We start from the raw sequence: 514,868 nt of genomic DNA, 5'->3' as shown, positions 1-514,868 counted from the left end.
AAAAATCACCAGGACTAAATAGCTGGTAAGATGAAGCTTTGGCTGTCCAAATGAGACTCATTCCAAACTATTGCCTTAAACTTTGGTACTGCTGAAAAGACTTTTGGTAGATTTGATGTGTTTGCAGAGGCATCTCCCTTGGTGCCATCCCTGCTACTTCTGAGGAGCCCCTACACTTGGTGAGAAAAACCTGTTGAAATTTTCTGTTGATTCCTGCCACTAGGAAAATTTTCTTAGACAGCCAAAGGGCTTTCCCTCATGTGCTGCAGAGACCTTCACGCCTCTTCTGCCTTTCCTTCTGCCCTCCCTTTTAACCACGGTTTATTGGTGGCCTGGATTAGATTGTACCACTGAGACTACATGCTTTCAATTAAAAAATATTTAATCATTGCAGTAATTCATTTTGCTCTATAACAAATTACCCCAAACTCAGTGGCTTAACAAAACCCAATGATCTATCTCAGAGTTGTTGTAGGTCAGGAATTTGGGAGTGGCTCAGCTGAGTGGTACTAGTGCAGGGTCTTTCAGCACATTGCATTCAAGATGTTGACTGGGGCTGCATTCATCTGAAAGCTTGACTGTGGCTGGAGAGTCCACACCTAAGATGGCTCACTCACATGGCTCCTCATCATGTGGGCCTCTCTACAGGGCTTCTTGAGTATCCTCATGAGCAATCCTGGGGAGAGTAAGGCAGAAGCCATAATGTCTTTTAGGATCTAGCCTCAGAAGTCACACAGTTTTCATAACATCTTTGTGGTTATACAGGCCAGCCCTTGTTAATGTAGAAGGAGACTACCAAGGGCATTTAGAATTATGGGGATAATCTTGGAGACTAGCTACCATACCAGTGAAGGGTATGTACTCAGCCTCTGATTTGAAGATATGGAAGCATATAGAAATCAAACTGAACTGACCTGCTTAAAAAGGTAGTCAGCTAGCACACTCTTTTCTATATGGTGATATAATTAATTCACTCATATTTATTTGGGGATAAATTATCTATTTTGAAGATTGTCAAAGTCATTATCAAGAGGATTATGCTTAATCTTATTTTTATTTATAATCCCACTTATTGCATTCTACTAGGTGTCAATTATAGGGCTAGGCACTTTACCCACATTTAATCTTCACAATAATCCTATGAGGTTGGTATTACCAGTTCCTCTTTACAGATAAGGAAATAGACGAAGAGTCTCCAGTTTACAAATAATCTAAAAGACCATTGAGTGTAAACGCCTCACAGAAGGGAACCTGTAGGTTGGAGAGTTTAAGAGACTCTTCTGTAGTCCATAGTGAAAAAACAACTGAGTTGGCACCAAAGTCCTGGCCTTCTAAGTCTGGGAAAAGTTCTTTCAATTACGTGAAGCAGCTGTCTTGCGATATTTTTTCCTAACCAAAAAGCTAGAACTCTGTTAAGACATCTAATCTCTGTGAATCTGTTAAAATGGGTATAACAATAGAACTTATATAGTGCTGTGAAGATTACATGAGCAAATGAATGTAAAGTGCCAAGTGCAGTACCTACCACACATCAAACACTCATCATATGATAGCTCTTATTCCTGTCATTGTCGGTATCATTATTGATTTATGAACAAGAAAACTAACCTAAGCCATCATTCAGCACCTTGATGGTGGGGATCATGCATTAAAGTCAGCACTGTGCTGGACTCCACATCACCCTTCCTAATCAAATCAATCTGCTGAGTTGGCATAACATATTATGAACTAGCCAGTCTCTTCTTTACTCTACTACCAGGGGCACACAACTTAAATCCAGCCAGGGGCACGTGACACTCACTTTGGCTAAAAGCTGGATTTAAGATGGTTCCAGTGGGCACACATTTTTATATTTTAATAGTTATGTATTTATTTTAATAAGTATTAGAAAAATATAACTAGCAGATAAACCACTGACTTAACTGATAATCTTCCCTTGGGGGAGGCTGAAATGGATGGATTTATAGAAGAATATTAAGTGAATAAATAACAGAAATGGTGGCATGCAATTACAATAAGAATTGTAAAGATGAAATGTAAATTAAGTTTTGGAAGCACTGATTTAACATATGTTGAAAATGATGACAGAGATTTGACAGTTCATAATAGCTTTGTTTATTGTTATTATTCTTGTTATTTTGCCAGTGTACTCTCTTCTGAGGTAGCTCAGCCTGTGTTCTTTTTTACACATGCCACTCCATGCCTCTCTTCTTGTCCTAACCTTGCCTTAGAAATTATTTTCCCCTCTCTTTACTTGGATAATTCCTCTGATCCTTTAAGCTTTGGATTAGGCATGCTCTCATTTGAGAAGAAGGAATCTCCATTACCCTTTAAATCCAACTTCCCAATGCATCATCTTTATACCTCTATCCTTGCATTTAGCACTTTGTACAGAAATTAAATAATTTTATGCCTCTCTCCCCTACTTTTCTGGAGCACTATTTGTCTTCACGTACCCAGCACCAAACACCGTGCTGGCATAGGGAAGACCTTCAGTTAATGGTTACCTGAAATGAGCTAGTACCACAGACTGAAAAAGAAATACAGGCAATGTTCCTTCTTGCTGGTCCCTTAAAATTCACTGCTTGTCCAATGCACAGGGGCAATCATGAAAGAGTTTTGTAACTATTCTGTTTTATTCATGAACCTAGTGGCTATTAAATATTTCTCAGCTTGTCAAGTGTGGGAAAGGCAAGAGATGAATATGTTGAAGAAACGGTAGCATTGTTCAGGCTCTAGAATACACAAACTTCTATTTGCTGTAACTGGTAACCTGGTTTGAACTGATAACTTTTAATTAGAACAAAACCTTGGGGAAAAAAAAAAAATCCCTCCCGCATGCAAATGCTTCCATCTGTGATCCTATTAAACATTTGCTAGTTCAGCGAAGACTTGCCAAACTGCCACATTATCTCTTCTTCTTGATAATTAACATTTGATCCAGCAATGAAGAATGGTGGAACAAACATAGACTATGGGACTCATTTTAAACCGAGTATTAAATAAAACAAGCCTGCAACTTCATTAAAGTCTTGAATAACTTGCCAGAAATTGCTTTCTCCTCTAGTGTGATGAATCACTAGACTAGGCGGTTTCCATCAGGACAGGAAAGAAAAGTGTACTGCAAGAGTGAAGAGATTTAGATTCTATCTCTAATTTTGCTTTTGGGTAGGGCTTTGGGCAAGGCAGTGAACCTACTTAGACATGAGTTTATCCTATAAATTAGGAGATTGAACTAGGTTATCCTACGCTTTTTCTAGGTTTAAAAGCTATCTTTAATTCATTTATACATATAATAAATATTTATTGAGCATCCACTCTGTGCTGGGCATGGTTCTAGGTCTTTGTGGGTAATCAGTAGCAAGATAGATGAGGTCTCTGTTCTACTGAGAGTGGGTGATGGAGATAAGCCTGAAGCAAGTGACTATGCATGATTGGACAAATAACTATTTAAGCGTGTTTGCACTAAGCACGTTGAAAAGGGCAGGGTAGCATGACCATACATGGTGAGGAGACCTAGAGTAGCCCCAGAGGTCAGAGAACGCTTCCCTGAGGAAGTGAGATTTGACAGCTACTATCTGACAGATGGGTAGGGGTGGCCCAGGGCAGGAACAGGGAGAAGACTGATTCAAGTAGAGGAAAGAAGCTGGGTGTTTGAGGAACTAAGAGTAACCAGTGAGGGGCTGGGAAGTCACATGAGCTGAAGCTGGAGAGGCCAGCTGCAGCCAGTCCATGCAGGACTTTATACGTCATGGAAAATTTAATCTCCTTCAGTGGTAAAAGGAAGCTGTCATTAAAGGTGATATAATTAGAAGTGAAAAGATTCACAGTAACTCTGACTAAGGAAACTTACTTCTCTCTGTCCTTATCCCCAAACTGTAATAGGCTCTGATTGGTAAGATCTTGAATTGGATTCTTCTGGATTCACTATTGCAAAAGAAATATTGTAATCTGAGGCTTCTTTAGGGTTCTTGAGTAATTCTACATGGCTTCCGGACCTCCAACCCTTGCAAATAAGCATGTGCTTAGTTTGCACATTATTGCAACATTCCAGGAAAGAATATACTGCTAGAATCTTAAGCAAACCTTCACTGATGGGTTCCCACACAAATGCTCTAGGCAGGAAATAGCACCTTTGTAAGAACCATCATGGACAATGTTTTGAAGGAAGTCAGCATCTTTTTTGCCTTTTGAACTCTATAAAGCTCACTTTCCCCTTTTCTCTTCTTCTCTTTGTAAAAGATCTAATAGCTTCCATTTAGAAGTTGAGGTGAATGAGAATCATGTGCTCTCTTTTTTCAAGGACACTAACATTCTAGATTTAACTCCTATTGCAGATGGAAAGGCTTTGTACTCTATTTTAAGACTCTTAGAAATCAGCCAGCTGGTGGGAAAGAAATTGTGGAAGTTTGGGCAGTGAAAGGGTTGAGTTGAGGATCTTCACAAGTGTGCCTGTGTATATTTTGACCACATGTATCACACTGACCAAGAACTATGTAGGAGCCACTTGGAAATTGGTTATAGCAAAAATTCCCTAATAAATATCCTGGGAGGTTTATCTATTTTTTATTCTACCTAAACAAAAGTATTGTTTTTCTCCCCCTGCTTTTAAAACTACAACCCTTTCAGTGATATGCATTGTTGCTATTCTTGATGCCTAACCATATACAAGTCAATCCAATTATTGGACAAGAACCTTTCTCTAGGACCGATTTGGAGTTCACAATCAATATGGTAATGCACCATATTTGCCACTTATACTTTGCCTATCTGATTTATAGACAATCAAGCAGCCAACAAAAAAGAAAGAAGGAGAAAAATAGGTCATATAAACTCCAGGCCCTTTATTTCATGGAAGAGCTTTGGAGTAATGGAACTCGTTTACTAACTGAAACTCCAGCAAAAATCCCATGTGTCTAATGACCTGCTTTACCATGAAGGTTAGTCAGTTAGCAATGAGTCAGGAAGGTCTGTTGGAGGTTGTGGTAGTGAGAAGCTGCGTATTCAGATAATGAAGTGACAGCAGAGGTACCCAAGTAACCACATTCTGCTATCTATGGCCAAACTGCAATAGTCTTTAAAAGTTATCAGTATTTTTAAAAAATGGTATAGTATCATGTTTAAGAACATAGATTTTGGATTCCAGCTTGACCACTTCATAGCTATGTGACCTTGGAAAATACTATTTACCTGTCTATGCTTGAGTTTCCTTAGTTATAAAATAGGCATAATAACACCTAAGGCTGTGGTAAGTAGGGTAAGTCTTCAGTGAGTCAAATTTTAAGTGGATGCCACAAAATAGTATTTTAATGTAATTAAACAACAATGTCAAATTGAATGCAAAAAAAAAAAAAAACCCAAAAAACCATGATGAACAAAATATCAAAGAGGCTTTGTGTGTGAATGACTGAAAATACTGACCTTTAAATCTTTTGGAATTTTAACAAAAGTTGTGCAGTCACACACACAGCCTTTTCTCTCTGCTACTGTTGGGTAGCCATTTTGAACTTTCGGTATCTTTTGATTTAAAGAGTCTGAGAATATTCAAAATTATCCAGTCTTGCTTATGCCATATTATTGACTCATTTTATTTTGTTTGTTTTACTTCTTCTACTAGAATTTAATCTCTGTGAAGGCATGGATTTTCTAAAACATGTTTAAGCTGAAATAGTTTTAGATTTACTGAAAAGCTGCAAAGGTAATAGAGATAATTCCCATATATTCTTCATCCAGCCTCCCTAATGTTAACATCTTATAAAACCATGGTACGTTGATCAAAACCAAGAAATTAATATTCATAGTATTGGCACAATAGTATCAAATGAACTATATACTTCATTTAGATTTCTCTAGTTTTTCTATTAACTTAATTTTTCTGTTTCAGGACACAATTCAGGATATCACATTGCATTTAGTCATTATGTTTCTTTAATCTCCCCCAATTTGTGACAGTTTCCTCTGTCTCTTTCTGCTTTTCATGGACTTGACACTTTTGAAGAATACTAGTCAGATATTTAATCAAATGACCTTCAGTTTTGGTTTGTCTGATATTTTCTCATGATTAGACTGAGGTTATGAATTTTGGGGAAGAATATCAGAAGTGATGAAAGCACATTAAAAAAATCTCATTCAGTGATATTTCCTCAGCATCTAGAATTGTGCTTGGCATATAGGAACATTAAAATATTTGTCAGTTATTTGAGACAGAGCTTATATGCATCTACCTGACGATGTGGCTGAATGATGTGTATATACAGATTTATAGCTATAAAAAGTTTTTCTAAAAAGAACCCCTTGTAAAAGGTTTCTAAAGAAAATTGACTTCACTGAGACATGTACTTATATCCTAAGTCAAGGCGAAAATCCTATTTTTAATTAAGTTATTGACTGTCAGAAAACAAACAAAAGACACAAAAATATAACAAAGCTAGATTTAAGTACAGTGTATGAGATGCAAAAAATACTCACTAGTTTTGCTGCCAAATCATACAATGTTTTACACTTAAATAAGAGTTGGAATTTGTAGAAGGGAAGCAGGTGGGTCCTGCTATGCTCTGTATTGCCAGCATCCAGCATCTTATGTGCCCCTCATGGGTGCTTTACATGAGCATTTGCTTACCCCAATCTATGCTACTGAACGTACTGCACAAGGAGGTGCATACTGGTCCCTAGGCAGCTGCTCCTCCAACTGGTTTGGCAGAAATGTCACAGGCTAATGTTGAGTCAAACAAATATGCATTCAAATCCTAGCTCTACTAGGGCAAGTTTCTTGAGCTTTCTGAATTCCATTTTCTTCATGTATAAAAATGGAAAGCCTTTTTACCTTTGTTGTCAGAGATGAAACAAAGTGTTTTTTTTTTTTATTTTTTTATTTTTTCAAAGTGTTCAGCAGGAATCCTAGCACATAGAGGATGGTCAATAAAGAATCTTTCTTATCTTTCCTTCTGTTTCTTTTCAGCTTCTCATCCTCTCTCCTGGTGAAGACAGGAGGATTCCATTATAATAGACCACTGCCCCCAAGGAGGCAAGCGCTACTGACGGACAGAACCGGGAAAATATGTTTGTGGATTTGCCACTCAGAAGTGGCATGACCTTGGATAGGTTATTAACTAACCTATTTTTTTAGTATAATGGAGATAACAGTAATTACCTCAAAGAGATGCTGTGAGGATGCATAAAATGCTTAGGACTCTGCCTGAAACAAGTAACTCCTAATACATACTGCTTGTTGTTATAATGGATAGTTATATTTTATACACATGGCTGGTGACGGTAAGACAGCTATGTGAGGGAGAAGTGGAAAATAAAACCAGATTTATTATGAAGAAAATAAAAAACAGTGAATGATGTATTATAATAAGACGATAATTTTGTCTGACTCAATAGCTACTTTAGAGCTGACTCTAAACCTTTCATGATTTAAACTTAACCGGAAGGGATGGGGGGAGGGGAAGGGGACATTGCTCTTCATTATTGTAGCATTTCCAAAGGTTTGAAACATGGGTCAGCAAATCTTTTCTAGGAGAGGTCAGATAGTAGATATTTTAGGCTTCAGTGACCACATACAGTCTCTATGTCCTATTTTGTTGTTTTCTCAAAATATTTTTAAAGCGTAAATACCGTTCTTTGGTCCACTGACCAAGGTCTGCTGATCCCTGCTAAAGTCAATTACTATATTTTAGAGAAATTTGAAGAAAGATGTAATGAGGAGGTGAGCTTAAAGGTTAGAGCATTACATATTTGCTGATAAGGGAGAGGAAGAGAGTTGCAGAATGGACAATTAAACCCCTTGTCAAAACCACAGAGTGGAAGCAAGAAAAACCCAGAGTTGAAATCCAAGGCTTGGAAAAACATTCCTTTCATATATAGATAGTTCGTGATTTATTTGTGACACAACCAGCAGGAAATTCATTTGGCCAAAGCTGTTCATAACTATTAGAAGACAATTCTCCATGGGCCGCTTAGGTTTCTGCACATCACGTGAGCAAGGCACTCACTGCTCCTTTGTTCCAGACTGTCTTTTGACGAACATCTGTGTAGTGAATAGCTTTGTAAGATAGAGATAGTGTCTCCCTCTGGAGCACAGACCAGGCATGCTTACTGACTATCCTAGAAGATCTGGGTTCTCTAAAATAAGGCTCTTTTTCTGTAACACACCCACTGCATGTGGTCATCTGGCCTTCTTAACTGTGGAAAAGAATGCTAGGGTAGCTGTCCTTTATCTCTTACCCAAGAGCCTCATGTCATCTGTCAACATCCATGAAACTCTGGCAGATTTACTTAGCTTGTAAGTAGGAAAAAATCTCAACCCTTTCACACGGTTTGATAGTGATAGAAATAACAATGAGGGACTAGTTAAAGCCAGACAGCTAGAACGCTATTTAAAAATTTACCTTTAAAAACACATTTAGGAACATCTTTAAATGGTATGATACACTGAAACAGGAAAGGAAGTGGAACAACACGGTAAACAGTGACCTATTTAGCCTGCGTGGGTGATTTGGGTGAAAGTATCACATCGCCAAAGTGCCCCCCACATCTAATTTGGCCGTTTGTCTACTAAAATTGTCCACATTGTTCAAAGGGCTTCTCAAATACCACTTTGCCTGGAAGGGACCTTTTCGTCAAAGCTCAACAATTTATACCGCTTCCATTATTATATCATTTCAATAGTAGTGATCTCATGGACATGTTGGCTTATCCTAAATGATAAATCTAAAAGATTCTAGAATGTGTATGTTGTTAATAAATGTGTATGTTTTCATTTCTTTAGTTATGTATTACGGTTATTATGCCAGTCTTATGTAAATTGTAAGCTTGTTGAGATTAACAATCCATTTTTATTTATCTTTGTACCCAAATTAGGTATTTGTTATAGGCTGAATTGTCCTACCTCCCCCCAGATTCATTTGTTGCAGTCCTAATCCCCAGGACCTCAGAATATACTGTGTTTGGGAGATAAAGTCAACATACAGGGAATTCAGTTAAAATAAGGTCATTAGGATGGGCTCTAATCCAATGTAACTGGTATCCTTACAAGAACAAGGAATGTGGACCCAGGTAGAGAGGGGAGATCATGTGAAGACACAGGGAGAAGATGGCCACCCAAAAGCCAAGCAGAGAGGCCTCAAAAGAAATCAACCCCGTCGGGGCAGTGGTGCATGCCTGTAGTCCCAAGCACTAGGGAGGCTGAGGCAGGAGGATTGCCTGAGTCCAGGAGTTCTGGGCTGTAGTGCGCTATGTCGACTGGGTGTTCGCACTAAGTTCGGCATCAATATGGTGACCTCCCAGGACTGGGGGGGACCATCAGTTTGCCTAAGGAGGGGTGAACTGGCCTGGGTCAGAAGGGGAGCAGGTCAAAACTCCCGTGCTGATCAGAAGAAATCAACTCTATTGACACCTGAGCTCAGACTTTGAGCTTCCAGAACTATGAGAAAATAAACAACAAGAAATGAATTTCCATTGTTTAAATCAAAGTCTGTAGGACATTGTTATTGTGATCCACATAAACTAATACACTGTTCAATATTTAGCTCTTAAATAAATGAACTTTCTGTGGAAGCTATGCTTCCTTGTGGGTTAGATATTTCTCCTACTTATTGCGGTAACAGCTGGCACTCACTTCTATCTTATCACCCACCTATCACATTGCATTGTAATAATCTCTGTATTTATTATTAGTATATATTATATATTTATATGTGGTATTATATATTATATATATTATTATACACAATAATAACATTATATCTGGTGAAAGTGACAGAAAATCTGGTTCAAATAAGATCAAGCAAAATGGAAATTTACTGACAGTTCAGAAGGAGATCTAGCTTTAGGCATGTTTTGCTTTAAAGACTCAGATTGCATCACTAAGGCCAGTCTCTTTTCATCTCTTAACTGCCTTTCTTCACACTAGTGTCATTCTTAGGCTTCATGTCATGACAAGGCAGCTGCCAACAGATTCAAGCCTACATACTCCCAGGTTACTTGATATTCAAGTTTCAGCAAAATTCCCCAGGTCGCATTTCACTAGGTCAGGCCACATGCTTATCCCTGAAGCAATTAGTGGAAGCAAAGGATGCAACGCTCAGGCCTAGGTGGAATCCACGCCTTGCCAGGAAGTCAGAGGCAGAGTCAGACACCTGAAACCCAAGGACTGAGGGAGGGAGAGAGGGATAGGAGATGCTTTCCAGAGGAAAGTTGAGATCCAAGAGAAGGGAAATGGATGTTGGGTGGAAAATATCAAGTGTTCTTGATGCTTGTTTGTTGCTCTCATATGACTGTTAAGCTTCCAAAGACTAAACAATCCACTCTCTTTATCTTCTGGACCCAGAAAGTTCACTAAATATAAAATAATAGGCACCAATAAGTGTGTATTGAATGAATACATGCAGTAGATGCAGCACCATCAATGAAGCATGAGAAAGAGATTTCTGTTCCTGTTGCGACCAGGACAGAGTGGATGAGTTTCACTTGTCTCCAGAGTTAGAACAAGTCTGCAGCCTCACAGCCTGAGCCTGGCCTATGGAGGAAAACGGCCCTCTTCTCTTCCTCAGCAAGTAACACACAGGCAGTTTTGGTGAGATAGTGCATATCAACTTTGTGATCAAATTCTATCTGGACATGGAAGAGTAGGTGAAAATGAAGATATAAACAAATGAGGAAGGTGTGACAACAGGAACCCTGTCCTAAAATTTTCAGTTCCTTACTTCAGTCGGCAAGTGGGAATGACATCAGATAGGTTACAGAACCACCTAGTGGTCGAAGAGCATCTGTGCTGGTATTATAGTATAGACTTGTGAGGTCTGTGTGTATAATGAGCTTAATCTGTCATCCTGGGTGTGGGGGAGTGTTGTGTCTCAGTCACTGAAGGGTCTAGGTGCCCTCCTTGGCTTCTGCCTCTTCTCCTACTTCTGGGAATGCTACTGAGAGCAGGGATTTGGGATAAAATGTGTCACATATTGGCTTTTCATTTCTACTTTGTTACAGGAGGTGTTGGGGAAAGGAGATGTTGACATGACAAAGGAGGCTGAAAATGTTCGTGAAAATCTCCGTCCAACATGTTCTTCTCACATCTGTTAACTCCTACTGTCCTTAGTATCTGTGGGTGGGGAGCACATGAGGGACTTCCAATTTCTACTTTATATACTTTTGTACTTCTGGAATCCATTTACAATATGCATGCATTTCTTCTGTAATAACAAAAAAGAGGAACCATTTGAAACATAAAGAAATGGATGCCACTTCCTCAGGAGCTTTCCCTGATATTTGATGAGCAGAGTGCAGTCAACCTGCATTGATCTATCTACAAATCTCCCACTTGCACTTTTGAGGTATACAGCTGGCATTACAAGCATAGACAGTGACTTTAGCACTAAATGGTGCTAACTTATTCAGATGGGAAGTTGATCCATGGACCTTGTTAGCCTGGGAACTCTGATCTTCCTCCAGAGAGTCTTGCTTTTGGTAGTACAATACTACAGGCCCTTGCCCCTCATCCTCAAGGGAGGTGGCTTGCAGCAGTATTTGAAGGAAATGAGGCTGGCAGATGAAGATGAGATGGTACTTCATTCATAAGATGCTAGTCATAATTCAAAATGCAGTTCGGTGGCCTAGAAGTGCAGCTCTTTATGATGTTCTACATAAAGAGCGCTAAAGGCTTTAGATCATAATACATATAGCAGGAGTACTGATAATCAAGTACACGGTATTTAGAAATGTATCATCCCCCAAAACTGCATTTTGGGGAGGGTGATTTGTGGCCTGATGGTTTGGAGAGGGAGAGACACCAGCTTCCAAAATACTAATTAGGAGAGTGTTGTAATAATTCAGGGGCAATAATGATGACAATTGCCATGGCAGGGAAAAGAGTGTTTCTTTGCCAGCATTGAATCCTCATTGTGCCCATTACGGTGCCCAGCATAGCGTAGACCACTGATAAGCATTGGTTGAATAAACATTTACATAACCTGGATAATTAACCATAGTACTGTAGAGGATGAAGGCACGGGTGAGACTTGAAAGAATTACAGAAGACTTGCTTAGTTTGTAGATGTAAGAAGGTATGGGAGAGAAAATCAAATGATGACTCTGCAGTCTTGTTGGTTAGTGGAATGGATGTGAGAAAGTTTGGAGAGAGAGGGAAAGGGAGAAGAAGAGAGAAGTCAAGAGGGCAAGAGGAGGTAGGAAGGAGAGAGAGACAGAGAGACGGAGAGAGAGAGAGAGAAACCGGGCGGGGGGATGGAGAGAGAGAGAGCACGCATTGTGGAGGGGCAGACTGCCAGAGTAGAAGACGGAGGAAGACAGGAGTTCCATTGTGCATAACTTGACTTTGAGTTGACAGTGGGGTATCTTAAAGGAATGTCTAGCAGGCATTTGATAATAGGGATTTGAGTATGAGTGAAGTGTTGGCATTTGGGATATAAACTAGATACATCTAGCATAGAGGCAAAAGTTGAATCTGTAAGAGCAAATGAACTGTCTTGGAGGGCAAGATGTAAAGAGAAAAAACAGGACTCAGAATTGAGTTCTTAGAAACACTGACTATTTCAAAACGTGTTAGGAACACTGGATAAACTTGAAGGTGACAAATTTCTACAATTGCCAGTTGGACTCTTCTTTACTAAAGGCTAGGTAAAATTACTTGATATTTTGAATGTAGACTATATAGAGAGTTATTCAAAGCCAGATATAAAATGGAAAATCCTGAGGTACACAGAAGAAATAAAATATTCCCATCTTATTTGTGCTCTGTTTTAAAATTTGCAAAAGCAACTCCAGCTTCTTCAATTAAAAAGTTTACATCTAAAGTTTGCTCTCATTTTAGTCCATTGGAGTATCCTTTTTCCCTTCTGTTTTTGCTTTTGTCCCCACTTTGTAAAGAGGTTGCTGAAACCTGTGCATCGAATTCTTTACAAAGCAACCCAGCCACTAAGGGACAATCAAAAAGGAAGCACAGTGCATTTATAACAACTTTGCTGGGAATCAGTGGGAGGGGAAACCAAAAGGAGTGCTGTCTAGATCAATGACCCCAGAGCACTGGGAAAAGTTAATTGGCAGACCATGAAGGAACATAATGGGAGAACCAAGAGGAGCTTAAGCAACCTTTTTAGGATGAAAGGATGATACCTTTGGCAGTAACCATTTTTCACTTCCTTTCTTCCCAGTGGCCCTCTTCTGGTACGTTAACAAAAACAGTACTTTCCCAGATGTAGTCAGATATCTAGAAATAAGAAACTGCCTGGATGAGGGAGCCGCTGAGCACAATTACTGTCTTGAGTAGTGTTGAGGCACCAAAAGGTTGCTGGAGGTCATGTTGAAATAAACTTACATCACTTTAACTGATGCAAGGGGAAACAATTTCTCTACCAGGGATGTGTATATGTGTGTGTGTATGTGAGAATGTGCATTACCAGCATCAATCTGGATAGGTAAATGGAAACACGTGATTATTCCACAATGCTGCAAGTATGATGGAAACAATACACTTTTCACTAAGTAGATATCACATGGAAGCAGGACCCAGGTGTTTCCTTTCTGAAGGAAACTCCCCACAACACTGAACAACACTAAATCCAATGTCAACAATGAAAAGCATTGACAGAAAATCCAGTGATTCTTAAATCAGATTCTTAAAGGCTTAAAACACTGTAAATTCAGCTCATTAAACTGAAAAGGGGAGAAATTAAAAAGTAATCATTTTAATTATCATGTTTGTGTTACGTTTAGCCAACCGCTACAATAATATCATTTGGCTTGTTCTACTGTAATTAATCTAGTAAGTGTACAAAGTAAACAGATTAGAACTATTTATAGCTCTAAGGCTCAAGTGGAAATGAGATATTGCCCAAGTACAATTACAATAAATATAGGGCTTGTTGATACTCCTTCAAATTACGCTGTTAGGACTTTTAACCCCCATGTTATTGTTCAACTGTACCAGCCTTCAGAAAACAAAGAAAATTTCAACAGTGGCTCTTGTCAAACTTATTCTCAGATGTACACGTTAAATTGAGTAACCAGGTCCTTGTTTTATGTGAGCCAAATTAGGTAAATCTCATTAAAGATATGCTAACTAACATACAAACACCAAGTGCAGTTTTAAAAGAAATCTCTGCAATGAGGTGCAAAGAGTACATGATTTTATGAGTCAGTCTCACAGAATAAAAGTTATGGTCAAGATTCATATCATTTTACTGCCATAGATGCCTTTAGACCCAGATAATAATGAATTATATATAAATGAAAGGAAATATATATCTGACACAAAAGAGAAAAAAATCTGTATTGAGAGGACCATTTTTTAAATGGTAATATCCCTCACTTAGTAAAAACAAATGAAAATTGCTCACAAGACCGCTGGTCAACTATTTAGGTATAATACTTGCATATTAGGTCCAAAGTAATTATATTCACAATTGTAAGGAAAAAAAAGATCTCTCAAGATACTGCTGCTACAACTGTTGCTGAGACCACTACTGTCCATAATAATAAATAGCATCTACTATCTGTTGCAATGTTTTTAGTTCACAAGGCACCATATTAAGTACTTGGCATTCTTTCCCTCAGTTAATGCCATAAAGGCTCATAAAGGAGGTGTGGTAGTTATCCCTGTCCTGAGATGAGAAAACTGAGACTAAGTGAGGACAACTCCTTTATGATTCTAGTAGAGAAGCTGGCTTTTGAGCTCTGATTGATCAGATTACAAAGCCTGGGCTCTTAAACACTATATTGTCTCCTGGCAAATAGCAATTTCAAATGAAGAGTTTGAGTGGGACTTTCAAAAGTAGATGAAATAGTCTGCTCTTTTTAATTTTTTTTTTTTTTTTTGTAGAGACAGGGTCACACTATGTTGCCAGGGCTGGTCTTGAACTCTGAGCTCAAGCAATTCTCCCACCTCAGCCTACAGAAGTGCTGGGATTACAGCTGTGACCCACTGTGCCCAGCTGGAAATAGCCTGCTCTTTGTCTGGTTTGAATGAAGCCAAGAAAATCCACCTTCTGTTGCTTACAGAAGAGCCCACAGTTTTGCCTCAGCATATCGGGCTTAGGCTCTGGTTTTACCCCAACCACAGGTTAATGTAAACAGCTCATGAGTATATATCTGTGTTTACTCTCTACAAAAGAATGCCCAAATGTGTGTAGTCATTTTACATAAATGGTCTCTTTTGATCCTCTACTTGGTGAAGTGGGCAGAGGAAGCATTTTTCTCCCCATTTTACAGGAAGTGTAAAACTTACTTTATTCAAGGCTGTATGACGGGTTGAGGGCAGAGCTAGAAGTAGAATCTATTTCTCCCTCCTCTCCCAACTACTTTGCACACCAGCTTAGCTCTTCTATGTGAGGGAAAGCAAAACAACTACAGTAGCCCAAAAGATTTTCCAGGCACCCTCTAAACGAAGTGAATAACACCTGGCTTCATGTTCTCATGTTATCTATAACTTAGAACTAGAGGCAGATATCTCCAGTTAATTTCAAAACTGAACCCAAGTTCACTAATCCAACCCTGAGAGACAGCCTTACTTCTCATTTGTTGTCCCAAAAGCCCTTTGGGGAAAAATCAAAAATGTAATTCATCGGTTCAGTGCTGGATATGTAATTTATTTATTTTTTTCTAGTTTGTCCTTAGGAAGAAAAATAAATTATAAGGCAACATGAATTCCATTCAAATGCCACCATGTTTTCAGGTTTTCATAACTACTCTTTGTTAGCTATGTAATCATAGGGCAAACACTTTGCATCTTTAAAATAATCTAGAACTATAATAATAACATCTATTTCACTGACTTGTTGTAATAAAGGATATATGCATGTGACACACCTGGCAGGGTGCCTGGCACGTGGCATATGACAAGTACGTTACAGTTGTTGCTGCTGATGTCAATCTTCAATGCATTTTTAAATGTATATTTGAAGCTATGTACCCAGATAATGATTATGCTTTTGTCAATTTATCTTAATGTTGAAGTTAATCAGATTTGTCAACTAATCCAATATACCATTCAATTGGGAATTAATATTGATTAATTTGCATCTCCCTTAATAAGGGGTGTAAGGTGCCAGAGCTGTGAAGACAGTCCCTGCACTGGATGAATTCACTTAGGCTTTCTCTTTACTTTCTCAAGTAATTATTAGTATTTCATTAAGTTGTGAACTCCTTGAGGGCAGAGCTGGTTGTTTTTATCTGTATTCTTCCATAGAATCTATCATATAGTAGTCACTCAGTAAACATTTGTTGAACATTAATTTGAAGCCAGAAAACTAAAAGCTATTCATCCATTAAAATAATTTATATAAGCTTTGAGATTTCCAGTGTATCTGGTCAATGAGAGCACCTCTAATTCTCTGGGATCTGAATTCTATTCTCAGGCATGGAATCCTTTATTTTTTTCTGAGTAGAGCTTATAACACAAAAGAAAGAGGGAGAGAGGAGAAAAAATAAGCACAGAAAGAAAAGAGAGAAATAAGGAGTGAGCACGTTGAAGAGAGAACAAAGAATTAATAATTTTCACTTTTGTCTTTCACCAAATATCCTTCAGTAGGTTTTTTTTTTTTTTTTTTTTTTAAGTATGACTATTTATAACTTTTACAGCTAAAAGTAAAAAAGCTGCTGGTTGTTGTATTAAAATACTTCAATTAAAATGGCAGTGCAACTTGGACCTGATTTGTCATTGCAGCTATTATCCATGGTTTGGAGATTCCTGGAAGTCTTACAGTAGCAGAGTAGAAGGGAAAGAGCATGAGGCTTTGAAATCAGACAGACGTGGTCCTACAGCAATCTGTATTACCTTGTCCAATTGAATTAACCTCTTAGAGTTTCAACTTATTCATTATTAAAATAAGACAATATTAATTCTCATCTGAAAACTGTATCAAGATCCAGAGCACCAGCTCTGGAGTGAGGCTCAAATGATGGCTCCAACATTTACCCGCAGGGTAACTTTGTGTGAACTTCATTTTCCTTACGAATGAAAATAAGTATTAATGATGTTAACTCATCAGGTAGGGAGGAGACAAATTAGAGAACCAGAAATAACTCCATTCTACACATTAGTAGACCTGCATTATCAAAAATTATACTCAGTTACTATATTTTCAATTTTCTCAATAAAAATTTTGTGGAAATTTGTTCTCTTTCATATATATAATATACATTTTACATCTATAACACCTATTTTACATGTACAGATATTATACATAATGTCCTTGATTTTGTCTCTTGGCCAGCAAAGCTAAAATATTTATTATCTGGCCTGACAGAGAAAAAGTTTTTGGACCCCTGGTTTCAGCTATAGGGAGTCACACTGTCCTGAGATACTACTTCTTCTAAGTCATGTATCTTTTCCATTAATAAAGCAGATTCCATTAAGGTAAAAGTAGAGAGATTGAGGCTAGAGGAGAAAGAAAAATATAGACAATTTTTTAAAGAGATAATTCTTTCCTTAAAGGAGAGAAAAGGTTCCATTTTTTTCAGGACTAATCTAGAAAAATGCTTTATGGTTAGCTTAAAAGTACCTATCCTGGAGAGACTATAAAATACATGGTGTTGGAACAATTGGTTATGCATTATGGGTGAAAACACCAGAAATTGATTTCTTCTCCATATAACAAGAGGCTAACAAATTTTAAATGTGAAAAGCAAAACTTTAAAATCTTTAGAACTATTGAGACTGTTTTTATGACTATGGGATAAGGCAAAAAGACACAAACCTATACAAATGTAACACTTCAACCCTATGTAGATACCCAAGGCAACCCTTGCACACACGGTAGATACACTGCTTACAGACCATTGTTTGTAAAAGCAAGACTGGAGACAAACATAACGTCTATTAGCAGAAAAACAGATCAATGCATGATGATATGCTCATGGTGTAATACAGACCAGTAAACAGAGCCTCACCAAGTACTCACATAACTGAACTGCACGAACTTAGGAGGAAAAAAGTAAGTTACAGAAGAACAGCACAGCATTGTATCATTTATATAAAAGTCAAAAACATGCTAAGTAATACAATTTTTAAGAATAGATACATATGCGGTAAAAACATAAAGAAAGGCTCAAAATGATAAACTAGTAACCTCTGAGGGGAAGATACGGGATGTAATTACATAATATGCAGGGTGTTTTAGATAGATTTGATATTTTTTCACATTTCACTCTAGATACAAGGTACATGGTATTACATTTTTTATCTTATTGCATATATTACATTTTATGATAAATATAAAAATCAAATCCATTAACAAACAACACAAAAGACTCCCTCTCCTTTATAAGCATTGCCTTTGGAGAATCATACTGATTTTTCCTGGACTTTCCATGTTGCTGAAATGAACACAATTGCTTTCTTCAGCGCAGCTTTCAATTTCTCAAAAATATATTAGTTATTGAACTAAGGAATGGTTACCAGACTTTTTGTGAAGAGTCTTGTTACACCCCAGGAAGCTAGTGTTAATGAGAGATGAATGTCCTTGGTACTTCACAGTGAATCAAGTAACTACAAGATTGAGAGAGGCACTGATGAACCGAAAAGAAAAAAAAAATTAATCTAATGGTAGAATATCAAACTCTGAACTATGGGTGATATGCCTGTCTAATAGTTATATTTTTCAATGCAATTAGACTGGAAGGATAACATTTTATTTGTTTATTGATTGAGCCAGGGTCTCCCTCTGTCACCCAGGCTGGAGTGCAGTGTGATTATGGCTCATTGCAGTCTCAACCTCTTAGGCTTAAGTGATCCTCCCACCTCAGCTTCCCAAGTAGCTAGGTTTATAGGTATACACCACCATGCCTGACTATTTTTTTTATTTTTATTTTTGTAGAGACAAGGTCTTACTATGTTACAGGCTGGTCTCGAACTCCTAGGCTGAAGCACATGACCTCTCAAAGTGCTGGGATAACAGGTGTGAATCATTACACCCAGCCAAGGACAAAATATTTAAAAGTCAAAATTACATTAAGCGTTATTGTAGCAAAATTACATTTTCCTTCTAAGGTATAGTTGAAACTTCTTCCAATCAACTCAAGAAGCTTGAAAACAGCATCTATAAATTAATTCTCTCATTTAGTAAAATATTTGTGTACACACACGCACACACACAAAAATGTGTAAAGTTTTTTTTTTTACAAAGATGATATCCTACATATATTTCATGATAAAATTAAAATATATTCAGGGAAAACTTTACCATGTCAGCATTTATTCTTTTTTTAATATAGCTAAAATCTTATTACCATCTCAGAATTTATAGAATTTCAGAATTGAAATGCTTTAAGGAATCTAATTTCTTCATTTTATATAGAGAAAATTAAGGCCCAAAAATTACTTATTGAAAAATCTTACCACATTTTTTACCCATAACAGGGTTAGCACTAAGATATGTATTTACCACTCCTGGTTCAAAAGTATGCACGAAATGTGTCACTTAGTTACATGAAAGGAAATAGATGGTTGGGCACAGTGGCTCATGCTTGTAATTCCAGCATATTGGGAGGCTAAGGTGGGAGAATTGCTTGAGCCCAGGAATTCAAGACTAGCCTCAGCAACATAGTGATACTCTGTCTTTACAAAAGTATGTAAAAAAAATTTCCAGCTGTGGTGGTGACGTGAGCCTGTGGTCCTAGCTACTCAGCAGACTGAGGAGGGAGGACTTCTAGCTACTCAGCAGACTGAGGAGGGAGGACTTCAGCCCGAGAGGTTAAGGTTGCAGTAAGCCACGATTGCACCACTGCACTCCAGCTGAGGCAACAGAGCAAGACCCTGTCAAAAAAAAAAAAAAAAAAAAAAAAAAAAAAAAAAGATGTGAGGTCACCTTTACACACTTATCATTAGATACATGGAACATGCATGTCCTGATTTGGACTATACAATTAAAGAAAGACATGAATAATTTGGAAGGAATTTAGAGATTAATCCAAAGGCAATCAGAAAAAGAAAACAAGTTGTGGGGGGGAAAAAAACAAAAACCAAAACATTGAAGTAGAGAATATTAAGCTTGCTGAGGAGGAAGCCAAAAGCATGACTTTGTTCATGGTGGGCACTTAATGGCTTGGAACTGCATTGGCAAAACTCATAAAGCAAGAGTGGAAAACATTTTTCAAGTTCCTAAACCAGGAAAATCTCAAGCAGGGGCCTTATTTCTCCCCTTATACTTGCAAATGTATATTTGATATTATTTTTCCCCTCACTTGAAGATGAAATATTCATTTACTTTTTTGACAAAAAACTGAGAATAGACAACTTAAAACTTTGAGATGCACAACAAATGCTACAAATACATCTGATTTCTAGATTAGAGTCAACTAAAGATCAAAGGGAAGGAAGAGATTATGAACAGAACGGTGAGACATCACAAGGATAGAGACAGAGGTAGGGATAGAAGCCATACCCTAGGCATTAGCTATAGTGTTCTTCTTTAAAATCCTGATAAACTGCCTGCTTTTTATAGCTCTCAAACTGTTCAAACTCGCAGGCTCTATTCTGATCAGAATAGCGTGATTGTCAATGTGTATAAAATGATTTTTGGAGCAGTGTCAGCAACTAGAGCACTATCAGCCTGGGAACGGGCCTGGGGAAATCGGGGAGTGTGCATGGGAGGGGAGGCAGATGAAATGAAGACTGTTAGGATGGTAGTGAATGAATACTCTCTTCCAGATCTTGACTAGGGACCACAGGTTCCCTGCTTTAGTCTCAGAGGATGGTGACGTGATCGCATCTCCAATAAAGAGAAAAGAACCAAGCTCCAATTGCAACATGAGAAATTTAAATTTGTGATTAAGAAAAATTTATCAACACTAGGACTATAATGGATTTTTGAGAGGTTTTCCAGACATGTTAAATTAATATCAGCAAGAATTGGCTTATGTTATGTGAATATTTTAAAACTGCTTTAGAATTGAGTTTGAGAATTGATTTAAAGCATTCACATATCTTTCTGCTGCTTATTTGTAGTAGTTACTGCTTTTATGCCACGTACATAGGCTTTATTTTGATACACTAAACTTTGAAAATCAATGTTTACATAATATAGTATAAATATTAAAACAAATTCTCCAGCACATCTTAGCACAATCTCTCCCAACCTTTCTTCTGCTGGTTTTTGTAAGGTCCCAGATTCCTCTCTAGCACCTTCAATCCAGTCTTGACTTTCACACAGTCACCTTAGCTTCCATTCTTCCTGTAGCTGACTCCTGATTAAGACAGAGCCTCCACGGTTTGCTCATAAATGATTCTCTCTTATTTTACATGAATAAAAACAGAAAGTCAGTGTGACTCATGTCAAATATTAAATTCTAACTTTGGTTCAAAGTAGATGGTCAATGTAACCATGTCTAAACACCCTTCACCTCATTGGAGATGCAGTTTAATCTTTTATTCAAAGCACAGAAATGATTGGCTCTATTACAGAAAATATCAAAACCAAGTTATCTCATCAGAAGACTGTGATCTAAACCAGGGTCAGAACAGAACATGATCTAAAGAGAAGATACAAATTGAGCCTGGGTTAAGTACGACTTTGTGACAGACCCAGACATGTGAGGAGTACCTAAATAAGCATTTTGGCCAAGGGATGTTGTTCAATACAACTGCTCATGTAGTGAGTAAAATGTACCACATTTAAAATATACAAAAATAGTTTTAAAAAATGTATTAGAAAGCAAGCCTATCTGTAGGCTACAGAACATTATGAATAGAATACCCAAATGCCCTCAAAACAACCACGTCCAAACAAAAAACAACAAAAATGCAGCATTTTAAATCATTTGACTAAGAAATTCAACTCTTAAAGCTCAATACAAATTTATATAACAAACTGATTTATGCAGATGTCTGGATTTGAGGTGTTGCTTTTAGTTTTCTTACTGTGGTAAAACTTAATGCTTAGGAATTTAAATAGGAACAAATTGGGCAATAAGGCCTAACTTGAGCAAAGCCGCTGTCAGATCATGCTATACATTTGACTTTATCGTTAGCACTGAGTATTGATACAATTTAAGCACAATTAGTCAAATATTAGGGGCAGCATGAAATGACTAAATTCGGTGGGCATACAGACCCAATCAGGAAGTTTAAAATGAGATTACTTCAGAATTTCTTAGAAAGCTATGTAAAGACAGTGACCTAAAAATTACACTGTCAGAATGACTCTTCTAAATAGGAAGAAAAAAAAAAAAAAGGCAGCTCCCTTTGAATAAAGTCTTCTCTTCCAATGTGGGAATAATTTGAGGTAGGGGGTGCTTATCATCTGTTTGACAATATTCATATTCCACTGTTACAGAGTAGTAGAAAAACATTGAGATAGTTGAAAACCAAAGAGCAATGCCTTGTACAAACATGGATGTGATTTTCATGCTTCAACAACTAACAGAAAACTATACTCACACTAAAAAAAACTTAGGAAATAAAAATATTGAGATTTTAAGAATTTAAATTGGCCAGGCATGGTGACTCATGCCTGTAATCCCAGCACTTTGGGAGGCCTAAGCCGGTGAATCACAAGGTCAGAAGTTTGAGACCAGCCTGACCAACGTGGTGAAACCCTGTCTCTAGTAAAAATAGAAAAATTAGCTGGGCGTGGTGGCAGGAGCCTGTTATGCCAGCTACTTGGGAGGCTGAGGCAGGAGAATCACCTGAACTTGGGAGGCAGAAGTTGCAGTGAGCTGAGATGGCGCCACTGCACTCCAGCCTGGGTGACAGAGTGAGACTCTGTCTCAAAAAAAAAAAAAAAAGAAAAGAATTTAAATTGAGTTTACAATAATGACCAACCTGAGCACAATGAACAGCAAATGTGATACTCTAGTTATAAAAATGCCAACAGCGAAGCTGCACAACTTACAGTTTTTTAAAAAAGTACAAAAACATCAACTGTCCAACAATAGGGGCTAAGTAAATTAAACTCCACTCACTTAATTAAATGATATCCAGCCATTAAAGAGAATGAAGTAAATCTCAATGTTCAGCATATATAATAATGCCCACAACAGACTGTTAAGTTTAAAAACAAGTGACTTTGAAAACATTATGTAAACTCAAAGATGCCAGAAACAAAAGGCCACATAGTACATGCTTCTATGTCTATGAGATGTCCAGAATAAGCAGATCCAGAGACAGAAAAAAAGATTAGTAGTCGTCAGGATATGGAGGGAGGGGCAAATTGAGATATAGAGGATTTTTGTGGGGTGGGGGTAGGGGGGGTGATAGAAATATTCTGAAAATAGTGGTGGGTGATGACTGTACAACATTGTGAATATACTAAAAAACATTGAATTGTACACTTTAAAATGGTTAAAATGGTAAATTTTGTTATATGATTTTAATTCAATAAAAACAAGTTTAAAAGCTATGTGCATGTATGTATTCATGTGTACACAAGTCACTAAGAACTGGATTCTCGTGTGTATAGTCGATAAAATGTATGCTAATCTATTTAAAGGCAGTTATGGGGGGAACGAAATTTAGGGATAGGGGGGCAATTTCACTTGTTTAGTATTAATATTCTTCTGGGAAAAGGTACTGTATATATTTTAGTCTCTATTAAAATCTATCCTAAAACCCTTCTCTTGAACTTTAGAAACATAGATGTTCTGGTGGTTGCTCTGCCTCCCATTCCCCTTTCCATGTTTTTTAAAAAGTTTATTAACATAATTTACATACTGCAAAATCCACCTATTTTAGTATACATTTAGTAAACATACAGTTGTGCAGCCATCACCACTCAAAAAGTTCCCTCCTGCCTCATTTGCCGTCAATCCCCACTACCACCTTCTGGCAACTCCTTATCTGCTTTGTCTTTATGGATTGCCTTTTCTAGATATTCATATAAATGGAATCATATGACATGTGGCCTTTTGTATTTGTTTTTTTTTTTTAACTTGGCATAATATTTTTGAGGGTCATCCATTTTGAAACAGCTTATCAATAATCTGCTTTTTATTGTTGTATGGAGGTATTATCATGATGACGGTGTACCTAGAAAAGGAAAAAGATTTTACATTCCAAAAATTAAAAATTAAAACACAGAAAACAAAAGGGCTTTTAGTGCCATTCATTGCCTAAAGACTCTACCAAGTTCTCCAATATTATCAGACCATGAAACTGATAACTGAAAGCAAATGTGTCATTAAATTTTACAAAGACACTCCTTTGCATTATATTCTAACTAGGAAAATACAAAATAACTATATTTTTTCCATTTGTGAGAAAATAAAAGAGTCATCCAACTAGATTAAAAGTATAATTTACAAGCATGTTAATGTTTCTGCTGAGTACTTCGTTTTCTCATTTTTTTCTTTATTCATTTGTGTGTGCCACAAGTGCTGATAAGCTATTGAAAACACCTTAATGCATAATTAATCACTCTGCAAGCAATCAGCAGATTTAGTGCTAGTTGCAGAAATAAACCAAATTCATATATGCAAGGTAAGCCTAATTAGTTAAGCTCACAAAAAATGTAATATCCGATTTTTAGAACCTAATGTGCTCAACAAAGTATTTGTGCTTTTAAATTAGAACAGCTCTCTATTTAATTAGTCCTCATTTGAGTATGTAATCATTTTAATTTATTTACACAAACACAGGACATTGTGCTCCATCAGCAGATAATGTTCTTCATTAACCAGAGTAGGAACTTTGTGCTCAAGGGCAGCAGAAATATTTCCACCTGTGATGCAAAATCAGAACTGCATACTATCAAATTGCATTCTCTGGTTTTGATAGTCACCATCCTAAGATACATATTTGTTAATAATAACACAAGTTTGACTAAGTACTCTACCAATCCATAGAAATTAACAATTTAAATATTTAATGTTTCATTTTACCTATTGCCCAGTTACAAAGTGGATATTTAATTATTAATGAACAAATTAACTTACCGAAATTCAAGTAATAGTAATGTACTACAATTCAAACTTCAATAATTTGGATGGTGGAGAAGCAGAGTTAATTTTTTAAAAAGTTAATTCTTTCTTTGTTAGGGGTGCAAAGTAATAATAGCCTAGATTGTAGACAGTGGTGAGGCTATGTTTTATTTACACTGTATAAAAACAAACACTGTATGCTTGGCAGGCTAATGACAGATCATTCTTATGTATTTGTTAAAGCACATGAACCAATTCTTCCTTTAGGCGTTTCCAATAAACCTGGATACCTTGTTACTGGCACACTGCTTCCGCTAAATCCTAAATACACTCTAAGAAGAAAATAAAAGAGGCTCTCTTTAACTCATCTGCTGTATGTTTTTGCTAGTAAATAACAGTTGAAATTTGACATGTCACAAAATGAGTCAGCGGATAGCATGTGATGGCAACTTTAACATGAGGAACTGTTTGGGTAGGAGGTTTGCTCTATATAGTATTTTGAAGGAAGGCCCAGTGCTACTTTTTGGTAAGTATGCCTCATTGTACAATCTGTATAATAAGAGCCGCTATATTGTTTTGAAAACTTTCCATACTACTTTATGAAAGGCTAAATACTTGCTATATACATACATTTTTTTCTTTTTTCTTTCCACAAACGAAGGGAAACAACTTGTGTGAGTAACTACATCAGATCTGCTTTATATAACAGCATGGCAAATGTGGCCTTGATTTCCCATAACTCTTCACGATATACAGCATCTCTATAGAGTAATATTTTAACTTGTACAATTTCCCTTTAACCAAAGTTTAAAATTCTTCCATTTATGTGAAAGAAATCTAGTGTATACTTTACATCAGAAAGTCTCCCTTTTTCTGTAGGTAGTAAGTACTGCAAGCATAATTGCATGATTTTAACTTTAGAGACAACTGACAACTTTGGAGCATATCTGAGTTTAGCAATGCCTATTAAGGTTAAAAATATAAATGTGCAAAATACCAAATGTACAATGCTAAATTCTATCCCAAATCACATCATTAGATACATTTTAAAAAAACTCTCTTTGATTAGGTGGCCACTATCCAAGGATAGTATCTTAAGATTTCTAGAACTTTACATTATCTGCATAACTACATCTGGAAAAAGAATGTCTATTTCCATAAGCCTAGTTACACAGCTCTTGAAAATACCCATTGATAAGCAAAGTATTATAGCAATGCCATAAAATTTATGTTTACTCCATATGTAAAGTCAGCTACATGATCTTGGCATGTATACATGCATGAGTAACACACTAGTATAAGCCAACTTGCCACTCCACTGACAAGTACAGTATTTGGAGACAAGGCATGTGTCAGTCTGTCACTCCCACAGTGAGTTTCAGTTACTCGGTGACAATCACTGGATGTGTTTTTAGTTATGGTGAGTGTCTCTAGTGTTTAAAGATACCCATATGCTTTTAGCATAAAATGGGCCTAAAGCAAAGCAGGTAATCTACCTGGTACTTAACTGAAGAAACAAATCTATTCCAATGATAGACAAAAAAAAAAAAAAAAGCCACATAGTACTTTTCGACACACAGTACAGCAGTCTTTAATGTATATAGAAATATGCCTACATAACAGAGTTTGATAAGAGAAGTTTTGGCTATATATGACTCTGCATGTAATCCAACTCTGGAACAAAATTTGCATTAATTCCAACTCCAATGCATAGCTGTTTTGACAAAGCAAGTTAAGCATAAAATAGCTTTGCACCTTATTATTTTGGAGCAAAATAAAAAATTACCACCAACAAAAAAAATCTCTACAATAACTTAAACTAAAAATGTTGTTGAGGATAGAGTAAACAACAAAAAATAAAATAATTTGATCCATATGTGGGTATTTGGCTGAAGATTAACAGTCTTAAGTCTAACCAACAGCGAGATAATTTTAATTTCCAAAGCACTTCTACCGTTTATTAGCAATATTTGGATATTAACGGAAGACATTTGCCTTAACAAAAACTATATTGAAAAAGACAAATGAATTGAAAAAGACAAAAGTACTATCCAAGAATTACAATAAAAAATTTAGTTAAGTTGGAAAGCCTATCAAATTGCTTTTCTAAAGCAATTTGGTAAGTTTGAAAATCTAGCCCAAAACAAATTAATGACAAGTGAGTTTCTCCAGATGATTAAGAATGAAGAAAAACATACTTATGTGAATCAATAAATATGTTATTTCTCTCACCCTCTTTTTATGCTTTGAAAACTTGTTCTAAACAAGAACCACTGATACATCAGTTTGGCATTTCTTTTTATTTAGTCTGCAAATCTCTTAAAAAAAAAAAAGCAGTATTTTCCTCCTTGTACCCTATCTTTCTCATAACTACAACTGAGCTTTGTCCAGAATCAGAGGCAGTTTTTCTAGAAAAAGCCAATGATCAATATGCAAGATACAGTATTTTCCTATAGACTCACTCTGGCAAGAGAACATGACAATATAAATCAAATACATTTAATACAATAAAATAATATAACTCAAACTGCTTCTCATTTAATACCCTTTTTGTCTGATTCTATATTAGCTGATTTCTATCCTTAAAGCTTAAATTAGGGGTCAAAACCAGAGACTAGTTAAAAAAGAGAACAGTAGTTTAGTAAAAGTAAACTCAGTAACACAGTTAAAATTAATTGGGAAAGTTTTAATTAATAAGCATTCAAATGTACTTTACATTGATAACTGCAATACTGAATTTTGTAAAACTTTAAATATTTCCCTTAAAAAAGATTAGTGATTTTTTTTCTTTTCGGGAAATGTGGAGATCCAACGATTATAGCATTAATGCAACCATTCCAGGTCCCTCAGGTTGAGTTAACATTAATATCTAAGTAAGTGTTCCCATTTCATGTCTACAATAAGGTAGATTGTGAACTTCCTGTATCTCTGAATTCTGGCAAAAATTCCACAAGATAATTTACAGTAATGTCAAATTTTTGGAGTGCAAACTCATACTCTACATTTGGATCACTTTCCTCCTTTGAGTGTACCTGACTTGAGAATACAAGGCAATTTTTCTTTCCTAAATCCTTGGAAAAATATTTTTGCAGTAAGTCTTGTGTCTTTTTTTTTTTTTTTTTGAGATGGAGTCTCGCTCTGTCGCCCAGGCTGGACGGAGTGCAGTGGTGCGATCTCGGCTCACTGCAAGCTCTGCCTCCCAAGTTCACAATATTCTCCTGCCTCAGCCTCCCGAGTAGCTGGGACTACAGGCGCCTGCCACCATACCCGGCTAATTTTTTGTATTTTTAGTAGAGACGGGTTTTCACCGTGTTAACCAGAATGGTCTCAATCTCCTGATCTCGCAATCCGCCCACCTTGGCCTCCCAAAGTGCTGGGATTACAGGCATGAGCCACCGCGACTGGCCGTCTTGTGTCTTCTTTACTGTGACTGGGTTGTTTTTAAGAAAGGTTATCAGCTTTGTGTTTGGTTTCCCACAGTTGATAAAAATCTATCAAAAACATTATAATTTGCAAGGAAAAAGGTTTTTCAAAGGCTGCAGGAACCAGAAAGAATTAGCATTTCTTATTTGTATAAACACAAACATTTAAAGCTAGTCACACTGCAGGTAAATCCAATACAGTATTCAAAAGTTCTATAAAAATGAACAAGAGATACACATTTACTTTCATTGCTCCAACAGTCAAATGTAAATCTGCATGAGAGTTGCGCTGCAGCAGTTCACCGGTCCAATTTAAGAGTTCAAGGTCCTTTTTGTACATTTGGCCCACTGATGTTCACATCCCAAATAAATTTTCAAAAGACAGAAATCAGGGCAAAGACTCCATATAACAAAGCGCAAGGATATGCTACTAAAAGTTGCTGTCCTTCCATGGCTAATGCAGAAATAAATATTTTGGAAGCAGAAAAACTACACCATCCAATAATCCCAGCAGTGAGAATGATTCCTACCATTCCTCTGTAATCAACAAGGAAAAAGGGGGGAGGAGAAAAAAAAGCAGATGACATTAGTTATGTAAGAATACTACAATAACCTATTCTAAAGCATTTTAAATTTACATTTTAAAACTGCAAGTAGACGTATGCAGAAATAATCAGGATTTGTTTTTTCAAATGCTAAAATGTACCTCACAGTAAATTCAATGATGGCAAATCATTTCATGTGATAAACAGCTTTTGTTAAACTGTTTTACTTTTTAAAAATATAAGGTCTCTCACTCTTGGCACTACTAACATTTGGGCTGGATGTATCTTTGTTGCGGGGGCTGTCCTGTGCACTGTCAGAATGTTCAGCAGCATCTCTGGCCTCTACACCTAAGATACAAGCAGCACCCTTGACCCCCATCAGACATTGTCAAATGTCCCCTTGGAGGCAAAATTGTTCCTAGTTGAAAAAAGGGTTTTAGCAGAAAATAACTTCTGTAAAATTCAAATATGAATACACAAATTCTTAATGAATAAGAGTGATTTCTACACTGAAAATACGAAATATTTCTATTGAAAGCAGAAATAGTATAAAGCATCACTTTGCCAAATTTCTTGTATCAGACAAATAATTGACATATTTGTCTCTTCTCCCAAATCTCCACTTTAGCTTTCAAAGTGTAACAAAGCCTGACCACTGGTAATGTCTAACACTAGTCACAAGGAGGATTTTATATTGAGACCATCTGTACACTGGCCACAAGGAGGAACCTTATTGGCAGTAATGTATACCTTTCCTTTTTTTTTTTTTTTTTGAGACAGAGTTTCGCTCTTGTTGCCCAGGCTGAAGTATGCAACGGGGCAATCTCGGCTCACTGCAATCTCCACTTCCCGGGTTCAAGTGATTCTCCTGCCTCAGCCTCCAGAGTAGCTGGGATTGCAGGCATGCGCTACCATGCCCAGCTAATTTTGTATTTTTAGTAGAGACGGGGTTTCTCCACGTTGGTCAGGCTGGTCTCAAACTCCTGACCTCAGGTGATTTGCCTGCCTCGGCCTCCCAAAGTGCTGGGATTATAGGTGTAAGCAACCATGCCCAGCCATACCTTTTCTTTTAACCTAACATAAAATATCATTTAAAAATTACACATACTTAAAGCTGCTTACAAGTACATCTATCTGAGAAACACAGTAGGCTGGTAAGTCTCTTGTCATAAAAAGATTACGTTTCATTTCCAGTTAAAAAGCTGCCCAATAGAGTATGTATTTATTACTCATACATTTGGCATATGTCCAATGGTTTCAATAAATTAGGTGGATCTAGAAAACACCAAAGAGGGTAAGCATAATTTGAACAATAATGACTTGACCTTTCTCATGTAATATTTAACAATCACCCTGTTCAATTTGTTACCACTATGACAATGGTAAGTAAACACAAAACTAGTGAAATTCTTGATCATGGGTAAAACAGAGATGGTATAAAGGTTTTAAAATTTATTCTCATTACCATTGTTCTTCATCCAAAACCATTTGGCACCATCTCTACTACAAGAGGCACTATCTGATATGTTTGCTGAATCAGTGATTTATCTCAAACTGAAGATGAGGTGAATCCTACTACATAGAATTGGTCAATCAACCCCCAAAATAAAGAACAGTACTTACTGCAAAGAAAATATCACCGCAAAGCTGGAAAGCAGGATCATAGGCAGAAGACAATATCCAAGGACACTTGCCACACAACCAAATGAAACACCTGTCATACTCATTAAGTTTAATAAACAAAACATTCCTAGACATCCGATTGCACTGATCCCGTATACATAGCCAAACTGGATTTTGCCAGCCTACGGGTAAAGAAGAAGATTACAGGTTAAAGGGCAAAAAATAAGTTATTTCTGGCCTTATTTCACCTGAATCAGTATAGGTAGGAAATATTTCATGAACATCAAAATCTACTAATCTATTCTTTATGTAGAGAAGTAAAAGATTGAGCAGACTGGCTTGCTACATTCTTTGTAACTTTAAAGTACACAGATATTTGGTTCTCCATTTTCCAGTTAGCGTGCAGGCTTGGCACAGAAGTGAACAAATAAAGAGACAAAAGCATAGCAGAATCACTCAAAATAGTAAGGTTTCTAAAAAGAACTCTGAATGATTTTAGGCAAATAAACTATAGAGACAAGAGGGAAGCCATTCAGAATATTTAAATAACAGTTATATCAGTTGAAAGTACCTAATTCCACCAAAAATGCCCCCAAGCAATTAAATCTCATTGGTGGAGTTGTCATAAACTTTCTAAGAAGAAATCTTATGATTCATTTTATATGGGTGTTAGAGGAGCAAGGGGAAAGGAAGCCAGGATAAACAGGAAGCCAGGGTTCTGTGAGGAGGAGAGAAGAAATGGCAAGAAGAATATAATGGAAGATATATATTTTTTAATTTTTCCAAATTATTGGCTGATTTACACAGTCCTTTGATTAAGAAAAGACAACAATAAGCAGTTTAAGCACTGCAAAGATTAGCTAAATTGGAATTATCCTACTGTTAGCCGAGTTTGTGAACAACAAACTTTGTATTCAGGTCACACTATCACTAAAACCAGTTTACAAAAAAGCCTTCAAAAAGCTATTGATTTATCCAACTTTTGTCATATAAAACTAAATTAGGAGAATGCCTCTACAGTTTATGTTAAGTAAACAAATTGTTGGGACATTTATTAGATTATTTGTAAATACTTGACTAAAAGTGCAGAAGTTTGAAAAAGCTGAGTTCATTGATGAATTCATTCATGTAGTAACAAAAAAACTCACATTTGTACAGTGTTTTTCACTTTTCAATGTGTTCTCACATAACCTGTCTTGTTTCATCTTCAAAATAATCTTGCTAGGTAAGCAGGACAGGATTATTTTCTATGAGAGGAAACTGAAGGATTAAATGATGTGGCCAAGGGCAGATCAGGAGCACTCTGTTCAAGCCCAGCTCTTATGACTAAAAATCCCATCTTCTATACATTACAGTAGTTATCTCTTATTAATTCAGAGACATAAGATAAAATAAATATTAACAATTATCTTTACAACTTTTCTGTTTTCAATATGCCTTAACATTCTTGGGAAGGTGATAAATTGGGAAAATAATATATGGAAAAGTAATCATCAGTATGACTATAACAAAACATTAACCAAGGTTTAGTGATTTTTAAAAAAATATTTAAAAAAAAAAGCAATAGCGTAAAAACTGTAAGTAACCTCTGAAAAGGCAGAATTCTAATGAGGGACTGAAGCTATACCTGTTGTTTACTATTTTATTTTCCCCTAATAATTGAATCATTTCTTAGAACAAGAAATGATTTTTAAAACATGCTACACTTACTATAGATGGAGAACTAACGAATAGGTATAAATACAAGCAACTCAGTACTATTCCAAACACATCAAAGACTTGAGGTGTAAAGCAGAGTTTCAAAATGGCTTTTGGTAGAACATTCAAAATTTAAAGGTTGTTCTTTAATTGCACCCTGAAGGTTGAAATGAAAATCTTACCAGTAGCAATGTGGCTCCAAAAGCAAGGCAAAAAACCATTGGTCCTGCCAAATCAGTTTCATTCATGATGCTGCCATCTGCTACTTTTAATGGATGTAATACTGTTAGTGTTTTTTGCCAGATGTGGTCAAAATTGATACCTAACTCTAAGGAGAAAGAAAATTTAAAAGTTAATTAGGATTTGTGATGTATTTTTAACTAACTGATCAAAATCTATGTTGAAATGGGAGACAAAATGACATAGATAGCATCAAAAAAGGATCTAGCAATATTGGATGACATTATTATTATTATCATTATTGTGGTAGGTTCTCTCTCTGTCACCCAGGCTGGAGTGCAGTGGCATGATTATAGCTCACTATAGCCTCAAACTCCTGAACTCAAGTGATGTTCCTGCCTAGCCTCTTGAGTAGCTGGGACCACAGGTGTGTGCCACAACATAGAGCTATTTCTTTTCTTTCCTTTTTTTTTCTTTTTTTTTTTTTTGGAGAGATGGGATCTTGCTGTGTTGCTCAGCCTGGTCTGCTGGTCTCAAGAGATCCTCCCAGCCTCGGCCTCACAAAGCACTGGGATTACAGGTGTTGAGCCACTGTGCCTGGCCTGAATGATATTATTTTAGTGAGTTCTCTATGCCAGTCTTCAATGTGGTGCTCATCCCACAAATATGTCATTTCTGGATTGGTGTTGGAAAAGGGTACGGATCTGATGAAAAAGACAGTTATTACATCCCTTAGGCATGACTGCATAGCAAAGAATATACAAAAACGGTTAACAGTAAGAGGTTCTTTATCTGGGGCTTCAGGAATACCTGGGGGCCCATTTAACTGTATACAAAACGACGTCTCTATGCATATGTGTGCATTTTTTCTGAGGAGAGTGTTCATACTTTTCATTAGATTTTCAAAGAATATCTAGTTCAAAAAAAATGTTCGGAACTACCTCTTCCTAGGTTTTGGAATACAGTTTGAAAATCACCATTTTTTTAGTGATGTCACTAGTTCTGCCAGTTTATTTCCACATAGAATAATGGATACCATGCTTTTTCTTCTCACTTTTTCCACTAGTAGAATTTGGCCAATAACCTGAAGTAAAAGTCGATGCTGACAGAGTAATATACTTTATTATCACTATTAAAAGATCTATTAAAAATCTGGTCTCTTCTGGCCCAATGTGGTTTCACATATACTCTGTTTAAAATGAGTTGTTTAGCAGAAGACTTTTTTCTACAAGATTTTTTTTTAAAGGAAAATACAATTTCTCCAAATTAAGATTAATTCTCACTAACCAGCTGAATACTATTGAGTACTATCAAGTGTTGCAACCAATCTTACCTTCTAATAAAGGTGGCTCATCCTCAAAGCTGTTTCCATAGAAGGGCTGAGGTGAAGCTGGAGTATATGCCTGAGTTGGCTGGTAAATCTGCCCAGTGTATGGCTGTTGTGGCTGCATCATGTCTGGAGGGACAAATCGGCCTTGCTGCGAATAGTCATAGCCAGCATACTGTCTATAAATGAAAGAAAGTCAAATTTTTCAGAAGTATTTCAACTCTGTACAGTTAATATCCCTTAAATTCCTAAATTTTCATTTGACAGCTAAAGAACCTTAGTTGTGCAATTACTAAGATACAAACTTTGCCAATTTTTATAAATCATGGTTGAAATGATTACTAATATCAAGCTGATTATCTACAATAAAAACTCATAATTTTTATAAAAAATCTTCTTAATGAAACCAATATTCACTTACGTAGCACTAAGCATTTTACCAACTGTTAAAAGTTAGGAGGTCAACAAATGAAAATGTAAAAATTGTGTCTATTTTTCTCCCTTAGTGGATATATACAATATGAAGATACACTATGAAATAAAATCTATGGCTAAGACTGAATGAAACCTTAGGATATCAAACTTTGTAATACATGTTATATAATTTTTCACTGTAATTTGGATAGCCATTGAATCATCGTTCTTCTTTCCTCTTCATAGTATGTTACCTTTGGCAAGTGGACAAATCTCTTTAAGAAAACCATCAATTTAAAAACAGAGTGGACAAATCAAGTTTTGCTTTGTGAGCACTTGTTGAATATAACAAAACATTTTTAGTACACTTTGCATTTGAACAATATTTTTTCAAAGTACTATTTCTCAAAGTAGTTATACACTTATTGTCTCATTTGATATGTGCTATGGCAAACCCTGTATCTAGAGGGAAAGCTTTATCACAGCTATTTTAGTGACAATGGCAAGAGGGAAGAGAAGGATACTGAAGCCACATCTTTAAACATCTGTTCCATCATGTTTTGAAAAAAATCCAGCTTACTGATGGGACTAATCTAATGATACACCAAGAAACACAGATGTAAAATAATTATTTTAAAAGATATTCTTAAAAATGAGAGCTGAGAAGCCTTAGAAAACCTTTAGTCTAATTCCCATTTAAATTCTTATAGCCATAATGTCAGTTGTTTTCCTTGGGGTGAGGCTCTCTTTACTTGTTTTTGGGAAAATATCTGCCGAATGCTCAAGTCTGAATAACCATAGTTTGTCTGTAGTTCTTTCAAATAAAAATGGTCTTCATGAAATAACAGCCAGTTCAGCTTGCACAGGTGCTTTTCGTAGAGATAGTAATTGTACTTGAGTATGTAGTAAATACTAAATTTTGTCACAAAGAATATTAAAGAAATAGGCTGGGTGTGGCGGCTCAAGCCTGTAATCCCAGCACTTTGGGAGGCCGAGACGGGTGGATCACGAGGTCAGGAGATCGAGACCATCCTGGCTAACATGGTGAAACCCCGTCTCTACTTAAAAAAATACAAAAAAGGCCGGGCGCGGTGGCTCAAGCCTGTAATCCCAGCACTTTGGGAGGCCGAGACGGGCGGATCACGAGGTCAGGAGATCGAGACCATCCTGGCTAACCCGGTGAAACCCCCTCTCTACTAAAAAAATACAAAAAACTAGCCGGGCGAGGTGGTGGGCGCCTGTAGTCCCAGCTACTCCGGAGGCTGAGGCAGGAGAATGGCGTGAACCCGGGAGGCGGAGCTTGCAGTGAGCTGAGATCTGGCCATTGCACTCCAGCCTGGGCAACAGAGCGAGACTCCGTCTCAAAAAAAAAAAAAAAATACAAAAAAAAAAAAAAAACACACACACACACAAAAAAAAACTAGCCAGGAGAGGTGGCGGGTGCCTGTAGTCCCAGCTACTTGGGAGGCTGAGGCAGGAGAATGGCGTAAACCCGGGAGGTGGAGATTGCAGTGAGCTGAGATCCCACCACTGCACTCCAGTGTGGGCGACAGAGCAAGACTCCATCTCAAAAAAAAAAAAAAAAAAAAAAAAAAAAAAAAAGAAATATGTGTACTAAAGGGTCAGGATTTAATAAAACGATAATTCTTACTGCTTCCTCAACAGAATCCTTAAATGAAATTGACTACCTGCCAACTCTCTAACAAGTCTATAGAGTGATGAAGAATACGATGACTACTAGAACAACTTGATGCCACTATCTTGATTCATATTTGGGTACCAGCAGTTTTACCAATCAATACTTTTGCAACAGCACTGCAAATGTTAACATACCTAAAAAGGTATATGATATCTTAGTATTGTTATGAAAATAACTTTGACCTTAAAGAATCTCAGAAGAGTCTCAAGGACCCTCTGTAGTCTACAGCCTAAATTTTGAGAGCTACTGATACAGACCCATAAATTTCATGCAAGGAAGAAAAATGCTGCAAGCAATTGTTTCAAAGGTGGCACCATCATTCCATCTTCAAGAGGAAAGGTGAGAATGACAACATCATAGAATTTTACTATTTTCCTTTTCTGGCAGGACCTATTCAGGAAAATTTCTGACTTGCTCCTGCTGGTTTTAAACTAAAACATGGTATGTGAGACATGATCTTTATAGGCTAAAACGACATACTTTCATGGCAGGAGAAGCAGCAGATACTAAATCAATGCTCTCATAAGTACTCTGAATCAATAACAAAGACAAACCCTCTTAACATATTGGGTTGGTTACCTAAGTTCATGGAAATCCTCAGATATTCCATAAAGATACTATCAGGCAAGTCAAAGAAGAAAAAAAATAACCTTTCATACTTTAAAAAATGTGACTTGGTATTATGATATATTTCATAAGCATATCTGGAATACAGTGTGGAATCTATCCAATTTTCCATTCATATAACTCAACAGATTATGATCAAAGGGCCTTTTACACTTTTTTTTATTGTTTTTTTTTTTTTGGTGAATGGATATATGAATGATACTTGTGAAACACCTATAGAAGAAACCATAAAATGTTAAAGCTGACTTCATTATGGCAAATGCAGAACTGTGTACTAATAACAAGTCAAGTTAAAAATGTAAAGGCAATGCAAGTAATATGCTATTTGCACCTAGATTTTCACCAATGGCGAGCGTAAAGTTATTAGCGATCTCTGTTACCAAATTAGCAAATCCAACAAAACATTATTTGGTTAACTGAGATGGACGTTTAAAATGTCATTAGATTGCAGATCTACTTGAAGGTACACAGAGAAGAGTCCAGCTTTTAAAAAATAAATCTCAGAAACTCAAATTTATTACTGTTAATACATTAGGGTTCTTGTTTTCCCAGGCATCATCTATAAACCCAAGTTTACAGCAATAATGGTTATATAATCACCCGGAATAAAACCTCTTCACTAGTACTGAAGCAATGCTTACTGGTACATTATTTGGTTGGAATGAAACTGTGAGAACAGTTAGCAACAAGTTGTTTAGAATATCTAAATTGCTGTGTAGAGATCTGAAATGACTGTTAAATGCAATGAGACTATAAGTCACACCTCTTAAGTGATGCAAATGTGGACAGGACAAAAAAGCAGAGATAGATAAATCTCGTAGGCTGCAATCTAAATGGAATAGTTCTGTTGAGTTCTAATCATAAAAATCATTCGGTTAAAAACAGGCCTGCATACAGAGACAGGTTCTCCAAAGCCCTGTTGCTGCTTTAGGCAAGGGTTTATTAGATGGACTCTGTCTCCCATACACAAAGCAATCACCATAAATACATATTTAGGTAAATAAATGAATGGAAATATCTCAATACAAATTTTCCAATTCTGCCCATTAATTTATCAAAAGAGATAAATCTTCATTGGTATGTAATTAAGTAACAGAAAAGGGAAATGAATCACAGAGGGTATTCTGACATGCTCACTCCCATTGTTCATATGTGTTAAGTTTTAGAGGAGAAAATAAAGCCTTAGAATATACCAAATTAAGCAGACTCGAAGAGACTATAGGTTTCATAAAGGATAGCTTAACCAAGACAGACTGTATTATAGAGCCACACCGAATTTGAATTTTGTTTTGTTTCTTAAATTCTTGAGCACTCTAATCCAAACACATTCTTGTATTGCATGTTTCTCACAAACTGACAGATACATAACCTTTCCCTGCCCTCAACGTGGAACAGTCTTTATGAGGTTTTAAATTCGGGATCCATGGATGATCATCATATAACACATGAATTGTCTGAAGTTATATATGCACATTTATTTGGGTATTTGAGTGAATGCATGTATTTATGGGAAAGAGGCCCAGTTGTAATAAGATTCTCAAAGTGATCTAGAATCATCTTAAGTTTAAACAATCCTAGTATAGGAAGCTCCTTTATTTGACAGGAAGTTGATAAGATTATCTCTAGGGTCCCGAGAAACTAAGGAGATGATATCCTAGGTGAGATTGCTAGAAAGCCTTCAGTTCATGTATTTTTGTCACAAACACCAGGTACTATAAAAAGATCACTTTTTTTTTTTTTAATGTTCAGAGGCTAATGGCTTTGAGTCAACCTCCTCAGTATGCAACTTATAACATGTGTGGTACTGACCATAAGGGTTTCAGAAAGAGGAGTAACGAGGAGTAATAAAAATGATTATCAACTGCTGTATGAAAATCACCTGATGATTCATAATAGGGAGCTTACATCATTAAATAATGTCACTAAGTACTTTCAATTAGCACTGATAAAAGTCTCAAGTTGGACTGATTTAACTACTACCAAAATATTTTAATTTTTCACTGTCCCATGAACAGCCTGTCTCCTAGGTACCTGAAGCTCCCATCATCATCTAACTACAGAAATACTGTTACTAGAAAACAGTTCTTCCAACAAGTTACTTTTCCCTTCATGGTACACCTGAAGATTTTGCAGAAGATACTCAACTGTAAATAGAGCAAGCAACTGGCTTCAAACCCAAGCCAGTGTCACATATCTCTCTAGAGGAAGAAGATTATGCATGAAAGATCATACTCCTGATAAAGAACATGTTCACACATTGTTTTAGGCAGAACCAAGTATTCTAAATATGTGTTTTCACTGCAATGTAGACTAAATTAATTGCCAAAGATGAAAAGTTACTTGCTATAGGGTCCTCCACTTCCTCCATAATCATAGGACTGCTGTGACTGATCATCGATGCTATAACTTGTCTGGTAGAAATCCGTGTTTAAGTTTTCAAAGCCTGACATTGCAAATAATCTGTAATAAAAGAGAAACGGCAAATACTGCTTATGCCCAAGGTTCTACTGAATTCGCTCCTGGCAGTCTGCTTAAGCAAATACAGAACACAACAAATATTTTTTCAGTAATTCGGGGCGGGGGCGGGGGAGGAACGCAGCATTTGAAGGGCGGTGGCGGAGAGAGAGTAAGAAAATGCCTATTCTTTAAGTTGCGGCCCAGTAAGACAACTCCACCTTAAGGAGCTGATAATGCCTTCCATCAGGGGCGAGGTCGTGGGAGCTGTGGTTCCATAAGGGGTCTAAAATATCAATAACAACAAAGATGATTTTTCACCTTAGGACAGGGCTTTACAGCTGACAACGCGACTGCTTCCTTGCAAAATAAGGCCCGCAGCCTGCCAGGAAAGTGCAGAATCTTGGAAGGTCGCGCCTGAGGTGCAGGGGCCCGCGTCAGGGCAAGGACTTGAACGGGAGCGAGGGTCTGAGCGAAAAGGACCAGGGCGCGGCGCCGAAAGACCGCAACAAGCCCATTTGCACAGGTGTGGAGAGAAGCTGAATAGTGTGCCACGGGCCTGGGTCACTCACCAAACTCTCAGGCTGCGCTGGCGGCGAAGGCAGTAGCTTCAGTAGTCCCAAACAACCCCCAAACTCTGTTTCAGACCCTGAAACAGCCCCGTTGCTACGTGTCACAGGGCCATAAAACTGCTTCCGGAGCATGTCCGCTTGCGCAGGCGTGTTAGCAAGTTTTGCGCTCTCCTCTTTGGTTGGGCACCGGTGGGCGGGAGGAGGAGACACGAATATAGAGCATGCGTACTATCTACCCCACCTGCGGCGGGCCAATGCGAAAGAGGAAAGTGCTTCCGGCAGCCTGGTTAGCGTGAAACCAGGAAAGCGCAGGCGCAGCAATTGCTGCTTACTTGTGGGGAGGAGGAGGAGTTTCTCAGACCGAGGTGATGAAAGGCTGGGAGGCGCTAAAATGAGACAGCCGGAGCCCCCCTTTCCTGTCCACAAACTACAATGCCTCGGTATCTGCATTTATTGTGATTCAAGCACTGTGCTAAAGAGTTTGTATGTATTATTTAATCTTTACAACCTAATGAGATGGTTACCCTATTTCCCTGTTTTAAGTGAAGCTATTAAGTGTGCATTCTGTGCTAGCTGCTGGGGATACTGTAGTAAATATAAGCTAGATGACATCTACCCACCTGGCGTTGGTGGTGGAGAGGGGTAATCGAACACATACAAATGCGAGTGAAATTGCTGCTAATATTCTTTAGCGCTCCATAAGAGTAACATTCATCTGGGAGGAAGAGTCTGTAAAGCCACTATAAGAGAGTTAACGAAGGGTGAGTGGGAGTTAGAGAAGACAAAAAAAAAAAAAGAGGAAAGGACAAGGGTAAAGAAGGATAATAGGTAAAAAGGTAAAGGGAAATAAAAAGGTAAAGGGAAAATAGCCTGAATATTTTAGGCAAAGAGAACAATGTGTGCAAGATCTGGGAAACATGGTCTGAGGAAAGATGAAAATCGAGCTCTGAACTTAAGCATTATTAACATTTTGGGTCAGAATGATTCTTTGGGTCATGCCCTGTGCGTGATGCTTAGCATAGCGTCCCTAACCTCTAGCCATTAGATGCCAGTACTCCTCATAACCAACCACCACCACCACCACCAAGTTGGGACAGCTAAAAATCTCTCCAGACATTGCCAAATCCAAATGTCCCTGGCGCGGGGGTGGGGGCAACATCACCTGAATTTGTGAACCACTCTTCTAAGTGGAACCTGAGTGACTGGAACGGCAAGTGAGGGGAGCCACATAGGAGTTGAGGCTGGAATAACAGGAAGGGGCCAGGAAATATCCTGTGGGATTTGTGTGTTGGTTCTAAAAGAAATGAAGATTGTGAACTGATGAGTGATGTTTAGATTGTTTCCTTTTGAAAAAGATTGCTTTGGCTGCTGTGTTAAATCACTTTCCCAAGATGGTGGAATCCAAATACTGTGACTCCAAATAACATGCTATTAACTAATGAGCAGAACTTTCTTCAGGGTTTATAGTAATAACATTTATCATGAGCCATTGCATTATATTCCGGTATCAAAATCCTGAGGCCCTCACAAAAGAAGCCAGACCATTGTTGAGGACTAGTTTCCAAAGGAACAATAAAATTTCACTTAAAATTTTTCTCTCAACACCCCCACCGCAATAAAACAAACAAGTAAAACTAAAACAAACAAAAAACGCACTCCCCTCCAAACAAAAATAGCAAGAACAAAAGGCTATAACAACCATATCAAAAAACCTAGGATTGTACCTTAGAAACCAACAGGCAGCTGCCCTTTGAGGTTTTTACTCCATTGGTGAATTTAATTTTTTTTATTTTTACGGATACATCATAGTTGTACATATTTATGAGATAAATGTGATATTTTGATACAGGAATACAATGTGTAATAATGAAATCGGGGTAATTGAGATGTATCTGTCGCCTCAAACATTTGTCATTGCTTTGTGTAGAGAAAATTCTAAATCTACTCCTAGTTATTTTGAACTATACAATAAATTATTGTTAATTATGGCTACCCTACTTTGCCACTGAACACTCGATTTTTGTGCTTTCTGCCTATATTTTTGAATTTCTGAAATTGCTCATTCAAGTGTTCACCACCTTTCATCAATAATTTTAGCATTTATTGGTTTAGGTATCATTGGCACAACTTTAGGTAGAATGACCACATATTATGATTTGCTGGAGACAATTCCATTGTCCCATTTTCTGCCTATTTTTCCTTACCCCCAGCATAATTATTAATATTGTTCCCTTTTACTCTCAAAAATATCCAAGTTCAGTTGATAAACTTTGTGATTGTACTTTCTTTAAGCTACATTATCCATGAAGCTGTGTTTCGAATCATCAACAAGATGCAGTAATCCATCATTATCTACTTAATCTTATGGTTAAAAAAAAATCTGGTCTGTCTTGTTTTTTTCTGATGTTTCTGTTTCTTCTGAATCAAAAAAGATATCCCTTTCAAATTTGAGTGAGCTACAAGAATATGAGCATTAAAAATTGTCCATTTAGATGCTGGTAAGGTTGTAGAGAAAAAGGAATGCTTATACACTGTTGGTGGGAGGGTAAATTAGTTCAGCCATTATGGAGCACAGTGTGGCGATTCTTCAAAGACCTAAAGACAGAAATACCATTCTACCCAGTAATCCCGTTACTGGGCATACACCCAAAAGGTTATAAATCAATCTACCATAAAGACACATGCATGTGTATGTTCATTGCAGCACTATTCACACTAGCAAAGACATGGAAGCAACTTAAATGCCCATCCATCATAGACTGGATAAAGAAAATGTGGCACATACACACCATGAAATATTATGCAGCCATAGAAAAGCAATGAGATAATGTCCTTTGCAGGGACATAGACAGAGCTGCAGGAAATTATCCTTAGCAAACTAATGCAGGAACAGAAAACCAGATACCACATGTTCTCCTTATAAGTAGGAGCTAAATAATGAGAACACATGGACACCTAGAGGGGAACAACACACAGTAGGGCATGTTGGAGGGAGGAGGGAGAGAATCAGGAAAAATAACTAATAGGTACTAGGCTTAATACCTGGGTGATGAAATAATCTGTACAACAAACCCCTATGATACAAGTTTATCTATGTAACAAACCTGCACCTGTACCCCGAAGTTAAAAGGTAAAAAATTTGCCTGTTTTAGGAATGAATTATTAGATATAGATGTTCTTCAAATTCTACTTCTGTCTCTGAAAGCAATTAACATATTTAAATTTTCCCCCTTGAATTTCTGCTCCAATTGAGAAGCCAAGCAAGAAAATTGAGTTACCTGATTGAGTTTTGCATATTGTTTATTTGACTTTGAGACATAAGCCAAAGTATCCTGCAGATGCCCATTAGGGATTTTGAGAACATCCACTAATTTCATGGCTAATCATGTAGGAATTTCATTTTGGATTTTTTCCTTTTTTTCTTTTGCATTGCTCCCTCACTCTGGGATAGGCTTCAGAAAGTTATATTAAAGGAAACTGGAGTCCTTGGTAGATGTGCCGTCCTCTGTTAAAGTCACCCACTTGGCTTTATCAGGAGTAGAAAGCCTCACCTAGGTCAAGAGATGAGGCAACATGAGCTAGAGCTATAATAGCTGCACAGTCCTTCCCTGGGACCTAATGTATCCATCACCAAAACAAAAATGGAAAGGACATCCTAATAATGAGTAATATTATTTAGTTAAGACAGTCATGCTAGTATACACACTAACACTTTTACATATTTCACAAACACACACAAAACAACTTCATTTTCTTAGTATGGCTCTGAAACTAAGGTACAGGCCCTGGAGCCAGACTGCATGGATTTACATTCTGTACTACTTACTTGCCATGGAGCTTCAGTAATTTATTTAAAGATATTTTAGAGTTGCCTTCTTTCCCTTCTGTTTTTTAGTTAATATGCCGTGGAAAATTGTGCCAGAAAATTATGGTTTGAACATGGGCAGTTTTCTCCTACCTTCAGCTATATCCACAAGCACCACATGAAATGGAGATCTGGCAGCTCTGTGTATTTCAGTCAAGTTCCACAATGAAACCTGACAACTACGGTAAAAACCAAATAAGTGCCAGTGTTTGTTTTCACTGTCCCTGCATATTAACTATGTAACCTCTTTTCTCAAATATGACAATTATATTTCCTCTAAATTATCTTTTTTCCTTTACCAAAGAGTTTCCTCATCAAGTCTTCTGTACTAGGTTATTCAAATTCTGCTTCTGTTATTTCAGTTATTTTACTTTGAACAATGAATAGTTTTGAGAAGATAGATTTGTCTGTAATGGCGTTGGATGCCTTTGTATAGAACTGGTTTTTAAAAGGCAAAGAAATTTAACCCTAATTTTATAACTATTCCTGGAAACTTTACATCGGTATTGCAAGTGCTGCATGTTGTTAAAAAAAAAAAAAAGTCTTTTAAAGATAACATATAAGCAATATTGTAAATACTGTAAATATTTTCATTGCAGAGATAAAAAATACCCTCTTAAGTAACAAATAAACCTTTCTAATATCAGGTGAATGGCTAATGTGGCTTGGAATATCAGTTTCAGTGAAGGCACTGAAGCACTGGAAGTCTATATTTCAAATAACTTGGGTAGTAAGGGAGATAATATGAAAAACAGCATGGGAGAACTCACAGTGGGCTCTAATGATGGCAAAGCCACTCATGCCAAAGGTAAAAATGAAGGATTTGAAAAATATGACAGTTAGCACCTATATATACTTCAAGCATTTGTGTGCCAAGCATTTCTTTAAGCACTTTGTACTTTTTAACTCAATTACTCCTCCTCTTAACAACCCAGTGAGGTGGGTGCCCTATAACTCCCATTTGACACATGAGGAAATTGAGAACAGAGTAAGTAATTTGTTAAACATTATTATGCTAGAAAATAGTAGACTAGACATTTTGAACTCATTCCTGAGTCCTTATGCTAAACCACTAGGCTGTATTGTTATTATGTTATGAAATGTGAATGTAGAAAAGTCAATAATTCTGATTAATATCCTAATTTATCTAAAATGTGATTACTGAAATCCATATAAATTAAAATTGCAACTAGACATTTGATAATTGCATCTGCGTCTCCACATGTATATATATTCAAATTGATAAAAAATATTTTCTGTAATGTTCTCATTGGGCAAATAGTATTTAAACCTTATGTTTAAGTTTATGTTACATTAGTCATGTATGTTAATTGATATTGCATAGTGGTTAAGGGTATAGGCCCTGGAGCCAGACTGCATGGATTTACATTCTGTACTACTTACTTGCCATGGAGCTTCAGTAATTTATTTAAACTCTTTGTACCTCACTTTTCTCATCTGTAAAAGCAAGATAAGAGTGTTCATTGCTAGAAGGGTTATATGACATAATGTATTCAAGTATAAGTGTCTAAGTACTAAGTATTCAATAAATATTTGCAATAATTATTGTTGAATCTATGTAGCTACAGAAGCAATACTATTTCTTCAGGAAAAATCGACTTTTTAAAAGCTATAAGGATTGGGTTTGAACAAGCTAACTACGTCTAAGATCAATTATAAATGTTCACTCTGTTGTTTGCCCTGCAGATTCTGTATTATAATTTGCTTTTTGATAAGGTGGAGTGTATTAAAATATGCTTTTTTATCTCTTTCCAAGATTTTTCAAATTTGGCTTGTCTGCATTGTAAATTTTACTCTCATAAGTACTGTTTTAAGAACCGCCTATATTTAGGGCAATTATCCTTGAAAATTGTGAACAGTGCTTCTCATATTTTATTTTCTTGATATGTTTCATCTTATTTCAAATACTATAAAAAGTGTCCATCTTTCTGCCTTCCCTTTCTCTCCTCTCTTCCCCTAAAACACAGAATTTATCAGGAGACAGAGCATAAGATGATTTATATTGTGGAAAACATATTTATTTGCAAAGAAAGAAAAAGGCAGTATCTCAGGCAAGTGAAATAATAGCCATAACAATTTTTAAAGATACAGTGTTTCTTAAAATCATATATGTGTCAGGTTTTATTACATTCAGTGGGAGAGCAGCTTGAAAATTACTGCAAGCATGATATATATTGTGGTTTAGGTTCCTCTAGGCAGTATACTTTTTCTATTTTTTGTTAGAATTCTTCATGACCATATCTGTTGCCCATTTTTAATGTGGTTATTTGTTTTTCTTGTCGATTTAAGTTCCTTATAGATTCTGGTTACTAAATCTTTGTTGGATGCATACTTTGCAAATGTTTTCTCTTATTTTGTAGGTTGTTTACTTTTTACTGTGCAGAAGCTCTTTAGTTTAATTAGGTCCCACTTGTTAACTTTAGTTTTTGTTGCAATTGCTTTTGGGGACTTAACTCAAACACTCTTTGCCAGGGCCAGTGTTGAGAAGGGTATTTTCTGGGTTTTCTTCCAGGATTAAAAAAAGAAGAAGAAGAATTCCTCACGACTCTCAATTAGAGTTATTTTGAAGAAGGTTAATGCCTGAACCGCAGTAACTGTCATGCTATCGTATCTATATAAGTATTTCATTGTAATTTGTGCAGAAATGATTGGTAAGAAGGAACATTTTACTGCTGTTGAGGAATGGAAGGGATGAGACTAAAGTGATGGTTTGAAAAAAAATAGTATTCAGACTGGATTAGTTTCCTGGGGCTGCTGTAACAAAGTACCACAAACTAGGTGGTCTACATAAACGAAATGTATTGTCTTAGAGTTCTGGAGGTTAGAAATCTGAAATCAAGGTTTCGACAAGGTTTTTTCCTTCTGAGGACTGTAAGGGTGAATCTGCTGCGTGCCTCTTTTGTAGCTTCTGGTGGTTTGAAAGCAATCTTTGATGTTCCTTAGCTTGTAGATGCATCACTCCCATCTCTGCCTTCACCTTGACATGGTCTTCACATAGTCTCTCTGTGTATGCCTGTCTCTGTGTCCAAGCTTCCCTTTTTTAGGAGCACCAGTCATGTTGGTTTAGCACCTACCCAAATTACCTCATTTTAACTTGATTATCTCTGTAAAGATCTTATTTTCAAATAAGGTCACATTCTGATGTCCTGGGAGTAAGGACTTCAATATATCTTTTGGGGGATGTACAGTTGAATTCATATCAGCCGTATGATGTTACTGCATTCTTTTGCCCAAATATAGACTGAGTTTTTTGCTACACACATGCTCAAAAGAACAATAATCTGATTTTTTTTCACTTTGATCAGCTATTCATGTCAATGTCAATTGGTTGTCACCGTTGCAGAATGGCAAATCTTTTGAATCAAATCTGTAGCAATGGAGTCTTCAACTGCATCATTTTGGGTGTCTAGTTTAACACTTGGCCCAAAGTAAACTTTTTACATTGGGTTTAAAGTCAGTCCCATGCTTGTAGAAAGACACATGCTGGAATATTTTTCATCAGACTTTCTGAAACAAAGTAAGAGGTCATTATGTTTATAAATAAGTAAAAGCCTGCTAAAGGAAAATCTTAATGTCTATAGTGCCAATTCTTAAACAATGTTATTTTATTGAGTTTGTTCACTTGTGATGATTTTTAAAAATATAAAGTAGAACTATAAAAGTAGGCATTTTGATTTTTCAGTTTTCTTCCATAGAAGAAAAAGTTATTTAGTCATAATGCTTTTAATGTACTTAGATATTATTTTTTGTTATTAAGACTAATTATAATGCTTGACACTTTTCCTTAAATGAGAATTATTTTATTTTAAAACAGTGACATGTGAAATCAAATGTCTGATTTTAATTAAATTCTGCACATTTAGATCTAGAAGTCAAAGACAAACACATTTTTTTCCTTTTGATTTTAGGTTAAGCAGTCAAGATCTTTTTTATTCTTCTTCTACAGTCCTAATTTTTTTTTTTTTTTTTTTGAGACAGAGTCTTGCTCTGTCGCCAGGCTGGAGTGCAGTGGCACAATCTTGGCTCACTGCAAGCTCTGCCTCCCAGGTTCACGCCATTCTCCTGCCTCAACCACCCGAGTAGCTGGGACTACAGGTACCTGCCACCACGCCTGGCTAATTTTTTTTTTTTTTGTATTTTTAGTAGAGATGGGGTTTCACCATGTTAGCCAGGATGGTCTCGATCTCCTGACCTTGTGATCCACCCACCTCAGCCTCCCAAAGTGCTGGGATTACAGGCATGAGCCACCACGCCCAGCCCTGCAGTCCTAATTTTTTACAATTTAATGAAAATCATAAATCCCCTACTGTCTGTGATAATGAATTTTCCTCTCTGGAAGAGAATATAAACATTTCTTAACTCTTGCTAAAATGTTATTTTGGAAAGATTAACATCATTTAAAATATTATTTGATTCTAGATTTATAAATATCCTTTCTTTTCTGGACTCTAATTAAAAGTTATTCATTTTAATTTAAAAATTGACTTCTGTACTAATATTATAACACACTACACTCCCCTTCCCACTCCCTGGAAGTGAAATGTCTCAACTTCATATTAAAATTTTGAGAGGCCCCTAGGAAATTGGCCTGAATTCACTGAGATAGCTCTAAAGTTAACAAGAATAGACTAATCTTCATAGAACAATCAGGACAGCAAGTGCATCAGAAAATGACCAAAACACCCCTCGTTTAACTGGCTACACATATTGAGAATTAAAGAGAATTAAAACTCCAAGGAACCTTGAGAGAATTCATTCCCCACTCTTTGACTTTACAAATGAAGATCTGAGGCCAGGAGAAGTGAAGGGATGTGTTGTAAGACCTACAATTCCATGTGATACCTTGACATTTCTGACCCTCACAGGGTCCTAAAAGTTTAACCATGAGTTCCCTTGCTCTTGCCAGATATGTCCCCTACCCAGCAGAAAAGGCTCCCCACCAGGCAGGTTCCTCTATCGGCCACCCTACTCAGGCCTCAGCCCAAGTCATTTTGCCTTCTTATGAGCTGGTAAAATTATTCAAAGAAACATATTATATCCCCCTCCCCCCATGGGAACCAGGAGGCAACTCATCCTCTAGATACTATACACCACAGGCCCAGCTCATTCGCTCTACTCCTGAGTGTAACCACTACATATCCCTGCCTGGTGTGCAGGCTCTTCTCTCCCAGGCTGTGAGTGTATGTGATTAATGAACTGCTGCCAGTCTCATCTGTCCAGTGTTGAGTATATCAGGAGCTCATCCATCTTGTACTATTTGGGAACAGGGATCCTTCCTTCGCCAACATGGTAGGTAGAGACTATCAGAACAAGGGATTTGGTTGATTTTACTAATATGGCTAGTATCAGATTTACCATTGTGTCTTGTCTTTGCTTTTCAGCTAGTACATGACAAAGATTAGATGATAAATAAGTGATTGTAACCATCTAATTATGTCAGAAACTCTATTAGAAGAGAGGTTATATTATATTTACTTTTGTATCCCAACTATAGGACATAAAATAATGTTGTTTGTGGTATTTATTCATTCATTTGTTACAAAGATTTATTGAGAACCTACCATGTGCCAGTCACAATATACAACAAACAGATTCTGTGCCTGTCTATGGTATTTTTTAAATTTATTTTTTATTATACTTTAAGTTCTAGGGTACTTGTGCACAATGTGCAGGTTTGTTACATATGTATACATGTGCCATGTTGGTGTGCTGCACCCATTAACTCATCATTTACATTAGTATATTACATTAGGTATATCTCCTAATGCTATCCCTCCCCCTCCCCCTACCCCACGACAGGCCCCAGTGTGTCATGTTCTCCTTCCTGTGTCCAAGTGTTCTCATTGTTCAATTCCCACCTATGAGTGAGAACATGCAGTGTGTGGTTTTCTGTTCTTGTGATAGTTTGCTGAGAATGATGGTTTATAGCTGCATCCATGTCCCTACAAAGGACATGAACTCATCCTTATTTATGGCTGCATAGTATTCCATGGTGTATATGTGCCACGTTTTGTTAATCCAGTCTATCATTGATGGACATTTGGGTTGGTTCCAAGTCTTTGCTATTGTGAATACTGCTGCAATAAACATATGTGTGCATATGTCTTTATAGCATCATGATTTATAATCTTTTGGGTATATACCCAGTAAAAATGGGATGGCTGGGTCAAATGGTATTTCTAGTTCTAGATCCTTGAGGAATTGCCACACTGTCTTCCACAATGGTTGAACTAGTTTACAGTCCCACCAACAATGTAAAAGTGTTCCTGTTTCTCCACGTCCTCTTCAGCACCTGTTGTTTCCTGACTTTTTCATGATCGCCATTCTAACTGGTGTCTCATTGTGGATTTGATTTGCATTTCTCTGGTGGCCAGTGATGATGAGCATTTTTTCGTGTGTCTGTTGGCTGCATAAATGTCTTCTTTTGAGAAGTGTCTGTTCATATCCTTTGCCCACTTTTTGATGGGGTTGTTTGTTTTTTTCTTGTAAATTTGTTTGAGTTCTTTGTAAGTTCTGGATATTAGCCCTTTGTCAGATGAGTAGCTTGCAAAAATTTTCTCCCATTCTGTAGGTTGCCTGTTCACTCTGATGGTAGTTTCTTTTGCTGTGCAGAAGCTCTTTAGTTTGATTAGATCCCATTTATCAATTTTGGCTTTTGTTGCCATTGCTTTTGGTGTTTTAGACATGAAGTCCTTGCCCATGCCTGTGTCCTGAATGGTATTGCCTAGGTTTTCTTCTAGGGTTTTTATGGTTTTAGGTCTAACATTTAAGTGCCTAATCCATCTTGAATTAATTTTTGTATAAGGTGTAAGGAAGGGATTTCAGTTTCAGCTTTCTATGTATGGCTAGCCAGTTTTCCCAGCATCATTTATTAAATAGGGAATCCTTTTCTCATTTCCTGTTTTTGTCAGATATGTCAAAGATCAGATGGTTGTAGATGTGTGGTATTGTTTCTGAGGGCTCTGTTCTGTTCCATTGGTCTATATCTCTGTTTTGGTACCAGTACCATGCTGTTTTGGGTACTGTAGCCTCGTAGTATAGTTTGAAGTCAGGTAGCATGATGCCTCCAGCTTTGTTCTTTTGACTTAGGATTGTCTTGGCAATGCGAACTCTTTTTTGTTTCCATATGAACTTTAAAGTAGTTTTTTCCAATTCTGTGAAGAAAGTCATTGGTAGCTTGATGGGGATGGCATTGAATCTATAAATTACCTTGGGTAGTGTGGCCATTTTCACGATATTGATTCTTCCTATCCATGAGCATGGAATGTTCTTCCATTTGTTTGTGTCCTCTTTTATTTCATTGAGCAGTGGTTTGTAGTTCTCCTTGAAGAGGTCCTTCACATCCCTTGTAAGTTGGATTCCTAGGTATTTTATTCTCTTTGAAGCAATTGTGAAAGGGAGTTCACTCATGATTTGGCTCTCTGTTTGTCTGTTATTGGTGTATAAGAATGCTTGTGATTTTTGCACATTGATTTTGTATCCTGAGACTTTGCTGAAGTTGCTTATCAGCTTAAGTAGATTTTGGGCTGAGATGATGAGGTTTTCTAAATATACAATCACATCATCTGCAAACAGGGACAATTTGACTTCCTCTTTTCCTAATTGAATATGCTTTATTTCTTTCTCATGCCTGATTGCCCTGGCCAGAAGTTCCAACACTATGTTGAATAGGAGTGATGAGAGAGGGCATCCCTGTCTTGTGCCAGTTTTCAAAGGGAATGCTTCCAGGATTTGCCCATTCAGTATGCTATTGGCTGTGGGTTTGTCATAAATAGCTCTTATTATTTTGAGATACATTCCATCAATACCAAATTTATTGAGCGTTTTTAGCATGAAGGGCTGTTGAATTTTGTCAAAGGCCTTTTCTGCATCTATTGAGATGATCATGTGGTTTTTGTCTTTGGTTCTGTTTATATGCTGGATTATGTTTATTGATTTGCATATGTTGAACCAGCCTTGCATCCCAGGGATGAAGCCCACTTGATCATGGTGGATAAGCTTTTTGATGTACTGCTGAATTCGGTTTGCCATTATCTTATTGCCATTATCTTATTGAGGACTTTTGCATTGATATTCATCAGGGATATTGGTCTAAAATTCTCTTTTTTGGTTGTGTCTCTGCCAGGCTTTGGTATCAGGATGATGTTGGCCTCATAAAGTGAGTTAGGGATGATTCCCTCTTTTTCTATTGATTGAAGTAGTTTCAGAAGGAATGGTACTAGCTCCTCCTTGTACCTCTGGTAGAATTCGGCTGTGAATCCGTCTGATCCTGGACTTTTTTTGGTTGGTAGGCTATTAATTGTTGCCTCAATTTCAGAGCCTGTTATTGGTCTATTCAGGAATTCAACTTCTTCCTGTTTTAGTCTTGGGAGGGTGTATGTGTCCAGGAATTTATCCATTTCTTCTAGGTTTTCTAGTTTATTTGCGTAGAGGTGTTTATAGTATTCTCTGATGGTAGTTTGTGTTTCTGTGGGATCGGTGGTGATATCCCCTTTGTCATTTTTTATTGCATCTATTTGATTCCTCTCTCTTTTCTTCTTTATTAGTCTTGTTAGCGGTCTATCAATTTTGTCGATCTTTTCAAAAAACCAGCTCTTGGATTCATTGATGTTTTGAAGGGTTTTTTGTGTCTCTATCTCCTTCAGTTCTGCTCTGATCTTAGTTATTTCTTGCCTTCTGCTAGCTTTTGAATGTGTTTGCTCTTGCTTCTCTAGTTCTTTTAATTGTGATGTTAGGGTGTCAATGTTAGATCTTTTCTGCTTTCTCTTGTGGGCATTTAGTGCTATAAATTTCCCTCTACACACTGCTTTAAATGTGTCCCAGAGATTCTGGTATGTTGTATCTTTGTTCTCATTGGTTTCAAAGAACATCTTTATTTCTGCCTCCATTCCGTTATGTACCCAGTAGTCATTCAGGAGCAGGTTGTTCAGTTTCCATGTAGTTGAGAGATTTTGAGTGAGTTTCTTAGTCCTGAGTTCTAGTTTGATTGCACTGTGGTCTGAGAGACAGTTTGTTATAATTTCTGTTCTTTTACATTTGCTGAGGAGTGCTTTACTTCCAATTATGTGGTCAATTTTGGAATAAGTGTGATGTGGTGCTGAGAAGAATGTATATTCTGTTGATTTGTGGTGGAGAATTCTGTAGATATCTATTAGGTCCACTTGGTGCAGAACTGAGTTCAATTCCTGGATATCCTTGTTAACTTTCTGTCTCATTGATCTGTCTAATGTTGGCAGTGGAGTGTTAAATTCTCCTGTTATTATTGTGTGGGAGTCTAAGTCTCTTTGTAAGTCTCTACAGACTTGCTTTATGAATCTGGGTGCTCCTGTATTGGGTGCATATATATTTAGGATAGTTAGCTCTTCTTGTTGAATCGATCCCTTTACCATTATGTAATGGTCTTCTTTGTCTCTTTTGATCTTGTTGGCTTAAAGTCTTTTTTATCAGAGACTAGGATTACAACCCCTGCCTTTTTTTGTTTTCCATTTGCTTGGTAGATCTTCCTCCATCCCTTTATTTTGAGCCTGTGTGTGTCTCTGCACGTGAAATAGGTCTCCTGAATACACCACACTGATGGGTCTTGACTCTTTATCCAATTTGCCAGTCTGTGTCTTTTAATTGGAGCATTTAGCCAATTTCCATTTAAGGTTAATATTGTTATGTGTGAATTTGATCATGTCATTATGATGTTAGCTGGTTATTTTGCTCATTAGTTGATGCAATTTCTTCCTAGCATCGATTGTCTTTACATTTAGGCATGTTTTTGCAGAGGCTGGTACCAGTTGTTCCTTTCCATGTTTAGTGCTTCCTTCAGGGTCTCTTGTAGGGCAGGCCTGGTGGTGACAATATCTCTCAGCATTTGCTTGTCTGTAAAGGATTTTATTTCTCCTTCACTTATGAAACAGTTTGGCTGGATATGAAATTCTGGGTTGAAAATTCTTTTCTTTAAGAATGTTGAATATTGGCCCCCACTCTCTTCTGGCTTGTAGAGTTTCTGCCGAGAGATCCGCTGTTAGTCTGATAGGCTTCCCTTTGTGGGTAACCCGACCTTTCTCTCTGGCTGCCCTTAACATTTTTTCCTTCATTTCAACTTTCGTGAATCTGACAATTATGTGTCTTGGAGTTGCTCTTCTCGAGGAGTATCTTTGTGGCGTTCTCTGTATTTCCTGAATTTGAATGTTGGCCTGACTTGTTAGGTTGGGGAAGTTCTCCTAGATGATATCCTGCAGAGTGTTTTCCAACTTGGTTCCATTCTCCCCCTCACTTTCAGGTACACCAATCAGACGTAGATTTGGTCTTTTCACATAGTCCTATATTTCTTGGAGGCTTTGTGCATTTCCTTTTACTCTTTTTTCTCCAAACTTCTCTTCTCGCTTCAGTTCATTTATCTGATCTTCAATCACTGATACCCTTTCTTCCAGTTGATTGAATCTGTTACTCAAGCTTGTGCATTCATCACGTAGTTCTTGTGCCATGGTTTTCAGCTCCATCAGGTCATTTAAGGACTTTTCTACATTGGTTATTCTAGTTAGCCGTTTGTTTAATCTTTTTTCAAGGTTTTTAGCTTCTTTGAGATGGGTTTGAACTTCCTCCGTTAGCTCAGAGAAGTTTGATAGTCTGAAGCCTTCTTCTCTCAACTTGTCAAAGTCATTCTCCGTCCAGCTTTGTTCTGTTCCTGGCAAGGAGCTGCGTTCCTTTGGAGGGGGAGAGGCACTCCGATTTTTAGAATTTTCAGCTTTTCTGCTCTGTTTTTTTCCCCATCTTTGTGGTTTTATCTACCTTTGGTCTTTGATGATGGTGACGTACAGATAGGGTTTTGGTGTGGATGTCCTTTCTGTTTGTTAGTTTTCCTTGTAACAGTAAGGACCCTCAGCTGCAGGTCTTTTGGAGTTTGCTGGAGGTCCACTCCAGACCCTGTTTGCCTGGGTATCTGCAGCGGAGGCTGCAGAAGAGTGAATATTGCTGAACAGCAAATGTTGCTGCCTGATAGTTCCTCTGGAAGTTTCGTCTCAGAGGGGTACCCAGCCATGTGAGGTGTCAGTCTGCTCCTACTGGGGGGTGCCTCCCAGTTAGGCTACTCAGGGGTCAGGGACCCACTTGAGGAGGCAGTCTGTCCTGTCCGTTCTCAGATCTCAAACTCTGTGCAGGGAGAACTACTCCTCTCTTCAAAGCTGTCAGACAGGGACATTTAAATCTGCAGAGGTTTCTGCTGCCTTTTGTTTAGCTATGCCCTGCCCCCAGAGGTGGAGTCTATGGAGGCAGGCAGGACTCCTTGAACTGCAGTGAGCTCCACCCAGTTCGAGCTTTCCAGCTGCTTTGTTTACCTACTCAAGCCTCAGCAATGGCGGGCACCCCTCCCCCAGCCTCGCTGCTGCCTTGCAGTTAGATCTCAGACTGCTGTGCTAGCAATGAGGGAGACCCCGTGCGCGTGGGACCCTCCGAGCCAGGTGTGGAATATAATCTCCTGGTGTAACATTTGCTGTGACCCTTGGAAAAGCACAGTATTAGGATGGGAGTGACCCATTTTCCAGGTGCTGTGTGTCACAGTTTTCCTTGGCTCGTAAAGGGAATTCGCTTCTCCCTTGCGCTTCCCAGGTGAGGCGCTGCCTCGCCCTGCTTCAGCTCTCACTCGGTGGGCTGCACCCACTGTCCTGCACCCACTGTCTGAAATGCCCCAGTGAGATGAACCTGGTACCTCAGTTGGAAATGCAGAAATCACCCGTCTTTTGTGTCGCTCACACTGGGAGCTGTAGCCTGGAGCTGTTCCTATTCAGTCATCTTGGAACCCTCTCTGTCTATGGTTTTTTAAGCTTAACATAGTTCTACTCGCCCATCTTCCCTGCAGGTGCTTGCAAGTTCACAGCCATCAGTCCTCTGCCTGGAGAATGCTCCTGTTCCTCAATGCTTCTAGCTTGATAAGGTCATTACTACACTTCCATATAAGCCAGGATCACCACTCTTTGTGAACTGGAAGGTCTGAACCAAGAAAAGATTCTAATTTGGAGATCTGCTGCTTGGGAAATGTATATAGTGATCTGCCAATGACTATCCTTGCTGTCAGTGATAATGATGCTCCTACATGAGAAGCATTCATCTGTTTGTAAGACCACAGTCCTGAGCATTAGTGCACCTGGGATTAGACAGTGAGGGATAGCATACTTTGAGAACTTTTTATTTTGTTCAGGGCAAGGGGAAGTATATCCATGCCAACAGGACACCACAGAAGCATTCATTTAATCCCCTTGTAGTTCATTTCCTTAAATTCTTCTGCCATATTTCTCAATATAACTATCCCTCATTCCAATTATCTGTTGCCTTGTAAAGAAAAACAGACAAAACACTCCAAAAAGCCAAAAAAAAAAAAAAATTAAAAAAATCTCAAAACTTGGTGGATTAAAACCATGACAATAACATTTTATTTCCTGAAAATCTAAAATTTGGACAGGCTTGTTGGGTGTAGCTCATCTCTGTTCCACACAACTTCAGCTGGGGAGCTCAAAAGCTGGATGTTGAATTCATCTGAAGGCTCATTCACGTATGTGACTGTTGATGCTGGCTGCATGTTGGGATCTCAGCCAGAGCTCTCAAACAGAACATATACATGTGGTTTCTTCATGTGGTATGGGCTTCCTCCAAATATGGTGGCTATAGTCTGGGGAAGAGAATCCTGAAAGAGAGAAAACAAAAAAGGCTGTATTACCATTTCTACATCATCCTCCGAAGTCATATGATATTCTGATGCATTGTATTGGCTAGAAACATCTCTCTAAAGCTGGCCCATATTCAAGGAAAAGAGAATTATACTGCAACTTTTTATGCAAAGATTTTTTAAACATGTTTTAAAACCACCACTTCTCAATGGGATGTAAGTGAAAAAAAAAAAAAAAAAAAAAAAAGAATAGTGAACATTCTTGTGTAATCTGAGAGACCTAGATTGGTTAGTAGCTGTATCTACACAGCAATTCCCTTTTGGGTGTATATAGCCAAAGGATATCATATCAGCATCTTATAGAGATACCTGCACTCCCATGTTCATTGCAGCATTATTCAAAATAGCTAAGATATGGAAATAACCTAAATGTCCATCAGTGGGTGACTGAATAAAAAATTTGTTGTTGTTGGTGGTGTTTGTGTGTATAATTGAATATTATTTGGCTTTTAAAAAGAAGGAGATTCTGCCATTTGTGCAACATGGATGAAACTGGAGGACACTGTGTTAAGTGACATAAACTAGACATAGAAAGGAAAATACTGCATGATTCTCTTTATATGTTGCTATGGTTTGCATATGTCCATCAAAAAGTTGATGTGTTGGAAACTGAATGGTCATTGTAACAGTATTAAGAGATGAGGCCTTTAAGAGGTGATCACGGCCGGGCACAGTGGCTCATGCCTGTAATTCCAGGACTTTGGGAGGCCGAGGCAGGTGGATCACCTGAGGTCAGGAGTTTGAGACCAGGCTGGACAAGATGACAAAATCCCATCTCTACTAAAAATACAAAAATTAGCCAGGTGTGGTGGCGTGTGCCTGTAATTCCAGCTACTTGCAGGCTGAGGCAGGAGAATAGCTTGAACCTGGGAGGTGGAGGTTGCAGTAAGCTGATATCGCACCACTGCATTCCAGCCTGGGCAACAAAAGTGAAACTCCATCTCAAAAAAAAAAAAAAAAAAAAAAAAAAAAAAAAAAAAAGGGTGATCAGGCCACTAGGGTTAAGCTCCCATTCTGAAGGGATTGATGCTGTTATTGCAGGAGTATGTTAGTTGTGGCAGTAGTGGGTTCCTAATAAGGTTATCCCCATTCATTTCTGTCTGTGTGGTAGCTTCCACCCTTCACCTTCCGCCATGGATGACTCTTGCCAGGTGCCAGCACCATGCTCTTGGACTTCACAACCTCCAGAATGATAAGCCAAATAAACTTCTATTGTATATAAATTACCCAGTCTGTGATATTCTGTTATAGCCGTAGAAAACAGACTAAAACACATGTGAAATCTAAAAGCAAACAGAGAAAGAAAGCCCTTTAAATATACAAAAGCAGAATAGAATGATGGTTACCATAGGCCAGGGGGAGAGGGGATTCAGATATGCAGGCCAAAGGATACAAAGTAGCAGTAATGAGGATGAGCACATCTTGAAATCCCAAGTACAGCAGGGGGGCTATGAAGGTGATAGTTAATAATATGCTATTGCATAGTGGACATTTTCAAAGAGTAGATTTTAGGTGCCCTACTTCAAAGAGTAGATTTTAGGTGTGTGGTAAGAGCTTAAGCACACCGGGGATTGCTTGAGCCTGGGAAGTTGAGGCTGCAGTGAGCCATAATGGTGCCATTACCCTCCAGCCTAGGCTGACACAGGGAGATCCTGTCGGGGGGGGGGGGGGAGAGAGAGAGAGAGAGAGAGAGAGAGAGAGAGAGAGAGAGAGAGAGAGAGAAAGAGCAGACAGAGACAGGTTAAAGAAAAACTTTCTTAAAATTAAGTACAATTGTAGTCTTAATTACCTTTTACCTTTCTTCACTCCCAGTTATCTGTTTGTTATTATTATGTCTTTGTTATTATCGTTTGTTGTTATTTAACACATACACATACACAGAGTATCTGTGAGATGATGGATATGGTAAGTTGTCACTTTCAATCATTTCTCTATGTACATGTATATCAAAAATCATGTTGTATGCCTTAACTTTATGTAATAAAACATAAAAAAAATAAAAAAATAAAAGAGTGGGTATAAGACCAAAGCAAAATAAACGTGAAAGAGATAATTCTAAATATGTATTAGATCCTAACATGTGAGTAAAGGGCTACTTCAGCATTGAATCGACTTATTGGTGTTTTGTGTTTCTGTAGATATAGTCTTACTGTTATTACCTACATTTAGAAATGTTATTTAATTACTAGTGAAGTATTCTGCTTCTTGCACACTGTTCTTCCCTATGAAAACGTGGTCCCAAAATAAAATAATTTACTCATAGACTAAAACACGGTTGGATAACTATTCCATAGTGGTCTTTCTCTACCTATAAAGATGCACAACATTTGCTGTTTGCTTATTTTTTTAATGATGCATAAAGGATGACTCTCCTTTTCGTCTCTACAATTTCACATAAGTAAAATGTTTATTCCATACTCATTTTGCCCCCTAGTGGCTTTCTATGGTCTTGTCCCATATTTAAAAATAATTTTCAAATCTTGTGGAATATAGGAAAAGTACAATTTTGTTCCTCTGCCACATGCACATCGCTTTATAGATGAGGAAACTAAACCCCAGAAAACTCGCGGAACTTGTCTGGTGTCACACATCCAGTTAGAACTAGAAATTGTATATTGCTACCTTCTCCTACCCTACTGCTAGAAATAAGCCTCAGGAAGGCAGGGCAGTTTTGTTCATTGATGAACAAGAACAGTGCCTAGCAAATGGTAGGTGCTTATCAAATATTTGCTATATGTTATAAATAAAAGTATAAATGAATCAAGACTAGAACCTGTATTTATAGGTTACATGCTTTACATAATACTATGACTATGTAGTCTGTTTAATCTTTACCATAAATCTTGTACATAGTGCTTGATACTTGATTCTACTTTACTCCATGACAGTTTCAACTGCTTGAACTACCTCACCCTTTACTTGTTTTGTCATTAGGTTTGTAACATTTTCATTCATTTAATATTAGTAACAGCTTAATCAGGCACTGTGCTGCCTACAGAACTATGAAGAGGTACTTTTTAAAATTCAATTTTTATTTATTATTAACTGTGGTAACTATTTTTAAGTATACAGTTCAGTGTTGGTAAGTGTATTCACGTTGTTGTGAAACCAATCTCTAGAACTTTTTAAACTTGCAAAGTGAAATTCTGTATCCATCAATCTTCCCACCCCAGCTCCGGCAACCAACATTCTACTTCTATTTCTATGCATTTGACTACTCTATATAGTATCATTATTTTTATAACTGGCTTATTTCATTTAGCATAATGTCCTCAAGTTTCATCCATGTTAAAGTATATGGCACATTTTGTTTGTCTGTTTATCATTGATGGACACTGTGGTTGCTTCCAATTTTTAGCCCTTAGGAATAACGCTCCTATGAACGTGGGTGTACAAATACCTATTCAAGACCCCGATTTCAATTCTTTTGATATATACTCAGAAGTAGAAGTGCCTGATTATATGGTAATTCTATTTCTAATTTTTGAGAAACTGTTTTCCATAGTGGCAACACCATTTTACATTCCCACCAACAGTGCACTAAGGTTCTAATTGCTCTATACGATAGCCAACACTTGCTATTTTCTTTCTTTCTTTTTGCAGTGCCATGCTGGTGAGTATGAGGCAATATCTTATGGTTTTTATTTGCATTTCCCTAATGACTAGTGATTTTAAGCATCTTTTCATATGCTTGTTGGACATTTGTATATCTTCTTTGGAGCAATGTCTATTCAAGCCCTTTGCTACAAAGAGGCTCATTTAATTAATCAGTTATTTCCTCTGTACACAGAAAAATCTTAGCAACATAAGAGCCATTTCCTTTGTTCTTTTTGTCACACTATATCACCATTATTTCAGATCTCAATAATATAAAATAATAACTAAAACTTTTATTATGTGTCAGGCACTGTTCTAAGTATCTTACATATGTTAACTTATTCAATTCTCAAAACTTCCCTATAGATGGGTACTGTTAACTATCTTCATTTTACAGAAGAAGACAGAGGCAGAGAGGTAAGTTACTTGTCCAAAGTCAAATGGCTGCTGAGCAGTAGAGTCAGGATGGGTACCTAGGAAGTTGATTTAGAGTCTATGCACTCAACCACTACTCAAAGACTGAGTAGGTGCCTCTCTGACACCTACTCAATCTTTTAAAATATCACCTACATCTTTTTTATTGGACACCTCTTCTGTATAAGTTTGTATTTCAGACAACAGAAAATTAAATGCCAATTGATATCGTTGTAGGAAGATATTCATTGTTCAGTGGATGCCAAGTCTAGGGTACAGCTAGCTTCGGATGTGTTTGAATCCAGTGGCTCAAACCATATCATATGTATTAATGGTCCCAGAAAACATTCCCAACTCACATCTTTTTGGCTCTGATTGAGCTCCATGTCCATTGCTATGATTAACATGGTGGCAGGGAGTATAAAGTGCTGTGACCAGTCTACCCAAGTAAATCATGCACCTGTACCTGGAGCAAGGGTGACAACATTACCTGAAGCACAGAAACCTGGAGCAGGGGAGGGATGATTCTCATACGGTTTTACTAGACACCCATTCACATTGTATTGTTTCTTTGGGAGATAGGGAGCTTTTTTTTTTGCATTAGGAATAAATACATGAGTGAAATTATTAAGATTAAAAAAAACCTTTCTTATGAATGATTTGATTAATAAAAAGGTAATAACAATAGCTAACATCAATTTAGTACTTACTATATATTAAATGCTGTCCTACGTATTCTACATGTATTGGCTCAATTAATCCTCGTAAGAACTCTCTAAGTCAAGTGCTATTATCATCCTATTTTACTGGTAAGATACCTGAGGTGCAAAAGGGTCTGGGTGTACCTGGAAGGGAATATGATAACTTGCCCTGGGTGACCCACCCAGTTGATGAAGTCAAGATTTGAACTCCAGATGAGCTTCAGAACCTCTTCTGTATTCTTATCATTTGAACACCAGACTATCTTCAGAGTCTATTCTATAATCTATCATTCATATCATAAGGTAGCTTACTTGTCACATATAGAAACTGTAGCCCACAAAAGAAACAGAATAATTCATCAGTTATGCCTGATGTTTACAATCAGGAAAGACAGCAGAGACTCTCATATGGCCAACCCAGAAAACAATTAGAACTTACACTATCATGTAAAGTCTATAGTTATGTAAGAAAGAAATATGTAAATATGAAGTCTACTCTGCCAAATTTGTGCTAGATCCCATTAAAAAAAAAAAAAAGAAAAGAAAAAACTAATAGTTTATGGTCCCTGTTCAGAGCCTAAGGGAATTGGTTTAAAGTTTAAATAAAAAATTGTACATGCTGCCAGTCAGAACTATTCATCATCATGAGCATTGCATTTATTTTATTTATATGTACTTTAACAATTTTCTAGTTTTGTAGTTTAAAAAAAAATAGCTGAAAAGTCTGTCTCAAAGCTCTCTCACCTCTTAAAAGAAAGCAGGACGACTTTAAAAAACCAGTTTGTTTAAACATGGCCAGACTGTTTTCCAGGTATCCACATTTTCTTCTCAACACATGCCCAATCCAAAGACAGAGCATCAAAGGCGTTATACTATATGTATGTTAAAGTTTTAATATTTACAAAACTGATTAAGGTAAAGGATTATTAACTTTTTTAACCACTAGAAGTGTAAAAGCTGTGTAGCTTTTCTTGGCCTCAATTTTCTCAACTGAATAATGAAGACAAAAAGAAACTGGAATAGGGATGTATTGATCCATTTATTCATTCAGTAACTATTGAACACCTGTTACGTGTCAGGCTCTGTGCCAGGTGCTAGGGATGGGATATATTAATGAGCAAAAATAATAATGATCCCTTCCCTCTCAGCATTTACAGTGTCACTGGGGGAGAGAAACATGATTTAAATAATCACTCCCCAAATAGTCAAAGGACTCCTTAGGGCTTTTCAGTTCCTAAATTCCATATACACGCAAACATAAAAAATAGTTCATAGAACACAAAACTTCTTACATGTTTATTTGAAAGATCTGACAAATCTCATTTATTTCTTAGACTCATTTTTTTTCCAGATTATTAGCCACAGATATTGCAAACCACTTATAACAATTTTCTGCCTGCCAATGACATAATGCATTGTCCTGGCTCATTATTGTAATAGTTGTTACTATGCATATTGAATGCAAATTTCAGGTAATATTTTAGTCTTCATTTTCTATTCATTCCTAGGACTGCATTTCTATTTGTAACAGGGAGGGATTAAAAAATAACAGGGCCAATAAAATTTAGAGTTTCAAAGGTAAGAGCTGATTACACACACACACACACACACACACACACACACACACACGGGGGTGAGAGAAAAATGTTGTTTATTTTTCTAGCTATAACAAAATATCACTTGGGTTCCCCTTTTCCTCAGATTTTAATTCTATTGATGAAGCATATACAGAGGAAAATAGGAAAATGAGTTGTTTTCACTGAATCATTAATGACTTGAGGTTGGCAGGAGGTAGACTTTTTAATTGCTTACTTGTTTATTAGATTTATTCTATGGCAGTTGATCTCTAGATTTCTTTGGGTACCCCAGAGTCTTGTTGTTAATCAAATATTCTGTAAAATTTTTGGTTTTATCTGTAAAAGTGATTCTACAAGTTCCAGATGTCTTAGGTTGTGTCAAATGTTTGACGAAAGAAGGCTATTTATTGGAAACCAGCCAGGATCTTTGTTTAGATTATTTTTGCCAGCAGCTCTTCTACTTCAGGCTGTGATTTCATCAAAAAATATTTGCACAAGCCATTGCTTCAGTAACCACGTCTCCAGCCCCACCGGAAGTGGATGTGGTTAATCTAGTAGACAGTACTCTTCCGTCTGAGCCTAGCTTAGACATAGTAGACTGAAAAATTACGTATCTGGAGTTGTTTTTCACCAGGGTTAGCAAAAGGCTCTGATAATCTGCCATCATTACAGGTTTCTTGCTTCTTATCACAACAGCAAGTCTTCTTTGATGGGGAAGAGTCTAGGCAAATGTTCTGGTTGATAATGAATTGTCCAAATCTTAGATTTCATCTGGATTTTTCTGTTAATGTAATCCTTCGCTGCATATTGTCCTTTGGTACTTACAAAAAGCTAATAGATACTAGCTTTTTTATCTCTTCCAGATTTACTGTTATTTAGCAATAGGGAATCATTAAGTTCGCATTCTCATCCTAGATCTGTTTTCTTATGCCTATCAATAGAAAATACATGAGAAAATAGTCAAAGTTAGTTTTAAGAATGCATTTCCTGTTGGAGATTAGAATGATACATCTGGTGGTAAGCTTTCTCATCCTAACTCTTCTTCAACCCACAAAGGGTGCTTAACCAAAAGTGGCTAGGCTGATGATTAGTAGGTAGGACATTTCAACCTCTGGCAAATTTGTCATTGAGCAGCATCAGTAAAAAGGTGGAAGATTCTCCACTATCCTCAAAACTTTTTCAATGACTGTAAATCAAATGTAATAAAGAGGCATCTAACCAAAATTAAATTTAAGCTGTTGTGCCTAAAGTGATCCAAATATACATGAAGAGAATGTATCAACAGATAAATAACTTGAGTTATGAATAGTAAGGACTGAAATAGTGGTTTGGAGTGGAAAAGAGTCAGGTGAGAGGTCGGTTTGAAAACACCAAATGGGCATTGTAATATTCCTAATCAAATACTCATCTCCCCTCCCCCGCCACAAAAGGTTGCGAATCAATACTGAGTGAACAGCTTCTTTGAAAAGTGAATCTACAAAGAAGTTCCAAAAGAAAGATAAAAGATCAGCTATACACAACATAATCAAAAGCAAGCCCTGTTGTCATGGTAAGGCCTTATATTCATATGTAGGGTGTCTAAGTAGCACTAGTAATTTGCAAACATTGATAAAGGCAATAAAAATGATATCTAATGATGCACTTAGACATTTTGGACCCTCTAAATTATGCCAGGCTCTTTAAAATACTTAAATCTACTGGAGTAGCAGTTCTGAAAGTATTTAACACATAGCTCTTAACCTATTTGGAGAACATGTACTGTTTTGAAATTTGGGTGAACTCTTGGGATCTCTAGAAAATGCAGAGCAAGTCGCGCCTGTAATCCCAGCTCTTTGGGAGGCCAAGGCGGGAGGATCGGGAGGTCAGGAGATTGAGACCATCTAGCTAACACGGTGAAACCCCGTCTGTACTGAAAATGCAGAAACAAATGGTGTGGTGGTGGGCACCTGTAGTGCCAGCTACTCGAGAGGCTGAGGCAGAAGAATGGCGTGAACCCGGGAGGCGGAGCTTTCAGTGAGCCGAGATTGCGCCAACCTGGGCGACAGAGAGAGACTCTGTCTCAAGAAAAAAAAAAAAAAAAAAAAAAAAGAAAAGGCAGAGCAGGTGCATAGAGTTTTGCATACAATTTCAGGGAATTCATGAATTTTGTGAATCCCATTTGCAGACCTAGGTTAAGAATGGAGGCTTAATGCAAATCGCGCTAGGTAATAAGGACCTTCACGGCATGTAGTTTTCCTTTCTAAGTAATTGTTGTCAGCCACCTTGTATCACAATACACATGCCCTTGAGTTTTTTCAAGTGGTTTGCCAGCATTTTTTCCTCTTTTCCCGTCTATTAGTCATCTCATTTTAATTCATATGGTTGCCATATTCCTTAGCCTTTTATGAAGGTAGTTAAGGTAGACTGCTCTCTTGTTATTTCCCTTCCTTCTCCACAGTGGCTTTAAAGAGTTTATGTGGGCTCTGTGTCAGAACTACTTATTGCATTCAGGATGAGGCTGACAAACCACAACCTGTGAAGGCAGACTGGGGAAATCCACCGGAAAAGCTTTTAGACGGAACTGCAGATTCGTTGTGAGTAACCAGGCCCAGCGAGAGCAATGAATTGCATAAGCACAAATGAATATGTCTGCATTTTGATGACCCTTCACCCTACCCGCAGCCAGGCACTTAGTCACTCTTTCCTCTGTGTCTCCTTAACGCTATTATACCTCTATTATAGCTCCTATCACTGCACTGGATTTATTTGTTTACGAGTCTGTCTCTCTTACTAGACTATGAGCAATTCCAAGGCAGAGTGCATGACTTATTTATCTCTGTACCTCAACCCAGTGTCTGGGTTAAGAGTGCAGGCTTTGGAGTCAGAGTGTCTGCACTCAAATCCACGTTCTGTACATTTGCGTAAGATCGCTTGGGCTAGCTACTTGACTTATCTGAACCTTGGCTTCTCTCTCCTTCCTTTCTCTCTCTTACGATGCCTCACCTTCCTTTGCACCTGTAAGTGTCACACTAACAAGGTTATTGTGAAGAATAAATGAAATAATGCTCAGCATAGCGACAGTCACTTAGTAGTGATTCAGTAATTGGTATCTAGTATTATATCTATTAATATTACAATTGATTGCTGAATGAAAATTCCTTTCCTTATTATAGTTCACCTGACTGGAAAAAGCTTTTTTTAGCTTAAACTACTAAAGAACTTTCTCCCTACCTCTTTCCTTGTCCTCTCTGTCCCTTTGCTATTAATACCCCTCCCCAGTAACGTAGTAATTAATATTCTATTTTATTTTTCTCCACTATATTTATTATCATCTGACATTCGATATGCTCATTCATTTATTGTCTAGAATGTGAGCTCAGTGAAGGCAGGGGCTTCAGCTCTTTTGTGTTCATTGTGGAATCCCCATTGCCTATAGCAATGCCCAGCATGTGGAACATACTAAACAAACATTTACTGAATGAATGAGTGAATTGGCACTCACAGACACACACACACCACAACACACATAAAACATCCTCATTCTCTGCTGAAGGTGAGCCTCACTGATTGTCATTAACGTGTGACATTCAATGTATACCATTCTTCACTTTGCCAAATGGGTAATAGAGCAGCTTTTCTCCTTATTTCCCTTTCTTTCATGGCTGGGGGATGGAGGGAAAATATTTTTTAGTACTGTCGTAAAAACTGAAATTCTTAGAACTTTAATGTCAAAGCCACACCTGTCAGTGGGACACTGAATGGGAATCATTGGTGGAAGTCCTCCCTGAGAAGTGAGCAGAGGGATGCTAGGGAGAGGGTAGATGAGTTCTGGATTACTCCTTAGAAGTGGTAGTTGTTGAGAAACTTGTTTCTGTCATTTCTCCTCAAAAACTCACAATTACTACTTAGTGTTTACAGAATTAGGTTCAAACTCCTCTATTGTTCTTTCACTGGTGCTTTTTGCTCCAGCCAACCTGGATAATTCACTGTTCTTTTCCCAACTGCTGCTCCCCTCTATATACCCCTGACACACACTTACGCACACATTTTTTTCACCCACTTTTCCCTTCTACATAGAACCTTTAGCTTCTGTTTTCTAGGTTCCACCTGTCCTTCAAGGTGCAATTGCAACCTTGTCTAGTCATGATATTTCCTCTCATTCCTCTCATCCTCCCTCCCTAAGCCCTGAAGACAGCTGACTGAGTTCTCCTTCCTCAGATTTCTTTAAGAAATTTCACCACCTCTTTGGGGGTGTTTCCAGCTTTTGCCTCCACATATCTGTCTCTAGACTTGTCTGCTAAATTATCTCAAGGACCGAGACGGTTCCCTGTTTTGCTATGCATCTCAGACTATCAGTGAGTGTTTGTGGCAGTGCTTGTGTACGGAGCTGCTCCTATTTCCATTTTTTTTTCCCCAGCAATACAAAGAAACTTTAGGCCTTTTCTGATGAGAACATGTTAAATAGAAAGTATTTTTCTTATATGGTCAATACAAGTGAATTTCTTTCATCATTCATTCTGTAAAAGGCAGAATAATTAATAATGAAGGTAAATGTAGAGACAGGCTTGCATTTCTTGAGGCTACAGTGAGAAGGGATCAGTTTCTCATAGGGCTTGGCAGGGTATGTCAAGTTGGTAGACCAAAGGGGGCATCTCATGCTGACTTTGGGAGTTTAAGACTTTACAAGTGGAAAGAAATGAGTAATTGAAATTGGGACTCAGTTCAGGATGCTAGATAAGTGAACAGTGTTACTCAGGGTAACTTTCAGTTTCTCTTCTTCAAGGTTTCAGGTGGATGCAAGAGACTGTGATAACACTGCCCCCTTCTGTTACTCTAGGTTGTTAATCCTGATGATGTCTCAAGTCTGGTTTGATGATCTTGACATGAATTTTTGATTTCCAAGAAATGCTTACTTAAGACAGAAGAGAAAGGAAATCATATGGTCCATGTGATATACAATTTCATTCTATTAAGTTCCGCCTTTTTATAGTTCGCTTGATCATTACATTTTGTTGTGAGGTTTCACTTCAATTGCATTATAATGAGAGATTGATTTTAGACCAGGGAACGAATGAAGCCAAGGATCATAACAAAATCAATTAATTCATCTATTTATTTGTGTTCTAAGGGGCTACATGGTTTCTTCTGGTTCCTAGAGCTTTCCTATTTCTTCCCTTGGAAGTTAAAGCAAGCCACTGGTTGAGGCACTGTGGCTCTTTCATTTATGACAGAACCTTTCAGATTTTAAGAGCAGTTGAAGAGCTGTGAATACTGGTCCTTCACATATCCAAAACCAGCACCACTTTCTGTGAATATCACTATTTGTGAAATGATTTATCTCAGAACTTTGGAGTATCTCTGTAACCATTTTTTCCCTTTCCCTATAAGCCCATTTGTATGGAACTCTAAAGAAGGTGAGGCCAGATAGCAGAGAGCTTTGAATATACACCAAGGACTTTGGAGTTTATTCTGTGAGCAGTTGGGAGCCAATTAAGATATCTGGGCAAATAATGGCATCTTTAGAAAGAGGACACTGTTAGCTTTATGTCAAATGAACTGAGATGAAAAAACTTGAAAGGAGGGAGAACATTAACAGGTCCCTATAGAAATACCAACACCTGTATCCCCAAAATCCTCACCAGCTTTTCCTCATTTATTCTACTTCACTCTAGTCTGAGATATCATCATATATCACTAAATTCCTGCGAATTCTCTCCACTGATCTCCCTACAACTAATTTTGTTTCCCTGACAATCTATTATCCCCATATCAGCCAAAGTCACCTTTTAAAAAGTAAGCAAACCAGAATATGTCACATCTAACTTTAAATTCCCAATGACTTCCCATAACACATAGAATGAAATCTATGGTTTGGTCCCTGCCTGCTTCTCAGACCTGCACTCTCACCCTTGCTCACTGGGATCCAACTTGCTGGCTTTCTTGGATCCTTGAACAAGCCAAGCTTAGTTTCACCTCAGACAGCTGAGCCTTTGCTCTTGCCATTCCACCTGACTAGAGCACACTGTTCCCAGCATTTCACATAGCTGGCTCCCCTCCCCAGTCTCAGCCTGCAGTACCAATCCTCTTCTTCTTGCCCCCAAACAAGGTATTTTTAAAAGTATTACCTATTCTATTTTATTCATAGCTAATTTCACTATTTGAAATTATCTTGCTCATTTATTTATTTATTTGTTTATTATCTGTGTTTCTCGCCTATAATGGAAGTTCCATGATGGCAAAGAGCTGGTCTACTTTGTTTCTGGATCCCCAACACATAGAGCTTATAGCTTAGTGTTGTGCCTGGCTCATGGTAAGTGTTCCGTAATTATTTCCTAGTCAAATTTGAGTAAAAGGCAAAGCACAAAGGTATGACAAATGGAAGTGAAGAGAAGAGATATCTGAAAGAAGTATAGTAGAGAAAGTGGGTAGATTTAATTATTGAGTGTTGGGTGCCAATGGAAAGGGAGGGGTCAGATGATGGATTTTCACTTGGACTGAGAAACCTGTCATGCTCTTAACACAGAAGGAGAACTTGGAAATGAAAAAGATGAGAGTGGAAAACAGATATTTAGCTTTGGACTCCAGTGTAAGGTGCTGGTAGATCCCTGTAAAAATGCCCAGCAGGTGTATGGAAGTTGGGAAGAAAGCAAGGCCAAGCATTTAGATGTTGCAGTCATTTGCACACAGTGATGATGGTTCACTGAGACTGAATTAGGTCAACAAGGGGAATATTTGCAAAGAAAGAAGAGAACATTAAAAATGTGCAGACTTTTGCTCAGATATCCTTGTATATAAAGCACCATGCTGGGACAAGTGACATCTAACAAATGAGGAGCAAGCTCTGGAGCTTATGGGGCCAGAGATGGTAACACTGATAACTTGTCAAGTAGAAAATGTGTTATCCATACAAGAAACATTACAACACTGCTGTATAATGCTCTTTGACTTATCCAAACCACCTCTCAGTAGGAGGCACTGCATCCACAAGGGAGATTTATGTGACTGCTCTGTTTCCTTCCCTTCACATCTGTAAGGGGTCCAGAGTAAGAATTGGCCAATGTTAGTGATGTGACTCTACCCTGAGCTCTTGTGGAGCTAATAATCTAGAACAGTCTGGGGAAGGGGAGAATTCATTTTTAAAAAGACACGAAGCAATGTGTTTGTAATAGCAAACGCTACATTTGTTGAGCATTTACTATGGGCCAGTTAGTGAACTAAGCACTCAACATGCATTGTTTATTTAGTTCTCACAAAACTCTGTATAGGAAGTACAATTATTACTCCTGCTGTGCAGATGAGAAAACTGAGGCTCAGATGTATGTAACTTTCCAAGCTGGTAAATAATGGAGGTGGGATTTGACCCCAGGACTCTCTGATCCCAAAGCCCACCCTTTTAGCCGTGATGCTTCATTGCTTCTCCGTGTGAGAAATAATCATTTTTAGTACTTAAATTGTGTTTTGATATTTTTTGTGAATGCTATGAATTTGTGACTATTAGATTAACTTAAGGAAAATTTTATTTGCAGTAATTAAAGGTGACCACAGATCCTTCAAAGTTGTCATTTTGTGCTGATCAAAAGTAACTTGTTATTTTTTCAAGATTTTATTAGATCTCCTTTGTGTCACAAATTGCCTAAAAGAATTGTTGCTTACACCGTCAGCTTCCCCAGACCCTTAGGATATCCTTAATTACAGGACTCCCTGTGTATCTGAAATAGAAACAGTGCTTGGAATCCTCCTTTACCACCATCCCCCAATGTTAAACTATAGTCATACCCTGTTAGCATGAGGGAACCTCTTCCTGGAAATTATCACATTAACTAAATTGATGCTATATGTGCCTTTGGCTAAAGATTTCTTCTATTTACCTTTCATATCTTTCTGGGTTGCTGCAAGGCTTATGTTGCCCTTCAAAATCTCAAAGGATTTCTACCAGGCAACAAATGTCTGCTGATCTGGGTTTCTTAGACCACCTCCTTAGGGACATCTGAGGCTGTTGCAGTGCAACCTGCTTGCTACCTTCCAGCACCTTTCATGATTTTTGCAGAATCTCCAGCACTGTTGCTTGGTCACCTTTTGTCAGCCATCTTGAGCTTCTGCGTTCACTGGCACACTAGGAACCAGAGAAAGAGGGAGCTGGTGGAGTCAACAAATGGAGAGGGAGGGGCCACTCAAATGGCTCTTAAGTCTCCACTGGCTGAGAACCAAATACGAATTAGCTGTACAGTAGAGTGCTGCAACGGACTTACATTTATATACACATATAAAATATTTCTGAGATCATCAGCACTCTAATGAATCAGCCCTGTCTGGAACAGCTCTAAATGAATTCTAAATGAGTGCCTCTCTGACTTCATACCAGTAAATGTATAGTAATGCAAAGTGGCACTTTCTTTAGTTCATCAATAATTTATTAATGGGCACTTTGTTCTAGGCATGATGTTTCTTAGAGTTTCAAAAAATGACTTTGTCTTTGGTTGCTCTGTTTCTCTCACAGAACTTTTTCTAGTTCTCTTAGCAGCAGTCATCACTTTCTCCTGTGTGCGAGTTGTCTCCAAGTCAGACACAGAGTGTTTTCCCTATTATAAACTTAGTGAAAGTAACACTCATGTTTGATTCACTATTACATCCTTTATAAAGCTTAACATAGTTCCTTGTACAAATAGATACATACATATTTGAGTAAATGAATAGTAATAAGAGACATGGACAAAACATTTTAAAGGAGCTCAAAATGTATTTTGTTGGACTTCAGCAATCTTAGCTGTCATTACTATGTGGGGCTCTAGGGAAGGACTCTATGTTGACTCTGATTGGCCAGTGGCTCTGCAGGTGATCTTGTTTTTTCTTGAAGGGAAGTGACTTTTTACTGTTGTGAAGCCCTTTTATTATTGTCAGTGCCTCACAATAATAAAACTCCATCTGTCACTTCCATTGGGCAGTTACTTTTTCTTTCTTTAGCCTTATAGGTATAAATGACCTTGGACCAAATGGCAATAAAAGGAAGGGATTTTATTACTGTCTTTGGTGCAAATAAAGCATTTATTATTTCTCCATCCCTAGCCCTTTCATCTAATTTTTAATCTGAATTTATAATTGTTTTATATGTCCTCTCCAGGAGTAATTGTAGCTTCTATGTCCTGCACATCAACAACACGAATGTGTGTAACTACTCTCAAGACCCCATTTAAAGATATGAAAAATTCAAGAGATTGTTCAAGGGACACCAGGTTGAATCCAGTTTCTATCTGATACATAAATCATTTTTTGTGTCACTCCGTTTGTTCATAGGCATTCTTTTTCCTGATGAATGTCAACCAGATTTATCAGGAAGATATACAACACTGGCTCCATTTCAAACAATTGTCCGATGTCCTCTGGCAGCCATTGGAACTGCACATTGCAATGGTACCAGCCTGTCATTTTGAGAGACCCCTAGGGTAATTGTGACATGTGCTTGAGGCTCAGATCATTGTCTGTAAAGGTAACATGCAATTTCCTTGGCAGAAGCTGTGCAAATCTGCATTGTACAGCAAAAAAGGTGATGTTTCCTACCTTGTATTTGAATTATGTGCTTTGGCCCCTTAAATCTTGTGCCCAGTATGTGTGTCTATGTAGGTCAATCATTATCAGGCATTCTAACTCCATAACCCACCCTACACACATGTTTGGGAAGAATGCAGAGTAACTGATGCATAAAATAGTTGGATTAGAATTGTCTGGTACCTTGCCAAAATACTTTTTCAGTAAATCATATTTTTCAAGCATATAAGCACTTAAAAAAATAAAAACTAGAATTTTATTGATCTGATGTAAATTCTTATCCTAAAAGCAATGTCTTATTTCTATAAGCTTTTAAATTCTGGAACATAAACATATGTATTACTTATCCTTTTGGATTCATGAAGAGTCAGTTCTCTGATGCTCTATTCATAAACATTTCGTTTTTCACATTTGGAACCAACATTTCAGTAAAGAAAATTAGATATGCTACAGTCTTAGATCACATGCTTGTTGTATCCAGCTGAAACTTCTGGATACCACTGCCCTAATTGGTGGTCTATTCTGTCATTTATTCCTTTGGTTGTTCATTCTCACAACCCCTTAACAAATATGTACAGAGTGCTTACTCCGAGCCTGGCACTGAACTGCGATTGGGGATATAGTGGTGATCTATGCTGGATTGTGTTGTTGTTCTGTGTGATGCCAAACCAAAATATATTGGATACACAGTGAGGATATTTAATAAAATAAACTATATGCCCAAATAAGTTGGGTGTAGTTAAAAAGGACCTCGGAATCAGACAAGTTTGGTGTGATCCGCTGCTGGTTACTCAACCTCTTGGAGGCTCTTTTATTTTCCCCACAATGCTAGCATTTCAGAATTGTTTTAGGAATTAACCTAAAAAATGCATGTGGAATTGCCTGGCAATTGGGTCAGTTAATTTTATTAATTTGTTTGGCAACAGGCGTAGACATGAATCTTTTAAGAAACTGGTGTCAGTGAAATTTTGAAACCGAAAATTCTGATCTCTTACTCTTTCAGTAGTGTTTCTTTTAATGGTTTTTCTTTTTTCCATTCCAATTTGACCCCACATCGAAGACATGAATGACCTCTTTGTAGTAGTGGGTTAAGAGATGGTGGTTTTTGCAGTCAGCTTATTTCTCTGAGACCCGACCAAATGGAAAGATCCCTGCTAGCATGTAGAACTCCATGTTTGAGAAATAAACTGGAATCAACTACCTTATATTCCTAACCAACAACTCCACCTGATGTGACCTGATCAGCTTTTTAATTGTTTCACTGGGCCATTCTGAGGATATCGCCCTTGGTTCCGCAATTAAACAAACGTTAACTGAGCATCTCTCAGATGCCAGACCTTGTGCTTGAGGGTACCAAGAATGAAAAATGACCCCTGCCCCATGGATTTCTTGCAAATAATTCAAAAGGGAAGGGAAGAAAGTGGTATTCAGAGCATATCTTCAATTCTCAGCTTTGAGTCCTCAAGTCCTCTAATAAAACAATTCAATTTTGCTCCTTGAGCTAAATCTTTCCATTTGTTATTTAGTGTTTGCCCTTCTTTCTTCCTGCTGTTCCCCATCTGCAGATGCCACTGGTAAGATTCATTTCAGCCTAAGAGTATGACATGTTTGGATTTATTTGTGAAAAACGCCTTCTACAAACAATCGCTATACCAAAGTGACTGTGCTGAATCACTGTAAGATGATGTGATCTCTTTTGAATGAGCCAGCCTGTTCATTCACTTTCTTCTGTTCATCATCCTTTGAAAGGTGTAGATTCTTTCCAAGTCAGAAGTCCTGTTTTTAAATGAACTAATTATCAGTCTCCAAGGGCAAATATGCTTAAAGTTCCTAGTATCACTTTCCTTTCTCCTATTCCTCTCCTACAAGGGAGAGCCAGGCTTTCAGAAAAGGGATCGGTCACATCAACAGCATAAGAGAGTAAAGTGTTTGCTCATGTTTATATAGCTGGTAGGTACCTCTTTCAAACTCTGTTCTGCCTGATTCTAAAACCTGTTCCTTTTCTTTACAACCAGGATTTTAAAACTCTTATTTCCTTAAGTTGCTTCAGGGGATTCCACAAATTCCATTTATACATATATAAAACTATTTAGAAAAAATTAAAATGCACTCTAAAGACAATTGATATATTTATTATTGCAAATTCTGGAAGATTTTTTAAAAAATAAATATTTTTGAACCTAATACCTAAGTGGATTCTGATTTCATTCCATTTGTATCGTTGCATATTATGGAAAGACAACAAAGATGCCTTTGGAAAGATGGAGATAAAAGGTTGATAATTATTGGCTTGCAACTTACACTACTTGTTTACCGAGAGATATATTACATAGCAAATAGAGCAGACATAATGAGGACTCCACCAACATGTGTAATACAATGTAGCTAACACACATCATACAGATAGTAACAGGACATGGATCAACACGCTGTAGGGGAAGGATTTCAGGGGAGGCAAGCAAGGTAGGCCTCTTGTTTTTAGGGCTATTCGTAAAATAGTGCATGTGTATTTAGTAAAACCAATTGTTTGAGAATTGTGCAGCTAATTGTGTAGCTATGTTTTTCATTTGCCAACTCATTTTCAGAAATAAGTATATTTCTGTTGGTTAGGCTTCATGCTGATGAGATTACAGTTTTAAAACACGTATGTGGGAGTTGGCTTTACTTGACTTCATGGCCAAATTGTACACTCCTGACTTTGACCATTTTTTCCAGAATAGCTTCCTGGTTTTTTTTTTTTTTTTTTTTTTTTTTTTTTTTTTTTTTTTTGTGATGGAGTCTTGCTTTGTCACCAGGCTGGAGTGCAGTGGCATGATCTCCGCTCATTGCAATCTCTGCCTCCCGGGTTCAAGTGATTCCCCTGCCTTAGCCTCCTGTAGCTGGGACTACAAGTGCGTACCATGACACCTGACTAATTTTTTGTATTTAAGTAGAAACAGGGTTTCACCATGTTGGCCAGAATGGTCTGGATCTCCTGACCTCATGATCCCCCCACTTCTGCCTCCCAAAGTGCTTCCTCGTTTCAAAGACAAATTTAAAATGTGACTTCACATCTGTACCTACTACAGAAATGTATACTTCCATACACACTCACATACATGCACACTGCAAAAACTTTAGACCCTGTGAATCTAGTCAATAATGTTGCCTTTATGCCTGAAGAGCAGTACTTTTGTTTTCAGGTAGCATAAATTTTTTTAAAGATCAAATCTCAAAATTATAGTTCACTTAGAAGAACTTTGTCCTGTAGACTCCTGTTCAGAGGCACGATGGTGATAAAGACAGCTTTTGCTTTCATTTGTATTTTATGACAGTGGAAATCAGGAGTATTTTCAGGGAGAAACTGTGAGAGAAATGACTTGGCTGAACATCTGCTATGAAGCTTTTATCTGAATCTGAGGCTGCAGTGGATGACCTCGAAGGATCTCCACTCCCAACTTTTAGATTATACAAGTCTAATCCAAATTCTTTCTTGTAAGGCTTTATGTTAACAAGAAAGATGGCTGCTTGCTGCCTTCTTCATCTGTTTTTTACATAGCAAATTACTTCCTAGAATGTCTGAAGTTTTGATAGCTGCATTTTATCTTTATTTTATCGTTGGTCATGATATCTCTTTAAGGGGAAACAGTTCCATTTTATAGATATGGAAGCAGAGGCCATCTGAGGTTAAATGGTTTGTCAAAATCATATGTGAACTATGTAACACCAAAGGCCAAATATAGCACTAGGGATATTTCTGAAAATAAAAGGCAGTGCCCAAGAATCTATAACTTTGTTTTCTTTTTGAGGTAGAGTCTCACTCTGTTGCCCAGGCTGGTGTGCAGAGGCACCATCATAGCTCATTGCACCCTTGAACTTGAGACTCAAGCTATCCTCCCACCTCAGCCTCCCAAGTAGCTGGGACTACAGGAATGCACCACCACACCAGGCTAATTTTTCTATTTATTTATTTTTGTAGAGACAGGGATTTGCTGTTGCCCAGCCTGGTCTCAAACTCTTGGCCTTAAACAGTCTTCCCACATCATCCTCCCAAAGCGCTGGAATTACAGGTGCGAGCTACCATACCCAGGCAATGTAACTTTAATTTTTTTCCCCCATTGGTAGGATTTTGAGTTTGTGTGTGCAGTTGCATGTGAGTGTTTGAGTGAGATATTATATCAAATTTGGCTTTGCATCTCAACTACCTAGCACTGTGCTGGACACAACATAGGCACTTAATAAATCCATGTAGTATAAATGAAAGGGTACCAGGGAAATAATCTTGTCTGGCAAAAGATAGTGGCATTTTCATTTTTAATCACTGGGATCCCGATTATTTTCAGTTCCCCACTCTGCCACCCCATCTCCCCAACCAAATCCTGAAATTCCCCCATGAATAATAAATACATTTATAACAAGCAATGGTCTTAACCTGAATTTTCATACTGGAAACAGTAACGATTTTGGATGTAGAACTCAATTTCTATGTTTGGGCATCTTTTGTAATTTCTTTATGCCTCAATTGGAGTTTAACAACAATGAATACAGATATTTTAAACCACTAGCATGAACGCTAACGACATTTATTAAGCACTTGCTGAAAGCCATGGAATGTGCCAGAGAGCTTACGTGCATCTTCATATTTAGTCCATGCAACACACCTGGGAGGCAGGTCTTCTTATTGCCACCATACCCTGGCTCAGAGACGTGAGTCTCCTGTTCAAAGTCACAAGGCCAGCCAGGCAGAGCTGGAAGAGGAGTAACGACTGACTGTGGTGAGGACTTGATGGTCAGCCCTCCATAAACAGCAGCTATTAAGATAATGGTGATAATGCAGGAGTCCTTGGGAGCACATAACACCATGAGTGTGCAGCATCTTAGCATAAGTAAGTGTACGAGATCTGTTTCCTCCCTAATAGTGAAGGCTGTCAGCATGAAAGCTATCTGCTTGAGGGCAGGGAAAACTTAAGGATGTGTTAGGGGTGAGAATGTAGAGAGTGATCACATTATTTCAAAATTAAAATAGTCCTTTTGAGAATATACCCTTCAATATTTAGCTGTGTATGTGAAAGTAGGAACAGAGGCGAAAACATATTTTATCAATTTCACAATTTACCTAACATACGTCTTGATTTGCTATATGCTTGAATATTACAAAGAATAGGATGGAACATTCTTCCTTGCTCTTCCTCTGAGAGAAATCTGTTGCCGTATGCTGTTCAGCCTTCAGTCCGGGAGTGCCATCCCACAGTGTTTCAGTGGAGAGCTGCCAGGAGAGAATAATAACACTAGCGGTGTTATTTGCTGACACGAAGGCTAGGAATACACTCACAGCCTAGACTTGGCTTCTTGCCTCTTGTTAAGGCACCGAACAGCCGGGCTTACCGACAACTTCCCTGAGACACACTCGCTTACTCTAGCACTATTTAAATCTCTTTGTGTGGTGTATTGCTTTATTTCCTTCAAATCTTTTATCTTTTTAATCTCACCTCTCATTTGTTTTCATCCCTGAGACTAAAGAAGGAAGAAGGAGTACAGATCTGGGGATGTTAACCTGAGGTCTATGAACCCCAACATGAATGGGCTTCAGGTCAGTCTTGAACCAAACCCCTGATCTCTCAGAAGGTAAGGGAGGCCTAGACCATCTTGCTTTTCTGAGGTTCCATTTAGATTAAAGAGTAGATATGCCCAAATAGAGTTAGCAAAGCTAGTGTTTATTTTTAACTGCTTACTATAATAAACTCTTTTAGCACATAACAGTATAAAAATATGTGCAATGTAATTGTGCAAAACAAGATATTTACAGTGTTTATGAAAAATACCAATTTAAAATGTTTCAGGTGGTATGATCAAATCATGGGTTGCAAGATTAAAGTGGTCTGGTGAATGTTTTCCATTTTTCAATTCTCAGCATGTGTCTCTGTGAATGTATGTGTAATCTAACTTCAAAAAGAAGTTTCATAGTCAAAATTTGAGGAATTCTGCTTATGTGAATCATCAACTACATGCCCCCCCCACCCCCGCCCCTCACTGGTTCCTCTTTTTACTCAGCCTTTCCTGAGAGGGTCTGCCTTGACAGTGAATGCAATCTTTTATGCTCATAGGTTCACTTCCTAGGTTTTATTAGATGCTCTAGGCAGTCCATTTTCCAAAAAAGGGTACGAACCTACTTGTCTCAAAAGTAATCTAACCTATTAAACCCAGACCAATGAACAGAACTCCTCATTTTAAAAATTCAGAATATTCTTCTTTTATATTATAAAATCTTTTAACCTTGCAATTTAAATTAATATTAATTATTGGCATGCTTTAAAAAAGCATGTTTAGTAATCTTGAAATTTGTTGTTTCAAATTTCAAGAAAGTGTCTTGAAATTTGTTGTTTCCAAAAAAATCTTGTTTCTTAAATTTGCCGCCTCTCTATTCCTGTTCAGGAACATGTAAGGTTAAAACGAGGACACGGGTTATCCTAAAGAGTCAGTGGTCTAAAGCCCATCCTGCTACTCTGGCGCTGTGTGACCCTGAGGCAGTGCTCACCCTCTCTGTTCCTCAGTTCTGCATCTCTAAGATGAGATAGTTAATTTTTCATTCCTCACGTCCTTTTTAGCTCTAAAAGATTATGAATTTTCTTACTCTGTTTCTCCACCTACTTCCATACTGCCCCTGCAATGTTTTAATACCTGAGCTCCAAGGCTATTGTCATGACGTTCTGGCCTACTGTCTTAGAAATAAAAGAAAACAAAACATTTGCTTACTTTAACTACAACCAAAACCAGTACTTAATAGGTCTGAATTCAGATATATTTTGTCTTTGACCTGATGTCAATGAAATATTTATTTTCTTGTCATGGTGAGCAGTGCATGCCAAGGAAACTTAGATCACTATAAAAACTTAAAAATAAAAGAAAATCTAAATGTTTTGGCCCTGTTGCCAGATACAGAGCTGCACTGATAGCTTAGGGCACTAGATGGCGATATAAGTGCATCACATAACAAACATCTTCTTGATTGGTCCAGCATTAAAATCCTAATGATTGAGGCCAGAACAGGTTAATGCATTAGTTAAAGAAATGAAGTCAAATATAATCAGATGTAGGAATGTTGGCTAATGCTCTGAATATGTTCAGTAACCCAATGCTTATTGACAGAAAAGATTGTTAAAGTAGAAACTAATTTATCCTACTGTTGGGTGTATCTTCAAGCTAATTTTTTGGGCAAGAGTAGCCAATAAGCACGTTTCTCATAAAATGTGTATAATTCCTAAGTTCAGCTCCATTTTTGGTTTTCACTTTTTAAAAATAGCAATTATTTGGGATGGCGTGTGCCTCACATATATTATTCATTACCAAGCACTATATTCTTATGAGGGATGTGAGCCCTAAGACACTGGTGTTTTAAAGGGGAAATGGCAGACTTACTGTAAGCTGTTGGCTGGGCCATTATTGACTGGCAGGCTCAACTGGAAGCACTTTGTTAGTGGATTAGGTTGCCCTGGAAATGCCTTCCTGAAACTCTAATGATGCACTTAAGGGAGCCCTCTGGAACAGGAGTAAAATGTCTTTTAGCAGGAGTGCCTTCCACCAGAGTCCTCTTGGGATGACTTGGGAGGGGGCTGGGGGCGCATCCAAAGAGATGCTCAGTAAGGAAACAACCCCAGAAAAAGGTTGCAGGTATCAATTTCTTACAGGTAAGCTAAGATAATGACTTATGGATGGATGCAAACTGTGGGCTTTCTGTGGGTGCCAGTGTTTCATGTCTTCATTTCGAAAGAGCATCATTAATTTCAGAGAGTGTTTATTTATCTACCCATCTACGTATATATTAATAGTTATTTATTTATTTGCTAGGGGTTGTGGTGGCAGGCAGACGAAACAGAAAAGAAAAAAGAGAGAATTTGAGTGTATATGGTTTAAATCAAAGGATTAAATAAAACCCACTTTGTAGTTTGAACATTGGGGTCATTTGGTGTGCGTGTCTGTGTTTTAAAGCAAGCTTTAGAGAGAAATTTGCCCTTCAGCAGGAATTCCGTGAGCGGGAAGGGGATAAGGGGGAGGGGGGAAGATTTGTAGATTTTTCAAATAAAAAGTCACTTGTGTTTATCTCACAACTTACCTCTTGGGTGGGGGGCGGGGATTTGCTGTGGGATGGTGATGGTGGTGGAGGTGAAAACAAGAAAGAATGAAAAGGCCCTTGGAAACTCCAGACTCCCAGGACAGGACAGGGAGGGAAGTGGCTGCGCAGCACTGCGTCTCCGCCCCAAGCCCCGCGCGCCCGGCAATCGCGTGCCCACCGCTGGAGCGCGGCGTCCCCATGCAGTCCTGGCAACCTGTCACGGAGGAGGACGTGACTCGGAGCTGCCGCCGCTTCCTCTAAGCCATATTCCTTTAAGATGATGTAATAGTCATTTCCCTGGATGGTTTCTTGCCTGCACTGCTGAAACAACAGCATCCGAACTGCACTGGGAACTGTGGAACCACCCAGCTCCGCCACCAGAGAAGCCGGAGACCCGGGCCCCCCGCCGGCATCTCTGCGCTGCGTTGGCCTCTGGCTCCCACCGGCTCCCACCTGGCTGGGAACATGGGAGTCCGTTTGCCCTTGCCGGCAGGTGGGGTGGCTACCTGGGACCCCAGCAGGGCACGTCTCTCCATCTTTCTGCTTCTGGGCTTTCTGAAAAGCTTCTAAGTCCTGGTACCTCTTGCAACTCTCTTCTAAGGATCCTTTCCAAAGATTTCTTTTTCCATTTTCCCCCCCACGGGGAAGCTTTGGTTGAATATTTTCTCTGCTTTACTTCTTCAACCCAACCTCCTCTCATCACGGTTTAACTTTTTAGTGACTTGTTTTAACTTAAGATACGGAGTGAATACATATGTACCTACATACTTACATAAACACAAATAGGCATTTATATAAATACATACATATAATAGTTATTTTCCAAGAGCACACCTCTCTGGCACTTTTCATTGATACCTGGGTCGTTTACCTGTTTGGGATTTGACAAGATCCAGACTCAGTTTGGCTGTGGATTCTGATTGCTTTACAAATGGTTATTATTATTTTTTTTTCACAAGAACTGGGTCTCCAGCACTCACTAAGGTAAGCTCTAAGACTTATTGCTTTTCCTGTCCAGCTGAAAGAAAACCCCATTTAGAAGTTGAAAATTGCATGTTTCTTTTTAAGGTAGACTTACAAGTAAAATTGTTTTTCATACTAATTGCTGGAGACAGAGGCTTATAGATAAACATGTAGACACAAAATCGCATGAGAGAAGCATGATTTAATTGAAGAATGACTGAGATCAGTAGTTCCAGAGCTGCTTATGTAAAATAATCTCTCTCTCCCTCCCTCTGTTTTTCCCTCCCTCCCTCTCTCTCTCTCCAGAGGACTCTCTTTTTCTGACTCATTCCGGGTTTGAGGAAATAATTTTTCTCTTTTCCTTCAGACGGACATCTGAGTAACTGGGGAATTGGCCTGCCTTGCCTGTGAGCTTGACGGAAGATTGGATATAGATGAGTTGATTATATTCTATGAAGTAACAGCTCACTACCATCTACCATCCAGGGTTTAAACTACTTTTTCAGCATCACTTCACCTGTGGACTCTTATACATTTTGCTTTCTTGGGGGAAAAAACCTGGGATAAGAGGAGGTCATTTTTTAATAAGTTAGCATCCTTTTCCCTTTCTTACAAGTTGATCCGAAGGATAAGGCTGTGACTCCATTGGATTGCACCTTCAAATCAAAATAGCAGCAGCAGAAGAAAGGGACAATGGCTCTGAGTGGAAACTGTAGTCGTTATTATCCTCGAGAGCAAGGGGCCGCAGTTCCAAACTCCTTCCCTGAGGTAGTAGAGCTGAATGTTGGGGGTCAAGTTTATTTTACTCGCCATTCCACATTGATAAGCATCCCTCATTCCTTCCTGTGGAAAATGTTTTCCCCAAAGAGAGACATGGCTAATGATCTAGCCAAGGACTCTAAGGGAAGGTTTTTCATTGACAGAGATGGATTCTTGTTCCGTTATATTCTGGACTATCTCAGGGACAGGCAGGTGGTCCTGCCTGATCACTTTCCAGAAAAAGGAAGACTGAAAAGGGAAGCTGAATACTTCCAGCTCCCGGACTTGGTCAAACTCCTGACCCCTGATGAAATCAAGCAAAGCCCAGATGAATTCTGCCACAGTGACTTTGAAGATGCCTCCCAAGGAAGCGACACAAGAATCTGTCCCCCTTCCTCCCTGCTCCCCACCGACCGCAAGTGGGGTTTCATTACTGTGGGTTACAGAGGATCCTGCACCTTGGGCAGAGAGGGACAGGCAGATGCCAAGTTTCGGAGAGTTCCCCGGATTTTGGTTTGTGGAAGGATTTCCTTGGCAAAAGAAGTCTTTGGAGAAACTTTGAATGAAAGCAGAGACCCTGATCGAGCCCCAGAAAGATACACCTCCAGATTTTATCTCAAATTCAAGCACCTGGAAAGGGCTTTTGATATGTTGTCAGAGTGTGGATTCCACATGGTGGCCTGTAACTCATCGGTGACAGCATCTTTCATCAACCAATATACAGATGACAAGATCTGGTCAAGCTACACTGAATATGTCTTCTACCGTAAGTACAAAGGGTTCTTTTAATTTTTTATGTGTGTCAATTCTCTTCGCAAATGTATATGGTCTGCGTGTTCTGTCCATACCTAAGGAACATGGTTTGGAATTCTTTTAACTCTTGAGTTATAGTTAGAGAATTAGAGGTTATAATTCAGCTCTCATGATTAACCTAAGGCAACTTTTATCCAATGAGGTCACAGAATATTCAAAGGCCTCCAAAATCACAAGATGCAAATGATGTTGGTATATGCAATATGTAAAATGGAAACAAGCATGTATATCTTTTTTTTTTTTTTTTTTCTTTTTGCCAAATATTGAATTGTGAAAATAAGGTTGATGATTGCATCTTGGCTGTTTGTCCATAGGAGCTTGGTATACTCAGTGGAAAAATTACTGCTGTCTATTCATTTAGCTGGACTTTGAGGTCTATTAAGCTGGTTGCTGAAGACTTGCTTTCATCAGGGGCTTTGAAAACACAAATGGATGTTGCCATGAATAATGTGGTCTTGGCTAGATGGCAGTACAGACTGCTGAAAGGCCCCCTGCTCCCCCCAAGTCTAAAATTTGCTTTTAAGGGTTTTACAAATCTGCTGTTTGATTCTGAAGCCTTTTGTACTGAGACCTGAGTTGCACTGCAGACTTAATTAAGCTGAACTTCATTTAAGATCTATCTAAAAGGAACTAGATCCTTGAGAATTGTCAATCACATGCAAACACCTTCAGACAGCTGAGGTGATAGAATTACTGACATAAAAGGAAACCAGAGAGGGAGGAAATGAAACAATGATACTGAAGCCTTTTAAGTAAGGGGTTCTTAGAGGTAAGTTCATTTGCTTAAATGAAGATACCCTGCAGATTCCTCATTTTATGATATGGCATTATTCTAAACTATAAACTATGAGCCATTGATCTCTGAAAGGAAGAGTAAATCAGCCTGCACTCTTTGGTACTCGATTTTAACTGCCAGTTTTCAACAGGCCCAGGAGTTGGGTGAAGTAAATTCCACAAGAAATGTGTTTCCAGTGTTAACATTTGATTTCCTGTATTCTTATTCTAAAACAAATCCAGAATTCAGAATTAAAATATCTAAATTTCTTTAAACATAAAAGTAGGACTGACTTTCTTGGACTGGTTTTCTTCCTTAGTTATGTTTATTCATTTGGCAATGGTGCTGGAAACCTTGGTGAAGAGGCTAGTGGGAAGCCAAGTTGTTCTCTACTAAGCTGTCACACATTTGGTTTTGAGAAGTGAAGGCACACGTATTGCATAGCCAGAACAACCTGTGGAAAAAAATGAAATCAGTAATCAGTTCAGGAGTATACTGATGTGCAATAACAAACATCATTTGGTTCATTAATCCTATCTGTGGCCTTTATCTACAGTCTATATCTTCCTTTATGCTAGAGCCTAGTGGACAGGTATTGTTTTCTTCCTTTTGGTAAATTTCCCACTAGTGTAGAGATAAGATTCTGCCTTTTTAGCTTTGTATAAAGGAATATGACATTATCTATCGTTCTAAAGAAGAAATATCTTCTCCAAACTTTTTGGAGAAGTACATCTTAGAGATGGTTCCCATGCAGCTTTGTAATATTTACCATGTTCTCCAATTTTGAATATTTGAAAACATAGCATCATAAGAAGCTTCAACCACATAAATGAAAACATACCAGTTATACCCCCCAGAAAGACCACATTGGATTTATAGTCACTTGCTTACAGAAATGAGACCCACACACTGAAATTTATTTGTCTACCAGTGGCATTTCTGTGTTCATCAAAGGCTCATCTGTCCAACACAATTTCCCTTTAGATTGCTCTGGACAGGCTCCATTCTCCTGACTATGTCATTTCTTCTTTCTTTGTTGAATTGCTGAGAGATTGCTGAGGAATAGTTTGTTCTCCATCTCTCCATGGACAGGCTAGCACAAATGCGCAGGAACTTCATACCAGCAGCATATATCTTGCAAATGATATGCTTCCCCTTTGTACCCAACATCCAGAGCTAAGTGTTAACTCTTCCTCTGTCTTAGGACCAATAAAACTGACAGCTGGCTTTCTAGGGTGCATAACAGCTTCCGTGCAGCTGCTTAGCCATAATTATTTAATTAGAAGCTGCCAACTGTGCCTATATAAGCATTAATTCATCAAGCTGTTGTGCTCGGGTTAATGGGCCGAAACCATGGGAGATGCTCTAAAGCAGGGAGTTGGCTGCATGCAAAGATGCTTTTCACAAAGGAACTCAACTTCCTCCTGGGCTTAGGGGGAAATACATACATATACATACATACATACATATATATATACACACACACACACCCACACATACACACACACACACACACACACACACACAAGCTCCTTACATCTAAGGAATTAACAGTTTAGGCAATCAGTCTTTTTTGATAACACAGGAATAATGCAGAGTCACTTTGCATGGATCAATATCTCAGTAAAAAATAAACAGCAAGAAATTAGTGCATTGCATGATGGTTCATAATCATGGGGAGAGACTTCTTGTTTCCTTGTTTGCCTATTTTTTCTTCTGAGTCTTCCAAGAAAAATTTGGTAGACCGAAATCTACCTATCAACCATGAATAAGTTAGATTCTTACCTCATTTACATTTTCATGTGGACCTAGAGTTGATGGTCACTATCAGGTGGTTTTGAGTGTGTGTTTTGTTAGCGTAGAACTATGAACAATGAAAAAGTCAACAGGTGTTTGTATGTGCTTAAGAGGAAGGTAAGAAATGTGTTTGTCTACATCACTTACACACCAAAATACAGGTGAAATGCTATGGATTATGATTCACTTATCCACAACTAAAAGAGTTAATATGAGTGATACAGGAACATAGAAAAGAAACGTCTACCCTAGGGATTGTCTTACAAAGTATTTTAGACATGTCCTTTGCTTTAATTTAAAACAATAAGAAGGCTTCTTTACTCCTTTCCCATCCAACTGACTGAATAATTACTTTTCAAGCATTATGTGGAAGGTGAGGTCATAAATATCATAAAATGCCTTCTTGATTCACCTCTAAATAAAATGAGATCTATGTAATTTGGAAAAGACAAGTCCTGATTTTGAACTAGATACTCAATGACAATTCACATCACTTAGGAACCAAATGACAGGTGCATGGAAATAAATGAACCTTTATTTCCAGAGCCATCTTCTGATGCCTGAGAGAGTGGGAAGATTGTTCTTGGTTGGAGAGAATTATGCACATTTCCAAAAGCCTACTCATGAGTGAGTTACTTCAGCCAAATGCCTGAAAGCACTAAGATTTAAAGGCATTTGCCTCTAATAAAGCTGTGATAACATCACCACACATAGGGAGGTTAATTCATAGGACACTTGTTCTGAAAACATACACTCTGAATTCTGTGAATTATAGAAGCAGACACATTGATTCATCATCTTTTCAACAAATTGCAGCTTGTAAGTGCATTTTAACCTTTCTTCTCTTTACTTATTTTCCTAAAATTTACAGTTGCTTCCACAGAAGTCTCTAAATTGCCTTTTAGATGCAGTATGTATCTTCAGGATTATTGATTAAGATAGGCTGTCGGAAAAAAGTAGATCAAGAAATTATCTTCCACTTATAATTCAGCTGTGTGACCTTGTATTGGGGAGAAATATAAGCTTTGGCCACTGTGAATAATTTAGGTAAGATTGACTTTAACAAGCTTCAATAAGAGCATGTGCTTTCATAAGAAAAACAGGTGGAAGTGCATTTACCCTAAAATGATTCTAGCTTTTTTTTTCTCCTGGCTATTTGAAAGATCCCAGTACAGGTTGAGCATCCCTAATTCAAAAATACCATATCCAAAAGGATTCAAAATCCAAAACCTCTTGAGAGCCAGCATGGTGCCACAAGTGGAAAATTCCACACATAAGTACTCAACACAAACTTTGTTTCATGTCCCAATTATTAAAACTATTGTATACGATTACATTCAGGCTATGTGTATAATGTGCATATAAAACATAAATGAATTGCATGTTCAGACTTGAGTCTTAGCCCCAAGATATGCCATTACGTATGTGCAAATATCATAAAATCTGAAAAAATCCAAAATCTGAAACGTGTCCGGTTCAGGCATTTTGAGTAAGGGATACTCAACCTGTAAGAATTTCAATTTTTATTACTTCTAGAGATATGGTATTGGCACATTCAAAGTGAAACATCACGGATAGCAGAGTGGCCAAAATCATAAGGTATGTGAGGTTTGGTCCCTACACCACCAGCATCTCTCTCTGTGACTTCCTTCTGTTGTCTCACCTTAGCTGTTCCTCTTTCCTTCTGTTTGAGTCACTCCTGCTCTCCAGTTCCTTCTCCCATGCCATAATCAAAGCTCATCTGGAAAATTTCTGCTCTGTCATTATACTTAGAATGCTTTCAAGGCATGATGTTACCTTCCCCAGGGGTATTTGTACATAAGAGCACTTTTAATAGTTGTGGATCAGGCATCCTTTTACCCTGAAGAAAGTAGTTCTTAAGATTTGAAACTTCTTAATTTCTGATGAAAAACAAACCACAGCTTAAGTATAAGACTTCATTGTGAAGTCAGTTTAGACCCATGCTCAGGCAGATATTGGATAATAAAGGGCAGAAGCAGCAGGCATAATTTTTCTTATTTCTTTAAGATGCTGTGCATTGAGAATTGGGCTTAATAGAACAGTGATATAAGCATGTTAATGAAGTATTTTATTATACTGTTTTCACTTCTATGCCAAGCAAGAGCTGTTACCTGAGTCCAGTCCCTTGTAGGAGAAGATTAAAATAGTTTCTTTCTGGGTCTGTGGCATCGGGGAAGGTATTTGGCAGCAAGAATTGTGTCAATGTATGGGTGAAAAGGGGAGGTCTCTGAGGTTGCCCCCAAGTGTTCTGATTCATTAAAGTATATATGATTGGAAAGAGAAGACCAAATGTTTCTAACAGCCTAATGAGGTTGTATCTAATCAAAGAAATTAGAAATGGAAGTAGCTGAGAATGTGCCACAAAGCTCCATCTGGAACACCTCCAAACACAAAACACGGAAAGGAATAACTACGCATAGGATGAGTGCCAGTCCCATGCATAGAAAGAAGTCTTCCAGAAATGGATAGACAAATGCTCAGTTTCTGCATCATAACGCACTGTTGCTCTTTTTCTTTTGTCTCTGTGATGGCTTTTCTCAAGTATTGTATTTCTTGGCAAATCAGTTAATTTTTTTTATTACAGAAATTTTCAAACATATCCAAATGTAGAGATAATGGCATAATGAACTTTCATGTAACCATCACCCATCTCTAATAATTACACTTAGCACTGCAAGACCAATCTTGTTTCATCCATATTCCTACTTAATTTCCCTTCTGTTGACACTGGATTATTTTGAAGCAAATCCCAGACATCAATTAATTTCTTCATCCACAAATGCTATGGTATATATTTCTAAAATATAAATTATTTTAAAAGCAATGTAACATCATTATATGGTATTATACCATATACCATTATAACATACAAAATTAATAATTCTTTAATATTATCAAATATCTAGTCAGTGTTTAAAGTTTCCTGATTTCTTCACAATGTTCTTAAAAGTTGGTTTTAATCAAGATGCAAATGAAATCTACATATTACATTATATTTGTCTGCTAATTTTCTCTCATGATTTAAAAAATATTGCATATAACTTATATGCAACAAAGTGGTAAAATGTCCATCTTATGTCTCTTTTAATTCCTCCCTTTCTTTCTCTTCTTCTGTTTCAGTTTTCCCTTCCCTTTCCTTCTCTCTCTCTTTCTTTTCTTTTCTTTCTCTCTCTCTCTCTTTCTTTCTTTCTTTCTTTCTTTCTTTCTTTCTTTCTTTCTTTCTTTCTTTCTTTCTTTCTTTCTTTCTTTCTTTCTTTCTTTCTTTCTTTCTCCTCTTTTTTACAACTGATTTGTTTCATGAAATCAAGTTGTCATGTTGAATATCCTGCATTCTGGGTTTTGCTCATCCATCTCTATGATCTCCGTGATATTATTAACATATCCTCCTCAATCCTTATGTTTTCAGTAAGCTCATTAGATCTAGACTCCAGATTTTAGAGGCTTAATCAGATTCACTCAGTATCTCTGACAAGTTTTCACAGGTGATAGCAAGTCCATTTTACAATTTGCATTGGAGGACTGAAATGCTGTATGTTATGGAGGCAAGATAAGGGCATGTTTTTATTGTTAGCTTTTACATATTTATCATCTGAATCAATAGCAATTGGGTGTATTCTCTCCATTGTTCAAGTTGATTCTGATGTTAAAGCAAGCATTTAAAGAGGTCCCTCATTTTCTCTCCAGTCATTCAAAGTCTAGTATTGCCCTTCCATTGTCATTAGATTAGGCTACCATTCAGGTGCTGCAGTGAGCTTACCAAGATGTGCAGTGGGCCCTACTGACTATGAGAATCATTTTGGGTAGAAAAGTTTGCCTTCTGGCTCTTCTGATTTTACATTTGAGTATCTTTGTATTCTTTCAATTGTGCTGAAACTCCACTGAACTTACCATTTGTGTTTCCCAAGCCTCTTCTCTAAATGGCATTGTTAGTCACTCAGTTGCCCAAGGAGGAATAAAATATAGGTGACATTCCTGATTCTTTCTTCTCCCCACTGTCTCCAATCTCCAACAAGTCCTGTTGGTTCTTCTCCTTCATCTCCCTCAGGTCCATCCTCTTCTTTCCATCTCCGCTGATGGAAAGGCCATGAGCATTGCTTTATTGCTTTTCTATACTATTACAAATGAACTTAAATTGTTCTCCCCCTCCTGCATCCTGTATTTTCCCCTTTGGATCTATCCTCCTTGCTCCAAATATGATGAGATTTTTAAGGAGTGACTGACCATATCACTCCTTTGCTTAAAGTTGATGACTGTCTTACAACTGCTCTTGTATTCAAACACAAACTCTTTAACGTGAACCACGTCCTTTTGTGAAATCATTTCTGCTTCCCTCCCCAGCCTCTACTGTTGCCATTTGGCCCTGTATGCATTTATAACCTTAGCCATAACAGATCTTTTTTAGTTCCTGAATGCTGCTGTATACTTTCATGTTCATTTTTTGTGCGTGATGTTCCTTCTGCCTGGAACTCTGCCTCCATCTGCTTTGATTAGCTAAATGTTCAGTTTCCCAATCCAGAAGTTACTTCTTCTGGGAAGCCTTTCCTAGTCCACCATACCTGGATTAGGTACCCCTTATCTTTGCCTCTTTAGATCCTATTTTTCTATATCACAGCACATATAATAATGTATTCTACTTGTTTATTTACCTGTCTTTCCAACTGTAAGCTTTGTGAAGACAGAAACTGTATCTGTCATGTTCATTATTATGCCTGATTCAGTGCCTGGAACAAATGTAGGTATAGTACTTTATAAATATTTCTTTAGAATGCATTTTTAAAAGTTCCTACTGCAATATTATATTTTGGTCATAGATGCTACTGTCTTGAATATACTATTGTATTATCTCTTAATAGAAGAACTGGAGGGCAGTGATGGTGTGATTGATGCCTTAAATAATAATAATGTTATTTTCTAACTTTCACTGAGTGCTAAGCATTTTACAGACTAGTTGGAATTCTCATTGAAAGGTGCTCTACTCTCGGCACCTGCGCAAAGATTCTAGCTCCAGGGAACTGAGAAAAACACTTACCAGCAGCAAAGTCTCCTGTGGTCTCCTTTCAGTTGGTTCATCCAAGCAGGAGTAAATTGAAGCTGGATGTGACCAGGGTTTAGGGAGAAATCCAGGAGGGAACCAGGATTCAGAAAAGTGCTGCAAAATTGATAAATATCCCCAATAAAAAAAGAGGTCTACTAGAAGGCAAACTGTACTGTGAGACCGACAAGTTTGCCTTCTTAATTTTCTTACTGCCAAAGTATTCCATTTCCTCATCTCTTCCCATAAATGTTAATTTTCATTTCTTAATGCCAGAGGCAGCATAACATAGTGGTTAAGAGCCTGGATTTTGGTGCCCAGGCAGCTTGAGGTTGAATCCCAGCTTTGCTACCTACCAGATACATGATCATTAGCAAATTGCTTCCATGTCTCAGTTTCCTCAACTGTAAAATGGAGAGGATAACAATAGTACTTGCCACATAGAGTTGATATGATAATTAAATGGGTTGATATATAGAAAGTGCTTAGGACAGTGCCAGACACCCAGTCAGTGCAATAGAAGCCTTAATAAATATGAGGCCGCTGGGAATACTGCATGGATGAGACATAAGCGCTTCCTTTAAATAACATATGCGATTCTTTCTAATAGTCCTTTTGAAAACTTTGCCCAGTTTATTGATGTTAAAACAGGTTAAAACAAACAAAAAATATACAGAAGTCACTTTATAAGAAGAAGTTTTAGCTATTTGTTATAACTGAATCTGAGGTAAACCCCTTAAAAAGCTTTGAATTCTATGAACTCTTTGCTTCATTCTGGTTATTCCACAATGGAAGTGATTAATAGAGGGTTTCCTCCCCCCATCCCTGACCTTGATTTCAACCTATGGCTTTTCGGAACCTAGAGTAATGTACGATGGAATTAAAAATTAAGAATACAGCTTAAATTATATATCTGATCACTGCAGAATTAGAATAACCTTGTGTGAATATCAGCCTAGAGAGTATTCCCTCTCATGGTGACAGAAAATGGTTATTGAGTATGCCACTGACAATAGGATCATTGAAATTGCTCCAGAAATGAAAACAAGACATTTTGCTTCACACTGTGAGTAGCTGTGTTATGTGGCATTCAAAGGAAATAAGATTGCTAATGGGATGGGAGGCTGTTACTGTGTGACCCATTCAAAAACTGCCCCATGTGAAGAAATTCTTACTTCTCTCCTTTTACGCATCAGTTCCACTCCAAAGAAGAAAGTTAGAATAATTTCCTCAGTCAAATTCACAGCAACTTTTTATTCTGAGTAAATCGGATGCAATCTGATTAGGAGTTAGTTGTACCGATGAAAATAGAAAGTAACTAGTTGAACATAATTTGGTGGCAAAGTTAAGAGACTCTCAGCTGCCTGTGGTGGCTCACGCCTGTAATCCCAGCAGTTTGGGGGCGCTGAGATGGGAGGATCACCTGAGGTCAGGAGTTTGAGACCAGCCTGGCCAACATGGGGAAATTCCATCTCTACTAAAATTACAAAAATTAGCCGGGTATGGTGGTGGGTGCCTGTAGTCCCAGCTACTTGGGAGGCTGATGCAGGAGAATTGTTTGAACCTGGGTGGTGGAGGTTGCAGTGAGCCGTCATCATGCTACTGCACCCAGCCTGGCCCACAGAGTGAGACTCTGTCTAAAAAAAAAAAAACAAAAAACAAAAAAACAAAAAACAGAGAGAGAGAGAGAGAGAAAGAGAGACTCTCAGGCTGTTTTAGACAACATTGTGGACTGTCCAGGTCAACAATGAGAAAATAGAGAAAAGGACAACTAAGCTCTGGTAGTGGTAACATTTTTGTACAGGGGACTCTGGAGCAGCAGAAAAATTTTAGTAATTAGACTAAAGAAAATTAGGCATATGGATATTAGAGTGTGGCAGAGGCATAGAATTAAAACCAAGGGACTTATCTTGACTTGGAGAAGAGTTTCAGAGTTCTGAAGATACCCCAAACAGAGAATGAGCTGGATCACGTTGAAAAGCACATCAAGCCCTGGTCAGGCATCACTGCTAATTTTCATACAGCTTAAGCACTCATTTACATCAGTTAAAGACATTTTCCTATGGGCATATGCCTGCAAAATTACACTGTAATTCAAATGGAAAATAGAATCCAGTTTTCACTAATTTTCTTTCTAGTCAACTAGGTGAGATTTTTTTTTCTTTTTTCCTTAAACAGAGGGATATCTGTGTGGAGTTGTCCAATTTTGTCAAGCTGCAACAAAATAAAATTTGTTAATTCCTATTTGCCCAATAAAAGCATAACTTAGAAAATGAGCAGTTTCACTTGGCTTTTCTGAATAGATATTCCTTTGGGACAGAGAGGTAATAACTGATAATATAATGTGTGATATTTTCAACAATTTTAGGTCAACTTTGGATGCTCTAAAATATAAAATATTTATTTGGAAAGGTGTTATTACTTCACACTTATTGAGGACCTGTCTTATGTGAAGTACTTTTCTGCAGGTCTGTTCAGTTAAAATGGGTAGAAAATGTCATATCTGTATGCAAAGAATCAGCATTCTGATTCACCAGCTCTTCATGTTAATGATTTTCTAGTACTTCTCCACAATCTGCCAGGGAAGTGATTAACAATCTGCATATACTTCATTGATTGGAAACTGCAGGCACTTCAAACCTTCCTTCATCTTCCTTCATATGCATCCTTACGTACAGACCAAAAAAAAAAAAAAGGTAATGAAGTGTAATTTTGTTTTCTTACACACCTTGACATCCTTTCAACAGAATGACCTTCTTTAACAGGCGGATTTAGGTCTAGCCTCAGTTACTCGCTGAGAGTTCTGTTTACTACTTTCTGGGCACGTGAGTAAATGACAGGCACCGTGACCTTGCTGTGCCCTTTGCTCTTGTGTGTGTTAGGTTCCTCAACATCATCCACCACATGCAGTGGTGGGCTCTTATACATCTTCTAGAAATACCTATTGAACACCTACAGTGTGCCCACGATTACACGAAGCTCCAATAATTCACCTGTGAGCAGAAGCATATGGTCAATGTTGTCATGGAGCATATGGTGTAGAAAGAGATTATAATAGTAAATGGGAAATTTCAATCTAGTGTGATGAGGAAGTGTAAACTGATATGAAGATAGAGAGTTAGCTCCTAGTCTGAACTTGGGGTATCAGGTAATGAAAACTGATTTAATGTTAATACTTAGAGAGGAGAAAATACTTAAATCTGTTTTGCATTTTTTGACTTTCAGACACTAGCTAGTGGATGGGGTCATAAAAGTTACATCCTAGGAGGCTTAGGAAAACTTTAAGATTATTAACAATCTTTTTATTTCTGATTTAGAATTTTTCCAGTGGTGGCTGTGCAAATGATATTATTAATAGTTATGCCAAGAACCAACATCATATTTTTTTTAACTCTTGAGGTTTCTCTTCCATTCAAACCCTTGTCTTTTAAAAGTGCTTATGCCAAATCAGAGTCCAAATGATAACCAAGATAAGCAGTAATTGATTTTAAGAGTACTTTATATTTGTAGTCTCCTTTTATAATGATTATCAAAATGATATATATCATTATTATTAACTTTAACTAAACATGACTGATTTACCTTGCTAATCTCATGCACAAATCATCTGCAGCAACTACTACAGTGCTGAACACTCAGGAGGTGCTCAGTAAAAGTTTGTGGAATGTATGAATAAATTAATAATACCACATTTTAAAGCAAGGAAACGTGAAATGTAAAATAAATGAGATTTGCCTTCATTTTACTTGCTACTTACTTTTAATCATGAATATACCCCATGAGTGACAGTAAAATATGGTTGAATACCCTAACAGCATCAAACCCATCTGAATAAAAGCCTTAGTTCAGTTACTTCCTATCAGAGCATACTTGGGCAAGTGTCTTTTCTTCCTAACACATTGGATCACCTCCCTCCACATAAAAGGGGGATGAGGAAGCTTCTTTCATGGCAGTGTTGTGAGAACTAAACCAACGTCAAGCATCTTGTTAGCTTTGTTCTCATCAGTAGCCAGGCATTTTATCTCCCAGCTCTTTTTTTTTTTTTTTAATTTTATTTTTAAAATTTTTGAGTCTAGCTCTGTTGCCCAGGCTGGAGTACAGTGGCATGACCTCGGCTCATAGCAACTTCCGTCTCTGGGTTTGAGTGATTCTCCTGTCTCAGCCTCCCTAGTAGCTGGGATTACAGGCCCCCACCATCACATCCAGCTAATTTTTGTATTTTTAGTAGAGACAGGATTTCGCCATGTTGGCCAGGCTGTTCTCAAACTCCTGACCTCAGGTGATCCACCCGCCTCAGCCTCCCAAAGTGCTAGGATGAAAGGCATGAGACACTGTGCAGGGCCTTTTTTTTTTTTCCGAGATGGAGTCTCGCTCTGTCTCCCAGGCTGGAGTGCAATGGTGCGATCTTGGCACACTGCAACCTCCGCCTCTCAGGATCAAGCGATTCTTCTGCCTCAGCCTCCTGAGTAGCTGGGATTCCAGGCACCTGCCACCACGCCTGGCTAATTTTGTAGTTTTAGTAGAGATGGGGGTTTCACCATGTTGCTCAAGCTGGTCTTGAACTCCTGACCTCAGATGATCCACCCGCCTCGGCCTACCAAAGTGTTGGGATTACAGGCGTGAACCACCATGCCCAGCCTGTCCCAGCTCTTTTAATTCATCTTACAAATGTTTGGACCCAGCAGGAGAAACTGAGAGCAGATGGACCTGTTAGAGTGATGCTGCCTGCTGCCGAAACAGAAGTGCCACAGCTACCCACTGGTCTAACTCTGCACTGTTACTACACATACTTCATGGCCCTGGAGACAGAAAAAACATATCACAACTCACATTCCTTTAGTTCCTCTGATCTGCTCACCTCTCCTGCCCCTTCTTTAGGCACTCATTCATTACACTGGCCTTTTGATGGTTCTTACAACAGGCCAGCCTCTTTCCCACCTCGAGGGATTTGTCTCAACTCTCCGCCAAACACTCATCCTTCCACTTCTCATTTTTCTGAGACCTACTCATTCTTCAGGGTCAGGCTTCAATGGATTTTCCTTGAAAAGGCCTTCTGCTGCCGTCCCAGCTGAAGTAGCCAGTGTTTTCCTAGTGATGTCTATTCAGTACCTTGTTTGTTTCCATCCTAGTACTGTTCACATGTGTAATCATTTGCTTGATTTACTTGTTTATTCTCTCTATATATAAACTGTAAGCTTCCTGGGGACAGGAGCTATATTTGTCCTACTCTTTTGTATCCTCAGCACCTAATATAGTGTCTTATACATAGTAGGAACTCAATAACTTATTTTTCTCCATTCTCCCCACCTCATGATGATAAATTATAACAATAGAATTTCCTGTCATCATGAAGGCAGCAAGTTATATGTATATTTATGTTTATACATACACATGTACTATATATATGTATGTAGGTGTATATAATAGCTGGCTTATTATAGAAATGAATAAGAGATAAAAAAGAAAAGGGCAAGTTAAACCTTGAGAGAGAGGATAAGAGATGTGGACAGGAGTGGGGAAAGCCACTTTGCTAAGTCAGGTGCCTTAGGTACCTCTGTTGTATGACAGGAATGGTAGATCTATGTAACTTCATCGTAAGACACTGAGTAGCAAATAATACCATATATGTAAAGTGACCATGTTGCTTATTAGATGTCTGCTATTAAGGCAGATTTTATGTTAGCATGAGTGAACATCTACAGAATGTCTTTTTTTTTTTTTTTTTTTTATTGAGACGGAGTCTCGCTCTGTCACCCAGGCTGGAGTGCAGTGGCGCAATCTCGGCTGACTGCAAGCTCCGCCTCCTGGGTTTACGCCATTCTCCTGCCTCAGCCTCCCGAGTAGCTGGGACTACAGGCGCTCGCCACCTCGCCCGGCTAGTTTTTTGTATTTTTTTTAGTAGAGACGGGGTTTCACCGTGTTAGCCAGGATGGTCTCGATCTCCTGACCTCGTGATCCGCCCGTCTCGGCCTCCCAAAGTGCTGGGATTACAGGCTTGAGCCACCGCGCCCGGCCCAGAATGTCTTAAGGATGGGTAATGAAGAAGAGAGACATTAAATCTGCTTTCTTCTTATTATTATTATACTTTAAGTTCTGGGATACATGTGCAGAATGTGCAGGTTTGTTACATAGGTATACATGTGCCATGGTGGTTTGCTGCACCCATCAATCCATCATCTACATTAGGTATTTCTCCTAATGCTTTCCCTCCCCTTGCCCTCCACCTCCTGACAGGCCCCAGTATGTGATGATCCTTTCGCTGTGTCCGTGTGTTCTCATTGTTCAATTCCCACTTATGAGAGAGAACATGCAGTGTTTGGTTTTCTGTTTTTGGATTAGTTTGTTGAGAATGATGGTTTCCAGCTTCATCCATGTCCCTGCAAAGGACATGAACTCATCCCTTTTTATGGCTGCATATTATTCCATGGTGTATATGTGCCACATTTCTTTATCCAGTCCATTATTGATGGGCATTTGGGTTGGTTCCAAGTCTTAGCTATTGTGAACGGTGCTGCATTATATAAACATACATGTGCATGTGTCTTTAGAGCAGGATGATTTATAATCCTTGGGGTGTATACCCAGTAATGGGATTGCTGGGTCACATGATATTTCTGGTTCTTGATCCTTGAGGTATCACCACACTATCTTCCACAATGGTTGAACTAATTTACACTCCCATCAACAGTGTAAAAGCCTTCCTATTTCTCCACATCCTCTCCAGCACCTGTTGTTTCCTGACTTTTTAATGATCGCCATTCTAACTGGCATGAGATGGTATCTCATTGTGGTTTTGATTTGCATTTCTGTAATGACCAGTGATGATTAACTTTTTTCATGTGTTTGTTGACCGCATAAATGTCTTCTTTTGAAAAGTGTCTGTTCATAACCTTTGCCCACTTTTTGATGGGGTTGTTTGTTTTTTCTTGTGAATTTTTTTAAGTTCTTTTTAGATTCTGGATATTAGCCTTTTGTCAGATGGATAGACTGCAAAAATTTTCTCCCATTCTGTAGGTTGCCAGTTCTAACTGCATTTTTTAGAGAGTTGCAAAAACATTTATATATCAATGGTCAAAATAAAAAATAAGTATTTTTAATGGGCAAGTACATTTCTATTATTTAAATTATTATAAGATTATCAATTAAAGAAAAAGTAATAATGTGATGTGGGATATTAAACATTAAAGTAAGATGCATAACAACTATAATCCAAGGGCCTGGAGGGGAACAATGAGGATATGCCATTTTAAGATTCTTATGTGTGCAAAGCAGCATAATATCACTTGGAATTAGATAGTAGAAAGTTAAAAATATATACTATGAATTCTAAAGAAATCACTAGTGTAACAAAACACAGATGTGTAGCTAATAAGCTAATAAAGAAATAAAGAAGATAAAATGAAAAATAGGGTTTAATAGAATGGTAACACCAGCCCTATATTTTTATGAAGTTGAGTACCATACATCCAAGATATGGGTACATTTGGATCTCCTCGACTTGTGTAATAATTGTACCCTTATGGTGTGTAGGTCCTAGGTCCTAGCCAAACAGATGAAAACAAATCCCTTATCCAAGTCCTGTAAACTGCAATGCTGGATGAAAGTGTGAAGTATTTTTTTTTTTTTAATCTTAGGCTGCGTACTTTATAAATTCAACATACTTTATAAAATTAGAGCATCCCGAGGTGGAGAGGGGAGGAAGTCCGTGATTTCATGATTCAGTTTCTTGACTTTGAGTTGCTAGGCTGTAAATAAAGTCCTAGGTAGAAGACAACATATAGAAGCTTTTAAAGTGGTGCTGTTTCGATTGAAGTGAGCATTAGGTAAGGTGTTTTTCCCTGTTCCCCATTTCTTCCTTTTATCTTGGTGGTCCTTGGGACAATTCCAGGAAACCTAGGGCTCAGCGTAGGTGTTTTAAAAAAAAGCCCGACCCAGATATTCTATATAAAAGGTGAATTTCCCTCTCTTGAAAACTTGGCTTTTTGCATTTTTGTTCAGGTTCGTAGTAGTGTGTTCATTTTTATTTGTTTTATTTTCCCTTGGCTTATACTGAGTACTCAGAACAAGTCTACATGAAGGCAATTATTAGAAAAATTAAATGGCAAAAGCAAATTAATTTTGATTCTATCTTTTGGATCTTTCTGAGAACGTCATCTTAATTATCCAGTTTACATTTTTTTTTTTTATAACAACACAAACAATAGGAGTTATTTCTATTGAAAACAGGGTGTGGAAAATGGTTTCTACAACAGATTTTAAATGCTTTCTACCTAGTAGTTTGGAATTATTTCTATATTGTAAATAAAACCCAAGGTTGGTATATTATTTTATTGGATCAATATAATGTGTTTTTTCCCCCTCCAAAAGGCTTAGGAAACTGGTAAAATCTCTGGTTAAAATGATGCTTTCTATTCTGACATGAAGAATTAATGGTAAACAAAAAAACTATTTTGGGTGTGTTCGCAAATAATTCCTCATACCAGCCCTATTCTTCTGTATGAACACAGCAAGAACACTTTCTTTTTATCATAGCTATATTTTTATATTTTTTATTGTCTGTAATTTGCCTTGGTAATTCGCTTCTTTTTATGAGAAAACAAGTTTTCTTCCAAACAACCAGATACAATGTAGTCAAATAATTGCTGTCTTAACTTGCTACTGAAGTCCTCCTGACTCTAGAGAGAAATAAAGTATAGGTATGCTATGGTATATATTTACATTCTGTGATGTTAGCAATAAACGTGGCTATCCTTACTGAATGCTATGTCCTGTATCAAGTGTTCCTCATTTAATTTCCACAAAACCCCACAATGATAAACTGGAGCTCAGAGAAGTTTAACTTAACCAAGATCACACTCTTAGGGGCTGCTTCAGAATTTCTGCATAGTAGAACCCAGCAGTATCCATCTGGCTTTAAGTTTAAAAAAAGTTCATAGGTTCATATTAAGAATGGGGGTAAGGGTAGACTGATGAAGATCAGGGGTTGGAGATGGGTCTGAACTTTAAAGTAATTATCTCTACCCCATGGACTCACATCAATGCCATGTAATGTAATAATTGGTACAAGCAGAATTCAAACCCCAATTGCCCTGACCCCGAATTCTGGCATTCTTTACCGTCATGCCATACCACAGAAATACCAGATGGCAATGCTATCTTTTTCGAACTGCCAAAGCAGAGCTATTCAAGGGAACCACCTCACAAGATAAAATGAGAAGCCCACATAAAGCCTCTAGTAGGGTGTGTGGATGGGAGAAGGTGCTTAACATGGCTGATTTTTTTTCTTCTTTTCCTCTTCAAATTTCAAGTTTTATGAACACAATTTTCTCATGATACAGCTTTAAAAAAATTGAACCAGATTGGGCCGAAATCTGACAATCTGTCCTCAGTTACCCACACAGAACTTCTGGGATACAATCTCTTCTCTCAGTGACTCCTACACAGCATTATTTTTAAGAATTTGATTTCCTAGGTACCACAGATATGAAAAGGCACAGAATTTCATAGTACAAAAAAGACGTCAAAAAAATTCGAAACAGAATAGGGAGAATTTATCATTTTCTTCCTGTACTCCACCAAATACCTAAGCAAAAATAAATAAGAGTGTGTGTGTGTGTGTGTGTGTGTGTGTGTGTGTCTTTAAAACTAAGAAGTCGTATTAGTGGTTTCTGGCTCTAGAATCAGTAGCAAGACTAATAGGAGTGAAGTAGCCTTAAACAAGATTAATCTTGGTGCCCTAGCAGGCATTGTTGGTCCCTAGAGAAAGGGTACATTTAAGCATGAAACCTATGACTAACCTGAAACTCTATTTAAACCATAAACTATTCAGACAATGAGCTTCTTTTTTAGTAGCTTGCCTAGTTTTGCATTTGGGGAGAGTTATTTGGGCACATAATTTTGTTGTAAGTATTTCACGTTAATAACAGCTTTCCATTACTTTAGAAGCCTAGTATTATAACAGCAAACTTGCAACCGAAAAACTAGAAAGAAAAACTTATTCTTTATTTAAAAACCAATTGCCTCTCTGAACTCCTTTTTCTTCTGAATCTTGATGAGAATCCTAAAGCCCTAGAGACAGGGAAGTATACACTTTTGCTTTTCCTCATCTCTTATGGTTTTTGTTTTTCTCCACTTAAATTTTTACCTTTCTCTAAAATGAATTATAGATGCCACTGATTGAGTGCAAGTCACCCAGCAGATACTGTGATAAGTGCTTTGTAGATGTTGTGATGTTTTCTCTTTAGAGCACTAAGATTTCTCATTAGAATGATTAGGAGGTGGGGATTATTTCCCCTATTTTACAGATAAGAAGACTGAGACCTAGGAAGATTCTTACTGAAGATCATAGCTAGTAAACAATAAAATCAGGATTCAGACTCTGGTCAAGTCTGTCTGATATCAAAGACTATACATGCTTTTTAATTGCTAAGTTATATTGGGTTATCCATAGAGTACAGAGTTTTCCTATCCATGAGATAATATTTTTAAAAGATTTAGAACAATCTGTGGAATATAATAAGTATGAGTTCGTTAAATAAAATTGATTATTGCCTCTTCAGTTGTTCACATAAAATTGAACCTGAAGTGATTCTATGTTTGACTTTGAGAAAAAAAAATGTATGTCTTCTTTTTTTTTTTTTTTTTTTGAGACAGGGTCTCAGTTTATTACCCAGGCTGAAGTGCAGTGGCATGATCTTGGCTCACTGTGACCTCTGCCTCCCAGCTTCAAGCAATCCTCCCACCTCAGCCACCCGAGTAGCTGGGATTACAGGCATGTGTCACCACACCAAGCTAATTTTTGTATTTTTAGTTGAGGTGGGATTTCGCCATGTTGGTCAGGCTGCTCTCAAACTCCTGACTTCAGGTGATCTGCCGGCCTTGGCCTCCCAAAGTGCTGGGATTACAGGTGTGAGACATTGCGCCTGGCCAAATCTACATCTTTATGAATACATAATAGCCGACATTTGAGGGTGGTTTATCTTTGCCAGGCTTTATGCTAAGGGTTTTATGCATTATTAATTTATTTAACTATTTTTATTGAATAGCTAATATATGCGAAGCAGTGTTCTAGGCACTGAGGAGTCAGCATTGAATAAAACACACATAGTTGTCTGCCTTCAAGGAGCTTATATCCTAGGATGTATGTGTATACGTGTGTCTGGAGAGATGGATAATGAACAGCATAAATAAGCAAAATATAAATTATGTCGCAAGGATACATTGATAGACACTATGGAGAATGAAGCAGGCTGGGTTTAGGGATGTGTGTTGGAATTTTAGGTAGAAGGTAGGGATGCCTTCACTGAGGTAGTGATATTTAAATAAAGGCTTGTAGAAGATGAACTTTCAAACGATGGGGAATCTGAGAGGCAGAGGGAAAAGCACATATCAAGGTCCTGAGGTTGGAGAGTGCTGGGTCTATTGGAGAAGAAGCTTAGAGGGGCAGTGTAGCTGGAACTGGTAAGGGAGGAAGAGGCTGGGAGAAAATGAGATTAGAGAGATAAAAGAAAGCCAGATTCTGTAGGGATTTATAGGCCTTTGTAAGGACTTTGACTTTGACTCTGCTGACATGGACAGCCATTGTTGGGTTTTCAGCAGGTAAGTGACAAGATTTGGCCTATTTTTAAAAGCTGCCTGCCAAATGATGTCAGAAATTTGACATATATTTTAACAAGGTAGCTGTTGTATTCAACCCTGGCTGCTATTTTGAGAACAGACTGATGAAACCAAGGGAAGAAGTGTGGCAATCAATTAGACAGCTATTGGAATAATCCAATTGTGAGGAGTGGATGGCTCAGAGAAGGTCAATAGGAGTGGAAATGGTGAGAATGATCAGATTCTGAATATATTTGGAAGGTAGAGGCATCAGAATATGCTGATGTCATGGGTGTGTTGTATGGGCAAAAGGACAGTGTTGAGGATGACTTCAAGAATTTTAACTTAAGCAATTTGGAAGAATGGAGTTACTACTAACCAAGATAAAGAAACCTGAGGAAAGATTGCCTTTTTTAGAGGTAATATTGAAACTCAAATTCAGGACATGTTAGTTTGGAGATGCTTGTTAGACATTCATGTGAATAATCAGAGTTAGATATATGGATCTGTGATTGTAGGGCAGAGTTCAGGCTTAAGATATAAAGCTGGTAGTCATCACCATGTAGAATGTATTTAAATCTGAGACTGAATGACAATACTAAGGAAGTAATGCAGTAAGAAAAGACAGTAGGTCCAAGAATGGAGGCCTAAGCACCTAAGTGTTAAGACCTGGGAGTTGAAGAGGAACCTACAAAGGAGATTCAGAAGGCGTGGCCAATGAGGTAGGAAGAGAACCAGGAAAGTGCAGTGTCCTGAAAGCCAAGTGAAAATAAAAATGCTTCAAGTGGGAGAGAATAATTAGAGTCACATACTGCTGAAAGAGTAAATTTTTTGCAAATTGAGAGTAATGTCTATTAGATATACCAGTGTGGAGGTCATTGGTAACTTTGACAGCAGCAGTTTCGATGGACTGCTTAGGGCAAAAGCCTCACTGGCATGTATTTAAGGGGAATCGTAGCAGAGGAACTAGGAAAAGTGAGTACAGACAGAACTTTCAAGAAGTTTTGCTAAAAAGTGAAATATAGAAATTAGGTGGTAGAACAGAAAGTGAGAGAAAAAGAGATTTTTTTAGACATTAGAAAAAAACAGCATGCTTGTATTTTTATAAGAAGAATTCAGTGGTTAGAAAAAAAAATCAACAATTCAGGAGATAAGTGGGAGGCAGCTGAAGTGATATCCTCGGATAAGTGAGAAGGAATGGGATAGAGTGCATAAAGAATTTGTTGTAAGACTTGTCAGTTCATCTATCTTGATGGGATCTATGAATATTGAATAGATATGTAGCAAATACAGTACATATAGTAATATGTACATATAGTACCTACATATAGTAATATAGTACATGTAGTAATATGTATACATGCATACCTACATATATGAGGAAGGAAGTAGTTGAAGTTTGAAGAGAGAAGATCACATAAAATAGTAGTCCAGGACTGTGGGAGAGTGAATAAACTAGGGAAATGTGTTATTGACCAGTGGCATTGAGGACTCACTTGAAGCAAATGGCCATGAATGTAAAGTGAGCTCATTCTGCATGGTTGTTTATTTTTCTCCAGCTATGTCCAGTTGCATGGGGGCAGGTGGGAGTAAGCCCAGATTTTAGCCTCACCAGCAGGCATGAGGTTTTGTAAAGTCAAGGCAGAAGAGCTCAAGGTGTATGCAAAAGAATTATTTAAATGATTGGCCATTGCATTTAAGTGGGTTAAGAAATTCAGTGAAGACATGAAGGAGAGGGGTGACAATGAAAAGATATAAGACTAATGGATTGAAGATCTCTCTGGGGTTAAAGGGTTTTTGGAATCTAGTGCTGGAAGAAATGAGATGGAAACCTAGGAGAAGATAGTGTTGTTTGAAGTTGAGCTTATGGAGGGTCAATGAATGAATAATGACACACTTCAGGGAATGGCCATAAAGGGGATGACTAAAGGAGGATGAAATTTTTGGACATTAGGAGTTAGGAGTACTCAAAGATCACCTGTGTACGTATTGAAAGCGCCAGAAATTATATTATTTCATCTTAATAATGAATCTTTTGTCCACATTTTAGAGAGAAAAGCTGAGGCTAAGAGTTGGGAAATAAGTCCAAGGTCCCCGAACTAGGAGAGGGTAGACTAGGATTTGAATCTGGTTGGTAAGATTCATCTCTCTTACCCACTGTGCATAATGGCTCATATATGGTATGTTCTGCTGCCTCTGTGCCATGGCCAATTAAAAGGAGTTGGGAGATTTTCAAATGTTTTGTGTCATTTGCTAACCAAATCTGTCATTCATCAACAAAGATTTATTAAGCACCTACTAAACAGCAGTGCAAGGCTGGGTGCAGTGACTCACATCTGTAAGCATAGCACTTTGGGAGACTGAGGCGGGCTAATGACTTGAGGCCAGGAGTTTGAAACCAGTGTGGCCAACAAGGCGAAACCACATCTCTACTAAAAATACAAAAATCAGCTGGGCATGGTAGCATGTGCCTGTGGTCTCAGCTACATGGGATGCTGAGGGACAAGAATCACTTGAACCCTGGAGGCGGAGATTGCTGTGAGCCAAGATCGCGCCACTGTACTTCAGCCTGGGTGACAGAGCAAGACTGTGCTTCAAAAAACAAAACTAAACTAAACTAAATCAGCAGTGCATTGCACTGTTTCATGTTCCAGGGCTACAAGGATGAAATGTATTGTATGGAATTGCTATTGAGAATTCAATCTCAGCTGCATTTTCATCTTTGCCAGTATAAAAGTGTTTGAGTAATTATTTGAATGTTTTATTGTATCTTGCCCTTATTATCTTATAAAAATGGGTAGAGAATGGAAAATGAAAGTGGTGATATTGGTAATAAGAGCCATATATCTCATAAACTTAATGTAATTCAGACAAAGATGGAAATCTTTAGGCATGCTGAAAGGTGTGAATCCTCAGCCTTAAGTGGTTATCATTGGATTTATGCCAGTTGAGTGAGTTTTCAATTAGGAAAGAACAAATGCATGGTTAAAAATGTATAAAATGTGGGAACTATATTTCAAAGATACTGTCTAAAAAGGCAGGTGTAATTAGGCATAGTTTTTTTTTTTCTTTTCTTAATTGGGAATGCCAATTATATAAGGTGTAAATCTATGGTTTGCCTTATGCAGTGAGACCATATTTATACATGACTTCAGGGATGTATAATGTATGAATATATGGAACTCTTTTATAATATAAAAGTGATACCAGTATTAGGAAAAAGTAGAAGAGAAAGTACTTAATTCTGAATGGAATGATCAGGGATATTCTCCCAGCGATGGCAATTCTTAATCAATGTCATATAGAATAAGAAGTTTGTCAGGCAGACAACACAAGGAACAACATTCTAGGCAGCAGAATGAGCAGATGCTGAGGTCTGGAAGTCAGGCAGAGCATGGCCTGTTCTCTGAGCCTCATAGTGAGAGCACAAGGGCAGAGAGCAGACAATGACTTGGCATGGAGAGCCAAGCAGAGAGCAGATGGTGAAGGGCCTTAAGTGACACACTGAACTACTGGACTTTATCCTGGATGGTGGAGAGACTTGTAGACACCTAGTAACCACAGAACATTCTCCTCAGTGTCTTCCTTCTATTTTCATTGCTAATTCGATGTTAGTTAAATTCATGTCACTGTTGTTTGATGCTTGAATAAAATTTTGTGATATCTAATTGTAAGATTTGGGGTATTCTTTTCTGGGCCCATTTTCATCCATTTCTTCCTTTCAGCTAATGCCTTATGGAGTCTTTCTCTTCATCCATGCATTTGATTGAAAATGTAGTGAGCACATACTCTCTATTAAGTATGCTCTAAGCACTAGGGATTGAGGGTGAAAAAAATTTATCTTCTCATGAAGCTCACCTTCTAGTGGAGCATATAGATTGATAGGCACATTAATAGAAAAATATTATGTTAAATAGCTATTTTACAGTAATATTGTTATTCCCTGTCTATGTCTCAACTTTCCAACTAAGCTTTAATCTAGTGATAGTCCATGATACTCCATACTGTATGTAGAATGTAACTGATATGGTTTGGCTGTGTGCTCACTCAAATCTCACCTTGAATTGTAATAATCCCCATGTATCAAGGGTGGGACCGGGTGGAGATAATTGAATTATGGGGGTGTTTTCCCCCATACTGTTCTCGTGATAGTGAGTTTTCACGAGATCTGATGGTTTTATAAGGGGCTTTTCCCCCTTTTGCTCGGCACTGCTCCTTGCTGCCACCACGTGAAGAAGGACGTGTTTGGTTTCACCTTCCGCCATGATTGTAAGTTTTCTGAAGCCCCCAGCCATGCTGAACTGTGAGCCAGTTAAACCTATTTCCTTTATAAATTACCCAGTCTCAGACATGTCTTTATTAGCAGCGTGAGAACAGACTAATACAGTATCATATTTCATATATCTATACTATGTCACTGGAAGAGCCAAAACAGTATTCATTTAAAGTACTGTCCATGAATACTGCCTATAGGACTTGCCTTAGGCAGAACTGTGAATTGATAAGGCCCCTTCCCATTCTATAATATACCTTTGCTCCCTTTTGACATTAAGAGTGTTCCAGAAAGGGAAGCACCACACAATGAAAGGACAAGACTTTCCAATCATACTATTAACCTTTCATTAAGAACAAAGAACTATTCTCAAGTCATTAGTGTTCCTGCTACTTGATGGTTTGCCAAAGGGTAGACTATTTTTCCCTTGTAAATCATAAATATGGTTCATAAGATCACAATATTTTAAAAATTTGATTTTGAAATTCCAGATATTCTCCTAATGATGCTCAAATAACAAAGCTGCTAATTATGACAACAGCAATAGTATTTTTTGAGCACTTACTTGCTAAGTATATTAGACACATTATTTGAACGTGTGAAGAAGTGGACTCAGAGTGGCTAAGCAACTTGCTCAAGGTCACACAGCTGGTGAAAAGCAGATCTGGGAATTTAAACCTGAGCTATGTGTTTCCAGAGCCTCGGCTCTTAGCCTCTAGTGATACGTGACCATGCTGCCAGAAGGCCAAGCTATCAAATCATCTTTCTCTTTCTGGAAAATACACATCTTTTAATGAACTGTGAAGTTGATTCCTTTCTAAGGTAGATTCTTTCCCTAAGGTAGATTGTGCAGTTTTTAGAACAGTACTGTTCAATAGAAACATAAAATGAACCATGTATTTAATTTTGTTTTATAATAATCACATGAAAAAAGTAAAAGGAAACTAAAATTAATTTGAATAAAATATTTTAACCCACTGTATCAAAAATATTCAACATTTTTCCAAATATTTTCATTGCTTCAATTTTTAAATTAAAGTCATTAAAACTAAATAAAACTGAAAAAATGGAGTTCTTGAGTCACACCTACCATATTTCAAGCGCTCAATAGCACATGTGGCTAATGGCTATTACCCTGAAAACTGTGGTTTCCTAGGGTTGCATTTTAAGGAGTCTCATGTTGCTCATGGACATCCTTTATTGATTCATCGGTAGACCTGGGAATTGAGGTTATTCCTTAATGCAATATTGGAAAACATGGAATTTTTTTTCAGGCAGATCAATTGTCCCTCAATCATGGTAGAACTGTGTCTTTTAGATTTTGATAATTGCTTTACAGGTACCTGACATATTTTCAGCTTGAGTGGGCCTGCAAGCTCATAAAGAAAGCCATATCAACTGTTAAATAAAAAAAGGGTCTTCCATCATAAGTTAACTTTTTCTGGTTGTTGTTATGGTAGGCACCAGCTGAGTTGAAGGCTATGATCCTTGTCATTTCCTTTAACACCAGGAAAAATTCTGATTCTACCATTTTTAATTCATTGGCTTATCATTCTGAAATCTATATCGTGAGGGCTTGATACCATCAAGGTCGACTCTGTTTCCATCTGAGTTTTGTAACCAGTAAGGAATCTTAACTGCCAGCGCTTTCTTCCTATGCCTGGAAAAAAAAAGAGGAAAGAAATGTCTGAGAGTTGCATGACAGCCCTTCTTACTGTTCTTTTATTCCCCCCACATCCCAACCCTTTTTGCTAGTATTTTCTCATAAAAGGCAAAGAGTTTAGTGATAATGACTTTAAGTTCTGTCCGTCATAGCCCTGTCCCCAGAAGACTGTGCTATTACATTATTTGCACTTTAAATGGAATCCATTGTTAGAGTTTGGTTTTTCTTGTTTTACACCCTTTAGATCTTCCATAAACAGGACAGATATTGAATATAAAAGAATACAGCTTACCTAGCAAGATAAGGCAGAATTGCCCAGGTGTTTGAATTGTGCCAACTGGTTTTATCTGGTTGCAATAAATCCGCTTCTGCCCTGGCAGTCAATCCTAAGGCAGGAGAGGGAGAAGAGGGAGGGATCAAAAAGCACTAATTAGTACTGGGCTATTTAATTTCTGCAGTATCTGCTTTGCACCTAGGAAACCATACTATTTACTAGACAAAAGTCTCCCAGGATTAACACACAATTGTAATATTTTCTGCTTAGAAAAAAGAATGAACAGCAGGAGGAGATGATCCATTGTGAAGAATATAATCTTCAATTATTTTACTTTGGTTTTGTACTGAAGCGTTTGCATTCCTAATCATCTGATGCCAAACAGGTGCTGTATTAACAGCCAAGTTTTAGTAATGGGGAGGAAACGAGTTATTTTTGTTTTCGATGTTGCCTTTGGATGTTCCAAATTCAAAAGTCAAGACAAATTGTTCAAACCTCCCTATTTGGAAGAGACACAGGCCATCTCTCTCTAAACATGGTGCTCCCCAGCCTCACTTCATAAGAGAAAGTTCAGATTTTAATGTTCTTGTAAGAATTGAAATATGTAATAGTTTCACACATTTTAAAAAATTCGTTTTGACTTGGTCAAATCACATCATGTCTATCACCTATACCCTTCCTATTCCAGGGATTACAAGTTATTTAGGTGATATCAGAGGCGTTGAATCAGTAAAGTAATTTGTAAGCAAGTTCACTCAAATCCTGAACAAATGAACACAGTGGCTGTTTGGTGAAAAGCCCTGGACCTGAAATTAGAAGGCTTGAGTTTCATACCCCAGTTTTGCTACTTGTCAGCTTTATGAGGCCGGATAAATCACTGGGCAAACTGAGTGTCAGATTTTCTTGCAAAAAATGGGAATAAATCTTCCCATCCCGTCTGGTGGTTGTATGCCTTAAATAAAATGATGTCTATGGGAAAACACTTGGTAAACTGTAAAGCATTGTGTGAAAGAGTTGTATATATTATGTGTGCATGTATTATGTTATAGGTTATACATATATATGTATATATGTATATATGTGTGTGTGTATCACAGTCCTGTCCCTTTCCACAGAAAAAAGTTACTGTGATCAAAAATGAGTTGCTGAGATGAGCCAAAAACCAATCTCTCCCTAAAGAGATCTAAGCCTTTTCCACAATCTCTTGATGAAACAGAAATGCATCATTAACTCTGTCTCTTCTAGATGAAAGCTAAAAGTCATCCAATAAGCAATAAATAAATAATTTCCTAAGAAATACACACACTAGCTTCACTAAGCTGAGCTCAATTTCTACCCAATGAAAATACACAAGCACACGCAGTTGATGGAATAAAATGTTCTCAGCTTATGCTTTTAGGGAGAATCATTTTGCATGGGTGATAATCTTGTTTTTATGCACAAAGTGTGGTGTACTGATTCAGTGATTTCAGCCTTTAACAATCTATTTCTTTAGATTGATACACATTAAAATCTAATGCCTTTCCTTTTCTTGGAGGTTCTGTGCCTCTCCCAAGGGTGTGGCTTCCTTATTCATAGCTAAGAGAGGCGAAAGCACTCTATCTCCTGCTTAACCAGGGAGTTTGAATGAATTTGCTGAGCTCTTTTCTCCATGGTTTGCATTTACTCAGGTCAGGGGCTGGAGTCAGTTTGACTGAGTTCAAATCCTTATTCTACCATGCATTTCTTGCTCGACCTTGTGCACACAAGTTACTTAAACTCTTGGTGCCTCGGTTTCCTCATCTACAAAATGAGGATTTGACAGTAGCTACCTTATGGAGTTGCTGAGAAGGTTAAATGAAATAATGAATGTAAAGTGCTCAGCAAAGTTCCTAGCTCATGGTAAGCCCTCAGTAAATATTACCTTTTATTATTATTACTAGTATAGAAATGAGAGATGAGAGATTTGAAAAAGCTTTTTAGATAGAAAATTATATTATAATGTTCTCCATATCTTATCAAACTTCAGACACTAGTGAAAATTCTTGCCCATGGGAATAAGGCTTATGCCCTTTGAAAACATTTTAATAACTGATTCTTACTTTAAAGGGCACAAAACCCACCAAAATAATTTACATAACTTGAGAATATGAATGTTCTATTTTTTTCTCTGTTCTCTCAAATCTTATCACAATGCCTGCTTTAGGGGTATTGGTCCAATACTTACTGACTACAAGAATGTTTATATGTAAGGGTCATTGTCAGTGTATGAAGTCTAGAACTAGAGAAATGACGTAGATCTTGGCAATGATTCTGTTATGGCATTGACGTCATTAGACAACAAAGCATTTCCCAAGGTTTTCCTGCATGCGAGGAACTGTTAGATGCTGAAGATAGACAAAAGTTGTCTCTGTTCATGAGGTGGTGATAGTCTAGTGGAGACATAACCATATACAGGTAGTTATCAGATAGTAAGTGCTATATCTGCAAAATTAAAATGCAGAGGGAGAGATAAATTCTTACTATTGGATGAAGTTAAGAAAAGCTCTGAAGAAGAAGCAACATTCAAGCTGGGCTTTTAAGGATGAGCAGCAGTTGGCCTGATGAATTGGAGTCTGTAACAAAGGGAGGGTTTCCCAGTCAGAAGGAACAGCATGCGCAGGGGCATGGAACATTGAAGGGATGATTCCACAGAAATTCATGGAACTGGTGGGTAATCTGTTATGTCTAGAACAAAGTTTGGTAGGGACTCTGTTATTAATTACACCTACGAAAATTTATGGTTATAGCTCTCTTATAGTGATATTGAGATAATATAAAATATACACAACTCATATTTTGTGACACAGACTAAAGATTATGAAAGGTGCCATCTTAGATAACTTGCTATTAGGATAGTAAGGTAGGCAGGGTAATTTAGGAAAGGCATCAGAATGAGTGGCTTGAACAGCACATGACCTTAATTGGCAAGGAAAGGAAGATCTATGCAAATGCATTTAGCCCTGGGACTCTGAGGAGGCATCTTGGGATAAACATTGGTCTGAGAGAAAGGAGATTTTTCTGTTACTCACTGGATGGTGATTTGGGAAACTTAACCTTGTGGGCCTTAATTTTGTTATTTGTAAAGTGAGGGCTTTGGGCTGGGTGGTCTTGAGTCTCAGAATTTAAGGATTCATCATATTGGCAATGGCTAACTTATCACTGGACTATATTTGAATGGCCTGCCTGCCTCCCAATTGAAAAATGCCCCATGACTAGGGTACACTGGTAGGTCAAGTGGTTGGACAGGTACCAGTGATTAGTTCTAGATGATTGGAAATATAAAATCTCTGCTTTGATTCTCTACCTCCATTGTTACCATAGATTCTTACCTCTTGTAAGTTCTAGGTTCTTGGGCATTCCGGGTCCCCACCCAGAATGTTTCTCCTACTCTGAAAGTCTGGTTGCTTGTGGCTTTGCCAATTACATGCCTCTATTTGCTCTTAACCTATGGTGAATATGAAATACTAAAACAATTTCCAGCTAAGTTGGTTTGGCTCTAGTTTCTTATCCCATTAAAGAACAGTCACTATTTAGATTATGAGCCATGAGGCTGCTGTCCTTGCTATCATAATTATAATTTGGCATATTGGTATTATTAAAGTTGAGCAGATGGTGCCAGGATTTAAACCTATGTTTATCAGATGCAGATGGCCCAAAACAGTGGCTTATCTATTGATAATTTTTATTTAGATCAGGTTAAACATAAATGACTTTGCATTGCTTTTTGGTCACTTTTTTCCTAGTCATTTCAAATGGTCTATCTTATTTCTCATCGTTTTTTGGACAAAATTTTGTATTTTAATTAGTATACCATTTCCTTCTATATTGACACAGATTATTTTCCCTAGACCTATTACATTTGCTGTCCAGTTTTTCTGGAACAGGGGAAAAAAACAAACAAACAAAAAGCACTAACCACCAACAACAGTCCACATCGTTGATTAGTCTTGAAGAAAATGGCTTATGCTTGGCCAGAGTTCCTAATCATGTTCTCCTCCTACCCTCCACCTCCATGTAAGTTGTCAGTCCCACAGCAGAACTTAGCACAAGGGATCTGGAAGACCCACACTTAGTTCAGAGATGAGAAAACAAAACAGAGTACCAGAGAAGCTGAGTGATTTATCTGAGGTCATATTGAAGTGTGTGGAAGAGTCAAAGCTAGAACTGCACCTTCGAATTGCAGTTTGGTCCTCTTCTCAGACACTGCACAGCCTCCTGGAACCACTCTGGTTGCTTAGCATCAGACACTGTTACTAGTGACTGGCATTTTTCCCACATGGGGAAGTTGATGCCATCACCGTGGAGAACAAACCCTCTGCCAACTTTATGAGAAACCACAAGTTCTGCAAGTGTTTCTAGTTCTGATTCTGAAGGTGGGGCTTGTGCAGCCAGATGGTATGGCTCGAGAGAAGGAGATATTGTTGCAGTGAAGGAGGTAAGAGCAAATATCAAAATGTTGACTTTGGATGTAGGAGAACAGGAGAAGTAGGCCATAGAAGCTTACAGCTAACAAAGATTCAGGAAAGAAAATATTTTAGATAGGTTTCTGTTGTCCTCTTGAAGATTTCAGGGACTTCTTTCTCAATGTCCCTTAAAATTCTAGTCCTATAAAACTGGAGAATCAATGAGCTCCTTTTCCTTTCATTTAGGAATGTTAGATTCCTTTAGTTTGGTAACTTTAAGTCAAAGTCTGTCACTTCTATAGTTTTCCTTGGTGGAAGTGAGAGCTGCCTAGGAAGTGCAGCAGAGTCAGGACTGAAACTTCTGCAGATAAACTGCCTTCTCTGGAGATTGTGATGGTTACCAGGCTTTATCTTATCACACGCCTCCATGATCACCTGGTCTTGACTCATTTCAGTGTAGGCTTTGCTCCTTAAGAATGCAGTGTATTAATCTCTTTCACAGCTGTGTTCTCTATTGGGATCTGGGTTATAAAATGCTAAGATATGGAAAAAGGATGCTGTAATTTGCATTTATCCAAAACAACTCATTTGAGCTTTTTTGGCACATCCTTCAGCATCATTTTTTGAGCTATACCCATTCGTCTATTCACAAATGATTATTGAGTGCATCCTTAGCACTAGGGATACAACTAGGAAAAGACAGATGCATGCCTGCAAGGAGCTTAAAGTCCACGGGAGAAGACAAACAAGTTGGTGGATGATTATAATCCTTTGTGATAAGCACAGTGCTCTGACAGGAGCCAGCATGTGGGCTTGAGAGCGCATAGGGGAAGCCCACGAGAAAACTCAATAAATGGTTGTTGAATGAGAGAAGAGTCCTCAATTGCCACTTACTAGTTGTGTGATTTTTAGCAAGCCTGGACCTCAGTTGTCTTATCTGCAAACTAGGGATAATAATACTTTCCAGATAGCATCTCAGAGATTCTACAAGAATCAATTGAAGCAATACATTTAAAAGCCCTTAGGAAGCCATAATGCTATGTAGGGGAATTGTGAAGAAATAAAGTGCTCTTCCTGGTGCTGTGTAGCCATGATATCTTTGTTAGAATTTGAACGTTATTAGGAAATTTGGGTAAGTTTCTGAGAGAACAGATTTCAGCTAAAGAAATGTGTCTATTGAAATCCCTGAAAGGCTTTATTTTAAATTGTCTTCCTTACAAGACAAAAACCACATGACATAGGCTCCAGAGACAGTTGCAAAGAATCTAATTTAGTTTGCATTTGGAGTGAAGAAGATTCTGAAAGACTTTTATTTCTTCTTCAGAGGGCTTTTAATTATGTTTACCTCTTTAAAACCTGTTTTGACAGGCCTCTAAATTCCTTATGACTACATCCACGGTGTCACCAGATTATCCTAGAAACACATAAAATATCATAGTTATAAACTATCATGACTTTTCAAATGCCTACTTTGTGCTCAGCATTAAGGAAAATATAAAAAGAAACAAGGTTATCCCTATCATCAAGGATCTTATAGTCTGATGAAAAAACAATTACTACACGTAAAATAATAGTGAATGATAACTATACACACGTAAACTATATGCAGAATTTAAGGCTGGAGAACCTATTTGGGTTTATGGAGGCAGTGAGATTCCATTGGTATCCATTGAAGGATGAATAAGATTTGGATACGGCTGAGTGCAGTGGAAAATTATTAATCTCTACAAGTGAGAGGAAATGAATGAATTTTGGAAATGTAAAATGCATAGTGTGAGTTTCTGGGATAATATTAATGCTTTCATTTGTTTAAGTGCTTTGTATATGCCAGACATAGGCTAAGATCTTTACATGGATTACCCCCTTTAGTCCTCATAACCACCCTATGAAGTGGGTACTATTAACACCTGTATTTACATGTAAGAAAATTGAACTTCAGAAAATTAATGTGACATCAGACACATAGCTAATAAGTGGTAAAATCAGATTTCAAACCCAGATATGTTTGGGTCTAAAGTCCATGGCATTTGCCATGATATTATGTCGCTTTCTGACTCTGCATCAGAAAGCTTTCAAACGAGTATCTGGAATCTCCTGAGGAATCAGTCAGCAATTATGAAACCTCTCAATATCTCTTTAAATTAGAATTGTGCTCCCTTCTTTTATTCCTTCTTCTTTCTCTTCTTCATTCCTTTCTTTCCTCATATCAGTATGTGTTTTTCTTTGTTTTTTACTTTTTAAAATTTTGAGATAATGTAAGTCTAACAGAAGAGTTGAAAAAGTAGTACAGGGTCCCTGTATACCCTTCATCCAGCCTCTTCTTTGGTTAATATTTTATACAACCAGAGGGTTTAGCAAAACTGAGAAGTTAATCTCAGTATAATACGTTAGCTAAAGTATGCAGCTTAACTTGAATTTGACAAATGTTTCCACTAATATTCTCTCCCTGTTAGAAAGTCCTGTCAGTTTTTCCCACATTGCATTTAATCATCACATGTCCTTAGTTTCTCCTTCAATCTTTGAAAGTCCCCCAGTATTTTTTTATCTCTCAGGACCTTGACACTTCTGAAGACTATTGGTCAGTTATTTTTTCCAATGTCTTTCAATCTGGGTTTTTCTGATATTTTCTTAAGATTATATTGAGATTATGAATTATTGAACAGGATACCAGGGAGGTAGTGTGCTTTTGTCAGCGCTTCATACCAGGGGTACTTGATGACAATGTATGGCTTTGAAACATCCTTCAATGCTCCTAGATTGTTTAGGCTGTTGAGAGATACAAGAAGATGTATATCTCTAAAGTGAACAAGGATGGGATCAAGATACCACAACTGAAGAGAGAGGTGGCAAGCTCTCCTCCCTGTATCTTATCTTTCATGCTTGGAAGCTACTACAATGTAGAAAAGGGCAGAATTCTTCTGTGAAATCATGCATGGTGCTTGAGGTACTCCTCTTAACTCTTAAACTCACTCAAAGGGTCTTGAGCTTTAGTCTGAATCTGATTTTCTGCATCTATACCCTGGGAATAATGACACTGGAAAGAAGGGCACTAAGTAAAAAACACTTCAAGTAATGCAATTCCTGACTTTACTCATGTTCTCAAAACACTTTTCAGGAGCATTAAAAAATAATGTTGAAAACACAGCTTTCATGATGGGTGAGGTGGAAAGTTTACATTGAAAGCACACATCATGTTTGGGAATAATAAAACGTTGTAATGGAGCCACTCTTCTTCTCACAGGAGGCTTTGGATTTTACATAGACTGTAGACTGGAAATTGCAATCAAATCAATTAAAGGCACGATATTTTGTATTATTGCCTTAGTCACTGACTTTGGTGGATATTTTAATTGTGTTCAAGGAGGCAAATAAGTCTTGCATGTGAATAAATATGAAAGGATTGTAAGTATAAAGACTTTATTGCTATCACTTCCCTGTTGAATACAGTGATTTTCTGGTTACCTGATCTGAAATGAATTGTAAGTAAGCATTAGGAGAGAGCACAATGCAATAATTTAGGGTGCCATGTTTTGCCTATGAAGCATAAATATTTGAACATTTGCATTATCATTTCTGAATGAGTGGATTAGTAGCTATGAAAAATTAACTCATGTTCTTTCAAGTATGATTGAAATATTACATTCAATCTTAACCCCCCAGGAAAAAACAACACAAATCCCTGTGTTTCATGAAACGTGAAAAGAATCTCATTTCAATATCTTGCTTCATTTAACTGGTGCCACATCTATGATACAAAATGGCAACCATGGTGTAGTTAAGAATTGAAGACTCCCGTTCTGTTCTTGAAAGGAATAGTGCACAAGTGTACCCTATTTTACTCACTTTCTCTGAAAGTTGTTTGTAAGTTGAAATTTATAAATTCAGAAGCAAAGCTGACAACTGAAAGAGGCTTAATTTTATTTTATTTTTTGAAGGGGAAAGCTCTTTTTGAAATGTTTTGTTTTTAAGCTTATTATTTTTAAGTATGAAAAGATATTAAAGCAAGACACATCGTTTGGATTTTTAAGTCCAAGAATTCCTTAATTATCTAGGGACCATGTACTGACATTCTAGTGTACAGACAGAGGTCATGTTAATCTTGTCCATAAAAAGGTGTACTTCTTAGCAAGTGTCTTTTTGTAGAAAATGATAAGCATTTCATCATATAGTAATAACATGTTATTATTACTATTATTGGATAAGTAACAAACCATAGAAAACTATATACTTTTTCCCTCTGTATAACACCTTTATGAAATTCCCAACTAATATGTTATTGTTGTCACATATTTTAATTCTATGTGCATTTTATATTTCACCAGACAATATAATTAATTTGTACAGTCAATACTCATTAATGTATTAATATTGGTACATTATTGTCTTAGTCCATTTTGTGTTGCTATAAAGAAGTACTTAAGCCTGGGTAATTCATACAGACAAAAAGGTGTATCTTGCTCATGATTTGGCTGGTTGGAAAGTTTATGATTGGGTATATGCATCAGGTGAGGGCTTCAGACTGCCTCCACTCATGGCTGAAGGTAAAGGAGAGCTGATGTGTGTAGCGATTGCATGGCCATAGAGGAAGCAAGGGGAGGAGGAGCCTCCAGGCTCTTTTTACAACTAGGAACAAATAGAGCCAGAACTCATTTAAGCCCAAGGGAAGGCATTAATCTTTTCATGAGGGATCTAACCTCATGACCTAAGACCTCCCATTAGGCCCATCTGTAATACTGGGGATCAAACATGAGGTTTGGAAGGGATAAATATCTAAATCATAGCAATTATTATTAACTGAAGTCCATAATGTATTCAGGTTTAGTTTTTACCTAGTGTCTTTTTCCTGTTTCAAGATTCCATCCGGGATAACATATTACATTTAATATTTTATTTCCTTAGGCTCCTTTGGCTGATGTTTTCTCATAATTAGACTAGGGTTATGGGTATTTGGGAGGAAGACCATAGATGTAAAGTGTCATTTTCATCACATCATATCAAGGGCACACATTATTAATGTGACTTATTACTTTTGATATGGATCTTGATTATTTGATTGAGGTAGTGGCTGTCAGGTTTCTCCAGTACAAGGTTACTCTTTCTTTCTCTTTTTCATACTGTGCTCTTTAAGAAGAAGTCACTATGCATAGTCCACACCTAAGAAGTGGGAAGCTGTGCTCCTCCTCAAGGGCAGAATATCAGCATAAATTATGTGGAATTCTATTACCTCTTTGTATGTGGTAAAATAGTCTATGCCTGATGACCTTATTATTTGGATCCCATGTGTATTTGTTTATATTGTATATCTGTTCTATCTTTTTGTTATCATTTTTTCTTATCTTTTCTTTTGTATAGCTTATTTCTACTAAATCCCAGACATTTATTTGAAAAAACATCAGAGTAAAGTGAAGTCTAAGATGATTTTCCTCCAGAGAGGATTTATTTTTACTTATAGCAGGAGACTAGGGTACTAGCAATCCTGGGTTACCTCAACCCAAATTCAAAGGTCGAGATGACCTGAAGAACTTCTGTCCCCATGAATACTTGTTTGTCTGTTTGTTTGTTTATTTATTTATTTATCTATCTATTTATTTATTTATTTATATATATAGAGAGAGTCTCATTCTGTCCCCAGGATGGAATGCAGTGGCACAATCCTGGCTCACTGCAGCCTCCGCCTCCTGGGTTCAAGCGATTCTCCTGCCTCAGCCTCCCGAGTAGCTGGGACTACAGGTGTGCGCCATCGCGCCTGGCTAATTTTTTTGTATTTTAGTAGAGATGGGGTTTCACCATGTTGGCCAGGATGGTCTCGATCTCCTGACTTCGTGATCTACCCGCTTCAGCCTCCCAAAGTGCTGGGATTACAGGTGTGAGCCACCATGTCCGGCCCCCTATAAATACTTTTCTGTTTATGGCATGTAACTCTTTGGGAGTATTCTAACCAAAACATGGGGAGTTTCTAAGACTCCCCACTCTTGGGGGATTAAGGACTGCAATTTATGTCTTTGTGTAGCTCAAGACGCTCAAAATCTCAACATCTTGGCAATTTATTTTGGGATTGTCATGCTTCTATAAAAAGAGATGGTTTGGTCAAATGATCTCTGAGATGCTTGATTATGACATATGAGTTATGCTAAGACATGGTTTCTGCCTACTTCTATTTTAGTTTTGATTCTAAAGGTATACACAGGAAGCATTAAGAGCAAATTTGATAACAAAGTGCTAAATTGCATTGTATAGTTAGATAGAGAATAGGAAAATCTATTTGAAGTTGGCTGTCATGCAGTAGAAAGAATAATCACAAAACAGAGATATATATATGTGTGTGTGTGTGTGTGTGTGTGTATGAGACAAATTGGTGAGGGTTGCTAAGTCAATTCCATGGAATTTGACTAACTGTTTTTCTTTTCGTCTCTGCACTTCCATATCAGATATACTTTATGGTCAGGTCGATGTCTGATCCAATATATTTCCATATTAACAAAATAACCTCTTTAATACATTAAACCTGTGTTTTTGCTTGGGGTTGGAGAGATCTCTGTTTTTAGATATCTTTCCCAATGTGCCTTCAAAGTACACCCAATTCCTAGTTTCTCACTTTCCCTAGACTGATCTGCTAGGAGCCTTTTGGGGTCAGAATTCTAACCTTAACTTTGTATCATTTTGAGCTTCAGATTCTTTATTGGTAAAAATGAAGCCAGTAACAAATCCCTTCCTAGGATGGTTTTGAGAATCAAATGAAATGTAGTAGTGACTATGAAAGCTCCTTGAAAGGTGAAAATCATGTGTGAACTGTAACATCATTAGGCATTATTTTGGCTTGTCATCGGGTGTAAACCTTGGAGATTATTAAAAGATAAGAAAGCTCCAGATATGAGAAGACAATGATCAATATTCTATTACAAGCTGATCATGACCCTCAGAAATTTAAACTGTATTTTTTGTTTATTTCATTGCACATTTATTTATTTAACAAATAATTACTAAATATCTTCAATGAACCTGCCATTGTGCTGGGTGCTGAGGATTAAGGAGAAAATATGCACACAATCTTTGTCTTTAAGAAGCATACAGTCTAGAAGGGAGATAAAAGTTAATCAAAGAATCAAACTAATAAATAGAAAGATACCACTGTGATAGATACTTTGAAAGAGAAGACTATTTTAATATAAGAGTGTATAATGAGGGAATAGAGGGTTTGACCTCATCAGAGAAGTCAAGGAAAACATCCCCAAGGAAGTTGTGGTTGCGGTGCGACTTTAAGTGTAGGAGTTAACAAGACACATGGAGGAAGTAAGAGTATTCTAGGCAAAAGGACTAAAATATGCAAAAGTATTGAGGTAGGAAGAAGAATGACATGTCTGAAGACCTCAAAAGGGTCCAGAATGGGAGGAAAGCAGAGGACAAAGAGGAAATGGGGCTGATGTGGTTAGGATCTGTGTCCCCATCCAAATCTCATGTTCAACTGTAATCCCCAATCTTGGAGGTCAGGTCTGGTGGGAGATGATTGGACCATGGAGGCTGTTTCTCATGGTTTCACATCATCCCACTTGGAGCTGTTGTTGCACTAGTGAGTTCTCATGACATCTGGTTGTTTAAAAGTGTGTGGTACCTCCCCCTCTCTTCATCCTGCTTTGGCCATGTGAAGTGCTGGCTCCCCCTTCACCTTCTGCCGTGACTGTAAATTCCCTGAGGCCTCCCCAGAAGCAAAGGCTGCCATGCTTCCTGTGAAACCTGCAGAACCATGGGCCAATTAAACCTTTTTTTCTTTATAAATTACCCAGTCTCAGGTATTTCTTTATAGTAATGTAAGAATGGACTAATAGGGGGCACAAGATGGCATTGAGAAACATGCCAGATTCAGACACTACAGGGCCTTTTGAGCTATGGTAAGAATTCTGATCTTTATCCTAAGGGCAGTGAGCACTCTTGAGGTGTACAGGGCAGTGATGTTATGAGTAAGGATGCTACATCACAGAGATCAACTGATGTTTGGGCAGAGAGTTGGTCTTCATCAGGCTTCATATTAGTCAGCTGAGTCCTCCATTTTTCAATCATTATGTTTATAGGGAAGAGTAATTTAATGTGAGCTCTTTAATCCTGAGTGGGGTTTGTAAGTTTTTGTTTAGGAGTACATTTATCAAAAAAGCACTGCATATAATTCCAGGTAACATTAAAAAATTATCAGGCCATATCCATTTGTTCAATAAATGGTGACTATTTTGCAGAAGCCATTAGGATACAAATAAGGGAAATCTGACTTTGAGTTACATCTGATAAACATTTATTTAGGGGACAAAATATTGGGAATATCCAAACAATAGAATATCTTGTTTTATTCTGTTTAAAAGCTAATAGAATAAAATAATTAATATAGAACTTTTGTGGCATGTAATTTTTAAATTTAAGTTTTAAATATTTGTTGTGTGTTAACTTAGGAGAAACTGGATATAGGATATTGTCTACCCTACCTCCATATCGCCTCAAGTAAAACACAACAAATCACCAAATGATAATTTAACATTGCCAGGGTACCATCACTGACAAGGTACCAACATTGACAAGGTACCATAGTCATTAAAATCAAGACTTTATTGATTTCCTCCTCCTCCTCTTCCTTCTCATCTTCCTTCTTCTTCGTCATTGTCATCATCATTGTCATCATCGTCTCCCCTTTTCAGGCCCTCTGATTTCTGTGTCATTCCTTCAACCCCCACATCGTGTTCTTTCTTGCCTATTTAGTATTTCCTCCTCTAGCCGTGGGGAAGGTGTATTAGGAAGAACTTGAACTTTGGAGTCAGTTATATGTTGGTTTGGCTCTCAGCAACACCTGTCAACAGTGTGATCTTGAGCCAATCATTTTAGCCTTTTTGCAGTTCATTTTCCTTTTACTGTAAATTCAGGATAATGGTATTTCTCAGGGGTATTGTGAGAATTAACTTAGTTTATTAGATAAAGCACTTATTCTAGTTTCTGTGGGATTATGTTTTTTAATGATGGTGGTTGCAGTAGCTCCCATCCTATACATTATTTTACAACGTGACCAGCTAAGCTAATATCCAAAGTTAGGGATTATTTCTTCTCTGTGACTTGTGACTGCTTTGACCACATAGTATGATGGAAATGATGACTATGACTTCCAAGACTGGGTAATGAAAGACATTGAAGCTTCTGCTTTGTTTACTGAAACACTTCCTCTGGGGGCCCTGAGCTGTCATGTAAAATGTCTGATCACCCTGAGGAAACTCAGGCACACAGAAAGGCTACTGGGAGGTTCTGTCAGCAGCTTCTGTTGAGGTACCAGCCACCAGGCAGCATTAGCTGCCAGTTGTGTGAGGGCAGAGACCTATAGATGATTTTAGTTCCCAGCAATCAAGTCTTTCCAGCTGTGGCTCCAAACATGGGAGCACAGATAAACTATTCCCACTGTGCTGTCTGAATTTCTGGCCCATAAAATCTGTGAATATGATAAAATAGTTGTTTGAAGCTGGTTGTGGTGTAGGTAAGTGTTGGTAGCAACTGGAACAATTTTCAATAAATTCTAGTAATTAATACCATGATCATGATTATTATTATTACCTACTTTACAGGGTAATTTTTATGTAATATATTACCAGAAAAGTAAACCAACCAATACTGCTGATTATGGACACACAAAAAGCCTAGAAGATGTTGTAGACTATTTCTTAGTTTTCCCTCTAAGTTGTTGTTTTCAATGGGCATCCAAGAATGTCTTCTCTCTCAGGACTTGCTCCTACTTCTCTAATTTCCCCACCATCTTGTCTGTCCACTGTTCTTCCCTGCAAGCAACACTTGGTGAGCAGATCCTGGGCTATTTTTCATGCTCAGTGACTCTGACGTTAGGAGGAGGCATGTGATTTCAGATTCTTGATTTATGTCATAAATATTTATTGAGCTTCTCTTATGTAGCACAGGGAAAATGACAATGACTGAGACAGATAACCTTGCCTTTATGGAGCTTTCTTTCCATTTTGGAGAATTAAACAATGTGTCAGATAAATAACCAAAATATACAGGAAGCAAGCACCTTGGAGGCAGAGACTTGAGAAAGGGAGAGTAGGGGGCAGTAGTGCCATTTAAGAGAGAGTTACAAGGATGATGTCATTGAAAATTCAGTAAAATCTTGAAAGAGGCAAGAAGGAAAGCTCTATGGATATCTGGAGAATGTGTTTTGTGCAGAAGAACCAGGAAAATCAAAGACCTGAGGTGGGGCATGGGCATGAGTGTTCAAGGAACACCAAAAAGGCCAGTGTGGATGAAACAAACTGGCAGGAACTGTGGGCAGTGAAGCAAGTGAACTAAATACTGTCCAGCCTCGTAGGACATTGTGAGGAATTTGATTTTGTCTCTAAGATGGGCGAACAATAGAAGATTTGGGCAAGAAAGAATATTATCTGACTTTCATTTTAACAGGCTCCCTCTGGCTGCTCTGTTGAAAATAGATTGTAGAGAGATGTGGTTGGGAACAGGGAGACCCATTAGGAAGCCATTCCAACCATTCAGGCAAGGAATGAGTACTACTTGAAGCCATGATAATAAGAATAAAGAAGGTGAGAAACAGCCTCTGGCTTTGCTGATGAATTGGATGTGTCAAGGATGACGTTATGGTTTTTGTTCTGAAAACTAGAAGCCTATAATGACTATTTCTGAAAGAGGGAAGGCTTTGGGGGCAGGGTTGGAGAGAAATCTTAGTTTGGGACATGTTGAGTTTGACATGCCTATTAGTTTCCACCATGGAAGAATCTTTCAAAGCTAAATATTTCCTACTTCTCTTAAAAGAAAAACTCAGGGTGCTGATATAACAAAAACTCCGCCTGTTTACTTGGTCTTAGCAAAGATCCTGATCATGCAAATCAGATCAAGTCACTCTCTCCTTAAAGCTATCCAATGGCTTCCCACTTCATTTAGAATAAAATACAAATTCTTTATTATATACTGCAGGACCCTTCCTATATGATTTACTTGTCCAGCCTACCTTGTAACACTCTCATCTTCATTTCTTATGCTACTTCTATAAGGACTATATTTCTGTTTCTTGAACATGCTAAGATCATTTGGTCTTAGGGACTTGCAGTTCCTGTTCTCTGTTTCTGTAGTATTCTTATACACTTCCTGTTTTTTTTTTTTCCTGTATCAGACTCTCCTTGTGATTATTCAGATTGCAGCTCATGTGTTCACTCCTTAGAATGCTCTTTTGTAATCATTATAATTATCTCCCTATTGCTTCTCATCCTCTGAAATGATTCATTTATTTATTTATACATTCATTGATTGTCTCCTTCCCCTCCCCTCTCCCAGAAAGTATCTTATCTGACTTGTTTGCCGCTGTTTACCTAATACATTGTCAGACACATCTTAAGCATTCAGTAAATATTTATTTAATAAGTTAATGGGGGTAGGAAGGAAAGGAGTTGGTGGAGAGAGAAAGCCTATTCTCTTTCATAATAAAATCTTTAAAAATTTAATATTGTCTGTATGTTGGCTACAATTTTGCCTCCATTGCTTAATTAATGCATTTTATGTTGTAGAACATACAGATTGCAAAGTATTTCATGTGGGTTTTTGTATTAACAATACAAGATCAATAGGTCAGCCTATCCACATTATACATATGAAAATGAAGCTTACAAGAACCAGATATGTTTCTCAAGGTTATTCTGCTTTTAAATGACAGAGCCTGACTTTGAACCTATGTCCCATGACTTTGAGTCTGATGTTCTTTCCAAATAACATGCTAGGTCTCTATGATATCACTGATACTGTCAGAAGGAGCAGCATTTAACTAAATGGGTCAGATAAAATTAGAAGTGGTCTCAAATTTTGCTGACTCAAGTCTTTGCCCACTTTTAGAACCAAATCAGATTTATTAATATCTTCTGACTCTGGTATATTTAAATAACTTTCTTTAATTTACATACATATTTCTCAGACTCCGGCTGCTGGCAGTGTAACAGGGAATATAAGAAATCTCCCAGGAAATATGCCTGTTTTCAAATTTTTACCAAATTTTAGAATCTCTGAGAAGCCTGAACTAATGGTTGGTTCTAATACATTCCACGAACCACAGCACTTTCTACGGTCCTCATTGTAAGGTGAGGAATTGTGAACCATTTTCACATTGGGTTATTTCTGGCAGAGCTACACAGAAGGGGACCCAAGACACTCTAGCTCTTTCTGCAATCATCTGCTTCTGTGTTAACCTAACCATGGTCCAAAATAATGCACATTTTAACAGAAGTGGTGCTTGGAGATGAGTATGGGGAGGGAAGTGGGGTCCTCCCAGAGTATCTATAGCCCAGATGTCACAAAATTGACATTTTACATGGGAATTCTTTGCTTTACTTGCTACACTTCCAGAAACGTTTTTCTCAGAACTGTGGGGGATACAGAAATACAGAATCTAGCCTTTGTTCCAAGAAGTATACAGTTTATTGAGAAATTTGTATTTGCTCTTAAATAACTATAGTGCAAATTAGAATTTAGAATAGACGCAGCCTAGAGTGTATGGTTAAAGGCTTACTTTTTGGAGTCAGACATACTTGGGTTCAAATTGTGACTCTACCACTTATTAGTCAGGGTTTTTGGGATAAGATATTTAACCTTGCTAAGGCTTAGTTTCACTTTGTAACATGGGGCTAACAATATCTATATGTATTATTATGCATTATTGCATTCATGATATATTTATGTAAGTGGATTAACACGGTTTTTAGCATATGGTAATTGAACAATAAATGCCAACCTTTACAATTATTATATATATGTATATATGTTTTAAAATGGTATTGTTATCTAGTCTCCTGCTCTCAATAAGTAGCTACATTTTTACTTTGAGGAAATACTATTGATAAAATTTCAAAAGAGAGAAAGTTCAGGATGTATGGGGAAGTGGCCAGTCTCAGTTTGGCCAGAGTACGGAATCTGTGTAGAGAAGCCTCGAAATATAAGAGGTAAACCTGGTAGGATCAGTTAAGGTGAAACTTGAAGAATTAAGCTTTTTTGAAGAATTTTAGCTTATCAAGCTAAAAAGTCTGCATTTAACAGATATCGAAAGGTAGTAGAGGGTGATGTGTTTTTAAAAGGGAGTTCTTGAGGCAAAGTACCTGGGTTCTCACTCAGCTACACTGTTCACTGCTACATAACTTTGGGCAAATTATGTAATCTCTGCCTCAGTTTCCTCATTTATAGTAAGATTATAAACATCATAGGCTTATTTTGAGCACTATGAGATATTACATGTTCATTAGTAGCTGAAAGCTTGGCAAAGCATTAAATCAATAGTAACCATTATTATTATTTGAACATTACTAAATAGTTGATTTAAAAGTAACAGAAACAACAGACAACCCTTTCAATGCTATTATATAACTAAAATGGACATGCTGATGAATTTTGAGCAAGGCAGCAATAAATAGTGACATTTTAAATCTACTCTCCAGTCTCCAAAGATCTGGCTTTTCTTCAGGAGTTTCCTGACCATTTTTGCAGTCTTCTTATGACTGGAGGTAACCATAAGAATTTCTATGCAAAGTGGAAGGTTCAGATGCAATTTATATATACAGGCATGCCAATGGCAGCTTATAGTTCATGATGAATCAATATAGTGTATGTAGTAAATCTATTCTTGAAAAGTTAGGTGTCCACTAGTTTTTCATAAGTTGAACATCTTCAGCACATAAAGAAGTCTTTAGAAAAATACTATCATTAATTAATGTTTAAAATGTAAAAAAGACAACCATCCCATTTATCATCTTTCCTTCTTTTTCCCACATCTTTATTAAAGTATAATTAACAAATAAAAATTGTGTATATTTAAGGTGCGCAATGTGATGTTTTGATATATTTATATTGTGAAATGATTATCACAAGCTAATTAACATATTCATCACTTTACATAGTGATTATAAAATATTTTGTGTGTTTGTATATGGTGAGAACATTACAGATCTCTTAGCAAATTTCAAGTATGCAATATGGTAATATTAACTATAGTCAGCATGCTGTATATTAGATCTCAAGAACTGATTCACCCAACATAACTGAAACTGTTTACCCTTTGACCAACGATAAAATCCAAGTGTTCATTTATTTGGATGAGTTTAAGACTGAGTAAATAGTACTTACTAAATAGCCCCATGTCTGGGGCTATCTAAAGCCAAAGCAGAGTTAATCTTTATTATTTTTTCCTTTTCAGGAAATCCACAAATATTTCAATCTGCCATTATTAATTTTCAGTGTGTCACTTTTCTTTCAGTGCAAACATTTGGCAGGTGGCCTTAGCACTTTTCATTAGAACTCAAAGTAGATGAATAATAAATAGAAATGTCACTTCCCTAGAAAAATTCAAAGAGCCAAAACTGTTCGCCTTTGAATAGTAGGGGCTAGGGTGACAATTGGCATCTGCAGTCTCACAGGTGAACTTTTTTCCAGTAGAGGTTCAACCAGATCACTAAGAATCATTCCAGTGAGTTAGTTGGATTTCAGGAAGATAATGAGGCTCATGTCAGAAAACTTAATGGAACATTTTGCTGGAAACAACTGTGTAACTAGGTTATGTACATCAGAGAAGTCTTGGGATGGACACTGATGTCAGGAAAGTTTCACCTCTCTCTAATTATCTTTAACTCAGTAATTAGAGCCTGGCTCTATCACATCACAGCCTAGAGCAGGGTTGTTGTGTTTTTTTTTCTCTTTCATCTTGTCTTGTTTTTGTTTTGTTTTGTTTTGTTTTTTTACTCCTTCTCCCCTTTGTCTCTTTTCCCTTTTCATGAATTGATTGCTTTAAAATCAGTAACTCTTTTGGATTTCCATGACCTGTTGTTTGAAGCCAGGCCTGCTTGGAGCCATTTCTGATTCTCTTAATAAAGTGAATAGTGTTAAGAATATTATAATTTAGATATATCCATTTGGGAAGGGATCACCAACTACATTTAGAATATTTTATGCTTCTCCCAAATGAAGCCCCTTTCATTGTCATATTTATCCCTAGGCCACCATGTTGTCTCCTCCTAGCCCACCACTTGTAGGTAGATACACATCTACCTGAATTACATATTTATATAGTGCGTAATTATATATTACAGATAGATATCCCATGTACCACTTTTCTTCTAGTCATGTAATGTTGGAATCTGGGCTTCCATAAAACATCTTTTATTATGAAAATTTTCAAATGTGTGTAAAAATTGAGACCTCATAAACTTATCACAGGCTATGATATTTCCTGTGTTTTTGTATCTTCATGATGCCAAGAATTGTTACTAGCACAAAGCAGATACTTTATTCATGTTTTCTCACCAAGCTGATTGCTTATTTATCAAATGTATTCCTTCTTCAAATATAAGGACTAGCTTTGTATAACTTTACTACTTGAATCCCCCTTTTTGGGAGGTTCAGAAATAAACTTTTTGCAGACCTGTGGCTATAGAAAATAATGGAATCATTTAAAGAAGAAGAAGATCATTTTGGGCACCTTTGTGTAGTTTTCTAAAGATGTTATACTTGTTTGGTGGAGAGAGACTTAAAACAGGGATTTTTCCTCTACTGAAGTATGTCTTTTATTACAAATTGTAGTTTTGATTGAAGGTACTTAACCCTGAAGGAATAAATGCCTCCAAAAGAGAAAAAATACATATGCCTAGACCAAATCAAGTGCTAATAAAATCTGAAACCATGTTTTATACTTAGAACTTTAAAAAATGTGTTTTTCATATAAAAGTTTTTAGATATTTTTCCAGAGGTAAAAAATAAAAGGTTGTTGTCAGCTATATTTTTACTAAATCACTGTCATGTTGATTCCTGCATGGGACTTGGGAAAGAAGTAGGCAGCTGATTATGAATGTCTCTAGGGTAACAATTTGTTGTCTCCTGACCCGTGTATCTAAGGCCCGGATAGGTCCTTTTCTCCTCTTTGGAGAAAACTAATCTGGTTGGCAAATGCATATTCTCACTCTCATTGCATTATCTGGGAAATGCTTTCCTTGCATTTGAGACTAAGCTGATCACCCAACCAGAAGACCTTCTTCCCTTTTTGAAATATGCTGTATTTTATTGACTTACATGCCCTTAAAAAATGCTAAAAACACTTAAGATGAGATCTACACTCTTAACATAGTTTTAAGTTTACATTGTTGTTGCAGACGATCTCTAGGGCTTACTCATCTTATTTGAGTGAAACTTTATGTTCATTGGTTTATAACTTTTAATTACCCCTCCCACAACCTCTGGCAATCGCCATTCCACTCCTTGATTCTATGACCTTGACTGTTTTAGATACCTCATATAAGTGGAAGCATGCAATATTTGTCTTTCTTTTTTTCAATCACTCTGTCACCCAGGCTGGAGTGCAGTGGTGTAATCACAGCTCGCTGCAGCCTCTACCTCCTGGATTCATGTGATCTTCCCACTTCAACCTCTGAAGTAGCTGGGACCACAGGTGTGCACCACCATGCCTGGCTATTTTTTAAAATTTTTGTAGGGATGGGGGTCTCACTATATTGTCCAGGCTGGTCTTGAACTCCTAGTGTCAAATGATCCTCCCACGTTCGTCCCCTAAGGTGCTGGGATGACAGGCATGAGCCACCATGCCCAGCTCAGTATTTATCTTTCTGTGACTGTCTTATTTCATGTGGCATAGTGTCCTCAATGTTCATCTATGTTGTTTAATGGTGTAGAATTTCCTTATTTTTTAAGGCTGAATAGTGTTTCATTACATGTTTGTGTTTACTACATCTTCTTTATGCGTTTATCTGTCAGTGGACGTTTAGATTGTTTTCACATCTTGGCTATTGTGTATAGTGCTGCAATAAACATAAGAGTGCAGGTATCTTGTTGAGAGCCTCAAATTGAATTGATTTCAATTATTTTGGACAATATCTAGAAGTGGGATTTTTTGATCAGATAGTGGTTCTTTATTTAAGTTTTAGGGGAACCTCCATTCCATTTTCCATCAGCTGCCCCATTTTGCATTCCTACCAACAGTGTGGAGGTTCCAATTCTTCCACATCCTCGCCAACACTTATTATCATTTATCTTTTAATAATATGCATCCTAGTAGATGTGAAATTATGTTTCATTATGGTTTTTATTTGCATTTTCTGAAGTGACATCTTTTTGTATACTTACTGACCATTTGCATATCTTCTTTGGAGAAATGTCTATTCAAGCGCTTAGCCCATTTTCCCTGTCTGATTTTTGATATTGAGTGAAAGGCCAAAGTGCCTTTGACTTTGAAAAAATTTTAGTATCTGGGAGCTCAAAGCGAGTGTAATTCTGAAATTACTTCACTTTGCTTCAGACAATCCAAGGGCATAAAAAACTGTCAGCATTTAAAAAGAAGAAATCTTGACATAATAATCAGATTTTAGAGAAAATAAAATCTTAGAGAATGTCTGATTCTTTTACAGATGATAAAATGGAAATTTGGAGAAATTAAGTGACTAGTTGAGGTTACCCAAGTACTTATGGGCAAACACAATTCTAGAAGCAGTGTCCTGGAGCATATTGAGTCACTTGGGGAGATAGTATTAACACTTTAAATACCAGGTCAGTACTGTACTTGTGCTTGTTCTCAAACATTGTAGCAGGATGCTCTCAAGTCTTCATTGGATCAAATGAGATTATGACTGTCATGTTGCTGTTTTCTGGGTTTGAATCCAGGCACTTTGGATCTACATACCTTCTTTCTTAAACTAAACTCCCTTCCTCACGAACTGGGCATTGCCTGTGGGAATAGATGCAGCATCATTTGGACAAAACAAAAAAGGTGCAATGATGATTCTTTGTACGGATATAAACGTCACATTCTACTTCTTTTTCTATTATTTGGAGTCTAAAACCAAAGAAATTGTTCCACTACTGTAAACACTGTGACTTCAGCCAAAATTATTGATTGCTGTTTGCTTCTTTTTTTCCCATTGAAGAAAAAATTTGCAAAGTCTGTTGCTAAGAGAAAGATGGTCAAAACACCTGTTTAGTGTGACTCTGTTTGGAGTGTGTCAAACGGAATCACCCTTAGGTTAGCTTTTTAGAACAAAGAGTAAACATACCCATAAGGTTCATTACTTCTTGTGTTGAATTAGGAAGGACAATATCAAGAAAGACTAGTAGCTGATACCTCCAGAAAGTCCCCAAGGAGTCTTTTTTTAAAATTAATTAATTAATTTATTTTTTTTTTATGTTACAGTCTGCCTGACTTCCCCTGGAGCTAGCCCAAGAGGGGTGCCATCTTAATGGCACTACAAAAGCAACAAGACATTCTGGAAGATCTAGTGACCAAAATGGGAAGCTTGGGAGTCATTTATCATGTTGCTAAAGGAAAATTATTGTTTACCAAAAACTTTAGGACTTTAATTTTTTCACAGATTTCAAATATGAGTAATCAGCATGATTATATATTAGGTAGAGTAGAGGATCAGATAAAGTATGATCAACATCTTCAATCCAGAATTTGAAAAAGTGGTTTAGTAATATCTTAAAAATATCTACCCTCTTAACTGTCTGAGAGGGGAGTAGTAAAATCAGAATGTGGAAGGTAAATAATGTGGCAATATATTTTTTCTTTTGCAAAGTAATATGTATATAATAATCGCCAAGATACTTTTTCTGTTTCTTACTTTTTCTAGTTTATGTTTGGATTACTTATGTATGTATCTGTATCCCTACTAACTGGTGAGTTTCTGGAGGGCAGTGATTTGTGCATTGTTTACCTTGATATCTCCCAAAGCACAATACTTTGCACATATTGAACAATTGAAATCTAGCATTCATTTTTATTCTAGAACGCTCTTGTCGCCACTATAGTAGAAGAATCTCAATTTCACATAACTGTAAGAGAAACGTTTTTGTAAATGCTCAAGATGGCAAGATCAATCACTTTTGATCTACAAGGTGGGACCAATCTAAGAAAGAACTAACTCTTTTTTTTTTTTTTTTTTTTTTTTTTGAGACGGAGTCTCCCTCTGTTGCCCAGGCTGGAGTGTAGTGGCCGGATCTCAGCTCACTGCAAGCTCCGCCTCCCGGGTTCGGGCCATTCTCCTGTCTCAGCCTCCTGAGTAGCTGGGACTACAGGCGCCCGCCACCTCGCCCGGCTAGTTTTTTGTATTTTTTAGTAGAGACGGGGTTTCACCGTGTTAGCCAGGATGGTCTCGATCTCCTGACCTAGTGATCCACCCGTGTCGGCCTCCCAAAGTGCTGGGATTACAGGCTTGAAAGAACTAACTCTTACAGCTAGTGAACCGCTAAGAAAGACACATTTGTTTCAGGCTTGCAAATTCTAAAATAATTCCAAACAATGGTGTCTCTTCTTCTCACTCATCCCATGGAGTTAATCAGCAGATGTTTAGTCATAGTTTCTTTTCTTTTCTTTTTTTTTTTTGAGACGGAGTCTCACTCTGTCGCCCAGGCTGGAGTACAGTGGCAGGATCTCCGCTCACTGCAAGCTCCACCTCCCGGGTTTACGCCATTCTCCTGCCTCAGCCTCCGGAGTAGCTGGGACTGCAGGCACCCGCCACCACGCCCAGCTAGTTTTTGTATTTTTAGTAGAGACGGGGTTTCACCATGTTAGCCAGGATGGTCTCGATCTCCTGACCTTGTGAGCTGCCCGCCTCGGCCTCCCAAAGTGCTGGGACTACAGACATGAGCCACCGTGCCCGGCCAGTCATAGTTTCTTAGTAGATTCTTGGGGAATCAGCTTATCATAATGAGTGGTGCAGTGTTTGGGACTGACTTCTGGGTCAGCAGAGCATTGACTACCAGTACCACCAAGCTCAAAGAATTCAATAAGACCTAGATTGCCTGGAGCTATTTAGGTAAGTTATAAGGATATTTCTCCCTGGACAATATGTATATCCATTTTAATTCATAGAGCTATACCCCACTCTTTCAATTTCACCAACATTTGTACTATTTAAGACTATTTATTGTTGTATGCATCAAACATATGAACCATTTTCTAAGTGCAAAAAGACACCATGCTAAGTCCTAGGAATGCTGAAATGAGTAATATCAAGACTATCATAGCAAATTAGTTGAAAAGAACATCTGTATGAAGACAGTGTCCTACATATTCTAAGTCTTTAGTGAGTACCAATGCATTGTAGTTCCTGCTGTCAAAAGATTGTTATACTATATATTATTGTACTATGTATGATTATGACTAGATAATATTTAGTATTGTATAGTAATAATCATATATAGTATAATATAGAGTATGGTTATCTACTAATTATTTATCATGGTATTCAAGTTAGTCATTGAAAAAATGGAAATTGAACATTCTAAATGTACCTTAAAAAGTGAATGTATAAAAGTTGCTAACAGGCTTTGTGCTCAAGGATCTTTTGTTCAGCTGAAGAGACAATGTTTAGTGTGGTTAAATATATAACCAAAGTGTAGTGTGATTAAAACATTACATAACACAAGAGATGATACATGATTGTGTACAGTTGCGATGGAATTTGAACAGACCTTAAGCACAATAGGCACATTCAGAACAGGAGGAGATAACAACTACTAAAAGTCATTGGGTCCTTCATTCACTGACACACACACATATATATATATATATATATATACACTTTAATTCAAACAGAGGAGAATACAAAAATTTCTCATTTCTCTTGAAAACGTACTATTTTTTCAGGCTATCTGCTAAAAACTGTTGTTTTTATAGTTGATCTAATTTCTTTTGCACAGCTGTATGAATTCAGTGCTATTATGTCATTTTATAGATGAGAAAAGGGAAACAAGCTTCATCCGCTTACCTGCAGAGAGATGACTCTCAGTAAGTGGTGGAAGTGGACTCAAATGTGTGTGTGTCTCAAAATCCTACTTTCTTGCCACACCACACTCACAGCTGAAAATTTTTGATGAGCCATAAAAAAAGGGACGAAGCATATCCTTGGGAGAACAATGAGTGAGCAAATCAGACATGAACATAAATGCTACCTGATTAGTATCAAATTGAAATGTTCTTCTAAACGAATAGTACATTTTATTTCCTTTTCAATAGGCCTTGCAGGATTTTGATGCCATTTCTAAATGTATGGCATTCGAAAACAATTACAGAACCAGTACCTGGACTCAAAGATGTGCCCATTTACAGACCATGTAGCTGGCTCCCTTTATACAGTCCAAACCTGTCTGTTTTTATTGTACTTAGACAAGTGACTAAAGAAATGGGTGTTTTCATTTGTTTGGATTCATCATTTCTTTGCAGAGAAAGATATGTTTTCTTAGGGTATATTGTAACATGCTTTGTACTCAGTGGATGCTCAGTAAAGGTTTGATGTTGGCTGACTAGGTGATGGTGATGATAACCTGAATTTCTTTCTTTCAAGTAAAGACTGTCAGGCTCTTTCTTTGACAAACAGATGCAAATAGGTGACCTGTCAAAAGCTAGCAAAAGCCCTGTGGCCTTCAAGAAACCACTTATTTTGAAATAGCAAACATTTTCTTTATAGCACCTTAATCTCTGTTTAGGATGCCTTGCCCACAGGAATTTAATGGTTCAACCGTTTTCTATCATATCATAATGTTCAATACTCTAGTGTCAAGGTGATGAATCAGAGAATGGGACAAGAGTTTGCAAATAAACCCCTAGGCAGGCTGCATTTCATCTTTCCAGCCTGCGTGAAATGATAGGCATCTCTTAGGATAATTAGCTCAAAAGCTAAGCAAACTTTGGCATAAAAAGGGGAAATATGAAATAGAGCAATGGTTCTCACTCCATTCATGCAGTGCATATATGAGCAGATAAGAAAAAATCCTGAGAACCAAGGCTGTTTGTGGACAACCTCTCTTGTGGCTCCACATGCAGTATTCATGTAACTGGGATTGTGGATGTGGTTTAGGATGCAACCAAGAATGAGCTGGTGTGTGCTCATTGACAGCATGCAGGACTTGACCTGGAAATAATTAAACTCTGCATGGCCTCTGAGCAGCTAGAAGGGCCAGCTCTCTGCTGAGGAAGAAGAGATTTCAAGGGTAAAGCAGTTAAAGAAAATTCTGAAAGATATGATGGAGAAAGAACACGAAGCTCTGCAGCCTTCTGAAGAAGCAGTTTCCTAGGACAAGTGTCCTGTCTAGATCCACTGAAAGGGACAAGGAGCTTCAGCCCTCTTCAGTGAAGAGCAAGGCACAGTAAGGCAAATAAATTCTTCCTATTATTTCTGAGAGCAAGTAATAAAGTTGTTTATTGCTTCCTCCCAAAGAAATAAGAATTATAAGGTCAAAAAAGACATAAAGGAAACTATAACGGGAGATTTATGGTCATTTGGGCAGAATCGCAAGTGTATAATTGGTGTAGCATGTCGAAAAAGATGGTTGCCTGTTTCTGTTTTTTTTTTTGTTTGTTTGTTTGTTTTTTTTTTTTAACTTGGCTTTTGCCTTGACAGTTTTAACAATTAATGTCTTGTCTTTGAGTATCTATTTATCTTGCTGAAAGAGACTTATTCGAAATTTTTTTCTATTCTATTGGTATTATTTATTAAGTAGCTATTAATATCATTTTTTATATAAATGGATGTAATTAACTCTTAGCCTGGCAGCTTTCTTTGAAATTTTTTCACTTTTCTCCTTACTAAGCTTACTCTAATATCTGACTGTAACTTGTAAATATCTGTCTAGAATTGATGAAATGACCCCAATTGGGTCCCAATTAGCTTAGCAACAGAGGCTGTCATGCTTAAGAATTGAGTATCACTGATATAGGCTAAAAATGAACAAATGAAAGAGGGAGTTGTATTTCAGCTCTTTGGAACTTAAAAAAAAAAAGAAAAAAAGAAACAGTTGTAGAGGGAAAACCTCCCTGTAAAAAAACCCTAAATATTTCCTAAAGCTGGGACTTAAGGAGAAAAATGTTAAAGGAAAATAATTACCAGATTAGTATCTTATACATGTATTTAAAACATTAGATGTACTGAAAGTAGGGGGTTTTCTTAGAAGATTAACTTGAAAAATAATGTGGCAGAGGCACCCCTTAAGTCACCTCAAATGTGCTGCACCTTCTCTGCTTCTATAAAAGGGTAGAATTTGACCCAGCATATTACTTCACCCTTTGTACCTCTCTGCAGCAATTCGTTCATCCAGAGATTTCAAAGTGTTTTTACAAATGTAAATTAACAAGCCTCATCACCTCTCTCCATAGAGATGGTTTAATTAAGTAACTGAGAAACGTACCTAAATGGCTTATTCAAGGTCACCTGAGAAGTCCTCTGTGAAATCTGGAAATGGATATTCAAAGTGTAAAAATTCTTTGCAGTCTCACTGCATATCCAGGCTTATTGCAACCCTTGGCAAGTGCTACTGGTGGGACAATTATTTTTCTTCTTTAATCTTTACAGTGAGTCTTTCACCAGTTGGGCTTCTCCCAACCTCATCAAGTACCCACAACCCATGTACCTGCAGCTTCAATCCTTTCCTCTTCTCACTTATCTGTCCCAAAAGCTGAATGAGGACAGACTATGACTGCTTTTTTTCTTTTTTTTTAAAGAATCACTTTGATTAAATAAGTACTTCGCATACTTATTTTCTCTCAAACTCTTCTATTTATCCATTTCATAAATATTTACTGAATACTTCTTTTGTTGCTACTCACTGTGCTAGACACAGGGAATGCTAAAATCATATTCTTCACTTTCTGAGAAAGAACGAATAAAAAGAAATAGATACCTAGTGGTCAATGCTATGAAGATGACAAATGTGGCAAGCTGGATGAGGTGGGTAAGAATTAATGGATCGGGGAAGGCCTCTCTAAGCAGGGAACATATGAACCAAGACCTGTAACCTGAAAATATATCAGACTTCTAAAGTACTGGAAGAAGAATGCTCCAGGCAGAGGGAATAGCAAAAGTAAAGACAAGGGCTCTGCTGGAAAAGAACTTGGCCAAAGTCTCGTGCACCAGGGTAAGGATAGCAGGAGATGAGACTGCAGAGGAAGGACAAAACTTGTGGGCCATGGGACAAGGTGTATAATTCATTGATAAAACAATAATCAACCTATGAAGGGTTTCAAGCAAGGAAATAACATGATTGACCTGATGTATGTTTTAAAACTAGCAAATGGTGAATAATATTCTTGCTCTGCAAACATTTTTTATCTTTGTCTAATATCAACTGATTTATCAGGTTGGACTGTTTTTCCTATACCTTATAACCACTTGAAGAAATATAAGTAGGAGAACTATGTGCTTTTCTCATTTTAATCCTTACCACACCAGTTCTTTGAACTCATGAACACAAAGTAAAGCATTGTTTTAAAAGAGAAAGACCTTCCTACTTCTTTGGAGCTGATTTGGTAGTTTTTACATTACTGATGAGTTAATATTCATGCCCTACTCATTTAGAAATCTTCAGTTTATTTGATTCATCTGTCCTTCTCTGTGATCCCAATAGCACAGACCTCTGTGTGACTCTTATCACTTTGTTTTGTCATTAAGTGGTTCCCCTTGCCCTGCTTATCTGTTCATGAGCTCTCTGAGGGCTGGGAACTGTCTTACTCACCTTAGTATTTCCGGACATAATTCAGAGCCAGGTCCAGAGTAGGTGCTGATGGACACCTTCTAACTGATGGACACATGAATGATGACCTGGTGAATATATAATGGATTTTCCCAAGTCAGGACACATTTGAATGTGAAAATGGGTGCTATTAATGATTGTGCTAGGGCAATGGGTATAAAGTTGGGCTTGCCCTGGCGAACTGGGATATATGGTCACCTTAGTAATCATTATAATGAATTATCAGAAGAATTGTAAATATTCTAATTCTGGAGGCTTTTAGAAGGCAGTATTATTCTATTTGTCCAAACTGTTTTAGAGCAATAGTTCCCACAGCATGGGAGACGTAATGGTATAGGAGATGGTTTTCGGTGGCAAGGGCATCAAAATTAAATAATACAGATTCACATTCTCATAACTCAATTCTCTGTGTGAGTCTTCTTTATTCTAGTTATTATAAAAAGAAAGTATCAGTGTGGTGCTAGATTACCTTTAACTCCTTAAACCTCTGCTAATCTTCCTTTTCTATGAACAAATGTTGGAATCGGAGCCTTTGAATGAAAATGGTATCTGATTTTTTCTTGTAAATTTGTTTGAGTTCTTTGTAGGTTCTGGATATTAGCCCTTTGTCAGATGAGTAGATTGCAAAAATTTTCTCCCATTCTGTAGGTTGCCTGTTCACTCTGATGGTAGTTTGTTTTGCTGTGCAGAAGCTCTTTAGTTTAATTAGATCCCATTTGTCAATTTTGGCTTTTGTTGCCATTGCTTTTGGTGTTTTAGACATGAAGTCTTTGCCCATGCCTATGTCCTGAATGGTACTACCTAGGTTTTCCTCTAGGGTTTTTATGGTATTAGGTCTAACATTTAAGTCTCTAATCCATCTTGAATTAATTTTCGTATAAGGAGTAAGGAAAGGATCCAGTTTCAGCTTTCTACTTATGGCTAGCCAATTTTCCCAGCACCATTTATTAAATAGGAAATCCTTTCCCCATTTCTTGTTTCTCTCAGGTTTGTCAAAGATCAGATGGCTATAGATGTATGGTATTATTTCTGAGGACTCTGTTCTGTTCCATTGGTCTATATCTCTGTTTTGGTACCAGTACCATGCTGTTTTGGTTACTGTAGCCTTGTAGTATAGTTTGAAGTCAGGTAGCGTGATGCCTCCAGCTTTGTTCTTTTGACTTAGGATTGTCTTGGAGATGCGGGCTCTTTTTTGGTTCCATATGAACTTTAAAGCAGTTTTTTCCAATTCTGTGAAGAAACTCATTGGTAGCTTGATGGGGATGGCATTGAATCTATAAATAACCTTGGGCAGTATGGCCATTTTCACGATATTGATTCTTCCTATCCATGAGCATGGTATGTTCTTCCATTTGTTTGTGTCCTCTTTTATTTCACTGAGCAGTGGTTTGTAGTTGTCCTTGAAGAGGTCCTTTACATCCCTTGTAAGTTGGATTCCTAGGTATTTTATTCTCTTTGAAGCAATTGTGAATGGAAGTTCATTCATGATTTGGCTCTCTGTTTGTCTGTTACTGCTGTATAAGAATGCTTGTGATTTTTGCACATTAATTTTGTATCCTGAGACTTTGCTGAAGTTGCTTATCAGCTTAAGGAGATTTTGGACTGAGACAATGGGGTTTTCTAAATATACAATCATGTCATCTGCAAAGAGGGACAATTTGACTTCTTCTTTTCCTAACTGAATACCCTTGATTTCTTTCTCTTGCCTGATTGCCCTAGTCAGAACTTCCAACACTATGTTGAATAGGAGTGGTGAGAGAGGGCATCCCTGTCTTGTGCCAGTTTTCAAAGGGAATTTTTCCAGTTTTTGCCCATTCAGTATGATATTGGCTGTGGGTTTGTCATAAATAGCTCTTACTATTTTGAGGTACATTCCATCAATACCGAATTTATTGAGCGTTTTTAGCATGAAGGGCTGTTGAATTTTGTCAAAAGCCTTTTCTGCATCTATTGAGATAATCATGTGGTTCTTGTCTTTGGTTCTGTTTATATGTTGGATTATGTTTATTGATTTGCGAATGTTGAACCAGCCTTGCATCCCAGGGATGAAGCCCACTTGATCATGGTGGATAAGCTTTTTGATGTGCTGCTGAATCCGGTTTGCCAGTATTTTATTGAGGATTTTTGCATCGATGTTCATCAGGGATATTAGTCTAAAATTCTCTTTTTTTGTTGTATCTCTGCCAGGCTTTGGTATCAGGATGATGTTGGCCTCATAAAATGAGTTAGGGAGGATTCCCTCTTTTTCTATTAATTGGAATAGTTTCAGAAGGAATGGTACCAGATCCTCCTTGTACCTCTGGTAGAATTTAGCTGTGAATCCATCTGGTCCTGGACTTTTTTTGGTTGGTAGGCTATTAATTATTGCCTCAATTTCAGAGCCTGCTATTGGTCTATTCAGGGATTCAACTTCTTCCTGGTTTAGTCTTGGGAGAGTGTAAGTGTCCAGGAAATTATCCATTTCTTCTAGATTTTCTAGTTTATTTGCATAGAGGTGTTTATAGTATTCTCTGATGGTAGTTTGTATTTCTGTGGGGTCGTTGGTGATATCCCCTTTATCATTTTTTATTGCGTCTATTTGATTCTTCTCTCTTTTCTTCTTTATTAGTCTTGCTAGCAGTCTGTCAATTTTGTTGATCTTTTCAAAAAACCAACTCCTGGATTCATTGATTTTTTGGAGGGTTTTTTGTGTCTCTATCTCCTTCAGTTCTGTTCTGATCTTAGTTATTTCTTGCCTTCGGCTAGCTTTTGAATGCGTTTGCTCTTGCTTCTCCAGTTCTTTTAATTGTGATGTTAGAGTGTCAATTTTAGATCTTTCCTGCTTTCTCTTGTGGGCATTTATCAAAAAGTGGGCAAAGGATATGAACAGACATTTCTCAAAAGAAGACATTCATACAGCCAACAGACACATGAAAAAATGCTCATCATCACTGGCCATCAGAGAAATGCAAATCAAAACCACAATGAGATACCATCTCACACCAGTTAGAATGACGATCATTAAAAAGTCAGGAAACAACAGGTGCTGGAGAGGATGTGGAGAAATAGGAACACTTTTACGCTGTTGGTGGGATTGTAAACTAGTTCAACCATTATGGAAAACAGTATGGCGATTCCTCAAGGATCTAGAACTAGATGTACCATATGACCCAGCCATCCCATTACTGGGGATATACCCAAAGGATTATAAATCATGCTGCTATAAAGACACATGCACACGTATGTTTATTGCGGCACTATTCACAATAGCAAAGACTTGGAATCAACCCAAATGTCCATCAGTGACAGACTGGATTAAGAAAATGTGGCACATACACACCATGGAATACTATGCAGCCATAAAAAAGGATGAGTTCGTGTCCTTTGTAGGGACATGGATGCAGCTGGAAACCATCATTCTTAGCAAACTATCACAAGAACAGAAAACCAAACATCGCATGTTCTCACTTATAGGTGGGAACTGAACAATGAGATCACTTGGACTCGGGAAGGGGAACATCACACACCGGGGCCTATCATGGGGACGGGGGAGGGTGGAGGGATTGCATTGGGAGTTATACCTGATGTAAATGACGAGTTGATGGGTGCTGACGAGTTGATGGGTGCAGCACAGCAACATGGCACAAGTATACATATGTAACAAACCTGCACGTTATGCACATGTACCCTAGAACTTAAAGTATAATAATAATAAAATAAAAAAAAAAAAGAAAAAATGGTATCTGGTTAGAAGTCAATATTATTAGGTTAATTATAATTTTTTTAGTCTTTCCTTCTTTTCATGACTAATTATAGTGATTTTCCAGGTAGAATTGGGATATAAAATTCAATATTGAATGTATCTTTAAAAATAAGAATTAGAAGATTAAAAAATATGATAAATGTTGTATGCAGATTTTGGCAAAAAACATGAAGTTCATGTAGAAATGACTGCAGTTTGGGAAAGTAGTTCAGACCAATTATTCCATCTGTTTTAGTCAGCCCATGCTGCTTTAACAGAAGACCATAGACTGGGTGGCTTAAACAACAGACATTTATTTTGCACAGCTCTGGAAGCTGGGAAGTCCAAGATCAGGGTGCCAGCATGACTGGGTCCTTGATGAAGGTTCTCATCCTTTCTTGCAGGCAGCTACATGATGAAGAGGAGAGAAAGCTCTGGTGTCTTTTCCTGTACTTACAAGGGCATTGATTTCAGCATGGGACTCCATCCTCATAAACTTCACCTAAATCTAGTTACCTCCTCCCAAGGGCTCCACCTACTAATACCATCACATTGGGGGTTAAAGCTTCAGCATACGAATTTCAAAAAACATTTAGACTGTAACACAAGCCTTATTTCTGAATTTAAGCTTTGGGGTCCCCATTGTTTTGAACATATTCATATGAAATTAATTTAAATTAAAATAATTTATATACTTCTATTTACTTTTATAATCTTTCTCTGTGTAAAGTTTATGCATGCTTAGAGTTGCAATATGATCCTGGAAAATACATAGCAGAATAACCATGAGAATTTAAATCACACAATATTATAATTCAGGGACAAACACATTTGATACATGAGTTTCACTTTTTTCATTTTGTACTTTTAGAAATGTAAGGATTTTGGATCGCCAAATGTTAATACATATGTAAATTTAGATTTACATAAAATACATAAAAGAGTTGTGAGTTTTCTTTAAATTAGAAACAATGAACAGGTCAGGAGCCGTGATAGGCCTGGAGTGAATAATTCCAACACTTTGGAGGGCCGAGGTAGGAGGATCTCTTGAGCCCAAGAGTTTGAACATAGGGAGACCCCATCTCTAAAAAAACATAAAAAATTTAAAACGCAAGGTGGGCATAGTGGCGCCCGCCTGTGATTCCAGCCATTTAGGAGACTGAGATGGGAGGATTCCTTGAGCCTAGGAGGTCAAGAAGCAGTGAGCCGTGATGGTGCCACTGCACTCCAGCCTGGGTGATAGAGTGAGACACTGTCTCAAACAAACAAACGTTTAACAATAGGATGACTTTAAGTCTCAAACCTTTCTTTGTGTACTTAAAAGTTTAATTTACTCAAAATTTATATACATGTAATATTTAGCACTAATCACATAATTTAAGGCACATCTTTACTAAATAAAACTCCATACAATTTCAATCAGTTATAATGAGATAAGTGCAAGAGAAATGAGTAAAGCTTCCTTTGGAAATTTTGCATTTGAACTCTTGCCAGAGACATACACTTCCTAACTGTTAGCAATCTTACCTCTCTACTATAGAAGAATAAAACTATAGCAGATTGAGTTGTGTTCTAATTTTCAATAAAAGGAAATGATTCCATTACCTTATCGATCCAACAGTTGTAAGGAGAAAATTGTCTACTTATGAGAACTTTACAGGTGTCAGAAATGTGTATTTACATTTTTTTCTGAAACAGAAGGACATCAGCATGGTTTAATATTATTACCTTAATCACAAGCAGGCAAGATAGTTAAAAACAATGAAAACAAACAGCAAAAATAACAACCACTGCATGCCAATATAATATCCTGCTTTTCCACTGACAGTTTTATTTTCATCTCCCTGTCTAAGGATTTCTTTATTCATAAGGAGAATGACTATACCATCATTTGATTTTATATTATGAGAGTTGTTGGAATAATCTGATCTCCTTGTAATACTTTGTTAGAAAACACACTGAAGTTAAGGAAACAACCCAGAATCTTGAAACAAACTCCTGCCCAAGCCTCTGGCTTTATTCAACCTAAATGCTAATAATTTTAAAGACTGTAGTCTCCAAGAAGACTAGGAATTCACAAAGTTGGCTATATCCTCTGTGCCCAAAATTGTGCTTGGTTCTTAGAAGACTCTTAAATATTGTTGAATGAATGAACCATCATCATAAAAGCTACTATTTAGGAACATAAATGTATGTCATGTGTGATAATCAAGATATATTTGAAACTGTCATTTAGTATGCCAATTGTAGTTCTCACAGCAACTCTAATCTATGGTTACTATTTGTATTGTCTCATTGAGAAAACCGGCTCAGAATATGAAGTAATATGCCAAGTTCATATGGGGATAGTATTAGGAATTCAAAGCTATATCTAATATCAATGCTTCATTTTTTTCTCCTATATATGGCCTCAAAAAGGGCATGACATATTAAAATGGAAAACTCAATAGTTCACATTCAGAATCAGGTTCTTTCCTGTGGTCAGAGGATATTAACATTACTTTTAAAAACATTGAATTGTGAAACAGATTTTCCCAGTGTGTTGCCTCTAAGAGGTTGGGGACAGCCTTTGATGAATGATAACGTTATTAATACTTTTAGACTATGGTTAAAAAACAACAAATATATGTAAGTATGTATGTGTGAATGCTTATATGTATATGGGTACATTGTCTTCAATTTTCCTTTGTCACTGCCTAACTTTTCTCACCAATCTGGCACCTGGGGGAAATAAAGAACTGAGAGACACCTTGACTGGATAGCTCCTTTCCATACCCTGTCTCTCTTCGGAAGCTGGGTTACCTTTTGAGGTGAATGGGCAACTGTAGCCAAAGAGAGCCCAGAATATCTGAAGAAAGCAGTAGAGGGTAGCACCTAAACAATGCTCCAGGAGATGGGAGCATCAAAAAGATTTGTTCACCAGAATTTACAGTTTCCTGCAACTTTATAAATAATTCACTTGGGTAATGTTTCATCAAGAAACACAATTACCCTGAAAGCCTGAGAATCTAATGGGCTTATTTAAAAAATGTCTAAATAGAAGCACATCAAGGCTTTGACCAAACACCCTTCCCTAACCTTGTTATGTTTTCTTCCTTCTTGGAGATAAATCTATAAAACACAAATGAGTTTGTTGTAATTGCCCACCTAGTGTGTAAAATTACAGCTTCAGTGTCATGCTTAATAGGCAATGTGCACAAAGTATATGAACCCAGCTAAGCACACAGATTTCTATTTTTATTTTTTTTTATAGCAAGCAATTGGACACTGCTCATCTCTGGGAAAAAATTTATTGAAGCAGACCTTTATTTTACCTCTTTGCTGACTTATTTTTTTTCTGTCCTAAGATACAGATATTTTAGGTCATCTGGTCCTGAAGCATGAATTTTGGCCAAAGCCTTTTATTAGGTTGGTGCAAAAGTAATTGCGGTTTTTGCCAAATAATGCACTGGTTTATATATATTTTTTCTTGACACACATACCTGGCATGAAGTAATTATAAAACTAAATCTTCTGGTCACGAGGTGAAATCGGCAGAAAAATGTGGATGATTTATAAAACTCTATCACCATTCTCAAGGATAGATCCTAAGTATTTGCCAAAGATGATGGTTCCTCACAGAAGACAAGTAAGATTGACTAAGTGGTAAAAGAGTGAGATCTGTGTCAGATGGCCTGGTTTGAACCTATGCCCCACTGTATATGAACTGTGTGACATTGAGCACCTTCCTTAACTTTCTGTACCTCAGTTTCCTTGCTTATTAACTGTGGATAGCGATTGTTCAAATCTATGGAGGTTACTTTGAGGATTAATTCAGTCAAAAAAAATGGAAGGCACATAGGGAAAGACTGGGGCATGGGAAGCACTTTAAAATGCTGATTGTTCTTAATTATCCTAAGCATTATGTGAGATAAGCCTCACTTGCTATGTGAGGTTCTTCTTAGCATGCAGAAGGCAAGCAGCAAATATTAATTTAATAAATGAATGGGTGTTTCCTGGAATTTACACCCCCTAAACTGTGGCTATATCCATTTTTTCTGATTTTCATTCTGCTTTCCATCCCTGTAGGTTGTATTTAGGGGTCAACATTTTCTTTCCCATTCTTCTTACAAAGTTTTCACAGAGGATCTCCTTGATCAATGGAGAAGGCAAAACAAAGAGACAATTTGTCAAACGAGGTACCGTTCTTTCCCTCAAGTGACAAATCTTTGGTGATATGTTTGAGCTAACAAGATTTTGAATTTTCACTTTCCTGCTTGTTTACAGGTATCGCTTTACACAAAAGCACCATTTGCAAAATAAACTCATCTGAAGGCTTCCACAGGGAATTTCCCCCAATAAAAGGAGATATTAGTATTTAAAATTAGATCAGTGGAGAGGATTCTGGGAATTCAATGGAGTAGTAAGCACCAGGACTCCATTGCCCCACCTAGACAATAATTGCACTGGTAGAATGTGTTCGATGTAATAATTTTGAAACTCTGGAGTCTATTGCATGCTTCAGACTTCTAAGGGAAAGCTTGGATAGTAAATTCTGGTTAATTTTAGTTAATTTCAGCTCTTAGCACAGTAGTAGCTATTCATCTCCCACTCCCAGCTCTGTGGCAGGCAGCTGTGCAGGTGTTACTGGAGCAGCTTGCACACAGCCAATAGAGCCAAAGTGGGGAAAAAATATTCTATCCTCCAAATGTAGATCAGTGCTATGATTGCTGATTCCTGCTTCCGACCACGGAGGAATAGGCAGCAATACTTGCTACATATCGCGCTATTGTTGACAGCCCTTCCCCCTCCATCTGAGGTGACCTCTAAGGGATTTAAAGGGCTAGAGCACCCTTTCTTTTCTCCCCTCTTCTTGTCTCTTCCCAGCTGGGAGGCAGATATCAAATACAGGACAGTCACAAACAACTTTATATACAGGGAAAGTTAGAAAGTAACTGCACTTGCGCAGAGGGAGGCACGGCTCAGAAAATTTTAAAAAGACCTTAGGTTTCCATTTTTAGGTATAGAGACTGTCTACAGTATTAAAAATAAAACCCCCAAACAATAATTTTTAAAAGTAGACCCTGGTTTATAGAATTAGAGTTATCAGTTCATTAGATTCAAATGTTCACTTTAAAAAAAAAATGAAAAAGCATCCAAAGAAAAAGAAAGGCATGAAACTTTCAAAGGAAAAAAAATTAAACAACAGAAACTGTTCCTGAAAAAGACTTCGTGGCAGTTCTATTAGACAAAGACATTAAAACTACTTTCTTAAAGATGTACACAGAACTAAAGAAAGATGTTGGGAAAGTCAAGAAAACAATGTATGAACAAAATGAAAATCTCAATAAAGATGAGACCTAAAAAGAAACCAGGAAGAAATTCTGGAGCTAACAATTTCCATATCTGAAATTAAAAATTCACTGGAGGGTTTCAAAGGCAGATTTGAGCAGGGAGAAGAAACAATCTGTAACCTTAAAGATAGGACAATGAAAATTATCAAGTCTTAGGACCAGAGTAAGTAAAAATTGTAGGAAAGTGAACAGACCACTAAGGGATATGAGGAATATCATCAAGTTGGCTGATTTACACATTGTGGGGCTCATAGAAGGAGAAGAGATGGAAAAAGGGGCAGAGAGAATATTTGAAGAAATAATGTCTGAAAATTTCCCAAATTTGGTAAAAGACATGAATCTAAACATCCAAGGAGCTCAAGAAACTAAGTAAGATGAATGCAAAGAGACACACACAGAGACACATTATAAGCAGACTTACAGGCTGAAGACAAAGACAGAATTTTGAAAGCAAGACAGAAGCAACTCATTGCATACAAGGGATCCTCCATATGATTATCAGCAGATTTTTAAAATCAGAAACTTTGGAGGCTAGAAAATAATGGGGTGATATATTCAAAGCACTAAAAGAAAAAAAATCAACAAATAATCCTATATCTGACAAAACTGTCCTTCAAAAGTGAGGGGAAAACCATTAATAATAAATTTCCAGTTAAACAAAAGGTGAGGAAATTTTTACTACTAGACCTGCCCTGCAAGAAGTGTATAAGGGAGCCCTGCAAAGTGAAGTTAAAGGACAGCAGACAGTAACTCAAAGCTATATGAAGAAACAAATACCTCAATAAAGGTGAATACACGGGCCATTATGAAAGCAAGTATTATCATAAAAATGGGTTGTAATTCTAGTTTTCATTTTCTATATAACTTAAGAGCTTATTACATTTGAAATAATTATTAGTTTATGTTTTTGAGCAGAGAATGTATAAGGATGAAATTTTGTGACCTCAGCAATTCAAAGACATGGAAACAGAGTTGTAAAAAACATAGTTTGTGTATGATATTGTATTAAACTGGTGTAAATTCAACATAAAGTGTTATAACTTTAGGATGTTAAATGTAATTCCTATGGTAGCTACAAAGAAAACAGGTATAGAATATACACAAAAAGAAATGAGAAAGATACTTAAACATTTCAGTATTAAGGATCAACTAATTATAAAAAAAAAAAACAGTAATGCAGAAAATGAGGGTAAAAAAGCCATAAAGTATATAGAAAATAAATAACAAAATGACAGAAGGAAATCTGTCCTTATCAGTACCTTAAATGTAAGTGAATTAAACTTTATATTCAAAAAGCAGGTTAGCAGAATGAATGAAGACACATGATCCAAGTTCAACAACATATGCATTCTTCTCAAGATTGGGACGTGGGACATTTTTCCATGATTCACCGTATGTTAGAATTCAGACTCAGTTTCAATAGATATTAAAAAATAGACATTATACAAAGTACATTCTCTGACAACAATGAGATTAAATTAAAAATCAATGACAGAAGTAAAACTGGGAAACTCAAAAATTTGTGGAAACATACAAGCAATGGATCAAAGAGGAAATTACAAAGAAAATTAGAAAATACTTAGACAAATGAGAACAAAACTACAACATGTGAAAACTTATGAGATACAATTAAAGCAGTATAAGAAGAAATTTTATAGCTCTAAACACTTACAATAAAAAATAAGAAATATCTCAAATCAATAACCAAATTTTACAAGTAAAAGAACTAAAAAAAGGGGGAATCTAAACTCAAAGCTAGCAGACTAAAGGGAATAACAAAGGTTAGAGATGAGATAAAATAGGAAATAGAGAGAAAAATCAATGAAATCAAAAATTGGTTACTTAAAAACATTAATAAAATTGACAAACCTTTAGCTAAGTGTATTAAGAAAAAAAATACTCAAATTATTAAAACAGGAATGAAAGTGATGACATTACTACTGCTACTACAGAAAGAAAAAAGATTATAAGAGAGTACTATAAATAATTTTACACCAGACAACTGGATAACCTAGATAAAATGAAAAAGTTTTAGAAACACAAAACTTACCATGACTAAATCATGAAGAAATAGAAAATTTGGTTATACATATAACTAGTAAGGAGGTTAAATGGCAATCAAAAGTCTTCCAACAAAGAAAAGCCATGGACCTGTTGGCTTTGCTGATACAGTCTACCAGATATTTAAAGAAGAAAAAATGCCAATTCTTCTCAAACTTTTCCAAAAACAAACTGAAGAGGAGGGAATAATTCCTAATTAATTCTATGAGGCCAGTATTACCTTAATACCAAAGTTAAACAAAAATACTTCAAAGAAGTATAGACCAATATCCCTTATGGAAATTGATGCAAAAATCCTCACCAAAATACTAGCAAACAAAATTTAGGATTATTTTAAAAGACTTTGACCAAGTATGAGTTATTTTTGGAATGCAAGGATGATTCAACATATGAAAATCAATCAATGTCATATATCACATTAAAAGAATGAAGGAAAAAAGCACATGATCATCTCAATTAATGCAGAAAAATTATTTGATAAAACTTAACACCTTTTTGTGATCAAAACGTTCAAAAAACTAAGAATAGAAGGAAATTACCTCAACATAATATAAGCCATATATGAAAAACCCGCAGTGAACATTACACTGAATGATGAAAGACTGAAAGCTTTTTCTCTTAAAGCAGGAACAAGGCAAGAATACCTGCTTTCTTCACTTCTATTTAACATAATACTTGGAAGTTCTAGTCAGAACAGTTAGGTGAGAAAAATAGATAAAAAGCATCTAAATTGGAAAGGAAGAAGTAAAATTATCTCTATTTACAGACCATATGATCTGGTCTGTCTAAAAGACTAAAAACCACACACACACACACAGTTAGAATTAGCAAATGAACTTAGTAAGATGGCAGGATACAAAGTCAACACACAAAAATCATTTGTATTTCTATATACTAGCAATCAACAGCCTGAAAAGGAAATTACAAAAGTAATTTCATTTATAATAGCATCAGAAAGAATAAAATACATAGGAATCAACATAACCAATGAAGTGAAAGAATTATATAATGAAAATTACAAAACCCTGCTGAAATAAAGAAGACTAAAATAAATGAAAGCATGTTTCATGTTGATCAATTGGAAGACATAATATATTAAGATGCCAATATTACTTAAAGCAATCTATAGATTCAATGCAATGACTATCAAAATTCTAGTGATGATTTTTGTAGGAAAAAGTCTTTCCTCACGCCTGTAATCCCAGCATTTTGGGAGGCCGAGGCAGTGGATCACCTGAGGTCAGGAGTTCGAGACTGGCCTGGCCAACATGATGAAACCCCGTCTCTACTAAAAAAAATACAAAAAATTAGCCAGATGTGGTGATCCATACTTGTAATTTCAGCTACTCAGGAGGCTGAAGCAGGATAATCGCTTGAACCCAGGAGGTGGAGATTACAGTGAGCTGAGATTGCACCATTGGACTCCAGCCTGGGCAACAAGAGTGAAACTCCATCTCAAAAAAAAAAAAAAAGAAAAGAAAGAAAAAGTCCTTCCTAAAATTCATATGGAATCTCAAGATCTCAAGAGACCCCCAAAAGCCAAAACAACCTTGAAAAAGAATAAAGCTGAAAAACTAATACTTTGTGATTTCAAAATTTACTACAAAGCTACAGTAATCAAAACAGGGTGGCACTGACATAAAGACAAACATATAGACTCATAGAATAGAATGAAGATATCAGAAATAACCCTTACATATATGGTCAAATGATTTTTGATAAGAATGCCAAGACTAGTTTTTGGGGGAAAGGATAGTCTTTTCAACAAATGGTTCTTAGAAAATTGGATATCAATATGCAAAATCATAATTTCTGGCTCTTCCCCAACACCATATACAAAAATTAACTCAAAAGGAAAAAAGATCTAAATGTAAGACCCAAAAGTATAAAACTGTTACAAGAATGCATAGGGCAAAAGTTTTACAACATTGGGTTGGACAAATATTTCTTAGGCATAATATCAAAGGCACAGGCAACAAACTAAAAAAATAGACTTTATGAAAATTTAAAAAATTGTGCACAAGAAGACAATATCAACAAAGTAAAAAGGTAACCCACAAGCTAGGAGGAACTATTTATCAATCATGTATCTGATAAGAGATTATTATTCCAGATATATAGTGAACTCCTAAAACTCATCAACAAAACAACCCAATTTAAAAATGGGCAAAGGACTTGACTAAACAATTCTCCAAAGAGGATATAAAAATGGCTAGTAAACACATGAAAATATGCTCAACATTCCTAATCATTAGGGAAATGCAAATCAAAACTACAATGAGTTATTATATAATCCCCAATACAATGGCTACTATCAAAAAGAAAACAAAACAGAAAAACAACAAATGTTCCTGAGGATGTGGAGAAATTGAAACCCTGTGCACTATTTGTAGGAATGCAAAAGAATATAGTTTTTGTAAAAAACAGTATGACAGTTCATCAAAAATTAATAGAATTACCATAAGGTTCGGCAATCCCACCACTGGGTATTTGCCCAAAAGAATTGAAACCAGGGTCTCAAAGAGACATTTGTACAACTATGTTCATAGAAGTTATTCAGAATAGCTAAAGCATGGAAGCAACCTAAGTGTCCTTTGACAGATGAATAGATAAGCACAATGTAATTCTGACGCATGCTACAACATAGATGAAACTTGAGAACATTCTACTAAGTAAAATAAGCTATTCATAAAAAGACAAATACTTTATGATGATTCCACTTGTATGAGGTACTTAGAGTTGTCTTAATTAACAGAGACAGAAAGTAGAATGGCTGTTGTCAGGAGCTGGGAGGAGGGGGAAATAGGGAGTCACTTTTTATGTAAATGCAAAATAGTTTCAGTTTTACAAGATTAAAAGAGTTATAGAGATGGATGGTGGTGATGGTTGCACAACATTATGAATGTATTTGTTAACACAAATTTGTATACTAAAAAATGGTTAAAATGGTAAACTGTATGTTATGTGTATTTTAATATAATAAAAAATAGAAAAAATCCACTTGGGCATTTTAAGAGAAAGATTAAAATAATTTCAGGAGAAGGAATTTCTGAAATTTTTCTTCCTTCCCCTCTTTTTCTCTTTCTATTTATTGTCCTTTTCTCTTTTCTTTTCATCCTTTTTCATTTTTACTGTTTCCCCCTCTCTTTCGCTGTATCCTTTTCCTTCTTCTTGTCTTCCTGCAACATAACCTGGAGTTTGTGGTATTCATGGTAGGAGGTCTTTGTAAACTTAAGTGTGCAGGAATAAAGGTAGCTTGGCTAGGTTAAGGGTTACTATAGAGTAGAGCAATGAATAGTAGAAAAGTAAGTAGGAGATAGATTGAAGAGGGTTGGAAATGCCTTGCCAAGGCATGGTGATTCAGAGTCATTAAGAATGAGAAGGCAGAGGAAATAAGATATATAACATTTTTTCATTATTCTGAATGTGAATTTAGACCTAATCAGTATTTCTCCAGAATTCAGAAGAACAGAAACGTTTATTCTGGGTCATGACTACTCTTGTGAAAGTATCAAGTGATAATGGTGAGCAGTAGCATTCATGTTGTAAGGACTCTACCTGTGTCTGAATTCAGACTTCAAATTCCAGTAGATAAGAAAAGGTGAGGTAGGGTGCTGGCAAGGGAGGATAAAGAGAATTGTACCTTTCTATTTCCTCCTTGAGAGCATGTTCTTTTCTTATAATGAATCCAACCCAACCCTTGCTTACTCACATACTTCTCTACTTGGATTTTTGTACTGAAGGTATCAGTTCTATCTTTAAGGCTCCCAGATCAGAAGGTTTCCTTTCTCTTTTAGACTTTCTGCCTTACAAAGAAGTTTTAGCAAAGTCCAACAAAGCCACGATGCTTTTTAAAGCCAGCTCTGTTTAAATTGTGCCCAGGTAATTATAATTTCTTTAGAGGTGGCCATTCCTCTGGTAATATGTATTCACACTAAAAAAGATATTTTGAAATTCTTTAACAGCATATTAAAATGCAAATCGGTCTTCCTATTAAAGATTTCTTGAAGTTCTCTGACAACACATTTAAATGCAAATTGCTAAAGTGTAGATGCTAAAATTAAAATGGAGAAACATAATACACCTCCATGAAGGGGCTGAAGTTTTTATAGGCAGAGAAGAAAGTGCCCACTGGTCTCTTGCATTCTCATCACTGTCAGGGGCAGTGACCAGGTCTGGACAACCACACACCTACAAAAACAATCCCACCTCCCATCTGCTCCTCGTTTTTTTGCACTTAATTATGCAAAATGGATATGAGCAGAATAGACTCATTGCACCTCATAACCAGAGCGCATTCTCTTTCTTCCTCCCATGTCCTGTTGTCTGAACAGATACAGGAAAGCAAAGCTACAGACCCACTGGTACCATTTACTTCAATGCTGCCTTGCCCTATTTACAGCCCTTTGGAGAGTTCTCCCCTTTCTCCCACTCTCTCTAAAACTGTATTGTTACAAGAGGCACATCCCCATGGCAACAACACAAGTGAACGCTTTCCCAGTTCTGCTTTTGTGACACCACAGGGTCCTTCTAATTATTCCAAAGAGTGTCATGGGATTCTCAAAACAAAATTAGTTTTAATTTACTCTAAATTTAAAAATAAATATGTGCCATTCTGGTTTGGGAACACTGAGTGGCGAAGGATGTGGGCTGTGAGAGGGTGGTGGTGGGAGTGAAGTTAAATAATGAAATGAGGATCTGCTCAAAAAACTTGAAAATTTAATGTTAGAGATCATTTCAGGACTGTGTGTTTTCTTAAGAACAATGTGAAGTGTATTCGTAATCCCTAAAACGTGGCTCCCAGATTAATATTCTTAAAACAAGCTGTAGCATGACGAAAGCCTTTCTTGACAAGGGTGGGTATTCTATCCTGATATTGTTATTCTAGGTTATGTGCCTTTAGGACTTTTCTAAGTGGCGCTGGGAAAATTTTCTGATGAAATAAACAGGTTTCTTTGGTGCTCTTCATTGGAACTTTTGTTTAAGAAGTAATGTTTAGTTATATAAATAATACATGAATACATTTTCCCTTAAAGGCTCCTTTGCCTTAAACCCTTCTCTTCTCCCCAAAGTAAACCCCTATTATGAATTTGGTATGTATCGTTGCAGATAATTCTGAGACACATCTTAGGCAATATTATAAGAATTATGTATTTTTTGTAAAATGAATGACATCATTCTATTATATAATTTTGTCTCTCAACAATATCTCTTAGGAGGTTACTGATATTAATGTTTATAGCTTTAGTTCACTTATTTGCCTTTAGTATTATATCACAGTTTATTTAGCCAGTTCCTGAGGGGTAGACATTCAGATTACTTATAATCTTTCACTATTACAAATAATACCGCAAGGAATATTTTTGCATGTGGTTCATATTAGGGTAAAATCTTAGACATGAAATTATTATGATGCTAATTTTTAAAGGAATTTGTTACTTTCTCCTAGTCTTCTAGTTCTGGCAGAGACCTAGAAGCATTCCTTTTTGACCACTAACTTCTGATTTACTGAAAAGAAAGGTTTCATTCCCTGTTGAAGCTCTATCTCACCAGGCATGGTGGCTCATACCTGTAATCTCAGCACTTTGGGAGGCCAAGGTGGGTGGATCTCTTGAGGTCAGGAGTTCAAGACTTGCCTGGCCAACATGGTGAAATGTCTCTACTAAATACAAAACTAGCCACGCATAGTGGCTTACACCTGTGATCCCAGCTACTCTGAAAGCTGAAAGCTGAGGCATCAGAATCTCTTGGACCTGGGAGGCAGAGATTGCAGTGAGCAAAGATCAAGCCACTGCACTCCCACCTGGGCAACAGAGCGAGACCCTGTCTAAAAAAAAAAAAGAAAAAAAAAGAAACTCTATCCCATAATCTATGTAAATTAAAAATAACAGTATTGCAATAAATTATAACATAATGACAGTCATATCCTGTGTTTTATATACATTATAAATGACAGGGTGTGAAGCAGAGCTCTGAGTGTAGAGAATATCATTTTTTTCAGTGTTGCTGCATATCCATAGATTTTATATTCTTCCCTGTGGGTGAAAAACTCAGTATTTTTCCCTGAAGTGTTTTATTTCTCTTTGAAAAGTTTGATGTAGGGCAGAAATAACAATTTACAATTGCATAGTTCTTTATGCTTTTTGGTGAGCCTCCTAGTCTGGAAGTGTTGAATTGTCTTGTGAATTCAGGAAATGTAAATAGCTCAATGCTGCTGCTGCTGCTGCTGATGATGATGATGGTGATGATGGAGATGAGACTGCTCCATTGGACTGATCACAATCTTTGCTGAAGTAAAACATCACAAACTGCTAAATAACTTCCTTTTGTAGACTGCACACTAAGCTTAATTAGAGAAAAGACAAGCATTTTCATGATATAATTTCAATTATTGACTGCTAAACTTGGAAAATAACTCAGACCATCTAACAACCTCATATTATATCCAATAAAATTGAGTATCAAAGAGATGGTATATCCTCCCCAAGATCACTTAGCAAGACAGTGGCAGGGCCAGCATTATCAATGTGATTTTTTAAAATTGATTTTTGAAAATATTTACATTGCATTTTGCAATCCTATCAGAATAAGAGATCTAGTTATCTCCAACCTTGTTAGGACTTGCTGTTGTTAGTGTTTAGATTTTAACTATTTAAATAGGTGTGTAGTCATAGCTTGTGGTGGTATTAGTTTTCATTTACCTCGTGACTAATGATGTTAAGCATCTTTCATGTGCTTATTTGCCATCTGTATATCCTCTTTGGGGAACTATCTGTTGAAAACTTTTATCTAGTTTTAAATTGGGTTATTTGTGTATTTCTGTTAAGTTTTGAGATTTAAAAAATATATATTCAGAATATAAATACTTTGTTGGGTACGTTATTTGTGGCTATTTTCTCCCAACATGGAGCTAGTCTTTTCATTTGCTAAATTTCTAAGAGCAAAAGTTTTAAATTTTGAAAGAGTCACATGATAAATTTTATGGCCTGTATTTTTGGTAGTGTATCTAAGAACTCTTTGTCTAACACAAGGTCTCAAAAATTTTCTCTTATGTTGTCTTCTAAAAGTGTAATAGTTTAACATTTTCATTTAAATATAGAATTCATTTTAAGTCACTTTATTTAATGTGAGAGGTAGAAACTTTTTTTGTATATGGGTGTTTAATTGTCAAGCACCATTTGTCAAAAAAGCTATTTTTTCTCTATAGACTTTCTTTTGGACTCATCAAAAAAATTTTTTTGTGTGTTTATTTCTAGAATCTTTAGTTTGTTCTATTCTTGTATATAATTCTCCTTTTATCAATACCACTTTGTCCTGTTTACTGTAGTGTTAAAGTGTTAAAAAAAGTGTGACTCTTCCAACTTTGTTCTTATTTTTCAAAATTGTTTTGATTATTTTTGTTTGTTAGCCTTCTTATTAGAAAATTAGAAACAGCTTGTCACTACCTCCAATAATAGTCCGGCTGAAATTTGGATTTGTACTGTATTATATGTATAAATCAATTTCGGGGAGATTTGAGGAAAATTAAAATTTTAAAATATTGGTTTCCAATTGATGAGATGTCACTCTACTTAAGTTCTTCTTTAGTTTCTTTCATCAGTGTTTTTTGTAGTTTTCAGCAAAAGATTTCGTACATATTTTGTAGGATTTATCCTTAAGCATTTCATTTCTTCGAGACTTAAAAACTTGTTTTCCAACTGGTTATTACTTATTGTAAAAAAAATGAGATCGATTTTTGTGTATGGACCTTGAATCCATGACCATATTGAATTCTAAGAGTTTTTCTTGTAGTCTAAGAGCTTTTTTTGTAGACACATTGATATTTTTTATGTAGACAAATATGTTACCTATGAGTAGAGGCAGTTTTATTTATTCTTTCCTAATCTGTATGCATTTTTAAAAATTTTTTGTGCCAATTGCAATGATGAGGAATTCAATTATGATGTTGAAGAGAAGTGGTAAAAGTGGATATCGTTACCTTGATCTCCATTTTAGGGAGAAGGTATTCGTTTTTTGGCTGTTAATTTTAATAGTAGCTGCATGTTTTTATAGAGATCCTTAACCAGGTTAAGAAAGATGTTTCAGTCCATTTTGAGCTGCTAAGACAAAATACCACAGAGTGGGTAATTTATAAGAAACAGAAATTTCTTTCCTCATAATTCTGGAGGCTAAGTCTAAGATCAAGACATTGGCATCTTGCAAGGACCTTCTTGCTGTGTTATCTTGTGGAAGACGGTGGAAGGGCAAGAGAGTGTGAGAGAGAACAAGAAGGGGCCAAGCTCACTTCTTTAACAAATCCACTCTAGTGGTACTTATATTAATGTATTCATGAGGGCATAGCCCTTGGAACCTAATCACCTTTTAAAAGTCCTACTTCTTAACATTATTACATTTGAGATAAGTTATAAGCATGTGAATTTTGGGAGACACATTCAAGTCATAGCAAGATCTCTTCTATTTCTCATTTGCTAAGAGTATTTTAATCGTAAATGAATCTTACATTTCTCCTCGTCTATTGATGTGATTTATATGACTTTCTTCTTTGGTGGATAAGTTGATTTATTTTCAAATAATGAATCTACCCTGCATTCCTAAAATAAACTTCACTTTTCCCAGCCTATATTTCTTTTAATGTATTACTGGATTTGACTTTTTAATATTTTGTTGAAGATATTTTTGTTTACGTTTATTAGGGTTATTGGTCTGTAGTTTTTATTTCTTATAGTTTCCTTGTCTGGCTTTGATATATCAGAGTAATGCTGGCATCATAAAATGAGCTAAGTAGTATACCCTCCTTTCCTATTATCTGGAAGAGATAGTAAGGAATTTAAATTATTATTATTTTTCCTAAATGATTAATAGAATTTACCAGTATAACCATCTGGGCCTGGAGTTTTGTTTGTTGGAAGTTTATAATTTATAAATTAAAGTTTTTTTAATAGCTATGTAACTATTATAGTTATCTACTGTTTCTAGAGTAAGTTTTGGCAGTGTATCTTTTAACTGGTACATTTTATCTAAATGGTTGAATTTATGACCATAAAGTTATGCTTAGTTTTCTCCCATACTTCTTTTAATGTCTGTGGAGTCTATAGTGATATATTCTGATATTGATAATTTATGTTTTCTCTCTCCTTCTTTTTCAGTCTGGCTAGAGATTTATTACTTTTCTTGATCTTTTCAAAGAATCTACTTTTAGTTTAGTTGGTTTTAAAAAATATTTTCCGTTTTATTTTTATTATTTACTTCCTACTAATTAGTTTTAAGTTCCATATGCTGTCCTTTTCCTTGTTTCTTAGAGTAGAAACTTCAGTTATAGATTTGAGAATGTTTTTTAGTTCTAATGTAAGCATTAAATGTATGCATCTTCTTTGAAGCACTGCTTTAGATGCACTCTTTACATTTTGATATGTTATCTGTTCATTTTCATTCCATTCAGAATATTTTCTACCTTTCTTCTAGATTTTTCTTTGGTTCATGAACTATTTAGAAGTGTGTTTTTTAGCTTCTCAAATGTTTGGGGATTTTTCAGATATTTTTCTGCTATATTCCTGTCCATTTTCTTTTATGATCAGAGAAAAAGACCTTGTATTATTTCAATTAAAATGTTTTGAAGTTTGTTTTTCTGACAGCATATTGTCTGTCTCATTGAATTTTCCATGTGTACTTGAAAAAAGCATGCATTTTACTATTGTTGAGTGGACTGCCTAAGGTTAATTAGGTCAAGTTGATTGATAGTGCTGTTCAGGACTTCTATATTCTTGTTGATTTTCTTTCTACTTGATTTTTTGATTACTGAGAGATAAGTGTTAAAGTTTCCACCTGTAATTGTGGATTTGTCTATTTCCTCTTTCTGTTAATGTCCATTTGTGCTTCATGTATTTTGAATATCTATTATTAGGTACAAATATACTTAGGATTTTTGTGCCTCTTTGGTGAATTTTATGCCTTTTTTAAATCACTTTGTAATGTCCCTCTTTATCTCTGGTGTGATATTGTGAAATACATATTTGGTCTTTCTCTTAATTTTCTGGCATATAGCTCCTAAAATCCTTAAGATTTCTGAAATGATAATAATGTATTTTGTAAGCTAGTGAAATAACTGGTGGATAGTGGCTGGTCACCAGAAAGACCAAGGCAAGATTAGAGGGTTGAGACTTTCACCCCCACCTCCCAACCTCTGGGAAGTAGAAAGGGTCTGAAGGTTGAGTTGATCACCAATGGCCAATGATTTAATTAATCATGTCTATGTCATGGAGCCTTTATAAAACCCAAAAGGACTGTTTGGAGGGCTTCCATATAGCTAAACATGGGAGATTCTTTGAGGGTGGCTCCCCAGAGAGGACATAAACTTCATGCCCCTTCCCAAGTGCCATGCCTCACCCAATTTTTTTTTCATCTGGCTGTTTATCTACATTCTTTATTATATCCTTTATTAATAAATCAATAAGTATAAGTAAAGCACTTCCCTGAATTTTGTGAGCCACTCTAGCATATTAATCATATCCAAGGAGGGGGTTGTGACAATATTGATTAATAGTCAATTGATCAGAAGTATAGGTGACAAACTACTATTTGCTTTTTACATCTAAAGTTGGGGACAGCCTTGTAGGACTGATAGGAAGAAACAACCTCCACACATCTGATTTCAGAAGTGTTGAGTGTCGTGTTGAGTGGAGAGTAGAAAGCAGGAAAAGCACTTTGGTTTTTCCTATCTCTTATCTGGTCATTTTCCTCATCCTGAGTCTACTATGTCTAATATTTATGTAGCCCACTCTTATGAATGGGTCTGACTTAATGACAGAGGAGCAAGAGAGAAGTAAGAAAGACTCTTCAAATCACAAGGACTTCTTTTTCCAGTTCTCTGGTAATAGAGAACTATATCCTCTCAGATTATCTAAAAATCTGTACAGGAGTGTAGGCTTATGCCTGAGGCTTGCCTGGGCCCAGCCAAGGAGAATAAAAAGAAAAATTAAACTAAATCACTATTCCCCTCACTGTATCCATCCTGCAGTGGTACCTTTTCCTGGTACCCCAGCCACCAAAAGAGTGGGAATTGAATTTCTCTTGTTTTCTAATTACATCTGCTGCATGGTCTTAGGATTCAGGCTTTGTGGAGTTTAAGTTGGGAGATATGAGGTAAAACAAGTAGGAATGTCTCCACCCTGTTGGTTAGACCACCAGCTCTATTATTTACTTTTTGTGTAATCAGATAGTTGCCTTATGCGTGCTGTCTAACAGTTTTAGCCATAATCAGTGGGAGAGAAAATATGGAGTGAATTTACTCCATCTTAGTTGGAATAATCATTTCAGAAAATAGCTTTTATTTTCATTTTATCCCATACTGTGGACAACTCAGAAGACTTTCCCACTACTGTATGTATGTCCCTTTGGTCAAAAATATCTTCTTAACTTGTTCTGTTATTATGCCTGAAGTCCCTATATTATGTACTACTTTAAACAAATATAACTGATGCAAATGCAACACCTAAATATTTTCAGCCAATTGTGCCTTTTAAAAATTAGCTTAATAGGTAATTACTAGCATAGAGCATAACCAAGTGATAACAAGAACAAAAACAAGGGACAGAAATTCCTTGATGGAAATGAGAAAGAAATCCTGGAGACTGGTTTTCCAAATACTACTGTTTGGTAAGGCATGAACAAATATATTCCTGAGCAAATGAAGGGCAAATAAGGACTTGCATTACTTGGAGGATATAAATCAATAGGTATTAGGTTGTATCAGTAATTATCCATTTGGTTGTAATCACAGAAATCTAACAATATATTTGGTGTAAGCTAAAAAGGAACTCTATTTACAAACCCAAGGATAATATGGCCTCAAAAATGGCTGGATCCAGTTACTCAAATTATTCAGCCAGGAACCTGTCTTCCTCCTTTTCATGGCCTGTGTAGCCTTCTGTTCTTTTAGGTGGATTATTACCATGATATGATAAAGTCACTAGTTAACTCCAGATTCCTAATCTCCCCTCAGAACAACTTTAGCAAATAGAATATGTTTCTGAAAATTGTAATTGAATTTCAAAGACTTGCCTTGATTGGTCTGGATTGAACTATTTTCCCATTGTCCAGACCTAGGTCTGGAAACAGGAAGTGGATTCTGCTGTTGCAAATAGCATGGACTACTAGAGAGAAAAGGGCAAATGCTCTGGGAAATTTGAGGTCCTGCAGCCATAAGAAGAGAGCATTGATTCTGGAAAGACAAAACAAGAGCTATCCACTGTGTAGGCAATGTGGAAAGAAGAATGGAAAACCATGAAAAGAAATGCTTCCTATTTTGCAGTGTGGCTTAGAAGCCTATTTTATGTTAGAAGAAAAGCTCAAAGGCTGGTTTTCTAAAACCCTAACAGTAACAATTCTCTCAAATCCAGAGGAGGAAGTGAATATGCTGAGTTTTTGTAGTCACTGATTTTAGCACTGATATGTATAGTAAATGCCATTCTCCAGTAATATTGAATGGCATTTACAAAAGACAGTCCATGCCTCTTTTTAAAAACTAATTGCTACCTGCTATGTTTTGTTACTTATAAAAACTGTAAGGAACATATTTCAAGTTAAATAGACTGCTTTTCAAGACGAAAAGTATATCAGATCCACTTTTTATGTCAAAATCTTTATAGCTAAGGAAAAAATCACTAGGAATTAGAAACAGAACATTGGTTAAAGACAAGAATTTGGAAGAAAAGGAGATTGGGCATTTCTAAAGTTATAGATGCCTCTTTTTCCTCTTCTAAAACAATCACCATAAACTAGTTTCCTCAGGATTCAGAGTTGAGGGTCACAGCCAGAATCCCTAAGTGACCACCTGAAATATGCCATCACAGAAGCACCTCAGGTAAACCACCACCATTCAGCGGCCAATAGGGGCATGGAGGTGAGGAACTTGGAGACAGAATTTGCTTCATAAAAGATCTAGTCCCTACACATCAGAGAAGTTTGTAGGATGGTGTGAGAAGGTCTTGGCAAGGTGTCATATAAGATTGTTGCTGCAGCTGTTATATCACAAAACAGTTTCCTGGGAACCAAGAAAGGGACCAGAGACTGAAGTAAGTTTCCTGCTGCAAATGCCAGGGTGACTGTTTAGCACTTGAGAAAATCTGAGAACCTAAAATTAGTTTTCAACATCTTTGCCATAAGAAGAAAAAGAAAAATAACAATGACACAAATGCTTCAACATTTTATTCAAAGTATGCCATATAGAGTAGTTGGCATAGCTATCTTTAACTGTCTGAAAGCATCTCAGAATGAAACTTACTTACCAGCCGCTTAATGTTCTCTCTTTTCATTTCTTCTCCAGCCCTTCCCATTTTCTCTGCCAATTCCTTCTGTCACGCAGCCCTTCTTTATCCATCCATCGCTTATGTAGCATCAAAGGGCCTTAGTATGATTTGTATGCCCCAGATATCAATATGGGAACACATTGACTTTGCGTTTTTTGTTTTTCTGTGCACAGCACAAATATACTGTGGGTCTTTCACTGGGGTCTATGTAAAACACTTTGATGATGCACATGTGCCATTTCACCCTACAAATATGGAACTAATGAGTCATGAAAGAAGCATTTCTATTTTAATTAAAAATTACATTCTACATTGCTGTCTATTTTGCAAATGTAGAGCTATAATCTCGAATGATGGTATTTTGTGATTGGTATTATGTGAGCTGACACTACAACACACTTGCAGTAAAAGATATTTGTCAGGTTTTGCCCATTTTTCCAAAACTCAAAATATCAGACAGAAGAATTCTTAGATGCACAGAATTTTTCATTTCAACCACAGGCCTGAGTCTTTGAAAAATGTGTGATTTTAATGGCTGCCATCCTAATCTTTTTTTTTTTTTCAGATAAAATATTTAAGTCATAGATACCGTGATGATATTTTGGCAGGAGGGTTTTTATTTTGTTTTCAATCATCACCAATTGCCCAGCAGAATTTATTTGATCTGAAACCTGGAGGTTTTGGGATTTTTTTTGTTTGTTTTGCTTTGTTTTTAGATAGCTCTCTTTATTTCTTTATGTCCCTTGCTACTTTGTTTGAGATGATAGCAAACCTCATAGACATTACAAGTGTGTGAGTGAAGATATCTTGTCACTTTCTAAAAAATACCTTCATTTAATATGTTTTCTTCAACTTAGTGAGTTATAGGTGTGGGTGAACCTATAGATTCTCTGACAGAGGCATCATTGTAATTTCCACTGTCATTTTTGAGAATTGATCAGGCTGTACTTGATCTATAAAAGTGTATGTCCTTTCTCAAAAGCCTCTAAGATTTGTGATGGAAAAAAGTCACTTAACAAATAATATATACTTCTACAGCTTATATTGCAAGCCTTAAATTGAGCTGCACTACTTAACAATTCAATTCAACAAATGTACGAACATTCACCATGACCCACCTACTGTGAGAGATGTTAGTACTGTGAAGTTGAATTAAACATTGTTTAGGCATGGGGGCTGGTGTCGAAGAAACAGACGTTATCACTTATTGGCATTCAGCATGGTACTTTTGAGTATGTCATTTATTTTTGTTCTAAAATACTTTTTACAAGGAGAAATTATGCCCGTGTCTCTATGATTAATTTTAAGAGTGTTGCAAAGTCCTTTCATACATATTGAGTTACCTAGAATTGCATTAATGATATCATGGTAAGTTACCGAGCATGTTTGGTGAGGAAAAAATCTATCTTCTATGGTAATTGTACTAATGGCAGTGGTAGTAGCAATAGTAAGAACAATCATAATAATAGGCCTGACACTTACTGAGCACTTACTATGTACCAGGTATGATTCTAAACACATTTTATTATTTACCTCACACAATCCTTATGTATTAGTTTGGGTTCTCCCAGAAGCAAATATGATCCAAGACAGAATTAAAGATGCAAGCATTCTGTTGGGGGAAATGCCTATGGGAGAGAATGGGGAGGAGCTGGGAGTGGCTGGAAGGTCTGTCTGGCCATGACACAAGTTTTACCTCAAGTGAAAGAGAGAGGGAAGGAGGTTAGATGGAAACATCCTATATTGCCATCGGTCTGTGGAAGATTAGGCAAGATGGTCAGAAAGTCTCTGATCAAAATTGGCCATTGAAGAAGGCTCGTGTCTTCCACAAACAGGCCTGCCTTAATACTCACCCTGTGTTTTGTCATCAGTGGGGAAAAGTCGGTGTGAGGCGGGACACTAGTGCAAATGCTGCTGTGGATTTCAGAGCACAGCTGCCGGGTCCCTTGGCCAATTGATCAGTTATGCTCCTTATGATTGGAAGACTGTTCATTCATTCTTGCCACCACCACACCTTACAGCAACTCCATTCTACAGACAGGCAAACTAACAACAGAAAAAGCATCAATAAGTAATCCATCCAAGTTAACAGCTGATAAGTGACAGAGTCAAGATTCCAATCCATGCAGTTGGTTGTCAGGTTCTATGCTTTAATCTCAAGATCAACTCCCAAGGTAATACTTGATACAAGGTTATAGTCTTTAATAATATTCTTCTTCTTCTTCTTTTTGAGACAGAGTTTCGCTCTTTTCACCCAGGCTGGAGTACACTGGCATAATCTCAGCGCACAGCAACCTCCATCTCCTGGGTTCAAGTGATTCTCCTGCCTCAGCCTCCCGAGTAGCCGGGATTATAGGCATGTGGCACCTCATCTGGCTAATTTTTGTGTTTTTAGTAGAGACGAAGTTTCACCATGTTGGCCAAGCTTGTCTCAAACTCCTGACCTCGTGATCCACCTGCCTCGGCCTCTCAAAGTGTTGGGATTGCAGATGTGAGCCAATGCCTGGCCCTTTAATATTATTAAAACAAAAACCTAGCCGGGCGCGGTGGCTCAAGCCTGTAATCCCAGCACTTTGGGAGGCCGAGACGGGTGGATCACGAGGTCAGGAGATCGAGACCATCCTGGCTAACATGGTGAAACCCCGTCTCTACTAAAAAAATACAATAAAACTAGCCAGGCGTGGTGGCGGGCGCCTTGTAGTCCCAGCTGCTCGGGAGGCTGAGGCAGGAGAATGGCGTAAACCCGGGAGGTGGAGCTTGAAGTGAGCTGAGATCCGGCCACTGTACTCCAGCCTGGGCGACAGAGCGAGACTCCGTCTCAAAAAAACAAAACAAAACAAAAAAAACCTTTACAGTGATTTACAAATTGTGAAGTACCATATGAGGATATAGAGCATTGAGTTTTAAACTTTAGTATGCATACATTCACTCAGGTATTTATTGAAGATGTAGAATAGCCCCTCACTGTACAGATTCTGGCTTCACAGGTCTGGAGTAGGGCTTCAAAATTTACAGTTTCAAAAGCCATCCCTAGTGATCCTTTTCAAATGATCCTTGAATCAGACCTTTACAAATACTGCCCTAGAGAAAGAATCTGGTCTTGGGGACAGAAAAGAGTGGCTTAAATTCTGATTGTGCCAATTTCTAGTTGTAAGACCTTGAACAAATTGCTTAAATTTGTGAAACTCAAATTTGCAAAATTGTGAACAGGGATGATGCTAACAGCGATAATTAACCCCATAGGGCTCATCAACTTGTTGTGGGTTCTCCCTGTTGCATGAGATGCGAGAGCATTGCTTGGTACCCTGGGGAGCACTGGACAAATGTAGGTGAGGATGGCCCCTGCTTGCAGGAGTGCTGTCACCAATGGCATAACCAGATTAGATTGCTCCAGCAGATGGTTGGTGGACCCTGGCTATTTGTGGGTATGTCATATACTTCAGATTTAGGCATGTTTAGTACTTGTCCTTGAATCTAGGTGAGAAAAAGGAGGAATGACATTAGGCAGTCAATAAATCAGAGAATACATTCCTCTTTTATTTCTGCAGTAAGGCACATTAGGTCTCCAGAAAGCATCCTGGTTGGCTGGGTGCGGTGGCTCATACCTGTAATCCCAGCACTTAGGAAGGCCGGGGCGGGCAGATCACTTGAGGTTAGGGGTTCGAGATCAGCCCTGCCAACATGGTGAAACCCCATCTTTACTAAAAATACAAAAAGTTAGCTGTGGTGCATGCCTGTAATCCCAGCTACTCAGGAGGCTGCGTGTAATCCCGTCGTGGCACATGCTTGTAATCCCAGCTACTTGGGAAGCTGAGGCAGGAGAATCGCTTGAACCCGGGAGGCGGAGGTTGCAGTGAGCCGAGATTGCGCCATTGCATTCCAGTCTGGGCAACAATAGCGAAACTCCGTCTCAAAAAAAAAAAAAAAAAAAGCAAGCAAGCATCCTGGTCATGTGGGAAGCTCTGGAATGGGATCCTTAAAAAGACATTTCACTGGTGTTTTCTTCATGGCATGACTGCTGGTACCTTTAAAACTTAACGATGATAGTAAATCAGAATGTGGTGGAAGATGAAGAAAAATTTTCATTTATGGTTTGTTTCTTTCTCAGGCTTCCTATGGGAACCAGAATGTGCCCAGAATCTGAAGTCTATTGCATTTCACCCTGGAATATTTAATGTTCTGACACCCCATGAGAGCAAATTGCAGGGATCAGCACAAAAACCTGCCTTCTAAGGATTTAAGAGGACTGAGGTTTAAAACAGTGATGTGTCTGTCATTAATAAATTTTACCTGTCTGTAGAGATTGCTTATCACTTGTCTCGCACTAGCTTTCTTTTGTCTGCCTGGGAAACACCAGCCGGTAGGAGAGGGCTGCCTGTTGAGAGGGTACTGCCACACACATTCTCTCTGCTGATTCCATGCTCGTGCTTTCCTCCACTACCTTATGTTCTTGAGCCAAGAATCTTAGCAAAGCATAAAGCCACTTAGCCTTCCTGAGCTTCTGTCTCTTTATCTGTAAATTGAAGGTAATAACACATGCTCTATTTCTTTCCTTTTTCTTTTACACAACCAAATGAAAGCTGAATAACCTATCTATTTCAATGAAAATCTGATAGGATAGAGGCAACCCCTTCCTTAAGAACCTAATTGGTACTAGATTATGATTATACATTAAGGTACCTTTAATACTGATCTCAATTTCCAATAAGCAAAATATTATAAATTAAACTTTTATTTCTGGAAATGCATCTTATACCACAAAATTAAGAGAGCTATCAAAAAGACATGCAATTTAATCAAATCCAAGTGGATCTGTTAATAAACATTTATTAACAGACATTTAAAATAAACATTTATTAAGCGTAGAAGACCAAACAATAGGCCAGGTGTGGTAACTCATGCCTGTAATCCCAGCACTTTGGGAGGCCAAGGTGAGTGAGTCGTTTGAGTTCAGGAGTTTGAGACCAGCCTGGGCAACATGGCGAAACCTTGTCTCTAAATATATATATATATACACACACACACACACACACACACACACACATGCACACACACACACATACTTGCAAAAATTATCCAGGCAAGGTGACGCATGCCGGTAGTCCCAGCTACTTGAGAGGCTGAAGTAGGAGAATTGCTTGAGTGCCTGAGATGGAGGCTGCAGTGAGCCGAGATCGCACCACTACTGCACTCTAGCCTGAGCAGGAGAGCAAGACCCTATCTCAAAAAGAAAACAAAAACAAACAAACAAACAAAAAACAATCAATAAAAAACTCTATCATATTTCTTTTGGGAAAATTCTCTGAATGGATTGAAGTGGCTGAGATATACTAAGATATATTCATTAAAATTATTCTTTTTGCGTTGGAATCTTCGTTTTGCAATGATAGGTAGTCTTCAATTTATTCATCTTAAGGATGTTTATGATTGAGTTGTTGTGCTTAAATTCCTCCCAATTATAAGAATAGTAAAAGTCCCTGGAAAGGCAGTTTCCATAATGACTTAATTTTTAAAGATCCCTTGCCCTTCTGTATCAATAAGATCTTTCCTTCAGAGCATCTATCAATGATGTCCCTTATTAACAGATATCAAAATTTCTCTTTTGGCAATTTAACATAGTCAAGACATTTGCTTCCCAACAAGTCCCATTTTTATTTTCTCTTAATGCCTGTCAAGGAGGATAGTTTTTACCTTTCATGATTTCAGCTGCTGTTCCTGGAAATCACATTTGGGTCATTCCATGCAGCATCCCTTGAACTCTGACTTCATGAGAAGCAGTTATCTTTCTATATGTAGTTATACGGAACTACAAGGATTTTAAAGATAAGTTATTAACTTATTTATAACCATCTTGGTTCAAAAGTATGTTAATATGGATTACAAAGATGTAACAGTGCAAGACGTTAAAATAATCCAGAAAAAGAGAAAGAGAATGGTGACCATATGAAGTTGGGTGGTGAACAAAGACTGTATAAAAGTGTTGCATCTAAAGCCAGAAAGCACCAATATATGAGCTAACACAGGGGAAGGGGAATGGTGCTCTGAGCTGATGGAGCAGAAAGAGCAAAGATATGGGTTTAAGCATGCCCTACCTAAAACCCTGCCTCCTGGGTTAGCATTCTTATGTCCACAATATCTGGCTGACACCAAGATCTCACATTCATCTCCTGCTACTTTGTTAAAGCACTCTAAATTCTTACCATGCCAGTATCAGTTACCTCCATGCTGGTATACACTTTGACTTTTTGTTCAGATTATTTGTTCCCTGTGATTTCTTCTTCTACTCTCCCAGATCGATTTTATAGTTCTGAACTCAGCGTATGCTACTAATATGACACACACCATATTACTCATATTATTTTATGACTTATTGAAAGATCTTTTACCCTCATTAGGCTATGCACCCTTTAGAGACAGACTGTACATCTCTAATATTGTCCTTTATATATGGTAAGTAGTTGTTCACTGAACATTTTCATTGAATTGCATTGAGCACATGTTTGAAAATAAAGGAAACACTTTAAAGAGAAAAGTTTTGTCTGCTTGAATGGCTTCCAATGAGGTATGCCTAAAAATCATTAAACCAGGGACTAGGAACATGAGATAAAATTCAGGGCATCTGGGAACTTGAATGAGAAAAAATTGCGTCTTTCTTGTTTTTAACTACTATCTTAAATTACACATTTATTTTAATTATGAGTGACAGCTACCACATGCAGTGTAATATTAGCAGTATCTTTGTTTTTGGCATCAACATAAATGACAAATATTTGTGCATCATGTCAGTTATTTCAGATTCTCAAAATATTGTTTAAAATTACCTTTTCAAAATTAGGGTAATCATTACACTTGCTAAATCTTAATTGGACTGCATTATTGAAGGAACTCATATTTCTATACAGATTTTTAAATGATTTTAGCTATTTTTCAATATAATTGGTTTCTTTTGTATTTTATTTTATGCATTTAAAAACCTTATTATGAGAAAAACTTTGAGGGTTCTTCACTGATTGCTGAGGGATATTTGACACAAAAATAGTTAAAAGCACTTTTGTTTTAAGCTCAGCAGGGACAGGGCCTGTGAGAGCACTGGGAGTGTTCTTGCAAACCCAGTTCAGGGGAGTGGTATTTTGGGACATGGTGAGAATGTCCTTGCTATGAAAATGAATGGAGGGCTGAGTAACCCAGGATACTATTGAGCAGAGCATGGTTTGGCGAAGTCATTTTTGTAGTGAAACAGGTCTGGCTCTTCTGTATAGGGTGGGTTGAGGGTAGAGCTTACGTAGGAATTTATTGTAGCCCGTGTAAGAGATGAGGAGGCCAGGTCAAATGTGGTGGCCATTAGGATTTAAGATGATTTTTTTTTCACTGCACATAGGTGAAATGAAAAAAATAGTTAGAGGTGAGCTGTAGACGTGTTGTTTTGTGTGGGAAACAGAAAGTGTTCAATATGGATTACACCATGTTTGAACTAACATCAAAATTCTGTAAGTTTAGGTGCATATTTGGAGATTCAGCATGAAGCTAGGAATTTGAAAGCCATCACTACAGAGAGATGAGACAAAAATCAAAAGAACAAAGTGGTTTATCAATGGAAAGAGCTGAAAGCGAGAAGAAGTTGAGAGTTAGGGAGAAAAAACTCAGGATCAATAGAGAATTCTCAACTTCCCAGCCCTCAAGAGCAACCAGTGATCTTTGCCTGGTGTTTACCCTCTGAGAAGCCAGAATCCACAGAGAGAGCTAGCTGGGATCCTGGGTTGTACATGTTTTAGAAGAGAGTTGTGCTGCCCAGGAAGGGCCAAAGTTCAGCAGTGACCAAGGACCCAGGTTGACCTCAAGCTGTGAAGCACAAGGCGTAAATTCCTTTGCCTTTTTGTACAGAGACTTGGTGACACTGAAGGCCAAGTCTGGTGCAAATTGTTACTTCATTCATAAGAAACTTGGTAATTTATCTTTACTGAACTTTGCTTCCCTCAGCTCTCACAGCATCCAAATTCTACTCTCCTTTCCTCTAAGGCTACTCTCTGACTGATAGCTCATCTTCCTCTTTCTCTTCCCTTGCACTCTCCTCTTGGAAGTTTTCCTTTCTCTATTTGATGGTTTGTGGCTCTTTCCAGCTTGTCTACTTTCGCAGTCTTATCCTAATTCTTTGAAGTTTTTAAAAACTTGTGTTATGATATGGAAATCCTCAAACCTCTGAAATTAGCTTCTTCCCTAATTTGTTCCTATTTTGAATGTTTAAGGAACCTTACAGATGTCTACTATTTAACACTTTCCCAATCATTTAATGGTCCGTGTTCATTGTCTCTATAGTTCTTTTTTAAAATTATGGCTTTTCTAGAAATTCGAATTATTGTTTATAAAGAGTTTATTCTTATAAAAATGCACTGGGGTTTTATTCTTATGGCATTACTCTCTCTGACCATATCCATTGCTGAAGTTCTATTTTGAAATATCTTATAATTTTCACTGAAACTTAATCCATCTATAGAGACCTTCAAAAGCATTCATATTAAGCAGGAAAGATGGTAACCTACTTAGTAAACTGCATCTGGAATTCCAATTCCCCTAGGTCCATGACAATTTCGATAATGAACTAACCACAAAAGCATAGTTTAATAAGACAAAATATCCATTTCATTTTATTAGTCAGTTTTTGATGTAATTAAACGAGAAACCAGTTACATTTTGCATATAATGTTGAATGCTTTTAAGAAAATTATCTAGTATTTTAACTAGAGTGTAAACCATGCATTCCCTTGAATTAAAACTGCAGGGGCTGGGCGCTGTGGGTCACACCTGTAATCCCAGCACTTTGGGAGGACAAGGTGGGTGGATCACGAGGTCAGGAGATCGAGACAATCCTGGACAGCATGGTGAAACCCCGTCTCTACTAAAAATACAAAAATTAGCCAGGTGCGGTAGTGCACACCTGTAATCCCAGCTACTCAGGAGGCTGAGGCAGGAGAATCACTTGAACCCAGGAGGCAGAGGTTGCAGTGAGTCGAGGTCGCCCCACTGCACTCCAGCCTGAATGACAGAGTGAGACTCTGTCAAAACAAAAACAAAAACAAAAACTTAGTGTTTTTTGAATAAATGCCAATAAATCATATCTTATTTTGCTTTTGCTGACACTAAAATGAAAATAATGGTAGAATAATTCAAAACACATTTTAATGAATTTTTAAACAGGTATTGACTTACTTTCAGTTGATACTCATCAAAGATATGGTGGTAACTCTGTAATTCAGTACAGTTTGCTTTTTAACTAGATACCTAAGGTGTATCTTTTCTAAGATGCGTAGAGATGTTTAATGGTGCCCATGTTCCCAGATACTCTCTGGGTATATGTGAGGATTTTGTACATAAACTTATTTTTTTTTCCTTATGGGAGAGATATTTTTTTCTGTACTTATTACATTAGCATGTTATTTGACTCATAGCTTGTGTATCCATCAACAATGTATAGAGTTGTCATAAATATGCTTGTTCCTCATTCCTTCCATGTAGTGTCTTCATCACAATGTTCTTTTTGGATTGAAACAGTGAATTTAGGTGGCAAAATAGCTCAGTTAGAGCATGGGACAGAATTGAGTGGGCAGAACCGGGTTCTAATCATTGCTTCAATATTTACAATGTGCATATGCCCGCTTATCCCCTCCAGACCTTTATCAGTAATGTTTATTCCCTCATTAAACTACCAGTTGTTGAGCATTTACTGTATGGAAGTGAATTTAGGTGGCGAAATAGCTCAGTTAGAGCATGAACATTTGAGTGGACAGAACTGGATTCCAATCACTGCTTCAATATTTATAATGTGCATATACCAACTTAGCTTATCTAGACTTTTATCCGTACTGTTCATCCCCTCATTCAACTACTAATTGTTGAGCATTTTCTATGCAAAAGGCAGTATGTAAACTGCTGAGGATAGGCCTAGTCTTTGACTTGATGCAGCTAACATATAAAGGGAGGATAATAACAGTATTTGTCACATAAATTTAGGCAAGTTAACTGCTTTTAATCAAATAAAGTGCTAAGCAAAGTGTCAGATGCATAGAAAGGGCTCAATAAGTGGTAAGCATTTTAGCAGTAGTAGTAGTATACATAAGTGTCCTGTTTAACGGTACATGAGTGTCTTGGATCCGCCATTTGTTTGCTCCAGTGCCTAGCATACTGCCTGGCATATGTAAGGCTCTTTTCTTAGGTAGGGTTCTCTAGAAACAAATTCCGAGATAAGAATGTGTGTGCAGATAATGAATTAAGAGTTTTCCCAGGAGAAACTTGTAAAGAATCAGGGAAAGCAGAATAAGAAAGCAGAAGAAACCAAACAAGGGTGGGATTCAGACAAACTCCAGGGGAGGCAGTGTGACCCTTCAGGGGTTTCTGGAGGGTAAATTACCTCTCAGAGCAGTCTGAACCCGAGACAGGAGAGGTAGGTTTTCACACCTCTGTACCTGTCAGTCATTGACTATGGGCCACCATTGGGGATTGTGGTGGGCAGAATAGTGGCCCCCAAAGTTATCCATGCCATTATCCCTGGAACCTGTGAATATATTACCTTACGTGGCAAAGGGAACTTTGCAGATGTAATTAAGGGTATAGACTTCTAGATAGGGAAATTATTCTGGATTGTCCAAATGGGCTCAATCTAGTTACATGAATTCTCAAAAGTGGAGAATCTTTCCTAGCTGGCATCAGAGAGATAAATGACACTGCTGACTTTGAAACTGAAGGATGAGAGCCATGAATCAAGGAATGTGGGAAGTCTTTAGAAGCTGGAAAAGGCAAGGAAATGAACTCTCTCCCCTATAACCTCCAGAAAGGAACTTAATCTGGCAATATCCAGTGAGAACCATGTCTGACTTCTGACCTATAAAGACCTGTAAGGTAATATATTTGCATTGTTTTAAGCCACTAAGTTTGTAATAATTTGTTAATGTAGCAATAGAAAACTAACATAGGGACAAACTCCTAGGTACTTCAGAGTCTCTGCTTTCTGCTATTGCATGCAAAGCAACTTCAGTAGCTCATGGAAACTTCTCTACAGAACAGTTAAAGGTACAGGAATTGGAGGCAAAAGTTCATTTGAGTAGAAAGAGCCCAGAAATGGTAAAATAAATAAATAAATAAATAAAAGGACCCCAGGAAGTCTGGGGAGGCAGCAATAGCATCTTCTTTAGTGCTCAGTAAGAATTTATTAACTGAATGAATGCATTTATGAATGAATAAATACATTTATGTAAACTACTGGAGTTGAAAGATTATGTAAGAAATGGCTTCTAATTAGAGGTAGGCATGTTGGCAACTCTCATTCAAACAGAGCATTTGGCAATCAAGACTTTCTCCCTCGTTCAATTGCCTCTTTCTTATTTTCAGGTTCTCTGGGGGCCTGTGGATTAGAAATATAAGAATGTTCTATAGATATAATAAAATAATCAAACCTTAAAGCTGTGTCTATGCTATAGGAATCCTTTAAAAAAATTCAACAGTTCTTTGGAGAACTTCACTGTGTTCTAAGTGCCTGAGTTGTAAACTGCTGTAACTAACTAGCTGGAGAATTCATCATCCTCTGGAACATTTGGGTGCTTAGCAGAAAAGCAAAACGAAACTACTAGATATGGAAAAAGATCAGCTTTTAGAAGCAAATGTTTTGAGAAGTCAAGGTAAAAAAAAATAGGCTAAAAATTGTTCTCATTTTTCAATTACTAACTTTCCTTCTCACTTTCTCTTCTCCCCCTTTTGTACCTGGGCAAGAATTCTAGATGAATTGTCCTTCTTGTGGTTAACTTAGAAGAAAAATTTACATATGCGAATAATGGATTTCACATCTGTCTATTTAATATCCAAGGAAAGACAACTGATTAGAATATAAAAATAATTGAACTGAATTTGCTCATGTCCTGAACTTTGAAACCTGATTTCTATATCTTATATGGTTTCAGATCACCTAAACACAAGATGTGCTTTAAAAGTAATAGGAATGAAAATGAGATTATAAGAACCAGTCTGGAAGATACTATTAGATGTATAAGATCAATATTTCCTTTGATTCTAGCTCCCCTTCTTTTACACATTTGAGTTTCTTCTTCAGTTTTCCTTCATAAAGTGTTTAGTAATACTTTTCTTGCTGTAGGAAAAGTCAAACTATACTACCATGGGTGTCCCCCTCTTTGATTTAAATGCTACATTAGCAAGAACGTGTTTGGCTGCAAGTAAGAAAAGATACAACCAAAACAGCTTTAAGCAATTAAAGATTTATTAACTCTAAGAAGAAGGTCTGGAGTCAGGACAGGTCCAGGGTTGGTTAAGCAATGCAATCAAGAACAACTCTACAAGGCCAGATATCTCTCCTTATAGTCCCAAGTGGGCTACAGAGGTTCAGACATTTCATCAGATATATACTACATATGTTGCAGAAGAATTATACTTCAGTAGGTCTCCTTTTAATGTGGAGTAAAATACTGTCAAGATATTCCTACCATATCCCAGCATCCTTCTCTTTGGATCACATTGGCCAGTATTACATTACCTGCCATGCTCAAGAAGTAAGGCAAGCCTGAGAATTGTTCGTAGCTGCTGTTTTCAGCCTTTATAGTGAGAAGCTGGTTCTGCCAGCCAGAAGAAAGGTTAAGGGATGGTGGTGGCTATTGGACACACAGGCCTAGGTGTAGGTACTCAATTGTGATAGTGAAATGAAATAATATTGGTAAGTGAAGCGCTTAGTACTGTGCCTGTAAGTTAACTGGTCTCAAGATGCCTTTGGAGACATAATTCCTTGGGAGGTGGTTTTCTACTGTGTTAACATGTTTAAGGCCCCCCAGTAAAGCCAGTCTAACATCTAGACAAACATGAGAACATTTAACAAGTCTCTCAAAGATGACGCAAGGTAGTTGTTTCATGTGCGACTGAGAAATACCTGAAACTTCCTCTTTACTCATTCACCTTCATCTCTCTGAAGTCCTCTCATCTTCACAACTTCTTCCCATTGCACTTTGGTCTCTTCCCAACTCCAGTTTATTCTAAGTCCTTTCTCTTGACCTCCTTTCAGATGGAGCTCTTTATTATTATGTAGATCACTTTAGCCTCTCCAGGCTTCTTTCACCCAGTATCCTGATGAGCACAATTAACTCGGGAATGAGGCAGGTTAAGAAAGAATTCTCTAAAGAGGCTGCGAATAAAACAAAATGCTATGAATAAGTAAAATAGATCAGTATATAGATCTATTTTTAACCTGTCACTGAGCTGTTTAGCGTTGCCCAGAGCTCATATGCAATATACCACTAACACTTTGGCAAAAATCTTCAACCTCTTTCATTTTCAACCTTTTCCTCAAAAAGAACCAAGAAGGGAAACAAGTCCACTTGGCTGTACATAATAAGGATCCATCCTGCTTTGCTGAAAGCATTTCTCTATCAGAATAACAACTTATGACATACATAAAAATAGTTTGACAAAACTGCAGAGAAGGAAGAGGGCCCTCCATCTTAAACATACTCTGTTTTCTATCTTTCATTCATCTAAGACTGTGTCTGCTTGAAAGTAATTTTCCATGGGAGGAATTGGGAAGTTCTGTCCAATACTGGAATGAAAAAAATAGGTTTTGTTTTATTTTCAGTATAGGCAAAGGTGATAAAACACACAAAAATTTGGTGTGCTAAGCATTTCACATAAATTATGTCATGTAAGTTTAATGCAAGCCTCAGGCACTGGCCTTATTATTATTTTCATTTTATTGTTTTGGTAAGGTAGAGCATTATGCAACTGAATGAAAGTAACACAGTTGGCACTAACTGCTACATTATTTGGCCTCTTTAACGTGATTTTAGGATTTTTAACATCTTTATGGAGGGTAAAATCGGAAAACCTGTAATTAAGTATGAATAACTTTACTTTTAACAAATTCATTGTCTAGGACCAAAGCATTCACATATCATTAGATTATCTGATTCACCAGAATCCTTTACAAAAAAGCAAAGCAAAACAAAACAAACAAACAAAAAGGCCTCGTTTTCTTCTTCTGGATTGCAACCCAGAAAAACTTGTCAGTAATCATTTATAGCTGTCTATCTTAGAAATCAATACAGATTATCTTATGATCAATGTAACTGCATTGCTTCTAAACCAGTTGAGCCTAGTAGCTGTGGTTGACTCTAAGGGAATTATTCTGCCTCACTCAGATATGACCTTAGCACATGTTTGTATTATTAATATTACCAGAATAGTTTTTCACTTCTCGGATGGAAGAGCATTGAATCAAAAGAGATATAGACATATTCAGTAAAGTGTGGGAAGTAAATCTCTTGAGTCCCTGATGTAGCCAGTTACTCTTTTGCAAAAATAGATCAAGATATTTTGTATCTGGCATCACAAAGCATTTTTGCTTCACTGTCACCCTTCAAGTTCTCACTCTATATCTCTTCTCCCAAATTCTTGCAATCTGTCCTGAATGCTGCTGCTAATTTTGAAAACCCACTTTTCAGAATTTACCAGCTGTACCATTTAATAGGGTGCAAATTGTCTCATATTATTTCACTGAGACAGTGTAGTAGAAAGTATCTTGTAGCTCACAGGGTATTTTGCAATGGGATTTATTATATATATATGCACTGTATAAGTTATAACTGACCTTATACACTAAATCATGCAATGAATACTTGTTGATTATCCAACTCATCACAGAGATCATGGTAATTATAGTGGATATGAGATAAAGAGGATATGCCCCACTAGTGAAGACATAATTAGGGAAGAGAGAGACCCTCTCATATTGTTTTATATTGCCTTGTGCTCAGAAAAGGAAAGAGAAGCGAAACTCAAGGCAGGTAGCCCAGTGCCTAGGAACCGGACCTGAAACCAGGCCTGGGCCTGCCTGACCTAAGCCTGGTAGTTAAAATTCAACCCCTGACCTAGCAACTGATGTTATCTATAGATTCGAGACATTGTATGGAAGGACATTGTAAAACCTCCCGTTCTGTTCTGTTTCACTCTGTCCACTAGTGCTTGCAGCCCCTGTCAGTACCCCCTGGCTTGCTCAATTGATCATGACCCTCTCACGTGGGCCCCCTTACAGTTGTGAGCCTTTAAAAGCAACAGAAGTTGAGCACCTGAAGAGCTCAGATTTTAAGATGCTAGCCTGCTGATGCTCGCAGCTGATTAAAGCCACTCCCTTCACTATCTCGGTGTCTGAGGGGTTTCGTCCACAACTCATCCTGCTACAATAACACTCTGTTGAAGAGTACGGCCATACAAACTCATGATTAATATACAGTGTGGTTGGGTGAAACAGAAGAGTCCACCCAAAGGATCTCACATTATTAAATACCTTGTCTTAGGCACTAAGTGAGAGTTTGCTAGGATAAGAGGAGAAAGACATACTCAAGTGGTATACCTCGCAGGTATAGAGTAAGGACAAATCATACCAAGAAATGGCAGGGAGTTTGATTGGAGTACAGGATGAAAAGGATGGGAGAAGACAAGCAAGTAAGGTAGAGTCATAAAGATTATTAAGGGCATGGCACAGTGGCTCACTCTTGTAATCCCAGCACTTTGGGAGGCTGAGACAGGAGGATCATGAGATCAAGAGATCAAGACCATCCTGGTCAACATGGTGAAACCCCGTCTCTACTAAAAATACAAAAATTAGCTGGGCGTGGTGGTGGGCGCCTGTAGTCACAGCTACTTGGGAAGCTGAGGCAGGAGAATCACTTGAACCTGGGAGGCAGAGCTTGCAGTGAGCCGAGATCACACCATTGCACTCCAGCCTGGGTGACAGAGTGAGATTTCATCTCAAAAAAAAAAAAAAAAAGATGGTGAAGGACCTTGAATGCAATGCTATAGGAAGTGGGATTTTTTGGTAGGCTATGTAAGTAGGGAAGAAGAAAGATGGTGAATTCTTAAATAAGACAAGTGTGTATGCCCTGACTCCTCAGCAAAACTCTAAGCTCCTTGTGGGGTATTAAATATAATTCATGTTGTGCTTGTATCTTTCTTTGTTTCTAGCAAAATTCTATGTATATAGTAGGTGCTTGGAAAATTCTTGTCTTAAGAGTGGATTAGGAATCCATCTCTACTTTAAAAATTCACTTGCACAATGTTGTCTTGACATAGTGAGCAGGATATCTTTGGTAACGCTCTGTCATTTTTAACAACATGGAAATTACCACTTTGTTAATCAACCCATGAACAAAAAGTGTCTTGATGCTTCCCTTAGCAACCAAGTGCTCAGCAGTTTGCCCATCCAAAATCCTATATTTTTGGTTCTTCAACATACTAGCTTTTGGTGTTTTAGATACTTTTAGGATTCATGAAAGTGGAAACAAGAAAATTCAGAAACTGTATTTTATTTCATGTTTATTTTATTTTATTGTTTCTAATGATAAGAAAGATTTCAGTTATTGAATACTTCTAAATAGTTTTGGGATATTTTATTTTTTAAATTTTACACAAAATTAAGTAAGTTTTATGTAAAAATTAGGTTTTATTACTATCCCCTTTTAAAAATGAGAAGATTGTGGCAAAGACAGTTTAAGTGACTTGCCCAAGAGCAAATAGCTAGAGGCAGTAGAGCTTCAAACCCAGCTTTTCTGACCCCAAAGCACAGTCATAGGTGATCATTATAAAAAGTGAAGAGACAGACAGGTTTAGCACTGCACAGTGGTCAAGCGTCTTGAAGCTTAATAGTATCACTTTATGGATTTCAAAGTACTCTGGGCAGGCATCAGGGAGAAGAAAAAAATGAAAAGAAATAAAAGGAGAAAGAGAAATAAGTTTAAAACAAGAATATATGCTGTCACAGTAAGTGTGTAATAAATAATTTTGAATGGAGTGAAATATGAAAGACAAAAACAAAGGAGGATTTTATGGCAGGTGGTAAAAGATGGTGTTCAACCATGGCTTTGGGTTCTATCTTTGGTATAGAAGAACTATAGACTTCAAGTATGATTGCTTTTCTAGGTTGCAGCTTCATTCACCCCTGGCTATATCTAGACTTGTTAACCAATTTATAAATCTTCACCCACTGATTTTTCTTTCTGGTTAGAATCAGCCCAAATGACTTTTAGCTTCCTGAATACTTATTATCGTACTTCAAATACCGTATCAAAGAAAGAATAACTTAACTGTAAAACAGCCTGTTTTTCTGATTCTAGCTCTGACATTCACATCCTTGGAAAAATCAATTGCTCTAGTGTATAGAATGTTTTTAAATTACATGAGAGATTATGCTACAGTTGTATGTGATGAAAACATTTTTTTAATAATTTGATACAGACAGAATGATTAAAAAGCCCACTCGGCCTCTTCTTTCCTCATTGTTCTGTCTCTTTTAATTTGGATCCCTTTGAGTTGGCTATAAGCAGTGGAAAAGAAATGCAGCATATAGAATGAGCAGCAGGATATTGTGTAATATGGAAATCATTTTTATATTGTACAGGGGAAATCTAATTACCTCTATCGATCATTCATCCAGTCTTTCCTCTCTTCTGTTTTGTTGAGTATTTGGTTGTATAATTGACATTATTAGAGCATTAGTGCCTCCTTTCAGAAGGCCTGTGGTTTGCTAGTCATTAGCAATCTTGATAGACGTGTCAAGGACAGCAGACCTCCAAATGTGGTCAAATTTTCTTTACACAGTAGGGTGACTGGCTGTCTCTAGTTAACTCATGTTTTCTGCAAATGTTATTAGAATTATATCACTTCATATGCAAGCCCTCTATGCTCCAGCTGACTCTTAGTTACCTAAACTGGGGAAGTGATTCTTTTTCTAGACTCAGGAACAAAGATGAATAGCTTTATAGGCTTCTGAGATCTCTGTAAGATCTATTATGATTTGTTAAAGATCAAGTATAGCACTTTGAAGATTCTTTAGGACCTTGAGGTTGAGCTGGGTTGTTCAGAGATGGAAATAGAACCCTTGGTTTTTGTGTGGCAAGAGCAATGGAAATGGCCAAAGGTTCAGTCTCTTGTCAAAAGTTTCAAAAATGATTAGGCTTTTTGTGCTCATTATCTCAGAGTGACCTGCAACTGTTTAGTTGTTATCAGAAATAGCATTTAAAATATCTAAAACTCTTCATTATTAACTCTTTATTTTTCAGGCCACTGTAAGGAACCAAAAAATACGATGATGCAAGGACTAGGTGGGGATGGGAAATGAAGTAAGGAGATACAGGTTGGGGCTCAGACTCTCTAGTAAGTGGCTCTGTGAGGCTGGGGAGGTCATTTCTCCTCTCCTGCCTTCACCTTCTGTTTCATAAGTTGGTTGGATTTGGGAGTTTAAACTTAAATGCCATTAGAGGTCTGGATAAGAGTTTAAGACAAAAAGCAGGAATTAGTTCTGTGGTAATTGGAGAGTGTGTGTCAACCTGGCCTATAGGTGTCACAGCCTTAAACACACTTGAAGATATCCTGACACAGAACATACATCTATGATGCTTTTTGGCCCATAGTTGCCATTTTACCGCTCCCATCTACATAATCTAAACTCCTTCCCTTCTTTAGGTATACATTTTCTGACTCTACAAAAATATTCAAATAAAAAGAGGAAATGAAAGGCCTACATGAAATGTCTTATAGTAAAGTAAAAAGGAACAAGTAAATCATGTGAGGATAACAATTCACTTATTTTAGATAGAATAAAAAAAGACCCGGGTGTCATAGTTAAATCTAAGTTGCCTATGATGAGCCAGTGCGGTTAGTATTGCTGTGGGGAAAGGAAAGGGCAGTGTGATCCTGAAGTGCAGCATAAAGCACATGTGACATAGCAGCAATAAGTTATCTTTCTGCTGCACTTAGCTTTGGTCTGACTCTCATTCCAGGGGAGTCCAGATGTGGTCAGTGGCCCTTAAAAGGGATATGAAGAATCTGGGAAGCACCTAGAGCTTAAGGGAATGGGAAATTGTTTCTTTGGAGGAAAGCCTAAAAGAATTTGAATTGATCAGCCTGGAGAAGAGAAGGAAAGTATGTGGTTTAATTACTCTTCACAGACAGGTTGCATTTTTTCATTGAGGATATAAAGCAGTTTCCTTTCTGTCTGTGAGTAAAAACATTATATGGAAGAAGTGAGTTCAAAGGAAAGTAATGGAGACATGACTGGGGATGAGGCAGAATAATGACTTGCACAGTCCAGTGGCAAAATGCTAGGATGATCTACTGAGAGATGTTGAAATGTTTTGTTCCCAGGAGATCATCAAGTAGAGAAAAGGCAAGTGATTGCTCTGTTTGTCCTGAAGGTAAGGAAGGACTACTGTGCAGTGCGCGTCTGTCACTGTCCTGACTAATGTCATTATCATCATCCTTCTCATCGCTACCTTTTGGTTGCCTCCCTTAACCGTAACAGGTACATAGCACAGAACACTAGGACCAAAAGCCCTTTTGTGGTACTGGAAACAGAAACCTTGAAGCCACTGAGAATGTCAAAATCTTTTTTTTTTTTTTTTTTTCCCTGCATTAACTTTCCTGGGACTTTGTCTCATTTTCAGTCTCCTGGCTGCCTACTCTTTCTGATTCACCCGACATGTGGGACAGTCCATATTTAGAGCTTCTTAGAGTGAGAAAGAAAACTGATGGACCCTCTGTTAGCCTTAGTTCCAAATTCCCAGGTGAGATTCTTTTATATATTTTTTAGAATGAGGATTCATTTCAATCCAATGAACTGTTTCTTGGAGTAGGGTGGGAGTTACTTGGTTCAATGTTGATAGGAAGGTCTACCAGCAAAGGTGGTGTTATAAGCTGCAGAGTGTCCAGCTAAAACCCATATGGTGAAGCCATAACCCTCAATGCTTCAGAATGTGACTGTATTTGGAGATAGGATCATCAAAGAAGTGATTAAGTTAAAATGATGCCATAAGAATGGGCCCTAATTCAATCTGATTGGTGTCTTTATAAGAAAAGGAAATTTGAACACACAGAGAAACCGGAGAGGCATATGCACTAGGAAAAGACCACATGAGGATAAAATAAGGAGTAGGCTGGGCATGGTGGCTCACGCCTGTAATCCTAGCACCTTGGGAGGCCGAGGCAGGCAGATCACGAGGTCAGGAGATCGAGAGCATCCTGGCCAACATGGTGAAACCCCGTCTCTACTAAAAATAGAAAAATTAGCTGGGCATGGTGGTGTGCACCTGTGGTCCCAGCTCCTCAGGAGGCTGAAGCACGAGAATCACTTGAACCCAGGAGGTGCAGGCTGCAGTGAGCCGAGATCATGCCACTGCACCCCAGCCTGGAGACAGAGAAAGACTCTGTCTCAAAATAAATAAATAAATAAATAAATAAATAAATAAGCCAGGAGAGAGTCCTCAGAAGAAAGCAATCCTGTTGACATGTTGATCCTGGACTTCTAGCCTCCAGAGTGTGAGAAAATAACTTCTGTTGTTTAAACCATCCATTCAATGGTGTTTTGTTATGGTAGCCCTAGAAAATTAAAACAGATGATCAGTGTAGCTCTTGCAGCAATGAGGTTTGTTGTGAGCCAAGCAGATAGCCTACAAAATCTGCTATTATCATTATCATGACCTACATCAACAATAGCTGATGATTACACGGAGATTTATGCAGCTACAGTCCTCCCATGCTCAGAGTTTATAAGTGGATCCAAGTATTGTACCTTTCTAGGGCTTGAGCAGAGAATGTAACAGCTCGACCTCACTCCTAAATCATTCTGTATATTTTTCTCGTGTACTTGCCTGGGGCAAAAACTTCAGGGAAGGGAAAAGTCAGTTTGTGCTTTTGCGACGCTGGCTACTGTGCTAGGAGAACTCACCAGAGCAGTCTCTACTGTGAAACCTCCCTTCCGCATGACCCCCACTGCCTGCCCCAGCAGCAGCCCAGCCACTGCAAGAGTTGTTGTTCTTCTCTTTCTGCTTCCCTGCCTTTGACTACCACTGGTGGAGCTAAGCTCAAGGACCAGGAAGTTCACATCCCACCTTATGCCAGTGATTGCTTCTGAGACTGTCTTTGTTGTGCAGTGGGCTTTACAAACTCCTTGGTAGGTGTTAACCTCTAAGGACTAAGTGACTTTCCCCTGGGCCTCATTGGCCCACAGTAACTCTTCAATGCTCTGTTTGACTTGGGCTTTGAAGACCTAAGACCTACCTTGGGATCACCTGTGGTGTACAGAGGACTGTGAGTGTTAGCAAATCTTACCTGATAACTCTACCGCCCCTCAGGATCTCTTTTCATTGCTAACAATCCTTTCTAAATTCCTGAAAACAGGATTAGATACTCCAGCTATTATGTGTGGAAGTCAGAGTTTCTTCCTTCTGGGAACTTCCTTGCTGTACTGTGGGACAACACATTCAACTCCATAGTTACTGTTAACACATACCAGAACCAAAGAAAAATTCTCTCTCCTCTGATCTCATCTGGACAGGTAACTTATTTATCCTGAAATAGTTTATGGCGTTCTACCACTTACAGAATGAGGCCCTAGGTTTTTTGTTGGTTACCCAAAGGTTTCTGATCTGACACTACCCCACCTTTCTGGCCTTCTCCATACCTGCATGCCGGTTTCACAGGTCTTCTTGCCGCTGTTCAATCATTCTTTCCCATGCCTTTGCTTTTCCAAGGTGCCCTTTCTTCTCATCCCCATCTCTCTAAATTCTATTCATCTTTGAAGGCCTAACTCAAGTGTGATCTCCTCCATAGAAACCTGCTCAAACTCACAAATTGGAGTAACCCCTTCTCTTTGAGTTACCATTGTATAGTCTTTGTGCCTCCATTAGAGCAGTGGCCTCACTCACAGCAGCATTATCATCATTAAAAGTGTTTCCCCAGTTGGAGTCCTCCACTAAACTTCTTGAGGACTGAGACAGCATCTTGGTTTCCTCCATTCCCCCACCCTCAGTACCCATCTAGTGCTTTTAGAATAATAATGGTCATTTACTGGGTATTCACTATGTGCCAAGCTGTATGCTAAGTGCTCAACATACATTATTTCATTTAGTAGTCAATGTTTATCAAATGAAGTAACTAAGGCTTAGAGGTTAAATAACTTCCCAAGTTTGCAAATGATGGAGACAGAGTTTGAACCCATTTCTCTCTAACTTCAAAGTCCGTGCTTCTCATCACGAGTCTAGAATGCTGCCACCAGGCACTCAGTAGATGTATGCTGAATTGATTCAGATTACATAGCCATTCAATTTTAAGAATTTATGTACATTAAGGTGAGCTCATGGACTGTTGCTGCTGCTGCTGCTACTACTACTAACTTCTTTCTGAAATTCTTAGCCAAGAAGATTGCCTAATAGAGGCTCAGGGAGATTAGGAGCCCCAGAGTGTCATTAAGGATCAAGGTACATCGCTGATTTTGGCCCAGCCATGTGGTAGCTGAACAAAGGTGATGTGTTGAATGCATTTGCCATGCTAAGGAAAGAACAACCGAATGTTAACCAGCACATTAATCATGCTGACAGATGGTCTGCCTGGCTTGGGCTCTTAAACAGGCTCTTTCTATCTCACAAGCTTACTGCTGTGTACCTATTAGTTTGAAGGAAATAATATAAGATATGGGCTTGGTTGGGGTACCAGGGCAGCCTTATTAATAGCTAGAAGAAAAGATGAGGCTCTCTGAAATTTTAATTGCCTTTATTGTAGCTTGCCCAGGACCTTGACCCTTTCTTTCTGTCACAGCAGCCCACTCCTGTTAGTGCAGTTAAAATATATGCTCACATTCTGGTTCCACACCCAGGATGGTTACAGTTTCACACATAGCACTGAAAATGGCTACCGCCAACCAGTCAGGTAAGTGCCCATTCTGAGGTAATTTGCTGTCCCTTGGGCTTTATTTTCGTTGGCTCAGTGGGCAGATTCTAATTTGAACTGGGCAAAATTTAGCCTGCCTGAGGCGGGTGGGCAGGTGTTGATTTTTTTGTGACTGGGCTGCTTGAATTGCTAGGACATCCAGATATTCCAGGCTAACATTACCTCAACAGGAAACTCAAGTTCCATTTTATGGGGATCTGGAATCTTGATGAATCCCATCCTGCGCTGATTTGACTGACAATGCCTTGACCTATCATTTGTGGAGACGTATGTCTATATGTTGATATTGATATCTATGTATCTATTTGTCTGTCTGCATTGCTGAGGCCCACTAAACTTAATGGGCAAACCTAGTCAGACTCAAAGATAGATAAACCTGCCTCCATCCTCAGATTGTGAGGTGGGGTAGGGTGGGTGCAAAAACCTTTTAATAAAATAATAGTGAAAGCAAAAGAGGACAAAGTGTGATGGTTTCTCCCTCCCTCCCACTTTTTTTTAATAGGGAAGAGTATTATATTGAGCACCTACAGTGTTGAGCATGGGGTCTCACACCTCACACGAGGGCTTGCTTTGAGATAGGTTTCACAGCCCCTTTTTACAGAAGAGAAGACTGAGAGCTGAGCAGGCAACAGAGCCAAAACCACAGATTGTTAAGTGGTGTAGTTGGGAGCTGACACAAGCTAATTGGATCCTAATGCTCACCTACATCTGTTGTGATGAACTATCACATTTCTCATCACATTTCATGCTGCTTTTTGTCTGAAACAAACCAATTAGCAGTGAGAAGAGGTGAAAGGTTAGACAGAATCAATACTTTCTCCTTTGTTACTGTGTTTAATGGACAGCTCTGTGCCAAACTGCCCAAAGCACTTTATGCACTCTTAGAATACCCAAATTTGAAACTCTTGATCAATACATCCTACAACTCCAGGAGGAAGATATCTACTCAGAGTAACATTTTCTTGACTGGGACCCAGGGCATTCATATCTCCTCCACATTTTTTTTTTCCAGGCAGAAAAGATAATAGCAGTTCAAGGTCAAGCCAATTGCTTGTAAAACTCAGGAGGTGCAAACTGAGTTGACACATTCTTGGCATATTTGAATGAAGTCTTCATTGGTTGTTAATATTTGAGTCTTCCAAGCCTTGTGAGATTGGGAAATGGGCCAGGGCAATTTGTAATCCTAATGAGAGAGACCAGACAAACTTCTGTTACTGTTTTGGGCCAAATATTAGGATTCAATCCCTTGGAGTTCTGGATACAGATGGCAGAATAGACCTCAAAGGCATAACCTAGAGGCTACATATCTGCTTAGCCAGTCCTAAAACAGTAGCTTCTTAAATAACTCACACACTGGCCCTAAGTTCGAGAGACTCCCAAGACAATCCTATGAGAGACGGACCATTTTGGGACATTATTAGTGGGAGATGCAGAGACACAGTTACTTGAATGAATTTATTTCCTTGAGACTTACTGAGGAACAGGGAAGCAGAAGAAGCGTGGGAGGAGAGAGGGGGGCAGCAAAATTTGTATACAGTACAGTTTATTTTTAGTTTTATATGGTGTCATTGTGTATATTTATTAAAACATAATTTGTGAAATCTTTTTTGGTCTCTTATAAATTTTTTATTTCTTTCCAAGTATGTTTTGTTTTAAGCCAGCAGAAACATGAGTTTTTTTTTTTTAATACTGTGTTGTCTTAATGATTAAAGCTAGATATTATTCTCCTCCCTACCTCCATGAGATCCACTTTTTTAGCTCCCATATATGAATGAGAACATGCAAAATTTGTCTCTCTGTGTCTGGCTTATTTCACTTAACATAATGACCTCCAATTCCATCCATGTTGCTACAAATGACAGGATTTCATTCTTTATATGGCTGAATAGTATTCCACTGTGTATATGTACCACATTTTCTTTACACATTCAAATGTTGATGGCACTTATGTTTATTTCATATTTTTGCTATTGTAAATAGTGCTGCAATTAACATGTGAGGGCAGGTGTCCCTTTGATGTACTGATTTCATTTCCTTTGGACAAATACCCAGTAGTAGGATTGCCAGATTGTATGGTAGCTCTATTTTTAGTTATTTTAAGAACTCTCCACACTGTTTTCTGTAGTGCCTATACTAATTTACATCCCTACCAACAGGGTATGAGTTTATTATACAACCTATGTATGCAACAAAATATAACATATGTAAAATATTATATATCAATATTATTAATTTAAAAACCCCCAAACAACCTAGATAATAAAGTCTGATTCATGATTGATTTCTCAAACATACAGAGCAGTTCTATAAACTTAGAGCTCATTGAGTTGGCACTGCTTTTTTTGTGCTTCCCAGTTTGTGTAGCTGTGAGGGGTTAATTCTTAATTGGCTGGTGAGAAAATAAAATTACCCAAACTGAAATTCACTGACAGACCTCAGGGTTCTATTTACTTCTTCCCACCTTTGTTTCTGTTGCCCGTCAATGCTCATTCCCATCAGGCAGCTCTGAGAAGTGGGAAAATACATTATCCACAGTGCTAAGGTTCACCCTTCCTCATAGGACTGTAGTAGTAACTTTTTAGAATAGTGTAGGGTGGATTGTGCTAGATTTCCCAACGTCCATTGAAGTCTGACCTTTACCACTCAAGCCAGTCATGATAATTCCATCTCCTTTATCATCTCATTGGTTTAGGTGTGGACAGGCTAGACCAATTTGGTCTCTGAGATTTGCCTGAAGCTCTTGAGATACCAGTGTCTCTGAGACTCAATTGCCCCACTTATAAAGTGGAGACAATAGTAGTAGTATCTAACTTACTGAGTTTTGTAAGGAGTATGTGAGTCATTACTTAGTAAATACCTGGTATATAGCAAGCACTCAGTGAAAGGATTATTATTGTTCTTTAAAATTTGCCCAACTTTTGATCCAGTCTCTCTACTTCTAGGAAGTATGCTGCAAACATTAGAAATAGATGCAAAGATATATAGATATCAATAGGTATTTATTATACTATTACTTATCATCGGAACCCTAAATATCCAAGAATATGGGAATGGTTAAAAATGAAGTCTTTACCTCAAAGAATACTCTGAAGCCATTACAAATTATGTGGTAGAATTTTATTTAGTGAAATGAAAAGCAATTTATGATATATTCTGTCATAAACAGCAGATTGTTTTCCAAAAATATAACTACAAATAAAAATATAAATAGAAGTATGTGAAGTCAGGCAAGGTATCTACCAAAAGTAGCAAAAAGATGCTTTATAATATTATAGACTTTTAAACACTCTGCCATACACAGTTAACTGTGCTTTTTAATCCAGGAAAAATACAAATATTAGAGAAGGAAATAAAATCCTCTCTAATGTTTCTGACAAAATTTAATGAATATTCTTGATAAGTAACTTTCAAATCTTAAAAGGTGATTTCTATTTTCTTTTTTCTATTACTAAGCATTTTAAAACTTCTTCTCTCTGAACATTGTTAAAGTCATTTGCTCCAGATTTCCTCTGAGACACTTTTTAGCTCCATTCAGCAAACATTTATGAAAGGCCCTGCAGGTGCCAGGCACTTTGCTAGATGGCTCACAAAAACATATGCAGACTGCTCTCTTAGAATAAAGACGGCTCCAAATCATCCCAAATCAAAGAAATAGGAAATACATTTGACTCGGGTATCCCCCCTTGACATGGGTAGGAACTGGAGATTCTGTTTATACGTGTTACTCTGCCATACAGACCACAGCACACAGACTGTGCAGGACAAGTGCTCGGCCCCATCAGTTATGTCTATGAGCCTTCATCCTTGGCATTCATCACTCTGATTAAACATATATATATATATATACACAATTGGAGGAAAAATAAAAGTGACTTCCAATGCAGCTTCAAGATAAGCTCCCTACCTCCCTTCCAATCTGATGGCTGTCCCTAAGCCCCTCCCATATAGAAATTCTGGAGCTGCCTGTACTTGTGGAAGGAAGCCAAGTCTATTTTAAATTAACTTAAAATAAATGAAGAATTTAACTGAAGCAAAGTAGTTAACTTAAGTATATAAATTCAGTTTGTTCACTACAAGGATGTGGTCTCAAAACTGAATGCCACTTGCAGTCTAATTTTTTAGAATGAGCACATACAAAAGGAGAAGAGGAAATTCTATCTTGATTTTGCTCTTCTTCAAATGAGAAGGTGTCTGCCACAAAGGAAAATGTAAAATAATGTATTGTTGGCAAAGTGCTAGAGGAACCTCCACTGGAAAAGGATGTGAAGGGTTCCTTTTTATCCCTTTCCCTAGCACTTCTCATGGCATTTGGAATGGTGTTGAAACTCCCTGTAAAAATACAATGGCAACATTCTGTAAAGGGAAGTGACAAGGCAAAGAAAACTTGTTTGATTAAGAAAAACTGTCACATATGTGTCTCCTAAATAGTCTCTAAAGAAAGTTTTTAATAACTATATCTCCACTAATCGCCTTAAGTTGAAAAGTGTAGGTAGGAAAGGAAGAGTGCTAGTGGTAGTAAAAGATGGAAAAAAACAAACGAAGAGTGAAGAAAAAAGTTATTAAAAGCATAGCAGTATAGTTGTAGCCTATATTCAGGGCATTTTTAGGATATGGAGAAAGGTTGACAGAATATTATCTTAAATTGGCAGTAAAAGTGAATAGGAATGTTTTGGGGTTTTGTTTTGTATGACTGTGATATGAGAGATCAGTATAAAACAAAAAGCAGAAATGTCAAATATGGTAAGATAAAGAAACACACTAGCATTAATGGGTCGGATTCATATAGCACCCATCTGCTGCTAGACATCACCAGCCATTCATAAAGATCTCAACTTTTGCCAGCTTCAATTTTCCACCAAACACACCCCATTTGCAGCACTTTAAACTATAGATGAGCACTTTTACTGTCATGAGACATCTTGGAGCCCCTGTTTCATGAATAAGCTTTAGACTGTCACCTGTGATTGGACATGAAAATACTGAAATATCATAAGGTTTTGTTATCAGAGAGTAGATTAGAGTTTAGAAAGTGCAGCTACAATCTTTTTAAAACTGTGAGAACACAGCAAGTGATTCCTTAATTTAATGGCACTTAAGATGTAATTAAATTTTATAAACAGTACTACTCTCCTCTGTTTATAAACCATGGGGTGATGTTTGCCTTCTTTACAATTATGCCTTCATTACAGTGATGAGCTGACAATTTATAGGATAAAATTTATATACATGGGTAGTCAATCTGGAATATCCAGAGCCCCGTAAATATTTTTGCTCTTAGTAGTAGTTGCAGTGGTATTATCAGTATTAACAATACTAGTATTAGTAGTAGTAATAGTACTTATTAAGCCTGCAGTATGCCAGGCACTGTCAATTATTTTCATGTTGAAAAGACTCTGGATTTAGTATATATTATCATTGATGAATATACCAGTATTATTTCTGCACTTTGGAGATCAGAAACTGAGGTTTAAAGAGGTCATTTAATTTAAGACCATACAGTGGTAAATAGTGGATTTGACTTAGAAAGTCTGCTATGAGGCATTATATAGCTAAACCCCATTTACAAGAATCACACAACAGAATGGAATAGTCTGAATAATTTCTTCCTCACTTTCATTTCACTTAGAACAAAAGAGACTTGACAATTAGCGGGTTTATTAACCAATGCATGAGATCAATACAAATATTATAACCATACTCCAAAGTATTTGAGTGGTAATGGAAGTACATTGTTCTTTTTAAAATTTTTATTTTGTGACTGGGAGATATGAATTCCTTGGAACATTGGGGAATGCTCTGCCACAGCAAACTGAGATAAAGCATAACTGTCTTGGGAGTAATGAAAGCTCAGGCAGGGGAAATTTCTCACACAATGAGTTCCTAGGCTGTATCATTTGCTGTTCGTGGAGTCTACATCCTTGGCAAGAAACTACAAAAGTGTATGTTCTTCTCTAGCTTAGGAGAGGTTGTTCAGGTAGCCCAGTAATAAAACTTTGGCTAAAGCCTGCCTCACAAAGCAGAGAGCGTCTCGTGTCCAGACCTCTGTTTATCATCTAGCACAAATCATGTTAAGCACTTCAGGAATTTTTGGGGGTAGGCTAGGAGGACTGGAGGATGGTAGGATGTCAGGATTATGTATAAAAGGAATTTGGCTATGTTCTTCTCTTAGTTATACTTCCTTAAAAATAGGGACTTCATCATTTTATTTGAATACACAAAGTTTTATTATTACACTTATCCACTGAACTGCTCTTAAAGCATGTAAAGAAGTACACACACATACACAAAATGAAAAACAGACAGCACATTTAAACCTTGAAAACGTCATGCCCCCAAAATCTGATGGGCTAATAAAAAGAGCTAAATCACACTTCTTTTCCTATATTTACTCCTCAGACTCACTTTACTGGTCAGACTTCTGTCCTGCTAAAGCTTCAGTAGAGACTGTGATAAACTGCAGTGGTGTTTGAGGATATATGTTCTAAAGATCAAGGTGGTCTTTGTGGCTAAAGGACAGGATCCAACCATTGTCCTTTATTAGACTAATTGCTCTGCACTTTGGGCTGTCTTTCTGGGTTTCTGATATTCAAAGGTATTTTAAAGACATAGCATGTCCACACTATGAGATGCTTTGATGGCAAGATCCATGTTTTGTGAAGACCAGAGAACTGTCTCTCACATCATGCCATTGACCTTGGAACATTAGAGTTGCACCTAAGCACCCTCTCTCAAAACTTTCTTCCAGTAAGTCCCACTGAGAGTGATCATCCCTGAACAATCCAACGGTGTCTAAACAGCAAATTTGTTTCACTTTTCTCTCATTTCTTCTTCTGAAACAATTTCCTAAAGGCCCTAAACATTTTTATTTATCTATGCTAAAGAAACATTTCTTTTTTGACACTTATTTCTAAAATATAAATACTTTTATTTCTGCCAAGCATAAATCATATACTTCTTGTTTTAAAAGTTACAACAATGGAGAAATACATAAAGTAGAAAATGGAAGTTCCCTGGAATCTCATCCTAAATACAATGATGATTATAATAAAAATCAAAACAACATCTCTAAGTGTTATGTGCCAAGCTAAGCTTTTCATATGCATTAGCATATATATTTCTCATACTAGTTCTATGAGATGGGTACTATTATTTCCCAGTTTAGTACATGAGAGAACTGAGAGATAGAAGATTAAGTTATTTATATAATGCCATACAGGTAGTAAATAGAGAAGCTGGATCCTAATTACTATATTCAAATAGCAAAGTCTTAATTACTATATTTAACTAGATCAGGGCTGATCACTGGAAGCACTTTTTAAAAAGTTAAAGAAATTATGAAAGATGAATTACACATGACTTAAGATTTTATTTTAACTTAAAATGTACATTCATAAATTCATTCCTTAACCATTGATGTAACACTAAGGCACACCTGTAATATAAATTTCAATTGCTGTAACTTTATAGTGGGGTAAATAAATTCTTTAAAGATTTTTTTTTTAAGTCAGCTTTATGGAGTTTATATAAAACAATTTAGTTTTCATAGGAACAACTCTTTTTGTTCTTATATTTTACTAGTTGTGTAATTTTAAAAGAAACTGGTTCATTACAAGAACAGGTACCAAACTAGCTTTAACCAGTTTGGGGGCAAAATCCATAGACTCTTGGTAAGCAAACAATGCAGCAGGTGAGGTTGGAAGTGCCTGGGATTTACTAGGCTCTAAGCATTCAGCACTGCCCTGGGCATCTGCCTGGACTTCTTACAGAGGGAAACAGAGCCTGTAGGTGAATTGATAAAGTCAAAATCAGTGAAGAGAACTCTACCTACTAGGTATGGTGGAATTATCAAGCACGTGAAGAGGCATCCATGCAGAAGTCGCTTGCCAAAGGGAACCTGTTTCTTTCTTTCTACGCATCAGAGATACCTAAGAGCACGTATTATCAAAGACTACCGCCCTGCATAATTTTCCCCCATCTTCCCCCTCTTTTTTTTTTTTTTTTTTTTTTTTTTTTTGTCTTTTTTTGGTTTTTGAGATGGAGTTTCGCTCTTGTTGCCCAGAGTAGAGTGCAGTGGCATGATCTCTCCGCTCACTGCAACCTCCACCTCCTGGGTTCAAGTGATTCTCCTGTCTCAGCCTCCTGAGTAGCTGGGATTACAGGTGCCCACCACCACGTCCACCTAATTTTTGTATTTTTAGTAGAGACAGAGTTTTGCCATGTTAGTTAGGCTGGTCTCAGACTCCTGACCTCAGGTGATCTGTCCACCTAGGCCTTCCAAAATGCTGGGATTACAGGCGTGATCCACTGCACCTGGCCCTGGCCACCACCTTTTTTTTTTTTTTTTTTTTTTTTTTTGAGATGGAGTCTCACTCTGTCTCTGAGCTGGAGTGCAATGGCGTGATCTCGGCTCACTGCAACCTGCACCTCATGAGTTCAAGCGATTCTCCTGTCTCAGCCTCCCAAGTAGCTGGGACTACAGGCGCCCACCACAACTCCCAGCTAATTTTCGTATTTTTGGTAGAGATGGGGTTTCACCACGTTTGCCAGGATGTTCTTGATCTCTTGAACTTGTGATCTGCCCACCTCAGCCTCCCAAAGTGCTGGGATTACAGGTGTGAGCCACCCAGCCTGGCCCAGCCAGCGTCTTTTTAATGTAAATTCATATATCTGACTAATTTCAGTTAGTTCTGGCAATCAAGTCTTCAAAACATAAACATTAATTAAGGAGTGCAGTGACTTCCCCAGGAAGGAAAAAATCTAAAGCCAATTGAGACTGGGCCGGCACTAAAAAAATGAAATAGAACTGAATATAAACTGCTTTGGAGGGAAGGTGCTGTTATTTTCATTGGTTTTATCAATAGCAGTATTTCTCAAAGTGTGGTCTATATACCACTTGCTATCAGAAATCACCTAGCTACTTATGCAAAGGCAGATTTCTGGGCCTCAGACTCTCATGGAATGGTTCCTGGTAATCAGCATACTAGTGTAGGCACAGTAAAATTTATGAATCATTGGTCAACCGGAGAAAACCCAAACTTATTAATGTGGTCTATAAGGTGTCATATAAGCTGGCCCTGCCCCACCATTTAGCCAAACGAGCGTGCCGTTTTGTTTCTAGTGTCAGTTCCTCTGCCCTTATTTCTTCTTCTAGGAATGCATACCCTCACATTTCCCTTTCCTAACCTACTAAGAAAATCTCTTCAAATCCTTGCTTGGGTTTCCTTCTTCTGATTCCCTCCTGGGTGACTTATCTCCTAAAGCAGAGCTGGGGAGTTCCTCCATTCTGACCTTGTTGTCACTCCCTTTCCCACTGACATGTACGTTGTATTTCTATCATAGTATGCATCACCTGGATTTGCAATTACATTTTTACTTGCATGTTGCTCCTATTACACTGTGAAATCCAGGAGTGCAGAGATGGAGATTTATTCATCTGTATTTCCCCGGAGTCTATGCCCGCACTGGGCAAATAATAATGGTAACAAATATTTGCTGAACGAATGAACAAGTGATTTGGGGGAAGCTTGCTTTCCACTTAGTCTCCTACCATACTGAGCCTGGAAGCATGAATGTTCTCTTGCTGTGATGCATTCTTCTGGCTATGCAGTGCTTCCTTTCAATTCCAAGTTGAGGAGACTGAAGGAGAAGGGGGCCTCTTGCAGTGACCATTCTTGCAAATCTCTTTCTGTTATTGAAAGAGGGATCAAAGGCTCAGCCCCGAGTGGCCTGTTCAAGCCTTTGTTACTACTTTCCTTTTGCAGCTAGGGACTAAGAGGAGGAGGAATGTATGTATATATTAGTACACACTTTGATGTACCTTGGTTGATGTGCAAGGTACCTTGCTCACAGTTGTTACCAGTGAGACTATCATATAATGCAATAAGGGAATGTCTGTGTGACAGCCAGGTGATGTTGAAGAAATGTATGGATTTATTTCATTAGGAGTAATGTATTCTCAGCAGATACTGGTTTGCGTGCATAATGTGATTCTTAGGGTGCCACAGCAGATACTCTTTGTTAGGGTAAAATAATTGCATTACTTTGCTACTTGCAGATTCATTAATGAAAAGCCTGAGATCTCCCATCAGTTTTGTTAGTCCTTTTCTCATTCAGGATTATTTCCCTGAGGTCACCTTTCATCAGGCCATGTAGCTCATCGGCCCTGCCTGACCGCTAGATCCTAAATGCTTCTTAGCAAGTGCCTAAGCCTGCCCTCTGTGGCTGCAGAATTACTTGCCAAAGAAAGAAAAGCTCTTTGGGGACAGATAGCCTGTCTCTATATTTCTCACTGGAATGTTCCCCGAAATGAGGTGCCTACCACTGAGATGGGTTTACATGGTTCACATTTTAATTGCTACATATTTATTTTATTAAACATAATTAAACTGGCATATAAAACTTGTGATCTAATGTTTAGGGGGAGGTTAAAGTAGGAATACAAGTTTGAAAGTGACACAGTTTAAAGGAAAGTTTTAAAAATTAGTATTAATAATAAGATGAGGAAATGACTAAAATAATTAAGGCAATATTCAAAAAACTAATGCATGAGAAGTACTATGATATAGTATAGTTCCTGATAAATAGTAAGTGCTTAATAGAAATTTATTGGAATGAATAAATAATAAAAATAATAACTAAATTTTATTATATGGTTGTTTTGTGTCCAAGTATTTTTCCAAAAGTTTTACATGCAATATTATACTTGATTCTGATTTCTAGTAGTCAGAATCCATTGGAAAAAGTTCCATTTTATTTTTCTTTTCTTTTTTTTTTTTTTGAAACGGAGTCTCACTCTGTCGCCCAGGCTGGAGTGCAGTAGCGTGATCTCGGCTCACTGCAAGCTCCGCCTCCTGGGTTCATGCCATTCTCCTGCCTCAGCCTTCCGAGTAGCTGGGACGGACTACAGGCGCCCGCCACCACGCCCGGCTAATTTTTTTGTATTTTTAGTAGAGACGGGTTTCACCATGTTGGCCAGAATGGTCTGAGCTCCTGACCTCGCGATCCGCCCATCTCGGCCTCCCAAAGTGCGGCGTGAGCCGCCGCGCCCGGTCCCATTTCATTTACATTTTGTAGATGAAGAAACTAAAGAATAAAAAATCACTTTTCATGTGTCTGTTGGCTGTATGAATGTCCTCTTTTGAGAAATGTCTGTTCATATCCTTTGCCCACTTTTTGATGGGGTCGTTTGTTTTTTTCTTGTAAATTTGTTTGAGTTCTTTGTAGGTTCTGGATATTAGCCCTTTGTCTGATGAGTAGATTGCAAAAATTTTCTCCCATTCTGTAGGTTGCCTGTTCACTCTGATGGTAGTTTCTTTTGCTGTGCAGAAGCTCGGCACATATACACCATGGAATACTATGCAGCCATAAAAAGGATGAGTTTTTGTCCTTTGTAGGGACATGGATGCAGCTGGAAACCATCATTCTCAGCAAACTATCACAAGAACAGAAAACCAAACACCGCATGTTCTCACTTATAGGTGGGAACTGAACAATGAGATCACTTGGACTCGGGAAGGGGAACATCACACACTGGGGCCTATCACGGGGAGGCGGGAGAGGGGAGGGATTGCATTGGGAGTTATACCTGATGTAAATGATGAGTTGATGGGTGCTGACAAGTTGATGGGTGCAGCACACCAACATGGCACAAGTATACATATGTAACAAACCTGCACGTTATGCACATGTACCCTAGAACTTAAAGTATAATTGAAAAAAAAAGAAAGAAAATCACTTACTCAGGCTCACACAGCTAGTTGTGTGAGGTCTGCTCTCTGCTACCAAACCCATGCACATGAATGTACTTGTATGCATCTCAAATATTAAAAGTTAAAATGAGTTTTTTATTTCCAGTTCCACCTGGCTTCCCTAAGGTATTAAAAATATTCCAACATGTTAAAGGTTAGCTCAATTAACTCTGCTGTGATGAGTGTGCTGCCAATATTTTGCATTTGATAAATTACGTTGGAACTTGCCTGGTTAAACAACACGCATTTAGCGAAGTCTTAAGTCTTTGCACAAGCCTAATTTTTGGTTCCTTGTTTTGTCTTCTCATCAAGAACTTTTCTTCAGTTTCACTGTCAATGTTGTAAGAATATCATGTCATGGCTTAAGATATGATTTCCGTGGATTTTATCATATACCAACCCAAACCGTAGACTTTCTAAACTAAGTCTAATGGCAGTGACTATGCTCTATTTTGGAAAACTGGAGAACTGTGTTGCTTGAGTAAAAATGGCTCTGACAGTCATCAAGACATGAATGCCAAAGGTGCTGGTGAAAACTTTGACCTTGAGTGAAATGAGTTTTTCAAAATTGCTACGCTATTTTATGTTGATAATTTTATATAAAAGATATAAATATACCTATAAATATTATAAATTGATATTTGTCTATTTCACTTATATTAGCAAAGAGTTATACATTCAACTTGACTGAAAGCTCCTCTTCTACCATTGCTTTATACTTAGAGTACATCTGTTCAGTGCCAGGTACAATGACCTATTAGCCAGGACAGTAGAAATGGGTCAAATATTGATTAAGTCTCACAACCTGATAAATAAAACCTGATAACAGTCTCAAAAGGGTTTCTCAGATCTTTGGGGAATCTCAGGATACCAGTAGCTTCTAATTTCCCGGAATTATAATCTTTTAAAATTTTAACACTATGTACATTTTCTATGCGTAGTCCCCCCTCTGTGAAATTGAGGGCTAAAAAGGAAAAAGGTATTTGGAAGAAGAATGTATTATAGAGTTTTCTTAGTTTCATTAAAATTTTAAATTGTTCTTTACATTTATGATTTCTTTGGTGCAACTCATTTGCTACCTGTGATAGGACATGAGTGTTATGGTTTAGAATAATTTCAGAGCTTAGTGACATTCTTAAAAGCTGAAAATGGTTATTTTTCTTTTTCTTTTTTTTTTTTTCACTTTTTCCACACTAGTTTTAGGGAATAGATGGGTCAGACCATAAGTAGATAATGGGGATTATGGGCATTTTATGTATAATGTAAATGCCAATTCTTTTTTGAGATGGAGTTTCACTCTTGTTGTCCAGGCTGGAATGCAATGGTGTGATCTTGGCTTACTGCAACCTCTGCCTTCCGGGTTTAAGCGATTCTCCTGCCTCAGCCTCCCAAGTAACTGGGATTACGGGCATGCACCACCACACTTGGGTAATTTTGTGTTTTTAGTAGAGATGAGTTTTCACTATGTTGGTCAGGCTGGTCTTGAACTCCTGACTTCAAGTGATCCACCTGTCTCGGCCTCCCAAGGTGTTGGGATTATAGGCGTGAGCCACCACGCCTGGCTGTAAATGCCACTTCTTGATGAAAACTTTGCTACCGTGTTGGGAAAACCAATGATCTCATCATTAATTATTAAAACTGGAAGGGTTCTTTGGAAACCTTGTTTTCCAGAATTTCTCAAAATGTAGGTCATGAATCACCTGCTTCAAAATCACCTAGGGTGTTAAAAATGTATATTCCTAGTCTCCATTCTGCAGCATGATATCTCCAAGAGAGACCAGAGAATATAAATGTTTCAGAAGCTCCCCAGGCAATTCTTATGAACCCTAGAGTGTGGTAATTACTTCAATCCCCTCGTAGTACATAGAAATTGAGGCATGATACAGTGAAGTGACTCGTCAATGGTGAACTAGGCAGTTAATAACAAACTCCTCTGCTTGGCTGTTTAAAACCATCTAGGTAAGCTGCAATTTTTAAATTCACTTGACATGCATCTTTCTGTCTCAGCTGTGTAGTTATGTAACTTAATTACTTCTTAGTTTGATTTGACGGCCTTATTCTATTAGATAAGATGTGTTAATTACCCTGATGGCAATATGTGATAATAATGGCTCGGTGTTACATTAATAATTTCAAGATCATGAATAATATGCAACACCTCTGTGTCTGAGCCATTATTAATTTGTTTCACCAGTGGTGAAGTGTTTAAAATTCAGTTTCAAGCATGTCTTCTCAGAGGCAAAAAGAATAATACATGTATTGAAAAACTTGCCCTTTATTCTCTTCTTAACTCTGTCCTTGCTATCAAAATTAGCTGCATATTTTACCTAAATAGTGAGGTAAAAATTAAATTTATTTATTTTTTTTAAATACAGGTAAATCGAGGGTGAAAGGAGTAAAGAAAAAAATACAGATAAATCAAAATGAAGTATTTGCTAATACAGATGGAGAAAGTGTAGAAGCAATATAAGTTTTGTGGAATTATATCACATGATTGATCTCAAGGGATAAGAATAATTCTATAAGCAGATTTTTTTTTATTGGCCTGAGTTTATGAGCAGCCTTAGAATCATAGTTCCTCACCTAAAAATGTATACCCTGCTCCTTACTTAGATTATGATTAAGCAGTTGATAGGTAGGCAGAAGAGAATGTAGTGGACACCTGTTCTATCTACCTGCCTAGCATCCACTAGTCTATGAGGGGACCACCTTCAATGTCTGTAGTTGTACAATCAAGTCAGGATTGACCAATCAGCATCTTCCATCCTACTGGGAATTATGATTGGTATAAAGATGGCATGTGATATAAGTTGATTTAATCAGAGATAATCCTAGAACTTTCTAGAGCAGTTGGGAAATATATGTACTGAGAACAGGGGTCATGAACTTGAAGTGACTGACATCCAGCTTGCCACCATGAAAGAAAAATCTACCATCACAGAAAAAAAAAAGCAGGGCCAAGAGAGGGTTTGTGTGACTGACTCCTGATGAAATAATTTAAATCTCTGAATCTAGCCATGCCTAATGTCACCTAATACTGTTTTATTTTTTAAACCACTATGCAATCAAGATATTCTATATTTTGCTTAAGCCATTGTGGATGGTGCTTCTCACAATAACAACAAAAGGACATAAACTTTATTTAAAAAAAAAAAAAAAACCTTCTGAACTCATGAGCTTCCAAGAATAAGAATGAGTTTGCATTGTTGTGCGTGCATTCTCTCAAGTCTCCATTGTGATCAGTAAAACAGATTTGCAGCTGGTTTGGGCCAGGGGTAGGTAACTATAGAATGCATCTTCCAAATTGGAAGACTTTTCCTTCTTATCCTTTTATTATGGAGAATTTTAAACTGACACAAAGGAAATAGAATGATATAATGAACTCCTATGAGCCCATTGATCTATTGGCCAATTCTTCTTCATTCACATCTCATCAACTCCTCCCAGTATCATTTTGAAGTGTTTTCCAGACATCATTTCATTGAATAAAACTAACAGGAAAAAGGAAGCGCTAGTATGATAGAACAGCAAGTGCAAACTAAGACTGTTCCAGAGACAGTAAGACTAATAGTGTGAAATAGATTGAAAAAGCAATGGATTAGCATCCATAACCTCAATACTATACTTTTACCAACTGAGACAGTGGACCAACTGGGGTGCTAAAAAGCCTTGAGATATTTTTCTTTTCTATCAGCCTTTTTGGTTATAAACATGTTTATTGAATACCATGTAAGTCTGGGTTCTCCAAGAAACAGATGCCAAACAGGATAAAATGTGCAAATTTCATTAGGGACACATGCCCATGAGAGACAATTGGTAGGAAGCCAGGAAAGGCTGGGAGAACATTAGATCATGATGCAAATCTGACTCCAAGTGAAGGGGAGAGAAAGAAAGAATGGGTAGACGTGCACTAGGTTTTGCAAGGCTACCAGGAAATCATTAAGCCAAAGTCAGGCATAAAAGGAGTCCTATGTCTCGTAGGAATCAGCCTACTCTAGTATGGCAGCTGACCTCAGTCCTTGACTGGGAGAAGTCTGTGGAAAGTATGACCTCATTGCATAAAAAGAGTGGTAGATTTCAGAGGGTAGCAGCTGGGCCTTTGGTTAATTCTGTTCCCCATAATTGGAGGTCTGTGAGGCACATTTTCACAGCCACCACATATAGAAAGATGTTCTTCTAAATACTATCAATTTAGTGTACCATAGTAGTAAAATCATAGACTTGGGAATTAGATCAGCCCTATTAAAACCTTTGCTCTACTGCTTAGCTGTGTGACTATAAACAGATCACTGGAATTTAAGATGTAGGAGCTGCTTCACTAATGTTTTACAATTGCATCTTCATGTACTGTGACTGTGAGGACTCACTACTATTGAAATGAAAACAGTAGCATTTGGAGATTTAAGATACTTGGTTATGGCTCTATGTTGCTACCTGGCATTAGTGACAAGAAAATTCTGTGTGCCTTTTGTTTTTCACCTGCTTCCAAATTCAGTCTCTTCCCATTGCTTGAAATTTGGGAATAGTTTGTGGAAAAAAGGTCACAGGAAACACACTATCTTCTCTCTCAACTGCCTCTTTCCATCTCCTACATTTACCATGATATAACTAAATAGTACCCCAGACTCCAGCCAGTATTTTCTGAGCAGCTTGAGAGTCAATGTGCATGTTTAATTTCTACCTTTGAAGAAATCTGATAATTATATTTGCCAGCAGTAACCAGTCAAATGGACTTTTAGAGAATTCACCAAAAAGGCTTTAGTTTTTTAGAAACTGGCTTTGTCTATGAGATACCATCTCACACCAGTCGGAATGGAGATTATTAAAAAATCAGGAACCAACAGATGCTGGTGAGGCTGTGGAGAAATAGGAATGCTTTTACACCATTGATTGGAATGTAAATTAGTTCAACCATTGTGGAAGACAGTGTGGCATACCTCCAAGACCTAGAACCAGAAATACCATTTGATCCAGCAATCCCATTACTGGGTATATACCCAAAGGAATATACATCATTTTATTATAAAGATACATGCACTTGTATGTTCACTACAGCACTGTACACAATAGCAAAGACATGAAATCAACCCAAATACCCATCAATGATAGACTGGATAAAGAAAATGTGGTACATATACACCATGGAATACTATGCACCCATAAAAAGGAACAAGATAATATCCTTTGCAGGGACATGGATGGGGCTGGAAGCCATTCTCCTCAGCAAGCTAATGCAGGAATAGAAAACCAAACACTGCATGTTCTCACTTATAAGTGGGAGCTGAATAATGATAACACATGGACACAGGGAGAGGAACAACACACATTGGGGCCTGTGGCGGGGGAGAGGGGAGGGATAGCATCAGAAAAAAGTAGCTAATGTATGCTGGGCTTAATACCTAAGTGATGGGTTGATAGGTGCAGCAACCACCGTGGTACATGTTTACTTATGTAGCAAATCTGCATGTCCTGCACATGTATCCCTGAGCTTATAATAAAATAAAATAAAAAAGAAACTGTCTTTGTGTGCTATCCATGATGGCAACGAAAATGTTTTATAGATTAGATCTCTTCCCTCCGATTATTCGGACAAAAAATGATGGCTATTGTAATCATGCACAGACACACACATACACAAATCTTTTCACCACCTGCCACTGCAATAGTTCAAGCTACCCTTATCTCTTATCAAGATTTCTGAGGGACTCCTTTCTAGTATGTTCAGCTCTAGAAGAACCTGCCTGTGTCTAATAGGAGATCTAATCATGTCACAAGGCTGCTTAGAGTCCTGCAGTGATTTCTCATTGCCCCCAGGATATGGTCTAATTCTTCAACAGGAATCAAAGGCCTTTCTCGCTCTTTGCTTCCACCTCCTGACGAACCCTCTGTTACTTCCTCACTTGCCCTCTCCCCTTCCCCTTAGATTTTACCCTTGACCTGCAGTGAATACCATGTCATGTGCTCTCCCAGTTCTGGGCCTTGAACAGATTATTTTCTTTGACTGGAACCTTCTTCCCTCTTTTCTTATTCTCTCTTCTCCTGTCAGCCTAGCTATTTATATTTCTCTTTCAAGTTTCAGCCTGGGTATGATGTGCTCTGGAAGCATTCATTGGCAGTACATCCTGAAGAGGCACCTTGACCATGAGCTTCTAGAGCATCGGTACCTTTCTGAGCAAAGCCCTCATCATTCGGTGTCCTAATTGCCTCTTAACTTGCCTGTTTCCCCTCGCCCCTTGACTGTGAACTTAGGAACTGCCCCTGTGCACTGCCAGATCTTCAGTGTCTAGAACAGTGCTTGGTACAGAGTAGGCATTCAATAAACCGTGTTAAATTAGTAAAAGATTCCATGTAGGGGCTTTGCAATATATAAATATGTTAATGTGTATTCCATTTCATTTTTATAAAACACCTTATAGGGAGAAGATTAATAATTAATGATAATAATAGCAGACTCAATAAAAGGTATTTTTAATGTGATTATTTTAATTATGTGGTAAAATGTCTTGTTTTCTCAGAGAACTCAGGTCACCCATGAAAACAATTATATTTTATGAAGTATTTGGCAGTTGTTAAAGGGAAGACATGAAAATGAAACAAATCTGTGACTATTTTTCCCCATCAGTTACCATGGGATGCATCCCTTCAAGAACACCATCTCTAATATGGATGCCTAAGTCTGTGACAATAAAGTCCATGAAGTAAATTGAATGAGAGGGTAATAGTAAGTGTAGAATATCAGTGGATGCCTGAAACTAGCAGGAGAAAAATATAAAATAATTATCTCATCGAGGAACAAAGAGATCTATCGATAGTATAAATTTTTTAAAAATGTAACCTTTTCCGTTAAGTGTACTAGTTTATGATGAGTTGAAATATTTGCCATCTACCTTATGAAACTCCACTCCATGTGTGCAACTCAAAGTATTAAAATGGAAACAAAATAAATACTGTGTCACAGATAAAACAAATTGGACCTTATAACTAATCATTTCTTCTCATTTCAATACCTCCCACTATTCTCTTTTAACTGAAAATGACTGCAAGGAGTCTTTTATGGGGAGTTGGATTTTCACGTAGTTGAAAGATCAGTTTGTAATTCAAAAAAAAAAAGAAAAGAAAAAAAGAAAGAAAGAAAAATCCAGTTCCTTTTATTTGCCTCTAGGACCTAATTCTTTGTCTTTTGGGAAATAAATTATCCTTAACAAAGTGCTTCTTAAAATTCTTAACCTCAGTAATGAAAGGCTCTTCAAAACAGATATGTTGTATTTGTAATTAAAAGCTTTCCTGTCCCTATATTATAACATTATGGCCAGCCTTCAACATATTTGAAGTAATTAGAGTATAAATTCAGTAATTGAGCATTCTGAGAAAATTCTGAAGAAATTGCAGAGTTTTCAGGAAAATTTAGCATTTGATAGAGTGTGGGAATTAAACCATCCATTTGGAACTTATTTGTGTGGAAGCAAAACTATTTACCACTGGAAGCTGTGGTGGCAATGGTGGCAATGGGTGAAGATTTTGCCTCTAGGTGCATGTGTGGCAATAGTTCCTCAGACAGAAGAACATAGTATTTTTTGAGGCTACATAATATTGGTGACCTGCAGCTAAGAGCCTATGTTCTAGTGATCTATGGAATTTGGATATTATTTCTAATTAAGCCCTTCTCCTTACTGTGAGTTACATATACCTACTAGATTTGAAGATTCAGTCAATTTCCAAAAATGCATCATCTAGAATAGCTTTGTGACTTCCTGATTGCTCCTCCAAGTCTAATGTTGGCTCTCTCTTCGACTATTACCTTTTTTGGATAGTTTTCCTGATCTTGCCTATCTCTTCCCATTAGAATTCATGAACCCTTCTTCCTGTTTCCATGGTATCCAATATAGAGCTGTGTATGCTTGCCACCCAGTATTTTTAAATAATTAATTTTATTTGATGTTTTTATATATGTACCTCAGTCTCCTTTTCTACAGATAATCACTGTTAACAGTATTTTGTGTTTCTTTCTATAAAACAGAAATTTTGCATTTTCCGATGCACATGTGACTAAATACATACATGGATTTAAAAAATCACCCACAAAAAATCATATTTTGGGATATATTTTTCATCCTGCTTTTTATTTAATATATGTAGAATGTACTTCTATGAACACATGCAGGCTTGCGTCATTTTTAAAAACAGCTATCTAATAATTCCATTTTATGGATGTTTTATAATTTATAATTATTTGGCTTCCTAATTATGAACACTTTGCTTGTTTGCAGTTTTCTGATTTTATAAACACTGCAGTGAAGGATCCCTGGTGAACGTCTGCAAGTATATCTTCAGGATACATCTAAAACAGTGGGATTTCAGGGTCTGAGGGCATGTGTTTATTTAATATTGGTAGATTAACTCTACAAAATGTTTCATCAATTAGCCTCCCACCAACAACATCACACTATGTATAAAAATTGGTTTCCTTTCTCTCCTCACTTAGAAAGTGAGAAAATTGAGTGGAGAGCAGTGCTTTTTATCTCAGGATCCTCAGGACCGTGCACCTAACACGGTACTCAATAAATATTTTTAGAAAGGAGAAATAAAGAATGAAAAGTTCTGCTCATATTTTAGCCTGTGTTAACACCATTAGAGTTATGTTGGAGACGATATTAAAGTCACGCATTAATATGATACTCAGACAAGTTTGATAGTTCATGGAAAGGTGCATATGTGGTTGTGAATTCACTAGGCAATTCCATAAACCTCCTCATTAATCTTATTTAGAGGTCCAGGAAGAGGAAGAAGAGATCTTTCCAGAATCAATCTGTATCGCCTCTCTTTCAGAGTAGGCCTTCCCCTGAGACTAGCAATTTTTCTGCCTGGTGATTTGAGTGTGTGGGATAGGACCAAGAAGTGAATATTCTCTCTCTCTCTCTTTTTTTTCTTTTTTTTTGGCAAGCAGAGAGTGTGTATTCCTGCCAATTAAGTGCTGAAACAATTTTTTCCTGTTGTTTTTCATGTGCATTACATCATCTATGTGTAAACTAACTGTGGCTCCTAAGAACCTCTATACTCTCTAGCCTGAACATCAAGCCTCTAAACTTTCTAGCCTCTAAACTCTCTAGCCTCTAGACTCTCTAGCCTGAACATCAAGGTCCTCTATCACGTGCCTCCCCTGTGTTTCCAGCTGCTGTTAGCTACACCCTGCTACTATTCATAGCTGAAGATCTCCTGTGGGTTTTGCCCACCTGCTTTATGGAATAATTCTGTCCTGCTCCACTGTGAAAAGTGCTCTCGTTTTCCCCATATCATATGGCTGGGAGCTTTTTTTTTTTTTTTTTTTTTTTTTTTTTTTTTTTTTTTTTTTCCGGCATCTGATTTCTTGTTGCCTGATTCATTGATGCCAATCGTTCTTAGTTCAGATTGGCTGCCATAGTGATTTTTAATCTGTACCTAATTTTTTATTGAATGGATTGTAAATATGATCACCCATCTATATCCCTGGCTTGAGGCTCAGGGCAGTTTTTTAAAGACCTATAGTGCTTTTCAAGGCAAACTTATTTGAAATATTGTTTGCATCCCACAATGTTGACACCCTTGGGAGGAAACAAGGTGAATCTTAAAGGTATTTACTTTCTCCTGCACACTCACTGGCCTGATGCCTATTTGGCTGATGAGGCCTGACTGGCTCGGCACAGGTGTAATGAATGTCTTAGATTACCCAGTGACTTTGAACTTTAATTTTTATTCGCTTGGTTCACTCAAAGAACACCTCTGTGCCACTGTAATCATTAGGATGCTTCATCTCTGCAGGCTGATAGGATTTATGGTCCCAGGGTTGGAAAAGCATAAAGAGGAGATGGTCCTCCTGAGAGGTTTGTCTCTTCAGGTTAGTGTTAATGCAGAAGCTGTATTTACCCACTGGATCCCAAGACCATAAAAAGTAAATCCACAGCAGAGTGCTAAAAGATGGCTCTTGTTTGGAGCCATTGCAGCATCTGAAAGTGGCACTGCAATCAATGAAAGCATTTTATTGGCCCCTTGGATTTTACTACAGGAAATCACAAAGCTCTATTATATACCAAAACAGCAACAGATTTATATACCAAAACAGCAACAGATTTTGTTGGTGGCCTTGAATCAATCTGTTAAATATATTTGAAGGAATATGGATATTAGTAAAGTTGGATAGGAATTCTCAGGTGGCGCCTAGAAATAAGCTTCTACAAATAAACAATCAATGCAAACAAACAGAAACACAAGTAGTTGCCTAGTTCCCACAAGTTTGCAAAATACTTTCACATATATCATATGTTGAGTCCACCAGCCTTAGGAAGAACATCAGGAAGGCATGATTTGTAGTCATTCTATTTTAGACATGAAGGTATTTGAGGTGCAGAGACATTGAGTCATGAGAGGTTGGAATTCTCATAGGTGGTTTTGATGTCTCGTTTGTGTTGCATTCCATGACTTCAAAAATTACCAGGAAAGCTATAGTTGCTTCAATTCTAAATTCACCAAGTCCATTAAACTAGGCTGAGTATCTAGAATACAAAATAAAGTCACAATTTGTAAGATATTCAGCTTATTGAAATAATATGTATATTCCACATGGACAGTTCAATCACTTAAAAAAAGACATCTAGGCCAGATGTGGTGGCTCATGCCTATAATCCCAGCACTTTGGGAGGCCGAGGTGGGTGGATCACCTAAGGTTAGGACTTCGAGACCAGTCCAACCAATATGGTGAAACTCCATCTCTACTAAAAGTACAAAAATTAGCCAGGTGAGGTGGTATGCGCCCGTAGTCCCAGCTACTGGGGAGACTGAGACAGCAGAATTGCTTCAACCTGGGAGGCAGAGGTTGCAGTCAGCCGAGAACATACCACTGCACTCCAGCCTGGGCAACAAGAGTGAAACACCATCAAAAAGAAAAAAAAAAAAAAGACATCTAAGGTTTTATTTACTGGGATTATAAAAACAATCTGAATCTTAAGTATTACCCATTCATTCATTCATTCATTTGTTTAAAATTTATTGAGCATTCTCTCTGTACCAGGCATTGTGCTATAATAGATATACAAATGAGTAATATTTAATTCCTACTTCTTAAATACAATAATAATAATAATAGATATTATTTACTGATGCTAGCTTCTGATATGTCAAGCAATGTGTTAATAACTTAAGGTATATTACAATATTGATTCCCAATAGCCCCTTATGGTATAGATTCTCTTATTATCCCTATTTTCCAGATAAGGTAATAGAAGCACACATCCAAGGTAGGCTGGCAAATGGCAGACTTGAACTGCATTCAAGATCTGGTGTGATCCCGAAGCACATAGTTTTTAATCTTTCTGTATCTTTTTCTTCCCATGCTCTGCTCCCTGGCTCATGGTCTGGGGTAGAGAGGCAAGGAAACAGATGACTTAGTAATAAACTGGAGGGACTTTAATAACAAAGGAATAAATGAAGTTCTGTAGGAATGTAAAGTGAGGAAAATTAGAGAGAACTGGACTTAGTAGATGGAACTGAACTTGGGTCTTAAAATAGCCATAAACTTTTTCTAAGCAAAGAAAGAGAAAAGCCATTCCAGGAAGAAAGGAAAATAGAGCAAAAGCATGGAGTTACATCTAAGAATTTCTGCTTTAGGCGGCATAGAAAGTATTCTTTGGTTGCCAAAAGTTTACTGAGTCCTTGTAGAGTTCCTGATACTGCATCAGTTACTTGAGGCACTGACTATGGAGTGGGCCTGGTCTTGTGGGCATGGTCTTTTGCTTTAAGCTAAAAAGAAGTCCTCAAATCTGTATGACAATCAGACCTCAAGGTGCAGCACCATCACAGGACTGGCTGTTTCAGTAACACAGAAGTATCCTGAGCTCTGAATTTCAGCGCATTGGTCTTAGGTTTTATTAGCTCTCAACAATGTGAGGATTGCTACTTAAACATGCAGAAAGACTTCAAGTCATCATCTAATTCACACAAGAGACAGTAGCATAGGTTGAAAAGCAGGGAGTGTGTAATTACCCAGGAGCAGATGAGTGAGAATTGACAGCTGTCAAACAATGTGTTACCCTAGACGTGAAGCATAATTATGGATGGGGGATGGGAGTCTGTCCATTTCCCTATAGACCTGAAGACTCTGAGATCTCTTAATTGAAGGTACAATGTTACTGTCAGTCACCAATAGTAGTATCATGTTATTAAGAGTCTAAGAGAATTCTAACAATAGCCTAGGAAGACTCTTTATCCTTAAGGAGCAGTGGAAAGGTCTCAGAGCTTCCTGGAAAATGAAGAAGGATGCATTGAATGTGATTATCCATAAAAATGCTTTGGTGCACTTGAATTCCACTCTTATTTCTAAACTGGAACTTTCCTGACCCCTGAGTTCTACCCAGGAAGTAAATAAGAAAGCTCCTTTATGCTATTTAGGGTTAAAAAATAATTCTTAAACTCAGAGCATTCATAATTGTGACTCTCTTGACCTTTGAGATTATAGGAAGATGTCAGGAATTCTTAGAAAAAGCCCATGCACGTTAAAAAGTAAAGGAGAGGGCATGTTGGCAAAAGACAACAGATTAAAGCAACAGGTTTTATTTTCCCTCTCTGATTCCTATCAAGCACCTCTAAAATGACAAAAAAGGAGTAAAATGTCATAAAAATATAAAAAAGAAAATGGTCTGCAAGATGACATTGGATGAGAAACATCAACATGATTTTGGAAGCTAGAAAGCAGATGCACAAGTAATGACTGACTTGATAAAGAAGAGAAAACTGAACCCAAATAGAAGGGAAAGACAGCAAAATGAGGCTGAGTCTATGACTTAGGCAAGGCGCAGGGGGCCTGGAGATTCCGGGTTGCTGGATACATTGGAAGGGAATGGGGCTGTAAACACAGGCATCCTCTGAAAGCCCGCATAGGAAGCAGTTAGCTACCTGATAAATCACCTACCTTGCGCAGCCAAGCAACCCACCCTCTCCACCTGGCAGTAGCAGAGAGGCTTGTCTTCAGCTAACTGAACCAGGGACAACATGCCCAACAGAGGGCAATGCTGAGATACTTTACTGGGAATAGAAGGATTAATTTAAAGTCTACACATTGGCTGACAAGTCCCTGAACTTCTGTTCTCTGCATATCTCCTAGAACTCCAAATAGTTCAGTAAGAAATTGAAGAAGTTTTATCTAGAGAACCAATACGCCCATAAGGAGTTGGGGGTTGGGGAGGGGCACTAAAAATACTAACACTTGGCATCCTTCAAAGAAACAGCCAGATCTCAATTTGATCTTATGTATTAGTTCTCACCCTGCTAATAAAGACATACCTGAGACTTGGTAATTTATAAAGAACAGAAGGTTTAATGGACTCACAGTTCTACATAGCTGGGAAGTCCTCACAATCATGGTGGAAGGCAAAGGAGGAGAAAGGCATGTCTTACATGGTAGCAGGCAAGCATACGTGTGCAGGGGAACCATCAGATTTCGTGAGACTTATTCACTGTCATGAAAACAGCATGGGAAAGATGCGCCACCATGATTCAATTACCTCTCACCGTGTCCCTCCCACAACTTGTGGGAATTGTGGGAGCTACAATTCAAGATGAGATTTGGGTGGGGAGACTGCCAAACCATATCATCTTACTATTGTAAAACCCATCAGTAAATATGTTATAATGCTACTTGTGCTTTTTTGCTAAGCAATGACATTTTAAAAAGTAATTGCATTATGAGCTTTAGGACTTCCAGGGTGAGATTATTAATATAAGAACCTTTTAGTAATCTATTCTATAGCATTGTAATCACTGAACAATTGAGCAAAAGGAGCTTCCACTCCAGTGGAAAGCTCTTGAAAAATAATATATGTTTTTACAATGTGGCTGTTCTTCTCATTTGGCCCCTTGTATATCAGTTATGTATTTCCACAATAATGCTGAAAAGTATCCACCCAGATCTCACTAACTGAAAATAATAAGCCTTTATGTAGCCTGAGAGTGTGTAGCTTGGCTAGGTAATTATTCTGGTGTTGACTGGGCTCACTCAGCTCATTTGTTTGTGGTCAGCTGCAGGTGGTCCTGCAGCTCTCTGTGTGCATCTTTCTGTGTATTTGGGGGTCAGCCAGATGTTGGCTGGGCTAATATTGTTCAGGCTGCATAATGAGGGACAACTCAGTTCTGTTTCATGTGTCTTATTCCCCAGCATTCTTGTCTGGGCATGTCCATGGCAAAGGCAGAGGAGCAAGAGTGAAAGCAAGCCTCAAGATATAAGTGATTTTTCATGCCGCTGCTTACATCAACATGCTTGCTAATGTCCCAGTGTCCAAAGCATGTCACATGGCTGATTCCAGAATCAAGGACAGATGAAGAACTAGGTCCATCAATGCCATCAGTTTACCACATCTGGCTCCCTCTTTTCCCCCCATCTTTTCTTTGTGTCTGGAACCTACTCTAAAATTCAGGGAGTATAATATTTTGGCCTACCATTATCCAACAGTTTACTCTTGACTTAAAGGTTCCCAAGCTGTATACTTTTTATCACTTTATTAAACATACAACTCAGCTTGAAACCAGAGTATATTTGCCTTAGAAAACTACTGACATAAAAATAAATCCCTCAGAGGTTGAAGGGAATCAGTTTATACAACAGACTTTGTGTTCTTTGAAGTGTGGTTATGAAGGGTTTCATTAACATGGGACTGAATTTATAAATCTCCACTCAGAGTTGACATGATAGAATCACTTTGGAGTTTCCTCTGATGTGTCTTGGAAGTACAGACTCTTGAACACATAAGGGATGGTGTCCTGGTGGGGTAGATATATTCGTTCTTGGTTTTGGGACTCAAGGTGGATGATCTTGACCAATCACGTGACTTCTGCTTCCTTTTCTGAGAAAGACTGGTAATTATTCTTTATGAAGAATACCTATCTCATAGACTAAAGGATTAAATGGCACAAATGAATGCTGATACTAATCTAAATATATACAATTCTAAACCAGTGAACAATTTTTATAGTATTCTTATGACAAAAAGTTACCCTTCTGGTGGCATTCACAGTAATAATAGCTTTCTATTGCTGAGTGTGTGCTGTGTGCCAGGCATGATGTTATGCACTTCGTTTCCATAATTTAAATTAATCTTCACAGAAATGCTATGGAAATTAATATTATTCTTGTTTGACAGAAAACTGAGTGTTAGAAAGGTCAGCTAACTTACTGAATTTCACATGGTAATGAAACGAGTGTAATGAAAGGAACCTGGCTACTACATTCCAGAGCCTTGCCTTGCCTTGCCTTTTTGTTTTGTTTTGTTTTTAGACAGGGTCTCACTCTGTCACCCACATTGGAGTGCAATGGTGTAGTCTTGGCTCACTGCGGCTTCAAACTCCTAGGCTTAAGCGATCCTCCCACCTGAGCCTCCTTAGTCACTGGGACTACCGGCATGTACTACCACACCTGGCTAAGTTCTTTATTTTTTGTAGAGATCTGGTTTCACTATGTTGCCCAGGCCAGTCTCAAACTCCTGAGCTCAAACGATCCTCCTGCCTTGACGTTCCAAAGTGCTGGGATTACAGAAATAAGCCACCATGCCCCGCCCAGATCCTGTTTTCTTAATTACCTTTCTTGTGCTGTACATGGTGTCAATCTTTAGCAATTGTGAGTGAGCCTCCAACACTCTCCAAAGTATTCACCCAGAATTAACTCCCATGATGTAGCATCTTACCTTAACTAGAACAGATGTTACTATGAATGATCTTTATTAAGCACCTACTGTGTACAGCATACTGCTAAAAGTGAGGGCATAAGAAGAAGACAGAAAAAGACTCTTTAGAAAAATGTACCCACACCCAAAGAAAGTAAATAGCTTATAGCCAGGATGGGTGAAGGACAGCTGACAGGTGGGACTGAGAGAAGACTGGAGAACTATACATGTGATAATGACTTCTAATTGTTTGTTCAATGACCATATATTGGAACTCTACTATGAGAAAGATGCAGGGGGTAGAAAAATGAGTAAAGCTGTCCTTGTCCTAAAGGAGCTCAAGTTCTAATGAAAGACACACACACACACACACACACACACACACACACACTACAATGACACAGCCTGGCAAACGGCTCTAATAGAACTTTGGTTTGGGTGTGGGGTCAGGGACAGGTACTGAGTCCAGGGAAGGCTCCACAGGAGGTGACAATTGAGCTGAACCATAAAAAAATGAAGCAGAACCTCTCAGAAACAAAAATCAGTAGTGAAACAGAAACAGAAAAGGCTATGTAGTGTGAGCAAAGCGCTGGGAGAGGAACAGTCCATGGTAGGGGCGAGATAGAGTTGGAGGGTGAAGGCAGGTGGGAAAAGAGCATCAGGAGGCAATTAGGGGCCAGATCATGAAGAGTCGTGCTGAGAAAATGGAGATGTAGCTTAGAAAATGGGAGCTGCTGATTTTAAGAACCTGAAAATCCCTCATTAAGTAAAAGTTAAAATGGTAAAATGCTTCAGTACCCCTATTGGGCAGGGTTTGCTCGTGCTTTTTGATAGGACTAGCAGAGGCACATCATGGAGGTGCCCCATGTCCAGTGCCATCCATCTTGCTGAAAAGGCCTTCCTATGAGACCACATGACCTCCCCACTGACAGAATCCAGGCAGACAGGCTGTGTTGTGCACTGGCCCTTGGAAAAGCAGAGCTGCTACAAAATCTGCTTCTGAGAAGTTCTAATTCATTTTCCCCTTTGCCAATGCTGGAGGAGCTGGGATACCAATAGGGCAAGTTCCAGACACAGCTTCTGACCTTACTCTCTGGTGTCTGTAACAGCAGCACAAGCAATGAACAAAGCATGAATGTGTGTGCAAGCCCGAACTCCAGTCCACTCCAGTCCACAATTGTACACAAAGTCTGCTAATCGAAAACTGGGATGGGCTGTGCACAAATGAGGCAATTCGGAAGCCAGGAAGAGCATCTGCATGTGCATGCTGTGAATTAGTAAGCAAGCTGCCACTGTGGGTTCCCTCTAATGTCATCTTTTACTTCTATCAGCTTGAAAATACTTCAGAAACCTCTTTGCCCCTGGTCCCATGCCTGTGGTCATCAATGCTATGCTCTGCTTACATCCAGGATATTATATTAAAACTCTCTGTGTTTCCCACCTTTTTTAATGAAAGAAGTTGCCAGATTTCAACAGTAGGCACTTGGTAAGCCTGTTTCTGTGATTTCTGGATGAAAAAGACAAATTGTTCTACCAGAGTTCCAAGAAAGAAAGTGCTTATTCACATCCTATGAATCCACTTCCATCCATATGCTCCCTCCTTCCCTTTGAAACCTGACCTGCTTACTCTGATACACACATCATACCCACACACAAACCCACACATACTCACACATGCCTCTCATATTCATAAAACTACATGGAAGGTTGCTGAGATCCCGGTAATTCAAAATTATATAAAATCCAAGAGAGAAGTCTGTGTGAATGGGTGTCAGTGTTCATATTAATACATAATGGTAGTCATATATATATATATATAAATATATATATATATATATATATATATATATATAGTATATATATAAATATATATATAGTATATATATAAATATATATATAGTATATATATAAATATATATAGTATATAAAAATATATATATATAAAAAAATATATCATATATATAATATATATAGTATATATAAATATATATAGTATATATATAATGTTATGTTTTGCTATATTAACATACTATTCATAAATATTTCCCAAGTTTCTTCCTTGTCTTTATAATTACTGTCTTAGTAACTACTACATAATATTGCAATGGGTTGATGTATCATATTCACCTTATTTATGGTCAAACTTCAGACATTTTAATTTTAAATATTTACGATTATAACTAAGGCTATAATGGACATTTTTGCATTGCTTGCTGTAGCATGATTTCTTCGGGATACATATCATAGAGTGAAATTATTGGGGAAAAGGATATGAAAAATGCTATAGTTCCTAATAGTAATTTTCCTGTTGTTTTCTAAAATAGGTGATACAAACTTTTTATATCATTAGGGGTGTGAACATGCCAATTTCACAAGAATTTGCTCAATAGTATGCTATGATTTTAATGTATGCTGTTTGTTCTACTAATCTGTTGGGTGTAAAGTGTTATAGAAAATTTTCTTAATTTGAAATTTTGTGATTGGTAGGAAGCATAAACATTTTTCAAAGAATTTACTTAATGTGATGTAAGTGTTACATTTACTTTTTATGTGATGTACATTTTTTATAGTCTTATATATTTGGTGTCTGTGGATTTTTCTCATAAATTTAATGAATTCTTTAAATGGTATATATATTAACCACTTATATGCAATATTAGACATTTGTAGACTATAATAATTTGCTTTCATGAAATGTCCTTTGCCCAACTCTTGACAAGACCTACTTATCATCATTCAGCTCTCTGTTCAATTACCATTTTTTTAGAGAGAGTAGCCCTGATCCATCTATATATAGTCAAGGGAGAAGAGTGGGTGAGAACAAGACCTTTAGAGCCAGAGTATCTAGGTCCAGATCTTGGCTTACCACTTACTATGTAGCTTTGGGTGACATATTAAATGGGGAAAATGATGATATCCACCCTTTAGGATTGTTGTGAATATTTAAAAAAATTGATATAAGCAAAGTGCTTAAAACCATGCCATCCAAAAGGAAAAAATGTAAAGACATAGCTATTTTTATTTAGGAGTATAATATCAGAAGGCAATGGAACTGAGTTTTTAATGGGTGGAGAAGAGATGAGAAAGTAAGCTCGGACTTTCTTCCCAATCTTTTCCCAGACCTAGCCCTGCTGGTATGGTTCTTTTTGATGCTTCAATGAACATTGATCAAGATCTTCTACATCAAGTGACTATGACAAATTATTGTGTCCAGGGAAAAAATGTTCTTAAAAAATGAGTTCTCCAGAGGCATTGATTTGGGGGATAAAATATAAATATGCATATTAAATAATAGCATGCCACAGTGGAAAGAACATGAATTTTGGAGACTGGTTGACCTGGGATCAGATCCTGTCTTCACTGTGGGCTGGTTGTGCAGCTTTGATCAAGTCGTTCGATCTTTCTGAGCCTCATCCGGGCCCTGCTGGCTTGACAGGAGAGTTAAATAAGTTGACATAAGTATGTAGTGCATATGGATCATAGTAGACATTCAATACCCTATAATAATTGTATCAAAAGGAGGGTGGGGTGATTATTCTTTGAGAAGTGGAATTTCTGTTACTGCCTGATGAAATAAAAAATAAAATCCTGTGGGTTCAGACAACAGATGAGTTTTAACAGATCCTTAAGTGACAGATTTAAGGGTTAGAGAGAGACCCTCAGTTGGGATAGCATGACATGAACCTACTTTTATGGGCATATGCAGGCATCTGGAGAACGTGGGATGAAGATCATGTACTTGGAGTGAAGTGGATGGCTGAGGCATAGGAGTGATGGAAAATGAGATGAAAAGGGAAGGCTGAGCTATAATGGTGAAAGGCCAAAGGGTTACTCTCAGAGATGCATTGCAGTTATTGAGATTCTCCTCACTTTTATTAGATCCTTTGGAACCAGAGAAAAGGGACATTTAGAAAGCACAGAACGATTTGCTAGTGGTTAACATAAAAGATGCTAGCATTGTGATTTATAATGCATTGAAGAGAGATCATCTTAATTTATCCATCCCCTGGAACTTGAGGCAAGAATTGTTCCAGAGAAATGCTTTGACACATCCATGGGACAACTGTTTGAACTACCTAGATTAGCAGCATCACATTTGTTCAGCAGCAGCATCACCTATTATTTATCAAGCCCTTACTCTGTACCAGGTACTCCGCCTAGTGTATTCTGTGCATTACCTCATTCAGTCTTCTCAATAACCCTAAAAGCAAGTGCCAATTTTATTCTCATTCTACAAATAAGCAAACTGAAGCTTAGAGATATTCCATAGCTAGAAAGTGCTGAAGCTACCTTTGAACACAGGATTGCCTGTCTCCAAAATCACTACTCTCAGCAGTCTCTAACACCAGCTTTACTATCTCTTTGTACAACTATTATTCAATCACTGCCCTCTCTCCTTTTTTCCCCATGTCCTCAAATGCATTGCATTTTCTTTCTGTCTCTCTCCCCTTCTACTCTTGCCCTTGCCCAAGCTTTCATTTGTGAACTCAATGCCTCAACGTTTATGGAACACACACAGTGTGCCAAGTGCTCTATTAAGTGATTTTACTTCTCCATGTTATTCTTTCTCCATAATGCCTGACATGGCACTAGAAATGAACTCAATAAATACATAATCTTGTTAGGTGTGGTCTAGTGCCTCAAGGAATTGAATAACTACAGGATATTTTGACTAAAATTCCCAGAGTTGGGATGCACTCATGCCTGCTTTCCTTCCTCTCCTTCTTTCCCTCCTTCCTCTTTTCTTTCCTTCCACAAATATTTGTCATATGAATGTCTATATCAAATACTTTGCTAAGTGCTAGGGCTACAATAAAATACACAGAAAGGCAAGTAAATTTAATTAAACACTTTTATGATCCAGGACCGGGCTGCAATGGACATCTCCTGGAGGCTGTCGCTCAATACTTGCCCCTCTCTCAATAATGAGTAATATAGTGCTTGTCACTGCTGCCCTTTAAAACTCCAAATAGAATGAACTATGGACAAGAAGGGCAACACCAAAGATTAAGTGAGGGGGAAAGGGAGGGGGCCTGTGGGTAAATCTCATCCATTCCATTCTATCCAGTGATCAGATATTTTGAAGCAGGGGGCAGGTAAGATCCTGTGGTCATCCTTAAAAATCATGATCTGAGAGGCAGAGTTGGAGAGGGTGAGCTTTTGGAAAACCATGGGAGCTAGATGGGACAGTTCTGGTGATAAAGCAGTGTCTGAGTGTGTCCAAGTGTTACGGAAGAGGCATTTGTGTCTCCCCAAATTTCGTATGTTGAAGTCTTAACCCCTAATATCATAGTATTAGGAGGTAGGGCCTTTGGGAGATAATTAGGTTTAGACAATGTCATAAGGGTGGGATTAGTGCCCTTAGTAGAAAAGACACCAGAACTTCTCTCTCCACCCTGTGAGGACACAGCAAAAAGGTGGCTATCTGCAAACCAGCAAGAGAGCCCTCATTAAGAACTGAATCTGCGCCGGGCGCAGTGGCTCATGCCTGTAATCCCAGTACTTTGGGAGGCCGAGGCAGATGGATCACCTGAGGTCAGGAGTTCAAGACCAGCCTGACCAACATAGTGAAACCCCGTCTCTACTAAAAATACAAAATTTAGCCAGGTGTGGTGGTGGGTGCCTGTAATTCCGGCTACTAGGTGAGGCAGGAGAATCGCTTGAACTCAGGAGGCAGAGGTTGCAATGAGCCAAGATTGAGTCATTGCACTCTAGCCTGGGCAACAAGAGCGAAACTCTGTCTTAAAAAAACAAACAACAAAACAAAACAAAACAAAACTGAATCTGATGGCACTTTGGCATTTTGATCTTGGACTTCTCAGCCTTCCAAAACTGAGTTATAATTTTTGTGTTTAACCACACAATGTATGGTATCTTGTTACAGCAGCCTGAGCTGCCTAAGACACCAAGTTTCTCTAACAACATGACTAAATGGCTTCTGTGAATGACTGATAGGAGCAGGCAGCACCCTTTTTTCCTTCTGGCTGGGGTGGTAGAAGATTAACAGGATGCCATCCCACCTTGCTCACTTGGGGAGAAACAGTGTTTTCCAAATCAGACACATGTATGTGGGGAATTTCTCATGGAGATTAGGCAATGGATCTAAAAAGGTACTCTCCTCATGCCTGACCCTAGCTCATCCCATGGAGCCCTCTCTATTGTGAATCTGAAGGCTTAGCAAAAATCCTCAGATTCACAATATTTTCTCAAAACATATCAGAACATCTGCAATGAACAGGTTTCTATGTTAGACAAAGTGGATTAATTTTATTATAAACAAAAACCACCTTCAAAAGAGTATTCATTGTTGGTTTTTGATTTTAAAAAGTAAAACTGCTTTCATGAGTTCCCCAATTCCCAACTGGTTGATTCAATGCATTACAAGAGAGGAACTCAGCATCCCTGGCTCATATTTTATCAGCCGTAGCAGGACATGGAGTTTGGATTTGGGGAATCAAAGCACTTTCAATTTCCAGTATCAGAAACTCATTTATTTATTAAATGAACAAATTGAGTATGCTTAACCCCATAGGAAATAGAAATGTTACTTTCTTGTTCCTTGTCACCCATTAATAAATAGTGCACATTTGTGTAACAGTAGGATCAGTAAGTTAGTTTTGGTCTCTTATGTAAGCCATTTCATGGAAGCTTTTCAGTAGTACATTATTGCTTTCACCTTATTTTCAGAGATATCCTGGGAATAACTGAAATATGGAACTGTTTTATTATGTTAAAAAGTTTAGTTAGCAGAAAATGCAATATAACATGTATGTCACACAAGCTTATAGCCTGCCTACATATTAGATATGATAATTCCAGGGTAATTTCAGTCTGTAAGTTTGTTTTTCTCAACCACATTATTTATCTTTTATTCTTATCCGGGATGAATGTAAACCTTTTGGGTTTTTCTTCCTCTTATCCATTCATTCAGAAGATATTTACTGAGTACCTATCTATGCCATGCAGTCTCTTAGAGAATGGGAATACAGCAGTGAACAAGATAGGTAAGAGTCCTGCTGTTAGGGAACTTAAATTCTAGATTAGTGCTGTCCTGCAGACATTAAAAAAATTATTTTTTATTTTTGTGGGTACATAGTACGTGTGTCTGTTTATGGGATACATGAGATGCTTTGATACAGTCATGCACTGTGAAATAAGTACATCATGGGGAATGGGGTAACCATCCCCTCAAGCATTTCTCTTGTGAGTTACAAACAATCTGATTATACTCTTTAAGTTATTTTAAAATGGACAATTATTTTTGACTATAGTCACCCTGTTTTGCTATCAAATAGTAGGTCTTATTCTTTCTTTCTTTCTTTTTTTTTCCCATAGCTGTTAACTACCTCCACTTCCCCCCAAGTCCCTCATTACCCTTCCTAGCCTCTGGAAACTATTCTTCTACTCTCTGTGTCCACGAGTTCAATTGTTTTGATTTTTAGATCCCACAAATAAGTGGGAACATGCAGTGTTTGCCTTTCTGTGCCTGGCTTATTTCACTTAACATAATGCTCTCCAGTTCCATCCATGTTGTTGCAAATGACTAGATCTCATTCTTTTTACAGTTGAATAGTACTCCATTGTGTATATGTACCACATTTTCTTTATCCATTCACCTGTTGATGGAGACTTAGATTGCTTTCAAACCTTAGGTATTGAAAACAGTGCTGCAACAAACATAGGAGTGCAGATATCTCTTTAATATACTGATTTCCTTTCTTTTGTGTGTATACCCAGCAGTAAGATTGCTGGATCATATGATATCTCAGTTTTTAGTTTTTTTCAGGAGCCTCCAAACTATTCTCCAAAGTGGTTGTACTCATTTACATTCCCACCAACCGTGTACACCAAAGATTCCCTTTTCTCCACATCCTCATCAGCATTTGTTATTGCCTATCTTTTGAATAGAAGCCATTTTAACTGGAGTGAGATAATATCTCATTGCAGTTTTGATTTTCAATTCTCTGATGATCAATGATGTTGAGCACCTTTTCATATGTCTGCCATTTGTATATCTTCTTTTGAGAAATGTCTATTCAAATCTTTTGACCATTTTTGATTGGATTGTTAGACTTTTCCCTATAGAGTTATTTGAGCTCCTTCTACATTCTGGTTCTTAATCCCTTGTCAGATAGGTAGTTGGCAGATATTTTCTCCCATTCTGTGGGTTGTCTCTTCACTTTGTTGATTGTATCCTTCACTGTGCAGAAGCTTTGTAACTTGATGCGATCCCATTTGTCCATGTTGCCTTTGGTTTCCTATGCTTGTAACTATACTCAAGAAATCTTTGCCCAGACCAAAGTCCTGGAGATTTTGCACAATGTGTTTTGTAGTAGTTTCATAGTTTGAGGTCTTAGATTTAAGTCTTTAATAATTTTGACTTTTATTTTTGTATATGGTGATAGATAGGGGTCTAGTTTTATTCTTCCAGCAGAAGTTTCTTTGATGATGGAAATGTTCTAATGTGATTAGATTACATTAGGAAATGATTTACTGTTCAATGTAGTATCCTGTAGCCCCATGTGGCCATTGAGCACCTAAGCTGTGGGTAGTGGATAGAATTATTTGACTTCAATACATTTAAATTTAAATAGCCACATGAAACTAATGGCTACTGTATTGGACAACACAGTTTGGTAGGAGAGGCTGACATTAAAGAAGTAGATGCAAAACTGGTTGGGCACAGTGGCTCATGTCTGTAATCCCAGCACTTTGGGAGGCTGAGTCAGGAGGATCACCTGAGGTCAGGAGTTCGAGACCAGCCTGGCCAACATGGTGAAACCCCGTCTCTACTAAAAGTACAAAAATTAGCCAGACTTGATGGCAAGTGCCTGTAATCCCAGCTACTCAGGAGGCTGAGGCAGGAGCATCACTTGAACTGGGGAGGCGGAGGTTGCAGTGATCTGAGATTGCACCATTGTACTCCAGCCTGGGGGACAAGAGTGAGACTTCCTCTGGGAGAAAAAAAAAAAAAAAAAAAAAAAGCAAATATAAAACCAAGGCAGGTACTGTGGAGGAAATAAACAGGTGATGTGATGGGAGTGGTAGAGGAGGTTGGCTTCAGGGAGGGGTGTCAGGACAGCCTCTAGAGGAGAAGAAGCCAGACTCATGAGAAGCTGAAGGAAGAGGATTGCAGGCAGAGGAAACAGCAAGTGAAAAGGCTGAGCCTGGGATTCTTCAGAAGTGCACTGAATGCACTGACAGCTGTCCCTTTCCAGGCCCACATCGAGGCTGGAGGCTTCTACTTTGGGATGGCAAACTTTCTCATCTAGGGGGACCTCTTCTGCGTGGGAGCATGCGTTAGGCTCAAGAGTGACCAAAACGACCCTGCTGAGATCTGCCCCAGGTGAGCGGCCATCTCTTCTCTGCACAGCAGCTGGTGCAGTAGCTGACCTCATGTCCTGGTGCCTCCAGCCACATTCTTTTAGTTCTCATACCCTAGGTATACACAGGCAGCACAGTAGCTGTTTGCTGCCTAACCTAGTTTCTGCATGTAAACCTTTTCTGATTTCTCTGGGGATATAACTTACTTCCACTCTTTGACTCTTTTCTTTATCCACATTCCAATGACTATGACTTTCCTGTCTTTCTACCTCCTTCACCCAATTTGTGTCCTCTCATTTGTTCTGCTCACCAGTTTGCTGACTCTTCTCCCTTCAGCATCTCCCACAAGGCATATATGTGTTTCTATTTCTAGTGTTATCTGTCTATAGCACCACAAAGCACTTGAAATATAAGACATTTGATATTTGAGATATAGCTGGCCTTATTATTATTATCTCTATCATAGTTATCATCACCATCATCATTCCAACTTTTAAAGATGAGAAATAAAAATGAGGCCTAGGGAGATGTAGTGCCTTGCTTTAAGTCACCAGCTGGTAAATAGCCCAGCTATGATGTCTGACTCTGAATTCAATGCTTTTCCAAAGTACTCTACCCATCTTCCTCATCATGTTACTTCAGCCCATTGAGCTGGTCAGTAATTGAACTGCCTTTCAAGTTTGAGAACTTGAGGAACTCAAATAAATTGTTTCTTTTCCCTGTTTGAGAAGACCTGCAGCTTCTCATTTTTCCATACTCACTCCTATGGCCAGAGTCAGTTACAAAGATATTGTATTCTGAATAATTAAGAACATGCTTTGTTATTTTCAAAACTTTTAACTGAAATTAAGACACTAAAAAAAATTCTCCTAGAGGATTCTAGGATCTCAAAATGTATTTTTTAATAGACTCCTTGAGCTTAAGAAATATTGACTTGTGTTTGTTTATTCTAGTTCACAATCCTGTTTAGAGAAGGCTGACCCTTGCTGCAGCGATCTTGACTAATACCTACCAGCCCCACTATCTCCTATTGTAAATGCAGTTCCAGAATTTGGAAGAGAGTAGGTTCAGGGGGCTAAAAAGAAATCCTGTGGGAAAGGCAAAAACAGGTCTGTGGAGGTGAGGGCTTCTAAGTTTTTTGCTTTCAAAGCTGGGCTGTGCCTGCCTTTTCTTCTCCACATCAGGAGCCTGTGGTTCACAGGAAGAGGGTTTAGGATCACGTTAATCTGGGCTGTTGGGCCTCAGATTGCAGACCTTAAGAATAAAATAAATGAAATATTTTTATACGTCTCTCCTAATTCTTTCATAAACTTTGAAACTGAAAACCATCTTGGGAGGAAGGCACTGTCCTGTAAGCCCAAGAGGTGGTGCTTTGCAGGGTTTACATGTGTGGCCTCTGTAATTCTGACCACCTGGATTTGAAGTCTGACTCTACCCCTTTGCCAGCTACATGAGCTTGGGCAAGCTCACCTCTCTGTGCCCCAGCAATGGCATTTAGCAGGTAGAATTTTTCAGTATTAAATGTAGTAATATATGTGAAATACACAAGTAGTTGGCAAATGGCTGCTATGATTTTTATCATTCCTGAAAAAGTTATAGATGCTATACAGTGTAGGAATGTCACAATCATTTCTTTTTTCTGAATTGAATTAAATCCAGCGTTAAGCCCTCATTCACTAAGATTGGCAAATTTGTCCAATAGTAGGCAATTTTATGGATCTTCTCACCTCTTTGTATCCTATACCTACCTCCAGACTTAGCCCAGAAGATGGAGAAGGGCCTGGTCTTCAGTCTGTGCTGGTCCCACTGTTTGCCTGCCATGCTGAGAGCTGGGCCTTTCCTGTCTGTCCGGTACTGCCGTGGGGTCCTATCACCTGGCCCAAGGATCCCATGCTGCCATCCCCACTTGAGCCACTACCTTTCCCCATCACACTGTATCACATTCAACTGAAGTCCTGCTCTCTGTGACCATGGAATCCTAAAACCCCAATCTCGGACCCCCAAACTATCTCCTACATGATTAACACCTTGACCTTCTCTAACCTCAGAACCAGACAGCTGCCAATCCCTTCCTGTAGCGCAGGCAGCTTTATCCTCTTGATGAGACTCAACACACTCCAAACAGGAGCAGAATGCCAAATTCTGCACATTTTATGAGGAAGGTTATGGTAAATATTTGAGCTTGAATCCTTTAAGACAGAGATTGGACTCCCCAGTTTGGGCCACAGGCTCACTACAGGATTATCCAGAATAATTCACACATTTATGTTATAGCCCCTGTAGGTATTTTAATTTTTAAATACTAGCATTAACAAAGCCCTGAGTGGAGGTTTTCTTTAAGCTTCAGTGCTCTAGTTACCCTAGATTCTCATGGTAATGCCTGTTTTTAGGTTTCAAGACACATAAAAAAATTAATTACTTTCCAGGGCAGGGAGTCCATAACTGTAAACACAAGGCCTGGTTATTTTTCTTAAAAGAAGAAAAATAAATATTATCTCATTCTTGTGAATGGAGCAGTGAAGGCATAGGACAGAGACACATATTATAAAATAATTTCAATATTAAATTATAAAGCATCCTGATATGTTAATTTTTTACAGAAAAGAAGTCTGAATTATATATTAGTGACTTTCCCCAAATTCATTGATAAATAGCAGAGTTTTTAATTCCATATTGCCCCTCTTTGCTGCAATAAATCTCCAGCAAATGGAGACCCTTAATGATAGATACTTCATTACTTATGGAATTAATGATAGACATTTTAGTTTGGGCTGTTAGAATCTTGGCATTGAGCTCTGTACCATTTTGTGCATGTCCAGAAAAGAAAACTTTTTTTGCAGCATCAGGCAATTGATATTTTCATGAGATTATAATAGTTCTCTTTTAAGGTAACCCTGCCTTGGTGGTTTCTTTTTTTTTTTTTTTTCTATCTTTCTTTCTCTTTACTCTTCTGATATTTCCACAGACAGTGATTATTATTGATCTTCTCTATCACATGTGGATATTTTGTGGTGAGACTCTCAGATTTTTTCTTTTTTTTTTTTACTAGAGATTTATCATGCAGCTTGTATAAATTTTCCATGCTGAATTCCACTAACCCCAAATCCAGGTATGTAAAAACACATTAATTTGTAAGAAGCAAGAAAATTGCGTTTTAACTCAAAATCTAAGTCTGAACACTGCTGAAATAAAATGGGCTTTAAAAATGAGTTGTTCAGTTGGATGTATGTATCTGGTAAATAACAGATGAGAATGCTTATAATCGGAAATATGTATTACTTCCCTTTGAAATGTTTTATGGAGAAGACCTTTGATCTTTATCGTTTGTTCCCTGTCTCTGCCTCATCTTTCCCTTTTCTATTCATTCTACGAATGTGTCTTGATCATCTTGTGAAGGTGCTAACAGATTTGAACTTGATTCTGTAGGTAATAAGGAGCCAGCCACTATTTTAAAGCAAGAACATATAACATCACTAGTCATCAGGGAAATGCCAATTAAAACCACAATGCAATATCACATCATATCTGTGAGAATGGCTATTACCAAAAAGACAAGATAAGTGTTGGTGAGAATGTGGGGAAAAGGAAACCCTTGCACACTCTTCATGAAAATGTAAGTTAGTACAGCTGCTATGGAAAAGAGTATGGAGCTTCCTTAAAGTATTAAAAATAGAACTACAATGTGACCAAACAATCTCACTTCTGCTTAATACATATCCAAAGGACATGAAATCAGTAAGTGAAAGAAATATCTGCATTCCCATGTTTATCGTAGCACTATTCACAATAGCCAACATATAAAACCAACCTAGGTGTCCATCAATGAATAAAGAAAATGTCTTATACTGTATATGCACAATGGAATACTATTAGCCTTAGTAAGAAAGAAATCCTGTTATTTGCAGCAACATTTATGAAGCTGGAAGGCATTATGTTAAATAAACCAGACTCATAAAGACAAAAACTGCAGGATCTCATTTATATGTGGACTGTGAAAAAGTCAAACTCATAGAAACAGAATAGAATGATGGTTACCAGAGGCTGTGGGGTGGGGAACTGGAAAGATGTTGGCCAAAAGTCACAAAATTTCAGTGAGATAGTAGAAATAAGTTCAAGAGATCTACTGTACGTCATGGTTACTTCTATTAATCACAACATATTTTATATAGAAATTGCTAAGAGAGTAGATTTTAACTATTCTTATCACAAAAAAATAAGTGTAGGTGTTCATGCATGTGTTAAATACCTTGATTTACCTATCTTACAATATATACATCTATCAAAACATCATGTTGTATACATCACTATATGCTATTTTTATTTTTCAATTAAAAAATAAAGAAAATAAAGCAGAGGCATAATATGATCATGTCCACTTCTTAGGATTGCAATAATATCAATGGAAAACAAACTAGGATTGTTGATTCTCTAGGCTTTGGGACTGGTACCAAGGATAAGAGAAGGGAATAAGGGCAGACATATGAAGAAACCACAGGTGATAAGAAACTGTGAGATTCATATTGAGTACTAAGTGGGGATGTACTGGCAGAGAATGATAGCTGAATGAATACTAGGGAATAAATGGTGTCAGCTAATACTCCTCCCACCCCAAACACTGGTGACACAGATATTCTCTTTCTTGTTCTCTCCCCTGAAACTGGTGCTACTTGGAAAAGGCTTTCATTCCAGCTTGTCTGCCCTGGAACTCTTTGTTCTCTGGTTTCCGTAGTTGCAGAATCTAGCAAATTGAACACAGTCCCTACAGAGCACTGAATTGTGGATGTTAAAATTTACGATGGAGCAATTTGGTCGTGCCCTGTTCCAGAAGAAATGGAGACATTTAATTTTTCACGTGCTTCAGGGGCAGCCACTTGTTATGACTTCAGATCAAAAGGTGGTGCAAAGTTAGTTTTAAATTATTTTAACATGTGCAATTGGAACACTGAGATGATTTATGAAAACAAATGATCTGAGTTGGCACTAAGGGGTTTTGAGACTCATTTTTCAGCCATTTATTTTTAATCTCTCTGAATATCTTCAGCTCTGCTGATACCAACACTCACTTCTGAAGCCAACAAGCCGTCTGCTTATAAATACTGAATCAACTGGTAAATCACATTAATTTGATTTTGTTCATTCCACTCAGCTTTTAAGAAGGTAACATGCCTTTTAGGCTGCACAGACCTTGGTAATCTAAATAGGAGCAGACCTGACAAAATCTTAATTAGATGTAGACCAGGGCTAAGGTTTGCCACCCCTTGGAAATAGTGTTGTTCCCAAGGGGCCCTACTCAGACGCTGGTGCATTCTTGGGGAAGTAGGGCCTCATGAGCCCATTTTCTTTTGAGAGACCTTACAATAAATTCCTTACAGGGGTCTCCTTTGTGTTACTGCTCATTCTTCTGTCTGGGGAATACTCTGGCTTAATCACAGGTGAACATAGACACGAATTTCCAGGTACATTTATACTATTTCTCTGATCAAGGGACTGGAGCTAGAAGAAGTGAAAGAGAAGCAGTACAGTGGTTAAAGATGAACTCTGAGATGGCAGAGATGGGTCAGATTCCTACCACTGCTTTAAACCAGCTATAGACTCAGCCTAATTTTTAATCTTCAAGCCTCATTATCTTTACTTATAAGTTGAGCTTAATATATTGGATTTATTTTATGTCATTATTGTAAAAGTTAAGACAATGTATAAAAAGTGCTTAGGCCAGTTCCTCACATACTATAAGAACTCTATAATAATGTATATATTATCATGTATTCCTGTTCATGTGACGTTGAGAGGTGACAGAAGGCTCTCTACTTCCAACATTTCTTGTTAGTGCTATTTTAACAATAAAGAGCTTTCCTAGGTTTAAGGAACTAGCATTTAATTATACTGAGTGATATGCAAATATATGCAAATAATGAATTTCTATAGGTAGATACACATTCCTGAGACTGACTTTATTTGAATGTAACATGGAATCAAGAAAAGGGGCTTAAAACTTATCAACTCTGGTGTAGTTTTTTTTAAAGTCACAAAATTGTTATTTGCTGACTTGTATACATATCTTTTATTTGAACTCACCCTCAATTACAAGACTTATATATCACTAAGAGTTTTTTGAAGAGAGAACAAAGAAACATTTCACTAGATGCATATTTTGATTGTAAGGTAAATTCTGATTTCGTAAATATTAAAATATGGGGGGAAACCAACTTATAATTGAGGAACGATCTGTCTACTTAGAAATACTGGTATTTAGTATACATAAAAATATGTACCATAAACATGATTCTACAACTCTAAAAAAAAATTCTGTAACTTCCTTTTATCACTTAATACATCATAGACTTTTGTTCGATTCTATGTATATATATATATAGATCTATCCAACTATACGAACTACTACTCATAAGTTCATAAGTTTAATATATATATGTACCATGTCGATTTGATCATTCTCTTATTGATATTGTTCAACAGATATTTTAAGCTTTTATTGCCATGGACTCCTTTAAGAATCTGTAGACCTTTTCCCAAAAGGTTTTCAAGAACCCAAGATTTGTATACATTTTCAATGACTTCATATTATCCCTGGGGTTCACCCCTAGGCCCTTCCACCCTCTGTCTAGCCTAAGATCCTTAGAGCCTCTAAACTCTGCAATTATTATCTGCCATAAAGAAACACACATGAAAACAATAGTAAACTATAAAACAGAGCTTTATTTTATGTTAAAATTAAGATATCTTAGTTCTAAACATTCCGATTGCAAAATTCTTAATACATTCATTGAATAAATGATATGTCATTTATGAGGATTCCTGCTTTGCTGAGCCTGAAGCATGTGTACAGTCTGTCTATTCGTTAATATAAAAATAAACTTTATGTGTTAACTAGAAAGCAAAGTCAGTTGCTAAGTGAATTTCATATGAGACATACAAATCAGTACAGACTCTGCTATTCTAGGGTTTAACTTTCAAATTTTTGTTTAGAGTGTCATGTATTTGAAAATATCATTAATAATAGGTAACATTTATTTGATGATATTATAGCTAAGAATAGCTAACATTTATGGAGAACTTGATATGTGTTAGACCCTTTACTAAGTACTTTAAATGTGTTGTCTTATTTGGTCTTCACAACATCCCCAGGAAGTGGGTGATTTTATCAACCTAATTTTACAGATGGAGGAACTGAATTTCATAGAGATGAAATAAGTTACCCAAAGTCACACATCTAGAACATTCTGGAGCTGGGAAACAGACCTACTACTGCCATGTTTATGGCTTGCCCTCCAGTCATTATACAGATAGGAATTTTCAGATGACAACAATATCAAACACATTTTTTTGAGATTTTTGTTATCATGTTAGCTGCTCTCCATATGGCCTTAACTTTGCAGATTAAAACAAAAAATATGAACAGCATCAAAAAGGAAAAATAAATTCCAAAATTTGTCTTCTTGCTTTTAAGTTCAGAGACCTTCAGAAGGAATATTCAGAAGATAGCAATTTACATTTGAGGGATGTCAAATCTCTGAAATCTCAAACTAAATTTTGATGTTAGGAAAGGTGAAACTTCTGGAGGAGCATCACCCATTGGGAAGAGACAGAGACAGGTAGTGGGAACATGGTGGGCTAGCCTGAAGACCCTGCCTTGCATAGAGTGTCTCTCACCTCTGTGGGCTTTAGTTTACTTCCATAAAATGGCAGGCAGGGAGAAAATTCAATATCCACTCATAGTTCTCAAACTCACATCTCCTCCTACCTATCATTTCTTTTTCTTTTTTTTTTTTTTTTAGCCTACCATTTTACAGATAGTTTCTGACAGTTGGTCCTTCATCGCTAATCTCCACTCTGCTTCTCCCTCTGCTTTCTTCCACATTTGTTCAAGGCATTCTCAGGGATGTATTAGGAAGACAGCACGGTGATTTCTGGCTCCCTTTTTCTTTTGCTCTAGCTACTACCCTTGCCCAGAATGTCCTTTTTGCTCCATTCTTGCTATACAAATCCTATCTATTCTTATAAATCAGCTTAAATCTAGTAAGGTCAACCCATTTGGGAGAAATATCTGTGTAGCTTCCGAGACATTGAAGGGAGAAATTTTAGCCCTTGTTGACCTCCCTTCTCTGGAGCTTGTAGAACACAATTAAGTTGTGAATTCTACTGAGTTTATTGCACTCTTGTTTCATATGTGATTATCTTATTCCTAAGAAGATTACAAAATTTTTAAGCCAGGGCCATGTTTTAAACTTATAACACCCACATAACATGGTTAAAAGCTACGACAGTCTCACTCAATGAAATATACATGCTTGGCTATCTTTACTTTACACTGTCCATATTTTAACTTTTATACCTTTATGTCTCATATGAGAAGTTTGAAAAAAATCTCTCTGAATATACGACTCAGGAAATTTTAAGGAGTATGCTTTTTCTCTGAGTATGTGTCGTTTGCATATAGAAGTATATGCAGGTTGAAAAGTCACTCATTCAAACAAACCTTTGATCTCCTTTGTATATTTGCAATAGAACAAATGGTCTTCAGTTTTTTCATGAAACCCATCTAAATTTCATTGTGTAAGGAGAGAAAGAAGACAAGTGGGACAACCATACAGAAAGGTTCTGAAAGGTCAGTTTCAGAATTTTCACTTGAATTTCAGTGCTGGGTTTACTGCCCATTGGAAGAAGGGCTTCAGTTCCTAACGTGTATTTGTCTGCATCCCAGGAGTTTTTATTTACTTAGGCTGCTTTCTTTGCAAATGGTGATTCATTTAGCTTAATCCTTGTCAAATCACTGGAGATAGAATTGAAATGTAAATTTTCTTCCTTTATTCCTCTTTCTTCCTGTGGGGAGAAAGGCTGGGAAAGGACTACATACTTTCTCCCCAACACCTAATGTTGAAAACAAACATGACAATAAGCTCCCCTCCCTTTTCCCCTTCCTTTCCTTCCTTTTCATGCCCTTCTCTCCATTCCCTTCCCTTCTTTTTCCCCTTCTCTTCTCTTGTCTTGATTTTCTTTATTTTATTAATAAGGCACACAGTCACATTTCTTGCAATTAAATGACTCAGATCAAAGAGATTAGGTAACAGTCTTTGAATATGATTTAAGCTCTCAGTGGCTTTTCCATTTCATGGAAATGGTAATACCTAGAAGTTTACTGCTTCTAGGTATTACTTTGAGTATCCCTTGGCCCTTTGAACCTAAGGAAAAGGACCCTTGGATTAGGAGATGAGTTACTCTTTGAGGTTACAACTTCTTATACTCGTATCAACTTCAGCTTTGCCCATGTAAGGAAAAAAGAGGTGCATCGCAAGGCTGCCAGTCACTTGTGATTTTTCAGGGTGTTCCCTGCTTACTGGCATTCAGCTAAAGAGTTAAATAGGGAGGAAATCCATCCCAGTGCTCCATGTGCAGCCACTGCTTCCTAGTATGAGGGGATGGAAACCAAGGCAGGTAGGGGTGAGACCTTTAGCTTTCCATAGCTCAAGAGCAATTCCTGCTCATCTCGGGTGTTGCTCCAGAATATAATCTTAGGCGATGTAGAATCAGAATCTATGACCTTTTCTTAAAATCTGGAGTCTTCTGGGATGAATTGTAACAGGGAAAAAAGGTATAAAATAAAAACACTCTAGCTATCAAAGATATTGAATGTGCCTGGTGCCAGGCGCTGTAGTAGAGTCTGGGCAGGCAGAGATAAATTAAATATAACCAAGGTATGTTCTCTCCAGAAACTCACAGCTTAGTGGATGGTGCAATAACTGATGAATAGAAGACTGTCTAAAGAACGGAGGATGTGGCCGGGCGCGGTGGCTCACGCCTGTAATCCCAGCACTTTGGAAGGCCGAGGCGGGCGGATCACAAGGTCAGGAGATCGAGACCATGGTGAAACCCCGTCTCTACTAAAAATAGAAAAAAATTAGCCGGGCACAGTGGCGGGCGCCTGTAGTCCCAGCTACTCGGGAGGCTGAGGCCGGAGAATGGCATGAACCCGGGAGGTGGAGCTTGCAGTGAGCCGAGATTGCGCCACTGCACTCCAGCCTGGGTGACAGAGCGAGACTCCGTCTCAAAAAAAAAAAAAAAAAAAAAAAAAAAAAAAAAAAAAAAAAAAAAAAAAGAACGGAGGATGTAACATTTGAGCTGGGCCTCAAAGAATAGGCAGGAGTTTGCTAGGTGGAGAAAGAGGTGAAGGAAAATATTATAGCTTTAACTCTTCAAATATGCACAATTCTCTGTATTTCCCTTTGTCTAACATCCTAGGAAAGTTATATTTTTCTTTCTTCTCTTTTGCACCAAAGCCCTCCTTGTTAAAGTGTACCCCAAGGACACCTGCTCATCTGCTCAGAATCACATAGAATGCTTTTAATTAATTAATTAATTAATTTTTATTTTGAGTCTCACTCTGCCACACAGGCTGGAGCACAGTGGTGCAATCATAGTTCACTGCAGCCTCGAAGTCTTGGGTTCAAGTGTTCCTTTTGCCTCAGCCTCTAGAGTAGCTGGGACTACAGGCACATGGCACCACACCCAGATAATTCTGTTTTTTTTTTTTTTTTTTTTTTTTTTTTTTTTTTTTTTAGAGACGAGCTCTCACTGTGTTGTTCAGGCTGGCCTCAAATTCCTGATGTTAAATGACCCTGCGGCCTTGGCCTACCAAAGTGCTGGGATTGCAGGCATGAGCCACTGTGCCTGACCGCGTAGACTGTGTTTTAAAATGCAGAGGCTTAGGCCCTATTGAAGACCAACTGAAATGGAATTTACAGGGGTTGGGTATAGGTGTTTGCAGAAATGCAAAGGTGGTGAGAGTTTTAAGCTATTTCCATATTTTAAAGCTGTTGTCATATTGAAATGTCACCAACAGAGTAAACAAAACTGACTTTTGGTCAGGTGGTACACTTAATGTCTGCTCCTCTTCCCCAATGGCCCTGTTAGTAAATTCCACAAAAGTACGCTACCAAACCACAGTGCCACAAACTGGGGGCTTATAAACTACAGAAATTTATTTCTCACAGTTTGGGAGGATGGGAAGTCCAAGATCAAGGTGCCAGCAGATTTTGTGTTTGGTGAAGACCTACTTTTAGGGCTGTCTTCTCACTGCACCCTTAGATGGTAGGAACTAATGAGCTCCTTTGGGCCTCTTTTATAAAGTCACTAATCCCATTCATGAGAGCTCTGCCTCCCACAGGCCCTACCTCCCAGTTCCATCACCTTGAGGGCCAGGATTTCCCCATATGAGTGTAGGGAGTGGATATAAACTATGTGATCATAGCAGGTGTCCTAGGCAGCTTATCAAGTACTAATCTGCAGACCCACTCTTGAGACTTGCTGTCTAGCTGCCTACTCTGAGTACACAAAGGACACTGAGGTTCAGAAGGTTCAGAAAGTGGCCACTCCCTTATTTTTCAAATAAGAAAAGATTGACGATGCAGTCATACCCAATAAATACTGCATCGGAAATTACATTTCTCCAGGTGCCTACTGTGCCCGGTCTCTATAGGACTGATTATAAATGGAACAGCCTCCCAGATTGTTTCTCACAGTTTAGGTTATAAGTTCTCTGCATTATAAACACTTCAGAATGTTTTCTGTAGAAGCATTTCCACTCAGCACCTGTCAGATAGTGGCATGAAGTGGTAGGGACTCTTCAGTGGAGCCAAATTGTCCTAAGTAGGTCATCATTAACCCTCTTTTGTGAAGAGAATGGCCATATCAGTAATGAATTAAAGTCATAGACAGATTGAAATGGGGAGTTTTGGGGATTTTTACATTGCATGACCATTGCTTCTTATGCTAATAAGTTTGCTGTGTGTTGTATCACAGTAAGTTATAACTGCTTTTTAATGCTTTACATGCAATTTTCATGCTTCTATCTCTAGAACAGTGATATCAAGTGGGGGCAATATGGCCCCTGCAACACTTGGCAATATCTGGAGACATTTTTGGTTGTCATAACTGGGGATGGGGTGCTATTAGCATCTAGTGGGCAGAAGCCAGTCATGTGGCTAAACATGCTGCCTTGCACTTTACAACCTCCAGTGACAAAGAATTGTTTGGCCCCAAATGTCAGTAAAGTCAAAGCTAAAAAACCCTGCTATAGAGTCAGGATTCTTTATCTAGGGGTCTTATTCTAGAGGCTAGAAGTCAATGGATGTGCCCCTCTGAAAATTTGTGCAAAGCCTTGTGTGTATGTGCATTGTCTAGTAGAGAAGATCTGTGATTTTAATCTGATTCTCAAATTCCTCAAAGGTGACAAATCACAAAACTTCTGTCCTTGTCCTGGCCCATACCCAGAATGTCTTCCCCATTGATTTTTGGAACCATATCCCTTACTTTCAATGAAAACCTAGTTAGCATTCCTGTGTAAATGTGAACAGATAAAAAGTGTGACCCTCTATCTTTTTTTTTTTTTAATTATACTTTAAGTTCTTGGATACGTGTACAGAACGTGCAGGTTTGTTACATACGTATACACGTGCCATGGTGGTTTGCTGGATCCATCAACCCGTCATCTACATTAGGTATTTCTCCTAATGCTATCCCTCCCCTAGCCTCCCACCCGCCGACAGGCCCCAGTGTGTGATGTTCCTGCCCTGTGTCCATGTGTTCACATTGTTCAACTTCCACTAGTGGGTGAGAACATGCGGTGTTTGATTTTCTGTTCCTGTGTTAGTTTGCTGAGGATGATGACTTCCAGCTTCATCCACGTCCCTGCAAAGGATATGAGTTCATCCTTTTTTAAAATTTTTTTTTGTGTGTTTTTTGAGATGGAATCTTGCTCTATTGCCCAGGCTGGAGTGTAGTGGTACGATCTTGGCTCACTGCAACCTCCACCTCCTGGGTTCAAGCGATTCTTCTGCCTCAGCCTCCCAAGTAGCTGGGACTATAGGTGCACACCAACCCACCCCGCTAATTTTTGTATTTTTAGTGGAGATCGGGTTTCACCATATTGGCCAGGCTGGTCTCAAACTCCTGAGCTCGTGATCTGCCCACCTTTGCCTCCCAAAGTGCTGGGATTACAGGCGTGAGCCATGGTGCCCGGCCAAACTCATCCTCTTTTATGGCTACATAGTATTCCATGGTGTTTATGTGCCACATTTTTTTTTATCCAGTCTGTCACTGATGGGCATTTGGGTTGGTTCCAACTCTTTGCTGTTGTGAACATTGCTGCAATAAACACACGTGTACATGTGTCTTTATATCAGGATGATTTATAATCATTTGGGTATATACCCAGTAATGGGATTGCTGGGTCAAATGGTATTTCTGGTACTAGATTGTTGGGGATGTTATAAGGTAGATGGTCTTCTTGTGGAAGACCACAAAAGGTTAAATATTTGCACAAGAAGACCGTCTATCTTGTAACATCCCCCTTCACTCTCAACTGTGTCCTGGTCCTGGTTTGAATGATAAGTTGCAAAGTAACGATTCAGATGTATTATGTCCACTTTGAGTCTCTCCATGATTTCAGGAGTTCCTCACTGCTGAGGCATAAACTCTGTGTTTCAAAAATAAATCCATGCATGAAAATATACAAATACACAGAACCCCTTCGTTGCTAACCACCACCTCAGGCTATGCAATCCTTTTGGGGTATAGAAGGAGAAAAGACTGTATGACAAGTGCCACAATTATGTTAAATATTTTACTCAGGATATCTTTATGTACTAAAAACAGATAACATTTAGAAATCTCATTATGGATACAAAACACTTGCCAAATTAGGGTGTGTTCTCATCACAATCTGTGGCCTATATAGCTAAAAAAGTCCCATAAAATATTCAAAATGTATCTAAAGTCTAGTCCCAAGAGAGTCACATTTTATATATTTTACTTTGTTGTTATGAGGCTGGCGTTATTTTGTGTGTGTGTGTGTGTGTGTGTGTGTGTGTGTGTGTGTGTGTGTATAATATATTTATCTAGCACTTGTTTCTGGGAAAGTCAGTTAACATTTCTCCAAATCCAGGAAAATAATTCTGTAAAATGTGGTAACTGTAATCAATTTTCTCTAAAGTGCCTTCCAATCTAGAATAACATGCTTGTTCGTTCATTCATCCATTCACTCATTCACTCATTGATCTCTTCAAACTAATAGAGCAACTACTCTCACCTAGGTTCTGTGCATGGCCCTGTAGGTACAGAAATGAGAATTACCCTTTTAGACCCCAAGAATTTCAGGGCCCAGTAGGCAAAGTTGATATCCATGTTACCATAGGTGTATGGAGCTGAATTCCTAGCATAGCTGGAGGAAAAAGAGAAGATACGTGATTCAGATATGGAGAGGAAGATATGTTCCTTTACCATTTGAATATAATTCAGTAATGAATTCCTCTGGGAAGGCGATAGATCCTCCTCTAGATATAAACTCTGTTCTGGCAGGAAATCACCTCTTCCCTTTGGATCTCTGGTTTTAAGAGTGGAAGAGTGGGGCGATTAATGACAGAGGCTTTGCTATTAGCTCTGGGTTTGAATCTCAGCTTTAGGGCTTACTATACCATCTTAGGCAAGAATGATCATTGCCTTGAGGTTCTAAGTTTCCTCATCTTTGGACTGGGAATAATAATATGATTACTGATATTTATAATATCATATTATTTAAATAATATGATATTTAAAATAATATGATTATTTTAAAGGGTTATTTAAATTGATTGAAGAAAATGATGTGTGAAAAGCACCTGGCACCTAGTAAGTACTCCTTAAAAGTTAGTTTAGGGTGTTGTTGGATGTGGTTGTCATAACTGAAAGAGCATAAGCAGTACTCTCCGACACACTTGAGCTCAAACCCGAGCCCTGCCACTGACTAGGGGTGTGATAACAGGCAAATGACTTCCTCATCCCAGCCTCAGCTTCCTTATCAGTTTAATGTGAATAATAAAATGCACCACACAGAATTCTTCTAATGATTTAAGAAGACAGTGTATGTAAAGTGATTGGCATATAATAACATCTACTTTGGAAGTCATTTCTCTTTCCTTAAGTTCTTTCCATTTGTTTTACATTGTTCCTCCACTGAAAACCTCTATACAGTCTCTCATTTGGTCACTAATTTGTTCATTAAAAAATGGTTTTATACGCCAGGCACGGTGGCTCATGCCTATAATCCCAGCACTTCAGGAGGCAGATCACTTGAAGTCAGGAGTTCGAGACCAGCCTGGCCAATGCAGTGAAACCCAATCTCTACTAAAAATACAAAAATTAGCCAGACATGGTGGCAGGCACCTGTAATTCCAGTTACTCTGGAGGCTGAGGCATGAGAATCACTTGAGCCTGGGAGGCAGAGGCTACAGTGAGGCAAGATCGTGCCACTGCACTCCAGACTGGGTGACAGAGGGGGACTCCGTCTCAATTTTTTTTAAAAAGCATTTGTGTGTGTGTGTGTGCTAAAGTGAATCCACATTTCAAAGTCAGTCTTCAGGGAGGCAAGGACCAATACTGTATCTGATTTATCTCGTCACCGTCCTTCTGCTTATGGTGGCCCCATTTTAGCGACTGGAGCTCTCTAACCAGGCATAGGTGCTCTCTGCACCTGCCTCTTCCTGTTTCTTTGTGACAGACTCTCCCTTAGGATATGAATACGTGATAAGTTCAAATGATCTCTGCTTCAGGAACATCAGAGTCAAACTGGAAAGGAGGGAGTTTTCAGGGAGAACAATTGCCTCTGGAGAGGGTGGGTGCCCGAGTGTAGGAAATTGGTGCTAAATTGCCTACTCTCATTTCATTCTCATCTCACATGTGCATGTCAGGATCTTTGTCCCCAGTGTGACACCTCCCGAAGATCATCAGTTACTGCTGAGAGAGCCACTATCTTTTCCCTTGTCTTCTGCCTCTTTGAAGCTTTTCCCTGGCATACATTCCCTGCAACTATTTGTCCTGCTATTATGATAAATGTGCTATCTGTTGTTCTCAAATTTTGGGTAGTAGTCAAGGTGTAATGCAGGTTGATGGGCTTTATTTAGTTTGGTGGTGACATATTTATTTTATTCATTTCAGATTTTTTTTTGTGTGTGAAATTTAGTTCTATAATAAAGAGGACTTTTTAATGTTTGTTAGATGATTGCATTCTTAAGCCCTTTGTTCTCAGACATTTGATTTCCTATGGTCACTTTTGGAATGAAAATAATATCCTAAAAACATAAACAACAAAATCATGGTCCAAACCAAATTCAAGCCCCTTCCATGCTTTTGAATCCAGGCATTTTGCGTGCAATGACTAGGTGAAGGTACGGCTCTGGTGGCACGGTCAAGCTTCTGCACCTGCAGTTCTTGAATCTAAGCCACAATTGCTGATGTGCCACTGGAAAGGACACACACTAGAAAGGAGGGTTAGAAAAAAAAATGTTACTTTTTCATTTTTTTGTTTTCTTTCTGCCTTAGTGAGTGTACTTGGATGAATTAAAAATGGGTGGGCAATGCCGAACATATATTGTAGTCCACTGGCTTCCAGAAAGCTGAACAGAACAATAAGCAAGCATGACTCCACAGGTTATCACATCGAAGTAGATCCAGTGGCATTTTATGGTACTAGATTCTGTAAAATAAAGTGGGACTTATTAATGTGTAACTACATAGTCATTATATATTTATACTCTGTAGCATATATAATTAGAGTTATACTGACTGTATAATTTATGGTTGGTAGGCACAGTTAGGACGGTTCAGATAACCATGTACTGCAATTATGTAGTAATTGCTATTCTTTGAGTAAAAGTAGTAACCAATAAAGTGAAAACTGGCAAGTAATTGCCTTATAATTATTTGGGAAAGGAATTGTTCCAAGTAACACAACTGAAGATAAACAGATGAACCTTTCATTTGATAGGTGATGCTAGCAGATTATCAGAAGCTCTGCAGTCATATCAAGAAAGGTTCCATGCTAATTTTTTTTTCTGTTCTTTTTTTTACTTTAAGCAATCTGGGTAGTATGTTGATTTCATAGAATCTAAATGAATCCTACTTATGGCTGTTTTAGTAATTATCATTAGAGATTGCTTTCAAAACTGGGTGCAGGTTAATACAGAGCAGAGCAAATCCTCTTTTTTTTTTTTTTTGCTTTTATATCTCTCTTGTTTCTTTGATGACGAGCTGTCATTGCGACAAGCATAGAAGTGAGCTTATCTATCCCAGAAGCCTTTCCATTTGTGATTTTTAATAATTTCCAGGACAACTCTTTTTATACTCAAACTTTCTTGTTGTGAGATATTCTTTCTAGAAGAGGGCTTAAAAGATTTCCCTTGGGGATATTCTGATTTGCCATAGCTAATATTTTATTTTGTACTGGAGTGGGTTTGGTAGAAAAAGATAATTCATTTATGCAGTCAAGTCCTCTAAACGGTCTTACGTTCAATTGTGAAGCTTATTTAAATAACATTTGTTTATTTATTCAATCACTCTTCTAATTAGATCAATAGGGAACTTTTTTGTTCTCAAGTTAGTGAAAGAGAGAGAGAAAGAGAGAGAGACAGTTGTAAACTAATTAACCACATGTTGCTTGAACATTTTTTTCTTACTTGCTTCCTATTCCCATTTGAAATTCAGGTAACCTAATTACATGCATCTTCAGGAACAAAACCAATAGGGATCAATACTATTTATTCGTTGCTTGAGGTTACTTTAGCCTGTTGTTTTCTTAAAAAATCCTTGTGTTTCAGGTAATGGAAAAGGCAATGGGATGTGAATAGCAATTAGACAGAACGCTGAATTTTCTCATGATTCAAATGAATGTTTTTATCTGCACCAAGTTGCAATCAATGGACAACTCAGTAAAGGATTAGAGTTTGTGGAGCAGGTGAAAGCATATTAGAGAATTTATTTATTTATTTGTTTGTTTGTTATAAAAACTGTAGCCTATCTGTGCGTACCAAGTTGAACAATTTTCAGATTTACTATTAAGTAGAAAAGACTGGTGAAGAAATGTGTGACTATTGTTCTGCCATTGGTATAAAAATTGTGAGCTATTTATTTATGCTTGTTTATATAAACATTAGTGCTAGAAAGACACTTAAGAAACTGGTAGTAAAGTTTGCCCTTGGGAAGGGATCATGAGGTTGAGATGGGAGGAGATAAACTTTTTACTGTTTTATTTATTTACTTTCTACGTTTGCATATTTTGCATACTTGGAATGTATCCTTACACATATGTACATATTTCCCTAGATTAGCAGATTACCTGATACCAAGAAATGCTTGGTAAAAATGAGTTATTGTGGTTGTTGTTAGTCGTCAAAAAGCTGGCCTATGACAAAAACTGTGATAACACCTGCAATCTAAAGTACACTGTCGAAGATATGCCTGCTAGAAATTACTGATGCTCAAAAAACTCCCCTTCAGAGTCTTGTTGAGCTGTGGATCCCAAAGAAGGATGTAAGGATATTAAATGGCCAGCCACTGATTTTTGTGCCACACATTACATAAGCAAGCCTTTTCTCCCGTGACATCCTTTGCTATCATTTTTTGTTGTAAAGACAGCATCAAGTTGTGATCAGTTCTCGTAAATTCCAATAACTTTTCTAAGATAGTGAATTGGAAGAGTAAGGAGTTTGGAATTCCAAAACCTAGAGTAATGACCCAGCTCAGCTATTAGCTAACTCTATGTTTGCAGGCAATCTATGAAGCTTCAAGATGCTGCTATGCCTGTGACCCTCTTCTATGGAGCCCTGAGGTCGTCTTTTAAGCATAATCCCTAGGGTCCACACTATGTATCCAGAAAAAAAAAATACTGCTCTCCTAGTCACAAGTGACCGAGTAGGTGTGCAAACCGAGATCAGCCGTATATAAGCTGGGTGCAAAGGAAACCCAGTCACCTCAAAGGCTACTTAGCACAAGTTGGTGGCATAATAGGGTCACTCAGATGGATGGTGGCGATCAGATCCAATCAGACTCTCACTTATAGGAAGTGGAATTGTTCACAAAATGTGCAGAGAGAGTGGATCCTTTCAGCTCTGGCCTTACTGAGCAGAAATCTGAGAAAACCTCTTTGGCAATGTCCAGCTAGCTCATGGCCTCTGCGCCCCTAAGAGGAGGGCTGTTAGCCCAGAATCAGGAGCCCAATCACAGATCCTCACCCACATTCACACACACTCTTGGACCCAGCAATCCTGTCTATCCTTTGTGGCCTTGCCTCTCTGGTCATACCTGATGAGACTAGTAATGGATAGCTGACTTAAATTCCCTCCCTTGAATTTAGAATTGGCCACTTGAACTTCAGACAGGTACATTTTGGGTTTGGGGGAAGGGTGGGTGTAGACCTGTGCAAACAAGCAGGCTGGCCAAGAGCAAAGAATGAAGCAGATTTGGAAAGAATGAAGCAGGAGTGGCGGCATGGATTTTGGAGGCTTTCTCATTCTTGGTTCCAGTTTCCAGATATGGGTTATGTGAGATCCCTTTGCACCCTTAACATTGTACATTAAAATACTTTTTCCTTTTTCAACTTATATTTTATTAAGGGAATTTCCATTATTTACAACTGATAGAACCACGAATAAGAGATTCATCTTTCTATGCCTCTCAGTTTCAGAAATACTGAGATCTGGAGTAAGATCGTGTGACCCCAAGGAGGTCACAACTTACAGCTCCACTGTTTCTTGCCAAATATCCCACTGAGGAGAGTAATCTGTATCTTTCCCCCCATACTCTGGAATTGTTTTATTTTTAATTCTTTCATTTATTGTTATTTTTTCTTTTTTTTTTTTTTTTTTTTTTTTTCTTTTCTTTTTTTTTTTTTTTTTGAGACGGAGTCTTGCTCTGTCGCCCAGGCTGGGGTGCAGTGGCCGGATCTCAGCTCACTACAAGCTCCGCCTCCCGGGTTTACGCCATTCTCCTGGCTCAGCCTCCCAAGTAGCTGGGACTCCGCCACCTCGCCCGGCTAGTTTTTTGTATTTTTTAGTAGAGATGGGGTTTCACCGTGTTAGCCAGGATGGTCTCGATCTCCTGACCTCATGATCCACCTGTCTCGGCCTCCCAAAGTGCTGGGATTACAGGCTTGAGCCACCGCGCCCGGCCTATTTTTTCTTTTTCAAATTTTATTTTAGAATCAGGTGATTCATGTGCAGGTTTGTTACAAAGATGCATTGTGTGATGCTGAGATTTGGGGTTTTCCAGCCCTTGCTTCCCTCCTTCTCTCCCTCATCTAGTAGCCCCAGTGTTTATTGTTTCCAGCGTTTTGTCCATGAGTACCTGAGGTTTAGTTCCCAATTATAATTGAGAGCATGCAGTATTTGGTTTTCTGTTCTTGCCTTACATTCTAAAATATTAAACTCTACTGATACATTCTAACATCTGCAGAATGGGAATAATAATACTAACTCCCTCACTCAGGAACGATTATAAAGATTTTAAAAAGGGATCATTATTCTGTTTTTGAACTCCTCTGTGTTCTCAGCAGTCAGAGTAAGTAAGTTGCACTCCCTTGTAGAGGGGCCCATGAACAAGAATTAGGCGAGAGTAACTCCTGCATATGATAAGCAGAAGTTTGGTCCCTTTGACCTTTGTACCTGGTGTTACACTCATAAATATGTTACATTACATGACAAAACGGAATTTGCCAGTGAAATTAAAATTATTAGTCAGTGGACCTTAAAACAGGAAGATAATTCTGGATTATCCAGATAGGCCCAGTGTAATTACATAAGCCCTTAAAAGCAGAAGAGAAAGTCAGAGAGGTGGGAGTCAGAAAAATCTGAAGGTTGAGAAGGACTCAGTGCAACATTGCTGGTTTCAGGATGGAGAGAGACATAGGAGAAGGAATGTGGGTGGTCTTTAGGAGCAGATTGTGGCCCCTGACTGACAGCCAGCAAGGAAACAGGAAACTCAGACCCATAGCCACAAGAAGCAGAATTATGCTAATTATCTAAATGAACTTGGAAATCGGTTCTCTTCCAAAGCCTTTAGATAAAAAAGCCCAACCCAGTCAATACCTTCATTTTGACCTGAGTCTCAGAGTAGAGAACCCAGCTAAGCCACACTGGGCCTGGACTTCTGACCCATGCAAACTGGGAGCTAATAACTGAGTGTTGTTTTAAGTCACTGAGTTTATGGCAATTAGTTACTGCAGGGATAGGAAATTAATACACTGTCCTAGAGTCCTTTACAGTCATTCCATCATAATCATCAAGAGGCCTTAGGAAGTAGGGAGGTCTGTATCTGTTAGAAAGGAAGAAACCAAGGCTCAGATATGTTAATTTGGTTCAAAATAATAGAGTTTAGTAACTGGCAGAGCCAGAACTCGAACCCAGATTTATCTGAAAGAGGCTCAAACCAATGTTGTTTACCAAATAAGGTGTCAAATTTTGGCCAGCTGGAAATGAGGACTGCCTGGTCATCCTGGTGAGTCTCATGGACCATTATGCCAGGTGTATAATTCATCTTACCTCCTTTCCGCTTGCTTTGTGTGAGACAGAAAAGGAGCCAGACAGCAGCTCTGCACCTGCAGAAAGTGGCTACACTGCCCCATAGGACCGATTCAGCCTCAGTCAGCCCGTCACGGCGTGGCTCCCATTCCCTTGGCAACCTGAGCTCCGTGTCACAGTCAAGGCTCTGAAGCATGAAATGGGGTTTTGCACTGAAGCCTGAGAGACCCGGCACATGTAGCCTGGTTTGGCTATTCCCCCTCTACTGTTTGTTTTTAGAGATAAAATAAGGGCAGGCATGGAAAAGGTCTCCCAGGTCCTCCGTATGACATGGCAGCCGGCAGTGGAGGCAGGAATACAAATAAGATGAAGTAGGGCGGCTCTCTGAACCCCAAAATGTAGTCAACATTTAATATGCAGTGATCATTCTTGTTATTATTACCATCCCTATTACTATATGATTATTTAAGGGGCATGGAGAAAGCTCCCTGACTCCAGAGTGAATTGAGTCACAATTAAGGAGTCTTTTCATTCTCTAAGACTAATGTCCTATAAAAATTTGTTTTTTTTTAACCTTCATCATCGATCTCTTGACGCCTCTGAAATACACATTGTTATAAGGAAATAGCAAGTAGTTTAAAAGATGTTAGGGATTTTCATTCAATCTAAATCTAATCTCCTTAGTAAGAAGAATTTGTGATTCATACGTTAATACAGCATTTCCCAGGTGTAAAATGAGTACCATTGAGGGAAGGGTATGTGACATGATTTTAAGTGATTCATGGGTGAACATATAATTTTAATAGTTATGTATTTTGAATATGACTTATAGGAAAACATATGTAGTATATTAAGTGCATTATTTCTAATGAGGCTAAAGTTGGTAGGAAGTAAAAAAAAATGTGTCAATGAAAAAGAAAATAGTAAGTAGATAATGATCTACTTAATGTTAATATTAAGATACTTAACACTAAGGATATAATAGTAATATACGGGGGTACAAAGATAGGGAGAGAATATGGAGTCAGTTTGTGGGTGCTGGGAACCTGGGAATCTCTGCTTTAATATGGCTTCTCAGTTCATCAGATTATTTCCAAAGAGGACATTGGAATAAGTGTAGAGAGAGGATCCTGATCCCCTGAGGAATAAAATGAGGACCAGTAGCTGTGAACATCATGGCAGCTAAGGAGGGGGTAGAGGGGATAGAAAGTATAAAAAGCCCCTGACAGAGAAGCTTGCAATCATTTGGGTCAAACATGGCTACCTTCAAAGTTTTTCCGAGTTCTACCTAGACTGAAGGATAAATGAATGTGATTTCTGTTGGCCTAAAAGAGTGACTATGGTTTCCAAAATAGCTTTACCTGCAAGCAGACTTGGAGAGATTCCTTTATTTATTTTTTGATGGCAGAATTTACTTTGGCTCCACCTGAAAGAACAATACTCTTTACACAATGTTGGTGCCAGAAGGGACCGGATCAACTTCATCATTTTACAGATGAGAATCTTGGAGCATGGAAAAGTTAAATGATTTTTCAAAGGTCTCACGGATAACTAATGTCAAGGCACATAGCAGTTGTTTATAAAGGAAAGAATCTGCTACTAATCTTTAGTCATATGTTTAGAGAAAAGGTATTGCAAAGATTTTTATTTGTGGGAATATAAATTGCTTTTATGCAGCAATAAGGATCGGGGTGAGCTGGCTAATGACCTGTAACTACTACCTTGCTTGCTGGAGTCACTTCCATTGTATTTCAGAAACAAATATCTTTTCAAGAAAATACAGAGTTGCTTAAAAGCTATAGGGGATTCCATTACTCCATTAACCATCAATCACAGTCCTAATATTAGGTTGGTGCAAAAGTTATTGCAGTTTTTACCGTTAAAGGCAAAAACCACAATTACTTTTGCACCAACCTATGATAAAAATGAGACCAGTCCATTTCCTCATGGATGCCATCATTTCAGAAACAAAGATGGAGATAATTCTGTTGCAGTTAAGTCTCTGGTTCTGGCTACCCCCACACTTCTCTCCCTTTTGTCTGGTGATATGAACTTCTAAGTTCTCCCTTTAAAGTCTTAAGATCTAAGTTTGGGTGGTTTTTGCCACCTGAAATCCAGAATTCCTGCCTCACTCTGCTTCAACAAAGACGGACGTACTAACCTTATATCTATTCTTCCCCTTATCTAAATTTTTTATATATTGTACTTTGATTTTAGGTTTTTGAGATCTTTCTGGAAATGCACTTTTTTTCAAGTATCATTCTGAAAATAATGATTTCAACGGTCTATCATAAAGGAAATTGTCCCTGTTTGGTCATTTCTACCATGATGGAGAGGCAGGTCGTTCAAGATTGTTTTGGGATTTGAGAGCCAAACATTACATTACCATGAAACTTTGTCCAAATGACAACCTCTCAGAGCTTCTGTGTCTCTCTTGTAAGATGAGTATATATTATCTGTTTCTCACACATTCCCACCAGGGAAGACTTCAGAATGTTCCACGTTCCTGGACACCATACACAGTGACAAGAAGCAGCTGATTCTGTGTATCGCTAAGTAGAAATGGTTAATGAATGCCATTGGAATTAAAGGCGTTCTCTTTAGCTTAGGTTTTGTGGCACTGATGTTCATGGAAAAACTCTAAGAATCACTGTGGTGAGGGCTTGAAATTCATCTTGGATGCTGTCTTTTTAACTTAGATCTAAGAAATGCTTAATCGAAAACACTTCTTTTCCTTTCTCCTGTTATGCCATTTATGGGATAGCTGCTGGGTAAGAGCTGCAACTTACTATTAATGAATAATTAACACTCTACTTAATAACCTGAAGCCTTCTTCTGCCTCTTCTCCCTCTAGCTGTCAGTGGGTTCTCACCTTATGCTCTGTTTAATCACACCCCTTCTCAATTTTTCACTCTGCTATCAAAGCAAGAAGGAATAAAGAATAGGGGATTGGACATGTCTCTCTCCTTGACAGGGTAAGGATTAGGCCAGTCTTACATGTTGGACACTAACAGGAAGGGTCGGGAAGTTGCTCATTCATTCAATTGCTGCAGTGTTGAGATTAAAATCCTGGAGTTAGGCTGTTTTAGTTTATATGCAATTTCTAAATGAGTGAATTTGGAAAATTTGTGTAACCCTCTGTGCTTCATTTTTTTTTTTTTTTTTTTTTTTTTTTTTTTTTGTCTACAGATGTGAATAATAGTGGTACCCAGCTCATAAAAGTTTTGTAAGGATTCAGTTAGAAAATGTATAACCTATGGCGGTTTCAGAGTAAGCTTCCAATAAAAGTTAGCTACTCATTCATTTGTTAATTCATTTAGCAACAACTTATTAATTGCGTATTTATGCCAGTCACTGTACGCAGGAGGATGCAAACATAAATGGGAAATAGTGTTTTCTTTAGAGGTTCATCATTTGGATAAGGGTGGGACTGCCAATTCCATAAGCTGGTAATCATAATATAATGGTGGATGTTTTTATTCACAGCTATACCATGATATGTTACAAGGTTCCATGAGAGTTTAGGGAAGAAGCCTGACTCAGCCAAATCTTTACAGAGGAGGCAACTCCTCACCTTGCCAAATCCTGAAGATCCTGAAGGGTGAAGAGGTACTGACTGGACAAGGTAGACTTGCCAGGCAGAGAAATTGTATGTCTAGAGGCTTGGCGATGGGAGACAAGGTCTGTGTGATTATAAGAGTTGAATGTATGAGGCCTGGTAAGGGAGTAGTAAGAAAAACAAGACAGAAAGATGGAAATGCCAGATAATGAAATACCATGGCAGGTCCTTTGGAGGGCTGTTAGCCCAGAATCAGGAGCCCATGAAGTGTTGTAAGTAGAAGGGTAACAGCTTTCTTTCTTTTTTTTTTTTTTTTTTTGGCCACCGAAGAGGAGAGTTGGGCAAATATAGTATAGAGCCAATGAACTCAGTTAGAAGGGTTATAATAATCTGGGGTAGTCTAAATTTACTAATAATGGGACCAGAGGACAAGGGACAGATTTAAGAAAAACTGAAAGCATAGAATGGGAGAATTTGGTGTGAATGATGGAATGTGGGATGTCAAGAGTTAAAAACAACTCTGAAATTCTGGCTTAGGCGGCTGGGTAGTTGGTGGTGCCACCAACTGAAATATTTGACAGACAGGAGGCAGGACTGGCTCCAAGAGAGGATGGAAGCTCATATGTTCAATTTTGTGGTCTCCTGACTCTTGATTTTGCCCTACTTTCTCCCATAAAATAGACTGGTTGTGATTTTGATAGTGATATGATGCAAATGAAGGACCCTGTTATGAGGGGTGGTAGCAAGATATGGGTGTCAAGTACAGTGATCCTAAGTTAATTAAATTAACTCTCTGTGCAGAAATAAAACCTTTATTTTGTCCAAAACATTTTCCATCAGTTTTCAGCTTGGAAAAATAATAAATGTTCATTATAAAAAGAAAAAAAGACTAATCCAATATTGGAGAAAATGAAGGCCATCCTGTATTCCCACTATCTAGAGATAACTACACTTGTCTTTTTAGTCTATATCCTTCCAAGCCACTTGCGATGCACACCTAGTTCCTGCATGTCTTCTGCTGCTCGTTATTTTTTACATGATATATCATCTACAGCTCAGCATATAGGTCAGTGCTTATAGATCTTTGTCATTCTTTTTAATAGATGAGAGATATATTGTATAAATATCCTCAGGAAAAGTATTCTAGATGTGAAGTTACTGGCAAAGGCATTTACAAATGGCAAATCAAATCTTCCCGTTTGATTGATATTTAATAATTGGTAAGAGGAGGTTAGTTAGCCCATGTAATTACATTGCTAATTGGAAGAATATATGTTTTCATTTCCTATGGCTTCTGTAGCAAATGAACCACAGGCATAATGGCTTAAAACAGCACAGATGTATTATCTTACAGTTCTGAAGATCTTTGCTCCTAGCTGTATCACTGAAGTTTCCGTTTCAATCACCATATCAACTTCTCCCTTATATGACCCTCTTGCCTCTATGTACAGACCATTCTGATTATATTGAGGGCCCATCTGGATAACCCAGGAGAATGTCCCATTTCAAGTCCTTACTTTGTTTGCAGTATCTCTTTTGCTATGTAAGGCAACATACTCACAGGTTTTCTGTGTTCAAATTTGGTCATCTTTGTGGGGGCCATTATTTAGCCTGACAAATATTTCAAAAATGAAATGCCAAATTTTCAGTAAAATAAGATTAATATTAGAAGCACCATCTAAATTAGGACCTGTACCATCCTATTGCTTTGAAAGAGACGATAATGAATGATGTTTGATGCGTTCTTCTAGGTACTCTGGGGCGAAGTAGAGATGATGAGATAACCTCAGTCTCTGAAGACATTTAGATCTCGCATTACTAAGGGAGGGTGAGAGTGAGGTTGGATAGCAAGGTTTATATTTGAAATGATAGAAAGATTCATGAGGTAATATAGTATCATCTGCTAAATGTTGTGATGCAGGCTACATGGGAGGCAGGAGGTGAAATAATTCAGGTTTCTTTAGAAAGCTAACTTTTTTGATAGAGATCTCACTCAAACTTTTAGTTTGTCATGATTTCTAATAGAGGTAGTGTTTGCCTGTCCCTAGTAGAAAGCAAAGCAGAGCAGTACTGGACAATAACCTCTTTTACTTTTATTTCTTTCAATACTCTGTGGCCAATCTTGTGGCCTTTTGTATACTCCTAAGAAACGAAAATGGCTACTCTCTATTTTTTTTTCTCCTGATAAAGTACTACTCAGCTAACATGCATGATATGCCTGTAGCTCTCATTACCACAACATCTTTTCTGTGCTGCACTTTTCACTGAAATTTAGAACTAAAGGTTAGTTTCAGTTCCATTTTCTTAGCTTCTGCCCAGCAAAAAGTAGCATGTGGCTTCTCCTTCCCAGGGATTTTCACTTTGGGACTGCTGTTGTCTCCCAGTCCACACTGCCTTTTACATTGTTCCCCAGCAATTGTGCATTTATTGCAACATCTCTTAGGTCAGTTGTGTGGCCACCTCTAATGCTGGTGAATTCTTGGCAAAGGGATTGGCCACACACAGGTGAACCAACCCTGGTTTGCATAGGGAAGGCCTTCATTCTGAATCTCAAGGCTTATTGCTTTCCAGGTCATGGTTTTCTGTGCCCAGCTCTTTGAGAAGAGAGATATTATGAAGATACTGCCATAACCTTTTCTAGCAAACTGGTTGGAGTAGCACATGCTCTCTGGAAAGGGTCTTACCTTCTTGATGTCTACACAGGTCTGCTAGTAGTCTCTCCCAAAATAGATTTCCTTTTATTCTATTATAATAGAATTTCAGCTGAACAACTGGAGCCTATAATCATATATATCTCTGCAGATAAGTGTGAAAATGTGATCTACTTCTCATCTATGAAATATAAAAATGTGAGAAAAAGTCATGTCCCTAAAAGAAAAATGCTTGACCTGGACTTCCTGTGTTTCTCCCCTCCCGTGATCTGAGACGTGGGTGTGACAATGCCATACTGACCCTGCAGAAGAGGACAGTATTCCAGGTGATGCTGGAAATACCAGATGGGTGGAACCTGAGTACTTGAAAGGTTCATGGAGTAGAACTGCCGCTGCTGTCATGTGAGAGAAAATCCTTTCTCATTTCAGCAACTATATTTATGTGTCTTTTTGTTCCAGAGGCCTTTGCCTTGGTATTCCCATTTGAAAATGGAGAGGGGAGAAACCAAGATGTGCTTCCTAGGGCCAGTATACTAGAACTGTCACATCACACTTTTTTTCTTTTCTTTTCTTTTCTTTTTTCTTTTCTTTTCTTTTCTTTTCTTTTCTTTTCTTTTCTTTCCTTTCCTTTCCTTCCCTTCCCTTTCCTTTCCTCTTTTCTTTTCTTTTCTTTCCTTTCCTTTCTTTTCCTTCCCTTTTCTTTCCTCTCTTCTTTTCTTTTCTTTTCGTTTCTTCTCTTTCTCTTTCATGGAGTCTCGCTCTGTTGCCCAGGCTGGAGTACAGTGGTGTGATCTCAGCTCACTGCAACCTCTGCCTCCTGGGTTCAAGTGATTCTCCTGCCTCAGCCTCCTGAGTAGCTGGAATTACAGGCACAAGCTGCCAAATCCAGCTGATTTTTTGTACTTTTAGTAGAGACGGGGTTTCACCATGTTGGTCAGACTGGTCTTGAACTCCTGAGCTCAAGTGATGTGCCTGCCTTAGCCTCCCAAAGTGCAAACTTTTTTTTTTCTAAATTAAATCTTCCTCATTCAGACTCATGTCTACCTTTTTTTTCCTTTTCTTATTATACATCCTTTTTCCTTCTGTTGTGATATCTGGGTCTCAATACTCTTCTTTTCATTTATGATTTAGTTTCCTGCTTTTTGATAGCTAACTCATTATAGATATATGTCCAAGGGTATTCATTTTATAATTTATTTATAAAGGGTATAGTCTTTATCAAAAAGAAATATACTGAATACATGTGTAATAATATGGACAAAATGTTACAATCTCAGTGGTTGGTCTAATAGTTCCTTTGTAGAGAGAGAGAGACTTTGCCGAGAAAATGAGATGATAAGACCTCCACTGGAGAGAAATGAGTTTCTGGATTCCATGTGTGAGTCTGGACCCAGCTTTCACGCAAAAATTGGAGGCTACTCTGTGTCATAAAAGAATTTGATGATGGAGGAGAGAATTCTGGTTTAAATAAGGGAAAGGGCAGGTGAGAAAAATTAAAGAACCTGATTTACAGAGCAGCCAGAGATTCTTGGGAGAAGCGTCATATGTCATATTTTTCCAAGTGAGATGCAGTATATAGTAGGATATGAATCCTTCCTGTGAGTCCTGGATTTCCAGTTAGAAAAAAGGATCCGACAATATTCTTGGACTGTTTAGCTTTCTAATGGAAACTGATTAAAGGGCTTTGTGGTGCTTTAAGGATGGTAGGATATTGAAAGTTATAAACTGGGAATCAATCTCATTGGCTGTGATCAGTAACACAGTAAAGATGAGAACTGGTGAATTCTCTGGCATTACTGCAGTGCTACACCGCTTGTGCCACTCACAATTGAGCAGTCTTTCTGTTGGCCATTCACGTTTACAAAAGAAACCCTGCAGAATATTCCTTATTGCAGGCTTGGGTGTATGTATCTACCCATTCAGATTTGAGATAACACTGGATGATGAGGTGGTATTTTAGGGATTGTTTCTCTATTTTATCAAACTCATTTCCTACCCTATTTCCTCCAACAGGTCTGCAATTATAGCTCCCCAATGCTGGCCATCCCTCATGGAGCCCTTCTCTGTTCAAGGAGGTATATTCCCTATTGGACTGTCTCTCTTTTTACTTTCTCTTGGGGTTCCTTGATAATCTTAACTATAACATTTTCAAATAAATATTAATAGAGGTCCTGGATACAGCATACATGAGTCAAGTGGCTGGATATCAGGCTATAAGGAATGGAGTGGACAGTGGCAAACTGATAAATTTATATCCTGACTCAAGGGCAGCTGAGACTCAGCTCTAGCCAGGCATGAAAGTTGGCTAGAGTAGTCAGATCTGATCTTCAACAGAACACACAAATTAGGAACTGTATGTGATACTTATTAATTTTATTACATTATACAATTAAAGAAAATGCCTCTCTGGGGCCAGAGTCAGTCCACAGGCCAGCAGTTTATGACCCTTTGTTTAACTCTGTCTTCTCCAAACTTACCCAATCTCCTACATACATATAAGACTCTGTGGTTTGAAGAGGGGAGAAGAGAAGCCCTCCCTAAATTTAAGCTTCTGAGAAGATTATTTAAAAATCCATCAACCCTTTCATAATGCCAAGAAAGACATCCTGCTGACAAGTCTTCTGCAGGCTGTTGTGCTAAATGTGTCATCTCAGGTTCACTAAGTTCTCAGACCCAGGAATGACTAGGTACATGGAAAAGAGAACAGTAATAACCAAACTCTCCATCCCACCACATCTGGTACACCTCTCTTTCTACAATGCCATGATTTTGTGCAATTAGCTGGGTAATTATCTGTTGCATCTCTTTTTCAATCTTTTAGACTTTGTTTTCCTGTTACTTCCTTCCATTCCAAGTAAGGGAACGCATGAATGTATGTGGTGTGTGTGTGTGTGTGTGTGTGTGTGTGTGTCCTTGTCTCTTCATATACATATATATCATATGAAATTGGTCAGAAGGGGACATTAATTATAAGAAAACAAAGGAACTTAAATTCTTAGCAGATATTCAGATTTCCATTCATGGTTTGGGGTTTTAAGGAGGTTTTCCTGAACTTCAGAGAACACAGCTTTCCCTCCTTCTGTGCTCTCCCTCTTTTTCCCCAGGGAAAGGAACACTACTAGCCTGGAGGTTGGGATGGGAAGGTATATTTAGAATTGCAGGAAAAATCTGTAGTGAAAAGTAATAGAAGAACTCACAGCTATGAAATTCCAGACACAGAGATGAAATTAGACTAATGTGTATACGAATAAGGTGGTGTATGTTGCCAGATAATATACCAAATATAGTTTCTTGCTTTGTCAGATCATTGATAAGTAGTTTACAGGATTTGAATAAATACAATTTTTTTATTTCTTCTAAAGATGCTAGATCATATTCTCTTACTCTACTGAAATCTCATATCTAGCTAGTTGAAGAGTGGTTTTCATTTCTATAGTAACATTGTGGAAATAATTACTTAGTTTCAGATGTGTGCAATATGCTAAGGCCAATATGCAGGGCTACTTCTTTTTGGAAAACTTTTGGAATCCAACTTTGTTAAGTATGTCATTTCTATGCCTTTGTTACATTCTTGTGTAATTTAAATAAGATGTTTAAAGTGCATTAAAATCATCTCACATGTGTCGTCAATGGCAGATTAACTTCATTAGATTAGCCCTGGTCAAGGCAATAGAATAGACTTGTGTTTTTAAATTATTCAAGTAAACAGCTCATGTACCAGGCATGGATTGAGCTGGACCAATGTATTATTTGGCCTCTTCTTTCTGCTTCACTGCATATAGACAGATGGTTGCTTTGTCTTAAATGACTTTTTACAATGCATTGATCTTATACTAACATTTGTCATAGGAGAAAATGCAAGCATCCATGAAATGGGATTTGGCTATATTAAGTGTGGCCTTTCTCTTAGATGCCTTGGCTTCAGAATGAATATTCATTTACAACTCATGGAGAAAGGGATGCATGCTGGAATACTGTCCTTTGGCTATTGTCAGATGAACTTTCTGCTTTCAGCATATTTTATGCTCAAAAGTAGATTCTTTTTATAATGAAATGTTTGAGGCAGGTACATGCCTTTTACGACTACCCATGTCTTCCTTCTCTCCTGCCCATTAGGTTTTCCATTTTTATGCCTGCTTTTTGGCCTAACTCCCCACATGTTCCCACAGATGACAAGAAAGATATGAGAGGGAGCCTGTTTTCATATTTAGGCTGTGTTTACACATTAGGTTAGACTTTGGATAAAGATTGGAGGATTAGCAAATAGATATTTCATGTGCTAGAAGAAGAGGGGCTTACCTGAAATAGCTTTAGGATTGTAATAAGATGAATTTTGGTGTTCTATAAATAAACTTTGTGAGTACAGGGATTGTGAGAGAACAGAGTGCATTACTGACAGAGGGTTTGGGAGTTACTTTTGGAGGATATCTTTAAGAATATCATTATAATAGATTAAAGACAAGGAGTTCATTTGGGAGCTTGGGGCCATGTTCCAGTCCTAAATATGGTTGTTATTTTATTTTCAAAGGTAGTATCTTTAACAAGTTTTCAGATAGATCTCTTTGTACGAGTATGACAGAAAATATCAATGTATGATTATTCACTCTTTCTTTTAAATTAAAGTTTCACAAAGATAGCCTCTACAAATGCACCGAATAAGATCAGCCATGCCGTTTTGTTTTTGGTTGGTATTTGATATTGAGAATTTTAGCTAGGCTGAGTCAGTAGTTATTGTTTCAAATATTCATCACTGACTTGAGAAACATTTTTAAAAGTTATATTCAAATAAAGCAAAATGTAAATAAAAGAATAAACCAAAAATCCATGTATTTCCAACACTAATATGTATTGTATCATAAATGTAGTCTATATATTTAGCTTTTTCATTTTCTTTACATACATACTTAGGTATAGATGGCAATATGCTGGTTTTATACACATATGCAGTTGCAAGTGTGGTTTCCTCTGCCGGGATTCTATACCTAGAAATGATTTTATACCTCAAAAAGATTCTACACTTATGATTCTATATTTATGATTCTATACCTAGAAAACCCCATCGTCTCTGACAAAAGTGTCCTATAAATGATAAACAACTTTAGTAAAGTTTCAGGCTACAAAATAAGTGTACAAAAATCGGTTGCATTTCTATACAGCAATAGTCCAAGCTGAGAGTAAAATCAGGAATGCAATCCCATTCACAACAGCCACAAAAAGAATAAAATACCTAGGAATACAGCTTACCAAGGAGGTAAACGATCTTTACAATGAGAGTTACAAAATACTACTGAAAGAAACCAGAGACAGCACAAACAAATGGAAAACATACCATGCTCATGGATAAGAAGAATTGATATCATTAAAATGGCTACACTGCTCAAAGTAATTTACAGATTCAATGCTATTTATATCAGACTATGAATGTCATTTTTTACAGAATTAGAGAAGACTATTTTAAAATTCACATGGAACTGAAAAGGAGCCTAACTAGCCATAGCAATTCTAAGCAAAAAGAACAAAGCCAGAGGCATTACATTACCCAACTTCAAACTACATTATTAGGCTCCAGTTTCCAAAACAGCGTGGTACTGGTACAAAACCAGACACATAGACCAGTGGAACAGGTTACAGAACAACTATATGATATTCAACAAAGTCAACAACAATAAGCAATGGGGAAAAGACTCCCTATTCAATAATTGATGCTGGGACAACTGACTAGCCATATGCAGAAGATTGAACCTGAACCCCTTCCTTGCACCATATAAAAATCAACTCAAAATGGATTAAAGACTTAAATGTAAAACCTAAAACTAAAAAACCCTAGGAGAAAACTTAGGAAATACCATTTGAGACATAGGCCTTGGCAAAGATTTTATGACAAAGTCTCCACAAACAATTGCAACAGAAACAAAAATAGACAGTGAGACCCCAGAGTTTCTGCACAGCAAAAGAAACTATCAAGAGAGTAAACAGACAGTCTATAGAATGGGAAAAGACATTTGCAAACTATGCATCTGACAAAGGTCTAATATCCTGAATCTATAAGAAACTTAAACAAATTAACAAGGAAAAAACAAGCAACCCCATTAAAAAAATGAGCAAAGGACATGAAGAGACACTTTTCAAAAGAAGACATACAAGCATATGAAAAAAATGTTCAACGTCACTGCTCATCAGAGAAATGCAAATCAAAACCACAGTTTGATACCATCTCACAACACTCAGAATGGCTATTATTAAAATGTCAAAAAATGACAGATATTAGCAAGGTTGTGGAGAAAAGAGAACATTTATACATTGCTGGTGGGAATGTAAACTAGTTCAGCCACTGCGGAAAACAGTATATTAGGCTGTTCTCTAATTGCTATAAAGAAATAACCTGAGACTGGGCAATATTTCAAGAAAAGAAAAGAGGTTTAATTGGCTCACGTCTCTGCAGGCTTTACAGAAAGCATAGGGCTGGCATCTGCTTGGCTTCTAGGGAGGCCTCAGGAAGTTTGCAATCATGATGGAAGGCAAAGGGGGAGTAGGCATGTCACATGGCAAAAGCAGAAGCAAGTGAGAAAGAGTGGAGGGGGGGCGTGCCACACACTTTTGAACCACCAGATCTTGTGTGAACTCAGAGCAGGAGCTCACTTATCACCAATGGGATGGCCCAAGCCATTCATGAGAGATCCATCCCCATGATTCAAACACCTCCCACCAGCCCCCACCTCCAGCATTGGAAATGACAATTCAGCATGAGATTTGGGTAAGGACGTATGTACAAACTATATCAAGAAGTTTGGAGATTTCTCAAAGAATCTAAAAGGTAGTTACCATTTGACCCAGCAATCCCATTATTGGGTACATATCTAAAGGAATATAAATCATTCTTCTAAGAAGACACATGTGCCCATATGTTCATTGCAGCACTATTTACAATAGCAATGATACGGAATCAACCTATGTGCCCGTCAACAGTGGACTGGATAAAAGAAAATGTTTATATATATACACACATACATACATACATATAATGGAATACTATGCAGCCCTAAAAATTGAAATCATGCCGTTTGCAACAACATGGATGTAACTGAGGCCATTATTCTAAGTAAATTAATAAGGAACAGAAAACCAAATACTTCATATTCTCACTTCTACGTGGGAGTTAAACATTGAGTAACATGGAACCAAAGATCGGAATAATAGACATTGGTTCTTACTTGAAGGATGAGTATGTGGGAAGAGGGTGAAGGTACTATGCTCACTTCCTGGGTGACTAAATCATTTGTACACAAAACTCCAGCAATACGCAATTTACTCAGGTAATAAACCTGCACATGCACCCCTGAACCGACAATGAAACTTGAAAAAAGATTTTAAAAATAAAAGGATAAAAAGAACTAAGCTCAGGCAGTAGCACCTCCAGGAAGGCTCCCTGGATTCTATGCCCCTCTCCTCTGACACCATACTTAGGATCCTCTTATTGAGCTTACTATATTTAGTTGTTCCACACTCAGTATTGAATGAATGAATATGGAATAGAAACATTACCTTTCTCCCATATTATATGATAAACTACAAGAAAACTGGAAATTTGTTTTATTCATATCCATGTACCTAGCTGCCAGCACCATGCCTAACATGTAGTAGATGCTCAGTAGCCAAGTAGTGAATGAATGATCATTTGTCCCTGAGGAGGTGAAGTTTTGATTTAAAGCATCTCTGGATCTGCTGCGAGTCTCTGGATGTTCATCTCTTTTACTTCAGAATTTGCTTATGCTCTTATTTGGAGGTGCATTCATTCTACCTGAATCAAGAAAACAAGACTATGGCAGTAAAGTCACTGCTAAATTCTCATATTGCTTTGCCAACTTGTGCATTTCTCACATGCTATTCCAAACACTGTTTCCTTTCTATTCAAAGCACCCACAATCCTCTGGTAGGGAGCTTCAGGTTGGTTTTCCTAGTGTGCTGTGATAAAATAGTTTTGGCACTTAACTTCTACTCATATCCTTCCTTACCATTACCTCTGCAGAGAAGCAGAAACCTGCATATTCACTCTCCACAGATAAATGGGGTCATTTCAACTTCCCTGGTGCCTCACAGGTAAGTTTGAAAAGAGCAGAAGATGCATAGTTGAAGAGGACCTAGGGACTCTCTTAAATGATAAATGAGGATTTAGAAAACTGCCCACCTTAGCTGTAAACTATACTTGCTGGACAAGTTGAGGATTAAACTGTCATCTTTCATCCTGTAGAGCTGAGATTTCTCTGCAGTCAGAGCTGCCATTTTGACCTTTCTTTTCACATTTTGTTGAGTTATTCACTCCCCGGCTCAGCTTTTTTGATTTGAAATATTCAGATCTACCTTTTTCACGAGAGGGATCTCTTGTTTTCTCCCTAGTATTTTCTCATGCCACTGAACTGCATCATATGTTAATAAGCTTTTTACTGTGCTAAATTGCTTTGTTTCTGTAGCTGATTTGAAGGCAAAAAGGCCCTAGAGGGTGAAGGAAAAAAAAAAAAAAAGAAACATTTTAAAGTAATTAGAATGATTATAGCGGCTGAAAACATTGCTTTCCTAAAACTGCAATATTTTCTCAGGAGATTTTTTTTCCTTTACAATAGCCCATGAAGCACTAGGATTAGTGTTTCCAAAGCAAATGGTGACTGGTAGTTTTTCATTATAGAGCTGAATGAGAGTCATACATTGGAAATTTTAAAATGCATTTTCGTGACCAGCCATAGGCTTATCTTGCTCATCCTTTATTTGGTTTCAGTTATGTCCTTTGCCTTCATGACCATCTGAGTCTGACTGAGGCTTAGCAGTCATTTCTGATGGGTTTGAAACACTTAGTTAAAAACCATTATTATAAAAAATATGTAAAAATATATTCATTAAAAATGGTGAGTTGTAGACACCTTTTTGATCAGAAAAACCAAAACAGTAAATGTGGCAGCTATGAATTGACACTTACAAATAGATGATTTCCCTCCGTGAAATATTAGTCTTTGTGAAACAGAATAAATAGCACTTTTTTCCCAGGGAAAAGCTGAATTTAATTTTCAAGATGAGTGGGAGTCATTGAAAGGGGAGAGGATTTAAGATGGTGAGTTGATACATTTTATGCTCTCCTCTCATGAAGATCAGGTAGCAAGTGATGGAGCATTTCTACGTGTATCCAAACCTTTGCAAAATGGGTTGCGATCATTTCCTTGTAATGGATAGGCAAAGTCCAGGCACTCCTTTGGCACCCTTGTAGCTTTGAAAAGCTGGTAAGGGGATAGAACTGGAGGCTGAGGAAGAAGTGAGGAAGGAGCTTGGTCATTCTATGTTTTAAATCCTTTCTCTGTTGTCTTCATCAGACATCTGACCAAAACGGCAACACTATTGGTATTGCTGTGGAAATATACTAATACCCCACAATGAAGTTTTCAAAATAAATATATTTTTCTAAGTAACTTTAATGTAAAATTTTATTTGGGATATACATCTTCCAAAGTACATTACCTATTTTGCTACCATTTTAAAACAAAATATAGTAAACATAATTTAACCTCTTTCTGATGACTCAGGATAAATTTTACAAATATTCTATAATTCTGTATTCATCATTCCTGTTTGCAGTATTATTTCTTTAATGTAGAGACCAAATGCTACAAAACAAATGAACTTTTGTGATAATATTGGACAATTTTTAGGGTCTGTTTCTGGCTTCTAGCTTTTGTTTCCTAATGATGGTCACTTGGCTATTCTTTAAAGTTTTAGGATGGATAAGTAGGTAATTGAGAGTATAAAATAACAGGTAAGGAAGAGTCAATATAATCTGTGGGATGATCCCTTTCAGGTAATGAAGTGCATACGTTTTGTGATATTTATTTTGCGTGTTTAGAAGCTCGTTCCCTTTTGGACTCACTGTTGGAAGTCTGACATTCAGATAAGTGGGACATTATGGCCTGTGTTTTGGCTAAAGGGGATGATGTCTGCAGCTGGAATAAACAATCAGCAAAGTCATAAATTATAATTTCCTTCACAGTTCATTGTAAGATAATAATATATGAGCAAAAACTATTTTCTTCTATTATAGCTGTCACTAAAGGAAAATTTCCATTCAGGCTATAACCTCTCAATAAAATACAAGGCACAAAAATTCAGAAAAAATTATTTTTGTTTACTTGTAGATGCTGGTGACTTCAGTGAAGATAGCATTGCTGCATAATGTCCACAAATCATAGATAATAAAAATATAACCAAGAACATGACATATGTATTTATTACTTGTATTTTTATATTTAATTTTAAATAGTCTTCAGTAACATGCCTGGGACCAAGCCATGGGGATTTATTTTTCATGTCCTTCACATCCACTTCTACTTCTTCTGAGTGACTTCTTCATTGACAGTGGGTGGAATGGACCAAATATGGACCATATTTCTTTTTCATATTAAATATTTTTCCCCAGACATCTGCTTCATTGCCACTCCATTACTATAGGACAATTTTCTTTGCTTCCCATTCTCACAATAGAAAATATGGCCACTATAAGCTTCCAAGTTCATGTATTACTTGTCCAGCCATCCAGAAAGATTGAATCAACTCTTGGTTCCAATCCCACATTTGCAAAAATATATATGTCTGCCTCTGGACTAATAAACTGCTTTGTAAGTAGGGCTCATGCTGCACAGATATGTTGGGCCCGCTCAAATCATTTAAGAGTATGTGTGTGTTGTGGGGAGGAGAGGTGATCCCTTAAAAAAAGAAGTGGTTCCCCCCAAATTGGTATCTACCGCTTCCTTTTTGGCCTAGTAGGGCCTAATATTAACATCTATTTTTAAAAGGCATCAAGATTGTCTTTAAAAAGTTTCACATGCTATCTACTCTTCATTAAAAATATTCATGATAGAGAGTGAGGCTGAGCTACCTAGTAACCACTGTTTAGGATTTAAAATATTGTTCTTATGTTTTTCATGTAAGCTTGTTGTCACTCAGAGACAGTATTTCCAGAACTGTGTAAAGACAGGATATGATAAAACAGATAACGTGTACTAGATTGGTGGAAAAACTCAGTTAAGAGCAAGGCAAATAATCTTTAATCTCTTCTTTTCTACAGAGCTCAATAACTATCGACTTTCCCTCTCAGTTGATTGGAAAGGGCCCTCTCTGTGGTGAACTGAGTATAGCCAGGGTGTGTACCTCATGCCTTCTGAATGGCAGCTCCATCACTAAAGCATCCCAGTTGCACAGTAACCAATTCCAGGGGACCTCAAATACTTTATAAAGTTTGTAGCAAGAAGAGTTTCTTGAGATTTCTAGGCATTGTCAAAATACTAACGATTAGTCATTTAAGACTGGTATATTTTTTAGGTAGCTATTGACCACTCTGTGGGTAGTATTGTGGATAGTACTGTGGTACTATGGTCACATTCGTTCTCTCTTTCTCTCATTTGTACAGTTCCTGCTTTAGACTCTGTACATGGTCATGACTGTGCAATCCATTGTAAATACTCAATACATATTTACTAAGTGAAAAAATATGTGTGTCTGCAATGACAGGGAACATACTTCCATCTTTTTATATTCCCTGAATTTCTTAGCTTCATGCACTGCTTATAAGAGATGCTTAGTTAATGTGTGTAGATGAAGAAAAAAAAGAATGAAATTCGACACATTCCAAAGTGCTTAGATGGTTTATTTGGTAAAACAAAAACAAACAAAACAAAACAAAAATAGCCATTCCTCAAAGACTCAGAACTAACCATAACAACTTAGGCTCCATCAGTCTGAATGAGTTAATGCACATGAGAGTACTAGGTAAGCTTTAAAGTGGTATTATTGTTGTTGCAAAAGACAACTCCAGGCTCACCCAACTAAAATAGCTTACAACTGTAGAGCCCTTTACCAATTACAAAGTACTTTTTTTTGAGACACAATCCCCCTCTGTTGGGGTACAGTGCAGTGGCTGGTTCATGGCTCACTGCAGCCTCAGTCTCCCAGGCTCAAGAGATCCTCCCACTGTAGCTTCCCAAGTAGCTGGGACTACAGGCATGCGCCACCTCACCAGGCTAATTTAATTTTTTTTTTTTTTTTTGAGAGACAGAGTCTCACTTTCTTGCCCAGGCTGCTCTTGAACTCCTGGGCTCAAATGATCTTCTGCCTCAGACTCCCAAAGTGTTGGGATTACAGGCATGAGCCACTGTGCCCGACCCAAAGCACTTTCATGTATAGTGTCCTTATCATTTTCTCACAACCTCATGATGGTGGCATTTTTGTTATCTCCATTTTATAGATGAAGGAGCTCCTTTATTGAGAAAAAATAAGTCATTCTAGGTCATATATTTAATAGTGAAGTCAAAGTTCAAGCTCTGGTTTTCTGAACCTAAGCCTGAGTTCCTTCCTCCACACTAGAACTAATATCCAAGGGTAATAATTTTCCATTGTCAGGAGTAATGATGCTTCTCAACTTACTCAAAGCATAAAGAAAGAATCAGGCACTCATTTGCTTTCCTGGAAAAGAAATCAACCAACCTTTAAGTGTTGGAGTTGTGCATAAGCCCCAGGCTAGGCATGGAGGTCTCTGTTGAGACCTGAGGGATTAAAGAACTCAGGAGTGTGAGAATTTCTGTCACTTACATGAATGACTTTGTAGGTGTAGCTTTCAAAATGAGTTTCTTTGCCACTTAGAAAATGACCCAGCAGGAGCTTTGCTGCCAGGTGGACACAGCTGTACCGTCCAGCCTATAAGGGGAGCTTAGCAACAACCCTATCACTGAAGAGTTTTTTAAAGCCCCTTCCCCCTTTTTAACTAATCACAAGGTCTGGTGTCAGAGCTATTTAGTAATTTGCCTAAGGACACAACTCTAGTAAGAAGCAGAGCTAGCATTTCTACTGGTTTCATTAATTTTTTCACTTTTTAAGGGACAAATATTATATAGAACCAATTATTTATTATTAATCAGAAAAAAATAAACCAGAGTTCAATTTTAGAGCAAGTTTTTAAATAAATGAACTTTATATTGCTTTTCTTTTATTACCAATCTTTACGTTTTCCTTTATTAATTAACTCTTAGTATTGTCTTGGATGTAACATTGTTCATGAACTTTTATCTTCAATTTAAGCTTATTTGAGAGTTGGATACCATGGGATATGAATCAATCAATACAGAAGCAAAGCTACATTTTAACCCTAGAAATGTAATTTATGCAGTCTTGGCTGCCTATGCAAACCATAAGAAGGTCTCAGCTCACATTTTCAGCCTTTATGATTTGGGGTAGAAAGAAGTTGTTTTTAGGCAATATGATTAAGCCCTGTTACTTTTTGTCTCAGCCATGCTGACAGGTAGCAACATGGGGAAAAATATGTATTCTATATCCATTCAATGAATCAAACACCTACAATATTGAGACACACTACTCGAGACACAGAGAATACATCAGTGAACAAACAAAGACTGTTCTCATGGAACTCATTTTGATAGATAAAATAGTTAAAATATATGTACATATATATGACTTAATATGTGTGTGTATATGAATATCTGAGAGGTAGTAAATGCCATAGATAAAAATAAAAGTAATTAAGGGTGATGGGGAAGAAAGGATTATGTGGGTGTTTTATAAAGGATGGTCATAGAGGACCTCTTTGAGAGCCACAGAAATTTGGCTTCATCTGAGGGTAGCATCCTTCTCTCCTTCCCATCAGACAAGCTCCCTGTATGGTTGCCTACTGCAAGAGATGAAGTGGGTCCCAGGGTAGATGGACATCTCTGCTATGTGAGCAAGTCATTAGAAATAAATTGTTGCTGAAGGTAGAAATCATCATGTAGGGCAGGGGTCCCCAACCCCCAGGTCACAGACCAGTAGCAGTTTGTGGCCTATGAGGAACTGGGCCACACAGCAGGAGGTGAGTGGCAGATGAGCAAGTGAAGTTTCATCTGTATTTATAGCTGCTCCCCATCACTTGCATCTCCACCTCTTTTCAGATCAGCAGCAACATTAGGTTCTCATGGAAGCTGGAACCCTATTGTGAACTGAGCATGCAAGGGATCTGGGTTCCATGCTCCTTATGAGAACTTAAGGCCTGATGATCTGTCACTGTCTCCTATCAACCTCAGATGGGACTGTCTAGTTGCAGAAAAGCAAGTTTAGGGCTCCAATTGATTCTAAATTTTGGTGAGTTGTATAATTATTTCTTTATATAATGCAATGTAGTAATAATAGAAATAAAGTGTGCAATAAATGCAAATCATGCTAAAACCATACCCACCTGGCCCATCTGTGGAAAATTGCCTTCCATGAAACCAGTCCCTCATGCCAAAAGAGTTGAGGGACAGCTGATGTAAGGAACGGCAAGAAGAATCATAAGAAGTATGGATAGAATGTGATGCACAAGCATGCTGATAAACATTCTCTTGATTGTGTCAAGCTGCCCTTTCTGTTGAGCACAAATGTTTTAGGTTCAGAACTGATTTGACCCTTTCCCTGTTTGGGAAAAAGAAAAGTTAGTTTCTCTTTCTTCTGAAGGTCTTGGTTATCACGGGAGCAATGACCTAATTAAAATTGGATTCCAGCATGTAGACTCTCTCTGAATGTTTGCTATCTCTATGGCAGCTCTTGAGGATATTCATTACTCAATCTCATATTTCAAAAACTTCTTTTATCAAAACTAATGAGTCTTTATCATTCATCTCTGAAGCAAGTGGCTACACACATTTAATATTTTATGCAGCTCTTTTATGTGGATGTGAACGGAATTAGAGCCAATAGAACCATTTAGTACCCTTTTCTATATGTGATAATTTATCATGGCTGTCTGCCCAGCCAGGCAGATTTCCTTGTTTCTAGTTCACTCCTACATAACACTGATTTTAAATCCGTTTGAAAACAAGGAGAAGTGTGCACAGGGGGCACCTTGTGGCAGGAACTGGAAATAGTGATGTGTTTGAAGGAAAGAGAGGAAGGCTGGAATTGGATCTCAGAAGAGAGGGAAAGATGAGAGTCTAGCTCACAACTGTGGGAAGGTTGTGGGGTTGGGGAGCTGGGGAGTCAGGCTGTTTTTACAGTTGCTGAAATTCAGTCATTAAACTGAGCTGTTCAGGAGAAGAACTCAACCCGGCTATAAGAAGTGTTTAAAACAATTTTTTATTATTATTATACTTTAAGTTCTGGGATACATGTGCAGAACATGCAGGTTTGTTACATAGGTATACATGTGCCATGGTGGTTTGCTGCACCCATCAACCCATCATTTACAGTAGGTATTTGTCCTAATGCTATCCCTCCCCTTGCCCCCCACCCCTGACAGGCCCCGGTATGTGATGTTCCCCTTCCTGTGCCCATGTGTTCTCATTGTTCAACTCCCACTTATGAGTGAGAACATGGGGTGTTTTGTTTTCTATTTCTGTGTTAGTTTGCTGAGAATGATGGTTTCCAGCTTCATCCATGTTCCTGCAAAGGACACAAACTCATTCTCTTTTTTATGGCTGCCGAGAAGTGCTTTATTCAAAGCAAGATTGAGTTGATTAGTCACATCTAGGGCATGATTGTGCTATTTGTCTTCTGTGTTCTTAACTCCTTTTGTTCCATGATGGTTGGTGACTTTATGAGAACCTACTGCCCCCCCACCCAATTGCTACTCATTTTCCCCCTCCATCCTTTCCCATGGCACTCAGAGCTACCTTGTGCCCCACTATAATCAGGTGCTTCCTGACTCCATTCCTAGCTAACTTGGCATATTGCATCATGCACAGTGTTCCACATACAGTAGGTGGCTCAAAATATATTTCTTGAATAAATGTGTTCATAGCTTAATATGTAACCCCTACCAAGCACCACAGGTATTGCAAAAAGGCTTCTGAAAAATGTGCTTTGGCATGAACTAATGGTACAGATTTCGAGGTCCTTAGAGATATGTGGAAGCGATATATTTATAAATCTGAACCTTGATGAGGTTCTTCTTTTGCCCGATCAATTCCTTTGGGCAGAGATTCTGAAATGAATAGTGAGACTGAAGGTCATCCTCTGCATATCTATTCAGAATCTGGCCCAGGTGTTATATTAATAATTTTCCTTTCATTAACACTGTCCCCACATGAATACTTCCAGGGCTGACCTTCCTGAATCAAGAGACAGGATGGTTTGTGGAATGAGAAACAGATGTACAGTCAGGAGTCTCTAATTCACCTTCCAGCTTTTCCCCTTACCAGCACTGCAATATTGGTCAAGTCTCTTCACTTCTCTCGGCTTCCATTTTCTCCTTATAAAATGGTAACTCTATACCCTGACCTACCTACAGTGAATTTGAAGGACCATTTGCCATAATGGATGAGGATATTCTTTATAAACTGTGAAGTGTAAACAAAGGCATAAAGACATGTTTAATGCTAACATTTGAATTTTATGTTTAAATACCAGATCAGCTGCTTTCTGCTACACAAATGTTAACTGATCTGATGATCTTTATTAGACATTAATGGTAGAATTGTGTTGAATTTACTTATCTGTGTGATTGTTGAGTGCCTACCCAATGAAAAGTTGTGTGCTAAGTGCAATGTGTAAATGTATAGATGGTGGGAAAAAAAAAACACATTATTTCTTCTCTTGGTGAATTTACAGAGGGAGAAAGGTATTAGGTAAGCCTAATGACTATGTAATTATAAATGTATAATTAAATGTATGTTATAATAGTTATATTATATTAAATGTATGTTATAATAGTTACCATGAAGGAAACAAAAGGTGTGGGAGAGAGATACAGAGTTAGTGAAAACAGAATGTTGCGAAATGAGCAGTGGTAAGCCAGCAAGCCAGGTCGGGAATCGGAAGCAATGCAGGGGGAACAGCACATGGAAAAAGCCCCAAGAATTCAGGAAACATAAAGGGGGCTAATGTGGCTATGAGCAAGGTGAGTAGTGCAAGTGCTTTGAGCAGCTCAAATAGTGGGTAGAAGGATCTGAGGGCACACGGGTAGGCAGCAGTTACATTGTGAGCCTCATTTAAGATGCTCAATCTGATTATAAGCTAAATGCAAAGTCATTGAAGTGTATGGAAGCATGAGACCACTATGACCACTAGATTTGTGTTAAAAAGGAAAAAACCTTATGCTTTCTGGATGCTGTGTAACCAGATGAGAGGTGGACCTATGTGGAAACAGGTAGACCAGCTAAGAGGTTATTGCAGTCATCCAGGCAAGAAATGTGGATGACTGTGGTCGGCCTTGCTACTGTTTAGCACGTATCTCTAGCTCTCCTTTTTCCGGGGGCACTGTAGGATTTCATCCCTCAGCTCCTTTTAAGGGTAGGCATGAACCTTTCAAAACTGACTTTGGTCAATGAAACTGAGAGAAATAACTTGTATTACTTCTGGACAGAACATTTAAGAACAAATGAGCAATTTGCTGTGTTCCCTAGCTTCTCTCTTGATGTGCATGGAAACACATACACATGTGAAGCCTCCATCAGCACAGGCCCCTGAGTGGCTATGATGAATGGTTCTTCTGCTGGGCAGCAATGGATATGGCATAAGAAGGGAGCACACCTTTGTTGTGTGCTGACCACTCAAATTTTGAGGTTGTTTGTTACTGCAGAGTATAAATTATGTTAATTGATACTGTGCTCATATATGGGCATCATAATTAATTTAAAAATAAACTCTCCATTTTTACACATATGAGGATACTATAACAATACTATGATGAATGATACTACAATTTTTAGCCATTTATAACCCTTTTTATAGCACTTAGCACTTCTGAATTCTGTTGGTAGAATTACAGCTCGCCATTGTTGCCTCTACATCTTGATTCAGAGCAATAATCTTGTTAGTTAGTGAAATATCAATATCCTGGTCTTTCTAGAAAGACTTTTTTGGAACTTTCATAATTCTTTTAGTTACCTTCTTTACTCATTATTATTTATATGTCATTCAATGAAGAGAGAGAGTTAACAAGCTAAACATAGGAGAAGTTTGAAATGTTTTAGTTTCTAACTTGTTTTTTAAAGTGGGGGTAAATCTGTGTGTTTCTCTATGGGAATATTATTAAGACTCTGGTCAGGTGACTTTCTATCCCTGTGTCATTCCTACTCAACCCCTGGGCAACAATAATTTGGGGCACTCAAATATCTGTCCTTAGTTTTATGTGGTAATACAATGTGTGTGTGTATGTATATATACATATGTGTATGTGTGTGTGTGTGTGTATATATATTTATATATGGTGAATGTATGTATACACACACCATATATGTACTTAAGAAAGCCAAGTTGGCTCTTCTCTGCCACCTGCATGCCTATTTCTTACCCACTTACCCATGCTATAGGAGAGACTAGGCTATACATTAAAAGCATTGACCTATTCCCTGACAATCTGCATTGTGGAGTTTCAATGACTTGTAGGTTGCAGGATGAATGGGAAGAGTTAATTGCCAGCTTTATTTTGTTAGAAGAGGCAGCTTTCATTTCACATTGATTTTCTGCATTCTCTGTGCCAATTTGTGACAGCTTGTTTCGCAGCTCCACATTTGTTTAAAGCTCTCTAACAGGCTGAATTTTATTATTTTTTTCATGCTGTTTTTTCTTTTTCTTTTTCTTTTTTTTAACTTAGGAGAACATGGCTTCGCACATGGTCAGGAACCCAAATAAACCTCTCTCTCTCTGGAGATGGTGATTGGCAGCTCCCCCTGTCGTGCAGATGTGAAACAAGGAAAGCTAATTTTCCCATAGACTTTCTAGTTTCTATTACTATCTGTCATTTCACATTGGTACTCATTACAGCCATCTTCTTGCCAGATGGAAATCTGCCTACTCACTGGGTGTCTATTTTCTGCCACTCATGGATCATGACAATGTCAGACAATATGTCAGTAAACTCTTTTCAATATACTTTTTTTTTTTTGCATTGGATAGATTGGTGATATTATGTGAAATGCTTGATATTGACAGGAAAGTACCTTCATGTCATACATTAGCAAAGTAAAAAAAAGGCCAGAAAGTCCAAGTTTCTTGAGAAAATTTGCCTATGATATAAGAAGAGATAAGTGTACTGGCAACACAAATGAATCATTGTGTTGCCATATTTTTTATCTGAAAACTTAACTGGACATGACTAATGACCCATACGAGCATACAAATTAAAGTATTGATATATGCCCAACTAATATGGTTTGGCTATGTCCCCACCCAAATCTCATCTTGAACTGTAATCCCCATAATCCCCACATGTCGAGGGAGGGACCAAGTGGGATGTGAATGGATCATGGGGGTAGGTTCCCTCATGCTGTTCTTGTGATGGTGAGTGAGTCCTCATGAGATCTGATGGTTTTGTAAGCATCTGGCATTTTGCCGGCTTGCTCTTCTCTCTCCTGCCGCCATGTGAAGAAGGTCCTTGCTTTTCCTTCGCCTTCTGCCATGATTATAAGTTTCCTGAGGCCTCTCTAGCCATGCAGAACTGTGAATCAGTTAAACCTCTTTCCTTTATAAATTACCCAGTCTTTGGCCATTCTTTGTAGCAGTGTGAGAATGATTCAGTACACCAACTAACACTAGAAGGTCATATTCTTGATGAGATGACGAGTTATAGCTGGAAACCAGTGTTCCTTAACCCAGTGGTTCTCAAAGCCTGGTCCTGGATCAGCAGCATTAATATCACCTGGGAACCTGTTAGAAATGCAAATTGTTAGACCCACCTCAGTCCAACTGAATCAGAAACTCTGAGAGTGGGGATCAGCAATTTATATTATTTTAGAAGCCCTCCAGGTGATGTTGATGCTTGCTAGAGTTTGAGACCCACTTAAGGACTACGGCAGAAATTGGAGAATTGGTGCAATCAAGGAGTGTTTTTTACTTGGGTTAGTAACCCAGATAGTTGTTTCAGTTATCAATTTCTTTTTTCACAGATAAGCACGGGGAGGCGATATGTCTGTGTCTGATATACTGAACTAAACAACTTATGTAATGCAATCAAAATGCAACTTTATTTTTGTTTTCCAAGCTTCTTATAAAATGTATCCACTGAAAAGAGGTCTTGCCTGCCTTTCATGGAGAACTCCTGGAGGCCTTCTCTGGGCATTTTGCTGCAATAAAGTTCTTATGGATACATTAAGGGCAAATAGGTCTCAGCATAGTTGTTTGGTCTTCTCTCCAATCGCAGCTGGGTCAGCTGCCTGCAGGAACCTGTAGTAGTCTTCTCTATTCTTCCTTACTCACAGCCTACCTATCCAGCACTAGCACTTCCTGCTTACAGCCGCATGTTTCACCAATTCTCTCCATAATAATCCCCCGTTAGAGTTCTATTGTCCTCCCAGGTAGTCCTTTTGGGGAGAATTCAAGCAGTTTCAGACAGGCTGTCTCTTCCTACCATGGTCCTGATCTGGACCATGGGAGGCCCTCAAGCATCTTTGCCTGACAGCTGTGGTCCAGTAAACTGATGGCAATGCAGCAGCCACTCTGCTCTGCTGCTCAGGATGTCTGTCAGCCTCTACATCAGGTGTTGGCCCATGGGCCGACTCTGGTCTGCTTTCGTTTTTATAAGTAGTTTCATTGGAACACAGTCATATCTGTTAGTTTATGTATAGTCTATGGTTACTTTTGCACTACAATGTGCAAGAGACTATATGAATTGCAAAACCTAAGATATTTATTATCCATCTCTTTGCAGAAAAAAATTGCAAACCCTGTTCTAGATTTTGGGGGTGGATGACATAGTGGGGAGGGAGAAAATGGAAATCAGACCCATTTTCTCCCACTTTGCCTGTCAAATCCCAACTGCAGGGATTTATTAGGCTCTCTAGGTGTTCTCCTTGAAGAGCACTTCTGTCCCTCCCTTACATTTAAGGAGAAGAGGTGGCCAATTCTCTCATTACTTTCCAGCCCTTAACATCTTTATCCTTTTGATGTAAGTGAGGAGTCCGTGTCCAAGAGTCATCACTGATCTTTGCCACCCATTTTGAAAACAAAATTTTGTTCCGTTAACCCCATTTTGCCTTAGGTCAAAACTCAGGATTTACATTCAAGGACATTTGCGTTTATATAGTTCAGTAAAACTCAGAACATATTCCTGGCCCTTGATTTGGGGGAGATGTGGGAAAACTATTGGTGGACTAAATTAAAATTTAGCTGATATTTTTCCTACTTAGATCATAATTATGGGTCAGAGGCTCCATTTAAAGAGATAAGCACAGAAGCTTTCTAAGCGCTACAGGTGACATATTCACATAATACATTTTAATCACCTCTCATGTCCACATCAGGCCTCTGATCAAACCTAAAATGTAACATTGCAAATCAAAACACCCAAGCATTGCTCTGTTTCCTTAAAACAGGCTCAAAATAAGTCTCATGCTTATCAATGCTCTAATGTCTCATAGAAAAATCAGTCTGCTTTCCAGTCCCCGGGATATAAACCGACTTGTGGCATCCTCCAGTCAAGTTCCTTGTTTATTATTTATGTATTGTTTTAGAATTGCTGAATTCACTTTAAGGAAGTAATTGTACTGTATTATCTTGGATGGAGACACAGGCTAATGGTCCATGAAAAGAATTTATCTCCGATGCTAGTGAGAAGAACATGTCTCAGATTCCCCTGGAGATGATCCAAAAAAATAAAATAAAATGACTATGTGGGATAGAACATGTCAGGTGAAGTCTTCAGTACCCAGACCTTGCTGTAGCAGCTGTTTGCGTCCCCATGTAGATAAGCTGGTTTGATGAACAAGTAGTCAAAATAGCTGAACCATGAGGGCATGGGTTGGATTATTTTGTGTTTTTAATACCCCAACTTAATGGACTATATGGTGAAGTTCCTGCCTTGCCAGAAATGGAAATCCCACAGCAAAACCTATTAATGATGCCTTGCTTGGCTTTTGATTTTCTAGTAGTGACTAGGTACTTTTCTAATTTATAGTTTTTAAAAATATTCAGTAACATGTTCACTACTATTTATCATATTTACCAGTAAAATGGTGGTAACATATCTGGTAGTAAAGAGAAGAGCTGCTTGCATCTGTTATTATTATACACACATACTAACGTTTTTATTAAATCCTAGTTTTCCTCAATCTTATTATGTTTATGTCCAGTATGATTTATTTTAAGCCAACATGATTATGAGCTTATGCTAATTTACATAGTTAGAGTACAGGCAGATTGTTAAGCGAAAGTGAGAATTTTCTTTACTTCATTGCTAATTCCCCATTAAGTCCCTCCAGCATGAGCTCTAGAAATATTAGTTATCTTATATCCTCAAGTTGTTTTTAAAATTTATTCACAAGTTTTGAAGCTTGGCTACATGTGAAAATGCTTCCTTCTATAAAAACGTTAGAATAGTTATACAAATAACCTAATATAAATACCTTTGAATATATTATTCTCTCTCTTTCTCTCTCTCATATAAATTTACCCCAAAGGGAGACTCTGGTACAGACTTTCCTGTTTTTACTGTGTATTTATAATATTTTTTTCTGAATATTTTTATTTCTTCAGGATTTAGAAAAGTTCTGCAATGTAAACCACTGTGCTTTTTGTTGTTATATTTTGGTACTTCCTTGCATTTACATCTTATATACCATGACTTTTAACACCTTTGCTGAAGGTTAAATATGGGATTCTCAATTGGTTCCTGTGAATTAAAATCTCCAAGGCAAATCTCTAAGTACCAGAGCGAAACGGCAGCATGTTTGCTAATACAGAGGAGCAATACACTGATTTGTATTCTCTTGAAGCAAATGTTGACTGAACTCCTACTATGTGTGAAGCGTGACTCTTGGTACTAGAAGGAATCTGAAGATTAAAGCAAAACTGAAATTGTGCATATTGAACCTTAGGAGCATACGTGGCACAGATGTATTATCTTATCCAGGTTACCTAACGTAAGATAATTCACATAAAATTTTGTTTTGCTCACAAGTTATCTAGGTCACTGCTATCTCCTCTATTCCCTGAGTGTAAGTAGCCTACCATTAACTAACATTTTGTTTTTCTTCCAATATTTTTTGTGTGTAGAATCTAGGGTTAGTGCAAAACCAGAACATTACTTGAAAAAAATAATAGTGATTAGGCTTCTTTCAGTTTTGTAATTTGTTGTTACTGCTTATTTAGAAATAGAATCAGTTTCCCATTAGCAAAGTGGTTGTGTTTTACTTTTTTTTGGCCGCCATATGAATCACAAGTACATTTTTTGAATTGCAACCATTTGAATAGTAATGAAAAAATATACTTTCTTCATTCTAAGAATCTGATTAAAATGTTAAAATATATTTCATTGATAGCTAGTCTAGTCCATGAAATACATTTATTGTAATCTTCACTAGTCTGATTGATAGAAGATGAACAAACAATTTTATACATAAAAGTAAGTTGCTCATGAATATAGCAAAAATTATGATATTCTTACACTCATCTCATTTTCTCATCCTCTGACCTTCTGGAACCAAAGCAGTTCTGCCTGTTTGAATTTTCTAGAGCTTGATGTGAGCAAAGATCTAAGATTGATTCTATCTCTGATAGTAGAGAAGGAAATTAAGGAATTTGCAATGCTAGAACTTCTTTTTTTGATAATACACAAATTTGAATTTAAATCCTCAATTGTTTCAGAATTTTCTTTAAGTTATGCTCCCATTTTCCCATTTCAAAGGCTACAGTCACAAAGTAGACATGGTGGTAGTCTCAGTGTCTCTTTACTTTCAATGGGTTTACTTCCTAAATATATTGATTATTTTTGTATGATACAAATTAATCCTTGGTTTATAATAAAAGATATTTCTTTCAGCTCTGTTTCAAACAGGGGAAGGTAGGATATAGTTCTTGTGGGGATAGGTGCCTGCTGGACAGAGGAAGTACCTTGCAGGGAAGAAGGGAGAGCAATGAAGAGGCTTCCCTAAGAAATGCTCACATACATTTGACTCTTAACCCTCGTAGGTATGATATCTCTACCAGTTTGGAACAAGGGAGGAATCCAGAGCCTGAGAGGGAGGAAGGAAGTGGTTAGCTATCTCTCTGGCAGCCAGTCAGGCAGAGTTCCAAAGCATAGAACTTGCATCAGAATCTCTTGCCCAGAGCACAGCTGCAGGGACCCTCACACCAGATGAACCCTCATGCAGCACATCAACATTTATTTAGTGTTGCTATTGGTCATAGTGTTTCAGGGAATTAGGGGTGTGGAATATGAGTAGCAGTCGATTATGACATGATATAGAACATTTCATGTGGAAGGGACCTTAGAAATTACTCCTTCAACACCATCTGTGTGCCAGGCATTGTTTTACATGCTGAGAATTCAATGTTGAATGAGGCAGATAAGGTCTCTACCTACATGGATCTCACAGTCTAATAGGAGGCAAGCAATATGTAAATAAATATCAAGAAAATATTAGATATTTATAAATGCAATGAAGCAAACAAAATGAGAACAGACGATAAGAACTGGTTGGCAAATTCAGATGGGGCGATCAGAAAAGAGATCTTTAAGGAGGAAGTGGCCGGGCGCGGTGGCTCAAGCCTGTAATCCCAGCACTTTGGGAGGCCGAGACGGGCGGATCACGAGGTCAGGAGATCGAGACCATCCTGGCTAACACCGTGAAACCCCGTCTCTACTAAAAATACAAAAAACTAGCCGGGCGAGGTGGCGGGCGCCTGTAGTCCCAGCTACTTGGGAGGCTGAGGCAGGAGAATGGCCTAAACCCGGGAGGCGGAGCTTGCAGTGAGCTGAGATCCGGCCACTGCACTCCAGCCCGGGCTACAGAGCAAGACTCCGTCTCAAAAAAAAAAAAAAAAAAAAAAAAAGGAGGAAGTATTTGAGCTGAGACTTGGTGGGGAAGAAGTCAGTGGCGTGAAAAGCTGAAGGAAGAGCATTTACAGGAAGAGGGAACAATAAGTGCAAAGGCCCTGGCCTTTGCAAAAGATTTACATATTGGGGAACAGAGAAAAGGCCAGGGCAATTGGGGCAAAATGAATGGCTGGCCAAAGTTTGGAAAGGTAGGCAGGGACATATCATGAGACCTTGAAGGCCAAGGTAAGGATCAAGTGTGAATCTCTTCTTATAAAGAAGCTGAAGCTCAAAGAGGCAAACTGCCTTGAATAGAGTGGTTAGTGCCAGCTCTGATTTCTGTGCTGACCTGTACATCACTTTCACATTCCTGCCAAGGATGGGATATATTGATTTTAATATCCTTATAAAGAATTACAGCACCAATCATATGAAATTTTTAACAGAGATATTGATAATGACGGATAACTATTGATAACTAAAAGAAGTGAGACAACTCTTAGGAGTACAGGTGATCTGGGGAGGTGTATCATCTCCTTAATTCCAACTGGCATAGGAGTGTATGTCTTTGTATGTTAGACTGAAACACACAGAGCATACATGCACACACATAAATACACAAACAAATGTGTATTAAAAAAAAGTTAAAGACATACCAATCATGCTTTTGATTTGTTTCCATGTACCTCTGATTTAGCTGATGGCTCTTGGGTGACCTCTGGCCATCTTGAGTCCACCAACAGCATTGAGAAGTGAGAGCAAGCAGGGTTTCCTGGGCATTTTGCAGAAGGATGGATGTTTGCAATATTCACATTTCTTTGGGGCAACAAAACTGTGTCCAACTTGCCTTTACCATCTATCCATCTATTCATCCAAGTACTCACTTGTGAATATTTATTTAGAAATAATTTCTATGCAGAATATCTTGCTAAGCATTATAAGTCTACAATACTTTATAAGGTAAAGTTATTGCTTCTCAGATTTTAAATCTGTATTTCATAGGTATGGAAAGAAGCTCAGTGAGATGAAGTGAATTACTCAAATTAACACAGGCTCACATGTGATAGAAGGGGATGTATGAATCTAGGCATGCTGGACTCCTGTTCTCTTCATTTATCAAATATTTGTGGAGCACTTACATCCAAGGGGCTGTTAGGCCTGAGAGCAGAAGTGAGACAACAGATAAGGTGCTATCATGAAGCTCACAGTCTATGCTGGACATCTTCTAGGAGCTCAGAAATAACCCAAAGAAAGAGGGAAGAGGGACTGGTTTTCTCATATTCTGTTTTTAGAAGAACAGGTCAACTTAGTGTACAAGCCAGAATCCCCTGGCATATGCAGTGCCCAAGGCTGTTATTCTTCTTCTGCCAACTGGATACTGGCACCATTAACTGTTCGTTGGCTTTAGAAGGGGCTTTTCTGGGCTAATTTATTAGCTCACAATAGCATCTGTGGCACGAAGATATTTTCTTGGCCTCTCCTTCCCCACCTCCCCTTAGGTGGCCAGGGAAGCAATGATCGCTTCTTTTCTGTGAAGACAAATTGCAAGTGTGCCACTTTTGCACCCTTCGTAGGCCAGGCTTTCTGTCCTGTGTCTAGTGAGGTCATTTACCTCATTGCAGATGGGTGCAAGAAGAGTACGGCTTAGTGATAAGGAAGAATATAACTCTTGGAGTTAGACTGATGTGGGTTCAGCTACTGACTCCACTACTTACTAGCTACAAGTTATTGTTTCTTGACCTCGATTTTCTTCAGCCTTTTATTAGGAATAATAAGAGTACCTACTTCAAAAGGTTGTTTTCTTGAAGAGTTCATTAGATAATCTCTCAAGAGGGTTTAGCTCAGTTGTGCAACCTGATTGCTGCAGATTTCTGGCATGAGTCCAATGTTAAAATTTTACCATTCACCTATTTTTTCCCTTTGTTAAGGGAACTATGTTCCTAAATATCAATGGAAAACAAAATATAAAATTCTGATTTTTAAAATTACCTAGTGCATTCATTTTCTACTGCTACTGTAACAAATTGCCACAGATGCAGTGGTCTACAGTCCACAAATTTATTCTGTTACAGTTCTGGAGGTTAGAAGTTCAAAATGAGTGTTAAGGGGTAAAATTAGAGTGTCAGCAGGGCTGATTCTTTCTGGAGACTCTAGAGAAGAATCTGTCCTTACCTATTCCCACTTTTGGGTTGCTGACATTTGTTGGTTTACGGCTACGTCACTGTAATTTCTGCCTTTGTGGCCGAAAAGCCTTTTTCTGTCTGACTTCTAGTCCTCCTGCCTCCCTCTTGGGTTCTTGTGATTACATCAGGCACACGTGGAAAATCCACGGTTATCTCCCATCTCAAGATCCTTAATTTAATCACATCTGGAAAGTCCCTTTTAACCACATATTGCAGATTAAATTGTGTCTGCCAAAAAGATAAGCTGAAGTCCTAACCTCTGGTACCTATATGAATGTGACCTTATTTGGAAATAGCATCTTTGTAGATGTAATAAAGTTAAAATGAGATTATACTGAATGGGTCTAATCCAATGCATGGTGTTCTAATAAGACAAGGAAAATTTGGACACAGACACAGAGAGAGAAGCATGCCCTACGAAGACACATAGACAGAAGTGACACACAGAGAGCAGCATGTGACAACAGAGAAAGAGATCTGAGTGATATGTCTACAAGCCAAGGAAAGCCAGGGATTGCCAGTAACCACCAGAAGCTAAGAGAGGGGCGTGGAACAGATTCTTCCTCTGAGGCCACCAAGAAGGAACCATACTGGTGATGCACTGGTTGTCAATTTCTGGCCTCCAGAATAAATTTCTATGGTCTTAAGCCACCAGTTTGTAAAAATTATTATAGTAGCCTTTGGAAACTAGTGTAAGACAATGTATTCACAGATTCTGGGGATTAGAACATGGACATCTTTGGGGAGCCACTAGTCAGTCTACCTGCCACACATAGGCAGTGCTCTTTCCTCCCTCCCCTACTCTTCCCCAGTTCAGGGCTCTCTGGTAAGTGGTAACAAAGCATAAGCTATCATTCTGGAAGTAAGAGTGAGGCTTTTGAAAAAAGACTCCACCAAATCCACGTAGGAGGGGTCGAAAATAGTATGAGTGGCAGAGAGCTAGACCTGGGAAGCAGGCCGTGGACAGCCCCCCAGGCCCTTATTTCATGGGATGTGCCTCTCGAAGAGGGGAGCATAGAACTCTAACACACAGCACTCTCACACCCAACTTAAAAAGATGACCTGAGAGTGTCTCAGAATCTACTCAATTCATTTAATAACAGCACCTCTTTCTGGAAAAATAGAGTAAGAGAATGGAAGAAAAGAGTTTACAAACTTTCTGTGTAGCAAGCCCCTCGCCTATTGGCAGAAGGGGAAATGACATGGTATTCCCTATGAACTGACTTGGAATCATATAGCAAAGAGAATAGTTTAATACCATCCCTTAATAGTATTAAACAAACAATAAATATCAATTGATACCGATATTATTATCATTAACAGCTATTTTCGGTTTTTCCCTATATGCTGAATGCTTGACTAGCCTTCGTATTCAATGAATATTTTCCCCCTGTTAATTTGAGAAAGATGTATATGACCTGGTTGATAAGTATCCTGGTGATGGAAAATATCCCTCAATCACAATTTGTGCATGGTATCTTTTCCTGTGTCACAGGGATACTAAAACTTTGACACATCTGAGTTGGCATATGTTGACATGCTTTGGAAAGTGCAAAGTAATTTGCCCAAGATCACAGCTACGAAAGCCAGAATTTGAACCACAACTTTCTAACTCCAAAGGCTAAGCTTTAACTCATCTTATTATAATTACTTGTGTAAATTAATTATCCATGTTAAATCAAACCCATTTTGTTTTGTTACTACCTCAGTAAATTCTAGTATGAAAATTATGGTAAAGTCAGGTAACATTTAAGCATGGTTTCCCACAAACCATATTTTGCTGGAGATTGGAATGAATTCAGGCCAATGAGAATGTTGTGAGCTTTAAAGACTTTTCTAGGACCTTGTAATGTTTGGCAAATTACTTTCTTGGATGCCTTGATCCCTGCTGTCACAGCGTGCATCTCATTCATCTTGTTCTGTCTTCAGTAGAGATGGAGACCTGCCAGTAACTATTTCTGTAACATAAACCTTCATTGTGCTTGAAGACTCTTCTTTAGACCCCTGTCTTAGTTTTGTTTCTCTGTAACACATGAGAAGCCTCATCCTGCTAAGGTGAGGACTTAGATTCTCTGCTTTGCACAGCTCACCAGATAGCTCTGAACTTGTAGCTCCAGGGCCAAACATTCTAGCAAGCCTTACAACTGTGGGAAGTCGCTTCCCTGATGATGCTGGTTTGGTTGGGCTTTTGTTGGCAAACAGCTATGTTTTTCAGAAAATTGATTGGAATGGCAGAAGGGATTAGTGGGAATCTCCAGTAGAATGACCAGAAAAACCCAAGACAATAGGGCTCTCTGGTCAGGCTGTGAGTTTTATCTCTCCCAAGTAGCTATTTAAAAGCCATTGGTGATACTAAGTGCCGTTGGAAATCCTAGTTAATTTTGAGTTTCCAATGGAGTGGATGAAAAACAAAGCCATCAACTATTTATAGGACAGATTTGCTGAAAAGTAGAAGCACTATTGATATGCTTTTTAATTCTGGTGAAATACTGAGGGTTGTTGTTTATAAAAATGTTGTAAGTACCCTGTAAAGAAGGCTATTTGTATTAGCAAGTGATGTGACTATCCTAGCCCTTGCGCCTGACTACCGAGGGACTTATTTAGATAACCAGGAAGCACCCTGAGAATTCCCAAAGTGATTTCAGCCTAATAAAAGGCAGCCCACAGCAAGCACACGGCGTTTTAGTTTGGACAAAGGCTGTTCTAGCTCTAAGCAGTGGCTGAGAGGCAATGATTTATGTTTTCCCATCATAAGGCACAGTTAGTTAGTTCCTTACTTTGTCTCAAATTTATTGTCGCTGAAGGATGTTAGTTTGTTACAATTTTACGCAAAGGAAAAGAAAAGTCCTTAAAGGTCAGAGAGTTATTTATAATTTGAACGGAGGAAATAATTTAAAAATATTTAAAAATCAACTCCATGGCAGGGTGTCTTTTGAATGCTTTACCAATGATCTGTTCTAGAAATGTCCATATATAAGTGACAGGTTTTCTCTCCTAGTTGTCAAAAGGCAAGATTTTTCCCCTTCCTTATTATTCTGTGGTCAAGGTGCACCCATTATGGTTTATCTCATTTTGTAATAACATATACATCACATTAGTGCAAACAATGAAGTGGGCACCTGCTTCACAAACCTTGACCAACGGTACACGTTCACAGCAACCAATGGAGAAGCGAAGAGTATGGTGTGATGGAAGATAGAGAGTTAAAGCTATTAAAATGTGGAAAAGGCTGAGGATTCAGACAGTGGAGATTCCAACTAAGTCAGTGATATGCCAATCTATGCAAGCTTGTCCTGGGGTATTTTCTTCAGCTGCTGCCAGCCTCTGTGTGAAACCATAAGGCAGAGAAACTCATTGATCGTTCTCAAAGTTTATCTTTCCCAGGATTTGGAGATCAAAATTATCTTATTCCTGATCCACTTCCAATACAGGGCACCAGGATAGGATTTTTAACTGATCTTTAAAGGTAGGACTTGGTTCCCTTGGCCCTGGGATAAGAGGAACAGACAAGAAGGCGGCTTTGAATGAAGCTGGTGGAGGGCTCTTGAGTAGGCATTACACGGTAAAGTTCATGCCTTTGATAGGATGTGGGTGAGGGAAGTAGGAAAAATTGTGTGTGTAGCCTTATCAGAGTCTCAGAAGTTTCCATCCTTTAAAAAATTATTCCTGTTTTTTTTTTTAAACTATGTCATCAACTAAATTCTAGGTTGAAAATATTAGAAGAGATAAGGCAGAAAACAGCTCCACTTAGGGTTTCTTTAGCAACGTATCACTTAAACTCATTAAATTCATGCTTAACATAAAGTAAAAGTTTGGGGGTTTGAGTGACTGTGTATTTTTTTTAATTAAAAAAAATTTAGGTTCAGGAGTACATGTTCTGGTTGGTTATACAGGTAAATTGCAATATAATGAGGGTTTAGTGTACATATTATTTTGTCCCCGTGTCATAAGCATAGTACCTGATAGATAGTTTTTCTTGTTTTCTTTTTTAAATTATGTTTTATATTACTTTTAAGTTCTGGGATACATGTGTAGAATGTGCAGGTTTGTTACACAGGTATACATGTGCCATGGTAGTTTGCTGCACCCATCAACCTGTCATCTAGGTTTTAAGCCCCACATGCATTAGGTATTTCCTAATGCTTTCCCTCCCCTTGCCCTCCACCACCCTACAGGCCCTGGTGTGTGATGTTCCCCGCCCTGTGTCCATGTGTTCTCATTGTTCAACTCCTACTTATGAGTGAGAACATGCAGTGTTTGGTTTTCTGTTCCTGTGTTAGTTTGCTGAGGATGATGGCTTCCAGCTTCATCCCTGCAAAGGACGTGATCTCATTCTTTTTTATATTCCATGCTGCATAGTATTCCATGGTGTATATGTGCCACATTTTCTTTATCCAGTCTATCATTGATAGGCATTTGGATTGATTCCAAGTCTTTGCTATTGTAAATAGTGCTGCAGTAAACATACCTGTGCATGTGTCTTTATAGTAGAATGACTTATAATCCTTTGGATATATACCCAATAATGGAATTGCTGGGCCAAAAGGTATTTCGGGTTCCAGATCCTTGAGGAATGGCCACACTGTCTTCCACAATGGTTGATCTAAATAGGCTGCATATTTTTAAGAGAAGTTATTAAGATCTCAGTTGCTTTCTCACCGTTGTTCTTCTGCACATTGTTTAACTGGGAAAAAAGCACAAAGCCAGGAGCAGAAGGTCTGGTATTTGAATAATCCTAGTAAGTAATCACTGGCTCTGCAAACCCCTGGCAAAGAGAATTCTCACTGGGACTCCATTTTGAATACTATAACTTGGTGGAATTTGCAAAGCCTAGCTCCACAGTTATGGTTCAAGCACTTATGCACAGCCAGATTGTACTGAGTGTACGGTCAGATTGCATTGACAATAAATTTTCACACAAGTATATTTATGTATAACTATAAAACCTTCTTGTTTCCAGAAAATACATTAGAAATGAGTCTTTGTCTCATTTGTTACATTAATTCCCAAATTTTTCACCCTGATTTATATCGGTGAGTCTACCATGATGACTGGGTTAAGTAGACACTGTACTTTGGTAAAAAATGTCTTGAAGGTGGAGGTATATCAATTATATCACTCACTCTCAGAGCTTCCCAAGGCATTTAGAATAAATCCACATATGTTACCTTGGCCTACTGGATCCTTTGAGATATGGCTTCTACCTGTGACTCCAACTTCATACGATTATCCTCTTTACTCCCTATACTCCTGTTATTATCACCTCCTTTCTTTTATTCTAGTGTTCCAACCATCTTCACATTTCACGTTCTTTATTCCTCCCCCAGACTTTCAAATGTATCCTACTTTCTTAACTTCAGGTCAAATGCCACCTTTCAGAGAGGCCATCCCAGGCCACATTACATAGTATCATGCTCTCTATTGTGTCACATTTTTTGTGACTCAATTATTGCCAGTCTATTGTCTGTCTTCCCTCATGAGAATATATGCTTCATGAGGACTGAGTCCTTACCTCTCTTGTTCATCCATATATCCCCAGTATCTAGCACATATAAATATTTAATTAATACCACCAAATGGTTGAACAAACTGGAAATCAGAAGATCTATGTTCTGTTTCATCCCTCCCATCATTAAACAGAGTTAGTTCCTAGAACTCTATAGGCCTTAGCTTTATTTTTCGTAAAATGAAAACAATTTGAACCAGATTTCTGTTGTTTTTACATATGTCTAAATTTTTACATTGATTGTGCTCCATTAAATTTTGTTTTGCTTTACAGGCATAAAAATCTTGCCACAAAAGCATATTATAGGTTAGAAACTCTATTTGAGATCCTCCCATCTCTACAAGCAGCTTCTACCGATTGAACTTTTGACATCATTCTTGGGACAACTGTGTTATCCATCACTCATTCAACAAATGTCCTATGAGAAATAGGCACAATATTTGGCTTTGGGGAAACAGCAATGAGCAAGACCATCTCTGCCTTCAGGGCTCTTATATTCTCAAGGAGATGACAGCAACGAAAACAGGCAATTGCGGGCCAGACACTGTGGCTCATGCTTATAATCCCAGTACTTTGGGAGGCCGAGGCAGGCGGATCACCCGAGGTCAGGAGTTTGAGACTGGCCTGGCCAACATGGTGAAACCCCATCTCTACTAAAAATACAAAAAATTAGCTGAGTGTGGTGGGAATCGCTTGAAAGCAGGAGGCGGAGGCTGCGGTGAGACGAGATCATACCACTGCATTCCAGCCTGGGCAACAAGAGTGAAACTCCGTCTCAAAACAACAACAACAACAACAAAAGGAATGAAAACAGGCAATTGCAATTTAGTGATAAGTACTATGGTGGGAGAGTTTTGTGAGATTGCCACAGGCAGGGCATCTAATGCAAATATGAGACATCATAGAGACTTCCTTGGTACTGTGACAGTTCTGATAGGACCAGAAGGGTATTGTTACTCAGGTAAGGGTGAGGAGGGGAAGGATGTGCCAGGAAGAGGCACTAACACATGCTAAAGCCTCAAAGGGACAGAAAGTATGACTTGCTTTAGTAACTTTGCAGTTACTGAATCAGTAATTGCATCAGACATTGGATCAGAGGTTGCAAGGAGGAGATGACTGGGAAATGTGGCTAAGCTTTGCTGTGCACGGGCTCTGGTAAAGAGAAGGGGAGGTTGTCCTAGGTTGTAAAGTTCTCTGGTCTTGAAGCAGGAGGCCTTGATTAGTGCCTTCTGAAACAAAGGTCCAGAATAGGATAAATTGTTTGGTTTATGCAGCTGTCAAATTATTTATTCTTCGTGACACTAATATATTTAATCTATTTCTGTAGAAGATATAGAAAACATTAGTACTGCTTTGCTATTTCATTTGACTTTCATGATAATGTCCTACCTATAACCTCATATGTAACTAGGATAATTTCTGAGGACTACTTGCTGGGAAGTTCTGGTTTTATTTTTTCTCATGGGCTATAGAAACTAACACTAGATAATACAGTGGATTTTTAAATGTGCCAATTCCCAATAACCACCTTTGTGTATTCCAAAGTTGAACCTATTTTGCTATTTATTCTGGGCTTGTTCATTACTTCTGTGACATTTGGTCTTTATCCTGCTTGATCTGATGTGTCAAATTCCTCAAGTTCTCAGCTCATGTTGTCATGGTACTAGGGGTTGAATGATAGGCAATATACTGTTGGGAAAATAGCATTTCAGATATATGTATTTTTTGCCTGAAGGTTTGATTATGTCTATAAACACACAAAATAAGTTATCTTGTGCTAATTTGTAAATATTCTGATAACTTGATACTTTGTTCTTAAGGCATCTAAATACAGCTCTGTTATAGACTGAGTATTTGGGGGCTATCGTTCCCTACCCTCTCAAATTCATATGTTGAAGTCCTAACCCCAAGTACCTTAGAATGTGACTATATTTAGATATAGTGTTTTTAAAAAAATAATTAAGATCTGTACCTAAAACCTGTAAAACATTGATAAAAACATAGAAGAGGACACAAAAATAGAAAGCCATTCTATGCTCATGGATTAAAAAAAAATAATATTGTTAAAATGACACTAATGAAAGCAATTTACAGACTCGATGCAATCCTTATCAAAATGCCAATGACATTTTCACAGAATTAGAAAAAAAGTCTTAAAATTTATATGGAACTACAAAAGACCTTGAATAGCCCAAGCAAACCTGAGTAAAAAGAACAAAGCTGAAGGCATCACACTATGTGACTTCAAAATATACTACAAAGCTGTAGTAACCAAATCATCATAATAGTGGTATAAAAATGCATGAAGAGACCAATGGAAAAAATGCAGAACCCAGATATAAATCCATGCATTTACAGCCGACTCATTTTCGACAAAGGTGTCAAGAACATACGATAGAGAAAAGACATTCTCTTAGATAAATGGTGCTGAGAAAACTGGATTCATTCATGCAGAAGAATGAAACAAGTCTCTTTCTCACCAGATTAAAAAAATTAACTCAAATGAATTAAAGACTTAAATGCAAGACCTACAATTATTGAAGTCTTACAGAAAAACCTAGAAGAAATGCTTCTTGACATTGTCCTGAGAAAGAATTTTTTTGGATAGAACCTCAAAACCATAGGGAACAAAAGCAAAAATCGGCAAATAGAATTACATCAAGCTAAAAGGTTTCTGCACAGCAAAGGAAACAATCAAAAAAGTGAGGAGACAATCCACGTAATGGGAGAAACCATTTGCCACTATCCAACTGACAAGAGATTAATAACCAGAACATACAAGGAGCTCAAGCACCTCAATAGCAAAAATAACCTGATTAAAAAATGGGCAAAAGATCTGAATAGATGTTCCTCAAAAGAAGATATACAAATGGCCAGCAGGTATACAAAAAATCACCAATTGATGAATCATCAGAGAAGTGAAAACCACAACTACAAAGAGTATCATCTCACCCCAGTTCAAATGGCTTTTATCAAAAAGACAGGGCGTAATAGATGCTAACAAGGATGTGGGGCGAGGGGAATGCTTGTATATTGTTGGTGGGATGTAAATTAGTACAGCCACTATGGAAAACTATAAAATTTCCTCAAAAAACTAAAAATAGAACTACTGTATGATCTAACAATTCCACTGCTGTGTGCATATCCAAAAGAAAGAAAATATATTGAAAGGATATCTGCACTCCCATGTTTATTGTAGCACTACTCACAATAGCCAAAATATGGAGTCAACCTATGTGCTCATCAATGGGTAAACGGATAAAGAAATGTGGTAGATGTACCCAATGGAAAATCATTAAGCCATAAAAATGAAATGAAATCCTGTCATTTGCAGCTACATAAATGAAACTGGAAGTCATTATATTAAATGAAATAAGCTAGGCCGAGAATGGCAAATATCACATGTTCTCACTCAGATGTAGGAGATAAAAAAGAATCTTGTGAAGACAGGGAGTAGATTGGTGCTTATCAGAGGCCAGGAAGGGTAAGGGGGAGGGTTTATAAAGACAGTTTGACTGATGGATTCCAATATACAGTTTAACAGAAGAAGTAAGACATAATGTTTCAGCCAGACGCGGCGGCTCATGCCTGTAATTCCGGCACTTTGGGAGGCTGAGGCAGGCAGATCACTTGAGGTCGGGAGTTCAAGACCAGCCTGGCCAGCATGATGCACCCCCATCTCTACTAAAAATACCAAAATTAGCTGGGCATGGTGGTGCACACCTGTAATTCCAGCTACTTGGGTAGCTGAGGCATGAGAATCGCTTGAACCTGGGAGGCAAAGGCTGCAGTGAGTCAAGATCATACCACTGCACTCCAGGCTTGGCCACAGAGCAAGACAGACCCTGTCTCAAATAAATAAATAAATACTTAATGTTTGATCTATCAGTAGGGTGACTATAGTTTACAATACTTCATTGTATGTTTTAAGATGACTAGAAAAGAATAATTTGAATGTTTCTAGCATAAATGACAAATATTTAAGGTGCTGCATATTCCAGTTATACTGATTTGATCTTTACAAATGATGTGAATATATTAAATTATTACATGTACCCTGAAAATGTAGACATCTATTAGGTATCAATACAAAAATACAATTACTATACTTGTAAAAAAAGGTAATTAGGTTAAAATGAGGTCATTAGAGTGGGCCCTAATCCAGTATGACTGGTGCCCCTACTAAGAGGAGATTAGGACTCAGGCATGCACAGAGGAAACATCCTGTGAAGACAAAGAGGTCCTCAGAAGAAGCAACCTTGTTGACACCTTGATCTCAGACTTTAGCCTCTAAAATTATGAGAAAACAAATTTCTGTTGTTTGAGCCATCTATTGTGTGGTACTTTGTTATGGCTGCCCTAGCAATTGAATGCAGGTTTATATAAGATTTTTCAATCTGTAAATTGAAGATTACACATAATTCATTCATTTATGAACTAGTCTAGCATATCATTTGTTGATTTAGGGAAAAATGTTCATATGTATTTTTCAGGAATGTATTATCAGTTTGCTTTCAAGAATATCAGCCCTCCACCCCCAACAAATCTACAAGATCCCCTTGAAGGGGCAAGAAATCAGGGACTATAAGAAGAATTAAAACAAAAACAATTAATTAGTTATCTTGAATTGTGTTATTATACTAACACTAGTCATTCATTATATCTCCATGGTCAAGATGGAGACTCCTGTGATTTCAATGTACGATGCATACTCTGGAATGAATACAAAGGGTATAGCTTACAAAAATCTGTGAGTACTCTCTTTTGAATAGACAGGCTGTCAGTGTTATTTAATAGGTTGTTGCTGCAGAATGAGCATCAATTTAAGAAACTGGAGAACCAGGTTCAGGTTTGAAGTCTGTCACTAGGTCTGTGAAACCTTGGCCACTCCAATTTTTCTCTGTGGATTGCAGAGTCCTCATCTGTGAGCTAAAGGAACTGGATAGGATTAGGTGACCTTGTAGATCCATTCTATCCTTAAAAGTCAGTGTAAGCATCCCCAGTGGATAAATCTGCTTAGGAAACATTTCACACCTGTAAGACTTTTGGGTGGGTTTAAAGCCATCTATCTAGCCACAAGTTAGACAAGTAAATATTCAGAAAAACTTAGCTCTGCTTCCAAATTTTCAAGGTATCAGTGGAAGCATGATATCCTGTCATTTCTTCTACATTCTCCTTGTTATTTCATTCATGTTTTCCTCTCCATGGTGTCGACGTTGTATAGTATTATAAAGTAATCTAGCCTCTGATTAGTAGTATAAAAAGTGCTACATATCCTCAGAACCCAAACAGGTTGTCATGGCAACTGATGACATTTTTATCCTTCAGAGTGTACTAGGAGTACATGGCCTGTGTGTCCCTGCAAAGTGTTTCATGTTATTTTTGCAGTGGGAAAGATGGAACCACTAATGGTGTGAAAATAGGAAGTCATCCAACTCAAATCCTTAATTTATGGGCTTAGTTCAGGCAGGGACAGTGTCTTCTTAGTCACTGAATCCCTAGGGCTTGCATTAACATAGTCACTTACTGCATGATTTTTGCATAAAGGAATAAATACATTTCAGAATATCTTGCTGGTACATGACCTCCAGCATAAATGACCTAGCCAATTTAAATTTAGCAAAGTTTTATTTATCATGGTGCAGTAGATATTTGTCATTTTTGCTCATCAGCATCTACTTATGCCTCAGTTTTTTTTCTGCGATATCACCCTCACTCCAAATCTTGTTAAGTGTGTTTTAGTTGAAGTTGCTCTTCCCCAAGACACAATAATGGACATTTGACTTAAGACTACCAATGAGGGCCTTGTATTCCTGTGTCTGCAGCAACTGGTTCAGAGATAATTACACTGAGACACACTGCTGATGGAACTCAGAGGCACCCACTCCTTTTTAGCTGATCCTCATATGAATTTTGATTGGTCTGAAGCTATTGGCAACGGTCTTAGTCTGTTTTGTGCTACTCTAACAGAAAACCTGAGACTGAGTAATTCGTAAAGAATAGAAATGTATTTCCTCAGAGTTCTTGACCCTGGGAAGTCCAAGAGCAAAGGTCCCATCGATGAGGGCCTTCTTGCTGTGCCCTCCTACGCAGCAAGGTGAGAGGGCGAGAGAGAGAGAACAAGAGGAAGCCAATCTTGTCATTGTGTAAGAAACCAACTCCCATGATAATGAATCCACTTCTGTAATAAAGACATTAATCCACACATGAGGATAGCGCCCCCATGAACCAAGCACCTCCCATTAGGTCCCATCTCCCAACATATAACACTGAAGATCAAGTTTCCAACACATGCTTTTTTGGGAACACATTTGAACCTAGCAACAACCATATTACCATTAATGGAACCTGAGGATGAGGTCATTGTGGAACAGAGCAGAGGAAAGGGATGAGGAGGGACTGGGACCTGGTGATATTGTTTGAGCCACTCCTAAAGCTAGATCATCTTTCAGACTTACCCATTTTATGAGCCAATAAAATTTTCTTATTGTTTTAAACAGTTGGGATTGAATTTCTATCATTTGCAACATAAATTATATCCATAGAAAAAAGACCCAAAACAAGCTTTGAGGAATAGTAGAAAAAATGCTGATCCATGGACAAACACTTGACTGTTTGATTTTGGGCAAATTTCTCTCTGAGAAATGGGGTCAATCATCGAAGGCCTTTCTATTTTCCATGGTTATTAAGAGGATCAAACTTGAAAACATATGTTTGAAGTGCTTTGTAAAATATAAAACTCTTGTACTACTGCCAGCTATTAAAATTTTGACAAAGGTACTGAAAATAATACCAAGGAATAGGACTTAATCTGGAAGCTGCTAATTCCATGATATTTAAATAAGCATCTTAGTTATTACATGCCTCTGACCTGAAGGAAACCATGTGATGCAAAATGATCAGGTGCTGAGAGAAAAGAAATTTAATCTGCTTTTAGAAAGTTTCTGATTACACAGATAATCTTACACTGTAGAATGGGTGAAAGGATTTTATTAACAATATTATTGTCACTCATCATTCATTGACCATATGCTATACGTCATGCTTTGTATATTTTTCTAACTCCCACAACAACTCTACAAGGAAGGTACTGTTTTTTTCTTCTGTTATATAGATTAAGGAACTAAGAGTTATGGACACTGAATAATTCTCTCAGTGTTGAACAAGTAATAGGCAGAACACAAACTCAGTCCATCCATCTCCAAAATATTTAGTTTTGTTTCTTAATTCAAATGTTTACAACAGAAATATAGGTATATGTGTGCTGCCTTCATTATTGAGTTGTTTTGTTAAGGTGAGTTGTTGCGGTTGAGTTGGAAGACAGAAAAGGCAGACTAGTGTAGCCCAACACGCAGTCCAGACTCTGCCCAAACTTGGACAAGTTACATCATCATTCTGAGAGTTTCTCAAAGGGAATGTTATGAAGATTGAATGAGGCACACCTAGGATAGTTCTTTGAAGAACTAAGATGTGTTAGACAGACAGGAAATATGTTTACTAAAGATATTCTAGGTCCAAGTCATTGTCCCTCCACTGAGGAATTAAGTTGCCTTTGAATTTGATAGTTACAAAGTACTGTCACTCAAAAAAATAAAAAAAACCCAAAAAAATCGAGGTGACATTTGCATAATATAAAATTAACCATTTTATAGCAAACAATTCAGTGGCATTTAGTATTGTCATAATTTTGCACAACTACCACCTGTATCAAGCTCTAAAACATTTCCACCACTCCAGAGTAAAACTCCTTAACCATTAACCAGTTTTTCCCCATTTCCTCCTCCTACAATCCCCTGTAAGCTACCAATCTGTTTTTGTGTCTTTATGGATTTATTTTGGATATTTCATACAAATGAGGCCATAACTATATGTGATATTCTGTGTGTGGCTTTTTTCTCCTAACATAATGTTTGGAAGGCTCATCTACCCTGTAGCATGTATCAGTATTTCATTCCTTTTTAGTGGCTGAATAATATTTCATCACATTTATATACCATAACTTGTTTGTCCATTTATTCCTTGATGAGGTTTAGGCTACTTCCACTTTTTGGTTTTTGTGAATAGTGCTGCTATCATCATGCTTGAACATGTACTTGTTTGAATACCTGTTTTCAATTCTCTGAATATATACCTAAAAATGAACTTGTAGTGTCATATGGTAATTCTACATTTAGCTTTCTGAGGAACCACCAAATTGTTTTCTGTAGTGGCTGAACATTCAGGGGCTAAATATTTCGATTTCTCACCACCATTGTGGAGAGTTCTAATTTCTTTGTATCTTCAACACTTGTAATTTTTATTTTAAAAATATATTATGCCTATATTAGTGAATATAAAATGGTGCCTCATCATGATTTTGATTTGTATTTCCCTAATGACTAATGAAATCAGGCATCTTTTTGTGTTTGTTGCCCATTTGTATATTTTCATTGGAGAAATGTCCAGTGAAGTTCTTTGTTCATTTTTAAACTGAGTTTGCCTTTTTCGTTACTGAATTTTGAGAGTACTTTATACATTCCAAAAAACAGTTATCAGATAGATGATTTGCAGTATTTTCTCCCATTCTGTAAATTATGTCTTCATTTTTTGATAATGTTCTTAAAACAATATTTTTAAATTTTTGATGAGACACAATTTATTTTTATTTTGTTGTTGCTTTTAATGGCATATCCATTACCAAACCCAAGATCATGGTGATGTAGTTCTATGTTTTTCTGCAAGAGTTTTATGGTTTTAGGTCTCATATATTCATTGATGCTTCTGAGTTTTTTTTTGGTCTATGGTGTCAAGGAGGAGTCCAACTTCATTCTTTTGCATATGGATATCCAGTTGTTTCAGTATGATTTGTTGAAGATGTGTCCTTAATTGGTTCCTTCTGGTGTGTTCTTGGTCTCGCTGACTTCAAGAATGAAGCTGCGGACCCTCACAGTGAGTGTTACAGTTCTTAAAAGATGGTGTGTCCAGAGTTTGTGTCTGATGTTCAGATATGTCCAGAGTTTCTTCCAGTGGGTTCGTGGTCTTGCTGACTTCAGGTGTGAACCTACAAACCTTCCCAGTGAGTGTAGGACACTCTTAAAGGTGGTGCATCCGAAGTTGTTCAGTCCTCCCCGTGGGTTCATGGTCTCAATGGCTTCAGAAGTGAAGCTGCAGACCTTCACAGCAAGTGTTATAGCTCATAAACGTACTGCGAATCCAAAGCGTGAGCACCAGCAAGATGTGTTGCTAACAGCTAAACAACAAAGCTTCCACAGCCTCAAAGGGAACCCAAGACTGCTAGGTCGGGTGGCCTGCTTTTATTCCCCAATTTGGCCCCGCCCACATCCCGCTGATTGGTCCATTTTACAGAGAGCTGATTGGTTCATTTTACAGAGTGCTGATTGGTCTATTTTACAGAGTGCTGATTGGTCCATTTTTACAGAGTGCTGATTGGTGTGTTTACACACCTTCAGCTAGACACAGAGCACTGACTGGTGCATTTACAATCCTTTAGCTAGACAGAAATGTTCTCCAAGTCCCCATCTGACCAGGAAAGCCCAGCCACTTCACCTCTCAAAGAGACTCTTCTTTACTTCTTTACTGGTCTTGGTGCTCTTGTCAAACATCAGTTAGCCTTAGATATATGGGTTACGGTAATTTTATTTTTGCCATTACTTGCTTTTCCCAATCCTGGTGGAAACACGGGGAACCAATTCTCTTCTCACTTTAACAAGTGTGGAAGTTATGCCTGAGATGTTAAATGTTTTAATATTAAAAATGTTTTCCATTTTCTAATAGACCGTCTATGTGTCAGACCATGCTGGAAGAGATGTATCTGTTATTTCTGAGTTGTATAACAATCCCAAAGAATCATTACTCCAGTGTACCATGAAAAGTATTATGAGGTCAAGTTACACACCCTAACTTTTACAACCCATTAACATCATGGTTATGTTTGGAACATAGAACCTTTGACCCCAAAGCTCATGCTTATTCCACCAAGCCACACTGTCTTTAGTTACACAGCTCATCATCTCTCTGTATCTTGTTTCCCACTGCTGTTATCCTCATTGTAGTTGGAGGAGTCTTCCTAAAATACAGTCAGATCAAAACACTTTGCTGCTTAAAATACTACTCTTATGATCTTGGTAAGAAGTTATTTCCATTGTGTCCATTTGACACATGTTTGTTGCTCAGTTTCTGACGTATTTTGGAGAAAATGCTCCTGCACTATCGTAATTTGCATCCCTGATATTCTTCTATCTGACTGCCTTTTCAGTCCTAAAAGGTTTACAGTGTGCTTTGTTACATGCAGCTTTTTCTGAATTCTGTTGCTGGATTTTAAAATCACCTTTTAGCCTACTTTACTTGCTTTTCTCTTATGACCAAAACAAAAATGCATAAGAAATTGTGCCATAAAGTGATTTATTGGCTTTCTCCCCCTTAACCGGTAGAGTATTCCTTTTGCAAACAAGGTATACTCTTGTCAACTCGATCATATTTCTCTCTGTATGTTAATGTGAAGGGGATGGTTTCTCCTCTAGTTATTAAACACATGTGTTTCTTCCTCTTCTGCTGCTGGAGGCAGGGCAATCATGAAGGCTGGGGTAAAAATGCCTTTTAATTCCAGCTGTTACTCATGGAGATGAAGAGGGAATAATCCACTTGATACCTATAGACCAGCACTTTCCAGTAGTACTCTTCTGTAGAAGTGGAAATATACCTATCCTATTTAATGCGGTAGACACTGACTACATATGGCTACAGAACACTTGAAATGCTCATGAAGAATGTACTAAAGTTTTTATTTTATCTAATTTTAAGCAATTTAATTTAAATTAGATAGCCACCTGTGGCTAACGACTACCCTGTTGCATGGGAGAGCTACAGCCTTTTGTAATTATGACCACAGAACTAGCAAATATAGATCAAAGTAATCAGGATAACTGATGAGTCAGAAGCACTCGGTAAGAAGTAATCTAGGAAGAACTCCTGAGGCAGAAGGCAAATGACTTTTTGTACAATTCTTCCATGGGCTTATATTCATTTATTTATGTATTTAAATAATATTTTGAGCACCTATCAGTTACTAAGTACTGTTCTGAATGCTGGTGATACAGCAGGAAGCAAGATAAATTCCCTTCCTCATGGTGTTTATATTCGAGTGTGGAGTTCATCAATCTCAGCGTTATTTTTGGCCAGATAATTTTTTGTTGTGAGAGTCTGTTCTGTGCATTATAGGATAACTTGAAGCATCCCTGGCCTCTATCTCAGCAGTTTACTGGTTGGGGACTGCAGTTTGAACTAAGGCAAGAGTAACAGAGATACAGAGGAAAGAGGCAGATTATGGTGATATTTAGGAAGTGACGGCACACGTATACATATGTAACAAACCTGCATGTTGTGCACATGTGCCCTAGAACTTAAAGTATAATAATAATAATAATAATAATAATAATAATAAAAGGAAGTGACATTGACAATACTTGGTGGCTTATTGGGTCTGGGAGATAAGAAAGAAGCAGGAATCAAAGATGGGTCCAGAATGACTTATTTAAATGTGTGTGTGTATGTGTGTATGCATGCTCATAGATTTTTACTCTTCAGAGGCCATGGTTACAATAGAACAACTGTACTTTTTTTTATAGAGGCTGAGGATTGAATCCATGTTTGGGTGTTCTTAGGGGAACTGCTTTTAATTTTCGTTTTGGGAAGGGTCTAATGCATCATGTATAGGTGCATATATGTGGCTCAACCCTTTGCTTTATCTCTGGTAAAGAGCAAAGAGAAAATACCTGCCTATAAGCCTCAATATATCCTGGAGGTCAATGTTCTTGGGAAACCTATCAAAGGAGAGAGACTGGGGCAAAAATCGCTGTCTTGTGCTCATAGATAACCTTCAGAATAACTTCTCTGATGGCATTGGTTTGGATTGCCCTCCGAATGTGAATTTCACGCTTGATGAAAGTCATCTCAAAGCCAATAGAAGGAATTTGAGCAGAGGAAATCAGATTTATGTAATCTGCTTTAGCCTCTTTTCTATTCTAGCATCTCATGCATCTTTCTGCTCCTTCTCTACCTCAGTGATTTTAAGCTTCACTTTGTTATTCTGTTTTCTCAGACCTTTTCCCAGCTGTTATGTGGCAAGCCACAGGGCAAGTATAGATATGTCTTGATTGCTTATTTTTAATTGAAAAACTTTGTTTTTTGTCCTTAACTTTGAATGGTTTAATGTGGGTATTTCCTGACTTAGGTTCTCAAAATCATACCAAACAAAACAAAACTAAACTCAACAAAACAAAAAATCTCAAAGCGAAATCAAGTGAGTCTCTCAAGCCCCACTTCTCTGTGCAAAAAGGTGATTTATGGCCTATATTAAGGTTCCCCTGAGTCCAAACTTGTTTTTGTAGTTGGGCCATGTGTAAATCTGTTGTCCTGGGGAGTCAGGTATCTACTTGCATGGGTTGATTTATAAGGGAGACTGTGGTGCATTGGATAAAGGAGTAGGAAGAATATTTTTGTGTGTACCTGGGACTTGACACGAGACAGAATATCATGCCATGAGTACTCCATCTGGTTCCTTGGACTCAGTTTGAATGCCAGTGGGGTAAGAGTATGACTCAGTGCTGAAGGAATTTGTTTTTTCAAAGCCTTAGGTGACAGAGTGTAGCAGAGAGACAAAGATAGGGCTACTGTCTCCACTGTTGCACAGACATTACAATTACTACAGCAATACTAGGATTGGCAGCTTTGGATACATTCAGGACTTGCTTACCTAGCATGGACATTGGTTGTAGGGACAATGATAAAGATGAGGAATATGAATAGACTTGTTCTTGAAAACACCAAAGTCAACTCTTAGAATCCAGGGAGAAAGTAAGTAAGAGACACTCTGATGGGGAGAGCCTAATGCTATCCAAAATGAGTGGACAGAACTCATATAGAATTTGGGTCATCTTGCTTTATTTGTACTAAAAGGCATGCAAGACCTGGGATATTGAATTAGCCATAAAGGCCCTAGATAGGATAATATTTGTCTACATGTGCAGTAGAACTTTAATAAAAAACTTGGTATGAGTTCCCTGACAGAATTTCAACCACTGTCCCTCATCTACTTATCACATACTCTGACTCTTAAATGTCATCTACAATCTCTGCTTTCTGAGTGACAAAGCAGAGAATGCAAAACTAGAAACAAATTGTCTGGCTAAACTCTAGGCTGCTTAGTATGTAAAACCAGTGAATACCATTAACTTTGCTGAGCTGATAATCATCAAGGCTGTGGTCTAGTATTTGTCAAAGAGAATCAGGGACCAGGCTTTCTAAGCTGTCGATTTACATCTAAATGTTTCTGTTTGATTGTGTGTTGATTTGAGAATTGGAATGGTGTGCCATGTACTCATCTCACTTTCTTAAGCAGCTTGAAATTTAGAACATCCACATTTTAAAAATTTCAAACAGATCCACAAGTAGAAGTATTTGTCCTCCCCTATTTGTGTGCAAAATACAACAGGCTGTACTGAAAACTTTCAGCAAGTGCTATTTATTCTTATTACTTGGCACGGAGCCTTCTCAACTCTGTCTCCAAATAGTACAGCCCTATGTGTTTAATTTCTGGTTGTCTAGTTGGGGAAATGTGGGATAGTATTGAACAACAGCAAAAGTCAAATTTTCTCATCATTTTTGTCTACTGAATAAACAGTAAATGGGTTTATGTAATGAAAGAGTAAAGAAATGACCTAATCCTCAAAAATTGTATATTTATTAAGGGGACTATGGGATTCTGTAGAAGAATATGTTACCATTTAAAATGAAAACATGTTTAAGAAGCATATCTAATGATATGTCAAAATACTCCTTGTCTAATGCTAAGTGAAAACAGTAGATTACAAAAATGAATATATACCCCATGTGGATGTTAGGAGGTGAAAGTAACGTTATGCAATAGCTTATGCAAGTGTTCAGTGAACATTTACAGGGGGAGGACCAACAAGGACCTTTTTCTTATAAGCTTACATCATAGTAGCAAAGATAGATAATGAAGCAGCAAATAATTATTCTCCTAAGATTGTGACATTCGAGTCACCTGAATGACAAGATGGAGCCATTTATGAAAAATGAAAGAGAATGTCATTCTCATCAGAGAGAACTGTAAGTTCAAATGACCTGGTGTGAGAATGAGTATGGAATGTTTGAGGAACAGAAGGAAGGCCAATTTTGCTAGAGTGAAGTGATTGAGGAAGGGAGTGGTAGATGATAAGCTTTGGATGGAGCAAAGACACCAGTCATGTAAGATTACATAGGCTCGAGTAGAGTCAGGATTCTGTTAAGGGAACATAGGAAGCCAGCTTTTAAGCAAGGGAGTGACATAATTTGTTTTATGCTTTTGAAATATTCCTCTAGCTACTATGTGTAGAATGAACTGTAGGGGACAATCAAACCTGTCAGAGAACATTACAGGCACAGAGGAGAGAGATAATGGTTTCTTAGTCTAGGTTATTACAGGTCTCAGTCAGGTCATTCCTCCAATCCCCCAGCCCTTTCAGAAAATACATTAGACAGTGTCTCTAGATATTTTTGGTTGTCATAACTGGGAAAGGGTTGCTACTGGTATCTAGAAGGGAGAGACCAGGGATACTACTAAGTATCTTACAATGCACAGGACAACCTCTTACAACAACAAAAATATTTAGCACAAAATGTAAATAAAACTAAGATGGGAAAACCCATTTTGAACTAACCCAGTGGAGATGAGAGAAGTAGGTAGATTCTTAGTTAATTCTACAGATTAAATGAACAGGACTCACTGAGAGACTGGATGAGGAGGCAAGAGAAAAAAAGTAATAAATAACCATTCCCTGGGAATTATGCTTTATTCACCAGTGTCCAACCTTTTGTCTTCCCTAGGCCACACTGGAAAAAGAAGAATTGTTTTGGACCACACATAAAATACATGAACACTAATGAGAGCTGATGAGCTAAAAAAAAAAAAAAAAAAAAAAAAAAAAAAAAAAAAAAAAAAAAAAAGGTGTGTGCATAATTTTCATGATATCCACCACCACAGATAAGCAAAAAAAGTTCTCACATTAAAAGTGTTGGATGTCCATGCTTTATACTAAGATTAAATAGTACATGGCAGAGCTGGGACCAGCAATTCAGATACTCTGACTCTGAAGTCCGGACTCGCTACCACATCAAGCTTCTCTGTAAGTGGTAGGAAAGCATGCGTTAAACTCAGATCTATCATTTTAAATATTTACTGCCCTAAAACCTGCTCTTGTACTTCACTATATTGGGCTGAGAAGCTTCTAAGTGGCCAATGAAACATAATTGGGTTAATTTCCAGTGTATATGGTCAGCCAGGATTAGTTTTTACAGTTGTCAATTATACCAGGAAATTTAAACAGCATTGACTAGGATATCTGTGCATAGGCATATGGGGTGGGTGAGCTGATGCACGTTCTTCTGCATCATAGTAAGTCAGTAAATACATAATCCTCAGATGGCTTCCCAGCTGAATTAGAACAAAATCTAAAGGCCTTGATCCCTAAGCAGTTTGCACTGGCTATTGCTCACCTCTCCAATCTCAGTTAGGGCCACTCTGTATTAGATCATGTTCTGCTCTTACACTAAAATATAACAGACTGAGTAACTTTAAAAGAGTAGAAATTTATTTGGCTCATGGTTCTAGAGGCTGAGAAATTCAAGAGCATGGCTTTGGCATCTGGTGAGGATCATTCCATGGCAGAAGAGCATCACAAAGCAAGTGAACTTACCACACAAGAGACAAGATGGGAGCCAAAGTTATCCTTTTATCAAAAGCCCACTTCCGTGGTAACTAGCCCACTCCCACTATAAAGTCATTAATCAATTCATGAGAGTGAAAGGGAATCCCTTATTGCCTATAGATCCCACCTCTTAATATAGTCACAATGGCAATTAAATTTCCCCGTAAGTTTTGAAGGGAACATTCAAATCATAGCATTCCATCCCTGCCCCCCCAAAACTTAGGTCCTTACATACAAATACATCTATTGTATTCCAATAGCTCCCAAATCTTAACTCATTCAAGCATCAACTCACAAGTCCAAAGTCTATAATCTCATCTGAAACAGATACAGGTGAGACTCAAGGCATGATTCATCCTGAGGCAAATTTCTTCCTGCTGTGAACCTATGAAACAAGTAATCTACTCGAGAAACACAATAGTAGATCAGGCATAGGATAGGCATTCACACTCTCCAAAAGGGAGAAATAGGCAAGAAGAAAGAGGTAACTGATCCCAAGTAAGTTCAAAGCCCCAAAAGGGGAAAAAACTCAATAAATCTAAAGCTAAAGAATAATATCCTTTGACTCCATGTCCTGTTTCCTGGGGGTAGAGATTGGTTCCTCAAGGCCACAGGCCTATAGCCTTGTTGGGCTCATCCCACCCAGCAGCTCTGTCAGGTTGGAGTCTTCTGCTTGCAGATTTCCTAGGCTAGAGCTGCACACTGGTGGGCCTGGAGTAATGGGGTCTCTGAGAGACCTCAGTCCCATGGTTCCACTAGACATGGTCCTCATAGGGACTCTCTGTGGTGACTTTACTCCCACAACAAGTCTCTGCCTGGACCTCCAAGCAATCCACAATATCCTCTGAAATCTAGGTGGAGGTAGCCATACCCTCACTACTCTTGCATTCTGTAAGACTGAAGAATTAGCACCACATGGATGTTGCCAAGACTTATGGCTTCTACCTTCTGGAGTAGCAGCATGTACCACACCTGGACTCACTTGAGACATGACTGAGGCAAAAGAAGGACTGTGCTGGAACGCAAGGAACAGAGTCCCAAGGAAGCCCTGGGCAGTGAGCTTATGAAGAGCACCTTGGGCCCATCCCCTGAAACTATTCTCCCCTCCTAGAGCTCTGGACCTGTTATGTGAGGGGTAGCCTCAGAGATCTTTGAAATGACTTCTTTAGGGTCTTTCTCCCATTGTCTTGAATAGTAACTTATTCTTTCTATTCATACTAATCTCTTTGTCCCTTGCCACACTTTTAGTTTGCTCTCATAAAGACACCGTTCACTCTTTACATGGCCAGATTGCAAAATTTTCAAATATTTCTGTTCTGCTTCTCTTTTATTGATAAATTTAATTAAGTCATTTCTTTTTTCTTGTATCTCACTGTATGCAGTTAAAAGCAACCACTAAGCAGAATGAATGAATTGCTGCTTAGATATTTCTTCTGTCAGATGTCCTAGTTTTTCATTCTCAAGTTCTGCACTCTATCAATTCCTAGGGCATCAGCACAATTCAACCAAAGTCTTTCCAACTGTATAACCAGAATGGCTTTTATTCCAGTTTCCAATACCTTGTTTCTCACTTCCATTTGTGACATCATCAGAACAGCCTTTACTGTGGATACTTCTACTAGCATTCTGATCATGAGCACTTAAGTAATCTCTAAAAAGACTTTCCCTACAGCTTGTCTCTTCTATCGAGCTCTCACCAGAATCACCCTTAATACTTCATTTGCAAAAATACAGGCATTTTCTAGCCTGCTCCTCTAAAATTCTCCAGATTCTGCCCATTATCCGGTTCCAAAGCCATTTCTACATTTTCAGGGTTTGTTTGTTTGTTTGTTTGTTTAAATAGTATTAGCTCCATCTCTCAGTAACAATTTTCTGGCTTAGCTTGCTTTCTGCTGCTGTAACAGAGTACCACAGATTGAGTACTTTATTTTTTAAAAAATGAAAGTTTATTTGGCTCATGGTTCTGAAAGTTGGAAAGTCCAGGAGCATGGCACCAGCATCTGGGGAGGGTCATACCCATCAAGGGAGGTATCATAGGGCAAGCAAGTGCATGAGAAAAAGAGACAAGATGGAAACTGAACTTATTTTTTTTTTATCACGAGCCTGCTCCTAGGGTAACTAACCCAGCCCCTTGATAATGGCATTAATCTATTGATAAGGGTGGATTCCTCATACTTAATCATCTCTTAAATTTCCAACCTCTTGATACTGTCATAATGACAATTAAATTTCAGCATGAGTTTCAGAGAAGACATTCAAACCACATTACTTTTTCCATTGGCCATTTTTCTGTCCCCTATATATGCTACACTTATTCCTGCTTTAGGTCTTTTGTATTCTCTGTTCCCTCTTCCTGGAACACTTTGGCCTGATTTATAATAAGGTTAGCTGTTGCACAATGGGAGAATGTAGCTGAGTATGCTTGGTAGCAGAGAAGCTGTAGGTTCTAGGAAATGGGATTGCAAATAATACCCAGACACTTTGGGAGAAAATGTTTCAGGATAAAGACGTTGGAAATAAACTTCCAGCTTAAATGAAGTTGCTTAGGCGGGGCTGAGTATCTTGATCTTCTACTCAGGATTCAGTTGTTAGCATAAAAGTCTAGCCTCAATCAAATTCAATAGACATTCCTACTTTATTTTCTGGGCTCCTTTTCTACCTTCCAGTAACCTCACTTCTTGGAAACTCAGAGTCATATACTCTTTTATTACTCTCCAGAACCCCTATTGTGCTACATTCTCTGAGGAGGGACCCAAACTCTCCTCAAATGGTTTCTCCTTATATTTTCTGATGCATCCAAAACCTTGTGCCCTCTTGAATCTGATATCAGCTATTTCTTTAAAAAAAAAATGAAGAAGAGAAGATACATCTTGGATCACTGGTTCACAAATTTGTCTGCATCTTCAAGTCACCTATGACATTTTAAGAAACACAGATTCCTGCTATCATCCCCAGAGATGCTGATTTAATTGGTATGGAGTGCAGCCTGGGTGCCTTCCAGGTGATTCTAAGACACAGCCAACATTGAGGGTAACTGTCTTAGATTATACTCCTGCAGCTAAGATATAGCTCCAGTGGAAATAACATAGACTTTGAAATTAAATAAATCTGGTTTCAGATTAGGAATATTAAAAAATGGAAAGGTTACTCCATTTCCTAGTTTGAGAATTGGATTAGGTTACCCAGTCTCAATCTTGTGTAGCTCATTTATCAGTAAAATTAAGGTAATAATAATTACCCCAGCAATGGGTTGTGATTATTGAAATAGCTTACCACGGTATCTGTCAGAGTAAGAAGTCAAATAATTTGACCTCTTTCCCTTCATAGCCCTTGACTTGTGACCACAGAAAGGCTGTGCATGCTCCATTTATAGATAGAGTCCTTCTCCCTTTGTTACACCCCAAAGAAGGACAAAGACTTAGTTGGCAATCTGCCTCAAACCTCTGTACCCCAGGTACACCTTCCTTAGTTGGAGTATGCATTGTTACATATTCTGACTCAAGAACATTGGAAATAGATAAAATGGTGGTAAGTCCTTCTTTGCTGTTGCTTGTCTGTTAATCAGCATCTTGAAAACAACTCTAGACACCAACATCCTGTTTGTCTCTCTGATGCCAACACTTGTATAACAGCCAATTACAAGGCATTTGTCATTGTTTTTATACCATAACTTGGTAATTTGATTTAGACAGGGGAATTTTCTGTTGATTAATCTAGGTGGATTACCAAGTCAGAATACATTTATTAAAACACCAATTAGATCTTGCTCCCTCATCCATCACAAGACCTTTAATTCTTATGTGGTTTTGTCAGGGTGTTCCAGGAACCATGTTTGCCTGAGTCAATGACTTAAATCAAATTGTCATTTTACAAGGATTACCTTATCTTTAAACTTGAGGGCAAGTCATTCTTTATGTCCTCTGTGAATAATAAGCAATATTGTTTTCAAGCCCTACTACTACATTGTTGGGATATAGCATGGGAAATAACTCCAGGAAGCTAAAGCCAAAAGGTGGTGTCCTCCAGTGGGAGGTACGCTCCCAGGGTGCCTGTGAAGTTGAAGAAACACACCAGTGAGATGAGTGCAGTGGAAAATTGAGTTGTCAACAGTCAAGGTTGGGAAGAAAGTATTTGAGAAGAGCAGATGCTGTTCCTTAATAATTGTTTTGGGTGTTCTTAAGCTGAACACAATGTATTTCTCTTCTTTTCTCCAACTTTTGTTTTTTAACATCAGTTGACAAGAATAATATTTCTTACTTTCCTAAACTGTCTTTTCAGGATTGTGTATTCTGCTGCGTCCTACCTGCTGATACCTTGCATGAACACATCTGTAGCAGGTGGCAGTAAAAAGAGCTACTCCCAAAGGAGAAAACAATAAAGAAGACAGGGGTTGGGCAGGCAGGAAGGTGAAATCTAAGGAAACGGAGATGAGAAAAGTGGAATAGATTGATTTTGAAGAAAAGTCCCTCAGTAAATCTTCATCAAGCACTGATCTGGGACAAAGCATTATGAATTTGTCAGTATTTTTCAGTTGGAAGTGTCAAAAATCCATCTTAGGCAAGCTTAAGCAAAAGACTGGGTGGATACCGGCATGGCTTGCAGAATAAACAAGGCAGCTGAGTTCCCTATGGCTGCTTTTTCCTCTGTAAGTTGCATTAGTTTTCTCCAGCTACAGGAAGTACTTCCCCGAGCAGCAGAGAACATGACCTCAGGTAGTTCAGGTACTGAACTAACACCATTTTATCTGAGTGACCCAAGATGTAGAATTTTCTCTGAGAGCTCAATTTAATGTATCTTGGGAAGAACTCTGGACCAGGTTGGATCAGATACCTCCCTTTAACCAATCATGCAGCACAGGGAAATGGTAGGCTATGATTGCCAAGGTCTGAGTCATACACCCATTCTTGGCTGGGGATGCACTACCATGATTGACCATTACCATGAGGGCCAAATGTTTAGAGTCAGAAAGAAGCTATTCCTCAAGAAAAGAAACTATTACTAGAAAAGTTGGTATTATGAGTGAGGAGTGATATTGGGTAAACTCTCCCTGAGCAACAACTGAACTAAAATAAGGAATACAAAGGTGAACAAGGCAGACAGGGATATACAGTACCCTCAAGGAACTTGCATCCTGTCAGGGAACTCAGACATGTTCATAAATACCTTTATATCTAAAGATCAAAGCAAAAGGTGAAAAAAAAATTGAAAAGAAGGAAAGGAGGAGAAATAGAAAAGGAAAAAGAAGAAAATGGGCTGAGCAGAGAGCAGATAGGCCTAGCTTTTTATAGGATAACAAATGTATGAGGCTACAAGATGACTGGAATTATAGTCATGGGAAAAGAACAGGTGGTACAATATGAATGTGCAAGCTAGCTGAATCTATATGATATCTTCAGGGGCATTGTACCTGTGTAAGCCCTTGTGTGGTCATTTTTTTTCTTAACCAAGCAAATCGACGTCAGAGACCTCATTTTCCCTTTTAACTTGGCAAGCATACTTATCTTCCACTAACTAATGAGTTTTATTTTATATTATGCAGACAAAATCCATTATTTTTTAAAAATAAAAAATATGAGAAATTTGAAAAGGGAATTGCTGTCAAATCAAGATGGCAGAGAACAGGAGGATAGAATGATAAGGAAAGGAGTGAGTAAGGTTCAGGTGGTGTGAGGGAAGATGAGTTCTCTGTGCTTGTGACTTTGCCTGTGGCAGATGCATTTTAGTAGGAGTCAAAAGTGTTGGCCTCTGGGCCGGGCTCTGACACCAACTTGCTATGTGGCCTCAGGCAAGTCAATTCACCTCTCTGGACCTCAAATTTCTCATTGCTAAAATGAGAGAGATTGAGTTAAATTAGGAATGGCAAATTGTTTTGCCACATGTGCCAATTCTGATCAATTAGCAGTGAGAAGGGTTGTGTCTGGATTCAGTGGGAAAGACTTCAAGCAATGAGACAGGTAATATGTTAAGCCATCATCTGTTGTTAGTGCTTTAGTGAGAATTGGTTTTCCAGGATTTTTCCATGTGACAGATGAGGCATTTTTTATCCCCCTGGGAAAGAGTGTGAGGATACTGATCCAGCCTCCCATCTCTCCAACCAAACAGAATGTCTCTCAGTTTTCACTGGCAACATCCCTGGAATGAGTTTTCTGCACATTGCTGTCCTAGTCTTTCATTTTATAGTGCTGTGCAACTATTTTTAAGGCATAGGCCTCGTTGAGAATCTAATAATAGCCACAGACCCTTATACTAAATAACATAAATATTCCATATTTTGCATACAGTTTCAGGGGTCCCACAGTCCTCCTGAAGACCAAACGTGTAGCCCCAAGAAAGCTCTCCATGATCATCAATTCCAAATTAAGGAACTTTGAGATTAAATACAATGGTACTTTATTAGGGTGCTAAAATATGGCCAACTATAAATTGAGAAATTAGAAAAAACACTCATTGCATATTAAATGAAGTTGCCTCTGTCAAAACTAACTAGCAGGTAATAGCCTACCTGCATATCCATTTAACATGTTTAGCCCATTCAGTAAAAGAAAATCAGGAATTGTTTTTCTTTTTTAAATAACTGATCGTATGTTTTTAATTGTGTTAAATAGTAACTTGAGCAAGATGAAGAGACTTGCTTTAGCTTCTTCACAAATGCAATGAGGTACTTGAATGACTGACTTAAAGTCATGAAAGCTGTAATGCTTTCCATATTCTAGTATGTAGTTAAATAATTCACCAGTGCACAGCTTTCTAATGGAATCAAGTTTAGCTCTTTAACTCAGTTGATCTTAATAGATGAGTGGCCCTTAAATCTTAGAGTGCATACAAATTGCCTGGAGTGTGTTTAAGTGTAGATTGCCAGGTCCACATCACAAAATTTTTGATCCCTGAGTCTGTGAGAGGAGCCAAGAACTCTGCATTATTAAAGACTTCTTCTAGTGATTCTGATGCAGGTGGTTCCAGCAGCATAGTTTAAGAAATATTGCACTAGAGGGTTGGCAGTGGGAGACAAAGATCGTATTTTACTTGTTTTTATTCCGACACAATACTATGTACAAAATAGAAAATACATGCACTCAACTTGAATTATTTGTACGTTAGTGAATCATGGAAAAATTGCCTGGGCTTATAAACATTTTGAAGAGTATTGCATACCATAATATAAAAAGTAATAGAAAATGTTAACACTAAACCGTGTGTCTTAGGAATCACAACTAAATTTCCTTTATGATGTTTTTTCAATATGTAAATCATTTTAAGCACTCATTTTCTAATACAATGAAAAGAGCTATGCATACTCTATAATTCAATAAAAATGAAGTAGATGATGTGGTACTTTCTTCTTTTTCCACTATTCTAATGCACCTTGCAAACAGATGCTGTTTGGCAATATGTACATTTAGGTTCTCTTCATGCCATTTCATTGGGGTTTGACTTACTCTGATTTTCATTTAAAAATGAAACCATTATTATCTTTTTTCCTCTTTAAGCTGAGTAGGATACTCTTCAAATTAATCACTAGAAGGAAGGTAAATGGGATTACCAGTGTTTAGCTCCTTTTATGTGCTAGGAACATTAATAAGCGCTTGCAGACATTGTGCCAAGTAAGCCTCACTACGACCCTTTAAGAAACAATTATTATGCCCATTTTACAGATGAAGAAACAGATTCAGAGAAGTAGATTTCTCAATGTCATCTAGCTAGTAGCCAGTAGAACTGGAAATTGTCTTTTGTAACATTTATACTTATTTTTTTTCAGAACCTAAAAATAGTTTTATTGAGACATAATTCACATGTCATAGAATATACATAAAATGTGTATACCAAAAGCAATTCAATGACTTTTAGCATATTCACATAATTGTGCAGCCATCATCATAGTCAGTTTTATTTTATTTTTTATTTTTTTATTATTTTATTTTTTTAAAATTATACTTTAAGTTCTAAGGTACATGTGCACAACGTGCAGGTTTGTTACATATGTACACATGTGCCGTGTTGGTGTGCTGCACCCATTAACTTGTCATTTACATTAGGTATATCTCCTAATGATATCCCTCCCTGCTACCCCCACCCCATGACAGGCCCCAGTGTGTGATATTCCCCTTCCTGTGTCCTAGTGTTCTCATTGTTCAATTCCCACCTATGAGTGAGAACATGCGGTGTTTGGTTTTTTGTCCTTGCGATAGTTTGCTGAGAATGATGGTTTACAGCTTCATCCATGTCCCTAAAGGACACAAACTCATCCTTTTTATGGCTGCATAGTATTCCACGGTGTATATGTGCCACATTTTCTTAATCCAGTCTGTCACTGATGGACATTTCAGTTGGTTCCAAGTCTTTGCTATTGTGAATACTGCTGCAATAAACATAGGTGTGCATGTGTCTTTATAGCAGCATGATTTATAATCCTTTGGGTATATATCCAGTAACGGAATGGCTGGGTCAAATGATATTTCTAGTTCTAGATCCTTGAGGAATCACCACACTGTCTTCCACAATAGTTGAACTAGTTTACAGTCCCACCAACAGTGTAAAAGTGTTTCTATTTCTCCACGTCCTCTCCAGCACCTGTTGTTTCCTGACTTCTTAATGATAACCATTCTGACTGGTGTGAGATGGTGTCTCATTGTGATTTTGATTTGCATTTCTCTGATGGCCAGTGATGATGAGCATTTTTTCACGTGTCTGTTGGCTACATAAATGTCTTCTTTTGAGAAGTGTCTGTTCATATCCTTCACCCACTTTTTGATGGGGTTGTTTGTTTTCTTTCTTCTAAGTTTGTTTGAGTTCTTTGTAGATTCTGGATATTAACCCTTTGTCAGATGAGTAGATTGCAAAAATTTTCTCCCATTCTGTAGGTTGCCTGTTCACTCTGATGGTAGTTTCTTTTGCTATGCAGAAACTCTTTAGTTTAATGAGATCCCATTTGTCAATTTTGGCTTTTGTTGCCATTGCTTTTGGTGTTTTAGACATGAAGTCCTTGCCCTTGCCTATGTCTTGAATGGTATAGCCTAGGTTTTCTTCTAGGGTTTTTATAGTTTCAGGTCTAACATTTAAGTCTTTAATCCATCTTGAGTTAATTTTTGCATAAGGTGTAAGGGAGGGATCCAGTTTTAGCTTTCAATGTATGGCTAGCCAGTTTTCCCAGCACCATTTATTAAATAGGGAATCCTTTCCCCATTTCTTGTTTTTGTCAGGTTTGTCAAAGACCAGATGGTTGTAGATGTGTGGTATTATTTCTGAGGGCTCTGTTCTGTTCCATTGGTCTGTATCTCTGTTTTGGTACCAGTACCATGCTGTTTTGGTTACTGTAGACTTGTAGTATAGTTTGAAGTCAGGCAGCGTGATGTCTCCAGCTTTGTTCTTTTGTCTTAGAATTGTCTTGGAGATGCGGGCTCTTTTTTGGTTCCATATGAAGTTTAAAGTAGTTTTTTCCAATTCTGTGAAGAAAGTCTTTGGTAGCTTGATGGGATGGTATTGAATCTATAAATTACCTTGGGCAGTATGGCCATTTTCACATTATTGATTCTTCTTATCCATGAGCATGGAATGTTCTTCCATTTGTCAATGTCCTCTTTTATTTTGTTGAGCAGTGGTTTGTAGTTCTCCTTGAAGATGACCTTCACATCACTTGTAAATTGGATTCCTAGGTATTTTATTCTCTTTGAAGCAATTGTGAATGGGAGTTCACTCATGATTTGGCCGTTTGTCTGTTATTGGTGTATAAGAATGCTTGTGATTTTTGTACATTGATTTTGTATCCTGAGACTGCTGAAGTTGCTTATCAGCTTAAGGAGATTTTGGACTGAGACGATGAGGTTTTCTAAACGTACAATCATGTCATCTGCAAACAGGGACAATTTGACTTCCTCTTTTCCTAATCGAATACCCTTTCTTTCTCATGCCTGATTGCCCTGGCCAGAACTTCCAACACTGTGTTGAATAGGAGAGGTGGGAGAGGGCATCCCTGTCTTGTGCCAGTTTTCAAAGGGAATGCTTCCAGTTTTTGCCCATTCAGTATGCTATTGGCTGTGGGTTTGTCATAAATAGCTCTTATTATTTTGAGATACATCCCATCAATACCTAATGTATTGAGAGTTTTTAGCATGAAGGGCTGTTGAATTTTGTCAAAGGACTGTAAAAGTTTTAATAAATTCTTTTGAGCACACATATGTTATCAGGACTTGTTGAAATGATATCTTTGAAAAACTCTTTATATATCAATGGCCATAACATGGCAGTGGTACACCTGGGCACGACAGAATGGCTTATGTTGGATCAGATTCGTATTGCACTGGCAAAGACAAAAATATAACAATACTAAATGTGTGTGTGTGTGTATATCAGGGAAAAACAGAGGACTAATAAAACTATTCAGTTTACCCAAACAAATTGGTTTCCTCTGCTAATGTAATTTTATTATTTCTTCTGTGAATCCCAAATTTTCTTGAATTGCCCTAGACATTATTTTTTATTTACAGCTTTTTATGTTTGTTTTATGTACCAGCTACCTATATATGTGTGTATGTATGCATAGACATACACATATTTTTAATCTTTTAATAAATATTTTTAATTTTTAATACACATATATTTAATCTTCACAGTTGACATAGGAGGTAGACATCATTGCCATAATTATTTCCATTTTACTCATGGGATAACAGATTAGTGGAGAGATTAAATGATTTATTCAAAACCAAACAATATGAAGTGGCAGAACCAAGTTTGTACCTAAGTCTGTGGGACTTTGAAAGCCTACTCTTCTATCATCTTACCTGTCACAGTAGGCATCACAAACTGAAATACCTACAGAAGCCAGACTAGTAAGTGTAGGTCAGGAGTAAAAATATATATAAATAAATTACTAGGCTTTTTTGGCCACCCTTCTGTTTTCTAGCTTTGGATAGGGACCTGAGAACAGAGAACTCTTTCTCTGTTATTAGAAAATAACTGGTCTAGTGCAGTGATAAACTGCAACTGATGGTCATCCCTGGTGTCATGAGGCAATATGGAGTGGCACAGACTGTAGTGAATGGGACTTAGAGGCCCAGCCATTACTCCCCTTAAGATAACTGCTACATGAATCCATGGTAGTTCAGAAGCACTGGATTTTCTGATTTTTTCAAGAAAAATTGTAATTCTAGATTTTTGTATAACATCTGATTTTTTTAAAATGACTAATTTTTAAAAATTTAGGCAAAATGCTTACCAAACAAAACATGTATGCAGGCCAGATGAAGTTTCTCAACCACTTGTTTTTGACCTCTGGCATTATCACCTATTTGAAGTTTAAACATAAATAGAAAACCAGCATGTGATGTCACATTCACCTTCACTGGCTTCCCAAGTAGATTGTGATAAGGTCCTCCTATTTCAGCTTTACCTATATCTTCTTGTTCCTTCTTACATAGCTGGTAGAGTTAATGTGTCCACAATAATGATGATGTTTGAAGTCCTTAAAGCCTTGTTTTTCTGCTCTAAATACTACATCATACTCTTTTGCTTGTGAAAAACAACGTGGTGGTATACATCATTTTGTTGTTGTTATAGTCACTGCCATCAGGGTTTTCTGATAATGCATTCTGTGAGGCAGCTGCCCCGTGTATTATATTATCAGTCACTGACTATGCTGGCCCAGAAAGAACTCGAGAAGTGGTTCTTGCCACACACCAACTTCACCAGCAGACAGAGCCCTCAGCTCTACTAATCTGTGAAATTGTTTCCCACTTCCCAGCACACTGAAAGCTAATTGCTTTCTTCAATGAAACAAAACGATCCACTGAGCCAGTCTGAGCTGGGAGATTACTCACCTGTTACAGTCAGCTTATCTCTAGGGTTGTTAAATGTTTACTGTTCGGACATAATTAACCTTAAAGACTGAGCAGACCATGTAGGAAGCTTTACCTTTCTGGGTGGTTTTTGTCTCTTATTTTAGAATTGGAAGTCTACTCCCAAGCTAGGAAATGATTTATCTTTACTAGATATTAGAGGTAGTCACGTGCTGTTAGTTGATGAATTAATAGCTAAATTAATTATATTTCACAGAGGGACATAATAATATTCATAGACATCATAATATTCAGTATGAGGATCCTGAATAAGGGAGGGGTGTGTAATTGATGGGCTACTACTGCCCATGTAGATTACAGCAATCATTTTAAAAGGCCAGAGGGAGGGAAAATTAGGCTCCATTGGTCTGTACTTCATCTCATTTATCAATACTTACCATGTTTTTCAATCAGTTTTCATGTAATGTTATACATTATACACTTTTGGTATGATACAAAGGAATTGATTGCAACTGGACAAACCTAATGATGTTTTAAAACAATCATCCAAAGCCTACTCCTTCATTCTGGTTTAGTGATTACAATATTGGCCTAATCAGTATCTAAAATATGTCATAATACAGCTGGATCATAGAGGTGGTTATTATCGCTGAATAGGTCATGTGAAACACTTTTCTTTCCTGTAGCACAAATACAACTGTGACATTGTGGGAGACAACAGAGCCAAGGAACCACTCGTCTTAATATGAATGCTTATTTCCTAATGATGAAGGCTGCTAGATGGTGGAAATATCCCTCTGTGGAAGTAAGAGGGGCTGAGTTCTTTCTGTCACTTCAAAGTGGAAGAGGGAGGCCTATGAGGAAGGGAGCTAGAAGATGTGCTGTGAAGTTTAGAAGGGGAAGTGGCCAGAGGCAAATGCAAATAACCCATGGGTCCATGGTTTTTATTGGTGTCTTAAAAAAGTTTTTGTGATCCTTTTTAGCTTCATAAAAAATTACAGTTCATTCAAGAAAAATATTTTTAAAAAGTGGATTATATTTTAAAAGCCCTGATAGCCCCCTTACCCACTCCATTTTATTGAATAGCTATGACCTTAGCTAAGGTGTTTTCCCTTTCTTTAAATTGCTTCATTTGTTTATCTATAAATCAAAGATAACAGTAGTATCACCCATAGATTTGCTGTGAGATCTAAATAAGTTTCTGATAGCAATGTCTTTCCAGATCACTGTGTATCTGTTGGCTTAATCTATCTACTATATTATTCAGCCACTCAGTTTTCCCCACACCAGTTTATCATGAATATCACTTCACATTTTTTAATATAGAACTACCTCATTCTTTTGAAGTATGTTTTATATTTCAAAATGTGAACATACTGTAAGTATCAGTATAAGTATAGTATAACTGATACTATAAGTATCAGTCTCCTTTTAAGGAATATTGTCTTTATTGCCATTATTAAATATTACAAACAAAATTCTGCCACAAATATTCTTTCACATATACCATTCTATATTACCGGAAATGGGATTGCTAGGACAAAGGACCCATATATTTAAAATGTTGATAAATATTACCAATTGTCTTTCAAAGAAGTTGGGGTTATTTACACTGCTTCTAATAGCATCAGATAATTTCCTTCTCTTTGTGCTTTTGCCATCCTTGGCAGAGGTGATTTTGTTTTGTGGTGGTGGTTGTTTTTGTGTGCTGTGTGCTCCTTCACTGTGTGTGTGTGCTTTACTGTGTGTCTGTGTGCCTGTGTGTGTGTAGTTTTATTCTGATGCCATTCTCCAAGAATTCTGTAACTGTTATGTTGTCTCCTCTGTTCTACATTCAGTACTTCAGCATTTCTCTGCTATTTTACTGGCCTAGAGTACATCTCTCCAGCATTTTCTGGTACACTGCTTTCAGCCATCCACACACCAAAGGGGCAAAGAACAGCTGTACTTGTAGGAGCATATTTATAGAGCCACTCTTTCTAGCTCCCTGTGGGAATCACTTTAGTTTTAACTAGGTGACCTGTTGTGCAGATGTGACTACAAGGTGGAAGCTGTCCAAGTCTCAATTCTTTTCTTCCTCTCTGTTGAGCTAAAGCTAAATCCTGTGGGACTTAATAAATGTTTACACTTTGGGGCAGGCAGACCTGGCATAGTGGCAGATGGGATTGACTTCTAACTACTTGTTATGATTAATATGATCTGGTGCCCTAAATACCTCTTTCATGGCTCTGTAACAGTGTTAAGCATGTTCTCCTTAGGATTTAATTTTTAGGGACCATGTAAAACACTATTCACTTTATTTTAACCCTTTGACCTCATTTTGTAAGGCTATTGTTCATGGCTTCGAGGATTGGCATCATGGAAAGAAAAAGGATTCTGGGGTCAGGAGACCTAGATTTTAGTCCAGAATAGCAGGTAGTTGGAGGCTACCTACTAGGCCTGTGTCCACATTCCAGTTTTGCCAACTACTTCCTAGAAAATATATTGGGAAAAGTGTTTAACTTTTTTTTTTTTTTTTTTTTTTTTTTTTTTTTTTTTGAGACAGAGTCTCACTCTTCTCCCCTAGGCTGGGGTGCAATGGTGCTATCTCAGCTCACTGCAACCTCCACCTCCTGGGTTCAAGCAATTCTTCTGCCTCAGACCCCTGAGTAGCTGGGATTACAGGAGCACGTCACCATGCCCAGCTAATTTTTGTATTTTTAGTAGAGACAGGGTTTCACCATGTTGGTCAGATTGGTCTTGAACTCCTGACCTTGTGATCCTCCCACCTCGGCCTCCCACAGTGCTGGGATTATAGGCGTGAGCTACCAGGCCTGGCTGAAGCAAAAGTGTTTCACTTTTTAAGGATTAAGTTTCTTTTTGTGTAAAATGACTATAATAATATGTACTACTGGTATCAATCAACATTCTTGGCTGTTGATAATGAAAATGGACTCTGGAAGTTTTAAGCAAAAAGAATGTTATTGAAAGGACATCAGGACTTCACAGAAAACCAGGAAACTGTAGATTCAGTTTTGGAAGACAGGCAGGAATTCAGGTCCTCAAAAGGCTAGGCCACAGGTATGATCTGACTCAGGTGTCCCGTCTGCTGTCCTCCATGATGAATAAATTCTCATATATCTTTTGTATTTGTAGCATCTCCCTCAGGTGTGAATTTCTGGGAGTAATCAACTCACCAAGCCTGAGTTAAGTATCCAAGCTGCCAGAGAAGAGGGAGAAGGAGTAAATGTCTCATTTGGCCTCTACAATGGGAAACATGTTGCTGCCTTCAGCAAGACCACAGAGCAGGAGTAATGGATGGGTTAATAGTGTGGATTCAGGATCCAAAAGCCCTAGGTTCAAATCCCAGTCCCATGTCTTAATTCATTTGTTCTTCACAGATAAATGAGGATTAAGATACTTACCTCATTAGGGTCACTCTGAGGATTGAATGAGTCAATATTTGTCAAGTTCTCAAAATAGTGTCTGACATATACTCACTAGATATTATCTCTTAATATTGTTAATTTCCCCAGATAGGAAAGAGTTAATACTGAATAGCCAAACACAGAACAAACAGAAAACCTAACAAACAAACCAATATCAACATTTATAGGTAGTAACTATTCAATATCTAGCCATTGTTTTTCCTATTTTTTTATATGAATTCCATCTCTGAAACTAACTTACTTTCATTAGGATAGATCATTATTATTTTATTTACCTATAAAATGAGAAGGTGGACCACACGACTTTTAACGTACCTGTCAATTCTGGAATACTATCAGTAGGACTCAAGAGAAGGCAGACTTTGCTGGGAAAAGGTAGGGAATGGCTTAGATCTTTGCTGCTCATTACAATAGCTGCATGTGGCTATTGGACGCTTGAAATGCAGCTATTCTAAATTGAGATGTTTTAAGTTTAAACTGTTCAGTAGATTTCAAAGACTTAGAAATGTACTTTACATTACAAAAGAGACTTAAAGTAATACTTTTTAAAAATATTGATTACGTGTGAAATGATTTTATGTATATTAGGTTAAATACAATATATTAGTAAAAATAATTTTATGCATTTATTTTTACTTTTTTAATGCAGCTACTAGAAAACTTAAAATTAGATGTGCGGCTCACATTATATTTCTATTAGCCAGCACTAGACTATGTATATGAGTAAGTCTGGAAACAGTACAATGTTCCTTGATCCTGCATTAGTCAAGATATTTTCATTTTTAATTGACAGAAATCTTATTCAATCTGCTTTTAAAGGAAAAATTAGAATATAATGACTCACATAGCTGAAAAGCACAGGAATAGACTGTCTTCAGGCTTGCCTGAATCCAGGAACTATATCAATGTCATTAACACTCTGTAAGAGCATATGTGTGGACTCTGTGCATCTGTCTCCGCTCTGTTTTCTGCTGTGTGGGTATCACTCCTAGACAAGTTCCTATTTCATAGTAGCCACAGTAATAAACCTAGAGCTTTGAGAGGAGATGGGCTCATCCACTCAGTTCCAACAAACCTAGCTTGGGTCATGTTCAATACCTGCCATCAATCACTTTGGTGGGGGCAGGATGCTCTGTATCTGTTGAAAACATAGGCTGGGTCACTGGCCTCTCCAGTTCTCCTTAGAGCACAGGTGGAGACAGCCACTTGAAGACTATGGACTGAGAGTGGGTTGCTAAGGAAAGTATGTTTTCTGTTACCAGAACAAGGAAGAATGACTGCTGGACAGGGAAAATCAATAGTCAAAGGTTGTCAGGGGTGAGAGAAAGGATGTACTTATCCTGTGTTTTTCGACTCATGTTGATCCGAGCCAAAAGACCTGTAAGTCACCATCTTCTACCTCTTCCTCACTCAACTCATTTGGTTAGTCACCAAATTCTATTAATTTGCCTCTTAGGCAGTTTCATATATATTCCTAACTTCCTTTCTGTCTTGCACATGTTCCGTTCTGGTTCTAATTTCATTTTGTTTTTTTCTGGTTCTAATCTCATCTTGCTGAAATTCAAAATCTCTTCTCCACATTACTTCCAGAGTAATTATTTATTTAATTCATTTAAAAATATTTGGTGCTGCTCGGAGTTGCTTGGATGTTGTCGTGTGGGACTGAAAGCTTGCAGAAGCAGTATCACATCGCACAAATAAATTTACCATTTGAAGAAATACAATGATGAGGGGATTGAGTATTGGCATGCCATGTTGCCCAAGGACATAGCCAAGCTGGTCCCTAAAACCCACTTGATGTCTGAATCCTGGCGTTCCGCAGAGTCAGGGATGAATCCATTATATATGATCCATGAACCAGAATCTCACATCTTACTATTCCAGTGCCCACTACCCAAGAAGTCAAATAAATGAAGTCGGCGAGGCACTTTCCATCCTCGAGCTTTACACAGCTGTCCTTGCTTCCTAACATCTTTCTGATATTATTATGTTGCCTTCTTGTTTCTCACTTTGATATTTAACAGATGTTCAACATGCTTTTTGAATGTGCTGGTAACTGTTTTGCTTCTTGAGTAGAGCCGCCACCACCACAACCCAGACAGGTGAGTGATCTGTGGACCACTGACTCAGCTGAGTGTGACCCCAGAAGCCACATTGTGCTCTGTATCCAGAACATACTTGGTAGATGGAGGAAGCATCTGAGATTAAGATCATGGCTGTTACAGGGATCATGTAAACTTGCTGTTTTTGTTTTTTCCTGCCGGGTGTTGTATGTATGGTGACTTATGGATTTATGTTTCAATATATTGGAAACTTTCCATATTATTCAAGAAATCTGTTCATGTTAAAAGCCTTGACTGAAGAGAAAGTTTTCATAATCTAAAAAAAAAACCTATTTTAAAAAGCCCACCAACAACAGACACAGAAAATGTCACAAAGCAAAATGCATTACTTAATGAATTATTCTAAGGCAAACATCTTGTAACCTAACCATGACCAGGTCAGAAAATAGAACTCAGTTAGACATTCTGGAAGCCCCTTCTGTGTACCACATTTCAAACACAATCCCTTTGTCCACCACACCAACTTTTATACTAAACATTTCCTTGACAGTTTTATACTTATCCCTCATCATTTTGTCTTAAAATGTATCTGTTGAAAACACAGGCTGTTTGAACTATGGAGTTTCTCACAGTTTGGATGTGGCTAATTGCAAATGCATAGTACAATTCACTATGTGCCATTGTCCTCTGTATTTTCTGCAGAAAATAGAAGTGGAATTGCTGTGTCATATGGTAACTCTATGTTTAACTTTTTGATGAGCTGAAAAACTGTTTTCCAAATTGCCAGCACCACTTTACATTTCACCTCCAACGCCTAAGAGTTCCAATTTCTTCACATCCTCATTAGTATTTATTATTACATGACTTTTTGATAGCCTAGCTATTCTAGTAGGTGTGAAGTAATATTTCACTGTGGCATGGTTCAGCAGCTCACACTGGTAATTCCAGCACTTTGCGAGGGCAAGGCAGGAGGATTCCTTGAGGCCAGGAGTTCAAGACCAGCCTGGGCATTATAATGAGGCCCTATCTCTACTGAAACAAAAAAATCTCACTGTGGTTTTGATTTGCATTTCTCTAATGATGAATAATGTTGAGTATTTTTTGACGTGTTTATTGACTATCTGTAGATCTTTGGATCTATTCAGATCCTCTGTTCATTTTTAATTGTGTTATTTATGTTTTTTATTGAATTGTGAGTTCTTTATATATTCTGGATATAAATCCCTTATCAGATGTATGATATGTGAATATTTTCTCGAGTTCCATGGGTTTTCTTTTTCATTTTCTCAGTGATATCATTTGCAGCACAAAGTTGCTAATTTTGATGCAGTGTATCTATTTTCTTATTCTGTTTCTTGTGCTTTTAGTGCCATATCTAAGAAACTATTGGCTAACCCAAGGACAAAAGGATTTACTTTTCTTTTCTTCTAAGAGTTGTTATTTTTAGCTCTTACATTTAGGTCTGTGATTTATTTTAAGTTACTTTTTGTTTATGATATGAGGTCAGGATCCAGCTTCATTCTTATGTGTGTGGATATCTAGTTCCAGCACAATCTGTTGAAAATACTATTCTTTTCTTATTGAGTTATCTTGGTACTCTTACTAAGAATCCGTGACTATAGATACAAGGTTTTACTTCTGAATTATCAGTCATATTTTATTTATTTATATGTCTATCCTTATATAGTACCACATTGTCTTAATTATAGTAGTAGCTTTGTAGTAAATTTTGAAATCAGGTTGTATGAGTTCTCCAAATTTGTTTTTTTTTTTATTTCTTTTAGCAATTTTGTATCCCTTCCATTTCTATATAAATGTTAATATCATCTTGTCAATTTCTGCAAAAGAAAAAAAAATCTGGGATTTTTGTTGGAGACTGCACTGAATCTGTAGATTGACTTGCAGAATACTATCATTTTAAAAGTGTTGTCATCCATTCATGAACATTTCAACATTTAAAAAAACATTTAATATTTTTAATTTCTTTCAACAATACTTTGTAGTTTTTAGTGTATAAGACTTGCACACCTTTTGTTAAATTTAAATTTATGTGTTCAAATTTGTTAAATTTTCCTGATGGATTGATTATTACAAAATACCCCTCTTCATTGCTAGTAGTATTTGTTTTTGTTGCTGCCCTTGGATCAAAGTAGCTTATTAGTCTTCCAGTATTTTGTCAGAAGTAGTGTTTAAGCCCTTTTTGCTAGCAAGGTTTCAGCTTCTGTTGATGTGTCTGAGTGAAGCTTTGGACATGCTTTGATTCTGTCCTAAGTCTTTTCTCTGATTGCTTCTGAGTGGATGTTTCCTAGCACATGCCACAGCCTTGTGACTACCAGACGCCACAGCCTTGCGACTAGCAGAGTTGACTGTGATATCAGGAAGGCTCTTCTTGGCTCTCATTTTTTTTTCTTTCTTTCCTCTTCTTTTCTCTTCTCTCCTCTTTTTTCTTTTCTTTTCCTTTCCTTTCCTTTCTTCCCCTTCCCCTTCTCCTTCCTTCCTTCCTTTCTTTCTGCCTTTCTTTCTGCCTTTCTTTCTGCCTTTCTTTCCGCCTTTCTTTCTGCCTTTCTATTTATCTCTTTCTTTCCCTCCTTCCCTCCCTCCTTCCAATTTTTCCTTCCTTCTTTTCTCCCTCCTTCTCTTCCTGCCTCCCTCCCTCCCTTCTTTCCTTCCTTCCTTTAATTATTTTGACTTATTTTCTGATTGCTCTGTAATTCTGCTTGTTTTGGAGTTACCAGCCTCTTAATCATCTTCACCAAGATCTCCATTGTTTTTGACAACACTCAGGTATCAAACTCTCCACTCTCTGTTTCACTTAAGTTCAGCTCCCTCAGGTAGGGCTGTGGGGCTCTTTGACTTTATAGAACCACAGCTAAGGTGGTTAAGCATGGAGACCTGCTTTTTGAGTGAACCTTTGCTCTATAGTATGTACTAGGGATACTAGCGATAAAAGTGGAAGTCTCTGGGGGTTTTTTTGTTTTTTGTTTTTTGTTTTTTCTGTTGTTGTTGTTGTTGTTGTTTTTCCTTTTTGGCAAGGAACCTCTACCATCTGGGAAAGCTGGATATGAAACAATGTGGTCTCAATATTTTCAGCCTGCTATGGTTTATGTAGAGCTTTCTTTATAAAGATAGAGCTTGTCAAAAGAGAGCTCAAGTTCTGTTGGCCATGTTTGCCTAGAATCAAGCTTCTGCAACAGGTGTCTGGGGAGTAGTGAAAATAAGAAATACAGGCAGCCTGCCCTTACTTGAGTGAAACGGGAGCCTGACACTAGAATCTGGAAAGTGAGGTTACTATAACCTTCTCTAATGGGGTAGAGTTTCCATTATACTTGGAGCTTATACTTGGAGCTTATAAGGTGAAGGGCATGTAATGGAGTAGGTCATGGCTTAAATGCCATAGGTCCACTGTTCTTACCAAAAGTTCGTAAATTTTTCTTGAATAAATGTTTTCCATTTGTTTATGCAATTATGATAATTTCTAAATACCTTAACAGTTGTTTTTAATAATTTCACCACATACATTTTTTTTGTTTTCTGGAGAGAGAGTCTGGTGGTATTCTTACTTCATCATTCTAGAAATTCTGTCTACTGTATTTTTCATTTTCTGCTTTCATAAAAGAGAAGGTTCTCTTCCTTTACTATTGTTTATCTTAATAGTATAGTTCATATAAGAAAGGTAGGTGAAAGCTTGATATTTTTCTTAACTTACTGATTTTCAAGATGATGAAGTGTTTTTCTGTCATCCTCCACATGTGACAAGTTACATTAAATATTATCCTAATGAACTCATTGATTTAAACATATTTGATGGCTTAAATCTATTATAACTATTATCATTATGAAGCTCAAGTTGTTCTATCCTTGGCCAGTGGGAGTCTCTTCAACTTGGCTTCTGAGTCCTTTTTATTTTTTGAGGATCTATAGCTGTCTTATTTTATTTTATTTTATTTTATTTTTACATAGTAAGTGTATATATTTATGGAGTACATTAGATACTTTGATACAGGCATGCAATAAGCAATAGTCAAATCATAGAAAATGGATATCCATTCCCTCAAGTATTTATCCTGAGTCTTTTTGACATGACTTTGGTAATTTTTGATAACTTTCTTAACACCTCTTTAGTCATTTAAGTAAGTCTTGTTCTATTATAGATTTCCCAGAAAGCTTTTAAGCTAAATTCATCAAATTGTATACATTAAAGATGCATAGTTTTTGCACGTCAGTCATGTCTCAATAAGTTTTTTTAAAAGATGCCCTTACATTTTACAGTTAATAATTTTTGCCTTTTATACATGTGAGTTTTGCTAGATACAAAGCCCTTAGCTTCTACTTTCTTTCCTTGAATATCTTACATGTGATACTACATTTTCTTTTGGCATAAAGTCTTACTATCAAAAAGTCTAATGATAATTTAATATTATTTCATTAATAAGACACATGCTTTCATCTCCAAAAAGTCTGATAATTTTACTAGAAAGATACTGGTGTTGTCTATTCTGGATTGATATTCTGATCTCCATAGTATGCTCTTTCAAAATGTAATTTATATATATATATGTGTGTGTGTGTGTATGTATATATAAATAATTTCAAATGTATATAATATAGTATACATAATATACAATTCTAATATATATTACATAATGCTATATAGTATTTATAATAAATAGTATTATATTACATATATTATATATGATATGCATATATAGGTACACATATATTTGACAATTAAATTTTTCTTTTTAGCATTTGTTCTGTTCCTTTGCCCCATTTTTTCTTTAGGGACTCCTATTATATGTATGTTGAAATTTTTTTTGGCCTACTTTTTATATTTGACATTTCTCTAGGACACTTTTGATCTCAACTTCTTAATTTTAAATTCTAAGACATTCTCTTTTGTGTTTATGTGCTCTTGTGTTCTAGTGTAGTCTTCATTTCTTAAATTATTTATCCTTTTACTTATAATCCTTTCATAAACACTGTCGTCTAAATATGAGTCTTCTCTAATTCCAATTTATGTTGCTCTTGCATGTTTTGTATCAATTCTTAATGTGTTTGAGAATTTTGGAACAGTGGACTGCAATTCAAATCTCCTTTATGTACCTGTCATTCTGGCATGAATTTATTGTCTGGAAGGGTGTTATCCTGCTCACTTTTCTCTTTTTCTTACAACATCTTTGTATGGAAATTGCTATTCTGTCACTTAGTTTCTCTTTTCTTATTACATCTTTGTATAGAATTTGAACTTAACAGTTTTTGTTGTTTATTTATATGTGATTATCTTTCCAGAACATTCAGAATAAAGTGGGGTTCAGGATTTTTTTTAATTCCACAGAACTTCCCCTTCTGTTATTTTGGTATAATTTTCAAAAACATGGTTGCTTGCTTCCTGAAATTTCCTGGCTTTGTTCCCCGTCCTCATTTTGGCCTGGACCTTCTTTTTGTTTCATTATGGTCTCTCTGTCTTGTTTAATTTTTGTTCTACTCATAGCAAATTTTTTTCTCAATATTTGGCCCCATCTTAGAAAAGAATCCTGATAAGTCAGTATTGAGGATTTATGGTGGTTAAACTGCTTCAATCCGTTCAGTCTAGTTTAGGGAGAGAATCTCCCAGTTTTCTGTTTTTGGTCTTAAATTGGCTTACTATGCTTTCCAGTACATATCTGCTGGCTCTTTGGGAGTTGTCCTATTCGCAAGTGCTTTAAGTCCTACTTTGTTGTTTTTTTCTTCTTTCCATACAGATGCGATTATCATGTGGGTCTTGGGACTGTAGGTGATTTGTTCCCTTCTGCTTGTATTTTAATATTTTGGGGGATATTTTGTCAGCTAATTGTGTCATAAATGTCCATGAGTTTCTGCTTCTGTTAGTTAGTTGGTTGATCTTTTAAATGTGGGTATTTGAAGTGGTTAAAACCAATGCTGCCAATTCTGCAATTTCCCCAAAATCCTGCACAGTGATCTTTTTAAAACACAAGTCTATGACAAAAACAAGCAATGAGGAAAGGATTCCCTATTCAACAAATGGGCATTGGGAAAACTGGCTAGCCATATGCAGAAAACTGAAACTGGACCCCCTCCTTACACCTTATATAAAAATTAACTCAAGATGGATTAAAGATTTAAATGTAACACCTAAAACCATAAAAACCCTGGAAGAAAACCTAGGCAATACCATTCAGGACATAGGCATGAACAAAGACTTCATGACTAAAACACCAAAATCAATGGCAACAAAAGCCAAAATTGACAAATGAGATCTCATTAAACTAAAGAGCTTCTGCAGAGCAAAAGAAACTATCATGAGAGTGAACAGGCAACCTACAGAATGGGAGAAAATGTTTGCAATCTATCCATCTGACAAAGGGCTAAAATCCAGAATCTACAAGGAACTTAAACATATTTACAAGAAACAAAAACACAACCACATCAAAAAATGGGCAAAGAATATGAACACACACCTTTCAAAGGAAGACATTTATGCAGCCAACAAACATATGAAAAAAAAAACCTCATCATCACTGGTCATTAGAGAAATGCAAATCAAAACCACAATGAGATACTATCTCATGCCAGTTAGAATGGTGATCATTATCAGGAAACAACAGATGTTGGAGAGGACGTGGAGAAATAGGAATGCTTTTACACTGTTGGTGGAAGTGTAAATTAGTTCAAGCATTGTGGAAGACAGTGTGGCAATTCCTCAAGGATCTAGAACTAGAAATACCATCTGACCCAGCAATTCCATTACTGAGTATATACCCAAAGGATTATAAATCATTCTACTATAAAGACACATAAACACATATGTTTATTGCAGCACTGTTCACAATAGCAAAGACTTGGAACCAACTCAAATGCCCATCAATGTTAGACTGGATAAAGAAGACGTGGCACATATACACCATGAACTACTATGCAGCCGTAACAAAGAATGAGTTCATGTCTTTTGCGGGGACGTGGATGGAATTGGAAACCATAATTCTCAGCAAACTAACACAGGAACAGAAAGCCAAACACTGCATGTTCTCACTCATAAGTGGGAGTTGAACAATAAGAATATATGGGCACAGGGAGGGGAACATCACACACCAGGACCTGTTAGGGGCTCGGGGGCAAGGGGAGGCATAGCATTAGGAGAAATACCTAATATAGATGACAGGTTGATGGGTGCAGGAAACCACCATCGCATATGTACACCTATGTAACAAACCTGCACATTCCACACATGTATCCAAGACCTTGAAGTGTAATTTAAAAACAGAGAAAAGAAAAAGGAAAAGAAAATGCATGGAATTTACAGGAAGATTGTTTTCAGGAAAAGGAAAAAAATGTATGTCAGAGTCTGAGATAGGGTAGATATTCACTATTTGTTAAAAGAAAGAATGAATAAATACATATACAACATAAACTAAAAACAACACAGTATAAAGTCTAAATGTGACACTTCCATGATTTACAAATAATTATTTTATTTTCTATTATTCTTAGATGAAGTATATGCTTCTGATAATGGCCTAGAAGAGTGGTTCCTCAATTTTGCTCTCTACTGGCATTAGCTAGTGTGCTTTTATCAATTCTGTTGCTCAGATTATACCCTAGACCACTAAAATTAGAAGCTCTAAAGGTGAGAACAAGCATCAGTATTTTTGACACTCTCCAGGTAATTTCAGTGTTTAAGGACCACTAACTAGAAGGCCCTTTACAGTCTGATCTGGCTCTTTTCTACTCCATCTCTCTATTGTGATGCCCTTTAACAAGCTCACAGATAGTCCATGCTTCAGTCATATCCACCTACTTGTAGTTACCAAAATTCACTATCCCGTTGATGCTGTGGTCTCTTTGCTTATACTGGTTTCTTTGCCTAGAATTTTGCCTTGCCTCCAAATGACTATTCACCTAATAATCCATCCTATTATGTGTAGGTAGCAGATCTAAAGATTATTACGAGTATCTGGTTTTAACATAGGGCAAGGAAAATGGTCAATTCATTGTAAATCCAGATTTTGGTTTTTTTCTCTGTACTGGGCCCAGTGTTGAACCCTAACTGTCTAAGCCAGTTTCTACTTGGAGGTGAGCCTTCAGCTTTCTCTAGTTACCTCTGTGAGTTCTTGGAGATGAAGATTTGGTCTTTGGAAAGTTTGTTGAGAAGGATGAGTTACTGACCAGGACCTCTACAGCGTGTTTACTTCTCTGGTTGATGATTTATATTCATAACACTGAGGCTGAAGTTGGAAATTAGACCTGCCACTTTAAAATATGCTTGGCTTGGTTCTGGTATTGCAAGCAGTGGATTCTTATCAGCAGTTGCATTAAAACAGCATCAGAGACAAGAGCAAGCATATTTTTAAAATGACAGCTCTAAGGAGCCTTCCTGTTTTAGATTAAATCATGATTCCAAAGGCTAAGCCCTGGATTAAAGATTTTGATTTGTCTCCATATTCTCTTAATCAAATCTCTTTTTCCTAATTCTTCCATCCTTAGGAAAAATGAGAAACCGCTTCTTCCTAATGGCTTTTATTATATCACATTAGGTCTCAATAGACCGCAAGCAATTCATCTTGGTTTGAAATATGATAAACTTTTGGTACAATCAAGGAACCACCTTGAAATGATTAAAAATAACATCATAGATTCATTTTCACAGTTGTGGAAAGATGATCATATAAAGTCTGGAAGCATTTACACAAAAATAGTAAAAATTATTACCTTTTTGTGATGGAATTATAGGTGGTTTTAAGATTTTCAGTGTTCTCTAACTTTTCTGATTGTCTGCAATGAATATCTATATGTACATACAAATTTAAAGAAGTTAGGTATAGTTAGAGAATATTCCTCTAAGAGAGCAGACGTTCTCTTTTTCAAGACTTTAGGTATAAACTTAACCAAAGAAGTGAAATATTTGTACACTAAAAACCAGAAAACGTAATGAAATAAATTAGACACAAATATACTCAAAGACATTTAGTGTTCATAGTTTGGAAGGCTTGATATTGTTAGAACATACATACTATGCAAAGCTGTCTACAGATTCAATGCTATACCCATCAAAATCTCAATGAATTTCTTATAAAAATAGAAAAAAAAATACTAAAATCCATATGAACCCACAAAAAACCCAAAATAACCAAAGTGATCTCGTGAAAGAACAAAGTTGATGGCACCAGACTTCCTAGTTTGAAAATATACCAGGTAACAAACCTGCACGCATACCCCCTGAATCTAAAATAAAAGTTGAAATTATAAATAAATAAATAAATTATATGGAAAACAAGCAAAATATGTTACAGAGCTACTGTAATTAAAATAGTATGATACTTGCATAAAGATGGACCTGTAGAACAATAAAAATAATAGAGGACCTAGATATAAATCCATGCATGGTATACTAATCTTTGACAAGTTTGCCAAGAATACATAATAAGGAAAAGAAGTATAGTCTTTTCAACAAATAAATTGGACCCCTATCTTACAATATAGACAAAAATCAACTTAAAGTGGACTAGACTTAAACATAAGATCTGAAATTGTAAAACTTCTAAGGAGATATGGGGGAAAAATTTCTTAATGTTAGTCTTGGCAATGTTTTCTTGGATATGACACTGAAAGCACAGGCAGCAAAAGCAAAGGTAGACAATTGGGATGACATTAAGCTAAAAAACTTCTGCACGGCAAAGGAAGTGATTAGCAGAGTGAAAAAGCAACCTAAAAATGAGATAAAATATTTGAAAACTCATTTATCTGATAAGAATTAACATCCAAAATGTATCAGAAATTTCCATAACCAAGCAGCAAGAAAATTAATAATCAGATTTTAAAACTGGAAAAAGAACTGAATAGCCATTTCTCTAAACGTGACCATACAAATGGCCACTGGGTATATCAAAAGGCACTCAACATCACTAATATCAGGAAAATGAAAGTCAAAGCCACAATGAGAGATCACCTCACACCTGTTAAATGACTTTGTTAAAGTACAAAAGATAATAAGTATTGGCAAGGATGTGGAGAAATTGGAACCCTTTTACACTGTTGGTAAAAGTGTAAAATGTTGCAACAGCTATAGAAAATAATGTGAACTTTCCTTAAAAACTTAAAATAGAACTATCATATGATCCAGCAATCTCATTTCTGGGCATATATTCAAAATAATTGAAATCAGGATCTCAGAGAGATATCTGCACTCTCATATTCATTGTGGCATTTTTCACAATATTCAAGATATGGAAACAACCCAAATGCCCATCAACAGATTAATGGATAAAGAAAATGTGGCATATACATACAATGAAAAATCATTCACCCTTTTAAAAAAGTAGAAAAACTTCCCATTTGGGTGATAGATGAACCCAGAACACATTGTGCTAAGTGAAATAAGCCACTCATAGAAGAACAAATATTCCATAATTCCACTTAAATGAGGTATCTAAAGTAGTAAAATTCATAGAGGCAGAGAATACAATGGTAGTTGCTAGGTATTGAGGGAAGGGGAAAGTAGGGAGTTGCTGCTCAAGGGGTAAAAAATTTCAGTTATGCAAATGGAAAAGTTATAGAGACCTAACGTACAACATAACGCCTATAATTACCAATGTGGTATTGTGCACTTAAACATTTGTTAAGAGGGTAGATTTCATGTTAAGTATTTTTATTACAAAAAGAAATAAAAACAACAAAATGACAAAAGAACACAAGGAAATTTGGGAGGTGATGAATACGTTCACTATCTTGCTTGTGGTTGGTGGTACCATACGTTAAACATGCACAGCTGCTTTTATATACCAATTATACTTCAATACTAAAAGTATTCCATTGAAGAATTTTTAGAATCTATTACCCTTTATATATTTTTTTCATCTGAATTGGAGAAGCTGGAGTCTCTCAGAACAACGTACCCTGCTTCTTTTTGCTCCTTAATTCAAAAGACATCTGTAGTAAATTAGAGAGCAGATTTTTTAAAAAGTGGAGTAGTTAATTTCTCCAAGTTGTTTTTATTCTCAATCTTATACCTGAGATAGATGGCATAGGACGACACAGAAGAGAGCACATGGTGATTCTTTGTCTGTTTGGGTGTGGTATGGACCAGGTCACCTCACAGGATTCATCGGTCTTAACTGTGCTGTTTCTGCCCCTCCAAGAAAGAATGGCTGAGGGGAAGACATTAATTACTGGTTAAAAGTGACAAGCCAGTGTTATTACAAATAACTGAAGCAAAAGTCTCACTTTTTTTTTGGAGCTCTATTAAAATCAAACTTTAATCACAAATTGTGAAATAGAACACAGGCAGTTAGGAGCTGCTAAAATATTAACACTTCTATTGAAACAGAAACTCAGGCATTTCATTATTTTCATGACCAACTCTGAGATTTCATAATTAAGTCTTTCAGTTTGATTTATTTAGACTCTAAGCAAACTTTCAAAGTGAGTTTGAGGGACTTTGTACTTGAAACATGAATGCATTGCATTTCCTGAGGCAATTTGGAACTGGGGTTTCATCATTTCAATGCCCTGACCCAGAAGCAGGTATTCTGAGAAACTTCTCTTGAGTATCCTAATTCATTAACTATGAGAAGGACCTCAGACATTTTCCTTATCAGGGTGAATATTCAGAAGGGAGGAGAGAGGGAAATATATTATATTTAGGAGTGAAACTGTATTTGTCACAGCATATTAATTTATCTAGGTCTGTTCTCTTTGGCGTTACAAACAGACATTTCTTATCTCCCATCTAAGCCTTTAGCTGGTTCTAAATATTTTATCATTGATCAGAATGAGTGGAAAATTGCATTTCCCCCCTCTCCACTGCTCCCAAAACACATATGTGTGTGTGCGTGTGTGTGTATTCCTGTCACTCTCTAAGAGGTAGTTTGGCATTGAGGAGCACTGAATGTCGCATAACCCTGAGATCCTGAGATTGAATATGGGGCAGATTCCCAGGATAATCTATGTTTGAACATACTATGTAAAATTTAACCAATTTTAAGGAATGGGATTGGTTAATTAAGGAAGAGAATGAAACCTAAATGAAATACTGACTCTAAGGTGGCAGTTATAACACAATAATCTTTTTTACTGGCAGAAAGAGAGAGAGAGGGATTGTGAATCACATAGAATGTATACCTATTTATTTTTAATATGAGAGAGAGAGGTGGATTGGGGGGAGCAAGGTACAGGTGAGAAGGGAAAGAGAGAAATAGGGGCAAGAAAGAACATTGCTAGAGAAAAGTAGAGTATCTCTATTTTAAAATGTGGAGATTATTCTGGGATATCCATTTTGAGCATTTGAAAATGACCAGTTGACCTTGGTCATTTGACAAATCAGCTGCCAAATCTGGACCAAAATAAAACAGAGCCTGTCATCACTGTGAAGACAGAACATAAAGGCTAAGTAAGAAGAAAAAAAGAAAGAAAGGAAAAAAGAAGCCTCACACCAAGAGTATAGGGAAGGACTACCTGAACCCTCCCCATGTGCTCAATCAGTGAAGAATTAGGCTGCTTTTCTCTGAAGATCCAGGTGCTTTGCAGACTATTATTTGAGAAACAATACAGGGTACCCTCAGCGTATCTCACTAATCATACGTGAGCTGGAGGAGGTGGCTGGTAAAAATCATTTAGCCTGGTGCACAGAAAATGAGGAATGTATCTGAAACATATAAAGCAGGGGTTTGGTCCTAAGAAGCCCTTTCTCCCTGAAGACAGAGCTGTTGGCAATATCTTGGGGCATGGTTAGGGCCATGATCTAAAAGTAGAACTGGTCCTAGGCAGATGGTGAAGGGTAACCATTTTCTCTGCATCCTTGTCCCTCCATTTTGGTGCCCATCTCCCTTTTCCCTCAGATGATGCCTAGGTTCCCTCCCCTTGGTCACCTCTGACACGTCAGAGTCCCATGTGACATCCTCAACCAGCCTGTGTAGCTGTCCTACTCTAATCACTTTTCCCCTGATCAAAAGGGATCCAAAGTATGAGTTGATCCCATCCCTCTAGTCTTCCTCTCATCTTGCTGCTGAAGAAAAGAGATTTCAGCCTGAGTTTTCAGTGTTTCCTTAACACTTTAAGATGTCTTTATGATCTGTATGAATTTGTATAAGAGTCTGGAAGTCAAAATGCCTTAACAGAAAGGATGAGGGGTTTTAGTGTTAGAAGCCCCTAGTTTGAGTCCACATTAACTGCAGAATCTTGAGAAGTCTTAATTAGTAGGAACCTCAATTTATTAATTTGACAAATAGAAGAAATAATTATTTATTTCACACAATAAAAAATAAAATGTCATTATAGTTATATAAAATCCACTAATAAACTATTCAGCATTGAGTAATTGTTGTCAGAGTTATTATTTTCATCATGGTAGAATTCTTGACCAACTAGTGAAAGAAGTATCTTTTTGACATAGAAAAGGGTTGCCTCCATCAAAGTTCTATTATCATATCTTATAGTAGCTACCTGTTCTACTGGTTTTAGACTGGCCTTAATCTGAGACTGAGATTTAAAATACGTACCAACCCTTTGTAATAGTTAATTTCTCTACAGCTTCAGAAGTGGGGCCCCGTTTGCTCTAGGGTGACCTCACGTTCAGATTATCAGTGTAACACTGAGCCCAGTCAGTAAACTTGGCACATGGGGAGAAGATGAGGGATGGAATAAAGGGTGATTGACCTCTCAGATTTATTTTGATGAGAAAGTTGACACCACATTTTTCTAATTAGTGTTCTAGCCTGGCTAGATAAATCAACAACAAATCAACAGTTTTTAAGCACATATACGGGTATGACAACTCTGTATTAACTCAAATCCATGTGCTATGTATTATTTTGCTACATAACTCAGAATTCAGGAAGCTACCCATCCAATCAGTCTTTAGCTGTTTTATTTCAGTAACGAGTTTATGCAGAACCTTCCATATCTCTCATAAAACCAGAGCATTCATATAACCAGAAACACCCATGTCAACTTTATATTGTTTTTGCTTTTTTCACATGGGAGTGGTACAAATCAACTCTGTTTTCTCGGAAGGTATCTGTTTGTTATTACTAACACTACACCATTTTCCATCCCTGATAATATGTACAGAATATTGATTCTTCTTGCAGTCAAATTCTTAAGATTTCCAAATTATAAATTGGCCACACTTCTGCAATTTATGTCAACATGAAATCTCTAAGATATTTCCTCATAGATATAAAGCTAAAGTTTGTGGTTAGGTTTCTAATTGGAATCAGAAACTTTTTTATACAGTTTATCTGGGAAGACAGGATGCATAAAGCTCCATGATGAATAGCTCAACTTTAAGAAGGAAACGCTTCATCCTATTATCCTCTCTTCTTTACCCTATAGGTATAGAGTACTTCTTTTTACCAGGAGGTTTTTTTGTTTTCCAAGAAAGAAGAAAGTATCATTACAGGTATGATGACTATTTTGGAGAAATTTAGACCTGTAAAAAGCGATCGAACTTAAGTTTTCCTGGAACGGAATAGATTGATAGAGATATAATTACCAAATCCAGTGCAATACATTGATTTACTCAAAATATATTTTGAGGTTGGTGTCTACATGTGCAGATATTCTTCTGGGCACTAAGGCTACAGTAGCAGACAAAAAAGACAAAAAATTATTGGTTTCTTAAAGCTTACATTCTAGAGCATATCAGGAATCTTAAACTTTGAAATAATTGGTACAAGCTTTGGTGCTTGAGAAAGCCCCAGGAGGTCACAGGTTCCCTGTTGTCGGTGGTGTCCCTAACTCCAGCTTCTGTCTGTGAGCCAGGACAGGCTCTTTCTCCTTTCCCCCAACAGAGGTGCATTAAGGAGTGTGCACACCCCTCACTTTAGAGCAAATGGAAGAGAGGCAAGTGGAGAGTCTCACCCAACTTCCTTCTGCTTCCAGATGGCCCCTTCTCTGTCAAAGTGACAGAGACTCCTCTGTGCTTAGCCAGAATCCGTTCCATATTTAATGGGTCACTTGTTGTGGTATCCAGCATCATATGGTGAAGGGTGGGGGCACATTCAATTTTTGCAACAGTGCTTATTTTTACTAGATAACAAAGCATTTTCTTGTTGTGGCAAATATCATATTGGCAGATAATTTGGGGACCAAGAGAAAGTGGAGTGGAAAAGTGAAAGAAGAAAGTTCAACAAAGACTTGAGTGACAGAGTTTCATGTGGGGCAAGACACAACTACTGGGTTCAGTCTTATTAAGCTATGGGATGAAGGCAGGATTAGTTGAACCAGTAGTGGGAGGAGAGAGTTGGGACTGAAGGATGGGTTGACTGTGATGAGTGAGCAGGAAAGCAAGTAATTGCAGCAGTCCAGAAGGTTAGCAGGAGGGTGGAGGAATGTTTCCAGGCAAGACTGCCAAGTTTAGAGAGGGCATTTAAGCACCGAGGTGAAGGCTTGACAGCCTCTGATCTTTAAGAAAGGACTTCCATAAATTGGGAGTGGACTGTCTGCAAATGTCTTGAGTATAGCAGGCATATTTATCCTAGTGTCCTGGGATCATGCCTGATTCTTCTACAATGGGATCACAGAAGCAACCACTGTGCCCAGTATTTGAAATGTGAAAAACGCAAATACGATTCACAGATAGACAGCGAGCCATTACTGTGTCTCATACTATGCCACTTAAAAATTGTACCTCTATAAATAAAAGTAAATAAAATTGTACCACACTTATATGATCTTCTACTTGTAGCTATAAATATCTGATTCACACACCTCTCTAAATGATAGGAATGGGGTATGATTTTGGAGCTTAACCCTTTTATCTAGGTGTATCTAAAAAGGCCCTTATAATTTACTATTCTTTAATTCTTTATATATTTTCTGTCTCCCTCACAACCACCCCCCCAACACAAACTGTAATTTTGCTGGTATTTTGTACAATAGGGATAGAATGAGAATAGTGTACTATTGTTTTTACTTTAACACTAACAATTTGGAAGAAAATATTAATACATAAAGAAAATACATACATGCTTTTTAAATGAAATCAACTGAATGAAAACACAACCTCTCTCTCAGCTCACTAAAATATGTGCTCTTTTTCACCTCTCTGACTTGCTCTATCACTTTGTTCCTTTTCAGTGCCCCTCTCCCCACCAACACACACACACACACACACAAACACACACAAACACACGGGGGGTCGGAGGTAGGGAGGACTTAGTCTAAACTAAACTCATTAGGGCCTTATGACAATGCAATTTGAGTATCAGACTTCTCCTGCTTAGTTTTCAGTCAGTTGAGGAAGGTAAATTGCTATAGTCTCAGGTTTACTATTCATTTAGTTAATGCATGATTCAGTGACTTCATTTAACTGGTGAATGTATTTTTGACTGATAAATTTATAGTTGCATCGATCTGGGATTTTGAATTCATTTTGACACATTATCTTTGAGACTACGCCACAGAACTCTTTTGTTTTTTTCCTGGTGGGTGTAAAAACAAGCAAACAAAACAATAAAAATCCTTCTGTAATGACTATAAAGATGAGTATTTGAAAAGACAGACACTTAAAAATTGTTTTTCCCTCAATATTCTGTCACACCTAGCACTATACAGACTGTTTTTATTCAGAAGTAGTATTTAAATATCTGAAAGGTGGGGGAACACAGAGATGTTTTAAATAAAATATCCATATTGCCATAGATGGAAAATGAAGTTTAAGCTTCAAGTGAGGTAGCTGAGGAAACAAGCTATATTTGAATAAAATACAAATTTGTAATGGAGAAGTGATAATCCCTTAGCTATATGTATTTAAATGTAATGCACACTTATCAAATCTGTGATTGGGTACTTAATCAACTAAAAGTTGTTTCATTTATTTGCTCCCTCCAATGACTAGGGCTAGGTGGCCGTTACATGCCAAATACTTTGCTCTGCTGTCAAGAGAGAAGATGAATAAGCATGGTCTCTGATAAGATGGTCAGGGGCTCACAGTCTAATGTAGAAGCCATTTACAAAGCAATGCTGTAGTGCAAGAGAGATGTGCCCCAGTTGAATGGGAGGTCAGAAGGGTGATGGCCTCTAGGGGCACTGGAGTTAGGAATGGTAGAAATGAAGACAAGCCCTGGGGAAGGTACAACTAAGCTGGTTCTTCATTGACAGGTTGCCCAGGTCAAGGCAGGAGGGGGATGGGAAGAGCATTTTAGGCAGAAAGGACACTGAAGTTAATGAGGTGAGAAACCTAATGTACAAACACTAAGAAGTAATACAGGGAGTGGAGGGAAACCAGATTAAGGAAAGAATCAAATATCAGATCAAGAGCCTCTTCTCTCCTGTTAAGGAGAATAATTTAGTGCCAATGAGATTAAAGTGAAGACTGACAATAACAGGGATACTAATTTTATCCCAAAACATATATGTTGTGATATTGTTATTATTTTGCAAAATGTTTTCATGGACATTCCATTTGCTATAAAGAAACTGGCAAGGTGTAGGTCAATAATCCTGTCAAAATTAGGGATGAGAAAAACAGAGATTTAAAAAATTTGGCCATGGTCATGTAACTTGACAGCACCAGATTAGGCCTGGGATGCTGGTCTTATACCATAACTGGTGCAGACAACTGCCCATTGGTGTAACAAGGGCACATTTGCTCAAGGCCTTCCCTGTTTCCAGAGATCCAGGCCAGCCATTTTCTGACACACAGGGTAGTCAGAAGAATTTCCATTTCATACTTTATGTGCAAATTCATTCTCTTCACATGAGAGAAACAGAATAAAGAAAAATCCTTAAGAAACTAGCAGTCTAGTAACAATCATAAGAAGAACTGGTACAATGAAAAATTTATTTATTTAAGTGGTTATGGGAGGCCAAGCACCAAGCAGAGCACTTTGCATTTATTTCTCGAACAACCTCATAGGCAGGTACTGCTATTGCCCCCATATTACAGGTGAGCAAACTAGGTTCAATAACTCGTTCAGATCACCCACTGAGAAGTAGCAGAGTGTCGTGCGATTTATAGTGAGATTCATCCGACCTTGCAACTGGGTACTCAATTCTACCTGGCAAAACCACCTTTCTTAGGTACTGCCACTTGATTTATACAACACCTGTACTGCACCATATGTGAATTGTTGGTACTTAATAAGCCATATGGAGACTTTCTCAGTTCCAAGATTTCTGTCACAGAGGCTGTTGTTCCATAGATAAAGGAATCTCATCCTAGAATGTTTACTCACTACTCTTTGGTCCTGTTGTTTAGAAAAAAGAAAAGAAAAGCCAAATGTCTTAGACTCTAGTGGAACTCAGTTTACTATGTGCTTACTCATCCAGCTTCAGGTGCTGGGGTCCAATAGAAATCTATTAGACACTCTCAAATAAAAATCTAATGTACAAACCAAAAGAATGATATAAACCTGAACATACTGAAAACCTGTCAGTTTTTAATGTTTGAGCTTCAGGTTTGCCTCCTGTTCCTAAGAGCGCATCAGAGTACAGGGCTCTCTTCTTGCATTTCAATGTATTTGCAGCTATACTTTCTGCCCCTCTTGTAGAGAACCCACAATCAGGTATTAAGACGTGACAGGATGATGGAAATGAGAAAGTAAAGATGGCACATGGGAAGGCAGTAATTAACCAGAATGCATATTTATCATAGTCTGTCATTGTTTACAAACAATATAATGATTCTTGATTGTAGAATTAAACTCCAGGCTCTAGTTTGCAATGCCAATCAAACAACCCCAGCAGGTGCAGATCAGCAGAAGGACTAACCAAGTAAGTGTTCTGTATAGAGGATGTATAGGAGCTGCAGACAGCCGGAGCATCTTCTGTCAAAAAGTAATCTTTGTTGAAGACTTCTGAACAATCATTTTATTGGGATGGCTAATTTATGAGCCTCACTTTTGTCATCTGTAAAATGGGAATCTGGAAATCTATGTCAGAAAGTCCCAATTCTCCATTCTCACTCCTAGAAGTCACTATCAGTTCTTGCCTGAACACCTGTAATGGTAGGCCTCCCTGGCTCAATTCTTGCTCATCTATAATCCAGATAGGAGGTTTCTTTTCTCTTTTCTTTTTTTTAACGGAGTCTTGCTCTGTCACCCAGGCTGGAGTGGAGTGGTGAGATCTTGGCTCACTGCAACCTCTGCCTCCTGGATTCAAGCACTTCTCCTGTCTCAGTCTCCCAAGTAGTTGAGAATACAGGTGTATACCAACACATCCCACTGATTTTTGTATTTTTAGTAGAGACAAGGTTTCACCATGTTGGCCAAGCTGGTCTCAAACTCCTGACCTTAGGTGCTTTGCTCGCCTTAGCCTCCCAAAGTGCTGGGATTACAGGTGTGAGCCACCATGCTTAGCCCTATAATCCATTCTCTAGATAGCAGCCAGAAGAACCTTGTAAAAAAATTGAATCACGCAATTTCCTGGAAAAATAATCATTTTTATTGACCTGGTGAAAAATTCTAACTCCTAACTGTAGCCTTTGAGGCCCTAAATGATTTGGCTCCTGTCTCCCTCTCCAATCTCATTTTGATCACTCCTTTTTGATCATTCAAGCTATACAGGCCTTCTTTCTTTTCCTTTTTTTTTTTTTTTTTTTTTTTTTTTTTTTGTTGTTGTTGTTGAGACGGAGTCTTGCTCAGTCGCCCAGGCTGGAGTGCAGTGCCGCGATCTCCGCTCACTGCAAGCTCCGCCTCCCAGGTTCATGCCATTCTCCTGCCTCAGCCTCCCAAGTAGCTGGGACTACAGGCACTCGCCACCACACCCAGCTAATTTTTTGCATTTTTAGTAGAGACGGGTTTCATTGTGTTAGCCAGGATAGTCTCAATCTCCTGACCTCGTGATCCACCTGCCTTGGCCTCCCAAAGTGCTGGGATTACAGGCATGAGCCACCGCACCCAGCCACAGGTCTTCTTTCTTTCCCTTGCATATGCTATCTTGTGTTTCTACCACAGGACCTTTGCATCTGGTGTTCCTTTTCCCTGTAAAGACTTCTGTTAAACACATGATCTTCACAGGTTGGCTTCTTTTGGATACTAGTCCCAATCAAAATGTCAATTTCCCTGGCCATGGCATCTGAACACTATCTATTAAACTGCAATCTTCTCGACCAACTCACTCCACCACATACTCTGTTTTGTTTTTCTTCATAGCCCTCATCACTACTTGACATTTTATGTTTTTGAGGCAGAGTCTGACGTCACCCAAGCTGGAGTGCAGTGGCACAATCTCAACTCACTGAAGCCTCTGCCTCCTGGGTTCAAGTGATTCTTGTGCCTCAGCCTTCTGAGTAGCTGGGATTGCAGGCATACGCCACCACACCCAGCTAATTTTTGTGTATTTAGTAGAGATTGGGTTTCTCCATGTTGGCCAGGCTAGTCTAAAACTCCTGACCTGAGGTGGTCCACTCTCCTTGGCCTCCCAGAGTCTTGTGATAACAGGCATGAGTCATTGCACCAGGCCCATCTTTCTTACTAGAATGTAAAATCCCTGTGGCCAGCTGTGTAACCATTGCCTAGAGAGTGTCTGGCAGAGATCAATCAAATGTTAGTTTAGTGCTTAGTGAATGAATGTGAAGATCAAATGGAGTGCAATTAATAAAAATGGTCTATAATCTATGGTCTATAATCTAGTAAGCATTATTATACAAATACTAGATACCATGATTTCTCTTCTTCTGTTAAGCCATGGCTCTTCTCAAATCTTTGTCAGAATGAAAAGAACATAATCTTCAGCCAGGAACTCTCTTTCAAGTGGGATCTTACCTTCCAGGAACTTAAATAACTTATAGTGTAATGAAAGTCAAGATTAGCACAAGAGTAGAATTAAGTTTCTTACAAAAAAATGTAAGATACTGTGCATTTATTTTGCTAAGGTCAGTTTTCTGTTTTGCACCAGGCTGTGCTGCATAATTGTGTGGATGCATGCATGTCACAAAGAATTATTGAACAAAGGGATCTTTATGGAATTACAGGAGAAGCATGGAAAAAGGGAATTTCAAATAGTGTTTACAAGAAGAGAGACCAAGACTGATGGCCTTGGATGTTCTACAGGCCCGCAATTCCAAAATTGGACTCATCACCTTTATCCTCTTCCCATACCCCCACTCCCCAGCCTCTTTCCCTTCCCAGATCGCCTACCTGAGAGAATGAAAGCACCATGCACCCACCAGCTGCCCAAGCTAGACATCTCTGGGACCACTCTGCACACTTCTCTCCTCTCCTCACTGATATCTGTAACTTCTACCTCCTGAATGCTGTGGAATCTGGCTTCTTCTTTCCATTTTCAGTACCAGTACCTTGGCTATTGATTCCTCTCACCTGGACTGTTTTAACAATATCCTAACTGGTCCTTGAGTCCTCTGTCCTTTCTTATAGCAATTCATTCTCCACTCTTTCTAGACACACTAATGATCTGGTCACTCTGCTGTGGCTCCTCATGTCCTCTTTAACAAGGAGACAAGACTCCATGTCTCACCTTGGCCACCCTCACACTCACTCTTTAGCCACCAGTCAACTACTGTTAGCTCCCCAAAGGCAGTATGTTTTCTTTCACCCCTGGCCACGGAACACACTATTTTGAATGTCTCATACAATATTTATGGGTCTTTTTTCCCTTGACTCACCTTTATTTAATTATCACTTTTGTCTAAAGCCAGATGCCGCTTCCTCCAGAAAGACTGCCAGAACTTCCCCCGCTCTCCAGAGTCACACTGGGTGCCCTAGTTTTGCAGCCTTAAGAATGATACTTTGTTTTCTTATAATACTATTCTGGTGTTTCATCATTTGTTTTCCAGATTCGCTTGGGAATTGATTCCATTGTCATGGCCTACCCTGGCATTTTTCATTTTACCTTTTTTTCTCTGTCTTTTCTCTTCCATTACTAACTCCTTCTTTGCTTCCTTTACTGTCTCACATTTGCTCTCCTAATTGTTGTTATGATACTAGTATTTGTAGTTGCATTTCTTTGTCTTCAGGTTTTCATTGCCCTCACTGCCGTCACTCTCCTCACTTCCTTTGTCTCTACATCAGTCTGTGACTCCCATCACTTTGGGCCACATTCATCAATATTACAGTTTTTAAACTGAATGATTTAATATTTGCCAGCTAATCAATCTGAAGAAGATTTTGCACCACTTTTGAATTTTCAACTAAAAATTTTACCATCTCTTTCAGGAATTCTCATTGCCATTAGAGTCATCATGATTTGATGAGAAAGAGAAAATTTTCTCCCTGGTTAGGATGGGAGAGAAGAAGGGAGAAAAGTCCAGCCACCAGACCTATTATTATCATTTTTGTTTAGAATCATTCTCTTTTGGTTTCTTAAAAAACAAAAGTCCTTTTCATTAATTTTTCCAAATGTTAGCAAATAAGAGTATATTACCCAGTGACAATTACATCAATGCAGATAGAAGAATATATTCTAAAAAAAACCAAAAAACAGAGACATCTCCCAGTCTGGCTTCCAACGGTTACCACAATGACCATACTATTTATGTTCCATGCCCTCTGGTCTTGAAGTTCTTAGTGCGAATTTACGTTGTGGCACACCCTTGCTTTCACTGGTCACTGACTATGTCTGTCAACACCTGAAAGCCTGTGTTAAGTGAATAAACCATGGAGATAATAGTGGATTCCATACTTGATGGGTGTTTTTCCCAATCAGAGGGAATCAAGCAATCTTGTGATGTTATGCATTTGTGTGAAATTAATGTGATTTAACAATCAAAGGCAAATCATATATAAAGGAATAGCAATCAACTGTTATCACAATGCACAATTTATCCCCTCTTTTAAAAATTGTACTGCTCTTAGAGTCACTGCAGGTCAAATATGGCAATCTTTGTCCATGAGCCAAAAGGAGGAGACTTTTATATTATGGACTTGTGCATCAGTGGTGTTTTCCTAAATATTATCAATCTATGCAAATGGGATTAATTCTTTGGCAGAAAGCCCATGATGAAGGTACAAAATAGAGATATTAGTTAAGTGATATGAAGGTGGGTTTTGAGTAGACTATTAAAAGACAAGCAGAGGAAGCAAGGTATTATTTATATAGTTATCTCTATTGAATTTGCCTTTTATTGTAAGTGTTTACATACTGTGGTTAATATTAAATATGCCAATGTAGGTATCAAAAGCAATCAATTATCTTCTAAAAACTTATCATTCAATGGGCATTGAATATTTTCTAGGCACTGTGGTCATGCTGTGGACAAATCATATCATTCAATTCTCACTCTGCTATTAGAGAAGCATTGTTATTTCCAACATTTTTTAATGAAGAAGCTGCAAGTTACCAGCAGAGCTGATTCCTATTTCTTTGATTCAAAGCCCAAGCTCTGAGCCACTCACTGGGCTTTAGTGTCTGCTTCTCTGTGGAAATTCTGGGGTCACACTGACAGAGTCTTCATCACAGCTCCACTTCTGAAAGATTTGGGTTAGTTGCTGACCTCCCTGTGCCTATTAGCTTTTCTGAAAACTATGCATGACAAGAGAGTCTGATTCATAGGAACATTATAAATCTCAAATAAGCTTCTATAAGGAAAGTGCTTAGAACACAACTGACATGTAGTAAACATTCAATATAAAGATGTCTATTATTTTTACATAATACCAACATAGGATCTGCCTATATGGGAAAAACATTTAGTTAGCTCAATCTTTGCTCCATTTAAAAATCCTAATTAAAGGAATAATGACTTCTTATTAGCTAGTCAGCAGAGATACATGTTCAGGCAGAGCTGCTAAATTTTGTCAGTCTTTCTATTCTGTTATCATGTGAAGATAGTGTGGTGAAAACGAGGCATTCTTTCCATTTCGTGAAAAGTGAAATGACAACTCAATTTCCTTCATCTACTTTCACCGGGCTTCTTTTGGAAGTTATTGTGAATATAATGGCTGGGTCTTTGCCCAATACATTCCTGTCAGAAAGGCACCATTTTTCTGGAGCACTACAACATAAGTGATGGAACAGGCACTAATCTTGAAGTTGGATCTACCAAAAATTAAATCCTACTTTGGCCTTTTACTAGTTTTCTGAGCCATGAGAAAATTAGTAAAATTGTATGAAATGAAGTTTCCTCATCAATAAAATAGGAATATTTATTTGAAAGCAGCGGTTCTTACCTAGAGGCAATTTTACCCCTAGGGGACAGTTGGCAATATCTGGAGACATTTTTAGTAGCCTCAACGGAGGAGGGGAGGTGCTAATGGCAATAAATGGATAGAGGCCACAGATGCCGCCTTACATCCTATGTTGCACAGGGTGGTCCCCATAAGGAACGGTTCTGCCCAAATGTCAATAGCGCCCTGACTTAGAGTGTTGTTAGAATAAGATAAAATGTAAAGCACTTACTATCACACATGACATGTGATAGGTGCTCACGTTCATTAATCCAGCAAGTTCTTCTTCCTCTTCTTCTTCATCTCCCCTTCCCCTTCTCCTCCTCCTCCTCCTCTTCCTCCTCCTCCTCCTCCTCCTCCTTCTTTCTGCCACTTGCTAGGCATTGATCACTAATGTGAGTTTCTAGGTTTCCCTCTCTGTTGGGCCCAAGTACTGTGATAAACTAATTCACACTGAGATGTCTGAGATTTATTCTTCTCCCAAAAATATATGCAGTTTAAAAAGAAAGTCTTTTAGATCTTGATTATGAGTAAATCCCTGTGATGGAAGGTCAGCCATTCTGGCATCTGGGAACATTTGTTCTTCTCTAGCTACCTATTTGCCCTAGGAGGTAGAGATTAAGCATTGCAATTTTTACCTCCCTTTGCTGATTGCAAGGATTCAGTGAAGCAATACAGGTAAAATGTGTGGCATAGGATAGGTGTTTGATAAATGTAGATCAGTCTTATCACATACATAGTCTCTTTCTCTCTCACTTTCTCTCTCGCCTTTCTGGACATTAGGCATGTGATCGTATTTCAGGAATCTTCTCTCTCCAGAGTACCCTGTCCTGTGTTTATCTTCACTGTAATCAACAATTGACTCTTTTTCAGAGCTTTTTAATTCCTCTTCCCAGATGATAGACTGTCCAGATGTGAAACACTATCCAGGTGATTTTGCTGTATTTACCTTCTGCCCAAGTGGCTTTGCACCTTCCCAGCTGTATATCTGACACCCTTTCTTTCTCCAAGCTGTGTTTCCTCATTGTAAAATGAGGGCCACTTGGGGCCTCTCAGGTCTCTTCGAGGTCTCACACGATTCTCTTTTCAAACCACTGCTGTGGTCATGTGGGTCTGCCAGCACTGAGATTCTGCATGAGCATCCTGATTGGCCTTATCATGGCCATGCTTCTCATGCATTCTACATTTTCTGGTCAACCCTCACTGCTTCCAAGTAGTTTATGACTCATAAATGTTTTCAGATCTTTTCCACCTGTGTTTCTCACAAAATTCACAGGGTTCTGTAGCTCTTGAACAATTGCTCTGAATTTAACTTTTTTTTTTTTTAACCAGGAGGATTAATAGAAGTTTAAGTTTGCATTTGCCAATAAACCATAGATTATTGTAGATTTGTTACTCTTGTCACCCAGGCTGGAATGCAATGGTGCGATCTCTGGTCACTTCAACCTCCACCTCCCAGGTTCAAGTGATTCTCCAGCTTCAGCTTCCCAAGTAGATGGGATTACAGGTGTCCGCCACCATGCCTGGCTAATTTTTGTATTTTTGGTGGAAACGGGGTTTCACTACATTGGTCAGACTGGTCTCAAACTCCCAGCCTCAGGTGATCCTCCTGCCTCAGCCTCCCAAAGTGCTGGGATTCAGGCATGAGCCAGCCTGCCTGGCCATATATTTTTTCCCTTTTGGAGGAGATATCACATACTGGTTGGTTGTTGAGTATTCATTAAGCAATATTAGCAAATATTATATCTTAATTCACTAGCAAGGGTTTTTTTTTTTTTTCATGAACTAATTAAGTGCACACTTCACACACTGGTGATTGCTACCAAGGCAGCCCTGGTAGAACTGAAAAATGGTGGAAGGATGCAAAATGTCCCACACATCAGGAAGAGAACCACTGACACTGTATCCTTCAGGTAGTCCTTTTCATTATTTTCAATGGGCAGAGGGAAGGGAACTTACATTTTATATGTAAATATAATGATAAAAGACATAAGAAAGCCTGAGCTTTTAAGTTGTTCAAATAGCTGGTTACTTTTAGAAGTTATTGAAGGGCTGGAATCACTGGGGCAGTCATGTTTAACATCAATATTTAAACTCTTTCACTCTGTTAATACTTTTAAATATCTCTCATAGAAAATTTTCATGTTTGGATATTGTGTGCACTAAATAAAAAGCAGATGCTTTGTATTTAAAAAGATCTGAGTTTTAATTCTCACCACTTGTCAACTTTATAACTTTGGATCAGATAATTAACCACTTTTAGCTACAGTTTCTTCTTCCATGAAAAGAAAAGAATAGCATCCTAATTGACTAATGAGATTATTACTAATTCACCATTCACTAACAGGATTATTGTGAAGATAAAATTATGTAAAGTGCTGAACACAATAAAAAGACACAGGGAGTTCTCAATAAATAATATCTATTATTAGAATTTCACCAAGTTTCTGGTTTGGAAGAGTTAACTGTTACCTTATTCACTTTTGGAATCGCAATGCACAATAGGTAGCAAGGGAGCTACAGTACATCTTTTGAGGTGTTAAGTCAAATATGTTGGGACTGGTATAGCAAAGCGGTTACCATTCCAGAGAAGAAACAGGTTACCTACAAAGTAGCTTAGCAATAGTAATAGTGCCTGTCCCCTAAAGCATTGACCAGTATTAGTGCTAGACTTGCATAGGTGCTCAGAGGATAAAAAGGGTACGTTAAACAGATAGTAAGTGCGTTTACATGAATTTAATGTAGTTTTCAGGACTCTGGTTATAACATAAAATTTACTCCCACTAGATTAAACCAAAAGATAAAATCATAAACCTAGGGATTGGGCCCATTTAAATACTGCTAGATGTAGGTCTCTGTCTCTTCACTATTTCCCAGCTTTGCCTGTCTCACTTGGCTTCTTTCTGACTGAAAGTCCTCCCATTAGGTATGGAAGATGGCAATTGGGCTCACATACCCCTCACTTGGCAACCTCTCAAATCATAGGGCACATTTGACCCACCGTATTTCACCAGAACAGTCCCAATGAGGACTTGGATTCACCCGTCCTGAGTCTCATGCACTTACCTGAACCACCCACTATGATCAGGGGGTGGGGAGTACTCTGTTCAAATGTGGGGGGTCGTGTGTGCCCCTCTGAGAAGTACCACCACCATGGTTGACAGTCGTTTAAGGGCAATGTGAAATAGGGAAAGGGAAAGAAGGAGGCTTTTACTGGAAGAATGGAACACACAAACTCTGTAGTTAATACATATACATTTCATTTTAAGAGACAAAAGATGCCGAGATATTGATTGCGAGGAGCTGCAGGCTTTGAGAGACTTGTTCCAATTTACAAAAAATATCAGTGAAAAGAAAAATGAAAAAGGAAGTCTCTAGGATGAAGAGGACCAAGTAGGAAAAGGGGTCAGGATGAGCTGCAGAACCTAAAGTAGGCAAACAAATATGTTTTGGGCAGAAGTAATCAAGTGTGATCTTAGTCCAAAACAGCTGAGACTAAGATGAGGAAATAAAATGAGGAAGAAAGCAAGAAAAACATAAAAATGACTTGGAAAGTGGAATACATGTGTCATCAAGGAACACTTAAAAGAGCAAGGCAGTTCTACAAATCATTGCATTGCTCTAAAATCTAACATTGGAAGCTCCGGAGCTGAGAGGGTATGCCTGATCATTATCAAATAGGGAAATTATATAAATAGGAACCATGGGCTAAATGGTTAAGGAAGTTAATTTTTTACCTAATCGTTCAATGCTTTAGGGATGTTTATACTAATAAATTACTGAGTGATGGTCAATTTATATATACACACATATATAATATATATATAATATATATACACATTTTATATATAATGTATATTATATATATATAACTATATATATATAAAATAAATGTAAAACACTTTTAAAGTTCTTGATAGGCCTGTAGATTTTGCCATTTTCCTCTCTGGGTCAGCATGTTTTTGTCATATGTACATCGACTGTCTAGCAACATGCCTAAATATTTTCCATTCTAATGTCTTTTGCATGTCAGAATTTTCAATCCATTTTTCTTTTTGGGTGAAAGGTTTACTCTATCACACACACATTCACACATTCTAAACTAAACTTTGCTTTCTGTACATAACAGGCTTCCTCCCCCATTCATTTATCATGCAGCTATTCAATGAGCATCTGCTACTAGACGCCCTGGCATGCTGATCTGTGTTTGTCCTGGAGCATGGTCTGGAATTCAGAAGGAAACAAGCACATCCCTTATAGTCTAGTGCAGAAAACAGACATTAAGCCAATAAACCTAGAAACCCACCCATGTTTATACATTATGGTGCTGTGAAAGCAACGGGCAGGAGGTTGAGGCTAGCTTGAAAGTAGAAGGATGCGTGGCTGGTAAAGGGAAGATCACACACAAAACCTTGAAGTATAAAAAATGGCTGGCAGGGCAGGAGCTGAACTGAGGTGAATTTTTTTTTTTTTAAATTTTCATTTCCTAGCTTGTGCAGTAGAGCACACATTCCTGCAGGTCAAGAGTGTCTTTCATTTCTTTTGCATCCCTCGCAGGGAGTGTCCTCGTTATTAAGGTGTTGTCTCTCAGTGCAAAACACATCCCTTTATACTCTATTTGTGATGCCAGGACTGGGATTTGGGTTAACCACACAGGCTAACTATACTTTTCCTTTGCCTAGCTGGCTTTCTGTTAGGCTCTGTCAATAGGGGTGCTGGAAGTAGACACTAAAACATGGGAAGAATTCCTTGCTTGCTCCTATCAGCGTCAACTCAGCTTTTGTTTACTCCAAAACCAGTTGGTTCCAGTTTCCCTTTTTTCCCCTCTATAATCCCCAGAGCCAGGCTGATTCAAAGACACCAGCACCAGCAGGCCACATGCCCTCTTCAGATGTCTGGGTCCAACCTCCACACAATGCCTCCTCTAAGATTTAAGGTTCTAATAACTGCATTTTCTTTTACTTGTCTCCTTAGACTTAAGGATGGTAACCACCTTGTGTAGCCACTATCTTTGTCTCTTTACTGCTACCTGTTTGCATTTTCACTTCTCCCATATCTGTCTAACCAATACTTATGTTAAATTCTCCCTGTTCAGGTAACTGGTGGGGTGCCTGTGTTCCTGACTGACTCTGATGGATGCATGGATAGTTTAACTGTCTGTTCTTGTCCATACTAACCATCTCTCAGTAGAAGCTCCCACTGGGCCCCTCCAAGGCCAACTGTTCATGAGTAAAAAAGGTCAACTGCAAGCAAGAAGTGATGATTGTCAAGCTTGAAGACAAACTTTTTTCAGAAGCTCTCATAGCCTGCCTATTCCCGATCTCTCAGTATGCAATATCTTTTTCAAGGTTAGCAGAATTATAAAAACATCAATTTGGCCATTATTGACTTTTCAACTGGGATACCAAGAAAACCTTTCAGCAGCCTCGATAAATTAAATCTGGCCACCTAGCTCCCAGACTGGCAGGCTCCTACATCATTGACAGAGAAGACAGGGAAAAGCAGTTTTCCCAGCTGTTGCAGTAAATGATGTGCATTGTGCTCACAGCCATTAGCAGGTGGAAAATTTGAAGTGTGGGTACATTGCAGAGCTGCCTCTTTTAAAAATGCATAAGCACTTTGTGAGTTTGCTAAGTCATGTTTCACTCAGCTCAGTTTGAATTTTTCATAGAGGAGAAATATTCTGTAGTCTTTCCTCTTTAAGTTCTTCTTTATCAGTAAGAACTGACACAGTGAGGTCTATAGTGGAAGGGGGCCAAGTCTAATCATACCATTTGCTTGATTAGTCCTCAGTTTTTCTAAGTTGTAAAATGCTTGAAGATTTAGGGCTTTAAGGACTTAATATAACTGAGTTTCCTGCCTCTCCCTGTTTAATCCAAAATGCAAATTCTTTCCCATTCTGGATTTGAGTTTATTTGATGTGTTTTCAAGTAAATTTTTATCCTGAAGAGCTCATCCATTTGTGAAATTTTAAGCATTGCACTGTAAAGACTCCTTTTTCTCCAAAAACATCCCCTGTTCACACACCATGTGCCACACACAGTATGTGCTTGTGGTCACTCATTGGTCACACCATTCCTATGCTGAGGCAGACATTACTAAGTACTGAATACACATTTTCCTGATGCATCCAGCTGTAACATCAGTGTCATTACTAATGTGATATTCCAGCTAGACCTAAGAATTAGTTGTGTGGTGTACTGATGGAAGCATTATAATTATACAGCAAGCCCTTGATTTGTTTCCTTCATATGGAATAGTGTCAGGATTGTAGTAGAACAAAGATGTATAACTGAATGGAATACTTAGTGTGCCCCAAATTATGAAACATCTTTTACATTAGCTACCTCATTTAATTTTCTTCAAAGCCCTGTGAAGAGAATACTATTAACAGCCTTATTCTTCAGATGAGTAAACTGAGGCTCAGAGAGTTGAACTAATTTATGTAGGGTCTCATAGGTGACAAATTGTGAAGCCTGACTCTGGCGCCTGAGACCTGCACTGCCATGTTATCAACTTGATACAATTCAACATATGTGTTCAGCTCATTCATTGATTATTCATCAAACATTTATCAAGCCACTCTTATGCAGCAGGCACCAAAAATCATATTCAACAAATTCAGCAATGACTTATTAAAAAACAAGGTAGAGCTATTAGGTTCTCTGACCAGCAACTAGATAATAACTCCCCAAACAGGCAATAGATTTCCTGCTTTTTTAATATCAATAAATCAGACTTTTCTTGGAATGAAATGGTTTTCTTCCCACATCTGGCTAATCAATTGTAACCTATTTTCTCCCCAAATGGAGAGAATTATTCCAGCCAGTATTGAAACCTCAGCAAATTGGAAGCAAAATACGTTGCAATTTGAAGTACCAAGGTATTTATGAGATCGTTATTTGCTATAATTGGGGGGATTCTAGAATACTTTGTGTTACAGAACTGACCTTTCATAGATCTTTCCATACTTTCCAAGACTTGTAAGCACATCACAGTGGTTCTGCAAGGTCAAAGGGTCTGGAGCTTACATGTGTCATTTCTGTGTTCTGATTTAAAACCTCTTTGCTTGTAATTAGGTTCTTGGGAAGAGGGTAGTCAGGCAGACAGTGCTCCTAGAAAAGATATGGGGTGGTCATCTTCTCACATTTGATTATTTTTCAAACTTCACAACGACTCTTCATGTAGGACTACCTTTGGGCTGTAGTACTATTAATCCTATAATATTGGATGAGCTGGATGGGGCCCTTCTGATCCTATCTTTCTTTTTTGGTTTAATATAATATATAGACTTCAGAAGCCATCTCATAAATTATCTTGCCAAAATAAATGGCAAGTAAAACAGTCAAATGTTCTCATAAAATCTTGAAACACGGCAGCATGACAACCTCCACGAGAATTAAGTTGCTCAATTTCCCTTTGATAGTGATAGTGCCCAGAGTAAGTGGAAAGCAATACTTCTGTTTGGTAGCTGGAGGATCCCACATGACATTTAAATACATGATCATCCCAGCAGTTCAGGGAGGAAATAACTGCACCATTGCCAGGTTCCTGGCTTGGCACATAGTGAGGGCTTCATGCAATTTTCCACATGAATATACAGAAATCCTTCACATGATGGTGTTTGTGTTGTTAAAATAACTTTGGGAAGACTGGGTGCGGTGGCTCACACCTATAATTCTAGCACTTTGGTAGGCCGAGGCAGGCAGATCACTTGAGGTCAGGAGTTCAAGACGCACCTGGCCATGGTGAAACCCCCTCTCTACTGAACATACCAAAAAATTAGCTGGGCGTGGTGGCAGTTGCCTGTAGTCCCTGCTACTCAAGAGGCTGAGGTGGGAGAATTGCTTGAACCTAGGAGGTGGAGGTTGCAGTGAACTGAGATCGTAGCAGCACTGCACTCCAACCTGGGCGATAGAGCAAGACTCTGTCTCAAAACAACAACAACAACAACAACAAAACCCAAACAAAAACTTTTGTAGAAGTCTCAAGTTTTCTTCTGGGTCCATTGAATGAAATGACTTAACCATGGGGAAGGTGATTGACTCTTGGACAAAAAGACACAGCAATTGCTTCTCTACTGGTTCAGCAGGGTTTATGGCCAAAATATTTTGTAATCTTGCTTTAAGGTAATAGGTGTTTCCCAGCATATATTTCTTCTCTTCTTCCTTTCTGTATTTCCCCTTTCCCTCTTCTTTCTTTTTGTAAAAGCTAAATTCAATTTCTGCACTTTTTCAAAAAGGTTTAAAACCAGATTGTCTCTGGTTTGATGTGATTACTTTTCTTCAGTGCAATTCATTGGAACCATTTCTCAGTTAAGTCATTTTGGCATAGGGGTTGCCGAGTTTGGGGAAGCAGAAGCAGATTCTGCCTAGTGAAGGTAAAAAATGATGCCCTCAAAATGTATGCTGGCAGACAGAAATCATTTTCTATTACTAATATTTTCAGTCACCAGCTGGTATATGTTGAACAGTTTCTGTATTGCATGGAAAATGTATAATAGCATGAGATAACTAGAACAATACTGCTATTGTGATTCCTTTTGGCTAATTGGATTGTTGCATTTAGTTTAACAGCTTTAAAAACACAATGATTACTCAGTCACATTTTAGAAAGTGACTTGAAAGAGTGGGTATAATTTAGGAATACTTCTGGAGTTGTGATTTATAGAAACTTTTGTTTTACTTTCTCTTTAAAAATTGTATGGAGATAAGTAGGTATATGTTTAAATCATTTAGTGTGTAAAGAACAGGCATTATCCAAGAAGATAGGACATAACTTTCCTAATAGTTTTCATTCTAAGTTTTCTCTACTTTGACTATGTTAGAAATGGCAATAAAGTAAGATCCTACATAATGTGACCTATGATTCATGAGAATAAGATATGGTGTAAACCAAAATGGGGTCTCCTTTAAAACTATATAAAGGTACTACATTATCCTCGTCCTCAACATCATAAAGGAATTTGTTCTCTTTATTTTTATGGATTAAGTACAAAGAATTGTAGAAGTGCCCAGCATGTAATACATGATCAGTAAATAGTATTAAGTTTATGACTCCAGGAAGACTGTGGCTGTTCAGAGGGTGGAAGTGGGGGGCAGTGACTTATTTTTAGGAAGTTGCTTTGTGCCACGATTGTGGACTTTTTTTTTTTTTTTTTTTTTTCCTGGTTCATGGAGCCACTGTGCATCTGCAACATTGCTCTACCTTCAAATTGCTAAATGCAGTATTATGAGTCAAGACTCAGAGGAATGGGAGAAGAGGGACTCACATTGGCTGAAAAAATGACACAGAATATAGTTTATCATATAAATGAAAAGCTCACTGGCAAGACTAGCTTCAGGTGTGGCTAGATCCAGATACTTAAAAGTTATAATATGGCCTTTTATTGAATTTCTACATTGTTCCTTGGCGTATTTGCTCTATTACAACAATGGATACTTCACTATGCTCATATTAAGGAGCTCATGGCCTAGTAGCTAATATGATATATAACAAAATGTAATATGTGCTATAATAGAGGAACTTACAAAGTAGAACTATAATTCAGAGAGGAGAAAAAAGCAAATACGTCTGAGGAGAGGTTAACAAGAAATTCAGAGAAGTTATAACCTGCAAATTGTTTTGAAGTAGAAGCAAAGATTTTACTAACAAGGATACTGAATAAAATGGTTAATTGGTATGGTTATGGCCCTTGGAAGGTCTGTATTCAAATCTCAGCTCTGCCACTTTCAAATTGTACAAACTCTGGCAAGTTTCTTAAACTCTTGGGGTCTTAGTTTCCTTGTATGGAGACTGAAATTGAAACTACTGAGTTAACAGAGTTTTCGTTAAGGACCAAGGAGCTGAGGGATACCCAGATAGGGACAGGCACAGAGTCAGTCCCCCTTCTCTGGTTACTGTCATTCTGTTTCGATAGCGTCCTCCTGTTGTACCTGACTGCTGTCACTTGGAGCTTTTCATCAGCTATGGGAAATCGGCTAGCTTTTATTGAGAGTTTACTGTGAGAGAGATACTGCATTAAGAATTTTGACTTATCTAACTCCTTCCTGTAACTCCAGATAGTAGGAAAATTATTACCCTTAAACCACAGATGAGGAAAGTGACTCTGAAAATCTAAGGAATGTGCCGAGGTGACAAGCTTAATAAATGATGTTAGCTGGGTATTTCTGACTCCCGTGCTCATGGGCTCAAGCATTATACTATATTTCCTCTTATATAGCATGCCATCATTAATTTCCTCCCCTCATGGACTTGGCTTTTGGCTCCTGTTGCAGCCCACCCTGGGTACCACCCCACTTTTTCTAAAAGCATGGTTCCATGGTGCTTCTCTTATGTGTGTTTGTGTGTATGTCCAAGTGCTATACGGCTACTCCAACTGACCTGGCTGGCAATAATCCTTTGGGTCCTGTGCTTTCTTTTCAGGTGAGCCTTCCAGATGGTCACCCTCACACTGCGATTGCTGCTGCAAGAATGGCAAAGGTGACAAAGAAGGGGAGAGTGGCACGTCTTGCAATGACCTCTCCACATCCAGCTGCGACAGCCAGTCTGAGGCCAGCTCTCCCCAGGAGACGGTCATCTGTGGTCCCGTGACACGCCAGACCAATATCCAGACTCTGGACCGTCCCATCAAGAAGGGCCCTGTCCAGCTGATCCAACAGTCAGAGATGCGGCGGAAAAGCGACTTACTCCGGACTCTGACTTCAGGCTCCAGGGAATCGAACATGAGCAGCAAAAAAAAAGCTGTTAAAGAAAAGCTGTCAATTGAGGAGGAGCTGGAGAAATGTATCCAGGATTTCCTAAAAATCAAAATTCCAGATCGGTTTCCCGAGAGAAAACATCCTTGGCAATCTGAACTTTTACGGAAGTATCATCTATAAGGGAGGGCTGGGGGTGGGAAGATAAAAAAAAAAAAAAAAAAAAAAAAGTCTTCATTTTGAAATTAACCTCCTAAAAGGAATTCATATTTTAAAGGAAAAAATACAACTAATGATGCACATTTCTTAGAACACAATAGTCCATTGATATACTACTGCCTACTTTACCTAGTTCACCTTAACATGTAAATCCACAGGGTAGATTTCTTTCTAGATGTGGAAGTACAAGAAAATCTTTTTTAGTTATTTGTTTGTTTACTTGGTCCCATGTGCTAAGTATCTTATATATAATGAGAGTCAGCTATATAAAAGTAGCTGAGAGGCCTTGGGAATCGTTTATCCCAAACCGGGTTTTTTTCTCTCATCTTCTACCTCCCTCCTTTGAATGAGGGTATGGTAAAAAAAAGATCTGGCCCAATGGCATAAGTTTGGAATTTTAAATTTTGCTTTTTCCTTTTGTTTATGGGGTAGGGGGGGAATGGCAGATTTATATGACTTTTCACTCAAATCTATATGTGCCAGTTTATATTGACTCTGTATGCATGAGTATTTGTGCAACATAAGCACAACTAAGTATGTATATACACACTACGCACACGATGCCAGGGCCTAGACATCCCAAGGGCTGTACTCCTGCTCCCAGCAGCCCTCTCTTAGAACATTTCAGATGGATGAGCTTCTGACTCTTTCTTAAAATTCTTTTGGGAAGATTTCCCAACCTTTCTTCACAACGCTTTCTAACATCAAATGACCCTCATCATCAACAAATTGTATTCCTTATTTTGAAATTAATACCCTCAGGCTCCATTTTACTGCTTTGCTCTTTGTCTGCATTAAGAGAGGATGAGGAGAGCTGGTTAAACATTCTTTGTGTTAAAAAATCAAACATTCGTATTCGCAAAATTTTCTGCTAAATGACCCCACACTCAGCCTTCTTTACCCTGAACTAAATTATCACCTTTCTCTCCATGTTTTCAGAGTTCTTACTGCCCACAGTTTAATGGTGTGGCCTTTCCACGTAATCCACATTAAGTTCTGTGTTCCTGTGTTGTGGAACTAAGGACAACACACAGTACTCAAATAAGGGTCCGGCCTTTTGTTTGTTTTAGAGAAAGTTGTATTCCACATACAATCTAATAATTTCTTATAAAAATTTTAAGCTACGAAGCTACATTTTTACTTGCTGGTAGCCTTTTTTGTTTGCCTTTGGGATTCGGGGTTTGGCTGTGCCCATGCTAGGGTTTAGCTGTGTCATTTTTATGATGTTTGTAACAACCCAGCAAGGTAACTGAAGCTCCAAAGTTAAGGTTTCAGATTTCTAAATGAAACAATCTTTTTCAATTACATCCTATCCAGTATAGACACAGCCAAAAAGAAACCGCTAATAGCTATCTATCCATGTAACTCTGTATTTTACTAAGGTACCAATAGCTCTTTCATAGACTTGTGCTACATGAAGGTTGAAAGACCAGTTTTTATTTTCAGCATTCCTCATGCATTTCAGTAGTAACCAAAAATTGATTTGTCAATTATTAATTGTGTGCCAAGCACTCCTAATTTGTTTCATTGCGTGTGTGTGCATGTGTGTATGTGTACCACAGGTAATAAAGGCAATTGGATGATATCTGTAGGAGGAAAACAATGACTAATTTCTTCCTTTTAAAATCTTTCATTGATGCACATTTATTATGTAAGAGGTTCTGTCTTGATTTCTGTTCTTAGTGATGATTAGTATATGAATATTTTTCTGAATTTTTGTAATTCTCGCCTTCACACTTGGATGACAGGCTCAGCTAAGTTTTCCTTGTCCTGAAGGTTTGAATGGAGTTTAAAGTTTTTACATAAGTGAAAAAGAAAGTATATCTTGGGAGTTGAGTTGTCAAGAGAATTATAATTTATGAATTTAAGTGATGTTCTTTTCTGTATTAATATATTAGCAGATATTTGATCTTAACTACAACATAGCTTTGTTTGTAAAGCCTACCAGTATGTCTTCATTATTTTCAATGTTTCTTGATAGCACATGAAAATACCATCATCCTAATAACAGAAGATCTTGCAAAGAATCACAGAGCTTAATGGGTCAAGAAGTTGAATTTGGGGAAAATATCCTGAAACTCACTTTGATCATATGATAATTGTGTTATCACTGGAAGTGCTGTCAAAGACTTTGGTGTCTAACTAAAATGGCCAAAGTTCCAACTTCCTTAAATTTCAGACCTGACTGTAATGGCCTCAAGATAGAGAGATACCCTCATAAGAATTAAAGAATTAAGATGATAGTCAACCCAATATTTCTACTACATTCTTTAAACAGGAAATTAAACACTGCAAAAGGAGTGTTAATGGCAGTGTTCTTCTGACCCCTGACCTGTCATCAGTTTTCTCTGCTCTGACATTCCTTATATACCCAGTGAACAAAGCTAGAATAGAAAACCTGTTTAAAACAATCACAACAGCAGTATTTTTATTTTGGGCCACCTCTCGGCTGGCACCCATCCCATAGTAAAATATTCAAGTAACTAAGACAATAGCATGGCGTTTATTTGTGTGAGTGTTGGTATAGAGATGAACATAGACCTGACCAGTAAAAGGCTCTGAGGAGGCTTAAAGTACCTAGTTTGAGTGGAGTTATCAAGTGAGGTTCAGGTAGCCTGCAACATTGGAAATGAGTTCTGGGTAAGTAAGTTATAAGAGTACATGCTCTAGTAACTCTGGTAGTCACTGTGACTCGGGCATGTTTCCCTGAAGTTAAAATAATTTTTAGAACTTTTTGTTTAATTCTGAACAAAAAATGTATGTGGTTTGCTTCTAGAACATTGGTTATGACAAGGGCCATAAATTGCTAATATAAAGAAAGTAGTAATATCAAATGGATACAATGAATGGGGAATCACATGTATGGAGCCCCAACTTAGATTGCCTTCTGGGAAATCCCACTAAAATCCAGTGATCTTGGGGAGATCATTCTCTAAAGGTATGTGAGTCGTCTAAAGTCAGAAACGTATTTACAAAGTCCTTCTACCCACTATCAAAAATGAACTGATCCACATTCAGCAGGAAAAGGGGAAGACAGGAATATAAAACTACTAGATCATATGGTAGTGTGATTTTCTTTCCCCCGCTAGGAAAAATTGCACTGAAATGCTGTCAAAAAATAATGAAGTGAAGTGGCTTCCAATATATGCACTGATGTTATCCTTTGTATTTATAGGCACAGTTATCTTACTGAAAATGCATGCACGGTGAATTAAAATAAAAGGGGGAACAATGCACAAATAATAAGTTTTCCCTTTGCTCTTTATTCCTTCATAGTTGTATCTATTCCAACCAATTCATTTTGGGGGAACACATTTATTAAAGGGTGCTGACATGGAACTTTTCTCTTTTCAGTTAGCCTTGTTCGATTCAGAGGAACCTTTATCCATAGGCACAGATGTGTTGCTTGTTCTCGGCCCCATTACTTCCTGTGCTTCTGGATTACTTTTGCTTTCCTGGGCTTTAGATTCTTCTCTGAGTATCCTTTGTTGGTGTCAGACAAAACATGCTCCAATGAGACAAAAGGAAGGCATGTATGGTGTTTTGCAAAATTACTTGACACCAGCTCCCACAATGGGAACCAAATTTTGATTCTTATACATTTTCCTTTGTTGCAATTCCAGCCTTCCAACTTTGTATCTACTATAGAGTGGATCTGTGAATTTGAGTGCTGGTATTTTCTGCCACTATATACTATGCCATGGAATTTGACTAGCCTTAGTCTTCTAGATGATCTTTACTAGAATTAATAAGATTCTTTCTGTGAATTTTTAGGAAGAATTCTTTGTCACCTCCACCTGACACACCAATTTTCAAAAGAAAAGCGAAGGGAATTCATTTTTCCTTATGGTGACTCTTTGGCAGATAAACATTTTTGCCAATTTGCATGCTGGGTTACGGGTTTAGCATGGGCCATTTCTCTCTTTAATGTCTTGGTATTATTGGCGTCTTGCAATCTTGATGCCCCACATTTTAAATTTATTTATTTTCTTTTATATTGTCAAAATAGTACACTAGAGAAAGAACCAGAGTGAACATTCGGTATCCTGAGTTACAATGGAGTTACATGTCATTTGTATAGAACTGTATAATGATTAATATCTGCAGAGAAATTAGACCAAATGAAACCTGCTGGCATAGGTTTGATTTATATTGCCTTCATCATTCTGGTTTCAGACGAAATGGTTATTGCTCTCTACCACTGCTGAAAGAATAGAGTCTTAAACTTTAATAATCACAGCCTTGTGATGCAAGCACAGAGCTTATTTGTTTGAAATGCCTATTATTCTCATCTTGCTGTATATGTTGGAATGGAGATTCTTTTTCCAGTGATCTCCATTGCAAGCTTTTTAACAGTGTTTTTTAATACTCAGTATGCATAAAATTCATGTGTAGCACTTGTAAAAATGCAGATTCCTTCAACCTATCTTCAAAGAGTCTGATTCGGAAACTTGAAGCAGGGCCAAGAAATTTGTATTTTGAGCTAGTCTCCTTAATAATTTTGATGAAGATTGTCTATAGACCTTATTTTGAAAAATTCTGCTATTTAGGGAATATGCAGAGACCAACAGTTCCTTTACTTCTTAGAAGCATTTCCTCATTTTCTCTTACTTCCTTCCCACTACAAATAAGTCAAAGCATGCATTATTCATTATCTTAAGAGAAAAAACCCAAAGAAAAACATCCTAAGACTAGGGCAGAATAGATTTTCATGAATTCTTTGCCATTTCATCTGCTGTATGTCAACCATAACCCTTTCTCCATATTGTATGTGTATGTGTATGGGTTTTTTCCCAAAATAAAAGCCTACATTATTACAGTCTTAGCTCTGGGTAGATGGGAGCACATCTCTGAGTGAGATGTATTCTAATGATACCCAACAAGAAATAAAAATAATGATCTTTCCCAAGGAGAGTTGTTTATTTCTAGGCCCTTACTTAGTATGAGTAGGAGGAAATTGAAAGTGACCCATAATTTAATGATGTATATGGCCCCAAAGGTGATTCCATTAACTGCACATAAAATATAACCAAAATGAATATGGAATGATTAGTGAATTCAGCTACATTTTACCAAACAAATCCTGTGCCATTGAACTGCTAAATTTGTCCAATTTGACTCAATCAGGACTATGAAGCTCTCAGATAATTGAAGATCATGAACCCTGACATTAACTAAAAACTTGAAGCCAAACTCATGTTTGAGAATAAATGCCAAAAAAGAAAAAAAAAAAAGAAAAGAAAAGAAAAAGAAAGCAAGAAAGAGTGAATTCAAACGGGTTTCAATGATCCAATTGACTCTATTCATTTAACAGAATAGCTGGATACATACCAAATTCCCACATTATAAGAAAGATAAAAATAGAGATCACGCTTGTCATGATCATGAGTGAATATGTGAGTAAATATTATTGCCAAAGGAAAGTGAAGTACGCTTAATGAAACTGTTGAACATGAGCAACTAATTATGTTAAACTGGCCAAGATTAAAACAAAAATGGTTAAATTTGATTCAGTTTGTTGCCCTCTCTCCTCTGCTTCCTAAGTGGGATTCCTTTTCTGTCCCAGCTTCCTAAGGTTCAAAAATGTTTCTCTTGTTTGTGAACAAATTTTGTTGCCAATTAGGTAAAAAATGTTAAGTTCCCAGACTGTCATCCTTGCATTATTTAGGAAATTTACTTTTAAAAGGATAAAGAAAAATGTGCCTGGCCTAGCAACTATCAAGGGCTTGTCCTGGAGGAGGGCGGGGGTCATCTTCCTGTTAATCAGCTTTGTAAAAGCACTTATATGCCAACCAGAGGGTTTATTAAGTCTCTTGTCTCCAGCAACCTCCTCCATCTTATCAGTTTATTTTTAGAATTGACCTTTAGATAATTTACCTGCATTTGCACAGTGAAAAATCAACATAACTTTATATTCTCTTCCTGCTGACGTGGTCTCCATCCATCACAAATGGAAGCAGAACTGATGTTTAATAAAGTAATGAGAGTTGCTTTCAAATTATATCAGTGTGCATGTGTGAGTGTGCACATAACCATGTGCAATTTTTAGGTTTATGTCAGTTCAGTGGATAATGTGTGTGGGAGTGCTATCTGAGTGTGTGGAAAAAGCCTTTGGTTGCATAGTTTAACAGCTTTTTATTTCAGCACAATAGTTTGTCTTTACTGTGGATGTCAGTCCTTGAGAATGTTAAGTAAAGCTGGTCTCCTCATGTGGAATTCAAACAATACTATTTTCTGGGGAAAATTCAAACTCATATCCACGTATATAGTGAAGAGTGGCATCTTATTCAAAAAAACAATGCATTTTTCAAAGCTAAAATAGACATAGAATACACATTAATCATCAGTAGTCTTTTTTAATTGCAGCCAGTGGTCAGTGGTATATCTACACCTTTAGGTGAGAGACAGAAAAATTTCAGGAAACTCTCCTTGATTCATGTGGGTTATGTGCATTTAAGGCCATGGTTTTCAACCAGGGGTGGTTTTGCATCCCAGAGGTCTTTTGGCAATGCCTGGAGATATTTTTTGTTTCATGATTTGAGGGGTGCTACTGACACTTGATGGGTATAGGCCAGAGTTGCTGCTAAATATCCTACAGTGCACTGGAAAGCCCTCCATATCAAAAAGTTATCCAGCCCACAATGTCAATAGTGCTTAGCTTGAGAAACTCTAAATTAAGCATGGGTTTAAATTTGTCAAGGCATTTTTTTTTTTCTGTACCATATACGGAAGTCTTCCAGGTCAAGAAATAGGATAAAATAGAAAAATAAAAATCAGAACCAGTTTAAATGTGTAAAGGAATTATATGTATGGAAATTATTTGAAGTTACATGTAATTATCTCTTTATACACATGTGAAAGCTGAGATTTAGAGAAACAGGAAACTTTTTCCAGGGATCTGGTAGTGATGAGGAAGGCCTGTAGTTTATGTGTCTTATCTTCTTCTACTTCAGTCTTTCTGCTTCAGAAAAATTATACTTCAGGGATGTTGTCAATCTTTTAACAGCTAAATGCGCTTGTTGTGAAGCACTCTGGGATCCCTTTCAGTTTGCATGATCCTGTTAAAGATGTTTCCCAAGCTGATCAACAGTAGACCACAAGGTGCTCTCAGAAATGAAACCAGTAAGGGGGACAAAGTGTTTAGAGCAGGCCAACGATTTCATTGTCTGTAACTGCTTATCATACACTTTGTTACTTTGAGTTGAATATTCCCTCACTGAGGATGGTAAAATCTTATTGGAAAATATGTTTCTTAGACTTACACAGCAGGGGCTCCTATGTTCTTGTTTCCAAACGTGACATAGTCTAAGCACAAGTCCTGGCTACTGAGCCTTATTGTTTAGTTTACATGTACTGACTTTATTAGAACACAAAGCACATTTGTGTCTGATATGATTTGACATTTTTCTTTTAATTTATCATACCAACATCCCAGGGATGGAGTAATGATAGGGTCGTTCTAATTCCATTTTATACACAGGAAACTAAGGACCCAGAAAGTTTAAATCAGTCATTTATTTGTTTGTTTATGCATATATCCAGCAAATATTTGTTGGGTACATACCATATATAGGTCACTGTCATGAGCATTATAATGTCTAAGCAATCAAATTTGGAATAAAGAACTTGAATTAAGTTCATTCAGATCCTAGACTGACATTATTTCTGTATGTAGTTCTGATCAATATTCTAGAATTATGGTTTAAATATCAAGTTATAGATAATATATATTACAGATTTATTATTATGTACCAAAAACTCTACTAAGTACTTTTCATGCCTTATCTCATTTAATCCTATCATAATCCAATGAAGTAAGCCCTGCCACTATCCTCTCTTTACAGATGAGGTCAGTGAGGCTCAGAAAGATAAAGTAGCACATAAAGGCTCATAGCTAAAAAGTGGCAGAGCCAGATTTTCCTCTGAGATTTCTAAACTCTAAAGGCTGCTGGCTCAACCATCTCATTGTACAACCTACTCTCTCTATTCTCTGAACTTTGCCTGTTTCTACTCTCTCCTATTCTAAACAAGGTGGGATCTCAGTCTGACATCCTTCCTAAAAGTCATCAGTTTTATTTTTTTTAATTGCAAATGCCATTAGACTTGCATCTGCCTAGGAGGTAAAGGAAGGGCAGATTTGCTACAGGTTGTACTTTATGCCACAAAAATTTTCAAGGGGGCAATAATGTTGTAGAACAAGTATCTGGTGAGCACTGACATCCTAAGAAACTCACCATGATAAGCTAGCTTCCATGTCAGGAGAAAATGACACCTGCAATTGCTTGCTGTGCTGCATACAGGTCACTAGGGCAAGCTTCAGGGGAAGTAAAATAGGTGTATGAGCATGTTTATGTGTGTTTATATATGAGTGTATCTATGTCTCTGCTATTTTCATCTTTTGGCTTGTTAAACAAATCTCAGTTTTTTATTCAAGACAGGCCAAAAGTCCAAATGTAATTAACTGCCCTCAGCATCTCATTGTTACTCTTACAAGTTGGGAAAAAGAGAGGCAGCTTTAGAAAAGAAACTTCACCGAAATACGTGCATGTGTGTGAGTGTGTATGTGTGTGTGTGAGAAGTGTGTGTATTTATGTGTGTTGTGTGTGTTTATGTGTAAAATTATGTGTATATATGTACATATGTGTGTACATCTATCTTAATGTATATATATACATATCTATATAGCTATACATATGTATACACCCATGAACAAAGCTCATAGCTTAAAACTTTGGAATTTTGAGTTTGGAGAACTTATTATTATTACAATTTATATTTGGTTTCCTAGATGGTCTAATATAGTTCTAATTTCCAAAATTCTCTCCCACTAAAAGTGTATATATTTATTTATGGTGCCGAGAACATTAAAAAAATATTTAGATTTAATATCTATGGATAATAAACCAAAAAAAGTGCATTTAAGGAAACACCAAACTTGTAAAAACTGGCTCTCTTATCCAAACCATTTGTTGGAATTTCAAACTACATGTTTTCAAACTTCTTCATTCAAAAACAAACAAACAAAACAAAACAAAGCAAAAAAACAAAAACAGAAAAAACCCCAAACACTACCAAATGAACAGTCATAATGTTTAAGAAGAAAAAGAAAAATGTGAGTGTATGATAGCACAAATTCAATGGTTATTGTCCTAGTGGTGCTTCACTTACCTATTGGTTAATTTATTATATCCTGGTTAATTTCACTTTATCACTTATGAGGGTTCCTGTGTCCCTACATGATTTGTTGGTGCAGCTAATTATCTGTTTAATTATTAAAGCTATAGTAAATAATTTATAATATGCATACTGTAAATAGATACTAAAGGTCAAGGGCACATTGTAATAATCACAAATTTTTAGTCTCCTGCAAATAACCCTTAAAGCCTGTTTATACAGTACCCAAATACTCGCTCACAGAAAGAACAATGTAAATCAAATACAAGAAAACCTTACTTACCTATTTTGGCATTCTACAGACATAACAACCAAATGACCGAATTTTGGGCATCTTAAGGATACAGTAAGTTTTGTACTCATTCATAGCCATGTGCTTTGCATATTATTGGGGAATGTGGAAAATATTTAAAGTCAACTTGTGCAAACAGAGATTCCCCGCTGCTCCTTGGGATCAGTTTGTATGCACACAAGCCCATGCCTTCAACTGACAGTCCTAGCACAGATCCCTCCTCCCAGAGATCTGTCAGAAGCACTTGTAAACTAATCAAGCACGGTCACTGAATCCTTTTTTCACCAGCCTTCTGCAGATGTTGTCTTAAAACATAAGAAAGAAAATCCCTTTTTTTAAAGCAATGAAATGTTCTAATTAGGTTTGAGAACATTTGAAGGAGTAATTGTTTTCTCCCCAAAATTTTGGAGCAGAGGGGAGGTTTTACATCATCCTAACTTCATGTTCCTCTGTCATTTTATTTTATTTATTTATTTTTAATTCCAAAGGAGAAAGTTGAATCAGGAGAATTTGTCTTAAAACATCCTGTTTAGTTTAGAGATGGACAAACTAATGTATTTTTGTAAATCATGGGTGGCAGATGTCAAAATCTCTCATTAATTATCCTGTTTTTATCCCTAAGGAAATTGATTCATGAATTATTGGAAAGGTATTCTAGTTAAAACACACAGAAACACAAATTTAGGGGAGCTGCACTTCAGAGAGTCCCACTGTAATCTGTTAACAGAATCTGCTTTAAATGAGTCACTCCTGAGATCGGCAATGACTCCCAGCTTAGTCTGTAAAATCAGGAATCTTTGTGTTCGCTGAAGGAACTTAATAATCTTAGTTGAATTCCTCTTCCCCATGTCTTTTAAAACCAGAGCACTGGGTCGAACCTAACCAGCAAAATAATTTGTCCAAATTAAATTGATGTGTTTACATAATATCAGCACCACCCTTTACACTTTTAAAGTTAAAGACCCTGTTGATCAGGTTACCTGGAAATCTCAAATGCATCTGACCAGGGATTATCAAGCTCCTCGTGACATCTGTTTCTGATGCAATGAATGTGATGTTACCACAAATAGAGGATTCTGACTTTTGCTGGTACTAATGCTGAGTGGTGACTTACTGGGGCCTTGCTTATGTTACCTTTTCCTGCCCTCATTCAAGCACTTGATGACTTGGGTCAGTTTGTTGCACATTGATGAATAACAAGTGACACCCAATGAAATTACCTCTTCTCCTTTCCAATACAGTTCACTTGTACATAAATGTAATGTCAAATTGTTTACAGGTTATTTTTGTGTGTAATTGTGATAGCAGATTTAGCTCAAACTTTAAAGGAATTTGTTTACTGACTGGTGTTAAAATGAATGTGCTTATTACAGTATAAACATCATTAATTATGGACTCACATGAATGCATGTCTACATGTTGTCAGTTCTCAGCAGCTCGGTTATTCAGCAAAAAGTCTGCAGTCTGTGAATAGCAAATATACATAAACTACTGTGACTCTAATAACTCAGTAACTGTTTTTACCTTGGGATGTAACACTGTAGATCTTAGCCTGCTGTATTTCTTTCTTACCTATTTGTTTTGCGAGAACAACATAATAGAAAATACTACTACTAATTGTCCCAATGGAATTGCACATCATTTTGGTAATCATTGGTTCACTCAGAAGGCAACTGCCTATAGATGGAACAGCCCTGAGCAACATATAAATATATACATGCATATCTATGTATGCAATATCTACACTGCAAATTACTACCATCTATTCTCACTGCCAATGGAAACAAACTACTCTTTTCTTTGGATTCATTGATGGATATAAAAAAATTAATTTGCTATTAACTGCTTTCATATTCTGTTTAGTTCTTATAGTATGGTAAATGATACAGGTGCAGTATCAGTATTGTAAAATTGTATGGTGAAAACTACAAAAGTCATTCTGTGGATATATTTTAAAAGGAAGAACAGAAACTATATTTCAGATTCTTGTGTGAATATAATTACAGAATAGGTAACTATTTTTATGTGTTTCCATAAATGACTCCATTTCATATGCATTGTAATTTAGCACCAATCATAATAAATCATTTGGTAACATTTAGTTGTTATATATATGTATTTCCAGTATACATAAGAGACTGATGAGTCAACATTATTTCATGCTAACTCAAGAAATTTAGATGAAAGATAATTACCATTGCAATTAGTTTACTTCTGGTGTGTTGTGGCAGCTTTCTGAGTTGGGGTACAGAAAAGGAGAAGACTTAATGAGTTGGTTATTTGATATACTTAGAATTAAACTGTAATAAGTGGAGGCCTTGCCTTTGTCTCTTACTAATTGGATGGCTTTGTACTATTTTTCAAACCTCTTTAAACACCAGTTTCCTTATCTGTAAATAGGAAATAGAAATAATGGATACATCACAAGGTTCTTGTGAGAGTTAGATAATCCATATAAAGCACTTATCACAGTATCTTGTACATTAAATAGGTGCTTAATAACCATTATCCATTCTTATTACTATTATTCCAAAATGCAAATTTAACAAAGGAATTCAGCTTCACACTGAATATCTGAAAATATATATATATATATATTTTACTCTTTACCATTTTATGACATTGCTAATAGTGCTAAGCATTATGTTTTTTAATCAGAAGGGAAAATTCTACAAAAAATAATTTTACAGCTTGGGAGAGCTTTAGAAATAATTCATCCTTTTGCTATTGTGAGTGTTTTTGGTGGCATACTTGCCCCATGATACGCACTGAAAAAATGGAGGGAATTGGGCAATGTAAAGTTTGAAAGATGTAATCTCCTTTACACATTCCACCTTGCACTTTAAAATGCTCTTTATTATATTTAAAGCCCTGGAAGTTTTGCAGAAAACAAAACAAAACAAAAACTTTCAAACTTTAACCCAGAATCTCCCAGACTGGTCTCACCAAAGATTCTTCTGGTTTTGAGAAACACACTTTGGGAAATGCTTATTTAACCTATTCCCTTCCTTGTATTTCTTGTACAGAAGGGGAAAGTTAAGATCTAGAGAGGAAGAGATGATTCTGGGTCTAGAATTGTATCTGTGGACTCAGGCTAGGACACTTTCTCGTAAGCTATCTCATGTAAGTGAGATAACAGTTACAGCTTCGTTTTGAGAAACTATTCTAAAGCACAACATCCATACTGCATAGACCCAAAGTAAAAAGTCCCACAAGGTACAGAAGGCCAAGCAGGAGAAGGTGAGGATCTAGTCTACAGGAATCCGTCTTAAAACTCTGTTACCACTGAGATAACTTAGGAATGAGATGTAGAGTCTATTTTGCCTTAATAAGCTGATCCTTAGCAATAATGGCTACAGGGATGCTGTACCATGCTGAATTTCAGTCCACAAGAGGGATGGACGCTTAGATAGACCAAAGTGATGCAGGGGTTTGGAGAGAAAATTTTCCCATTAATTCTTTTGTGGAAAGCTGAGGGCTTTCCTCTGAAAACTTGAGAGAGAGGAAGCAACTGTGATGGAGAATTGTGAAGTTAATGACCTCCAAAGCCTTAGAAATTGACTAAATAGAGCCAAAACTTCATTAAATTTAGGCACAGGGAAAGGCTAGGCCTCCACTGTTCCAGAATGATATAGACAAGTAAAGAACCAACATCAAAAGAAAAAGTTGGCTGCATATTTACAGGATGAACAGCAGGAAGGAATTTGTCACCATTGTTCTGCCCAGAACAGCAGCTAGTTTTCCTCAAAAATCAAGGGTCCTGAGAACACTCCCTAAACCTTCTGTGATGTGGGTGGTGAGGACACAAGGGGGTTCTCTTTACTTACTGGGAGCCTGGGTGGAGAAAAGGGTGTATGGGGAGCCCAGGAATACAGTGGTAGTGGATCAGGAGAAAGACTCCTCCTGAGCTCTGTGGAGAGATTTGGGGAGATTCGTACATAGCCGCTGATCAAAAACTCGTCCTTCTGACAAATTGAATTGAACAGGACTTGATCAGAAGGATCATAATTTTTGCAACGAGGACAGTGAAATAGGAAAAAATACCAACTGCTCAGACAATACTTCTTCCCTCCAATTTCAACCCAAAGGCAGCATTCCTTCCTATGACTAAAAAATATTCAGAGCCCACATCAGTCTTGTCCCAAATGGCAACTGCCACTGAAACAGGTCATGATAGGTCTTCATTTCAATAAAGGGATGATAAAAACCCTTAGCCAGGCAGAGCAGCTTCAGCCTTAAGGAAGCCAGCCTCATGTTGCAGAGTTAAAAAAAATCAATAGGTCAGCAACAAAGGCTCAGGAGGGCAGGGTTCTCAAATTCTAAGATTGCCAGAGAGCTCCATGTATACTCCATAAACTCCTTGCTTATTCTTAGCTACCATGTTATAAAAGCACCAAAAAGAAATTCTGAGGACTAAGCTCAGTCTTTGACTTGTGTTTCTCTTTCTTCTAACTCACCATATGTTGTGTCTTTAGGGTAGCAAGAAACAAAAACACCCTACAAAACTGGAAGATATCTAGAATATTGAAATGGTATTGCTCTTCCTCTGTGGCTAGATCTGAGATCAAACATGCTATTCAAGCCTGTCTGCTTCCTGATGGATATGCAGCAATTAAATGGGATATCTCCAAGATACAAAATCACAGACACTTAGGTACCTTTGACACAAATAAAGCTTTTCTCCTCTCCGTCCTCCCTGGATGTTCCACTTTTTTCTATACATTTCTTTTTCTCTCTTTTTATTCTGTTTGTTCTTCATGTGTCTGGAGTACAGGGTAAACATGTTTAATAAATCACAGCATCCTTTATCTAACAGTGCCCCTTTTCCCCACCATACACTTTTCTTGAAACCTCAGTTTATTCATCTATTCTGTGACTGAGGACATTGAAGAAGATATATTTTTTGCACCCTTTTGTCATCCCTTTCTCAACTGATTTTTACCTCAGTTCTGGCTGGTCTCCTATTTGAAGGAAGAGGTAGAGGTGGGGAGGATTTGGTGGTTTCCAAATGTTGACCATTTTAGATTGTCTTTGAGAGAAAACAGCAAGTCTATCTAGGAGGAAATGAAAGACAAGGAGAAGGTGAGTTGAATGCTGGTGAACTGTGGTCTGTGATCCTAAAGCTATTGCAGATGGGTGAGCTACCTTTACTGTTTCCTCCCTGGGGATGAAGTGGACACCCAAGGCCTTTCCCTGCTAATTTCCACACATGCCCCAGTTTAATGACTCCTTTTCTGCATTAACATTAACCATTTGTTCCAGAAAGTCCAGCATGAATTTCTGTTTTGTCTTTAACATGGATAGACGGGAAGGGATCGGAAATGGTGAGAAAGTAGTAAACTTATTGGAGTTAGACAGAGAAGCCACAGAGTTAGCCGCAAATCATTCTTTCTCTCTTTGCCCCTGGGAAAGAGTGGCCCTTCGTACCTAGAAATAATAGTCTGTCATTTTTTTTTTTCAATCAGGAGATGGAGGCCCTAGTCTCTCCATTACCTGACATTAACAAATGTGAGAGAGTATGAGGAGGGAAAAAGATGTTAATAACAATCAGGTTTGTGTACCTGAGGCATAAGAGAGCTTTTTTCCTGCTAGAGTAAATGAATAACATGGTAATTAACTTGATCTACTCTTTAGGGAGCTACTACCTGCAGGTCCCTTTGCAAAGCCCAGGCTTTATGCTCATAGTGCAATGGTGTTCACAATGTCCTCTGGCACCTTGAGGTTTGCAGCATGTATTCTTATTCATCTATAGTTTCTGAAAGCTAAAGCAACAAGTGGGGACTTGGAAAGGACTGCATCATTTTCCTCTTAGTTATTTCCTATAACATAACTTCTCATGAGTCTGTACAACTATGGAGTATCTTACACTGCTGTGTATGATGCTTTGAGGAAGTGCTGGAAATATAGCAGATTAAAAATTAGCCAAAAGAATATATGAACATGTCAGTATCAGCTGTTTCCCATATTTTGTGGTACTCTTTTTTTAATAAGTAAATATCAACCAAAGACAAAAACATACAAGGGGAAAAAGGATGCCTTCTTTCTTGAATAGGAAAAATTTATTATTTACTGTTTTATGACATACAGACAATATAAATCCCATCCTTTTAGTCCCAAGGCTGTGAAACCACCCAAACAGAAAAAGGTCTCCAAAGTACACAAGACCCAGATTCAAGGATTCCTATATGTATGCCAAGAACCTTAAGGGAAGAGCTGGAGAAAGTCTCAACATAAATGCAGAGCTCTGAGAATATGTTTTTAAAGCCTGAGAAACAGACCAAAATGACAAGAGGTAAAACAATTATAGATCCTACAGGTACAAAATTTTAGTACATTTCTTACAGATCCAACTTCACTGATACAATCTCATGATTTTTTCTTTCTCCCAGACATTTCCCTCCCTTTGACACTAATTGTGTTTCTGCTCTGATTATCTTATTGGAATTTCTCAGAGTACCTATAAAAGAGGCATAATGTAGGTAGCAAGGAGTTGAAGTGAAATAGGTTCTGGGAATGGGGAGAAAAATGGTCTTGAGCCTTGTTTCTCAAAGTCCATTCTATAAACAGGCAGCCTAGAACTATAGAGTCTCAGAACCACTCCCACTTCCAGTCCTACTGGATCAGAATCTGAATTTTAACAGAACCCAAGGACATATGTCACATACACATTAAAGTTTGAGAAACATTGGCCTATAAAATATGGCAGAATTAATAGTGCTATCCTCAGAGGCAAAAAGGAGAGGTTGAGACAAGGGGTATATGGAAGGTAGATTCTTCCAAGTGGGTCCGTGGCATTAGGTAATGTGGAGGTTGCCATGTGAGCAATAAAAACACCACTGGACTCAGCAAAAACCTTACACTCCAGTAGGGATTGGGGTCCTACTTTAGCTTCCTTAAAGAGAATAACTGTCAGCCAAGAATTTTGTATCCAGCAAAACTAAGTTTCATAAATAAAAGAGAAATAAAGTCATTTTCAGACAAACAAATGCTGAGGAAATTTCTCACCACCAGATCAGCCCTAACAAAAATGCTAAAAGAAGTTCTAAATCTTGAAACAAAAGGTGCACCAGAATTAAACCTCTTCAAAGCATAAAACTCTAAAACAATAAAAGACCTATAAAACAATCACACAATGAAGAAAACAAAGTATGTAGGTAACAATCTAACAAACATGATGACTGGAACAGCACCTCGCATCTCAATATTAACATAGAACATAAATACTCGATTGCTCCACTTAAAATACACACATTGACAGAATAGATTAAAAAATCACAAGTCAAATATCTGCTATCTTCAAGAGACTTACATAATATGTAAAAATTCATATAAACTCAAACTCAAAGTAAAGAGGTGGAAAAAGATATTGCACACAAATGGAAACCAAAAGCAAGCAATAGTAGATATACTCATATCAGATAAAACAGACTTTAAAGCAGCAACAGTAAAACAAACCAAAAAAAACAAAAAACAAAAACCAAGAAGGTCATTATATAATGATAAACGGATCACTCCAACAAAAAGATACTAAAATCCTAAATATATATGCACCTAACTCTGGGGTTTCCGGATTTATAAAATAATTGCTACTAGACCTAAGAAATGAAATAGACAGCAACACAATAATGGGGTGGGAGGACTTCAACACTCCACTGAGAGCACTAGAAATAGCACCATGACAGAAAGTTGACAAAACAAAAATGGACATAAACTGCACTTTAGAGCAAATGGACCTAACAGATATTTACACAACATTCTACCCAAGAACTGCAGAATATACATTCTCATCAGCACATGGAATCTTCCCTAAGATAAGCTATAGGCAACAAAACAAGATTTAATAAATTTAAAAAAATCAAAATCATATCAAGGTTATTCTCAGACCACAGTGGAATAAAATTACAAATCAACTCCAAAAGGAATCCTCAAAATTATACAAACATAAGGAAACGAAACAATCTGATCCTGAGTGATTTGGGGAGTTAATAATGAGATCAAGATAGAAATTTTAAAATGCTTTGAAATAAATTATAATAGTGACACAAGTTATCAAAATCTCTGGGATACAGCAAAAACAGTGCCAAGTTGAGAGTTTATAGCACTAAATGCCTACATCATAAAGTCTGAAAGATCACAAATTGACAAGCTAATTTTACACTTCAAGGAACTAGAGAAACAGAAACCAAATCCAAAGCTAGCAGAAGAAGAGAAATAACAAAGATCTAGGCAGAACTAAATGAATTTGAAAGAAAAACAATCATAAAAGATCAATAAAACAAAAGGTTGACTTTTTGAAAATAGAAAGAAAATTGATAGACAAGGTTAACAAAGATAAGAAAAGATTCAAATACGCTCAATTAGAGATAAAAATGGAGACATTATAACAGACACCACAAAAATGCAAAACATCATTTGAGACTACTATGAACACCTCTATGCACACAAATGAGAAAATCCAGAGGGAATGAATAAATTCCTGGAGACATACAACCCTCCTAGATTAAATCAGGAAGAAACAGGCACACTGAACAGACCAGTAATAAGCAGTGAGATTGAATCAGTAATAAAAAATTGCCAACAACAACAAAAAAGCCTAAGGCCAGATGGATTGACAGCTGAATTCTACCAGATGTTTAAAGCAGAATTGGTACCAATTCTACTGAAACTATTCCAAAGGATTGAGAAAGAAAGAATCCTCCTTAACTCAGTTTATGAGGCCAGTATCACCCTCATATCAAAATCAGGAGCAGACATAACAAAAAGATAAAACCATGAACCAATATCCCTGATGCACATAGATATGAAAATCCTCAAAAAATAATAATACTACTACTAGCTAGCCAAATCCAACAACACATCAAAAAGATAATACATGATAATCAAGTGAGTTTTATCTTAGGGATGCAGGGATAATTTAACTTACACAAGTCAATAAATGTGATACTTCACATAAACAGAATTAAAAACAAAAACCAAGGCCAAGTGTAGTGACTCACACTGATAATCCCAGTATTTTGGGAGGCTGAAGTAGGAGGATTGTTTGAAGCCAGGATTTTGAGAGTAGCCTGGGTAACATGGTGAGACCTCATCTCAACAAAACAAAAACAAAAACAAAAAAGGCAAAATTAGCCAGGCATGTTGGTGCACAACTGTGGTCCCAGCTACACATGAGGCTGAGGTGGGAGGATCAATGGAACCTGGGAAGCCAAAGTTGCAGTGAGCCATGATTATGCCACTGCACTTCAGAATGAGATTCTGTCTCAAACACACACACACACACACACACACACACACACACATATACACGCAATCTTCCCAAGAGATGCAGAAAAAGCATTTGACAAAATCTAATATCTTTTTATGATAAAACCTCTCAAGAAACTGGGCATAGAAGAAACATAACTCAAAATAGTAAAAACCGTATATGACAAACCCACAGCTTCATATTGAATGGGGAAAAGTTTAAAGTATTCCCCCCGAGGACTGGAATGAGACAAACATGCTCACTTTCACCACTTCTATTCAACATAGTACTGGAAATCCTAGCAGGAGAAATCAGGCAAGAGAAAGAAATAAAGGTCATGCAAATTGGAAAAGAGGAAGCCAAACTATCTCTGTTTACCAATGATGTGACTGCATACCTAAAAACCCTAATGCCTCCTCCAAAAGACTCCGAGATTTGATAAATGAATTTAATAAAGACTCAAGTTACAAAATCAATGTACACAAATCAGTAACACTGCTATACACCAACAACATCCAACCTGAGCCTCAAATCAAGAACTCAATCCCCTTTACAATAGCTATCAAAAAATAAAAATAAAAAATAAAAATAAAATACCCAGGAATATTCCTAACCAAGGAGGTGAAAGATCTCTACAAGCAGAACTAAGAAACACTGCTGAAAGAAGCCAGATGACACAAACAAATGAAAAGAAATCTTATACTCATAGATACGAAGAATCAATATCAGGAAAATGACCATACTGCCCAAAGAAATCTACAGATTCAAGGCAATTCCTATCAAAATGCAATTATATTTCTTCATAGAATTAGAAAAGAAATCCTAAAATTCATACGGAACCAAAAAAGAGACTGAATAGCCAAAGCAATTCTAACCAAAAGGAAGAAATCTGGAGGCATCACCTGACTTTATGTTATACTATAAAGCTATAGTTAGCAAAACAGTATGGTCTTGGTATAAAAGTAGACACATAGACAGGTTGAACAGAATGGACAACCCAGAAATAAAGTTAAATACTTAAAACTAACTGGTCTTTGACAAAGCATTAAAAAACATAAATAAGTTAAAGGACACCCTGTTTAATAAATGGTGCTGGGAAAACTGGATACCCACTTGTAGAAGAATGAAAATGGATTACTATCATTCACCTTATACAAAAATTAACTTAAAATAGATCAGAGACTTAAATCTAAGATCTGAAGCCATAAAAATTCTAGAAGATAACCTAGGAAAACCTCTTCTGCTCATTGGTCTAGGCAAATAATTTATAACTAAGACCCCAAAAGCAAATGCAACAAAACCAAACATACATAAATGGGACCTAATTAAACCAAAAATCTTCTGTACAGCAAAAGAAATAATCATCAGAATAAACAGACAACACACAGAATGGGAGAAAATGTTTGCAAACGATGCATCTGACAAATAAATAATATCTAGAATCTCCAAGGGAATCTACAAAGAACTCAAACAAATCAACAAGAAAAAAATTCCATCAAAAAGTGGGCAAATAACAGGAATAGACGTTTCTCAAAAGAAGATATACAAATGAAGAACAAACATATAAAAATGCTTAACATCACTAAACATCACTAATCAAAACCACAAGATACCACCTTACCCCAGCCAGATGGCTATTACTAAAAGGTCAAAAAACAATAGGTGTTGTCATGGATGTGGTGAAAGGGAATGCTTATGCACTGCTGGTGGGAATCTTAAGTAGTGCAACCTCTATGGAAAACAGGATGGAGATTTCTTAAGAAACTAAACATAGATCTACCATTCAATCCAGTAATCCTACTACTGGATATCTATCAAATGACAAGAAGTCATATCAAAAAGATGCCCTCCTCTGTATATTTAATACAACACAATTCACAATTGCAAAAATATGGAACCAAAGTAAGTGCCCATTGACCAATGAGTGAATAAAGGAAATGTGGTATATATCCACCATGAAATACTGCTCAGCCATAAAATGAATGAAATAATGTCTTCTGCAATTACTTGGATGGAACTCAAAGTCATTATTCTAAGTGAAGGAAATCAAATACATATGTTCTCACTTGTAAGTGGGAGCTAAGCTACGGGTATGAAAAGGCAGATAGAGTGATATAATGGACTTTGGAGACTCAGAAGGGAGAGGTGAGGGGTAAAAAACTACATATTGGTCACAATATACACTACTTTGGTGACAGGTGCACTAAAATCTCGGACTTCACCACTATACAGTCTATCCAAGTAAGCAAAACCCACTTGTACCCTAAAAGTTATTGAAATAAAAAATATAAATGACAATAGAAAGAATGCAAAAGTAAGACAAAGGCATACCCCAGAAAAAGGAAGGATTCTGTGATTCTGGGTTAAAAGTGTGTTTGTGGAAGAAAAGCTAATGAAGATATGAGTTGTAAAAAACATAAATGAGTCCTTTGAGATCAGGCTCGCAAGTTGTCCTCTGATGCTGAAGGGTGAGCATGAGGCTTGAGATACTGTATTTCATCAAATCAGAGTTCAGTTTGTCTTATCCAGGTTGAGGGCCTGAATCATTTCAACAATCAGCCTCATAAGCTCCAAGAGCAAATTCTCAACCAGGAGAGCCACCAGTCTACTAACTAATGGTTAATTTTGCTGGATGGGATCTCAAAATTCAACCCATAAGACACAAAGCTTGAATCTAAAAATATTAATTGTGGAAAATGGGGAAATAGTACTTTGACTTTGACTTTGCATTTAAAGATAAAATTGGCTAAATCAGAATTTCAATGAAATCATAAATAAAAGTAAAAGTGGATGCCTGGATAGAAATGCTTCTAGACCATGTGCAACATCATTTTAGGTGGGAGCGTAAGAAATAAAGCATGAAAATATCGTAGAGGCATCATCAGAGAGTCACTTGAAGAACTTTTGGGAGATATAATCTAATTAGGCCTCTGGAAAGATAATGCCTTCCCAAATGCAGATTTTCATCATATTCTGAAATTACTTTTTTCTCTTTATTATTCAAATGTATTTATTGAGAATAAGCTTTCTTCCCCATTACGAAAAAGAGTAAAGCACCATATGAATGGAAAAAGTTATTAGAGTTTTTGACCTTTCGCTGCCATTAAAGTGTAAACTTGGGCAATTCATGATCTGTTGGGTAACAGTTTCCCGATGAACAAAATTTCAATTAAAAGAAAAAAAACACCCCAATGGTGGAAGGAGTTATACTCTGAGTTTCAACTTAAGAGTTGGCCAGCTAGATATAAACAGAAATTAGACAAAAAAGGTTAACCATATTTGCAACATTCAGATATTATCATAATTAACATTTCATCCTATGTTTTCCACTTTTTTTGTATATATACTATTCATATGGGTAAAATATTTCCTTGTAAGCACATAAATTAGCTACAAAATACATGAATAAATGCCAAACATGATAGAATATATTAATACAGACATACGCAATTATCTATGTGCGATACATTAATTTTACATAAGCAGGAATGCAAATGTTGTGTTTAACTGACATTTCCTGAGTACAACATAGTTTGACTTATAAATGCCCTTTAGTAGTAGACTAAATACAAAAATAAACACATTTTGGATGGCTCTATCTATGCAGTCTTCAAACAAATAAAAACTAAGCTATGCCGTTAGAAATCAGAATAGTGCTTATCATTCAAGAGTAGCCGTTTGGCAGTCATGGAGGATACAGGGTGAGGATCTCTGGAAGGTCATGGAGGATGCAGGGTGAGGACTTCTGGAAGGCCACTAATGCTCTACTTCTGACATAGGTGCTCAAGAAATACACTTCAATAAGGCAGTTAAATAATCATTACAAAATAATGCCTTACATTGCAGAAATTGTGGAACATGGAGAAAGTGTTAATCACTATTTTCATTTTAATATATGCCTCCCTGATCTTTTTGTTTCTTTTAGAAATGTCTTTATTTTTTCTTGTAGTCCCATGTAAAGTATACATATTAAAACAAAAATCCCAGATCAATATGTGTATATTAGAAAAGAAATGACCACTAGAATTTCATGTCACAAAGGTAAGTTCTGTTAAAGTTTAGTGCTTATTCAGGAAGGGTTTGTTTTTATTTCAGTTGTATTTCACAAGTGAGGTATTGATAATCCCATCTTTTTTTTGTTTGTTTGGTTGGATTGTTTTACAAATGTTCCTTCTCATGCCATGGAAGTATATTGGAAGTACATTGGAATAAATATATAAATAAGGGGGAGAGAGAGTATATAGGAATATGCTAAACTCTATTCAAGAAGTGAAAGTCAGTCACTGTTGTTTAGGCTCACTATCTACACCAGACTGCCTCCCACATTTTACTATTGTGTTATATGTTTGGGAATTAGAAAAGAGAAAAAGAAAGAGGGAAATTGGCATTGACTAGGACCACAGAGGTCATTCCATAAGAAGGCTCTCTTTGAAAGTATCAAAGTCCTGGCCCACAAGGACTTGCTTAACTCATACAAAAGCCAAGAGTCATCCTTTGAGTCCTAGGGGCCACCCCAAGTCTCGGGCCAGCCCAAAGAAAAAATCTGAAGAGGAGGACATAACTGGTGACACAAGGTCTCATTCATTTCCCACCATGCACTGACTCAGGGTAGGGATGTGGGCTCTAAAATAATAGTGTTCAGAGACCCTTTGAAATCATGTAAGCCAGTGGTCTTAAAGCGAAGCCAGCTTTACTTCCTGTGGGACATTTGTCATGTATGGAGACAACTGTAGTTGTTATGGCTGAGGATGAAGGTTGCTACTGGCATCCAATGGGTAGAGGCCAGAATGCTGCTAAATAGTTAACAATGCATGAGAAAGACTCCCACAACAAAGAATTATCCAGTCCAAAATGTCAGTAGTGTTGAGGCTGACATTAAGAATGTGAGTGGATAATTGTGTGTGTGCAACTGTGTGTATGTGTGTGTGGCTGTGTGTGTGTCTGTATGTGTGTGTGGGTCTATGTTAAGGGGATCAGTTTTCACTGGGGCCTCCAAATAGTTATGCAGATAAATGACAAATTTTCTTCATCTCTGGGGAGGCTTCCTTGATGGAGGGCAGATAGTGGTTAAGTTCATTTCACCATGATTTATGGCACAAAATTCTGCATTATTCACATAGATTGGCACTGTGTTGCACTGTCAGAGCACATACATACATTTAGGATATGCCAAGATTAGAAACAAACAAAACCCAAGGCAGTCTTGTAGGAAACCAATAGGTTAATTATCCCAAAGATGTACTTTGGCAAACACCCAATCCCTTTGTGAGGCCAATTGGAAGGACCTGGGAGAAAGAGTCACTCAGTTGAATTGATGCTGAGTAGGAACAGAGAGTGAGAAGAGGTGGAAAGAACGATCAGGGAAAGAACGATCTGGGTTATTGTGCTGACACATAGGACTCACTGGGGCACTCAGAGCAAGTCATTTAACAACTCCAGAACTCTTTTCTCCTTATTTGTAAAACAAAGGAGAGGGGAAGAAAATAAGCATTTATTTTAAATCTACTGTTTTCTAGAACTTTCCCTGGTAACTTTCTTTCATTTGGTTCTTATCATATTCCAATAAAATAGATATTGATATTTCCATATTACATATGAACCTCAGAGTGTTAAGTCGTCTGCCCAATGTCTCACAGCAAAAAATTCATAGGGCCAGATTTCAACCTAAGTGTCCTGGTATCCTTCATTTTACATTTTTCCACAGATCCTGTTTTCTTAACCTGTAAAATAGAGATGATGCATGGGTTTTCTGTAAAAATTGTTTTGGTTTTTTTTAACTGTACACAGCCAAAGAACAGCAGTAGACATTTGATAAATGCTGAGTATTATTTATCATTATATTATTTTGACATGCCTATTGAAAACAAATTCCCTTTTATTTGCAAAAATATCTGCTTAGAAATTCAATTCAATCATTATTAGATACCAGTTATAAAGCAAATGTACAAAGTTTCTTTGGGGAAAAAAAAAAACAAAAAAAAAAAACTGCCCTGATTTCTTTTTACTGGCTGAATCGAGGAAGGCTTTGGGGCCTGAAATTCTGATCTGGAGACAGAAATCAAGGCTGTAGCCTTGAGTGCCCCATTTACCAAGCAGGGGTCTTGCTTACCCTCTGACAGGCAGGTGGAGAGGGTAAATGAAATTGCTAACAATACCACTGGCTAGAGCTCAGAAGTTGCAGTCTCTCTTGGTTATCAGGTTCTCAAAATACTCTCCTGGCATTCTCAACTATTAGAGTAAATGGTCCCAGTCTGGGAGGATGAGTAATTCAGTGCTAGCCATAAATTTTTGGGAAACAGAAGTGTGGGAGACATTCTGAAGGGTTAGTTGTGCTTAAAGGCAGCCCCTTGCAATATGTGGTTTTAGGTTCTTCTATAACCAACCCACCAGCACCTCCTCCCACCAGTACCCACTCCCACCAACACCTGTTGGGCTGCCAGCAAGCCCTATCCTTAAAATAGCACCGCCTGTCAAGACATAGGAGGTTCTTGTTAAATTGCAAATGTTACTTCGAGCAACAAATGCATGAATATGTTAGCATCCATTAACCCCGTGTTTATCAGATTAGCTGTCCCTTCCTAGAGCAGATCCCTGGGGAAATGGGAGCTATTTTGCATTTGTATTGAGGGTAGAGAAGACGACCCAGTGGGGGTGCTCCCTCTTTAGATAAACCTTAATAGTTTTCAAAGTACTTTCACCTTCTCATGCTATCATGTTCTTTGATATTTACATACTCATTCTAGGTTTGGCAAGAAGCCGGGCGCATAGAGGTTAGTAACTAGCCCGAGGTCATACAACTAGGAAGGGGCAGGGACTTGACTAAAAGCTAGGAGTTTTAACTCTCAGTTCCGTGTCAGGAGGTTGGCAGCGTATTGTCAATAAGGCAGGGGATACAATAGCCTTGGTAAAGAAAAGCGCAGGCGTCAGTGCTTGAGGTTGAAGACTTGGATTTAATGGGACAAGTTACTTTTGCCTTGGTTTAAAGGAAGAAATAAATAAGGTGTGAATGTATAGTTCAGAAGGTGAGATGTGCAAGTATAAATGCATGCATGTGTGTGTTCAGGGGAAGGGGAAGGGGAAGGTGGTCCTTTTTTTTTTTTTTTTTTGGATAGAGTCTTGCTCTGTCACCAGGCCAGAGTGCAATGGTGTGATCTGGGCTCACTGCAACCTCCACCTCCCGGGTTCAAGTGATTCTCTTGCCTCAGCCTCCCAAGTAACTGGGATTACAGGATTACAGGCGGGCACACCACTATGCCTGGCTAATTTTTGCATTTTTAGTAGAGATGGGGTTTTACCATGTTGGCCAGGTTGGTCTCAAACTCCTGACCTCAGGTGATCCATCTGACTCAGCCTCCCAAAGTGCTGGGAATACAGTCGTGAGCCAACGCACCCGGCCGGAAGGTGGTCCTTTTGCCAGAACGTGCTGTGACTTCATTTACTGCCAAGGGAATTGAAGCAATATGCCTTGGATCTCGCTTTTGGTCCTTTGCCCCATCCTTTGTCTCACAGGCAGAGGGAAGGGAGGGACTAGCTTAAGAGCAAATTTGCCACTCCTTGGACCCCTGCCTGACCCCTATGTGCCTTTCGCCTGTGTAACCATCCAAAAAGCACCTAGCACAAAGAGGCCTGACACAGAGAAGAGAAATACAAGGACTTGATTTCACACAGGAGGGGTCTGAGACCTCTTTCAGGCAATTACTAATTGCGTTCTGACCCAGCCCTAACATTTGCAAAGCTCAGGAAAAGAGCACACACGAAGTCAGCACACCATATGTCTAAACGTTTAAAGGTTATATGTAAGTCAAACTTAAAATGGTTAAATAAAATGTATTCTATTATCCTAACTTCACGTTCATAATAACAAAATCAAACTGCATAAATGAAACTGCCTTTGAAAAGCTATAACAGGGAGAAAATTATGACAGTGAAAGAGATCTTACTAATTCTATCTTTCCTTTTAACTTCCAAACTGCCATTGTTCATTACTGGGCACAGACTGGCTAACAACAAGAGGAATTTAGTTTATACTTTAACTTAAAAACAAAGGTAATAACAGTCCTTTCCCAAAACAAACCCCTTTTTGCCTGGGAACCAGATCACCTTGAAAAGACTAACAAATTAGTCACAAGATTAGAAATTATGGTTTAGGAGTCATGCAGCCAGATGCCACAAGATTCCAGACCTTCTCAATTGCTCCTAGGGATAAGATCACTATTATAAAACCTAAGATTGGTGTTTCAGATATTTTTCAGACCTCACATTCTGATGCACCTGCTGACCCCCCCAGACCAGCTGAGTAATCATGCTCAACCAGCTCTTCAGTCTCACCCAGGGACAGAAGACAGCAAGAAGAACCCCCTTCAACTACCTGTTATTTCATCTCCAACCCAACTGATAGCACTCCCCACTCACTAACCTCCTCCCCACCAAATTATCCTTAAAACACCCCAGTCTCTGAATTTTTGAGGAAACTGATTTGAATAGCAAAACTCTGGTCTCCTATTAAACATTTTCTCTGTTGCAATTCCCCTGTCTTGATTTTGGCTCTATTTGGGCAGCAGGCAAGAAGAAATCATTGGGCAGTTACATCAAACTCTGGTTTTTACATGACTGAAAGTCTGCAGAATATGAAAGACAACTGAGTTTAATTATTATTGCATACATCTGGGTGTTAATCGGCTAGCAAAGTTTAAATAAGTACTAAAATAAAGACAGGTGTAACTAATGAATTATTATACTTATCCCCACCCTCAATTTTTTTCTTAATTTATTTCAGCCAAAACACTAACATTGCTGTTATAATCAAGATTTTTCCAAATAATTTGGTATTATTAACAGTAACTATCTAAAGGTTAAAATTATAATCATATCCAAGATACCTGCAATTTGATGATATTTTCTCAAAAAGTATAAATTACAATAGAGGTAATAAGTCAAAAAGTATTTTTCATGTGTAATCACACAGTTAGGTTTTTCTAAATTATTCAAAATTGTGAGGATTAAAAAGGAAAACTCACATTAATAATAATGGACCTCAACTTTTAATAAGCGAACAACCTTTTGATTTGAATTACATTTTGAAAATTTAATCACCTCTTATTAAATAGTTTCATATAAAGTCTACTTAAGGTTATTTAAGTGTATTTAAAAATAAAAAAGTTTATTTAAAAAGTTATTTAAATAAACAATTTGATTCTAATTATATTTTGAAAATTTGATTACCTCTTATTAAATAGTTTTATATAAATAAAACTATTCACAATTCTAGCATTCCATCTTGTAGCTGACATGGGAGAAATCATTACATAGCATGCTATGGGAACTGAAAGGTGATATGGATTGTTTAATATTTTGCAGGATGCTCCTTAGCCACCATGTTGCAAACTCATATGTACCTCTGGAGTCATGAATTTGAAAACAAATGGAAGCAAAAACATAGCTGCCCTCTGAGGAAAGAACATTTTGTTATGCTGTGCTGGGAGGGAAAATAAAGGTGTGATACCTTTCCTCAGTCATCATAAGGGTCATGGGGACACTAATGTAACAAAAGACAGGTTATAGATGACACAAAAACACAACATTATGATTTACTTAATCAAAGTTTTACTGCCACATAAGTCCTCAGAAATGAAGACCTAAAGAATCAGGAAAAACTTTATTTTTATGCTCAGATTCTATAATAGAATGGAGAGCTATGGAGAAATACGACTGAACAAAGGGGAATGACCTAATGGTAATAGCCTGAGTGAGAAACCCACCAAGACCTGCTGTTTGGATTCTTCTTTGCCTCTGAGTAGCATTCCTTTCTTCCAGGTATAGGGCAAGACCCCTTCTGGTATGAGGGTCTTAGGACCTAACATCAGGCAAGGGTAAGACAGAGAATTTCTTTTTGGCCAGTGCCCACACAGAAAAGGAGGGGAAGTTTAGAGTAATATTTTTAGTTTCTATGACCCACCTTGGGGAAGAGGACTCATAGTTCCCATGGCCTGCCTTGGGGGGAAAGGGGGAGCAGGAGAAAGAAGTGGAGGAGAAGATTAGAGGCAGACTTTGCTTTTGAGGGCTTTTCAGCATCTCTTGGTTCAAAGCACTCAGCACGCCAAAGTGCCATACTTTGGGGTATCATTTTTCGAGCCTCAACACTTTAAATATATTACTTTCATACTATCTGAGGTAAAGGATTTGACAATTACTGTCTTTTCTTTTATCAAAGAGCTTCTGCTGTTCAAATCCTACCCTTGCTCTAAAACAGTGTCTATCTCTAGTATCAGTAACAGACAACCCTAAACATTCCCAGTTTTTGAACATAATTGCCTTTTCAGAGGATTCAGGGCAAGAGAGGAGGAGAAATGTGTCTTTGACCTAAATAGTATTAGTTAGGAGAGTAGATATTTAGGATTTGGGGTCACACACTGTGCCAGATCTGAGTGTTATTTTGGGGATGTTTGTGATACAAATTCTCTCCAAGTGTAGAACCTGGAGCAGGGTACAGTCTTGGTCTTGCCTGGGAGTAAGGGCAATATTGTTTACATAATTTTGGGCAAATCATTTTTCTGACTTGAGGAAGGCAATAATACCTCCTAATCTACTTATTTCATATTTCTCTTAAGAGAAGGAAGACAATGTGTTTGCATGTCCTTCAAAAATATATTTATAATTTTGGTAAAAGCTTGGTATTGAAGGAGCAGAAACTTCTGCAAACATAAAGTTTATTATTTGTTTGGATTTCTTTTGTGTATATACATATTAACAAAATAATTAGAGATTGAATTAAGAGAATATGTTATTCTTACCATATATCAAGTGTCAATCAGCTATGAATTTCTATTCATGCATAGGATTCTGAATAGGTTTTTTATTATTTACCTTACTGATATCCTAAAGCACATTAAAAATTCTGTGTGTACAAAGTGAAATGGAGATGGCATTTATCTAATAAAGTCAAGCCATATAAACGTTTGGCTATTCACTTGCATATGAGGGTGACATTACCAGTTCCATCTTCCTAGTGAGACACAGTCACTGAAATCTTGCCTTCTTATGTCTTTATCTTGCTCATTTTTTTCTAATAAAACTTTCCATGTTTTAAGAACATATTTAGTGTCAGAGTCTAGGCCAAATTTTACATGTAGTGTCTCATTGAGTCCTCATAATAACCAGGTTTTATTATTATAATCCCTATTATAAAATAAAGAAGCAGAGACAAAACAATTTGCTCAGGATCATATAGGTAGTGAGTAAAAGGACTAGAAACAAGATTAGTCTAATTTCAAAGCCCATGCTCTAAATTATTACACTGTACTGTCTGCTATAGAGATTGTTGAAAATGCCAATCCAAGTTCAAGGATAGACTTACCTGTCATTGACTTCTCTGCTTGTGCTAGTGATGCTGGTAACTCTGGGATCTTTCACTCAGCTTGACTTTAGAGAAAAATCTGTCTGACCCAGAATTCTGAGTTGGAGGCATCCTAGGCTGATTTGCATGACCTCAGCTGTGTAGGGTTGTACAAAATGCTGACTTTGAAGGCTCTGGTTCAGGATACTGTATAACTTTGATGTGAACAAAAAGATCAGCGTGTTGTTTCAAGCACAGCTGTGTAATCAAAGCCACACAGCCTAGATGGATTTGAGCTAATTGGTTCAATGGAAATTTACAGCTGGAATGCCATGGAATGAAGCTGTCTGCAGTTACTCAGGCAAACCAACCTTGGTCACGTTCCCTGGCCGCCACTGAAACAAATGTCCTACTTTGTAAAGAGGCACCGAGTGGCGGCACACAAATAGCTAAGCTGTTTAACATTTGCAGACATTCACAGTAATGTATCAGCTGTCAATACGCTGCACACACATTAGGGGGGGATCGTGACAGCATTGCTGACACGCTATTGATTCATGGCACAGGCTGTTTATCTGTGACAAGAAAACATCAGTTGATATTGACAAATCATCTGAAAATACTCACCTACTTGCACTCTATCAAGTTGAGGGAAATACACAGTAAACTGACTGCCGGGAGTCAAGATAGGTCCACAGAATGACAGTACCCATCACACATTAGATATTCTCTATAAATACACAGCTCTGGTTTATTGATGATAAAGAAATAGTTTTCTCACTGTAAGGCCAAAGACTGAAAATCAGTTATGTAAATAATAGGAAAGAACAATGAGTGAATTCAGAGTGGGGCTTATTTACAAAATTCTGTCTTTCTTGTTGACCTTAAAAAGTGAGTGTGAGAAACTGCCTGGTGTGCAGTGTTAGGTGGGCAAAAGTCTCCAACAGATTAGGGAGATAAAAGTATGCTTTTGTCTGAAAGAGCCATGATCAAGGTTGAGGGTTTTTACTTAAGACAATATTTTACAAACACATTACAGGACTTTGCTCACCATTTTCTGTTGGGGTGGCTATTGAAATGCTACAACATAGCACTAAATATAATGAAAAGAGTAAAGATTTAGTTGGTTAGGTGAGTGAAGATTCAATGCCCCATTCACTCAACCTTTTAAAAGCACTAAGCATTTTAAGTAACTGTCATAGCCTTTGATCAACAAAAATTTTTAAATTGTGGTGCAGTGCCCATTATGTCAAGCTACAGTGTTGCATTTAGGTTATCTGAAAAAAAAGACTGCCATTGGTCTAAAAATGCTGTTTCAAAGAATCTATTCACTCATTCAATCAAGATTTATTGAGCATCTACTGTTTGTCATGCACTGTGCTGGGTGAAAGGGATATAGCTGAGAACAGGAAACAAATTGCTCACTTCGTGGGTTTGTTTTCCAGTTTTGACGGGAGACAAAATTATTAAACAAATATTTAAATGACTTCAAGTTGCAATAAGTGACATGTAGGGAACAAAGATATTTTGAATCAGATCTGCCACATGCAGCAAAAAAGTCTTCCCTGGTAAGCTTAACTGTGTTGGCCATATCTGAATGTTCATTAAGTCTTCCATGGAATCATGTACCCATAGTGATACAGGGTTAGCGAAGAGAACTTGTATCTACTATGTGCCATGCACTGTAGTAGGTGCTGTTAGAAAGATTAAGGATTGTGAGTAGCAGCTTGGTGGGAGGAGCTCAGGATGTAAATGAAGTCAGAATATCTTTAGTTTAAAACCTGCCTCTTCTATATTCTACTACTGTGACCCTGGGAAGGTCACTTAAACTAGCTGAGCTTCAGTTTCCTCATTTATAAAATGGAGATCACATTTTGCTGGGTTGAAGTAAGGATTAAATGAGATATTATGTGTGCAATATGTCGTACATAATAGGTGATCAATTAATTTATTGAATGTTTATTATCTTCTGAGATGGGTGGTACTAAGTACCACTATGCTATATTTGAGGATCTCAAAGACTATGCAATTTATTTAAAATGCTTGGTGCTTTTAATGGGTCGAATAAATGCGACATTGGATCCTCATCTAACAGATTTAATATTTACTCTTTTCATTATATTTAATACTATGTCATAGTAATTCAATAACATTTGCTCCTAATTATTCCTAGCACCACTGTCATCATGGCCTCCACCATGACTACCACTGCCACAATGGCCTCCACCATAACTGCCACTGTCACCACCTCCATGCCTCCAATAGGCCTATTTCTATAAGCATCTTCCCTTTGTTGAGCCCCTCTGATATGCCAGAAAATATGCTAAGTTGTGAAACATATTATCTCATATAATTCTCACAACAACCCTACGTGATAATGTAAAAACCTCTCATGTTATAGATGGAAAAATAGAAGCCCTCTCTGCATTAAGAAATTAATTCTGGATATTAGCCCTTTGTCAGATAGGTAGATTGTAAAAATTTTCTCCCATTCTGTAGGTTGCCTGTTCACTCTGATGGTAGTTTCTTTTACTGTGCAGAAGCTCTTTAGTTTAATTAGATCCCATTTGTCAATTTTGGCTTTTGTTGCCACTGCTTTTGGTGTTTTAGACATGAAGTCCTTGCCCATGCCTATGTACTGAATGGTGTTGCCTAGGTTTTCTTCTGGGGTTTTTATGGTTTTAGGTCTAACATTTAAGTCTTTAATCCATGTTGAATTATTTTTTGTACAAGGGGTAAGGAAGGGACCTAATTTCAGCTTTTTACATATGGCTAGCCAGTTTTCCCAGCATCATTTATTAAATAGGAAAACCTTTCCCCATTTCTTGTTTTTGTCAGGTTTGTCAAAGATCACATGGCTGTAGATGTGTGGTATTATTTCTGAGGGCTCTTCTCTGTTCCATTGGTCTATATCTCTGTTTAGGTACCAGTACCATGCTGTTTTGGTTACTGTAGCCTTGTAGTATAGTTTGAAGTCAGGTAGCGTGATGCCTCCAGCTTTGTTCTTTTGTCTTAGGATTGTCTTGGCAATGCAGGCTTTTTTTGGTTCCATATGAACATTAAAGCAGCTTTTTCCAATTCTGTGAAGAAAGTCATTGGTAGCTTGATGGGGATGGCATTGAATCTATAAATTACTTTGGACACTATGGGCATTTTCACGATACTGATTCTTCCTATCCATGAGCATGGAATGTTCTTCCATTTGTTTGTGTCCTCTTTTATTTCATTGAACAGTGGTTTGTAGTTCTCCTTGAGGAGGTCCTTGACATCCCTTCTAAGTTGGATTCCTAGGAATTTTATTCTCTTTGAGGCAATTGTGAAAGGGAGTTCTCTCATGATTTGGCTCTCTGTTTGTCTGTTATTGGTGTATAGGAATGCTTGTGATTTTCGCACGTTGATTTTGTATCCTGAGACTTTGCTGAAGTTGCTTATCAGCTTAAGGAGATTTTGGGCTGAGATGATGGGGTTTTCTAAATATGTAATCATGTCATCTGCAAACAGGGATAATTTGACTTCCTCTTTTCCTAATTGAATACTCTTTATTTCCTTCTGCTGCCTCATTGCCCTGGCCAGAAGTTCCAACACTATGTTGAATAGGAGTGGTGAGAGAGGGCATCCCTGTCATGTGCCAGTTTTCAAAGACAATGCTTCCAATTTTTGCCCATTCAGTATGATATTGGCAGTGGGTTTGTCATAAATAGATCTTATTATTTTGAGATACGTCCCATCAATACCTAGTTTATTGAGAGTTTTTAGCCTGAAAGGCTGTTGAATTTTGTTGAAGGCCTTTTCTGCATCTATTGAGGTAATCATGTGATTTTTGTCTTTGGTTCTGTTTATATGGTGGATTACGTTTATTGATTTGATTATGTTGAACCAGCTTTGCATCCCAGGGAAGAAGCCAACTTAATTGTGGCGGGCAAGCTTTTAGATGTGCTGCTGAATTTAGTTTGCCAGTATTTTATTGAGGACTTTGCATCAATGTTCATCAGGGATATTGGTCTAAAATTCTCTCTTTTTTTGTGTGTGTGTCTCTGCCAGCCTTTGGTATCAGGATGATGCTGGCCTCATAAAATGAGTTAGGGAGGATTCCCTCTTTTTCTATGGTTTGGAATAGTTTCAGAAGGAATAGTACTAGCTCCTCTTTGTACCTCTGGTAGAATTCGGCTGTGAATCCGTCTGGTCCTGTAGTTTTTTTGGCTGGTAGGCTATTAATTATTGCCTCAATTTCAGAGTCTGTTATTGGTCTATTCAGGGATTCAACTTCTTCCTGGTTGGCAGGGTGTATATGTCCAGGAATTTCTTCTAGATTTTCTAGTTTATTTGCATAGAGGTGTTTATAGTATTCTCTGATGGTAGTTTGTATTTCTGTGGGATCGGTGGTGATATCCCCTTTATCATTTTTTCCTGTGTCTATTTGATTCTTCTCTTTTTTATTCTTTGTTATTCTTTCTAGTGGTCTATCAATTTTGTCGATCTTTTCAAAAAACCAGCCCCTGGATTCACTGATTTTTTTGAAGGGTTTTTTTGTGTATGTGTCTCCATCTCCTTCAGTTCTGCTCTGATCTTAGTTATTTCTTTTTTTTCTTTTGGTGTAAAAGGCAAATTTTACTTTTTAATTTCTTTAAATTTTATTTTTAATTGACAATTATATATATGGGGTATATAATGTTTTGACACATGTATAAATTATGGAATGATCACATCAAGGTAACTAGCCTATGTCACCTGAAATATTTACCATATCTTTGTGGCGACAACATTTATTTTTTATTTTTTTATTTTATTTTACTTTTTTGGAGACAGAGTTTGGCTCTGTTGCGCAGGTTAGAGTACAGTGGCACGATCTTGGCTCGTTATTATTTCTTGTCTTCTGCTAGCTTTTGAATGTGTTTGCTCTTGCTTCTCTAGTTCTTTTAACTGTGATGTTAGGGTGTCAATTTTAGACCTTTCCTGCTTTCTCTTGTGGGCATTTAGTACTATAAATTTCCCTCTACACACTGCTTTAAATGTGTCCCAGAGATTCTGGTATGTTGTGTCTTTGTTCTCATTGATTTCAAAGAACATCTTTATTTCTGCCTTCATTTCGTTATGTACCCAGTAGTCATTCAGGCGCAGGTTATTCAGTTTCCATGTAGTTGAGTGGTTTTGAGTGAGTTTCTTAATCCTGAGTTCTACTTTGATTGCACTGTGGTCTGAGAGACAGTTTGTTATAATTTCTGTTTTTACATTTGCTGAGGAGTGCTTTACTTCCAACTATGTGGTCAGTGTCGGAATAAGTGCGATGTGGTGCTGAGAAGAATGTATATTCTTTTGATTTGGGGTGGAGAGTTCTGTATATGTCTATTAGTTCTGCTTGGTGCAGACCTGAGTTCAATTCCTGGATATCCTTGTTAACTGTCTGCCTCATTGATCTGTCCAGTGTTGACAGTGAGGTGAAACTTAAACAAATTTACAAGAAAAAAAATCAAACAACCCCATCAAAAAGTGGGCAAATGATATGAACAGACACTTCTCAAAAGAAGACATTTATGCAGCCAACAGACACATGAAAAAATGCTCATCATCACTGGCCATCAGAGAAATGCAAATCAAAATCACAATGAGACACCATCTCACACCAGTCAGAATGGTTATCATTAAGAAGTCAGGAAACAACAGGTGCTGGAGAGGATGTGGAGAAATAGGAACACTTTTACACTGTTGGTGGGGCTGTAAACTAGTTCAATCACTCTGGAAGACAGTGTGGTGATTCCTCAAGGATCTAGAACTAGAAATACCATTTGACCCAGCCATCCCATTACTGGGTATATACCCAAAGGTTTATAAATAATACTGCTATAAAGACACATGCACACGTATATTTATTGCAGCACTATTCACAATAGCAAAGACTTGGAACCAACTCAAATGTCCATCAATCATAGACTGGATTGAAAAAATGTGGCACATATACACCATGGAATACCATGCAGCCATATAAAAGGATGGGTTCATGTCCTTTGTTGGGACATAGATGAAGCTGGAAACCATCATTCTGAGCAAACTATCACAAGGACATAAAACCAAACACCGCATGTTCTCACTCATAGGTGGGAATTGAACAATGAGAACACTTGGACACAGGGTGGGGAACATCACGGACCAGGGCCTGTCATGGGGTGGGGGAAGTGGGGAGGGATACCATTAGGAGATACACCTAATGTAAACGACGAGTTAATGGGTGCAGCACACCAACATGGCACATGTACACATATGTAACAAACCTGCAAATGAACCCTAGAACTTAAAGTATGAAAAAAAAACCCACATTTAAATAAAATTAAAATATCTGATAAAAAAAGAAATTCATTCAACTTCACTCACCTAGTAAGGAATAGAACTGGAATTTGAACCCAGGCAGCCGAACTCCAGAAATTTATTTCATCAGCTATGTCTCCAATGTATAATTTAAGTGAGCTTTTCTGAAACATTCCATAGTTGAGTTATTAAAGCAGCCACAGGAACAATTGACAATCTGGTAACTGAAGTCTTCCCTACTCTGGAATCAGGTTGGTCACCCCATTGCCTTCTTGGCAGCATTCCAGATCCCCCTCTCCCATTTTTTTTTATTCAGGGGGTGGCATAGACGCAGGGAGAATCTGGCTCAACAAGTGCTAATTGATAGTGTTACCATAAGGAAAAAGCAGTAGGAAGCTCTGTCAGGAAGGCAAAGGCTTGAACATAATATGTTCTATTAAAATGCTTTCTCATGAGTTACTAATGAAAGTCAAGAAACTGGTATTTCCTTATTTGATCAGGTCCCCCGTTAAGGATTGATTGAACACACACGTTTGCCAACTTACTGAAAATAACTTGAAGTGTCATTAAATGAATTTCCACAGAGCACAATTTCAATCTGCCCTATCTCTTTGTTTATAGCCATTATTTTCTGGGTTACTGCAGGGAATGCTCTCTCTCTCCAATAGATCTAATAGAAACAGGAAGATATTCTGCTGAATTTATAGAAATCCTTTTCTCTAGCTTGTGTAAATGTCCTTAGCTCAGTTGCCTATTGTTTTTGAGATTTTTTTGTGTATGATGTTTATGGTTTAGCTATGTGTCTTGGAAATCAATTCCTTTTTTAGTGATAAGCCTATATAATCTTTGCATGCTGTCTCTGCAGTGGGGCCATTGTATAGGTGAAAAAAGGTAACTTTATAGTAAGGTCTTCCTGAAATGTTAACAATAAAATTGCATTGGATAAGATAAAAGTCCTAAGTTATGTCAAATTCTACGTTAAAGTGGATTCTGTTTTAATGAGACATTGTTGTGTTGAGGATGGATGTGTTGGAAAATAAATTAACTGAAGTACCCAATAAGCTATTATCAATGCAATTAGGAAAAATATTTGTCTCCAGTTTTATCATTTATACCTTCAAAGCCAATTGGTTTCTGCTTGGTTATTGGTATGACCGTCACAAAGTGATACAATATGCTTTGATTACTTTTAATCAAATCTTGATTTCCAGGAATAATAAAGTAGTTCTGTGCAGTTTCTTTTCCAAATTGGAATTAAGTCAATTGGTTTCTCAGGGCGACCTCATCCACACAATTCTTTTATATGTGGGGCCAGTGCTTGATGGTCTCCCAGATGTAATTGTTGCTTAGCCCAGGGCCTGTGCGTAGGTAAACTCAACAAAGGACTCTCGACACAGGTAGACTGATGGATGAATGAATGGATGGGAGAGCTACAAGAGATATTAATTTATCTTTAAAGAAGAGACCCTGAGTAATGGGAATAACATATACAAAATTCTGGATATGTATAGACAGAAACAATCTAGTTTTTTCCATTTTCCTGGGAGTCAACAGAGCAACCTCACCAGTAGCTAAGATAATACAAATTATATCAACAATTAGAATATATTCGTATTGTAGAGTTGGCATAGCAAAATACCACAGATTGGGTGGCTTAAATAGCAAAAATTTATTTTCCGATAGTTCTAAAGGCTGGAAGTCCGAGATCAAAGTACCAGCAGAATGGGTCCCTCCTGGGGTCTCTCTTCCTTAGCTTGAAAGAGCCAACTGTGCCATGTAAGGCCCGCTGTGTCCCTACATGGCATTTTCTCTATGCACGCACATCCCCGATGTCTCTTTCTCTTCTTATAAGGACATCAGGCATATTGGCTTAGGAACCCACCTTTTTAACTTCATTTAACCTCAATCACCTCTTTAACGATTCTATCCCCAAATATAGTCACATTCTGAAATTATGACTTCAACATATAAATTTAGGGGGTTGGATCACAATTCAGTCCATAACAATGAAATACCTTTTTATTAACTATAATGGGTCTAAAGAGGATAATATCACATGGTAACAAGATTGGAGAAATGGGCTTTCTCATTAACTTCTAATCAAATTGTGAATTGCTATAATTTGGGGGGTTGAAAGAGTAATCTGAAAATATCTGTGAAAGTAAAAATATATGTTGTTGACATAGATACTCTAAATGCAGAAGTTTATCTACAGTAATAAACGTACTTATTGATAATATAACTCCATCTATGGTTTGTTATCAGATGAAAATAATAGGAAACAACCCAAATTTCAATGAACTGGGGAAGTAGAATAAATTACAATATATCCATTGTGTGAAATAGTATATGACTTCAAAGGGAGTGAGTTAGGTCTCTATCAAATGACCTTCAGAGACATCTTATATGAATTGGAATATGAGAAAGAAACTTGCACAGTACGTATCTGATATTCACCGTCTTTAAAATGAATAAACTACTCTAAACAAAATATATGTCTGAATGGGCAATGGGTAGCAACATTTCTTAACTTGAGTTGGGAATTTAAGTGAAAAACATTTTTTAATGTTTATTTATTGGTTAAATTTCTAAAAATTATGATCACTTAAGCATTAAATTTTTAGAAAAAATAATTATCTTTCTCTCATATTGTTCACAATATGCTTCTTCTTGGATCACTTATGTTTCTTTAAGAATATCTCTCAGTGTTACATACTTCCTGTTTTGATTGTCAATATTCTTGTCCATGTTTGATCTCTGTGTTTGACTTTGATCTTCACAGGGGAGAGGACTGGTCTGATTCATTGTTTATTCTCTTTAACCCTTTTCTGTAGAATTTATGGCACCTAATAGGCACTTAACAACCATGGATATGGCCAAATACAAGTTAAAATTCCTTGCTTCCTCTAGAAAATAGAAGTCTTGTATTAAGTCTGGGAATAAATATGAAGAATATCTTCTTTGAAATATTCACAAGCTATGTAATGAAGAATGTTATTTTCACAGGTTGTTAAACAGTGTTGATTGATTAAAAAGACTTCTCTTGTGAAGCACTTTTGGGAAAGACTGGGATAAATAAAGTTAACAAAGTATCTCTACTGTTCATTATTTGAATTTGAATATATGAGTATTATTTTTGAATATTCAAATTGAGCATATAGAATGAAATGTTTGATAAACTTCTTTTACCACAGAGCACTTTTCTTTTCTGAGTCTCTCTCAGGACTATGGGATGCTCTTTGTGAAGTGCTACTTTTGTTTTCCATATTCTGGTTTTATAGATAAAACACCAAGGTCTGATGAAGACTCACTGAAAGCATATTCTAAGTTTGGCTAGAAGGCTAATCCTAAGAAAACAAATAAAGAGGGAACTGCTAATGACAAATTTGGACAACTTAGTAATTTTTTCCATGGCTGAACACACAAATGATAATTTTGCAAAGCTGTGCTCCAGACTCAGGGAATTACACAGAATTACTTGTGTATTCAAATGCCAATCTTTACATCTTTCAGGAAGTGTCTTACTCTTTCAAGCCAGATTATATTTTCCCCCGCTTCTATTGATGGACATAAAACAACCAGTAATTGAAGCTGTCTTGATCACAGAGGGTATCATTTTGCATTATCTAAAGGTTATGGTATATACATTCCATCTTAGTTCTAAAATTGATGATATTATTGAACAAGCTCATTTGAGTTCCCTTCATTATTTTTAGTCATTACCCATGCCAAATCAAGTTAAGACTTGCTTACAGATGTTTTACTTAATGATGATAATAATGACAATTCCATTTACTGAGCATTTACTTGAACCAGGAACTTTACATATGGAATCTCATTCATCTTGACAATAACTCTGTTAAGTACTGTGGTAGCTGGCCTCTTTGATGGCTCCCACTGGACCTCACCTCCTGATGTTCATACCCTCTGTAATGCCTTGGCATTTTGAATCAGTGTTGGTGTGTGTGTGCAATGGAATATGGTAGAACTGATGGCATGTGATTTATAAAGCTGGGTAAAAAAAAGGCATTATAACTTCTGCCTTGGTTTTTGAATTATTCACTCCAGGGAAGCTACCAGTAATGTCATAAGCAGCCTTACAAGAGATCATGTTGGGAGGAGCTAAAGCTTCCAGCCAATAGCCAGCACCAACTTCTGAGGCATGTGAATGACTCATCTTGGAAGCAGGTTCTCCAGCCCCTATCCAGCTTTAAACAACTGTAGCCTCAGTTTGCATCTCACTACAATTTTATGAGCACTCCCTGGACCAAACCACACAGTCAGGCTATTCCCATGACACATAAAAACTGTTAGAAATAAAAAAAAAATTACTATCATTTAAAGCAACTAGGTTTTGCAATTATCTGTTATATAGCAGCAGATAATCAACATAGGTACTATTTTCTCATTTTACAAATGATGAAGCAAAGACATTTTAATCTGTTTGAAATCTTACATATAGTAAGTTGTGATGCTAGGATTTGAATCCAGGCCTTTTAAACTAAAATTTAAATCCTTTTTTACTCATGATCATATTCTTACTTCCTATGACTCAAATATCACTAAGACTCTATCTAATTTATATAATGAAGTGTAGCTTTGCACCTTAATTGTCTCCCTGTGTTCCAGATATTACAAACTCTTTATTTAAAATCCCATTCATTTGTTTATCAAACATTTATAAAATATTTACCATATATCTGTGGATACAGACATAAGAATGGGTACCTGCACTCAAGAATCTCATAGTTCAGTTATCTATGTCCTGTAACACATTTCATATGTCAAAGCCTTTCATTATTATATGTATATTTTATGGATTGCCACAATGCTTATTCTGTCTTTTTTATTTCATTGTTAAAATATGACTAATAGCATCTTCTATTTTGTAGCATGAAATTCCAGGTCGGTTATTTAAATGATATAAAATATTGCTATACTACCTTGAAGTTAAATGATCTTCATTTTCTCTGCATTTTATAATAGTTCTATCCTAAATCTTTACAAAAATTTCATTATTTGGTTGAGGGAATATTTGCATAATTATTAGCATATAATCTAGTGTAATAGTTTTCATGATTTTCACTGGTGCAGCTAATCTAAACAGAATGTTTAACAAAAGTGGACTGCATCAGACAATTAAAGAAGGGAATTCTGAAAAGCGAGACAACATGATATTGTTTGTCCTGACAATCCTACACTATGTTTATTATTGTAGAGATCATGTATTCAACTTGTGTCTGAATATCCTCTTTTAGGAATATCTCAAGCTAGATAATTTGCATTTTTTTCTCTTTAAAATTTCAATGTTAGAATTATCAGCAAGGCATAGGATATTAATTGAAGCTAATAACAGCTTGTAAATTTGGGTTTGCAAATAATGTATTCTATTTAGTATATAGTTAGATATGCACAGGAGAAACCTCCTACAAATATTTTTCTTATTTTATCAGTAAAATACAGAACAATTCTAAAAAATAATTCCTAATAGTGCCTTAGATTGCTGTATGATACCTAATAGTGGATGATTCTGGAGCCCAACCCTATGTCTCCTTATTAGAACCCTGGCTCCATTGCTTGCTAACTCTCTCTCTATAGCAGGTATGGCTAATTAGGAACACAGAACCAGTGTGAGTATTAGGGAGTAGGAAGTATACTTTATCTAATTGTAGGTGAATATGGGGAAGAAAAGGTCCAACAAAGATCAGAGAAACATCATTTGCATAGATGAACCAGTGTGGGGCAGATAGATGAGTTGGAGACTGCAAGAAGCTAAGCATATACAGCTATTGGAGTGGAACTGTGAAGAAGGAGAAGTCTATAAATGGTTACTGACTCTGCAGGTATTGCTACAGTGAGATTTCAGTGAAGCATCTAATTGTAGGCCTGGAGTTACTGCTAGATCCCAGTCAGGAGGAAGACCTGGACTAAGATGGAAAAAGCTAGAATAAATGCTTTGCATTTCTTCCAATCAATAGGGACCTCCAAAGTAAAATAGCAGCTGATTCACTTTCTCTTCAAAATAATAGGAGTGTGTCTTATGAACAACGTTAACCAGGAGCCATACATGGAAAGGAGTTCTGAGAAATATAGTTCCAAGATAACTAAATTGACATGGTACAAAACCAACATTTTGTGTGACCTTAGGTAAATTAGTTATACTCTCTGAACATGTTTTTTTTTTTTTTTTTCTTTTCATCTGTAACAGGGGAGTTGAAAATAGGACTTACACTGCAGCATTATTTTAAGGACTGAATGATGTGCTTTGTGTAAAGCATTTTTACAGTGCCTAGCACAAGCTGAAAGCTCAACCCTCTTAGTGATTTTTATTTTCATACCTCTATTCTCTTGTCAGTAGCTGAATATGCCCCCTGCAGTATTACTCCATTCATCTGTGTTTATCTTTACCCTTGGGATTTTTGAGGTTGTGTCAAATTTAATTAAGCAAACATTCAGAGATAAGATATTCTACTGTCTAAGGTAGCTTTAGAGAAGGTTGTCCCACAAGTTCAGAAGGGGAGTATTCACATTGAAAAACTAATTCTTTATTCTCCAGTTTGGCAGTTCATAGAGGATGAAACATGTTCACTAACCTGTAACTGTAGACACTGGAAAATATTCTAATCTCTGAAGTGTGTCTGTGCCTCACACAAAAGAGTGAATATTTGGATAGAAGATCTGCTTAATGCGTTGTCATAGTCACTCCATGCAAGATGACCGCTTTCTGCTTTTCTGGGGTATATTCATGCTGCTAATAATCTGTCTTCCCTACTGTGCCCAGTATGAGGAGGGTGTTGGCTCAGTGCTCTTTTAGCCGCTCCCAATTTTGTTAGTGTGACTAGACCAGGCAGCACAGATCTCCAGGGATGAATTAAACTTAAGTTTATTCAGATGCTCCTGCTTTCTAAAGGCTGACTTTATTGTAACTGCAGGTAGTGCCCACAGGAATTTAAATTTAATGCTAACAGTAACCCTCCCACCAGTCAGAATACTGAGGCAGGGGTGACCCTCCATTGTTTGAACCTACTAATGCAATGGTTCTTGTGGTTGTCCTACTCAGGCTGAACTATCTAAGACAGTTATAGCAACAGACATCTAAAAAGACACCAATGTTATATTGGAAAAAAGTAGTTTCAAACGTTAAACACTGAGAAACTGAAATCTAGGGACCCAAGAAGAGCAGTGGAGTGAAAGTACATAGAGGACAGAGGCTACTGTGCATGCTTTGTGTGTTTTGATTTATCAATAAGTGTGCAGTGTGTAGGTGAACCATGAATAGGGCACCTAGAATTGCTTCATCTATAAAGTAATTCCATTGCTAGTGTTCCATTCGTACCACAGCTAGAAGACAGAGGTGAAAACCTCCCTTGAGATTTAGGTAGTAGTTCATCTTCTAAAAGCCTTTCTTCCTTTATACCTTGCCACTAATTCAATCTTAATCTCTCCTCCCACCTTTCCACCTTTCCAATCTGAGTTGATAGAATTCCAACTTACTTGGTATTTGTTCCCCTCCTTTCCTTCCTTTCTTTCCTTTCCTTCCCTTCCTTCCCTTCCTTCCCTTCCCTTTCCTTCCCTTTTCCTTCCTTCCTTCTTTCCTTCTTTCCTTCCTTCCTTCCTTCCTCTTTCCTTCCTTCCTTCCTTCCTTCTTTCTTTTCTCTCTTTTCTCTCTTTCTCTCTTTCTCTCTCTTTCTCTCTTTCTCTCTTTCTCTCTTTCTCTCTTTCTCTCTTTCTCTCTTTCTCTCTTTCTCTCTTTCTCTCTTTCTTTCTTTCTTTCTTTCTTTCTTTCTTTCTTTCTTTCTTTCTTTCTTTCTTTCTTTCTTTCCTTCTTACAGAGTTTTACTCTGTCACCAGGTTGGAGTGCAGTAGCATGATCTCAGCTCACTGCAACCTCCGCCTCCTGGGTTCAAGTGATCCTCCTGCCTCAGCCTCCCAAGTAGCTGGGACTACAGGCACACACCACCACACCCAGCTATTTTTTGTTTTTTTTTAGTAGAGATGGAGTTTCACCGTGTTGGCCAAGATGGTCTCAATCTCTTGACCTCGTGGTCTGCCCACCTCAGCCTCCCAAAGTGCTGGAATTACATGTTGTTCAGTTCTTATACATGGATCATACTATACATTTGCAAGCCTTGCTTACATTTTCTCACATAATGTCTAATTCTTTTACCTACATGTCATGTACTACAGTGTAAGAACTAGCTCTATAGGTCAACTGAATTGTAGTCTACTCTAGTGTAAGGATTGCCACTCTGTATGCCAACTGTATGCTAATCTACTTCATTGTAAGGTCTAGGTTTCACAGCTCAAACATATGTAATTCACTTCAGTGTATAGAACTACAGTTCCATAGGTCAACTGCATTATAATCCACAGCAGTGGAAGGGATAGAGGCTCATAGCTCAACTTGTAGTTTTCTCCAGTGCACCAACTATAGCACCACACCTATAGTACGTTACATTATAGTTATGTACAAAGTATATACTGGACACATTTTGAAATAATTAATTTATGGATGATCTAATAATCCTTGAACATTAATATCTTTCTCAACAAATCAGCTTGCCTATGCAAAGCCTCATGGCATTATTAGATAATCTATGGAGCTCTGATATTGCATGAACACATTTAGGTTTCAGATTCTGGAGTCTAAAATGGTTACCGAAATTGTTACTACCACTTGCAATGTCAAGAGCTGACTTCATAAGTAAGATTCAGATTCTGATGTGGACTTGCAGAAGGTAAAACTATAATGACAGCAATATTTAAAAAACACATGATAATTAGATTCCTTATTTGTTTATGTCTAGAAGAATCTATTCACTAGATCTGATCTTAGTTAACAGGCTTCAGGTAGCATCTGTGATTACTTATAATCAGGTTTGCATTGTTTAATTGGAAACTTTAGCTCTTATTTGTTTGATTATAGGTATTGAACTAGTAAAATGTTAAAGTGAAGGTAGATGTCTTTACTGATCCTCAGCATGTGGATATAAAATAGAAAAGCTCTATCAATCAATTAGACATTTCTGGAACCAGCTGTACACACAATGCCAAATAACTGAATGGTTAGAAACATCTGGCTAATTGACAGAATCTTCTTTTAAACATCTAGACGTTTGATAACATGTTGACTTGATGAACACAGAAACCACTCTCGATATTTGGGGCTTGAAAAATCATCTTCACTTAATAGAACCAAGAATGTGAATCAAGATGACCTATATGACAACTTGAAAGCTTTGAAATTAGAAAAATAATTTGTACTTAGTCAAGATCAGATTTTAGGCTCTTTAAAATATTTATAGGAAAACAAAAGATTCGCAGTATGAAAGACTAACCTTAAAAACGATTTCCTCTTCTACTCCAGGTTTCTCATCAGTTAAGGAGTGAAAATTGTATCAAATTCAGTCAAAGAGAGTGAAATGGCTATATAATCAATACATTATCATTAATCACTAAAGTACAAAACTGATGTACCTTTGCTTCCAAACTCTTCCTCCTTTTTTGTTGTTAGGAGTATGAGCTGTTTTATTAGTCATCAAGGCTCCAACTGCCCATGCCAACTTTAATGTCTTCCTCTTCTTTGTCCTTAGTGTCCAGCCAGTGGACAAGTGCTTTCTCTTGTGTCAGCTTTATAGATACTTCTCTAATCTATCATTTTTCTCTCCCATTAAAGTTCAAGTTCAGATCATATAACCTATTTCTCCAAAACAGTATTCAACTCCTTTTTAATTAAAGGGTAATGGATGCCTTTTGTTAAAAACAAATTCAAATCAAACAAAAATGCACAAAGTAAAAATGGAACATTTCCTTTCCATCAATCTCCCTGCTCAACTGTAGTAATCATTAGCAATGTTTATTTTCTGATTTTACTATGCCCATAAAATATATGTCCTTTATCTGTCAATATAACATGTAAATATCAATATCTCTATCATATGAAAATATTAGCTAATATTTATATTACAATTAATATGTGCCAGCAATTTGTTAAGTACTTCAAATAACTGTTTTGTGAAATCTCTGTAAAGTAAATACAGTACTCTTATCATCCTTGTTACACTATCTAATAAGTAGCTAAACCAGAATTCTGACCTTGCCTGTTTAACTCCAGAGCTTCAAAACTCTATCCTCACTCTACACAATGGTATCCTTTATTGTTTTTTAGTAAAACTGTGATGACACTGTAAAGTTTGTTTGCAACTTTCTTCTTTTTACTTAGGAAGATATTAGAGATATCTCTTCTTATATACAAATACCTCATTCTTTTAAATAGCCATATGGTATTCTACTGCACAGATGAATAATTACGTAGTTAAAAATTCCCCTGTTAATAGACATTTAAGATATTTTATCACTTTGTGATAAATATTTTTTGTATAGTTGTGCTTATGTTTCTTTTGGATAGATTGCTTAGAAAGTGATATGGTTTGGCTCTATGTCCCCACCCAAATCTCATGTTGAATTGTAATTCCCATTGTTGGAGGTGGGCCCTGGTGGGAGGTGATTGGATCATGGGGATGATTTCTAATGATTTACCGTCATCCTCCTAGTGCCCTCTCATGATACAGTTCTCATGACATCAGGTTATTTGAAAGCATGTAACACTTCCCCATTCACTCTCTCTCTTCCTCCACCACATGAAAATGTGCCTGCTTCCCTTTGCCTTCCACCATGATTGTAAGTTTCCTGAGGCCTCCCTAGCCTGTAGAACTGTGAACCAATTAAACCTCTTTTATTTATAAATTACGCAGTCTCTGGTTTGTCATAGCAGCGTGAGAACGGACTAATACAGAAGTAAAATTGTAATAGGGCCTTAACTTGTTTGTCCACCTCTGGTTTCTGCACTTGCAAGCTTGTCTTTCTCATTCCTTCCAGATTTATCAACATGGAGCATGTTCTGATCTCACCAGTTCTCTGCTGTGGATTTTCCACGACTTGTTTAATAAGGCATAAACACCTTGTCTTTTCTGGCTTTCAAAATGTTATATCCTTTAACCCCAACTCATTTCACTTAGCCCTCTTTTACCCACTCACTGCTTCAGTATTAACTATTCTTAGTACTGCCTTAGCCTGGAATCTCCTTTTCCTGTAACTTCTTGAGAATGATTTCTACTTATTTTCAAAATCTAGCACAATCATTACTTCCCATGTAAATTATTCCCAGCTAGAAGTCATATCTCCATGGTCTCAATTTCCCAAAGCATCAAATTCATATCTGTTTGTAAGTAATTATTTTAGGAATAAATTTGCACTTAAACATGAAGTCCACTTTACTCTTTTCCTGAGCTCCTTTTTCCACTTAGAAGCCAAAGACACAAAATCGTTGAACATGAAAATTTGAGCTGCTTACTTTTCTGAAAAATAAATACTTACTGGCCGGGCGCGTGGCTCACGCCTGTAATCCCAGCACTTTGGGAGGCTGAGGAGGGCGGATCCCGAGGTCAGGAGAGCGAGACTGTCCTGGCTAACACGGTGAAACCCCGTCTCTACTAAAAGTACAGAAAATTAGCCGGGCGTGGTGGCGGGCACCTGTAGTCCCAGCTACTCGGAAGCTGAGGCAGGAGAATGGCGGGAACCCGGGAGGCGGAGCTTGCAGTGAGCCGAGATCGCGCCACTGCACTCCAGCCTGGGCGACAGAGTGAGACTCCGTCTCAAAACAAAAACAAAAACAAAAAAAAACCCAAAAAACAAACAAACAAACAAAAACTTATAAAAACTGAAATATTGTGGTTGGTATCATATGTGCCTTCCATACAGGTTTTCATAGAAAATGCCTTAGTCTAACCGTCCCAATTTGAATAGAACAGCAGGTATAGAAACACACTGGACTTTGGTGATAAAACTGGTACAGTCTTGAGTAAAAAGGAAAAGTTTATCTTCTTAGGAGCCTTGGTGTACGGATTAATACCACTGCAATAACTTAAGTAAATATGTTGTTGGTCAGTCTGATAGACAGAATAATAACTCCATAAAGATATCTACCTCCTAATTCCGAGAACATGTGAATATGTAACTTTAAATGAGAAAAGCAACTTTGCAGATGAGAATAAGGATCTCCAGATAGGGAAAGTATTTAGGATTTTTGAGTGGTGCAATGTAATTACAAGGGCTTCTATAAAAGGGAGGTAGAATGGTCGGAGGTAGAATGGTCAGAGGTAGAAAAGCCATTGTTGTTATAAAAGCAGGGAGAGATTTGAAGATGCAAAGCTACTGGCTTTGAAGATGGAGAAAGATGAGATGATCTAAGAAATCAAAGTGGCCTCTAGAAGCTGGAAAAGAAAATAAATGGATTGTCCCCTGGAGACTCCAGAAGAGACCAGCCCTGAAGTCTTAATGACTTTAGCCTACAGAGATTAATTGTGGGCTTCTGTTTTCCAACATTGTATAGTAGTAAAGTTTTGCCGCTTTAAGCCAATCAATTTGTGATCATTTTTATAGCAGCAATAAGAAACTAGATAAAGTCCAATTCACCGAAAAAAGAAAAAAGAAAGAAAATGCCACAGTCTACAATTCCTGATCTTAGGTGGTCATAGCCACTCCTCTCTTCTACACCCCCAAAAATCTAAACTGGAATAAACAGTTGATCTATGGCCAAGCAATCTGTATTCCAGTCAGTAAACTATTATCTATTTTCTGGAATAAAAATGGAGGCAAGCCAATCAGATTCTCTTTCAGAATTTAGAATTGAGAAACTGTGAAGATGAGATGTGATATGGAAGCAAAAAGATGCTATGAGTGTGCTAGAGCCAAACGTTTTAAGAAGGCCTAAAAGATGCACAGTGGAGCTGTGTATTTGAAGGATGGTCCCCAAATGCAGTTGGTATTACAGGAAGTCAAGTTTGCCCTTCATAATCCCTTACAGAGGTGTCACTTTGGGGACCAGGATACTGTGTCCTGAAAAATCCAAACATAGTGTGATGTTTCAATAGCTTTGGGAAAGATTATTGTTTCCTCAGCAAAGTACCAGAGGAAGGAGTTAGTTGGCTTGCCGTGTTTTATTGAAAATGCGTATCTTTAAATACTAGAATTATACTCAATGCAGTTAGATAATCACAGTATGTGAGGCACCTGGAAACTGAAGCTGACTGAGAGAACAACAGTTTCAAGATACTCATCTTATGCTCACTTCTCTCTGTGTGTGAGAAGCAGTTAGAGATGAATATGCATAAGATTAATCCATATATAATTTGGCTCCAGGATAGGGAAGAGAGGACGAAGCCTGTAAAGGGAGAAAATGGAGGAGTCATGCAGAGAGAAGCAGAGCCATCCCAGAGGCTGTGGAGCACCAGAAGGGTACACAGGACAGCAGGCAGTCCCTCAAGTTGGCTCAGATCTGGACCACCAGCGCTACTTTCTTCTCCAGTCCCTGTCTACCCTTACAGGAAACCCTTCTCTCTTAAGATAACACAAATCAACCTCTTGTTCATTGAAACTGAAATTATTCACTAGTCTGTGAAATGGTAAAGATATTGTTTCTCAATGTTTTCCAATAATTGGCCTGTATCTATGAAAATGCTTACAGGTGGAAACAGAACATCTGTAGAAAATGTTCTCCATTCTATGTTTTTCAGAGAAAGTATATATTGTCATTTCTAAACCTGTTATTTAAGCAATTGCAAAAGAAACCTGTTATTTAAACTAATGGAAAAGAAAAGCAATATAGAAATAGGACAAATAATTAGTGTTTAGACAAAGTGGTGTCATCTGCCATGTGTTTTTTGTATAATATGTAGCATATCCAGTATGTTTTGTGCTTCCAAAATTGCCTTTAAAGGTAGTTTAGAACAATTTTAGTATTTTCAGCCATATAAAAATTATGTTGGCTCGGTGCAGTAACTCATGCCTGTAATCCCAGCACTTTGGGAGGCCAAGGCAGGCGGATCACCTGAGGTCAGGAGTTCGACACTAGTCTGACCAACATGGAGAAACCCCATCTCTACTAAAAATACAAAATTAGCCGGGAATGGTGGCACATGCCTGTAATCCCAGCTACTTGGGAGGCTGAGGCAGGAGAACTGCTTGAACCCGGGAAGTGGAGGTTGCAGTGAGCCAAGATAGCACAGTCGCACTCCAGCCTGGGCAACAAGAGTGAAACTCCATCTCAAAAAAAAAAAAAAAGTATTTTGTGTTCTGTTTTGCATATCATCGCAGACCAGCTTTGGCTGTAAAATAAAATGCTTTCACAATAATTTTTTATGGAAAGTAAATGCATAATTTCCAATTCTCAGATGATAGTTTATTTTGAATACATCCTGGTTCCTCCTTTTTGTGCAAAGCCTGTAGCGTGAACATCCTGGGATTTAATCAGCAAATGGTATTGGGGAATCAGCTTAGAAAAATAGCTCTCTGTAACATATCTGCTCCTTAGACTGACACTGTGTACTGCAAGGAAACATCAGACTTCAGAAGAAAAACAAAACAAAACAAAACAGGAAAGCTGCCAGGGAAAGAATGGCAACACTGGACAGTCTTTTGCAACATCTGTTGAGAGTAGACTGGTCATGGGCAGCCCGGATTACACTGATCAACTGGAGTGCCAGCTCCTGACCAAGGGTAAATTGGTTTCCAGATCTATTGGGCTGGTGCCGAAAAGAACACAGAAAATTCATGAAGCAGGAGAAAGCAAACAGTTTTGGATGTGCTTGGCAATAAATAACATCCTTGGGGAAACCTCAGCTTTCTTTTCCCTCCTCTGAGGATGCTCGTTTTGTGATCTATACTGAAACTGTTTTTCTTCATTTGTCTAAAACTTGAATTTTTTTGAACAGATACACATACACACACTCATATTTCTACTGAGAACTCCAACTGGCACACGCTGCTTCATTTTTGAAGAATAAAAATAAGGAGCCCATTCTCTCAGGTACTTTACAATAGGTACATGTTGTCCACCGTAATAGCCTCTTTTGTTGCAATAACTCTTTCCTCTAATCCAATGACTTCTGTTTCCCTTGAATGCACGTGCCCTTGTTACCTAAAATGAAAGTTGACCCATCTTTTCTCTCCACCCATCAAAGTCATCGCACTGACTTACCATCTGCATTCAGACAGATTCTACTGGTGATTCTGGTGATGGTATTTTTGTTTATGAAACTAGAATCCAAAAGTGTCTCTAAATTATTCGTAGATGAGGTTTGACCAAAAATTGAATAAGCCAGGCTTGATTAAGGAATAAATTCAAATGTACATAGATGGTTTCTAATAAGAAACCTAGTGAGAAAGGAGAGAAACAGGTAATGCAAGAAAACTTCTGATGACATGCAACAACAGTAAGAACTCATTCAGTGTTCCAGTTCTATGATGTTTTGCTTACGTTTTCTCATTTGTCTTGAAGAATTGCCTACAAGAAAGGAATTGCTATGCTCATTTTCCTAGTTCAGGGATGTTATGTATTTTACATACAAGCAATTCACTCCTTAACTGTAAGTTTTCCTGACTCCAAGCTTCAGGCTTCTTAAGTATATTCTACTGCGTACACAGAATGTTATCAAGCATTCATTCAATAAAACAGTATTGCATGCTTATTCTGTGACAGACATTTTTCCAGCACTGTGGCCACAGCACTGGAAAGAAATTTAAAAGGACAAAATTATGTCCTCATGGAGCTTATATTTTATTATCAAAGTTAGAAAGGCCCTAGAAGGAAATCTAATCTAACCTAGCTAAGGTGGGGAACTGAACATGCAATTTTCTCCTAAACTGCGAAAGCACATTATGCAAGTGATTAGAGCATGGACTCTGAATCAGGCTTTATATCAGAGTCCTGCCATTCCCTAGTAGCAGTCTCGATTTATCCATCCATAAAATGAAGTTACTACAATAGTACCTTCCTACAGGAGCATTTTTTTTGAAGACTGAAAGAGAAAATTCACTGCTTAGTACAGTATCTTACACAGCATTTAGCAAAAACTTGATAAAAGTTTACAATTATTGAATGTGATGATGAGGATGATAATATGGGAATCTAGACAATTATTGTAACAAAAGCACAACAGTTTAACTCAGAGAGAAGAAAAAGACGTAAGAAAAAACAGACAATTGTTAAATTTAAAGCCCAGAACTCTTTTATAGAGGAAGTGCACCTATTCTCAAAATCGTTTTATTTATTTTGTTTTGTTTTGTTTTAAACGTGTTAAACTAAACTTCCAGTTAACCTGAAGAGTTTTCTTTTTTCTCTTTTTTTCTTTTTTGTTTTTTTGAGACGGAGTCTCGCACTCTTGCCCAGGCTGGAGTGCAGTGCAGTGGCGCGATCTCGGCTCCCTGCAAGCTCTGCTTCCCGGATTCACTCTGTTCTCCTGCCTCAGCCTCCCGAGTAACCGGGACTACAGACGCCCGCCACCGCGCCCTGCTAATTTTTTGTATTTTTAGTAGAGACGGGGTTTCACCGTGTTAGCCAGGATGGTCTCGCTCTCCTGACCTTGTGATCTGCCCGCCTCAGCCTCCCAAAGTGCCGGGATTACAGGCATGAGCCACTGTGCCCGGCCAACCTGAAGAAAGTTTTCAAGGTTGGTGACCATAACTGCATATGAACCCCTTTTTTTGGCATCATATCTGCAAGTCGTTGACCAGGTTTGTCCCTTCTGGAGATGCACAGGGGTAATGTGGCGATAAGGTGCTAGTTTGCAGACCAGTAGGGCTAGAGAATTAGCATTTACCATAGAAAAGGGGGCTTTCCTTTGATCCATTCACAGCCCTTCTTCTTCTCCCCAAAGAAGGCAAATCATACCTACGAGAGTACAGGGCAGCCTGTCAGAGAGAAGCTAGATGGAAAAGAAGATATATAATTAATGCTTGAATTTGTGTTATGGTCTAAAGAAGGATTAGAATTTTGGCTCAACAGTTGGGCATGAGTATTCAGATTGCCGAGTTGGGGAATCATTTTCACATGGATGCACGTTGTTTATGAATTCCTAAACTTCAAAAATTGGATTGGTTTAACACGCTCTGCTGACTGGTATACCTCATATATCCTGCCCATTGTCATTTAGATCAACACAATCTGGCGGCTTCTACACTTGTTAATTAATAAATTCTTAGGTGTTAGAAATGGGAGATTTTATGTCATTTATGTTACATAAGTGAGATATGGGCCAAGGACAAATTCACTTTCACTGTAGTTTGCTGAAATCCTTGTGCAAGGACACAAGGGCACCTCAAGCAAAGCACCTAACCTTCCTGTGTCTGAGTCTTCTCAGCTATGAAATGGAAATACTCATAGCTATCCAGATACTCTTGTGAAGCTGTATTAAAATAATGGATGTCAATATCCAGTTTGAATAAATGTTTCCAAACTTTCACAGAGAACTGATGGCGCAACTCACTTTCTCTTTGTATTGTAGTTTTTCTTTCTTTCTTTCTTTTTTAAAAATATATCTTATCTTCTCTGTCAGGACACAAGACATCAGTTTGAGGTTAGGTGTTCATTCCATTTGTACACCTTTTTTCATAATCCTTTGTATAGTCTTCAATTCTACTTCTTTCTTCAATAGAAATTTGAGTGGTTTCTATGCACCAGGCTCTGTGTAGCTGGAAATCTTGTTCTATTTTTTGTTCCATTTGCTTCCATATTTATTAGCTGCTTTAGGATCATACCCAGGGTAGGAAAGTAGGTAATTAACAGAACAAGAGAAGTCTTAGATGGTTGATGTTTTTTAAAATCAAAGTTTATTTTAAAGTAGTTTTAGACTTATAGAAAAGTTGCAAAGACAATACAGAGAGTTCTCATGTACCCCTCAACTTGTTCTCTCCAATATTAATATCTTACATTAACCATACATTTGTTACAATTAATAAACCAACACTGTTACATCGCTGTCAATGAAATTTTACACATTATTCAGATTTCAAAGTTGTCCCACTAATGTTTATATTTGTTTTTGTTTTTGTTGTTGTTGTGTTCTAGGTTCACAACCAAGACACTATGTACATTTGGTTGTCATGTCTTCTTAATCTCCTCCGGTCTGTGAAAATTGTTCAGTCTTTCCTCATTATTCATAACTTTCACAATTTTAAGGAGTACTGGTCAGGTATTTTGTACAATTTCTCTCAACTTGAGTTCATCTAATATGTTTCTCATGATTAGACTAGGGTTATGGATTTCTGAGAAGATCACAAAAGTGTCCTTGTTATATCCTTTCAGAGTACCTGCCGTGAACATGTGAACATGACCTATGTTTGGTGATGTTAACCTTGATTAGATGATGAGGGTGATGTTTACCGGATTCTGCACTACAAAGTTGCTTTTTCCCGCTTCCATACTCTATTTTTGGAAGAAAATCACTCTGTCCAATCTACACTCAAAGAAGAGAGTGGAGAACTAAACTTCACATAAATTATTTGAAATTCTTCTGTAGGGAGATTTGTCTCTTCTCACCTCTATCTATTATCTATTAATTTATTTATATAAGCATAGACTCATGTATATTTATGTTATACTTTGTGTTATAATTCACTACTACATTTGTTATTTATTTTGTTGCTCAATTGTTCTACCTCTGGCCATTGGGAGCTTTTTCAGGTCAGAACTTGTATCCCTTGACAATCCCCTAACATTTTGATTTTTGAGCACTTCCTTACTTTTAGAAATTACTAGATGCTCCAGGCTCATCTTGTATTTTTCCTGGCCAGCCCTAACAATCAGCCATTTCTTCAAGGAGCTCTGCTTCCTTTTGTTGAATAGTAATATTAGAAACCAGAATCTGGACACTTATCATGCTTGTTACAACTGAGGTGTCATAGATTCTAGGACTCTCAGAGGCTGATATAGTTTCAATTCAGCATAGAGTCCTCTGCACAATGGAAGCTCAAGAGCTGACTCTCTTCTCTTGGAACATGCTTTTGGGTCCATCAGAAGTTCCTCCACTGGAGTCATCCAACTACTGTTACCTTATTGGCAATAGGGACTATTGATAATTTTTTAAAATGTGGCATAATAATTGAAGCTGTGTTTTAGTAAAAATTATTTGCATAGCAACTTGGGCGATGAAATGGATGAGAAAAGAGACACAAGATGAAAAGGTCAGATAGGAAATTAATGTACTAGACTTGGGTTATCTTTAAAAATCTATGCAAAGGTGATTACTGTAAAAGTAAAAAGGAGGAGGCCGGGCGCGGTGGCTCAAGCCTGTAATCCCAGCACTTTGGGAGGCCGAGGCGGGTGGATCACGAAGTCAGGAGATCGAGACCATCCTGGCTAACATGGTGAAACCCCGTTTCTACTAAAAATACAAAAAACTCGCCGGGCGTGGTGGCGGGCGCCTGTAGTCCCAGCTACTCGGAGGCTGAGGCAGGAGAATGGCGTAAACCCGGGAGGCGGAGCTTGCAGTGAGCCGAGATCGCGCCACTGCACTCCAGCCTGGGTGACACAGCGAGACTCCGTCTCAAAAAAAAAAAAATAAAAAATAAAAAAAAATAAAAAGGAGGGAGGCAGATATAGCAAACATCTATTAAAAATCTTGATGGTCTGGGTGTTTTCAGACACTTCCTGCCATGGTTATACATTTTAAGGATTTTTCTGAAACCCAATTCTGTTGTTACTGCAACATATAAGTTGGGACAGCTTCTAACCCCCATCTGACACTCAGGCCATTTACAATGGGGGAGTCATAGAGTGGTTCCTGCAGTCTGCAGCTCTTGGGCCCCAAGTCTTAAGACTGGGTTATACATAGCTTCTGCATTGCATTAACATATGATATTTTGCTACTCCAGAAAGTTTATGAATTCAGGCAGGAGGTATGACTAGACGTATAGTAGATGCACCTGACAGCAGTAACTTAACCTAAGCATATCCTGAGCATGATCTTGTATGGTAGATGCATCTGAGAGCAATAACTTACCTTAAGCATATCCTGTATGCCAGATACACCTGACAGTAATAGCTTAACTTAAGAAACGAGGGTTACCACATTGAAGTTGTTATGGGAGGGCAGTAAGTAAAAGTGCTATATAAACAGCATGCTTTTTACAAGCTGTTGCAATTCTCCTGTCCAGCCCACTGCCACTGGATTACCCTGGTGAGTAAGTATCCACAAATAAACCTCTGTTTAATTCACTGTCTCCAGATCTCCTCTTTGGCCTCTTGAACCTGGTGTCATCCCTACTGAAGGTAAAAAGGTAAAAGGTAAAAAGGACCCAGTATGACATGACATCAAATGCTCTTTTCAAATAACTCTTGAGCACTCATTTCCCATTTTCCCATTTCTTGTATTTTCTAAGAGGAGGGTTGGGAAATAGTACTGAAATAAAACATTTATGGATCTTGTGAGGAGGAGAATGTGCCATTTAAGGACTTTTGGGTCTTAGCCCAAAGCAGTGTACATAAAGTTCCTGATGAATATGGAGGGCTTTGAATGCTTATGTCAGGAGTTTGCATTTAATTCTTCAAGACTTCTTTGTTACATCAAATGCCTGGAGCAGCAACAGCTGCATCACCTAAGAGTTTGCTGTGAAATTAAGAGTTATCAGGCCCCATCTACTGAATAAGAATCTACATTTTAATAAGATCCCCCAAACCATCCATATACACATTAAAGTTTGAGATACAATAATATAGACCAATGGCCCACTAAGTTGACTACACTTGGGAATCATTTGGGAAGCTTTATAAATTACTGGCATTGGGATATATCCCCAGAAATTCTGATTTAATTGATATTGTGTGATATGAGCATTTGGATTTTTAAAACTTCCCAATATTCAACATATTTTGAGAACTACTATTCTCAGCCAATGGCTCCTAACTCTAATTGAACATTAGAATCATTTGAGATATTTAAATTCAACAACAACAAAAAAAGATGTTTGGATCCTAGCATCCACGAGTCTTAGTTAATTTTGGGTGCTGTTTCTAATTCTTTTTTATAATTTCCCATGTAATTCTAATTTGCTGCAAGCATTGAGAACCTTTACTTTTAGGCCTCTGGAAGATACACCTGGAAGCTATTTTTCCAAAAGTGGAATAGAGGCCTGGAAGAAATTAAGTGACTTCTTGAAAGCAAACTAGAGTCGAGAACTTCTAGATTGCTGCTCTAACTACAAGATACTCTTCAGTTCCCATCTTCAAGACGAATAGCACAACATTGTGCAAGTTATAAGCATTACCATTCCTCATACAAGGTTTTTATTGCTTGTTCAACTCCACTGGGTATTGTGAATTCTGTGACATTTGCAAATTCAAAAAGCACCATATTATCTATACATTTCACATTGCTTGTTGAAAGCAAATATTACTCACTGTATTGTACAACTCCCTCATCTCTGCATATTACATTTTAAGAATCCACTAACAGATTTCTTCCCTCTACTCCAGAGCACTACCAATGCATCTCTGCAAGCTTGACTTCTCCTCTTGCCTGAAGAGACTTGGAGACTAAACAGTCTTTTCTCAAGTCTTTGCAATCGGCCTGTATTCTCCGTATAAACACTAGTTTCAGCCTTTATTTTTAGAGTTTTATAATACACTCTGATAAATGCTTTCCTCCTAAGGGCTTGTCAGGAGCAAGGGTGATTGATAAACTGTTTCAAAGGAAAGAGAAAAACGTTCTGTCTAATATCTGCCATTGTGGCAGATTACATAAATAATGTCCTAAAGCTAATCGGTACTAAATGGATTTTGTATTTTAAATGCTTGCTTCAGCCAGCCAGGTATGAATTACATTTCTTTATCAAAATCATTATGAGGGCCGCCTTGACTTGTAAAATCTAGCACATAAATACAGGACACTGAATGGTGCTAGTTGTGTGTACTTGCATTATTAGGGCATCGTTTACTTTGAAAGCTCGTTAATCATCACTACATGTGAAAAGGCCTGCCATAGAAAAATAAAATGTTTGTCCTTGGTCATCAGCATGTCTACTTGGAGAGGTGTTGCTTTCTCAGTGTCAGGCGACTGGGGCTTCAGCTCTTCACTCCTTGTTTGCCTAGAATTCTAGGGACAGGATTCTTTTCAGCAGAGTTTTCTGATGTATGTCAACCAGAGTACTTTTAGGTGGTACATGAGTGAATATTTTGATTTTGGCAATTGCAACATTTGTTTGTCTTTGCATTAAGCCTGCTGATATATTTTACTTCCTACTTTGCCTGCCTCCAGGAGCTCAGAACCAGGAAAAACTAAAATAGATCAGAAGAAGGAGTGAAAAAGAAAGGAGCCAATGGAAGCATAAAGAGGAGGGATCTAATGTTAAAAAAGAGGTATTGATAAGTGCAGAAAAGTGTGTGTGGTGTGTGTGTGCGCATGCGTTTGTATGTGTGTGTCTAGAAGCTTCTTCTGAACTTTCTTCAATGGAAAGGTCCATCTCGCCTGACCACAGGAACAGCAGCTAGAGAGCTCTGCTCCCACTCCAGTGAGATGAGAACTTTACTCCTCTCTTAAGGGCTGAGTGAGATGGAACTTTAGAAAGCTCAGTGAAAAGAGTGACAGGCAACAATAAAGAAAGGTTTGGAAATTGTAGTGCAAGCAGTAATACTTGACTACAGGAGTTTTAGAAAAATTAAAGGTCTAAAGCTATGCAGCTCTGCAGGTATGTACACTAAACCTTTATGATAAAACAGCCATAGATACATTGCAGAAAGCCCTGAATTAGGAATTAATGACCACAGATACATTCCCCTGCTGCGTGCTTAAGTCACTATGACTGAGGAAAATCTCTTCTCTTCTGAGCCTCAATTTCCTCTTCTGTAAAATGCAACAGTGAGATTTTAAAAAATACGTTTCATTGTTATTTTGCAAAAGAATAAATCCAGTATGATAGTTTGTTGTTATTGTCGTATTTTTTTAAGTTGAATTTATGCCGTGAACTTCTATTTATGGCAAATGAAATAATTACTTTTCAACTTATAATCATGATACAATGTTTTGCTTTAGGTAAGTTTATTTAAATTAAAAAAATTTTACTTGAAGAAAACATAGTTAATACTTAAAGTAAGAATGGATGCTTTCATAAGGTTTATTCTGTGTCAGACACTGTTCTAAGGGCTTTATGTACATTAACTCATTTGATCCTTAAAATATGCAGAAAACATTATATTCGTTTTTTCCCAAATAAAGAGACTGAGACATAAGAGGTTAAGTATCTTGCACAATTCATGAGTAAAGGATGTCAGAGACTGAATCCAGATTCTCTGGCTCCGTAGTCAATGTGCTGTACAGTTAATCACTCCACATATTGCAGCATACATAGCAATACAGGAAGGGAGAATATGGCAAGAATATGAAGGATGCTACTCAAAAGACACTGCCCTAAGTTTTTGTTGGAATTACAGATTTGTTTCTTACTTAAATGTTAAGGTGGCTGCTCAAAAAATGATGTCATAGGTGAACAAATGAATGAATTTGTTTTCTGTATCACAACCAGTGATATCTCTCTAAACCTCAAATTATATCATTTAATTCTTCTGCTTAAACTCCTTTAGTGACTTCCTATGAAGGTCGTCAGATTAAATAAATAAAAACACAGAATACCCAGTTATTTTGATTTCAAATAAACAATGATTTTTTAATCATATCTTTTTAGTGATAAGATATATTTATACTAAAAATTATTTGTTGTTTATTTGAAATTCAAATTTGCTGGGCCTTCTACATTTTATCTGGCAACCTTGCTCTCAATCGCCCTCAGAATAATGTCCAAATTATTTAATTTTCTTTGGAGTTTGTGATGTCCTTGTAGCTTATTTCTTCAACTGCTTTTTACACCATTCCCCACTTAGACTTTATGTTCTAGACATACCTGAATATTTGCAGTTCCCTGAATGAATATTTTTCTCTAAACTTCTGGCCTTTTCACAGGATATTCTCTTATTCTTACTATTCTTCACCTAACTTTTTTGTCAGATCAGATTAGAAGTTGCTCCTCCAAAATGTAGGTTAGGAGCAACCATGCCTTGCTCTTCTCCAAGCAGAGTTCTCATTACACTGTCTAGTAATTGTCAGATAAACAATTGTAATTGTTTATCTCTCTCTAGACTTCAGGCTCTTTGAAGGTAGCGGAATATCCATGTTGCTTAGTGTTGCATCCTTTTGTCTGCCTGGCACATAATAGCATCTGAAGCAATATTTGTTGAATGAAATGATCTCACAAGTGTAATTATGGAGAAAGTTAGAGTCTCCTTGCCCACTTTGTTTATTCAGAAAACAAGGAGCCAACAAAGTATACGTAATAAAGAGACTATTGGTGCATATGTGTATTCTGCATGTTTTACCCATGTCAGATCCATTTTTTACATGAATATATTTAACATTAATACAAAGTTTTAAAATTTTGTTTTTCAGGTGTAGAGTATACATGATTGGCTCCTTTCAGCAGCAGTGTCTGTGTGGTTCAAACCAATGGTATAAAAAATTATGGCTTTAATCATTCTGATAAATCATTATAACTTTACAGCTTATTTATCAATTTCTACAGAATTTAGTATCAAGATGTAGTTTACCCAACTGATTCTATGTTTGCTTACTGGCAACCTTTATATAGTCTGAATGTATAAGACAATGATGAACACCACATAAAATCCAGACTGTATAGTACTAGTGCTGAGCAATTCAAGGCCTCTCAGGGATGTTCCTAGCAAATCTTCTTCTAGAACTTAGACTGATCAGTAGGCAATCATTAATGTAGCCATTTTTCACAGAGGACTACTGTACAGTCATTTGTGATTGTGCTATGCTAATGTGGATCTGGCACCTTCATCATGCAGCTCACTGAATATGAACTTGCAAATTGTTTTGCTGTATCAAGGTCAAGTTTCACCCAAATCAACACGAACATTTTCCATGAATTTAGAAAATGACAACTGGGCAGCCATGCTTGACTCTGGAGGCGGGGCTCAGATACCAGGCCAAATAGAGAATGAGCTAAAACAGGTCCAGTGTGGGAAACAGCTTTCCATAAGACACACCCCACCAGCGTGCCACGTTAATTTACCATTGTCGTGGCAACACTTGGAAATTGCTGCCTTCTTCCATGATAATGACCAAATGACTTGAAGTTGCCACTTTTTTGCTAGGAATTTCTGCATATAATTTAAAGTAGGTATAAATATGCATGCAGACATGCCTTTGAGCTCCACTCTGGGCACATTGCCTACGGGGTAGTCCTGCTCTGCAAGGAGCAGTACCTCTGCTGGCTGCTGTACACTGCAGCTTCAATAAAAGTTGCTGTGTAACACCACCAGTTCACCCTTGAATTCTTTCCTGGGCAAAGCCAAGAACCCCTGGGCAGAGCCAAAAACCATCCCAGGCTAAGCCTCAATTTTGGGTCTTGCTTGTCCTGCATAACTACCAGTTCCTTTCTGGATGATAAAGCTGGCTTCAAATAGAGAGCATAGAATTTTGAGTCAAACATCACTCTGAAGACTTTCTGGTTTTGTTAGTCTTTGAGCCTCCATCACCTTCTTTGTAAAATGGAACTAATAATATGAATTTTTGGAAAAGAATTGCTTTAGGTTTCTAACCTTTTAAAAATATTTTAAGCTCAGCCAATTTCATCAGAAAATGCTGTTTGTCTGCCTGTGTTTTTTGTGTGTGTACTGCCTGCCCACTTTTCTCTGCCTCTCTTTTATCTGCTTGGAAGTATATACACACACACACACACCCCTGGGAAATTGGAATGGAAACACCTCTGGTATCCATGGAGCAAGTACTGGCTCAAACCATCCATAGGTTAACTGAATATTAGCGAAGCCAACCTCCTCTGTACTGGTTTGACATTACTCCACTTTAGGATGTCTAAATATCAGAAAGTCTAGTGAGACAGATCACCTTATTTCTAATTGTTATCCCAAGTGATATCAAATGAACTTGATGAGGATCTTGATGAAGAGCTGATGGGAATGTAACCACTATCTTTCTATATCTTCATATTTCTCAACTATGAAGTTCTAATACCTAAAGAGTGTTACGCATGTCTATTTCTTGAAGCCTTAAAAAACCTGCTGAAAATACAAGTGTCTAAAATTTTATTGCCAGAACCAACAACTGGGAAAATATATATGACTAATAATGTTTATAGTAATTTGTTTCTAATAATGAAAATTTCAAAATAACAGAAATATCAAAAACTGGCAGAAATTAGTGGCTATGCTTTACAAATTTTATGATTGAGCAGGGCCATCAGAATCTTGCTCTAATAAAGCTATATGCTGGGAAGCCCCTGGCTTCACCTGGCTACACTGAAGACTGAGTGGATTAACAGCTTGAGATGTACCTGAAGTCCATTCATGGCACGCTGACTGGAAAGGTCTAAACTAAAGCATTTGCTTACAATGGGATATTTCAGTCGGCAAAAATCGTCATATAAATCTAAATGAAAAGATTTCTACAGCAGATTGCATGGGAAAAAAGGTGACAGTTAATTATACATAGTTTACACAATTTTTGCCTATGGGCATACCTGAAGAGCTGTCTGGAGAGAGTCAGCAATATCATATTATGAAGTGATAGGATTCTGGGTTCTAATATGTGTGTGTGTGTGTGTGTGTGTGTGTATAAAATATAAAAATTTTTACCAGTGTTTGCCACATCTACTGTGAGAATGAAGACCACTCTTGGCAGACTGTTGATATTTCAGAAAATGTCAACATCACTCTGAAGGGATGCATAGTTTTTGTGAAGGGCCCCAGAGGAAACCTGCAGAGGGACTTCAGTCACATCAATGTAGAACTTAGTCTCCTTGGAAAGGGAAAGAAGAGGCTCAAGGTTGACAGAAGGGGGGAAATAGAAAGAAAGTGGCTACTGTTTGCACTATTCGTAGTAACGTACAGAACATGATCAAAGGTGTTACACTGGACTTCCATTACAATATGAGGTCTGTGGATGCTCACTTCCCCATCCATGTCATTATCCCTGAGATTAGGTCTCGTGTTGAAATCAGACATTCCTTGGATAAGGCCAGATGAGGTGGCTCATGCCTGTAATCCCAGCACTTTGGGACACTGAGGTGGAGGATTGCCTGAGGTCAGGAGTTTGAGACCAGCCTGGCCAACATGGTGAAACCCGTCTCCACTAAAACTACAAAAAATTAGCCAGGCATGCTGACGGGCGTCTGTAAACCCAGCTACTTGAGAGACTGAGGCAGGAGAATCACTTGAACCCTGGAGGCTGAGGTTGCAGTGAGCCGAGATCACGCCATTGCACTCCAGCCTGGGCAACAAGAGTGAAACTCCATCTCAAATATATATATATATAAATATATATATATAATCTCCACAGGGTTCAGATGAGGCCAGGTGTTGCTTGTTCAGTATCTCAAGTCCTGAAAGATGACTTAGTCCTGGAAGGAAATGACATTGAACTTGCTTCAAATTCAACTGCTTTGATTCAGTAAGCCACAACAGCTAAAAACAAGAGTATCAGAAAAAATTTTGATGGCATCTATGTCTCTGTAAAAGGGACAGTTCAGCAAGCTGAATAAGTTGTAACAGTTGTCTGGTTACATAAACAAGATGCCAGATGATTCCAAAGAACTAATTGTGATAGTTAAATGATCCAATAAAAGACCTGTTGATTTGGAAAAAAAATACCATTATCAAGTATACTTTTCTCAAAATAATAACCCTATACAACAGAAGAGGGGTCTCACCTACTGTTGTTGGTCTTCAGTCTATCCTCCTCCACCCTATTTATTTCCCATCAGGTGATGGCCTTGCACTTTGGAAGATCAACTTCACTTTTCTGGGGATGTTTCATGATTAGTTCAACTGAACCTTGTTAATTCCATTTCTTTTTATCAGTGATTGATACAAGCAACTCTGTCTAAGGTAATAAGAACATGTCAATTTTTAGTTCACAAGAACTAGTTTAAGACTGGGGATCTGACTCAGTTTGAAACAATGAGATGGAATTAAAGTTTATTAGTGGTTTCTGGAAAAGTTTTCTTGTTTTTAAAACAGAGACTCAAGGAAGAGATTATCTCTTTTTTCTCTGTTTTTTTTTTTTTTTTTTTTTTTTTTTTCCAGTTGCAGATGTGCCACTTTGCCTGAGCATTGGATCTAACTAAGAGAATTAAAAAGAAGTAGAGTCAGAGTTCCAAATTAAGTACTCCAGTCTTAGTTTACTGTTACCTGAACAAATACTTTTCCTTATAGCTTAATGCTATTTGATTTCATTTCTGTTGAATGCATTTTAATAGGTTCATCTACTTGATTGGTGGCAAGAATAGAGTTATCCCACCTCCAGGCAGGCATGTCAAAGAGATATTTTTTAAGGTATGGTGATGTATATAATGTTTAACATATATACATTAAAGAAACAAACAAAAAACTCACAAGTTGTTCATCTCAGCATTGTGGAAATGTGCAAGCCATATACATAATTTTAAAATTTCTAGTTGCCACATTTTAAAAAGTAAATATAAACAGGTAAAATTAATTTAAATAATATGTTTTATTTAACTGTAATATATGAAAATCGTTTAAATATTTAATCAATACAAAATTATTAATGACCTATTGCATTTTGGGGAGCAGTAAGCATTTGATGTCTGATGTGCATTTTATATTCAGGGCACATCTCCATTTGGGTAGCTGCAGTTTGAGTGCTCAGTAGCCACAGGTGGCTAGCGTTATTAAACACCATAGGTCTATTTCCATGCTAGTATTTTCTACATGCCAGAAACATCAGCAAGACTGGGAGCTTGTTAGAAATACAATTTTAGTCCCCACCCCAGACTTAGTGAAACAGAATCTGAATTTTTATTTATTTAGTTTTATTTACTTACTTACTTATTTTGAGATGAGTCTCGCTCTGTCGCCCAGGCTGGAGTGCAGTGGCGCGATCTCGGCTCACTGCAAGCTCCGCCTCCCGGGTTCACGCCATTCTCCTGCGTCAGCCTTCCGAGTAGCTGGGACTACAGGCGCCCGCCACCACGTCCGGCTAATTTTTTGTATTTTTAGTAGAGACGGGGTTTCACCGTGTTAGCCAGGATGGTCTCAATCTCCTGACCTCGTGATCCGCCCACCTCAGCCTCCCGAAGGGCTGGGGTTACAGGCATGAGCCACCACGCCTGGCCAGAATCTGCATTTTAACAAGATTATCAGGTGATTTACTTTTATGTTAAAGTTTGAGTAAGTATTATTATTGTTGTTGTTTCTGTTTTCACTGTTATTTAGTTATTAACAGAGATGAACCACTTGTAGCACATTTTATGACTGAGCTATGGCAAACTGGGAGTACAGTCAAGGTATGTTGCAGACAAATACCTGAATGCAGACCTGATCAGGGCTGGCATAGATTCTTCAGACTGCCTAGGCCTTATGCTAGTTCTGAAATGAATGGTGTAAGCCTAATAGTAACAGAAAAGATTGTTTGTAAGCCCCATGTGAATGGCACAGCTGTAATGTGTTGATGCATTCCTAATCAACAGATTTATTTATACAGCCTTGTTTTGCATGAGAAATATCTGATATGGGATTGTTGGTAAAATATTTACAGTTCTTCAAGTTTTCTTTTGGAGAGATGGGCCGGAAATTGAATGGAACAATGTGAGGTCGTCATTAGACCCTTATCACGTGCCAGGTTTCTGTGCATTTGTTTTGGTTTGATTTCTATCTGCTTTGCATTCTTCCTCATGATAAATGGTACCAAATCATTAGTTAATAATTCCCCATTCAGTGGAAGGGAGAGACCAAAGGATTTTCAGAGATAACACAACTGGTCTTGAATTCCACAGTGGGCATAAACCTTGGTGCATTTCTCTCCTGTATAGTTATTTTTTCTATTCATCTCAAACCTCATCCAAACAGATAATAAACCACTTCCTGAACAGATGCGCCACTTATTTGTGTAGTTCTGTAATGATAATGAAGAAAATTTAATCTGGAGTGTCTGTAGAAGATGAACTAAAGCCAGATTGGTAGGAATAATAAAGGCTCTATTGGAATGTTGGGTCCCACATGAAAAGCCAATCATTAAGTACTTGACAATGCTGTCTTTGATATAGTCTAATAGTGTATAGAAACAACCACCTCTCGGGTACTGGACTCCTCATGCAGCTACTGTTTCTACAGATATAAACATTCTAAATTGTTTAGAGCATAAGGGAGCATAAAGGATAATTTTTTTTTTTTTTTTTTTTTTTTTTTTTGCAGCTGGAAGCAACATCTGATGTTGCAAAACGCTGCAAATATGTTGGAGGGATTGCTTTATTCAGACAAATGTAAAATGAAGTAAAAAACATGTGTAGCTTAACATTTTTGTTGAAAAGAATCAACAAATTGAGACCAATTTCCTTCAAAAAACTATGCAAAATTATCTTTTGGGGAATAATGATTTGCTTGAAATCTGCTGTACACTTGACCTTAGTTTTATACATGATGTGTAGTTGTTCTTGGCATACAGAAATATGTGGTCTCTGCAGTTGAGAGGCAGTAGTATGTTCAATAAACTCCAAAAGAGATTTGTCATAAGGATTGTTTGATTTTCTCATTTCTTATATAATTCAGTGCAATAAAACAGCAATAACAATAACAACACCTATATAAACTCTGAGAATTTGGGTTTGTCCCATATCCTCAATGTGTCCCCCATTTTCAACACAATTACTTTTTCTTTTGGTGTTTTTGTGTCTTTGTTTTGGAAATGTGGATAAGAATAACAATTTGCTTTGTGAATCTATTGACTTACTATCTATTTTTAATTTATAAGTTGTATTATAAGGAACTTCAATATACCATTTTAATAGTGAAAAAATCATTCAGACAGAAAATTAATAAAAAATTGGATTTGAATGTCACTTATCAATAAAAAAGACCTAAAAGACATTTATAGAACATCTTCCCCCAAGGAAACAGAATACACATTCTTCCCAAGCATTCAGTGAATATTCTCCAGGATAGATCATATGTTAGGCCAGAATACAAGTCTTAGGAAATTTAACAAAATGGAAATCATATCAAGTACCTTTTCCAACTACAATGGCATATAATCAGAAATCAGTAACAGGAGGAATTTTAGCAAATTCACAAATATAAGGAAATTAAACAGTATGCTTTCAAACATTCAATAGATAAATGGAGAAATTAAAAGGAAAATTTAAAAATTTATTGAGACAAAAAATTGGGAACACAATATACCAAAATTTATGAGATGCAGCAAAATCAGTTTTAAGAGGAAAGTTTATAGCAATAAACATCTACATCAAAAAAGAGAAATGATCACAAACACATACAACTTAACATCACTCAAGGAACTCAGGGAAAGAAAAAAGAACAAACTGTGCCCAATATTAACAGAAGGAAAGGAATAATAAACATCAGAACAGAAGTAAATAAAATAGAGACTAGAAAAACAATACAAAAGATTAATGAAACAAAGTTAGTTTTTTTTTAAAGATAAAAAAATTGATAAACCTTTGGCTAGACTAAGGAATAAAAGAGAAGACTCAAATATATAAAATCAGAAATGAAAAAGAAGACATTACAACTGACAGCTCAGAAATACAAAGGATCATGAGAGACTACTATGAACAATTATATTCCAATCAACTGGATAATCTAGAAGAAACAGATGAATTCCTAAACACATACAACCTACTAAGACGGAATCATGAAGAAAGAGAAAATTTGAACAGACTAATAGTGAGTAAAGAGATTGAAAATGTCTTCTATCAAAGAAAAGCCCAGGACCTGATGGCTTCACTGCTGAATTCTACCAAACATTTAAAGAATACCTAATACCAATACTCCATACATTGTCGCAAAAAGTCAAAGAGGAGGAAATACTTCCAAGCTTTTCTTATGAGGCTAGCATTACTCTGATTCCAAAGCCGGATAAGAAAATCACAAGAACAGAAAACTGCAGGCCAATATCCTTGGTAAACAGATGCAAAAATCCTCAACAAAATATTAGAAAATCCAATTCAATAACACATTAAAAGGATATTCATCACGATCAAGTGAGATTTTTTTCTGCAATGCAAGAATGGATCAACATTTGTAAATCAATAAATGCAATATACCACATTAACAGAAAGACAAAAATCATATGATCATCTCATTAGATGCAGAAAAAGCATTTGACAAAATTAAACAGATTTTCATGATGAATACATTTAACAAATTAGGTATAAAAGGGATATAATTCAACACAATAAAGGCCATGTATAATAAGCCCAAAGCTAATATGATATTAATACTTAATGATGACGAATTGGAACCCTATCCTCTAAGGTTCAGAACAAGAGAGGAGTACCCACTCTCATCACTACTATTCAACACAGTTGGAAGACCTTGCCAGAAAAATGAGGGAAGAGAAAAAAAAAAAGGCATCTAAATAAGTATAGAAGTAAAAATGTCATTATTTGCTGATAACATGACCTTACATATAGAAAACCCTAAAGATTTCACAAAAATACTTAGAACTGATAAACAAATTCAATAAAGCTGCAGGTACAAAATCAACATGCAAAAATTAGTAGCATTTCTTTACATTCACAACAAACTTTCTGAAAAAGAATCAAGAAAGCAATGCTATTTATAATAGCTACAAAAAAAATTTAGGAATAAATCTAACTTAAAGAAGTGACCAAGACCTGTACATAGAAAATAATAAAACCTTAATGAAAGAAGTTAAAGAGACACAAATAAATGGAAAAATATCCAGTGTTCATGGCATGAAATAATTAATAAAGTTAAAATATACATACTACTTAGCATGATCTACAGAGTCAATGAAATGCCTACCAAAATTCCAGTGTCATTTTTCATATGGAAAAATATTCCTAAAATTGATTCAAAACCACAAAACAACTCCAAGCCCCCCAAATAGCCAAGGTAATCATGAACAAAAACAACAAAACAACAACAAAATTTAAAAAAAAATCCCAACAAAACAAAACAATAAAACAAAGCTGAAGTTATCCTCCCATCTGATTTCAAACTATACTATGAAGCATATGATATTGGCATAAAAATTAGTATGATATTGGCATAAAAATTAGCACATTGACCAATGGTACAGAATAGAGCACCCAGAAATAAACCCACACATCTATGGTCAATTGATTTTTGACAAGGGTGACAAGAATATACAATGGCAAAAGGACAATATCTTCAATAAGTGGTGTTGGGGAAACAGAATATTCACAAACAGAAGAATAAAATTAGACCCTTATCTCACTCCATATGCATGAAAGATGCAAAATGGATAAGAGATTTAAACGTAAATTCTGAAAGTGTAAAACAGCTAGAAGAAAGCATGGAGTAAAACCACACAATATTGGTCTAGGCAATGCTTTTTAAATTTGGCCCCTTAAGTGCAGGCAACAAAAGCAAAAATTGACAAATGAATTACAAAAGTAAAAAAGTGAAAAAGCTTCTGCATAATGAAGAAAACAACAGAATGAAGAGAGAACCTAGAGACTGGGAGAAAATATTTGCAATCTGTACATCTCATAAGGGATTAATGTCCAAAATATATAAGGAACTCAAACAACTATATAGACAGAAAACAAATGATCTGATTAAGAAAGGGGCAAGGGACCTACATAGACATTTTCAAAAGAAGACATATGAATGGCTAATAGATACAAGAAAACATCCTCAACATCACTAATTATTAGGGAGATACAAATTAAAACCACCATGAGATATCACCTTAAACAGTTGGAATGGCTATTACCAAAATGGTGAAAGACAGCAAGTGGTGATGAGGGTGTGGAGAAAAGGGAACCCTTATACACTGTTGGTGGGAATGTAAATTAGTGCAGCCATTGTGAAAAACAGTATAGAAGTTTCTCAAAAAGCTAAAAATGGAATTGCCATATGATCCACCAATCCCACTTCTGGGTATTTACCCAAAAGATTTGAAATCTCTGTGTTGAAGAGATGCTTGCATTCCCATGTCCATTGTAGCGCTATTCACAATAAACAAGTTATAGAATCACACCAAATGTCCATTAATGGATGAATGATTAGAGAAAGTGTAGTATATATAGAATGAAATATTATTCATCCTTTAAAAAGGAAAAAATTCTGTTATGTGCAACAACACAGATGAAATCAGAGACTATCATCTTAAGTGAAATAAGCCAAACACAGAAAGACAAATACCACATGTTCTCACTTATATGTGGAATCCAAAGCAATTGAACTATAGAAGCAGAGATTAGAATGGTGGTTATAGAGATTGGGGGATAGGAGGAATGGGGAGATAATAGTCAAAGGGTACAAAGCCTCAGTTACATAGAAGGAATACATTTGATTTTTAAAAATCTATTGCACACTGTGGTGAATATAGCTAATAATTGAGTACTTCACATTTCAAAATCAGTAAGAGAAAATTTCAAATGTTCTGAATACAAAAGGTATTAAATATTTTAGGTGATGGAGGTGTTAATCCATTTGATTTAATCATTTTACATTGTATTCAAATATCATGGCTGGGCGTGGTGGCTCATGCCTATAATCCCAGCACTTTGGGAAGCCGAGGTGGACAGATCACGAGGTCAGGAGTTCAAGACCAGCCTAGCCAACATGGTGAAATCTCATCTCTACTAAAAATACAAAACTTAGTCAGGAGTGATGGCGCATGTCTATAATCCCAGCTACTTGGGAGGCTGAGGCAGGAAAATCGCTGGAATTCAGGAGATGGAGGTTGCAGCAAGCCGAGATTGAGCCGCTGAACTCCAGCCTGGGTGACAGAGCAAGACTGCATCTCAAAAAAAAAAAAAAAAAAATTCATAACATTACTTTGTACATTTTAAATATACATATGAATAATTTGTCAATGTACAATAAAAAAGCCTCCACCTCCAAAATCTTTGAATTAGGATGGTGAAAGACAACTTGAAAGTTTCTGGTTATGGCAACTGATTGGATTGTGATTTCAATAACTGAAATAGAAAACTCAGAGTCAGGAATTTATGCACGTACATGGAATGATACTGAGTTTGTTTGGATTTTGTTCAATTTGAAGTGCCTTTGTGGGTAAGCAAATTGAAGACTTACAGAAGTTTTGGAATGTAAGTCCCTGAACACTTGTCAAAGGGCAGAGTAAGAGCTGTAAGATTATATGTTATAACTGTTATTGTGGTAGTTTGGTTTTAGTTTGTAGTACCTGTACAAAATACCCCAAATGAATTTCTTTTTTTTTTTTTTTTTTTTTTTTTTTTTTTTTTTTTTGAGACGGAGTCTCGCTGTGTCTCCCAGGCTGGAGTGCAGTGGCGTGATCCCGGCTCACTGCAAGCTCCGCCTCCCGGGTTCACGCCATTCTCCCGCCTCAGCCTCCCAAGTAGCTGAGACTACAGGTGCCCGCCGCCACGCCCGGCTAGCTTTTTGTATTTTTAGTAGAGACGGGGTTTCACCATGTTAGCCAGGATAGTCTCGATCTCCTGACCTCGTGATCCACCCGCCTCGGCCTCCCAAAGTGCTGGGATTACAGGCTTGAGCCACCGCGCCCGGCCAATGAATTTCTTTATGCTACCATATATATTGGTTGCTGTTAACAGCTACTTAGTAATATTTTCAGTGGTTTACTTTAAGTACAATCTTTGACTTAATATTCTCTTTCTATTTTATCCTTCAGTTATCTTGCTCAGTATCGGTTATTTCCTTGAGGCAAACAACCCCAAAGTGAGGGAAAACAAATGAGGTCTTTTGTTGACAAACTGCATGGAAAATATCAATGCATGTACAAGGTAATAGGGATATTTTTAAGCATTTATTTTGATGGTGCCCTGGTTTCAACTAAAAGAGTAACGTAAGATGGTGTTGCAAGGGCCATTTGGGACTGGATAAGAAAAAATTGCTAGGCCGAGGACCTTTGGAATTCTTTTCAGTGGATAATAGAAAGTCTTTATAGTTTTAAACTGGAGAAATTGGATATGTGCTTTAGGGAGATTCATTTGGTCAGAACTTTTAAGATGGGTTGGAGAAGGAAGGTATCACTGGCACAGATTCTAATTTGTGACTCATGCTAGCCTCAAGGTGGGAGGTAATTGACAAATGAATAACTTTCCATTGTTCTTTCTAGTAGTGATTACAAAACAAAAGCAGGGAATAATTCATAACCATTTATATTTGGCTTTATGCTTTGTAGAGTCATTCTTTCAGTTTGCTTCTGTTTTTACTATGTGTGTATGTGTGTGTGTGCTTTTTTTTTTTTTGCTGTGAGCCACTTCTTCCAAATTAGATTTGACTTAAAATCAATTTAAGAAACATTCATTAACTCTTAGGTGTTAAGAGCTGCCCTATGTTATCCAAGTTTAAAAAATTAAAAGAAAGGGGCCTTCTCTTCAAAGAGGTTTAAGTATAGATGGATAGATAAAACATGGATTTTACTAAATAATCAGAAAAAAATTCTATGTTCTTTGCACACCTCAATTCTATTATAGTACTGAAGACAGGGCAGGTGGCCTGAAAGTATGTGAATGAAGGTGGCCAGAATGCCACTACGTTTTACATGGAAATTATCCATTTGCAGCTGCAGTTAGGAGATTAATGAGGAAATGGGTGTACACAGAAAACATCTAAATGACTATATTTTTACATTTAGAAACTGCTGGTGACACAGGCCCACACCATCTGTTGGCTTGGCAGCTGTGACAGTTGACAATATTGCTCAACAGAGGAGCCAGGATTCACTTTTGGGAGGATAAATGCACAATTAAGCATGACCAGGGGAGCTTGTGAACATGGGTTACAGTGGCAAGCCTAGAATAAAATTCCTTGGTTTTTATGTCCATCCAAGGCTTGGAACTCTGAAAAGTCCCCTTCAGCAACATCTTCTTATTTCTCTTCATCCCAAATAAGCCTGATCTTGACCCTCACCACAATCTCAAGGCCTCAAACCTTTCTTGTCTGGGTTCTCATGCCTCTCTATTCAACTAAACCTCTTTTATAAACCAACACAGTTTTCGTAGCCTTAACATCTGCCCAATACATTTGTCAATCTCCAATTCTGAATAAACTCCATTCTCAATGTTCTTGAAACATCTATGTTTGTTTACTGCTAGGTAAATTTGTGGGAAGGTGATATGGTTTGGCACTATGTCCCCACCCAAATCTCATGTCAGTTCATAATTGAGGGAGGGCTCTGTAATCCACACATGTTGAAAAAGAAAGGTAATTAGATCATGGGGGCGATTTCCTCCATTCTGTTCTTGTGATAGTGAGTGAGTCTCATGAGATCTGATAGTTTTATAAATGTTTGAAAGTTCTTCCTTCACACTTCTCTCTTGCCTGCCATCTTGTGAAGAAGGTGCTTGCTCGCATCCGCCATGATTGTAAGTTTCCTGAGGCCTCCCCAGCCACACCGGTGAGTCAATTAAACTTCTTTCCTTTATAAATAATCTAGTCTCAAGGAAGTTCTTTACAGCAGTGTAAAAACAGACTAATACAGAGGATAAATTTATGAGTGAATCTATTTTAATTTCACATAGATATACCAGTAAGACTATTAGTCTGAATCCCTTATCTGTAAATCTGATACTAAAAAAAGTTCCAAAAATTAAGTGGTTTTGTGATTTACCTGGTGACAAAATCTGGCACAGCTTGAACTAATATATTAACAATCTCCTAATCTCAACTGACCTAGGGCTATCATTTACTTAGTTCTCTTGGTGCAAATATTAATATTTCACTGAAGAAATATGTGATTGCAAACTCATTCCTTTGATCTTTTTTGAGATGACATATATGTTATTTCTATGTCATTATGTCTCTAAAACAAAAATATGGATTCTGAAGTGTATACAGTCTCAAAGTTTAACTTTTGGGGGGGGAACCTGTATGCCTTTAACTTTATGAGTTACAAATGTGTTACCTTGGGTAATCCTTACAATAATCCTGAGATGTTACGAATGCATTACTGCAACCATTTTGTTTAGATGCAATGACTGAAGTTTAAAAAATGTGAAGTCTCCAATTATATGGCTAGTAAGCAAGAGAGCTAGGATTTGAAACTGAGTGTTTTTTCTAGTTCTCTGCCCTTTCAGAATTTTTCCTGTAACAGTTTCTATTTTTATTATGAAATTAGTCAGAGGATTTAGTAGAAAGTGAAAAATCTGAAAACTAGAAAGAAAGAAATCAAAATCACTCACAACTTAGAAATAACATTGTCTTGAACATTGTATTACTTTTTTGATCTGTTCTTGATCATAATATATCTTAAACAAAATTGATATATGCAGTAATTTTTTTATTTTTACTCACCTGAATTATGCACATGTTCTAATGGCATTAAATTATCTTCTGCATCACAGTTTTCTCTATTTTCTTTGAGCCTCTGGTGCAGAGAATTCAGGGTGCATTCCTACTTTCAAAATTTGTAGGGTCCTGCTCATTCCTGGTCCCCACTCCTATTCTACCTCATTCCTCCCACACCCACCTTTATAGACACTTATTCTCACATGTCTGATACATGACCCTAGATATATGGATATTTATATAAATAAATGTTATATAGATTAAAAATTTTAATTTCATGTTTTCCAAATTATTTAAATCATAATATAGTAATGATGGGGCTCACTTCTAATAATTTTTACCCATACTGTATTTTTTAGATTTTTTTTTTTTTTTTGAGAAGGAGTCTCACTCTGTCACCCAGACTGGAGTGCAGTGATATGATCTCAGCTCACTGCAACCTCCGTTGCCTGGGATCAAGAGATTCTTCTGCCTCAGCCTCCTGAGTAACTGGGACTACAGGCACATGCCACCACACCTGGCTAATTTTTTGTATTTTTAGTAGAGATGGGAGTTCACCATGTTGGCCAAGCTAGTCCCAAACTCCTGACATCACTTAATCTGTCTGCCTCGGTCTCCCAGAGTGCTGGGATTACAGGCATGAGCCACTGCCCCTGGCCTGGATTTATGATTTTTTAAAACTGTTTCATAGTATCCATAGTGATTATTTATCACCCTTATTTAATTGGTAGATATTTCATAGTTGTAAACAATGCTGTGAGGGATATCTCTGAACATGTTGCCCTATGAATCTGAGTAAGAATCTCTCTGGGCCAGCCAAATCATGAGTGAATTCCCATTCACAATTGCTACAAAGAGAATAAAATACCTAGGAATACAATTGACAAGGGATGTGAAGGACTTCTTCAATGAGAACTACAAACCGCTGCTCAAGGAAATAAGAGAGGACACAAACAAATGGGAAAAAAAAACATCCCATGCTCATGGATAGGAAGACTCAATATCATGAATATGATATTGGACCTCAGAATCAATATCATAAATCAATAGAATCAATATCATGAAAATCAGTATCATGAAATATCAAAAGTCAGTATCATGAAAATGATATTGGGCCATACTGCCCAAAGTAACATATAGATTCAATGCTATCCCCAATCAAGCTACCATTGACTTTCTTCACAGAATTAGAAAAAACTACTTTAAATTTCATATGAAATAAGAAAAAGCCCATATAGCCAAGACAATCCTAAGCTAAAAGAACAAGGTGGGAGGCATCACGCTACCTGACTTCAAACTATACTACAAGGTGACAGTAACCAAAACAGCATAGTACTGGTACCAAAACATATATATAAACCAATGGAACAGAACAGAAGCCTCAGAAATAATGTCACACATCTACAACCATACAATCTTCGACAAACCTGACAAAAACAAGCAATGGGGAAAGGATTCCCTATTTATTAAATGATGTTGGGAAAACTGGCTAGCCATATGTGGGAAAATGAAACTGGACCCCTTCCTTATACCTTATACAAAAATTAACTCAAGGTGAATTAAAGACTTAAATGTATGACCTAAAACCATAAAGATCCTAGAAGAAAACCTAGGCAATATCATTCAGGACATAGGCATGGGCAAAGGCCTCATGACTAAAACACCAAAAGCAATGGTAACAAAAGCCAAACTTGACAAATGGGATCCAATTAAACTAAAGAGCTTCTGCACAGCAAAAGAAACTATCATCAGTATGAACAGGCAACCTACAGAATGGGAGAAAATTTTTGCAATCTATCCATCTGACAAAAGGCTAATATCCAGAATTTACAAGGAACTTAAACAAATTTACAAGAAAAAAAAAAAACCCCATCAAAAAGTAGCCAAAGGATATGAACAGACACTTCTCAAAAGAAGACATTTATGTGGCCAACAAACATATGAAAAAAGGTCATAATCAATGGTCATTAGAGAAATGCAAATCAAAACCACAGTGAGATACCATCTCATACCAGTTAGAATGACGATCATTAACAAATCAGCAAACAGGTGCTGGAGAGAATGTGGAGAAATAGGAATGCTTTTACACTGTTGGTGGGAGTGTAAATTAGTTCAACCATTGTGGAAGACAGTGTGGTGATTCCTCAAGGATCTAGAACCAGAAATACCATGCGACCCAGCAGTCCCATTCCTGGGTATATACTCAAAGGATTATAAATCATTCTAGTATAAAGACACATGCATATGTATGTTTATTGCAGCACTGTTCATAATAGCAAAGACTTGGAACCAACCCAAATGCCCATCAATGATAGACTGGATAAAGAAAATGTGGCACATATATACCATGGAATACTATGCAGCCATAAAAAAGGATGAGTTCATGTCCTTTGCAGGGACATGGATGAAGCTGGAAACCATCATTCTCAGCAAAGTAACACAGGAACAGAAAATCAAACACCATGTATTCTCCCTCATGAGTGGGAGTTGAACAATGAGAACACATGAACATAAGGAGGGGAATATCACACACTGGGGCCTGTCGGGATGCAGGGTTAGGGGAGGGATAGGATTAGGAGAAATACCTAATGTAGATGACGAGTTGATGACTGCAGCAAACCACCATGGCACGTGTATACCTATGTAACAAACCTGCACGTTCTGGCCATGTATCCCAGAATTTAAAGTATAATAATAATATTAATAAAAAATAAAATAAAATAAAAATAGGAGAAATAAGTTTTGAGACCTATGGAACAGCAGGGTGACAAAAGAAAAAGAATCTCACTGGGCTCTGTACTTAGAGTGTGATTTCCCAGTCATAGGGCATACACAGCTGAATTTCTATAAGTAATGCTAGATTTTTTTTTGACACATGTGCCACTTAAGTGTCTCATAAGCAATGCTGAAGGATGTCCATTTCACTAACTCTAGGAATGATCCAAGTTTTGAAACTTTTTGAAATCTAATGAGTGTCAAATGGGATATCATTCTAATTTGCATTTCTCAGTGACAGTGAGTTTACGAAAATCTTTATATTCTGTTTATCCATCTGTGGTGCCTTATCTACAAATTGCTATTTCATACCCTTTGCACGTTTTCAATTGAATTTCTGTCTTTTAAAAATTTATATTCAGTTGCTTCCATAAATGTGACAGATATTTCATTTTATGGAAGTGTTAAAATTTATTTCACCTATTTCCTTTGTTGAATGTTTTGATTGGATTCATTGGTTGCCACTTTATATAACGGTGCCTTGAGTATTTCAGTACATTTGTATATATCTCTATTTAGTTCTTAAGCCATTTTTTTAAAGAAAAAGAAAAAGAAGTACTGAGATTCAATAGTTCATGTTTGTTTAAAGTGTTAGGTAGGTTATAAGAAATTAGTTTGTATCAATACACACAGTGTATGAGACTTCCTAATTTCCCAAACCCTTGCCAACTTTGACTAATACCTTTATCTGAATAATCACTAATTGTTGAAAAAGTATCTGTGAGTTTCAATTAGCATTTCTTCAGTAACTAATACATTGACTAGAGTGCTATCAAACTCTTTATTGATGTGCCAGTAACACAGGATTTTAATTAGGCATATTTAAGATTTGCTTTTATACTGTATAGAGCTGGTCTCCGTTATTACTGTTTTTTTGTTTTTTGCTTTTTATTGGCGAGAATTTTCCTGTATATTCTTCTTTATTTTTTTGTTTGAATTTTAGAATTAGTTTTTCTGGTATCCTCTTATGAAGTTCAGTGAGTTTTGTTTCTGTTTTAGGATTTGGTTAAATTTATATATTACTTTTGACAGGTTTGAATCTACAATATTGAGCTTTTCTAACCAAGAACATGGCATCTCTTTCAATTAGCTTACACCCTCTTTATTCTTCAAGACCCTTCAAATTTGCTTCATATAGATCCTGATATTTCTTATATTTCTAGGTGGTATATCTTTTTTTAGAAGGAGGGAAGAAGAATTGCAATTTTTAATGAGATTTATTCCTCATTATAACTTCTAACTTGTTTGTATATATTAAGACTATTGATTCCTTATATTAATTGTGTATACTGAACTCCTTATTAAATTCTATTATTTTCTGTAATTGCTCTCCTGTTAATTTGCATAACTGGAAATATAATGTCATTGTTTGTAATAATACCATCTGCAAATAATGGTAATTTTGACTCCTTTACAATTTTTTTCTCTTTAGTTGTTGTTGTGTTCTGTTTCCTAATTGCATTTCCAATCCTCCAGAACAATGTTAAATAATAATAGTGACTATACACACCTTTGTTTTATTTGTGATTCTGACTGAGAACGCTTCAAGTGCTTCCTTACATTGTGAGATAGCACATGTCATGATATTAGACAGTTACCATTTATTCTTACCTTAATAAAGAATTTTTGATTTTTAAAGAAATACATTTTTATTTTGTTAAAACATTTTCTAGCATCTATGAAGATAAATACAATTCTTTTTATATATGTTAGACATTTTAATTAATATTCTAAAGTTTACCTGCACTTTCATTCCTGGAATAAGCTCCACTTTGCCATGATGTATAATTATTTGAATGTATTTCTGGATTTTGTCAGTTAATATTGTATTTATAATTTTATGTATTGATTTAGAATTTTAAAATGATATTTATAAGTTAGATTGGGATATAGATTGATTTCATCTAATATTTCTGAACTTTTGATTTCAAAGTTTTGTTTATTTCATTAAAAATTATTCAGATGCACACGGGTAGAATTTTAGACGTTATGCTAACTGAAATAAGCCAAACACAGAAAGACAAATACTACGTGTTCTTACTTACATGTAGGATCTAAAACAATTGAACTCACAGAAGCAAGAGTAGAATGGTGGTTATCAGAATTTGGGGTCGGAGGAATGAAGAGATGATAGTGAAAGGGTGCAAAGCTTTCACTATCATCAGTTAGGTCATTTTTTGAGATCTATTGCACAGTGTGGTGACTATAGCTAATAAATGAGTACTGTACATTTCAAAATTTCCAAGAGAGTAAATTTCAAATTTTCTGAATGTCTAAAATGTCAAATATTTGAGGTGATGGAGATGTTGAGTAACTAGATTTAATCATTTCCACGTTGTATTAAGGAATCATAATATCACTTTGTGCCCCATAAGTGCACACAATAATATTTTGTCAACATATAATAAAAAGTTACATTAAAAAATCAGAAAAGTTTTTTTTTTTTTAAGATTTTCCTATGTAAGTAGAACTATGTAATAGAAATTCGCTCTAAAATTTGTGGTGTAGAGCTTTCAAGGGCAGTAATAGTTGGTCAACTTGTGTGCACTGGCTTGCTCACTCTCTCTTGCTCTCTCTCTTCTCTCTCTCTCTCTCTCTCTCTCTCTATCTCTCTCTCTGTCAGTGAAACTCAACTGAGAGTGGCTTAATGTGGACTAAGAAAGGTGATTGCTGCCATCTGTGGTTTCTGTTCTCACTGTATTGTTACTTGTATGTCTTATAACTTCTGACTGCTTGCTTATCATTGTCCTTGGAAAATTATTTGTGAATTATCCTGAAGTCTAGAATACATTTCCTTCCTCCAAGAGGCTTCTTCTACTTCCATAGGCACTCCCAATCAGGACTGCCTGGACTATTCAGGCTCTGTACCTGAGGGAAGGCATAACTTCTGTCCCATATCCTTTCTGTTTACTTTCTGGTTCGGCTTAGCACCACGTCAGTTCTTTCCATCTTTTATAGTATTTGAAGTGAGTAGTGGTAGTGAGGGGAAGGAGAGAGGGTTCTAGATCTGCCTTGCCCTTGTTCTGAGTTGCACTTGGGGCCCTGGCTCAGCATAGGAGGATTCCAAGTATAATGGGCCTTGTGTGTTGGCCTGTTTTTTCTCTAATTCAGGGATTGAAGCCACAGAACCAGAACCATGTTGTGGTATAAAAAGATGACCTCCAAGCAGGAGCAGCTTTACTGCTCTGATACTGCACTTACTTATCTTGCTAAAAACTTGGCTTGGGACTTTCCATTTTCTTTTAATATTGATATTTTACTGCTTTTTGTTTTAAACTTTATTTTAGACATCATGCTTAGACATTTTCAGTGGGAGAGTTGATTTGAATAACTGAGCCTGCTGTTAATGGAAATTAGAACTGTTTCTCAAATTATTGTTACCTTCTCTTTATTTCTACTTGACGGTTTTTTAATATCCCCATTCCCTAGTTATATTTAGCAGAGCTCCAGTGTTTCTCCTGATTCTACCTTAATTTAATACATTTTTACATTTCTATTTCACTTTTTCCTGAATTTTTCCAGCTTGCATTTCATTTTCTATGGTCTTGACATATTGTCTCTGAGCTCCTTCAACTCTGCTTTGTGCTTACATGTCAGACACTTGATTGCCGCATAATAGTTTTAACATTTGTGGTGAATTCAGGGTCACATTTTCTGACGTCTTTTATTGGTCAGCCATTTCTTCATATCATTTCATTCCTCCTGTTTCTGTAGAATATCTTGTACATATTTAGGGACTGCTCATTTTGTTTGATTATTCATATTTGAAACAAGCAAATTTTTCCTGGACCAGCTATTTAATAGAGTTTCTGTTGAGGAGGGATCATGAAGATTGGCCAGTATTTTCCCTATGATCTGAGATTTGTTTTAGATTTAGTTTCTCCCATATTAAGGATATGATATCAGGAGACAGATAATTCAGAATGTAACATCTTTTGTCTCTGCTTCCAAAAATATAGATTAATTTCTGAACTTATGGTTTGCTCATCTGATGAGTTTCTAAGTAGGTGCTGTTGTGTCTGGCTGTTTCATAGTAGCCTCATTTGGGGACAACTCTGCTACCAGCCCACATGCCTCTTTGGACTGCTGTCAACCAAGAATTCAAACGCATTCCAATCCTCAGCTTCAGGGGTGTACTTTGAGCAATTAACTCTCTGAGGCCATAATCTTGCTCCATTCCTTCTCTACACATTTTTTTTGCATTCTCTCCATTGCTTTTGGCAATCCTTTGACACGTCTTAAGATTTGAGGTTTTAGCTGTCTCTTCATTTAGCTGAAAATGGAATGTGCATGTTTGCTTTGTTGTTTTTAGATAGTTTCTTGGAAGAGAAGTGTTGAAATGCTGACTTAATGACTTTATTTCCAAACCAAAAGTTGATTAAGAGGCATTTTTCTATATTTTTCAGTTCCATGAATAAATTTTAAATTTGTCAAATGCCCCTTGTTCATCTCTTATTTTTGGAATTCAGTGATTTTGAAGAGCGCATATTAAATTTTAATAACGCTGTTTTAGAATATACCAAAGTGATCACACAATTTTTATCCTTCGATCTGCTGATGCAATAAACTATATTAGTACACATGTAATATTAAGTCTTTCTTCTATTCCTCAAATAAATTTCTCTGAAAAGCTAACAATAAAATAAGAAAAGGTAGACGCTCAATAAATATAACTGAATACTTGGTGTATATCATCTTTTTCAATCCTCACCACAGTCCTCTGAGATCAGTACTATTAATATTTTACAGTTGGGAAATGAAGAGTCATTGAAGTTAGGTTGTATAAGTTCACAAAGCAGTGTAAATGCCAAACTCAAGCTTTAAATAGGTTGGCTGACCTCATAACCCACCATTTTATTATTTTAATGTGCTAGTAAATTTAATTTACTAACATTTCATTAAACCTTTTAAATCTTTTCCAGTACATCTGTAAAATTTTGGTGTAATGGTTATTTTTGCTTTATAAAATGAAATGGAGAGTTTTACAATTTTCTGCATTTTTTATTGGAGAGGCAATGGAAGGCAGTAGTTATTTCTGCCTTAAACATTAGATGGTTATCACTTATAAAGCCATTTAAACACAGTGACTAATTTTAGAAGCAATTCTTCAACATTTATTTCTGTTTTTCCTAATGTCATTTTTTTCAAGATTTTTTTCTTTTTAGAAAAGTTTTGGTAATTTTATTTTTCTACCACTTGTTCTCTTTTATTTAAATTTTCCATGTTCTTATAATACATAATTTATATATATACATGCATACATACATGCCTGCCTGTGTAATATATATCCAGATAAATAGGTAGGAAAATATGTAAATACTCAAATGTGTTGTCATATTTTTGTCTTGAATTTTCCTTTCTTTTCTTGTGCTCTTTTCTTGATATACCAGGCTTAAGATCCCCTGTACCACACTCCAAAATCGTCTCTTAAACTCATCAATTTTTGCTTTTGTTTGTTTTAATGTATCTTTGTGGTTAATTAATTATTATTATTATTACTTGGGATAGTTTTGCTCTTGTCACCCATTCTGGCATGCAATGGCGAGATCTCAGCTCACTGCAACCTCCACCTCCTGGGTTCAAACGATTTTCCTGCCTCAGCCTTCAAGTAGCTGGGATTACAGGCACCTGCCACCATGCCCAGCTCATTGTTGTATTTTTAGTAGAGATGGGGTTTTACCATATTGGCCAGGCTGTTTTCGAACTCCTAACCTCAGGTGATCCACCCACCTTGGCCTCCTAAACAGCTGGGCTAGTTATTTTCTCATAGATTTTCATCAAATGTACTTTAATGTTTTCTTTCTAAAGCTTAAAGTTAAAAGTTAAGTATATTTTCTTTCATTTCTTTTAAGATATTGATCGAATTTAAAGGTGTAAATTTCTATTTAGATTTAGCCTTTTTCTATATTATAGTAATAATATTATTTCTAAAAAGCTTAAGTTATAGTTTTGATTTTCCTTTTTTAAAAACAGTTTCCTTTGGTAAGTGTAAATTTTTTTATTGTTTAATTCTACCTTTATTGAGTTGTATTAAAGAAAGTGGTATATAATATCTACCTTTGAGAATTTATGCTGGCCTTATTGCCACAGAATGAAACCAATTTTGGTAAATGTTCCATAATCTCTGGAAAATAAGGTGGCCTCTGGGTATGTGAAAAACTATTCTATATACAGCCATGCATTATATTTGAAACCTCAATATATCGTGTGTGTGTGTGTATATATATATATATATATGCTTTGCTGCTGCTTCCGTCAAAAGCTGAGACTGGTATATTAAATTTTTCTAATTCATTGTGTTTCTAAAAATCTCTTATTCTCTGTAATTCTGACAATTTTTGATTACTATATTTCAATGCTGTGGTACTACCGAAGATTCATGACTCACATTTAACGTCTTTTTCTACATTTAATTTTTGTTAATATAAATGACTTTAAAAAAATTTTTTTTTAAATTTATTTATTATTCTTATACTTTAAGTTGTAGGGTACATGTGCATAACGTGCAGGTTTGTTACATATGTATGCTTGTGCCATGTTGGTGTGCTGCACCCATCAACTCGTCATTTATATCAGGTATAAATCCCAATGCAATCCCTCAACCCTCCCCCCTCCCCATGATAGGCCCCGGTGTGTGATGTTCCCCTTCCCGAGTCCAAGTGATCTCATTGTTCAGTTCCCACCTATGAGTGAGAACATGCGGTGTTTGGTTTTCTGTTCTTGTGATAGTTTGCTAAGAATGATGGTTTCCTTACCTTGACTGTCAAGCTTTGATAATGTTTCCAACCTGATTTTTTCGTTTGTTTTCTTTCTGATGTGTCCTTGTTTTATGCCCTCCCACACACATCTACACACATATTTTTGTTTTTATTTCCGTGATTTGAGAGGAAAGCATGTACAGTGAGACCTTATCAAATATATATTTATGTGTTTTCCCTCTTTTAAGGAGGACACAAGAATCATCTCAGATCACTCTTGGAAGTATACCAACATCGAGTTTCTTAAGGTGTGCTCCCTCAGAACGGTTTGGCACCTTGGAGTTGCTTAGGGGCCTTCCATAGGAAGTTAGATGAGAAGCTCATTTGTCTAAAGAAACTTGATGTAACCAGAATCTTTATGTTTTAACTACTGAAAAGAATTTGCTTTAGGAAGAGGGAAATGTTTCTGAGTCTAGCAGGTAGTCATTGGGAATACATCCTATGGCAGTATTCCCGAGGAGGGTGAGATGGCTTCCTAGTAGGTCTTTATGGCAACTGAGAGAGCTAAGCGCTAAGAGCTGTAACCCTAGGAAACCACGCCTGGACCACCAATGCTCAGTACTTGCCTTGATCATGTCTCCTTAAGGAATGAAGACAGCTTGGGCAGTTCTCCGAAGAACTGAATATTTCTCCCAGTAGTGGGCCAGCAGCCTTTTTGAGTTATAAACAACCATTCTTCATTCACAACTCCTTGTGGAAATCAGAAGGAACAGTTTTAGTGGACACATCTCACTCCAGGACACTTTCTGCCATGTATATCCTTCAGATTAACCTTCCTGGGTGTGAGTAAATCCCTGGGGCTCATGGATTTCCAGAGAGGATAGACGAATATCAGGTAGAAGCTATCAAACCTCCTGCAAGTGCAGCATTTGTAGGTGAGAACAATTGGAAAAATAAGAGAAGTGACCATATCTAAAACCTAAATTCATGGAACAGGATATGTATCATATTTTCATTCAAATTGTGGTTACTCCTAAGTTAAAAAATGTTTGAAATTTATTTTTTTTAACAAGATACACATCGAAATAAAAATTGACTATTGACTATAAGATAGAAATTTTAGGATAATTCTTAATTCTCCCTTCTATTTGTTCTCATCTCAACATTTGTTCATATAATTTTGGATTTGGAACCTCAAATTACTATTAGCTAATCACAATTTGTTCAATGATGTGTCCAAGTCTAAAACTATTTTGGATTTTTTCACTACATTTTACAACCATATTGACAAAAATTATTTTAACCTTACTTTGTTTAATTCAGTTTTATTCATAGTTACAATTTATGATAACCATTTCCTCTGGAAATATATTCTTATTCATCTCTAGAAAGCTGTTACCATCAACAAGTAATTTATTTTTTAAGAATAATGTACGGGTGCTACACACATAACATCCTTTCTCTTTTTGACTTCGTATATATAGTTTTACATCATTGCAATTAAAATTACAAACATTTTTCTCTATATCCATTACTTTATTATATTTAAAGTATCTGCTCCATTTGCATTTGTCTTTCCTCAACTCAGCAAAGTTTTCTTTTATTGTTTCTTATTTTCTTTTACTTTTTCTTATTTTTGTCTTAAAATAAGAAATTTTTCTATCTCCTTTGGGATTCTCGTTATATACTTATCCTTTCTCTCATCTTTTACATTATGTTAATATTTTGTCAACATCTTTGAATTTCTTGAATTTGTCAAAATCAATTTATGGGGAGTGTCCAACCTTCTGCTTACTATGCTAATATTTTAAAAGGAAATCTTTATATAACCTTTGCTGATTTTGAAATATTTTTTCCAAAACAAATGCTAAGCTCTATTTTCCTATGTAAAATACTTTCTTAAATCATTTTGGAAACACAAATTAGAAATTCTTTAATATGCTCTTCTATTTCTCACAGTTAAAGAAGAATCTCCTTTGATACCTTTTTTTTTTTTAAAGTAATTCTCTTTTTTTTAACTGCACTGTAAGTGTAGAAGTATTTTCTCTATTTTCTCATTGAAAGAAACCCAGAGGATTTTTTGCCCCCTATTTAAGTTATTTCCTCTGGGAGAAAGCCCTGCCTCATATAATTCTTTCATTGTTTGAGTGTTGCAACACTACCTTTTCTCATCTCACTTACCGAGGGAACGTTAGTGGAGATTTAGTGAAGTACTTTACTTCTTCTTCAGGAAACCTTCCCTCTCATAAGAAAGGAAACAATTGTCTTTCATTCTATCTGTATTCTATTTTTTCTGCAGATATCTTAGGAGAAATTATTTGACTTTTCTGAGATCTTCCCTATTTCAATCACTGATGAAGGCTTTCCCTATTTAAAATCCACACAAAATTTTTATAGAAGTGGGGCAACAAGGTGAGTGGGCTTGTTTATAGCATATTTTACTATGTATTTCATAACATATTACAATATGTACTATGTACTTATTTAATATCATGTATATACCACACATGCTACACGCACAACATCATGTATTTTACAGAAATCTGTAATCTTTTGTTAATATCTAGTTGTCTTTCTATTATGGCATGCATTCTCTTCATTCCATACTTCTCCTAATCACTGTAAGAGCTCAGAGCCTTTACTGAGAAGAGCAGGTCAATTCAATGTGAACTCCCCTAGCTTACTTTTTTCTACATCCAAAATTATAATACCACTTTCTCCTTTTTTAAACCTTTCTTCCTTGTAAGGGATCTCTATCCATTCTCGTATTCCTATTTCTCTGAGTCTTCGGTTCCTCGATTGTCTTTTTTTCCCCTTGCAACGAATTTCCTTTTACACTTTTTCCTAGATGGAAAATCTGCTCAAGTATTCCTTATCCTGAAAATCCTTCCTTTGAGAAATAAGTCTACCCATGATGCATACTTTTTATGACCATGCACTTATTCCTCAACCACAAAGCTTTTCCTGTTAAAATAATTTTTTTGAAAGTAACACTTCTAAAAGGTGGCTGTAACTCCTTATTCTCCTACCAGTCTTTGTGGCCTATAACATCATTAGTCATCCCTTCCATATTGTAGAAACTCTTTCCACCTCTGAGACCTAGGTTTATTCCCGTTTATTTTCCTTACTCTCTGATCATTTTTTTTTTTTTTTCTAGCTTTACTAACTCTTCTGATTCTTTTCTCTCCCTAAGGTTTCTGGTACACTGCTGGACTTCTTTCCCTATACTCTCCTTGTTGGTGAATTCTTCCCTTCTTAATTTTAGTCTGATGGCTCTTGAATCTTTATCTTGTATTTTGAGCACATCCTTCTAAGATCATAACCTTTTCTCTCAATCATCAGATAGGCACTATCTACAGACTCCTAGCATCAATGTTCAGAATCTGGTAATCGCCTCCCTTTCTCTTCCCACATCCACCAGTAGCCAAATGCTGTCAGTTTTTCCATTTGTGTATTTCGTTTCATTCCTACCTTTGGCCTCATCTCAATTTACTAAGAGCAATCCCATACGTTACTCTTGTATCATGTGCAGTAATAGACTCGAAGTTACTATGATTGCCTTCTCATAAGCAGTGATGTGAACAAGCTATTCAAGACCAATTTCTGCTGTGACCAAACACTCTGAAGGCTCTACTCATATTCACATACCATGTAAATCTTTCATAATACAGAAATATCTATTGATGATAATATACTCCTTTGAAGTTCCATCTCTTCCTACTGCAGGAGAGTAATGTTGTAATTACTTAAACAGTATAAAGGGATGAACTTAAAATATTTTTATTTTTAATAACTTTCAGAAAACCATGTTCTGGGACTTATCTCTTATGACTTATTGCCAAAAAAAAAGCCATGCCAGCACACAAGTGACTCATGTAGTTCCTTGTAACACCCATTCTGCCCAGAAAATTATCTAGCTTGGAAGTTAGAATAAATCCTGGTGTGTGACAGAAGAGAGAAATAGTTTGCAAATATTTGGCCAAGCAGTATTTTTAAACAATACACTTACTGAACTATGGGATTTTAAATTCTGTAATGATATAGAGTCTTTTTGTGTGTGTGTATGTGAAATTGGTTTGGAGACAGGGCCTGGGACTAACAGTGTAGGCTTGAGCCTTAAGTGATTAAATCCCATTATGTAGGGTTCAGTATGAACCCCAGGCAATGATGGCAGCTTATGTGTCCACAGCACATTAGAGTTCATGAAATACTTTTATCCATTCTGTTTCACTAATCTTCACAGCATCTCTATAATATAGGTAGAAAATGCTGCACTATTTTTAATTAATAGGTAAAGAAAAATCATGTTTGGAGGGATTTAAGTGGCTTGAGCATGTGAAACAGCTAGAAAGTATCAGATTCTGGTCTTCAGTTCTTGCTTCTAATCCCAAGACCAGTGTTTATCTCCATAGTTCATTTGACTATGATTAAATCCTATTATTTCAGTTATTTTAGAGGCATAAAATAGTAACAATTTGTTACACTCACAGATTTAGATTCTGTTAATGAATGATACAATCAAGGCACAGCCGTTGCCTTGTCTCTCCAGTTCTAGCTTCTGACTCTAAGACCAGTGTATAAGGTGTTATACAAACTTATCTCATTTATACACACATTAAGTGCTCTTTTAATTTATAAGTCTTCTCCGTATTTTGAATATGAGCTCTTCATCTGATTTCATATTACTCATCTTTGTATCTCTAGAGACTGTTAACAATCACTGGTACTTGTTGCTGTCCACTATGTTGATATTTGATAAACAAAAACATAATAACAACTAACATTTATTGGTGTTTCCTTTGTTTCAGATACTGTTAATCACTTTATTAACTTGCTTAATTCTTATCAATATTCTATGAGTTAGACATGTGGTATGGTTTGGCTCTGTGCCCCTACCCAAATCTCACATTGAATTGTAATAATCTCCACATGTTGATTAGGACCAAGTGGAGGTAATGCAATCATGGGGTTTCTAGCATGCTGTTCTGGTGATAGTGAATGAGTCTCATGAGATTTGATGGTTTTATAAGCATCAGGCATTTCCCCTGTCTGTGCTCATTCTCTCTCCTGCTTCCCTGTGAAAAGGTGCCTTCCGCCATGATTGTAAGTTTCCTGAGGCCTCCTAGCCATGCCAAACTGTGAATAATTAAACCTCTTTCTCTTATAAATGATCTAGTCTTGGGTATTTCTTCGTAGCAGTGTGAGAATGGACTAATACAGCATGGCAATTATCATCCCTCTTCTATAGAGGAAGAAACTTGAGCCAAGAAAGGTCAAGTAATGTAACCAAAGTTACACAACCAATAAGTAGTAGAGCTTATATTTGAACTCAGAACTCATTTAACCATATTGCTCCACTGACTTTCAGTATTTGTGTTTATTTTATGACAAGCTAGGTGATAATAATTAATGCAGTGGTTTCAACAAGGCCATATATTTTTGACAGTCTTTCCATGGAAAAGTGTGGGTTTACATCTCCTCCTGTTGAATCTGGAGAGTATAGTAAAATTGATGTTATTTGGCTTCCAAGACTGAGCCATAAATGGTCATGCAGCTTCCCCTCTGTTATATGGAAAATCTGCTCATAAAGCTCTGACTGCCATGCAAGTAGTCCAGCAAACTTGAGGATGTCCTGCTGTGAGAAACCCCATCCCTCTGCAGAAGTCATATGTTGTTAGCTGTGGTTAACAGTCCCAGCTGATACTAGCATTCAAGTGGACCCAGACACAATATTACACATAAATGAAGAATCACTCCTGTCCCAGGTGTTCAAGTCACTCCTAGCCATTCTAGTTTTCCCAACTGAGGCACCAGACATTGTGGACTAGAGAAGTCATCCCTGCTGTGCCTTGTCTGTATCATTAATTTACAGAACGTGTGAGGGTAACAAATGGTTATTGTTTTATGCCTCTAAAATAACTGAAATAATAGGATTTAGTCATAGTCAAATGAACTCCTCTGTATTCTGAAGCCAACTTTCTTTCTGAGAGTATAAAATAATAATAGTATAGGGCTATTAAGTTCAACCAATCAAATATGTCCTATATTACACATCCCACACTTGAGAGTGCTCTGCATTAGCTGACTGAAGTGTTTAAAGGGGTTGGCCTGTTGGACAGCTCATTGCTTCCAGAAAAGCCACAGGAATATGGAATCTCTTGTTTATATTCTGCTGAGCTCAGTGTGTTGTGTGTTTGTTCCTGGCTTCTTGCCCAACAAACCTTGGCAACCATATCACTTGCTTCTTGATTATTTAGCAACCGGGTATGAACTGATGCTGCTGTACTGAAGTTTTATTCTCTACATACCTGGTGTATTGGCCAGTTTCCTTCACTGTATAAACCACTTTCTATCCCTACATTTGTCGAGGACTAGCCAGGCCCAGAGATAGTCAGGAATGACAAATATTAGTTCAAGGTTTCTTCTTGAGCTGGATACATTTACTTGCTTTGGTCTTTGTATACTATTTTATAAACTAAGGATATCAATTTGTGCCTCCATGTCATAGCAATCACTAATAACTTGGGAGGTTTGTAAACTCTGGACACCCAAAAGCAATAAAAGACTCTACTGTAGAATGCATATCAGTAACTGCTGTTGTGATGTGTTCTCTGAGTCCAAATTTCTATTCAAGCCATTCATTACTTTATTCATTCATTGAAAAATTATTAATTAACATCCATATGTGAAACACTCTGCTAGAGGTTGATAATGAGGCAGCACACAAAGCCAATATGTTCCCAGCTCTTATAGACTCTATAAACTAGTGAAGAAATTTTTCAGATAAAATACCAGTGGAATGGAAATTGGAATTTGCTTTTCACAAATTTCTGATATGTAAAGATGAATATTGTGTTTTGCATGCAACAGCATATACACATATCTCCTACCTCTTCGTATCTCTTACCTCTTCTTGCCCATATCCAGCAGCAGCAATACTGTTCAATATTTCCTTTTAATAAAATTTAATTTAATTTTTAATTGACACATAGTTGTGCATATTTATGGACTACAGAGTGATGTTTGTATACATGTTTATAATGTGTAATGATAAAATCAGAGGGACTAGTATACCCGTCTCTTCAAACATTCATCATTTCTTTGTGTTGGAAACGTTAAAAATCCTCTCTTCTAGCTATTAGAAAATACACAATAAAGTATTGTTACTAATAGTCATCCTACAGAGCTATCAAACATTAGAACTAATTCCGCCTATCTAGTTACAATTTTGTATTTATTAACCAATGTCTCACTATCATTCCCTACACCTTACCTTTCCAAGGCTCAAAAAAACCCCACAATTCTATTCTCTACTTCTATGAGCTCAAGCTTTTTAGCTCAACACGTACAAGTGAGAACCTGTGGTTTTTTTCTTTCTGCGCTTTACTTATTCACCTAAAATGATGTAATCCAGGCTTATCTATGCTGCTGTGAATGACAAGATTTTATTCTTTATATGGCTGAATAGTAGTCCATAAAAAGATAAGAAATAGTAGTCCATAAAAAGAAAAGATACAACATTTTCTTTACTCACTCATCTGTCATTGTAAACTTAGGATGATTTCATAACTTGGTTATTGTGAATAGTGCCACAATAAACATGGGGGTGTAAGTATCTCTTCAGTACACTGATTTTCTTTCCTTTGGATAAATATTCAGCAATAAGATTGCAGGATCATATGGTAGTTATATTTTTAGCTTTTTGAAGAAAGGCCACACTGTTGTGTTTTTAACCATGGGACACCATGAAGCATTTCTATTTCTTTAGATCTACAAAGTGAAAATTTGTTTTTTTGTTAATATTAGATTTTATGTATTTTATTTCATATTCTACTCTTTAAAACTTTTATTTTAGCTTCAGGGGTATATGTGCATATTTGTTATATAGGTAAATTGCATTTCACGGGGGTTTGTTATACAGATTATTTTACTACCCACGTAATAAGCATAATACTTGAGAGGCATTTTTAATCCTCACTCTCCTCCTTCTCTCAGCCTTCAACAGACACCCTGATGTCTTGTTTATGTATTCAACGTTCAGCTTCTATTTATAAGGTAGAATATGCAGCTTGGGTTTCATGTTCCTTTGATAGTTCACTTAGGATAATGGCCTCTAGCTCTATCCATGTTTCTGCAAAGAATATAATTATGTTCTTTTAAGGCTGCATAGTATTTCATGGTATATATGTACCACATTTTCTTTATCCAGTCTACCACTGATGGGCAGGGATTTAGGTTGATTTCGTGTCTTTGCTATTGTGAGTAGTGCTATGATGAACATACGTGTGCATGTGTCTTTATGGTAGAATGGTTTCTATTTCCTTGAGTATATACCCAATAATGGGATTGCTGGGTCAGATGGTAATTCTACTTTGAGTTCCTTGAGAAATCACCAAACTGCTTTCCACAGTGGCTGAACTAATTTACATTACCAATGGCAGTGTAAAAGTGTTGTCTTTACTATGAAACCTTGAGAACACGTTATTTTTTGACTTTTAATAATAGCCCCTCTGACTGGTGTGAGATGGTATCGCATTGTGGTTTTGATTTGCATTTCTCTAATGATTAGTGATGTTGAGCATTTTATCACATGTTTGTTTGCTGTCGGTATGTTTTCTTTTGAAAAGTGTCTGCTCGTGTTCTTTGCTCACTTTTTAATGGGGTTGCTTGTTTTTTTGCTTTTTGATATAAATTTCTTATAGATTGTGGATACTAAACCTTTGCACAGTTTGGAAATATTTTCTCCCATTCTGTGGATTGTCTGTTCACTCTGTTGATAGTGACTTTTGCTGTGGAGAAATGCTGTAGTTTAATTAGGTTCCATTTGTCAATTTTGTTTTTATTGCAATGGCTTATGGCATCTAGGCTTTATATTTAAGCCTTTAATCTGTCATGAGTTCATTTTTATCTGTAGTATAATGAAGGGGTGCAGTTTCAATCTTCTGCATATAGCTAGCCAGTTATTGCAGCACCATTTATTGAATAGGGAGTTCTTTCCCTATTGATTATTTTTGTGGATTTTGTCGAAGATCAAATGGTTGTAGATGTGCAGTATTATTACCGGGTTCTCTATTCTGTTCCATTAGTCTATGTGTCTGTTTTTGTATTTGTACTATGCTGTTTTGGTTCTGGTAGTCTCGTAATAGTTTAAGTCAGGTAACGTGATGCCTCCAGCTTTGTCTTTTTGTTTAGGATTGTCTTGCCTATTCAAACTCATTTTTTGTTTCATATGAATTTTAAATTAGTGTTTTTAATGCTGTGAAAAATGTCATTGGTAATTTGATAGAAATAGCATGGAATCTGTAAATTTCTTTGGGCAGTATGGCCACTGTTAACAATATGTACTCTTCCCATCCATGAACATGGAATGTTTTAAAATTTGTTTGTGTCATCCCTGATTTCTTTGAGCAGTGTATTGTAATTCTCATTGTAGAGATCTTTCACCTCCTTGGTTAGCTGTATTCCTAGGTATTTTATTCTTTATGTGGCTATTGTGAAAGGGATTGCATTCATGACTTGGTTCTCAGCTTGGATGTTATTGGTATATAGAAATGTTACCAATTTTTGTACATCAATTCTGTTTCCTGAAACTTTGCTGAAATTGTTTATCAAATCAAGGAGTTATTGGGCAGAAAGTATGGGGTTTTCTAGGTATAAAATCATATTGTCTACAAACAGGGATAGTTTGACTTCCTTTCTTCCTATTTGGATGTCTTTTATTTATTTCTCTTATCTGATTGCTCTGGCCAGGCCTTCCAGTATTATGCTGAATAGGAGTGGAGAAAGAAGGCATCCTTGTCTTGTGATGGTTTTCAAGAGGAATTCTTCCAGCTGTTGCTTATTCAATAAGATGTTGGCTGTGCATTTGTCATAGATAGCTCTTATTATTTTGAAGTATGTTTCTTCAATGCCCAATTTGTTGAAGGTTTTTAACATTAAGGGGTGTCAAAATTTATTGAATGCCTTTTCTGCATTTATTGAGATAATCATGTGGTTTTTATTTTTATTTCTGTTTAAGTGATGAATCACACTTACTGATTCATGTATGTTGAACTGACCCTGCATCTCAAAGTTAAAACCTACTTGTTCATGATGGATTAGCTGTATTATATGCTGCTGTATTTAGTTTTCCAATATTCTGTTGAGGTTATGTGTATCTGTTTTCATCAAGTATATTAGCCTGAAGTTTTCTTTTCTGTGTGTGTCTTTGCTAGGTTTTGATATCAGGATGATGCTGGACTCATAGAATGAGTTAGTAAGAAGTCTCTCCTCCTGTTTAATTTTTGGGAATATTTTCAGAAGGAGTTGTACCAGCTCCTTTTCTTTAATTATACTTAAATTTCTGGAACACATGTGCAGAACGTGCAGGTTTGTTACATGGGTATACACGTGCCATGGTGGTTTGCTGCATCCATCATCCCGTCATCTACATTAGGTATTTCTTGTAATGCTATACCTCCCCTAGCCCCTTATCCCCTGACAGGCCCCAGTGTGTGATATTCCCCTCCCTGTGTCCATGTGTTCTCATTGTTCAACTCCCACTTCTGAGTGAGAACATGTGGTGTTTGGTTTTCTGTTCCTGTGTTAGTTTGCTGAGAATGATGGTTTCTAGCTTCATCCGTGTCCCTGCAAAGGACATGAACTCATCCTCTTTTATGGCTGCATAGTATTCTATGGTGTATATGTGCCACATTTTCTTTATCCAGTCTATCATTGATGGGCATTTGGGTTGGTTCCAAGTCTTTGCTATTATGAACAGTGCTGCAATAAACATACATATGCATGTGTCTTTATACTAGAATGATTTATAATCCTTTGGGCATATACCCAGTAATGGGATTACTGCATCACATGGTATTTCTGGTTCTAGATTCTTGAGGAATCACCATACTGTCTTCCACAATGGTTGAACTAATTTACACTCCCACCAACAGTGTAAAGGCATTCCTACTTCTCCACATCCTCTCCAGCATCTGTTGTTTCCTGACTTTTTAATGATCAACACTCTAACTGGCGTGAGATGGTATCTTATTGGGATTTTGATTTGCATTTCTCTAATGACTAGTGATGATTAGCTTTTTTTTCATATGTTTGTTGGCCACATTAATGTCTTCTTTTGAGAAGTGTCTGTTCATATCCTTTGCCCATTTTTGGTGGGGTTGTTTGTTTTTTTCTTATAAACTTGTTTAAGTTCTTTGTAGATTCTGGATATTAGCCCTTTGTCAGATTGATAGATTGCAATTTTTTCCCATTCTATAAGTTGCCTGTTCACTGTGATGATAGTTTGTTTTGCTGTACAGAAGCTCTTTAGTTTAATTAGATCCCATTTGTCAACTTTGACTTTTGTTGCCATTGCTTTTGCAGTTTTAACCATGAAGTCTTTGCCCATGCCTATGTTCTGAATTGTATTGCCTTGGTTTTCTTCTAGGATTTTTATGGATTTAGGTCTTATGTTTAAGTCCTAATTTAAGTCCTTATGAATTAATTTTTGTTGAAGATGTAAGGAAGGGGTGCAGTTTCAGTTTTCTACATATGGCTAGCCAGTTTTGCCAACACCATTTATTGAATAGGGAATCCTTTCCCCATTGCTTGTTTTTGTCAGGTTTGTCAAAGATCAGATGGTTGTAGATATGTGGCATTATTTCTGAGGCCACTCTTCTGTTCCATTGATCTATATATCTGTTTTGGTACTAGTACCATGCTGTTTTTGTTACTGTTGCCTTGTAGTATAGTTTGAAGTCAGGTAGCATGATGCCTCCAGCTTTGTTCTTTTTGCTTAGGATTATCTTGGCTATACGGGCTCTTTTTTTGGTTTCATATGAAATTTAAAGTAACTTTTTCTAATTCTATGATGAAGGTCAATGGTCTTGATGAGGATGGCATTGAATAAATTACTTGGAGCAGTATGGCCATTTTCACGATACTGATTTTTCCTATCCATGGGCATGGAATGTTTTTCCATTTGTATGTCCTCTCTTATTTCCTTGAGCAGTAGTTTGTAGTTCTCCTTGATGTGTTGCTTTACATCCCTTGTAAGTTGTGTTCCTAGGTATTTTATTCTCTTTGTAGCAATTGTGAATGGGAGTTCACTAATTATTTCATTCTCTGTTTATCTATTATTGGTGTATAGAAATGCTTGTGATTTTGTATTTTTGTCACCAACGGGCCTGCCTTACAAGAGCTTCTGAATGAAACAATAAACATGGAAAGGAAAAACCACTACCAGCTATTGCAAAAACAGACCAAACTCTAAAGACCAACTACACTATGAAGAAAATGCATCAACTAATGGGCAAAATAACCAGCTAGCCTCATAGTGATTGGATCAAATTCACACATAACAATATTAACCTTAAATGTAAATAGGCTAAATGCCCCAGTTAAAAGACACAGACTGGAAAATTGGATAAAAAGTCAAGACCCACTGATGTTCTGTATTCAGGAGACCTATCTCATTCACAAAGACACATATAGGCTCAAAATAAAGGGTTGGAGGAATATTTACCAAGCTGATGGAAAGCAAAGAAAGCAGGGGTTGCAATCCTAGTCTCTGATAAAACAGACTTTAAACCAACAAAGATCAAAAAAGACAAAGTAGAGCATTACGTAATGGTAAAGTGATCAGTGCAACAAGAAGAGCTAACTATTCTAAGTATATATGCATCCAATACAGGAGCACCCAGATTCATAAAGCAAATTCTTAGAGACCTACAAAGAGACTTAGACTCCCACACAATAATAGTGGGAGATTTTAACACCCCGATGTCAATATTAGACAGATCAATGAGACAGAAAATTAACAAGGACTTGAACTCATCTCTGGACCAAGCTGACCTAATGGACATCTAGAGAACTCTCCACCCCAAATCAACAGAATATACATTCTTTTCAGCACCACATAGCATTTGTTCTAAAATTCAGCACATAATTGGAAGTAAAACACTCCTCAGCAAGTGCAAAAGAATGGAAATCATAACAAACGGTCTCTCAGATCACAGTGCAATCAAATTAGAACTCAGGATTAAGAAATTCACTCAAAACCGCACAACTCCATGGAAACTGAACAACCTGCTCCTGAATGACTACTAGGTAAATAATGAAATTAAAGCAGAAATAAATAAGTTCTTTGAAACCAATGAGAATAAAAACACAATGTACCAGAATCTCTGGGACACACCTAAAGCAGTGTTTAAATGGAAATTTATAGCACTAAGTGCCCACAGGAGAAAGCAGGAAAGATCTAAAATCGACACCCTAACATTACAATTAAAAGAACCAGAGAAGCAAAAACAAATAAATTCAAAAGCTAGCAGAAGACAAGAAATAATTAAGATCATAGCAGAACTGAAGGAGATAGTGACACAGAAAACCCTTCAAAAAAATCAATGAATCCAGGAGCTGTTTTTTTTTTTAAAGATTAAGAAAATAGACTACTAGCCAGACTAATAAAGAATAAAAGAGAGACGAATCAAGTAGACACAATAAAAAATGATAAAGGGGAGATCACCACTGATCCCACAGAAATACAAACTACATCAGAGAATACTAGAAACACCTCTATGCAAATAAACTAGAACATCTAGAAGAAATTAATAAATTCCTGGACACATACACCCTCCCAAGACTAAACCAGGAAGACGTCAAATCCCTGAATAGACCAATAACAAGTTCTGTAATTGAGGCAGTAATTAATAGCTTACCAACCAAAAAAAGTTCAGGACCACATGGATTCACAGCCAAATTCTACCAGAGTTAAAAGGAGAAGCTGGTACCATTCCTTCTGAAACTATTCCAAACAATAGAAAAAGAGGGAATCCTCCCTAACTCATTTTATGAGGCCAGCATCATCCTGATACCAAAACCTGGCAGAGACACAACAAAAAAAGAGAATTTTAGGCCAATATCCCTGATGAACATCGATGCGAAAATCCTCAATAAAATAGTGGCAAACTGAATTCAGCAGCACATCAAAATCTTATCCAACATGATCAAGTTGGCTTCATCCCTGGGATTCAAGGCTGGTTCAACATATGCAAATCAATAAACATTATCCATCACATAAACAGAACCAGTGACAAAAACCACATGATTATCTCAATAGATGCAGAAAAGCCCTTCAATGACATTCAACACCCATTGATGTAAAAAACTCTCAATAAGCTAAGTATTGATGGAACATATCTCAAAATAATAAGACCTATTTATGAAAAACCCACAGCCAATATCTCACTGAATGGCCCAAAGCTGGTAGCATTCCCTTTGAAAACTGGCACAAGACAAGGATGCTCTCTCTCCACACTCCTATTCAATATAGTATTGGAAGTTCTGGCCAGGGCAATCAGGCAAGAGAAAGAAATAAAGGATATTCAAATAGGAAGAGAGGAAGTCAAATTGTCTCTGTTTGCAGATGACATGATTGTGTTTTCAGAAAATCCCATCATCTCAGCCCAAAATCTCTGTAAGCTGATAAGCAACTTCAGCAAAGTCTCAGTATACAAAATCAATGTGTAAAAATCACCAGCTCCTTTTTATACATCTGATAAATTTTGGCTATTAATCCTTCTCATTCTGGGCTTTTCTTTTATTGGTCAGCATTTTATTACTGAATGAATTTTGAAAGTCATTATTGGTCTTTGTTCAGGGGTTCAATTTTTTACTGGTTCAATTTTGGGAGGTTGTATGATTCTAGAAACATCCACTTCTAGGTTTTCTAGCTCTCATGTGCATATAGGTTTTTATAGTATTCTCTGAGGGCTGTTTATATTTCTATAAGGCTAGTGGTAATATCCCCTTTGTCATTTCTGATTGTGTTTATTTGAATCTACTCTCCTTTTTTTCTTTTTTAGTCTAGTCAGCAGTCTATCTTGTTTGTATTTCAAATAACAGATTTTTGATTTGTTTATCTTTTGTATCTTTTTTGTGACTCAATTTTCTCCAATTCAGCTCTCATTTGGGTTACTTATTTTCATCTACTATCTTTAGAATTGGTTGCTCTTGTTTCTCTAGTTCCTGTGGTTGTGATGTTAGGTTGTTAATTTGATATCTTTCTGATGTTTTGATGTGGGCATTTAGCACCATAAACTTCCCTCTTAACACTACTTCAGCTGTGTCCCAGAGATACTGGTATGTTGTATCTTTATTCTCATTAGTTGCTAATAATTTATTGATTTCTGCCTTAATTTCATTGTTTACCCAAAGGTCATCAGAAGCAAGTTGTTTAATTTCCATGTAATTGTATGGTTTTGAGTGATTTTCTTAGTATTTATTACTGTTTTTGTTGTGATGTAGTCTGAAAGTGTGGTTGTTAATAATGGCTTTGTTATTTATTAGCACTAACAGAGCTAACCACTGTTGGTGGTGGGAATGCATCCATCAACAGTGTATAAAAATAGTCTTTTCTCTACATCTTTGCCAGCATTTGTTACTTTTTGTCTTGTTGATAATGGTCATTTTAACTTAGATGAGATTATATCTCATTTAGTTTTGATTTGCATTTCCCTTATGATTAGTGATGTTGAACATTTTTTCATATACTTTTTGGCCATTTTTTTTTTGTCTCTTTTGAGAAATTCTTTGCCTATTTTTACATAGGATTATTTTTTTGTTGTTGTTGAGTTGTAAGAGTTGCTTATAGATTTTGAATATTAATTCTTTGTCATATGTATAGTTTTTTCCCATTCTATGAGTTGTCTCTTTATTCTGTAGTTTGTTGACTTTGCTCTGCAGAAGCTTTTTATTTGTAATAATTCAATTTGTCTATTTTTATTTTTTCCCATGCTTTTGAAGTCTTACTCATGAAATCTTTGCCTAGACCAATACCCTAAATAATTTCTCATATGTTTTCTTCTAGTAGTGATATAGTTTCAGTTCTTACATCTAAATCTTTAATAAATTTTGATTTGATTTTTGTATATGGTGAGAGAGAGAGAGGTTTAGTTTGATTTTTCCGCATATGGATATCCAGTTTTCCAAGCACCATTTATTAAAGGGGCTGTTCTTTTCCCAGTGTATATTCTTGTTGACTTTGTCAAAAATCAGTTTTGCTGTAAATACATGGATTTATTTCTGTGTTCTCTCTTCTTTTCCATTGTCTGTGTGTCTGTTTTTATGCCAATACCATGCTCCCTTGGTTGATATAGTTTTGTAGTATATTTTTAAGTCCCAGGTGGAATGATGCTTCCAGATTTGTTCTTTTGCTCAGGATTGCTTTAGTTATATGTGGTCTTTTAGGCTTGTTTTGTCTATTTCTGTGAAAAATGTCATTGACATTTTAACAGAAATTACACTGAATCTGCAGATCACTTTGAGTAGTGTGGTCATTTTAACAATATTATTAGGTCAGTACAATTACTTTTGCATTAACTCTAGTTCTTTGAAGTTATGAATGTGGGATGTCTTTTTATTTTTTTTGTCCTCTTAAGTTTCTTTCATCAGTTTTTTGTACTTTTATTGTAGAGATCTGTCCCTTATATGATTAAATTTATTCCTAGTTATTTTGTTGTTGGTATAGCTACTATAAATGAGACTTCTTTCTTGATTTCTTTTTCAGCTAGTTTGTTATTGGTATGTATAAGAGAAATGCTACTTATTTTTGTATGTTGATTTTTGTATCCTACAACTTTACTAAATGTGTTTATCAGTTCTAAGAGTTTTCTTATAGTCTTTAGGGGTTTTAAAAATATGTAAGTTTATATCATCTCCAAAGAGAAACAAATTGACTTTGTTTTTCCAATTTGAATGCTCCTTCCTTCCTTCCTTCCTTCCTTCCTTCCTTCCTTCCTTCCTTCCTTCCTTCCTTGCTTCTTGTCTTTTCACCTAATCGGTCTATCTAGGATTTCCAATACTGTATTGAATAAGAGTAGTAAAAATTGCCATCTTTATCTTGTTCCAGTTGTTAGAGGGAAATCTTTCAGTTTTTCTTTGTTTAGTATGTTGTTAGCTCAGGCTTTGTCATACATGGCCTTTATTGTATTGAAATACGTTTCTTCTATACTTAATATTTGAGAATTTTTAATATGAAGGGATAATAAATTTTCTAAAATTATTTGTTTCCATGGAGATAATATAATTATTTTTGTTATCCATTCTGTAAAACTATCACATTTATAGATTTGCATATGTTGAACTATCCTTACATCCTGGGATAAATTACACTTGATTACAGTGTATAATCTTTTTGATGTGCTGTTTGATTCTGTTTGCTAGTATTTTGTTGAGAATTTTTGCATCTGTGTTCATCAGAGAATTTGCCCTCTGGTTTTCTTTCTCTGTTTTGTTCTTGTCTGGTTTTGGCATCATGTAATGGTCTTGTCGAGTGAGTTAGGAAGACTTCTGTCCTCTCCACCTCTTGGAAACTGTTTGAGAATTGCTGTTAGTTCTTTAAAAGCTTGTTAAAACTTAGTAGTGAAGTCATCCAGTACTGGTATTTTCTTTGTTGGGAGAGTGTATTACTGATTCAATATTGTTACTTGGTATTTGTCATTTCAGGTTTTCTATTTATTACTGGTTTAATCTTGGTAAGTTACATGTGCATGTAAATTTATTCACTTTCTCCAGGATTTTCAATTTGTTGTCATTTAATTGCTCATGACAGTCTGTAATTATTCTTTGTATATCTGCTGTAACAGTTATAGTGTCTCTTTAATGGTTTCTGATTTTGCTTATTTGGATCTTATTTCTTTTTATTTTTAAAAATTTTTTGAGATGGAGTCTCGCTCTGTTGCCCAGGCTGGAGTGCAGTAGTGGGATCTCAGCTCACTGCAACCTCTGCCTCCTGGGTTCAAGTGATTCTCCTGCCTCAGCAGGATTCGTCCACCTCAGCCTCCCAAAGAGCTGGGATTACAGGCATGATCCACCGTGCCCAGCACTTCTTTCTGTTTTCTAAGTTAGTATAGCAAATAATTAGTCAATTTTGTTTATCTTTTTAAAAAACAGATTTTTATTTTGTTCATCTTTTGTATTTTTTTTTTGGTCTCAATTTTATAGTTCTGCTTTTCATCATTTCTTTTCTTCTACTAGATTTGCATATATTCTTCCTTTCCTAGTTCCCTGAGGTTTTTTGATGTAAGCATTTATTGCTTTAACTTCCCTTTTAATGCATTTTTTTTTTGTATTCCATGGATTTTACTATGTTTTGTTTTCGTTTTCATTTGTCTCCGTTTTTAAATCGATTTTCTTCTCAATTTCTTCCTTGAGCCCATTGATCATTCAGGAGCATGTTGTTTAACTGCCATGTATTTGTGTAGTTTCCAAAGTTCCTCTTGTTACTGATTTCTAGTTATATTTGTGTGTGGCCTGAACAGATACTTGATAATATTTTGATTTAAAAAATTTGTTAAGACTTGTTTTGTGGCCTAACATACAATTTATCCTGGAAACTGCTCCATATGCTGATGAAAAGAATGTATCTTTTGCAGTTGTTGAATAAAATGGTCTGTATATATCTGTTAGATCTATTTGGTCTCTACTTCAGTTTGTGTCCATTTTTTTTTTGTCCATGTGTTGTCTAGGTGATCTGTCCAACTATGACAATAGAGTGTCTAAGTCCCCAACTATTATTGTACTAGAATCTATGTCTCGCTTGAGTGCTAATAATATTTGCTTTGTGTATCTTTGTACTTTAGTGTTGGGTGTATTTAAAATTGTTATATCCTCTTGCTGAATTTATTATTTTGTCATTACATAATGATATTCTCTGTCTCCTTTTTATGTTTCTTTGACCTAAACTCGATTTTATCTCATATAAGTATGGCTACTTCTGCTCAATTTTGGTTTCCATTTGAATGGAATGTATTTTCCATCTCTTCACTTTCAGTCTTTCTGTGTCTTTACAGGTGAAGGAGTTCCTTATAGGAGGCATATAGTTGGATCATGTGTTTTCTTTTACCTTTTCAGCCAGTCTGTATATTTTAATTGGGGAATTAAAAACATTTACATTCAAAATTGATATTGGGAAGTGTGGACTTCTGCCATTTTGTCAATTATTTTCTGGTTGTTTTGTGTATCCTTTATTTTTTCTTTCTATTTAATTCTTTATGTTTCCATTCTGGTGGTTTGCTGTAGAAATAACTTCTGATATCTTTCTCTTTCTCATTTGTATATTCTCTCTACCAGTGAGTTTTATATTTTCATGTATTTTATATTGGTAGATTTTATTTTTTATTTTTTTGCTTCCAAATATAGAGCTCCATTAAGCATTTTGTGTAGAACTGATCTAGTTGTGATGAGTTCCCTCCATTTTTGCTTGTCTGGGAAATTCTTTATTTCTCCTTCATTTCTGAAAGATAGCTTTGCTGGTTATAGTCTTCTTGCTTGGCAGGGTTTTATTTACTTTCAGCACTTTGAATATATTTTCCTCATCTCTCCTAGTCTTTAAGGATTCTGCTGAGAAATATGCTGTTAGTTTAATGTGGTTGCCCTTAGATGTGACCTGCCACTTTTCTCTTGCTGTTTTTAGAATTTTCTGTCCTTGACTTTTAACAATTTAACTATAAGGTGACTTCAAGAGGCTTTTTTTGTATTGAATGTATTTGGACATCTTTGGGGTTTTGTAGATTTTGTAGATTATAGATTTCCATATCTCTCTGAAGACTTGAAATGTTTTCAGCTATTATCTCATTAAATTAGCTTTCTATGCCTTTGCCCATCTCTTCCTCATCTGAAACTCTCACAATACGAATATTTTTTCACTTAGTGGTATCCTATATATCCCATAGGCATCCTTCATTCTTTTTATTTTTTATTCTTTTTTGTTTGTTTGTTTCTAACTGGGCTATTTCAAAAGATCTGTCTTCAATCTCATTTTTTTTTTTATTCTAGAGCTAGTCTATTGTTGAAACTTTCAATTGTGTTTTTAATCTCTCTCATTAAAGTCTTTATGTCTGAGGTATCTGTGTGGTTTTTCATGTGATGTCTCTTTTAATTTCTCATTAAGAGTGTACATTTTTTTTTCTAATTTTGTTGAATTTCCTATCTGTGTTATTTTCTATCTTGCTGAGTTTCCCTAAGTACACTATTTTAAATTCATTTTCAGGCATTTCAAATATTTTTATTCTTTGGGTAATTGTTACAGACTATTGTGTTTCTTCAAATGTGTTATATTTCCTTGCTTGTTCATATTTCTTGTGTCCCTTCATTGATGTCTGTGCATCCGGTAGAAAAGTCACTTCTTCTAATTTTAAGCAGTATATTTATTGGGGAAGATTTTTTTTTTTCTCTGTAATGTGTTGGTTGGGTTGAGTGCTTTAGTTTTGGCCTTGGGTGTAAAGTTTTGGCCTTGGGTGTAAACCAACACTGTAAAGTGTTGGTTGGGTAGAGTGCTTTAGTTTTGGCCTTGGGTGAACATAGTAGTGTATACTTCATATAATTTATTTGACTGTAATGCACATCAGTGGTGTGTGCAAGTGCCTGAATAGCCTAAGCTGTGGTTGTGTGGAAGCTGTGGAAAAGCCTTGCTGGAAGCAGAGATGCTAACTGAGCAAAACTCAACTTGGCCACCTGATATGCTCCCACATTTGTCTCTGGGGGATGGGGTTGCCAGCAGGGGCAGCAGACCCTGGGTAGGAAGCTATTAGGTTCTGGTGTGCACACATATTTAACCCCTCTGACCTAGGCATAGCCTCTCCTGTGTTCTAAACTGCTTTTGTCCTGAATTTCAGGGTGCTGTGTGGGCTGGGGTGCTGGAGTCATGGCTGCATTGCTGGGTGTGGCTGTTGTAATGCTGCAGCTCATGGATTAATGTAATGGATTGTTGGAAGGGCTTCAGGAATGTGGAGTTGCAGGGGCTACTTGATTCCAGGGCAGGATACACTCTGGTGGTGACTCCTCTCTGAAAATGCTAATGTACTGTGGCTTCTGGAGTCATTGGGGTGGAAGAGATACAGACTGAATTCTTTCTCTGAATTAATGCAGTCATGTGGACTCCAGGAACATTCCTATACTGGACTCAAGGCCAGCTAGGGCTGTGATATTCTCCTGTAGCTAGGATTGCAGGTGCCTGTGATGGAAACGTGGTCTTCCAGGGACTCCCACTTAACTTTTCCTTACTGTGGGGGAGTCCCTCTTGTTTCAAAGTTGATGTGGGCCATGTGCATTGCTTCCCTCTCTATATTGCCATCCCAAGTCTTCATGACTCAGATGGTATTCATCACTTCTTTGATGAATTCCAGTGTAACCCCTAGACGCTCTATTAAATATGTTGTTATTTATTTGTTGTTTTGGTCTTATTGTATGGAGTACAAGAGTAAAGGCTGGGTACCTTTACTCAGCCATATGATGATGTTTCCAATCTTTAATATATGCTCGTTTTAATGAATGAAACTTTCGGAAGTAAAATTAAAACTTTTTACTTTTTCCATAATCAGGCAAAATATGCAGGCATTGAAACATCCTCGGGCTGGCTGTAATCCCTCTGCTTACTACTGCCTCTGCTTTAGAACCTCTGGGGCCTACAGCAAATGTAATCTCCACCAGCTGGAATCTTTCTTTTACAGCCTGAGGCCACAGCTGGAGAAAAGGCAGTTCTTGGATCAAAAGTTCTTGGATGGACTAAAATTACAGTCAATGCCTGATTTAGAGTATAGTATAAATCCATTGTTTCCTTATTGATGATTTGTTCATTGCTGAAAGTTGAGCGTTCCCTTTTATTATTGTATAGCAATCCATGAACTGTTAATATTTTCTTTATATATTTAGGTGCTCTAATATTTGGTGCATATATATTTAAAATTGTTATGTCCTCTCACTGAATTGATTCATTTATCATTCTATAATAAGTTTTTGGTATTTTTTAAACAGTTTTTGACTGAAAATAAATTTAAATCTTATGTAAGTATAGCTACTCCTGCTCCTTTCAGTTTCCATTTGCATAAAGTATATTTTTCTATGCCTTCACTTTCAGTCTATTTGTGTCTTTATAGGTGAAGTGTGTTTCTTATAGACAGTAGATAGTTAGGGCTTGTTTATTTTTATATCCATTCAACCGCTCTGTACTTTCATTGGAGACTTTAGTCTATTTACATTCAGTGTTACTACGGATGAGTAAAAATTTACTACTGCCATTTTGTTACTTGTTTTCTGATTGTTTTATAGACCTCTCTTCCTTTGTTCCTTCCTTCCTCTCTTTCTTTTTATGGAAATGGCCTTCTCTAGTATGTTTTAATTTCTTGATTTTTACTTTTTGTGTATCTGTTGTAAGTTTCCAGATTTGAGGTTACCATGAGTTTGCAAATGACATCTTGTAAACCATTATTTTAAACTGATGACAACTTAATATTGTTTGCAAAAATGATCAAACTAGCTAACAAACAAAGAGAAAACTAATAAAAACTCTAGACTTTATTCCCTCTGCTTTTTTTTTTTTTTTTTTTTTTTTTTTTTTTTGAGACGGAGTCTCGCTCTGTCGCCCAGGCTGGAGTGCAGTGGCCGGATCTCAGCTCACTGCAAGCTCTGCCTCCCGGGTTTACGCCATTCTCCTGTCTCAGCCTCCCGAGTAGCTGGGACTACAGGCGCCCGCCACCGCGCCCGGCTAGTTTTTTGTATTTTTTAGTAGAGATGGGGTTTCGCTGTTTTAGCCAGGATGGTCTCGATCTCCTGACCTCATGATCCACCCGTCTCGGCCTCCCAAAGTGCTGGAATTACAGGCTTGAGCCACCGCGCCCGGCCATTCCCTCTGCTTTTTAAGTTTTTGTTTCTAATTGTATCTTCTTATACTGTCTATGTCTTGAAAAGCTTTTGTAGTTATGATATTTGATAGTTTATCTTTTAGTCTTTCTACTCAAGATATAAGTAGTTTACATACCACAGGTATGGTTATTGGAATATTCTGTATTTGTCTGTGTATTTAGTAATTCCAGTGAGTTTTCTGCCTTCACAGGATGTCTTGTTGCTCAGTAATGTCCTTTTATTTCAGATTAAAGAACTCACTTTAACATTTTTTTGTAGGACAGATCTTGTTTGATGAAATTCCTCAGCTTTTGTTTGTCTAGAAGTCTTTGTTTCTCTTTCATGTTTGAAGTATATTTTCACTGGATATACTATCCTAGGATAAAAGTTTCTTTATCCTTCAGAACTTTAAATATATCATGCCACTCTCTTCTGGTCTGTAAGATTTCCACTGAGTAGTCTGTTCTGGGACATGTTGGACCTCCTTTGTGTGTTATTTTTCATTGCTTTTGGGATCCTTTCTTTATCCTTGACCTTTAAGGGTATGCATATGAAACGTATCGACATAGTTTTACTTAAGTCTGCTTAGAGTTACATCACCTTCTAGTTGAACACTGATATCATTCTCTAGGTTTGGGAAGTTCTCTGTTGTTATCACTTAGAATGAACTTTCCACTCAATCTTTTTTTTCCTACCTCCTCTTTAAAATCAGTAGCTCTTAGATTTGCCCTTTTTAGGCTATTTTCTAAATCTTGTAGGCATGCTTCATTCTCTTTTTTTCTGTATCCTCTAACTGTGTATTTTCAAGTAGCCTGTCTTCAAGCTCACTAATTCTTTCTTCTGCTTAATTTCAATTCTGTTATTGAGAGACTCTGATGCATTCTTCAGTATGTCTATTGAATTTTTCAGCTCCAGAATTTCTGCTTGATTTGTAAAAATTATTTCAATCTCTTTGTTAATTTATCTGATAGAATTATGAGTTCCTTCTCTTTGTTATCTTAAATTTCTTTGAGTTTCCTCAAAATAGCGCTTTTGAATTTTCTGTCTGAAAATTTACATATCTGTTTTTTCCAGGATTGGTCACTGGTACCTTAATTATTTTGTTTGTTGAGGCCATGTTTTCCTGGATGGCCTTGATGCTTATAGTTGTTTGTCAATGTCTAGATATCAAATAGTTAAATATTCATTCCAGTCTTCACAGTCTGGCCTTGTTTGTACCTGTTCTTGGTGAGAAGGTTTTCCAAGTATTCAAAGGGAATGGGAATGTTGTGATCTAAATCTTTGGTCACTGCAGCCATGTCTGCATTAAGGGTCACCCCAAGCCCAGTGCTGTAAGCCATGCTGCCTACAGTTGGGAGAGAGGTAACACAAGCATTTCCTTGGCCACCCCAGTTGGTGACTCACTAGGTAATGTGCATTCCAAGCCCACTGGATCTGAGCCTAGCACAGCACAAGGACTTGCCCAGGAATTGCAGTCATTGTGGCCTAAACTGCCTTTCAAATTTATTTAGGATCTTGGAGCACTTTAGCCCATGGTGGTGGGGCTAGCCAGAACTCAAGTTTCTGACCAGAGGGATAGATGATTCCCCTCTGGTTAGGGCTTGTCTAAATGCTCCCTCTGTGGCCTTGGCTGAATTCTGCCCTGTGTTGCTTTCCATTGTGACAGGAAAACACTTGAATTCCAATGCAAAGTCTCACAATTACTACATTCCAATTCCACCAAGAATACAGATTCTATCTCTCTGCCTCACAGCTTTTGCTAGGGAATGTGGGATAAGTGGTATCAGCAATTCAAGACTATCTTTTCTACCCTCTTCAGGGCCTCTTTCCTTGATATCATGCTAAACCAAGTACTGTGAATACTCACCTGATTTTTAGTTCTTAGAAAGCGGCTTTCTTGTATGGATGGCTGTTCAGTTTGGTGTTCCTGCATGGAGGGTGATCACTGGAGTGTTGTATTTGACCATCTTGGTCTGCTTCCTCTCCTTTATGTCTTTCTATTAGAGAATTTAATTCGTTTATATTCAAGGTAATTATTGATAAGTAAAAACTTACTATTGTAGGCAGCAAGCTTCATTAAAACACTTATTTTGAATTCTTTGCTGGACAGTTTATACAGCTTCATTTCTTTTGGATTGGTCACTGGGGACTTTATTTTGTCTCTGTTTCCAACATTCCAGAATACAGGTACTATAGAAAATAGAAGTAAAATAAATGGAAATAAATTTAGTGTGTTTGTGGTTTAAGTATAGATTTGTTAACTGACTAATGGAGCATAGATAACTTTCTTCTTTTGGTATCTAAACAACTTCACACTGGAAAAGAAGGGAGGACAATGATAGAGCAACACAAAAGAAACCTATACAGAAGCAGTGGAAAATAATGTTGGAAAGCTGTGGTGGAGAAGGTAGTGAACAGAAATGAATTACTGAAGAACTTGGTGTTTGATTGCAAAAATGTTAAGATTACATTAAATCTCATTGAAGTCTTTGTTACTAGGAGAAATTTTTGAACTCTTTTTACTCTGACACATAAAGAGTAGAGACAAAGAAAGAGACAAAACCTACAGTCAGAAGAGTAGTGGTCATATTTAAGCTCCTTATTTGCCATGCAACCTGGGACATATTATGGTACTGAGCAGCAATTTCTCCTCTTTATAATGGGCAAGATACTAATTTCTACCTTGTGAGTGTGGACTTCAATCATAGCACAATGCCTGGCATATATTATGGGTCTAAATATATTTAATGAATATATAAATACATAAATTTATGTTTAGAAGTATATAATAAAATAATTTACATACAGCTCTTCCAAGGCATGCTGTCTCATAGATAAAGCACTTAAGAAATATTAATTGATGTTACCTAAAGTTGTTATGGTATATGTGTATATATGTAGGCCAAAATGACAGACACATTATGTTAACTATATGTAACTACATTGTATATATGTAACTACATTTTATACATAACCATTATGAAGACTACTGCATTGCATATGTATTTATGTATATTGTATGTTTTTTTTTAAAGGAATATTCAGAAGGGACAGATAAGATGACAGATTAGAATTCTCCAGCAATCCTCTCCCTGCAGAAACATCAATATAAACATCTATCTATGTAGGAAAATGCCTTCACAAGAGCTAAGGAAAGCAATTCAAAGATCACAGTACCTGGTTGTCACACACAATAAGAAAAAACACATTGAAGAGGATAGAAAGGACAATTTTACATTTAGCCTCCCCCAATCCTAAGCAGCACAGCCTGGAGAGAGATCCTGTTCACTTGGAAGAAAAAGATAGAAGTAAGCACAGGGCTTTGCCTTGGACTCCAACACCCGGCCCATTGCAAAAAAACCAGCACCGGGCAGCCCCCAATGGCTACAGATTTCAGGTTGATACCCAAAGGCTGAGACTCCAGAGACCTCTCTGGCACCAGGTGAGACCCCACAGCCCTAGTCTTTAAGACTGCAAGGCCAACTTGATTTAGACTATACGTGACCCACCATACCTTAAATATTTATTACCTGGCCTTTTACAGAAAAAGTTTTGCCAGCCCCCAATCTAGATCAAAGATGACAAGTCGATGACTTATTTGCTGATAGTCTATCCTGCTCTGCCAATGGCAGACATCTTTAATGTTTTACAGTATTTCCCTCCATCTGCTTCAGAATCCCTACCAGCATAGTGGTCCTAAAAGTTATTACCAACCTAGTGGATTTGTCATTTTAGCCTGCAAGTCCTCATACTCAGAAGAATTTTGTGACAGTCTCTTAGTGTTCCCAATTCTATTTTTCTAACCTTTTAGTGCATTCTAGCTGACTTCCATTGCCAGTATCTGTACGTCTTTTGCCCAAGGGCTTTTTCCAAAGTCATTGAAGGTGGCTCTCCTCCTACTCACAGCCGGCCAGAAATGCCAAGGAATTAACACCTCTGGGAATTAACACCTCAAGGAATTAACAGTGTCAGGAGTTGGTGTATAAATACCCCAGCTCTCTTGCATTTCGGATAGGATAATTATGAGACATTTTTAACAAAATCTCCCAGAGTTTCCCCATGGGGTTAAGCTCAATTTGCTCATTATGCTATCTAGCCTAATGAGGCACCCTTTATTGGCTATTTTCCATTCCCTCTGTCATTATTCTCTTCCCTGCTAGTGTTCCCTGACTCTCTGAAATAAACTACTTGCATTTGAATCCTTATCTCAGAGTGTGCTGCTGGGGAAATCCAAACCAAGACAGATTTCAAACCTACTTCTCTATGAAAGTAATGCTTTTACAAAGGCCTCTAATTTAAAGCATCACGAACTTCACTTACAAGTCCTCAAAATTGCTGCCTGCAGTTACTCATTTTGAGGAAAGCCCAATTTTGTGTGGTCTGATGTATCTATTGTTGACTTTGACATTACAGATGGGTCAACCAATTAATTTTCTGATTATATACTGGGTGCTTTTCAGTCTTCTTCTCCAGGCTCCTATTAGTGAAGAGACTTCCTAGGTGCCCTTACAATGGAAAATTCACGACCAATAAACACTTGAATCTTAAGATTCACATTGGCCGGGCAGGTCGTTATACCAAAGTCTAATAATAACTCAATTTTTCCTCATACCCTGGCAGAAAATGCAGGCAGCTGTGTCCAATTATGCTGAGCACAGCAAACTCAAACTTATTAAAGGTAAGAAGCAGGCTGTTTCAGGATGTGAAAAACTCAACATAATGTGAAGCTAATTTCTCGTGTATGGTTTACTTGATGTTTTTATTTCATTTTATTTCTCAAGCCAGTATTAAGTTTTTAGTTCCCATTGTAGGGCAGGAAACATGGTCCTCATTAATACACAAAAGTCACAGTCCAATTATATATGCTCCATTCCTGGGTCAACCAACAACTCTGCTGAAGGACCCACAGCAAATCACTTGTTTCATTTACTTACTAGGAAAATGCATTTAACAGTGCCTTATAGTAAAAGAAAAAAAAGGGTTTATATAGGGCTTTAAGATCTAAAACCAAGATACAGAAAAAAGCAAGATGGTGAGGCATTTTAATTAACTGTCGCATGGGTCCACCTGAATTATTGGAACACTACATTTTATGAAGTGATATTTGTGAAATGGAAAAAAAATATGTATTTTGTAATGCTGTACAAAAAAAAAAAAAGTATTTCTTCCAGCAACTTTTTCTCCTTTGACCACCTCTGGCTTCCCCAGAATAGTTGATTCCATCAGCAACTCGTTCCATCACCAAATTATTCTGATGATGTTTTCTAAACATTTAAGCAGAGTTTTCCATGCTGCAACACAGACCTGGCATAACTTGTTTCCTTACTCTAATAGAAATAATTGATCCCTCTGCTGGTTTTCTCTAATGAGGGCAAGCCAAGGATTAGTCTCTTTTCTCACACTTTCACTAATTGAATTTGATTTTTCCTGTACCATAAGATACTTTACAGCCATATCCAAAACAATGCACACAGTAGTTTTTCAAGCTGCCAACGTGAGTCTTTATTTTTCTAAACAACTTTCATATCCCCCATCTAAATTAAGTCGTCTGTCATAATGATCCCCAACACTTTTGGCACCAGGAATTGGTTTTGTGGAAAACAATTTTCCCACAGATGGTGGGTGGGGTGGGGGTAGGGGAGGTACAAAGAGGGGATGGCAGGCCAGGGGAGGAGTTTCAGGATGAAATTGTTCCACCTCAGATCATCAGGCATTAGATTCTCATTAGGAGTGCACAACCTAGATCTGTCGCATGCGCAGTTCACTATAGGGTTTGGGCTCCTGTGAGAATCTAATGCCACCGCTAATCTGACAGGAGGCAGAGCTCAGGTGGCAATGCTCGCTTGCCCACCACTCACCTCCAGATGTGCAGCCCAGTTCCTAGACAGGACACTGATGAAAACAGGTCAGTGGCCCTGGGGGTTGGGGCCCCTACATCTATCATGCCTACTCATGTTATACTGTGCTTTCCATTCATTGACTTTAGAGTTGTATGTAATTATTTATTCATTTTGTTGGTTATGTAACTAATGTTTCTTTAAGTAGAGTTTTCCATGCTGCAACACAGACCTGGCATAACTTGTTTCCTTACTCTAATACTTACTCTTACCCACTAGTCTATATGCCTCCAGAGGACAGGAATCCTATTTGTCCATTCCTATATTCTCAGTGTTTTTCCTAACACATGGTATTGTTGAATGATACTAATTACATATTATACACACTTAACACACTTATATATCACATTTATTAATATATAATCATTATTCAATAATGCTATGTTCCAAAAATATACTTAGCCCTGAGGATATGTATATATATGTAAAATATATATACATGCATATATATGTAAAATATATATACATGCATATACTATATACTGCCTGCATATATACTATAGATACATTGTGTATACATGTATGTGTACAAATATGTTTATTTATTTATATGCCCCAAAAACATAGACTTATTTTTCTTTTAAAATACTGAATTTTTATAAGTTTTCATCAAAGGCAATGAGAAACTTGTTGAAGTCTGTTGTCCAAGTTATGTTTATTTTTAACTTTCTAAGAAGATCCTAAGTTTGTTTTTCATTGTTTCAGACTGAGAATGTACAATGCACGGGCTACATTTATATTAGTTGCCATGGTTTCAAATACTTCAGAAATTGTCCAAGAAAGGAGTGGAATTTTTCTCACCATGCAAAGATGTTTTTCCCTAACTTGTTTGTGCCCACGTAATGTACCAGTTTGAATCGTCTGCTTTTCTCCTCCCCATCTGTGCTGTTTTCAAGGGGCGGAGAGGAAAAGAAGAGAAAAAAAGCAGGTAGAAGAGAGTTAGACATAGTTTCACTCCAGCATCTATTAGCTCACAATTTCACACTCTTGGTTGTAAACTGAAGGCCTCTTACACAGTATAGACAGCATCTATAATATGTTTTGCTTTTCTCAAATCATTCCTACATGACCATATAACAGGTTTTCTAGAAAAGACAGGGCAAAGACTACTAATTTTCAAGAGGCTGAACTGTCAGAAGAGATTTTATGCTAATAGTTTTATTCCTGCTGTTGCTGCTGTTGTTTTTAATTACTCTTTTATGACCAATTGGAAGGATCTACTTTTGTAGGTATGACTGCCTTTGCTTCTGCTCTAATTACTCATCTGTATTATTATCTCAATTCTCCTAAAAAGGAAAATACATCTTGTCTAGAGAAAGTGTTATTTACTCCCAATTTTATGGCTTCTTTCCCATTGCAGTAGCCATTATTGCATTCCAACTTTCCCTTAGTAATGGCTATTACTTATTAAAAACTTATTATGTGCTTGAAACTGAGTTTAATATGATAGAGTCAACATTTGCTTAACCCTCACAATAACCCTGTAGCATAGATGCTATAATTATTCCCATTTTAAAGATGAGAAAACTGAGCCAGAATCCAATGTGTGGATCTAGAACTCCAAAATAGATCTTTATTACATTAGACATTTATAAATTTATCAATTCAGGAAGTTTATTGACAGCTAACTATGACATGGGTAATTTTATAAGTTCTGGAATATATATTAATGAACAAAATAAAGTTTCTGCCCTCATAAAACTTCTAATGATCTACACAGGGCTACCCTGCCTCTTGTATCATTTATTCAAGCAGAAGAAAGATTTTGCCCAAAAATGTTGTGGTATTTCACTCTTTGTAAGTTACTTTAAATATTGGGGTATTTCACCCTCTGTAAGTTACTTTAATCTCATGTCAGTAAGCTGACTAGTCTATTGCTAATGAAGGAAGCTCTAATAGACAAGTTTTGGGTGTCTGCTCAATTGATTACCCTTTTCTCTAAGTTCCTGCTGTCCACAGGTATGGGCCCAAGCAGTTGTGTCTTTTCTGTGTTCCATTACCTTGTCAACACCAATGGTCATGGCTGGTTGGCTTTTTTCAAGGCTAGACCAATCGGTTTTTTTTTCTCCTCAATCTAAAATTTGAAATTAAAAATCAGAGATACTAAAAAGACTGCTTGCTATTTGAAGAGAAGAGGTTTAAACTGATTTTATCCTGTCATTCTTGGCTAGATAGGCTCAAGAATAGCAGAAGTTTGCCATGAGAGTGAGAGAGCGAAAAAGAAGAGGAAGAAGGAGGGAATTGTGGGTGAAAGAAGTTAAGCAGATAAACAGAAGCAGCAATAGAGAATAATATGATACTAAAAAGAAGGAAACCAAAAAAGCACTCTCTTAATATGGCACCTGAAATCCTATCTTAGTTTCTGCTGCTAGGAAACCTGCCTAAGAGAGTTGGTACTAGGAGTGGGCTTAGGAGCAGCTGGCTGAGATGGAATTTTGGAGTTGGATCACCCACCAGCCATTTGGCAATGAGGATACTGTCACTGATGGCAGATGGAGTGGTGGTAGATCTAGCATGAGGTTGCAGTGCACTTGGAGAGTGAAGACCTTCACCTGTGATGACCCAATACAGGACACAGCTTGGAAGAGTGCACTGACTCATGCAGTACCTCTAGCATATTATACGAAAGATGTAGGGAAATACTAATTATAACAATTATGTTGTGCTGACCATCATTGAAGCTTTGCAGAGGTACAAGCTCAGAAAATAATTCCAAGTAAAGCTTGAGGATCAGAGATCCTCCTAGGCAGCAGTTAGAGATCCTCACTACCTGAACTAGAGAGTAGGGGAACTGAAGACCATGCAGATAGTGTAACTGGGAGACTGGCATAATTTCAGAGAAAGCTGATAGTCTCAGTGTGGCACTTCACCCATGCCAAGTAAGGGCATTACAAAGAAAAAAGTGTGACCCTGAGATTGGCATGAGGATATCTGCATAGATGTACTTGAGCAACTTGAAGTGTAAGATTCTCTGATCTCTGTGGGCCTGCAGAAGACTTCCATTTTCCTTTGTTGGAGATAGAGCAAAGCTCACCTGCCCAGTTCCACCCTTTGCTGGAGGCAGTGGAGAAACCTCAAATGAGGCAGGTTCCTTGTAAGATAATGCTGATCTGATTATCTTACAAGATAATGCTGATCCTCCTCTCCTGGTTACCAGACTGATAATGAAGGGCAGATGGTAACAAATTCTGGGCCTGCTGAGGTGCAGGAGGAACTCTATGCCAGAGAAGCGGGACGCGGAACCTGGCTATCATAGACTAAGTGGAGTTGGCAGAGCCTGACTTAGATGGATTTTCGGGGCGAAGGGTCAGTAAACTAGATAATGGAGCCCTTTTTGAATTAGGGACTCTCCATATCATAGGATTTAACACCTTGGTGGCGAGGGCTCTGGGAGACGGCCCTGATATGTTTTTGGGATGAGCCTTGGAGGCTTAGATAAAATAGTGGACCATATAGAGATTCCAGAACTGCCATGGCACACAGTGGAGGAAGGCCTCGGAAGCCTCTGAGAACTGGTATGCTTGGATGAGTCTACTATACAAGAATAGAAAACCCACCAGCTGACTATATCCTTGGGGCAGGGGTGCCGAGTGCAACCTATTTACCAAGTTGATAAAAAGGTATTGCTAAGGATAGTACCTGCATCACAGGATGGGTGAGAAGCTCAGTGGAGGTTGTACTCCACATGTGGGGCTGACAGTAGGAGACACTGGTACAGAACTGAGATCCTAGAAGCAGCTGATATAATAAGATAACAGATTATTAGAAGCCACAGGCAACACTTGGCATCAGGAGCAAGGTGAGCTTAATTATTCTAATGGTCAGTGAGCCTGGAATGGCAACCTAAGAGACTAACCTGTGAAGATCTATGATGCTGTCTATTAAAGCTCTCCCTCCATAAGTCATGTGCCCCCAGACCTTTATCTCAGGCTTATATCTAGGGGACCCAACATAAGATAACCTCATTTCCAGCCCACAGGCTTAGGACTCTCCTGTTTAGGCTTTAGTCATTCTGAAAGAATAGGAGAGAAAACTTCTTATTCCGCATTTTAAATCTGAGCCCCTCCAGGAAGTTGCCAGGCAGGAATGGCAGCAGCTGGTCTGTATCCTGTCATTACAGAGCCAAAGCAGACGTCTTTCCTCAGCCCAAAATGATGGCCCTGAAAATGCAGACTGCAGAACTTGGCGTGGGAGCAGGCGGTGCTGTCCTGGGGTTGCCAGATGGTGTGCACTCACATGGACATAGCATGTGGGCTCTGCCGGATGGACGAGGCTGAGACCCATGAGTCAGATAGTAAGTGAGCGGTCCAATTTGGTCACAAGAATGAATCTCCATAAAATAATTATATACTTTGATAATTGATGTGAGTGTTTTGTTTGTTTTGTTTTTTGAGACAGAGTCTCACTCTGTCACCCAGGCTGGAGTGCACTGGTGAGATCTCTGCTTACTGCAAGCTACGCCTCCTGGGTTCAAGTGATTCTCCTGCCTCAGCCTCCCAAGTAGATGGGATTATAGGTATGTGTCATCATGCATGCTTAATTTTTGTATTTTTAGTAGAGACGGGGTTTCGCCAGGTTGGCCAGGCTGGTCTCCAACCCCTGACCTCAGGTGATCGCCAGTCTCAGCCTCCCAAAGTGCTGGGATTACAGGCTTAAGCCACTATGCCTGGCCGACTTGTGGTTTTTTAAGTGGCTTTCTGGTCTGCTTTCTTGTTGGATCCTGTATTAAAACGAGGTATTTTTGGTTATATCTGAGAGAAACAAAACTAGAATTAAGCTCAGTCCAAGAAGGGAATTTATTAACTTACATAATTCAAGGAAGGGTTGAATAAGCACACCACGAGAAAGGCAGATAAGCAACTGCACTGCAGGAAGAAATAGATACAGGACCTCAAATGCCACCAAGTCTTTCCTCCTGATTCTCGAAATTCCCTTTTTGGTGAAGTCAGGTTCATTCTCTCTCACTGCAGACTTGTTCTCTGCTTAAGGAGCAACAGAATGGTATCAATAGCTTCTGAGTTTACTATCTCTGTGGCTTCAGTCTCCAGAAAGAAAATGCCCAGACTCTTTCTTTGGCCCAACGTACAAACATTTAGGGAACAGAGCTACTTAGTAGGTCTTGAGTTGGTTGCTGACTCAGAGATTAATCAACTGTAGCCAGAGGGGTAGGAGCATGTTCAAACGTGACTTTTTCTAAGGAGAAGGGTCAATGCTTGGTCAGCCAAATCTCTATACCTCCACAGGTTTCCACAATAAAGCCTTGGGTAATCCTGAGTGGAAGGCCAAGACGCCATCCCCTGTCAAAGGCACTGGAAGTGAAGATAGAAAACATAGTCCAGGCCTCCATGAGAGCGTGTTGGTATGAGGGAAAGTGCTCAAAACTTAAAATCAAAGGCAGCAAAAGTTCAAGTAGTAGTTACCTCATTAACTGAACAGAAACGGGGCATTGCATTTCTCTATGTGACTTCACTGTAAAATAGGAGTCACTGTCCTGTTTACCTATGATTATGGAAGTCAAATGTTAATTTTAAAAGGTAAGATAGAATAGTGGAGTCAGCTCTATAGACAGACAAATCCAGGTTAAAAACTTAATCCAGGTTAAGAAGCTAGAAAACTTATTTCTACCTATGTAATTTTAGATAAGATTCTTAACTGTTCTGAGTCTGTTTATTCATCAGTAAAATGAGAATAATTATATCTACTTTCTTGGGCCACTGTAAGAATTAAATGAGATAACATATCCAAAGAAATATAATACCACAGTAAGTACTCAGTAAATGTTAGCAACCATTATACTAGCAATATTAATAACCATAATCTCCTGGTAGCCTGTGAGTTCACTGAATGTTGGGATTATATTTTATGTATGTTTATTTATTGAGTTCATTGGATATTGGAATTAGGTTTTATGCATGTTTATTTATTACTCTAAAGTAATCCCAGCATAGGACTTGCCACATTGTCCAAACTTAATATGTATTTTCTGAATCTTAATATAATGATAGTCCATCATCCATTTTTAAGCCCATAACACATTCATTCAGAAAATAAGTATTGAGTTTGAACACATGCACGTACAAATATGCACATGCACATACACATAAACACACAGTTACATTATTATTCTACCCCTGGCATGACCACATTGGAAACTGTTCATTTATCTGATCTATTGTTCAGCATTTAGGTCATTATGATTATGGGAAACTCGACTGAATTTACATATCCTATCAAAATACATTAAGCAAAAGAGCATGCAATAAACAACACAATTATCTAGTGCCTTCACATCTGAAAACTTATGTCAGGGCAATATATTTGAAGCTTGTGTTACTTAGACACATATTTCAGCTCCACCTTTCATTTCATTCAACATACATAAATACATGCTTTCTAAGGATTTCTGAAATAACTATTTTCTTTTCCTTTATCTTTTCTGCTTTTTCTGGGTCCATTGGGCAGGTTTTCCTAGAATCGAGGAGAAAAGAAACACATGTTAATTTTGTTCGTCTGGGGAAGGTGCTGGAAATGTGTCTTCTGAGGCACACCTGCTCATTCCTAGCCCTGGCTCTGAGCCACACCTTCCCTAAACAGCTTCATTTCTGGGGAAGTAGCCATAGCTTTTTAATCCCACCTGGAGTGATGTCTGAAAGGCTCATTTTAGTTTCTGATGTTGGATTGAGAGACTCACTTCTCTTCTTTCACTGGAAGGGCCTTTAAAAAGGCCTGGCCTCAATAGACTGGATTCTCAGGATAGAGTTCTACACAGCCCTGGAGGCAGACAAAGAATAAGAGCTTCTGTAAGAAAAGAAAAGCAAGGCATTCATTATTTACCTGTTTGTAACTGTGCCCCTCTTTGTTTACAAAGCTGTGGCAATATTTGTGTTGAATCACGTAGAGCAGAAAAATGCTTTAACCAGAGTTTTGAAAGAGACAAAACACAGTTCTCAATTCCTTGTTTCCTTATTCTTTTTTGCCCCATCCCCCCACCCACCACATAACAAGGGCTAAAAGTAATACCACTTGCATACACCTTGGAGCTGGGAGGTTCCAAATTATATTAGCCTGAGTTTCCCAAAAAGCAGAGCCTAGGCAAAGGCTTATGAGGTATTATTTTCAGAAGATAATGTAATTCTAATAAGCCTGATTAAAGGAGAAGGGGTGTGCAGCAGGGAAGCAGTGAGAACTAATGTGCCAGTATGAACACATGTTATCAACACAGCAATCACTTGGTATCAAGTGGAGCTGATAGTGCTGTCTTGGAGGCTGTCTTCAGAGAAGTTCATGGACTTGTTCTCAGGGCAGTTTGTACAATGAAAGAAGGAAGACATTTATCTGGTCTCCCCAGATTCCCATGGGTTCAAAGTTTCAGTCCTTTAGGGTATTAATTCCCTTATTGTTCCCAGCAGCATCTGTCACCTCAGCAGCCCGGGGCACCGAGGACACAGGTGAGTAGTGCACAGAGCGTACACAGGTTATGATGCTGTCAGCCTGTGTTTATGGGAAGTTGGGTCCAGTTGGTCAGAGATAACTGGGACTGGGACAAGGGCCAGAGACTGATGAGGCCAAAAACACCCGAAATGGCACATAAGAGGTGTTTGGCATCCAATTAATTTACAAGGAGACTTTTTTTTTTCTTTTTTTGAGATGCCTGGGCTGGACTTCAGTGATCTCGGCTCACTGCAATCTTCACCTCCTGGGTTCAAGTGATTCTCCTGCCTCAGCCTCCTGAGTAGCTGGGATTACAGGCACCTGCCACCACACCCAGCTAATTTTTTCTATTTTTATTAGAGACAGGGTTTCACCATGTTGATCAGGCTGGTCTCAAACTCCTGACCTAAAGTAATCCGCCTGCCTCGGCCTCCCAAAGTGCTGGGATTACAGGCATGAGCCACCATGCCCAGCCTGAGGCATTTTTCTTAAATGGAAACTGTCATTAGCATAAGTCCACTTGGGGGGCAATATTGCACAGAGGTTAAAACACTGGACTTTGAGTCCAGTAAAGGAGGTTTTTAACCTAGTTCTGCCATTTCATGACTATGTGACTTTGGGCCACAGATTTCTTACCTGTAAAATGAGGCTAAGAAAAGGACCTACTTTACAGGCTTTACTTAAAGAAAGCAACTCATGTGCAGCATTTAACACAGCATCTAATCTCTAAGAAGCACTCAAAATTTGATAGGTGGTATCACCATTTTCTCCACTTCTGGGGATTATGTTACATTTCTGTGGGAATTAGATTTTATTTATAAAGCCGTTAAATAAATTTTCTGCCAAATGTCCTCAAGTTATTCATAACCGATTCTTTCTGTGTTATAGATGAGACACTAAAATGGAAGGGGACAAACAAGGTTGTCAGAAGAGTAAACATACACATAACCACTAACACAGTTTTAGCAGTAGAGTGAAAGGGAAGGAATCCGTATTTTTTAAATTCCCAGGTTATTGTGATAGTGTCCATTCACAAATCAACACTTAGAAACTACTTTTAGAGATTATTAGTACTTTTAACCACAAGCCTTGACATGCCTATCACTCATAACACTGGGATTTGTGAGCTTTTGGGTAGCGTCTTTCTTTTATGACCTTTGTAAAGCAAATCATAAACAGACACACACAGTCTCACACAGATTTTTTGGAGAGGTTAGGCAGAGGGTACAAAGGATATAATTTAAGTGTCATAAACTACATGAATTTAATTAGTACAGGCATGTATACAAAGAGCAACTGTGGGGTTTCCACAACTCTCCCACACATTCTTAGGAACTACGATTTGTAGTGTCTTATGTGGACTCAGCTCCCAGTTTTCCGTCAGGGAGGTTGTCTGCTTTGTGAATTATGACTGCCAGGTTTATCTCCATGGCCAGCAAGCTAGGCTGGCTGGCTTGCCTCCCCCACTGTGGAAAGCATGTATTTATTCAGGAAACAGTCGCTCAATTTTAACATTGGCCTCAGCAAACCTTTTTATGAAGGTAAATCCAGGGCTGCTGCAAAATTAAAACCCAGCTTGAACACCTTCCAAAACCAAGCTGAAATGGCTTTTGGATTATCCACAGTGGTGGATTATTCACACCACTGCTCTCCTATTAACAAAGCCTTTATTCATAATTCACCACCCAGACAAGTCCCAAAACTGAACGAGCACTGTTGCAAGTCCATTGCATGCAACTCAGAACATGTTACCCTGTAAACTGTGTGAGGAATTGTGGTTAGACCCTAAGTATGTGGTTCTCAAAGTGTGGTCCCTGTCCAACAGCAGCAGCAGATGCACCTGGCATCTTAGAAGTGCAAGAAAATCATTCACTTTTTGTATAATTAGATGTGCATAATGAAAAAAAAGATTGTAACATATGAAATGAACTGCCTTGTGATATGGCATGTGTCCAACAACTATAAATATTTAAGTAGAGATGAGATAGCATGTCGGAGGCTCATAGAAGAGATTCTTGTTTTAGATGAGGCATTGAATAAGAAGGCTGCTAATAATATTGCTTCTGATGCTAACATTCTGTGCTCCTACCAGCAGGAAGTGAGTGGTCAGAGTATCTCATCTTTGTGTTTTAATTTGGATCTCATGGATGGCCAATGCACCCACACTATTACTCATTACTTCCAGACCAGTGTGAATCTTTTCCTGAGTTTTGCTGCAATATCTGCATTTGCTTCCAAGTAAGTATTTGGGAAACCATTTTCCAAATTGGTCTTATCTGTAACCAGAATTTCTGAGGTTTCTAAAGACTCTAACAGCATAATAAAAATCAAACAACTGAGCCTGTGTGTGGGATGAGATAAAAATGTTTGGGCAGTACGATTTACCTGATTCATAAAAACACTTTATTTTTATCACTGGAAGGTTATCATTATTGACATCATCCACCAAATTTTAGCACAAATTGTTATTGTCATGAATAATAATAAGAGAATAACTTTTGTACAGTCCTTTTTGGAGGACACAAAGTACATCTACATACATGAGCACGTTTTGTTCTTACAGTGACCCTGTGAGCATTTATTACCATGTTTACCCACATTTTACAAAAGAAGAGCCTAGTGTTGGAGAGTTCAGTGAGTTATCTAGGATTACTCTGCTACTAGTGATGTAGGAGGAGAAATGGAGTAGTCCAGGCCCTGACTTTATAAGTCTATATTCTTTCCCTTAGTGCTTATATCAATGGTTCTTAAATGGTTTTGCCTCAGGATCTCAATTACTGAGGACCCCAAAGATACTTTACTGATAAAATTTGTCTCTATAGACATTTACTGTATTAAAATTTAAAACTGAGAAAATTTAAAAATATGATCTGTCATTTCACTTAAAATAATATTAGTAAACAAATTACATCATAATATAAAGAGTACGTATTTACATTACTATATTAAAACATATTTTTTCAAGACAAAAAATAGAACAGTTTTTTTTTTTACATCTTAAAATCTCTTTTTAATATTTGGCTTAATAGAAGACAGCTAGGTTTTTGTATTTTTTCTTTTGCATTCTGCATGTCGCAATTGATATTTTGGTTGACGTATATAAAAAATGCTGACTCACAAAGATATGTGGTTTGAAATAGTTGTATATTTTAATACCTTTTACAGATAATTGTCGATTTTTCGTTGATACTACACCAAAACTCAAGCGATAGATTCTCAAATATCAGTTGTAATATTGAATGTGCATCCTTTTTAATGAACATTTTGTACTTTGTTACTTTAAAATACATTAATTTATCATGTATATTTAATGAAGATTTTCCCCATATACTATTTTATGGCATTATGCTCTGTTCATTTGGAAAATATTAATTCATTGAGTTGCAAAGATTTTCTATTCATCACATTTTATTATATAGTATCAAAAATCACATTTGTTAGTGGTATCACCAATATTTTCAGAAAAGTCTTTGTGTATTGAGAAGCTGTTAAGTTTATGATTGCAGCTACAAGGTTTTCAAAATTCTCATTTTTCGATTCAAATGTTATCTTTAACACCAAATGTTGTTTCTTTGAAGTGATAGGCTCACTTTATTATTCTCAAGAATATATCTTCATGTCAAATTTCCAAGTCTGAACAAACAGAATTTATATTTTATACAATATCCCCCACAAAAATCAGTTGCTTTAGCTTGCAGCTCAAACACTCGCACAAGTCTTTCTCCTCAAGACAGCCATCATCCATTGGTATGCAGCAGTGGTACTTCATGCCTCTTGCATAAATTTCAATTCAGCATTTTGTCACACAAAATGTTAAAAAGCCATATATTCAAGATCAATATTTAGTAAATTTAACTTATTACTGCTTCGACAATGATACCATTTAGTGAAATTGTTTGTTTTTAAATGCAAGTGCACAGTAGTGAAAAATACAATGGATAACTACAAGTGCAGTTTGGAGCCACTTTCTCTTTTTTCTTTTTAAATTATACTTTATGTTCTGGGATGCATGTGCAGAGCATGCAGGTGTGTTACATAGGTACACATGTGCCAAGGAGGTTTGCTGCACCCATCAACCTGTCATCTATATTAGGTATTTCTCCTAATGCTATCCCTCCCCTAGTCTCCTACCTCCCAAAAGGCCCCGGTGTGTGATGATCCCTTCCCTATGTCCATGTGTTCTTATTGTTCAACTCCTACTTATAAGTGAGAACATGCAGTGTTTGTTTTTCTGTTACTGTGTTAGTTTGCTGAGAATGATTTTGTCTAGCTTCATCCATGTCCTTGCAGAGGACATGAACTCATCCATTTTTATGGCTGCATAGTATTCCATGGTATATATGTGCCACATTTTCTTTATCCAGTCTATCATTGATGGGCATTTGGGTTGGTTCCAAGTCTTTGCTATTGTGAAGAGTGCTGCAATAAACATACGTGTGCATATGTCTTTATAGTAGAATGATTTATAATCCTGTGGGTGTATATCCAGTAATGGAATTGCTGGGTCAAATGGTATTTCTGGTTCTAGATCCTTGAGGAATTGCCATACTGTCTTTCACCATGGTTGAACTAATTTACACTCCCACCAACAGTGTAAAAGCCTTCCTATGTCTCCACATCCTCTTTAGCATCTGTTTTTTCCTGACTTTTTAATTGTTGTCATTCTAACTGGCGTGAGATGGTATCTCATTTTAGTTTTGATTTGCGTTTCTCTAACGACTAGTGATGATGAACTTTTTTCATATGTTTGGTGGCTGCATTAATGTCTTCTTTTGAGAAGTATCTGTTCATATCGTTCAACCACTTTTTGATGGGATTGTTTGTTTTTTTCTTGTAAATTTGTTTAAGTTCCTTGTAGATTCTGGATATTAGCGCTTTGTCAGACAGATAGATTGCAAAAATCTTCTCCCATTCTGTAGGTTGCCTCTTCACTCTGATGATAGCTTCTTTTGCTCTGCAGAAGCTCTTTAGTTTAATTAGATCCTATTTGTCAATTTTGGCATTTGTTGCCATTGCTTTTGGTGTTTTAGTCATTAAGTCTTTGCCCATGCCTATGTTATTAATGGTATTGCCTAGGTTTTCTTCTAGGGTTTTTATGATTTTATGTCTTATGTTTAAATCTTTAATTCATCTCCAGGTAATTTTTGTATAAGATGTAAGGAAGGGGTTCAGTTTCAGTTTTCTACATATGGCTAGCCAATTTTCCTAACATCATTTATTAAATAGGGAATCCTTTCCCAATTTCTTGTTTTTGTTAGGTTTGTCAAAGATCAGATGGTTGAAGATGTGTGGTGTTATTTCTGAGGCCTCTGTTCTGTTCCATTGGTCTGTATTTCTCTTTTGGTGCTAGTATAATGCTGTTTTGGTTACTGTATCCTTGTAGTATAGTTTGAAGTCAGGTAGTGCGATGCCTCCAGCATTGTTCTTTTTGCTTAGGATTGTCTTGGCTATACGGGCTCTTTTTTAGTTCCATATGAAATTTAAAGTAATTTTTTTCTAATTCTGTGAAGAAAGTCAATGGTAGCTTGATGGGGAGAGCATTAAATCTATAAATTATTTTGGGCACTATGGCCATTTTGATGATACTGATTCCTCCTATCCATGAGAATGGAATGCTTTTCCATTTGTTTGTACTCTCTCTTACTTCCTTGAGCAGTGGTTTGTAGTTCTCCTTGAAGTGATCCTTCACATCTCTTATAAATTGTATTCGTAAGTATTTTATTCTCTTTGTAGCAATTGTGAATGGGAATTCACTCATGATTTGGCTCTCTGTTTGTCTGTTATTGGTGTATAAAAATGCTCATGATTTTTGCACATTGATTTTGTATCCTGAGACTTTGCTGAAGTTGCTTATCAGCTTAAGGAGTTTTGGGGCTGAGACAATGGGGTTTTCTAAGTATACATTATGTCATCTGCAATCAAAGACAATTTGACTTCCTCTCTTTCTATTTGAATACTCTTTATTTCTTTCTCTTGCCTGATTGCCCTGGCCCGAACTTCTAATACTATGTTGAATAGGAGTGGTGAGAGAGGGCATCCTTGTCTTGTGCCGGTTTTCAAAGGGAATGCTTCCAGCTTTTGCCCATTCAGTATGATATTGGCTGTGGGTTTGTCATAAATAGCTCTTATTATTTTGAGATATGTTCCATCAATATCTAGTTTATTGAGGGTTTTTAGCACGAAGGGGTGTTGAATTTTATCAAAGGTCCTTTCTGCATCTGTTGAGATAATCATGTGGTGCCTGTCATTGGTTTTGTTTATGTGATGGATTATGTTTATTGATTTGCGAATGTTGAACCAGCCTTGCATCCCAGGGATGAAACCAACTTGATCCTGGTGGATAAGCTTTTCAATGTGCTGCTGGATTCGGTTTGCCAGTATTTTATTGAGGATTTTTGCATTGATATTCATCAGGGATATTGGCCTGAAGTTTTCTTATTTTTGTTGTGTCTCTGCCAGGTTTTGGTATCAGGATGATGCTGGTCTCATAAAATGAATGAGGGAGGATTCCCTCTTTTTCTATTGTTTGGAATAGTTTTAGAAGGAACAGTGCCAGTTCCTCTTTGTGCCTCTTGTAGAATTTGGCTGTGAATCTATCTGGTCCTGGGATTAATTACGGCCTCAATTTCAGACTTGTTATTGGTCTATTCAGGAATTCGACTTCTTCCTCATTTAGTCTCGGGAGGGTGTATGTGTCTAGGAATTTATCCATTTCTTCTAGGTTTTCTAGTTTATTTGCATAGAGGTGTTTATAGTATTCTCTGATGATAGTTTGTATTTCTGTTGGATCAGTGGTGATCTCTCCTTTATCATTTTTTATTGTGTCTATTTGATTCTTCTCTCTTTTCTTCTTCATTAGTCTGGCTAGCGGTCTATCTATTTTGTTCACCTTTTCAAAAAACCAGCTTTTGGATTCATTGATTTTTTTAAGGGTTTTTTCATGTCTCTATCTCCTTCAGTTCTGCTCTGATCTTAGTTATTTCTTGTCTTCTGCTACTTTTGAATTTGTTTGCTCTTGCTTCTCTAGATCTTTTAATTGTGTAGCGGGGTCAATTTTAGATCTTTCCTGCTTTCTCCTATGGGCATTTAGTGCTGTAAATTTCCCTCTAAACACTGCTTTAGCTGTGTCCCAGAGATTCCTGTACATTGTGTCTTTGTTCTCATTGATTTCAAAGAACTTATTTGTTTCCACCTTAATTTTGTTATTTCCCCCATAGTCATTCAGGAGCAGGTTGTTCAGTTTTCACGTAGTTGTGTAGTTTTGAGTGAGTTTCTTGTTTTTTTTTTTTTTTTTTTTTTTTGGTTTGAGACGAAGTTTTGCTCTTGTCACCCAGGCTGGAGTATAATGGTGCAATCTCTGCTCACTGCAACCTCTGCCTGCCAGGTTCAAGTGATTCTCCTGCCTCAGCCTCCTGAGTAGCTGGGATTACAAGTGCCCACCACCATGCCTGGCTAATTATTGTATTTTTACTAGAGACGGGTTTTCACCATGTTAGCCAGGCTTGTCTTGAACTCCTGGCCTCAAGTCCTTTGGGAGGACCCACCTTGTCCTCCCAAAGTGCTTGAGTGAGTTTCTTAATCCTGAGTTCTAATTTGATTGGGCAGTGGTCTGAGAGACTGTTTCTTATGACCTCCATTCTTTTGTATTTGGTGAGGAGTGTTTTACTTTCAATTATGTGGTCAGTTTTAGAATAAGTGTGATGTGGTGCTGAGAAAAATGTATATTCTCTTGACTTGTGGTGGAGAGTTCTATAGATGTCTATTAGGTCTGCTTGGCCCAGAGTTGAGTTCAAGTCCTGAATATCCTTGCTAATTTTCTGTCTCGTTGATCTGTCTAATGTTGACAGTGGAGTGTTAAAGTCTCCCACTATTATTGTGTGGGAGTCTGAGTCTCTTTGTAGGTCTCTAAGAACTTGCTTTATGAATCTGGGTTCTCCTGTATTGAGTGCATATATATTTAGTATAGTTTGCTCTTCTTGTTTCATTGATCCTTTTTCCTTTATGTAATGCCCTTCTTTGTCTTTTTTTTTCGCCTTTGTTCGTTTAAAGTCTGTTTTATCAGAGACTAGGATTGCAACCCTTGACTTTTTTTTGCTTTCTGTTTGCTTGGTAAATATTCCTCCATCCCTTTATTTTGAGCCTGTGTGTATCTTTGCATATGAGATGGGTCTCCTGAATGCAGCACACTGATGGGTCTTGACTCTTTATCCAATTTGCCAGTCTGTGTCTTTTAATTGGGGCATTAAGCCCATTTACATTTAAAGTAATATTGTTATATGTGAATTTAATCCTGTCATTATGATGCTAGCTGGTTATTTTGCCCATTAGTTGATGCAGTTTCTTCATAGTGTTGATGGCCTTTACAATTTGCTATGTTTTTGCAGAGGCTGGTACCAGTTTTCCCTTTCTTTATTAAGTGCTTCCTTCAGGAGCTCTTGTAAGGTAGGCTTGGTGGTGAAACAATCTCTCAGCATTTGCTTGTCTGTAAAGGATTTTATTTCTCCTTCAATTATGAAACTTAGTTTGGCCGGACATGAAATTCTGGGTTGAAAATTATTTTCTTTAAGAATGTTGAATATTGCCCCCAGTCTCTTCTGGCTTGTAGGGTTTCTGCAGAGAAATCCTCTGTTAGTCTGATGGACTTCCTTTTGTGGGTAACCCAACCTTTCTCTCTGGCTGCCCTTAACATTTTTTCCTTCATTTCAACCTTGCCGAATCTGATGATTACGTGTCTTTGGGTTGCTCTTCTTGAGGAGTATCTTTGTGGTGTTCTCTGTATTCTTGCTAGGTTGGGGAAGTTCTCCTGGATAATATTCTGAAGTGCGTTTTCCAACTTGGCTCCATTCTCCCTGTCACTTTCAGTACACCAATCAAACGTAGGTTTGGTCTTTTCACATAGTCCTGTATTTCTTGGAGGCCTTGTTTTTCCTTTTCATCTTTTTTCTCTTGTCTTCACACCTCATTTAATTAAGTTGATCTTTAATCTCTGATATCTTTTCTTCCGCTTGATCAATTATGCTATTGGTACTTGTGCATGTTTCACAAAGTTCTCGTGCTGAGTTTTTCAGCTCCTTCCGGTCATTTATGTGCTTCTCTAAACTGGTTATTCTAATTAGAAATTCCTCTAATATTTTTTCAGAGTTCTTAGCTTCCTTGCATTGGGTTAGAACATGCTTCTTTAGCTCAGAGGAGTTTGTTATAACCCATCTTCTGAAGCCTACTTCTGTCAATTTGTCAAACTCATTCTCTGTCCAGTTTTGTACCTTTGCTGGTGAGGAGTTGTGATCCTTTGGAGGAGAAGAGGTGTTCTGATTTTTGGAATTTTTAGCCTTTTTGTGCTTGTTTTTCCTCATTTTCATGTATTTATCTACATTTGGTCTTTGAATTTGGTGACCTTCAGATGGGTTTTTTGTGTTGACATCCTTTTTGTTGATGTTGATGCTATTCCTTTCTGTTTTTTATTTTTCCTTCTAACAGGCCCTCTGCTGCAGGTCTGCTGGAGTTACTGGAGGTCCACTCCAAACCCTGTTTGCTGGGGTATCACCAGTGGAGGCTGCAGAACAGCAAAGATTGCTGCCTGCTCCTTCCTCTGGAAGCTTTGTCCCATAGGGGAACCCACCAGATCCCAGCCAGAGCTCACCTGTATGAGGTGTCTGTTGACCCCTGGTGGGAGGTATCTCTCCGTTAGGAGGCATGGGGGTCAGGGACCCACTTGAGGAGGCAGTATGTCCCTTAGCAGAGCTTGAGCACTTTACTGGAAGATCCCCTGCTCTCTTTAGAGCTGACAGACAGGAACGTTTAAGTTGGCTGAAGCTGTAGCCATAGCCACCCCTTCTCCTAGGTACTTTTTCTGGGGAGATGTGAGTTTTATCTATCAGCTGTGCTGGCAGGGAGAATTTCAAGATATTAGTTTGCTGTGCTCTGTAGGGGTGGGATCTGCTGAGCTAGACCACTTGGCTCCCTGACTTCAGTCACCTTTCCAGGGAGTGAAAGGTTCTGTCTCAATGGTGTTCCAAGCACCACTGGGGCATGAAAGGAAACTCCAGGAGTTAGCTCAGTGTCTGCCCAAATAGGCACCCAGTTTTGTGCTTGAAACCCAGGACCCTCCTGGTGTAGTCAATCTGAGGGAATCTCCTGGTCTGCAGATTGCAAAGACCATGGGTAAAGCATAGTGTCTGGGCTGGAATGCACTATTCCTCATGGCACAGTCTCTCATGACTTCCCTTGGCTAGAGGAGGGAGTTCCCTGACCCCTTGTGCTTCCTGGGTGAGGTGATGCCCCACCCTGCTTTGGCTCCCGCTCTGTGGGCTGCACCCACTGTCTAACCAGTCCCAATGAGACGAGCTGGGTATCTCAGTTGGAAATGCAGAAATCACCTGCCTTCTGCATTGATCTTGCTGGGAGCTGCCAGTGCCACTTTCTTGATTCATACAATGAAACCAGCAGTTTTATCCACTGTTGATTTTGCCTCCTCACTACAAATGTCCACCTAGTGAAAAAGGCAAGTCACGTCTTATTATTATGAATACAGTTTTGATCTCATGGTCCCCCTGGAAGGGTCTTGGGGACTTTAGTATCCATAAAAGTATTGCTGTCTTATATCAAACTACTTTTCTCTGTAGCAGCTGGATTTTGAAGCCAATGATCTTACATTCCATTTTAGAGTAGATGCTTTTAGTGCCAAACTTCTTAATGTTGCTGACATTGACATTTTTTTATTTTGTGTTTCTCATGGCCCATTTTGAACTGTTCTCCTCTTTGAACAATTCATGGCAATCCCACTAAACTTTCCATGCTTTTAATTCACTTTGTTCTCTCTAGCACCTGGAACTTCATAAACATTAGTTCTTCTGCTGAGAAAACCACTCACCTCATTAAACTATAGGGTTAACTCATTCTCAGGTATGAGCTTAAACATTATTTTTCCAAGGAGATGCTCCATGACACCTACATTGAAACATACTTTTAAATCCCTACTGTATGATAGGGACTCAGCATTTAGTCATACACTGGTAAATATTGAATATACATTTTTACTATATGTTTAATGTCTATCTTCCTTACTAAGCTCCTTCCATATGGAGACCTAACTCTCTATCATTCATTCTTATATCATCAGTACCCAGCATGGTGCCTGTTCATGAAACCTGTTGAGAATGGCTGCAATATACACTTTATAGTTAGTCCTCATTATTCACAGATTCTATGTTTGTGAATTTGCACACTCACTGTAATATATTTGTAATCCTAAAACAAATAGTCATGCTGCTTTTATGGTCACACTCAGATGTGTTCTGAATGGCATGAAACTTGAGCTGCCTAACAGGCATATTCCCAGCTGAGGTTTCACAAGGCAATGCTTTGCCTTCTTGTTTTAGCTTTAAACAAGTGTCCTTTGGGGATCTATTTAGTGCTACATTTTTCACATTTTTTGAGCATTTCGCTGGTGATTTCACTGTTTTAAGGAGAAAATGTGTGTGTTAGGTAAGCTTTGTTCAGGCTCGAGGTATAGTGTTTGCTGTGAGTTCAATGTTAAAGAATCAACAATATATATGAAATAAGATGTCTATAAACAGACACATATAAAACAAGGTTATGTATTGATCAGTTGACAAAAATGTTGTGACCAGAGGCTTACAGAAACCTAATCCTGTTTTTCCCCTAGGAGCAGTGGTTTAATATCTACTACTTCTGTATTCAAGACAATATTTTAGAACAACTACCATGAATAATGAGAATTGACTGCACCATTTTCCTGTCACTTTCTCTGGTAACAGAGTAAGCAGCTGCCACCTGAATTCTGATTCTAGCTCTACCATGTACTCACTACATGGAAGACCAGGAGACTTTTTGAAGAAACTGCTCTAAAGGTAGAACAGAATTCTGGTTAGTTCTCTTTTCTTCTACCCTGTTGTGGATTGAATTGTCTCTGCCCATAAGATAGGTTGAAGTCCTAACTCCCAGTACCTGTGAACGTGAGTTTATTTGGAAATAAGGCCTTTGCAAATGTAATAAATGTCAGAGGTAGTCATACTGAATTAGGGTGGACCCTAAGTCCAATGACTGGTGTCTTAATAAGGAGAGAGAGACTTGAAGACAGATACACATAGAAGATACATAGGGAAGAAACTCAGGTACAGACAGAGGCAGACTGGAGTTCAGCTGCTGCAAGCCAAGGAACCTGAGGATTGCTGGCAACCACCAGAACCCAGGAGAGCAGCACAGAATACATTCTCATTCAGATCCCCCAGAAGGAACCAACCTGGCAGACACCTGATTTTAGACTTCTGGCCTCTGGAACAGCTGGAGAATAAATTTCTGTTGTTGTTTTAAGCCACCCATGTAGTGGTAGTCTGTTCTAGCAGCCCTAAGAAACTAACACACAGCCCTTAGCACTTTAGGGTAGCATCTTTGATGTGATCCAGCAGAAAAGAACTCCAAATAGATAGACTGAGGAGAAAAGAGCATTGCAAAAGCAGCACTGTGGCAGCTCAGTCTTCTGCTAATTAACTGGAAATTCCAGCCTCCAGGTTTTTGGTAGCGGATGTCACTGAGAGAAGTAGGACGCAGGAGAGCAGGCTCATGGGGAAGCTTCCGTGCGTGGCATTTCACACCCTCAGATCAAATGCTGTTTAAAGGAGGAGTAATACATATTAATGCAGTGCCTGCTTCAATTGCTTTCAAGTGGCAGGAGCTGACAGCGCTGCATGCGCGGCGAGACTCTGTAGAAGTAGCCCCTGACACTCTTGCAGGTTTACCTCAGCGATTCTTCCCGCACTATACCCAGAGGCTTTCTTAATTGGCCCTCCGAGCGGGGCGGGGTGTGCACACTTGTCACCTGCAGCACAAGGGCCCGCAGCAGCGGGGCGGGCAGGCTGCCAGGCTCCGGGCAGCGCAGGTGTTCCTTCCACTGCCCGCCTCGGGTGGAGAGAGAGGCGCCGGCCGACCGTTTCCCATTCGGTTCCTGGGGAATGGCCTGAAGAAGGCAAACCCCTCCCAGTGGAAGTGAAGAATCAGTGTCCCTGAGCTGTTCCCTAAGGTGATATTTGACTCACTTGGCTCCACTTCCAGCTGCTGCAGGGGTCTCGTACCCCCCTTAAGCTAGCAGGGGAGCTTTGAGCGGATGTACCTTCGCCAACTTTGGGTTATTATGGGAGCACCAGGACCTGAAAATCCTGCGTGGGAATGAACTATGAACTGAAATCAGGCAGGCTGAACTAGCATCTCTACCTAGGCCTGGGCCTGCCTGTAGTCACGTGCATTATTTAGAAACACTCAAAAGTAGCCCTCAGTTATAAGCTTCAGCTGAGAGCTAGGAGGGGAGACAGTCCATTCCTCCATCGCTATGTGACGGAAGTGAACCATTGCGAGTCAATTTTGTTCTATTTTTTTTTTTAATGTGGTAAAACACACGTAATATAAAATTTACCATATTCTCCATTTTTAAGTATGTATACATTTCAGTGGTACTGGATACATTCATAATATTGCTTAACCATCACCCACTATCCATTTCTATAACTCTTCATCTTGTAAAACTAAAATTCTTTCCAAATTAAATTAAATCTCCCCTTTCTCTTTTTCAACCCAACCCCTGACAACCACCATTCTACTTTCTGTCTCTATGATTTTTGACTACTCTAAGTACCTCATCTAAATGGAATCATACAGTAGTTGTCTTTTTGTGACTGGCTTATTTCAACCAAATATAATTTTAAGTCATAATTTATAGAGGACCCTATGTATGTCAAATGAGTGCTTCATAAATTTAATTTCATTAAATTCTAGCAACCCTAAGATTAAGCAATTATTTTTCCCCTCATTGTACATAGAAAGACTCCAAAGCATAATATAAATTGAGTACATTTTCCAGGTCACATTCTAGTAAGTGATAGAGCCTGCTTACAAGCATAGGCCTACTTGACTTCAATCCTACCTTCTAAGTGAACAACCCCTGAGCAGAATTAGAAATATTTATGCATATGTGTATTTCATATGTATATGCATGATTCTTACATTAGAATATAGCCTGTGCATGGCATAATATTAATACTAATATCTGACATAAATATGCCACTAGTTATTAAGGAAGACCCAAAAGAGCAAAGACAATTTCTGTTTTTCTCACTAATGTTTACCTAGAGATTAAGTACAGTACCTTGCACAAATGAAGGTGGTTCCCCCTTATCCATGGTTTTGTGTATCACAGTTTCACTTACACGTGGTCAACTATGTTATGAAAACATTAAATAGAACATTCCAGAAAGAATGCATATTTTTAAATTGTACTCTGTTCTGAGCAGCGTGATGAAATCTCATGTCATCTGTCTCTGTCCTGTTGAGGACAAGAGCCATCTCTTCATCCAGAGGATCCACCCTGTATACACTACCAGCCTATCAGTCATTTAGTAGCTGTTTCAGTTATTTGATTAAAAAAAATAGTATATACAGGGTTCATGAAGGTCTTGGAAGTTTCCGGTATCCATGGCGAGTCTTTGAATGTATGCTGCGAGGATAAGAGGGAGATTGTCATACTTAGTAAATATTTGTTAAATTAATAAATGAAAAGAACAAATGAGTAGACGAAATAATTTTGCTTATTGCAAAGTGTTACAGCCACTATAACCTTTTTATTCCAAGAACTACCTTGGGAAGTAAGAAAAGTGAAAAATATTTTTACTTTGCCAATATTGAACTAGAACTTGTATTTTCTGGTTGCTAGTTTTGCTTTCTTAACTCTAACTTTTTGATATGGCAGAAGTAACATAGGGTTTAACCTTGGATTCAACTTTTACCCTCTCTATTCTTGTTTCTATGGACATGACTTGAGACACTGGACAAATGGTTGCTGATTGCCAAGAACAGGATAAGAATCACATGAAAATGCCCACATTTTCTACTGTCATCATTCAAATAAGCTTCAAACACGCTGAGATTGCTCTTAAATTGGGGAAGGATAGCTACTCATATCCAAACAGTCAAACTTTGATCTGCAACGCATCACCACACACACCATTTTATTTCTGGGACTAGAGATCCTGAAGTGAATCCTGAAACACGTTCGAGCAATATTAATCATTTCAGCATTCCTTTGGTGATACAGAGACCTTTTTCTGATTTGTCATATTCACATTAATCAAGCACTTTCAGGAATAAATTCTCATTTGGTATTTTAGGGCATCATTTAGGGAAAAATAGATACAGATGTGAATGACCTATGGATAAATATATAAAAGTTCACATATCTCTGGTGATTTTTAAACTGTAATCTCAGTTGTGAATGGTCCTGGATAATGATGTATGTGTGAAGAAGGAGATGCTGTCTATATACCTTACTACTGGCATCTCTCACTCTGTCTATTCCATGTTGTTCAAAGGCAGGATGGACAATTCTCAAAGCCCTCCTATAGTCACATATACAGAGTTTCCTGTAGTCACACATAAAAGGCAAGACTGTGTGTAACCTTTGGGAAACAAGACTCTAGAAAGACAAACATAATCTCTGTATATCTGCCAAGCATTGTAATGAAGGTCCCCGAAATAATAAAAACCTATTAGGAACCACAAAGACCATGTTGGCCCAAGTATCATCTCTTAAATCTTTCTGTGGAAAGAGATAGTTTAATTAACCAATTTGTCCATTTTCTGGAATCAAAGCTAGAGCTCTTGAAAAATGCTCTTTGGATTCATTACAAATTTTTGAACCTCACTACCTGGGGTGGACCTCCAAGGATTCAAGCTAGTCCTTTTATTTATGTTTCTGGTTTTAAGAACTCTTGTTATATTCCCTTCAGCTTCTGTTCCAAATTACTGTTAGACTTGTATTTCTCTTAATGGTAACATTTCCTTTGCCTCCCTGTTTTTAATTTGGAGCTCTTAAATCCTTACCTCAAGAGTCTTTCTCCTCATCTTTAGTATCTGGTAAGTTACTAACTTTGATAGATTTGGCTTCATAATTTCTCTTAATTCTCTTCTTTCTGTTTGTACCACAACCTTACCATTTCATTCTACTAGAATATTTTACTGCCCATCTAAAACTATTGAATGCTTCTTTTCAGAGTAGTCTGAGAAGAGACCAACTTTAAGAACATTTTTTGAAAGGCAACCTACCCAATGAAGTTTGATCCTGCCTTCTCCTAAAGTCTTACAGCACATAAATTACACATTGTATTGTAGTTATCTGTGCTGTTTTTATTATTAGTTTTTTTGGTTAGAATCTAAGAAGAAGTACCAGGCTCAGTTTTAGCCATGGAGGGCTGGCAGTACACTGCACCTATTAGACTTGCAACTGAAAGACAGTCTAATAGAATGAGTTAAGTATTCTGGAGTCAAACTGTCTAGATCTGGATTCCAGCTCAGACATTTTCACATGCATGACCTTGAAAAAGCCATTTTACTGCTGTGAACTTCAGTCTTTTTATCTAAAAAAGAACAGTAAGTATGTTTGAGGAATGTATTTTAATATAAATGTTTTATCAGTGTTCTCTGGCACATAGTAAAAGTTAATTCAATTCATTTAACTGATATTTTCTGAACAGGTAATCTATACCAGGTATTCTTTTTGATTCAAATAATACACAGTGGTGAACAAAACAGATGGATTCCTTGCTTTCACAGGGTGTAGATTCTAGTGGTAGGAGGCAGAGAGGGCTAATGTTACTTAGATATAAATAGCATAGTTGTACCAGTTTTCAGTCAGTTCCCCTTGTTATTTGCAGGTGCCTGTGCCATATTGGTTGCTAAACATCTTGAATGCGCTTATAGATATTGATAATTACTAAGTAATGTTGAAATGGAAGTTTTGGCTGAAGCATCATGATATAAATGCCATGTTCTAAAGTGAAATGTGAGACCATAATATAAACATTTCAAAAATGGTATTGAAATCTATTTCTACATCTCCAAATTCCTTACGTGCAATGAGCACAACTAAATGTCAGCATTTGAAGACAGAAGAAGATTTTTGGAGAGAGCATTTGGGCTTCTCTGAGTGTGATCCCCTCTTCTAAGGATGGGACAGGTGGGGCTGCTTCCATCTTCATCTCAAGTTAAGGAAAGGTGTTTGAGGAAGAACTACTAAAAGTTTAATACGATTGTTCTTTAGTTTGGTACACAGTAAACCTGAGCCTTTTCCTCCTGGAGTATATAATAAGGAAGTGAAAGATGGGTTGGCTAGTTGCTTTGATAGTGGTTAATGGAGCATTTAGTAGCCTGCAGTCCTTGAGTTTGTTGAGGCAGGTAATATTTGAGTAATGTCCGTGGATCAAATGTGCATGAACATGCAAGAAAGAGGAGGATGATTTAACTCCTATCTAAGAGGGTTCAGGAAAGATTCAACAGACTTCAGCAGAAAAAAACATATGTGGTACAAATGGATACCTATGTTCATGGAAAGATTAAATTATCACCTGCAATAGAGATGCATTCATCCTTCTGAATAATCAAGATTGACTGGGCACCTTAGGCACTTATGAGGGTAAAGATTTATATTTATATAAGTAAACAAGATAACTTGAGAGAGTAATAAAAGCTATGGAGAAAATAAATTAGGACAATTTAATAGAGATTGACTAGGGTTCAGTAGAAGTAGCTTTGGAGTGGATGCCCTAGGAAGGTCTCTCAATGCAGACAATGGTAGATTGACAGGAACTAGACAGCAGCAATGATATGGAGACTGAGAAAGTTTTGTGCACAAAAGGAATGCCAAATGCCATGGCCACTGGGTGGAAAGGAGCTTGACATGTTTTACAAACCCAAAGAAAGACAGTATGCAGAAACTTAATGGGAGTGATGGAATAATATTGAACATTATCAAAGAGGATTGTAGGGACAGATCAAGTAGGACCTTGCAGGGCATAGTAAGGCATTTGGGTCTTATTTTGAGTAGAAAGGGGAGTCAGTGGAGAGTTTCAAGCAAGGAGTGACATTAAGTAATTTACATTTTTTAAGTATTACTTTTATTGCTGAGTGGAGTAACAGAAAATTGTGTAAAGTACAGAGACAACAGAGTGATGAGAAACCTGTTGGGGGGTAACAGACTTGAACAGATCTGGAACATCTAGATTAGATTTAGAGAAGCTGGAAAAAATGGAACGTGCCCTTCAGCTTGGTGGAAAAGAGGCTACTGACACAGAGGCAGGGAGGTATATGACATAAGTCACAACTCGCCTACAATGCAAACAAAAGCCCAGAGATTGGGATTCTGAGACATAGGTTGGTTGCCGGGATGGACAGAGACTGGTCCAAACAACTGCCAAGCAAGGATCTGGAGGGGTAAAGCAAGATGTATAATCCAACCAAACCCGAAAGCCTGGCAGAGTAATCAACTGTGAGTCTATCTAAATTGACCAAGTGAAGAGACAGAATCCAGGAATGAAGTTCCTGAATAGAAATCAGGAAGAAAGATTGAAAAGGGTGGTGGGATATGGAGTATAAGAAGAGTATCTCAGTGGATGAAATGTAGCAGCAGGTTCTATGTTGCCTGTGGACGTGAACAAAGAGATAGCTCTTGAGTAGTAAAAAGACAAATCCAAACTATACCTGCATTCCTATGGGCAGGTAACCATCTTCACTTTTCCACTGGCAACCTCTTTCTTAGGGCTCCTGAAATCTAAATGAGCCACAATCCAGCAATTTCATGGCATTTGCCTGAGATGTGCTTTACTGCATGTGATTTTCTGACTAGGATCTGTTTCTGTAACCAGATGATCAGCTCAGTAAAAGCAGAGAACGTTCCTAATTTTGCTCATTAATGTATTCCCAGCACAAGGCTGAGCACCTAATAGTTACTAAAACATCTGCTGAGTGAATAAATATTGCCTCACCTCCTGACTATTTAATGAGTTGATGTCTTACCTCTTCCCAATCCAAACAGATTAGCCCCATTCTAGATTGTGAGCGACACAAATAAGTATAATTAATTTCTTCATTCATATATCCAAGAATATTTGATTAGCACCTACTATGCACCACTGTGACAGCTGTTCATTTATGTAATATTCAATTAATACAAACCTTCCCCTTATTCCCAAGGCATTTAACCTTTAGTGGAGGATATTAAATAATTATTCACAAGGATATTTAATTACAATTAACATATTTTCTAATGAGGAAAAATATAGGACACTATGAATAGTATAAATTCATTTTTCTACCCTAAGAGAAGAAAAATATTACAGTCTTGAAGAGAGGAACCATAATTTCAAATGTTATTTACAATTTCTACGCTACCTAGAATAGGCCCATTCCTGGTAGTTAAATGCCTGTCAGAGTAGAAAATCAAAGCTGACACACTGACAACACACATGAATAATGCTAATCAGTATGTTCTATTAACACAACACTGAAATTATAAACCCCTTATTTTTGTTGTCCCGTGGGTATAGTGGTCAAGGAATTACTGAAGAGTATCTCTGTGGGATAGGATATTAGACATTTCTTTTCCATCTGTCTACACACATGGAGATGTTGGCTCTTGGCCTGTGTCAGAAATTAGATTGATCAGTATAGACATAGTGGAATTAAATGTGTACAGGGAATACCTCCAGTTGTTATTGAAAGATTAGAATCTCCTTAGAGATTTTAGGTTGGGACAAATAGACATCCACATAAAAGCAGTAAAGAAATCAGGTGGCGGGGGCTGGGTGTGGTGGCTCACACCTGTAATCCCAGCACTTTGGGAAGCTGAGGTGGGTGGATTGCCTGAGGTCAGGAGTTTGAGACCAGCCTGACCAATATGGTAAAACTCCCTCTCTACTAAAAAAAAAAAAAAAAAAAAAAAAAAATACAAAAATTAGCCGGGTGTGGTGGTGTGCATCTGTAGTCCCAGCTACTTGGGAGGCTGATGCAGGAGAATTGCTTGAAGCCGGGAGGCAGAGGTTGTAGTGAACTGAGATCGCACCACTGCACTCCAACCTGGGTGACAGAGTGACACTCCATCTCAAAAAAAATTAATAATAATAATAAAAGAAATCAGGTTGTGGGAAGGAAAGAAAATTTAAAAATGTTAAGTGGGGAAATTTAATACAAGGATTCAGTGAGGCCAGAGAAATACATTTTGTTGCTTAGCTGAACATGAAGTCATGTTTCTTATGCATACAAGGCACTTCTGAACCTTTGCACTAGCTGTTCCTTCTTCTTGAAATTCTTTGCACCTGCCCTGCCTGGTGATTGTGTTTGTATTTTAGATATCAGCCCAATAGATTACTTGATTACCCTTCATAAAGTGATTCCACCCCATTTACCCTTCCTTCACTCTGTTATGTCCTTCATAATATCGAATTTACATTTATCTGGTTAATTTTTACACTTTTAAATTACCTTTCTTTCTCATTAAAACATAAGCTTCATGAGGGCAGGTATGTTTTCTGTATTGCTTGCCACTCAAACTCAAAAGCAGTTGGGCCCCTTGGAAGCACCCTATAAACATTTGTGAAGCAATGAACGAATGTTGATTTGCTATTATGGAGAGTATAAGGATGTCATTTTTTCTTTTTTGATGGATTTTATGCACACACACACACACACACACACACTCACATATATATATGTTTAATTTATTTCAGGTTCAAGCAGGTTTGTTACACAGGTAAATTGCACATCATGGGAGTTAGGTGTATAGATTATTTCAAAACCCAGATGATAAGCATAGTATCTGATAGGTAATTGCTTAATCTTCACCCTCCTCCCTATCTCTACCCTCAAGTATGCTCTGGTGTCTGTTGTTCCCGTCTTTGTGTCCATATGTACTCAATATTTAGCTCCAACTTGCAAGAGATAATGTGGTATTTTGTTTTCTGTTTCTGTGTTAATTCACTTAGGACAATGGCCTGCAGCTCCATCCATGTTGCTGCCAAAGACATGATAGCATTCTTTTTTTTATGACTGTATAGTATTCCATGGTGTATAGGTACCACATTTTCTTTATCCAATCTACCGTTGATTGGCATTTAGGTTGATTCTATGACTTTGCTATTGTGAATAGTGCTGCAATGAACTACATGCATGTGTCTTTATGGTAGAATGATTTATATTCCCTTGGGTATATGCCCAAAAATGGGATTACTGAGTTGAATAGTTCTTTTTACAGTTCCTTGAGAAAGCACCACACTGCTTTCCACAATGGCTGCACTAATTTGCATTCCCACCAACAGTGTTTAACCATTCCCGTTTCTCCACAACCTCACCAGCATCAAGGTGGTGGCTGGACCTTTTAATAATGGCCATTCTGACTGGTGTAAGATAGTTTCTCCTTGTGGTTTGATTTGCATTTCTCTAATGATTCGTGGTGTGGAGCATTTTTACATGCTTGTTGACCGTATGTATGTCTTCCTTTGAAAAGTGTCTGCTTGTGACATGTTATTTTATATTGGTGAAAATCACTTGGATTTTCCAGACTTATAGAGAAGGAAACTCTATAGCTGTTTTAGTTTTTTATTTGCTATTTAACTACTTTTATCGTGTACATCCTCCAATGCTTAAAATTAAGCTTGGTGACTATTTTGCCATTCTATACAGATAAGAATGATTTCACATTGAGATTTTGATCACAAGACCCCTCCTTTCATCTGTAAAATGAGAAGTTTGAACTTGATGATAATATAATGTCTTCTAAGTCTAAAATGCTATAATTCACAGAACTACACTTAAATATTTTATTCTTGTTTCCAACTCATCTTTATAAAGGTCAGAATTGGATAACAGATGACAAAAAGGGCCTGGGTCAAAGTTCAAGTCAAGTGGGAAGGTAAAGTCAGTGTTAATTTAGGTCTTTATCTTGTTGACCTGGTTGCAAGAGGAGCCTCAAATTATGTGGAAACCTTAATTATTAAAATTTACTCATCTCCATTGAGATGCTCCTGGAAATTCAGAAATAATATTAACAATTTCAAAAGAAGCCATAAATTTTGCCTAAAGAGAATGCCAAGGAGTGACTTTTTCATTTGAAGAAAAAGACAACTTTCTAAACAAGAATAAATCTCAAACTTTTGTGGTTTTTACCACAGTTCCAACTTCTGCCAGAAATGTTTCTCTTTTTCACAAAGTATCTTTGCCACTGATGTAGATGGCAAAGAGAAGCAGAGAGGACAATGCTGAAGACAGAGTATAGTAGTTAAGAACTTTTGCTCTGGACTGAGATCAGTATTTGGGCCACTAAACTCATCTGTCGCCTTGAGCAAGTCCTTTAAGCTCCCTGACTCTCATGTTTCTCATCAGTAAAGTGTGTATAACAATAGTACTCATACAGCACTACTTGAGCTCTAAATGAGGTAATGTATGAAAAGCATTTATCACAGAGCCTGGCTCATTATCAATTGCTTCATAAATATTAATCATGACTCTACTACTTTAATATTTGTAATATTCAACAAATATTTGGAAACAGCATAAGTAATAAGATTAGAGTTTCTTCCTAGTATTCCCAATCCATCCCCTTCTCACCTCCACACACACATTGCTTGTTTAAAATGAGCTCTTTAAAACCAAAGCATACATAGCAATGGAACTGTATACCAGCAACTTCCAATCTGTTATAAATGATTTAAAATATGAAAAAGATGACTTTTTATTAGTTATTGAATGCCCTCTCCCAACCTATTTCCTAAAATTGTGTTCTTTACTCTCTGCATTAAAATGTATTCATTTATTATATTCAGCATATGCATTTTTTACTAAGACTGAAAAATACAGAGCCCTGTGTCTACCATCAAAAAGCCTATAGCACAATGGTTAAGAGCATGGGTTTCAGAGTTATATAGACCTAGTTTCAAATTCTTGATTCCTTGTTTTGTAGCTATGTAAACATGAGAAAATTATTTATCAGCTCAGCCTTAATTTTCTTGGGTATAAAATGTAAAACCCTCCTTGTATGTTCTTATGACTATAATTCATGTAACAAATATAAAGTAATTTTTGTAAAGCACAAATCAGGGTATCTAACGTATAATAAGCAACTGATTAATAGTTATTATTATCATTGCTAAAATATACTATAGTATACAATTTTAAAATACCCTTTTTGAAATTATTACATACTTAAATATTACCATTTCTACCTCCTTATTAATCAAACTAATCTAGCCTTATAGGCAGTGCTGTAACAGCAGCAACAACAACAACAACAACAACAAAAACCTGTCAAATAACAGCAGCTTAACACAATTAAATATTATTTCTTGTTGACCTAAAGACTTCTGTAGTTCCAAACAACTCCTCAAGCCAGCTGTCTTTTATATTGTCATTCAAAAATACAGATTGCCTGGCTTTTTAGTTGTTGTTCCCATCTACTCAACACAAGAAGACACTTCCGTGGGCCTAGAAGTAGAAAATTGGTATTGAGGAGCTCTAGTATTATCTTCCACAATCTTCTTCTCCCTGGTAGATTCTTGGGGTATACATAGTAAAAACCTCATGATAAAATCAGAGAAATGCTGGCTCATAAAGAGAGATAGAGAAAATAAAATGGAATAAAGCGTGTCTCAGTTCATTTGTGTTGCTGTGGAGGAACACCTGAGGCTGGGTAATTTATAAAGAAAAGGGTTTGGTTTTGTTGGCTCATGGTTCTGTAGGCTGTACAAGAAGCATGACACCAGTAACTGCTTCTGATGAGGGCGCCAGGAAGCTTCCAATTATGGTGGAAGGGAAAGGAGAGGAGGCATCATATGGCAAGAGAGAAAGGGGGTGGGTGGTGTCATGCTCTTTCGAACAACCAGTTCTCATGTGAACTAAGAGTGAGAGCTCATTCATAACTGCAAAGATGGCACCAAACCATTCATGGAGGATGTGCTTTCATGATCGAAACACCTCCTAACAGGCCTCACCTCGAGCACTGGGGATTAAATCTCAACATGAAATTTGGAGAAAACAAATATTTAAACTATATCACAGGGACAACAGCAGACATGTTTTATTTTTTCATGCTAGCATCAATTTATTTTCTTCCTATTTGTCCAGAGAGAGGGTTTGACTGAGAAAGTTAGTCTTGCTTATTGGAAAATGTGCCTTCATCATTTAACAGTGTCTCTCCTGGGCAAGGAAGGCAGAAGTGATGGCACACCACATATTTGCCTTTCCTGGCTTAAGTAAAAATTGTGAGTGTATTATTATGAAGTTATTATTTTGAACTATGTTTAGTATAAAAATGTCAAAGATACATAAAATGAATAGTAAAATCGATTTTGTGTGCCTGCCACAAAACATCAATATTTTGCTAATGCTATTTTATATTCATGCTTCCTATTTGTTTTTTTCTGTTAAATTTTAAAACATATCCCAGTGTGGTATCACTGGAATATGTTTGAAACACAACATGATCCAGTGTTGTATCACTTTATTACTTTAGTAGTTTTAACTACTTTACTAATACTTACGTTAACATTACATCCATTCCATTGTTGCATATAAATATAACAATAATTCCCTGATGTCATCTAATTCCTAGTCCATGTTTGAATTTTTCTGATTATTTCAAAAATGTTCTTTTTTTGTTTATTCTTAAAATTCAAACTATAACCTAGAACCAGTTATAATATTTGATTGTTATGTGTCCTTAGTCTGCTTTATCTTATAAATTTCTATTTAATTTTTATGTCATTGATTTTTTGGAGAAATTAGATCACTTGTCCTGCTGAATGTTGCACATTTTGAATTTATCAGTTCCCTCGTGGTTTGGCTAATCTTATATTTTTCCCCCATAAGCTTGTACGTAGATATAAAGGATTGATTCAATTGAGAGTCCATTCATTTGTGGAATATATATGTATTTTATTTTTACTTAAGTTTTATATTTCACGAAGGTATTTTTAAAGTTTTCCTAAGGACATCTCACCTTGAATAATGTTGGCACAGATTTTATTATACTAACATTTCTGCTACTAACAATTATAAACGTCAAACAAGACATATAAAATAGTTATTTGAAAGCATAGGATAGTGACACAAGCAGGCAGATACTTGAGGGAATAAAATGATTGAAAAAAAGGAAATATACTAGTTGCAATCCATATTTAAATGTTTTTCCCCCACTCTCAACAATGGCTGGGAATTGAAATAGGAATCCGGAAAATGAGGAAGTCCACAGAAGGTAGAAACTCCAAAATCTGCATACATATTCTCTGCATTCATCAAATCTTTGATGTATTCCTGAGCTGTATACATGCATAGGGTGAGGCTTCAAGGAGTTCAAAACCTAGGAGGCTGAAAGAGCTAAAAATTTAATGGTTTTCTGGTGCTGGGAAGAGAGTCTGGGATACAATCCTCATGAAGTTAGGGCAGGTTACCAAGTAGCTTGGGCTTTTGAGTTAAATCCCTAAGGGACCATGTCTTAGAGTTAAGAACTGTATGGTGTAAGACCTGAGACTGTAAAACTGCTAGAAGAAAACAAACAAACAAAATACACAAAATTGTTTTGGCAGTGATTTGTTTTTTAGACTTGACTCCCAAAGCACAGGCAGCAAAAGCAATAATAGACAAATGGGATCACATCAAAATGAAAAACTTCTGCATAACAAAGGAAACAATTAAGCAAGGGAAGGGACAATTCACAGATTGAGAGAAAGTATTTGCAAACCAAATATCTGATAAGGGATTAATATCTAAAATATACAAGAAACTCAAACAATTCTATAGAAATAAAACAACTAATTCAGTTTACAAATGGGCAAGGGCCCTGAATAGACATTTCTCAGAAAAAGACATACAAATTACCAAATGACCAAAATATATGTAATCTGATTAGTGATGTTGACATGTACATATATATATGTATGGGTGTATGTGTGTGTATATGTATGTGTGCATATATGTGTATATATTACACAAACATATATATATCATTACTTATCAATAGTGAGATACAAATTAAAACCACAATGACATATACCCTCACACTTGTCAAAATGGCTATTATCAAAGAGACAAAAGATAACAAGTGTTGGCAAGCAGGTGGAGAAAAGGAAACATCTGTACACTGTTAGAATAAATGCAAATTAGTGCAGCCATTATGGAAAATTATATGGTGGTTTCTTAAAGAAAATAGAGTTACTGTATCATCGAGCAATCCCATGTTTTGGTATTTGCCCAAAAGATTTGAAATCAGTATGTTGAAGATATGTCTGCACTCACATGATCATTGCAGCACTATTCACAATAGTGAAGTTATGGAATCAACCTGTGTGTCCATCAACAGATGAATAAATTTTTAAAATGTGGTATATATATATACACACACACACATATATAATTCAGCCTTAAGAAAGAAAAATTTGCCACTTGCAAGAACATACACGAAATTGGAAAATGTTATGCTAAGTGAAATAAACCAGCCACAGAAAAACAAATAGCACATGTTCTTACTAATATGTGGACTCTAAAAGAATCAAACTCAATCAGAGAGTACAATGGTGATTACCGGAGGCAGGTGGGTGAGCGAAATGGGGAGATGATGGTTAAAGGATACAAAGCTTCAGTTAGACAGGAAGAATAAGTTATGTTTTCCTTTGAGATGTATTGCACAACATGGTAAACATAGTAAGAAATAATGTAATGTACACTCAAAATTGCTGAGAGTAAACTTCAGATTTTCTCACCACAAAAAATTGATAAATATTTGTGGTGATTAATATGTTAATTAGCTTTATTTATTCCACATTGTAGCCATAAATTATAACATCACTTTGTATCTTGTAAATATGCAAAACCATAATTTGTGAATTTACAGTAAAAAAATAAAAAAGAAGTATATAGGAGAACCAAGATCTATGTTCTGGACTAAGATCATTTATTCAGTAATAAAACCTAACACCAAGCCACCACAGAATAAAAGTGATCGACTATCATTAACTGAATTATCTGCTGGCACAAAACTTCATACTCTTCAGAGGAACACAAAATAATCCAGAGTATCTACAATGAATCACATATAATGTCCACTTTATAATCAAAGCTTACCTGATACAATAAAAGTCAAGAAAATATGACTATAAGGAGAAATAAACAATCAAACCTGCAGATAACCCAGCTGTGAAAATTAGTCAAACTAGGCAATTAGGCAAAGACTTTAAAATAACAAGTAAAATATATGAAACAATATATATGAAAGTAACATATATGAACGTCAAAAGAGACATGGGGATTCTAAAAGACAACCAAGCAGAAATCCCAAAATTAAAAAATGAAATCTGAAATAAAAAATGAAATCTGAAATAAAAATGAAGTGACTGTGTTTAAAAACAAATTATAAAATGCAGAAGAAATAACAAATATGAAATAAAAAGTGAAGTGGCTGGGTTTAAACACAAATTATAAAATGCAGAAGAAATAATCAATGAATTTGAAGGAAGGCCAATACAAATTTCTAAACAAATTGAAGCACAAAATAAAGTTGGGAAAAATAAATATAGTCTTAATGATCATGAAACCATGTCAAGTGATTTTAACATACATGTAATTGGACTCACCAAAGAAATAATAAAGAATAGAATAGAAAAGTGATGACAAAATATTAGCAATTTTTTCAAATGTATTAAGTAAAAATAACCATAGATTCCAAAAGCTCAAACAAGAAAAAAACACAACCAAATGAAAACAAACAGAATACAAGAAAAACCAAACATGAACACATGATAGTTAAACAGCTGAAAATCAAATATAAAGAACGTGTTTTAACAACAGCTAAATAAAAAGACATACTTCATGCAAGGAAATAATGATCAGAATTATAGCAACAACATCAGCTATAGCACGAAGCTAGAACACATTGGAAGGCCATCTTTAAAGTACTGAGTGAAATAAAGCAATAAGAAAGAAAATTTATATTATGTAAAAATATTCAGCAAAATATACATCAAAAATGAATACAAAATAATGAAAATTTTATATAAATAAGAGCTGAGACTAAAACTTGCAAAGGAATGTATCCAGAATAAATGAAAAAGTTAACAATTGAAAATTCAGATCTACAAAAAAAGAATTAAGAGCACTGAAATGGTAAATATAAAGATTATTTTTCTCTGAGTTATCATATTATTTAAAAGACAATTGAACATCTATAAAAGTTTAAAAATCACTAAAATGGTGTATTGTAGGTTTAAAATACCTCTGGATTTAACATAGAACTACAATATTAGAAGGAACAGAAGAAACGGCATGAATTTATTCTGTTGTGATTTTTTCTTATACATTAAATCCTACAAAGTTTCTTTTAAGTGTCATTATACATTAAATGAAATGACATGAAGGATTCAGATTGAATTTTGACATTTACCTTTAAAAATAATACGATGCCATAGCTAACAAGCCAGTAATGCAGATGTTTTAAAAAACGAAAATTCTCAGACCAAAAGATGTTAGTAAAGAGCAGCCAAAGAAACAAAAAACAGAGAGTTCAGAGACAGGAGGAAAACAAAAACAAAAACAGAGATGGGGCCAGGCGCAGTGAGTGGCTCACGCCTGTAATCCCAGCGCTTTGGGAGGCCGAGGCGGTGGATCACAAAGTCAGGAGTTCGAGACCATCCTACCTAACACAGTGAAACCCCGTCTCTACTAAAAATACAAAAAACTAGCCGGGCGAGGTGGCGGGCGCCTGTAGTCCCAGCTACTCAGGAGGCTGAGGCAGGAGAATGGTGTGAACCCAGGAGGCGGAGCTTGCAGTGAGATCGCGCCACTGCACTCCAGCCTGGGCGACAGAGCGAGACTCTATCTCAAAAAACAACAACAACAACAAAAAACACACACACAAAAAACAGAGATGGTATACTGAAACCCAGACATATCAGCAATTAGGTTAAATAAAAATTATACTGAACATTTCAATTAAAAGGAAGACATTTATGGAATAAAAAAGGAAACCGTGTGTGTGTGTGTGTGCGCGCACGCGTGCACGTGTGCGTATGGCTGCCATATGAATATGAGAAAACAGTTCAAAAAAATATTAACATATAGAAAGGGAAACATTTCATAATTATAAAAGGGTAAATTTATCAAGAGAACATAATGACCCTTAATGTGTACAAACCTAATAATAGAACTTAAAAATACATGAAGGAAGAATTGGCAAGACTAAAGAAACAGACATCTTTACAATCATACTTAATTGTATCTGCAAAGTCCATTTGCCATGTAAGGAAATACATTGACAGAATCTATGGATCAGGATATGGACATCTTTAGGATCCAGTATTCTGTCTACCACAGCAATGTACCAAACACCCATAAGACTCACTCTTTAACAGATTCAATGATTGTGAATGATCTCTTTCTCTCCTGCTCTGTCTCTCCCCTGCCCCCAACTCTCTTTCTTTCTCTTTCTCTTCTCTTTCTTGGAAACTTTAGCAAAAATGGGGAAAACAAAAAAGTAAAGAAAGTGTAAAGGCATGAATGAATCAAGAGTGTAAGTAAGCATGGAATTCTGTTATAATTTTTGAGGGCTTTTTTTTTTTATTATTATACTTTGAGTTCTAGGGTACATGTGCATAATGTGCAGGTTTGTTATATATGTATGCATGTGCCATGTTGGTGTGCTGCACCCATTAACTCATCATTTACATTAGATATATCTCCTAATGCTATCCCTCCTCCCTATCCCCTCCCCACAATAGGACCTGATGTGTGATGATCCCCTTCCTGTGTCCAAGTGATCTCATTGTTCAATTCCCACCTATGAGTGAGAACATGTGGTATTTGGTTTTCTGTTCTGGAGAGAGTTTGCTGAGAATGATGGTTTCCAGCTGCATCCATGTCCCTACAAAGGACACAAACTCATCCTTTTTTATGGCTGCATAATATTCCATGGTGTATATGTGCCACATTTTCTTAATCCAGTCTGACACTGATGGACATTTGGGTTGATTCCAAGTCTTTGCTATTGTGAATAGTGCTGCAATAAACATACATGTGCATGTGTCTTTAGAGCAGCATGACTTATAATCCTTTGGGTATATCCCCAGTAATGGGATGGCTGGGTCAAATGGTATTTCTAGTTCTAGATCCTTGAGGAATCGCCACACTGTTTTCCACAATGGTTGAACTAGTTTACAGTCCCACCAACAGTGTAAAAGTGTTCCTATTTCTCCACATCCTCTCCAGCACCTGTTGTTTCCTGACTTTTTAATGATTGCCATTCTAACTGGTGTGAGATGGTATCTCATTGTGGTTTTGATTTGCATTTCTCTGATGGCCAGTGATGATGAGCATTTTTTCATGTGTCTGTTGGCTGTATGAATGTCTTTTTTTGAGAAGTGTCTGTTCATATCCTTTGCCCACTTTTTGATGGGGTGGTTTGTTTTTTACTTGTAAATTTGATTGAGTTCTTTATAGGTTCTGGATATTAGCCCTTTGTCAGATGAGTAGATTGCAAAAAGTTTCTCCCATTCTGTGGGTTGCCTGTTCACTCTGATGGTAGTTTCTTTTGCTGTGCAGAAGCTCTTTAGTTTAATTAGATCTCATTTGTCAATTTTGGCTTTCGTTGCCACTGCTTTTGGTGTTTTAGACGTGAAGTCCTTGCCCATGCCTATCTCCTGAATGGTATTACCTAGGTTTCCTTTGAGGGTTTTTGTGGTTTTAGGTCTAACATTTAAGTCTCTAATCCATCTTGAATTAATTTTCATGTAAGGAGTAAAGAAAGGATCCAGTTTTAGCTTTCTACTTATGGCTAGCCAATTTTCCCAGCACCATTTATTAAATAGGGAATCCTTTCCCCATTTCTTGTTTTTGTCAGGTTTGTGAAAGATCAGATGGCTGTAGATGTGTAGTATTATTTCTGAGGACTCTGTTCTGTTCCATTGGTCTATATCTCTGTTTTGGTACCAGTACCATGCTGTTTTGGTTACTATAGCCTTGTAGTATAGCTTGAAGTCAGGTAGCGTGATGCCTCTAGCTTTGTTCTTTTGGCTTAGGATTGTCTTGGCAATGCAGGGTCTTTTTTGGTTCCATATGAACTTTAAAGTAGTTTTTTCCAATTCTGTGAAGAAAGTCATTTGTAGCTTAATGGTGATGGCATTAAATCTATAAATTACCTTGGGCAGTATGGCCATTTTCACAATATTGATTGTGAAATATTGATTTTTCCTATCCATGAGCATGGGAACTGGTAACGAGGATTTCCTACCATCTCTACATTATTCTACAGCAAATGGACTATGTTCACTATTCTTCTAGTTGGTTCTAATTTCTATTCTAAAATTGACAAATCTGTTCTAGCTTCTTTTTACTTCTTTCCCCAGTATCCTCAAATTATTCTTCCGTTTGTTTGTGTCCTCTTTTATTTCACTGAGCAGTGGTTTGTAGTTCTCCTTGAAGAGGTCCTTTACATCCCTTGTAAGTTGGATTCCTAGGTATTTTATTCTCTTTGAAGCTATTGTGAATGGAAGTTCATTCATGATTTGGCTCTCTGTCTGTTACTAGTGTATAAGAATGCTTGTGATTTTTGCACATTTAACTATTATTTTTCTAGGAGTGTGGAGCATGGTTCTTATTTCAATATTTATTATTTTTAAAAATGTTACTAATTTTGGAAAATGGGGTCAGGATGTCATGAAATCAAACGAATGGAGTTCCAACTCAGAGAGATTGCTAAATTACACATTAATTCATTTTAAAATTCACTTAACACATTAATTAAGTACAACTATGTGTACTTTATAGTGGCCTTTATGCAAATGGTTAAAGGTAATTGGGATGTGCTAGTACGTAACAAGTTTTATTGAATACCTACCCTGTATACACACTAAACTCAGCCTGGGAAATACAGCAATGGATGGTACATGCCTATTCTCTATGTTCATAGAGCCCAAATCTTCCAAAGGGGCATCCTATTGAGGAAACTCTAGAAAAGCATTTTAAAAACTATTAATATTAATTCACTTTTACAACTAAAGGTCCTAAAGGTCTTTCCCTAGAGACATTTGGGAGATGGTAGGAAATCCTTGTTACTAGTATATGAAAAATGATGAAGTATGAAATACAAAATGTATTACATTGAGAGTTAATCTAATAACTATTTAAAAACATGTACAACATGATGAATTTGGTGCTTGAAATCTTGCAGAAAAACTACAGTGGTACGTAATTAGAAATGGAAAAGATCATAGAACAAATATCTTACAAAACAGCTGAAAAAGAACACTGTTCACAACAGAATAATCTCCTGGAATGACAGATGGGTGCTTAGTTTCCTGGGACATTCAGAGAAAAATCATATTAAAAAGCTCAGAAAAAAATCATGGTGGAGAGTCACTTATTATTCTACAGCAAATGGACTACATTCACTATTCTTCTAGTTGGTTCTAATTTCTATTCTAAAAGTGACAAATCTGTCTAGCTTCTTTTTACTTCTTTCCCCAGTATCCTCAATTATTTTTTTAAAAATGTACGGATTCTTGTAATCATTACCTTGTGATTTTTCAGAACAGGAGAGAGTGTTTTTAGAGGAAAGTGGTGAACAATGACATAAGAATCACAATCTGATTTTACTTGTAATTGTTTTGTTAGATATGTGTGTGTCTCCATATCACACATGTTAAACCCAAAATCATGTATGTTTAAAGAAGATAAATCTAATTGTTGCAGAGAAAAATTTATAAATGTTTATTCAAGTTGCATTTATTTTAGAAAATTATATTTGAAAAGAGAGATTCATGGCCAAATATTCCATCTAACACATTGCATTAGTTAGGACAATTAAAACTACAACTACAAAATTTTGTGACAGAACATAATAAAGTTTGCTTCTCCCTTGTGCAAAGTACAAAGTACATGATGATTCTCTAGAACAACTGTCCTCCATTAGGTGACTTTGAAGTCCAGGTCACTTGTGGCACTTCCTCTATCTTAATACATGTTCTTTCAAGCACGGAACGTAGATGAAGGGTCTGTCTCTTGCACTGAAAATAGAATGCTTTGGCTGAGAAGGAGCACATATCAGGTTTGCTCACAACCCATTCACCAGAACTTACTCAGAGCTGGTCACATGACTCTTCCTGCTAAGGGTATGGGTGTTTGGACAGAAAAAGGAGAATGGTTTATATGTGAGTACTAGAAATCTACACCATATACATGCTCTATCTTCTGTGAGAATGTAAACCCATGAGGGCAGGGATGTCTGTCTGTTTAATTCACTGCTGCTGTAGCCCCAAAGCCTTGAATAGTTTCCTGTACATAATTGATGCTGAATATTTATTAAATAAATGCAGAAAAAAATCACCTGGAGGTTATTTCCTCCAGATAGGGCTTTGAGTGACAGATACTTGGACTTTCTTAGAGTTTTCCTTAGTAAGTACAATGTACAATAATGATACTGAATGGTGAGAAAGCTGGGGTGACTAGACACAGGGTCGGAATAATCATGATGGCCTTTGTAGTCAAATTACTTTCTTTTTTTTTTTTTTTTTTTTTTTTTGAGACAGAGTCTCGCTTTGTCGCCCAGGCTGGAGTGCAGTGGCCGGATCTCAGCTCACTGCAAGCTCTGCCTCCCGGGTTTACGCCATTCTCATGCCTCGGCCTCCCGAGTAGCTGGGACTACAGGCGCCCACCACCTCGCCCGGCTAGTTTTTTTTTATATTTTTAGTAGAGACGGGGTTTCACCATATTAGCCAGGATGGTCTCGATCTCCTGACCTCGTGATCCGCCCGTCTCGGCCTCCCAAAGTGCTGGGATTACAGGCTTGAGCCACCGCGCCCGGCCCAAATTACTTTCAGGTACAGATGGCAGGCTACTCAAGTAAAAAAGACTTAAACAACTGGGATTTAACATTCTCCTACATAATAACATTATTCAGTACAATAGATATGGAGTGATTTATTGGCTCAATAATTATCAAAGACCCAGAGTGTCCTTATCTTTAAAAACTTGGAGTTATCAGCATACGGATGGCATTTGGAGTCATGAGACTGAATGAGATCACCAGTGAAATTGATGTTGAAAGAAAATGGGAATCATTAGAGTTCTTCAATATTAAGAATTTGGGGAAATTAGGTGGCACTTAGTAGCTCAGTAACGTTGGGGAAGTTGCTTAACCTTTCTGAGCCTGCACCTTTTCAGCTCTTAAATGAGGATAATATATAAATAGCCATGTATCCATACAATCTAGCCAAAACTCCTAAAGTTACCCAGGCTTGTCTTTTCAGTGTAACATTAAGGAATAAGGATTATATAAAACAATGCATGTGCCATACACTGTGTGTACCTGATATGTATTAACTTTCTTTACACAAAATATTTATCTGTGTAAATGAGAGTTCTGAAACACATCCAGCTTGTTCCCTCTCAAGGTGTTCACACATCCTTTTCCCTTTGTCAGGAATTTTTTCCCCAATAGTTGCCCACGGAAATGTTGTCACTAAAATCTCAGCTCAAGTGTCCCCTGCTTAGATACCTTCCATGTTTACTCTGCCTCCTACTGTCTTCTGCATTTTAGTTACTCTCAGTTATATCACTCTGTTTTATCTTCATGTTACTTATTTAAAGTGTTTAAAACAATTAATTAATAAATAATTACATCACATGATTTAAAGTGTTCTTATTTGCATGTTATTTACTTGCATATTTTCTCTCCTACTCAGACTATGAGCTTCACATAACAGAGACCTTGGCTATGTTGTTATTGGCTCTATTCCCAGGTGCTAAAGTAATGACTGACATTTAATAGATGCTCACTACATTCTCATTAAAGTCTGTTACTTGTTGTCTCTGGAGTCTCCTTTTATTTCTATTTCAACAAAATAATTAAATTAAATTCTTACGTTTCCCTTTTCATTGTCTTTCTACTCTAGCTACCTTAAGCAGTAGTTCAACAATGTTTTTGTCCCAGGATCATCTTTGCCTTCTGTCTTTGCAGAAATGAGAAAAGTTTACTACGGACTGAGCTTCAGCAAACTGGCTTAGATGTTGATGTGTCAGTTTATGACCACAAGAATTTCTCCCAGTGTCAATGCAGTAATTGCATTGGCAAGTGGCTGATGTGTGTGTAAGTGGCTCCAAGCTGAAATTTTCTTACTGAAGGAGAATGAGGAGCAAGATGGTGGAATAGAAAGAGCTACCAATTACATTCCCTGCAATGACACCAAGTTAACAACTATCTACATGGAAATAAAACACTTTCATAAGAACTAAAAGTCAGGTGAGTACTTCCAGTACTTGGTTTTAACTTTCTATCACTGAAAGAGACACTAAAAAGATAGAAAATACAGTCCTAAATCACCAATGCCATACCTCCCCAACCTTGTGCAACCATGGCGTGGTGCAAAGAGCATCTCTGGGCACTAGAGGAGGAAGAACACAGCAATTGTGAAGCATTGAATTCAGTGCTGTCCTGTTAGAGCAGATAGGAAACCTGGGTCCAACTCAGCTGATGCCCACTCATCCACAGAGCATTTGAACCAGCCCTCGGCAGAAAGGAATCATGCATCTCAGCAGTCCAAACTTGAGTGCCTGCAAACATAGTCACTGAGGGCTACAGCCAGTGAGGGCACGGACCCGGTACTGTGTTGGATTCAGGTGTGACACAGCACAGTCACAGTGGTGCTGGCAACAGGGGTGCTTGTGTCATTTCACCTTCAGCTGTAGGTGGCTCAGAACAGTGAGAGAGAGAGAGAGAGAGAGAGAGAAAGAGAAAGACTCTGTATGTTTGGAAGAAAGTAAGAGAAGAGAGCAAGAGTCCCTGCCTGATAATTTAGAGAATTTTCCCAGATCTGATTCAAGATAATCACAGTGGTACTTCTACAAGTCTACAAGAACCACAGGATTACTGGGCTTGGGATGCCCCCTAATTAAAGATAATGACAGAACCTGCAATTACTTTTACACCAACCTAATACATCTTAGCTCAAAACACTTAGATTACAATGCTTAAATCAAGTCCTTTCAAATATCTGGAAAGCCTTCCCAAAAATGATGGCTACAGATAAGCCCAGATAGGGAAGATCATAATAAATATCTACCTCTTAAATGCCCAGACAGTGAAGAACATCTACCAGCATCAACATCATCCAGAAAAATATGACCTTACCAAATGAACTAAATAAGGCACCAGGGACCAATCCTAGAGAAACAGAGATCTACCACCTTTTAGTCAGAGAATTCAAAATAGCTGTGTTGAGGAAACTCAAAGAAATTGAAGATAACATAGAGAAAAAACTCAGATTTCTATCAGATAGATTTAACAAAAAGATTGAAACAATTAAAAGTAATCAAGCAGAAATTCTAGAGCTGAAAAATGCAATTGGTATATGGAAAAATACATCAGTCTTTTAATGGCAGAATTGATCATGCAGAAGTAGTGAGCTTTAAGGTAGTTTTTTTTTTAAATACATGGTCAAGGAAGACAAAAGAAAAAGAACAATGAAACATGCCTGCAAGATCTAGGAAATAGCCTCAAAGGGACAAATCTAAGAGTTATTGGCCTTAACGAGGAGGTAGAAAAAGATAATGGTAGAAAATTTATTGAAAGGGATAACAACAGATAACTCCCCATACCTAGAGAAAGATATCAATATCCAAGTACAAGAAGATTATAAAACACCCAGCAGATTTAACCTAAAGAAGACTACCTCAAGGCACTTAATAATCACACTCCCAAAGGTCAAGGATAAAGAAAGAATCCTGAAAGCAGCAAGAGAAAGGAGACAAATAACGTACTATGGAGCTCCAATATGTCTGGCAGCAGACTTTTCTGTGGAAATCCTTCAGGCCAAGAGAGAGTGGCATGACATATTTAAAATGCTGAAGAAAAATAACTTTTACCCTAAGGAGTATATCTGTGAAAATATTCTTCAAACATGAAGGAGAAATGAAGACTTTCCCAGAAAAACAAAAGCTGAGGGATTTCATTAATGCCAGGTCTGTCCAATAAAAAATGCTAAAGTACTTTGATCAGATTAAAAGTACATTAATAAGCAATAAATAATCATCTGAAGGTACAATATAAAGTAGTAATAATAAGTACACAGAAAAACACAGAATATTATGATGCTGTGACTGTGATGTGTAAACTACTTTCATCATAAGTAGAAAGACTAAATGAACCAATCAAAAATAATAAATACAACAACTTTTCAAGACATGGTACAATAAGATATAAATAGAAACAATGAAAAGTTAATAGGTGGGGAGACAAAGTTAACATGTAGAGTTTGATATGGTTTGACTGTGCCCCCACCCAAATCTCATCTTGAATTCCCAAGTGTTGTGGGAGGCACCCAGTGGGAGGTAATTGAATCACAAGATCAGGTATTTCCTGTGCTATTCTTATGATAGGAATAAGTCTTACAAGATCTGATGATTATATAAGGGGAGTTTCCCTGCACAAGCGCTCTTCTCTTGTTTGCTGCCATGTGAAATGTGCCTTTCATTTTCTCCCATGATTGTGAGATATCCCTAGCCACATGAAACTGTAAGTCCATTGAACCTTTTTTTTCTTCCCAGTCTTGGGTATGTCCTTATCAACAGCATGAAAGTGGACTGATACAGAGTTTTTGTTAGTTTTCTATTTGCTTGCTTGCTTGTTTATGAAGATAGTGTTAAATTGTTAATAGGTTAAAATAATGGGTTATAGGATAGTATTCATAAGCCTCATGGTAACTTCAAACCAAAAAATGTATAAAGAATACACAAAAGATATGAAAAGTATGAAACAAAATCATATCAGAAGAGAAAATAACCTTCAGTAGAGGAAGACAGGAAGGAAAGAAAAAAGAAACAGAATACTATAAAACAACCAGAAAACAAATAACAAAATGGCAAGAGTAAGTTCTTACTTATCAATAATAACATTGAATGTAAATGGACTTAACTCTCTAATCAAAAGACATAGACTGGCTCAATGTATGAAAAAACAAGACTCATTGATCTGTTGCCTACAAGAAATACACTTCACTTATAAAGACCACACAGTCTGAAAATAAAGGGATGGAACATGGTGTTCTATGCTAATAGACTTTTTTTAAAAAAAGTAAGACTCACTATACTTATATCAGACAAAATAGCTTTTAAAACAAAAACTATAAGAAGAGACAAGGAAGGTCACTATGTAAGGATAAAGGGGTCAATTCAGAAAGAAGATATAACAATTTTAAATATATATGCACCCAACACTGGAGCATCTAGATATGTAAAGGAAATATTATTGAGCTAAAGAGAGAGATAGGCTCCAATACAGTAATAGCTGGAGACTTCGGTCACTCATTTTCAGCACTGGACAGCTCTTCCAGGCAGAAAGAAACAATAAAGAAACATCAGAATTAATCTGCATGTAGACCAAGTGGATCTAATAGGTATTTACAGAACATTTCATCTAAGAGCTGCAGGATACACATTCTTTTCCTCAGGACATAGATCATTCCCAAAGAAAGACCATTGTAAGGTCACAAAACAAGTCTTAAAACATTCAAAAAATTGAAATAATATCAAGCATATTTTCTGACCACAAGGCAATAAAACTAGAAATTAATAACAAGAGGAATTTTGGAAACTATACAAATACATGGAAATTAAACAATATGTTTCTGAATGACCAGTGGGTCAATGAAGGGATTAAGAAGAAAGTAAAAAACTTTCTTGAAACAAATGATAATGGAAACACAACATACCCAAACCTATGGGATACAGCAAAAGCAGTACTCAAAGGGAAGTTTATAGTTATAAGTGCCTACATCCAAAAAGAGAAAAAACTTTAAGTGAACAGTCTAACAATTCATTTTAAAGGATTAGAAAAGGAAGAGCGAGCCAAACCCAAAATTAGTAGAAGAAACAATAAAGATTGGAACAGAAATAAATGAAATTAAAATGAAAAAAATACAAAACATCAACAAACAAAAAGTTGTTTTTTGAAAAATTACACAAAATTGACAATCCTTTAGCCAGACTAAGAAAAAAAGAGAGAAAATCCAAGTAAATAAAATCAAAAATGAAAAAAGAGACATTACAACTGACATTGCAGGAATTCCAAAGATCATCAGTGGCTACTATGAACAACTATATGACAACACATTGGAAACTCTAGAAGAAATGGACAAATTCCTAGATACATGCAACCTACCAAGATTGAACTGGGGAGATATCCAAAACCTGAAAAGACCAACAAGCAACAAGATCTAAGCCATAATAAAAAGTTGTCAACCAGGTGCAGTGGCTCATGCCTGTAATCCCAGCACTTTGGGAAGCCAAGGCAGGTGGACCACTTGAGGTCAGGAGTTTGAGACCCACATGGTCAACATGGTGAAACCCAGTCTCTACTAAAAATACAAAAAATTAACTGGTCATGGTGGTGGCACCTGTAGTCCCAGCTACTCAGGCGGCTGAAGCCTAAGACTCATGTGAACCCGGGAGGCAGAGCTTACAGTGAGCTGAGATCACACCACTGCACTCCAGCCTGTGTGATGGAGTGAGATTCCATCTCAAAAAATAAAAAGAAAAAAAAGTTGTCCACTAAAGAAAAGTCTGGGATCTGATGGCTTCACTGCTGAATTCTACCAAACATTTAAAGAATTAATACCAACAGTACCCAAACTATTCCAAAAATAGAGGAAGGTATACTCCCAAATTCTACAAGGCCAGTATTACCCTGATATGAAAATTAGGCAAAGACACATAAAAAAAAGAAAACTACAGGCCAATATCTCTAATGAATATTGATGCAAAAATCCTTGACAATATACTATCAAACCAAATCTAACCAATACATTAGAAAGATCATTCATCATGATCATGTAGGATCTATCCCTGGGATACAAGGATAATTCAACATTTGCAAATCAATGTGATATATCATATCAAAAACATGAAGGATAAAAACCATATGACCATTTTAATTGATGCTGAAAAAGCATTTAGTAAAATTTCACATCTCTTTATGATAAAAACCCCTAAAAAACTGGGGATAGAAGGAATGTACTCGACATAATAAAAGCTGTGTATGACAGACCCACAACTAGTATTATACTGAAAGAGGAAAGATTGAGAGTCTTTCCTCTAAGATCTGGTACATAACAATGATGCCCACTGTCACCTCTGTTATTCAACATGGTTCTGAAACTCCTAGCCAGAGCAATCAGACAAGAAAAAGATACAAAGGTCATCCAAATTGGAAAGGAAGAAGTCAAATTATCTTTGTCTGCAGATAATATGACCTTATATTTAGAAAAACCTAGAGACCCCACAGGAAAGCTATTACAACTGATATATTCATTAAAGTTACAAGATACAAAATCAACATACAAAAATCACTAGTATTTCCATATGCCAACAGTAAACAATGTAAAAAGGAAGTAGAAACATAATCTCATTTATGATAGCCACTCATAAAATTAACTACCTGGGAATTAACTTAACCAAAGAAGTGAAAGCTCTTGGTAATAAAAACTGTAAAACACCCATAAAAGAAATTGAAGAGGATACCAAAAAATGGAAAAACATCAATTTTCATGGATTGGAATAATCAATATTATTAAAATGTCCATACTACCCAAAGCAGTCTGCAAATTCAATGTAACTCCTGTCAAAATACCAATGATACTATTCACAAAAATATAAAAACATCCTAAAATTTATGTGGAAGCACAAAAGACCCAGAATAGCCAAAGCTATGCTAAGCAAAAAGAACGAAACTGGAAGAATAACATTACCCAATTTCAAATTATACTATAGGGCTATAATAACCAGAACAGCATGGCACTGGCCTTAAAACAGACACCATAGATCAATGGAACAGCATAAAGAACCCAGAAATATTTATACAACTGCAGTGAACTCATTTTTGACAAAGATGCAAGAATATACACTGGGGAAAAGATAGTCTCTTTAATAAATGGTGCTGAGAAAACTGAATATCCATAAGCAAAAGAATAAAACTAGACACTTATCACCATATACAAAAAGAAAATAAAAATGAATTAAAGACTTAAGTCTAAGATGTCAAACTATAAAACTACTACAAGAGAACATTGGGGAACCTCTCCACAACATTGATCTTGGCAAAAATTTCTTGAGCAATACCCTATGAACACAGGCAACCAAAGCAAGAGTGCACAAATGGGATCACATCAAGTTTAAAAGCTTCTGCACAGTAAAAAATACAATCAATCAACAAAATGAAGAGACAATCCACAGAATAGGGGAAAATATTTTGCAGACTACCCATTTGACAAGGAATTAAGAACCAGAATACATAAGGAGCTCAAACAACTCTAGGAAAACGTTCAATAATCCCATAAAAATGGACAAAAATTTGAACAGACATTTCTCAAAAGAAGACATACAAATGGCAAATATACATATGAAAAGGTGCTCAACATCATTGATCATTACAGAAATTCAAATCAAAACTACAATGAGACATCATCTCAACCAGCTCAAATGGCTTTTATCTAAAGACAGGCAATAATAAATGCTGGCAAGAATATGGAGGAAAGGGAACACTATTGGTGGGAATATAAATTAGTATAACAACTATGGAGAACAGTTTTGTGGTTCCTCAAAAAACTAAAAATTGAGCTATCATATGATCCAGCATTCCCGCTGCTGAGTATATATTCAAAAGAGAGAAAATCAGTATATTGAAGAGATATCTGCACACCTATATTTGTTGCAGAACTGTTTTCAATAGCTAAGATTTGGAAGAAACCAAAGTGCCCATCAGCAGATGACTAGATAAAGAAAATGAGGCACATATACGTGATGGAGTACTATTCTGCCATAAAAGAGAGTGAGATCCAGTCATTTACAACAATATGAGTGGAACTGGAGATCATTATGCTAAGTGAAATAGGCCAGGCACAGAAAGACAAACATCGCATGTTCTCACTTATTTGTGGGATCTAAAAATCAAAACAATGGAACTCACGGACATAGAGAGTGGAAAGATGGTTACCAGAGGCTAGGAAGAGTAGTGAGGGGCTTGTTGGGGGGCGGATGGGGAAGGTGGGAATGGTTAACGGGTACAAAAAATAGTTATAAAAATGAGTAAGACCTACTATCTGAGAGCACAATAGGGTGACTGTAGTCAATCATGACTTAATTGTACATTTTAAATAAAGAGTATAATTGCATTATTTGTAATTCAAAGGAGAAATGCTTGAGTGGATGGTTACCCCACTCCCCACGATGAGCTTATATCAGATTGCATGCCTGTGTCAAAACATCTCACGTATCCTATAAATGTATGCACCTACGTACGCACAAAATTAAAAAAGAAATTTTAATTAAAAAAATTTGCTTACTCAGGGACACTTGGGTCCAACAAGAAATCAGTTCAGTGCATATGATTGTCTGCATAGATCTGTCTGCTCTTTGCTGCAGCATAATGCTGACTGAAACCTCTAGTCACATGAAGTGTAGAAAGAAAGAAGTTCCAGGTCCCCCAAACACTTTCTCAAGAGTAACAAAATAGTTAACCCAGGTTAGAGTTGCTTCACAAACATCTAATCTTTTTGTTTTACTTTTTATTACTTGTTTTAAAAAATGTCCAAGGTAAGGCAGACTGGAAACATGGCTATTGTTCAGGTTTGTAATAGAGAAATGAATCGCTCCCATTATCAATTACAATTGCCACATTCAGAGTATAAAATCCAAAAACAACTTCAATTGATTTAAGTTACTGAGTTAACTCTCTTCTATATTTTCAACTCTAGTGTCCTGCTCACTGTCTCTTCCACCAAGGCTGAGTAGAGGGTCAAGAACTTATCTAGGAAAAGTGATTAAAGGTGACGTAGTGTAGAACAAAATCCTATTTCATTATCAGCAGCAGCTGTTGCTCTAAAGGTCTGGAGTATCTGAGTAATTGTTTCAACTAATTTCCTTTGTCCTTTCAAAGCCGAAGAAAAGCAATTTGATTTTTTAAAAAAATCTCCCCCAGGGGACATGGGTATATTAGTTGAAAGAACATCAATACAATGTCTTCACCTTTCACATCATTGGCATCTGATAATCTCAATAACATTCACAAAGACCTCCTGGAGCAGGATGCTGCAGAAGATAGAGTGGTGTTTTGTGCAGAAAAAAGCAGAGAATATAGCATTGGCCTTAGCAATAAGAGGGAACGGGAATCTAGGAAACGTCAGGGAGAAGAGACAAGAAATCCAATATAACAGCTGCAGTCATATATTGTTCTGAGCTGGTATGGGATAGAGAGGTAGAAGAAACTTTAAATGGTAGGAGTGAGGCAAATGGTGTCAAGGAAAGCAATTTTCTTTTCCTTTTAGTTTTATAGAGAGAGAGCAGAAGGAAAAAGAACTTGGATTACAAAGTTCTAAAGGGGGATGCACATGAAATAGAAGAGGAATGAGGACTTAGGAGTCACCAACATGACACTTTTTAGTTTGTGATAAAGTATAGGAGAGAAAAATCCAAACTGATCATGAAACAGTGTAGAGTGTTATTGCCAAAACCTTAGTTTTGTTATTGATTTAGCTACTCAGACAACTGTCAGGATCCACCTCCCACCCCACCATGCCCCTGGTTGTACCACATGGGTCCTAGAATATTGTAAGTTAAAATAACACAACTTTGTAAATTTAAAACTTGTAATACAAAAACTTGTAATTCAAAAAATTTTATCCATCAACTGACATCCCCTGAACCATGCAAACAAGAGAACTAATGGCACAAGTGATCTCTGATTCAAAAAGATGGGCTTTTGCAAAAATATTTATAAGTTAGAAGATGAAAATAAAATCCCAAGATCTTTCTCACCAATTTCACCGCCTACATACAGCCTAATGATGAATCACTCACAATTCTTAAGGGTCCTGGCAGGAAGAAAGGAATATTATTTATTCAAGAGTTTATTAAATATGAATTTAGTTGTGCCAGCTCTGTGCCCCTCACTGTTCCATGTACTGAGATGGAACAGCAAACAATGTCCCTGAACTCAAGAACACACATTCTAGCAATAGAGGCAGACAGCAAACACACACATGCACAGTACACCTAATATAATAGGTGATGTGAAGAAAAACAGAGCACAGTAAGGGAGACAAGGTGGCCTAGGGAGAACTGGCGTACTGTTATTTAGCATACTTAGGAAAAATCTATCTGATAAGGTGACTTTTAAGCAGAGATTTGAAGGAAGTAAGGAAGCAAGGTGTGCAGATGACTGAAGGAAGAGGTAACCAGGTAAAGGGAACAGTAAATGCAGGGACCCTGAGGTGAGAAAGTACAGGCATTTCCAGGCATGTCTAAAGTAGGCTTAGTGATTAGAACAGAATAACAAGGACAGGTAAGATGAAGTCAATGTCTGCAGTTCTGTTCGTTAGGAAGACATAACTCAAATAGCTAGGAATGGATAAAAACAAAACAAAACAAACAAAAATGCTGTTGTCGGATGCTGGCTTTTCAAGATCATCTTGCTTTACAGAACTCATGGGAGACAGACAAGGGCAGCAGATTTGAAACATTGCATCTGATTCATTTCCAATTCTATTTTAATGATGGGTCTTTGATTTTTTTTGTGGTTGAAGTATTTATTGTAATATTTGTCGATTCACAAGCAGTTTCGTAAAATAGTACAGAGAGATCCCATGTAAATTTTGTTCATTTTCCTTGATGGTAACATTTTGTGAGGAAATAATATAGTATCACAACTAAAATGTTAACATTGATACGATATACTGATCTTATTCAAATTTTCCCACTCACATTTGTATTGGTGTGTGTGTTCAGTTTTACGCAGTCATTTACACGTAGTTTAATTTATCCACCACCACAATCAAGACCCTGAAAGTTCCAACATAAGGATATCTACTGTTAGCCTTTAATAATATGCTATATCTTATGTACCCTACATATCTTTCCCCCTTCTCCTCTCCTGCCCCTAAGGCCTTCTACCCAATAATATGCCCTCCATTTCTACATTTTTGTCATTTCAAAACTGTTGTATGAATGAAAACACACAGTATATGAACTTTTAGTACTGTAATTTTTTTTTTCCAACTCAGAGTAATTACCTGGAAATTTATTCAAGTTGTTGAGGTATAAATAGTTCAATCTTTTTTATTGATAAGTAATATATCTCATACTATGGATGTACCATAGTGTGTTTAACCGTTCACCTGTTGAATGATTTACGGGTTGATTCCAGTTTGAGGCTATTTTGGATGAAATTACTGTGAACATTCATGCTTAACATTTTTGTGTAAACATAAGTTTTTATTTCTCTGGGTGGGACAAAAGCCCAAGGGTATAATTTCTGGAACCTATTTAGTTGCATACTTAGTTTTATGAGAACATAACAAGCTGTTTATCAGAGAGGCTGTAATATTTTACATTCTCACCAGCAATGCGCAGGTGATCCAGTGTCTCTATATCTTTGCCAACATTTGATGGTGGTCCTATTTTTTTTTTTTTTCATTTTTGCCATTCTGCTAGAAGTGTACTGATATCTTATTGTGGTTTTAATTTGCATTTCCCTGATGGCTAATGATGTTGAAAATCTTTTGATGTACTTATTTGCCATCCGTATGTCCTCTTCAGTAAAATGTCTATTCATTCTCTTCACCCAGTTTATAATTGTATTGCTTTTTGTAGTTGTTGCTGTTTTTCTATTATTTGTTGTTGTTGTTGTTGTTTTTAGAAGGAGTGTTGCTCCTGTTACCTAGGATGGAGTGCAATGGTGCGATATCGGCTTACCACAACCTCTGTCTCCCAGATTCAAGCGATTATCCTGCCTCAGCCTCCTGAGTAGCTGGGATTACAGGCATGTGCCACCAAGCCAAGCTAATTTTGTATTTTTAGTAGAGACCGGGTTTCTCCATGTTGGTCAGTCTGGTCTTGAACTCCTGACCTCAGGTGATCCACCCACCTTGGCCTCCCAAAATGCCATTTTTTGATTGTTTTTAGTTGTTTTTCTTTCCTTCTTCCTTCTTCCTTCTCTTCCTTCTTCCTTCTTCCTTCTCCTTCTCCTTCTTCTTCTTTTTTAACTTGTTTACTGTTTACTGCTGAGGCTTCCCAGATCAGGAGGCTTGGTATAGCTGGATCCTCCTTTTGTTTATGCCCACTATATCCAAGTCTCTGGATAGGGGAGGAGAGTTTTGGGCCTTCTATGACAAAGTGGCTCCTCAGAATGAGCTGCTGTATCTCTCTTGTGAGTTCCACTCATCCACCTGGGTTTCTCTTGGCAGAAAGAGAGAATCTTCAACCAGGCAGAGAAAGAGAGTGTTTTTCCTGGA

The 514,868-nt window shown here is 37.4% G+C and overlaps 2 protein-coding genes, 2 long non-coding RNA genes and 2 pseudogenes across 9 annotated transcripts; 5 read left to right on the top strand and 1 right to left on the bottom strand.

Moving 5' to 3' along the window:
* Positions 1 to 27,962: 27,962 nt before the first annotated feature.
* On the bottom strand, positions 27,963 to 39,581 carry YIPF5 (Yip1 domain family member 5). Of its 2 annotated transcripts, none has more exons than XM_050794949.1 (6): positions 39,426 to 39,581; positions 38,740 to 38,859; positions 33,666 to 33,838; positions 32,335 to 32,480; positions 30,455 to 30,636; positions 27,963 to 28,823 (listed from the first exon to the last, which is right to left on the bottom strand). In XM_050794949.1, the coding sequence occupies exons 2-6, from the start codon at positions 38,847 to 38,849 to the stop codon at positions 28,661 to 28,663; spliced, it is 774 nt and encodes a 257-aa protein (XP_050650906.1). In that variant the 5' UTR covers positions 38,850 to 38,859; positions 39,426 to 39,581; the 3' UTR covers positions 27,963 to 28,660. The 2 variants fall into 2 exon arrangements, with proteins under 2 accessions (XP_050650906.1, XP_050650907.1); XM_050794950.1 differs by having other exon boundaries at positions 39,175 to 39,568.
* Positions 39,582 to 39,726: 145 nt separating this feature from the next.
* On the top strand, positions 39,727 to 353,153 carry KCTD16 (potassium channel tetramerization domain containing 16). 4 transcript variants are annotated; one of them, XM_050794941.1, is made up of 4 exons: positions 39,727 to 39,865; positions 43,321 to 43,474; positions 81,251 to 82,408; positions 348,288 to 353,153. In XM_050794941.1, the coding sequence occupies exons 3-4, from the start codon at positions 81,577 to 81,579 to the stop codon at positions 348,740 to 348,742; spliced, it is 1,287 nt and encodes a 428-aa protein (XP_050650898.1). In that variant the 5' UTR covers positions 39,727 to 39,865; positions 43,321 to 43,474; positions 81,251 to 81,576; the 3' UTR covers positions 348,743 to 353,153. The 4 variants fall into 4 exon arrangements, with proteins under 4 accessions (XP_050650898.1, XP_050650894.1, XP_050650895.1 ...); XM_050794937.1 differs by having other exon boundaries at positions 39,727 to 39,908; XM_050794938.1 differs by lacking the exons at positions 39,727 to 39,865; positions 43,321 to 43,474 and adding an exon at positions 80,079 to 80,904.
* On the top strand, positions 221,667 to 262,150 carry LOC126957268 (uncharacterized). Of its 2 annotated transcripts, none has more exons than XR_007726705.1 (3): positions 221,667 to 225,668; positions 229,298 to 229,397; positions 258,495 to 262,150. It is a non-coding gene; the product is annotated as an uncharacterized LOC126957268 (long non-coding RNA). The 2 variants fall into 2 exon arrangements; XR_007726706.1 differs by having other exon boundaries at positions 221,667 to 225,882.
* LOC126957005 (cyclin-dependent kinases regulatory subunit 1-like) lies at positions 313,238 to 313,976 on the top strand (annotated as a pseudogene).
* A 51,152-nt stretch (positions 353,154 to 404,305) lies between the features above and the next one.
* On the top strand, positions 404,306 to 412,528 carry LOC126957260 (60S ribosomal protein L9-like; annotated as a pseudogene).
* A 52,884-nt stretch (positions 412,529 to 465,412) lies between these two features.
* On the top strand, positions 465,413 to 503,824 carry LOC126957269 (uncharacterized). Its single transcript, XR_007726707.1, has 4 exons — positions 465,413 to 465,583; positions 470,813 to 470,958; positions 480,386 to 480,590; positions 503,549 to 503,824. It is a non-coding gene; the product is annotated as an uncharacterized LOC126957269 (long non-coding RNA).
* Positions 503,825 to 514,868: the final 11,044 nt, after the last annotated feature.

Source organism: Macaca thibetana, chromosome 6, assembly GCF_024542745.1.
Source record: "Macaca thibetana thibetana isolate TM-01 chromosome 6, ASM2454274v1, whole genome shotgun sequence".
Taxonomy (NCBI): domain Eukaryota; kingdom Metazoa; phylum Chordata; class Mammalia; order Primates; family Cercopithecidae; genus Macaca; species Macaca thibetana.
This window is presented reverse-complemented; position numbering and strand designations above follow the sequence as displayed.

What these genes read in the sequence shown, in the direction of transcription:
- YIPF5 (XM_050794949.1), bottom strand. Translation starts at nt 38,849, where the DNA reads ATGTCAGGCTTTGAAAACTTAAACACGGATTTCTACCAGACAAGTTAT. An exon ending in AGTGGAGGACCCTATAGCAA is followed by an intron (nt 33,839 to 38,739) that starts GTAACTTTTCAT and finishes TTTCATTTATAG; the next exon opens with ACAGTATGCTGGCTATGACT. An exon ending in TGAGCCACCTTTATTAGAAG is followed by an intron (nt 32,481 to 33,665) that starts GTAAGATTGGTT and finishes CTTTCTCCTTAG; the next exon opens with AGTTAGGTATCAATTTTGAC.
- KCTD16 (XM_050794941.1), top strand. Translation starts at nt 81,577, where the DNA reads ATGGCTCTGAGTGGAAACTGTAGTCGTTATTATCCTCGAGAGCAAGGG. An exon ending in CACTGAATATGTCTTCTACC is followed by an intron (nt 82,409 to 348,287) that starts GTAAGTACAAAG and finishes CTTTCTTTTCAG; the next exon opens with GTGAGCCTTCCAGATGGTCA.